The sequence below is a fragment of the Symphalangus syndactylus genome, chromosome 14 (assembly GCF_028878055.3).
Source record: "Symphalangus syndactylus isolate Jambi chromosome 14, NHGRI_mSymSyn1-v2.1_pri, whole genome shotgun sequence".
Classification (NCBI taxonomy): domain Eukaryota; kingdom Metazoa; phylum Chordata; class Mammalia; order Primates; family Hylobatidae; genus Symphalangus; species Symphalangus syndactylus.
Genome location: NC_072436.2, coordinates 9199613 through 9704321, shown reverse-complemented (window position 1 = coordinate 9704321; position 504709 = coordinate 9199613). Strand labels below are relative to the sequence as shown.

At 49.8% G+C, this 504709-nt stretch overlaps 7 protein-coding genes and 2 non-coding genes across 40 annotated transcripts; 5 read left to right on the top strand and 4 right to left on the bottom strand.

Moving 5' to 3' along the window:
- Window positions 1-36098: 36098 nt before the first annotated feature.
- On the bottom strand, window positions 36099-79905 carry ST6GALNAC1 (ST6 N-acetylgalactosaminide alpha-2,6-sialyltransferase 1). Of its 2 annotated transcripts, XM_055242142.2 has the most exons (10): window positions 79870-79905; window positions 53601-54023; window positions 40981-41680; window positions 39203-39371; window positions 38855-39026; window positions 37986-38124; window positions 37624-37727; window positions 37341-37430; window positions 37154-37253; window positions 36099-36862 (listed from the first exon to the last, which is right to left on the bottom strand). In XM_055242142.2, the coding sequence occupies exons 2-10, from the start codon at window positions 53729-53731 to the stop codon at window positions 36665-36667; spliced, it is 1803 nt and encodes a 600-aa protein (XP_055098117.1). In that variant the 5' UTR covers window positions 53732-54023; window positions 79870-79905; the 3' UTR covers window positions 36099-36664. The 2 variants fall into 2 exon arrangements, with proteins under 2 accessions (XP_055098117.1, XP_055098118.1); XM_055242143.2 differs by lacking the exon at window positions 79870-79905 and having other exon boundaries at window positions 36665-36862; window positions 40981-41596; window positions 53601-53845.
- On the top strand, window positions 68623-68725 carry LOC129463408 (U6 spliceosomal RNA). The gene has a single exon (XR_008651176.1). It is a non-coding gene; the product is annotated as a U6 spliceosomal RNA (small nuclear RNA).
- A 4739-nt stretch (window positions 79906-84644) lies between the features above and the next one.
- On the bottom strand, window positions 84645-124714 carry MXRA7 (matrix remodeling associated 7). Of its 5 annotated transcripts, none has more exons than XR_008650816.2 (5): window positions 124293-124714; window positions 100128-100191; window positions 97094-97187; window positions 88422-89756; window positions 84645-87226 (listed from the first exon to the last, which is right to left on the bottom strand). XR_008650816.2 is itself a non-coding variant. In XM_055242205.1 (5 exons), the coding sequence occupies exons 1-4, from the start codon at window positions 124632-124634 to the stop codon at window positions 95920-95922; spliced, it is 534 nt and encodes a 177-aa protein (XP_055098180.1). In that variant the 5' UTR covers window positions 124635-124713; the 3' UTR covers window positions 91594-92897; window positions 95873-95919. The 5 variants fall into 5 exon arrangements, 4 of the variants coding, with proteins under 4 accessions (XP_055098179.1, XP_063473264.1, XP_055098180.1 ...); XM_055242205.1 differs by lacking the exons at window positions 84645-87226; window positions 88422-89756 and adding exons at window positions 91594-92897; window positions 95873-95953 and having other exon boundaries at window positions 124293-124713; XM_055242204.2 differs by lacking the exon at window positions 84645-87226 and having other exon boundaries at window positions 87749-89756.
- A 1794-nt stretch (window positions 124715-126508) lies between these two features.
- JMJD6 (jumonji domain containing 6, arginine demethylase and lysine hydroxylase) lies at window positions 126509-140651 on the bottom strand. Of its 3 annotated transcripts, none has more exons than XM_055242175.2 (7): window positions 140321-140651; window positions 139441-139829; window positions 137764-138050; window positions 135780-135915; window positions 134343-134481; window positions 132702-132829; window positions 126509-130679 (listed from the first exon to the last, which is right to left on the bottom strand). In XM_055242175.2, exons 1-7 carry the CDS (start codon window positions 140447-140449, stop codon window positions 130643-130645), a joined length of 1245 nt encoding a protein of 414 aa, XP_055098150.1. In that variant the 5' UTR covers window positions 140450-140651; the 3' UTR covers window positions 126509-130642. The 3 variants fall into 3 exon arrangements, 2 of the variants coding, with proteins under 2 accessions (XP_055098150.1, XP_063473227.1); XR_008650812.2 differs by lacking the exon at window positions 126509-130679 and adding an exon at window positions 135245-135338 and having other exon boundaries at window positions 132703-132829; XM_063617157.1 differs by lacking the exons at window positions 126509-130679; window positions 132702-132829 and adding an exon at window positions 135245-135333 and having other exon boundaries at window positions 134344-134481.
- A 66-nt stretch (window positions 140652-140717) lies between these two features.
- Window positions 140718-147869, top strand: METTL23 (methyltransferase 23, arginine). Of its 7 annotated transcripts, XM_055242188.2 has the most exons (6): window positions 140733-140748; window positions 140944-141152; window positions 143980-144084; window positions 146976-147213; window positions 147291-147375; window positions 147511-147869. In XM_055242188.2, the coding sequence occupies exons 1-6, from the start codon at window positions 140733-140735 to the stop codon at window positions 147674-147676; spliced, it is 819 nt and encodes a 272-aa protein (XP_055098163.1). In that variant the 3' UTR covers window positions 147677-147869. The 7 variants fall into 7 exon arrangements, with proteins under 7 accessions (XP_055098161.1, XP_055098162.1, XP_055098163.1 ...); XM_055242186.2 differs by having other exon boundaries at window positions 140718-141152; XM_055242189.2 differs by lacking the exon at window positions 140733-140748 and having other exon boundaries at window positions 140812-141152; window positions 143980-144067.
- A 236-nt stretch (window positions 147870-148105) lies between these two features.
- On the bottom strand, window positions 148106-152887 carry SRSF2 (serine and arginine rich splicing factor 2). Of its 4 annotated transcripts, XR_008650815.2 has the most exons (5): window positions 150801-152887; window positions 150152-150462; window positions 149770-149873; window positions 149052-149153; window positions 148106-148553 (listed from the first exon to the last, which is right to left on the bottom strand). XR_008650815.2 is itself a non-coding variant. In XM_055242195.2 (3 exons), exons 1-2 carry the CDS (start codon window positions 151358-151360, stop codon window positions 150159-150161), a joined length of 864 nt encoding a protein of 287 aa, XP_055098170.1. In that variant the 5' UTR covers window positions 151361-152887; the 3' UTR covers window positions 148106-149153; window positions 150152-150158. The 4 variants fall into 4 exon arrangements, 1 of the variants encoding a protein (XP_055098170.1); XR_008650814.2 differs by having other exon boundaries at window positions 148106-149153; XR_008650813.2 differs by lacking the exon at window positions 149770-149873.
- Window positions 151471-286134, top strand: MFSD11 (major facilitator superfamily domain containing 11). 11 transcript variants are annotated; one of them, XR_008650809.2, is made up of 17 exons: window positions 151923-152448; window positions 152927-152982; window positions 155258-155365; window positions 156269-156348; window positions 156477-156573; window positions 157697-157755; window positions 159246-159390; window positions 169374-169414; window positions 182642-182707; window positions 185324-185449; window positions 188093-188267; window positions 189560-189695; window positions 206519-206634; window positions 229137-229323; window positions 233572-233664; window positions 281533-281616; window positions 286079-286129. XR_008650809.2 is itself a non-coding variant. In XM_055242164.2 (14 exons), exons 2-14 carry the CDS (start codon window positions 152353-152355, stop codon window positions 191538-191540), a joined length of 1350 nt encoding a protein of 449 aa, XP_055098139.1. In that variant the 5' UTR covers window positions 151471-151624; window positions 152282-152352; the 3' UTR covers window positions 191541-191910. The 11 variants fall into 11 exon arrangements, 4 of the variants coding, with proteins under 4 accessions (XP_055098139.1, XP_055098140.1, XP_055098141.1 ...); XR_008650811.2 differs by lacking the exon at window positions 281533-281616 and having other exon boundaries at window positions 286079-286134; XR_008650808.2 differs by lacking the exon at window positions 229137-229323 and having other exon boundaries at window positions 286079-286126.
- On the top strand, window positions 168258-168363 carry LOC129463265 (U6 spliceosomal RNA). Its single transcript, XR_008651071.1, has one exon. It is a non-coding gene; the product is annotated as a U6 spliceosomal RNA (small nuclear RNA).
- A 3839-nt stretch (window positions 286135-289973) lies between the features above and the next one.
- Window positions 289974-372917, top strand: MGAT5B (alpha-1,6-mannosylglycoprotein 6-beta-N-acetylglucosaminyltransferase B). Of its 6 annotated transcripts, none has more exons than XM_055242115.2 (17): window positions 289974-290682; window positions 294514-294626; window positions 303799-303946; window positions 324295-324410; window positions 325041-325114; window positions 325997-326167; window positions 326875-327078; window positions 327750-327919; window positions 346966-347097; window positions 348988-349121; window positions 355422-355552; window positions 360597-360752; window positions 362985-363131; window positions 363304-363420; window positions 368917-368991; window positions 370354-370610; window positions 371165-372917. In XM_055242115.2, exons 1-17 carry the CDS (start codon window positions 290615-290617, stop codon window positions 371361-371363), a joined length of 2412 nt encoding a protein of 803 aa, XP_055098090.1. In that variant the 5' UTR covers window positions 289974-290614; the 3' UTR covers window positions 371364-372917. The 6 variants fall into 6 exon arrangements, with proteins under 6 accessions (XP_055098090.1, XP_055098095.1, XP_055098092.1 ...); XM_055242117.2 differs by having other exon boundaries at window positions 289975-290682; window positions 326914-327078; XM_055242118.2 differs by having other exon boundaries at window positions 289975-290682; window positions 326914-327078; window positions 355422-355558.
- The last annotated feature ends 131792 nt before the right edge of the window (window positions 372918-504709 follow it).

Genomic DNA, 504709 nt, shown 5'->3' with positions numbered 1-504709 from the left:
TTTTTGAGACAGTCTCACTCTGTTGCCCAGGCTGGAGTGCAGTGGCACAATCTCAGCTCACTGCAACCTCCACCTCTGGGGCTCAAACAATTCTCCTGCTTCAGCCTCCAGAGTAGCTGGGATTACAGGCACCCGCCACCACACCTGGCTAATTTTTGTATTTTTAGTAGAGATGGGGTTTCACCGTGTTGGCCAGGCTGGTCTCGAACTCCTGACTTCAAGTGATCCACTTGCCTCAGCCTCCCAAAGTGTTGGGATTACAGGCGTGAGCCACCACACCCGGCTGCAATGGTTTTTAATTTAATGTTGACTTCCTCATTGATTTGTCATCTTAAAATTCTATTTTTTGAATCAGGAAAATTGAGCTGAATGTTTGATAAATCTAAGGAATTGTTAACTTTTAAAATGTGTGGCTAGGTGCAGTGGCTCACACTGTAATCCAGCACTTTGGGAGGCTGAGGCAAGATGATATCTTGAGCCCAGGAGTTTGAGACCAGCCAGGGCAACCTAGTGAGACTCAATCTCTATTTTATTTTATTTTATTTTCATTATTTATTTATTTATTTATTTTTTTTTTTTGAGACGGAGTCTCGCTCTGTCGCCCAGGCTGGAGTGCAGTGGTGCAATCTCGGCTCACTGCAAGCTCCGCCTCCCGGGTTCACGCCATTCTCCTGCCTCAGCCTCTCCGAGTAGCTGGGACTACAGGCGCCCGCCACCACGCCCGGCTAATTTTTTGTATTTTTAGTAGAGACGGGGTTTCACCGTGGTCTCGATCTCCTGACCTCGTGATCCGCCCGCCTCGGCCTCCCAAAGTGCTGGGATGACAAGCGTGAACCACCGCACCTGGCCTCTATTTTAAAAAAGAAAGAGGCTGGGTGCAGTGGTTCATACCTGTCATCCCAGCACTTTGGGAGGCCGAGGCGGGCAGATCACCTGAAGTTAGGAGTTTGAGACCAGCCTGGCCAATATGGCAAAACCCTGTCTCTACTAAAAATACAACATTTAGCCCAGGGTGGTGGCGGGCACCTGTAATCCCAGCTACTCAGGAGGCTGAGACGGGAGAATCGCTTGAACCCAGGAGGCGGAAATTGCAGTGAGCCGAGATCATGCCACTGCACTCCAGCCTGTGAGACAGAGTGAGACTCCATCTCAAAAGAAAGAAAGAAAATATGTGATAGTAGCTTTGTGGTTATTTTTTTAAAATGTTCTTATTGTTAGTAATACATACCGAATATTTACAAACGAATATGATATATGGGATTCTTTACAAATAACCAAGTCTGGGCTGGAAGTGGAGAGTGGATGGGGACACAGATGAAACAAATTGGCTACAAGTGGATCACTGCTGGGGCTGTACAATGGGGATATGAGGGTTCATTACAATATTCTCTCTACTTTTGTATATATTTGAAATTTTCCCTAATAAAAACCTGAAATTTTCTTTTTAGCTGAAATATGCTTCATTAGATATTTTAAAACTATAAGGTTATCCTTAACCTCAGTCAAAGTCTTTAAAAGTATATATACATGCTTTTCACATAAGATGAACTATGGATTACGGATTTGCAAAACCAAGAGATCAAAACTTCAAGTACTCTATGTTCTAAAACAACCATGTGTAAGCATTTTGTAAAAACATATTTTTACTAAAATCAATTTATTTCTCAGTATCTGAAACTGGCATGAATGTCAAGCAAGTTCCTAATCAAAATGTATTAGATGTTCTAATTATGTATCAGAGGCTGCTTTGGCATTTCAATCAAAACCATTTTTAGATGATTAATTATTTTATGAAAAAAAGCAATGATGAAAATCGTTTCAGTTGTATTTCAAGAGTTTATAAAAAGACAAATTTATGCATTGAATTGAAGCTGAGTAGAAACCGAGTTTGGAAAAAGAAAATACAGTTGATGGCTTAAATTTGAATATGAGCCGGATATTCTAGATCAGTCAGAAAATGGATTATTAGCACTTGTGATTCACACAATTAGAGCCTACTGCTTTTCAGGGTTTAAGAAGTTTCTTTTTTATTTTTTTCTATAGACTCATTAATGGGAAGACTTTTTTTTTTAACTTCTTGAAAATGTCAACATTTTGAAAAAAATGTTATTTTATCATAAATGAGAAACTAGTTTTTTTTTGAGACCGAGTTTGCCTTTTGTTGCCCAGGCTGGAATGCAGTGGCGTGATCTTGGCTGACTGCAACCTCCGCCTCCTGGGTTCAAGAGATTCTACTGCCCCAGCCTCCCAAGTAGCTGAGATTACAGGTGCACGCCAGCACCCTCAGCTATTTTTGTATTTTTAGTAGAGATGGGGTTTCACCATGTTGGCCAGGCTGGTCTCAAACTCCCGACCTCAGGTGATCCACCTGCCTCGGCCTCCCAAAGTGCTGGGATTACAGGTGTGAGCCACTGTGCCCGGCCAAACCATTTTTGTTTAATCTCATTTCTACATGGTGGTCAATTGTTTCTATCCAATGAAGCCTTCATGGAAGGCCCAAGAAGACAGAGTTTGGGGAGCTTCTGGATAGCGGAGCACGTGGAGGTTCCAGGAGGGTGGGGTGCCCAGGAAGGGCGTGGAAGCTCCGTGTCCCTTCCCCATACCTTGCCCTGTGCATTTCTTCATCTGTGTCCATTGTGATATCCTTTACAATTAAACTGGTAAACGTAAGTGTTTCCTGCCTCTGTGAGCTGCTCTAGCAATTTAATTGAACTTGAGGAGTGAGTCATGGGAACCCAAATTTATAGCCGGTTAGTCAGTAGCACAGGTAATACAACCCCTGGGGGTTGCAATGGGAATTGGAAGTGGGAGGGAGCAGTCTTGTGGGACTGAGCCCTCAACCCGTGATCTGATGCTGTCTCCAGGCAGATGGTCTCAGAAGTGAACTGAATTAGAGGACGCCCAGCTGGTGTCCGCTGCAGAGCTGATTGCTTGTTTGTTGGTGGGGAGAGATCTGCACACATCTGGTCACAGAAGTCTTCTGTGTTGATTGTTGTTGAGTGAGAGCAGAGGAAAAACACGTGTAGGAAATGCACACGAAGGAAATGTGCACGTGTGGGAGGTTGGGGCAGGGCCGGGAGCCGGATCCTCATCTTCCCAGGGAGACATCAGTAGATAATCTAAAACATAATTGTCAACGCACACATGTAATTTCAAAGTATGGAGGTAAATGCCAAAGGCTCAGCTGGAAGGTTTGAAAGTGGCTGACGCTGCGTAGATGAATAGCAGGAGAATAGCTGGGGACTACCGATTTTGAAAAACAAAATTCTCTCAGGGAATTCACGAGTTGAATTTTGTCCTCAGGCCCAGCATCTAGAAAATAAGCCCAAGCTCTGATGCCTCTCATTCAGGGCTCCCAATGAGCTGGACCTCACCTACTGCTCCAGTAAGATTCCTGACTTATATTTTCTGCAACAGCATCACCTACTGTCTTGCAGGCCCCACACGTGCATGTTGCTGTCTCGCCCCATTCTTGCTTCTGCATTCCTCTTTGCCTGGCTTTCTGTTTCTTCCCTCCCCCCTCCATCTGCCCCACCATCACCTTTTTCTCCTGCCTTCCTGTGAGTTATTTTACTTTTAGCATTCTGTTTTTGTTTGTTGTTTGTTTTTTGAGACAGAGTCTCACTCTGTCACCCAGGCTAGTGTGCAGTGGCATGATCTCAGCTCACTGCAACCTCTGCCTCCTGGGTTCAAGTGATTCTCCCACCTTAACCTTCCGAGTAGCTGGGATTACAGGTGCGCACTACCACACCCGGATACTTTTTGTACTTTTAGTAGAGATAGGGTTTCACCACGTTGGCCAGGCTGGTCTCGAACTCTTGGCCCCAAGTGATCCACCCGCCTTGGCCTCCTAAAGTTCTGGGATTACAGGCATGAGCCACTGCGCCCGGCTCCATTGTTTTCTTTATTCCCCATGTTCCATGTTTTCTTCTTTTATCATTTCCTTCCTGTTCTAAGAGCTTCCTTTAGTTATTCTTTCAGGGTAGTTCTTCTGGGGACAATTCTCTTAGTTTTCTTCATCTTGTCTGGACGCTACTGCTTTCCTTGGGTCAGTCTATCTTCGTGGCAATACCGCGTTGCCTTGATTACTTTAGCTATGTAGACATCTAGATATCTGTGATGTAAGCCCTCTAGCTTTGTGGGACCTTCTTCAGTATTGCCTTGGTTATTCTTGGCCTTTTGCATTTCCAAATGTTTTAGAATCAGCTTGTTATTTCTACAAAAATCCTGTTGGGATTTGGTTGGGATCACATTACAGATTAATGTGGGTAAATGGGATATCTAGAAACATTATATATAGTTCCATGTATTTGGATTAATTTCTCAATAATATTTCATAGTTTTCAGTATGCAATTGTGCTCATTTTTCCGTAAATGTATACCTAGGTGTTTGTTCCTTTTTTTTTTTTTTCAACTTAAACGTACTTTATTTACTTGATTAAGAACTTACTGTACAGAAAATGTCTTATGTGGTTGATCTTAGCTTCGTTCACACTGACTTCAGGGGGTCTGGTTTTCTATGCTCAAGTTTGTTTGATTGGCTGGGCGTGGTGACTCACGCCTGTAATCCCAGCACTTTGGGAGGCCGAGGTGGGCGGATCACGAGGTCAGGAGATCGCGACCATCCTGGCTAACAAGGTGAAACCCCGTCCCTACTAAAAAATACAAAAAGTTAGCCGGGCGTGTTGGCGGGTGCCTGTAGTCCCAGCCACTTGGGAGGCTGAGGCAGGAGAATGGCGTGAACCCCGGAGGCGGAGCTTGCAGTGAGCGGAGATCGAGCCACTGCACTCCAGCCTGGGGGACAGAGAAAGACTCCGTCTCAAAAAAAAAAAAAAAAATTGTTCGATTGCCGCTGTTGCCGTTGGTTTGTTTTCTTTCAGGCTCAAGGTGGGTACTTTCATAGATCTTATTTTTCATTCCTTCTCTGGCAATTCTTTCCTGGATTCTTTGCTTTGCATAATTATACCTCCAATGAAACCAGCATCCCAAAGTCACCAGGATAAACCCCCTACTCCAACATCACATGATCTTCTAATTCTACCTTCTCCTTCGCGCGGCTCGCCGGGCTCCAATGGGGGGCCATGGGAATGATTCCGCACCTGCACCCGCCCTCTGTTTGGTGCTCTTTGATGTTATTGTAAACAACCTTGTTTTTAAAATTTCATTTCTTTATTTTTTCATCGCTGCCATATAGAAATGCAATGGTTTGTTTAATTATCTGTGTACTGAGATCTTGGTAAATTCACTTTTAAATTTATGTATTTTTGGCTGGGAGCAGTGGCTCACGCCTGTAATCCCAGCACTTTGGGAGGCCGAGGTGGGTGGATCACGAAGTCAGGAGTTCGAGACCAGCCTGAGCAACATGGTGAAACCCCATCTCTACTAAAAATACAAAAATTAGCCAGGTGTGTTGGCACGTGCCTGTAATCCCAGCTACTCAAGGGGTTGAGGCAGGAGAATCGCTTGAACCAGGGAGGCGGAGGTTGCAGTGAGCCAAGATTGCGCCACTGCACTCCAGTCTGAGTAACAGAGCGAGACTCTGTCTCAAAAAAAAAAAAAATTATGTAATTTATTTATTTATTTATTTTTTAGTGGTGGAGTCTTGCTCTGTTGTTCTCTAGGCTGGAGTGCAGGGGTACGACCACAGCTCACTGCAGCCTCAACCTCCCAGGCTCAAGTGATCCGCCCACCTCAGCCTCCCAAGGAGTAGCTGGGACCACAGGCGCACACCACCATGCCTGGCTAATTTTTATGGATTTTTAGTAGAGACGGGGTTTCACCATGTTGGCCAGGCTGGTCTCGAACTCCTGGGCTCAAGTGATCCACCTGCCTTGGCTTCCCAAAGTTCTGGGATTACAGGCATTAGCTACAGTGCCTGGCCTAGTGTTTAATGAGTACGAAGTTTCTGTTATGCATGATGAAAGAGTTCTGGAGATGGACAGTGGTGATGGTTGCACAACATTATAATGTTTGCAATTGTTGAATACATAGAGGGAAGGGTCCCCCTCCTGCCAGGGAAGCTGAAGGACTGATGGCCCTCTCCCTGCTCATGACAGCCAGAACACAAGCACAGGGCAGAGTCAGTTACCTGGGTACTCCTGGGACTTTGAATATTGAGAGATTGATACAGAGATTCAGAGATAAACAGAGTTTCTTTTTTGTTGTTGTTGTTGAGATGGAGTCTCGCTCTGTTCCCCAGGCTGGAGTGCACTGGCGCGATCTCGGCTCACTGCAGGCTCCGCCTCCCGGATTCACGCCATTCTCCTGCCTCGGCCTCCCAAGTAGCTGGGACTACAGGCGCCCCCCACCACGCCTGGCTAATTTTTTGTATTTTTAGTAGAGACGGGGTTTCACCGTGTTAGCCAGGATGGTCTCGATCTCCTGACCTCGTGATCTGCCTGCCTCGGCCTCCCAAAGTGCTGGGATTACAGGCGTGAGCCACTGCACCTGGCCAAGATAGAGTTTCTTACAACTGTGCATGGATAGATCAAGAGTCCACTGGGCTGCTGGCAGATCCCTGGTGGCAGCAATACAATGGTGTTGTCCCAAATGGACAGTTCCAGCAGCAAGATCTTGGATGGAGTCTCACTGCCTGGTCACATGATCACTTATTTGAAGTCAACTTTATACCCTATGAAAGCACTGAGAACTGGATTAAGAAACAGAGGACATAAATGAGATTTTATGTGTGTGTAGGCATGGGTGTGTGGTGAGGGCAGTGCCACCCAGTGACCTCCAGCTGGTACTCAAACTGTGCATGCCTCCCCAGCCTCCAATCTACTCTGACTGAGTCCTCTTGGGAAACTCCCAGAGGCTGCACTTTCCCCCAGAATGCAAGACCAGGCAAGCTCTCCTTTTTGCTGCTGGTCCCTAGTGAGTCTCCCACCTCAGCACCAAAACAAAGCAAGTCCTCACCTGCTCCTTTCCCCAGGGAGACCTGGATCTCAGATGTACTTGCCAAGTCCTGTGTGATTGCCTCCCTGGCTGCTGTCTTACTTCAGAGAGGCAGTTGTGGGGACAGACAAGAGTCAGGGACATCTGCTCCAGCCACTGTTCCCCAAGAATCCCATATCTGGGTTCCTTTGGAATAAAAAAAGGAAGTGGGGAGGAATGCCAAGGAAGAGGACACTTCGAACATCTCTGAGCTTCAAACACTCCAAACAGCAGTACAGCACTTAAGAGAGGAGACTCCAAAGCCCAACAATCTCAGCTCTATTTGTTGACCATGTGAACCCAGGGGAAATTACTTAGACTCTCTGTGCGTCAGTTTCCTCATCTATAGCACAGAAATGATGATAGTATCAACTTCATGAGGATTGCTGTGCTCATTAAATGTGCTTGCAATAGTTCTGGAAACAGGAAGCGCTGTACAAACGTTGGCTGATACAGTCCTAAGCAGACTGAAAAGTGATGTGTTGGGGACAGACTGAGGCCTTGAGAAAGACTGGGCTCTTTGTGGAGGAAGAACTACACTGCCAGGCATCAGACAGGGGAAGAGCTGGACTCTGCATGCAAATCTGTTGTCACCAGATCTGTTGGATTGCTGACAAATATGGCATTGAATGCACAGCCCTTTGCAATGTGACTTTGTCACTCCTCCTAACAAGAGGCTGAGTCTGTTTACCCACCTGCTGAATATCGGCAGCTGCGTGGGTAACCCCAAGCCAGAGCAGAAAGAAGCTGATCCCAGCACAAATTGCTGATCTATAAAATCATAAGCAAACACATGGTCATTTTTTTAAACCTTCAGATTTTGGAAGACTTGGAGGGCAGCTTCACAAGTAGTGAAGTTGTTCTTGGGCCCTGTCTTTAGGGTAGAGCTGCTGCTTACACCTGGGGAGCCCCAGGAATGGTGACATTTTCTTCCTGGGCTCCAACAGGCACCTCGTGACGTGCTGTTTGTTCATCCCTTACCCACAAAGATGGAAGCTGTTATTTCTTATATCACTTCTCTGTTTTTTCTTTTTTTCTTTTTTTTTTTTTTTTTTTGAGACAGAGTCTCGCTCTGTCACCCAGGCTGGAGTGCAGTGGCGCAATCTCGGCTCACTGCAAGCTCCGCCTCCCGGGTTCACGCCATTCTCCTGCCTCAGCCTCTCCGAGTAGCTGGGACTACAGGCGCCCGCCACCACGCCCGGCTAATTTTTTGTATTTTTAGTAGAGACAGGGTTTCACCGTGGTCTCGATCTCCTGACCTCGTGATCCGCCCGCCTCGGCCTCCCAAAGTGCTGGGATTACAAGCGTGAGCCACCGCGCCCGGCTTTTTTTTTTTCTTAAGCAAGCTCTTACTCTGTCGCCCAGGCTGGAGTGCAGTGGTGCCATCACAGCTCACTGTAACCTTGACCTCCCAGGCTCAATCATCCACCTGCCTCAGCCTCCTGAGTAGCTGGGACTAAGGTATGCACCACTACACTCAGCTAGTTTTTTGTATTTTTTTGTACAGATAGGGTTTCGCCATGTTGCCCAGGCTGGTCTCAAACTCCTGGGTTCAAGCGATCTGTCTGCCTCAGACACCCAAAGAGATTACAGGCATGAGCCACCGTGCCTAGCCATCACATCACTTCTTGAAAAACTGTAGATGCTGGACCTGGTTGCTGGGCAAATACAAAGCTGTAAGCAGGTTAAAAGAGAATGGCTAATTTGGGAGGACTGCACAACCAGAGAAGGGAGACCAAAGGAAAGGAGACACCCAGAACTGTCCCCTACTGAAGGAGAATGAGGAAAGGACCAGATGGGAACTTTAATTAAACAATTATGTGTCCTTGCCGGGCTCAATGGCTCACGCCTGTAATCCCAGCACTCTGGGAGGCCAGGGCAGGCCAATCACCTAAGGTCAGGAGTTTGAGACCAGCCTGGCCAACATGGTGAAACCTCGTCTGTACTAAAAATACAAAAATTAGTTGGGCGTGGTGGTGCGCACCGTAATCCTAGCTACTCGGGAGTGTGAGGCAGGAGAATAACTTGAACCCAGGAGGCGGAGGTTGCAGTGAGCCGAGATCACACCATTGCGCTCCAGCCCGGGTGACAGAGCAAGATTCTATCTCAATAATAATAAGAAGAATAATAATAAGCGTCCTTGGGCCAGGCGCGATGGCTCACGCCTGTAATCCCAGCACTTTGGGAGGCCGAGGTGGGCAGATCACCTGAGGTCAGGAGTTCAAGACCAGCCTGACCAACATGGCGAAACCCCTTCTCTAGTAAAAATACAAAAATTAGCTGGGCATGGTGGCGGGCACCTGTAATCCCAGCCACTTGGGAGACTGAGGCAGGAGAATCGCTTGAACCCAGGAGGTGGAGGTTGCAGTGAGCTGAGATGGCGCCACTGCACTCTAGCCTGGGCGACAAGAGGGAAATTTCATCTCAAAAAAAAAAAAAAAAAAAAAAGAGGAAGTGTTGCAGGCTTCCAAAGGCAAAAGCATTTCCGTAGAAGGGAAAGAGAATTAACCTAACATTGGCCTCTTTCTTGTTTCTAACATGAGAGGCTGGAGAACAATTTGGCAAGAGGGTGAGTTTCTTGTGAGATGCGTCGGTATATTTATACATTCACAAATGCCCCCAGCCAGAAGTGATGTGTGTCTCCACGCCCAGCTAAGCACTGTGATGAATGATTCTGCTCTGGTTGTCTAAATGGTGTCTGCCTAAGTAAGAAACCTACCCATTCCCTTGGCCCAAACCCCTTTCTTGCCAAGCCTCTCTTCTGTACCCAAATTGTATCGCCTGACATGGTCCTGATTTCACTAGCCCCTGACTCTGAGACAATGATACTCACTGCTGTTTTCTAACACCCCTGAAGCAACGAGCAAGGTTAGACGAGTCTGATGAATCTGTAAGAGAGGAATTCTCCACCCGTGCCTGGGGTTGGCTATGTCAAGAGTTTGTCTTTCGTCTCCTCCTATGCTCAGCAGTGCTGTGCCTATGTGAAATGGCGGGGTGTGCAGACCCTGTTTCTTCCTGCCCTTGCGCTCAGCTAAGGGTAGACACGATATCATGCATCCCCCTGGGTGTGCTGTTTGCCTTGAGTTTTTTTTGGGGGGGTGGCTGGGGGGACAGGGTCTTACTCTGTCACCCAGGCTGGAGTACAGTGGTGCCGTGATCATGGCTCACTGCAGTCTTGAACTCCTGGGCCCAAGCTATCCTCCCACCTCAGCCTCCTGAGTAGCTAGGACTATAGACGCGCACCACCTCGCCTGGCTAAATTTTGTGTTTTTAGTAGAGATGGGGTTTTGCCATGTTGCCCAGACTGGTCTTGAACTCCTGAGCTCGAGGAATCCGTTTGCCTTGGCCTCCCAAAGTGCTAGGATTACAGGTGTGAGCCACCACACCCGACCTGCCTTGAGATTCTGAGGAAGCTGGTGTGTGCATGAGTGTGTGTGTGTGTGTGTTTGTGTATGTGAAGGGGGTCAGGGTCAGGGCTCTGGTTCCCAGTTCCCCAGTGCCAGCACAGAACTATTCTTTGTGCCCACTCAGTATGTGATAATCCAGAGAATGCCACATTTTTGTATAAACCGATTTACAAACAAATTTGTAGATAAGTATAAATCCTCAAGCTTGGTAAAGTGTACTTTTCTCCTTCTGTGAACACGTTTGACTTTAAGCTTTCCTTTAAATACCAGTCAAGGAGGGGAATAGTGACTTATGCCTGTAATCCCAGTACTTTGGGAGGCTGAGGTGGGCCGATTGCTTGAGCCCAAGAGTTCGAGACCAGCCTAGGCGACATCGTGAGACCCTGTCTCTACCAAAAAGAGAGAAACAAAATTAACTGGGTGTGGTGGCACATATGCAGGAAGCTAAGGTGGGAGGATCGTTTGAGCCTGGGAGTTCGAGGCTGCAGAGAGCCGTGATAGCGCCACTGCACTCCAGCCTGGGTGACGGGGTGAGACCCTCTCTCAAAAATAAATGCATACAGTCAACAGGACATGTGAGGAATGCCATGGAGACCAGCATGAATGCAACACTATCCTCTGAGTACACTTTAGACTTTCCATTACTGTCACCAGAAAGAGGTCCCGATCCAGACCCCAAGAGAGGGTTCTGGGATCTCATGCAATAAAGAATTTAGGGTGAGTCCAGAGTAAAGTGAAAGCAAGTTTGTTAGAGAAGTAAAGAAACGAAAGAATAGCTATTCCATAGGCAGAGCAGCCCCAAGAGCTGCTAGGTGGCTATTTTTTTTTTTTTTTTTTTTTTTTTGTATTTTTAGTACAGACGGGGTTTCACCGTGTTAACCTGGATGGTCTCAATCTCCTGACCTCGTGATCCACCCACCTCCGCCTCCCAATGGGTGGCTATTTTTATGGTTATCTCTTGATCATATGCTAAATGAGGAGTGGATTATTATGTTTTCCAGGAAACGGGTGGGGATTTTTTGGAAATGAGGTTTCCTCCCCCTTTTAGACCATATAAGGTAACTTCTGAACGTTGTCATGGCATTTCTAAGCTTTCATGGTGCTGGTGGGAGTGCCTTTAGCAAGCTAATGTATTGTAATTAGCATATAATGAGCAGTGAGGACTACTAGAGGTTACATTTGTTGCAATCTTGGTTTTGGCTGGCTTCTTTTTTTTTTTTTTTTTTTTTTTTGAGACGGAGTCTCGCTCTGTCGCCCAGGCTGGAGTGCAGTGGCGCAATCTCGGCTCACTGCAAGCTCCGCCTCCCGGGTTCACGCCATTCTCCTGCCTCAGCCTCTCCGAGTAGCTGGGACTACAGGCGCCCGCCACCACGCCCGGCTAATTTTTTGTATTTTTAGTAGAGACGGGGTTTCACCGTGGTCTCGATCTCCTGACCTCGTGATCCGCCCGCCTCGGCCTCCCAAAGTGCTGGGATTACAAGCGTGAGCCACCGCGCCCGGCCTTGGCTGGCTTCTTTACTGCATCCTGTTTTATCAGCAGGGTCTTTGTGACCTGGATCTTGTGAGCTCCTATCTCATCCTGTGACTAAGAATGTCTAACCCCCTAGGAATGCAGTGCAGCAGGTCTCAACCTCATTTTACCCGGTCTCTATTCAAGATGGAGTCACTCTGGTTGACGTGCCTCTAACATTACTAACACGAACATCTGTCCTGCTTCTGAATCTCTCTTGGTCTCTCCAATGCACCCTTGACACAGGAGCAACTTTTGGACCCTTTGCCTACTCCTCACTGCAAAAGAGAAGATCAAAAACTGCCGATCCTAGACTGGGTGTGGTGGCTCCCGCCTGTAATCCCAGCACTTTGGGAGGCCAAGGCAGGCGGATCACCTGAGGTCAAGAGTTTGAGACCAGCCTGGCCAACATGGCAAAATCCCGTCTCTACTAAAAATACAAAAATTGCCGGGCGTGGTGGCTCACGCTTGTAATCCCAGCACTTTGGGAGGCCGAGGCGGGCGGATCACGAGGTCAGGAGATCGAGACCACAGTGAAACGCTGTCTCTACTAAAAATACAAAAAATTAGCCGGGTGTGGTGGCGGGCGCCTGTAGTCCCAGCTATTTGGAGAGGCTGAGGCAGAAGAATGGCGTGAACCCGGGAGGCAGAGCTTGCAGTGAGCCGAGATTGCGCCACTGCACTCCAGCCTGGGCGACAGAGCAAGACTCCGTCTCAAAAAAAAAAATAAAAATAAATAAAAAATAAAAAATAGATAAAATAAAAATACAAAAATTAGCCAGGTGTGGTGGCGGGCACCAGTAATCCCAGCTACTTGGGAGGCTGAGGCAGGAGAATCGCTTGTATCTGGGAGGCAGAGGTTGCAGTGAGCCCAGATTGTGCCATTGCATTCCAGCCTTGGCGACAGCGCAAGACTTTGTCTCAAAAAAAAAAACCAAAAAAACTGCTGACCCAGAAGCAGAGAATTGCGAGACGTGTTAGATCTGTACTTTAACCTTTTAAATCCTCTGAAACAGCTGAATTAGTTATCTAAGTCCCAGGTATGTGAGAAAAGGGGAAAAATGTTGATTAATGTTAAATCTGTTAGTAACTGTGTGAGCACTTGCACCAGTGACACTGAAAGGAGGAAGAAAAAGAGAGAGACTGAGGTTAATGAAAGATAAATTATGCTGCAACCTTTAATGGATAAGCCATGGTTTACCCACTGGTAAAACACTCAATTCCTGGCCCAGGCTTTGAATCATTACAAGGGCACTCCCTGGGAAGAGGACATAGTTGGAGGCTGTTAGTCTGTTTTTACATTGCTATAAAGAAATACCTGACAGTGGATAATTTATAAAGAAAAGAGGTTTAATTGGCTCATTGTTTTGCAGGCTGTACAGGAAGCATGGTGCCCACATCTGCTTGGCTTCTGGTGAGACCTCAGGGAGCTCTTATTTATGGTGGAAGGTGAAGTGGGAGCAGGCATGTCACTTGGAGAGAGAGCAATAGAGAGAAGGAAGAGGTCCCAGACTCTTAAACAACCAGATCTTGCATGAACTAACTGAGCAAAACACACTTATCACCAAGGGGATGTTGCTAAGCCATTCATGAAGGATCTACCCCATGATCTAATCACTTCCCATTAGGCCCCACGTCCAACATTAGGAATCATGTTTCAACATGAGGTTTGGAGGGGACACACATCCAAACCATGTCAGAGGCCGTAGAGTTTGGAAGCCTGAACTTGCACTTGGGGTTTCTGGTCTAAGCTGGAAGGAGTCAAGGAAAAGGATGAGGCTAGGCACGGTGACTCACGCCTGTAATCCCAGCACTTTGAGAGGCCAAGGCGGGCAGATCACTTGAGGTCAGGAGTTCAAGACCAGCCTGGCTAAGATGGTGGAACTCTGTCTCTACTAAAAATACAAAAATTAGCTGGGCGTGGTGGTGCACACCTGTGATCCCAGCTACTCAGGAGAATGAGGCAGGAGAATTGCTTGAACACAGGAGGCAGAGGTTGCAGTGAGCCAAGATCACACCATTGCACTCCAGCCTGGGTGGCAAGATCGAGACTCCATCTCAAAAAAAAAAAAAAAAAGAGAGAGAGAGAGAGAGATGGGAACTATGATTTTTTAAATAATTTTTTTTTTTACTTTTTTTTTTTGAGACAGAGTCTCTGCTCACTACAACCTTTGCTTCCTGGGCCCAAGAGATTCTCCTGCCTCAGCCTCCTGAGTAGCTGGGATTACAGGCCCCCCCGCCACCACGCCTGGCTAATTTTTGTATTTTTAGTAGAGACGGGGTTTCACCATGTTGGCCAGGCTGGTCTCAAACTCCTGACCTCAAATGATCCTCCCGCCTTGGCATCCAAAAGTGCTGGGATTGCACGTGTGAGCCACTGTGCTGAGCCTAATTTTTTTTTTTTTTAAATAATAGAGAAGGGGTTTTGCCATATGGCCCAGGCTGGTCTCAAGCGATCCTCCCACCTCAGCCTCCCAAAATGTTGGGATTACAGGTGTGAGCCTCCATACCTGGCCAGAGTGGGAGCTATTTTTTTTTTTTTGAAATGGAGTCTCGCTCTATCACCCAGGCTGGAGTGTAGTGGCACTATCTCGGTTCACTGCAACTTCTGCCTCCCAGGTTCAAGCGATTCTCTTGCCTCAGCCTCCCAAGTAGCTGGGATTACAGGCGCCCGCCACCACGCTCGGCTAATTCTTTGTATTTTTAGAAGAGACAGGTTTCATTATGTTGGCGATCTGGTCTTTCATTATGTTGGCCAGGCTGGTCTCAAACTCCTGACCTCAGGTGATCTGCCCCCTTCTGTCTCCCAAAGTGTTGGGATTCCAGGCGTGAGCCACCGCATCTGGCCAGAGTGGGAGCTATACTTTATGGCAGCTTCTTTTATTGAACAGATTATATGTTCCTGTCCACATTTTCTTTCAAATTTGTAAGAGAACTAGGCTTCTAAGAAAGCCAGTTCTAAAAGTATTTCTGGTAGAATTTTCATAGCAAGAAAGAGAGACTAGATGGCCAGGGGTGGTGGATCACACCTGTAGTCCCAGCACTTTGGGAAGCCGAGGCGGGCAGATCATGAGGTCTGGAGATCAAGACCACCCTGGCTAACACGGTGAAACCCCGTCTCTACTAAAAATACAAAAAATTAGCTGGGCATGGTGGCGGGTGCCTGTAGTCCCAGCAACCCGGGAGGCTGAGGCAGGAGAATGGCGTGAACCCGGGAGGTGGAGCTTGCAGTGAGCCGAGATCGTGCCACTGCACTCCAGCCTGGGGGACAGAGGAAGACTCTGTCCCAAAAAAAAAAAAAAAAAAAAAAAAGAGAGAGACTATATAATACCACGTGACCATATATAAGAAAGGGATGACTGTTTCGGGGTTGGGCTTACTCCCCAACTGTGTTGTTATTAGAGGCAACTATGTGAGTTACTAGAAAGGCCTCCATATTAGGTGGCCTCTCCCAGAAGTAGAGCCTGAGCCAGGAATTTGGGGCATGTGGTTTACTGAGGGAGGGCTGGTCAGGAGAGAAGAAAAGGATAATGGAGTGAAGGCTCAGGTAAAGGCTTGGCTTGACCTGCTAAGATCTCAAGCATAGATCCCAACACAGACTTGTCCTGTCACCTTTTGTACCCCTTAAGTGAGACATCATCTCCCCAGGAGTGGGGATGGGGTGGAATGTCCCAAGCATGTCAGGGTGACAGGCTCCAGAGAAGGTCACAGGTGTCAGCCATTAGCCAGGGTAGTGTTTTGCTGGCTGATAAAGGGCATTTGTGTGGGTCCCTGGCAATAGTCTGTTATTTGTGTAAGCCAGAGTTCTGCTTTTGAGAGTGTATCAGAAAATTATGGAACTATGGTATTAGAAACGCTAACTAAAGAGGTATCATCTTTTTTTGAGGCTGAAGACAATCATCCATCTTAGAAGCAGTTGCCTTATTCCCCCTTCCCCCAATCTTTTGTGTTTCTTTGGACAGTGTCCCAGATGGTAGCATTAATTGCACCTCTGTTATGCCACCAGCCCTTTCTTGGTAAGCTTCTGAAGCACAAGTTAATAAAATGAGTGTAGCTGATGATGTTAAATGATAATGTGTTGTTTTTTTTTCTTCCTGCTTGACATGTAAGATAATCTGTTAGATGTGTGTAGTGATGCGTGATGGGGTGGGAAGATTCCATTTTTTGCATCTTTATTACAGTGGGTCTTAGGTACTGAAGCATTTTAAAAGATTCTCCTTATTTCCCAAGAAGATAGATAAGATGTTGGTTCCGTTTTTAGGTTGTGTAATTCAGGTGGTTGTTTGGTATATTCACATTGTGAAACTGTAACCTCTATCTTCTTGCTATTTATTCTCACAGCTCCCTGCCCCTCCCTAATTGCATCACACTGCACGCTTAGCTTAATTGTCTGTCTTCCTTTAGACTGTGAGTGAGTCTATGAGGACGGGAACTGTCTGCCTTCCTAATCAATTTTCAGCACCTTGCCCAGCCCGGCACACAACAGGCACTGAACAGAAATTTGTTTAATAAAGGCCCTGAGCAGTGGCTCATGCCAGTAATCCCAGAACTTTGGTAGGCTGAGGTAGGAGGATTGCTTGAACCACAGAGTTTGAGACCAGCCTGGGAAATACAGTCACAGCCTCCTTATGCTTTATTTTAAAACATTATCCAGGCATGATGTGCATCTGTGATCCCAGCTACTCAGGAGGCTGAGGTGGGAGGGTGGCTTGAGCCCAGGAGATCGAGGCTGCAGTGAGCTGTGATCACACCACTTCACTCTGTTACGGGTGGGTCTTTGTTCTTAGAGCTCCCAAGATGGGGTGGGGCTGCTCCCAAGATGGCAGCAAGCCTTTTATTCTCTGACCTGGGGTCGTTGACTTCATGGATTCCAAGGACTGGAACCTTGGGCCATGCAGTGAGTGTTATAGCTCTATTAGAAGCCATGGGTCATGGAAGAGAACTGTGGAACCCAGTGACTAGTGTTCAGCTCAATTAGGATGAACCGGGGACTTAGCTGTGCAGGAACAATGGTGAGCCTTTAGCCCAATTGGGAGCAGCAACGGGTGCCTCGCTGGATCAGAAACATAGCTGACACCCTGCCGGAAGTCAATGGCGGGTCTGGGATGGTGGCAAATGGCAGTGATGGCAAACAGCAGTGATGGCGAACAGCAATGGTGGATGGCAAGCAAAAGCTCAGCTCGTGCAGTAACAAACATGGGCCAGAAGAGTGTGCAGTTGCAAGATTTAACCAAGTGAAAACACAGCTCCCATACAACGGGAGGGGTCCCAAAGGGGGTTGCCACTCCCTGCTCGAATGCCTGGGTTTATATCCCCATGATTGTCCCTCCCCCTATGCTCTCAGGCGATATATGATTTGACTATTTCTTTACCTCCTGCTTTAGCCTAATTTGTATTTTAGTGAGACCTCTTTGCTATCTGATTGGTTGGGTGTGAGCCGAGTTACAAGCCCCGTGTTTAAAGGTAGGTGTAGTCACCTCTCCCAGCTAGGCTTAGGAATTCTTAGTCAGCCTAGGAAATCCAGCTAGTCCTGTCTCTCAGTCCTCCCTCTCAAAAGGAAAACCCAAGTGCTTTTGGGGAGGTTGGCCGATGACCACTCTAACTGCTTCCTGCTGAATTGGGGTGTAGTAGGGGTCGTGTGGTTGACATTTCCTCGGGAGGGGTGCCTTCGATGTCATCAACATCAGAGCATGGGCTTGCAGGCCAGTCCAGGGGTCCACGGTAGATCTTAGTCATGGACTGCATCCGGGGATCCATTTGAACAATGATTTGTAGTTTTACAGCTTTGATTCTGGAAGAGACAAACTTAACAAGGAGACTAAAGATACAAGGATTGAAATATATGGCCTGAGGTGGAGGGGATTATTTCTTTGGCATACTTCACAGGCCCTGACTATCTGCTTGATAGTTTTGAAAAGGCCTGGTCCAGTAAATAATGATGTGGCCATCTGATGGGTGCTATCAATGCCTAAGTGAAAGGTTTGGTGAAGGGTTTTAAGTAATTTCCATTGGTTAGTTGCAGGCAAAAGTATTTTTCCTTCTTCGGTGGCTAGCCATCCTGAGGGGAAGAAACTATGTCCTCGTGAGGTTCCCCATTCTATTTCTTCTGCTGAGAACTGGGGCTTGGTTTCCTGGGGGGGATTACCCCATACTAGGGGTCCTTCTATAAGCATTTCTAATGGAGGGTCCCGCCTTGCGGCTCTTTTGGCTTCAATATCTGCTTGGTGGTTCCCTTCTATTTCCCTTTCCTTTCTGATAACTCTGGCAGTGTAAGACTGCCACCTCTTTAGGCTTCTGTACAGCCAATAATAATCTCCTAATGGCTTCCTGATGTTTGATAGGTGTTCCCTCGGAAGTAAGGAATTCCCTTTCTCTCCACATTGCTGCGTGGGCATGGAGGACTAGGTAAGCATACTTAAGAGTCTGTATATGGCCGGGCGCGGTGGCTCACGCCTGTAATCCTAGCACTTTGGGAGGCCGAGGCGGGTGGATCACGAGGTCAGGAGATCGAGACCACGGTGAAACCCCGTCTCTACTACATATACAAAAAAATTAGCCAGGCGTGGTGGCGGGCGCCTGTAGTCCCAGCTACTCGGAGAGGCTGAGGCAGGAGAATGGTGTGAACCCGGGAGGCGGAGCTTGCAGTGAGCTGAGATTGCGCCACTGCGCTCCAGCCTGGGCGACAGAGCGAGACTCCATCTCAAAAAAAAAAAAAAGAGTCTGTATATATATTTACTCTTTTTCCTTCTCCTAATTCTAGTGTATAATGGCCCCTGCTTTTGCTAGGATGTCTCTCCCTAACAAAGGAGTGGGGCTTTCAGGCATAATTAGAAAGGCATGTGAAAAGAGTAAAGTTTCCCAGTCACAACTTAGTGGCTGGGAGAAGTATCTAGTGACTACTTGTCCTAGGACCCCTCAGATAGTGACAGATCTGGAGGACAGTTGCCCGGGACAGAAGAATAAGACTGAGAAGGCCGCGCCAGTGTCCAGGAGGCAGTTAACCGACTGGCCATCAATGGTCAAGCATACCTGGGGCTCTCTGAGGGTGATGGCATGGGCTGGCGCTGGCCCTGGGCACCCTCAGTCCTGCTGCGGGATCATCTGGTTAGTGGCTTCTGACTCAGAGGACCTTCATCCCCTCGGGCAGTGGGCCTTCCAGTGATTCCCTTGAAATAAGGGACATGAACGAGGGGGCGGCTTATTTCTATTCGGACAATCTTTTTTAAAGTGTCCTTGTAGACTGCACTGGAAGCAAGCCCTATTAGGCGTTCAATTTGCCCAGCCTTTCCCTGTTCCAGAGCCTCCAAAGTCCGCTTGCCTGAGGGCCATGACTAAAGCGGTGGCCTTTTTTTTTTTTTTAACCCTGTTTGTCCCGTTCCGCCTGCTCCTCCTGATCTCTATTATAAAAAACCGAGGTTGCCAGGCCGGGCGCGGTGGCTCACGCTTGTAATCCCAGCACTTTGGGAGGCCGAGGCGGGCGGATCACGAGGTCAGGAGATCGAGACCATGGTGAAACCCCGTCTCTACTAAAAATACAAAAAATTAGCCGGGCGTGGTGGCGGGCGCCTGTAGTCCCAGCTACTCGGAGAGGCTGAGTCAGGAGAATGGCGTGAACCCGGGAGGCGGAGCTTGCAGTGAGCCGAGATTGCGCCACTGCACTCCAGCCTGGGTGACAGAGCAAGACTCCGTCTCAAAAAAAAAAACCGAGGTTGCCAAGTTCAATAGGGTTTCTAAGTTTTGCTCCGGGCCTAAGGCAGACTTTTGAAGTTTTTTTTTCTAATGTCTGCAGCTGACGGAGTGATAAACTTATCCTTTAAGATTAGTTGGCCTTCAATAGAGTCAGGTGACAGAGAAGTATGTTTCCTCAATGCCTCCCTTAGTCTCTCCAGAAAGGCAGTAGGATTTTCTTCCTTTTCCTGTGTCATAGTGGACATCTTTGAATAATTTATAGGCCTCTTCCTAGTTTTTCCTTAGTCCTTCTAGGAGGCAAGTTAGTAAATGTCTGCGGCACCAATTTCCATGTTCTGATTCTGTGTCCCAGTGAGGGTCTGCACTGGGAACTGCCTGCTGGCCTGTAGGGAATTGTTCTCTTTCCTCTGTTGTCATCCTATCATTGACCTGACTGAGATACCAGAGATGGCCAAACTCTTCGGCTGCAGTTACGGCGGCACTTCTCTCATTTGGGGTTAGTGTCTGATTTAGCAGTAACGTTATATCTCTCCATGTCAGATCAAAGGATTGTCCTAACCCTCGTAAAACATCAATGTAGTCATAGGTTATCTGAGAATTTACCTAGGTCTATTTTAATTTGCTTCAAGTCTGACAGGGAAAAAGGTACATACACTCTGGGCCGAATTCTCCAGAATACATCTTAGGGGCATTTCTGCCTTGGGGGGAACGTTTCCCATCTGAAAAAAGAACACAGGGACGCCAGCACCCCCAGTCATTTTCCGATGAGCATTAGTCCTAGAGCATCCTCTATGGTCCTAATGCTTATTCCCTTCCAGGGTGTGTAACCACCCATGGGTCTCTGCTTATCGGGTTAGTTACGCTCACTGATGTAGCAGTCCTGCATCTGTTTTCCTGCCTTTCTTGACCACAAAGAAAGGGGTCGGGGCTGCTGGATTCTAGTGGTCCTTTACCAGCATGCCCAACATTGCCTTTGTGCTCAGGGTGAGTCCCAGAGCTGGGCTGGGCTCCTGAGTATTTCATAACAGCTCAGCTGCCCCATCAAGATGCATTCCCATAAACAACAGTTCTTATGCAAATTCGTTTCCGAGAGGGTGCAGGTAACCTTTTGAGTCAGGATTGAGAGAGTTTTTTAGATTGTGTGAGCATTTTTTTTTTTTTTTTGAGACGGAGTCTCGCTGTCACTCAGGCTGGAGTGCAGTGGCGCGATCTCGGCTCACTGCAAGCTCCGTCTCCCGGGTTCACGCCATTCTCCTGCCTCAGCCTCCCGAGTAGCTGGGACTACAGGCGCCCGCCACCACGCCCGGCTAATTTTTTGTATTTTTAGTAGAGACGGGGTTTCACCGTGTTAGCCAGGATGGTCTTGATCTCCTGACCTCGTGATCCGCCCGCCTCGGCCTCCCAAAGTGCTGGGGTTACAGGTGTGAGCCACCACGCCCGGCCCTGTGTAGGCATTTTAAGGCTTGGCTGAGTGCAAACAGCTCGCATGTTTGAGCAGACCAATTATTAGGCAATTTTTCTAACTCTGCTTCTACAAAGAGTTTCCCTAACAATTACTGAATACCCATTGTGTTTTTTTCTCCTCAATCACCTGGGAGGAGCCATCTATCTGTCCTGTCCTGAAGGGAGTTCCTTTTAGGTCTGGTCGGATCTTTGTATGGCAATTAAAATTTAAATCCCCTGTTAGGAAACCTGCTGGGTTAAGGGAATTTTCAATGGTTAATGTTTGTTTTTTTTTTTTTTTTTTTTTTTTTTTTTTTTGAGACGGAGTCTCGCTCTGTCGCCCAGGCTGGAGTGCAGTGGCGCGATCTCGGCTCACTGCAAGCTCCGCCTCCCGGGTTCACGCCATTCTCCTGCCTCAGCCTCTCCGAGTAGCTGGGACTACAGGCGCCCGCCACCACGCCCGGCTAATTTTTTGTATTTTTAGTAGAGACGGGGTTTCACCGTGGTCTCGATCTCCTGACCTCGTGATCCGCCCGCCTCGGCCTCCCAAAGTGCTGGGATTACAAGCGTGAGCCACCGCGCCCGGCAATGGTTAATGTTAAACCACCTTTTTCTAACAGAGTAGCCCCATACTTTAAGATTTTTTAGTTAGTAAGCTACCTTTTTGCTTTTTGACTTAGGATAGTTCTGAACTGGTGAGGTGTGCTCACAATGTTTCCTCTAAATGTTATTCTTCTACGTTTAGCAAAGCAGTTGCCGCTACTGACTGAATGCATTTGGTCCATCCACGGGTTCCTGGGTTAAGGATTTTTGATAGGAAGGCTAGTGGTTGTCAGTGGCCTCGGTGCTCTTGGGCTATGCCCTTGTTTACACTGACAACAAGGTAGTACTGGAGTGTTATAGGGTCAAGGAGAAGACCTTCAATGATCAATTATAGGTTTTAAATTTACCCTGGCTTTTAAAGGAATAGGGTACACTGTTTTTTTCTTTACTACATCCATCTTTCTCTTTCTATCTGTCTCTGCCTTTTTCTCTTTATAGATGGATTTTAGGAACACAGCAGAAGGACGTTCGCTCGTTGCCCCCATTTGCCTCCCTTTAATTTACTCAATTTGTTTTCATCCTGATCTATTATATTGTTATAGACCCAGTTCCAGTGGTTAAAATACTGGGTTATCAGTTCTAGGGCCCTGGCAAGGGTGGTGGTGAATGGGTCCCACGTAACTGCCCGTGTCGAGAGCTGTACACCTAAGTTAGGAGGGGCATCAGAGGCAAGACTCCCCGGGTTCATAGCCTAGATGCCTAAGGACACAGTGTAGAGCTTCCTTAGATCCCTTTGGAGACACAACTTGCTCTAATACTTGGGAGAGGAAGTGAAAGTCTGAAGCATTAGTATCTAGGAGGCAGGGATCGGAGGAAGTAGATTCAGAGGTAAGAAGAATTTTGGGGCTACAGTTTCAAGAAGGTCATGGTCGGGATCCAGGAGGTATGGGTAGAAGGAGAGGTAGGGGGGCACGCGTGGGCGACTGTTGAGTAGAGACTTCTGGCTGCTCCATGACCTCAACTGGCTAACGCTGGGAGTTCAGGATGACAGCTTTCTGCCTGCAGTCGACCCTTGGCTTCCCCAGGAAAATTGTGAAAGCGGAAGCCAGGCAGACTAACGCTCCCAACCCAGAAGAGTTGGGGGTTGTTAGAAAGCCTTTTCCCAGGAAGCCTCACACCTGAGTCTTAAGTCCGGCAGCCATGCTAATCATTTTTAACTGGCCGACAGGTGCCCGGTATTTTCTTCCAATTCTAAGGAAGGACAGGACAGACTAGCAAGTGAAAGTGATCCAATATTACTCACTGCTTTGGAGAATCCCCACACAAGCCACCAGATGTTATAGGTGAGTCTTTGTTCTTAGAGCTCCCAAGATGCAGTGGGCCGCTCCCAAGATGGCAGCAAGCCTTTTGTTCTCTGACCTGGGGGTCCCTGGCCTCACGGATTCCAAGGAATGGAAACTTGGGCCATAAGGTGAGTGTTATAGCTCTATTAGAAGCAGTGGGTCACGGAAGAGAACTGTGGAACCCAGCGACTAGTGTTCAGCTCAATTAGGACAAACCCGGGACAGAGCCTTTAGCCTAATTGGGAGTGGCAACAGGCGCCTCGCTGGATCAGAGACACAGCAGACACCCTGCCAGATCCAGAGGGGTGGAAGTCAATGGCAGGTCTGGGACGGTGGTGAACAGCAGTGGTGGCAAACAGCAGTGGTGGACTGCGACAGAAAGCTCAGCTTGAGCAGTAACAAACACGGATTGGAAGAGTGTGCAGTTGCAAGATTTAACAGTGAAAACAGAGCTCCCAGACAATGGGAGGGAACCCAAAGGGGGTTGCCACTCCCTGCTCGAATGCCTGGGTTTGTATCCTGATCATTGTCCCTCCCCGTGTGCGCTCAGGTGATATATGATTTGACTATTTCTTTACCTCCTGCTTTAGCCTAATTTGTATTTTAGTGAGGCCTCTTTACTACCTGATTGGTTGGGAGCGAGCTGAGTTACAAGCCCCGTGTTTAAAGGTAGGTGCAGTCACCTTTTCCAGCTAGGCTTAGGAATTCTTAGTCAGCCTAGGAAATCCAGCTAGTCCTGTTGCTCAACTCCAGCCTGGGCAACAGAGCGAGAGCCTGTTTCAAAACAAAACAAAAAAGAAGAAAAAAATTTGCTGGGTGAATAAGTAACTGAAAAGAATGGAAAGCAGATCTTCCAGGCTGGGCTGGCTTGAATAGCATCCCCACAAATTCATGTCTGCTCAGAACCTGTGAATATGACCTTACAGGGTCTTTACAGATATAATCAAGTTGAAATGAGGGCACAGTGGATTCATTTGGGCCCTAATCCAATGACCGGAGGCCTTACAGAAAGAGGGAAATTGGGGCACGAACATACACCGGGGAGCAGGGGGAGGCAGAGATTGGAGTGACAGCCTGGGCACCAGGAGCTAGGAGAAGGGCATGGCCCTGAGTCTCCAGAAGGGCCTCCAAGGGCCAGGGGCCAAGGAAAGGCAGGTGCACCAAACAACTCAGTGACTCTGCGGCTTGCAAGTCACTCCCTTTGCGGGGCCTTGCAGACCCCGGCAGGGAGCAGCGGTGCTGGCTGCACTTGCCAGGGATAACTAAGGCTTGCTTCTCATTGGACGAGACTCCGTCAATCACAGAAAGGCTCGGGATGGGCCTCTCACTGTGACTTCTGGGCCTTTTTTCTTTGACTGGTCAAGTAAAGGGGCGGATCCTGATTGGCTACAGATTTGAGTGACAGTTGTCTCCCCCTCTAGACTGGAAGGAGACTGGCAGTTGCTGAAGCTCTTGAGCTGATGACTTCTGATGCCCCAGAGTGGTACTGAGGGGCATTTGGAGGTTTTCAGAATTTCCCATCAAAGGTGGAGGCAGGTTTTACACCCAAACCTAGAACAAATCACCCGTCTCTTTACTAATTTCCCTGAGTAACTGAGATTATAACCTCCAGGGCGGCTTTACTAAGACTTCTGGACCTGACAAGATTCTTCTAGAATTCCTCAGCTGCCAGGTGCTCTCACCTTCCCTCAATCTCAATGAGAAGCAGAATAACCAGATGTACAAAGAATCTGAATTCCATTTGTACAAGTCCAGAGAGACAGCTGCCAAAAACCTGTGTAGGAACATGGACTTTGAGCATCTCAGAGGGTGGCCCTCTGGCACGTGGCTTTCCCACCTGGGAGGCTGGTTGCAGCTGCCACATCAGGTTTCAGTGAGCAGAGATGAAGTCTTTGCAAAAAAAATAAAAATAAAATTGTCTCCCTTTTTTGTATTTCCCCACCCAGAAAAACAGCCTTGACATATGCTGTCGTGTCCAAAATTGGTGGATTCTTGATCTCACTGACTTCAAGAATGAAGCAACGGACCCTCGCAGTGAGTGTTACAGTTCTTAAAGATGGTGCGTCCACAGTGTGTGCCTTCTGTATTTGGACATGTTCAGAGTTTATTCCTTCTGGTGGGTTCGTGGTCTCACTGGCTTCAGGAGTGAAGCCACAGACCTTCCACGTGAGTGTAACAGCTCTTAAGGTTGCAGGTCTGGAGTTGTTCATTCCTCCTGGTAGGTTTATGGTCCCGCTGGCTTCAGGAGTGAAGCTGCAGATCTTTGTTGTGAGTGTTACACCTCATAAAAACAGTGCAGACCCAAAGAGTGAGCAGCAGCAAGATTTATTGCAAAGCGCAAAAGAACAAAGTTCCCACAATACACAAGGGAACCCCAGAGGATTACTGCTGCTGACTTGGGCAGCCTGCTTTTATTCCCTTATCTGACCCCACTCACGTCCTGCTGATTGGCCCATTTTACAGAGAGCTGATTGGTCCGTTTTGACAGGCTGTTGATTGGTACGTTTACAATCCCTGAGCTAGACACAGAGTGCTGATTGGTGTATTTACAATCCTCTAGCTAGACATAAAAGTTCTCCAAGTCCCCACTAGGTTAGCTAGACACAGAGCACTGACTGGTGCGTTTACAAAACTTGAGCTAGACACAGAGTGCTGATTGGTGCGTTTACGAACCCGGAGCTAGACACAGAGTGCTGATTGGTGCATATACAATCCTCCAGCTAGACATAAAAGTTCTCCAAGTCCCCACCCGACTCAGGAGCCCAGCTGGCTTCCCCTAGTGGATCCTGGGCCAGGACCACGACCACAGGCGGAGCTGGCTGCCAGTCCCACACTGTGCATCTGCACTCCTCAGCCCTTGGGTGGTGATCTGAACCGCGGAGCAGGGGGTGGCGCCTGTCAGGGAGCCTCGGGCCCTGTGGGAGCCCACCACTGGTGGGGGGTGGGAGGGCTTGGGCATGGCGGGCTGCAGGTCCCGAGCCCTGCCCCGCGGGTAGGCAGCAGAGGCTTGGCGAGAACTCCAGCGAGGCGCGGGCGGGCAGGCTGGCAGTGCTGGGGGATCCGGCGTCCCATCTGCAGGTGCTGGCCTGGTTGCTAAGACCCTCACTGCCTGGGGCTGGCACCAGCCAGCAGCTCCAAGTGTGGGGCCTCCTGAGTCCATGCCCACCCGGAACTCCTGCTGGCCCACAAGTGCCACATGCAGCCCCGGTTCCTTCCCGCACCTCTCTCTCCGCACCTCGCCGCAAGCAGAGGGAGCCGGCTCTGGCCTTGGCCAGCCCAGAGAGGGGCTCCCACAGTGCAGTGGCAGGCTGAAGGGCTCCTCAAGCATGGCCAGAGTGGGCGCTGAGGCCAAGGAGGCACCGAGAGGCAGCGAGGGCTGCCAGCATGCTGTCACCTCTCACTGTGGAGACAAGATCGGTGAACAGGTGGTAAAGGAATATGAATGGAAAACCCTGGAAGCGTTTGGGCTTCAGCTCTAGGGCCAGGAGCTGCCTGGCTGTGGTTTTAATACTTGACTTCCAAATGTGACGTTTTCCTGGAGGAACACAGGCTCTGTTTACTATAATGGAATTCAGCATAGCTGTTGTAGGGGAAGAAAAAGCGTTTTTTTGTTCACCTCTCATAAGTTGTTAGCTCATCCGGCCTCGTGGAATAAAAAGATTAACAAGAGACAGACAAGGCTGGGCGTGGTGGCTCACACCTGTAATTCCAGCATTTTGGGAGGCTGAGGCAGGCAGATCACTTGAGGTCAGGAGTTCGACACTGGCCTGGCCAAGATCGTGAAACCCCATCTCTACTAAAAATACAAAAATTTGCTGGATGTGGTGACACGCACCTGTAATTCCAGCTACTCGGGAGGCTGAGGCAGGTGGATCGCTCAAACCCAGAAGGTGGAGGTTGCAGTGAGCCAAGATTATACCATTGCACTCTGGCCTGGGCAACAGAGCAAGACTGTCTCAAAAAAATACAAACAAAAAAACAAGAAAAAGAGGGAGACCCTGTCTCAAACAACAACGACAACAACATCCCAAAAAAACAAGAGAAAGAGGTTCATCAACATGCGCATTTCCTGTGCGCAGGGGAGACGCCCAGGGAATTCCTGGTTCTCAAAGAAGTGGCTTTGAATCGCAGCTCATGTTGCATCGTCCACAAAGAACAGTACATCTTTTTTTTTTTTTTTTTTTGAGACTGAGTCTCACTCTGTTGGCCAGGCTGGAGTGCAATGGCACGATCTCGGCTCACTGCAACCTCCACCTCCCTGGTTCAAGAGATTCTCCTGTCTCAGCCTCCTGAGTAGCTGGGATTACAAGCGCCCGCCACGATGCCTGGCTAATTTTTGTATTTTTAGTAGGGACGGAGTTGTACAATGTTGGTCAGGCTGCTCTCGAACTCCTGACCTTGTGATCCACCCGCCTCAGCCTCCCAAAGTGCTGGGATTACAGGTAAGCCACTGCGCCCGGCTAGAGAGCAGTACATCTTTAGAGAAGTCACCTGGGGAGAGGACTTTGGGTGTCGAGAGGCAGCCCCTTGGGGAAGGCATGCAGCTGGCAGGTGCTGGCTGGTTGGGGAAGCCTGTTCTTGTGGATGCCTCTGGAGCCAGCTTCAGGCCCACAAGGGCGCAAAGATGTCTTCAGTGGTCCAGCTTTGCTCTCTGTGGTAGAAAGGGGAGTAGGATGGTAGAAAGGGGAGTAGGATGGTAGAAAGGTGAGTAGGATGGTAGAAAGGGGAGTAGGATAGCTTCTGTCTCTGTAAATTGATGTCCTGCTTTTCTTATTATTATTGAGACAGAGTCTTGCTTTGTCACCCAGGCTGGAGTGCAGTGGCACGATCTTGGCTCACTGCAATCTCTGCCTCCCAGGTTCAAGCAATTCTGCTTCAGCCTCTTGAGTAGCTGGGATTACAGGCACCCACCACCATGCCCGGCTAATTTTTGTATTTTTAGTAGAGACGGGGTTTCGCCATGTTGGCCAGGCTGGTCTTGGACTCCTGACCTCAGGTGATCCGACCACCTTGGCCTCCCTAAGTGCTGGGATTACAGGTGTGAGCCACTGCACTGGGCCTTGTCCTGCTTTTAGGCAAACAGGGTGGGCAGAGCTTTCTGGACCTGCTGCTTCAGAACTGCCCTCAGCTCAACAACTCTGTGTATTTTTTTTTTTTTTGAGACGGAGTCTCGCTCTGTCGCCCAGGTTGGAGTGCAGTGGCACGATCTCGGCTCACTGCAAGCTCCGCTTCCCGGGTTCATGCCATTCTCCTGCCTCAGCCTCTCTGAGTAGCTGGGACTACACGCGCCCGCCACCACGCCTGGCTAATTTTTTTTGTATTTTTAGTAGAGACGGGGTTTCACCGTGGTCTCGATCTCCTGACCTCGTGATCCGCCTGCCGCGGCCTCCCAAAGTGCTGGGATTACAAGCGTGAGCTACCGCGCCCGGCCAACCCTGTGTATTTTGGAGTGGCATCCTCTGGCCTCCCACACTGTATTTCTTGGGGAACTTCAGCCTCTAGGTGCCTTTGCCACAGTCATAGGCCACGCTCTGCACAGTGTTTGGGAGGAGAATGGGAGAGACCTGGAGTCTTGGCTTGTGGCAGTTCTCTCCAGTGATGTGGTCAAACCCATCTGATAAAGACCATGGGGGACGTGTCCATGTGTCCACAAATTAGGTTTATTAGCTTATTCTAGCAGGGGAGTTACTGGCTCACACTCGAGGCACCATGGGCCACCTCCCCTATGCAAAAGAAGGGACATCTGGTTATAGGATTTGGGGAAGGATGGAATGGGGGTAAAATGTAAATGGAGCAGTTCTTTGATAGGTTTAAACGAAATATAGTGAGAGCCTGTCTCTACAAAAAGTTTTTAAAAATTATCAGATGTGGTGACATGCACCTGTGATCACAGCTGCTCAGGAGGCTGAGGTGAGAGGGTTGAGCCTAGGAGGTCAAGGCTGCAGTGAGCTGTGATCACACCACTGCACTCCAGCCTGGGCAACAGAGCAAGACCCTGTATCAAAAAAAAAAAAGAAGAAAAAAAATTTGCTGGATGAATAACTTCAGACTGGAGTTGAAGGCCTGGCCCTCAAAATTGACCCAAGGTCCTGTTTGTTTGACGTAGTTAAGAAAGATGTAGAATGTTGTGCTCATTCTGGTTATCTGAATCTCTGCACCTGGGTTGGGACTGGGGCTGTTTCTCTGGGTCAAGCGACCCGCATACTGCTGAGGCAAGACTGGGATGTTCCATCCTCCAGGCAAGAGTGGCTTGTTCCATTCTCACTAATGTGACTTCAAACAGCAAAGCTTGTCATGGTCTTTGATTTTAGCAGCCAAGATTTCCCGGTTCTATGTCCTTAATGTTAATGAACAGAGCCACATTTTTGTGTGTTCACAGGTGAAAAGCAGGCCAGACAATAAGCAGCTGGTTTCATCAGGCTATCAGTATGGGGTATCAGGCTATTATTATTCCCTCTAGACTTCTATTTCTTCTTATGTTTGTAGGGAAGAAGCAGATACAGCTAGAAGGGTTGAGGAGAATGCGGGTTTGGGGGCAGGCTGGCATGACATGAATTTGCCAACTTGTCTGTCATGTTTCAGAGAGATTCTTTAATCTTCCCCTTTCTTGTACAAACCCTCTGGAGGACAGAAAAAACAATTTATCAATAGGAAAGATAATTTGTGGAAAATGTGTATGTAATTTTAGGTTGATCTTGAACTGCATTTAAAGCTACAGATGTTTTGGCTAGGCATAATGGCTCATGTCTGTAATCCTAGCACTTTGGGAGGCTGAGATGGGTGGATCGCTTGAGCCCAGGAGTTCAAGACCAGCCTGGGCAACATAGTGAAACTCCATCTCTACTAAAAAACACAAAAAAATTAGCCGGGCGTGGTGGCGGGTGCCTGTAGTCCCAGCTACTCAGGAGGCCGAGGCAGGAGAATCGCTTGAGCCCAGGAGGCAGAGGTTGCAGTGAGCCGAGTTCGCGCCACTGCACACTAGCCTGGGCGACAGAGCGAGACTCCATCTCACAAAAAAATATTAGCCGGGCCTGGTGGTGTGCACCTGTAGTCCCAGCTACTCAGGAGGCTGAGATGGGAGGATAACTTGAACCTAGGAGGTGGAGGTTGCAGTGCGCTGAGATCACATCACTGCACTCCAGACTGGATGACAGAGTGAGACCCTGCCTCGAAAGAAAAAGATATTCTTTCTTATGTATGTGTATATGTCTTTATTTATATCAGTGTGGACTCCTAGATTGCCATTTGTTGAATGTGTTGAAATTCATTACCATCATTATCAATCTTCATTCTCAAATCATTTTGTATTGAGCCAGTGGGAGCGTCTTCAGGCTGGCTTCTGTGTTCTTTGGATGTGTCCCATTCTTTAAGCACGTCCTTACTTTCTAGAACAATAAAATGTTCCAGGTTCATTTTGTACCTTCCCTACCCCAGCCCTGGTATCAGCCATTTCTCTCTAAGAAGTCCTGGTTGCTTACAGTGAAGAATGCTGTCTAGGAACCCAAGATGACATGTACTCACTGTTAGTGGAGTTTCATTGATTCTGGACTCTATTCGTTGACGGATCCAGGGAATATATGTATACGTGTGTGCATGTTTATAAGCAGATCCCCACCCATGGAATTCTTTCTTTTTTTTTTTTTTTTTTTGAGACGGAGTCTCGCTCTGTCGCCCAGGCTGGAGTGCAGTGGCGCAATCTCGGCTCACTGCAAGCTCCACCTCCCGGGTTCACGTCATTCTCCTGCCTCAGCCTCTCCGAGTAGCTGGGACTACAGGCGCCCGCCACCACGCCCAGCTAATTTTTTTTTTTTTTTTTTTTTTTTTGTATTTTTAGTAGAGACGGGGTTTCACCGTGATCTTGATCTTCTGACCTCGTGATCCGCCCGCCTCGGCCTCCCAAAGTGCTGGGATTACAAGCGTGAGCCACCGCGCCCGGCCGACGGAATTCTTTCTTTAGATCTAAAACCACAAGTTCATATTGATACCTTCAATTCTAGTCCAACACCAGAGGGTTCATTGTTCATTATAGTGTTGCCTCTTTCCATAATTGTAACTTTTTTTGACAATGAGAAACAGGAGTCCCATTTTCCTTAACATATTTTCTTATTTGTTGAATCCTATAATTCATTGAAAGTGGCTTCAGAGTGATAAAGCAGTGTGAAAAACAAACCTACCCACCAGCTAGAGTTCAGTGTTTGTTATCCTTTTTGTCTTTATTCTGAGGATATATAATTGAAATACTGTTTTGCCCATTCTGTGGGGTTATGAATTAGATTTTAGTATTGTTAGTTTTTTTTTTCAGGCAGAGTCTCACTTTGTCGCCAGGCTGGAGTACGATGGCGCAATCTTGCTCATGGCAACCTCTGCCTCTCAAGTTCAAGCGATTCTCCTGCCTCAGCTTCCCAAGTAGCTGGGATTACAGGCATGCACCGCCACACCCGGGTAATTTTTGTATTTTTAGTAGAGACAGGGTTTCACCATGTTGGCCAGGCTGGTCTTGAACTCCTGATCTCAGGTGATCCGCCCGCCTCGGCCTCCCAAAGTGCTGGGATTATAGGCGTGAGCCACCGTGCCCGGCCTTTTAAAAAATTTTTTATACAGAGTCTTTCTCTGTCATCCAGGCTGGAGTGCAATGGTGCAGTCTTGGCTCACTGCAACCTCTGCCCCTCGGGTTCAAGCGATTCTTCTGCCTCAGCCTCCTGAGTAGCTGGGATTACATGCATGTGCCACCATGCCTGGCTAATTTTGTATTTTTAGTGGAGACGGGGTTTCTTCATGTTGGTCAGGCTGGTCTTGAACTCTCGACCTCAGGTGATCTGCCTGCCTCAGTCTCCCAAAGTGCTGGGATTACAGATGTGAGCCACCACGCCCAGCCTTATTGTTAGGTTTATTTGTTTCTCTTTGTATTCAATTTTAGTATTTTTCCCCATCCTGTTGATTTCATTATTTTTTGAGTATGTAAAGTGTGAAAGCAAAACTGCAAAAAGGTGTACTCGGAGTAGTGCCACTGCCTCTACTGACCCTTACTCACTCTCTTATCCCTTCCACCCTATTCCTATTTAGCCCCCTTAGGTAACCAATCTCATTAGGTTTTGGTAAATCTTTTCTTTGTGTTTCTTTTTTTTTTTTGAGGTGAAGTCTCGCTCTGTCACCCAGGCCGGAATGCAGTGGCACGATCTTGGCTCACTGCAACCTCCGTCTCCCAGGTTCAAGTGATTCTCCTCCCTCAGCCTCCTGAGTAGCTGGGACTACAGGCATGTGCCACCATGCCCAGCTAATTTTTTATTTTTATTTTGTATTTTTTGTAGAGATCCTCATCTTCTTTGCCATGTTGGCCACCCACCTCGGCCTCCCAAAGTGCTGGGATTACAGGCGTGAGCCACCACACCTGGTTGCATATTTCTTATTCTATCTTGTACAAGGCATAAGTACTGTTCAATTAAATTTGTCCTAAGGCTGCCTCTGTAGGTAGAGAACTGTGGTTTGTAAACAAACTACAACCTAAAGCTGAGAGAATATTCTTGTAACAAATAGCCAAGTCCTGGTCAATCATAGCAGCTGGGCTTTCAACCAGTCACAGACTGCAAACTGTTCAGATTTGTCCAAATAAGGCAAAAGTGGAGCCGTAACCAATCCAGCTGTTTCTTCTCTTTTCTTTCTTTTTTTTTTTTTTTTGAGATGGAGTCTCACTCTGTCACCAGGCTGGAGTGCAGTGGCACGATCTGGGCTCACTGCAACCTCCGCCATTTGGGTTCAAGCAATTCTCCTGCCTCAGTCTCCCTAGTAGCTGGGACTACAGGTGCGCACCACCACGCCCAGCTAATTTTTGTACTTTTGGTAGGGATGGGGTTTCACCATGTTGGCCAGAATGGTCTCGATCTCTTGACCTCGTGATCTGCCCACCTTGGCCTCCCAAAGTGTTGGGATTACAGGCGTAAGCCACCGCACCCAGCCTTCTTTTTATTTTTGAGATGGAGTTTCACTCTGTCACCAGGCTAGAGTGCAGTGGCGTGATCTCGGCTCAGTGCAACCTGTGCCTCCCAGGTTCAAGCAATTCTCCTGCCTCAGCCTCCCAAGTAGCTGGAATTACAGGCACCCACCACCACACCCGGCTAATTTTTGTATTTTTAGTAGAGACGGGGTTTCGCCATTTGGCCAGGCTAGTCTTGAACTCCTGACCTCAGGTGATCCACCCGCCTCGGCTTCCCAAAGTGTTGGCATTACAGGCGTGAGCCACCACACCCGGCCCAATCCAGCTGTTTCTGTACATCACTTCCCTTTTCTGTCTATAAGTACTGCCTATCCAGGTTGCTGGGTAGAGCTCTCTGAACCTTTACTGGTTCAGGGTGCTGCCCGATTCATTGTTTATTTGCTCAAAAAACCTTCTAAATTTAATTTGTTTAAAGTCTTTCTTTTCTTTTCTTTTTTTTTCCTTGTTTTTGTTTTTGTTTAATAGAGACCGGGGTCTTGTTATGTTGCCCAGGCTGGTCTTGAAATCCTGGCCTCTAGCGATCCTCCTGCCTCAGCCTCCCAAAGTTCTGGGATTACAGGCGTGAACCACCGCGCCTGGCCTGCATTTCTTACTATGAGTCAAACTGAACATTTTTTTCACATGTCTAAGAATCATTTTTACATCTTTTTTGGGGAGTTGCTGTTCATATTTTTTTTTGCCTATTTTTCTATTAGGTTTTTGGTCTATTCTCCTCAAAGTCCTTTACTATATATATATATAGACACCATTTATCCATGATATATGTGGCAAATATTTTCTCCCACTTTTTAATTTGTCTTTTGACCTCATGGTGATTTTTTTCACCATGCAGCATTTTATTAATTATTATTATTTTTTTTTGAGACAGAGTCTCGCCCTGTTACCAGGCTGGAATGCAGTGGCGTGATCTTGGCTCACTGCAACCTCGGCTTCCCGGGTTCAAGTAATTCTTCTGCCTCAGCTTCCTGAGTAGCTGGGACTACAGGCACACGCCACCACGCCCAGCTAATTTTTGTATTTTTAGTAGAGATGGGGTTTCACCATGTTGGCCAGAATGGTCTCAATCTCTTGACCTCATGATCCGCCCACCTTGGCCTCCCAAAGTGCTGGGATTATGGGCATGAGCCACCGCGCCCTGCCCATTTTATTAATTTTATGTAGTAAAATTTACCAGTCTCGTATTGCCTTTGGATTATGAGTCCTAGTTAGAAATCTTTTTCTTACATTCTGGTCAAAGAGCTACTCACCCATGAATTCTTAGAACTCTTGTCATTTCATTCTTTCTTTTTTTTTTTTTTGAGACAGTCTTGCTCTATCGCCCAGGCTTGAGTGCAATGTCGTGATCTCTGCTCACTGCAACCTCCGCCTCCTGGGTTCAAGTGATTCTTCTGCCTCAGCCTCCTGAGTAGCTGGGATTACAGGCATGCGCCACCAGGCCTGGCTAATTTTTTGTATTTTTATTAGAGATAGCATTTTACCATATTGGCCAGGCTGGTCTCGAACTCCTGACCTTGTGATCCGCCTGCCTCAGCCTCTGTCATTTCATTTCTTTACATTTAGATCTCTGAACCATCTGGAATTTAATTGTTGATGGCAGTTACAGACCTAGTTTGGTTTCTTTCTAAATGACCACGTGGCTGTCTGAGCACTATTAATCACAATGCTTGGGTCTATTTCTGGACCTTCTGTTCCATTCCACTGGTCTGTCTATTCCTGCTTCAGTACCACACTGTTTTAATTATAGAGACTTTATAGTATGTCTGAAGATTTGGTAGAGGTAGACCTCTCTCATAGCTTTTCTTTTGCAGGTATTCCTAGCTCTTCTTACATTTTTATCCTTCCATATGAATGTGTGTGTTAGTTTAGGCTCTAGAAAAAATATTTTGGCATTTTACTAGAATCGCATTAAATTTATTAATTAACTTGAGGAGAACTGACATATATTGATGATATTGAGTCATCTTTTCCAAGAACAAAAGATGACTTGGCTTATTCAGGTCTACTTCTGTGTCTTTCAGGAGTGTTAATGTTTTCCTCATACAGACATTGTTGCTCTTTACATTTAAATGGATTTCTCTACATTATACCCTCTACTTGATGATTATTTATGTTTATGACAGTTACTGATTTCCGTCTGCTAATCTTATATCCAGCTAACTTACTACAACATGTAGCCTATTTATCAGTTTTCCTCTTCTTTTCTAATTCTTATGCCTCTAATTGACCTATCCTTTCTAATTCTATTGGCTTATACTAGCAGAGTAAGCTAACCCATCAGTATATTCCACTTTGGACTCAGAGTAACACTCATTGAGGCTCAGTCGTTAAGTTTAGGTAGCCTGAGTTTAAATTTGAGGAGGCCAATATGGGGGTAAGGGGGCTCTCTGCCCGTGGCTACTCATTTTCTCTCCTGCTCTGACCTGATGTGGTGTCCACCCTGTCAAAGTCATTGTGACTAGAACTTTGTGGGGGAAAAGCATTTATTGCTTTTTATTGCAGAACTAAGGAGCCTGGGGTGCCGCGGAGGACAGGGCGCCACGAACAGGGCGCCGAGCTGCCGCCACCTGCCGTCCAGAGCTGGCACTGCACCCTTTTAGTGCAAAGCAAATCCCTGTCCCATTGGTCTCCACCTTCCCTGACCATGAAGTCTAAAGGGAAGCTCCCCTCTCTCCCTTCCACTCTCCTACCAAGCGTCCTTTATTCTATTTACTTATTTATTTGTTATTTTTATTTTTGTTATTTTTTGAGACAGAGTCTTGGTCTGTCGCCCAGGCTGGAGTGCAGTGGTGTAATCTCGGCTCACTGCAACTCCACCTCCCAGGTTCAAGGGATTCTGCTGTCTCAGCCTCCCAAGTAGCTGGGATTAGAGGCGCCCGCCATCACGCCTGGCTTACTTTTGTATTTTTAGTAGAGACGGGGTTTCACCATGTTGGCCAGGCTGGTCTCGATCTCCTGGCCTCAAGTGATCTGCCTGCCTTGGCCTCCCAAAGTGCTGGGATTACAGGCCACTGTGCCCGGCCACTTTATTCTATTTAGAATTGTTAGGGTTGTCCCAGGCTCCAGTGTCCAAATCCTGCAGATAGAGCTCAAAGGGTAAGGTGAACTGAAACGTCTTTGGCTTAGCTCAATTCTCATCGTGGGGGTTTGAGAAAGAAAGCAGGTTAATGGGGAGAATAGAAGAATGAAAGGGACCACGTGCAAAACCGGTCCCTATCCACGGAGTAACAACTAGTTGCATCTTCGCTGTACGAAATGTATTTGCCTTTCCATGGACAACAATCATTTGTATTATTATCAGTTTGCTACAACACGTAGAGCTGTCAAATAGCTTAAAGACAAGGACAAGTATAGACCCTTCTGGAATCAGATAACCCCTAGAAAGGTCTTCTAGACAATCTGTAGTGAAGTTAAGTAATACCTTCAAGATTTCACAACTGTAAACTCGATCTGGAATTCAAACCAGATCTATATGTTTCTGTAAATCCAGGCTCTTTTTTCTGTATCAAGAAGTTTTTGGACTGGAAGAGTGTTTTTCAGCAGGAATTGTGGTATTGACCACTCATCACCCCATTTAGTTAAAAATCCCTGGCCTCAGGCCCTACAGCAATGTACTGAAGAACTTCAGAACCTCAGTTAGCCATTTGCCATCCTGACAGAGTCTTGCCCGCAGTTCAGGTGTTCCCTCGGAACTCCTGAAGGGCTTGGAGCTTGGTCGGAGCCCTGGGGAATGGCCAAAGAGTCTCAAGATTCCACTGTACCCTGTGCCTTGGAGCAGGCAAGGAGACCACGGCAGCCCAGGCCCGGGTCAGTTCTTGGCTTTGGCAGTTCCGGGACCGGGACGCTGGTACAGCTGGATTATCCCTTCATCGTGTAGCCGCTTCCAGACTTCTCTCTCCAGCTTGAAGTCATGATTTATGTAAAAGATCAGCCGCTTCCATGACGTGTCATAGTAGTGATCAGAAAAGCGCTCGTGGCCCTCAGTGATGAAGCCATAAGCACTCACCTACATCATGGTTGGAGGAGAAACACGGCCTTTAGTTGCTGTTGCCCAGGTTTCTTCTCATGGCTAATTCTGTGTTGAGGGGTGGGGGTTCTTTTCCCTGGCTCCATCCCTAGCGGTCTGGGTGCAGGTCCCTGGATACGCATGCATAGCTGCATGCACCCATACTCATGCCCACCCTCCTTCCCACCAGAGGTGTGCACCCAGCCCATGCATTGTCCTATGCTGAACAGGCCCAGGAATAGCCTCAGAGCTGTTTCTCCAGGTATTTCTGCAGCTGCAGTGGAGCCTTACCTGGTCACAGAGGTGAAGGGCAGTGAGCAGCAGGAGGGCCCCAGTGGTGGGGCGGTATATCCTCCAGTGGGCACCATCCAGGGTCTTAGACCTCAGAAACCTGTGAAATGCCCCAAACCCCCAACTGTCAGGAGGCTGCAAGGATAACAGGGACCTGGGCTACGTGTCACGTGCTTTCTGCTCTAACCTGTTCTTCATGTATCGGAGAAAGTCTGGGTGCAGCAACAGGTACCTGTCCATGTGCAGGGCTTCCCGAAAAGCTTCCTGGGGTCTGTGCCTGTGGTTAGGAAGGGGTCATTCAGACTCAGCTTCCTTACCTGGCCTGGGGTGGGCCAAGTCAGGGTCATGAGCATGACTGGTATCCCATCTCCAGGTGATAGCTAAGGCTGTCCCCACCTGTCCAACCCTTTAGAGCCACTCATGACATGGCTCAGCCTGGGATAAGGGGATGGCAGGAGGACAGTGGGTACCTGAACCAGAAAAGGTTTTTTGACGTCACCGTCTGATTCATAAGCAGTGCTTCCAGCCACTCATAGTCCCGGGTACCTTCCAGGAAGTGCAAGTAGCGGACGTCCTGAGGACCAAGGACAAGGAGTGGTCCAAAGGTACTGCCTTCAGGAGCACCAGCTGGGGGGGCCCAGCCCTGACTCCAGCTGCTCACTTGCCCTCCTCTGGACTGGTCTGACTGTCCTCCCCACTCCTGCCCTTATAGGAGGGGAGCCTGTACCAACCACAGACTCCATCCGGATGAAAGCCTCTTCTCTCCCTTCTCACCTGTTGTGCTCCCTCATCCAGAGTCTGGGTGTGACCAGGCTCCTTCCTCTTTGCTCACCTTCCCGAGAGGCACGTTCTTGAAACCCCGATTGCCCAATATAAGGAGTGACTGGGTCAGGGAGAAGGCGGTAAAGCCGTAGAAGGATGTCCGAGTCCCCACATCCTGTTCGTAGCCTTTAATGAGAGCTCCGCTCAACCTGTGCAGAAAGACACAATCAGACGGAACAGGCGAGCAGAGGACGGAGATTTGTGTAGGTGGATGGGGAAAGGAAGGAGAAATGGGGGAGGCAGCAGTTCTGTGCTGAATCTCTGGAGAGCCTAGGAATTCCACCTTCCAGACGCAGGCATGGAACACCCTATGGGTCTCTCAGAAGAGTCCATGTCTGCAGAAGAGGGGCAGGAGAGGGGCAGGAGAGGGGCTGGAGAGGGGCTGGAGAGCGGCTGGAGAGGGGCAGGAGAGGAGCTGGAGAGGGGCTGGAGAGCGGCTGGAGAGCGGCTGGAGAGGGGCTGGAGGGGGCAGGAGAGGGGCTGGAGAGCGGCTGGAGAGGGGCAGGTGAGGGGCTGGAGGGGGCAGGAGAGGGGCAGGAGAGGGGCAGGAGAGGGGCTGGAGAGTCTGGAGAGTGGCTGGAGAGGGGCAGGAGAGGGGCAGAAGAGGGGCTGGAGAGAGTCTGGAGAGTGGCTGGAGAGGGGCAGGAGAGGGGCTGGAGGAGGCAGGAGAGGGGCAGGAGAGGGGCTGGAGAGGGGCAGGAGAGGGGCTGGAGAGGGGCAGGAGAGGGGCTGGAGAGGGGCTGGAGGGGGCAGGAGAGGGGCAGGAGAGGGGCTGGAGAGGGGCAGGAGAGGGGCTGGAGAGGGGCTGGAGGGGGCTGGAGAGGGGCTGGAGGGGGCAGGAGAGGGCAGGAGAGGGGAGCTTGGGTGGGGACAGCTTACCGGAACACGTAGTCATGACTGTCTATCTCCTGGCCCATGTGGGAGTTGTTCAGGATGCCCCCATTGCCCACCACGGCACAGGTGATGCACCGGAGGCTCCCAGCGGGGAGGCTGGCCAGGAGCAGCTGCTGCTGGGGCACTGGAGGGAAGCGTGTCACAACCTTCTGCACCACTGGAACAAGAGTGGGGGTGCTCCATTCAGAGCCCTGGGAGGGACAGGAGTCCGACCCATCATTCCTCTCAGGTCTGGCAAACCCTAGGGAAGAGGCAGACCAGAAAGCCAGCTGCCCTCTGCCCTCTGCCCCGGCCTACTGTGCACCCACACCTTCCCCTGGGGTAAGGACTCACAGGAGTAGTTGAGCTCCATGAAGCCAAAGGGTGGTGCAAAGTGTTCCAGGCGGTCCCACTCACTCTGGTTGAAGTGTCTGGAGTCCAGGAAGAGAGTGAGGTTGGCCAGAAAGAGTTTCTGGAGCCACAGCGACTTGGAGGCTTTGATCTTCACAGAGTCAGGGCAAGTCTATATGCAGGAGGACGAAGTCAGGAAGGGAGAGACCCAGAAAGGCCATCGGCGGGGGGCTGCACCACTGCAGCGAGGGCTGGGGCTCGCAGTTTGGAAGGCACGGCCTCTGCTACCTCTTCCATCCTGTTCTCAGGGTCTGCTCACCCTCCTCTCCCCATTGTCTGGGCTCACTGTGGTCCTGAGGGTTCCGGAAAACGGGTGTTCTCGGCTGTCAAGGCAAATGCATCTAGGCCGGGAGCAGTGGCTCACGCCTGTAATCCCAGCACTTTGGGAGGCCGAGGTGGGCGGATCACAAGGTCAGGAGATCGAGACCATCCTGGCTAACATGGTGAAACCCCGTCTCTACTAAAAATACAAAAAATTAGCTGGGCGTGGTGGCGGGTGCCTGTAGTCCCAGCTACTCAGGAGGCTGAGACAGGAGAATGGTGTGAACCCAGGAGGCGGAGCTTACAGTGAGCCGAGATGGCGCCACTGCCCTCCAGCCTGGGCGACAGAGCGAGACTCCGTCTCAAAAAAAAAACCAAAAAAACAAAAAACGCAAATGCACCTTTGTAAGTGTGAGAGGGGCCACATCCTGGGAATGTGGCATGTGTCCAGTGTGCTCTCAGGGCCATGCTTGTAGTCATATGTGTGTAAATGTGTGCATTTTGTGGGCCTTCTCCCTCCCTCCCTCCCTCCCTCCCTCCCTCCCTGCTTCCCTCCTTCCCTCCTTCCCTTCCTTCCCTTCCTTCCCTTCCTTCCCTTCCTTCCCTTCCTTCCCTTCCCTTCCCTTCCCTTCCCTTTCCTCTCCTTCCTTCCTTCCTTCCTTCCTTCCTTCCTTCCTTCCTTCCTTCCTTCTTCCTTCCTTCCTTCCTTCCTTCCTTCCTTCCTTCCTTCCCTCCTTCCCTCCCTCCCTCCCTCCCTCCGACAGGGTCTCACTCTGTTGCCCAGGCTGAAGTGCAGTGGTGCCATCATAGTTCACTTTATCCTCAAGTGATCCTCCCGCCTCAGCCCCCTGAGTAGCTGGGACTACAGGCATGTGCCACTATACGCAGCAACATGCACATTTTGGATACTGCCCCTCTGTGCAAGGACAGGTGAGAAGGACCATGCGGGTGGGTGTGGTTCAGTCAGGCTGTTTCCTTAGGGTTGGGAGAGAGTGAAGGTTGTGGGATTGACTTTGCCGGGAAGACGAGGCATTCCTGGAGACAGAGCTGGGCGTGAGGTTGGGGTGTCCTTGTCTGTGAGTCCCTCCCCTGCAGCCTCTGCAAGAGGGTGGGGATTGAGGGGCCAAGCCCCAGAGTAGATCACACTCTGTCACCCCAGATGGATGACCTCCAGGCCTCAGGAGCTCCAGGGCAGGCCCCATCTCACTCACCCCTCTTATGCTGTTCACGCCAGGGGTCCGGGGCCTGCCTGCTCCTCCTCCGCCACTGTGGCCATCATTGGAAGGACAGGTGGGGCAGAGTCTTGTAGGGCTGAGCTCTGCCTCATAGTGAGCTTGGGGCAGGATAAGACAAAGTCTAGAAGCAGAGCCCAGGAGGTGAGGAGAGGGTGGGCTGGGCTGCCTCTCAGGAGGGGCTTCAGAGCTGGGAGCCAGAGGGAAGGGATGGTGGCAAAAACTCACCGTCTGAAGGCCCCCCGTTTCGAAGCTGTATTTTTCCTCAAAATCCCACCGAGGCTCAGACTTGAAGTTGGCGGCCTTCAGTCTTCGGTTTCTCTGCGTCGTGGGGCTCTGGAAAGGGGCAGGCGGTGGGGTGGCCTGAGCTTTCTTCTCCGTGGGTGGGATGACTGCCGTGGTCACTCCTTTCTGTCTCGTCCTTGTTGACACTGCTCCTGTGGGAGCCAGCATTCTGTGCCAACTTTTGGGAATGAGCGTCTTGGCTGTGGTCGCTGCTTTGCCCTGGTGCTTCACCGACACCGTCCTGGAGGCCGTCAGCTTCCTGGTCTGGCCCCCATTTCCTTGGGTCGTCTTTGTGTCCTGGCTCTTCCGTGATTGCGCCTCTGCCCTGCCAGAGGCCATCCCTGTGTCTTGCCCTCTGGGTGATAGTGTGTTCACCATGGTTTTCTCTTTCTCTGGGCTCTTCCATGCCGCCCTCTGTGCTGTGTCGGGCGCCTTGTCCTGCTCCTCCGGTGGTGCCTGGTTGGCCTCCTTTCCTCTGTCTGTGGCGGTGTGGGCCTTGGGCTGCGTTTGTGTGTTGAGGGCATTGTTCTCTGGCGCTGGCTCTGCGTAGATGGTTGTCCTCCTTGCTCTTGCGGGTGCCTGGGACTTAGGCTTTGCCAGGGACTGTGGAGACCTTTCTTTAATGTTCTCTGTGTGTTGATGCCTAGGGACAGAGATAACCTTTGATGAAGGCTGAAGATTGTGGAAACAGGTCAGAAGCATAAGTCGTTGTTTTATTTTTTTTGTTGGTTTTTTTTTTTTGAGACAGAGTCTTGCTCTGTCACCCAAGCTGGAGTGCAGTGGTACGATCTCAGCTCACTGCAACCTCCATCTCCTGGGTTCAAGTCATTCTCCTGCCCCAGACCCCTGAGTAGCTGAGATTACAGGTGCCCGCCACCATGCCTGGCTAATTTTTGTATTTTTGGTAGAGATGGGGGTTTCACCATGCTGGCCAGGCTGGTCTTGAACTCCTGACCTGCCCAGTGATCCACCTGCCTCGGCCTCCCAAAGTGTTGGGATGACAGGCGTGAGCCACCGTGCCTGGCCAGAAAATAGATTCAAACAAAAGCGGAATAGAATTTGAGATATGTACATAGGACATACCGGAGAGCTTCTCATCCAACAAACGTTTACTAAATGGCTATTCTATTATTATTATTATACTTTAAGTTTTAGGGTACATGTGCACAATGTGCAGGTTTGTTACGTGTGTATCCATGTGCCATGTTGGTGTGCTGCAGCCATTAACTTGTCATTTAGCATTAGGTCTATCTCCTAACGCTGTCCCTCCCCCCTCCCCTGTCCAGTGTGCTGTGCGGGCACCGGGAATACAAATTTGAAGACACAGACCTTGGACCTATGGAATACACGATTATTGTTATTCAAGGCAGGAAACAAAGGTCTTTGCTCACTGGAGAAAGGCAGGGCCGGCCAAGGCAATGTGGGAAGCAGGCTGATTACCCATTCGAGCCCTTCCTCCATTAGGGCCTCCCAGCCTGAGCTGCGCTGACCCTGAGTGGTATTTCCAGCCTTTCTCAGCCTCAAAGCAACACATTTATTCAGGGTTTCCAGTGGGGGCACTCTGTATTCTGACCTCGAAACTGAAGCCTAAATTTCCCAAGGGTGTTAGGAAAGGGCTGACAGTTCTTCCTCCTTACCTCTCAGGGATCCTTCCTGCTTGAAACACCTTTTTTTTTTTTTTTTAGACGGAGTCTGGCTCTGTCACCCAAGCTGAAGTGCAGTGGCGTGATCTCGGCTCACTGCACCCTCAACCTCCCTGGTTCAAGCAATTCCCCTGCCTCAGCCTTCTGAGTAGCTGGGATTTCAGTGCATGCCACCACGCCCGGCTATTTTTTTTTTTTTTTTTTTGTATTTTTAGTAGAGATGGGGTTTCACCATGTTGGCCAGAATGGCCTTGATCTCTTGATCTCGTGATCTGCCCACCTTGGCCTCCCAAAGTGCTGGGATTTTACGGGCGTGAGCCACCGTGCCCAACCTTTTTTTTTTTTTTTTCTTTAAGAGACAGAGTCTTGCTCTGTCGCCCAGGTTGGAGTGCAGTGGCACAATCATAGCTCACTACAGCCTCAAACTCCTGGGCTCAAGCGATCCTCTGGCCTCAGCCTCTCGAGTAGGTGGGACTACAGGCATGCAGCACCATGCCCAGCTAATCTGTGTGTGTGTGTGTGTGTGTGTGTGTGTGTTTAGAGACTGGGTCTCACTCTGTTACCCAGGCTGGTCTCAAATTCCTCACCTCAAGTGATCCTCCGGCCTTGGCCTCCCAGAGTGTTGGTATTACAGGCTTGAGCCACTGCGTCTGGCCTAAACACACACATTTTTAACTGGACTTGCATAGAAAATGCCTCTGCCTTTGTTATATGACTCAAAGAAGTAGCTTGGATGAGAGATATTTCTGACTAGAAAGGAGAGATGGGCCTCAGGGCAGGGTCGGACTGAGATATGGAGCATCCTGAAAAGGCTAATGGGCTTCAAACCCTAATTCTTTCTGTATTTTTCATTTTCAACTAAGCAAAAGAAAAGGAAAAATGTATTATAAGAATAGAAAGCATTTCAAGGAACGCAAGAGCAGGAAGTAGTTGAGCCTCTGGGAGGGCTTGGAACCCGGAATCTCTCTCTAAGGCTTTGTCTCCATCTCACCTCTCCCTCTGAATCAGCTTTCTTCTGCTCTTTCTTTCTGCCTCTGCAGACAGGCCTCCTCTGCTCTCCAGCCCACAGGCTGGTGGAAGACTGCCACTCATAACACCTGTGCTGGGCACTGTGGACTCTCTTTGCTCCCAATTTTTCACTCTAGCAGGAGAAGACTGTGGCCCCCTTGGGTCCTATCTCCATCCCTTTCCAGGGGTCTCGGTCACATACTACGTGACATTCTGGGGCCCACTCTGTGCATGGGAGGAGGACACTTTCAAGAGGAAGAGGGGGTTATTGGTTCATGAACTGGGAAGACACCCCCAAAGTATCCATTCTGAAAGAATGCCACTCAACACAGAGTGAAAAACCTGAGTGAGTGAAGAACACACTCTTGATCAACTCATTCCGCATTTGCCTAGTAGAAGGTCTGAGTGCTGTGCGGGTGCGTGTGAGGCTCACCACTCCCCTTGGTCTGACTACTCAGTGTGAGCTCCAAGCTCGCGTGGGCCATTCAGCAAAAACCAAGCTGTTCACCTGGTTTAACAAACAGCTCTTGTTACCCAGCAAAACCTCTTGGTGGATTCACCCTGACCTCCACTTCCCAACCCCCAGCCTCAAGAAGTCTGTGAAAACTTCCCTTCCAAACTCCGGCAGCAGTCTGCAGAGAGGAATTCTGCTGAACGACATTTTCTGTATCTCAAACATTTTCACGGATGTAGCTGCCTGGCTGGCAGGCACCTTAACTTGGCCGCGGCGGGGAGAGATGATGAGGCAGGGGTGGTTTTTGACATCACACATCTCAGGCCACATAGCATGGACAGCTGGCCGTCTGCTTAGTGGCCACGCTGACCCTGAAGAGGTAAGGCACTCCTCTCTGGAACCCTGTCTAGCAGCAGGAATGGCGCAGTGACTCCTGGAAGGCCCATTCAACCGCAAATCTACAATTGATTGATGACTCGTTTAGGTTTTACAGGAAGTCACAGCAATAACCCAGGTAGTGATAAAATTATGTAATTAAGTTTCATTGAATTCCCTATAATTAAATACACCTATGATTGCTAGGGCTGTGGGTGTTGAGATAGGCATTTCCTTATTCTCATGCATGGTATTTACTGAATGCTCAAATTGTATCCATATGCTGAGTGCCCTATATTCAATGCGTTCGGCCCTGTGTGGTCCTGACCATGTGAGCTGGGCTGGGGTGTGGGAAAGCTTTCTTCTATTAATGACTTCTAGCCCAGAGGCACAGGCAAATTAATCATGGATCATACCAAAACAACAAGCAACTTAACTGCATAATTCTGATCTACTAGGGAAGTAAAAATATAAAATGTTGCCCTTTAATAAATGAATTTATTGGCTGGATGAGGTGGCTTATGCCTGTAGAGCCAGCATTTTGGGAGGCCGAGGCGGGCAGATCACCTGAGGTCAGGAGTTCAAGACCAGCCAGGCCAACATGGCAAAACCCCGTCTCTATTAAAAATACAAAAAAAATTAGTCGGGCATGGTAGCACACAGCTGTAATCCCAGCTACTCAGGAGGCTGAGGCACAAGAATTGCTTGAACCTGGGCAGCAGAGGTTGCAGTGAGCTGAGATAGCACTACTGCACTCCAGCCTGGGTGACAGAGCAAGACTCCGTCTCAATTAAAAAATAATAATAATGGCCAGGCGTGGTGGCTCACGCCTGTAATCCCAGCACTTTGGGAGGCCGAGGTGGGTGGATCACCTGAGGTCGGGAGTTCGAGACCAGCCTGACCAGCATGGAGAAACCCCATCTCTACTAAAAATACAAAATTAGCTGGGCATGGTGGTGCATGCCTGTAATCCCAGCTATTGGGAGGCTGAGGCAGGAGAATCGCTTGAACTTGGGAGGCAGAGGTTGCAGTGAGCTGAGATTGCACCACTGCACTCCAGCCTAAGTGATATAGCAAGACTCTGTCTCAAAAAAACAAAAACAAAAAACAAAAAACAAAGTTTATTTTCCTTGGAAGATCCTGAAAGTTTTCTAAAAGTGAATGAATGTTTGATTTTTATGACTTTACTTTGATTTTGGATGTGTCTATATGCTGCTTCCATGACTAAAAGCTGTATGATTGCCTTAATTCTCTTTGTATGCTGGAAAAAAATGGCAGAAATCCATATTCTCTTGTTATTCTGAGTATTCTTTTTTCAAATCAAAGCCTGTGTGGTGGTTTTCAGCCACCTCAATATTAGTGGGGAGATCCTAGTGGGGATGTTATGTTCTGGGACTCGAGAGAAAACAGAGGGAAGATGAGTCAGTTGCTCCTCATCATACTTCAGTGCTGGATCCTGAACAGACAGGTCCCCAGCATTCTCAGAGATGCCCTTCGCCTAGCTGAATTCACTGTGGGCCAGAATGCCAGTCAGCTGGTTTGAAAGTTAGATGTCCTCTCCCCGTAAAATACACAAACAGGCCAGGAGTGGTGGCTCATGCCTGTAATCCCAGCACTTTGGGAGGCTGAAGCAGGCACATCACTTGAGGTCAGGAATTCAAGACCAGCCTGGCCAACATGGCGAAACCCTGTCTCTACTAGGAATACAAATATTAGCCGGGTGTGTTGGTGCACGCCTGTAATCCCCGCTCCTCGGGAGGCTAAGCCAGGAGAATTGCTGGAGCCTGGGAGGTGGAGGTTGCAGTGAGCAGAGATCGCACCACTGCACTCCAGTCTGGGCAGCAAAGAGAGACTCTGTCTCAACAACAACAACAACAACAAACCAACTCAATGAGACATCTTATGGAAAGTTCTACGAGAATTTGAAAACACAATGCAATGTTTATTCTGCAATATTCATTGAGTGGCCATGACATGACAGGCATTCAGAGGTATCTGCTAGAGATTAAAGATAAAAAAAGCAATGGTCACTGGTTTTAAGAGGCTCACAGTCTATCAGAGAAACAGACATGAGTATAAGCAGCTGCCTTAAAGTGTCATCGGTATGATGATATTAGTTATACGTATGCGAGGCAGTGTGACAGCTTGGGGAGGCAGTTCTGCTTGGGGGGATACTTTGTTATGTAGGGGTTACCTAAGCTGAGTCTTTTTCTCCTGAGTCTTCAGAGGTGAACTTTTATGAATTTTTATTTTTATAAAAGCAATGTGTGCTTATTGCGGAAAAAGCAGAAACTGCCTTCAAACATGAAAGGATAGCAACCTCCTATTATCTCAGTCCCTTCAAAGAGTCTACTGTTAGTACCTCAGGGCATGAACAGCCGGATCCCTTTTCTACGCCTGTCATAGTTTTGAATATATATAATATTTTGAAATGTTACTTGTTTCCTTCTCCACCCTACCCCCATGCCCCCAGCAGTTAAGATTTGGTTTCATGTTCAAGAGGTAGTAAAATAGATCAATCTTGGAGAAGTTATGAGGAGGAAAGACTTTACTACTTCTTACTACCATTGTCCTTCCCCTGGAAAGATTTACTCTGGTGGGTGGCGGAAATGAGAGAAGGAGGGATCTGTGAGTTCCAAGGCCGGAGGACTCTGCTTCCTGGCAGTGTTCCAAGGGTCTAACAAGACCCCTGAAAAAAAAAAAGACTCCCGAGCCTAGGAAGAGAGGACCACAGTGTCAGAAAAGTCTCACACCAAGCCGAGATCACGCCACCGCACTCCAGCCTGGACGGCAGAGGGAGACTCCGTTTCAAAAAAAGAAAAAAAAAAGTCTCTCACACATAAGCCAGGTGGACATGCAAGAGCCAAGGGGCAGGAACAATGGCTGTTTCAGCAGCTACTCTGTAGCTAAGAGTCAGCGTCCCACTCCCGTGCCTTGGCACTGCATCAGATGTCCTGGAGCCCTTGATACCATCTTGCAGAGGAGCAAGAAGAGCTAAGATTAAGTTTTCCTGAAGCTTGGTGGATGGGAGTTCAGAATCAGAAATCAGGAGGTGATAGAAAATAAAGTTCTGTTCTTTTCTTCTTGGACACAGAGGCTCACTCTGTCGTCCAGGCTAGAGTGCAGTGGCATGATCTCGGCTCACTGGAAGCCAGTGCCCAGGTTCAAGCGATTCTTGTGCCTCGACCCCCTGAGTAGCTGGGATTACACGCACGTGCCACCGTGCCCGGCTAATTTTCATATTTTTAGTAGAGATGGAATTTTGCCATTCTGGCCAGGCTGGAGAAAATAAAGTGACAACAAGAAAATGACAAACACAACCCATAGGTCTGTTTTTACAGCTCACTCTTTTTTTTTTTTTTTTTAATAGAATGCTTCTCGAATTTGTGTGTCATCCTTGTGCAGGGGCCATGCTACACAGCTCACTCTGAATTACCATCTCTAAAGCTAAAACACGCATAGATCTTCCAAAACATATTTATACCAGACTATGGAAGCCAAGCAGGGACATAGTCTTAGATGACATCTGCACATCAGTGAACAAATGATGCACGTGGCTGTGTCTTAAGATGATATGAGAGATGGCCCAATGGGTTTGAAATCATAGAATTGTCTTTTTTATTTTTTTTGAGACAGAGTCTTGCTGTGTCACCCAGGCTGGAGTGCAGTGGAGCAATCTTAGCTCACTGCAACCTCTGCCTCCCGAGTTCAAGCAGGTCTCCTGTGATAAAAGCGATAATACTCAGCCTCCCGAGTAGCTGGGATTACAGGCAACTGCCACCACGCCTGGCTAACTTTTGTATTTTTATTTATTGATTATTAGTATTTTTTTGAGATGGAGTTTCACTCTTGCTGCCCAGGCTGGAGTATGGTGGCGTGCTCTCGGCTCACAGCAAGCTCCGCCTCCCAGATTCAGGCAATTCTCCCTGCCTCAGCCTCCCAAGTAGCTGGAATTACAGGCACCGGACCATGTCTAGCTAATTTTTGTAATTTTTAGGAGAGACGGGGTTTCACGATGTTGGTCAGGCTGGTCTCGAACTCCTGACCTCAGGTGATCCGCCCACCTTGGTCTCCCAAAGTGCTGGGATTACAGGCATGAGCCACCGTGCCTGGCCTCATAGAATTGTCTTGAAATTCTTCCACTACACTCCTCCCACCATCCTATTTGTTGCCAAGTCCAGCTGATCTGACTTCTTCTCAGTCCTTTCTTCCTATTCACACTGTCCTTGCTCACGGTCTCATTAATGCTATCCTAAATCATTGCAATGACCTCTAAACTATCCCCTCTAAAACCATGTTCCCCCGATCATCCATCCTGTAATCTATCGACAGAGTGCTCTGCATAAAGCATGAATTTACTCCAGCTAACTCCCTTACTCTAAAGTTTTTGAGAGCCATAAAGTTTAAACGTTTTGGCATGTTTTTTAAGGTGACAAATCCATTCTTTCATTAACAAGCATTTATAAAGCACCTCCACTGGGTCCAGGCCCTGTTCATAGCACTGAGGAAACACAGACAAATAAGACAATGCTGGCTGGGTGCGGTGGCTCACGCCTGTAATCCCAGCACTTTGGGAGGCTGAGGCAGGTAGATCACTTGAGGCCAGGAGTTCAAGACCAGCCTGGCCAACATGGCGAAACCCTGTCTCCACTAAAAATACAATCATTAGCTGGGCGTGGTGGCGTGTGTCTGTAGTCCCAGCTACTCTGGAGGCTGAGGCAGGCTAATTGCTTGAACCTGGGAGTTGAGGTTGTAATGAGCCAAGATCGCGCCACTGCACTCCAGCCTGGGCGACAGAGCCAGACTCCATCTCGAAAAATAAATAAATAAAAGAAATTACATAACTCATGTAATCTCACAAATTCATATAATTACGTGATAAACACACACACACACACACACACACACACACACACACACACACACACACACTAGGTGCTCTACCTGGCTCTAAGCTCTTTTATTCCACCAAGCCAGCCAGGCCAGAGCTCAGACCTTGGCTGCTGGAGGTGGGAGACGTGGGGGATGAGATGAGGAGGAGATTGGGGAAGCTGGGGAGAGGGGGGCAGTAAAAATCATAGGCACCGAGAAAACTCCCCCTCTTTTTTCAAGTCGTCACTCCTCCGGTACGGTTACTTAAGTGAGCGTCTGTCTTGGAGGGTGGGGCTGGGGCGTCCCTGCCTGCCCTGAGGTTCATTCGGCTTCTGTCTGATGTTGGGGGCCCCTGTTGACTTGTTGATCTCTGCACATTAGTAAATGTGGTTTCTCTGGGGAGGGGTTCTCCTTTACACCGAGAATCCCCGCAGGAGGGTCCTTTCTAGGATCACGTCTCCCACTGCCCCCTGCGGCATTTGGTGTCCCCAAACACTGTTCTGGAGTGAGTGACCCATTATTGCCCCGGCAGGTAACTGGGCAGTTGAGGGTTCTGGTCTCTGCCCCCCCACCAGGAAGCGCTGAACTTCCCTTCCACTGCCCTCTGGGCTGTGAAGACCTGGGAGGGAGGGGCAAGGTGGTTCTGTCTCTTCCCAGGTACATTACATCGTGGACAGTTCCAACAACTTCCTGCCTTCAGAAATCTCTAGACCAGAACCAGACACTGCTCTACTTAACATTTGCCCCTTAACTCCAGGGCATGTGGCATCTGCTGGGAAGGCCAGGCCCAGTCACTATGAGTGACTCTCAGGCAGCCCATTCCCACCCCAAAACATCGCCCCAGGAGGACTCTAACCCTCTGAGCTCCTCTCCTCCCCTGTCTTCTTATCTAAGCTAGCTTATCTTGGGTTTTTGTCAGTTGCAATCAAGTGTTCCAACAAATACAAACCTATATTCACATCATACACAAAGTAAATTTCTGATGGGTTCTTATTAAGCTTAAAGAACAACAGTACAGAAATATTAGTAGAAAGTGTAAAAGAAAATGTATATAATGTTAGGGGTGGGAATGACCTTCCTAAAAATTGCACAAAGTCCAGTGACCACAAAGGAAAAGATGGACAAATTTTATTGATGTAACAATTACTTCTGTATGACATAAGATATCACAAACAATGAAATAAAACCAAACAAATATCAGGCTGAAGAAGATATTTTGAAACAGGAATTAAAAGCAATTAAAGAACGTGTAAGCAAAAACTCAGATGTATGTAAAAAAACCCAGTTCCCCCTAAGAAAGAAAAAGAGGTGGAATCCTTTAAAAATTAACTGCCTGTTTTTCTGTCTGTGGCCAGTGAGCCTTACCTCTCCCTTTCCCAGGCATTGTGAAGACCTTGTTTCTCCAGCTGTGCAGCTGCAAGGTCACTAGGCAGATAAACTCAAGTCGTAAAACACATTTTTCCTTGAAAAGTAAGAAATGATGTAATGCATGTCTCAATTGAGTAACTGTCTTTGTTTCTTGCTTCTGTAATATGCTTCCCCCTGCACAGATCTCCCCCTGCCCCATGAAATGCTTAAAAGGTAACCTGATGCTTTGTTCGGGCTCAGTTTTTTTGGATGTTAATCTGACTGGGCCGGTGCACTTTAATAATGATAATAAATCCTCCTCAACCCCTCGGTCTCTCTGATCCCTAAATTATCCTGCTGCATTTAGAAGTATTGTAACATATATGATAAAAAGGTTAATATCCCTAATACACAAAAAGCTCCTACAAATATGAAAAAGATAAATAACTTAATAAAAAGGAAGAAAAGATATGAACAGGTCATTCACAGAAAAGTACAAATGACTAATAAAGTTAAGATTCTCAAATACATCAGTGATCTGAGAAATGCAAATTAAAAAGAGAAACACTGGCTGGGCGCGGTGGCTCATGCTTGTAATCCCAGCACTTTGGGAGACCGAGGCGGGTGGATCACGAGGTCAGGAGATCGAGACGATGGTGAAACCCCGTCTCTACTAAAAATACAAAAAATTAGCCGGGCGTGGTGGCGGGCGCCTGTAGTCCCAGCTACTCGGAGAGGCTGAGGCAGGAGAATGGTGTGAACCCAGGAGGCGGAGCTTGTAGCGAGCCGAGATCGCGCCACTGCACTCCAGCCTGGGTGAGAGAGCGAGACTCTCCGTCTCAAAAAAAAAAAAAAAAAAAAAGAGAAACACTTTCACCTATCAGATGATTAAGACTTCAAAACCTTAATGAAAGCCAGTGTGGTCCTGGGAGGTAAAGTGAACTCACACCTGTCAGTGTAGCATTCTGAGAGAACAATTCAATGGTGTCCATTGACATTTCATGTAAACATATCCATGGTCTTGGCAATTCCACTTCCAGAAATCTACCCGGAAATCACTTACGCAAGTGCTCAAAGGTATGTGAGAAACCTGATAGGGGTTGGTTAAGTAAACAGTACCTACCCTGTGGAATGCTAAGCAACTGTTGAAAGAAGGGAGTAGACCTGTATGTCCCGACATGGAAAGATGTCCATGATATAGTGTGACTTACAAGGTCAACCTGTGGAATGATATGTAGCATGAGATACATATATATGTATATACATATATACGTATATATACATATATATGAGATATATATAGCTCTCATGCATATATATGTAAATCTATGATATATGTGTGTATATGTCTATATCTCTCTATATATACAATATATCTATATATACATATATCTCTCATGCTACATATTGACATATAGTATATCAATATATAGCGTATATATTGTATATCTATCTCCATACTATATATAGATATCTGTATCTCCATCTATCTATCCATCTATCTGTCCATCTAGCTGCCTGTCTATCTCTCTCTGTCTCTCTCTCTATCTGCCTATCTATCTATTTATCTATCTATCTATCTATCTATCTATCTATCTATCTATCTATCATCTATCAGGCTTGTATAGCGTAAAGGTAATGAGCACAGGGTATGGCACCAAAATGCCTGGGTTTGAATCTTGGCCCTGCCATATACTAGCAGGGTGATCTTGGGAGAATCACTTCAGTTCTGTGTATCTCAGTGTCCTCCTAATAATGAGAATTAGTGAGTTAACGTACATTAAGCATTTAGAATAGGGGCTAGCTCGTAGTAAATACTATAGCAGTGTTAGCTACATAATAATAGAATTCTGTGTACCCTCAAGTGTCAAGAGTGGTCACCTTGAAGAGTGGATAGAGGTGGAGGTATAATAGGGAGACCTTCACTTCCTGCTTCACCTTTCTGTATTTTTTTTTAACTCCATGAGAACCTGCATGACTTTCAACGTTTAAGAACAGTGAAATGAAATTATTGCTGGGCGCAGTGGCTCATGCCTGTCATCCCAGAGCTTTGGGAGGCCGAGGTGGGTAGATCACTTGAGGTCGGGAGTTCAAGACCAGCCTGGCCAACATGGTGAAAACCTATCTCTACTAAAAATACAAAAACTTAGCCAGGCCTGGTTGTATGCAGCTGTAGTCCTACCTACTCAGGAAGCTGAGGCTTGAACCTGGGAGGTGGAGGTTGCAGTGAGCCGAGATCACGCCACTGCACTCCAGCACTCCGGCAACAGTGTGAGACTCCATCTCAAAAAAAAAAAAAAAGGGCCTCTCACTGCTGGAGATGTGTGTATTTTCTAAGAAAAATGGTCTAGAAGGTATTTTTGAAGGATTAACTTGGCGTCCACAATTGAAACTGCCTCCCTAAGAGGGAGGCTCTCCATTTTACCAACAAACTTAGGGTGAGTCCGCGTCTGAAACGAGTGGAACACACAGGATGGCTCTTTTGCTTCAGGACGTAGAGAATGGTATGTAAGAACTAACCCAACGCTGCTGCCGTTACTCACAGTCCCAGAGGGGAAAGCAGTCACGTCTTCTGTCTGCACTCTGCAGACCTAACCCATCAGTTCTCAAACTCCTGTACATGTCCCACGGTATCTGGACATGTCCATCCCATGGTGTCTTGGTTCCCCACCGCCACCCTTTCTGTTCCCTGCAAGTCTTCCCATTAGTCTTTCTTCCCAGTGGTTCTTGAGAACATTCCTGACCCCTGACACTCCCATGTGGACACACAGGTGGCTCAGACTTCCCCAGTCCTCCCTGGGCTATCATTTTTCTGTTTCCTCAAATGAATGAAATAAGAGGAGTGGAAAGGACGAGAATCTTACCTGGAAGGGTTTGTTTGAGGCTCCTTAATAAAGGAGGGCAAGGCGAAGAGAAAGAAGACCAGGACAGCCAGGAGCAAGGACCACTGGACGCCGTGGCTCAGGTGCCTGCATCTCCACAGGCGGGACCTCATGGTGGTGGGTCGGGTTCTAGAGGATGGTTCTGCATGTCCTGGGGCCTTGATGTAGGCAGCTGGGAGTCTCACCGCCCAGGTTTCCTGACCGGGAAGTGCACACCCTTTGTCTTAACAATGAGCCACTCCGGCAAGTGCTGAGTTTATCAGTCTCTGCCAAGAAAGGGAGGAACCGCCTTCACTGCTGTATGAAGGCTTATAGGCTGGTGTGGCTTGAATGAAGGGAAACTCCTTGTGTTCAAACATGTTCACCTTCCTTTTTTGTCTCTGAAGCCAATATCTGAAAGTCAAGCTTTATGAGAAATATAACCACATTATATGCATTCTCATCTTGGTCAGGTTACTTAACCCATCTGCTGCCATATAAATGGAAAAAGGCAGTTATCTTCCTTGTGGGATTATCATGAAGATACCTTGAGGCCACCATGCACAGGGCTTTGTTTGTGGTAGGCACCCAACACACATGTTCAACACTTTAGCTCAACCTTCCCTGTTTCTCATCTGAAATCATGACCCTTACAACAATGAGCAGCACGTATGAGGGCTCACTCTGAGCTGGGCACTGGGGAGTCTTCACAGGCACTCATGGAACCCTCACTGCCACTCTAGGGGCTGGGTACTGTCATCACTTTCATTTTACAGAGGAGGAAACGGCCTCCAAGAACAAGCCCAAGATCATACGGTGAGCCACTGGCTTGGGGTCCAGATCCAACTGACCTAGAGATTGCATTCTTTTTTTAAGAAATAGAGATGGGTCTCAGTATGTTGCCCAGGCTGGTCTCAAACTCCTGGACTTAAGTGATCCTCCCACCTCAGCCTCCCAAAGTGCTGAGATTACAGGCATTGGCCACCATGCCCGGCCGTGATTGCATTTTTCTTTCTTTCTTTCTTTTTTTTGAGACAGTCTCGCTCTGTTGCCAGGCTGGAGTGCAGTGGTGCAATCTTGGCTCACTGCAACCTCCGCCTCCCGGGCTCAAGTGATTCTCCTGCCTCAGCCTCCTGAGTAGCTGTGACTACAGGCGCCCACCACCACACCTGGCTAATTTTTATATTTTTAGTAGAGACGGGGTTTCACCATGCTGGCCAGGATGGTCTCGATCTCCTGACCTCATGATCCACCCGCCTCGGCCTCCCAAAGTGCTAGGATTACAGGTGTGAGCCACGGTGCCTGGCCGATTGCATTCGTATCCACTGCTTAGTAGCACCTACGAGAAATCATTAACTCTACCTTGATCAAAGCAATGCAACACAAAACCCACATAATTCTTGGGAAAAAAAAGTACACCTCAGAGGAAAAACATCAAGACCATTTGTAGAAAACTTTAAAAATTCAGAGAAGCAGCCCTCCATAAAGCACTGTGGGTTAGTAATTCTATAAAAATATTGTCCAGGGTGTTGAACTGTGGGAGAGGTTTTGGGGCCTGGGCTCGCTGTTCATACCTGGCAGTGGGCATTTCTGCTAATGTACAGTTTTCAGTTCTGTACACAAGGCTCTTGGCCTTCACCCATGGCATGCACCGATAAATGATTAAACCACCTTCCTCAGGGAGGACGAAAAAGGCAAGAACATATGTCTGAGCAGCTGAGAGTAATACAGACGACTGATGTTTCCTTTATCCCCTACTATACACTGCAACTCACAGCACTGTTCCAAGGCATGGGCTGGTAGCAAGGAGAAACATCTCTATTAGTACTGATTCAGCCTCTCTCTCTCTCACCGTGCCTAACCTACAGATGCTCATATGTTAACTCTATAAACATTTTCTGAATTGATCTGTATCAAGTCATAACTCTTTGTCCTAACTGGCCCCTTATCCTGAGTTCCTTTATGCACTTGACATGTACAATTATATTGCTGTATCCTGGTGCCTGCTTGCAACGCTATGCAAATAAGTGCACAGTGAAAAGGCATTTTCTTACCCACAGCACTGGTGTGACTAAACAGAGTATCTCTTTCATCACGCCCTATGTTCTGAAGAAGGCACTGGCTGTCAGTGCTCGCTGCTTTCCGCAGGGCATGGAGATCCAGTTGAGCTCCTGGGTGCAAGCTAAGCTACTGTGGACAATCTGTCCCTCTCACCACATTAGAGGCAGGTTGAACTTGAAGACCTTGAGGCCAGCTGGTGTGGCAGGATAATCCAGAGTCCTAGTTTCCTGGTTCTCAGGTTCCAGCCCACTGCTGTTGTAGCATGTGCCTGGGCAGAATGCGGGATCCAGAGGTGTGTGTTTTAGGAGAAATTGACTTTCCAATTATTTTGTTTTTGCTTTTTGAGACCAGGCCTCTTTCTGTCACCCAGGCTGGAGGGCAGTGGTGCAATCATAGTTCACTGAAGCCTTGAATTCCTGAGCTCACAAGATCCTCCCGTGGCAGCCTCCCTCCAAAGTAGCTGGGATTACAGGTGGGTGCCACCACACCTGGAAAATTATTTTTTGTAGAGATGGGGGGGGTCTTGCTATGTCGTGCAGGCTGTTCTTGATCTCCTGGTCTCAAGTGACCCCACTTTGGCCTCCCAAAGTGCTGGAACACTTCGTGTGAGCCGCCGCGCCCAGCTGCCAGTTATTTTTTAAACATCATCACAATTTTGTGTTTGGTAAGATCTACCTTTCTATCCTTTTTATTATTTTATTTTATTTTATTCTCTTAAGCTCAATGGCAAAAACTTTTTCTCCTTTTTAAACTAAAGCTTTGAACTCTAGTCTTTGAACTTTAGTATACATCAGCTGATGGGACATGTAAGAACTTACATGCAGATAAGAGTTGTTAAAAGATAATTTTCAGTAAAAGGTAAAATCATTACTCAAATAGATATAAGATAAAAGATAATTTTCAGTAAAAGGTAAAATCATTACTCAAATAGACATAAGACATAAAAATGTGGTAAAGATTTGATTCTACTCATGAGAGGACCAGGCAGATATAATAACCAATTCAAAAGAGAAGTGCATGAGCACAAAGTAATTTAGATTGTTTTTCTTTTGCTTCTTTCAAGATTTTTCTCTATCTTTGGCTTTCAGTATTTTGACTATGATGTGTCTGTATGGGTCTTCTTTCATTTATTCACTTGGAGTTTCTTGGATCTATGTATTAGTGTTTTTCAACAAATTTCAGAAGTTTTCGGGTATTATTTGTTTGAATATTTTTTCTCTCTATCTCTGCCTCTTGAGCATTCTTTCCTAGGATGAGTATGTTGGTGTGCTTAACAGTATTCTACATTTCTCTGAGGCTCTATTCATTTTTCCTTATTATTTTTCTTAGTGTCCTTCATCTCTATTAATTGATCTTCATGTTGGCTGATTCTTCCTTCTGCCAACTCAAATCTACTATTGAGCCCCTCTAGTGAATTTTTCATTTTGATTATTTTTTAACTTCAGAATTTCCATTTACTTCATAATTTTTTTCTATCTTTTTAGTTAACATTCTCTATTTCATAAGTCATTATTATCATGCCTTTAATTCTTTAAACATGGTTTACATTAAAAACTTTTTTTTTTTTTTTTTTGGAGACAAGGTCTTGCTTTGTCACTCGGGCTGAAGTACAGTGATGCAATGATAGGTCACTGTAACCTTGAACTCCTGGCCTCATGTGATCCTTTCTCCCCAACCTCCCTAGTAGTGAGGACTACAGACTAATTTATTTATATATATATATATATATATATATAATTTTGTAGAAACAGGTTTTCACTGTGTTGCCCAGGCTGGTCTTGAACTCCTGGCCTTAAGCAATCCTCCTGCCTAGAATTCCTGAAGCACTGAGATTACAGGCGTAAACCACTATGCCTGGTCTACTTCGATTTATCATAGCTGCTTTGAAGTCTTTTTTCCAATGTGTCCAGCATTTAGGTCCCTTCAAAAGCACTTTTTATTGCCTGACTTCTCTTCCTGTGTATTTGTCACAGTTTTTTTGCATGTCATAATTTTTTGTTGAAAAGCAGACATTTTAGATAATATATTGTAGCAACTCTAGATGCTGAATTCCCCACTACATTGAGGCTTGTTGGTGCAACTGTTGTTTGTTTGGGCATTTGTTTATTTAATTCTGAACTAATTCTATGAAGCCTATTTCCTGGTTTGTGTGCAGAGTGTACAATTTCTGATGTTTCTGCTGAGTTTCTTTCTTTTCTCCTCTTTTTTTTTTTTTTTTTTTTTTTTTTTTTTGAGACAGAGTCTCGCTCTTTCACCAGGCTGCAGTGCAGTGGCGCGATCTTGGCTCACTGCAACCTCTGCCTCCCAGGTTCAAGCGACTCTCCTGCCTCAGCCTCCCAAGTAGCTGGAACTACAGGTGCGTGCCACCACGCCCAGCTAATTTTTGTATTTTCAGTAGAGACAGGGTTTCACCATGTTGGCCAAGATGATCTCAATCTCCCGACCTCGTGATCCACCCACCTCGGCCTCTCAAAGTGCTGGGATTACAGGTGTGAGCCACCGCACCCAGCCTTCTGCTGAGTTTCTTAACCACTGTGTCTGGTACAGAGTTTCCACCCTACAAGTGGGGTCTGGGTTGGGGAAAGGAGCCCCAGCCCTCTTGGCCACACCTGCATGGAACACAGTTTTTGCAACACAGAGCTGGAAGGGATGAGAGACACCAGTGACACACCCTTCTTAGAGTGAAACTGTAGCCTGGAGTGGAGGCAGAGGGAGCCCCCCATCTTCTTGGGAAGCCACACCTGCTTGGGAAGAAGATAGGAGTGGGATGTGACTCAGGTGCCACAGACTCTTTATTCTTACTGGGATTCAGGAGATTTTCTTGAATAAATATTTCTTCATTTGCTGTATGTCCTTAGGACAACATAATTTTATTTTAATTATTTAAATAATTTTCACCAATTAGGTCAGGTGCAGCAGCTTACACCTGTAATCCCAGCACTTTGGGAGGCTGAGGTGGGAGGATCACTTGAGCCCAGAAGTTCGCGACCAGCCTGGGCAGCATGGTGAAACCCTGTCTCTACAAGAAGTACAAAAATTAGCCAGGCGTGGTGGTGCATACCTGTAGTCCCAGCTACTTGGGGGGCTGAGGTGGAAGGATTGCTTGAGCCTGGGAGATCAAATCTGCAGTGAGCTGAGATGGCACCACTGCACTCCAGCCCGGGTGACAGAGCCAGACCCTGTCTCAAACAAACAGACAAATAATTTTCACCAATTAAATGGCTGTTTTGTAGGGAAAGGCCTGCTGAGTTCCTCACATAGCCATCTCAGATAGTCTACCCATAACTCTTGTGGTGAACTGACATGAGCATAAAAGAAGGCCACGTGGCCTATTGTTCCGTGAAGGGGCCGTATCTACAAAGCAACCTCCAAATGCTGAAGGAGCCAATCAACCAGAGGAGGAGACAGACAAATCCAGTTTGTCAGCATAGGATGATTTACTGGGTAAATTTACAGATAGAAAAGCATGGTCTTGGGGGCTGCAGACATGTAGATCTCTGCAATGCAACCCCTCAAATCTAGGGCTTCTATCTTGGGGAAAAGTATATGTGCTCTGGAAGGAATGTGTAGGTGGCTATGAGTATCACTCCACCTATGATGTCTGCAGCAGCATCTCGGATTGTCTTGGAGGAAAAGTGAAAGTTAAAATGAATAGGTGTTCCTACCTAAAGAGAAATACATCAACTGCACATTTGGAAGGTATTCTCGGACTCAGGGTTGGTCAGGCAGATTAGCGTTTAAAATAAAGCTGCTCTTGTCTCCACACATAGGTTTTAGCATATAAAAGTTATATAGTGAATTTTAAGTCAAAGTTACTTAAATAAAACTGAAATTTTACATTTGATTTTGAAAATGTAATTAAATATTTTAAAAGCATACCTTGGCGATATTGTGGGTTTGATTCTAGACCACTGCAATTGCAGCAAAGTGAGTAACAGAAATTTTTTTATATAAGATATGTTTACACCATAATGTTTTCTTCCTTCCTTCCTTCCTTCCCTCCCTCCCTCTTTTTCTTTCCTTCCTTCCTTCCTTCCTTCCTTCCTTCCTTCCTTCCTTCCTTCCCTCCCTCTTTCTTTCTCTCTCTCTTTCCTTCCTTCCCTTCCTTCCCTTCTTTCCCTCTCCTTCCTTCCTTCCTCCCTCCCTCCCTCCCTACCTCTCTCTCTCTCTCTCTTTCTTTCTCTCTTTCTTTCTTTTTCTTTCTTCCCTCCCTCCCTCCCTCCCTCCCTTCCTTCCTTCCTTCATTCCTTCCTTCCTTCCTTCGACTGAGTTTAACTTCTGTTGCCCAGGCTACAGTGCAGTGGCACAATCTCGGCTCACTACAACCTCTGCCTCCTGGGTTCAAGCGATTCTCCTGCCAAAGCCTCCCAAGTAGCTGGGATTACAGGTGTCCGTCACCACGCCCGGCTAATTTTTGTATTTTTAATAGAGACAGGGTTTCGCCATGTTGGCCAGGCTTGTCTCGAACTCCTGACCTCAGGTGATCCACCCGCCTCGGCCTCCCAAAGTGCTGGGATTACAGGCGTGAGCCACCGCACCGGGCCTACAAAGTGTTTTTAAATTAACATATGTACATTGGTATTTTAGACATAATGCTATTGCACACAAAAGAAGCATATACGTGTGAAACAATGTCCAACAGTAAACTGGAATTTTATTTAGCTGAGTTGTTCTAAAAAAAAAAAAAAGAAATGAAAACAAAGAATAAATAATATTACATAAACTTAGTTCATAAAGCGGCAGCAGGGTTTGAGAGGATTTACTTCAATTTTGAAAGAATTTCTACTATGGATGGGCAAAATGGCATAAAACATCACGTTACAGAGAAAACTTCCTTTTTTTTTTTTTTTTTTTGAGACGGAGTCTCGCTCTTTCGCCCAGCCCGGAGGGCAGTGGTGCGATCTCGGCTCACTGCAAGCTCTGCCTCCCGGGTTCACGCCATTCTCCTGCCTCAGCCTCTCCGAGTAGCTGGGACTACAGGCGCCCGCCACTGCGCCCGGCTAATTTTTTTTTTGTATTTTTAGTAGAGACGGGGTTTCACTGTGTTAACCAGGATGGTCTCGATCTCCTGACCTCGTGATCCGCCCGCCTCAGCCTCCCAAAGTGCTGGGATTACAGGCGTGAGCCACTGCGCCCAACCTGAGAAAACTTTCAATCTATGCAGCAAGCTTTACTGTTGTCTTATTTTATTTTATTTTACTTTATTTTATTTTATTTTTTTGAGATGGAGTCTCATTCTGTCATCCAGGCTAGAGTGCAGTGGCGCGATCTCAGCTCACTGCAAGCTCCGCCTCCCGGGTTCACGCCATTCTCCTGCCTCAGCCTCCCGAGTAGCTGGGACTACAGCGCCCGCCACCACGCCCGGCTAATTTTTTTTGTATTTTTAGTAGAGACGGGGTTTCACCGTGGTCTCGATCTCCTGACCTCGTGATCCGCCCGCCTCGGCCTCCCAAAGTGCTGGGATTACAAGCGTGAGCCACCGCGTCCGGCCTTTTTTTAAAATTTTACTTTAAGTTCTGGGATACATATGCAGAACGTGCAGGTTTGTTACATAGGTATACATGTGCCATGGTGGTTTGCTGCCCCTGTCAACCTGTCATCTAGGTTTTAAGCCCCGCGTGCATTAGGTATTTGTCCTAATGCTCTCCCTCCCCTTCCCCGACCCCCCACCCCCGCCCCGAGAGGCCCCGGTGTGTGATGTTCCCCTCCTTGTGTCCATGTGTTCTCATTGTTCAACTCCCGCTTATGAGTGAGAACATGCAGTGTTTGATTTTCTATTCCTGTGTTAATTTGCTGAGAATGATGACTTCAAGCTTCATCCATGTCCCTGCAAAGGACATGAACTCATTCTTTTTTATGGCTGCATTTAAAGTACTTTGAAGAAAAAAGGCAGGCCTGGGAAGTTTTGGTTCTTTTTTCCTCCCCTGTTGCAAATTCTCATGGTTTGATTTGGGTGGTGGAGAGCACGTGTCATCTGCGGGCGGTCTCTGTACTTGAAGGTGACTACGTTTGGATTCTGAGACAGGAAGTGGAGAGTGACTAGGTCACAGTCATTTTTTTTTTTTTTTAGTTTAATTTTTCCCTTTTTGCTGTCTAGTTGTCCTCATCAATCTTCTGCTTCTTGGTATTGACATCATATCCTCATCATCTTCAGCTGCTCACTTGCCCGTAGTAAACTCAGCTTCCTTGTCTTTATCTCCATCCTCTTCCTCACCATCACCTTCTTCCTCTTCATCTACCTCATTGTCAGCCTCCTGCTCCCAGTTTTCCTCATTAGCGTTCCCATTAGCAGAGGCATCTCTTCCATTTCCGCCTTCTCCACAACTTCCTTCTTCTCCTTTAAGTCCTTGGTGGTGATCTTGGAGCTGGTGTCTATGGCTACATCTGACATGATGGGGCATGCCGGTGATCTGATGCAGGGGATTAAAAACGAATCGAGAATTCGAGGACTCTGGTAATAAAGCTGCTGGAGTCCATGGAGGAGGAGCCAAGGAGCTAGATGAGGAATAACTCAAAGATGGCTTTTCAGAGCAGCCAGCGGGGGCTGTTTTCATTTCAACAGTGTTCACAGGAGTATAGAAACCCTCTTGGTGCATGCATAAGAGAAACTTCTAATCGGTAGAAGTTTGATCATGAAATTGCAGCAACTCAGCCACATCTTCAGGCTCCACCTCTAATTCTGCTTCTCTTGCTGTTTATACCACATCTGCGGTGACTTCTTCTACTGAAGTCTTAAGTCCCTCAAAGTCGTCCACCAAGGTTGGAACCAACTTCTTCCAAACTCCTGTTAATGTTGATATTTTGACCTCTGGCCACGAATCATGAATGTTCTTCAGGGACTCTAAAATGATGAATCCTTTCCAGAAGGTTTTCAACTTACTTTGCCTAGATCCATTAGAGAAATCACTATCTATGGCAGCTATATCCTTATGAAATATATTGCTTGAATAATAAGACTTGAAAGTTAATATTACTCCTTATTCCATGGGCTGCAGAATAAACGTTGTGTTAACAGGCATGAAAACATTCATCTCCTTGTATATCTCCATCAGAGCTTTGGGTGACCAGGTGCATTGTCAATGAGCAGTAATATTTTCAAAAGAGTCTTTTCTTCTTAGCAGTAGGTCTCAACAGTGGGCTTAAAATATTCAGTAAATCCAGCTGTGCGTGGTGACTCATGCCTGTAATCCCAGCACTTTGGGAGGCTGAGGTGGGCGGATCATGAGGTCAGGTGATCAAGACAATCCTGGCTAACACTGTGAAACCCATCTCTACTAAAAATACAAAAAGTTAGCTGGGCATGGTGACATACACCTGTAATCCCAGCTACCCAGGAGACTGAGGAAGGAGAGTCAATTGAATCTGGGAGGCGGAGGTTGCAGTGAGGCAAGATTACACCACTGCACTCCAGCCTGGGCGACAGAGTGAGACTCTGTCTCAAAAAAAAAAAAAAAAAAAAAAAATATATATATATATATATATATATATATATTCAGTAAATCATTCTCTAAATGAGATGCACTGTCGTGCAGGCTTTGTCATTCCACTTCTAGAGCACAGGCAGAGTAGCTTTAGCATGATTCTTATGAGCCATAGGATTTTTGGAATGGTAAATGAGCACTGACTTCAACTTAAAAGTCACCAGCTGCATTAGCCCCTAACAAGTCAGCCTGTCCTTTGAAGCTTTGAAGCCAGACATTAACTCCTCTCTACCCAGAAAAGTCCTGGATGGCATCTTCCAATGTAAGGCTGTTTCTTCTAAATTGAAAATCTGTTATTTACTGTAGCCACCTTCATCAGTGATCTTAGCTAGATCTGGATAACATGCTACAGGTTCTACAGCCAAACTTGCTGTTTTACCTTGCACTTTCATGTTATGGAAATGGCTTTCCGTAATCTCTATGAACCAACCTCTGCTAGCTTCTAACTTCTTTCTGCAGCTTCCTTACCTCTCTTAGCCTTCATGGAATTGAAGAGAGTTCCAGCCTTGCTCCGGATCAGGCTATGGCTTCAGGGAATATTGTAGCTGGCTGGATCTTCTATCCAGACCACTAAACTTTCTTTGTAACAGCGATAAGGCAGTTTCACTTTCTTTTTTTTTTGAGACAGATTCTCGCTCTATTGCCCAGGCTGGAGTGCAGTGGCACGATCTTGGCTCGCTGAAACCTCCACTTCTCCAGTTCAGGCGAATCTTGTGCCTCAGCCTCCGGAGCAGCTGGGATTACAGGTGTGCACCATCACGCCCAGCTAAATTTTTTTGTATTTTTAGTAGAGATGGGGTTTTGCCATGTTGTCCAGGCTGGTCTCGAACTCCTGACCTCAAGTGACCTGCCCACCCACCTTGGCCTTCCAAAGTACTGGGATTATAGGTGTGAGCCACTGTGCCCAGCCAAGCTGCCACACCCAGCCATGTTTCACTTTCTTATCATTTATGTGTTCCATGGAGTGGTGCTTTTAATTTCCTTCAAAAATTTTTCCTTTGAATTCACAGCTTGGCTAATTGGTGCAACAGGCCTAGCTATTAGCCTGTTTCAGGTTTCTATATGCCTTCTTCATTTCTAGCTTAATCATTTCTAGCTTTTGACTGAAAGCAAGAGACGCATGACTCTTCCTTTCACTTGAGCAGTCAGGCTACAATATTTATTAAGTTTTGCCGTCTTATTGGGCATGGTTCCTGGTGCCCCCCAAAATTACAATAGGAACATCGAAGATTACTGATCATAGATTACCATAACAAATAGAATAATAATGAAAAAGTTTGGGCTGGGCACTGTGGCTCATGCCTGTAATCCCAACACTTTAGGAGGCCGAGGCAGGTGGATCACGAGGTCAGGAGTTCAAAAGCCACCTGGCCAAGATGGTGAAACCCCATCTATACTAAAAATACAAAAAATTAGCCAGGCGTGGGGACAGGCGCCTGTAATCCCAGCTACTTGGGAGGCTGAGGCAGGAGCATCGCTTGAACCCAGGAGGCGGAGGTTGCAGTGAGCCAAGATGGCAACATTGCACTGCAGCCTGGGCAAATAGAGTGAGACTCCATCTCAAAAAAAAAAAAAAAAAAAAGCAAAAAAAAGGAAAAGAAAAAGAAAAATGTTTGGTGGCCAGGCGCAGTGGCTCATACCTGTAATCCTAACACTTTGGGAGATGGAGGCGGGCAGATCACTTGAGGTCAGGAGTTCGAGACCAGCCTGGCCAACAGGGTGAAACCCCGTCTTTACTAAAAATACAAAAATTAGTCAGGCATGGTGGCATGCACCTGTAGTTCCATTTACTGGGGAGGCTGAGGCCGAAGAATCCCCTGAACCCAGGAGGTGGAGGTTGCAGTTAGCTGAGATCACGTCACTGCACTTCAGCCTGGGCAACAGAGCGAGACTCTGTCAGAAAAAAAAAAAAAGCAGCAGCAGAAAAGAAAAGAAAGAAAAAAAGAAAAAAGAAAGAAAAAGTGTGAAATATCGCAAGAATTACCAAAATACGACACAGACATGAAGTGAGCACTTGCTGTTGGAAACATGAGGCTGATAGACTTACTTGATGGAGGGTTGCTATAAACCTTCAGTTTGTAAAATTGCACTATCTGCAAAATACAATAAAGTGAAATGCAATAAAACAAGGTATACCTGTAAAAGTATTTTTATAAAAAAAGAAACTGTCCACAATTTTAGTGTTCAATGTCCATCTAGTTGCCAACATAAAGAAATGGCATCACATTTCACACGTTATGTCTAGATCCAATTTATCCAAACCTAGGAGCAATATGAGGTTTTTACTGTTGCAAAATTTAGTTTAATTTAATTTTTTAAATTTTTGTAGTGACAGAGTCTCAGTATGTGTTCCCGGGCTCGTCTGGAGCTCCTGGGCTCAAGCAGTCCTCGTGCCTTGGCGTCCCAAAGTGCTGGGATTACAGGTGTGAGCTACCACGTATAGCTGCAAAATATTCTTTAGAACTGTGACAAATAGTGCACTGATTTGGGAGTACCTCCAGAATCAGGAATTGGACAATCAATACAAGTGGGAAAATGTGGCCGATTGCGGTGTCTTGCGCCTATAATTCCAGCAGTTTGGGAGGCCAAGGTGGGCAGATCACCTGAGGTCAGGAGTTCGAGACCAGCGTGGCCAACATGGTGAAACCCGTCTCTACTAAAAATACAAAATTAGCCAGGCGTGGGGGCACAGGCCTGTAATCCCAGCTACCTGGGAGGCTGAGGCAGGAGCATCGCTTGAACCCAGGAGGCGGAGGTTGCGGTGAGCTGAGATCACGCCATTGCACCCCAGACTGGGCAACAAGAGCCAAACTCCCTCTCAAAAAAAAAAAAAAAAAAAAAAAAAAGTAGCCGGGCATGGTGGCAGGCACCTGTAATCCCAGCAACTTGTGAGGCTGAGGCAGGAGAATTGCTTGAACCCAGGTGGCAGAGGTTGCAGTGAGCCGAGATCGTGCCATTGCACTCCAGCCTGGGCAACAGAGCAAGACTCTGTCTCAAAAAGAAAGAGTAGGGAAATGTATGTTGTTATGCAAAAATCAATTGTATTTTCTGCTCTCTGAAAGTAGGAATTGACAAGCTAATTAATTAGTCCTTTTTATTACCAAGCACCTGTGCTGCTCAAATTCTTCCCATATCTTGAGTCAGCGCTTGCCTCTGAAGAACCCACAAATCTACATAGCATCCAGAGACTGTCATCTTTGATTTTGAAGACACAGGGCAAGTGATGTGGAGAAGCCTTTCTCGGGGGCTTGAACAGTGTGAGTCATAAATGCCAGTGTTGAAGGCTCTAGATTGCACTGCACTATCACTGTTCACCAGATCCAAGCAACATAAATGCCTGTCGTTCTTTTTTTATTTTTTATTTTTTTGAGACGGAGTCTTGCTCTTTCATCCAGGCTGGCGTGCAGTGGCGCTATCTCGGCTCACTGTAAGCTCCACCTCTAGGGTTCATGCCATTCTCCTGCCTCTGCCTCCCGAGTAGCTGGGACTACAGGCACCCGCCACCACGCCCGGCTAATTTTTTTGTATTTTTAGTAGAGACGGGGTTTCACCGTGTTAGCCAGGATGGTCTGGATCTCCTGACCTCATGATCCGCCCGCCTTGGCCTCCCAAAGTGTTGGGATTACAGGCGTGAGCCACCGTGCCCAGGCAGGTGCCTGTTGTTCTTTAGTAATTTTGCATTTGTACATTTGTGATTTGGGGCTTTCTAAAGAACGAAGTCCAGGAATGGCACTCTTCTTGTCCAAGTATAAAGGTGAGATAGTTTTACACTCCTCTTCGGCCAGTGTTTTCTTTTTTCTTGTTTCCAACAATTCTAACAATGCCCCTGGCTCCTAAAACTGCAATATTTGTCCTTGTAACAGGCTCAACAGGCATATCTATTTCTTAGAACATTTGCACAGTAACACAAAGGCAAAAATAATGCCATTTGGTAAAAAGAGAAAAAAGGTTAATTTATAACTCTGTTGTTTAATAAAGGAGTAGAGGATTAAGGTGCCCTAGGCAAGGATTCAATATTAAGTGAGCTTTCTGGTATTTCCTCCTTATCGACTGTTCTACCTCCTGGATGGTCGTGATTGGCAAGTGTAGCTGACTTGGAAGACTGAGCCTGGGCTGGACGGCTGATTGAAGCCCCTTTGGGCTGCAGCAGCTGTTCTTTCTTTCTTTTCTTCCTTCCTTCCCTCCCTCCCCTCTCTCCCTCCCTCCCTCTTTCTTTTCTTTTCTTTTCTTTTCTTTCTTTCTTTTTTTTTTTTGACAGAGTCTTGCTCTGTCGCCCCGGCTGGAGTGCAGTGGCACAATCTCAGCTCACTGCAAACTCTGCCTCCCAGGTTCAAGCCATTCTCCTGCCCCAGCCTCCCCAGTAACTGGGACTACAGGCGCCTGCCACAATGCCTGGCTAATTTTTTTGCATTTTTAGTAGATACGGGGTTTCACCGTGTTAGCCAGGATGGTCTCAATCTCCTGACCTCGTGATCCGCCCGCCTCGGCCTCCCAAAGTGCTGGGATTACAGGCGTGAGCCACTGTGCCCGGCCCAGCAGCTGTTCTTTCAGGTAGCTGAAAAAGTCAGACAGGCCCCAATAGACTTGTTTGACAACATTTCTTTGGTCTCTGAATACAACTGCCATATATCTTGTTCTCCCAAGGCTCTAATAATGACCAAAGAACCCTAGTTCATTTTCTCTTTTTTTGAGACGGAGTCTCGCCGTGTCACCCAGGCTGGAGTGCAGTGGCATGATCTCAGCTCACTGAAACCTCCACCTCCCGGGTTCAACCTCCCAAATAGCTGGGATTACAGGTGTGCACCACCATGTCCAGTCGATTTTTGTATTTTTAATAGAGAAGAGGTTTCACCGTGTCGGCCAGGGTGGTCTCGAACTCCTGACCTCAGGTGATTCGCCCAGCTTGGCCTCCCAAAGCGCTGGGATTACAGGCATGAGCCACCATGCCCGGGCCCTAGTTCATTCTCTAAGATTATAGCCAACCATTTTCTGAGACATGGGAAGCCTTCCACCTTCCCATGTACTCTCCTTTTGGAAGAATGAGTTCGATAGCAAGGGAGGCCTACACCACAGCCCAGTATTGTGGTAACGGGTGCAATCTAAAAGAAATGTGACACGAACTCAAAAGGTTATGCTTGTGAATTGATTCAGTTCACATTTCCTAAGAGTTTACTATATACTGACTCCTGGGCTAAGTACTGTAAACTGTTGTGTCAATGAGTGACAGAAAACACACGGGGCCAGTAGAGACACAGAGGAGGGGCACTTGGCCAGCTCAAGTACTGGAAGGTTCCCTATCCAGTGTTCCCTACCTGACCAGTGAGGCTCACGAAGTAACACAGGGCATCAGCACACGAAAGGCAGAGGGTGAGATTCTAGCAGGAAAACTCTACCCTGGCCACCAGTCCCCAGAGAGGAAGGGTTGAAAATTAATGGCCACATTGCCCTTAGCCAGCCTGCAATATTAATAACCTGTGCTGTGCCTGCTTCAGCAGCAGATATACTAAAATTGGAACGATACAGAGAAAATTAGCATGACCCTTGTGCAAGGATGACACGCAAATTTGTGAAGCGTTCCATATTAAAAGGTAGTAACAACAATACTAGCTGTTGTGCTGAAGGCGCCTTTGTGGAGAAGTTTTCTGGAGTAGCAGGAGACTTATTTTTGATGATTATTTCTCCAACACCAGGCACTATTGGTGCCGTGGACACGGTGATGAACAAAAGATAGCAGTCCTGCCTTCACTGAGGTAAGCTCCTAGAACAGAGACAGTGGAGAATCAGTTAAACAGATAATAATCCATGCTATGAAGAAAAAGGGCGCCAAGGCTCACGCCTGTAATCCCAGCACTTTGGGAGGCCGAGGCAGGAAGATTGCTTGAGTCCAGGAGTTTGAGACTAGCCTGGCCAACATAGTAAGACCCTATCTGTACATCAAATTTTAAAAATTGGTTGGGTGTGGTGGCTCGTGCCTGGGGTCCCAGTTGCTGGGGAGGCTGAGGCAGGAGGATTGCTTGAGCTGAGGAGTTGGAGGCTGCAGTGAGCTGTGATCGAACCATTGCACTCCAGCCTGGGCGAGAGAGTGGGACTCTGTCTCAATAAATAAATAAACAAATAAGAAAAAGGAAGCATAGAGTAAGAGCTGTGGTCAGGGAAGTCCTCTCTGAGGAAGTGACCAGGTAAAAGGAGGAAGTAAGCCATGAGAAATTTATAAAGGCTGGGTAATGTATAAAGAAAAGAGGTTTAATTTGCTCACGGTTCTGCAGACCGTACAGGAAGCTTGGTGCCAGTATCTGCTTCTGATGAGCCCCTCAGGTGGCTTACAGTCATGGCGTAAGGCGAAGGGGAACAGGCACATCACGAGTGAGAGAAGGCGGAGGTCCCAGACTCTTAAATAACCAGATTTCTTTTGTTTTTTTTTTTTTTTGAAATGGAGTCTCACTCTATCGCCCAGGCTGGAGTGCAGTGGCACGATCTCGGCTCACAGCAACCTCCACCTCCTGGGTTCAAGTGATTCTCCTGCCTCAGCCTCCCAAGCAGCTGTGACTATAGGCGCCTGCCACCATGCCTGGCTAATTTTTGTATTTTTAGTAGAGACAGGGTTTCACCATGTTGCCCAGGCTGGCCTCGAACTCCTGACCTCAGGTGATCTGCCCACCTCGGCCTCCCAGAGTGCTGGGATTACAGGCGTGAGCCACTGTGCCTGGCCAAAAACATGTCTTTTGAGACCCCTAGTTTGCTCTTGTCCTGGACATACTAGCCTTCTTACTGATTTTAAAAAGGGTGTAAATGATTTGGTGTGTCTTGATAGGTCTCATTTTATCTTGCTTCAAAGGCCACAAGCTATAATTATCATTGATTTTTGTTCTGTTGAAAAGGTCTTTGTTAATATCCCTGGAGGTATACAGCTTGTGAAAATCATCCAAGATGAAAAGAATGTCTGCCCCCTTGATATTTACTTAGGGAGTGAGGACAGTGATCTCTTTGCAACTGATATTCTGCTTCAGAATATCATTTCTACCCAAATCAGACCAAAAAATCATTTGTTTTTTTATTCAGGCTTTCCATCTGGGCCCTTTGTACCCACCTCTTTTTCTATGTGACGATTTGCCAGTAGAACACTCCATTTCAACAAACAGGTCTATGGAAATAAGCAAACTAATTACATGCAGCTTCTTTTATGCCGGTGGCCCAGATTTAGGAGTTCCAGACCAGCCTGGGAAACAGATTTAGAAATGGAATCAAGTATTGACAGTGCTGTGATTGGTGAAGGCAGTCTACCTATCCACCAGCGCCGCCCATATGCTGGCAGGGTTCGAAAACCTTGTCTGAGTTGAGGAACAAGAAGGGGGCACCCCCCTGCCATCTCTCATGACCTTCGGAATGTGCAGAAAAGCCTCGATGTCTCCATAGGAAGAAGCACAAAGTTGAGAGGAAGGGCAGGGCTCACACGCTGTCCAGGTGGCCTCTGAAGCAAATAATAGGGCCCTCCCTCTGGAGATTGGAAAGTGGATTTCCTGGTGGGGCCAGGGAAGGCTAGGCTGGGTTTTCTGAGCAGGGCTTCATTAAAGAGGGGACACCATCTGTGCAGAGTCCACCCTCTATCCTCAGAGGCCAGCAGCAATAGATGGAACCAAGTCCAGCTGGATCTGGGGCCGCTTCACCTTGGACCTATTGCCAGCTACATTAAGGCACCTCTGCCGTCTTCTTCCGTGTCCTGACCACTTCCATTTCCTGCTCTCCACACCAGGGCAGCTACGAAGCGAGGCTTGTAAAGAGAGAAGGCAGCAGGTATCACAGAACTAGACCAGGCCCACTCCCCAATCTCCTCATTCTCCCAGCAAGCAGTGTGAGTGCCCAGCTTGTGCTGGGAAGAGCAGGTGAAGCACTGTGAACCAGATATGTCAGTGGGGCTTGAAACAGGGCTGGCCTGAGCTTTACCAGGCTAAAGTGATGAATCTGCCCAAGATATTGCTAAGGGACCAAAGGGAGTTGGCATAGAGTGATTGGAAGCAGTGATTAGAAAATAGAAAATGGGCTGGGCACCATGGCTCATGCCTGGAATCCCAGCACTTTGAGAGGCCAAGGAAGGCAGATCGCTTGAGCACAGGAGTTCGAGACAAGCCTGGGAAACATGGCAAAACTCCATCTCTTGGTTTTTTTTTTTTTCTTTTTTGAGACAGCATCTCACTCCAGCACCTAGGCTGGAGTGCAGTGGCGTGATCTTGGCTCACTGCAACCTCTGCCTCTTGGGTTCCAGCGATTCTCCTACCTCAGCCTCCTGAGTAGCTGAGATTACAGGTGCCCACCATCATGCCCAGCTAATTTTTATGTGTTTAGTAGAGATGGGATTTCACCACATTGGACAGGCTGGCCTTGAACTCCTGACCTGAAGTGATCTGCCCACCTCAGCCTCCCAAAGTGCTGGGATTACAGGGGTGAGCCCCCATGCCCGGCCAAAACCCCATCTCTACAAATACAAAAATTAGCCAGGCATGGTGGTGTGTGCCTTACTATAGGTACTTGGGAGGCTGAGGTGGGAGGATGGTTTAAGCCCAGGAGGTGGAGGTTGCAGTGAGCCAAGATCACCCCACTGCACTCCAGCCTGGGCAACACAGCCAGATCCCATCTCAAAAAAAAAAAAAAAAAGAAAAAGAAAATGGTTTCATGTTGCTACCTCAATGAGGTGAGGCTTCTCAAGAAAACAACTGCACTTACAGTCCTGTATGGATTTATTTCCCCCTCTCCTTTGATGTCCCCAGTCTGCCTCTTCTCTGACACTGGCAGTTCTGTCCTGAGGCCCTCTTCTCAGACAGCCCTGCAGCACTTTCTGCTACCCTTCTGTTTGGAACACTCAGAAGCCAAAGGTGTGACAACCTGTTGTTGACCTTTTCCTGCAGACTCCCCATTTCCTTGGGAGCTGTGGTCCAGGAATCCCGTAGTGGTAGGAATCTAGCCCCAAGACTGAAGATCACTTAAGGGTTTCTTCTGTGAGAACATTCACAAAAATCAGAGACAGGATTTTGCCAGTGAGTGCAGCCATTCCCTATGAGTCAGTAACCCTCTGCCCTGCATCCATCCCCGCAGGAGGGACCTGCCAAAAACAAATCGCCTCCATGGATGAGCAGCCACCCGCACCGCCCGGGACAGGGCAAGTCCTCTGCGGCACGGTGCATTCACCATGGAATTAGAGTCTGAGTTGTTTTGCTGAGTCACCCTATGTTTATCACATATTTTGACACTTCCTTGACAGCATGCGGATGCCCCAATTTTGTGTTTGCCCTGCTGGCGGTTTCAGTAAATCAATAATAGTAGATAAGAAAAAACAAGTAAACCTCTCAAGCCCTAAAATGCAATAAAATCTGTCATTAAAAAAAACGGGTAGGAGGAAATTCAAGGGTTATCCTGCATGAGCCACACCCAGTGCCATGTAGGGAATGAGGTCTGCAGGTCCCCTCTCTACCTTGGTGTCACCCAGGCATTTGAGAAACTCATCCACAGAGACCAGCCTGAAGCTGCCATTCCCCAGAATGAGGAGTCTCCAGGGTTGGAGGAGAGGCAGTCCCAGGATGCTCAGCTGGTTGTGACCCCTGTCCCCATTTGCATCTCACCCCAATCAATAGCACTATCATCAGGATTCAGGTACTTTTTTTTTTTTTTTTTGAGACAGAGTCTTGCTATGTCGCCCAGGCTGGAGTGCAGTGGTACAATCTTGGCCCGCTGCAACCTCCATCTCCCAGGTTCAAGCGATTCTCCTGACTCAGCCTCCTGAGTGGCTGGGATTACAGGTGCCTGCCACAACGCCCGGCTAGTTTTTGTATTTTTAGTAGAGACAGGGTTTCATCATGTTGGCCAAGCTGGTCTCAAACTCCTGACTTCAGGTGATCTGCCCACCTCGGCCTCCCGAAGTGCTGGGATTACAGGTGTGAATCACCTTGCCTGGCCTCAGGTCCCATTTCTTTCCCATGCAAGAAATGGTCATTGAGAATCAGGACCAGGAAATGTACATGGGTGTGGGCATCCTGTTATGTCAGAAAGCAACGAAATCGTCAAAGACAAATTTGTTCCAAGTTCACAGATTCTATTAAATAACTGGCCTGTACTCTTAGGAAATGTCAAGGTCACAAAAGACAAAGAGACTGAGGAGCTGTTCCAGATTAAGTGACACTAAAGAGACAGAGATAAATGCAGTATTTAATCATGGATTAGATCCTGGAACAGACTTTTTTTTTTTTTTTTTTTTTTTTTTTTTACATTAAAGACATTGCTGGTCAACTGGCAAAGTATGAATACACTCATAGATTACATAATAGAATTGTATGAATGTAAGTTTCCTAATATTGATCATTGCTCACGATTATTTAACAGTATGTTCTGTTCTTTACTGCAATATTTACAGGAAAAGGACACTGTGATTCATTCTCAAGTGGCTAAAACGATGTATATATGTATGCCTATATATGAGAGAGAAAAATAATTAAACAAATGTGGTAAAATGCTAACTACTGGGGAATCTGGGTGAAGGGAAGATGGGCGTCTGTTGTACTAGCCTTGCAACTTTTCTGTAAGTCTTATTTCAAACTAAAAAAAATTACCAAAGGAGGCTGAGTGTGGTGGCTTACGCCTGTAATCCCAGCACTTGGGAGGCTGAGGCAGGCGGATCACCTGAGGCCAGGAGTTCGAGACCAGCCTGGCCAACATGGTGAAACCCCATCTCTACTAAAAATACAAAAATTAGCTGGGTGTGGTGGTACATGCCTGTAATCCCAGGTACTCAGGAGGCCAAGGCAGGAGAATTGCTTGAACCTGGGAGGTGAACTTTGCAGTAAGCTGAGATCATGCCATTGCACTCCAGCCTCGGTGACAGAGCGAGACTCCATCTCAAAAAAAAAAAAAAATTCCAAAGGAAAAAGAAGTTCCCAGGAGCCAACAAAAAAGCTCCCCTTTCCATACAAACTATATTTTAGTGAAACCACATAACCAATGAGGGAAAATTCTTTATAGAATTTATACAGTTCATTGCAAGAGGAATAATAGAATCAGAAAACCATCATTTTACCAACTCCTATGACAATGATCATAAATGAACACTAAGACCTTACGGCAGAAGCTCAGGTTGATGGAGGGAACAGGCTGACTTCATTGGCCAATCCCAGTGTCATCAAACTTGGGGTGACAAATATAGCCCTGTGAAGAATTGTGGTCACAAATTTGAATGCATTTGAATACAGTCCAGCCTTTAGAGCTAAGTGCAGGAAGTGTGTCGCATAGGGGAATAGGAGACACTATACCCTGACCACCCCCTCAGCCAAATCCAGGTGAATATTCTGTAAGACCTGGCTTCTCTAGCAAATCAATGTCAGTTTTTTTAAAAAATGAGAAGACTTGGCTGGGCGCAGTGGCTCATGTCTATAATCCCAGCACTTTGGGAGGCTGAGGTGGGCAGATCACCTCTGGTCAGGAGTTCGAGACCAGCCTGACCAACATGAAGAAATTCCATCTCTACTAAAAATACAAAATTAGCCGGGCATGGTGGCATGTGCGCCTGTAATCCCAGCTACTCGGGAAGGCTGGGGCAGGAGAATTGCTTGAACCTGGGAGGTGGAGGTTGTGGTGAGCCGAGATCGCACCATTGCACTCCGGCCTGGGCAACAGTAGCAAAACTCCGTCTCAAAAAAAAAAAAAAAAAAAGATGAGAAGACTATTGTGGAATAAAAGAGACTTGGAGGCACAACTAATTGCAGTGGGTGGCTCTTGTTTGGATTCTGATTTGAACAAACCAACCAATTTCTTATTTTTTAAATTAAAAAAAATTTTTTTTCAGACAGAGTCTCACTCTGTCACCCAGGCTGGAGTGCAGTGGTGCAGTCTCGGCTCACTGCAACCTCTGCCTCCCAAGTTCAGGCTATACTTATGCCCCAGACTCCCAAGTAGCTGGGACTACAGGCACACACCACCATACCTGGCTAATTTTTGTATTTTTAGTAGAGGCAGGGTTTCCCCATGCTGCCCAAGCTGGTCTCCAACTCCTGAGCTCAAGTGCTGGGATTACAGGTGTAAACCACTGCGCCCTAAACCAACCAATTTCAATAATTAGATATTAAATAACATTAAGGAATTATTACATGCATTAAAGGTGACAATGATATGGTGATTATGTTTTTTTAAAATGCTCTTATTTTAGAAACAGGGTCTCACTCTGTCACCCAGGTTGGAGTGCAATGGCGTGATCTCAGCTCACTGCAACCTCCACCTCCCGGGTTCAAGTGATTCTCCTGCCTCAGCTTCCCGAGTAGCTGAGATTACAGGCCTGCGCCACCACGCCTGGCTAATTTTTGTAGTTTTTAGTAGAGATGGGGTTGCAACATGTTGGCCAGATCTTGAACTCTTGACCTCAAGTGATTTGCGTGCCTTGGCCCCCCAAAGTGCTGGGATTACAGGCATGAGCCACCGCGCCCAGTCTAAATTCTCTTATTTCCAAATACGAATTCGGTCCTTTTTTTCCCACCAGTCAAGGCTTTAGAAAATACGGCTGCCATGTCCTTCTCTGTCCTTGCCTGGTGGTCTGGTGTCTGCTTTGACCCCTCCTGCCCTGCCAAACCCCATCATCTGCCCTTCAACAAAAAGTAACTCAATACGTGGCCAAGACCTCCAGCTTATATAGCATGGTCAAAAAAGACCAATAAAGTTGTAGATAAGTGATAGGACAGAAGTAAGTGGCTGTAGGCTTTTAAGGGTGGGAAACTGTGGGAGAACACGAAAGGAGGAAGGAAGGTTTATAGATTCCTCTGGTGCCCTCTCTGGGCTGGTAAGTCTCGAGTGGTCTCCAGTAAAACAGAATTTCTATGCCTGCCTTTAGGCAAAAAAGGGAAGGGTAGAGAAAGCTTTTCCTGTGTTTGCTGCTTTTGTTTTTGTTTGGAGATGCAGTCTCACTCTGTCGCCCAGGCTGGAGTGCAGTGGCGCCACCTCGGCTCACCGCAACCTCCGCCTTCTGGGTTCAAGTGATTCTCCTGCCTCAGCCTCCCAAGTACCTGGGATTACAGGTGCCCACCACCACGCCCAGCTAAATTTTTTGTATTTTTAGTAGGGATGGGGTTTCACCATGTTGATCAGGCTGGTCTCGAACTCCTGACCTCAGGTGATCCACCTGCCTCAGCCTCCCAAAATGCTGGGATTACAGGTGTGAGCCACCACACCCAGTCTGTTTGCTGTTTTTTAATTGCCTTTAGCTCAAAATAATTTTTATGCCACAGTGGCATATGTCGGGGTATAATATTCTGGTTTCTCACACTTGCAAGTGTCGTTCCCAAGTGCACGCCCCACTAAACTGCTTGTGCACAAATCTCCATAAGGCCTGTTTCCAGGTGACTCAAGCTCAGGCACTCAGTCCCAGGAGTGGACCTAACAAACAGACTCTAACCTGGGATTAGAAGCTGGATCACCCTCTGACAGTGAGGACCCCATCACTAATCTATGTAGGGTACTGATAGCCCGAAGTTGTCAAAACTTTCCCTGAAGGTAGCCTGGATGGAATCATGGTGGAACAGAACCGACTATCTCCAAGGCCTCCAACAGGAGAGTCATTTTATACCTCCTTATGCGCCAGTGTGGAGTGGAAGAGTCAGGACACATTCCAGGGTAGGGGGAGAGGACACAGTACCCTTGAAATTTGTTTATTTTGATGACTGAAGGAAGACAGGATTTATATCCTCAGGGTAAAAAGTTCAAACATTAGAGATAAAGCTAAAGCCTTTTCCTTCGCTCCCTCCCTCCTTCCTTTCTTTTCTTTTCTTTCTTCTTCTTTCTTTTTCTTCTTTTTGAGACAGGGTCTTACTCTGTTTCCCAAGCTGGGGTGCAGTAGTGCAAACAGGGCTCACTGCAGCCTCAACCTCCTGGGCTCAAGGGATTCTCGCACCTCAGCCCCCTGAGTAGCTGAGACTGTAGGCGTGCACCACCACAGCTGGCTAATTTTTAAATTTTTCTTTAATTTTTACTTTATTTAATTATTCGTATAGAGGTAAGGTCTTGCTGTGTTACCCAGGCTGTTTTTGAGCTCCTGAGCTTAAGTGATACTCCCATCTTGGCCTCCCAAAGTGCTGGGATTACAGGCATGAGCTACTGAACCTGGTCTTTTGATTTTTCTGTAGAGACGAAGTCTCACCATGTTGCTGAGGCTGGTCTCAAACTCCTGGATTCCATCAATCCTCCCACTTTTGTTGTGGTAAACTGAGGAACAGAGAGACCAATATGGCCTCCCAAAGTTTAAAGCCTTTCTTTACTATCACACTTGTCTTTAAGGGTCGGGGGGGGAGAGCCTTTCTTGGCAACCATTTCAACCCCACTGTTAGTAGTATGTTATATACCCCTCTCTATAGAACTCTCTAGGTAATATTTATGAGCGTGTAACATAAATGAGATCATATTACACCACTGCTGTGCAATTGCTTGTTTTACTTAACCGTGTGTCTTTTTCCTTTTTCTTTTCTTTTCTTTTTTCTTTTTTTTTTTTTTTGAGGCAGTGTCTTGCTCTGTCGCCCAGGCTGGGGTGCAGTGGCACGATCTCAGCTCACTGCAACCTCCATCTCCTGGGTTCAAGAGATTCTCCTGCCTCAGCCTCCTGAGTAGCTGGACTTACAGGCACCCGCCACCACACCCAGCTAATTTTTGTATTTTTAGTAGAGATGGGGTTTCACCATGTTAGCTAGGCTGGTCTCAAACTCCTGACCTTTGGATCTGCCCACCTCGGCCTCCCAAAGTGTTGGGATTACAAGCGTGAGCCATTGCACCCGGCCAACCATGTGTCTTAAGGATCTTTCCTTGTAGGTAGGTAGCATGGCTTCATCCCTTTTAACTGCTGCTAACTGCTGCATAATAGCCTGTATGTTAGGCTGTTCCTAATTTTTCTTATCACACAGATGTTGTGAACATCCTTGGACATATTTCCATGGACTCCCAAATATTTCTCTAGCGCAGATATAGGTAGGATTATTGCATCATAGCATATCTTGTTTAAATTTTAATAAATTATATAAAATTGCTTGACCATTTATTAAAGTTATTTGATACAATGTTAATAATTATATCATATTACTATTAGCGGAGAATAATATGACTTTCCCTATACCCTTGACAAAATATGACATTATCAACCTTTCAATATTTTGCTGCTCTGATAGTTTAAAAATTTTAAAAAACATTATTGCTTTCAGTTGCATTTGTCTGATTACTGAGGTTGAGCATCTTTTTTCATATTTATTGGTCATTTGCTTCAATGAATTTTCATACCCTTTGCTGTGTTCTTTTCTTTCTTTGCAATTTAAAATAGAACATAAAACACCCAGGTAAACAAAACCTAGAAATTTTTGTGTGTGTATAATTTTTTTTTCTGTTTTGATAAACTGCAACCGCAGTTTCTCAAATGCCTTCAACCTGAAATAATCAATTTACTAAATCTGCGTTTTTCTTTTTTGAGACAGGGTCTCACTCTGTCACTCAAGCTGGAGTGCAACTGATCACGGCTCACTGCAGCTGTGTCCTCCTGGGCTCAAGCAATCCTTCCACTTCAGCCTTCCCAGGTAGCTGAGACTACAAGCATGCGCCACCACGCTCAGCTAATTAAAAAAAAAAATTTTTTTTGTAGATGTGGGGTCCCTCTATTGCTCAGGCTGGTTTTGAACTCCTGGGCTCAAGTAATCCTACCGCTTCAGCCTCCCAAAGTCTTGGGATTACAGGCATGAGCCACTGCACCTGACCCCGATCTGCATATTTTCAGGTTGATCACCCTTAACTCCTTCAGTGGATAACATACATTCACACTGTTGCGCAACCATCAGCACCATCCATCTCCAGAACTTTTTCATCTTCCCCAATTGAAACCCTGTAGCCATTAGACAATAACTCTCCAGGCCAGGTGCGGTGGCTCACGCCTGTAATCCCAGCACTTTGGGAGGCCGAGGTGGATGGATCACTTGAAGTCAGGAATTTGAGACCAGCCTGGCCAACATGTTGAAACCCCATCTCTACTAAAAATAAAAAAATTAGCCAGGTGTGGTGGCACGTGCCTGGAATCCCAGCTACTCTGGAGCTTGAGGCACGAGAATGGCTTGAACCCGGGAGGCGGGGATTGCAGCGAACCGAGATCACACCACTACACTCCAGCCTGGGCAACAGAGCAAGACTGTGTCTCAAAAAAAAAAGATAATAACTCTCCAGTTTCCCCTCCTCTCAACCCCTGACAATCACCCTTTAACTTTCCGTCTGTATGAATTTGTCCAATCTAGATACCTTGTATGAGTGGAATCATAGAATATCTGTCCTCTTGTGTCCGGCTTATCTCGCTGAGCGTAAGATGAGGGCTGCTTGCTTTTTGGCAGATCCAAAGCCTTGCAGGTTGTGGAGGACCCACTGGCCTGATACCTCTAGGAAGTGGGCAGTTGTCCCAACGGGGCCATGCTCCAGGGACCCCTCACTCCCAGCTGTGCAGCCCCCCTGGAGGGGGACCCCTCACTCCCAGCTGTGCAGCCCTCCTGGTGGGGGCAGTTCTCTTCAGTATGCCTGGACAGGCGTTCCCTTCTTCATGCCTCTCAAGGACTCCTCAGGGCAGAAGCAGTACAGCCTCAAAGCTAAGAGCCCCCAGTTCTGCACCAGGCAGAGTGGATTTGAATGCCTCCTGCTTCTTATTCACTAAGTTGGGCTAGTTACTTAGCTTCTCTATGCTTGGATTTTCTTACCTGTAAAATGCAGAGGTCAGGTGTGGTGGTTCATAACTGTAATCGCAGCACTTTGGGAGGCCGAGGTGGGAGAATCACCTGAGCCAAGGAGATTGAGGCTGCAGTGAGCTGTGATGATGCCACTGCACTGCAGCCTGGGCGGTGGAGCAAGGTCCTGCCTACAAAAAAAAAAAAAAAAAAAAAAAAAAGGCAGATGCTAACGCTAATAATCATAGTGGATACTTTGCTGTGCCACCCATATCTCTCATTAGGAATGAAGGATCTGTAAGGATCTTTCCCCCCATTCTTGCAGTGCTGTTGTCAAAAAGGCTCCACTGTCAGCATCTATGGGGGGGTGGGGGTGCTACTTCACTGGGGAGAGTAGCTTCACAACTACTCCTCACAGTGTGTGCTCAGCCTCTCCTGAGACTGCATCACAGCTCTCCCTCCTCCCTGCGCTGAGTCCTTCCCTTTCCTCCTCCTCCTGCAGGTCTTGACCTGGGAGCACCCCTAACAAACCTCTTACATGCCAACCTCCACCTCCGCTGGTTTCCTGGAGACTTAATCTGCCACATATCATGTTTCTCACAAGGACTAAATTACATAGAACACAAAGTTCTAAGATGGGCGCTGTGGCTCACGCCTGTAATCCCAACACTTTGGGAGGCAGAGGCGGACAGATCACTTGAGGTCAGGAGTTCGAGACCAGCCTGGCCAACATGGTGAAACCCTGTTTCTACTAAAAATACAAAAATTAGCCAGGCATGCCTGTAATCCCAGCTCCTCAGGAGGAGGATGCACGAAAATTGTTTGAATCCTGGGAGGCAGAGTTTGCAGTGAGCCAAGATTGCACCACTGCACTCCAGCCTGGGCGACAGAGAGAGACTTCAACTCAAATAAAAAAGAACATAAAGTTTTTACCCCAGAGCCAGACACAGCGAACAATAAACATTAGTTGGTCTCATTGTACCTTCTTTTCTCTTGTGGTTACAGATGAAAAAATAAATAAAATTCCTCTCAAGAGGCCAAAGGGGGTTGGGTGTGATGACTCATGCCTGTAATCCTAGCACTTTGGGAGGTGAAGGCGGAAGGATCACTTGAGGTCAGGAGTTTGAGACCAGCCTGGCCAACATGGTGAAACCCTGTCTCTACAAAAAATACAAAAATTAGCCAGGTGTGGTGGCACACGCCTGTAATCCCAGCTACCTAGGAGGCTGAGGCAAGAGAATCGCTTGAACCCGGAAGGCGGAGGTGGCAGTGAGAGGAGATCGCACCACTGCACTCCAGCCTGGGTGACAGAGCGAGACTCTGTTTCAAAACAAAAAAATCCCAAGGAGAGACCACAATATGTGCTCATGATGCCATTCTGACTGGGATCTTTTATCTTCAATGCTATATACATGTATATACATAGGTATATATATACTTTATTGAGATATAATTAACATACCATACAATTCATCTATTTAAAGCATACAATTCAATGGCTTTTTGTATATTCAGAGTTGTGCAACCATCACGCTAATCATTTTAGAACATTTTCATTACCTGTCCTCCCCCACCAAAAACCCCTGTACCCATCAGCAGTCACTTCTCTTCCCTCCACCCCACCCCCAGCCTCTGGCAACCATAAATCTACTTTCTGTCTCTATAGATTTGGCTATCCTGGACATTTCATGTAAATGGAATCATACACTATGTGGTCTTTGTGTCTGACTTCCAAAACTTAGCGTGATGTTTTCAGAGTTCATCCATGTTGCAGAATGTATCAGTACTTTATTCCTTGTTACTGTTGAATATTCCATGATGTGGATAGATCACATTTTGTTTATCCACGCATCCAGTTGATGGATGTTCTTTCCACTTTTTAGCTTTTTTTTTTTTGAGACAGAGCCTCCATCTGTCACCCAGGCTGGAGTGCAGTGGTGCAATTTTGGCTCACTGCAACCTCTGCCTCCTGGGTTCAAGTGGTTCTCCTGCTTCAGTCTCTGCAGTAGCTGGGATTACAGGCACACCATCACGCCCAGCTAGTTTTATTTTTATTTTTGTACTTTTGTATTTTTTTAGTAGAGAAGGAGTTTCATCACGTTGGCCAAGCTGGTCTTGAACTCCTTACCTCAGGTGATCTGCCCACCTTGGCCTCCCAAAGTGCTGGGATGACAGGCGTGAACCACTGCACCTGACCACCTTTTAGCTATTATTTCCGCTTTTTGGCTACCATGAATAATGCTGCTCCAAGCATCCATGTACAAGTTTGTACGTGGACATATGTTTTCACAGGCATATGCCTAAGAGTACATACATATTCTTTTGGGTATACACCTAAGAATGGAGTCGCTGCGTCATTTGGTATCACTTTAATATTGGGAGAAACTGCCAGTTTTCTAAAGCAGCTGCGCCATTTTGCATTTCCAGGAAGAGTGTGTGAGGGTTCCGATTCCTCCACTTCCCCACCACTTGTTATTATCTGTCTTTTTTATTATAGCCATCCTTGTGATGTAAAGCGGTATCTCGTTGTTGCAGCTTTTGATTTGCATTTGATTGACATGTTGAGCATCTTTTCATGTGCTTATAGGCTGTGTATCTTTTCTGGGAAAATGTCTATTTAGATCTTTTGCTCATTTATTGAGTCTTATTCAATGTTTTGAGTTTTGTTTTCTTCATCTGTAAAAGAATGTTACAGCCTTCATAGAGTAGTGATTAATGAGCACATTTATTTGCAAGGCACACAGCACAGTGCTCTGCAGGGCACTTGGCATACACTCCAAAAAGTTATCAAAACTTCCTGTCACTTTGCCTCGCAAGTAGAAACCAAGTGGAGTTTGTTCTGCGTTACGTCACCTACCATAGTGTTTTGCATGAAGACAGGCTCAATAAATGTCTGAGAGTAAATGGGCCAATTCACAACATTCAATATTCAAATCTGAATCCTCTGTGCTTTGCCCCCTTTCTCCCATTTCTCTCATTGAACCTTTTCTTCCTGGAACAATTTTCTTAATTTTATTCCCCTTGCCAGCTGCCTCCTCTTCTGAAATTTAACTTGCAGTATCATTGAAGCTGAGTACAAAGAGAACCAAAGACACCACCTATGGCAGTCCCAAGGTGAATGTGATAAACCATTGAAGGAGTTGAGCGTCTGACAGCCTGTGAGCATAGCCTGTCCCATCTTAGCGAGCTCCACAAAAAGTAATTAAAGTACTGAAAAGAATGAGAAAAGGGAGATTTTCAAAAACGCTGATTGCAGACTGAGTTATTTAACACGGTTCAGCAACCCTGGTCTGAGGAATTTTCACTTGTAGAGGACCCAGGCCGCCATCAGGCCCAAAGAGTCCAGGTTGGTGGGGCCACCCCCCGCGGTGTGGAGCCTGCAGGGGGCCACGACTGGGTGGAGAAAAGGAATGTGGTCATTCAGCCGAGTGGTAAGTCCAACCCATTTCACAGGCACTCAGCCTGCACTCTACGTGCTCTGGTAAAGCCCAGCTGAGGTGCCTGGGGCAGGACTTGAAAGGACAAGCACAGGTGAGGGAAGGTGTGACTGTCAGCCCAGTACCAGACACCACGGTGAGATGTGAAGCTGGGTGTGTATGGAACTGCTGGCTTTTACCTTAGGCCTGGGACAATAGGGAATGTAAAAAGCAAGGGGTGTGTGTGTGTGTGTGTTGGCGCCAGCTGTAGTACCGCCGTCTGAAACCCTGGGCCACCCTCTGAATAATCTGCTCGAGGGCAAGCCTGGGAGCGTCAGGGGGAGGAAGGTGGAGACACAGGTGTCCCAGAGGGCAGGGACTGGTTTCAGCTCATCTTGGTATTCCGGGGCTCAGCTTGGTGCCTGAGGACCGTTTGTGGAGCTCACGAAATGCTCCCCCAGGCCAGGCATGGTGGCTCACTCCTGTAATCCCAGCACGGGCTGGGCCGCATTCTCATTGGACGATGGCCCTTGTCAATCACTGAGGGAACTGGACCTTGGGTGCGGCCGGACATCCGGGACTTTCCACCCTCGGCGTGGGGCGGGCTTGAGGTGGGGAAGATGGAAGGATGCGATACCCAATGGGGATCAAGGCCTTTGGCTTCGCGGCAGATTGGCAGGTGCTTGAACCACTGAAATGCCGCAGAGGGATACCGGCGCTATGGCAGTGATTGGTTCACTTCGCGGGTGGGTGGTTTTCTCCGTGCGTTGGTCCCCACAGTAGATAAAATGGGCACAGTAGCTAAAATTAACGAGTAAGTAAAGCCGCTGCCGGTGAGTTTTAGGCTTATTTTCGCTTTTTTGAAAGTTAGTATTTTGGCTCTCGCAAAGCCTTTTGATTTTAGTAGGCTTTCCCTGGAATGACTCAGATTCCCTTTCGTTACCTTAGTTAAGGCACCCCCTCCCCGTGCAGGGTCAGGGTTGGAGAACTACCGCGCTGAGCCCAAATTACCGCCAAGATCGTCGGTAATGTGCGCAACTCAGTGAGCTAAAGCGGAGATTTAATGGATGGTATTCAGAGAAAATGGGACAAGACATGAATGGACAGTTTACAGGAAAAAAAAAAAAATGCAAGGGGCCCCTAAACATTTAAGTGGGTGCTCAGCCTTTTTCATAATCAGAAGAATGCAAACGAAAACCTCACTGAGCTAAGGCTTCTGATCCATCAGATTGTCAAAAATCCAAAAGTTTAACGAGTGAGGTACGCTGTTAAGGACAATACAGGAACCTGATCTGTCCTGCATTGCTGGGAGGGAGTGCAAATTTACCTTTGACCCGCAATCCACCTCTAGAATCTACTCCGAAAGTAAACTTGCACAAATACGAAACAGCATACGTGCAAGGTTTTATTTGTAGTGGCACTGTATGAATTTGCAAGACTGGAAACCATGCAGATGTCCATGAGAGGGGGAGTGGCTGAGTAAACTGGTACATCCGGGCTGGTACTACAGCCCAGCTGACTCTGTGGCGTTAAGAAAAATGAGGAAAACGACAATATTTTCTATGGCGTGATCTGTGTCCAGAGATGATGTATATTGGCTGTTACCGTTAGCAAAAAGAAGCACTGAAACGATTAAACCAAAACTGATAAAATTGATAGCATAAATGGTGGAGAATCTGGTGGAAGCCCTAGAGGGGTTCCACCAAAAGAAAAATAAGGTGACAATAATAATAGTAAAAAGAATCTGTGGCAATAGGAATGTGCCAGGCTTCCTGTTCTGGAACCCAGCACTAGACCCGGAAAGGCATGTTTGGCTGGGTGGGCCTCAAGTTACTTATAACTGGAGGCCATGCTATAGCCTGAGTGAAGGATTTCTGGTACCCTGCCCCTCTCCAAAAAGACGTCTCCTTGGGAACTCTAGAACTGGAATGGTCCATCAGCACTGTGCTTTTGGCAGACAGGGCAGGACTTTGTACCCCACTAGTGACTTGGTTTGGAGGTGGGCTGCCCCCAGAACAGGATGTAATCTTGGGCAAGGCAGCTGCCGTCAGGCTGGGCACAACCTCCCCCTCAAGGCTGTGAGGAGGGAAGAAAGGAAACAACTTCTACCTGCTTTAAAGTAGGAAACCTCCTCATCTGCCACCTCTCCTGCAGTGAGAAGTAGAGACTAGGCGTGGATACTCCCACTTAGGTGTGATTCACAGGCAGCCTCTCGCTGCTGTTCTTCAGCAGCCTGATTCCATGTGGACCATGCTGTTGCCTTCAGAAATCATGGTCTGCCTGGACCTAGCCATGCTTACTGTTGAAGTCTTGTCTTGTGCTCTTCCTTCCAGGCCCAGAGAGCTGCCCAGTAGATCAACTTGGGCTTTGTATCAGGCTCTAAGTACAGGCAGGTCCTTAGGACAAATTAGAATAAAACAATCTCAGAGTGATCTGGTCTTAGTATACTTATTTACATTTTCAAATAAAAAAAAAGGAAAACCAGTAACAAATCAGCCACAGCAGAGAGGGGTACTGGGAGTTGATAGAAAATTTGTCCTCAGTTTTAGGTTACTTGTAAAGCAGCTTAGATTGCATGTTTTCTTCAGGGTCATTGGAAAAGGTGGTTACTGTCAGTCCAGGAAGTGGGGAGCCAGCTAATTGTGTCCAGATGGAGGTACAATGGACACTTTGAGGGAAGGAGGCCCCAAAAAGTCTCTAGCAAGCAGGCTTTGGTAAGCAGAACTGCAGATACTGACGAGTGGCAGTCCACTGCTATTTGTGTCATGTAGGCAGGCCAGCCTGGGGCAGGGTTCTCAGCAGAGTGATGGAGGGAGGGCACGGGAGAGATGCAAAGGCTTTGAGACTGGTTCCCATCGCTGGAAAAGGCTCTGTGCAGCTGAATGTTTTAGGTTCTCTCAAGCCCCACACCCAGCGAGAGTTCCATTGGGATTGGCTTCTGTAGGCCTCTGTGGCTCTAGGTTCTTGGTGGCAGTGACATACATACTGGTGATTCTCTGACATGGCTGCCAGGTAGACAACTTTCTCTCGGTGTTTGCGCTCTTTCTCCCACACTGCTGTTTCTTTCTGCCCTCTTTTGTGCTTTTTAGCTTAGATTTGGTTCATTCACTGAAATGAATCTCTGTGAGCTGATGAGAGCAATCTCAGATGAGGTGGCAGAAATGGTGTCAACAGAGGCCAGCACTTACGGGGAATAGACAGGAGCCACCCAACACCATAGCAAACCAGCAGTGTTTCCATGAAGTGTCCAAGGCCAGGGGTGGGGCCTGGGCAGTGGACACCCACCACCCGAGGAAGAGGAGGAGGCTGAGCACTTCAGACACTGGCTTCCGAGTGCCCACCAAGCCCTGTCCTGGACCTCACAGGAAACTCAAGTGGAACAGGTGTCTCCCTAACACCCATGCTCCCTTTTATCACAGATCCCCAGTGAAATTCAGTTACCTTCTCCTCCAGATGGCCATGTGTTCAGGGGATGCTGGGCCCAGCCCCAGGCTCCAGGGGCCTAGGCCAATCATGCTGGTCCCATCTCCTTGCCCATGATTGGTTGAAACATGGGCACATGCCATATTCTGGCCAATTGGGATCTGAAGGGATGTGGGGCGGGGACATCTGGACCAGTTCCCTTATGCCTAGAGACGCAAGCAAGACATGCCCTTTTATTGCTTCTGGATGAGATACCTGAACTCCTGCAGCCATCTTGCCACCATGAGGAGAACTAGTCTCCAATAAAAGCCCACAGTACGAGGAAGACTGAGCTAAGAGAACTGCAGCTTGAGCCCTGACCATTTTGGGCCTGGAGTTGTTCTAAATTTTGGCTTCTCATGTGAGACAGCCCTGTTCTTGTTTAAGCCAGTTGAGTTGGAGTTTTCTGTCGTTGCAGTCAGAACATCTTAGCTGGTACAAGTATACAAAAATTCCTTCAGTTTACTTTTCCCAATGCCATGAGGATTTTGACTCAAGTACACGAGTCATTCCTGTTTGGTATAATCAGAAAAGAAAGAAGAGGGAGGAGAAAGTGGGCAGTGAAGCCACAGGAGCTTTGCAGTGCAGCCTTGGGAGGGATAAGGGCACCTACAAGTTTGCCCTGCCCACTGATGTGCATTTAGGGGACAGAGAGATTAGCTGACTTAAGGGGTCCCTAAGACCTGAGACAGAACAAATAATTCTTTTTTTTTTTTTTTTTGAGACAAAGAGTCTCACTCTGTCACCCAGGCTAGAGTGCAGTGGCGCGATGGCTCACTGGAACCTCCGCCTTCTGGGTTCAAGCGATTCTCCTGCCTCAGTCTCCTGAGTAGCTGGGATTACAGGTGTGCGCTACCACGCCTGGCTAATTTTTGTATTTTTAGTAGAGACAGGGTTTTGCCATATTGGCCAGGCTGGTCTTGAACTCCTGACCTCAAGTGAACAGAGAATTCTTAAATCATAACATGGTTAAATGCTTTTGACAAAACACATTTAAACAATTTCAAGAAGGAAAAAAGCATTGACCACAAAAAGAAAGAAAAACACTCATATTTGGATCCAACAACAGACACAGAGAGTGAATGGTCGGCAAAGAAACAAAAGGAATCAGAGTGAAACGGAGAGGGGCTCCCGAAAAACCCCTGGCAGGCAAGAGGCGACGGCGGGAAGTGAACCTCATGATGGTGAGCATGAGGCATGGAAATGCCGCTGCTCCACTTTTTTTAAGGTAGTGTGTTGATTCAGCTTTATTTCAGCAAACAAAAAATATTTCTAAGAACTTGCATAGGTTCCGTCTTTAGCATACCCTCCCTAACTCAGTTTGCTCAAGAACTGTGAATTGTCCTGCCAGTGGGGTGATCAGAAATGGGACCTGCATGGTATGAAGGCCCAGTCATCCCCATCGTTGTATGTTCACTCACAAAGACGGAACAATCCCCTCTAGTGTTACGGGCACTGTTCTGTAAGACCACTTTGGCATTTTATTGAATACTCTGGTAAGGTTCTCTTTCCCTGCACACAGGCTTTTCTTCCCTAAAGGCCTTTAACCTGCTGAAAGGTAGGGACTAAGTTGAGTATTTTATTTCTTCTGTCTACAGCGTCCAGCATAGTTCTAATTAAATACAATTAGGGAAGTACTCAAATAAATCTTGCCTAATTATATTTAAGTATCCTGCTTAAGTGAGAGAAATTCTTGGCAGATCTTACCTCTAGTACTATTGTTTAGTGCCAGGATGGAAGGTGAGTCTCTGAATTAGACTTTTTGCTGAAAGAACACTCCCGGCTGGGCATGGTGGCTCATGCCTGTAATCCTAGCACTTTAGGAGGCCGAGGCAGGTGGATCACCTGAAGTCAGGAGTTCGAGACCAGCCTGGCCAACATCATGAAACTCCATCTCTACTAAAAATACAAAAAGTAGCTGGGTATGATGGTGCGTGCCTATAATCCCAGCTGCTACGGAGGCTGAGGCAGGAGAATCACTTGAACCCAGAAGGTGAAGGGCACAGTGACCAGGCGCCAGAGTGAAACTCTGTCTCAAAAAGGAAAAAAAAAAAAAAGAAAAAAACGCTCTCCTCTAGCTGGATGTAGTGGTACACACCTGTAGTCCCAGTTACTCAGGCTGAGGCAGGAGGATTTTGTGGGCCTGGGAGGTCAAGGCTGCAGAGTCATGATGGCACCACTGCACTCCAGCCTGGGTGACAGAGTGAGACCTTGTCTCAAAACAAAAACAAAAACAAAACAAGACAAAACAAAAAAACCAAGAATGCTCCCCTACAGCTTGCTTCCCTACAGTTACAGAAGCTTCCAGAAATCCTCGTAAGGCAAAATAAGAGTGTAGTATGGGCTGGGCACAGTGGCTCACGCCTGTAATCCTAGCACTTTGGGAGGCCAAGGTGGGCGGATCACCTGAGGTCAGGAGTTCGAGACCAGCCTGGCCAACATGGCAAAACCCTGTCTCTACTAAAAATACAAAATTAGCCAGGTGTGATGGTGCATGCCTGCAATCCCACCTACTCGGGAGGCTGAGGCAGGAGAGTCGCTTGAATCTGGGAGGTGGAGGTTGCAGTGCGCCAAGATCACGCTACTGCACTCCAGCCTGGGAGACAGAGTGAGACTCCATCTCAAACAAACAAACAAACAAACAAAAATTTGGATCAGGAGAGGGCCTCAGAGCCCGATAACAGCTGGAACCTCACCAGCAAGCAGAAACCAGAGGGGTCAGGGACTCTGTCCTCCGAATAAAACAATTTTGATTCTTGCAAAGTAATATACACATTGCAAGAACTCGGCAAGTACGTATAGACTGTACGCCTGCATCTATGTTTATAAGGGAAAATTAGGCCTACAGAAGTCTGGAAAGAACAAGGGCATGGGGCAAGGGTGGGGACAGCGTCAGGCATGGCCGCTGTGCATCCCGTGGGTGCAGTCTACATGTCGTAGAGCCGGAGCTGCTCCTGCACGTCGCCGTCGGACATCTCGCCAAACGTCTCCTTGTTGTCTTTCATGAGCTTGAAGATGGCAGCCAGCTGTTCCTTCTGAACTCTGTCGAGAAGAAAGGACAAAGAGGAAGAAAGTGCTCCTAGCCCACTGGGGAGAGACAGAGCCTGTGTGCAGCCGGCGGAGTTGGGACTCTCCTCTCTCCTGTGTGACTGCGGTTGCTTTTCAGAACAAGAAGAAAACAAAAATAAACAAAACCCACTTAGAACATAGGAGCTTGTTGGGTCTGACACACGCAACTTTTGAGGGCTCTGAAAACTGGGATGTGAAATCTCAGGTTTGCCAGGGAGGTTTGGGGACCCCAGCTATCACTTAGGTGCTCTGTGCCTCAGTTTCCCTTTGGGCCTCATTTGATTGTTGACTGCACATCCCACAGTGATGCAATGAGGAAGAAGACAGGCTCCATGAAGTGTCTGGAGGTAGTACTATGAAGAAGTAGGTTAGAAACCGCCTTCGTTGAGAGGAATGAGCCGGAAGTGGAGAAAGAAAAAACATTATCAGCTGGGAAATCGGGGAGCATACAAATGTGTGCAAGACAGTACTTGGCAAAGGAGCGAGGAGGGCAGCCTGTGGGATTTCACTGGCCAGAGAAAGGGGGGTGCCCCTTTTACCAAGGGATGGGTGTGGAGGAAGACTGGCTGAAATGTTTGCTCCGCACGGGTTCTGTGCTGGGAGCAACGTCTTGTTATCTTTATGGGGCTCAGCTACACCATCTGACCAGCACAGGACAACTCCCGCAGCACAAACACCTCAGGTGGGGCGAGGCGGCTGCCGAACCCAGGGAGCCATATGTTTGTTGTTTGCTCCGCTCTGGTGCCCTGTGCTCCTCAGCCCAGCCGGGCACTGCATCCTGCCTGCATCTCACTCTTCTGGTTTCTGCAGTTCCTGCCCCCCACACCACACCACAGGCTCAGTGCCTTCAGAGAACGTAAACCACATTGCAGCGTCAGACCTCTCAGCCCCGCTCTGCAGCTGGGTCGGCTGTAAGCACATTACAGGCTCTGCAACCGTAGGACCTCGGCATAGCCCTGGGCCACTGGCATCCCCCACATTGCCTGGAGGGGTGGCCTCCACATTCGCTCCCATTCTTTTTCTGCCATATTCCTTCTGCTTCACCCTTCCCTCCTCTCCCCAGCCCCGCATCTTCCATCCCGCAAAGTTTTCTGTCTAGAGCAGCATCTAGTAGTTGAAATACTGAAGTCCCACTTCCCAGCCTCCCTTGTCCCCTGGGAAAGCTGTGTCTACAGTCAGTTCCCTTGTCTGGAGAAGCAGCAGCCTATGATGTGTGCTTTGTGCTCTCCTGTAAGAAGAAAGAGGGTCAGGTGCAGTGGCTCACACCTGTAATCCTAGCACTTTAGGAGGCCAAGATGGGAATATCACTTCAGCCCAGGAGTTCGAGACCAGCCTGGGCAACATAGTCAGACCCTGTCTCTATAAAACAATTAGCCAGGCGTGGTGGTGAGCACCTGTAGTCCCAGCTACCTGGGAGGCTGAGATGGGAGGATCACTTAAGCCCACGAGGTCAAGGCCACAGTGAGCTGTGACTGCACCACTGCACTCCAGCTTGGGCAACAGAGGAAGGCCCTGTCTCAAGAAAAGGGAAAAAAAAAAAAGAAAAAGAAGAAAGAGGAATTCCCGTGGACAGAAAGGGTGTGCTGAGCTCTGTGGATGGAAGCACAATCCACACATCCCTGAGTGAACACAGATCATGTCGTGGTTTTGACAGCCATGGCAACTGCAGATTTTTAACAGGGTGGATGTATGGCTTTGTACTCTGCTGCAGAGTAAGAGGCATCAAAATGAAAGAGAGGTCAAACTTCAATGGGTTCAAAAGGGATTTTTTTTTTTTTTAAACAAAGCAAACTGAAAAAACACACAGTAATTGAGATCATCTACTCAAAGTTTATTGGACTGAACAAAGGCTGAATACAGAGATCCAAGCCATCAGGAGTACATGAGGTGTGGTGCCTATAAGCCATGGTCGGAAACTTTCCAGACAAACCTAGATAGCTGTACTAGGAGGGAGTCAACAACCTATTGTATCAATTAGATCCCAGCCTGGACAAGGGCATGACTATTGCTGTTTGGGGACACGTGGCTCTGTGTTGAAGGCAATGACTGTGTGGCTGTTGCCATGTGGCCTGTTCTCCCCTAAGCCCTGAACCAAAGGTTCCAGGCCCAGACGAGAAGGCCACTGGGAATGCATGCCATAGGGGTTGATGCTGGACATTCCCCAGCCTTCCATTAAATGAAAACATTTTCTATAAACTTACTGCTTTAAAAAATGTTTTAACCAACAAACCTAAGAACTGCAAATGAGTTTTAGTATAAATATTGTCAAATATAAAATTCCAAGAAACGAATTTGAGACTGATCTGATGATCTGAAGTTCTAACTAATCTATCAAACTTTCTAAGAAAAGGCATAGTCAAGAAATCTTTTTAAAGCAAACATTATTGCTTCTGCTACAGCAGAGTGCAGATTTGGCCGAGCTGGTAAGAACCTCAGTGAAAAGGTGTCTTAGCAATAAAAGGGCTGAATCCAAGATTCCTCTAGATGAAAAATAAGGGGAATGGTCAAGTAAATTCCTGGTACTGGTTCTTTGCTGCCCTGTAATCAATATGGCATCTCACCCCCGACAACCAAGCCAGCCAGAGAGAGAAGTGGGGTTCCCAGGGAAAGGGGTCGGCTGACCACCCTGACGGAGCTGGTGAGCACAGGTGGGTTCTACCTCATTTGTCTCTCATTCCTCAAAGTCTTTTGTGGTTTGGCTTCAGTGAGGGCAAAAGAGGGGGGACTGAAGTGAAAGTGAACTCTGCTTTTAAAATGTTCATTTTATCTAAGGTGTGCAGGGTGTGTGGATAGCAAGTTTGAGTGGTAAGAAAAATCCCAGTCCAGGGTCTGAGCTCTAACTCTTAAAACTCTTCAGCTTAACAAAGTGACCCACAGAAACAGACATGAACATCTCTACACAGGGCAGGGCCAAAGGTGTTCTCAGGATCCTGCTAGCCAAGGGACAAGTCCTGATTGAGGGTCTAGAGCTCAGCAGATCTGTGGAGGCAGCATGCACCCTGGGAGCCTGCCCAGACTCCTCTCTGGGGTTCCATTTTATCTCTCAAGCTTTTAAGATGCCAAAAGGAAAAGCCTTTAGGAGGACGCTAAGGATAACTTCATTATTCTTCAGTTCTGTAAAGAGAAATGGGGAGAAAAAGATAATTTATTTTACTCATTCCATCCTGCACCATGGGCAAGGAAAGGGGGAAATGGGGACGAGGAAGGAGAATGTTTGGAATTGCAGAAGCTGCGCTAGACTCTGGTTTCTCAAACCACTGCTGATTTGCTTCTCATTGCTTGCGGCAAGACAGTCTGTGCCGCAAAGCTGGCCAGAGCTTGCAGAGCTCCCCTTGATCCCGCACAGAACCTGGCAGCCCACAGACCCTGTTCAGCCTCTGCAGGGTACTTAAGGAAGGAACTCGGGCAGTTGAGTTGCCAAGGGCCTTTCTTATCTTGGGTTGTGTGGTTGTGCTGACAATATTCCTATCCCCCTATGTAATTTCCCATTCCCGCTGGCTGAGTTTTGTCCCCTCGGGGGATACCGGCACCCTAGGATGCATGCTTTCAGATGGAGCCAACGGTGTGCCCACCTTTTATGAACAAAGACACATTGCCAGCCCTGGGACCACTGAGAACCCAGCAGGTCTGATCTTGTCCCTCTGGCGCCCTCTCCTGGTGGTCACAGTCAGCACACATTTCCAGCCTGAGCTGGAAATTCACACTGGCAAGTCTACTGCTTCTCTAGTTTCTTGCACACATCAGGTAGAAGAACCAGAACTACTCCCCACAGCTGTGGTTCCTTGGCTGCCTCCTCCCCTTCCCTGTTTTACCACACTAGCACCTTCCTCTAGAGTCATGTCCATTTCCAGAGGAGTCAAGACAGCCCTGCAGACCTCAAATGGAGGGGTGGGTCCTGATCTATCAGAGCCAGCCTAGTCTATAGCCTGGGTTCATTTTCCCTCTGAGACCACAAGGTGGGAAGAAGTGATGGAGGGGAGCTGACAGCTGCGCCTTTTATTTCTCCTGCCAAGCTGTGAAGCCAGCCAAGCCCTGCCAGCTTCCCTAGCTCTGGGGGAGGAGGAGGAAGCCTCTTGCTCAGGGGAGCTGTCACCAGCCTGCAAGCCCACTGTCCTAAGCCACACTGTGAAACTGGAGGTGGCACTTCCCACAGCAGCTTCAGCGGAACCCAGGGACGCCACCAGAGGCATGAAGTGTGTGAACCTCCGGCCCGAGGGGAGAGCTGAGGAGGTGGGCAGACAGTGGCAAGCAGGATCTTAAGCAGCAGCTGCCTCTGGATTTACAGACCTGACCGCTTTGTGGCCCCAGGTGGAAGGAATTTGATCTGTGAGTAGTTCAAGGATGAGACTGACCACTTCAGCATGTTGGGGAACTAATTTGGGGCCTCCTGCTTCCAGTCCCACTTCCTAATTGTCATGAGAGCCTGTGAACTGAAGCTCCTGGGGAGTGCTGGAACCGGCAACCACTAAAGCTTCAGGTTCTAGATGCGGATCTGTTGGCTGAGCTGGTGAATTTAAAGTTAGGGGACATGCAGCTTTTAGCTGCAACTCGACTGTGGACCCTAAGAGCCGGGAAAGCCATCAGAGGTATGGAGCCTGGGAGGGCAGAACCTGACGGGCGGAGAGAGAGCACCCTGCTAGCTGGCCTATGGTTTTAGTGGTTTGATAATAACAGGCATGTTATTTTTCATACTGATGATTCTTGGGTGGTTCCCTGGACTTGGCTGGGACCAGAACTGTCTCACAGCTGCCAGCGCTCCCCACCCCCACGAGAACCATCGTGCTGAAGATGAAAAGCCAAAGCCAAACTGACCAGCCTCTGCAACCCCAAGCATCACCGTGTGAGGACAGCGTGATGTGGAGCCGCGGGGACCCCACGCAGTGCTGCGAGGGGCGACCACATGCAGGGGGCAGAGGTGTGGGGGAGCAAGCAGATGCCACCGGCATGCCTGGGAGCCACAGGGAGCATGCGGGCTGGGCAGTGATGGGAATGAACATGAACTCCAGTCCTGCCCCAAGAAGTCCTCCGGCCCCTCCTTCTCAATTCAGGGCACAAAGTGGTAACTGCAGCGTGCAGAGGAGTTGAGGAGTCTTCCCTCGTCCCAGGAGCAGCACCTCGGGCACAGTCTCGGTCCCACGGAACAGCCAAGTGTGGGTTGGTGGTCTAGAGACCTCCGAAGATCCAGTGGGGGAAGGATGGGCAGCAGAGGGTCTACTCTCTGAAAATAAGGGGAAGGGATTTTCCCTCCCCACTGCCAAGGTCCCAGCTCTGGACGTGGGTGGCAGTGGCAGTTTCAACCCCAGCCTGAGGCCTGGTCTTTCTTGTTCTAAGAGGCCCTCCAGATCCAGCTACCTGAGCAGCCTCTGTCCCCAGGGACCTTCAAGGGCTGGCAGTTGTGTCCAGCCCCCTCTAGCCTCTGTCCAGAGACTGCAACCTTTTTCTGCAAAGAGCCAGATACCACTTAGATTTGGGGGCCTGTGTGGTCTCTGCTGCAGTGACTCACCTTGGCCACTGTGGCACAAAGGGGTGCACAGACCACAGGAAAATGGGTGAGTGTTGCTGTTCCTGCCACGCTGGGTTGACACAGGCAGGTGGCGGATCAGATGTGGCCCGGCCGTCGTCTGCTAACCCTTGCCCTGATCATAAGAACCTGCCTGTCTCACAGCTTGGGAGCACGGACCGTTCTCAGGGTATCTGCTGTGCACTGTGCAGAAGCTGCCTCACCTTCTCAGGGTGAGACCCAAGGCTGCAGGGTGACGACATCCACATTTCCGAAGCCTGAGGTCCTGGGGTGACAGTTCCCCCAGCCTTGTGAGGGGGCACTAGCACCCCAACCTGCTGGCCCGTTAGGCCCCCTCCAGGAACTCAGGGACTTAACTCCCCTCCAGGAACCTCTGCCCCCAGACGGGGCCTTTTCTGCCAGAGATTCCTCGTGCTTGAGAAGAATGAGAAGGGCTCAGGTGGGAAATGTATTAATCGGTTATGAAGGTGATGGAGGAGGGGAGGTTGAGGCCGCGTCAGTTGTTCGGGGGCACGTTAGCACACAGTAGAAGGGGAGCACCACTAGTCTAAGAAATCAGTGTCCTTACCAAAAGGATTTGCAAGAATATTTGTGGCTCAGGACCTAAGGAACTTGCTACAGGGAAGTGAGGTCAGAGGTCAGCTCAATCCTGAAATATAAATGCAGCAAACCTGGTCATGCCATGAGGCAGCATCCTCAGCACCTGAGGACTCGGGGCTCCTGCCAGGGCTCTTCCCCCTGGCTGTGCTTACACTGCCCGCCCCCCACCCACCCAGGATGAAGAGCTTTCCTGCTGAGGGTCGAGAGCGCTGATGCCAGCGGAGGGGAGACAGGACCTGTCACCGGCAGAGCAGCTCTGAGGTTAGAGGGCTGCCTGGCGGGTGGCCTGGCATGCAGTCATGAGAGGGCAGTTGAGTTCTGATTCCAAAATCATAAACCACCCCTTCTGCTCAGACCCTAGACCGCTGGTTTCTGCTGACAAGTAGGGGGTGATTCCCACGAGCTGCTCTGGGTCGCCAGGCTTGGAAAATGGCACAGCTACCACCTAGACTTCTGCTTTAACCAAAGGACTCCAGGCCACGCTGCAGAAGGGCAGCAGTGTGGGTGAGCACCAGGAGCCTGCTGGGCCTGATGCAAACGACTGTCCCTCTGCTGAGACCTCCCTAGCTGTCTCACTGTGCCCAGCACACCCCTTCCCCGCCCTGCAGGATGGAGTGGAGGGAAAATGTGGCGGGGTGCCCAGTGGTTGTGCAGGGGGTGTCCAGATGGAAAGGGGGAGCCAATTCCAACAACAAGAAGCCATAGCTGCACTGCCCGGAGCTACAAGGCGCGGCTGCAGGCGCCGGCCTGGGAGGCCGCTGAATGATGGGCACCAAGAATCCGCTGTGTCCCGAAGGAGAAATGGAGAAATCAGCTCTGTTGGGGACTCCGTGTGTGAGTGACAGCCAGGTCCGCTCCAGGCTCTTTCCTGGCATCTCATTTCTTTAGATGGGGGCAGTGGGGTGTGCAGCGGGTGGGGGGTGCAGTAAATGGGCTCTGTATCCCCCATCACCAGTGGCCTCCTCCTGGTCAGTGCCAGGGAGGGGGTGCCAGGGGTGCGCGAGCCTGGCTGACCAGGGCGGGAAAGAACTCCTAAACTGGGGAGGTGGGGCGGTGGTTGGGCAGAGCGCATAGAAGCCCCACCTCCTTTCTGGGCCCTTCTGCCAAGGGACAGGAACATGAAGGGGCTCAGAGGGGCACCCCCCTCCCCCAAGAGCCCGCCAGGCGCCAGCGAAGGGGCTGAACCTACCTCTGCTCCTCCTGCAGCTCGTCTTTGGTCATCATCTTTTTGTACTGGTTTCCCCTCAGCTTCCCGGGGCTGTATTTGAAGGAGAAGCCTTCTCCTGTGGAGAGGGGACCCAGTAAGTGCCAGGAGTGCTGTAGAGGCTGGTCCCCACAAACCCCGGCCCCCTTTCCCTAGGTTTAAAAAGAAACACCTCAGGCAGAAGCCACATCTGGCTGTCCGAGACATCTCACCCCAGCGCCTGTACCCCCTCTCGTTCCATAGATTTCCCTTAAATCCTACAACGAGACACCCAGAGAGAAAGCAGTCCCACTCCTAGTCCACGGCTGCCTCCAGATGCCACATCCCTCCCGACATCTGCAGTGCTCTGCCTTGCCCTGGCCCTGCCCAGCGGGTCCTCTTGGCTACTGAGCTCAGAAGCGACAGCTCCAGCAAGCAGAGCACAGCTCATCTCGGGACACACACCGCACCTGCCTGGGCTTGGGGAGGCTTGTGTCATCCCCCCGCCCCCTGCGGCTATTGGAAATCTGAAAACACGCATCCAGGCAGCCCACAGTGGCCAGGCCAGGGATGCGGGATTTGCCACGGCGGGTTTGACGTGTGTACTGCTGAAGAGGCAGAGCCCGATTTGCCAGTCCCCGAGGGCAGACCCCCATCGCTGCCTGCAAAAAACGGACAGATCTCGAGGCCTGAAGAGGGCACATGGACAGGTAGGTGGTGGGCACAGAGGAAGCCAGGACCTGTGGCCTGGAGTGGACACAGGCTCCGGATATATGAGCCACGGTGAGGAGAGAAAAGCTGAGCTTCCAGAGGGAAAAGCCCCATGGGGGAGCAACCTCTTGGTTCCTGAATCCAGCAGGTATTGGGCAGAGCTGGCTGAATCTTATCGACCTCCACTAACTAAAGGAGCCAGTGAGGGAGGCGTAGAGAGATCCTCAGCTGCTATTTTGGAAGTGCTGCCCTCTCTGTCCCTCCATATCCTGTCCAGCAGCCCGAAAAGCCAGGCCCCTCCCCTCTAGCTTGCAGCCCTCATGCTACCAGATAGGCTGATGCGGACCTATGGGGAGGCGGGGGGCTCTCAGGGTGAAAGGAAGAAGGTTCTAGATGCGAATTCAGAACTTAAACATCTGGTTGGGTGTGGTGGGTCATGCCTGTAATCCCAGCACCTTGGGAGGCCAAGGCAGGTGGATCACTTGAGGCCAGGGGTTTGAGACCAGCCTGGGCAACATGGTGAAACCCCGTCTCTACTAAAAATACAAAAATTAGCCAGGCGTGGTGGCGTATGCCTGTAATCCCAGCTACTCAGGAGGCTGAGGCAGGAGAATCGCTTGAACCCGGGAGGCGGAGGTTGCAGTGAGCCGAGATCGTGCCACTGCACTCCAGCCTGGGCAGTAGAGTGAGACTCCAGTATCCTCCCACCCCCCAAAAAAAGAAAACATACAAAATCCTGCCTGCTTGGTCCCAGTCTTAGGTTTCAATTTATGGGGCAAGTCTGATTAGTTTTGTTTTCTGAGCCAGATAGAACAAACGACTTGAAAAGGATTTCGCTCAATCACATGCAGTGCACCAGGCAGCGCATCCAATTTTGCTAGGCCAGGAATCAATGTGACAGCCTCTGAGGGACGGGGGAGGTTTCTTCCTCCAGTCTCCTGTGAATTCACCGAGTCGCTCAGGGAAGTCATTTTAGCGACACTGATCAATTAGCCTCTGAGGCTGCTTCGTACTGCAGAGGGGCTGGGGGTGCTCACACATTCTTCCAACAGCCGGAGCCATACACCTTTCCCTGCCTTGCTAGAGATGGCAGGAGGCTAAGACGGCAGGAGGTGCTGGGGGTGGGGCATGCTCAGGATCAGCGGCGCAGATAAGGGGGGAGGCTGGTGACAGCGCTGGGGGGCTGTGCCCTCTGGCAGCTATGCCAAGGAGAGGCGTCTTCGAGCCTCTCTCCTTGTCCTTGCCAAGGGGCCTCCCTCCCGTGTCCCCAAGTCACTAACAGGATCCCTGCATCCCTTCAGCTGTCTCAGGCCACATGGCAGGGACAGATGCCAGGGCCATGGCTGCAGTGAGTCCCCAGTCCCCAGTCCCCAAAAGCAGGGAGCAAGGGTGCTTCCTGGTAAGGGATTAATGTCCCCACCTGCAGCCCACCGCCTGCACCCAAGCTTCAGTCTCCCCTCCTGCTCCAGGCTGTGCTGATGGAAAGCAAGGCACTGCCTCAGGGGAAGCTCTGCCTCCCAGCCCGGCCTGCCCACAGGAGCTGGTTCCTACATTCCTGAAACCTTCTCTTTCCACTGCTCCTGCCAGCGGCCGACTTAAGATCACAAAAACAGTCTTGCTTTTTTAGAATTATGAAATATTTCAAACATACGAAACTGCAGAAAGCATTAATCCTCCCTGTGCTTGCCATTCAGAGCCAACAAACGCTGACATCTTGTATGTCTGTCTTCGCTTTCTTTTTTAGAGAAATAAGCGGACGGACCCAGCAGAAGCCACTCCACATTTTGTTCTGCCTCTGTCTGTCCTGGCCGGTCAGATCTGGCAGATCTGTTCTCGGCCACTCCCTTTCTCCTCTCAGTCTCATGGCTGGGGCCTGTGGCCAGTCAGCCAGAGCCGCTTAGAAAGCAGGCGTGTCCCCTCTCGGGGCCTTCGTTGTAAAGGAGGCACGGGGGAGGCCGTGTGAGTGGTTTTCATCTCAGTAAAATAGGTCAGAGATGTTTGGAGAGAATCGTGAAATGTACAGCGTGGTCACAAGAGGGGAGTTAGGAGGCAGCACGGGACAGAGCCGGGCAGGGCGTGTAGTGTGTTCCTAAGAGGGGCCCCGGGATGGGAAAGCCAAGCCCCAAAGTGCAAGGGGGGTGAGGGAGGGCTACAGGCAGGCCAGGGCAGGACATCCATGGCGCCAGACTCCACCTCTCAGTGCCCCACTCAGGCCACTGTCCCACCCTATCCCTCCCCTCAGCACTCGAACCCCAGCTCCTGGGATCCCCAGCCGGACACAGGCCACCCCCGACACAGGCCCCCTCATGAGTGCAGAGGTCTCACTCACCGTCCTCCTCCTCAGGCCCTTCCGACGATGGCCCCTTCTCACCATCCAAGCCCTGCTCCTCTTCCTGCAAGACAAGGACAGCGTCAGTGCCCTTGGCGCAGACTGGGTGATGGGAAGTGGTGGCGGGCAGAAGGTAGGGGAGACAGAGGAGGGCCTCGAAGGTCCAGCCTGTCCATGCCCTGCGGCAGCGCCTGCCCTGTGGTCATGGTCAACCAGCAGGTGGGGGTTGCGTACAAACGATGGGCCAAAGTGACTCGGCTCACAAATGCTGAGCTGAGGCGTGTGCTTGACTGTGCACCCCAAGCCCTCGGCCTTGGCCTTTCCCAGGTGGGTGCCTGTTGAGGCATCTGTGTGCCGTTTGGAGAAGTGGGCCCAGGACTCCCACTGCGTCGCTGCAGCGAGTAGACAAAGGGTGCAAGAGGAAAGCTGGCTGGGGTGTCTGTCTGGGACCAGGGCCAGGCAGCATGGCCATCGCAGCCTCTGGCTTTGCTTCCTTCTGTGTTGTTTTCCATCTCCAACTCTCAGTGTCCATGTTCCCAAAACTGGAGCCCCACCTCTTCAGCCAGTTCTCTCCCACACAGAGACACAATAAACAGATGATCAGAGGAATGGCCCGGGATGGCCTTGGTGGAAGGAAGAAGTGACTTCAGCTTGCAGGAATGTCAGAGGATGAGAGCGACGTGCCGTGCCCATGGGCTCTGTGGGATTGAAGGTCGTGGGGAGGGGACATGGGGCCCCAGGAACTTCAACTTGGAAGCCCAGTGGATAGATGTGGAAATTAATGAATGAGCAGCCCCAGCTGATCCCACGGAGCCCAGCCAGCATCGGCCGCCCACAGGGAGGCTCCTTAACAAAACATTGAGCTGTGCTGGGAGGCGAAGTTTTTACAAGCCCCATGGCGGGTCGGAAGTGGCAAACCCAGAGGGGCCTTGAGCTCCTCTGAGTGACTTTTTGTTTGTTTGGTTTTTGTTTTTTCTGAGTTTTTTTTTTGAGACAGAGTTTTGGCTCTTGTTGCCCAGGCTGGAGTTCAGTGGCGCGATCTCGGCTCACTGCAACCTCTGCCTCCTGGGTTTAAGCGATTCTCCTGCCTCAGCCTCCCAAGTAGCTGGGATTATGGGCACCCGCCACCCAAGCCCAGCTAATTTTTTTGTATTTTTAGTAGAGATGGCATGTCACCATGTTGGCCAGGCTGGTCTCGAACCCCTGACCTCAGGTGATCCGCCTGCCTCGGCCTCCCAAAGTGTTGGGATTACAGGAGTGAGCCACTGTGCCCGGCCTGAGAGACTTTCTTGACTACACAAAATGCCGCCTGGGGGCAGCTGCGCAGGCAACACAACCTCTTCCCTGTTGAGCAGTTTGTACACAGAGACTCGGTGCTATCTATGGTGAAGTGGTGCTTGGATGTCCTGATATTTCCCAAATTTTGCACAGCAAAGTATCTTTGTGGCTGAGGTTGGGGTAGGCAGGCCTCTTCAGGGGGCAGGAAGAGGAGCCACTCCATTTGACACAGCAAACCCCCTTCTAGGCATCTGCTCCAGACTGGAGAAATGTTCATCAGGATTTTTTTTTTTTTTTTTTTTTTTTTTTTGAGACGGAGTCTCGCTGTGTCACCCAGGCACCCAGGCTGGAGTGCAGTGGCGCGATCTCAGCTCACTGCAAGCTCTGCCTCCCGGAGTCACGCCATTCTCCTGCCTCAGCCTCTCCGAGTAGCTGGGACTACAGGCGCCCGCCACCACGCCCGGCTAATTTTTTTGTATTTTTAGTAGAGACGGGGTTTCACCGTGGTCTCGATCTCCTGACCTCGTGATCCGCCCGCCTGGGCCTCCCAAAGTGCTGGGATTACAAGCGTGAGCCACGGCGCCCGGCCAGGATTTTTATATAATGACTCTGACTGCATGCAGTTGAAAAGACAGAACTGGGGACTGGGCGCAGTGGCTCACGCCTGTAATCCCAGAATTTTGGGAGGCCGAGGTGGGTGGATCACCTGAGGTTGGGAGTTCGAGACCAGCCTGGCCAACATGGCAAAACCCCGTCTCTACTACAAATACAAAAAAAAATTAGCCGAGTGTTGTGGCAGGTGCCTTTAATCCCAGCTACTCAGGAGGTTGAGGCAGGAGAATCGCTTGAACCCGGGACGCGGAGGTTGCAGTGAGCCGAGATTGCGCCACTGCACTCCAGCCTAGTGACACAGCAAGATTCCATCTTAAAAAAAGAAAAAAGAAAAAAAAAAAGGGAGGCGTTTATAGCTGCTGATGTGAAAAGTGCATCAAGATAAATCGAGGGAAAAATGCAAGCAGCAGCCCCACGTGAGCAGCGCGGTCATCTTGCTGTAAGTGGCAAAGTGGAAGTGCATGCTTGTGCTCGAAAATGCAGAGAAAAGGTTTGTTTTTTGGAAGGGCCCACGAGAAACTGTCAGTGGTGGCTACCTCTCGGGAGAGGAGACGGGGGGGCAGCTTTTCCTTTCCATCTTATACACTTCAGTATAATTTGGACTTTCCATTAATATGCATGAATGACTGAATATATTTTTTAAATGCTAATGGTGTCTTTGGACAGTCAGATCCAAAGACCCCATTTTTTCTTTATTTTCTTATATATTCTAAAAAAGAGGAAAAAAAGAAAAAGTAAGAGGCCAGGTGTGGTGGCTCATGCCTGCAATCTCAGCACTTTGGGAGGCTGAGGTGGGAGGGGTGCTTGAGCCCAGAAGTTCAAGACCAGCCTGGCAACATAGTGCACACCTCGCCTCTACTGAAAATTTAAAAATTGGCCGTGCATGGTGGCACGCACCTGTGATCCCACCTACTTAGAAGGCTGAGGCAGAGGGATCACTACTTGGAAAAAAAAAAGTAGAAAGAATGTAACATCCTAAAAATATATATATTTGGTTTCTGCTCCCAGTTCTTGACACAGTTTTTATTTTGTTTGTTTGTTTTTTGAGACAGGGTCTTGCTCTGTTGCCCAGACTGGAGTGCAGTGGTGCAATCACAGCTCACTGCAGTCTTGACCTCCAGGGCTCAAGCAGTCCTCCTGCCTCAGCCTCTGGAGTAGCTGGGATCACAGGTGCATGCTACCATGCCCAGCCCTGACACTGAGCTCCTAAATCCCTTGAATTTGCTAAGTTACAGGGGTGCTAACAGCATGTTTTGTTCTAACATTTGGTTTTGATCCCAGTCGCTGGCACAGAGCTCCTAAACCTGTTGGAATTTCCCCGGTGATAGGAGTGTCTTTTGTTCTAAGGAGGTGACTCCTGGGTGGGCTGATCACCGGAGAGATCAAGCTGCAATGAGAAGCTTGGAACTTTCAGCCCCACCACCCCCCAGCTTCCTCCAGAGACTGGAGGGAGCTGGAGATTGAGTTAAGAATCGATGACGCCTATGTGATGAGGCCTCTATCAACATCCCTATAGGGTTTGGAGAGCTTCCAGGCTGCTGAATGCACTCCCGTGTGTGGGGGGTAGCGTACCCCAGCTCCATGGGGACAGAAGCTCCTGCATTCAGGACCATACTGGACCTCACTCTACTTAGGTACCTCCATCTGGCTGTTCATCTGTAGCCTTTATCACTTCCTTTCTAATAAACCAGTTAACATAAGTGCTTCCCTGAGCTCTGTAAGACGCCATAGCAAATTACTCAACTTGAGGAGGGGTTCACGGAACCCCTGATTTGTAGCCAAGTAGGACCAAAGTGTGGGGAACGAGGGGACCTGATACTTGTGATTGGCCCCTGAAGTGCGGGGCAGTCTTTGGGACTCGGCCCTAACCTGTGGGGTCTGCACTGATTCCAGGCAGTTAGTGTCAGAGTTGAACGGGAGGACACCCACTTGGTGTCTGGGTGGCTGGAGAATGCGCTGGTTGTAGGGGTGGGGCTGGCTGCATGTTTGGTATCAGAAGTGAAGGGTTCTGTGGAGTGTTGTGTGCAGGGACAGAAAAACAGTTGGTTTTTCTCATGGTTGATGTCTCTCTTTAATGACAGGCAAACAGCCACTGACCTATTCAGGGCAGGGCCCCGGAACTAAGCCCAGTATCACGAACAGACAGGAGGCCAGTTCTCCTCTTATGTGCAAAGGACACAAAGATTAAATGAAAACAACAGCAACAATAAGCACAGTCCCTGCCTTATGGAGCTCGTGGTCCAGTAGGAAAGACAAACAAATAATTGCAATCCAGGGCGAGGAGTCCATGAGCCGGGGCAGATCCATATCCCCAAAGGACCCGTATCAGCTGACGTGTCCAAGCCCTCCTGAGCAGAGAGAGGCTGGCACACATTTAGATTTTGGGCCAGGCACAGTGGCTCACACCTGTAATCACAGTACTTTGGGAGGCCGAGGCAGGAGGGTCGCTTGAGTCCAAGAGGTTGAGGCTGCAGTAAGCCATGGGGGTGCCACTGCACTCCAGCCTGGGCAAGAGTGAGACCCCGTCACACACACACACACACAAAATTGTACTTGACTTTGGAAGTCTGATTTTTGTTTCTTTTCTTTTTTTTTTTTGAGACAGAATTTTGCTCTTGTTGCCCAGGTTGGAGTGCAATGGTGCGATCTTGGCTCACTGCAGCCTCCACCTCCCGAGTTCAAGCGACTCTCCTGCCTCAGCCTCCTGAGTAGCTGGGACTACAGGCATGTGCCCCCATACCTGGCTAATTTTGTATTTTTAGTAGAGATGGGGTTTCTCCATGTTGGTCAGGCTGGTCTCGAACTCCCAACCTCAGGTGATCCGCCCGTCTCGGCCTCCCAAACTGCTGGGATTACAGGTGTAGGCCACTGCGCCTGGCCTGGAAGTCTGATTTTTAAAAAGCTGTGGTCGTGACCCATTGATGGGTCAGGAAAGCAAATGAGAAGGCCTTACTAGTATTGTTAAAAAAAAAAAAAAAAATGGGTGACCAAAGTCTTGGTGAAGTTTGAAGCTTTAATAACTTCGGAAGTATAGATACTACAAATGTACCAAAAAATGACATTTGAAAGGTTATTTACATTTAAAATACCTTGATGTCTCTTACTTAGATTCTTACAATACCCCCCCTAGTGCTATACATGGCTCTAGTTGTTTTCAAACTTCAAAAAGCCTTTTATCGACTGTTGGTCAGCAACGGGAAAAGACTGCACTGTGATTCCAGCTTCACCGTGTTCCAAAGAACTGGATTTTGTGCACATGTGACCTTAAGGGAGGTCAATCAGGCCACTGACCTCAAGGGAGGTCAATTCAGCCCAGGAAAGGGCTCCTTTGCCTGCCTGTCCATCCAGACACGGCACATGCAGAGAATTAAAATGAAAAATCTAGCACTTGACTGTCAGGAAACTAAGTGGAAAAGAAATTTAAATAAGTAAATATTCAACTGATGTTTTGTAGGTTTGTACATTTAAACATCTGAAGTTATTAAAACTGCACTAAGACTCTGGGGACACCCCTGTATCCCAGAATGAAATAAAAGGCAAGGCTGGGCGAGATGGCTCATGCCTGTAATCCCAGCACTTCAGGAGGCCGGGGCAGGTGGATCACGAGGTCAGGAGTTCAAGACCAGCCTGGCCAACATGGGGAAATCCCGTCTCTACTAAAAATACAAAAATTAGTTGGGCGTGGTGGTGCACGACTGCTTCAGCTACTTGGGAGGCTGAGGCAGGAGAATCATTGGAACCTGGGAGGCGGAAGTTGCAGTGAGCTGAGATCATGCCACTGCACTCCAGCCTGGGCAACAGACCAAGACTCTGTCTCAACAAAAACAAAAACAAAAACAAAAAGAAATTAAAGACAAACAGTGTTTTGTGTGTGGTAGAGTTAGATACTGGTTTATAAAACTGGGGCCAGGCGAGGTGGCTCACGCCTGTAATCCCAGCACTTTGGGAGGCTGAGGCAAGTGGATTGCTTGAGCCCAGGAGTTTGAGACTGCCCTGGGCAACATGTCAAACCTCAATTCTACAAAAAAATTACAAAAATTAGCTGGGCATGGTGGGATGTGCCTGTAGTCCCAGCTGAGGCTGAGGTGGGAGGATCACTTGAGCCCAGGAGGTCAAGGCTGCAGTGAGCCCAGATCACACCACTGCCCTCCAGCCTAGGTGAAAGAATGAAAGCCTGTCGCAAACAAACAAAGGAAAACAAAACAACAACACAACAAAAAACTTCTGGTGTACTTGTGTGACTTTATATACAGGATGTAATTTAAAATTTCTTTCTTATTGTGACACCTAACAAAAAAAAGTTTGAAAACACTGCTGAATTGGCCATTTATTTTGTTTTTTGTCTGTGCAGAAATCCCCTGTTCTTTCGGAAGTTGTCCCTTGAATCCCGTGGCCCCAGTTGGGGCAGTCAAACCCTCCCCCTTCCATCTACTTATCTGGATGGGCGGGGGCATAGGCACAGGAGCCCAATTTCTGCCTGGGGGACAAGGACCCTCTGGGACCAGAGCAGTGAGCTGCCTAGAGTGGGCCCGGGGGGAGAGGCTCGTTGGAGAGCCCCCTCCCCTACTGTGTGCTTGTCCTGAGGCCATTCCACCCTGCCTTTCCCTGCCTGAGAGCCGCTCCATTCCAACTCCCACAGTCTCTGGACCACTGTGTCCTCCATCCACTGACACCTCTCCTGTCCACCACTCACCACATGCAGACTTTGCAGGCCAAGAACATCTCAAATTTGCCTGCATCAAATCTCAGCTCCGCCGAAGTCAAGGGTTGGATAGCCATGGAACGTTTTTTTGGAGTGGTTATCAAACTGCACCCCATGGAGGCATCCCAGGGCCTCACACCTGGGCTTCTACTGGAAATAACATCCTCACTTTTATCTGGGTAACTTGTTAGGCTTTTAAAGAATATGCTAATAATAATTGAATGAATTCCAATTATTATTATTGTTATTATTGAGACAGGGTCTTTACTGTCATCCAGGCTGCGGTAGAGTGATGCGATCTCGGCTCACTGCATCCTTGACCTTCTAGGCTCCATTAATCCTCCTACCACAGCTTCCCTAGTACCTGGGACTACAGACATAGGCCACGAGGCTTGGCTAATTTGTGTATTTTTGGCATAGATGAGGTTTTGCCATGTTGCCCAGGCTGGGCTTGAACTCCTGGGCCCAAGGGATCTGCCTGCCTCAGCCTCCCAGCTCCTGGCTGTGGTGTTTTTACTTTTTTAAAAAATAATGGGGGCCGGGTGCGGTGGCTCATGCCTGTAATCCCAGCACTTTGGGAGGCTGAAGTGGGTGTTTCACCTGAGGTCAGGAGTTCGAGACCAGCCTGGCCAACATAGTGAAACCCTGGGTCTACTAAAAAATACAAAAAATTAGCTGGGCGTGGTGGCAGACGCCTGTAATACCAGCTACTTGGGAGGCTGAGTCAGGAGAATCGCTTGAACCTGGGAGGTGGGGGTTGCAGTGAGCCAAGATCACGCTCCAGCCTGGGCAACAAGAGCAAAACTCTGTCTCAAAAACAAAACAAAACAAAAAAACCCACCAGCGTTGATTGCATTTTGCCCTGATTTTATAAAAGTGTGGACACAACAGAAAAGTGAAAGTGCTGACTCCAGTAGCAAGAAGTGCCGGTTTCAGACACAGTGCAATTGAGACAAAGACACAAACCCTTCTCTACAAGGGGTGGCTCTTTAGCTTCAGGTGTGTGTGTGTGTGCGCAACGGGATGGGAAGGGATAAAGCACAACCTTGTGTGAGATACCAGAGCTCCATCGTCTAAGGCTGTGCCCAACACAGAGCTGGCACTAAGGATTTTACCTTCGTGCTGCCCTCATAGCACGCCCATCATCTTTCCTTCCGCTTTGGCACATTCAAATTTGCAGCTATGTTTTCAGGAATGTGCACGGTGAGGGCCTGGAGGAAAAGGGAGCTCAGCTCAGCTGTGTCTGCAGGGAGCAGGGAAGGCCTTAGAGTGGATGAGAAAGCCACGTTGCGTCCGAGATGGGCTTGCCAGGCAGATGCAGAGAGACGGGCATCTGGGCAGAGTGTACAGCCCATGTAAAGGCATGGAGGCACGGAACACCTCGGCTCTTCCAGTGGCTCCACAGACTTGGGTATGATTGCAGGATGGGTGTGACATGGTCAGAAATAGTGCACAGAGGCTGGGTGTGGTGGCTCATGCCTGTAATCCCAGCACTTTGGGAGGCTAAGCCAGGTGGATCATTTGAGGCCAGGAGTTCGAGACCAGCTTGGCCAACATGGTGAGACCCCCCTCTCTACTAAAAAAAATACAAAAATTAGCTGAGTGTGGTGGCGGGTGCCTGTAATCCCAGCTACTTGGCAGGCTGAGGCAGGAGAATCTCTTGAATCTGGGAGGCGGAGGTTGCAGTAAGGCGAGATCGCACCACTGCACTCCAGCCTGTGTGACAGAGCGTGACTCTGTCTCAAAAAGAAAAAAAGAAAGAAACAGCGTGCAGAAATGCAGGGTCTGCAACCACAGAGACCGTATACCGGACACTAAAGCATTTGGTTTCATTCCTCGGGAAGTGAGAAGCCACCTGAAGCTTTCAAACAGGGACAAACAAGGCTGGGCGCGGTGGCTCACACCTGTAATGCCAGTACTTTGGGAGGCCGAGGTGGGAGGGTCGCTTGAGGCTAGGAGTTCGAGACCAACCTGGGCAATGAAGTGAGACCCCCATCTCTACAAAAAATTAACAAATTAGCCAGGGGTGGTGGCATGTGCTGGTAGCCCCAGGTACTTGGGAGGTTGAGGTGGGAGGATCGCTTGAGTCCAGGAGTTTGAGGCTGCAGTGACCTATGGTGGTGTTACTGCACTCCAACTGAGTGACAGTGGGAGATCCTGCCTCTAAAAAAATACATAAAAATAAAAAATAAACAGGTATCAATACAAATTTTTTAAACGAAAAAAAATAAACAGGGACACACAGAGTGAGAGCTGCACTTGGGAGGCTGAGGTGGGAGGATCGCAATAGGGGCAAGAGAAGAGGCAGGAGGAACTATGAGAAGAGGGTACAGAGCTCAGGGGAGAGATGGTAAAGGCCCAAACTGCGATGCTAAAGGCATCTGGCCGTCAGCTCAGCGTTGAATGAATCCGTGAAGGTGCGGCCAGCCAAAGGCAATCTCTCCAGGGTCTCATGGTCTGAGTCCTCCCTACCATCAGGCAGCTGTGCCACGCTGGGCGTGACCAGGATCATTTCCTGGAGGCAGCACGAACCCAACAGAGTACGCAGCTGATTCTTCCTGGGGTCTTAAAGGAAACGGAACAGAGCAGCTGCTAGAGCGCTGACTCAAACCTCACCCAAGGCCATCATCACTGCGGGGTTCCTGTCCATGCCCTTGGTCCCAGGAGTGTTCAGGCTACTCGGCTCTTGGGCTGAACCGTGTTCCATGCCCCAATTCATATGCTGAAGCCTTAGCCCCAACTACCTCTCATCCTGACTCTATTTGGAAACAGGGCCTTTAAAGAGGTGATTAAGTTAAAATGAGGCCATTAGGGTGGGCCCTAACCCAAAGACTGCCGTCCTTATAAGAGGAAACTCGGACACACACAGAGACATGAGGGTTGTGAGTGCACAGAGGAAAGACCATGTGAGGAGGCGGAGAAGGCGGGCAACTGCAAGCCAGGGAGACAGGGCTTAGGAGGACCCGAACCTGCGGACACCTTGAACTTGGCCCTCCAGTCTGCAGACCTCTGGGAAAAGAAATGTCTGTTGCTGAAGGTGCCCAGTCTGTGGCATTTCCTTATAGCAGCCCTGGCAAATGAATACATCATGTTTCTGATGAAAGTCAATCCATTTCACGGAAATAGAGAATTGAGACAGGCAGCTGGCGTCACCCTGGCTGGTCCCCAGGGCAGGCTGGGCTGAGCCCAAGCTCCATCACTTCACCGATCAGAGTCTCAGCATTTTATGACTGAAGAGAGATCACGTTTTAATGTCATGTTCTGGGATAATTTTCTAATTCAGCTTTTCCCTCCAATGGAGGAGGTGGAGGAGGGAGGGGGAAGGCAAAGGGGACGTGCCTCCTGACAGCCTCCCCAGTGCTGGGAGCCTAGGACCAGGGTGCCCCGGAGGCCAAGGTGAGGGGCCTGGCCAGGCTGCAGTAGCCGGGAGAGACAGTGAACCAAGCTCACGCCCTGCAGGCTGCATATGCTGCCATTTATGGCTGCCCTGGCTGATTCAAGCTAATTCAAGCGTGATGCAAAGTGCTGAAGTCGGGAGAGGGAGAGGGGGGAGGTGGGAGGGGAGAGAAGAGAGGGACAGATAAGAGGGGGGAGGGGAGAGAGAGAGAGAGAACACTAACAGAGGGACAGAGGAAGAGAGAGTGATAGATTTCTGCCTGTTTGTCTGCTGCCCAAGGCGATGGTTTTGCTGTGGGGCAGTGCAAAGGTCTGTTGTGGCCCTGTGGCCATCAGAGCTGCCGCCTGCTGTGACTGCACCAATCCCACTGGCTAATCCGGAATGACTTTAGAGGACAGCAGCTCCAGAAGGCAGGCCATTCCTAACTCCCAAGGGGACACCTGTCCCTCCCCTGCCTGCAGCAGGCAAGGATGGAAATAACAGGAAGGCAACAAGGGGCCTGCCCAGGCCCCCCAAACCCAGAATGGGCCAGGCCTAGGGCTGCCTCCACGGTGCCTGACAACGCTCTCACTCCTTCCAGAAGGACTCCATTAGCCAATCAGCTACTCATCTTTTGCAATGCGGGTGGGCGAAGCATCAGCTGCGGGGCGAGCAGCAAAGCCCAGCTGGTGCCAGCTCTGGGGGCTTGGTGGTGGGCAGGGAGGGCAGGCTGGGGCAAGGGTCACCTCTGTTCCTCCATACCCAGCAAAACAACTCAGCCATCTCCCCCTCCAAACTATAGCTCCAGGCTGGGGACACGCAGGCTCCACTCTCTAAATCCGTATTTGCAACTGGATGAGGCATGTCCCAGGAAGTTCTATCCAGAACCTAGTAACCCAAGTCTCAAACTGTCCCCCTGTCACTTGTCCAGTTTTTCTTGGCAGTCACAGCATCTCTGACACCTTAACATGGCCTGGGAATGTTGATTCCAACCTGACGACTTCCTTCCTTCCTTTTTTTTTTTTTTTTTTTTTGGGATAGAGTCTTGCTCTGTTGCCCAGGCTGGGATGCAATGGTGCAATCTCTGCTCACTGCAACCTCTGCCTCCTGGGTTCAAGAGATTCTTCTGCCTCAGCCTCCCGAGTAGCTGGAATGACAGGTGCACGCCAGCATCCCTGGCTAATTTTTGTATTTTTAGTAGTGACAGGGTTTCGCCATGTTGGCCAGGCTGGTCTTGAACTCCTGACCTCAAGTGATCCGCCTGCCTCGGCCTCCCAAAGTGCTGGGATTACAGGCGTGAGTCACTGCGCCCGGCCCTGACTTCCTTTCTATTCTGAATTCTAGAGTCTCCCCTTCACTCCAACAGGCTTCTGGCTTCACCCCTTTATTCTCTGTTCTCCTGCTACAACCATTCAATGCCTTCAGGTGGCACCTACATCTGCTCTCCTCCAATTCATCTTTTTTGGGGAGACAGACTCATTCTGTAGCCCAGGCTGGAATGCAGTGGTACAGTCATGGCTCACTGCAGTCTCAACCTCCCTGGGCTTAAGCAATCCTCCCCCCTCAGCCTCCTAAGTAGCTGGGATCACAGGCGTGTGCCACAATACCCAGCTAGTTTTCTTATTTTTTGCAGAGACTGGGTCTCACTATGTTGCTCAGGGTGGTCTCAAACTCCTGGGGTCAAGCCATTCTCCTGCCTCAACTTCCCAAAGTGCTGGGATTACAGGCAGGAGCCACCACACCCAGCCCTCATCCAGCTTTAAGAACATCTTCAAATGCCAACTTCATAATGCTTTTCCTGCTCAAAACCCATGCCACCTGCCTACATTGCCTGACCTTGTTCAATTTCAATAATCTCTGTTTCTCCAAGTTCTACTTCCAGATTCTCCTGCCATCAGACTGGGTGAGGTCTCTCTCCTCGATGGCTAAGAACCGGGGGTGCCACTGGGTAGGGGTGGTGGGCTGGGACTTGGGGTGCTCTTTGCACCATGGCCTCAGGAATGTGATCTGTCCTTCCACATTCACCTCTGCACCCCTCTCCTTCCTCTGTCTGGGCAGGGGTCCCCCAAGGTCACAGGACCTGATTTGCAGGCCCTTTAATTCTACCCTAGGTTTGCAGAGACTGCTGCAAGGAGGAGGGGACAGAGTAAAAGGGGCCTAGACTGCCGCCCACAGCAGCTCTGTTTTTGCTTTATGTCTTGGGCTTCCATAAGACACTGAAGAGGCAAGAAGGGATCCAGTGTTTTATTATCATCATTTTTTTTTTAATTTACTTTTGCGACTGAGTCTTACTCTGTCGCCCAGGCTGGAGTGCAGTGGCACAATCTTGGCTCACTGCAACCTCCACCTCCTGGGTTCAAGCGATTCTCCTGCCTCAGCCTCCCAAGTAGCTGATTAGTCCCAAGTAGGGATTACAGGCAAGCGCCACCACACCTGGCTTTTTGTATTTTTAGTATGGACTGGGTTTTGCCATGTTGGCCAGGCTGGTCTCGAACTCCTGACGTCAGGTGATCTGCTTGCCTCAGCCTCCCAAAGTGCTGGGATTACAGGCGTGAGCCACCGGACGTGGCCAGGATCCAGTGTTTTAGAAAATGTTAGAAAACCACTGATCTAGCGTGGCTTCCACCTAAGGAAAAACACTTGCTGATGGAACCTTGGACGAACTGCTGGTATCCTGTCTCTGTTTGAACGCTTCTGGGACAGGAAACTCATTACCTTACAGAGCAGTCTTCCTCTCTGGGGCATAACATAACAGCGCGAGTGCCAGAACTGCAGGCGGCTGTGCAGGGCGCTGGGCTAGAGGCCTGGGCAGGGAGAGAAACAAGATGCCTTCCTGCTGCCCCAGGTGGGAGACAAAGAGACAGGACCTGCCTCTAGGCAGGAGCCCACAGTGATTTCTGTTCTTTCTTTTTGTGGCATTGTGGCGTATTTATTCAACAGGTGCCTACTGCGTGCGGGCCTGTTGCGGGAGCTGGGAGGTAGCGGGCAAGGGCCCTGCTCTCCGGAACAGGCGTTCCACTGCAGCAGACAAGGCACACTGAAATAAAAGATGACCTCAGACCGGATGAAGTGATATGAAGAAAGCCAAACGTGACGATGCACTGGAGAGAGAGAGTGGGCGGGTGGCAGGGGGGACTTTACATCTGCTCACAGGGGCAAGGACACGGAGAGGACAGAGGTGAGGACCGGCTGTGTGGAGGCTCAGGCAGGGAGGGGTGTGCTGGGCAGGGTCCTGATGTGGGCACAGGGCTGGCAGGTCTAAGCACCAGAAAGGAGTCTGTGGCTGCGGGGGGCTGGGAGCAGATGCCGAGTAGGCAGGGTCTCCCGGGCCTGGGGCTGTGGGAAGTTTGGAATTGCACGCGGAGGGCTGTGAGCAGGGGCCGTGGGGTGTGCTCTCTGTGCTAGGAAGGTCATGCTGGTTGCTGGAAGAGCCTGGCAGGGGTGGGGAGGACGGGAAACAGGGAGACCAGTGAGGAAGTCACTGAACAGCCACCGAAGCAGGAGCCAGAAAGATGAGAGGAGGGAGGGCTGCTCTTGGGACACACTCTGGAGAGGTGACCAGAATTGCAGACAGCAGGTCTTTAGGGCGTGAAGGAGGCGGGGATGACCTGGGCTTTTGGTCTGAGCAGCTGAGCGTGGGGGGGTGGATCCGGGATGAGATGAGGAATGCCTGGTGGAGGGGCGGCAGAAATGAGGCACTCGTCAGCGTGTTGGGCTGAGGTGCACGTAGACAAGCCAGGGGCCAGGGAGCTCAGGGGAGGCGAGAGCTGGGCGTATAGATGTGGGTACCATCAGCTGTTGGTCAGGGGAATGGGGGCGGCAGGTGTGTTCTGGAAGGCAGCAGGCGGGCCTGGTCTAGGAGTCCTGCAGCTGATACTATGGGCATGAGCTCTTCCAGCAGGGCAAAGAGCAGGAGTGTGCTGGGCAAGCCGCTGACAAGGAGGGAGTATGTTGCAGGTGGGGGTGTCTGGGGAGAGACCGGATCACCCTTCCTGCGAGGAGCTGACCCCTTCCGGGCCCCAACCCCCGCCCAGGGCCGACTGTCGCGTTCCAATGTCCAAACCAAAAGCATCGTCCTGCATTCCAACCTCACATCCCAATCAAGGGCACATTCACAAGCCCTAAACAAACTCTTGCTCAGATGACTGGAGCATGCCAGATTCAATCCTATCAGATTAGCAGTTTTTGGCAAGTTCCTACAAAGAGGATTTAGAGGACACCAAAAGCTTCATTTAAAAAACAAAAAAGGAAAACAACAATAACAACGAAACACTCTTGGGCAGCAATCTGTACTCTCCGCAACCCCTATCAGGGAATATCAGGTCGAATTCTAGGTGCTACATTTTGAGACAGAGAAAATATAAGACAGAGAAGAAAACTAAGAGACGAATAAAATCCGATGGAAGAGGGTTGGAGAAAATGACTTAATTTTATGGGGGAAAACCAGGTTGAACAATTTTGACCATGACCAGCTTTAAATATAGTAACAGAAGATAAGGGCTGGGCACAGTAGTTCACATCTGTAATCACAGAGCCTCAGGAGGCAGAGGCAGGAGGCTGGATAGAGGCCAGGAGTTCGAGACCAGGCCTGGGCAACATAGCAAGATACCATATCTACAAAAAGTTTAAAAATTAGCTGGGTGTGGTGGTGTGCACCTGCAGTCCCAGCTACTCAGGAGGCCGAGGCAGGAGGATCCCTTGAGCCCAAGAGGTCAAGGCTGCAGTGAGCTATGATTGTGCCAATGCACCCCAGCCTGGTTCTCTAAATAAATAAATAAATAAAAGAAGAAGAAGAAGAAGAAGAAGAAGAGGAAGAAGAAAGAAGGAGAAGGAGAAGAAGGAGGAGGAGAGGAGGAGGAGGGAGAAGGAGAAGGAGAAGGAGAAGAAGGAGAAGGAGAAGAAGGAGAAGGAGAAGGGAGAAGGGGAAGAAAGAAGAAGAAAGAAGAAGAGGAGGAAGAGGAAGAAGAAGAAGAAGAAAAGGAGAAGGAGAAGGAGGAGGAGGAGAAGGAGAAGAAGAAGAAAGAAGAAGAGGAAGAAGAAGAAGAAGAAGAAGAAGAGGAGGAGGAGGAGGAAGAAGAGGAAGAAGAAGAAGAAAGAAGGCGGCAAGTGGTCAGTTTTTAAAATCTCTTGAGGGCCGGGCGCAGTGGCTTAACCCTGTAATCCCAGTACTTTGGGAGGCCAAGGCGAGTGCATTGCTTGAGGGCAGGAGTTTGAGACCAGCCTGGCCTGTAACATGCGAAACCTCATCTCTACTAAAAATACAAAAATTAGCTGGGCCTGGTGATATGTGCCTGTAATCCCAGCTACTTGAGAGCCTGAGGCAACAGAATTGCTGGAACCCGGGAGGGGTAGGCTGCAGTGAACCAAGATTGCGCCACTGCACTCCAGCCAGGGTGACAGAGCGAGACTCCCTCTTAAAATACATACATATATGTGTGTGTGTGTGTGTGTGTATATATATATATATCTTGAGGAAGCCTCACCATAGGAAGAACTTCATGAAAGGCTAATGGCTGACTTGACTATGGAGTAGGGTTCCCTGCGGATCTCCAGCAGAGCACCACTGGGCTGGGGGCATTTTCTTCTCTTGAGGTAGGAGGATGGCTTGAGCCCAGGAGGTGGAGGTTGCAGTGAGCTGAGATTGCACCACTGCACTGCAGCTTGGGTGACAGAACCAGACCTTGTCTCAAAACAGCGAGATTTATCTCAGACTCTGAGTCCTCAGCAAGTAAGAATCCAGCCAGGAGAAATATGATGAATACTAAGGTCATCACACAAGAAGGCCCTTGCTGAGAATCTGCCAGGGTTGTCTCACCCAGAGGTCAGGTTGGTCAGCGGGTTATAAATGTGCACAAGGAGTTCTCACTTGAAAACATTAAATACACACATACATAGGCCACAAAACTGGAGCTGAAGGGTTGGGCACAGTGGCTCGCACCTATGATCCCAGCACTTTGGGAGGCAGCAGCCGGCAGACTGCTTGAGCTCAGCAGTTTGAGACCAACCTGCAACATGGCGAAACCCCATCTCTACAAAAAATACAAAACTCATCCAGGCGTAGTGGTGCGTGCCTGTGGTCCCAGCTACTTGGGCGGCTGAGGTAGGAGGATGGCTTCAGCCTAGCAGGCAGAGGTTGCAGTGAGCTGAGATTGTGCCACTGCACTTCAGCCTGGGCGACAGAGTGAGACTCTTTTCTTTTTAAAGCCAGTTAACTTTAGCAGTAGGAGGTTGTATATCAAGTTTAGTGACACTAATGTTAACAAGTTCTGATAACCCAACACCATTGGACCAGCCGAGGTCCTAGCTCAAAAAAAAAAAAGAATACATTGAAAAAAACAAACAAAAAACTGGAGCTGCTACCTGAAAAGTGGACAATGACTTCTGTAAGTTCTATGGCAATTCAGAGGCAACATCTGAAGATAAACAACTTCCATGAGTCCTGCAATGGGTTTTCTCTGGGCCATTAAATCTCATGTAGCCATTTTTTTAGCCAATGTAACCCTGTGTCCAGAAAACAGCATCATAGCCAGGCGTGGTGGTGGCCACCTGTAATCTCAGCTACTCAGGAGGCTGAGGCAAGCAGGAGAATCACTTGAACCCGGGAGGCGGAGGTTGCAGTGAGCTAAGATTGTGCCACTGCACTCCAGCCTGGGTGACAGAGGGAGAGGGGAGAAGGAAAAAGAAAATAGCATCGCTTCTACCGCCCCGCAGCAGGGAATAGAATGACTAGAATGACTGCTGCAGCACCCTCCAGCCTCTTTTTCAGATTTTTTTTTTTTTTGAGGCGGAGTCACTCTGTCGCCCAGGCTGGAGTGCAGTGGTGCCATCTCAGCTCACTGCAAGCTCCACCTCCCGGGTTCACACCATCCTCCTGCCTCAGCCTCTCGAGTAGCTGGGACTACAGGCGCCCGCCACCACGCCCGGCTAATTTTTTGTATTTTTAGTAGAGATGGGGTTTCACCGTGTTAGCCAGGATGGTCTCGATCTCCTGACCTCGTGATCCGCCCGCCTCGGCCTCCCAAAGTGCTAGGATTATAGTCGTGAGCCACCGTGCCCGGCCAGCTTTTTTTTTTTTTTTTTTTTGAGACAGAGTCTTGCTGCCCAGACTGGAGTGCAGTGGTGCGATCAAAGCTCACTGTAGCCTCTACCTCCATAACTCAAGTGATCCGTCTGCCTTGGCCTGCCAAAGTGCTGGGGTTACAGGCATGAGCCACTGCGCTTGGCCCTTTCCAGCCTTTTGACTAAGCAGCAAGCAATAAGAATGCTGAAAACAGGGCCGGGCACGGTGGCTCATGCCTGTAATCCCATCACTTTGGGAGGCCGAGGCAGGCTGATCATTTGAGACCAGGAGTTCAAGACCAGCCTGGCCAACATGGCGAAACCCCGTCTCTACTAAAAATACAAAAATTAGCCAAGCATAGTGGTGCATGCCTATAATTCCCAGCTATTCGGGAGGCTGAGGCAGGAATACTGCTTGAACCCGGGAGGTGGAGGTTGCAGTGAGCTGAGACTGCGCCACTGCACTCCTGGGCGACAAGAGCAAAACTCTGTCTCAAAAAGAAAAAAAAAAAAGAATGCTGGAAAAAGCTCTGCATGAGGTCCCCTTAGAGAAGGGGCTTCTGACCCTGACCTCCTCATCCTGTTCCATACATCTGTCCTTAACAGTGGCAAGCCCAGTGTGGCCAAATGCAGGTTGTTCCAGAAATACTCCTAACCATCAGGGATCTGGCATTTCTCCGGAAGACTGTTTACCAGAGGTCCAAGCTGGTCTCCCTCCTCCCACACTGTGGTTTAAGCTGACTGGGAAAGAGCAGGGTTACAGAAAGGAAACTGTCTGCATGCTCACCATTTCATTTCTAGCTCTCCAAAGCTAGGTGGCTTTTTTCTCAAGACATATTCTTTAAAAACGTACTCCTTCTTGCTAAGCAGAAAATTCTAGCTGACATTAGTCTGTAACCAAGACTCTTTCTCTCTGAAAGCACAAAGTTTAGCTATTAGGAAAGCCCCTGGACTTCTTTCATATATGGAAAAAAATTAAGTTATGCGCTCAAACAACTTTACAAAAAAACACCCACTGGAACTACTGAGCATGGGACTCTACCTACAGCCCTCCAAGGCATCTTCTATTCAGTTGCTCTGTATCGTTATAGTTACTGTGAATACAATATTTTATGTTCTACCTTTTTACTTATTTCATACTAATTTGCTAATGAATCCAATGTGCTAATTAATGAACATTTGGATTATTTCTAGTTTTTTCCCCAGTAAGTCACTAGGCCTGTTCTGGACTAAATATCTGTGTCCCCTGCAAATCCATCTGTTGAAGCCTTAACCCCCCGTGTGATGGTATTTGGAGGTGGGGGTCTTTGGGAGGTGAGATTTAGATGAGGTCACGATGGTGGAGCCCCTAGGATGCTATGAGGGCCCTGATAAGAAGAGGAAGAGACATCCCTCTCTCTCTGGCATGTGAAAGTACAGCAAGAAGGTGGCTGTCTGCAAGCCAAAAAGAGAGCCCTCACCAAAACCAGAACCTGCCAACACCTCCATCTTGGACTTCCCAGCCTCCAAGAGTGTAGGAAATAATGCCTGTTGTTTGAGCAACCCAGTCTGTGGTATTTTGATATATCAGCCTAAGCTGCTTAAAGACAAGGACCTAAAGTGATATAAACAACTGGCAAATATCTACTTGGCCCTCCACTACTTGGCTTCTGAGATTTTGCTAAGAGAACAGAAAGTAGGCCCACTCTGCCATCACAAAGGCCCACTCTGCCATCACAAAGGACCACACTGCCATCACAAAGGACCACAGTGCCATCACAAAGGCCCACACTGCCGTCACAAAGGCCCACTCTGCCGTCACAAAGGACCACACTGCCGTCACAAAGGCCCACTCTGCCGTCACAAAGGCCCACACTGCCGTCACAAAGGCCCACTCTGCCGTCACAAAGGCCCACACTGCCGTCACAAAGGCCCACTCTGCCGTCACAAAGGCCCACACTGCCGTCACAAAGGCCCACTCTGCCGTCACAAAGGACCACACTGCCGTCACAAAGGACCCCATTGCCGTCACAAAGGACCACACTGCCGTCACAAAGGCCCACACTGCCGTCACAAAGGCCCACTCTGCCGTCACAAAGGACCACACTGCCGTCACAAAGGCCCACTCTGCCGTCACAAAGGCCCACACTGCCGTCACAAAGGCCCACTCTGCCGTCACAAAGGACCACTCTGCCGTCACAAAGGCCCCCTCTGCCATCACAAAGGACCACACTGCCGTCACAAAGGACCCCATTGCCGTCACAAAGGACCACACTGCCGTCACAAAGGACCACACTGCCGTCACAAAGGACCCCATTGCCGTCACAAAGGACCACACTGCCATCACAAAGGCCCACACTGCCGTCACAAAGGACCCCATTGCCATCACAAAGGACCACACTGCCGTCACAAAGGCCCACACTGCCGTCACAAAGGACCCCATTGCCGTCACAAAGGAACACTCTGCCATCACAAAGGACCACACTGCCGTCACAAAGGACCACACTGCCGTCACAAAGGCCCACTCTGCCGTCACAAAGGACCCCATTGCCGTCACAAAGGCCCCCTCTGCCATCACAAAGGACCACACTGCCGTCACAAAGGACCCCATTGCCATCACAAAGGACCACACTGCCGTCACAAAGGCCCACACTGCCGTCACAAAGGCCCACTCTGCCATCACAAAGGCCCACACTGCCATCACAAAGGCCCACACTGCCATCACAAAGGCCCACACTGCTGTCACAAAGGCCCACTCTGCCATCACAAAGGCCCACACTGCCATCACAAAGGCAGGACAGATGATGGGGAAGTTCACCTGCTCCTGGGTCATTCTGGGAAGGCTAGGGTCTCTGCAGCTTCCAGAGCCCACATCTATGGTGAACAGGTTGGTGAGGGCAGAAGACACAGGTGGACCTGACAGCAGGGTGACTTCAGGGGAACCAGGGCCAAGTCACATGGTGAAGACAGACAGATGGAGGCTGTGCTACCCACTCAGACCACCACTGCCAGAGTGTCTGAAAAACCAACCCGTTTCCCAAGAAATTTCCCAAAGGAGAATGTTGGCTTCTTTGTTCTAACATTCTCTTTTGAAAAATTCCAAACCTACAGAAAAGTTGAAATAATAATACAATGACTACCATACACCCTTCACCTAGATTCACCAATGAACATTTTGCCATCTTCGCATTCTCTCTATCCACACCCACACTGTGTGAGTGTGCACTAACTATTTGAATCATGCCATGTCATCCCAAAATGTTTCAGCCTGCATCTTCCTAAGGATAAGGACATTGTTTACACAGCCATCTGCCGGTATCATACACAAAAAATTCAGCGTTGATTCAATAAGCTTACCTAACACAGCCATTCATTTAAAAAATGTCTCAATTATCTCCAGTATATTCTTTATAGCTCCCTTCTCTGATCGAGAATCCAATCAAGGATCAAGATTGTATTTATTTGTCATATTGCTTTAATCTCCTAAATCCCAATTAAATCTAGAAGAGTCTCTCAGTGTGCTTCATGACACCGGCCCACTGCCTTGCAAGAAGTCCCTACTCTGTCTTTTTTTTTTTTTTTTTTTTTTTGAGAGGGAGTCTCGCTCTGTCGCCCAGGCTGGAGTGCAGTGGCGGGATCTCGGCTCACTGCAAGCTCCGCCTCCCGGGTTCACGCCATTCTCCTGCCTCAGCCTCCCGAGTAGCTGGGACTACAGGCGCCCGCCACCACGCCCGGCTAAGTTTTTGTATTTTTTAGTAGAGATAGCGTTTCACCATGTTAGCCAGGATGGTCTCGATCTCCTGACCTTGTGATCCACCCACCTCGGCCTCCCAAAGTACTCTTTTATTTTTATTTTTTTATTTTTTATTTTTTGGAGACAGAGTCTCGCTCTGTCATCCAGGCTGGAGTGCAGTGGTACGATCTTGGCTCAACTGCAACCTCAGCCTCCTGGGTTCAAGTGATTCTCCTGCCTCAGCTTCTTCCAGGCACGCGCCACCACGCCCGGCTAATTTCTGTATTTTTAGTACAGACGGGGTTTCGCCATGTTGGCCAGGCTGGTCTCGAACTCCTGACCGCAGGTGATCCTCCTGCCTCGGCCTCCCAAAGTGCTGGGATTACAGGCGTGAGCCATCGTGCCCGGGCTCTAGTCTGTCTTTGAGCAGCTAGGCCCCAAGTACCAAGATACTTGAGTCCTGGCACAGACAAGAGATTTAACTCTAGTGCTATTCAAATGACCCTTGACGCTTTGCCAATTACCACTGTTTGGGAATCCGACCATCCAGCCTTGCTCCAATCCACACGTCCATTAGGTAAGAGGCCTGGCAATCCTAAAACCCCAACCTACACAGGAGCACCAAGAAAGCCCTGAGTCCTGGCCTGAAAAGAGGCCTGGCTCTTGTTCTTGACTTCGTTGGCTCATGATTCTTTGTGTGAACAGGACTTGCCTGTAATGCTTCCTCACAGCCCACCCTGCGCTAATTCTTAGGAGAGAAAAGAGGTTCTAGCAGTATCATTCTGCTTCTCCTCGGCCTCCCTGCCCTGGCCTGTGCTGCCCTGGGGAGGCAAGAGCTGCACTGATCTCATCCCCATTTCTTTGGTCCATTTTCAGGGTCTCAGCCTATAGTGGCCCCTCCACACTACATTGTCCTTGGCCAAAGGGGGCACCGCACCGTGCACCTAGGGGACGCTCCTGAGCGATCCCCAACAGCAGCTGAAGGCTGCTTCCCGGGGCCAGATCCTTCTCAATAATCAGCTTTGTAGTAGGAGGCAGCAGCTGCCCCACCCGCCCAGGCCTCCTTGGGAAGGGAGAGGACTGGATTAGAATGGAAGCAGTTAATGGAAAATGAAGAGGGAGGGGAGAGGTGAGTTACACGCTGCTCCCCAGGGCAGTGACTTCCGAGCTAACAGCAGGTGGAGTTACCCTCCTCCCTCACTGTTGGTGGGGTTCGCTTAGGGAGGGAGGGAGGGAGGGAGAAGGAGGCTGGCGGAGGGCATCGCCCCACTTCCCAACCCCGATTTGAGTTATCTTCCCCAGGGGGCGTTTTTCCCTATCTGTCCTCCAAGCCCCAGCAGTGTGATCACCAGAAGAAAGCACTGGAAGCTCTTGGAAACGTTGGAGCCCACTTCAGGACAATTTCTTTTCCTGTCCTTTCTTTTTTTCTTGTCACTGACTCGAAGCTCACCAAGACAATTTCTAAGCAGCTTCTTAGGTTAATGCTACCACTGGGAGTGGGTGGGATGACACAATATCTGTGTCCCCACAGCACCTGGCTTAATGTTTGCAGGCAGGAGTTTTGGAGGAGCTTTGGCCAGCTCAGGAAGGCCTGGGGACTTGAGCCCAAAGGGGAAGGGCACTGACTTCAATTGAATTCTCCTGTGGGGTGGGTTCTCTCAGGAGGGTGCCTTACCGGGAGGACAGACACAAGCCTCAAGTCATCCTCACTGGCACCTATGTCATGGGGGCTGCCTGGCACGCGAACCCCCATACTACCTTGTCCTTCAGAGCACCCATTCAGCTTCAGAGGACCTGCATTCACCCAGACAGAGGCAAATTATGCGAGGGGCCCTATTTAAACACCACTGAACCTATTCCTGTAGGTATCACGTGCTGAGAGCCGAAAGCCTTGTAGAAAGTTCTTTAAGCGCTGTGCCCCACAGGATTGAGATAAGACAGGGCGCCGCTAAACGACATTTTGCACTTCAGTTCAGAGCCTGGTGTGGGTGATAAAGGGCCAGCCCTGTAAGGCCAGGGCTGACTGAGGGTGCATGGCGGCTCCAGAACTGTCTAAAGGCCTCTCCTGCTCCCGCGAGACCTCGATGGAGGCAGGAATCCCAAATATGGGAGCAAACACAACAGATCAGCACATGTCCAAACCGCACCCCCTCCACCATCACCCCGTGAGGTCTGGAAGCCCACCCCAAGCAAGAACGGCAGGGCCTGCCCCCCCTCCACCTCATTAAATGTGGCTGGTTAGAATCCTCTCTAATGACACAATTAGTCACCCACTTGTCAAGCAAAGCGCCTGCTCAGAGGGGGTCTGGCGCACTTACTCAGCAAAGAGAAATGCCTCTGAGCACAGCCTGGCTGCCTCCTCCTCCCCCGAAGGGCTTCTCTCCAGGATAAACCATTGTGTCCAGCACAGGACAGAGTGGGCACGTAGACACGCAGACACGCTGACAACGCGCATCCCGGCTCTCCTCCCTTAAGAAAACGAGCTCAGGGCTAAGAACAAGGGATTACAATCCGACTAGAGACCCTGGCGGTGGCCTGGACCAGCCAAGCGTGGGGAACTCCTGGGAACATGGGCACACAGTATAGGGGCTGGGATGACTGGATGAGGGAAATCCGACTCCTCTCAGATATCCACAGGCAAGACAAGGTGGCCAAGGCCGAGCTGATGGACAGCACGGCGGGAGGCCTGGGGCAGAGGCAGGGAGGGCCGCTTTGGGGTGCTCACTGGTGCTCCAGGAGGGCTTTATCCTGCATCTTCACTCCATCCAGGCCCAGCTTACCTACAACCCGGGGGAGTCGGTGTAGGAGGGTGTTAGGAGATGTGTAGCTTGAAAACGACAATAAAAAGGACCTGCTGGGATGGGGTGCCTTTTCTTTCAGTCCCAGCCTACGGGCTTCACAAAACACCGCAGCACTGACTCTGAAATCTGGACTTCAAATTGGCTGAAAAAGAAAAGCCAGCTTTCCTCCCTCGCCCCCCGAAAGTACTACTTTATAAGCATCAAGATAACTCTCATGGCAGGCCTTGAAATAAGCCACAGGCACGTGGATTTGGGAACCGGTGGGCGGGAGGGGTCAGAGGTGGGTGTGGAGCAAAATTCCAAGCCCTGGTCGCGAGGCCTGGGAGCCAGCAGCTGCGGAGCACGCCCTGGGCTGGGAGAGGCCGAGGGGAGGGGAGAGCAAAACACCTCCAAACAAACTCCTTCGGGCTCGCCCCTCGCCACACTTTCTGGGGGAATGCGGCGAGTTTGCGGGGCTGCGGCTTAGCATGGCGAGACCTGCATTTCCTGCGGGCCGCGGGTTCTGCGCTTCCCGGGGGCAGCCTGGGCTGGAGGCCGCGGCCCCGCTCCCTGGCTCGGCGGGGAACGGCAGCGGCGGCCGCAGCCCCGGGGGTGGGGAGGGGGCCGCGGGGGCCCCGATGCGTACCTGCCTCGCCTCCGCCGCCTGCTCCTCCGCCTCCGCTGGCGCCGCCGCGGGATCCCCTGGCCCTTCGGGCTCCCCCGGTCCCGCAGGCTCCCCGGGCTCCCCCAGCCCCGCGGGCTCTCCAGGTTCCTCCGGCCCCGCGGGCGCGGCCGCCGGCTCGGGGGCGCAGGGGCGGGACGGAGCCGGGGCCCCAGTGGCCTCGGCCGGGGGCGCAGGTTCCGGGGGCGCGCGGGCAGGCTCCGGGCTCGCGGCCGCCCCACGCCGCACCAGCAGCCAGGCGAGCAGAAGGGCTAGCGCGGTGGCCAGCGCAGGCAGCGCGGCCAGTAGCTCGGCCGGCGCCTCCATCGCGCCGCGGCCGCCGAGTGCCGGCCAGCTGGGACCCCGAGGGAGCCCGCCGCGCCCCGTCGCCGCGCCCCGCCCCAGGGCGGAGCCCCCGTCGCCACGCCACGCCCCCGGCCCCCGGTGGGTGACGCACAGGCTGCGGGCGGGGGTGTTGAGGGGGCAGAGCCCTGACCACCTGGGAGGCACAGGAGGGCCAACCCCTGCCCGGCCTGGGCAGCCTTGACGCTTTGGGGCACAATTTAGCTCAGGTTCAATTTGAAATAATGTATGAGGTGCCCTTAGGTTGTCATCTTTGGCCTTGGTACGGCAGTTCATCTAAGAGCATTTTGGAAATGTAAGTGCTAGTTGGGGAATGCAGAGACAAGCAAACCCAGGAAGCTTCATGGAAACGGCAGCCTGGATTGGCTTGTAAAGCAATCATAAAGCCGGATTACGTTCAGCCACTGCCGTTTTTATAGGCATGTCAGGAGTTGCTTTTAATCCTTACGGTTGCCTTAATGCACTTTCACAGAGGACATCTCCAGATCCCGGCCAGTGAATGCTCCCTTCGGAGCTGAGGCCAGCAGCCTTCAACACAGGCCTCCCTGTAACAGTAACATGGCTCTCCCGCCCCTAGACCTGAAATTCGGCTGCAGGTCCTTGGTCAACGCTATTCCTTTTACCAGACTTTCTTCTTTGCACAATTCCAGAATTGGAGGGTGGGAGGGTGCAATGAAGGAAATGAAGGCTATTGTTTTTGTTTCTCCAGATCCTCCCAGGCCTCTGTTGCTGAACAGTGGATTTTGAGATAAATACGTTGTAACCAAAACCATATTTTCCTACCACTCCCCACCCACTCTTTAGTTATTTTAAATAAACACAGGACGGGCATGTAAGGTATCATGCCAAACATAAGGCCTAATGTTAAAAAAAAAACACGGTTCCACTTTTGCTGAGGATGCATTTAATACTTTTTTGGGAAAATTACAGTGCCTGAGCTGATCTGTGATATAAACCAAGATATTAGATGGAGTGCTTCTTTTTAAATGAAGATATACAAACAAGACCCCCCAGCAACAGGGAGAGCTGAATTCTGCTGCACTGCATGATATTAAGAGGGCCATGCATTTCCTTTTAGCAGTGGTTGATGAAAAGAGCCCCCAAACTATAAAATGTGAAATAGGCTTTATCTACGGGTGATTAGCTTTTAACCACTGTGGAAGTTTCAGCCAGTGTATGGTCCTATTTTTTTCTTTTTTTTTGAGATGGAATCTTATTTCTGTTGCCTAGGCTGGAGTGCAGTGGCACGATCTCGGCTCACTGCAACCTCCGCCTCCTGGGTTCAAGCGATACTCCTGCCTCAGCCTCCTGAGTAGCTGGGATTACAGGTGCCCACCACCACGCCCGGCTAATTTTTTTCTGTTTTTAGTAGACAGGGTTTCACCATGTTGGCCAGACTGGTCTTGAACTCCTGACCTCAGGCAATCTGCCCGCCTCAGCCTCCTCCCAAAGTGCTGGGATTACAGGCGTGAGCCTCCGCGCCCAGCCAACTTTTTTTTTTTTTTTAAAGAGACAGTGTCTTTCTTTTTTTTTTTTTTAAAGAGATGGGGTCTCACTATGTTGCCCAGGCTGGAGTGCAGTGGCTATTCACAGGCATGATCATAGCTTTCTGCAGCCTCGAAATCCTGGGCTCAAGTGATCCTCCTGCCTCAGCCTCTTGGGCAGCTGGAATTACAGGTGTGCATCAATGCTCCTGGCCCAGGGCCTTAATTTTGTGCTCCATCCCATTGTTTTAAAGTGTAAATACATTTTTTAAAAGTCCGGTTCTGCTGACAAAGTACATTCTGTTGACTTTCAAATGAGTAAGAAAGAAAATAAGGACAAAACAATGCCAAAAACACAACTCCAAATCATGTTGCTTTATTTAAAATGATGAACAAGTTTCACCTAAGTGAAAGTTAAAAATACCAACCCAATGGCAGATCCATAGGCTTTCATGGCAGACCCCATGGCTAGATGGACGCAGAACTAGGAGACTGCTCAGTGTTCTGACAACTCCAGGAGGCACGGGTGTGCAGAAGACAGTCCCAGTTCTTCTGTAGCATCCAGTCACTTTGGAGACAGCTGGCCAGGGCTAGCTCTCCTCCCAGGAGGTTCACTGGGGCTTAGATGACATTTGTGTTTTTTTTAAAGACAGACTCTTGGTCTGTTGCCCAGGCTGGAGTGGCTTGATCTCAGCTCACTGCAACCTCTGCCTCCTGGGTTCAAGTGATTCTCCTGCCTCAGTCGACCGAGTAGCTGGGACTACAGGCACGTGCCACCACACCCGGCTAATTTTTGTATTTTTAGTAAAGACGGGGTTTCACCATGTTGGCCAGGCTGGTCTTGGACTCCTGACCGCCATGGCCTCCCAAAGTGCTGGGGTTACAGGGGTGAGCTATGGCGCCTGGCCGAAATTTCTGAACAATGAGACAAAGTTGAGAGCCACCGCCTGGGGGTGCAAGTTCATCTAGTTTTGCTGTACAGGATGTCACATCTTGACACAAGCTAGTGGGGGGGGGAGTGTGGAAGAAGCCGCCAGACTCCACTTCAAATCTACCAGCAATACCAGTACACACATCAAAAACAACTCACTCACGGAAATACTACAGACAATCTAAAGAACCTGCAGCTGGGGCATCCTTATACGCCTACCTCCTACACAGCATTTTTTACATTTACTGCAAAAATTTTGTTCCATCCTATACTCTTGTCTAAAGTCCTAAATCCAAGGCTGAGTCTCTAGTAAGCTTATAAAGCACCTGCACCAGCAACCTTCCCACAGATCCTTAGTTTTGCTACTTTACGAAGAAGCCGTTAACTACCTTCAGTATACGTTGGTGTTAATTACGCTTTCATGTAGATCCGGTACACCTGCATTTAAGAAGGTCTGCACTTCCTTCTACCTGCCCTCACCAGCGGCCTTGTGAACAGCTGCACATTCACTGTCCATTAAGCTTGTGGAGCTTGTCAGGGACCTGGGCTTGTCACCATATCTCCAGCACCTCAAGAGCAGTGCCTGGCCCTCAAACATCTATTGAACGCTTGAATTATTAAGACATGGACATGCAAGAATACAGCAAAATGTGAATGTCCCTCTTTTCAGTGGCTCTCCCCTCAAGGATGTCACCCTAAACATCCCAGTGCCACTAACGGCAGAGGCGCGTGTGTGCAGCATGGATTGTTCCAGCTGATGGTGAAGCCTCATCCCCAAAGACCCAGGATCTTCCTGATGTTCTAGGTCCCCAACTCTTGTCTCTCCCACTCTGGTCCTTCCATCAGAAGTTAATAGTCCAAGATCCCTTCTTCCAGGACCCAGCTCTTTGGTTTTAAGATCTACTGTCGGCCGGGCGCGGTGGCTCAAGCCTGTAATCCCAGCACTTTGGGAGGCCGAGGCGGGCGGATCACGAGGTCAGGAGATCGAGACCATCCTGGCTAACACGGTGAAACCCCGTCTCTACTAAAAATACAAAAAAATTAGCCGGGCGTGTTGGCGGGCGCCTGTGGTCCCAGCTACTCGGGAGGCTGAGGCAGGAGAATGGCGTGAACCCAGGAGGTGGAGGTTGCGGTGAGCCGAGATCGCGCCACCGCACTCCAGCCTGGGGGACAGAGAAAGACTCCGTCTCAAAAAAAAAAAAAAAAAAAAAAAAAAAAAGATCTACTGTCATCTTGGAGAATCATCCCTGAAAATAATCTAACATTATCTCCTTCACTTTACTGTTGTTGGCACCATTCAGTGGAGCAGCTCATGCCAGATGGGAAGAAGAGTTAACTTCTGAACAGTGGTCTCTGGCTACCCACTCTTCCTAGCCACCCGCCACCACTCCATTCCTTTCTCACACACGGTTTCCCCACCTTGCCCCTGCTGTGCTTACATAACGGAGAGCCTGGCTAGCCCACAGAGACAGTAAGGGGGGTTGGGGAATAGCGCTGCTGAATCCCTGGCCTGGCAGGAATAAACAAAGCCTGTCCCAGGAGCACATAATCTGCACTATCCAGACACTGTACTATCCAGACCTGACTTGGGCCTATCACATACGTTATTCCCCTCATTTCTGGAATACTGTTAACAAACAGGAATCACCTTTAGCATCTGGAGAAGGAAAACTGGGTGGCTAATCTTTATTTTCTAGATTATTATTTTTTTTGAGAGATGGGATCTCACTATGTTGCCCAGACTGGTCTTGAACTCCTGGACTCAAGAAATCCTCCTGCCTCAGCTTCCCAAAGTGCTGGGATTACAGGTGTGAGCGACTGCACCTGGCCTTGGTGGCTAATTTTTAAAATTCAAAATTTCTGCTCCCCTACCCAGACCACTGGCAACATGTCCTACCACGCCCCCTGGTGGCAAAGAGCCTTTTTGGGCTGCTTTTTATTTTAAACTGAAGTTTAGAGGAGTCGTTGATAGAAAATTGAAAGGAAGGTAAGGAAAAAGGGCAAGTGTGGCAGCACAGGAGCAATGCTGGGAAAAAGAAAAAAGCTTTTTGTAGATGGCACGAAAAGTCTTTTTAAAAAGCAGGAGAAGCAACAGCACTCAGATATTACTACCAAGAGATTATACGTTCAGAGTTTGACCTTACCCAAACACATCCTGTGCCCACCGCGGAACCAAGGGAGCTGTGGGCGTGGGGTAAGGAGGGAGAGCCGCCCCCATGGCAGGCAGGCAGGCAGCACAGTTCCACCTACCCAGCCACATACTGGTGTTGGCATTTTAGGATGCAGAAAATTGAACTAAGACAAAAATAGAGAACCAGCCTCCTAGAGTAAAGCCACATGACCCAAGGTCAGGAAATGACAGTCTGTTAATAACAGTGAGCGGAGACCTGTATTTTCCTGGTTACACCTGTTTCTAGTGGATATTTTGAGAGGCAACAGCACACAATTCTAATGCATCCACACACAGCCTCCCTGCCTGTGAACACTGCAGCGAGAGCTCCTTCCCACCTGCCTGCCAATGCCTCCAACGCTCCAGCCCAGGCAGTGCTTCCAAGTGGGCACCATGGCCTTGACAACCCCTCTTATTTAAGTTTAGTTGAATTTAGGGACAAATTAAGGCAAGCAGGTTAATCAAGAGGGCAAGAGATGGCATCTGCTGGTCAATCCCCAAAAAGTCATCCAATTAGTTATTTAGAAGTATCAACAGATTGCAAAGACTAGAGGTGCCATCTCTGAATTTACTCCCCGTGTGTAACACAAGTCACTCACTTAACGTCTGTAGGTCAAACAAATGGGGAATGCTAATCTCAGAGTACCTCGCAAAGTGAGTGCTTCTTATGGACCCCGTGGTGGGGAAGAATGGAGCCTATTTATACTTTAAGTTCTGTGGTAAGAGCACATTGCACACCGTTCCCACTCTTTGCAAACAAAAAACCCCAATGTATCACCCCCCCAAAAAAAATACACTGTACAAAAACACCCCTGAAATTTCACAGTCTCTATGATGATGGAGAAAAAGATAAGGAATCCTAAGACAGACTGAGCAGTGGGTGATGGTGCTGGGTCACTGCCACTGAATGCATTTGTGGGCTGACGGTGACATACTGGAAGGAGGGCGGACTCCAAGTCCTTCAGACACATAATTGGCTCACAAAGTCCACTCACCACTCTGTCTCTGTGGTACACAGCTGGCTCTGTGGAAGCTCCTTACCGACATCCGTGAGGTAAAAGACACAAGACATTACAAGGATCACACCCCGCCAGCCTTGTGGTTGACCGGCTCGGTTTTCAATGAGACGGCACAGAACCTTCTTACCCAACATCCCATTAGCTTCAGTGTTTCACTGAGCTGGCCGAGCTGTTAAACTTCTTGATAATCTATCCTTAGGAAGCAGTAAAAACAGCATTTGACTGAAGATAGGAGCTTGGACCAGGGAAGGAATATCCAAATTCAAAGAAGACAGAGGAGAAGGTAGGAGCAGAAGACACGAGAACTGAGTTGGGTGGCTGCCAAAAGCTTACGCTGAAAGCACCTCAGGGAGAGTCTCTTTATCTGCTCAGGGGTGAGCCCGGCCTCCACAAGTGTCCCTAATCCTGCCAAGGAAAGTACAACTGCCTGTAATCAGCACGTAGACAGCATGCTGGGTACAAAGCTGGAAGGCAACGTTAAAAGCAGGACCCCCGGGACCCCATGTGGAAGTCATGGCAGGGCTTTCTCCAGAGTTTTCTTACAAATTACAAAGTCACAGATCAAGTGCAGATATAAATCTATAAATCTATAATAATAGAAACAATTTAAAAAGGCAAGAAGAGTCTAAATATGGCTGTGAAAGGACATCTAGGGTTGAGAAATGCACATTCCAGTTTGATAAATTCACTTGAATAAGTCACTTGAATTTCCCCATAGAATTTCAGCTAAACCACAGAGAATGGAGACTACACGATAGGAGGGATTGTGGGTCCTGCACTTCCCCAATGCATTTAAGAAAGACTGAGCTGCTGGGAGACAGAACGTAACAGGAATGTCACCTTTAGCAGTCAAGGGCTTCAGACATTCAAAATCCTATGAACGTCAGTATTAAAACATATATATATATATTTTAAAGACAGGGTATCACTATATTCTCCAAGCTGGTCTTGAACTCCTGAGCTCAAGCGATCCTCCCGCCTTGGCCTCCCAAAGTGCTGGGATTACAGGCTTGAGCTACGATGCCCAGCTTCAACTTCAGTATTACTATCTTCCAACAACCTCTCTTAACACTTCAACCAGCACATCAAACAAAGACCTGTGGCATTTAAAGACCCTAGACAAATGCAGAGTGAACAAATTCCATTATGAGCCTGTTACATGCCCAGGTACTTGCAAATACATGTTTAAATTTTAACTTATTTAGGTCCAATCTTGCACTTGGAGACGTGATTAAGTTTTTATAAAAGCTGGGTGAGGTGGCTCATGCTTGTTGTAATAATCCTACTGCTTTGGGAGGCTGAGGTGGGGGGATCACTTGAGGCAAGGAGTTCAAGACCAGCCTGGGCAACACAGAGAGACTTCGTCAATACTAAAAATAATAATAAATAAAAATTAGCTGGCCAGGCATGGTGGCTCACGTCTGTAATCCCAGCACTTTGGGAGGCTGAGGTGTGCGGATCACAAGGTCAGAAGTTTGAGACCAGCCTAGCCAACGTGGTGAAACCCTGTCTCTACTAAAAATAAAAAAAATTAGCTGGGCGTGGTGGCGCATGCCTGTAATCCCAGCTACTCGGGAGGCTGAGGCAGGAGAATTGCTTGAACCTGGGAGGTAGAGGTTGCAATAAGCCGAGATCGCATCACTGCACTCCAGCCTGGACAACAGAGCGAGACTCTGTCTCAAAAAAAATAATAATAAAAAAATTAGCTGGGCATGGTGGGGTGAATCTGTAGTCCCAGCTACTTGGGAGGCTGAGGCAGGAGGATCACCTGAGTTTGGAAGGTTGAGGCTGCAGTGAGCCATGATCACGCCACTGCACTCCAGCATGGGCAAGAGCAAGACCCTGTCTCAAAAAAAAAACCAAAAAAACAAAGATTTGATAAATCAGAATTCTCTGCTGCTGTCTGATTTGGCTGAGCACTCAAGCAGCAATGGCAAACTGGGAGAAAAAGCAAGAGGCCATGCCTCAGGTTCTGCAGAAGATGCTGGGTGACTTTTCCAATGGCTCTCCCTACGCTGCTGGGACGATGACTCTGCGGTCAAGGATGCACAGCAGGAGTCACTGCTTTCCCCCAAGACCACCATGAGGAGAAGAGCAATAAGGGAATGTTCTGGTATTCTCAAAGGAAAACATTTCCAAGATAGAAAATGGATTCAATTTTTATTAAATAATGTAAAGGCTTTTCTTGGCACCATTCACATTCTCTTGCCTTTCTGAGTAAAACAAGCCGCGTTTATCTGCATCGGTAGCAGAGGGAAAGCTACTGAAGCAAACGCTAAGTGAATGGGCTCCCGTGCCGAGGGCGTCCTCATTCTTGGGCTCTGTCAGGCCTCCCCTTGTCTGCAGGACTGGACAGGCCACCCTCCCCAGGCCCTGCCCTCGCTGCGAGCATGTCCTTCCATACAGACAACAGCCTTGCTGGGTCACCTGGAGGAGCTGCGCTCTTTGCTGACACAGTCGTCCTGGGAGGTGGTGTCCCCGTTTCCCACCATGCTGCATGTCCTCCTCTTCTTCCTGCGGTGCACTGTCCCATCGCCCTCGGATCCAGACTCGCACTGGACACAGGAGGAGAGAAAACAAGGAGTCAACCTGGATGCAACCCACTTCTTCATTAAACAAACCTCTGACCTCAGGAGACACCACAGATATCGGTCACTTTCTCCCAGATGCAAAGCAGTCATTACGGCAGCTCCACAATGCAGCCTTCATAGCCACCTCCTTGGATGCTCCCGGCTCCCTAAGAATTTCAAACTTCCCTCAGAGGCCAAGTATCCTCCACTGTTCTCTTAACGGTGCGGTTATTTGTCTGAATACGATACCCACTGTAAAATTCTTTTAGTCAGAATTCTGAAAGTACATTATGAGATTTCACTCTACCAATAGAGCTTGATGCATGAAAGAAGTAGGTACAGCACTGAACATTCCCAGAGCCCGTTCCCCACCTGAAGAGAAAAGACTCAATCAGTAGACTGTGTGAACAGACAGAATTTTTTTTTTTTGAGACAAAGTCTTACTCTGTTGCCCAGGCTGGAGTGCAGTGGTATGATCTTGGCTCACTGTAGTCTTCGCCTCCTGGGTTCAAGCGATTCTCCCGCCTCAGCCTCCTGAGTAGCTGGGATTACAGGTGTGCACCACCACGCCCAACTAATTTTTGTATTTTTAGTAGACACTGGATTTCATCATGTTGGCCAAGCTGGTCTTGAACTCCTGACCTCAAGTAATCTACCCACTTTGGCCTCCCAAAGTGTTGGGGGTAACAGGTGTGAGCCACCGCACCAGGCTGAGATAGAAGTTTCATCTGTTAAAGGTGCAGGGCCCTCTCACCCAGTATTACTGTCAGCTTCAAGTTTAAGGTTACTGGATTTGCTGAATTTCTAGGCTTACAATTCACCATCCATGGGGGAAATTCTTCATATGAGCTTTGAGGTCAGAAGGATGAGTCTGAAATCTGACACCTGCTGCTTCATCTTGAACCATTTACTTCACTAAACCCCCAAATACCCCTGATACCTCGAGGCTATTTTAACAATTCTTAGCCGGGCGCGGTGGCTCATGCCTGTAATCCCAGCACTTTCGGAGGCTGGGGCGGGTGGATCACCTGAGGTCAGGAGTTCGAGACCAGCCTGGCCAACATAGTGAAGCCCTACTAAAGTATATAGAGTTTATAGTATCTACTAAAAATACAAAAAATTAGCTGGGTGTGGTGGCATGAGCCTGTAATCCCAGCTACCAGGGAGGCTGAGGCAGGAGAATCGCTTGAACTTGGGAGGCAGAGCTTACAGTAAGCTGAGATCGCGCCATTGCACTCCAACCTGGGCAACAAGAGCAAACTCAGTCTCCAAACAAACAAACAAACAAACAAAAAAACCAATTCATGCACATGAGCGAAGCTGTAAAATGGGCAAGATACACCACTCAGCAGGAATGGTGACAACTGTGTAACCCTTAGAACAAGGTGGAAAAACTTTCATATCCTTCTCCTGGATAGGAGGAAGAGTCACACCTGGTTATGACTGAGTTGCGTGAGCCTTGGAGGCTCCAGGAGCCAGCCAGAGGGCAAGGCCTCACCTCGGAGTCGGAGTCTGACGAACTGGAGCTGGAGGAGCTGGAGGAGTCACTGGAGCTGTCGGAAGCTATCCCTGTGGACTCCTGAAGGTCAACCGAGTCTGCCAGCACTGCCAACTCGGGGTGCTCTTGCTTCAAGATCCTGCGAGGCAAGAAGTGGTGTTCTCAGTGCACTGACAGCCATGCCCACTCACAAGGACTCACTCAGAGTTGAGGCCTGTGTCTCTCAGAAACACCTGGGAATGCCAGGTGTGTCCGTTCAGAATGGGTACTGTATAATGGTGAGGACAACACCCCAGGCTGGGAACAAGAGAAACCCAATACGGTGCCCATGTTTTTCTGCAAGGAAAACTATACTAACTACACACAATTTACTACCACCTGCACAAATGAGCCAGCCATGCCACCAATACACGAGGCAAAATTTTCCTTAAGTTAGTCTTAGTTTTATTCCCTTAGGAGAAAAAGTTCCTCTTCCTAGTTTTATTTCCTGAACCTTTCCCAGCTGATTTTTAAAAAATCTTTCCTTTCCACAGCACAGCACATAATGATCAGAGTTGCACTGGTTAGATTCTATTTCTAAGAGTAGAAACAATTAGATTTGTAAGAAATACGAGGTGTCAAATAACAGAGATGGTCCCCCCTCACTGGGAGCGTAAAACTGAACTGAAGAGCAGCAGCCCTCCCCTTCAGAAACCTCATCTGGCATCCACTGTAACCAGTGATAAAAGACTTGTTGTATAATAAGGCCTGCAGTGTGACCAAATCGCAGCACGCAGTGGCCTACGGGGCGGGGTAAGTGGGCCTCAGATGCCCAAGAGTCCAGGGAGAACAGAAGCCACCACCCTTACTGGCCCTCTCAGCAGGGAGGCTGAACATGGAACAAGCCAGAATCCCTCTCTTACCCCGAGAGCTGGTCCCTCCAGGTCAGGGTTGGGACACAGTGGCACGGGGTGGCTGTGGGTGGCTTGCACTGCCGCTGCCCGTGCTGTATCTGTTCTGTGGATAAACAGAGGAGCTAAGTCTCCAGGGCAGTCACCTCACTCACAAGAACTGAAGGTATTAAGTTCAAATGGGAATAATGCTTCTAGGTAAGAAAAAGAAACAACCCAAATAAAACCCAAATAAAATGATTTTAGCTAGCGCTAGCTTTGGAAAACCAAACACAAAACAAAACGAGAAACAATCCCAATTATGACGTCTTGACTGAGTGGCTTGGATTCAACATGCAGAGTCTCACCCTGCCACCTCGAGGCTGGCAAACACCCTGAGGACTCGCCCTGACCTTGGCCCCTCTCTCCTCTACCCAGAGGGTTGGCAACCCCAGCTTTGCCCAGGCCGGTCTACGATCAGCACACAGCATCGCAGCAGTGGACTAGCCATTTTATCTCTGGGGTCGAAATTGAAACCAAGCAGAAATAAGAAAAAAATGACTCTCACCTATACCATTTCCTTGATAACTTTGGTCTCCCTCTTACCGTCTTGTGCCATACCACAGGGAAGTTGGTGCTGCTGGCAAAATTTTGGGTGATGGCGATAGTGGTGTCGAGATTGAGGACAACATGCCACCAGCCTCCTGAAATCCAACAAGTAAACAGTTAAACAAGGTTTGATCCTATACCTAATTACTGTATAACACACACAGCAGAAATTGGGAACTCCTATCCATAAGGGAGAGCCTACAGAGACATGATACAGGGTAGTAAACGTTCCTTCTGATCCAGGGATTGCAAACAACTTGTTTGTGTAAATCAAGTTTTATCGGAGCACAGCCATGTCCACCTGGTGACGGATTGTCTAGGGCTGCTTTCCAGCTACAAGGACAGAGTTGAGCAGTTGTGACAGTCTGGCTTACCTAAAATATTTACTCCCCGCCCCTTTATAGAAAAAGTTTGTTTCCTCCTGTTAATCCAAAACTGTGACCAAAAGTGCAAACGCATAAAGTTCTTCAGCCTCTAGGAAGAGGACACCTACTTTAAATACGCTTACTTTCCTTCACTTATCAAAGTGCAGTTGTCTGGTGTGGGATTTCCTGACTCAACCCGGACAGTGCTATACTGCATCAAAAACTCAATTTAGGCTGGGCTTGGTGGTTCACACCTATAATCCCCGCACTTTGGGAGGCTGAGGCAGGAGGCTTGTTTGAACCAAGGAGGCCAGCCTGGGTAACAGTGAGACCTCCAACTCAATTTACAGAATTAAACCCTGGCCAGTGGTGGTGGCTCACGCCTGTAATCCTAGCACTTTGGGAGGCCGAGACGGGTGGGTTGCCTGAGCTGAAGAGTTCAAGACCAGCCTGGGCAACACGATGAAACGCCATCTCCACTAAAATACAAAAAATTAGCTGGGTGTGGCGGCATGCGCCTGTATTCCCAGCTACTTGGGAGGCTGAGACAAGAGAATCGCTTGAACCTGGGAGGCGGAGGTGGTAGTGGGCCGAGATTGCGCCATTGTGCTCCAGCCTGGGTGACAAAGCGAGACTCGGTCTCAAAAAAAAAAAAAAAAGAATTAAACCCCAATTTACAGAAACACAAACAAGCCGCTACACATATACAAAGACAATAGGTAACAACTGCAGACAAAGAAAAGTTGTATCTTTACATACAATTTTTTTCTTTTTTTTGAAATGGAGTTTTGCTCTGTCACCCAGGTTGGAGTGCAGTGACACAATCTCAGCTCACTGCAGCCTCCTTTTCTGGGTTCAAGTGGTTCTCCTGCCTCAGCCTCCTGAGTAGCTGGGATTACAAGCGCCCACCACCACGCCTGATTAATTTTTGTATTATTAGTAGAGACAGGGTTTCACCATGTTGGCCAGGCTGATCTTGAACTCCTGACCTCAAGTGATCCACCAACTTCGGCCTCCCAAAGTGCTGATATTACAGGTGTGAGCTACCGCACTTGGCCTACACACAGTTTATCAGGTTTTATAGCAGTATAAAATGTGAAAAAGAGCTCTCAAAGTATGTGACGCTATAGCTACGTTACTGTCAGAGGTAAGTACCAGTTCATTTACCAGGCAGCATCCAAAGGATTTTTTGGACTCACTCTCTAACAGTTCTGCTCCAAAATGACAAAATATTGAAATCAAAGAATGTACTTTCTTTTTTTTTTGAGCTGGAGTCTCGCTCTGTTGCCCGGGCTGGAGTGCAGTGGCGCGATCTCGGCTCACTGCAACCTCCGCCTCCTGGGTTCCCGTCATTCTCCTGCCTCAGCCTCCCGAGTAGCTGGGACTATAGGCGCCCACCACCACGCCCGGCTAATTTTTTTGTATTTTTAGTAGAAATGGGGTTTCATCGTGTTAGCCAGGATGGTCTCGATCTCCTGACCTCGTGATCCGCCCGCCTCGGCCTCCCAAAGTGCTGGGATTACAGGCGTGAACCACCGCGCCTGGCAAAGAATGTACTTTCTTCCAGTTCATCTATACCTGGTACAAAGACAGTCTCTCCTGGTTTTTGTAAGATTTCCAGGGGTTTGAATTCAGGTGGCCAGGTTGGAAGCTGTGTCCGGGGATAAATAACATTAAACCAGGTAATAGCTTCGTCTTGCTGGTTCCCTCCTTCTTCTCGGGTCACCTTGATGAGTTCCCTGGGAGTGCTAGTAGGAAACAGGCACCAGCGCTTGTGGCCCTGAACTAAGGCATTCCAGGCACTGGTTCCCAGAGGGTCGATGTGAATCCCAGTTCCAGAGCGTGGTGGCCCCATCACAAACCACCTACAGAATGGAGATATCCAAGATGTGAAGTGTAATTTAGTTACACACATACCACACAAAACAATAAGTTTTTAGTTTTTCTTTTTTTTTGAGAATCTTGCTCTATCACCCAGGCTGGAATGCGGTGGCGTGATCTTGGCTGACAGCAACCTGTGCTTCCCCAGGTTCATGTGATTCTCCTGCCTTAGCCTCCTGAATAGCTGGGATTACAGACACACGCCACCACGCCTGGCTAATTTTTGTACTTTTAGTAGAGACGGGGTTTCACTATGTTGCCTAGGCTGGTCTTGAACTCCTGGCCTCAAGTGATCACCTGCCTCGGCCCCCCAAAGTGCTGGAATAACAGGCTTGAGCCACCGCACCTGGCCAGGTTTTAATTTTATGTGATATATCATCTTTATTTCAGAGATTATATAAATTCTGGTACACAGAAACACTGAGTGCATTGTTCATGGACTGATTCCTAACAAAATAAGAAAAATCAGCTAGGGCGGTAGCTCACGCCTGTAATCCCAGCACTTTGGGAGACCGAGGTGGGTGCATCACCTGAGGTCAGGAGTTCGAGACCAGCCTAATATGGTGATACCCCATCTCTATTAAAAATACAAAAATTAGCCGGGTGTGATGGTGGGCACCTGTAATCCCAGCTACTCAGGAGGCTGAGACAGGAGGATTGCTTGAACCCGGGAGGCGGGGGCTGCAGTGAGCCGGGATTGCGCCACTGCACTTCAGCCTGGGTGACAGAGGGAGACTCCATCTCAATAAAGAAAAAAAAAATCACGAATGTGGTTTATTGCTGGACTTTATTAAAACTTCCCTTAGAGATCAGTGGTTCAACTTTAGCTGCACATTCAAGTCACCTGAAGAGCTTTCAGAAATTCTGATGCCCAGGCATCACCCGAATTAAATCAGTCTCCCCAGTAGGGCCCAGGCAGGCCTCAGGAGCCCCCTAAGTGAGTTCAATGTACAGCCGAGGGAGTACTCACTGTTTCGAAAAAAGATTACCAACTGAACTCAGCGAGCAAATGCTGTTGTAGATAAGATTTTAACCGCAGGCTGGGCGCGGTGGCTCACACCTGCAATCGCAGCACTTTGGGAGGCCGAGGCAGGCAGATCACCTGAAGTCGGGAGCTCGAGACCAGCCTGACCAACATGGTGAAACCCCGTTTCTACTACAAATACAAAATTAGCTGGGCATGGTGGCGCATGCCTGTAATCCCAGTTAGGAGGCTGAGGCAGGAGAATCGCTTGAACTCGGAGATGGAGGTTGCCGTTAGCCGAGATCGCACCACTGCACTGCAGCCTGGGCAACAGGAGTGAAGCTCCGTCTCAAAAAAAAAAAAAGAAAGAAAGAAAAAGATTGTAACCACTTAGCTGCAGAATACTTTACCTGTAAGGGGGCCTGCGCTTCTCCCCAGCATACTGGAAAAGGTCATCAGTGAAAAACTTGGGCACCTTGTAGTCTTCCAAAAGTTTCCTTCTTTTAGGGTGTTCACCATAGCTGCTGTCAAAGATGTAAAGGGGACTGTCATCTCGAGTGCTCTCCATGTACTCGATGTAGTATTTCATCTTCATCTTTACTGAGTAGCCATCGTTATCCTCACCACACTTGAACTTCTGGTTCCGATATTTCCTTTTTAGGCGCTCCAGAGTCCATTTCTCCTGCGCAGACCAGCCCTCTTGGGCATTCAACAAAACCACGGGCTTGTAAGGTCTTTCATACCGCTCCACAAATTCTTCCACAGACAGCTGTAAAGCATCTGCCCTTTCCACGTTATCCTGAGGGAATTAAAAAAGACCTGTCCAGTTAAAAAAAAAAAAAAAAGTCCAGTGGCAGATAAGGGTGTCCCCAAGGCCAACTGGTAATAGCAAACCGAAGGAAGTTGACTCTCGTCTGGCTCCTCGGGGTGGGGGGAGGGCGCGTGCGTGAGGCCACGTAGTTCCTAGAGCCACCCCCCATGAGCCTTGACAGCCAGGTCCCCTAGGGGACCCGCCGCCCAAAGGAGTCAGGTACGACCGGCCTTCTAGTTGAGAGCGCCACAGGCGTGGGACTCCCGTCGTCCGCCGGAGCAGACGGGCGACCACAGCATGGGAGGAAGCAGGCCCGCCCCGGAATCCGCGCCTCGGGGACCCCAAACTCCGCGGGGTGCGGGTGAGCCTCTACGAGGTCCCGGGCGCTCGGGGCGAGGGCAGCCCCGGGCCCAGAGAAAAGTGCGCAGCGGCTGGAGGTGCCGATGCCTGGCCTGGCCATCCCCGCCCGACCCGCTCACCGCCACGGCCGCTGGGCTCAGCGAGAAGCTCTCGTAGTAGTTGTGCCGGGTCCAATCCAGCGAGTCCTTGAGCTCCGGCCGCGCACTCCGCTTGGCCTCGCGGATGCGCTTCTTGCTCTTGTGGTTCATTCTGCGGGGTCGCCAGCTGGTTCCACTACGATCTCGGCGCAGCCCGCTTCCTGACACTAACGTAACCCTCCCCAGCCTGGGCGGCGGCGACGGCGGCACCCAAACGCCCTTCGCTCCGTCCCGGCGCCTTTAAAGTCGCCTTCCAGAAAATTCACTCCCCAGCCACCTCCCGAGCCTCGGGTTGGGCAAGCGGTCGCCGTCTTTCCCGCCCCCACGCCTCTCGCGGTCTTCCATTGGCTTCGGCTCTCCTGGGGTCCGCCTTCACACACGGCCGGCCTCCGCCATGTTGGGAAGGTCACGTCGGCTGCGTCACCGCCCCGCCCCGCCCCGCCCCGCCCCTCCCGCGCTGCCGCTGCGCCCATCACTTCCGGTCGCGCCAGCCGCCAGTTGCCAGTCCTGCGCGTCTAAGTCTCTTTCGCCTTGCTGCGGGCTTTCTTCGCTCGCAGCGCGGCAGGGTTCTCACCAGAGCCGGGCTTTCCCCTTCTTGCCGTCAGGTGCTACAGCCACGTGGCCTGGGGCTTTCCGCTCGCGCAGTCTGGCAGCCCGGAGCCTTACGCGGGCCCCCGCCCGCCCGGGGCCCCACGACGCCCCACTGGGCGAGCACGATTTCCGCGGACACGGGGTCCGGGCCCAGCGCTTTCGATTCTCGGAGGAGCCGGGCCCGGGGGCCGACGGCGCCGTCCTGGAGGTCCACGTCCCGCAGGTGCGTGCAGCAGCACCCGCCGGGAGGCGCCTGAGGTCAGGAGCGGTTCTCGGCTGACTCGGCTGGGGTCTTGAGGGACCGGGGGTGCGGACGCTCAGCTGCGCAGCTTTCTGCTTTAGGTTGGCCCCCGGAGTAAAAACGTCGGATAGAAGCCGTTCGGTGCATTAAATGTCTCTCAGTAAGAATTCTGGAGACCCTGCCAAGAAGTGACCCTGGTCACTATGTTGGTCAGGCTGGTCTCGAACTATAAGCTTAAGTGATCCTGCTGCCTCGGCCTCCCAAAGTGCTAGGATTACAGGCATGAGCCACTGCGCCGGGCCGGCTTTCTCCACATCGAATTTTTCCTGCCGGGAAAGTGACATTCTTTTTTTTTTTTTTTTTTGAGATGGAGTCTCGCTCTGTCGCCCAGGCTGGAGTGCAGTGGCGCAATCTCGGCTCACTGCAAGCTCCGCCTCCCGGGTCCACGCCATTCTCCTGCCTCAGCCTCTCCGAGTAGCTGGGACTACAGACGCCGGCCACCACGCCCGGCCAATTTCTTGTATTTTTAGTAGAGACGGGGTTTCACCGTGGTCTCGATCTCCCGACCTCGTGATCCGCCCGCCTCGGCCTCCCAAAGTACTGGGATTACAAGCGTGAGCCACCACGCCCGGCCAAGTGACATTCTTGACTGACCTCTAATGCTTCTTTTGATCTTGTCGAAGGGTTTCTTGATTCATCCTTACCTCTCACTTTTGTGTGAATTTTGGGACCAGGGTTTCCAGTTTCATTTGGTGCGCAAAGTGTTTCTTGGGTTGGACCTCGCTTCTTCCTCTAAGCTCACAGCTACCACAAAACTCTCAATAATAATTCTTTTTCTTTTTTTTTTTTTGAGACACTGTCTCGCTCTGGCACCCAGGCTGGAGCGCAGTGGCTCGATCACAGCTCACTGCAACCTCCAACTTCCGGATTCAAGTGATCCTCCCGCCTGCCTAGGTGCTGGGATTACAGGAGTGACCACCATGCCCTGCCTGTCTTCGGTTTTTCAAAGCACTTTCACATTGTCCCATGCTAAAGAAACAGCTTAAGAGAAGTTAAATGGGAGGCGGAGGCGGGAGGATCGCTTGGGACTAGGAGTTCGAGACCATAGTGGGCAATATAGTGATACTACGTCTCTACAAAAAGTGGAAAAATTAGTCGGGCATCGTGGCTTGTGCCTGTAGCCCCAGCTACTCCGGAGGCTGAGGTGGGAGGATTGATTGAGCCCAAGAAGTCGAGGCTGCTGTGAGCTATGATTAGGCCACTGCACGCAGGCATGAGCAACAGAGCAAGACCTTGTCAAAAAAAAAAGACTGGAGTGGAAGCTATTTCTGATTGTTTCCAAACAGCTTCACTTTTTTTTTTTTTTATTTTGACCCGGACGCTCGCTCTATTGTCCAGGCTGGAGTGCAGTGGTGGACTCACTGCAACCTCAACTTCCGGGCTCAAGTTATCCTCCCACCTCAGCCTTTCAAGTAACTTGAGATTACAGGCATTGGCCACCACGCCCAATCTGGCTTCACGGACTTTTTTTTTTTTTTTGGAGATGGAGTCTCCCTCTGTCGCCCAGGCTGGAGTGCAGTGGCACGATCTCAGCTCATTGCAACCTCCGCCTCCTGGGTTCAAGTGATTCTCCTGCCTCAGCCTCCCAAGTAGCTGGGATTACAGGCGCCCACCACCATGCATGGCTAATTTTTGTATTTTTAGTAGAGACGGGGTTTTGCCATGTTGGCCAAGCTGGTCTTGAACTCCTGCCCTCAGGTGATGCACCCGCCTCGGCCTCCCGAAGTGCTGGGATTACAGGCGTGAGCCACCGCGCCCGGCTGGCTTCATGTTTAAATACACTTGAATTGCTTCCTAAATGTAGGGGGTGATGATATTGCCTGTGAAAATAGAAGCCTCTTTCCTTTTTTTTGAGATGGAGTCTCGCTCTGTCGCCCAGGCTGGAGTGCAGTGGCGCAATCTCTGCTCACTGCAAGCTCCGCCTCCCGGGTTCACGCCATTTTCCTGCCTCAGCCTCACGAGTAGCTGGGACTACAGGCGCCCGCCGCCACGCCCGGCTAATTTTTTTGTATTTTTAGTAGAGACGGGGTTTCACCGCGTTAGCCAGGTTGGTCTCGATCTCCTGAGCTCATGATCCACCCACCTCGGCCTCCCAAAGTGCTGGGATTACAGGCGTGACCCACCGCGCCCAGCCTTTTTTTTTTTTTTTTTTGAAACGTAGTCTCACTCTGTTGCCCAGGCTGGAGTGCAGTGGCACAATCTCGGCTCACTGCAACCTCCGCCTCCCATGTTCAAGCGATTTTCCCGCCTCAGCCTCCTGGAGTCGCTGGGATTACAGGCACATGACACTCCCCTGGCTAATTTTTTGTATTTTTAGTAGAGACAGGGGTCTCACCATGTTAGCCAGGCTGGTCTCAAACTCCTGACCTCAGGTCATCTGCCCACTTCAGCCTCCCAAAGTGCTGGGATTACAGGCGTGAGCCACCGTGCCCGGCCCCTGACTAGAAATATCTTATTTGCTTGCTCGTTGCCTCTCTCTCTACAGTAGGATACGTGCTCAGGGAGAGCTACATCCCCAGTCTAAGAATGATCCCTGATACTGTGACGCTGGAAGCACTTGTTGAATAAAGAGTGCTATCAAGAGTTTCTATCACATTGCATTGCAGTTTTATATCCCCAAAGGTCGAGGATTGGTGAACAGGGCTGCCATTTTTGTAATGGATGCCAATGCCTGACAGAAATTGCAGTATAAATGATTCCAACTTCCAGCAGCTAAATTATTTATGGCACACAAAAACATTCTTTTCAGGTCCTGCATCTCCAGTATGGAATGTATGTTTGGCCCTGTGCTGTGGTCCTGGCCCAGTACCTTTGGTTTCACAGAAGATCTCTGCCAGGCAAGGCCGTCTTAGAGGTACACATGCCCCTGAAGTTTCCAGAGTTCTGGGTTATGTTCAGATGTGTTAAGTTTACATGTGTATATTGCTTGTTTTTAGCTTTTGTTAAATATTTTTAAATCGGGGTAATTTAGCTAGTTTGTAAGGTCTGTGAGCTAAGAATGTGGTTTTTTTTTGTCTTAAGGTACAGAGATTATCCTGGAACTTTTTTTCATTTAAAAAGTGGTTTTTTGGCTGGGCGCGGTGGCTCATGCCTGTAATCCCAGCATTTTGGGAGGCCGAGGCGGGTGCATCATTTGAGGTCAGGAGTTCGAGACCACCCTGGCCAACATGGTGAAACCCCGTCTCTACTAAAAATACAAAAATTAGCCAGGCGTGGTGGTGCACGCCTGTAATCCCAGCTACTCGGGAGGCTGAAGCAGGAGAATTGCTTGAACCCTGGAGGCGGAGGTTGCAGTGAGCAAAGATCACACCATTGCCCTCTGGCCTGGGCAACAGAGTGAGACTCCGTCTCAAAAAAAAAAGGTATTGTTTTTTTAAAGAAGATACTGGGCGTGATGGCTCACACTTGTAATCCCAGTACTTTGGAAGGTCGAGGTGGGAAGATGACTTGAGCCCAGGAGTTTGATACCAGCCTGGTCAACATAGTGAGACCCTGTCTCTAAGAAAAAAGAAAAAAGTGTGACAGAGATGATAGGTGGACCACAGAGCCTAAAATATTGACTCTCTAGCCCTTTAGTTTGCTGACCGCTATTCTAGATGAAGCCCCTGAACTGCCTTCCATGGCCGTAGCAGTCTTTAAGGCCCTTGTTTTAGGTGTCCCAGCAGTGTCATGCAGGCGTTTTATATTCAGGTTGCCATAACAAAATACCATAAACTGGGTGGCTTATAAATAACAGAAATTTATGTCTCTGGCCGGGCACTGTGGCTCATGCCTGTAATCCCAGCACTTTGGGAGGCCAAGGCGGGCAGATCGCCTGAGGTCAGGAGTTCAAGACCAGCCTGGCCAACATGGTGAAACCCCGTCTCTACTATAAATAGAAAAAATTAGCCAGGCCTGGTGGCACATGCCTGTAGTCCCAGCTACTCGGAGGCTGAGGTAGGAGAATCGCTTGAACCCAGGAGGTGGAGGTTGCAGTGAGCTGAGATCGTGCCAGTGCACTCCAGCCTGGGCAACAGAGCGAGACAGCATCTCAAAAAAATAAAAAAAGAAATTTGTCTCTCAGTTCTGGAGGCAGTGAAGTCCCAGGATGAAAGTCCTTACAGGTTCAGTGTCTGGTGAGGGCCAGAATTCTGGTTCAGACAGTGCCCTCTGTATTCTTAAGTGCCTTATAAGTGCCTTAAGAAGCAAAAGCAACTCTCCAGGGCCTTTTATAAGGGCACTTATCATGAGAACTCTGCCTTTATGTAATTGCCTTCCAAGGCCCACATCAGATGGGTAATTAGGATTTGAACATACGAATTTTGGGCGAACACAAACATTCAGACCGTAGTGTAGCCCTTTCTGTTTTTGGAAATGTTGAGATTAGTGTAAAAATGTATCCCATTCTCTTTCTAACCTCACTACCTGGCCTCAGACTGGTGAAGGCTTAGAAAAACCAATTTTATCACATTTGCAGAAATAGACTTTCACACCATACTTAAGACCAAAGGCTAAACAGACAAACCAGAAGCTTAATATTAACATCCCACTCTTAACTTTTACTACACCAAGTAAATGAAATTGGCACACACCTCTGGCCCTAGTTGTAATTGCTAGGCACTCAATAATTCAATCTCTGTGTCCTTTCTTGAACTGGAAAATGGGAAGCTTGTGTTTATGCTAATACTTATGAAGGCATTCCCTGGTATATTATTTCTTAGTGTCTGCAAAATGTCTTGCCACTTTGAAGGCCCAACTGGAAAATCTTTACTAGAAAGCCATGTTGCAGACCTGTTAGGTTTTAGCTACAGAAAAGCAATCAACTATAGAACATGCTAACAGAAGTGAAAATTAGGCTGAGTGCTGTGGCTCATGCCTGTAATCCCAGCACTTTGGGAGACTGAGACTGGCAAATCACTTGAGGTCAGGAGTTCAAGACCGGCCTGGCCAACATGGTGAAACCCAGTCCCTACTAAAAAATACAAAATAATAGCCGAGTGGCTGGGCACGGTGGCTCACGCCTGTAATCCTAGCACTTTGGGAGGCCGAGAGAGGTGGATCACCTGAGGTCGGGAGTTTGAGACCAGCCTGACCAACATGGAGAAACTCCGTCTCTACTAAAGAAATACAAAATTAGCTGGGCTTGGTGGTGCATGCCCGTAATCCCAGCTACTTGGGAGGCTGAGGCAGAATTGCTTGAACCCGGGAGGCGGGGGTTGCAGCGAGCCAAGATTGTACCATTGTACTCCAGCCTGGGCAACAAGAGCCAAACACTGTCTCAAAGAAACAAACAAAAAAACCCTGGGCTTGGTGGCCAGCTACTCAGGAAGCTGAGGCAGGAGAATCACTGGAACCTGGGAAGCAGAGGTTGCAGTGAGCTGAGATTGTACCACTGCACTCTAGCCTGGGGAACAGAGCAAGACTCCGTCTCAAAAAAATCAAAACAAGAAAAACTGAAAATCATGGCAGAGGAATCAAATGCCCCAAAACTACTTCTGTGTGCATAGCAATTAACTGCCAGTTATAATACATGGCCCTTTAATACCGAAATTGAAGGTTAAGCTTTTACCCTTTAGCACAGTAGATTTATAAGGAATGTACTTTTGTCATGTTTATAGTGTTGTTATGGTACATTTTACACAAAGAAACCCAGACTGACTCTATGCTTATTTAGAAATGCAAGAATATAATGAAAAAGTACTAAGATTCCCAATTATTTGCAGTTCCAAGTATAATTGTGAAATGCCATCTTTCATAACTTATTAGATTGGAGCTGGAGTGAGCCTTCCAGGAATTTTGGCTGCCAAATGTGGTGCAGAAGTAATACTGTCAGACAGCTCAGAACTGCCTCACTGTCTGGAAGTCTGTCGGCAAAGCTGCCAAATGAATAACCTGCCACATCTGCAGGTGGTAGGACTAACATGGGGTCATGTATCTTGGGATCTTCTGGCTCTACCACCACAAGATATTATCCTTGCATCTGATGTGTTCTTTGAACCAGAAGGTAAGCTTTTTTAGCTCAATAGTACATTTGGCCAGTGATGCTGTATGAAAGTCTATTCATAAGTCCTTTCTCCTCAGATTTTGAAGACATTTTAGCTACAATGTATTTTTTGATGCACAAGAACCCCAAGGTCCAATTGTGGTCTACTTATCAAGTTAGAAGGCAAGTATGGATAACCCTTACTTTTGTATGTAACTTAAGCCTTACTCTACCCTACCCATGCAATACATAATTTATCTGAAGCAAAACAGAAAAGGCATGACTTTAAAAGAACAATTTATTTTATTTTTTTTTAAGTGCTGACTGGTCACTTGAAGCTTTACTCTACAAATGGGATATGAAATGTGTCCATATTCCTCTTGAGTCTTTTGATGCAGACAAAGAAGATATAGCAGAATCTACCCTTCCAGGAAGACATACAGTTGAAATGCTGGTCATTTCCTTTGCAAAGGACAGTCTCTGAATTATACCTACAACCTGTTCTGGGACAATGTCAATACTAATGAGCGACCCGGCACACAAACTATGAGCAGACCACTTCAGCTTGAGAATGCAGTGGGTCTGGAGATGGTCAAGTCTGTTTGCCTTAGATTTTGGTGTCAGCTAGACAACACTTAACTCATATGAAACAAAAATTAAAATACGTATTACAAGTACTTGGATTGTTCCTTAGTCATTAAATAGGATATAAATTAGGTTGAGAAGGGGGTACCACAACCTCAAGAAAAGTGCCACCTTAAAGCACTGCTTTTAGGGGTTTCAACTGGCATTTCCACTTTAACTTAGGAAATGATAGGCACTAAATATTCTACTTCCATACTATGCAGTCAGCCACAATCAGAAAATTGCATAGGTCCTTCAAATAAATGGGGGAAAAAAAGACCAAGACATATTCTGAGAAAAGCTAACACCAAGAAAATGTTTTAATTAAACTACAGAAACAATGGTTATAATACAGAATATTCATAAGCAAAAAGATACACCATGTTATAAGTACTTACAAAGTTACAACCATTTGCTTCCTTAACATTTTCCATGTTAAGTTCTTACATGTAGATATGATCAGATTTACCATTTTTAGGGGGAAGAGGGAAAAAAAGGTGTATTTATCATCAGCTAGATGTGCTCACTGTATGCTCCGTTATTTATATGCAAGGCCCGGGTGACTGGAAGTGCAGTTGTCAGGCATTTTAATAAACTGGACAGCCATTTGTTTCTGCACGACAAGGCATCTTTACACAGGAGCAATCGGGAGAAAACAGGAAACAGCCAAGCACTCTGCACTGCAACACGCCACCTTAACAGCTAACCAGCATTACTCAACTGCTACACAACTGCGCCTAGTGCACAAAAATACATAAGAGAAGAGATTAGAATTGTGTTTGATAAACAATCCTTTCAAAAAATCAAGTCTTTTCACCTGAAAAGTCTTTATACAAATTTGGGTTCAGATTACCATTTAGATCTGAAGGTAAATAACATATACAAATTTACACCAACTTTTGTAGGTTTTTAATTTTAAGGAATGAAGGCAATGCTGAGTCAATCTCTTGACAGCTTTAGGCTGTGTGTAATGGCTGCACACGTTTTCCTTAAAAGTCAGGAGGCCACAAATTAGGTTACCCATCTGTTTAATTTCAAACAAAAAAAGTCAGCACTATATAACAAAATGAAATTTTACCTCAAATATCCAAATCCAATAATGAAATCTGAAGTCGTTCACCTCACTAAATTACAAGAAATTTGAATAACAGCAACAAAATGGCACATAAAATGAAGTTTGCCAACTGAGGCAAAGCTTAAACAAGTAAAAAGTTAGACAAATGTTACAAAATAACCTTTTCAATAGCCAGTTGCTTGTTCCAAGGACTCTTCTTCGATGGACTGAGTATGTGGTCCTTTTTCCCCAAGTCCTCCGTTTACACTGCTTGCCGATACATCTAGGTTTGAAAAGAAATAAGTTCAGCTTACCTTCCATTAAAGTGCACATGGTTTCAGTTTCAGGCATGTACTTATTAAGGCTCTGGTCAAACCAGTAGGGTACAGAAATGTTCCACCCAGCCATGTTTTTAAAAGGCCCAATTAGGAAAATTTCACAAAGGCTACCATCAGCATGTACAAGTTTGAATTTACGTATTCCTGGCCAAATAACCAAGGTGAAGAAAGGTAAGGGGAAGAAAAAAAAAAGAAAAAAAAAAAAGGGCTGTATCCAAACAAAAACAACTCGAAATCAGAGAATTGGTCTATATTTCATTAAGATAAATTGTTTCAAACGAAACATTTGGTAATTGAGAATACTACTTTAATATCTGAGCTACTTAGGGCCCTTTCCTTTTTAAAAAATAGGACCAAACAATTTAAGAGTTAAAGACACACTATCCTTTCCCCACCCAGTGCAATACCTGTAACTTTCTTTTGGGGTTCCAAATGTTCACTGCTGCTTATTGCAATTCTTTTGCCACATCCATTAGAATATGAAGTCCCAGTCAGTACAACAATAGTTGAACTGATCGTTTCTCTAAGAGGATAGTGCATCTTTAACATTTAAAGACAAACCTGCTCCAATACACGCCCACAGAAACTGGTCCCTGGAGGATCAGCCAAATCAGTTAAAATCTGCAATACTGGCCAATATTCTTTTATCAAACAGGAGACCGCAGCTTTAAAGGGGGAAAATGCAGACGTTGGATAAAAACAGCAAGAAATAGTCATTTTCATTAATAGGTCTCAAACAGTTCATGAAACAGCCATTATTATCTAAGCTTCATACACATCCTTTCTGCAGACCCCTCTCTTCAGTATTACTCCCAAAGGTGAGTAACCTCCGAGCAGCACTCCTAACCACAGGAGTCATTCTTACATTAACACGACTCAAAAAGACCTACCCCAAATCCCATTTATGAATTAGGGTTATGTGCCTCGGATCCCCAGACATTACCATTTTCTTAAGAGGACACCGCTCCTTCCTCTTCAGGAGACTTGGGGGGACTCTTCGATCGCGACCTGGATTTGGATTCCCTCTTGGACACCGGAGGAGGACTCCTGGACCGAGATCGGGACCTGGACCGCGAGCGAGATCTGGACACCGACGAGGACTTGGACTTGGACCTTCGCGCGGATCTGGACTTGGAGGTCGACCGAGATCGGGAGCGAGTGCGGGACCGAGACTTCGAGCGGCTGTAGCGAGATCGGCTGCGAGACCTGGAACGGCTCCGACTCCGGGATCGGCTGCGGCGACGCCGCCTAGGGCTGCAGGCGGGACAAGCAAAGCACAGCGGGGTTAATTCCAGGCAGCGGGGCCCGCCCCGCCCGCGCGCTCCCGCCCCGGCCGCCATTATCTCGCCGCCAGACGCCATTTCCCCAGTCGCGAGGCGGGGTCCTCCGCCCCGCACCGCCCACACCCCGGCCACTCCCGGGTCGCAGACGGCGGAAGCTCGCGGGGCGGCCGGAGGGTCGCGAGGCGCCGCGTGCACCCCCCGCCCCGTCCAGGCCCGCGCCACGTGCTCCGCCGCGGACCTTTGTGAGGTCGCCCGCGCCCTCCCGCGCGCCCCGCCCCGCCTCCCGCGGTCCCCTCAGCCCCCGTTTACCTGCGGCTCCGGCGTCCGTAGCCACCGCCCCCGTACCTGCGGGGTGGCGGTCCCCGGCGGCTGTGGTGTGAGTCCGGGGGGCGGCCGTAGCGCGCCATTTGCACCCGCAGCTCGCGGCCGTCCAGCACGGCCCCGTCCATGGCATCCATAGCGTCCTCGGCGTCGCGCTTGTCGTGGAAGCGAACGAAGGCGAAGCCGCGGGACTCCTTGGTGTAGCGGTCCCGCGGGATGTACACATCGCCGACGCGCCCGTACTTCTCGAAGACGCGCCTCAGCGTGTCGGGCGAGGTGCGGTAGGTCAGGTTGTCCACCTTGAGGGAGGTCATACCCTCCACATCGGGAGGGGGGCGGCCGTAGCTCATGGCTCTGAGTGGCGGCCCGGAGCCCCGCGAACTGGCGCCGGCTTCCTCAGCTCCGGGCGGTGCGACGCCGCGCCTCTTAGGCAGTTGCCTTCCGCGTGGGTACACTGGGGAAGGCCTTGGCGGAGTACAGCACAGACGAACTCCGCAGGCGAGCGCACCTGAGTAACAACTGGGCGGGCAGCCAGCCTCTGCGCCCATTTATATCGCTCCTCACAAAATGGCGCCCGCGCCACCCGGAAATGAAATCTTCTGATTGGCCCACCGCGCCTCGCTTTGTAACGTCCCTGCCGCGCGCCCTGCCCCTACCCGAAGCGCCTGCGCACAGCCCGGCGGGCGGGACAAAAAGCGCGGAGTCACGGCTGGAGGGAGGGGGAGCGGAATTAGCGGGCAGTTGGAAAGCCCGCGAAACGCTTTTTCCGCCTGGGAAGCCGGACGATCGCGATTGAGTAGGAGGAAGAGAAGGTGCTCCCCATCTGGGCTCCACTTTTTTTTCATGCCAGTACTCCAAGTTCACGCCCCTTTTTTGCTCAGCCCTCAGCCCCGTCTCTGTCTGAAGAGTGCTTCTGCCCTCATATTCCTCTCCCTGTGACCCCGGCCCCCTCAGACCCCGCTGCGTCGTCTCTCGGCCCCGTCCAGCAGTTCCTGACTGCTCTTCGCCGGAGTCCGCTTCCCAACCCCCTTTCGTCAGAGCCCGAGAACTCAGTCGGCTCTGCGTCCTGGCGGTGGGGACTCCGCGGAGCGCTTGCGCGTGCCAGGCCACCCGGAACTATCTTTCCCAGCGGGCTGAGCGGCCGGCGCCGCGGCTGCGGTCAGGTGACCCGGTCGCCTGACCGCAGTGAGTCAGGCCGGGAGGGCGGGGCCGCGCCGGTTGCTGCGGCTCGCCCTTGGCCCTTTTAATCCCCTTCGTGGGCCCCTCAACCTGGAGCGGATACGTTCTTGGGGCTTCTCCGGGGGTTGTGCTCTTCCGCACTCGGATCGCTTCTTAGGAATATCCTAACTGCCGGTGGGAGGAACTTCGCCCTAAACCTGGGATTCCGATCCAGGAACTGGAAGTTGACAGCTTGGCTGCCTGGCTCCTGCATCTGCCTTCTCCACTCACCATCTCATTTCTTTCTCCAGGATTGTCAGTGGCTTCGCTCCGAGGAGAGCTGACTGCCCTGGGCTGCTGCCTCCGGCAGAGCTGAGCCAAAATGTCCCCGGAATCTAAAAAGCTTTTCAACATCATTATTTTAGGAGTTGCCTTTATGTTTATGTTCACTGCCTTTCAAACTTGTGGAAATGTGGCGGTGAGTTGGCATCTGTCTTCCCTCCTTTGAAGTGCCCATCATAATGCATTCCAGAAATGAAAATAAACGTTAATTATATCTAATAGCGCGCTTTAATTGCATCTTTTATTTTTCCTACCCAGGCTTCCTCATTTCTTATGATTAGGTTTGATTTCTTGAATCAGACATTTCTCATGGGGATGTTAAGCCTTATGGTTTAATCTGACTTGATTAGGGGTTTGGATGTTAACCTAGTTATTTTATTTCTTGTCTGTATTAAGCGCTTCCTTAGTACTTGGATGGTTACAGCTGGGTAACCATCCATTGGTTTGCCTTCTGAAGTTCTGTTGTCCTTTTTCTTTTCTCATAATGGACTTCAGTATTAAGTATATTGTGAACTTTTACTTTATTCTCTTGCTGAGTACTTGGAGTCACACTTCCCAAGGGTGGGAGGGAGGCTGCAAAACGTTTTCGTTGATTAGTTTTATCTTCCACACAGCAAACTGTCATCAGGAGCTTAAATAGCACAGATTTTCACGGCAGTGGATATACCAGGTATTGTACCGTATGATTGATTTTGCTTTATATTTGACAGTAGTTGCTTAAATCTCATCAGAATCACCAGCAATAGAATATTGTGATGGAATAAGTGGTGAATGCATTTTCTCTTCTCGGTACCTAGACTGAGAGGACGTAATAGAATAAAGCTGATGAGTTTAGGTTTCCTGTGGAATTAGACACCAGGTTTGAAATCCTGACTTTACAAGGTATTTATTGCATTGTTGTCTTAGGCAAGCGTTTCCATGAGCCCAGTTTCCTAGCTCAGACAATGCATGTAAAGCACTTGGCACAGTGCATGGCATTGAATAAGCACTCTAGTATTGTCATGATTAGAATTCCCAGTCCTAAACAAAAGATGTTGTGATTCTTGAAACATTTGGTCCTTCTGTTTTTGTAATTTTCTGACGATTAATATACGTATGTCAGGAGCTTTTAGATTTTTGTTAAGGTGTTTAGTCCCAATTTTACAGATGGGTAAAATGAAAAGACCTTCACAAGTCACTAGAACCTTGTGATTGGAGCTGAGAATGTAATATGTACAGGTATATATATACACAAACAGGTTTTTCTTTTTTAAAATCAGATTTGTTAATTGACAAATGAAAATTGCCTGTTATTTATTGTGTACAACGTGTTTTGAAATATGTGCCATGGAATGACTACACTGAGCTATAGAAACAGTTTCTTAATTTTTCTAGAGTTAGAGATTGGATCATAGCACCCCCCGGCCCCCCCCACAAACCCGTAACTCATACTTGGTTCTTTTTCCCTATCCTAAGCCTTGTATGTAATATTTGAGAATGAAGGGATGTTACTGTTCACTTTTCTAAGTGACTAGTAGCACAGCTTTTTCTACTTTTTTGTCTTCATGTGTATTCTAAAGAACAAAGGCGGCCGGGCGCGGTGGCTCACGCCTGTAATCCCAGCACTTTGGGAGGCGGAAGTGGGCGGATCACGAGGTCAGGAGATCTAGACCATCCTGGCTAACACGGTGAAACCCTGTCTGTACTAAAAATACAGAAAAAAAAAAAAAAATTAGCCAGGCGTGGTGGTGGGCGCCTGTAATCCCAGCTACTCAGGAGACTGAGGCAGGAGAATGGCGTGAACCCGGGACGGGGAGCTTGCAGTGAGCAGAGATTGTGCCACTGGACTCCAGCCTGGGCAACAGAGCGAGGCTCCGTCTCAAAAAAAAAAAAAAAAACAAATGCAAAAATGCATTTGATATTTGAGAGATTCATAAAAGCCAAAGAATAATTTACTTTGGATTTATGAATAGTGTCTAGTAAATGAATTCAGGGCCTTTGAAATGGTTTTAATCACACTTCGTACAAGACATATGTACTAGGGCTGGGCCAATAGTAACTGACTAATAATGTTCAAGTGAGACCATTAGGTTGAGTTAAATAAATTCTGGCTTAAGCAAGTTGTAGCTCTGTGCTTGTTATTAATAGCAGAGAAATGTCCTGAAGCTGCCAGGGTTGTAGGCTAAGTTTGTAAGGCAGATTGGTGGACTAGGGCCTCTGGAGTCATGCAATCCTGGCTCAACATTCACCAGCCACCCAGCTGGACTTTTGGCAAATTACTTAACCCCACTGTATTTCCTTTTTCTTTTCTTTAACATGAGGATAATAACAATATCTTCCTCCTAGTGCTGTTAGGATTAGAAGAGAAAATATGTATAAGGTACTTGGCACAGTTCCTGTTACTATGACTTACCAGTATGTAAAAAATGTATTGTTGTAGGCAGACTGATCCCAAGGCACAGTTGGTGGGCTTCAATATTTTGTACAAATGAAAACTTTTATATGGTATTGAATTTAATGATATAACTGTCATAGCCGGGCGCGGTGGCTCACGCTTGTAATCCCAGCACTTTGGGAGGCTGAGACGGGCGGATCACGAGGTCAGGAGATCGAGACCATCCTGGCTAACACGGTGAAACCCCGTCTCTACTAAAAATACAAAAAATTAGCCGGGCGTGGTGGCGGGCGCCTGTAGTCCCAGCTACTCGGGAGGCTGAGGCAGGAGAATGGCATGAACGTGGGAGGCGGAGCTTGCAGTGAGCCGAGATTGCGCCACTGCAGTCCAGCCTGGGCAACAGAGCGAGACTCCGCCTCAAAAAAAAAAAAAAAAAAACTATCATAAATTCTGACTAAAGAATATGAGTGTTTATTGTAAAATCTATAAACAAATGGATTTTAAACAGTGGCACAGCATACAAGGGCTTTGTTCTTTTTTTTTTTTTTCCGTTTGTGTATTATGTGTGCAGCATGGCTATTATCTATGGAGTGTTCTCTGCTTCAAATTTGATTACACCATCAGTGGTTGCCATTGTAGGACCTCAACTCTCTATGTTTGCCAGTGGTTTATTTTACAGGTAAGTAGTGTAATCTTGCACTTATTTAATTAGAACACTTTTCAGGATCTTTCAAGTAGATAGTAAACTTTTCACAATAATTTATAGACTTGGACTGAATAGAATATAGGTGGTATTTTAGGAATTTTGGCTCAGTACTTGTTGCTCAGGGATATCATATTCTAATGTGATAGGATGTATCTATATCTGCTTTTGGTTTACTGTTAATAAAAATAGTATCCCAAAGTCTCTATGAGAGTTGGAAAGAACATTCTATGAAATAATCTTATTTTCTGCCAGTTGACTGAAAATAAGTGGGGATTCCAATGTAATAACTAAATCTTTCTCTGAACTCTAGAGCTATAGTTCCATGATGTGCTAAGCTTTTGGCAAAGAACACCGCAAACCTGTAAAATGTCTGATTTTACAAATCTGAAATAATAAATTATGCGCCAGGCACAGTGGCTCACACCTGTAAATCCCAACACTTTGGGAGGCCGAGGTATTGCTTGAGCCAAGGATCACTTGGGTCCAGGAGTTCGAGACCAGCCTGGGCAATGTGGTGGAACCCTTGTCTCTACCAAAAATAAAAAAAAAATTAGCCGGGTGTGGTGGCACATGCCTGTAGTCCCAGCTACTTTCAAGGCTGAGGTGGGAGGATGGCTTGAGCCCAGGAGGTGGAGGTTGCAGTGAGCTGTGATGGTGCCACTGCACTCCAGCCTAGGCAATGGACTGAGACCCTGTCTCAAAAATATTAATTAAGAAATGAGAAAGTTGATTGTGTCCCTTTTTTCAAAACTGGAGCGATGCTTTATAGGTTGAGTTTTAAAAGAAGAGAATGTCAGAACTGATTCCTAGAAGGCATAATTGGCATTCTGTTTCAGGTATCGTCTGACTATAATACCTTGACCTGTTATATTTTAGCACGTACATTGCCGTTTTTATCCAGCCTTTCCCATGGTCCTTCTACACAGCCTCTGTTTTCATTGGAATTGCTGCTGCTGGTAAGCATTTTGATTTTTAACTTCTCTGCTTTCTTTTCTGGGGCCTATCTAAGGGTATTATTTATGTGTTTATTATGTAACTCTAAATGAATTTCTTTCCCTTGATAAACTTTTGGGTTGAATTTTAGTGCTTTGGACAGCACAAGGAAACTGCCTGACAATAAATTCGGATGAGCACACCATTGGGAGAAACAGTGGAATTTTCTGGGCACTTCTGCAGTCTAGGTAATTATCCTTTTGAAGTTCAGTCTTTTTCTTTCTTTTTTTTTTTGTCATACCATTTTTTAGGTCTTTGGTTGACAATTTGGATCTTCCATGTTATGTGACTTAAGTTCTAGCTAAATGTGAGATGATTCCAATTTTATAGAATTACTTGTAGTGATGGCTGGGTATGGTGGCTCACTAGCTACTCAGGACTATTTATACCAATACTGAATATTAGCATACTAACTTTTTTTTTTTTTTTTATGAGACAGTGTCTCACACTGTCACCTGGGCTGGAGTGCAATGGCACGATCTCGGCTCACTGCAACCTCTGCCTCCCGGATTCAAGCAGTTCTCCTGCCTTAGCCTCTTGAGTAGCTGGGATTACAGGCGCCCACCACCACACCCGGCTAATTTTTTTTGTATTGTTAGTAGAGGCGGAGTTTCACTGTGTTGGCCAGGCTGGTCTCGAACTCCTGACCTCGTGATCTGCCCGCCTTGGGCTCCCTGTGTTGGGATTACAGGCGTGAACCACCTTGCCTGGCCTTAACATTTTTCTTAAGAAGAAAGCAAAACAGCTATTCTGCTCTTGACTGTTGGATTTCTGGAATCTCTCCTGAGGAATCACCCTTATGAATTGCGCCTAAAATTTTGGCCTTGACAAGGCTTAACAAATGCAAATGTTACATTTTAAAGGGTTGTATATTAAGAAACTAGTGTGTAAGTGAATGATTCTTTCTTCAGGAAAGTATGCTAAAGACACTATTTGATTAGATGCAGATAACTAAATCATGGATTTTTAGAAACAGATTCTTTAAAATTTAGCTTAAGCTTATTTCCAGGGAGTCATTTCCAGAGTTGCAATAAATCACATGTTTCAAAGTGAGTCAATTCTTCTTTGAAGGGTGCCTCTGAATCAGGTTACTGTCACATGGAAGGAGACTGAATTCCATCTGGGGCAGTTAAGTTTATCAGAGTCCAGATGAAGCTGATACTTTTAAATGACCGAGGACAGGTAGATACTTTAAAAGTGATGTCCTTCTGTCTCCCTCTCTTACAACAAATAATGGGAATAATTATTTTTAAAAAACTATAAATATTAAAATAATTTCCCAACATCCTATCCTCCTTTTTCTTCCCCCAGCTTGTTCTTTGGAAATCTCTACATATATTTTGCCTGGCAAGGGAAAACTCAGATATCAGGTTTGTTTTATTTGCGTTGCTTTATTCAGATATGTTCAAAGCATTATAGGAGTTATATAGAAATACCCATTATTGTTTTATTCAAGCATTGTTCTCATGAACCCCGACACCTGAAGTTCTCACAGATTTTAGCTTTTAGTAAGCCTTGTCCTTGGTTTATATTATTATTATTATTTTGAGATGGAGTTTCACTCTTGTTACCCAGGCTGGAATACTATGGTGCCATCTTGGCTCACCACAACCTCCAGCTCCCGGGTTCAAGCAGTTCTCCTGCTTCAGCCTCCCAAGTAGCTGGGATTACAGGCCTGCGCAAGCACGCCCAGCTAATTTTGTATTTTTAGTAGAGACGGGTTTCTCCACGTTGTTCAGGCTGGTCTCAGACTCCTGACCTCAGGTGATCCGCCCTCCTCAGCCTCCCAAATTGCTGGTATTACAGGCCTGAGCCACCCCTCCCAGCCTGGTTTCTTTTTTTTTTTTTTTTTTTGAGACAGAGTCTCGCTCTGTCGCCCGGGCTGGAGTGCAGTGGCGCAATCTTGGCTCACTGCAAGCTCCGCCTCCTGGGTTCACGCCATTCTCCTGCCTCAGCCTCCGAGTAGCTGAGACTACAGGCGTCCGCCACCGCGCCCGGCTAATTTTTTGTATTTTTTAGTAGAGACGGGGTTTCACCGTGGTCTCGATCTCCTGACCTCGTGATCCGCCCGCCTCGGCCTCCCAAAGTGCTGGGATTACAAGCGTGAGCCACCGCGCCCAGCCCCAGCCTGGTTTCTATTTTTTTCTTTTTTGAGACAGAGTCTCACTCTGTCGACCAGGCTGGAGTGCAGTGGCGCAATCTTGGCTCACTGCAAGCTCCGCCTCCCGGGTTCATGCCATTCTCCTGCCTCAGCCTCCCGAGTAGCTGGGACTACAGGCGCCCACCACCACGCCCGGCTAATTTTTTTGTATTTTTAGTAGAGATGGAGTTTCACTGTGTTAGCCAGGATGGTCTCGATCTCCTGACCTCATGATCTGCCCACCTTGGCCTCTCAAAGTGCTGGGATTACAGGTGTGAGCCACCGCACTCGGCCTGCCTGGTTTCTATTATTAAACTAGGATTATAGTTTATGACTATGCTTTAAGTGGCTTCTCAGGGTCTAAGGGAAGGTTATGCTGTGCATGAGCTTATGAGAATACTGTGCACGAGAATACTGTGCACGAGTATGTGGTTCTCAGAAGACTTCTGAATTCTCAGTTGTTTTCTCTGGACCCTTCTTTGATTAAAAGAAGGCGATTAAGCTCTTGTGCTGTTTTTCTTTGGCTTACTCATATTTCTCTAACTGAAAGACAAAGGTGAAAGTATCCTATTTGTCTCCTTTTCCGAAGTTTTTACTGATGCATTAAAGTAAAAATGTAACGAGGAAGTGTGTTGACAGTTATAAGCAGCCCTTGTACCATGATACTAATTCTGAAATTGTTTGGTCGATACTATCTTGTTTCTTCTTTTTTCTCCTCAGAGAGTGACCGAAGAACAGTGTTTATTGCCCTAACGGTGATTAGCCTTGTGGGGACAGTTCTGTTCTTTCTCATTCGGAAACCAGATTCTGAAAATGTCCTAGGAGAAGATGAGTCTTCTGATGACCAGGACATGGAAGTCAACGAGTAAGATGTTGGAAACATTCTATTTTATTTTAAAATAGATTTCGAGTAGATCTAGTCTAGAGATTACCAACCTGTTTAGCCCTAACTGATACCCAGTACTCTCTGTAGGTTACCACAGGCAAGAGAAGGAAGAAAATAAAGGAGGAGCTGCGAGGGAGGAAGAAAAAAAAGGTCACCAGAGGAAGGGAGGTGGTGAAAAGGTGCACAGGGCATTTGAGTCTATTCCTGGCCTTGCCACTGATGTGTGTGTGACCCTGGACAGTGGCAGCAATTCCTGTCGTGTCTCCAGGCCTCAGCTTTCTCACTCAATCCATATGTTTTCATGGGCAAGGAAATAGAAGGCAGCGTTGACCTTGGTTACTGTTTCTGTGATCCAGCTCTAAAGTTTTCCTGTTCTTGTGGTGTCAGTGAGTGGCAGGGCCAGTGATGGTTGTCACAGATGAACCCTCTTGCACTAACTTACGTAGGCGGTTTTCCCCAAGAGTAGTCCAAATAGGGGAATGAGTATACAACCCTGTGTTTTGTAAAAATTGTAAATTACCTAAGCACATTTCTGTTGCAGGTGACACTATTTAAGCATGACAGGCTAGTGATCTGCAGTATCATTTAGATTTGAGGAAGGAGAGATGAGAAATTAATCTCTGCCACCCTTGTTTTGCTTTGTTTGTGATACATTGTGAAGATTGCCTTACAGCATTTTATATATTGTTAAAACTTTCACATTGAGCATCCCATGCTGACTTTGTAATCCAGAAAGGGCCTAAAATTGTCCAGTCAGAGGAGCATTAGATGCTCCAGATTTGCAGTAAGTTTGTGTCAAGCAGAAGCAAGGCAGCGCTTTGGTCTGGATATACTGCCATGCCCTGCTTTCTTGCTCTTTATTGTGCTTCACAGACACTGGGTTTTTTACAAATTGAAGGCTTGTGGCAACCCTGCATCGAGCAAGTCTTTCTCTCCTGCCACTTTTCCAACAGCACGTGGTCACTTCGTGTCTCTCTGTCACATTTTGGTAATTCTCACAATACTTCAAACATTTCATTCTTATGACATCTGTTATAATCTTATAACATCTTTTATAAGATGTGATCAGTAATCTTTGATGTTACTATTGCAATTGTTTTGGGGGCACCACAAACCAGATCCATGTAAGGCGGTGAACTTAATTGATAAATGTTGTATGTGTTCCGACTGTTCCACTGCAGGCCATCCCCCATCTCCCTCCCTCTTCTCCTGAGACACAGCAATATTGAAATTAGGCCAGTTAATGACCCTACAATAGCCTCTATGTGTTAAAGTGAAAGGAAGACATGCATGTTATTACATGTTATAACATGCATATTATTTACTTATTTATTTATCTTGAGATGGAGTCTCACTCTGTCACCCAGGCTGGAGTGCAGTGGCATGATCTCGGCTCACTGCAACCTCTTCCTCAGCCTCCCAAGTAGCTGGGATTATACAGGCATGCACCACCACACCCAGCTAATGACTAATCAAGAAATGACTAAGCTTAGCAAGGAAGCCATGTAGAAAGCTGAGATAGGCTGAAAGCTGTGCCTCTTGTGCCAAACAGCCAAGTTGTGAATGCGAAGGAAAAGTTTTTGAAGGGACTCAAAAGAGCTACTCCAGGGAACACCGAATGATAAGAAAGTGAAACAGCCTTATTGCTGATACGGAGAAAGTTTTAGTGGTCTGGATAGAAGATCAAACCAGCTACAACATTCTCTGAAGCCTAATCCAGAGCAAGGCCTTCTCTTCAATTCTGTGAAGGCTCAGAGACGTGAGGAATCTTTAGAAGAAAAATTTGAAGCTAGCAGAGGTTGGTTCGTGAGGGTCAAGGAAAGAAACCATCTCCATGACATAAAAGTGCAAGGTGAAACAGCAAGTGCTGCTGTAGAAGCTGCAGCAAGTTATCCAGAAGATCTGGCTATTATAATTGACAAAGTAGCTGCACTAAACAACAGGTTTTCAATGTAGACCAAACAGTCTTACATTAAAAGATGCCATCTAGGAATTTTATACCTAGAGAGAAGTTAATGCCTGGCTTTAAACCTTCAAAGAACAGGGCTGACTCTTGTTAGGGGCTAACGCAGCTAATGACTTGAAGTTGAAGCCATTGCTCATTTACCATTCCAGAAACCCTATGACCCTTAAGAATCGTGCTAAATCTACTCTGTCTGGGCTCTAGAAATGCAGTGACAAAACCTGGATGGTAGCACATTTGTTTACGGCATGGCTTATTGACTATTTTAAGCCCACTGTTGAGACCTCCTGCTCAGAAGAAAAGGTTCCTCTCAAAATATTACTGCTTATTGACAATGTACCTGATCAGCCAAGTGCTTTGTTGGAGGTGTACAAGGAGATGAATGTTGTTTTCATGCCTTCTAACAACATTTGTTCTGCAGCCCCTGGATCAAGGAGTAATTTCCTTTTTTTTTTTTTTTTTTTTTTTTTTTGAGACAGTCTTGCTCTGTCACCCAGGCTGGAGTGCAGTGGTGGGATCTCGGCTCACTGCAACCTCTGCCTCCCGGGTTCAAGAGATTCTCCTGCCTCAGCTTCCTCAGTAACTGGCATTACAGGTTTGCGCCACCATGCCTGGCTAATTTCAACTTTCAAGTCTTATTATTTAAGAAATACATTTCACGAGGATATAGCTGCCGTAGATAATGATTCTTCAGAGCTAAGCAAAGTAAATTGTAAACCTTTTGAGAAGGAGTCATCATTCTAGGTAGGTCACATTAAGAACATCTGTGCCTGGGGCTGGGTACAGTGGCTCACACCTGTAATCCCCGCACTTTGGGAGGCTGACGCAGGTGGATTGTTTGGGCGTAGGAGTTTGAGACCAGACGGAGCAACATGGTGAAACTTTTTTTTTTTTTTTTTTGAGATGGAGTGTCACTTTGTCACCCAGGCTGGAGTGCAATGGCATAGTCTTGGCTCACTGCAACCTCTGCCTCCCAGGTTCAAGTGATTCTTCCGCCTCAGCCTCCTGAGTACCTGGGACTACAGGCGCCTGCCACCACACCTGGCTAATTTTTGGATTTTTAGCAGAGACAGGGCTTCACTATGTTGGGCAGGCTGGTCTCGAACTCCTGACCTCGTGATCCGCCCGCCTTGGCCTCCCAAAGTGCTGGGATTACAGGCGTGAGCCACCACATCTGGCAAAACACTTTGTTTTAAAGCACAAACCAGTAGTTACTGGAGAAGGAGTCTGTGAAGGTAAATACCACAAATTCAATGAAAACTGACCCCCTATTCAGTCAGCACATGTTTGTTGTTGGGCCTAGAGGACAAATGCCGCCCATCCCTGTTTTCAAGGAACTGCCAAGTTGGGGAGGTGGATAAGGGGTTGTGTAAGTGTGAGCAGGCGTTCTAGAAATACTGCTCAGCTTTTGTAGCATTCTCTCTTCCTGAATCGTCTCCTAAATTTGGAGCTTCTGTATCTTTGTTCTACAAATAGCACAGACTTGTGGCAGCCCTCTTCTATGCCTGAGGGATATAGGCATGCACAAGACAGATAAGTCCTTGTTCTTACAGGATTTAATTTTAGAGGGGGTGGTAGACAATGCACGTGTAAGAAAATAGCAAAGTGAGTGTTAGGAAGACTGTGAAAGAGGGGGAGAGTTGGGGGTAGAGTGGGGGGGAAGGGGGAGAGGTGGGGAGAGGGGAGAGTGGTGGGGAGGCAGGGGGAGAGTGGTGGGGAGAGGGGGCTGGAGAGTGGGGTGGCTCCCTGAGACCTGCCTGGTGAGACATGAAGGTCAGCGGGTGGCCTTTGCCAAAGCCGGGCAGTGGGAAGGGTGTGGTGGGCTCTGGACTCTAAGAAGGAAGAAGTGGAAGCAGTAGACAGGGTCAGATTATGTAAGCCAAGATAAGGAGGTTTGCGTTTTCTTCTTAGTGTGATTAGAAGCTGTTGAGGGTATAAGTAGAATTCTGTTTTAAAGGTTCCCACCTAAAGGCCTCACAGAAAAAGATTTGAAGACTTGAAAGATTTGAAGAGCTCCAGAGAGATAGCTCTGTCTGTCTTCTGGCTGGGCACAGTGGCTCCTGCCTGTAATCCCAGCACCTTGGGAGGCTGAGGCAAGAAGATCGCTTGAGCCCTGGAGTTTGAAATCAGCCTGGGCAACATAGCAAGACCTAGTCTCTACTTTAAAAAAAAAAAAATGAGCCAGGTGTGGTGGTGCACGCCTGTAGTCCCAGCTACTTGAGAGGCCGAGGTGGGGGAAAGAAGCTTCAGCAAAGGGATTCAAGGTTGCAGTGAGCTGTGGTCACGCCGCTGCACTCCAGCATGGGCAACAGAGCAAGACCCTGTCTTAAAAAAAAAAAAAAATCTGTCCTCTATCTCAAGTGCGTAATTTGCGTCTCTGAGGACTTATTAGCTGGGTGATCTCTAGGTGTTTCTTCATTGGCAGTTACCTCTATCCTCCTTCTCCCCTCCTCCCTGTATTCTTTCCTTCCTCTCTTCTCTTCTTTCCTCCCTCCATCCTTTCATTTCTTACCTTCCTGCATTCATCCTTTCTTTCCCTTCCCTCTCTCCCACCCTCTCTTCCTCTCTCCCTTCTTTTCTTCCTTCCCCTATATTTGAGGTTCTCTGATATTCCAAACATTGTGCTAAATAAAACAGCAGTTTGTGCATTCATGGAGCTTACTTTCTAGTTGGTGACAGAGAGAAAAGAAACAAGCAGGTTTTAAAAATAGCTTTATTGAGATATAACTCATATACCGTATAATTCACCCATCTAAAGTATACACTTCAGTGCTTTTTAGTATATTCACAGAGTTGTGCGTCCATCATTGAAACCAATTTAGAATATTTTATGAATACTTTTATTACCCCAAAAAGGAGCCACAGGATGGATGTGATGGCCCATGCTTGGCCTGTGGTTCCTTTTCCAGGTAATAAAAATCATAGCACTTTGGGAGGTCGAGACAGGCGGATTGCGTGAGCCCAGAAATTTGAGATTAGCCTGAGCAACATGGCGAAACACCATCTGTACCAAAAAAAAAAATACAAAAATTAATCAGGCATGGTGGCGCATGTCTGTGCTCCCAGCTACTTGAGAGACTGAGGTGAGAGAATCGCTTACGCCCAGGAGGCGGAGGTTACAGTGAGCCGAGATAATCACACCACCACACTCCAGCCTGGGTGACAGGGAGAGACCCTGTCTCAAAAAAAAAAGAAGGAACAATGTATGCTGCAGCCGACCTCGATATGGTTCTTTAAATAAAAAAATAAAGCAGGCTGGGCACGGTAGCTTACACCTGTAATTCCAGCACTTTGGGAGGCCGAAGTGGGCGGATCTCGAGGTCAGGGGATTGAGACCATCCTGGCCAACATGGTGAAACTCCGTCTCTACTAAAAATACAAAAATTAGCCTGGTGTGGTGGCGCATGCCTGTGATCCCAGCTACTCAGGAGGCTGAGGTAGGAGAATTGCTTGAACCAGGGAGTCGGAGGTTGCAGTGAGCCAAAATTGCGCCACAGCACTCTAGCTTGGGTGATAGAGTGAGACTCCGTCTCAAAAAAAAAAAAAAAAAAAGCAGAGAAGCAATAGAGAAATATGAGGGTGGGGGGTGGAAGGGGAGCTGTTGCAGTTATAGAGTTGGGCAGGCTGAGAAAGTAACATTTAAGTCAGGGCCTGAAAGAGGTGAGCCAGGTGTGGCTTTTACCTGGAGTGGGATGGTAAGCCATTGGAGGGTTCGAGAGAGGACTGACAGTGATCTAACTTAAATGGTAAACAACTCACTGAATTAAATTGGAAGTGATTTGCAGCTGAATTATTGTATTTTAGTGGTCTGTAGAGTATAAATCAGTTAACTGGGGCCTGAAGGGTAAAATATTGGAATCCTACATGGGATCCTATCCAAGTATAAAATGAGGGTACTACCAATTAATGGCGTCTAAATAGTATTTGCTTCCAGGGAAGGCATGAGTTTTATGATGAGGAAAAAAGTTTTCTTGCTGGTTAGAGCACACTATTTTTTTGTGTGTTAGTAATTTTTTTTTTTTTTGAGACAGAATCTCACTCTGTCGCCTAGGCTGGAGGGCAGTGGCGTGAACTCGGCTCACTGCAAGCTCCGGCTCACTGCAAGCTCCGCCTCCCAGGTTCACGCCATTCTCCTGTCTCAGCCTCCTGAGTAGCTGGGACTACAGGCGCCCGCCACACGCCCGGCTAATTTTTTGTATTTTTAGTAGAGACTGAGTTTCACCTTGTTAGCCAGGATGGTCTCGATCTCCTGACCTCGTGATCCGTCCGCCTCGGCCTCCCAAAGTGCTGAGGATTACAGGCGCGAGCCACCGCGCCTGGCTGTGTTTTAGTAATTTTTTAACTTAATTGGCTCACCATTAGATTCCTTTTATTTCTTAAGTTAACAAAATCTTCTTTACATCACTTTTTTTGGTAAAAATGCCATTTAGAGATACAGGAGTAGACTTAGCTGTTAGGATAGGAAATGTAATCTTTTTTTTTTCTTTTGATACGGAGTCTCGCTCTCTCCCCAGGCTGGAGTGCAGTGACATGATCTAGGTTCACTGCAACCTCCGCCTCCCATGTTCAAGTGATTCTCCTGCCTCGGCCTCCCAGGTAGCTGGGATTACAGGCACCTGCCACGCCCGGCTAATTTTTGTATTTTTAGTAGAGATGGGGTTTCACCATGTTGGCCAGGCTGGTCTCAAACTCCTTACCTCAAGTGGTCCACCCGCCTTGGCCTCCCAGAGTGCTGGGATTACAGGCGAGAAATGTAATCTTTCAAAAATCTTTTGGCTGGGCGCGGTGTCTCACACCTGTAATCCCAGCACTTTGGGAGGCCGAGGCGGGCAGATCACGAGGTCAGGAGATCGAGACTATCCTGGCTAACATGGTGGAAACCCCGTCTCTCCTACAAATACAAAAAAATTAGCTGGGCGTAGTTGCGGGCACCTGTAGTCCCAGCAACTTGGGAGGCTGAGGCAGGAGAATGGCGTGAACCCGGGAGGCGGAGATTGCAGTGAGCCACGATCGTGCCACTGCACTCCAGCCTGGGTGACAGAGCAAGACATCGTCTCAAGAAAAAAAAAAAAAAATCTTTCTAGGATGGGTGTGGAGGTTCACACCTGTAATCCCAACACTTTGGGAGGCTGAAGTCAGAGGATCACTGAGCCCAGAGACCAGCCTGGCAACCTCGTGGAACCCTATCTCTGCAAAAATTTAAAAATTAGCCAGGCATGGTGGTGCATGCCTGTAGTCCCAGTTACTCGGGAGGCTGAGGCAGGAGGATCACTTGAGCCCAGGAAGTCAAGGCTACACTGAGCCATGATTGTGCCAGTGCATTCCAGCCTGATGACAGAGCAAGACTTGGTGTCAAAAAAAAAAAAGGAAAAATCTTTAAAAATTAAGGAAAAAATATTTTTTAAAAACTTTCTTATAATCTTATTAACAATTATGCTTAACTTGCATTATCTTATTTAATTCCCACGGGTAAGTCGTAGCCATCCCTATTTGATGAATGAGGAAATAATACTTGGAGAAATGAAGTCACTCGTCTAAAATCACACAACTAATTAGTGGCAAAGCCAGGCCTCTGACTCCAAATCCCTTGTTTCAACCAGTAGATCATTGTGCGTCCCAGCCATGTCACAAGGAGGGCATTCATGGTTCTGAAGAGTGTTATTGAATATGATTCTAGTATAATTAAAAACTTATTTCTCCAGCTGGGCACGGTGGCTCATGCCTGTAATCCCACCACTTTGGGAGGCCGAGGCGGGTGGATCACGAGGTCAGGAGATCGAGACCATCCTGGCTAACACGGTGAAACCCCGTCTCTACTAAAAATACAAAAAATTGGCCGGGCATGGTGGCAGGCGCCTGTAGTCCCAGCTACTTGGGAGGCTGAGGCAGGAGAATGGCGTGAACCCGGGAGGTGGAGCTTGCAGTGAGCCGAGATCGTGCCACTGCACTCCAGCCTGGGTGACAGAGCGAGACTCCGTCTAAAAAAAAAAAAAAAAAACTTATTTCTCCAAAGGAATCATAGAAGGAAATGTCTGCTTTATGAAAATTGCAGATGAATGAAGGCACATGGTATCAATAAGAACTCTGCCATCCTCAGTATTATAGCTTCGGCGTGTTGTTGCTCAGTCCTCAGACAGCTGCAGTTGCTCTGTATATCACCTTATATAACCCACTTCCGTTTCCCATTGAAGAGAAAATGAGACATAGGATGTACAATGATCTAATGTTAGGCACTTCCTTGACTTCATCAATCTTGGTGGATGAATAAGAAAAATACGTTTTAAGCTTTGGAGCATGATTTCAAGCACTCAGTAGTGTTTCGTCAGTAGCCTTGGTAAACTGGAAAAGTCAGGGATTTTTTTTTTTTTTTTTTTGAGATGGAATCTTGCTCTGTTGCCCAGGCTGGAGTGCAGTGGCGTGATCTCGGTTCACTGCAACCTCCGCCTCCTGGGTTCAAGCGATTCTCATGTCAGCCTCCTGAGTAGCTGGGATTACAGGGGTGCACCACCACACCCTGCTACATTTTTTTGTATTTTTAGTAGAGACAGGGTTTCGCCATGTTGGCCAGGCTGATCTGAAACTCCTGACCTCAAGTAATCCGCCCTCAAGTGATCAGCCCGTCTTGGCCTCCCGAAGTGCTGGGATTCCAGGCGTAAGCCACCGCACCCTGCCCAAGTCTGTGATTTGACCTGCCTTGTATGGATAAATGAAATTGCAGGTTACGATGAAGACCAACCTCTCTCAGCAGGGCAGGAGATAGGCATGAATCCTTGCCTTGGTAATGTTCCGAAGGTAAATATTAGTATAGATTTTAAAATACCCTTCCCTTTTATAATCTGAGATTTGATGCCATTGTTGGTATAGAAACATATATAAAAATCTTGTGCTCACTTTGGCAGCACAAATACTAAAATTGGAACAATACAGAGATTAGCATGGCCACTGCGCACAAGGATGACATGCAAATTCGTGAAGCATTCCATATTTAAAAAAAAAAAAAATCTTGTCACATGTTGGTTACAGGACATCCAGTTCCCAAAAACACTTCATCAGAAAGCACATAGCAGTTGTCACCTGTCAGTGCTTGAATTTTGATGTGAAGCCAATCGAGGGTACAGTACCTGTCAGCGTCTCTTGGTTCTCGATACCCAAACAGTCATAGCAGCAAGGAGATGAATGAAAGCTAACTTCAAGAAAGCCTTCATGATACCACATCCAAAGCAACCACCTCTCAGGATGCAGAAAATAACAAAAGTCTCTGACGGGTTTTAATGCCAAAGAACTTATTTTTCATAGTAAGGGTGGTAGAATATTGAGTACTCACAGATTATTCTCACAGTTTGAAGGTAACAGGATAGGCCAGGTATTGTGGCTCATGCCTGTAATCCCACTTTAGGATGCTGAGGCAGGTGGATCACTTGAGCTCAGAAGTTCAAGACCAGCCTGGGCAATGTGGTGAGACCCTGTCTCTACCAAAATTACAAAAAATTAGCTGGGTGTGGTGGGACCCACCTGTAATCCCAGCTACTCAGGAGGCTGAGGTGGGAGGATGGCTGGTAGGAGGATCGCCTCAGCCTGCGAGGTGGGGGTTGCAGTGAGCCGAGATTGCATCACAGCACTCCAGCCTGGGAGATGCAGTGCCACCCTGTCTCAAAAAAGAAAGAAAGAAAGAAAATGAAAGTAACAGGATAGAAGGTATTTCTGTACTGCCTGAAGTATCATTTCTGAGAAAGACGTGCATAAACATGTACAATAAGTGTAATCTGAAAGAATCGTCTTCCATAGTTAATAGAGAAGTGCCCAGGTGGGACTTTAAACACCTGGAGCTAGGGCATGGCCATGAGGGACACCCTGAGGCAAGGAGCATTCGAGTCACTGGAAATGCATCTGAGACCTGGTATAGGACAGGGTTTTTACGAACGTAAATGAAAATGTGATCGTATTTTTGTTCTTTTATTTTCAAAAAGAAAAACTTCTTTTTCAAATTTTATTTTCTCAGGTCTGCCCAGAACAATCTGACAAAGGCAGTAGATGCTTTTAGTAAGTATTTTCTGTATCTGAAATGCAAGAACTGTTCAGGAACAACTGCGGCATTTGCCTTTCCCCTTTTCCCTGGTAACTTTGGATTGATGACACCCCAGGGTTTGCATTTTTCCAGGTATGCTGCTCTGAAATATATTGATCTTCCTTATCAACATCTCTCTAACATGGGGGTTGTGAGGGATGGATGATGGTATGACTGCCCACCTGCCCAGGTGTGTGAGGGAAGTGGAAAGAGGCTGCACAGCACTCAGGTTCTCGCTGAGGTGGAGAGTCTCCTGGGATTTTTGCAGGGTAATTAAGAGCAGATTGTGGCTGGGCACAGTGACTCAAGCCTGTAATCTCAGCACTTTGGGAGTCCAAGGCAGGCAGATCACCTGAGGTCAGGAGTTCGAGACCAGCCAGGCCAACATGGCAAAACCTCTTCTCTACTAAAAATATAAAAAATTTGCCAGGAGTGGTGGCGTGCATCTATAGTCCCAGTTACTCAGGAGGCTGAGGCAGGAGAATTGCTTGAACCTGGGAGGTGGAGGTTGTAGTGAGCCAAGATTGCCCCACTGCATTTCAGCCTGGGTGACAGAGGGAGACTCTATCTCAAAAAAAAAAAAAAAAAGAGCAGGTTGCTTGCTACTTCTTGGAGCAAAGCAGTAGTTCCAGTGACCCAGAAGGTAGTAAGAATAATCATGTTCATGCATTGAGAAGTCTTCCTGGCCAAAGACTCTGCTGAATTCTTTGTTTTTTACTCTATGTAATTCTCACAATTCTACGAGTATTATATAATACACACCTATCATTGTCTCGGTTTAACAGAACAGAAAACTGAGGCTTAGAGAAATTAAATAATTTAAGGGCCAGGCATGGTGGCTCACACCTGTAATGCCAGCACTTTGGGAGGTCATGGTGAGTGGATCACTTGAGGTCAGGAGTTTGAGACCAGCCTGGCCAACATGGCGAAACCCCGTCTCTACTAAAAATACAAAATTAGTCAGATGTGGTGGCGTGCGCCTGTGGTCCCAACTATTTGGGAGACTGAGGCAAGAGAATCGCTTGAACCCAGGAGGTGGAGGTTGCACTGAGCTGATATCGCGCCACTGCACTCTAGCCTGGGCAGCCGTGAGACTGTCTCAAAAAAAAAAAATTAAATAATTTACCCAAGGTCAACCAGTTAGTAGGTGGCTGAGTTGGGATTTGAACCAGATTCTCATAATTTCCTTCAGAAACTTCCAGTGAGTCCCTTTTGCTTCTGCCTATGGCTCTCTCAGCTTCTTTGTCTTCCCAGGAAAGGGCTGACTGGGGCAGTGATTCTCAAGAAGGGAGCAGCCTTTTGGGGCCATGTGTATTCATTAAGCCTATTGTAGGTCACAGGGCGTTAATGACGTATGGCCCTTGTGGCCCTTGAGTACCTATGATTAGTTTCTAGGTTGCCTTGGGCTGGAGTGCAAATTCTTGATCTAATCAGCCATGGCCTGGCTCATATGACCCAAAGCATGTTAACTCTTGGCCAGGAATGCCTGTAGCTTCTTCTTTTAGAAAGGGTCTATGGGCATGGGAGTCTGAGCCTTCTATACGTAGTATATTGTTTCAGGAATATATTCATAGTTTTTTACATGTATGTGTGTGTATATATATGTGTATATGTATATATGTATGAGTGTGTGTGTGTGTATGTGTGTATGTATATATATATATATATATATATATTTTTTTTTTTTTTTTTTTTTTTTTTTTTTTTTGAGATGGAGTTTTGCTCTTGTTGCCCAGGCTGGAGTACAATGGCGCGATCTCAGCTCACCACAACCTCCACCTCCTGGGTTCAAGCGATTCTCCTGCCTCAGCCTCCCAAGTAGCTGGGATTACAGGCATGTGCCACCACACCTGGCTAATTTTTGTATTTTTAGTAGAGACGGGGTTTCTCCATGTTGGTTAGGCTGGTCTCGAACTCCCGACCTCGGGTGATCCACCTGCCCTGGCCTCCCAAATTGCTGGGATCACAGGCATGAGCCACTGCACCCGGCCTTTTTTTTTTTTTTTTTTTTTTTTGAGACAGAGTCATGCTCTGTTGCCCAGGCTGGAGTGCACTGGCACCATCTTGGCTCACTGCAACTTCTGCCTCACGAGTTCGAGTGATTCTCCTGCCTCAGCCTCCCGAGTAACTGGGACTACAGGCACATGCCACCACGCCCAGCTAATTTTTGCATTTTTTAGTAGAGACAGGGTTTCTCCATTTTGGCTAGGCTGGTCTCAAACTCCTGACCTCAAGTGATCCACCCGCCTCGGCCTCCCAGAGTGTGGGGATTATAGGCATGAGCCACCACACCTGGCTCAGGAATACATTTATAATTATAAATTGAGCCACACATGGTAATTAAAAGGACTATACTCTGACTCCTTTAGCAAGGTAGGAGGTCAATCACTGTCAAAAGTTTGGGTTTCATCTTTGCAGGCCTAGAAACTTGTCCGTCAGGATACCCATTATTAGGCCAGGTGCAGTGGCTCATGCATATAATGCCATCACTTTGGGAGGCTGAAGTGGGAGGATCACTTGAGGTGCAGCATTCGAGACCAGCCTGGCCAACATGGTGAAACCCCGTCTCTACTGAAAATACAAAAATTAGCCAGGCGTGGTGGCGGGTGCCAGTAGTCCCAGCTACTCAGGAGGCTGAGGCTGGAGAATCGCTTGAGCCTGGGAGGTGGAGGTTGCAGTGAGCCGAGATTGCACTCCAGCTTGGGCGACAGAGTGAGACTCCATCTCAGAAAAAAAAAAAAAAAAGAATACCCATTATTGATCACAGAGGCCAGAGGGGAAAAGGACTCAAGCTAAACTCATAGAAATGGCAATTTAACCATTTTTGATGGCACTTGACATTTCTTAGTGAGCCCTTTCATGGATATTTCCTTCTTGTTGTCAGCAGGCTAGAAAGCCACATTGGCTTGCTTGGTGAGCTTGGAGTTTAAAGGGAGGTAGATGACCTGGCTTATGGGATGGTGTCCCCAGCCATGGTGAGGCTGCTCCATCATAGATCCCCCTCTGGCTGTCTGTTAATGTTAACCTGATTCAGGACATCTCAACTAGACAGTTGGACAGACTTTGCCTCAACTGTGTCTGTAAAAGGAGGCACTGACACATTTTGGGCCACATGCTTTGCATTACAGAGCTGGTCAGTTACTTGATAGGATTAACTTGTCATAGGATATTGGGCTGTCAGGTTTGAAGAGGGAGAAGCAAGGCAGCAGCCAAATGAGGTGTGGCACATAGGGTGCTGCAGGGAGAGTAGACTCAGGGGCCAGTTCCTGGGCAATTGGGGCACAACAGGAAGTCATGAGGTAGCAAGGGGGCCAGAGGCACAGGGAGAGAGAGTGAATGGCAAGGCTTCATGTGGCCTGTGTGTGGCCAGTGATTCCTTTATTAATTAATCATGACATTCCTGTGGTTGGGGCTATAATGGATGTTGTACAGAGAAGGTTCCTACATACTATCTAAAAGCACTTAATTGCCGAACTGAATTTATACGTTTAGTGTGCTTCTAAAATATGTTCGAAGGCCGGGCGTGGTGGCTCACGCTTGTAATCCCAGCATTTTGGGAGGCCGAGGCGGGTGGATCACGAGGTCAAGAGATTGAGACCACGGTGAAACCCTGTCTCTACTAAAAATATAAAAAATTAGCCGGGCGTGGTAGTGGGCGCCTGTAGTCCCAGCTACTGGGAGAGGCTGAGGCAGGAGAATGGCGTGAACCCGGGAGGCGGAGCTTGCAGTGAGCTGAGATTGCGCCACTGCACTCCAGCCTGGGTGACAGAGCGAGACTCCGTCTCAAAAAAAAAAAAAAAAAATATGTTCGCAAAGTTTTTAAACATTTATTTTTTGATCTTGAGGAAACAGTGCTAAAGTTCATCTGCTAGGATGAATGTCTGAAAACAGCCAAGAAAATGTTCTCAGGCCGGGCACGGTGGCTCATGCCTGTAATCCCAGCACTTTGGGAGGTCAAGGCGGGTGGATCACGAGGTCAGGGGTTCAAGACCAACCTGGCCATGATGGTGAAACCCCGTCTCTACTAAAAATACAAAAAAAATTAGCCAGGCATGGTGGTGGGTGCCTGTAATCTCAGCTACTTGGGAGGCTGAGGCAGAGATTTGCTTGAACCCAGGAGGCAGAGGTTGCAGTGAGCCAAGATCACACCATTGCACTCCAGCCTGGGTGACAGAGCGAGACTGTGTCTCAAAAAAAAAAAAATGTTCTCAAAGGAAGCAAGAGACTTATCCTAGTAAACACTAAAACCTATTAAGGATTCATTTGCAAACATCAGAATAGCAAGACCAATAAAACAAAGTCTAGAATCAGGCCCATGCTCGTAGAGGAATATAGGATACAATAAAAGTGGGTCTTAAGCAAGGTTAGATAGCTGACTGCATAGAAAAATATATAGATCCATACTTCACTTTATATTAAAACTTACAGTAGATTAAAGGTTAAATGTAAAAATGAAACTATAAAAGTAATTGAGGCTGGGCACAGTGGCTCATGCCTGTAATCCCAGCACTTTGGGAAGCCAAGGTGATGGGGGGATTACTTGAGCCCAGGAGTTTGAGACTAGTCTGGGCAACATGGTGCACCTCTCTACAAAAAGTACAAAAATTAGCTGGGTTTTGGGGCATGCACTTGCAGCCCCAGCTACTTGGGAGGCTGAGGTGGAAGGATTGCTTGAGCCCTGGAGGTCAAGGCTACAGTAAACAGTGATGGCGGCCGGGCGCGGTGGCTCACGCCTGTAATCCCAGCACTTTGGGAGGCCGAGGCGGGTGGATCACGAGGTCAGGAGATCGAGACCATCCTGGCTAACACAGTGAAACCCCGTCTCTACTAAAAATACAAAAAATTAGCCGGGCGAGGTGGTGGGCGCCTGTAGTCCCAGTTACTCGGGAGGCTGAGGCAGGAGAATGGCGTGAACCCCGGGGGGCGGAGCCTGCAGTGAGCCGAGATCGCGCCACTGCACTCCAGCCTGGGTGAAAGAGCGAGACTCCGTCTCAAAAAAAAAAAAAAAAAAAAAAAAACAAACAGTGATGGCGTCACTGCACTCCAGCGTGGGCACAGAGCAAGACCAAATCTCAAAAAAAAAAAAAAAAAAAAAAAGTGATTGAAGAAAATAAATGTAAAACTTCAGTCAACACAACCTAACAAACTTGAAACGGCAAGGAAAATCTGGGGAAAATATTTGCAATATGTGATAAAGAGCTGTTATGAACCAATAAGAACAGCATAAACCCTCCAGTAGAAAATAGGCATTTTACAAATATGGAAAAAAATTGTTATAACTTAAGTATAATTGACCCTCGAACAGTGTGGGGCATGGACACTCCATTCCATACACCCCTACCCCCGCCACACACAGTTGAAAATCCACATATAACTTTTGACTCCCCCAAAACTTAACTAAAGTCACCGTTCACTGGAAGCCTTACTGATAACATAAACAGTTGATTAACACATATTTTGAGTCAGGCACAGTGGCTCACACCTGTAATACCAGCACTTTGGGAGGCCAAAGTTGGGAGGATCACTTGAGCTCAGGAGTTGGAGACCAGCCTGAGCAACACAGTGAGACCTTATCTCTACTAAAAATTAAAAAAAAATAAAAATTAGCTGGGAATGGTGGCACGTCCCGGCTATTAATACTTGGAGTGCTGAGGCAGGAGAATCAATTGAGCCTGGGAGATTGAGGCTGCAGAGAATTATGATCATACCACTACATTCCAGCCTGGGTGACAGAGCAAGAACTTGTCTCAAAAAAATAAAATATATTTCTTTTTCTTTTTTTTTTTTTTTTTTTGAGATGGACTGGCACTCTGTCACCCAGGCTGGAGTGCAGTGGTTCTATCTCAGCTCACTACAATCTCCACCTCCTGGGTTCAAGTGATTCTCCTGCCTCAGTCCCCCGAGTAGCTGGGATTACAGGCGCCCAACACCATGCCTAGCTAAATGTTTTGTATTTTTCTTTTTTTTGAGACGTAGTCTGGCTCTGTCACCCAGGCTGGAATACAGTGGTGCGATCTCAGCTCACTGCAACCTCCGCCCCCAAGGTTTAAGCGATTCTCTTGCCTCAGCCTCTTGAGTAGCAGGGACTACAGGTATGTGCCACCGTGCCTGGCTAATTTTTTTTGTATTTTTGCTAGAGATGGGGTTTCACTGTGTTAACCAGGATGGTCTCGATCTCCTGATCTCGTGATCTGCCTGCCTTGGCCTCCCAAAGTGCTGGGATTACAGGTGTGAGCCACCGCGACTGGCCTTTTTTGTTGTTGTTGTATTTTTAGTGGAGATGGGGTTTCACCATGTTGGCCAGACTGGTCTTGAACTCCTGACCTCAAGTGATCCACCCACCCGGCCTCCCAAAGTGCTGGGATTACAGGCATGAGCTACACATGTTTTCTATACGTATTATGTACTGTAGACATAATAAAGTAAGCTAGAGAAAAGAAAATATTAAAATCGTAAGGAGGCTGGGCATGGTGGCTCACGCCTGTAATTTCAGCACTTTGGGAGGCTGAGGCTGGCAGATCACCTAAGGTCAAGAGTTCGAGACCAGCCTAGCCAACATGGCGAAACTCCGTCTCTACTAAAAATACAAAAATTAGCCGGGCGTGATGGCTGGCGCCTATAATCCCAGCTACTCGGGAGGCTGAGGCAGGAGAATTGCTTAAACCCCAAGGTGGGGGTGGTGGTAGGGCAGAGGTTGCAGTGAGCCATGCCACTTCACTCCAGCCTGGGCAAAAGAGCTAAACTCTGTCTCAAAATAAAAGAAAAGAAAATTGTAAGGAAGAGAAACGATATTTACTGTTTGTTGAGTGGGAGTGGATCATCTGGATCTTCATCCTCATCATCACAATGAGGAGGAAGAGGGGAGGGGGTTGGTCTTGCTGTCCCGGTTGGCAGAGGTAGAAGAAAGTCTGCACAGAAGTGGACCCCTGAAGCTCAAACCCATGTTGTTCAAGGGTCAACTGTGTAAGTAAAGTGCAAATTAGAAACAGTTTTCTTTTTTTTTTTTAAACGGAGTCTCGGGAGTTTCGCTCTTGTCACCCAGGCTGGAGTGCAGTGGTGTGATCTCGGCTCACTGCAACCTCTGCCTCTTGGGTTCAAGGGATTCTCCTGCCTCAGGCTCCTGAGTAGCTGGGATTACAGGTGAACACCACCACACCTGGCTAATTTTTGTATTTTTAGTAGAAATGGGGTTTTGTCATGTTGGCCAGGCTAGTCTTGAACTCCTGACCTCAGGTGATCTGATTGCCTTTGCCTCCCAAAGTGCTGGGATTATAGGCGTGAGCCACTGTTCCTGGCCAGAAACAGTTTCTATCGGATTTCAAAGATAAAACATAATTCTCAATATCATGGGCGGGGGGGACAGGTAATTACATGCATAAGACTACATTGCTGGCCGGGCACAGTGGCTCACGCCGGTAATCCCAGCACTTTGAGAGGCCGAGGTGGGCAGATCAGGTCAGGAGTTCGAGACCAGCCTGGCCAACATGGCAAAACCCCATCTCTAGTAAAAATACAAAAATTAGCTGGGCATGGTGGTGAGTGCCTGTAATCCCAGCTGCTCAGGAGGCTGAGGCAGGAGAATTGCTTGAACCTGGGAGGCAGAGGCTGCAGTGAGCCGAGATCGTGCCATTGCACTCCAGCCTGGGTGACAAGAGCAAGGCTCTGTCTCAGGGAGGACTACATTGCTGATATATACTTGTATTAGTTTATAAAAAGTGATTTGTCATTAGGTATCAAAAGCGATAAAAATGTTTATAACCTTTGCCCCAGTGGAATAACCAATTTCACTAATAAGATTATCCTCAGGAAATAATTAAATATTGTGGCAAGATCTAGCTACTAAGATGTTTATAGTAGTGAGATACTGGAAATAATTTAAGTATTCAACTGTTAGACATTAGTACATCTATATAATAGATTACCCTAGCCATAAAAATTATCTCTGTGAATGTTCAAAAAATTCTGCTGTATATTATGTGAAAACAAATGATAAAATAGAGTATATATAGTAGAATTTGTTTTTGTAAAAAATGCATAGAAGAAGTCTGGAAGGAGATTCATTAAGGTGTTAGATTCTGCTTTTTTAAATTGAGATATAATTCATATACCATATGATTCACCCATTTAATCAATTTAAAGAATCCCTTGCAAATTCAGTACAATTTACTATATTCAGAGTAGCGTAACTGAACTATCACTTTACTCAATTTTAGAGCATTTTCCCTATGCACGTTAGAGTCACTTCTCATTCCAGCCTCCTAATCCGACCTCCCTAAGGCACTTCCGCTTTCTCCCCTTTCACTACTATTGCAACCATTCCTGTACTTTCTGTCTATAGATTTGCCTATTCTGGACATTTTATGTAAATAGAATTGTACGACATGTGGTCTTTTGTGCCTGGTTTCTTTTAACATAATGATTTCAAGGCTCATTCATATCACAATATATTATAAAATTTGAGTCATTTCTATATTTTATGTATTATGAGTTTCAGGGGTCTGTCCTGCAGACCCTGACCCAACAACGGATGAATAAAGTACACTGACATACAGATATTCTGCTTTGCCAGTTTGGCTGAGCATGTGGGCAGCTTACAGACTCCACACAGAGTGCTGTAAACAGTTGGAGATCGAGACCATCCTGGCTAACATGGTGAAACCCCGTCTCTACTAAAAATACAAAAAAATTAGCTGGGCGTAGTGGCGGGTGCCTGTAGTCCCAGGCTGAGGCAGGAGAATGGCATAAACTGAGGAGGCAGAGCTTGCAGTGAGCCAAGATTGCACCACTGCACTCCAGCCTGGGCAACTGAGCGAGACTCCGTCTCCAAAAAGAGAAAAAAAACGTTGCTACTGCGGCCTTGACCAGCTAGTGAGACTCACATTTATTCAGTAAAGATTAATTGACAAAGGCTTGAATCAACACCACTGGAGGGTAATTGACATTGTGGACTTCCCAAGTAGAAAGCAATTAAACACCCACAGTAAATCAAAGGTTAGTCTTAGGACCACATGAGTAAACAAGCTAGTTAAACTCCCCACATTCCCTTTTTTTTTTTTTTTTTAACTCCCCACGTTCCTTTGTTTCTACTCTAATTTATTTAACTAAGGGCACAAGGCTGCCTTCAGCTAAGTTTATTACTGGAGTTTATGCAAATGCTCCAGGCCTTTCAAGAAGGTTTGCATCTTATAATTTTCCCCACCATCCTGACTGAACTCCCACAGTGAGTAATACGTGAAGTTCGTGTACAAGTTTTTGCGTGGATGTGGTTTCAGATCTCTTCACACACCTAGGAATGGAGGATTGCTGGGCCATGTGGTATCTCACTGCTTAGCCTGTGGGGGAACTGCCAGATTGTTACACCACTTTACATTTCTACTAGCAGAGGATGAGTTTGCCAGTGTTGCCACATGCTTGCAGTTATTTTCTGGTGGTTTTTTTTGGGGATGGAGTATTGCTCTGCCAACCAGGCTGGAGTGCAGTGACACAATCTCGACTCACTGCAACCCCCACCTCCCAGGTTCAAGTGATTCTCCTGCCTCAGCCTCCCGAGTAGCTGGGATTACAGGGGTATACCACCACGCCCAGCTAATTTTTTTGTATTTTTAATAGAGGTGGGGTTTCACCATGTTGGCCTGGCTAGTCTTGAACTCTGGGCCTCAAGCAATTCACCTGCCTCCCGAAGTGCTGGGATTACAGGCGTGAGCCCTAGCACCCGGCCACATGTTTTGATATATGTATACATTGTGAAATGATGGCCACACTCAAGCTAGTTAACATATCCATCACCTCACATAGTTATCTTTTTTTTGTGCGTGTAATGAGAACATTTAGGATCTACTTTCCAACCAAATTTCAAGTATACAATAGAGTGTTATTAACTGTCAACACCAAGTTGTACATTGGATCCTCAGCACTCACTCATCCTGCCTAACAGACACTTTGTACTTTTTAACCAACATCTCCCTATTTCCCCCACCCTCCAGCCCCGGCAACCACTATGCTACTCTCTGCTTCTATGAGTTCGACTTTTTAATATTCCACATTTAAGTAAGATCATGCAGTATTTGTCTTTCTGTGTCTGGCTTATTTCACTTAGTGTAATGCTCTCCAGGTTCATCCGTGTTGCCCTAAATGGCAGGATTTCCTTTTATAAGGCTGAATAATATACCATTGTATATACCACATTTTCTTTATTCATCCGTTTAAGGACACTTAGTTGTTTCCATGTCTTTGCTATATAATTAATACACACACACACATACACACACACATATACACACACACACACATACATATAATAGTACTGTAATGAACATGGGAGTGCAGCTGTCACTTTGAGATACTGCTTTCATTTCCTTTGGATATATGCCCAGAGGTAGACTTGCTGGATCATAACATGTTTTTAGTTTTTTGAGGACCTTCCATATTGTTTTCCATATTCGCTGTACCAATTTACATTCTCACCAATAGCGTGCAAGGGTTCTCTTTCCTCCACATCCTTACCAACACTTGTTATCTTTTGTCTTTTTGATAATAGCCATCCCAACAGGTGTGAGGGGATATCTTACTGTGGCTTTGATAAAGTTTTTAATTTCGATGTAGTCAATTTGTTTAGTTTTTCTTCTGTTGTGTGTGCTTTTGATGTCCTAAGATTTTGCTTCACCCCATGTCCTGAAAATTTACTCCTATATTTTCTTCTAAAAATTTTTTTAGTTTTAGCTCTTACATTTAGGTCTGTGATTCATTTTCAGTTAATTTTTACATATGGTTTGAGATAGGAATCCAGCTTTATTCTTTTGCATGTCAATATCCTATTGTTGCGCCATTTGCTGAAAAGTCTGTTTTTTTGTCACTCTTGTCAAAAATCAATTGACTGTAAATATAAAGGTTTATCTCTAGATAGATAGATATATCCTTATGCCAGTACCATGCTGTGTTGATTCCTGTATGTTTTGAAATCGGAAAGTGTGAATCCTCCAACTTTGTTACTTTTCAATATTATTTTGGCTATTGTGGGTCCCTTGAATTTCCATTTTTTTTTTTTTTTTTTTTTGAGACGGGGTCTTGCTCTGCCACCTGGGGTGGAGTACAGTGGCATGATCAGAGTTCACTGCAGCCTCAACTTCCCAGGCTCAAGTGATCCTCCCATCTTAGCCTTCCAAGTAGCTGGGACTATAGGTGTGCACCACCATGCCTGGCTAATTTTTGTAGTTTTTTGTAGAGACAGGATTTTGCCATGTTGCCCAAACTGGTCTTGGCTCAAGCGATTCTCCCAAGTCAGCCTCCCAAATTGTTGGGATTATAGGCATGAGCCACCAGGTCTGGCCATGAATTTTAGGATTTTTTTTTTTTTTTTTTTTGAGACGGAGTTTTGCTCTTGTTGCCCAGGCTGGAGTGCAATGGCGCGATCTTGGCTCACCACAACCACCGCCGCCCAGGTTCAAGCAATTCTCTCACCTCAGCCTCCTGAGTAGCTGGGATTACAGGCATGTGCCATCACGCCTGGCTAATTTTTTTTGTATTTTTAGTAGTGACGGGGTTTCTCCATGTTGGTCAGGCTGGTCTCGAACTCCTGACCTCAGGTGATCCGCCCACCTCGGCCTCCCAAAGTGCTGGGATTACAGGCGTGAGCCACCACGCCCGGCCTAGATCATTTTTATGTTCATAGCAAAACTGAGCAGAAAGTATAGAGTTCCCATGTGGCCCCTATACCATACATATGGAACTTCCCTCTGTTATTAATGTTCCCCACCAGAGCACATTTGTTATAATGAGCCTACGCTGACATGTCGTTATCACCTAAAGACCATGGTTTACGTTAGGATTCACTCTTGGTGTGGTACCTTTTATGGGTTTGTACAAATATATAATGATATGCATACGTCATAATAGGATCATACTGGATGACCTTTTAGAATTTCTTTTTGTTAGCTAAGTCTTCTGATTATTCTAAAATGTACATTCGGCCAAGCGTGGTGGCTCATGCCTGTGATCCTAGCACTTTGGGAGGCTGAGATGGGTGGATCACCTGAGGTCAGGAGTTTGAGACCAGCCTGGCCAACATGGCAGAACCACGTCTCTACTAAAAGTACAAAAAAATTAGCCGGGCATGGTGGTGTGTGCCTATAATCTCAGCTACTCAGGAGGCTGACGCAGGAGAATCACTTGAACCCTAGAGGCGGAGGCTGCAGTGAGCCAAGATCGTGCCACTGTACTCCAGCCTGGGTGACAAAGTGAGACTCTGTCTCAAAAAAAAGAAACAGACCTAAATAAATAAATAAAATAAAATGAACATGCTTTGCTAGTGCAGTTTTTTAAGTTAAAAGTATTGTCTTAAACTTTGCACTGGTTGTGTATTTTTTTCCTGGAAATACTTGAAAATGATTGGTAAAAAATGTCTTCTTATATTTATTCTTAGTATAGTTCAGTGAAATTAGAGAAAAAAGTATCCTTTCTTACATATGGAGAGATTTAGGACAGTGTTGTGACTTAGGTAAGTTTCGGGGCCAGCAGATAAATCACAATTAAAATCTGGATCCCCTGTTAGTTTTGTGTACTAGAGTAGTGGTCCTTAAATTATGAAATGTGATTAGGTTCCAAAAAAGTCAGTTAAATGCAGAGTTTTTAGAAATGCATTATCCATTGCAGATTTCAACTAAATAAACAGTGTAAAAACAAACATTAAAGTGACTAGAAACAAATATGCACAATGCAAGTTTCAGTCCTCAGAGCTACAGAGTCAGAATCTTGGGAAGTGGTGCCCAGCTTCTGTATGGCCAAAAAGCTGCCCTGTGATTCTGATCTTGAGTCCAGTCTTAAAGCTGCTCCATGATAATTCTTTAGGGAAGTCAGTGCTTTGCTGATTGTTGACTCTCTCAAGAGCCTAACGGTTAATCGTGCCTTTTGAAGTACATCGTTGTTTTGTTTGATTCTATTTTTTTCCTCCTTTTCATGTTTTTGTTATAAGGGCTGGAAAATGTGCTGAGGAAATGCATCTGTAGAATGTATTTAAGCACTTGAAATAAACGTTTTATTTATAGGGCAAATTGAGTTCATGCCTTAAGCATTTTAATCTGAAAGTTCTATCCCAAAGTGTTTGTTTACTGGCATTATTGACAAGAGGTGTTTTGAAGGAATGTTTTAGAATGTTTGTTTTATTAACTAAAATCTAATTAAGTACTCTTAAATTTTTTTGTTTACAGAAAAGTCTTTTAAGTTATGTGTCACCAAGGAGATGCTCCTTCTTAGTATTACAACTGCTTATACAGGTAATGGAATTACTGTTCTTATTTTCTCTTGCTGCATAATGACAATAAGGGGTTGAAAACAAGAGCCACGTTATTATTTCTCACAATTCTGTGCAGTGACTGGGCTCAGGGAATGGTTCTTCTCATGGTGTCACTTGGGTCTCTTGTGGCTGGTTTCCTTCACGTGTCGCCTTCACTGTGGTCAGATGAAAGGCTGAGTATCTCTTTTTGTGTAGTCTCAGAGCTGCTCTCCATCACCACGACCCCCTCCATAAGATCACCTTGTGATCCGGCAGGATAGCCAGACACCTTAGTTAATGGACTGATGGCTCCAAAAAAGGCAAGTGGAAAGAACACCAGACCTTCTTAAAGCTTAGGCTTCAGTCTAGCCCAGCATCTCTTCTACTGGATTCTGTTGGTGATGGCAAATCACAGGGTTGGCCCAAATTCAGTGTGGAAGGATTCCACACAAGGTTCAGAAAAACCAGGACACATGGCTCTTTGGGACCAGTGGTTTTAGGCAACGCAGAGCACTACAGAAAATAACCATGAAGAAATCTGTAACTTTATATGGATTAAAGTCATTTCTGGACAGGTGCAGTGGCTCACGCCTGTAATCCCAGCACTTTGGGAGGCGGAGGTGGGTGGATTGCTTGAGCCCAGGAGTTCAAGACCAGCCTGGGCAACATGGCGAAACCCCATCTCTACTAAAAATACAAAAAATTAGCCGAGTATGGTGGTGCATGCCTGTAGCCCCAGCCCCTCAGGAGGCCGAGGTGGGAGGATCACCTGAGCTCAGTAAGTCAAGGTTGCATGATCCGAGATAGCACCACTATACTCCAGCCTGGGCCATGGGAGTAAGACCTCTGTCTCAAAAAAAAACCAAACACGAAAAAAAACCATTTCTAATGAAATAGAAGCATGTCATAATGTGGTATGATAACAGGCGGGCTACCTTTAAGTCAAGAATGATATGGAAATTTGTTTTCTTTTAAAAAATGCTGTAATTTGCTAGTTAATCTTTTCCCTTTATGTGCCTCATAGATACAATATATTTTTAGGTGAAATAGAATAAACATTAAACATCTTTAAAATTCACAGTTAAGGTTTTGTAGCATTAGGGAATCAAGGTCCCCTACTGATACACTCTAATTTTTTGATCTTAGGAATTTTCTTTTCCTAGAAAAAGGGGTTTAATTAAAACATTATGGTGCTTTTAAGACACATTGTATAGTATATATTGGCTTTCCATTATAATAAGAATATAATCGAATAGGGGCCGGGCACAGTGGCTCATGTCTGTAATCCCAGCACTTTGGGAGGCCAAGGTGGGCGGATCACCTGGGGTCAGGAGTTCAAGACCAGCCTGGCCAGCACAGTGAAACCCCGTCTCTACTAAAAATACAAAAATTACCCAGGTGTGGTGGTGCATGCCTGTAATCCCAGCTACTTGGGAGGCTGAGGCAGGGAGACTTGCTTGAACGTGGGAGGCAGAGGTTGCAGTGAGTTGAAATAGCGCTACTGCACTAACAGCCTGGGCAACAGAGTGAGACTCTCTCTCAAAAAAAAAAAAAAAAATAGGAATGTTCCTGTTTCTTTGGAAAGCTACTAACAAGGTTAATAAGCATGTTAGTCTTCACTGTTACAAAGTTATGTTAATTATCACCTCTGCCCATCTCCGCCTGCATGGAGAGTGATAGGTTTTATTTATGTATTTTTATTTGTTTTGAGATGGAGTCTCACTCTGTTGCCCAGGCTGGAGTGCAGTGGCGTGATCTCGGCTCACTGCAAGCTCTGCCTCCCGGGTTCACACCATTCTCCTGCCTCAGCCTCTTGAGTAGCCGAGACTACAGGTGCCTGCCACCACGCCTGGCCAATTTTTTTGTATTTTTAGTAGAGATGGGGTTTCACTGTGTTAGCCAGGATGGTCTCGATCTCCTGACCTCGTGATCCGCCCGCCTCGGCCTCCCAAAGTGCTGGGATCACAGGCGTGAGCCACCGCGCCCAGCCTGATAGGTTTTAACATAAGGATATTTGTTCATTTGAGTTGTGTACTTTTATCTGAAATATATGGCGGATGCCGTCTTGTGGTATCTTAATTTTAGCTGCTATAACAAATTTCCATAGACTGTGTGGCTTAAACAACAGACGTTTATTTCTCACAGTTCTGGAGGCTGGGAAGTCTGAGAGCAGGATGCCACCACACGCAGCTTGTGGTGCGGGCTGTTCCTGGTTGTGGACAGCTGCCTTCTTGCTGTGTCCTCCCATGGCAAAGAGCAGACAGGAAGCAAGCTTTTTGTTGTCTCTATAAGGGCACTAATCACGTCGCAAGGGCTCCACCCTCATGGCCTAATTGCCTCCAAAAGGCCCCATCTCCAAATACCATCATGTTTTGGGGAATTTGAGTTTCAATATGTGAATTTGGGGAGGACACAAACATTTAGTCCATAGTATGAAGCTAATTCCATTTCATCAGTTACATCACATTATGCTCTGCTTGGGGATTAATATTTCAGTCTCTGTGAGTTTTATGTGTTTTACTACGCAAGTATTCTTTCGTCAGATACTACTAGATGGGAAGATAAACAAAAATGTGAATGTATAAATTACATCTGATTTTTTTTTTTTAAACTAAAGGTCTGGAATTAACTTTCTTCTCTGGTGTATATGGAACCTGTATTGGTGCTATAAATAAATTTGGAGCAGAAGAGAAAAGCCTTATTGGACTTTCTGGCATTTTCATCGGCATTGGAGAAATTTTAGGTTGGTTTTAAAAAAAAAGCATTTGCATTAAAAATATCAGTTTATTATAGGTAAAATAGAAATTTTAAGTGTACTTCACCTTTGTCCTTGAATTTCTGTTTTTTCTACTTATTTTTACCCAAACGTGTGTTTTTATTTTTCTATTATTGCTATTCTTTTTCTTTCTTTTTTTTTTTTTTCCGAGACGGAGTCTCGCTCTGTCGCCCAGGCTAGAGTTGGAGTGGTGTGATCTCGGCTCACTGCAAGCTCCGCCTCCCGGGTTCACGCCATTCTCCTGCCTCAGCCTCCCGAGTAGCTGGGACTACAGGCGCCCACCACCACTCCCGGCTATTTTTGTTTTTGTATTTTAAGTAGAGACGGGGTTTCACCGTGTTAGCCAGGATGGTCTCGATCTCCTGACCTCATGATCCGCCCGCCTCAGCCTCCCAAAGTGCTGGAATTACAGGCATGAGCCACTGCACCTGGCCCTCCTGTGCAGGAACAAAGCTCAGTATTTTTGAGCTTTGTTCTTAGATGTAGTTCATTTAATTGAAAACAGCACACCTTTTAAGATTTGTTGGGCAGGACTGGAGCATTACTCAGTCTAGGGCTAATTATTTCCTGCTTCTTAGGGAAGACCCTTCTGTGTGCTCCACCCAGTTCCTGTGAATCATAAGCTTTTAAGTGGCTGGTGGGACCAGACACTATACCCAGCCGAGGGTGGGGCCCTAATACCACTAATCCTCTTGGCTGGTTCTTTCCCAGACTTCTGCTAATTTGCTCACTTTATGTGCTGATCAGTCCTCAGCTGAAGACCCAGGGAGACTGTCTGCAGCTCTCTGGAATTGTTTTTCTGTGTAGCTCTCCTTTCTGATACCGTTGTCTGTGAACTCTGGTCACCCTGATATCCCTAGAGTCACATCCCTGTCTCTTCAATCCATGGGGGCTGCTGGCCTCCGCCTGGGTTCTTTCTCCCCCTGCTGCCTACTCTTGAGAGGAACTGCCAGATATTTTCCAGAGTGGCTGTACCAGCAATGTGTGAGTGATTCCATTTTTCTGAATCCTTGCCAGCATTTGGTGTTATCACTATTTTTGATGTTAGTGATTGTGATAGATGTGTAGACATGTTTCATTGTGGTTTTACTTTCTGTCTTTAATGGGTAATTATGTTGAGCATCTTTTCATGTGTTTATTTACCCTCTTTATATCTTCTTTGGTGACATGTATGTGCATATCTTTTGCCCATTTTCTAGGCAGGGTTTTTTTTGTTTTGTTTTGTTTTTACTGTTAACCTTCACTTTATAATTTTTTTTTTTTTTTTTCAGATGGAGTCTCGCTCAGTCTCCAGGCTGGAGTGCAGTGGCACAATCTTGGCTCACTGCAACCTCTGCCTCCCAGGTTCAAGCGATTCTCCTGCCTCAGCCTCCTGAGTAGCTGGGACTACAGGCGCACGCCACCACGCCCAGCTAATTTTTGTATTTTTAATAGAGACAGGGTTTCACCATGTTGGTCAGGATGGTCTTGATCTCTTGACCTCGTGATCCGTCCACGTTGACCTCCCAAAGTGCTGGGATTACAGGCGTGAGCCACTGCACCCAGCAACTTTTTAAATTTTTTAAAATTATTTTTTTGAGACAGAGTCTCGCTCTGTCGCCCATGCTGGAGTGCAGTGGCGCGATCTCGGTTCACTGCAATCTCTGCCCCCCAGGTTCAAGTGATTCTCCTGCCTCCACCTCTTAAGTAGCTGGGACTACAGGCATGTGCCACCACACCTGGCTAATTTTTGTATTTTTACTAGAGACAGGGTTTCACCATGTTGGCCAGAGTGGTCTTGAATTCCTGACCTCAGGTGATCTACCCGCCTTGGCCTCCCAAAGGGCTGGGATTACAGGTGTAAGCCACCGTACCTGGCCCACTTTTTAAAAAATATATATACAATTTTTTCTTTCTTTTTTTAAAAAAGACAGTCTTGCTATGTTGCTGAGGCTGGTTTGGAACTCCTGGCCTCAAGCAATTCTCCCACCTTGGCCTCCCAAAGTGCTGGGATTACAGGCATGAGACCCTGCACCCAGCCATCCTTCACTTTTGATATATAGGTTTGCTGGTATGGATTTCTGGGGTAGAAATCACTTAAAAATTATAAAGATCTTCTTCCTTTCGGTTACAAAGTTCTTCCTTTCTTGCTGTTGAGGATTCTTCTCTCAGCTCTTGAGACATCCTGAGCTGTTTTGGCTCTCTGCTTCCTCTTCGGAGCTCACACATAATTCTCAGAATCCATAATGACTGCCTTTCAGTGTGATACCTTGGCTTGTTTGGCTATGATTACAACAAAAACGTGGTCATAATGACAAGTTGTGTCCTTATTTTATTTCCGTTATAAGCTACAGGTCAAAGGGGATAGCTTGCAGGGTACGATAATTCACAGAGAAGAAATACAAGAATGTTCCTGGATAGAAATGCAAGTCATTTTGATACCTTACTTTTTTGTTCTAACAGTTGATGCTTGGTCATCATTATCATTATCTGCAAGTGCTGAGGTGTTGGGTTTTTTGAAGAAATTTAACAAGTGAGAATGTTTATTCCTTGGCTCCTTGGTGATAGCTCAGGCCTGGGTATGTAATGTTTCGGCAACATTAGTGACGTTTCTGCCATCTTGACTTATAGGTGGAAGCCTCTTTGGCCTGCTGAGCAAGAACAATCGTTTTGGTAGAAATCCAGTTGTGCTGTTGGGCATCCTGGTGCACTTCATAGCTTTTTATCTAATATTTCTCAACATGCCTGGAGATGCTCCGATTGCTCCTGTTAAAGGAACTGACAGCAGTGCTTACATCAAATCCAGGTATAGTGGCTGTCACTTCTCTAGTCACTTGAGGACGGGTGGGAGGTAACAGTTGGCTAGAGATTGAAAGTGGAGGAGTTAATCCTCTTTAGAGAGCCTGGTGTCTCTCTAAGGTCATCTGTCAAGTGTTCATGGAGTCAGACTGAGTTTAAATAGGAATCCTTAGAGAATCCTAAGTTATTTTTGTAATATTTGGTTTTAACCTTTTCCACCACTAAATCTTTTTCTTGATCCTTGAAGGAGCACATAAGTATCTGATTTGAATTTTTTATCTCTGCTTCTTGAGCAGTGAAATATCCAGACATTAGGGCTGGAGGAAGAACAGAGAGGAGCGAGGGAGAACCTGGCAACTGGGGAGGCCATTCAGTCCTTCCAGAGCAGTTTGTATAACGTTTGAGGATATTGGTTTAGTGCACTCAACTCTCAAGTTCGTTATAAATGCAGACATTTATGTCCAGCTCCACAAATCCAAGGGGAGCCAGCCCAAAAAACTATACAAACTGAGTATATTGCATCTGAAAATCTCAAATCCAGAATGCTCCAAAATCTGAAACTTTTCGAGGGCCAACATGATGCTCAAAGGGAAATGTTATTAGAACATTTCAGGTTACAGATTTTCAGATTAAAAATACCTAACTGGTCAGTGTAATGCATATGTTCCAAAATCTGAAAAGAAAATTTGAAACACTTCTGGTCTTGATAAGGGATACTCAACCTGCATTTTCTTCACAAATGGTTGAGACCAGAGTTTGTTAGAATGTAAAGGTGTGTGCATTTGAGCACAAATTCTTACTTTGTAAATTCTAATCTTTATGTTTTATATTTATTTATTTATTTATTTATTTATTTATTTATTTATTTATTTATTTATTTATTTTGAGACAGAGTCTCACTCTTGTCTGCCAGCCTAGAATGCAAGTGGCGCGATCTCCGCTCACTGCAACCTCCACCTCCGTGGTTCAAGTGATTCTCGTGTCTCAGCCTCCCGAGTAGCTGGGATTACAGGAGTGCGCCACTATGCCCAGCTAATTTTTGTATTTTTGGTAGAGATGGGGTTTTGCCATGTTGGCCAGGCTGGTCTCAACTCCTGTCTTCAAGTGATCCACCCACCTCAGCCTCCCAAAGTGCTGGGACTCCAGGCGTGAGCCACCGCACCGTGCAGCTTTGTCTTTATTTTTGTTTCATAGTGTTTAAAACTTGCAGGTAGGATACTTTTGTGGGTGGATTGCTTGTATATTTTAAATGGCTCTAGCAGATATTGCTCATACTAAATTGATTTTTATTTTCTTCAGCAAAGAAGTTGCCATTCTCTGCAGTTTTCTGTTGGGCCTTGGAGACAGCTGCTTTAATACCCAGCTGCTTAGTATCTTGGGCTTTCTGTATTCTGAAGACAGCGCCCCAGCATTTGCCATCTTCAAGTTTGTTCAGGTAACCTCTTCAGATTGTGATTGTGTTTGATGTAGGGCTCTTTCCTTTGTGTATTGCCTTGTTTTCCTTGGTTACTTGTATTGTGGTTTTAATTTTTATTTATTTATTTTTATTTTTTTGATAGAGTGTCTCTCTGTCACTCAGGCTGGAGTGCAGTAGTGCAGTCTTGGTTCCCTGCAACCTCCGCCTCCCGGGTTCAAGCAATTCTCCTGCCTTAGCCTCCTGAGTAGCTGAGATTACAGGCGCACGCCACCACGCCTGGCTAATTTTTGTATTTTTTTTTCTTTTTAGCAGAGGCAGGGTTTCACAACGTTGGTTAGGCTGGTCTCAAACTTCTGACCTCAGGTGATCCACCTGCCTTGGCCTCCCAAAGTGCTGGGGATTATATGCATGAGCCACCGCACCCGGTGTATTTTTTTTTTTTTTTAAAGACAAAGTTGGCCAGGCGCCGCGGCTCACGCTTGTAATCCCAGAACTTTGGGAGGCCAAGGCAGGCGGATCACGAGGTCACAAGATCGAGACCATCCTGGCTAACACAGTGAAACCCTGTCTCTACTAAAAATACAAAAAAATTAGCTGGGCGTGGTGGCACGTGCCTGTAGTCCCAGCTACTCAGGTGGCTGAGGCAGAAGAATGGTATGAACCCGGGAGGCGGAGCTTGCAGTGAGCCCAGATCAACCCGGGAGGCGGAGCTTGCAGTGAGCCCAGATCGCGCCATTGCACTTTAGCCTGGGCGGTAGAGCGAGACTCCATCTCAAAAAAAAAAAAAAAAAAAAAACACAGTCTCACTCTGTAGCCCAGACTGGAGTCCAGTGGCACAATCTTGGCTCAGTGCAATCTCTGCCTCCCGAGTAGCTGGGATTACAGGAGGGCGCTACCACGTTCAGCTAAGTTTTTATATTTTTAGCAGAGATGAGGTTTCGCCATTTTGGCCAGGCTGGTCACAAACTACTGGCCTCAAGTGATCCCGCCACTTGGGCCCTGTGAAGTGCTGGGATTATAAACATGAGCCACCGCCCCGGCTATATTGTGTTTCTTATTTTATTTTATTTTTTTGTTTCTTCTTTTTTTTTTTCCTTTTTTTGCTTTTGTCTTGTATTGTGTTTTTTAAATGAAAGTTGGGGACATCCTTTAAGAGGATTTATGACTAGAATTAGGAAGCAATGAGCAGTAAGATTTTTTGTATAACAGATTTTACGTTCTGGTCTCTATGGCTCTGATTAGAGATTTCCTTCCTTAGATACCAGAATTCTATTCATTCGTAATACAGACAAGTGTATTTCTTACTCTGTACATTCTTGTTACTCCAGTTTTCCACAAAATGCTATTTTTGTTTCATTTTATTTTATTTTTTAGAGGTGGGGTCTTGCTATGTTGTGCAGGCTGGTCTTGAACTCCTGGGCTCAAGCATTTCTTCCACCTTGGCCTCCCAAAGTGTTGGGTGGCATGAACCCCCACACCTGGCCAAAATGCTATTTTAAATACCAGGGCTTGTGGCAGGAGTTTATGGTGCATGTTTGTGAGTCAGTAACTGACGAAGTCATACCTTGATGCAGAAATAATAGAAAGCACTGCCAGTTCCAGGTGTCCTTGGGGCAGGATAGGAGTGGGGCTAGGGGCTAATTTTGGCTCAATGTGGCCCCCGGTGTGCCCATTGTGATTTGTTTTGTTTGTTCTTAGTCTATTTGCGCAGCCGTGGCATTTTTCTACAGCAACTACCTTCTCCTTCACTGGCAACTCCTGGTCATGGTGATATTTGGGTTTTTTGGAACAATTTCTTTCTTCACTGTGGAATGGGAAGCTGCCGCCTTTGTGGCCCGCGGCTCTGACTACCGAAGTATCTGATCTGGTGTCCGTGAGGGGACACGTATGACCTCAGAAACACAGCTGGACACAGAGTTTGGTGGAAGAAGTCGCCTTTGATCTTCACTATATATTGGGTGTTCAGTATGGAAAATCAAGGGATTAAGACTGTTAAATCAGCCAGAGTTGGTGTTCAAGTTTACAGATATGAGTTATTTAAAGCAAGTGGAATAAGGGAAAGCTGTTCTGTCAACTGTAATTGTTCAAAGATGTTGTTTTTCATTTCATCTATCTCAATTCTTATAATCATGTTATAGAATGTAAATGTTTTCTTCTCCCTCCTGCTCTTGTTGGAAGATCCTGCCTTGATTTAGAATACTGGGCCGTATGTCATATAAATATTTTTTCTGGATATGGAGTATGTTTTGCTATGTAATAATGGGAAGCATATGCCATTCCCCATATGTGTTGGAGAATGACATTTAAATAAATAGCAAAGCTGGGTGTGGTGGTACACCCCTATACTCCCAGCTGCTGGGGAGGCTGAGACAGAAGGATCACTTCAGCCCAGGAGTTTGAGGCTGCAGTGAGCTATGATCACACCACTGCACTCCAGGCTGGGCCACAGAGTGAGACCCTGTCTTGAAAATAATAATAGGCCGGTCGCAGTGGCTCATGCCTGTAATCCCAACACTTTGGGAGGCTGAGGTGGGTGGATCACCTGAGGTCAGGAGTTTGAGACCAGCCTGGCCAACATGGTGAAACTTCATCTCTACTAAAAACACAAAAATGTGTTGGGTTTGGTGGTGCATGCCTGTAATCCTAGCTACTAGGGAGGCTGAGGTAAGAGAATTCGCTTGAACCTGGGAGGCGGAGGTTGCAGTGAGCCGAGATCATGCCATTGCACTCCAGCCTGGGTGACAAGAGCAAAACTCCATCTCAAAAAAAATAAAAAAAATAAAAAAAATAAAGAAAACAAAAGAAAATAATAATAATGATAATTTTTTAAAATAATGAAAAATAGCAAGATGCTGAAATGAAATCTTGATTTTGAAAAGATGTTTTCCTCTGTAAATGTTTCATTTGATAAGTTTTCTTACCTTGTAGCTCATAGCAAGGCGTGGCTAATTAAGTATTATGAAATAAGGTAAAAATTGTCGTAAGTCTTTTTAAAAATTACTTATTTATTTAGAGATGGAGTCTCACTCTGTCACCCAGGCTAGAGTGCAGTGGTGCGATCTCAGCTCACTGCAACCTCTGCCTCCTGGGTTCAAGCAATTTTCATTCTTTAGCCTCCCAACTAGCTAGGATTACAGGCATGTGCCACCACACCTGGCTAATTTTTGTATTTTTCGTAGAGATGGGGTTTCACCATGTTGGCCAGGCTGGTCTGGAACTCCTGACCTCAGGTGATCTACCCACCTCGGCCTCCCAAAGTGCTGGGATTACAGGGGTGAGCCACCATGCCAGGTCCTTTAAGTCTTAAGAACAGGAATCTAACATCTGTAACAACAAAAACGTTGAAAAAGACAAACATATTTACTGAGGGAGGACTATTGCTAGCAATTTTCCTGGAAGATGCAATGCAGAAAACCCCAAACAAACCTGGAGTGAGATCTGAGCTGCGTCATCAGGCCAGCGTCACACCGTCATTTATGTGTCCTCCTCGAGCAGTGCCAGTCTATCATCCTGTGTGCGGGAATGGAACATAACTATTTGGGGAGATATTGAAATGGAAGTGTTAACTTCCCTCCATAAGAGCTCACTTAAATTTTTTTTTTTTTATTGAAATCAAATCCAGAAACCATAAAAATGTCCCATTTTAAAGTGTACATTCACAAGGTTGCATAACCACAACAATGATCTAATTCCAGGACATTTTATCACCCCAAAAAGCAGTCGCTGCCTGTCAGCAGTCATTCTCATCTGGCATGGCAACCATGAATCTACTTTCTGTCTCTATAGATTTGCTTATTTTGAACATTTCATGTAAATGAGAGAGCTCAGTTTTTTTTTTTTTTTCTTTTCAAATTTTTGTAGAGACAGAGTCTCCCTATGTTGCTCAGGCTGGTCTTGAACTCGTGGGCTTAAGCGATCTTCTCGCCATGGCCTCGCAAAGTGCTGGGGGATTACAAGCAAGAGCCACTGTGCCTAGCAAGAGCTCACTTTTTTTGTTGTTGTTTTTTGGTGGTTGTGTGTGTTTTTTGTTGTTTTTTTTTTTTTGAGACAGCGTCTCACTCATCCAGGCTAGAGTGCAGTGGCGCAATCTTGGCTCACTGCAACCTCCACCTCCCAGGTTCAAGTGATTCTCCTGCCTCAGCCTCCTGAGTAGCTGGGATTACAAGCATGTGCCACCACGCCTGGCTGATTTTTGTATTTTTACTAGAGACGGGGTTTCACCATGTTGGTCAGACTCGTCTCGAACTCCTGACCTCATGATCCGCCTGCCTCAGCCTCCCAAAGTGCTGGGATTACAGACAGGCGTTAGCCACTGCGCCCAGCGGTTCCAGATTTTGAAGTTCTGGTTTTCCTTTTTGAAGCTGATACAACCTCCATTGGCTTAGTTGATCTTATATAAATAATTTACAAATGGCCTTTTAGACTTAACAGTAGTGATTTGTTATCTCTTTAAGCACATTATTTATCAAGGTGTATTAGTTTTCTAATGTGCCATAACAAATTACCCCAAAACGTAGCCACTTAAAATAACACACATCTATTTCATCACAGTTTCTGTGGGTCAGGAATCTGGGCATGGCTGAGCTGAGTCCTGGGCTCAGTGTCTCTCCAGGCTGCAGTGAAGGTGTGTTCCAGGCTTCACTGGGGGAGGGCCTGCTTCTCTGCTCACTCATGTAGTTGTTGCAGGAGTCAGTTCCTCACAGGCTGTCAGGCTAAGGATCTTGGTTTCTTATGGCTATTGGCTAAAGATCGCCCTCTACCCTTCGTCATGCTACGGAGTAGTCCTCAGGGCAGCCTACAACATGGCAGCTGTCTCCATCAAAGGACACAAGCAAGGACAGCCGGAGAGAGCGAGAGCAAGACAGAAGCTGCAGTCTCTCATAACGTCATCACTGTTGCACTCTGTCTGTTAGGTGCCAGTCAGTAGTTCCAGCCTATCCTCGGGGAGAGAATTAGTGGGGAGCATCTTACAAGGCTGCCCACCTTGTCACCTGTCACACTGAGACTTACATGGAAGGCGACAACTGGGTCCTGTATTCCCAAGCCTCGCATTCTCCAGGCCCTTGCTCTGTTTGCTTATAATGGATGTGTACAACCGTGCTGGCAGAAAGAGGTGAAGCCACGTCTGTTAATGACACTGAGAATTTTAATCTGAGGAAGCCATGGCATCTTGTCACCCCTAGGATTCCTGGTGATTATTGTCAAAAGGGAAAGGAAATGAAGGGCTGTGTGCAGTATGGCAGGAACCCAACTTTTCCTAGGCTGCCTCCTACTTGCTTTGTGCCATAGTATTCATTTTCAGTTTTGTACTCGCTTTCTTGTTAGAGACAGGGTCTCGCTTTGCTGCCCAGGCAGGATCACAGTGGCACAATCATGGCTCACTGCAGCTTCGATGTCTTGGGCTCAAGCAATATTCCTGCCTCAGTCTCCCAAGTAGCTAGGACCACAGGCATGTACCACCATGCCTGGATAATTTTTTTTTTTTTTGTAAAGACAGTGTCTTATTATCTTGCCCAGGCTGGCCTCGAACTCCTGGACTCCAGTGATCTTCCTGCCTCGGCCTTCCAAAATGCTGGGATTACAGAAATGAGCTACTATGCTTTTGTTTCTCCCCCCCCCCCCCGCCCCCGTGGGGAGTTTGTTTTGCTTTATTCGGTTCTTTTTTATTTTTAGTTTTAGTTTTAGTTTTTGAGATGGAATTTCACTCGTCACCCAGGCTGGAGTGCAATGGCGCGATCTCGGCTCACTGCAACCTCTGCCTCCTGGGTTCAAGCGATTCTTTTGCCTTAGCTTCCCAAGTAGCTGGGACTACAGGCATGTGCCACCACACCCAGCTAATTTTGTATTTATAGTAGAGATGGGGTTTCTCCAAGTTGGTCAGGCTGGTCTTGAACTTCCAACCTCAAGTGATCCGCCTCCCAAAGTGCTGGGATTATAGGCGTGAGCCACCGTGCCCAGCCTTTTTTTTTTTTTTTTTTTTTTGAGACAGAGTCTCGCTCTCTCACCCAGGCTGTAGTGCAGTGGTGCAATCTCGGCTCACTGCAACCTCCACATCCCGGGTTCAAGCAATTCTCCTGCCTCAGCCTCCCGAGTAGCTGGGACTACAGGTGCACACCACCATGCCCGGCTAATTTTTGTATTTTTTAGTAGAGACGGGGCTTCACCATGTTGGCCAGGCTGGTCTCGAACTCTTGACCTCATGATCCGCCCACCTCAGCTTCCCAAAGTGCCGGGATTACAGGCATGAGCCCACCATGCCGAGCTGCTTTTAATTCAGTTCTTGTGTGTATAGTTTTGATCTTGGTTGACTCTTTAGATGACCGGATAACATTGTCATCTTTTAAATTCTTTGCATTACTTGAGTTAAAGATGAAATGTGGGGCCAGACACAGTGGCTCACGCCTATAATCATAACACTTTGGGAGGCCGAGGCAGGCAGATCACAAGGTCAAGAGTTTGAGACCAGCCTGGCCAATATGGTGAAACCCCATCTCTACTAAGAATACAAAAATTAGCGAAGTGTGGTGGCAGGAGCCTGTAATCCCAGCTACTCGGGAAGCTGAGGCAGGAGAATTGCTTGAACCCGGGAGGCGGAGGTTGCAGTGAGCCAAGATCACGCCACTGCACTCCAGCTCAAAAAAAAAAAAAAGAAATGTGACAATGAAATAAAGAGTTTAATTTTTATGCTTGTCTTATATATGCTGTTCAAAACTTTTGTCTTCATACTTGTAGCTAAGTAAATGCTGTAGCTGGGTCTCCCATGGGTGTGTGCTTGTTTGTGTGTGTGGATGTCCCGCTCTTTTATTGCAAGTTTCGTATTGTCTATATTTAGATTTGGTTTAGACCTTGAGCAACATTTATTGAACCACAGGTGTTTTCTCTGTGAGTATGAAAACATTCTCCCCTCCCCTCCTGAGTTTTCCCATACCCCAACTTGAAGGCCTTTAAACCAGGGCTTTGGCTGCCCACACAGAGGATTTCTTTCCTCTAGGAGTTTTTGTTGGTTGGTTGGTTTGTTGTTTGTTGACTTATAGTAAGTCTCTTGGGGGTCTTTTGTTTTTTGAGACGGAGTTTCGCTCTTGTTGCCCAGGCTGGAGTGCAATGGCACAGTCTTGGTTCACTGCAACTTCTGCCTCCCGGGTACAAGCGATTCTCCTGCCTCAGCCTCCCGAGTAGCTGGGATTACAGATGCCTGCCACCACGCCCAGCCTATTTATTTTTTGTATTTTTAGTGGAGATGGGATTTCACCATGTTGGCCAGGCTGGTCTCGAACTCCTGAGCTCAGGTGATCTGCCTGCCTTGGCCTCCCAAAGTGCTGGTATTACAGGCGTGAGCCTGTACCGACCACCCCCTTGAGAGTTTTTAAGTTCTTAAAATACAAATAAGTCCCCATTAATAGTCAATTTTTTTGGATCCTCACACCCGTTGGGATGGCTGCTATCCAAAAAAAAAAGAAAAAAGAAAGGTATTGGCAAAGGGTGTGGAGAAATTGAAACCTTCATGCACTGTGTGTGGAAATGTACAATGGTGAAGCCACTGGGAAAACAGTATGGCAGTTCCTCAAAAAACTAGAAATACCATGTGATCCAATAATTTCACTTCTGGGTATATACATAAAAGAGTTAAAAGCAGACTTGAAGCAACATTTGTACACCCATTTTCATAGCTGCATTATTCACAGTAGCCAAAAAGTCGAAACAACTCAAGTTATTCATCCATAGAAGAATGGATAAACAGGCCAGGCACGGTGGCTCACGCCTGTAATCCCAGCACTTTGGGAGGCTGAGGCAGGCAGATCATGAGGTCAAGAGATCGAGACCATCCTGGCCAACATGGTGAAACCCCATCTCTACTAAAAATACAAAAATTAGCTGGGCATGGTGGCACTGCCTGTAGTCCCAGCTACTTGGGAGGCTGAGGCAGGAGAATCGCTTGAACCTGGGAGGCAGAGGTTGCAGTGAGCTGAGATCGTGCTACTGCACTCCAGTCTGGCGACAGAGTGAGACTCCATCTCAAAAAAAAAAAAAAAAAGAATGGATTAAAAAAATGTGGTTTCTCCATGTGATGGAATAGTATTCAGCCTTAAAAGACAGTTATCCTCAGGCTGGGTATGGTGGCTCACACCTGTAATTCCAGCACTTTGGGAGGCTGAGGTGGGTGGATCACTTGAGGTCAGGAGTTTTAGACCAGCCTGGCTGGCCAACATGGTGTAACCCTGTCTCTACTAAAAATACAAAAATTAGTTGGGTGTGGTGGCATGTGCCTGTAATCCTAGCTAATCAGGAGGCCGAGGCAGGAGAATCGCTGAAACCCAGGAGACAGAGGTTACATCAAGCAGAGATCATACCACTGCACTCCAGCCTGAGAAATAGAGTGAGACTCCGTCTCAAAAAAGAAAAAAAAAGTTACTCTCAACAAACTAAAAATAGAATTACATATGATCCAACAGTTTCACTCTGGGCATATACACAAAATAGTTGAAAGGGTCTCAGAGATACTTGTTCACCCACATTCACTGCAGCATTATTCACAATTACCTAACAGTGGGAAAAAACTAAATCTTCATCAGTGGATGTAACAAAACGTATGTCCATACAATGAAGTATGATTCAGCCTTAAAAGGAAGGAAATTTGGGCACATGCTACAACATAGATGGACCTTGAGGATATTATCATGCTGAGTGAGATTAGCCAGTCACACAAAGACAAATACTGCTTGATTTCATTTATATAAGGTACCTAGAGTAGACAAATTCATGGAGTCAGATGTAGAATGGTGGGCTGGTGGGGGCGGAAGAGTGGGAAGGTAGTGTTTATTGTCTTCAATTTTTTATTTTTGAGGCAGGGTCTTGCTCTGTCACCCAGGCTGGAGTGCAGTGGCACAAACATAGCTCATTGCAACCTCCAACTCCTGGCCTCAAGCAGTCCTCCCACCTCAGCCTCCCAAGTAGCTTGGGACCACAGGCGCATCCCACCACACTCAGGTAATTTTTTTGTATTTTTTGTAAAGACAGGGTTTCACCATGTTGCCAGGCTGGTCCTGAACTCTTAGAATCAAGTGATCCACCCACTTCGGCCTCCCAAAGTGCTGGGATTACAGACATGAGCCACTGTGCCTGGCCTAGTGTTTAATGAGTACAAAGTTTCTGTTGTGCAAGATGAGTTCTGGAGATGGGCAGTGGTGATGGTTGCACAGCATTATAATGTATTTAATACCACTGAACTGTACACTTCAAAATGGTTAAGATGGTAAATTTTATGAGTATTTTATAACAATTAACGGCTAGGCATGGTGGCTCCTGTCTATAATCCCAGCACTTTGGGAGGCCAACGCGGGTGGATCACCTGAGGTCAGGAGTTTGAGAACAGCCTGGCCAACGTGGTGAAATCCCGTCTCTTAAAAATACAAAAATTAGCTGGGCGTGGTGGTGAGCACCTGTAATCCTACTCGAGAGGCCGAGGCATGAAGGCGGAGGTTGCAGTGATCCGAGATCAAGCCACTGCACTCCAGCGTAGGCAGCAGAGCAAGACTCCGTCTCAAAAAAAAAAAAAAAAAAAAAAAGAGGTGTTCCTTCAGTACCTGAGACACAAGCACTCTTGGAGCTCTTCCAAATTTTTTTTTTTTTTTTTGAGATGTAGTATTGCTCTGTCACCCTGGCTGGAGTGCAGTGGCAGGATCTCAGCTCACTGCAACCTCCGCCTCCTCGGTTCAAGCAATTCTCCTGTCTCAGCCTCCCAAGTAGCTGGGATTAAAGGTGTGCACCAAGGTGCCCGGCTAATTTTTGTATTTTTGGTAGAGACAGGGTTTCGCCATGTTGGCCAGGCTGGTCTCGAACTGACCTCAAGTGATCTGCCCGCCTCAGCCTCCCAAAGTGCTGGGATTACAGGCATAAGCTACCGCGCCTGGCTGAATCTTAACAGATATCAAAGGGTAACAGGATGTGAGTGATTTCTTTTTTTTTGAGATGGAGTTTCACTCTTGTCGCCCAGGCTGGAGTGCAGTGGTGCAGTCTCGACTCACTGCAACCTCCGCCTCCCGGGTTCAAGCGATTTTCCTGCCTCAGCCTCCCAAGTAGCTGGGATTACAGGTGCCCACCACCACACCCAGCTAATTTTTTGTATTTTTAGTAGAGACGGGGTTTCACCGTGTTGGCCAGGCTGGTCTCGAACTCCTGACCTCAGGTGATCCTCCCACCTCAGCCTCCCAAACTGCTGAGATTACAGGCGTGAGCCACTGCGCCTGACCAGATGTGAGTGATTTCAATAGAACACGGACATCCTTCCTTAATTTCTCAAACTGAGAGATTCATTATGTAATTGAAAGAAAATATTCTTTGCAATATGGCCTAAATGTCTAGTTCTGTTACTTTTGGTCGTCCAAGAAAATGAAAGGCTTGATCAAGCTGGATCAAATTCCAGCCATATGGTTGGGTAAATATAATACTATGAGCTTTTGTTATATAATCAGCAGTGAAATGACTGAAAACCAAAAATAAAACCCTATCCCCCCAACCCCAAACTGACTGAACAGACCCCTTAATGGGCCAAGAGGATGCTAGAGAAACCTCAAAACAATTCCCAGCCATGACCAGGAAAGAAGGTCGGCTGCCTTATTATACCCACCTTTTTCGGAGTTTAGGCACAACTGACCAGCATTAACATTAAAATAGCAATCATAATGAGAGGTGGCAGCGTGCTGGCAGTCCTCACAGCCCTCGCTTGCTCTCGGTGCCTCCTCTGCCTGGCGGCACTTGAGGAGCTTCCACTTTGGCAGCACTTGAAGAGCCTTCAGCCCACCGCTGCACTGTGGGAGCCCCTTTCTGGGCTAGCCAAGGCGGGAGCCGGCTCCCTCAGCTTGCAGGGAGATGTGGAGGGAGAGGTGTGAGCGGGAACCAGGGCTGCATGCAGCACTTGCGGGCCGGCTGGAGTTCCAGGTGGGCATGGGCTTGGCGGGACCCCTACTCAGAGCAGCCGGCTGGCCCTGCCGGCCCTGGGCAGTGAGGGGCTTAGCACCCAGGCCAGCGGCTGCGTAGGGTGTACTGGGTCCCCCAGCAGTGCCGACACACCGGCACTGTGCTCGATTTCTCACTGGACCTTAGCTGCCTTCCCGTGGGGCAGGGCTCGGGACCTGCAGCCCGCCATGCCTGAGCCTCCCACCCCTTCCATGGGCTCCTATGCGGCCTGAGCCTCCCCGACGAACACCAACCCCTGCTCCACGGTGCCCAGTCCCATTGACCACCCAAGGGCTGAGGAGTGTGAGCGCACGGCGCGGGACTGGCAGGCAGCTCCACCTGCAACCCCAGTGCAGGATCCACTGGGTGAAGCCAGCTGGGCTCCTGAGTCTGGTGGAGATGTGGAGAACCTTTATGTCTAGCTCAAGGATTGTAAATACACCAATCGGCACTCTGTATCTAGCTCAAAGTTTGCAGACACACCAATCAGCACCCTGTGTCTAGCTCAGGGTTTGTGAATGCACCAATTGACACTCTGTATCTAGCTGCTCTGGTGGGGCCTTGGAGAACCTTTATGTCTAGCTCAAGGTTTGTAAATGCACCAATCGGCACTCTGTATCTAGCTCAACGTTTGTGAACACACCAATCAGCACCCTGTGTCTAGCTCAGGGTTTGTGAATGCTCCAATCAACACTCTGTATCTAGCTGCTCTGGTGGGGCCTTGGAGAACCTTTATGTCAATACTCTGTATCTAACTGATCCTATGGGGACGCGGAGAACCTTTATGTCTAGCTCAGCGATGGTAAACGCACCAATCAGCGCCCTGTCAAAACTGACTACTCGGCTCTACCAATCAGCAGGACGTGGGTGGGGCCAGATAAGAGAATAAAAGCAGGCTGCCCGAGCCAGCAGTGGCAACCCGCTCAGGTCCCCTTCCACACTGTGGAAGCTTTGTTCTTTCGCTCTTTGCCAAGAATCTTGCTACTGCTCACTGTTTGGGTCCACACTGCTTTTATGAGCTGTAACACTCACCGTGAAGTTCTGCAGCTTCAGTCCTGAGCCAGCGAGACCACGAATCCACCAGAAGGAAGAAACTCTGAACACATCTGAACAACAGAAGGAACAAACTCCAGACACGCCACCTTAAGAGCTGTAACACTCACCGTGAGGGTCCGCGGCTTCATTCTTGAAGTGAGTGAGACCAAGAACCCACCAATTCTGGACACAATAAGACTGACAGAACAGACTCTGTAGCAATAAGATAGCAAATTCCAACCTGACTCTGGCATAGCATCACACGACAGATAGGAGACCTGAGGGAAATACAAATATTTTACCCCCAAATACATTTTTTTTTTTTTTTTTTTTTGAGACAGGAGTCTCGCTGTGTTACCCTGGGTGGAGTGAAGTGGCCTGTCACCAGGCTGCAATGCAGTGGCATGATCTCGGCTCACTGCAAGCTCCGCCTCCCAGGTTCAAGAGATTCTCATGCCTCAGTCTCCTGTGTAGCTGGATTTACAGTCACGCGCCACCACACCTGGCTAATTTTTTGTGTTTTTAGTAGAGACAAGGTGTTGCCATGTTGCCCAGGCTGGTTTCAAACTCCTGAGCTCAGGCAGTCCAACCACCTCAGCCTCCCAAAATGCTAGGATTACAGGTGTAAGACACCATGCCCAGCCCAAAATATATATGTATATATTTTGTTGTTTTGAGACAGAGTCTTGCTGTGTCACCCAGGCTGGAGTGCAATGGCATGATCTTGGCTCCATGCAACTGCCGCCTACCAAGTTCAAGCAATTCTTCTGCCTCAACCTCCCAAGCAGCTGGGATTACAGGTGCCTGCCACCACGCCCGGCTAATTTTTGTATTTTTAGTAGAGACGGGGTTTCGCCATGTTGTCCAGGCTGGTCTTGAACTCCTGACCTCAGGTGATCCAACTGCCTCAGCCTCCCAAGGTGCTGGGATTACAGGCGTGAGCCACTGCACCCGGCCAAAGTTTTTAATAAACTCTTAACTCCTGGCCAGGTGTGGTGACTCATGTCTGTAATCTCAGCACTTTGGGAGGCCGAGGCAGATGGATCACGAGGTCAGGAGTTCGAGACCAGCCTGGCCAACATGGCAAAACCCCATCTCTACTAAAAACAAGAAAAAAATTAGCCAGGCTTGGTGGCACGCACCTGTAGTCCCAGCTACTTGGGAGGCTGAGGCAGGAGAATCACTTGTACCTGGGAGGAGGATTGCACCACTGCTCTCCAGCCTGGGTGACGGGGCGAGACTCCATCTCAATCAATAAATCAATAAATGAGTAATATCGGACGTGGTGGCTCACGCCTGTAAGCCCAGCACTTTGGGAGGCTGAGGTGGGCGCATCACCTGAGGTCAGAAGTTCGAGACCAGCCTGGCCAACATGGTGAAACCCCATCTGTACTAAAAATATAAAAATTAGCTGGGCGTAGTAATGCACACCTGTAATCCCAGCTACTGGGGAGGCTGAGGCAGGAGAATCGCTTGAACCCAGGGGGCGGAGGTTCCAGTGAGCTGAGATCACACCATTGCACTCCAGCCTGGGTGACAGAGTGAGACTTCATCTCAAAAAAATAAAAAAAAAGTTTTAGAGCAGGAATGAAAGGAAGCAAAGTACATTTGGAAGAGGGTCAAGTGGGCAACATAAGAGATCCAAGTGCCCTGTTCAGCCTTGGGCTTGGGGTTTTATACATTGGCATGGTTCCGGGATTTGTGTTTTTCTTCCTTTAATTTTCCCCTTGAGGCAGGCTGTCCCCATGCACAGTGACCTGCCTGCTGAAGTTGTGTGTATGCTCGTTTGAGGCATTTTTCTCTTACCAGTCGAGCATTCCCAGAGGAAGGTCATATGCCAGTTAAACTCCTGTTTTGCCTCCTAGTGCACATGTTTGAACCGACTCGCCTAGCTCCTGAGATCTTATCAGGAAGCTGCTGATCACTAGCTCCAGGTATGTTCTGTTGGGAGACTGCCGGTCCCTGGAACCAGCTGCAACCAATTATCATTTTAGAGACACAGTTTAACAACTGCCTGACCATCACCTGATGGTTGCCTGACGACCTGGTAGGGGCCCTCTCCTGCCCTGCTCAGTTCTGCCTAGCTAATTACCCTAACATATTGATTTATGTCTTGGCCTGCAACTTCTGTCTCCCTAAATGTGTAAAACCAAGCTGTAACTGACCACACTTTCTCAGAACCTCTTGAGATTGTTCTCCCAGCCATGGTCACTCATATTGGCTCAGAATAAACCTCTTTAAATATCCTGCAGAGTTTGGTTTTGTTCATCAACATGGTTGTGAATATGGATTATGTTTATTGGTTAAGAGATAATTAACTTTGAAAAGTTAATGTCTCATTAAAATAAAACATAATTACTTTGCCTTGTTTGTTTGGGTTATTTTGGTTGGGTTTCCAGCATGTAAAATAATTAGACAACTCTTTTCTCTACAACTCACATTTATTTTTTTTCTTTTTCTTTTTTCTTTTCTTTTTTTTTTGAGACAGAGTCTCACTCTGTTGCCCAGGCTAGAGTGCAGTGGCGTGATCTTGGCTCACTGCAACCTCTTCCTCCTGGGTTCAAGGGATCCTCCTGGCTCAGCCTCTTGATGCGTGAGCCACCACACCTGGCTAATTTTTGTATTTTTTAGTAGAGACAAGGTTTCACCATGTTGGCCAGTCTGGTCTCAAATTCCTGACCTCAGGCATGAGCCACCATGCTCAGCCTCATATTTCTTTCTTTCTTTTTTTTTTTTTTTTTTTTTGAGACAGAGTCTCACTCTGTTGCCCAGGCTGGAGGGCATGGAGGGCAATGGCGTGATCACAACTTACTGCAACCTCTGCCTCCTGGGTTCAAGCGATTCTTGTGCCTCAGCCTCCCGAGTAGCTGGAATTACAGGTGCGTGCCACCATACCCACCACAGGTTTTGCCGTGTTGGCCAGGCTGGTCTTGAACTCCTGGGCTCAAGCAATCCACCTGCTTCAGCTTCCCAAAGTGCTGGGATTACAGGCGTGAGCCACCGTGCCTAGCCTAAAACTCATATGTCTTGGTAAATATCGGAAACATATTCCCTAGAAATACTCTAACTCGGCCGGGCGCGATGGCTCACGCCTGTAATCCTAGCACTTTGGGATCACGAGGTCAAGAGATCGAAACCATCCTGGCCAAAATGGTGAAACCCCATCTCTACTAAAAATACAAAAATTAGCCAGGCGTGGTGGCACACGCCTGTAGTCCCAGCTCCTCGGGAGGCTGAGGCAGTAGAATTCCTTGAACCCAGGAGGTGGAGGTTGCAGTGAGCCAAGATCGCACCACTGCACCCCAGCCTGGGCGACAGAGCCAAACTCCATCTCAAAAAAAAAAAAAAAAAGAAATATTCTAACTTGACATTTTGTGTGTTTTGTGTGTTTTTTGGTCCTTGATCAACAATATACTAAATCTTAATACTAGGATGTATATTTGTGTGACGGTAGAAGGTCAAACTTGACCTTCTTTTTAACTTTGTGTGCAAATAGCGTGAGTGTGCCCTGGACACCTCCCTGCAGCATTGGGCTATGATTTACTGGTTTTCTGAGCTTCTATTAAATCTGGAAGTTTTGATGTTCTTACTAAGAGTAGTTCTGCCCTATTTCTGTGTGATAATTTAGAGAACAAGCAGATTGCAGCTTTAGAGAAGTCTAGTCCAGAGGAGGCTCCTTTGAGCATTTATTTTTGACTTCGTTTCAATTCACAGGTCCTCTTTCTTTTTCTTCCTGAAAATGTTGTCAGATCTTTCCAATTCTTCAGTCTTTTTTGTTTACATTCTAAGCCTGTTTAACGTTTTTTTTTAATTGGTTTAGTTCTCTCAGTTTTATATCTTAGAAAGGGATCTTTTGGGATAATTGTCACTGAACCGAAAGCAGTTTGATGACTCATATTGTAGACACTGTGAGAACATGTTGAGGAAAAAACAGATGTTTTCTTCTCTACTTCTTTGTTTGTGGTTGGCGCGCTGGTGAGGTAGCCTGCTGAATCCATGTGCTGTGGGGGAGCCACACGGGGTGTCTGGGCTGGCTGTCCTCCCACAGGTGGCTGCCCCCCAAGTTGTATCCTATTCTGCAGGAAATGATTTTTTTGGCAGCCAGAGCTTGCTCTCCACTAAAGAACATTGCCTTGGCTCTGGCAAACCCTTTGACTTAGGAACCATTTTGGCCTGTCTCATTATTTTGCAGAATGAAGTGCTTTGGGTTTGCTATACAGCTGGTTTTGTTTGTTTGCTTGTTTTTTTTTCTTTTTTCTTTTTTTCCCCTGAGAGATCAGCTCTTTCATTTTATCCCTTTCTGGATCAGAAACCATTGAAACCAGTGAAGAAGAATAGCCCAGTGCAGGGCATTCACATCTATTCAACACTGAGTCGTTAATATGCTAGATGAGCCCAGCACATGTCATACAGTGCCGTGGTGCCCTCCATGGCCTGACCTTCCAAAGCGAACTTTCTCTGCTAGAGACGTCACTAATATATATTGAGTGCTTACCTATATACCAGGCACCCTTTTTTTTTTTTTTTGAGATGGAGTCTCACTATATTGCCCAGGCTGGAGTGCAGTGGCACTATCTTGGCTCACTGCAACCTCCGCCTCTAGGGTTCAAGCGATTCTCCTTCCTCAGCCTCTTGAGTAGCTGGGATTACAGGCTTGCATCACCTTGCCCAGCTAATTTTTGTATTTTTAGTAGAGAGGGGGTTTCACCATGTCGTCCAGGCTGGTCTCGAGCTCCTGACTTCAAGTGATCCACCCATCTCAGCCTCCCAAAGTGTTAGGATTACAGGCATGAGCCACTGCACCCGGTCTAGGCATTCTTTTATTTTTCTTTTCTTTCTTTTTTTTTCCCCAGGCTCTCTTTAAAGCATGTTACAAGTAATTATCAACTAGAAACCATTATACCCATTTTATAGATGAGAAAACCAAGGCACAGAGAGATCAAGTAACATATCCAAGATGGCAGAGCTGGTAAGTACAGATAAGCACCCGCCTAAATTTGTCCATGTCCTGATTGCTGGAACCTGTGAATATGTTAGTTCCATGGTAAGGGGGAATTGAGGTTGCAGGTGCAATTAAGGCTGCTAATCAGCTCACCTTGAGATGGGGAGATTCTCTGGAATTAGCTGAATGGGCCCAATATAATGTCAGGTCCTTACAAATGGAAGATTATCGGGGAACCTGCCCCCAATAGTCATGTAGGTTCTTTTCTATTTTCCTTAAGCGTCCGCTGGGTTGAGAAATAAAGGGACAGAGTACAAAAGAGAGAAATTTTAAAGCTGGGTATCTGGGGGAGACATCACATGTCGGCAGGTTCCATGATGCCCCACAAGCCGCAAAACCATCAAGTTTTTATTAGTGATTTTCAAAGGGAAGGGAGTGTACGAATAGGGTGTGGGTCAAAGAGATCACGTGCTTCACAAGGTAATAGAATATCACAAGGCAAATGGAGGCAGGGCGAGATCACAGGACCACAGGACGGGGCAAAATTAAAATTGCTAATGTAGTTTCGGCACACATTGTCATTGATAACATCTTATCAGGAGACAGGGTTTGAGAGCAGACAACCGGTCTGACCAAAAATTTATTAGGCGGGAATTTCCTCATCCTAATAAGCCTGGGAGCGCTATGGGAGACTGGGGTTTATTTCATCCCTATAGTTTCAACCATAGAAGATGGCCACACCCAAGGGGGCCATTTTAGAGGCCTACCTTCAGGGGCGCATTCTCTTTCTCAGGGATGTTCCTTGCTAAGAAAAATAATTCAGCGCTATTTCTCCCATTTGCTTTTGAAAAGAGAGAAATATGGCTCTGTTCTGCCCGGCTCACTGGTGGTGAGAGTTTAAGGTTATCTCTCTTGTTCCCTGAACATTGCTGTTATCCTGTTCTTTTTTCAAGGTGCCCAGATTTCATATTGTTCAAACACACATGCTCCACAATTTGTGCAGTTAATGCAATCATTACAGGGTCCTGAGGCAACATACATCCTCCTCAGCTTACGAGATGACAGGATTAAGAGATTAAAGACAGGCATAGGAAATCACAAGGGTATTGATTGGGGAAGTGATAAGTGTCCATGAAATCTTCACAATTTATGTTCAGACATTGCAGTAAAGACAGGCATAAGAAATTATAATAGTATTAATTTGGGGATCTAATAAATGTCCGTGAAATCTTCACAATCCACGTTCTTCTGCCATGGCTTCGGCCGGTCCCTCCATTTGGGGTCCCTGACTTCCCACAACAGAAGATGGAGGCAGGAGGGTCAGGGTCAGAGTCAAAGTGATGCATTGGGACAAAGATTCAGTCTGCTGTTGCTGGCTTTCAAGACAGAGGAAGGGGCCACAAGCCATAGAATCTAGGTGGCCACTAGGAGGTGGAAGAGGCAAAGGAACAGCTTCTCCTCTAGCGCCTCCAGGAGCAATGCAGCAGCCTTGCTGACACCTTACTTTTAGCCCCAGGAGACCCGTCTTGCACTTCTGACCTCCAGAAGTGTAAGATAATAAAATTGTGTTGCCTTTAAGCCACTCAATGTGATAATTTGCTACAGCAGCAGTAGCAAGCTAATACAAGGAGAGATGGATTTTTAAAAATCTCATCTGGGCTGGGTGCGGTGGCTCATACCTGTAATCCGAGCACTTTGGGAGGCTGAGGTGGGCGGATTACCTGAGGTCAGGAGTTCGAGACCAGCCTGGCCAACATGGTGAAACCCCATCTCTACTAAAAAAATTAGCCGGGCGTGGTGGCATGCTCGCCTGTAATCCCAGGCACTCAGAAGACTGAGGCAGAAGAATCGCTTGAACCCAGGAGGTGGAGGTTGCAGTGAGCCTAGATCACACCACTGCACTCCAGCCTGGGTGAAAGAGCAAGACTCCGTCTCAAAGAAAAAAAAAATTAGCCAGGCATGGTGGCATGCTCCTGTAATCCCAGCTATTTAGGAGGCTGAGGCAGGAGAATCACCTGAACCTGGTAAGCAGAGGTTGCAGTGAGCCGAGATCACGCCATTGCACTTCAGCCTTGGTGACAGAGCAAGACTCTGTCTCAAAAAAAAAAAAAAAAAAAAATCATCTGAAGAAAATGTACTCATTTTCTTTTTGAGAAGGAGTCTCGCCCTGTTGCCCAGAATGGAGTCCAGTGACGCAGTCTCGGCTCACTGCAAGCTCCGCCTCCCGGGTTCACGCCATTCTCCTGCCTCAGCCTCCCGAGTAGCTGGGACTACAGGCGCCGGCCACTGTGCCCAGCTAATTTTTTGTATTTTTAGTAGAGACGGGGTTTCACTATGTTAGCCAGGATGGTCTCGATCTCCTGACCTCGTGATCCGCCCACCTTGGCCTCCCAAAGTGCTGGGATTACAGGCATAAGCCCCCGTGCCTGGTCTTTTTTTTTTTTTTTTGAGACGGAGTCTCACTCTGTCGCTCAGGCTGGAGTGCAGTGATGTGATCTTGGCTCACTGCAACCTCCACCTCCTGGGTTCAAGCGATTCTCCTGCCTCAGCCTCTCAAGTAGCTGGGATTACAGGTGCCTGTCACCATGCCCAGCTAATTTTTTTTGTATTTTTAGTAGAGAGGGTGTTTCACCATCCTGGCCAGGCTGGTCTTGAACTCCTGACCTCGTGATCCACCTGCCTCGGCCTCCAAAAGTGATGGGATTACAGGCATGAGCCACCGCGCCCAGCCAAAAATGTACTCTTAACCACAGTCAGTCCTCCATAACCATTTTGTATCGTGGATTCAAACAACCATGGATCGAAAATATGGGGAAAAAATTGTATCTGTACTGAACATGTGCAGACTTTTTTTCTTATGAGTCCCTAAACAATAGTGTATAACAACTATTTACATAGCATTTACGTTGTATTAGGTATTGTAAGTAATCTAAGGTTGTAGTAATTACAGGCTCATGGCTGTAATCCCAGGACTTCGGGAGGCTGAGGCGGGCGGATCACCCTAGGTCAGGAGTTTGAGACCAGCCTGGCCAACATGGCGAAAACCCGTCTCTACCAAAAAAAAAAAAAAAAAAAAAAAAAAAAATTAGGCAGGCGTGATGGCGCGAGCGAGCCTGTAATCCCAACTACTTGGGAGGCTGAGGCAGGAGAATTGCTTGAACCTGGGAGATGGAGGTTGCAGTGAGCTGAGATTGCACCACTGCACTCCAGCCTGGGTGACAGAACGAGACTCCGTCTCCCCAAAAAAAAAATAAAGTATGCAGGAAGATGTGTGTAGGTTATATGCAAATACTATGCTATTTTATATCAAGGACTTGAGCATCTGTGGGTTTTGGTATCTGAGGGATGACTGGGATGACTACACATCTTTCATGATGTTGACAGTTGGTGGAAGATGAGGGATGTTGTAATTTTGATTATATTTCTCCATTCAGAAAATGGTGATGCTTTCTAATTTCCTACCAGATCAGCTCACTGCAAGCTCCGCCTCCCAGGTTCACGCCATTCTCCTGCCTCAGCCTCCTGAGTAGCTGGGACTACAGGCGCCTGCCACCACACCTGGCTAATTTTTTTTTTTTTTTTTGTATTTTTTTAGTAGAGACAGGGTTTCACCATGTTGGCCAGGATGGTCTCGATCTCCTGACCTCGTGATCCACCTGTCTTGTACTCCCAAAGTGCTGGGATTACAGGTGTGAGCCACCGCACCCAGCCGATCAGGCCCATACTTCTTTGCCTGACACTGAACAATTCCTAACACCTCATCCTGCAAAACCATACCTGCTCCACGCAAAACCAAAACTTCAAGACTCCAATACCATGCCAGTCTCCCAAACATACCGTTTTCTGTAGACACATTTATTTTATTCTCGTTTCATGAATACATTTTACTTCAACATCTCTGCCTTTGCTCATATTGTATTTCTTTGTGGAATGACCTCTCTTTCTCCTTCCTTCTATCCAAATCCTATTTATCTTCAGGACCTGGCATAAGTCCCACCTCCCTGTGAAGCCTTTTTGGACCACAGCAGCCTTTTCCTGACTTTAGTGAAGTTCCCACAGGCTGAATCATGCTTCGTCTTGCATTGCTTCCTTTTCCCCCCATGTGTTTTTCTTGTTCTCACAACTACATTGCCTCTTATGGGGAAGGACTGTCATGTATAGTCTACATCATCCAGTCTACAGTCTAATATCCTCCACATTGACTAGTCTGATGACTTCCAACCCCAAATCTCTGGGGGTTTTTCTTCCACACCAACCACCTCTGCAGCACCAGCTGGGTGTTCAACAATTCAGTTCAATCCTGACGCTACCAGGAGTTAGCACAGACCCCCACAGGTTAAGTAAGGGCTCAGTCCCACAAGACTACCATTACCAGAAAGGGATCCTGATGCAGACTCCAAGAGAGGGTTCTTGGATTTCACACAAGAAGGAATTCCGAGGCTGGGCACGGTGGCTCATGCCTGTAATCCCAGCACTTTGGGAGGCCCAAGTGAATCTGAGGTCAAGAGTTTGAGACCAGCCTGGCCAACATGGTGAAACCCCATCTCTACTAAAAATACAAAAAAAAAAAAAAAAAAAAATTAGCTGGATATGGTAGCACGAGCCTGTAGCCCCAGCTACTTGGAAAGCTGAGGCTCGGTTGAGCATGGTGGCTCATGCCTGTAATTGCAGCACTTTGGGAGGCCGAGGCAGGCAGATCACGAGGTCAGGAGTTCGAGACCAGCCTGACCAACATGGTGGAAACCCATCTCTACTAAAAATACAAAAAATTAGCCGACCGTGGTGGCAGGCGCCTGTAGTCCCAACTGCTTGGGAGGCTGAGGCAGGAGAATTGCTGGAACCCAGGAGGTGGAGGTTGCAGTGAGCTGAGATTGCACCACTGTATGGGCGACAGAACGAGACACTGCCTCAATTAAAAAAAAAAAAAAGAAAAAAGAAAAAAAAGTAAAGAAACAAAAGAATGGCTACTCCATAGACAGAGCAGCCCTGAGGACTGTTGGGTTTATTTTAAGGTTATTTTTTGATCAGTTGCTAAGCAAGGGATGGATTATTTAAGAGTTTTCCAGAAAAGGAGCAAGCAACTCCCAGAATTGAGGGTTCCTCCCTTTTTAAGCAATATAGGGATATAGGGTAACTTCTGGGCATTGCCATGGCATTTGTAAACTGTCATGGCGCTGGTGGGAGTGTTTTTTAGTATGCTAATATGTTATAATTAGCATATAATGAGGTTGAGGATAACTAAAGGTCCCTTTAGTCACCGTGTTGGTTTTGGCGGGTTTGGGCTGGCCTTTTTTCTTTCACAGCATCCTGTTGTATTTATTATCAGAGTCTTTATGACCTGTATCTTGTGATACCAGTCCTGAGGACCTCCTGTCATCCTGTGACTAAGAATGCCTGACATCCTGGGAATGCGGGGCAGCAGGTCTCAGCCCCATTTTACCCAGCCCCTATTTAAGTTGGAGTTGCCCCAGTTCAAATGCCTCTGACACTACCCCCACTACCTCAGATACCAGTCCTAAATCCAGGCCGTCCATACTTCTTACTGACCAGCTGTAAAGGGAGGGGAGTTCCTACAATCCCCAGCTCATATTTGATAATTTGCTAGAATGGCTTGCAGAACTCAGGAAAACGATTTTTTTTTTGAAACAAGGTCTCACTCCGTTGCCCAGGCTGGAGTGCAGTGGTGCTATCATAGTTCACTGCAGCCTCAAACTCCTGGGCTCACGTAATCCTCCCACCTCAGCCTCCCCAGTAGTTGGAACCACAAGTGCGCACCACCACACCTGGTTAATGTTTTAAATAAATTTATGTAGAGACAGGGACGGGGTCTCACTATGTTGCTCAAGCTGGTCTTGAACTCCCAGGCTTAAGCAATCCTCCCACCTCAGCCTCCCAAAGTGCTGGGATTACACATCGGAGCCACCATGCCTGGCCCAGGAGAACAATTTACTTAAAATTGCCAGTTTATTGTAGAGGATACAACTCAAGAAGAGCCAAATGGAAGAGATGTGTAAGGTGAGCTTGGGGTGGGGGTGCAGAGCCTCTAAGCCCCGTCCAGGGACGCCACCCTCCCAGCACCCCATGTGTTCACCAACCTCGAAGCTCATCACATCTCCAGATTCGAGAGATTTTATGCAGCTTAATGGCAGCCTCCTCCCTGCCCTTTCAGGAGATCAGTGGGTGGGATGAAACGCCCAACCTTCTAATCACTTGGTCTTTCTGGTGACCAGTCCATTTGTGAGGCTATATAGGGACCCCACCCTTTGTCACCTCAGTACATATGTGATCAAAGGGGCTCAGAACAACCAAAGACACTCCTGTCTTTCAGGAAATTCCAAGGCTTGTAGGAGTTCTGTGCCGCTGAGGACAAAGACCAAATATATTTCTTATCATATCACACCTAGTAAAGGTCTGAGCCTCAAGGTGACTCTCAGGAAGTGGTTAGCAACCAATGAGCCGTTGCTCTATTATGATTTGGAAAATATGGAAATGAGGCCGGGCACAGTGGCTCACACCTGTAATCCCAACACTTTGGGAGGCTGAGGCAGGAGGATCACCTGAGGTCAGGAGTTCGAGACCAGCCTCACCAACATGGCAAAACCCCATCTCTATGAAAAATACAAAATTAGCCAGGCATGGTGGCGCATGCCTGTAATCCCAGCTACTCGGGAGGCTGAGGCAGGAGAATTGCTTGAACCCAGGAGGTGGAGGTTGCAGTGAGCCAGGATTGCGCCGGTGCACTCCAGCCTGGGCAACAAGAGTGAAACTCTATCTCAAAAAAAAAAAAAAAGAAAGAAAGAAAGAAAGAAAATATGGAAATGCAATAGATTCAGAATCATAAGATATAGGCACAGAAGGAACCTTGGAGAACATTTAAAACTTAGGGAACTCTTGAGACAAAGTTTCACTCTGTCACCCAGGCTGGAGTGCAGTGTCATGATCTTGGCTCACTGTAACCCCTGCCTCCCGGTTCAACCATAACACCTGGCTAATTTTTTGTATTTTTAGTAGAGACAGGGTTTCCTGACCTCAAGTGATCCACCCACCTTGGCCTCCCAAGGTGCTGCGATTACAGGTGTGAGCCACCACGCTGAGCTCATGGTTCCTAATTATATCGCAGAACCACACCTCTGTGTCCTAAACATTATTGCAAAGCATTTCTCTTCCCCCACCTTGTTCCCACCCCCAACCTTGCCCAAAGCTTAAAGCTTAAAAGTCACCTAAATCTTCTATTGGGGGAAAAAACTCCAGCATGTTTTATTATCTGATCAGATGCATCATCTCATACCCCCTTTCCCCATGATTTTTCCTGCATTTCTTCTTGCTGTTCCAGCCACTCCTATAGCCTTTTCTTTTCTCTTTTCTTTTTTTCTTTTCTTTTTTTTTTTTTTTTTTTTTTTTTGAGACTGAGTCTCCCTCCGTTGCCCAGGCTTGTACTGTGGTGCGACCTCGGCTCACTACAACCTCCGCCTCCTGGGTTCAAGTGATTCTCCTGCCTCAGCCTTCGAAGTAGCTGGGATTACAGGCACCAGCCACCACTCCCGGCTAATTTTTGTATTTTTAGTAGAGACGGGTTTCACCATGTTGGCCAGGCTGGTCTCGAACTCCTGGTGTCAAGTGATCCACCTGCCTCAGCCTCCCAAAGTGATGGGATTACAAATGTGAGCCACTGTGCCCGGCTTAGCCTTCGGTTTTGCTATTTTCTCTTTTTAGTAAGTATCTGGCTAAAAGGGTTTTCTTGGAGCTACTACTGAAGTGGGATCCTTAAGGGAGGTAAAAAGTCCAAAAGCTGGCTTGCGTGTCCAGTAATAAATCACTTAAACTGGCACAGAGGGAAGCACTGCCTTTGTAATGGTCACCTATGAAATCCTTTCCAATTAAACAGCCTTCTCCTTTGTGCTGTGGTCTCTTTGTGTCCGTGGGGCCATTTGTCTGTGGGTAATAGCCAACTCGCAGTGGATTGTTGCTGCTATTAATCTTTTTTTCAAGAAAGAAAATGACACACATAATAACCTGTTTGAAAAAGCCCTTTAATGGTACATTATTATTTGTTTTCTGGCTACAGAACAGTGAGGTTGAGGGCAGTGCATAGCTGTCTATACACTTTTCTTGCTGCTGCAGAACTGACTGACTGCAGTAAAATAACCTTAAGATGTGTTTCTATGTTTCAGTGTAGAGGGTATACTTAGAATTTCCTGTATTTATCCCTCTATTAGTACCATACTCAGACCGGGTGCAGTGGCTCACACCTGTATTCCTAGCACTTTGGGAGGCCAAGGCGGGCAGATCACCTGAGGTCAGGAGTTCAAGACCAGCCTGGGCAACATGGTGAAACCCTATCTCTACCAAAAATATAAAAATCAGCTGGGCGCAGCAACGTGTGCCTGTGATCCCAGCTACTTGGGAGGCTGAGGCAGGAGAATCGCTTGAACCTGAGAGGCAGAGGTTGCAGTGAGCCGAGATGGCACACTGCACTTCAGCCTGGGCAACAGAGGGAGACTCTGTCTCAAAAAAAAAAAAAAAAAAAAAGAAATAAAAGAATGGCTACTCCAGCCGGGTGTGGTGCCTCACGTCTGTAATCCCAGCACTTCAGGCGGCCGAGGAGAGTGGATCACTTGAGGCCCGGAGTTCGTGACCAGCCTGGCCAACGTGGCAAAACCCCGTCTCTACAAAAAACTTAAAAAATGAGCCAAGCTTGGTAGCATGCACCTGTAGCTCCAGCTTTGAGCCCAGGAGGCAGAGGTTGCAGTGAGACAAGATCATGGCCTGCACTCCTAGCCAGGGGCACAGAGCAAGACTCTGTCTCAAAAAAAAAGAAAAGAAAAGAAAAGAAAAAGGAAGAAAAAGAAATAATAGCTACTGCATAGGCAGAGCAGCATTTTTTTTTTTTTTTTTTTGAGACCGAGTCTCACTCTTTCGCCCAGGCTGATGTGCAATGGCATGATCTCAGCTCACTGCAACTTCCGCCTCCCAGGTTCAAGCGATTCTCCTGCCTCAGCCTCCCGAGTAGCTGGGATTACAGGCGCCCACCACAATGCCTAGCTAATTGTTTTTGTATTTTTAGAAGAGACGGGGTTTCACCATGTTAGTCAGGCTGGTCTCGAACTCCTGACCTCAGGTGATCCGCCGTCCTCAGCCTCGCAAAGTGCTGGGATTACAGGTGTGAGCCACCGTGCCTGGCTCAGAGCAGCATTTTTATGGTTACTTCCTGATCGCGTGCTAAACAAGGGGTGGATTATTTATGGTTTTCAGGAAAAGAGTAAGCAATTCCTGGAAGTGGGGATTCCTCCCCTTTTTAGACTTCTGGATGTTGCCGTGGCATTTGTAAACTGTCATGGCGCTGGTGAAAGTGTCTTTTAACATGCTAATATATTATAATTAGCATATAATGAGCAGTGAGAATGGCCAGCGGGCAATTTTTTTTTTTTTTTTGAGATGGAGTCTCCCTCTGTCACCTAGGCTGGAGCGTAGTGGCGTGATCTTAGCTCACTGCAACTTCTGCCTCCCAGGTTCAAGCAATTCTCCTACCTCAGGCTCCCGAGTAGCTGGGATTACAGGCATGCACCACCACACCTGGCCAATTTTGCATTTTTCGTAGAGACAGGGTTTCACCATGTTGACCAGGCTGGTCTCAAACTCCTGACCTCAGGTGATCCACCCGCCTCGGCCTCCCAAAGTGCTGGGATTACAGGTATGAACCACCATGCCTGGCCCAGAGGTCACTTTAGTTGCCATTTTGGTTTTGGTGGGTTTGGCTGGCTTCTTTACTGCATCCTGTTTTATCAGCAGGGTCTTTATGACCTATATCTTGTGATACCAGTCCTGCCGACCTCCTGTCTCATCCTGTGACTAAGAATGCCTGACCTCCTGGGAATGCAGCCCAGTAGGTCTTGGCCTCATTTTACCCACCCCCTATTCAAGATAGAGTCGCTCTGGTTTCAAATGCCTCTGAGGCAATTACTGGGCTGGGCACGGTGGCTCACGCTCAGCACTTTGGGAGGCGAAGGCGAGCGGATCACTTTAGGTCAGGAGTTCGAGACCAGCCTGGCCAACATGGTGAAAGCCCATCTCTACTAAAATACAAAAAAAATTAGCCAGGTGTGGTGGTAGGCACCTGTAATCCCAGCTTCTCGGAAGGCTGAAGCAGGAGAATCGCTTGAACCCAGGGGGCAGAAGTTGCAGTGAGTTCCGATTGTGCCACTGCACTCCAGCCTGGGTGACAGAGCAAAACTCTGTCTCAAAAACAACAACAACAAAAAAACAATTACTGTAATAAAAAAGACAGATAATAACAAGTATTGATAAAGATTTGGAGAAACTGGAACCCTCACATATGGCTAACAAGAATGTAAAATGGTGCATCCACTTTGGAAAAACAATTTGGCAGCTTCTCAAAATACTACACATAAACCGACCATGTGACTCAGCAACTCTAACTCCTAGAAATGTACTTTCACAAAGTCATGCACTTGAGTGTTCAGAGCATCGTTATTTATAATAGCCAAAAACTAGAAACAGTTGACATGCCATCCATGTGTAAATGGATAAAATGTGGTTTATCCGTACAGTGGAGGGCCAGGCACGTGGCTCACGCCTGTAATCCCAGCACTTTGAGAGGCCGAGGCAGGCAAATCACTTAAGGTCAGGAGTTCGGGACCAGCCTGGCCAACATAGTGAAACCCTCTGTCTACTAAAAATACAAAAATTAGCTGGGCATGGTGGCATGAACCTGTAATCCCAGCTACTGCATGAGTACACTCAGACAATTGCAAAGGAGTTCCACTCCTCTCACCTTGGGGTCAACACCTACCCCCATTACACCCATGATCAGCAGGAAGAAATTAGAGCAGTCTTCACCCTTTTTCCATATTCATTAGTCAACACCTTAAGATTAAGGTGTTATAAAAACCAAAGTGAGGCCAGGAGATCGAGACCATCCTGGCTAACATGGTGAAACCCCATCTCTACTAAAAATACAAAAAATTAGCCGGGCGTGGTGGCAGGCACCTGTCGTCCCAGCTACTCGAGAGGCTGAGGAAGGAGAATGGTGTGAACCCGGGAGGTGGAGATTGCAGTGAGCCGAGATTGCGCCACTGCACTCCAGCCTGGGTGACAAAGTGAGGCTCCATCTCAAACAAACAAACAAACAAAAAACCGGAAGCGAGAGATTGAAGCTGCCATGGCAAAATTATAACTGAGACAGTGAAAGAGATCTGACCTAACCAACTCCATCTTGCTTTGAATCTCCAAGCTGTTCTTATTCATTCCTGGGCATAGACTGAACTAACTTTGGAAGGAACTTGGTTTATAGTTTAAAACAATGATGGTAACAGCCCTTTCCCAAAGCAAAGCTCCTTCTTGCCTGGAGACTAGACTGCCTTTGTAGGACTAACAAATTAGCCACAAGATTAGAATTTATGGTTTAGGAGTCATGCAGCTGGAAGATTCTGACCCTCCTTAAACTGCTCCTAAGATCAGTGCTTGAGATATTTTGCAGACCCTGCACTTGATGGATCATCTGGCACCACCCAGATAGATAAACTGGCCCATTTGATCTTGTGGCTCCTGATCTGGGAATTGACTCCAGCACAAAAGGACAGCTTCAGTTCTGCATGATTTCATCTCTGACCCAACAGTCAGCACTCTTGACTCAATGGCCTTCTCTCCCACCCCCACCAAATTATCCTGAATTAAAAACTGTGATCCCAGAATGCTCAGGGAGACTGATTTGAGTAATAATAAAACTTTGGTCTCCCACACAGCCGGCTGTGCCTGAATTACACTGTCTATATTGCAATTCCCTTGTCTTGATAAATTGGCTCTGTCTAGGCCGTGGGTAAGGTGAGCCCATTAGGCAGTTACAACCATGCCCAGCTAATTTTTTGTATTTTTTGTAGAGATGGGGTTTTGCTGTGTAGCCCAGGCTGGTCTTGAACTCTTGGGCTTAAGGGATACCCGCTATCTCATCCTCCCAAAGTCCTGGGATTACAGATGTGAGCCACCACACCCCGCCTAATTGAGTAGCTTTACTTATTTATTAAAAAAAAATTAGTTTTATTTTTTTATACCATAAGGCTTACTTGCAAAATGAGTAGCTTTCAATAGATGATCTCTCTCTCTCTTTTTTTTTTTTTTGAGATGCAGTCTTGCTCTGTCACCCAGGCTAGAGTGCAGTGGTGCAATCTTGGCTCACTGCAACCTCCGCCTCCTGGGTTCAAGTGATTCTCCTGCCTCAGCCTCCCGAGCAGCTGGTATTACAGGTGCCCGCCACCACGCCCAGCTAATTTTTGTATTTTTAGTAGAATCAGAGTTTCACCATCTCGGCCAGGCTGGTCTTGAACTCCTGACCTCGTGATCCACCTGCCTCGGCCTCCCAAAGTGCTGGGATGACAGGTGTGAGCCACTGCGCCCGGCCAACGATCTCTTCTTACTGCACTCTGTGACTTGCCTTGAATTCCTTCCTGCGCAAGATCCAGGAACCCTCCCTTGGGGTCTGGGTAGGGACCCCTTTTTCTGGCAACAGAGACTTTAAATATGACTGCCTCTGATAGATTGTTCTACACATCTGTCCTTTTTGTTAACACAATTACAGGAAATGTAATTTAGGGCACCAAGAGAAGATCTATTCACGGAACACAGTGGGGAGTGAATACACACTGCCTCTGTATTGATGGAACTCATGCTGGGCCATTAAGTATTTATCTATGTATGCAAACGAGCGTTGTTTTCAAGATATTGAGCCTCTCCTGCCTTTCCTTCTAACTGATCCAAATCAGAATAACCTGATTGGTGAGCTGAGCTTCACCTCTAACTTGACTTGTTGTTGTGCTGCTATTGGTAATGAGGTGATACTAAGGTACTGCTTATGTTGACAGTGTGAGCGTCTCACATGCATGGGATAGGGTGTGTGGGCCCTGGGTTTTGACTAGGTGAGATGCGAGGAAATACTTTTTTTTTTTTTTTTTTTTTGAGACAGAGTTTGGTTCTTGTTGCCCAGGCTGGAGTGCAATGGTGCGATCTTGGCTCACTGCAGCCTCCGCCTCCTGGGTTTAAGCGATTCTCCTGCCTCAGCGTCCTGAGTAGCTGGGATTACAGGCATCTGCCATCACTCCCGGCTAATTTTTTGTATTTTTAGTAGAGACAGGGTTTCACCACTTTGGACAGGCTGGTCTCAAACTCCTGGCCTCTGGTGATCTGCCTGCCTCGGCCTCGCAAAGTGCTGGGATTACAGGCATGAGCCACTGTACCTGGCTTTTTTTTTTTTTTTTTTTTTTTTGAGACGGAGTCTTGCTCTGTCGCCCAGGCTGGAGTGCAGTGGTTTTTTTTTTTTTTTTTTTTTTTTACCATTTTTTGAGACAGGGTTTCACTCTGGCCCAGGTTGGAGTGCAGTGGGACTACAGGCATATGCCATCATGCCTGGCTAAATTTTGTATTTTTAGTAGAGACGGGGTTTCACCATGTTGGCCAGGCTGATCTCGAACTCCTGACCTCATGCGATTCACCAGCCTCGGCCTCTCAAAGTGCTGGGATCACAGGCATGAGCCACCGCGCCCGGCCAGATGTGAGGAAGTACTACCCACTTTGGCAGTGCTTTATCCTTTTGCTAAAACACCTTACTCCAAATGCAAGAAACAAATCTCATTCCTGTTCGTTTTTTGAGATGGAGTTTCGCTCTTGTTGCCCAGACTGGAGTGCAACCGTGCGATCTCAGCTCACCGCAACCTCTGCCTCCTGGTTTCAAACGATTCTCCCACCTCAGCCTCCCGAGTAGCTGGGATCACAGGCATGCGCCAGCATGACCGGCTAATTTTGTATTTTTAGTAGAGACGGGGTTTCTCCATGTTGGTCAGGCTGGTCTCCAATTCCCGACCTCAGGTGATCCGCCCGCCTTGGCCTCCCAAAGTGTTAAGATTACAGGCGTCAGCCACCGCGCCCAGCCCTTATTCCTGTTATTATGTGAAGATAGTGAAAGGTGACAGCGTGCTGGCAGCCCTCACAGCCCTTGCTCCCTCTTGGCGCCTCCTCTGCCTTGGTGCCCACTCTGGCCGCGCTTGAGGAGCCCTTCAGCCTGCCGCTGCACTGTGGGAGCCCCTTTCTGTGCTGGCCAAGGCCGGAGCCAGCTCCCTCAGCTTGCGGGGAGGTGTGGAGGGAGAGGCGCAGGCAGGAACCGGGGCTGCGCGCGGCACTTGCGGGCCAGCGCAAGTTCCGGGTGGGCGTGGGCTCGGTGGGCCCCACACTCGGAGCGGCCAGCGGCGCTGCTGGCCCCATGCAGTGAGGGGCTTAGCATCTGGGCCAGCAGCTGCTGTGCTCGATTTCTCGCCGGGCTTTAGCTGCCTCCCTCCAGGGCAGGGCTCTGGACCTGCAGCCTGCCATGCCTGAGCCTCCTCCCTATCCCCCGCCCGCCATGGGCTCCTGCCTGGCCAGAGCCTCCCCAACCAGCACCGCCCCCTGCTCCACGGCGCCCAGTCCCATCGACTGCCCAATGACTGAGAAGTGCAGGCACACAGCGCAGGACTGGCATGCAGCTCTACTGGTGGCCTCAGTGTGGGATCCACTGGGTGAAGCCAGCTGGACTGCTGAGTCTGGTAGAGACTTGGAGAATCTTTATGTCTTGCTAAGGGATTGTAAATACACCAATCAGCACCCTGTATCTAGCTCAAGGTTTGTAAACACACCAATCAGCACCCTGTGTCTAGCTCAGGGTTTGTGAATGCACCAATCAGCACTCTGTATCTAGTTAATCTGGTGGGGACTTGGAGAATCTTTATGTCTAGCTAAGGGTTTGTGAATGCACCAGTCAGCACTCTGTATCTAGCTCAAGGTTTGTAAATGCACCAATCAGTACTCTGTCTTCCTCAGGGTTTGTAAATACACCAATCAACACTCTGTATCTAGCTAATCTAGTGGGGACATGGAGAACTTTTGTGTCAAGCTCAGGGATTGTAAACACACCAATCAGCACGCTGTCAAAATGGACCAATCAGCTCTCTGTAAAACAGACCAATCGGCTCTCTGTAAAATGGACCAATCAGCAGGATGTGGGTGGGGCCAGATAAGCGAATAAAAGCAGGCTGATTGAGCTAGCAGTGGTAACCTGTTCTGGTTCTTTCCTTATTGTGGTGACCTTGTTATTTTGGTCTTTGCAGTAAGTCTTGCTGCTGCTCACCCTTATGGGTCCATGCTGCTTTCATGAGCTGTAATACTCACCAGGAAGGTTTGCAGCTTCACTCCTAAAGTCAGCAAGACCCCAAACCCAGTAGGGGGGGAACCAACAACTCCGGACGCGCTGCCTTAAGTGCTGTAATACTTCACCGTGTAAGGCCGGCGGCTTTACTTCTGAGCCAGCGAGACCACAAACCCACCAGAAGGAACAAACTTTGGACACGCTGCCTTTAAGAACTCTAACTCTTACCGCGAGGGTCCGTGGCTTCATTCTTGCAGCGAAGGAGACCAAAAACCCACGAATTCCGGACACAGTATGATGCGGAGAAGGTCAAATTATGTGGCCAAATCAAGGGTGGGTTTGCCAAACTGCAGTGAGGACTTCAGTCAGCTTGGTCAAGTTCAGGTTTGGACTTCATTCTCTCCCTGGAATTTTGTGTCCCCCAGGCAGTTTCTGTTGCCTGTGCTTTTTTGAGTGAGAGTAAGTCTAGTTCCACGGCCTTGCCCTGTAGAGTAAGATGGCATTTGTAGAATCTGACTTTTCAGAGCCCTTTCAAGTTTATCCTTGCACCTCCCAGTTAGGAGATGGATTCGTATCCTCATGTGATGGCTCAGGAACACTGCTCAGAGAGATAGGGATCTGCCTGAGAGGACAGGTGGGCGGCACAGCCAGCTCCAGAATGGACTTCCTTGTCCTGCACTTGTGTTCAGTTGCCTCTCCACAGAGCCTTTACCTAGGTGCTTACTAAATACAGTGGGATGAACTAGAATTTGAGAAGTTGAAATAAGCATATGACACTGTAAACTAAAAACCCTAAGCCCCCACCAAATGAGCAGACCCCCCACTTGACCAAGAGGACACCAGAGAAACCTTTAAAATTGAGTTCCTGGCCACGCGTGATGGCTCACAACTGTAATCCCAGCACTTTGGGAGGCCGAGGCGGGCGGATCACTTGAGGTCAGCAGTTTGAGACCAGCCTGGCCAACACGACTAAACACCATCTCTACTAAAAATACAAAAATCAGCTGGGCATGGTGGCAGGTGCTTGTAATCCCAGCCACTCAGGAGGCTGAGGCAGGAGAATTGCTTGAACCTGGGAGGTGGAGGCTGCAGTGAGCCGAGCTCCCACCCTTGAACTCCAGCCTGGGCGACAGACCGAGACTCTATCTCAAATAAATAAAATGGAGTTCCTGGCTCTGACGGGAAGGGAGGTCGGACATGCCTTGTTTTATCTTCTCTCTTTTGGAGCCACAACTTAACCAATGTTAACAATAAAATAGAGATCAGGAGGCTGACAAAACAGCCTCTTTGTGGCAGTATGACACCAAATTATAAACAAGATGTAAAGCCATGGTAGGCAAGGGTTAAGTCATGCCTGCGGGACATCCAGCACGTGGTAACATGATCATATTGTGCAGGTGGTATTGTGGCTGACTGCTTAAACATTCCTTTCTGCTAACTCCAAGTTTTATTTATCTATTTTATTGAGATGAAGTCTTGCCCTGTCGCCCAGGCTGGAGTGCAGTGGTGTGATTTTAGCTCACTGCAACCTCCACCTCCCAGGTTCAAGTGATCCTCTCGCCTCAGCCTCCTAAGTAGCTGGGACTACAGGTGTTCGCTGCTACGCCCCAGCTAATTTTTGTATTTTGAGTAGAGACAGGCTTTCACCATTTTGACCAGGCTGGTCTCAAACTCCTGACCTCAAGTGATCCACTCTCCTCGGCCTCTCTTAAAGTGCTGGGATTGCAGGTGTGAGCCACCATGCCTGGCCTTTTGCTAACTCCAAGTTTTTAGACAAAGTTATGTTCCCTTAACCAATTGCAGATTAAAGAATCTCTGAGTAGGCCAGGTGTGGTGGCTCATGCCTGTAATCCCAGTACTTTGGGAGGCAGAGGTAGGCAGATCACTTGCGGTCAGGAGTTTGAGACCAGCCTGGCCAACAGGGTGAAACCCCATCTCTACTAAAAATACAAAAATTAGCCAGGCGTGGTGGTGTACGCCTATGGTCCCAGTTACTAGGGAGTCTGAGGCAGGAGAATCGCTTGAACCTGGGAGGTGGAGGTTGCAGTGAGCTGAGATCATGTCACTGCACTCCAGCCTGGGCAACAGAGTGAGACTCCGTCTTTAAAAAAAAAAAAAAAAAAAAAAAAAAAATCTCTGAGGCTGGACAAGGTAGCTCACACCTATAATCCCGGTACTTTGGGAGGCTGAGGTAGGAAAATTGCTTGAGCTGAAGAGTTGGAGACCAGCCAGGATAACATGGCAAGACCCCATTACTGCAAAAAATTTAAAAATCACGCTGGGTGTGGTGACGTGCTCCTATAGTCTCAGCTACTTGGAAGGCTGAGACAGGAGGATTGCTTGAGCATGGGAAATCAAGGTTGCAGTGAGCTATGATTGTGACACTGCATTCCAGGCTGGGTGACAGACTCTGCCTCAAAAAAAAAAAAAAAAACCTCTGAATCTCCTTATGATTTGTAAGCCCCTACTTCAAGGTATCCCACCTTTTTGGACTAAACCAATGTATACCTTCCATGTATAAAATCAAACTGTAGGCCGGGCGCAGTGGCTCACGCCTGTAATCCCAGAATTTTGGGAGGCCGAGGCGGGTGGATCACTTGAGGTCAGTAGTTCTAGACCAGCCTGGCTAACGTGGTGAAACCCCATCTTTTCCAAAAATACAAAATAACAGCTGGGTGTGGTAGCACGTGCCTATAATCCCAGCTACTCAGGAGGCTGAGGCAGGAGAATCACTTGAACCCGGGAGGCAAAAGTTTCAGTGAGCCGAGATCGTGTCACTGCACTCTAGCCTGGGTGACAGAACGAGACTGTCTCAGGAAAAAAAAAAAAATCCAACTGTAGCCTAACTACTTCTGGTTCACTTTAAGACTTCTTGAGACTGTTAACCCAGGCCACAGTCACTCCTACTGGCTCAGAATAAACCTCTTTAAAACGTTTTACAGAGTTTGGTTTTTCTGTTAACTATCTTTTTTCCCCCTCTTTGGGTACAGGGTCCTGATCTGTTGTCCAGGCTGGAGTACAGTGGCATGATCTCACTGCAGCCTTGATCTCCGGGCGCTCAAGTGATCCTTCTACCTCAGCCTCCTGAGTAGCTGGGATCACAGGTGTGGACCACCATGCCTGGTTAATTTTGTTCATCTTTTGTACAGACAAGGTCTCACTATGTTGCCCAGGCTGGTCTTGAACTCATGGGTTCAATCCATTCTCCTGCCTCGGCCTCCCAAAGTGCTGGGATTACAGGCGTGAGCACCCTGCCATCCTGTGCAGATTTTTTTTTTACCACTTGTATGTCTGTGTTATTGGAAACTGCAAGGTATCCACAGTAAAGCCAATTTGTTTTTTTTTTTTTGAGACAGATTCTTGCTCTGTTGTCCAGGCTGGAGTGCAGTGGCACGATCTCAGCTCACTGCAACCTCTGCCTCCCAGGTTCAAGGGATTCTCCTGCCTCAGCCTCCTGAGTAGCTGAGATTACAGGCATCCACCACCACACCTGGCTAATTTTTGTATTTTTAGTAGAGATGGGGTTTCACCATGTTGGCCAGGTTGATCTCAAACTCCTGACCTTGTGATCCGCCCGCCTCAGCCTCCCAAAGTGTTGGGATTACAGGCATGAGCCACAGTGCCTGGCCGGTAAAGCCAATTTAAACTCAGTCGAGCCTGCAAGCATTAATTAACGCTTCTGCTTGAAAATGGGAAAAGTGACAGCCTGCCAAAGAAAGGAACTCAGAGCTCTCTTTACCAGTGTTGCCAGGAGTGAAGAGATTAAAAAATGACCTTGGGGGAGCTGCAGAATGAATTTCATTTCATGCAAAGAAAAATGAGATTAAGACTATTTCAAGGCAGTAAAGTATCTTAAAGTGCCAGCACTGGGTGAATAAACCAGCAGTCCCAGGTGGTGGGGGAGAAGTGATTAATGGAGCAGGGTGTGTGCCAAGCAAGGGACTTCAGTGTCAGTGCCGCTCTGTGCTGCCTAAGAAGGGAGAGGTGGGAGTTAACACAGTCAGTGTGTCTTCGGGGTCAGAGAGATGCCTCTCGGAGTCGCTGTCCCTGTCACTGTGGTTTTTAGGCTGCTAGTTGATCTGAAGGCACATGTTTTCAATTCTGCAGCAGCTGTGGGCCTTCCTAGTTCCTGAACCTTGCTCTTTTTCTTTCTTTTCTTTTTTTTTTTTTTTTTTTGACATGGAATGTAGCTTTGTCGCCAGGCTGGAGTGCAGTGGTGCGATCTCAGCTCATTGCAACCTCCGCCTCCCGGGTTCAAGCCATTCTCGTGCCTCAGCCTCCCGCGTAGCTGGGACTCTAGATGCACACTACCACGCCTGGCTCGTTTTTGTCTTTTTAGTAGAGATGGGGTTTCACCATGTTGGTTAGGCTGGTCTCAAACTCCTGACCTCAGGTGATCCACCTGCCTTGGCCTCCCAAAGTGGTAGGATTCTTTTATTATTATTATTTTTTGAGACGGAGTATCACTCTTGTTGTCCAGGCTGGAGTGCAATGACGCCATCTCGGCTCACCACAACCTCCGACTCCCAGGTTCAAGCGATTCTCCTGCCTCAGCCTCCCAAGTAGCTGGGGGTACAGGCATTTGCCACCATGCCCGGCTAATTTTGTATTTTTAGTACAGATGGAGTTTTTCCATGTTGGTCAGGCTGGTCTTGAACTCCCGACCTCAGGTGATCCGTCTGCTGCAGACTCCCAAAGTGCTAGGATTACAGGAGTGAGCCACTATGTCCAGCCGAGATTCTTTTTAAGAGATGGGGTCTTGCATTGCTGCCCAGGCTGGAGTGCAGTGGTGCAATTATAACTCACTGCAGCCACCAACTCCTAGGCTCAAACGATCTTCCTGCCTCAGCCTCCCAAGTAGCTGGGACTAATAGTATGTGCCACCATGTCTGGCTATTTTTTTTTTTTTTCTTTTTTGTAGAGATGGGGTCTTGCTTTGTTGCCCAGGCTAGTCTTGAACTCCTCAAGTCATCCTCATGCCTCGGTCTCCCACAATGCTGGGATTGCAGGTGTGAGCTATAGTGCTCCCTGGACATTCCTCTCTATATTCTCAGAAGGGTTTCTCAGCCCAGCCGCTTTGACATTCAGAGTTCATCATTTTTTGTGGTTGCGTATGGCGTCGTGGGGGGCTGTCCTGTGTATAGCACGATGTTGAGCAGTGCTCCCAGCCTCTGTCCAGTAGATGTCAGGAGCTCTCCCTCCTGAAGTTATGACAACCAGAACCACCCCAGGTGTTGTGAAATGTCTCCTGGGAGCAAAACTGTCTCCCTCGCTCCCTGAGAAGCACTGTTGGGAGTGGCAAGAGTTAGCTGAGTCTAAAGACTTCTGAGGCACTCAGAATTGAAAAGGGACTGCTGGGGTTTGGAATGGATCAAATTTATCTCTTTTAGTAAAATTGTTTCCATGGGCTGGGTGTGGTATCTCACGCCTGTAATTCCAGCACTTTGGGAGGCCAGGACAGGTGGATCGCTTGAGCTCAGGAATTCGAGACCAGCCTGGACAACATGGTGAAACCCCATCTCTACAAAAAAAAATTAGCCTGCAATCCTAGCTACTCGGAGGGCTGAGGCACAAGAATTGCTTGAACCCAGGAGGCAGAGGTTGCAGTGAGCCGAGATTGTGCCACTGCACTCCAGCCTGGGCAACAGAGTGACCCTATCTCCAAAAAAATTAAAAAAAAAAAAAGTTTTCACATAATTTAGCACTTAATTGTTTGGTGGGTGTGGTGGAAAGAATCATGAGTGCCCAAAGATGCCCATGTCCTAATACACAGAGCCTGTTACCTCATATGGCTGTGATTAAGTTAATGATTTTGAGAAGGGGATTGTCCTCGATTATTTGGGTGGACCCAGTGTCATCATGGGGCTCTTGTAAGAGGGAAGCAGGAGGGTCAGAGTCAGAGAAGGAGACGTGATGATGTCATGTCAGAAGCAGAAACAAGAAACCAGGCACGGTGGCTCACACCTGTAATCTCACACTTTGGGAGGCTGAGGTGGGCAGATCATTTGAGCCCAGGAGTTCCAGACCAGCCTGGGCAACATAGTGGGACCCCATCTCTACAAAACAATACAAAAATTAGCCAGACATGGTGGTGTGTGCCTGTTGTGCCAGCTACTTGGGAGGCTGAGGTGGAAGGTTTGCTTGAGCCCGGGAGGTCAAGACTGCAGTGAGCTGAGTTTATGCCACTGTACTCCAGCCTGGGCAACAGAGAAAGAACCTGTCTCAAAAAAAAAAATTTTTTTTTTAAGAGACATTATTTTTTAGAGCATGTTTAGGTTCACAGCAAAATTGAGCAGAAAGCATAGAGTGGCCACATATCCCCTATTCCTCCTCCCCCACCCATAACCCCCGACTATCAACATCCTCCACAGAGGAGTGGGTTTGTTACAACTGATGAACCCACATGAACACATCAGCATCTCCCCAAATCCCTAGTTCACGTGAGGATTCACTCTTGATTCTATGGATTTTGACAAATCTATATGGCATGTGTCCACCATTATAGTGTCACATAGAATAGTTTCACTGAAATTTTACATTTTTTTTTTTTTTTTTTTTGAGAAAGGGTCTCACTCTGGTGCCCCAGGCTGGTGCACAGTGGTGTGACTCTTGGCTCACTGCAACTTCACTACAGCCTGAGACCTCCCAGGCTCACGTGATCCTCCCACCTCAGCCTGTGGCTACAGGCACACACCATCACACCCAGCTAATTTTTGAATTTTTTGTAGAAACAGGGTTTTGCCAGGCCTGGCGCGGTGGCTCATGCCTGTAATCCCAGCACTTTGGGAGGCTGAGGCAGGTAGATCAGGAGGTCAGGAGTTTGAGACCAGCCTGGCCAACATGGTGAAACCTCGTTTCTACTAAAAATACAAAGAATTAGCTGGGGGTGGTGGTGCACGCCTGTAACCCCAGCTACTTCAGAGGCTGAGACAGGAGCATCGCTTAAACCCGGGAGGCGGAAGTTGCAGTGGGCTGAGATGGCACCATTGCACTCCAGCCTGAGGGACAGAGCAAGACTCCATCTCGGGGAAAAAAAAAAAAAAAAAGAGTTTTGCCATGTTGCCCAGGTTGGTAACCCCTGAGCTCAAGCAATTTGCCCATGTGGTCCTCCTGAAGTCCTGAAATTACAGGCGTGAGCCACTGTGCTGGGCAAAATTTTATTTTTTATTTTTTTGTGAGACAAAGTCTTGCTTTGTTGCCCAAGCTGGAGTGCAGTGGTGTGATCTTGGCTCACTGCAACCTCTGCCTCCCAGGCTCAAGCGATCCTCCCACTTCAGCCTCCCAAGAAGCTAGGACTGCAGGTGTGCACCATCATGCCAGTTAATTTTTGTATTTTTTTTTGTAGAGACAAGGTTTCATCATGTTGCCCAGGCTGGTCTCGAACTCCTGGCCTCAAGGAATCCACCTGCCTCAGTCCCCTGAAGTGCTGGGATTACAAGCGTGAGCCACTGCACCCCAGCAAAATTTTACTTTTAATGAAGACTGTGGACCACAAGAAATGCTAACATTGTTGGGATCAGCTCACTCAGCAGGTACCCAGTGTCATTCCCAGACAGCTTCACCCAGCACCTAGAACTTTGGCTAGGTGTCTACTAAATTATTTGTTATAAGGAGGAGCAGGCAAGAAAGATCAGTGTAAAAATCGCCCCAACTGTATGAAAAATGTTTAAAGCATGCCTCCTTATTGGGATAAATTCTGCAAATCCCCAGCCCCTACTGTAGGTTAGAGGAAAGGAATACACCAGAGAGCAAAAGCCACGGAGCTGCACCCTCCCAGAACCTCCAGTCCAACACAGCATTACACAGCTTCAGCAACATTGGCTATGCATGGTCTGCACACCCGGAACAAGCCAGGATTTGCCCAGATAAAACAACACAACTTATGAGACACTCAAGCTGGGCTTTCAGCTCCTAGCAAAGTCGTATGTCAAACAAGGCCAGGCCAAGCTCCAGGATGCCTGACCCCTGGGCAGGTTTTCTCTCCCAAGGTTTCCTCTTTCCTCCAGTTTGTTGCTTTCCCTGTCGGGGTCTGAGGAAGGATGACAACAGAGAAACCTGGATTCTGGTCCCACGTGGGCATCTGTAGGCAAGTCATAGACACTCTGGACCAAATATCCTCATCTGAAAATAAAGATTTGGACATGATGCTTCCAGGGTGTCTGTTAGTCAAGAAATATTCTGGGCCTAAGGCCGGGCGCGGTGGCTCACGCTTGTAATCCCAGCACTTTGGGAGGCCGAGGTGGGCGGATCACGAGGTCAGGAGATCGAGACCACAGTGAAACCCCGTCTCTACTAAAAATACAAAAAATTAGCCGGGCATGGTAGCGGGCGCCTGTAGTCCCAGCTACTCGGAGAGGCTGAGGCAGGAGAATGGCGTGAACCCGGGAGGCGGAGCTTGCAGTGAGCCGAGATTGTGCCACTGCACTCCAGCCTGGGCGACAGAGCGAGACTCCGTCTCGAAAAAAAAAAAAAAAAAAAAAAAAAAAAAAAAAAAAGAAATATTCTGGGCCTGGTGTGGTGGCTCCTATCTGTAATCCCAGAACTTTGGGAGGCAAAAGCAGGAGGACTGCTTGAGGCCAGGAGTTCAAGACCAGCCTGAGCAACATAGCAAGACCCCCATCTCTACAAAAATTAAAATAAAAATTAGCTGAGCATGGTGGCGTACACCTGTAGTCCCAGCTACCCAGGAGGTTGAGATGGGAGGATTGCTTGAGCCTAGGAGTTCAAGGTTACAGTTAGTTATGATTGTGCCACGGCACTCCAGCCTGGGCAGCAGAGCAAGATCCATCCCAGCACTTTGGGAGGCCGAGGTGGGTGGATCATGAGGTCAGGAGTTCAAGACCAGCCTGGCCAACATTATGAAACCCTGTCTCTACTAAAAAAACAAAAATTAGTTGGGCATGGTGGCGGGTGCCTGTAATCCCAGCTACTTGGGAGGCTGAGGCCGGAGAATAGCTTGAACCCGGGAGGTGGAGGTTGCAGTGAGCTGAGATTGTGCCAGTGCACTCTGACCTGGGTGACGAGAGCAAAACTCTATCTCAAAAAAAGGAAGGAAAGAAAGAAGGAAAGGAGGGAAAGAAGGGAGGAAGGGAAGGGAAGGAAGGAGAGAAGGAAGAAGAAGAAGAGAGGAAGGAAGGAAAGAAGGAGGGAAAGAAGGGAGGAACGGGGGGAGGGAAGGAGAGAAGGAAGAAGAAAGAAAAGGAAGGAAGGAAAATGCTCTCATTCGGCTGGGTGCAGTGGCTCATGCCTGTAATCCCAGCACTTTGGGAGGCCGAGGCGGGTGGATCACCTGAGGTCAGGAGTTTGAGACCAGCCTGACCAACATGGAGAAACTCAGTCTGTACTAAAAATACAAAATTAGCCGGGCGTGGTGGCGCATGCCTATAATCCCAGCTACTAGGGAGGCTGAGGCAGGAAAATCACTTGAACCCGGGAGGCGGAGGTTGCGGTGAGCCGAGATCGCACCATTGCATTCCAGCCCGGGCAACAAGAGCAAAATTCCGTCTGAAAAAAAAAAAAAAAATGCTCTGATTGTCACCCAGGTGGAGCCCCTGCAGGACCCATGCTCACCACTGTTTGCGTCTATGTCCCTAGTCAACCAAACACCACCAACTCTTAGTAGCTTCAGATGAATTCTAAATGCCTAGGCATAAGTTTTAGCCGTGGCCCTCTGGCCTTCTAATCCTTCACGGCTTGCAAAGTTAACAAGTTCCAGGCAGCAACGGTCTCTTGAAGTGCGTAGGAATTACTGTGCTGTTTTGGGAGTCTTGCATGAAAGAAGCCTCGGGGCTTGGAGACCAGGCTCACGTCCTTTCATGCCCTGCAGAGGGCGACCCGCTCTTGCAATTGGATTCTGTGTATTGGGAGGGAGTTGCTGTGAAGTGTGCCTCCTTTTTGTGTGGCTAACCCCCAGGGCTGAGACGGAAGAGGAATTGAACTGGCATAGTAAATTAAGATGCAGTTTAAACTTCAGTGCAGCCTTTCAAATGAGGCTCTGCTACACTCTCCTGACACCCCTCCTCAATTCTTCCCCGGGGTGGCATGGAGGTATCCGAGGTTCCTATTTAAATCCCTAATTCATACTCTGTCCTTATCTGTCATTTCCTCTTTGAAAGGCACTGAGAACTCAATTCATGGAAAATTGAAAACCTTTCCAGATATTACTCTTTTGAAAGTGGTTTTGCCAAAAAACATGACAGCAAATAAGCTCTAGTAAGAGTGAGATTCATTTAGCTCTTGTTGCCTTTGACCTCAGAAGAAAACATCTAACAGGAAGCCTAGAAAGTCACAGTTAAAACAAATATATAAGGCCGGGCGCGGTGGCTCACGCTTGTAATCCCAGCACTTTGGGAGGCCGAGGCGGGCGGATCACGAGGTCAGGAGATCGAGACCATGGTGAAACCCCGTCTCTACTAAAAATACAAAAAATTAGCCGGGCGTGTTGGCGGGCGCCTGTAGTCCCAGCTACTCGGAGAGGCTGAGGCAGGAGAATGGCGTGAACCCGGGAGGCGGAGTTTGCAGTGAGCCGAGACTGCGCCACTGCACTCCAGTCTGGGTGACGGAGCGAGACTCTGCCTCAAAAAAAAAAAAAAAAAAACAAATATATAAATCCATTTTGAACTAAGAGTTTTTTTTCTCCAGCACTAGAATTCCTGCAATAGAACAGGTATATATATATGTATATACATTTTTTTACATCAAAACCACTTAGGCCAGGTGCAGTGGCTCATGCCTATAATCCCAGCACGTTGGGAGGCCAAGGCAGATGGATTACCGGAGGTCAGGAGTTTGAGACCTGCCTGGCCAACATGGTGAAACCCCGTCTCTACTAAAAATACAAAAATTAGCCGGGTGTGGTGGCGCATGCCTGTAATCCCAGCTACTGGAGAGGCTGAGGCAGGAGAATCGCTTGAACCTGGGAGGTGGAGGTTGCAGTGAGCTGAGAATATGCCACTACACTCCAGCCTGGATGACAGAGCAAGACTCCGTCTCAACAACAACAACAACAACAACACTTAATGCTGCCTCAGGTCGCTAAGAGGAGCCTGGAGAGTGAAAAGTTGTGTGCGCAGGAGAGACTTTAGTCCACTGTCGTTGGTGCCTTTACTGTTGTCGTCTTTTCAGTGGCCCTTATTGTTGGGGAGTTTTGCTTCTTGTAGTCATTCAGTGACATTTGCCTCTAGCCCTCAGTGACTGCTGCAATCCCCTTTTCTTTTCTTTTTTTTTTTTTTTTTTGAGATAGGGTCTTGCTCTGTTGTCCAGGCTGGAGTGCACTGGCGCAGTCACAGCTCGCTGTAGCCTCGACCTCTGTACTAGTCCATTCTCACACTGCTATAAAGAAATACCTGAAACTGTGTAATTTATAAAGAAAACAGGTTTAATTGGCTCACGGTTCTGCAGGCTGTACAGGAGCCATGGCTGAGAGGGCCTGAGGAAACTTACAATCCTGGTGGAAGGTGAAGTTCTCTATCTAGAGCAGGAGGAAGGGCGGGAGGAGGGGCCGCACGCTTTTAAACAACCAGATCTCATGAAAACTCACTGGCACAAGAACAGCAAGGAGGAAGTCCACCCCCATGACCCAATCATCTCCCACCAGGCCCCTCCCTCAACACTGCGGATTATAATTCTACAGCAGATTTGGGTGGGGACAGAAATCCAAACCATATCAACCTCCCAGGCTCAAGCAATTATCCCACCTCAGTCTCCCAAGTTGCTGAGACTGTGGGTGTGCACCACCATGCACAGCTAATTACGATTTTTTTTTTTTTTTTTTTTTTAAGAAATGAGTTCTCACTATGTTGCCCAGGCTGATCTCGAACTCCTGAGCTCAAGTCATCCTTCTGCCTCGGCCTCTCAAATTGCAAGAATCACAGGTAAGAGCCATCGAGCCAAGCCCCTTTGCTTTTCTATGTGAACTTAGTATGGGAATTTTCAGGCTGATTCTGGAGGTCATTTGTCCCTCACCTGCATTCAAGGAATAGATTCTCCCATCCTCAATGTTTGCCATCAGAAAGACATAGCTGCCATCCAACTTAAGCTGCCCTTGCTGGAATTTAGATGAATTTTCCTGTTCTCTTATTAGGGTGAGTCGGTTACCCTTCTGTAGTGGGTGAAGTCATGTCCCCCAGAAAGATATGTCCAAGTCCTAACCATCGGTACTCGTGAACTTAACCTTATTTGGAAATAGGGTCTTTGCAGATGTCATTAAGTCGAGGATCCCCAGAGGAGATCATCCTAGATTCAGAGTACCTGCTACATCTAATGACTGGTATCCTTAGAAAGGAGAGGGAGATTTGAGACACAGAGACACACAGGGAAAGGTGACATGAAGATGAAGGCAGAGGCCAGACATGGTGGCTCACACCTATAATCCCAGCACTTTGGGAGGCCGAGGTGGGTGGATTCCTTGAAGCCAGGAGTTCAAAACCAGCCTGGCAAAACCCCATCTCTACTAAAAATACAAAAATTAGCTGGGTGTGGTGGTGTGCACCTGTAATCCCAGCTACTTGGGAGGCTCAGGCAGGAGAATCACTTCAACCTGGGAGGCGGAGGTTGTGGTGAGCTGAGATCATGCCACTTCACTCCAGCCTGGGAGAGACAGTAAGACTCTCTCAAAAAAAAAAAAAAAAAAAAGATGAAGGCAGAGATGGGAGCGATGCGTCGACAAGCTAAGGAACTCTAGGTATTGCTGGGAGCCACTGGAAGCTGGGAGAGGGCATGGAATGGATTCTTCCTTGGAGGCTCCAGGAGGAACCGGCCCTGCCAACACTTTGATTTCAGATTTCTGGCCTCCAAACTGTGAAAAAATACATGTCTGCTGTTTTAAGCCACCCAGCTTGTGATAGTTTGTTATGGTGACCCGAGGAAAGTAATACGCCTTCTCTCCAAGGCATTAACATTTGGGCAAGGGTGTGTAATGATTCTCTCATTTTTAACTTCCAGTTAAATAATCCTGTTTCTGAATAATTTATGTTCTAAGACTTCCATTTTTAGATGCATCCCTTCTGTGTCCCTTTCCCTTGGGCCACTGCAGACTTCCCTTGGCACTTCTCCTCCCAGAGGTCACCTCCCAGCAGGCTCTGCTCCGGGGATGCCTGGTGGGTGGAGGGCTGCCTCTTTCCCCACTTCACCAGGGCGGGCTGCTTACATCTTGAGGCTCAATCACATGCGTCAGATGCTGCAAACTCCCAGAAGACAGATATTGTTTTCTCCTACCTTGTCCTCAGTTTGCTGTTGATTTCCTAAAAATAGACTTTACCTTTTAATAACTTCCTAGCTTGCCATAATTGCCAGGTCCCATGCTGTTGGATAGATGGGACAGGCAAGAGCTCGGCAGCCGCTGTGAGTCCCTCCTGTAGGGGAGGGCAAATAGTGAGGGTTGTCCCAGAGGGCCCTGGAGTGCTTGGCCCAGGTGAGCCAAGTCTCTGAAAGGAGAGACTTGGATCCCCTTTGCCCTAACCTGCGGCCAAGCTCTGAAAGGACAGTTTCCTTCTGCTCTGAGCTGTCTCCTCTGGGCTTGCAGGAGAGGGGATAGCAAAGGCTCCACCCAACCTCAACTCTGGGGGAGTCCAGAGGCCTCTGGAGTGCTCTGCAGGTGGGCAGCCTGGGGCTCTCCACAGTGTCTCAAGGGACAGCTTCCCCTGGGGCACCGCAGTGGGAAGGATGCCAGGCAGAGAAGTTCCCTGTTTCCTCCTGGCTGTTTTGAGAGGTGGTTACTGGAAGCACTTACTCTGTTAACAAAAATCAATTGTCTGTCCTTAGGTTATGAAAGGTGGGGGATGGAGGGCGCAGTGTGGGGAGGGAAAGTTGGAGTCGGGGGCGCATAAAGGGAATTGACTTGGCAGTCCCAACTCTTTTTTTCTAGAATCCAAGATTCAGTCTCCCCTTGGATGACAGGGTCTCTCTCTATGTCTAGCTTTGTAGGATGGGGATCTGATTTTATTAAGGTAGAGAGGGCAGGTCCTTGCCATGCAGGAGGCAATCAGGAGAAAATCACTCCAGAGCAGTCGGCATGCTCTCAGGTCCATCTGGCACCTGCCCCAGGGCTGCCTGGCTAGCAGAAACCATTCTGCCCTTAACCTCCGGTACCCTGCCAAGGAGGTCGCCATTCCTGGGGCATCTGCTGCTATTGGGAGCAGGGTTCCTGGCCAGGGGCCAGCTGTGAGGGCCCCTTTTCTAGGAGCAGAGTAGGAAGCCATGCGGTGTGGGCAGTCTGCCAACATGATGATCCTCTCCCTATGCCGTCGAGAGGGGCCTTGGGGACAGGGAAGCTTGGGTTCACATTACATACCCCCACTTCTTAGATGTCACCCTGAACAAAAGGCATAACTTTTCCAGGCCTCAATTTCACCGCAGCACTCAAGAAATGGCTACTTCATGGGGTTAAGGTGAGCATCGTTTAGGGGGTGCTCAAATGGTCCTTTGATGAGGTATAAATAAGGAGTGAGACCACTTTGCACAGAGGAGACCCTCAATAAATTAAGTGAATCAGAAACATCACAATTATCCCCTCCTCCCGAGAGAAGGAGCACGTGGACCAATGCCAGCCAAGATCAAAATGCTGGTGGTCCTTTTTTTTTTTTTTCTTGAGACAGACCCTTGCTTTGTCGCCCAGGCTGGAGTGCAGTGGTATGATCCCCACTCATTGCAACCTCCACCTCTTGGGTTCAAGCAATTCTCTTGCCTCAGCCTCCCCAGGAGCTAGGACTATAGGTGCATGCCACCACACCCAGCTAATTTTTGTATTTTTAGTAGAGATGGGGTTTCGCCATATTGACCAGGCTGATCTTGAACTCCTGACCTCAAGTGATCCATCTGCCTGGGCCTCCCAAACTGCTGGGATTACAGGCGTGAGCCACCGTGCCTGGCCATTATTTATTTATTTATTTATTTATTTATTTATTTTGAGGTGGAGTCTCACTCTGTCGCCCAGGCTAAAGTGCAGTGGTGTGATCTCAGCTCACTGCAACCTTCACCTCCCAAGTTCAAGCAATTCTCGGCCTCAGCCTCCCAAGTAGCTGGGATTACAGGCGCCTGCCACCATGCCCAGCTAATTTTTGTATTTTTAGTAGAGACGGGGTTTCACCATCTTAGCCAGGCTGGTCTTGAACTCCTGAGCTCTTGAACTCCTAAGCTCAAGTGATCCACCCACCTCGGCCTCCCAAAGTGCTGGGATTACAAGCGTGAGCCACCGCGTCTGGCCCATCTTTTCTTTTTTTTTCTTTTTCTTTTCTCTTTTTTTTTTTTTTTTTTTTTTGAGACAGAGTCTTGCTCTGTTTCCCAGGCTGGAGTGCAATGGTGCAATCTTGGCTCACTGCAACCTTCACCTCCTGGGTTCAAGCGGTTCTCCTGCCTCAGCCTCCTGAGTAGCTGGGATTACAGACGCCTGCCACCTCGTCCAGATAATTTTTGTACTTTTTAGTAGAGATGGGGTTTCACCATGTTGGCCAGGCTGGTCTCGAACTCCTGACCTCAGGTGATCCACCTGCCTCAGCCTCCCATAGTGTTGGGATTACAGGCATGAGCCACCATGCCTGGCCCACCTTTTCCTTTTAAACAGTGGATTTTGCCACTTGATCCGGAGCTGGGGTCCTGGAGGCCTGGGTCAGGATGGGAAAGGGGGTGGGGTCAGCCCTGGCTGTGGCAGAGAGGCTCCAAAGCTCTGGACCTGGCAGAGTGGAGTGCGGGAGGCTCTGTTCCTCTTGTGGCACGGGGCCAGTGGATGCTGGCCTCCACTCAGCATCACTTCATGGTGACATCAAGCCCGTGATCTTCAAGGCACTTTGTCAGTGTACAGCCAGCAGCATTATGTTGGAGCTCTCCTTCATCTTTGCAATCATCTAGTTTAAGCTCCTCTCTTCTGCAGCTAAAAACGTGGGTGCTCATGCTGAGATCGCCCACAAGCACTGCCCAGCTGTCTCTTGGGCCTCTGAAGGAGGCCAGTGAGGAGGCGGAATGTGTGGGGCCACTGGGCCTAGCACCCTCTGGGTATGAGCTTTAGAATGAGGTGGAAGATGGAGGAGGTGGGTATTGGGAAGCGGCAGGAGGGCTTTTGGGAAACTTGGAATTCCCACTCTCGGCGACGTGTCTTAGGGGCCCCCTGGAACATTTCTATTTCAACTGAGTTGATCTGAGGAACTCTGACCACCATTTTCACCCAGTAGCATTCAAGGCAAGGAAAAGTGAATATTTTTTCTTGTTGTTGTTTGAGACAGGGTCTCATTCTGTCACCCAGGCTGGAGTCCAGTGGCATGATCACAGCTCACTGCAGCCTCAACCAACCAGGCTCAAGCAATCCTCTTACCTCAGCCTCCCGAGTAGCTGGGACTGACAGGAATGTACCATCATGCTCAGCTACTTTTTGTATTTTCTTTTTTATAGAAGTGGGGTTTTGCCATGTTGCCCAGGCTGGTCTCAAACTCCTGGACTCAAGTGATCTTTCTACCTCAGCTTCTCAAAGTGTTGGGATTACAGGCGTGAGCCACCGTGCCCGGCCATAGTTATTTTAAATAGAGTTGAAGTCTCACTGTGTTGCCCAGGCTGGTCTCAAACTCCTGAGCTCAAGTGATCCTCCGGCTTTGGCTTCCCAAAGTACTAGGATTATGGGCGTGAGCCAGTGTGCTTTGCCTAATTTTTAATTTTTTTGTGGAGACAGGGTCTTGCTATGTTACTCAGGTGGATCTTGAACTTCTAGCTTCAAGTAATCCTCCTGCTGCAGCCTCCCAAAGCGCTGGGTTTACAGGTGTAAGTCACTGCTTTTGGCTTCCTCTAACCTTGATTCTGTATTCCCCTCTCCTGGGTGCCTGTGTACACATACACACACACATTCACCCGCTTATACACTTGCACACGCTCCTGTACACTTGCACACTCTACCTCATAAACTCTTTTTTTTTTTTTTTGAGACAGTCTCACTCTTGTCACCCAGTCTGGAGTGCAATGGCATGATCTTGGCTCACTGCAACCTCCGCCTCCTGGGTTCAAGCGATTCTCCTGCCTCAGCCTCCCATGTAGCTGGGATTACAGGCATGTGCCACCACGCCTGGCTAATTTTTGTATTTTTAGTAGAGACAGGGTTTCACCATGTTGGTCAGGCTGGTCTCAAACTCCTGACCTCAAGTGATCCACGCACCTCAGCCTCCCAAAGTGCTGGGATTACAGGCATGAGCCACAGCGCCGGGCCCCTCATAAAGTCTTGCACACACTCAAATGCTCACCCACCACACCTACACACACCACACACACTCCCTGTCCTGCACACCTCTGCACACATGCACCTGCCCAGAGCACCTTGCTGGTTCCGCCTGCTCCTGCTCTTGGATGGTTGAGCTTTGCCGAGACACGTCTGGAAGTGGAGTTGATCTGCTCACCCTCCGTTTTTCTCTCCCGACCCCAGCTGCCCTTCCTGGGCTGTGTCTCCTCTTGACTGTCCTCAGCTGCCCGCAGCCTTGCCTTCAACCTCCTTCCGCCCACCTTGAGTGTTCCACCATAAACCTACCCCCTGCTCTGGGGTTCGCCTCATGCTTTCCTGAGCTCAATGCCATCCTGCGTTTCCCTCTTCAGCTCCTCTCCTCAGGGTCAGTTGGGCTGAGTAGGGTCCCTCCCTCCCTGCCATTTGATGGCCCATCGGTTGACTGATTCCCATCCTCTCATGCGGCTGAGCATAGCCGGAGTGTTAGTTTCTTGTGGCTGCTGTGATGAATGACCACAAACCGGATGTCTGGACAGCAGGTATTTTTTCTCTTTTCATTTCTGAGACCCCAGGCTGGAGTGCAGTGGCACGATCTCAGCTCACTGCAAGCTCCGCCTCCCGAGTTCACACCATTCTCCTGCCTCAGCCTTCAGAGTAGCTGGGACTACAGGCGCCCGCCCCCACGCCCGGCTAATTTTTTGTATTTTCAGTAGAGACAGGGTTTCACTGTGTTAGCCAGGATGGTCTAGATCTCCTGACCTCGTGATCCACCCGCCTCGGCCTCCCGAAGTACTGGGATTACAGGCGTGAGCCACCGTGCCCGGCTGACAGCAGGTATTTATTTCAGTTCTAGAAGGCAGACATCCAAAATCAAGGTGTGGGAGAGCCGTGTTCCTTCCGAAGGCTCGAGGGGAGGGTCCGTTTCTTGCCTCCTCCAGCATCTGGGGGCTCCAGGCACTCCTTGGCTTGTGGCTGCATCGCTCCAGTCTCTGCCTCGGTCTTCACGTGGCCGCCTCCTCCTTTCTCCTGAATTTTCCAGGAGGAGCTTAACTCCAATGACAAGTGTCCTTATAAGAGAAAATGGGCCGGGCGCGGTGGCTCACGCCTGTAATCCCAGCACTTTGGGAGGCTGAGGTGGGTGGATCACCTGAGGTCAGGAGTTCTAGACCAGCCGGACCAACATGGAGAAACCCCATCTCTGCTAAAAATAAAAAAAAAATTAGCCGGGTGTGATGGCGCACGCCTGTAGTCCCAGCTACTCGGGAGGCTGAGGCAGGAGAATAACTTGAACCCGGGAGGCAGAGGTTATGGTGAGCTGAGATCGTGCCATTGGGCAACAAGAGTGAAACTCCGTTTAAAAAAAAAAAGAGAGAAAATGTTCATTTTCCAATGAAAATCCAGGCGGATTTTCTTAAATCTCTAGGCCCCTAATTTAATTACTTCAGCAAATAACCTTTTTCCAAGTAAGGCCTCATTCACAGATTCTGGAATGTGGATGTAGCTTTTTGGGGGTCACTATTCAACCCACTGCAGAGGAGGTGCATGTGCATTGGGTGCAGCGGCAGCTGTGTTTCTGAGCTGTCCTTCCCTCCAGGGGCTCTCTACAAGTGGGGCTGCAACGTCCTGGGGCAGCCTTTCTCTCCTGTCTCCCTCTGTCCAGCACCTTTGCTTCACTTTATAAACTCTTTCCCTCTTGAACACATTAACAAACTAAAGACCATTTTTATTTTTTTAAAATTTTTTTAAAATCCTGGGTTCAAGTGATTCTCCTGCCTCAGCCTCCCAAGTAGCTGGGATTACAGGTGTCCACCACCACGCCCAGCTAATTTTTGTATTTTTAGTAGAGACGGGGTTTTGCCATGTTGGCCAGGCTGGTCTCGAACTCCTGAACTCAAGTGATCCGCCCACCTCAGCTTCTCAAAGTGCTGGGATTATAGGCATGAGCCACAGCACCCAGCCAAAAGACCATTTTTCTTAAAACCATGACCCCTTGAACTCCATTCATCCAATTTTCCTTAGCTCCCAGACTGCCTAGAAAAGCCATTCACATTCCTTGTCTCACCACCATGGGCCCTGCCCTCTTTACTCTGTGCCATCTGCCAGGTAGCCTGCTTTCCCAGGGGCACCCACAGCCCCCTGGTAGGTACACGGAGTCTCTCTTCCTGGAGTCGGCATCCTCTGTCTCTTTCCTGTGTTTTGTGTACTCGGAGTTGGCGGAGGGATTCCCTCCCTCAGCCTCATGACCCTCCCCAGTTTAGCATCCACGGACCCACTGGGGGTCGCGTACCAGCAGTGAACAGACCTGGGGTCTCAGTTTGACCTCTTCGTAGCTATGTGACGATGTTGAGGGAGGCACCTCTTCATTGGGTCCTGGTGTGCTCAGCTGTACCACATAGGCCCTCAAGGCACCGTGGAGGGCAGGACTGGACAGAGCAGTGGCAGGTGCCGGTGAGCGGAAGGGGAGCATGGGAGTGGAGGTAGCCAATTCTGTTTCTCCCTGCACTGGTTCCTGTTAGTGAGTGAGTGAGTGTGTGTGTGTGTGTGTGTGCGCGCACACGCGTAACTTCCACATGCAAGGGCGGCTGCTGTCCAACATGAGGCAAGCAGGACTTTTCTCCCCTACTCTACGCTGAGGGTGGGCTGGGGAGGAAACGAGGCCTGAACGCGTCCAAGCCCCGGGATGTCTCGCTCTGCACTGGCCTCATCATTTCGGTGCAGTTTGAGGTTTCTTCTTGTGAAGCCTCTGTTAACAACCAAGTGAGAGCCGGGCCATCAAATGCCGAGTATAAGATGCCTGTACCTGCTGCTTCCTGGCTGGAGTGATGGTGCATTTCTGCTGCTGAAATTCTATGTGGATTAATTAAAACGGGAGTAAGTATTTCTCCTGAATTATTCACCAGCTTCCAGGAGACGGAACCATCACTGTGGCGTCTTGTTACAGGCGTGCTGCGGCCTCTCTGGTGGAGCACCGGAGGTGGAAGGCACGCTCCTGGGGCTGGGGCGTGGATGTAGGGTGCGGTGAAGCTGATCAATTCTGTGGCTTTGAATCCTTGCATATCCGGAAGCCACAGGGAACTGGAAATGCCCTGCATGGGAGAGGCCAGCAGAATAACCCTCTAGAAAGTTCTCCTGCAGAGAAGTAGGAGCCTCCTCTTCCTTTGTTTTTTCCATCGACGAGGGCCTGCAGTCCGCAGGGAGGTCTCAGGAGACTCGGTTTCCATCCTGCCCCTGCTCTGGGCAGTGGCCTGTCCATGCCCGATGGCAGGTTTGGGCTGAGCATGGGGCCCCTGGGTGTCCCAGCAGTGCTTGTGGGCTGTTCTTGTATCTGACTGTGGAGTGTCAGAGTGTGTGTTCCATGCCTTCCTGGCCCTTGTGTGGGTATTTGTGGGTGCCTCTCTGTGCTGTGTATGAGGGTGCCACTGGGATGGGGCTGACCAAGCTCCTGGCCAATGATCCCATCCACCTTCGGTCCCTTGTGCTAGTGGGAAGGGCTGAGGGTGCTGGTCCGAGCCTTCTGGATGACCCCTCAGTCCTGACGCTGGTTCTTCAGATGAGGTTGGCTGTCCCTTCCTCACGTGTTGGCTCTTTTTATTTTATTTTATTTTATTTTGAGACAGGATCTCACTCTGTCGCCCAGGCTGGAGTATAGTGGCATGATCATGGCTCACTGCAACCTTGACCTCCCCGGGCTCAGGTGATCCTCCCACCTCAGCCTCCCCAGTAGCTGAGACCACAGGTGTGTGCCACCATGCCCAGCTAATTTTTTTTTTTTTTTTTTTTTGAGACAGAGTCTCGCTCTGTCACCCAGGCTGGAGTGCAGTGGCGCAATCTCGGCTCACTGGAAGCTCCGCCTCCCGATGCCCAGCTAATTTTAACAACTTTTAGCACAGATGAGGTTTAACCATGTTGCCCAGGCTGGTCTTGAACTCCTGAGCTCAAGCAACCTGCCCACCTCAGCCTCCCAACGTGGGTGGTTCTTGATCAGTCCCCACAGATAATTTTTATCTTGGGCCACCTTGACTGGAGACACCTCATCTGCACGGGCCCTTTGCCGTGCTGTGCTCATCCCGTTTCTCTTTCCAGGCCACAGGTCCACCCTGCTCCGGCCCCAGTGTCTTCTTACTCACTCTCCCTTCCCCTTGGGCCAGTTTCCAAGCTGCCTCTGCGATTGGAGTTTGGCCAAGGCGAGCTCAGTTACGCACAGCTGAGCATGCAGCCCAGCAGGCCTTTCCTGGGGTGCTAGAGCTCTCTTTTTTTTTTTTTTTTTTTTTTTTTGAGACGGAGTCTTGCTCTGTCACCCAGGCTGGAGTGCAGCGGTGCGATCTCAGCTCATTGCAAGCTCCGCCTCCTGGGTTCAAGCGATTCTCCTGCCTCAACTTCCCGAGTAGCTGGGATTACAGGCGCCTGCCACTGCACCTGGCTAATTTTTGTATTTTTAGTAGAGACGGGGGTTTCACCATCTTGGTCAGGCTGGTCTCGAACTCCTGACCTTGTGATCCACCCACCTTGGCCTCTCAAAATGCTGGGATTACAGGTGTGAGCCACTGCACCCAGCCTAGAGCTCCTTCTAAGATAGACTCTCTTTTAATAAATGACTTTCAGGAAGTTGGATGCTTATGTGTACCCTGCAGCAAGAGGATGAGTCAGTAGGACATGCCAGGGGTGTGGAGGGAATCTTTGAAGCCAGCAGGGCCTGGCACAGGGTATTCGCTTTGGATCTGGGCAGAGCCAAGGAGTCCAGTCTGCCTCTCTCCATGGGGACACCTGTACCCTCCTGGTCAAGGGAAGGCAGGCAGCCAGCAGGGTACTTCGCCTGGGATCTGAGTGTAATGAAATATTGAGCAGTCTATTTTATAGATGGATTCTTCTCATACATTCAAGATATTAAAATAAAAATTATTCTTAAAAGCTTGAATTAGGAATAGAAGTAATGTCCCACAGTAAGCAAGGTAGATACCCCTTTGGCTGGCATTAAATTTTCTCCGAGATAGTCCGTTTTTTATGTAGAAGAGGGAGAGAGAGTCATCGTAGGTAAGTAAGACAAACTGAGCTTCTTAGCTTCAGAAACCTGAAAACAGGCCGGGCATGGTTGCTCACGGCTGTATTCCCAGCACTTTGGGAGCCTGAGAAGGGAGGATCGCTTGAGGCCATGAGTTCAAGACTAGCCTGAGCAACATAGTGAGACCCTGTCTCTCCAAAAAAAAAAAAAGCCAGGCATGGTGGCACATGCCTATAGTCCCAGCTACTTGGGAGGCTGAGGTGGGAGGATCATTTGAGCTCAGGAGGTTGAGGCTGCAGTGAGCTGTGATTGTGCCACTGCACTCCAGCCTGAGTGACAGAGCAAGAACTTGCCTCAAAAAAAAAAAAGAGAAATCTGAAAACAAAAGCTATCTGCCTCTCCTGCCCCACTTCCTCCTGCCTCAGGGTTAGTGGATTGCTTTGACTTTAGAAGAATTTGGAAAGTTTAAATATGAAAATGACAATAATAGCTGGGGTGTGGTGGTGTGTACCTGTGGCCCCAGCTACACGGGAGGCTGAGGCAGGAGGATCACTTGAGCCCAGGACGTCATGGCTGTGGTGAGCTGTGTTTGCCCTGCTGCACTCCAGCCTGGGAAACAGAGCAAGACCCTGTCTGAAAACAAAAAAGGCCAGGTGTGGTGGCTCATGCCTGTAATCTCAGCACTTTGGGAGGCCGAGGTGGGTGGATCACGTGAGGTCAGGAGTTCCAGACCAGCCTGGCCAACATGGTGAAACCCCATCTCTACTAAAATACAAAAATTAGCCAGGCATGATGGTGGGTGCCTGCAATGCCAGCTACTCCAGAGGCTGAGGCAGGAGAATTGATTGAACCCAGGAGGTGGAGGTTGCAGTGAGCTGAGATCGTGCCACTGCACTCCAGCCTGGGCAACAGAGCAAGACTCTGTCTCAAAAACAAAACAAAACAAAACAGAAAAAACCCCAACCAACCAACCAACCAGAAAAACCACAATAATACAACACCCAACCTTGAAGGTTTGATGTAGAAATCTGTGCTCATGTTTTTCTGGCTGTTCCTCTTATTTGTGACTATGTGTGTAAGAACTGATGTGAGACTTGGTAATTGTCCGTATAGCATGTGTGTATGCCTGTGTATCAGGGAGCTATTGCTGTGTAACTCAGCGCCTCAACACGCAGAGGCCTATAACAGCAAACATGTATTATCTCATTTATTATTATGGGTCAGGAATTTGGACACAGCTTAGCTGGGTGCCTCTGCCTCAAGGTCTCTCAGGAAGACCGTGGTCAGGAAGTTGGCTGGGGTTGTATTGTCATTAGATGGCGCCACTGGGGAATGATCTAATTCTAAGCTTGCTCCCTGGTTGCTGGCAGAACTCAGTTCTTTGCTGGCTGTTGATCAAGGACTGCCCTCAGTTTCCTGCTGCAGAAGCCTCTTTGTAAAGCAGCTATGGCAGGAAGAGTCACCCTCAGAGCAGGCGAGAGTGAGAGAGGGGCGAGTGGACAGAGCCACCATTTATTTCTCTTTTCCTTTTTTTTTTTTTTTTTTTTGAGACAGGGTCTGACTCCATTGCCCAGGCTGGAGTGCAGTGGTGTGATCACAGCTCATTGCAACCTCCACCTCCTAGGCTCAAGTGATCCTCCTGACTCAGCCTCCCGAGTAGCTGGGACTATGGGCATGTGCCACCACGCCTGGCTAATTCTTGTATTTTTGGTAGAGTTGGGGTTTTGCCATGTTGCCCAGGCTGGTCACTAACTCCTGGGCTCAAGTGATCCTCCCCCATCAGCTTCCCAAAGTGCTGGGATTACAGGTGTGAGCCACCACGCTGGCCCATGGTTTCTTTTTGTAACCTGGAAGTGGCATCTTATCATTTTTGTGTTATATTTGTTGGAAGCAGGTCCAGCCCACACCCAAGGGAAGGAGATTCCACAAGAGCATGGATACCAGGAGGTGAGGACCGCTGGGGCCATGCAGGAGGCTGCTGCCTCGTCCCTACTGGTTAGGGGAGTGTACATGTGCTGGCAGGAGAGACATGCGATTTTGGTTTTGCAGGTGCTTTTTTTTTTTTTTTTTTTTGTGATGGAGTCTCGCCTTGTTGTCTAGGCTGTGTGCAGTGGCTTGATCTCAGTTCACTGCAACCTCTGCTTCCCGGGTTCAAGCAATTCTTCTGCCTCTGCCTCCTAAGTAGCTGGGATTACAGGTGCCCGCCACCATGCCTGGCTAATCTTTGTATTTTTAGTAGAGATGGGGTTTCACCATGTTGGCCAGGCTGGTCTCGAACTCCTGACCTCTGGTGATCCACCCGCCTTGGCCTCCCAAAGTGCTGGGAATACAGGTGTGAGCCACCGTGCCTGGCCTGCAGGTGCTATTAATATCTGCAGATTTATAGATCAGGAGCATTCTCTAGGCTATCAAGGAGAGCCTTGTTTAATGGTCCGTTAATTTATTTGACTTGTATATTTTGCAAACAACTTGCTCCTGCCTATGATAGAACATCCGGTTGAAATCCACAAATTACAGATACATGTGACAGCAGGCAGCTGCACATACATGAAAACATCAGTTATAAAATGTCAGCATGAAAAGATGTTTTGCCAAAGATCATAGGCTTCTAGATGGGGGCTGTGCCTGAAAGGTGGGCGAGAGTTTATCCTTCAGGGCAGCTGGGTAGATCTGCATTAATGAATCCACAGGCTGGTGCTTGTCCTGAACATCAAGGTCCTCAGGCGGTGAGTTCCCTCCCATTCTGCTGCTGGTGAGAATGACTTGGCAAGCCTCATCTGACCCCACTGAGCAGGCCGGGCCAGCTCCTTAGCAACTGGGCCGAGTACTTGGGGAGGGCAAGCAGTGCCAGGCCACTCTTCTTGCTTTCCCGAAAAAAAACATATTTTATTTTATTTTTTATTTTTATTTATTTATTTATTTTTTGAGTGAGAGTCTCGCTCTGTCACCCAGGCTGGAGTGCAGTGGTGCAAACTCGGCTCACTGCAAGCTCCGCCTTCCAGGTTCACGCCATTCTCCTGCCTCAGCCTCCCTAGTAGCTGGGACTACAGGTGGCTGCCACCACCGCCTGGCTAATTTTTTTGTATTTTTTTTAGTAGAGACGGGGTTTCACCGTGTTAGTCAGGATGGTCTCGAACTCCCGACCTCAGGTGATCCACCAGCCTCGGCCTCCCAAAGTGCTGGGATTACAAGCATGAACCACCGTGTCCAGACAAAAGCATATTTTAAAGCAACTCGGAGTCCTGGGAATGTTCAGGGTAGGCCTTGGGCGTGTTGTCTCATTCCATTTAACTAAAGGGGATGTATTTGGTCAGAGATCTCTAGAGGGACAGAACTAATAGGATAGATGTATATGTGAAGGGGAGTTTACTAGGAGAATTGATTCACACAGTCACAAGGTGAAGTCCCACAATAGGCCTTCTGTAAACTGAGGAGCAATGAAGCCAGCCTGAGTCCCAAAACCTCAAAAGTAGGGAAGCCGACAGTGTAGCCTTTACTCTGTGTCCGAATGCCTGAGAGCCCCTGGCAAACCACTGGTGTAGGTCCAAGAGTCCAAAAGCTGAAGAATCTGGAGTCTGATGTTTGAGGGCAGGAAGCATCCAGCACGGGAGAAAGAAGAAGGCTGGAAGATCCAGAGAGTGTCCTTATTCTACATTCCTCTGCCTGCTCTATTCTAGCCACGTTGGCAGCTGATTAGCTGGTGCCCACCCAGATTGCAGGTGGGTCTGCCTCTCCCAGTCCACTGATTCAAATGTTAATCTCCTTTGGCAACACCTTCATAGACACACTCAGGAACAATACTTTGTATCCTTCAATCAAGTTGACACTCAGTATTAACCATCACAGGGGACACCCCAAGAGTGACCACCTTGGGTCAGTACCGTCGGCCAGACGTGACTTCTGCTTCTGTACCCCATCCCTTCCCCCGTCATCTTCTGCACTTTGGGAGAGGCTCTGCTCAACCTGGGGGGAGCTTCCAGTTATTCTGAAAGTGTGATGTGGTGGAAAGTGAATGACTTGGCCGGATGCAGTGGCTCACGCCTGTAATCCCAGCACTTTGGGAGGCCAAGGCGGGCGGATCACCTGAGGTCAGGATCTTGAGACCAGCCTGACCAACATGGTAAAACCCTATCTCTACTAAAAATACAAAAATTAGCTGGGCATAGTGGCAGGCACCTATAATCCCAGCTACTTGGGAGGCTGAGGCAGGAGAATCGCTTGAACTTGGGAGGCAGAGGTTGCAGTGAGCCGAGATCTCACCATTGCACTCCAGCCTGGGTGACAGAGCAAGACTCCATCTCGACAAAAAAAAAAAAAAAAAAAAAAAAGAAAGTGAGTAACTTTGGGATTGGACAGACCCTTGAGGATCCTGGCCTCCTGACTCCCCAGCTGTGAGAACTTAGATTTTCCCTCTGTAAAATTGGGATAATGCCACCTACTTCGTGAGACGTGTGAGGATGAGATGATGCATATATCCAAAGCCCCCACCAGAACCACAGACATATTAGGGTCACATGACTCTTCAATTCTCTCCTCTCTCCTCCTTCCTCCCCCAAAGAAAGCCTCTCTTCTAATATTGAATGCTGACTTTTCACGTGGACCTTGTTGTAGAAGCACATTCCTTTTTGTGTGGGAGGTGAGGAAGGTGGAAACAGTGTATGCATTTGCAGGGGCTGGGAGGGCAGCTGAATGGAGACAGGGAGCACAGAGCGTTGTGTCTCCCTGCAAATGACCACGCTGTCCTGGGCGGGGCCTCCTGTTGCAGGACAGATGGTGGCATTCATCCAGCCCCTCCCCAGGACAGCCCAGTCAATTCCTCTGCAGTGAGTTCTATGGCTGAGTCTTTGTGAGGAGTTGGGGGGATGGTAGATTGTCCCTTGTGAGGGGTTCAGGGTATAATGGAGGGTCCCTTGTGAGGGGTTCAGGATATAATGGAGGGTCCCTTGTGAGGGGTTGGGGGGATGGTGGAGGGTCCCTTGTGAGGGGTTGGGGGGATGGTGGAGGGTCCATTATGAGGGGTTGGGGGGATGGTGGAGTAGCCATATAGAACTCTCTAGACTGAATATTGCATGTCTCTGACAATCTCTATGTTGAAACCATAGCTGTCAGTATGGTGGTATTAGGAGATGGGCCTCAGGAAGTGATTAGGTTAGATAGGGCATGAGAGTGGGGCCCCCTCCATGGGATTAGTGCTCTTACAAGAAGAGACCCAGAGAGCTTGTGCTTGAATTCTCTCTGCCATGTGAGGACACAGCAAGGAGGTGGTCATCTGCAAGCCAGGAAAAGAGGCTTCCTGAGAACAAAATCTGCCAACAGCTTGATCTTGGACTTCCCAGCCTCCAGCACCATGAGACACACATGCCTGTAATGAGGCCTCCCAGTCTGTGGTTTGCAATGGTAGCCGGAGCCAACTAGGACAGAGAGGCTTCCCAGCAGCCCCTCCTGAGCCTTGCTGCTGGCAGCTCCCATACGGCGTGGTTATGGGATGTCTCTTTCTGCTGGAGGCTGGGACCCAGAAGCATAGGAGGGGAGTGAAGCCACTCTTCTTGGGAGAAGTTTGCTTATTGTTCAGCAGAGGAAGAAATGGCAGGGGGGACAGTAAGGCATGGCTGGGAACCCCTGATATTGAGTGGCCTCTCATAATTGAGAGAAAGGTATATGGGTAGTAAGCTGGGGCAAAGTTAAGTAGGTATCTTAGAGCAGTGATTATGTTCGTCCAGTGGCCGGCTGCAAATTCCATTACTACAGAGTCTGTGAGAGGCTCTTTGGGGTCCTCTCCAGCCTGATACCTGCAGCTTTGGCAAGGACGTCCACAGAGTGGTCTCTCTGATTCCAGCTGGTGCCTTCAGGTCCCCTTGTGCACCCTACATCAGGGCAGATGCTCCCCCACCCAAGCCTCTGTCATCCAGGGACTTCGTGGACTCAGGGGCCAGGCAGACCCCAGCAGGCTGTGCTCTGGGGGAAGTTGCTCCACACCCTGACAGGGCTGCATCAGCCCTAAAGCTTCCCTAAAAGATGTTCCTTTTGTTGTTAAACTTATTTTCGTCTTGTCTGCACAGAATCGTGCTTATTTGTCTCCATCATTTGTCTATGAACAGGGACAAAGAAGAGGGACAAAAAGGGAAAATGATTTGCTGTCATTGTATCCACAAAGTGCACATTTTCTTTGTACGGTTGAAATGTCTGTGCGTCTGAGAGCTTTGCAAGCTTGCCTGAAATGGTCTAATTGCCTGATCTCAATCCTGGCTTGGTGCCTTGCATCTGGCTTTTCATGGATTTGAATTGGGAGGGGCCGTTAGGGGGAGACTTTCCTAACTCAGGGATATTTTTAGCAAATCAAAGTTTGCTTTTCTGGGTCGATTCTATCCTCTGTCATCCCCACCTCCCAAGCTGCCTCCGCGGCTCTTGTCACTTGCCATTGTCCCTGGGCTGTGGTGGGAGGCCAGTCCTGTGCTGCTGAATTGGAATCAGGACCAGAACAGTCCTGACTGTCCCTACAGGACCCAGGCCGGGGGCACCCCACCCAGCCCTGTGCCAGGGGCTTTGTGTGAGTCAGCAGTTCTCAAAGTGGGGCCCTCTGAGACCCAAGGAATTTTTATTTTATTTTATTTTATTTTATTTATTTTTTGAGACAGAGTCTCACTCTGTCTCCCAGGCTGGAGTGCAATGGCATGATCCCAGCTCACTGTAACCTCCGCCTCCCGGGTTCAAGCAATTCTTCTGCCTCAGCCTTCCAAGTGGCTGGGATTACAGGCGTCCACCAATACGCCCGGCTAATTTTTTGTATTTTTAGTAGAGACGGCATTTTGCCATGTTGGCCAGGCTATTCTTGAACTCCTGACCTCAGGTGATCCACCTGCCTCGGGCTCCCAAAGTGCTGGGATTCCAGGCGTGAGCCACCACGCCTGGCCTCAAGGAGGTTTTTGTTCTTCTCAATCAAAACAACATATTACAATGGCCAGAATGTAGAAGCAGACAGAAGAGTCCACCTGCTTCTTTCCATTAAGCCAGACATTAAAGAGATCTGCACTACTTTATTTATTTATTTATTGAGACAGAATCTCACTCTCTTGCCCAGGCTGGAGTGCAGCGGTGTGATCTCGGCTCACTGAAACCCCCTCCTCCTGGGTTCAAGCGATTTTCCTGCTTCAGCCTCCCCAGTAGCTGGGATTACAGGTGCGCGCTATGGCGCCTGGCTAATTTTTGTATTTTTATTAGAGACGAGGTTTTGCCATGTTGGCCAGGCCGGTCTTGAACTCCTGACTTCCAGTGATCTGCCTGCCTTGGCCTCTCAAAGTGTTGGGATTACAGGCGTGAGCCACTGTGCCCGGACTTGCACTACTTTAAAACAGCACCTTCTGACTAACACTGTGTTGTTTTAAAAGACAGAGGGTTTTTTTTTTAATAAAAAGATGTGATTTATGTTAACATGTAGTGGTTTATTGTTGCTATTTTACGGGAGTTAAAGAAAATTTTAAATTTCTGTTTTAATTTCTAATACAATAAATATTGATGAGTAACATGCGTAGAAACAAAAGCACTTTGAGGCTTCAATAATTTTTAGGAGAGTAAAGGGATTCTATAGCCAGTAAGTTAGAAAATCACGGATATAAGTTCTATCATTTAATCCTTCACCTTCCTTTATGGGAGGCAGCATAAGCCTGATTTCAGAGATGGAGAAGGGAAGCCTTTCAGAAGGAATTTGTCCTTGATTTTACATTAAGCAGCTGAGTTAGGATTTAAAAAGCATGTCTTGGCCGGGTGCAGTGGTTCACGCCTGTAATCCCAGCACTAAGGGAGGCTGAGGTGGGCGGATTATTTGAGGCCAGACCAGCCTGGCCAACAAGGTGAAGCCCCCGTCTCTACTAAAAATACAAAAATTAGCCAGGCGTGGTGGCGTATGCCTGTAATCCCAGCTACTTGGGAGGCTGAGGCAGGAGAATCGCTTGAGCCCTAGAGGTGGAGGTTGCAGGGAGCCAAGATGATGCCACTGCACTCCAACCTAGGGGACAGAGTGAGAATCTGTCTCAAAAATAATAATAATAATAATAATTTGTCCATGGTTTTACATTAAGCAGCTGAATTGGGATTTTTAAAAACATTTCTTTATTAAAAACAACAGTTAGGACCGGGCACAATGGGTCACGCCTGTAATCCCAGCACTTTGGGAGGCCGAGGCAGGTGGATCACGAGGTCAGGAGATTGAGACCATCCTGGCTAACACGGTGAAACCCCGTCTCTACTAAAAATACAAAAAATTAGCTGGGCGTGGTGGCGGGCGCCTGTAGTCCCAGCTACTCGGAGAGGCTGAGGCAGGAGAATGGCGTGAACCCGGGAGGCGGAGCTTGCAGTGAGCTGAGATCGTGCCACTGCACTCCAGCCTGGGTGACAGAGTGAGACTCCGTCCCAAAAAAAAAAAAACAAAAAAACGGTTAATACATACTGTATAAAAAAATTGAAAATGAAAAAATTTACCCATATAAGCCTGCCATTTAATATTTTAGAATATTTGCTTTGTCTTCATATTTAATTTCCACAACCTGAGTCGTATTGTCTGTGCAGTTTTATATTCTAGAGCGGGATTTGAACCCAGAGCTCAGACAGAGCCAGGCCAAGTGGGGAAGGGGCTTGTGCCTTTTTATCTCTTCACATTCTGACAGTGTCCTGGAATAGGACCTGAGGTTGTGTGTAAGGGGCTGATTTGCCTCTCTCAAAAAAAATTCATGATGAAAGCTGGGCATGGTAGCATGCACCTGTAGTCCCAGCTACTCAGGAGGCTGAGTGGGAGGATTGCTTGAGCCCAAGAGTTTCAGGCCAGCCTGGCCAACATAGTAAAATCTCATCTCTAAAAAAAAAAAAAAATTAAATTAACTCGTAGTGAATCCCTAACCCCTGTACTTCAGAATGTGAGTGTATTTAGAGATGTGGCCTTTAAAGAGGTGATTAAGTTAAAATGAGGCTCAGCGGGCAATAATCCAGTCTCACTGGTGTCCTTATAAAAAGAGGAAATTCAGGCCGGGGGCGGTGGCTCACGCCTATAATCCCAGCACTTTGGGAGGCCGAGGTGGGTGGATCACCTGAGGTCAGGAGTTCCAGACCAGCCTGGCCAACATGGTGAAACCCCGTCTCTACTAAAAATACAAAAATTAGCCGGGTGTGGTGGCACGCACCTGTAATCCCAGACACTCGAGAGGCTGAGACAGGAGAATCGCTTGAACCCGGGAGGCGGAGGTTCCAGTGAGCCAAGATCACGCCACTACACTCCAGCCTGGGCAACAGAGTGAGATTCTGTCTCAAAAAAAAAAAAAAAGGAAATAAAGAAAAGAAGAGGAAATTCAGACACACAAAGAGACAGCAGGGAAGGGCACAGAGGAAAGACGTAGGAGGCCACCTAAAGTATGCCCGGGACCTGTTTGGAGCTGTCCACCTTCGCCCTGAGCACACGGTGCAAGGAAGTGGCTCAGAGCCTTGTCACAGGGCCCTGGAGTGGGAGCCCTTTGCTTCTGGGGTCTGCTCTGGGCTGAGAAGGCTTGACCTTGTTGAAATGGCTCTGCTGGCCTGGACCCCCTGAGACAGGTTCCATTTCAACTGGTGAGCTAAGGGCCTGGCCTGGGACATGGCCAGCGTCAGTGAAACTGGATCTAGAATAAGCAGAAAGACAGCTCAGTGCCATCTTTAACTCACAGTGCAGGGAGTGAGCCCGGGCTTCAGGGCAGAGTGCCCCCTCCGCTTGCTGACTCTCAGCCTGGGCTCTGTCCTCTGGGCTCCAGCTGTTGTAGGACATCCTGAGAAAGGGGTCAGCCAGGCCGTGAACAGTCAATGGCATAGAGGCCTGAAGACTCCAGTCCTTCCTCCTGTGATGATGACACCCCCAGGTGACCACCCTTGAGCTGATGCTTTTTTTTTTTTTTTTTCCTTCAAGACACAGTCTTGCTCTGTTGCCCAGACTGGAGTGCAGTGGCGCCATCTCGGCTTACTGCAACCTCCGCCTCCCGGGTTCAAGTGATTTTCCTGCGCTGAGGAGCTGGGGCTACAGGCACGCACCACTGTGCCTGGATAATGTTTGTATTTTTAGTAGAGACGGGGTTTCGCCATGTTGGCCAGGCTGGTCTTGAACTCCTGACCTCTTGATCTGCCTGCCTCAGCCTCCCAAAGTGCTGGGATTACAGGCATGAGCCACCGCCCCCGGCCTGATGCTTATTTCTTTCCTCTCATGGTCTACACTTCCCCCCCTCCGCTCACTTCGGTCCACTCCACTCTTCACTGAGCTGGCCTTTGACAAGGTCTCTGATGAGTGACCTCACCTCTCAGCTCCAGGCCCCCCAGACAGCACATTTTCCAGGTGTCGTTTCTGAGCACTCAATGCTGGCCTGTGCCTGGCTCAGCTCGTGGCTCTCTTTTCTGTCTTAGCGTGGTCCAACAGAGGTGCTTTTTTTTTTGTTTTTGAGACAGGGTCTTGCTCTGTCATCCAGGCTGGAGTGTAGTGGCACAATTACGGCTCACTGATGTCTCGACCTCCTGAGCAGCTGGGACTGCAAGCATGCACCACTGCATTGGGCTAGGTTTTTAATTTTTTGTAGAGATGGGGGTCTCAGTATGTTGCCCAGGCTGGTCTCAAACTCCTGGGCTCAAGTGATCTGCCCGCCTCCGCCTCCCAGTGTGCTGGGATTACAGGCGTGAGCCACCATGCCCGGCCCCAACAGATTTTTCTGCCATGTTGGAGATGTTCTCTCTCCGTGCTATGCAACACAGTAACCATGAGCCATGTGCAAGGTGGCCAGTGTGACTGGGAAACCGGTTTCCTTTTTTTTTTTTTTTTTTTTTTTTTTTGAGACAGAGTGTCTCCCTCTGTCACCAGGCTGGAGTGTAGTGGTACGATCTTGGCTCACTGCAACCTCTGCCTCCTGGGTTCAAGCGATTCTCCTCTGCCGGAGCCTCTCGAGTAGCTGGGATTACAGGTGCACGCTGAAGGGCGACAGGCTAGTCAGAGACGACACTGGTGGCAGCCAAGAGCTCTTTATTGGAGAGGTAGAGGTCAGGTCGCGTGGGGGAGAGAGAGAAGAGAGAGGAGAAGAGAAGAGAGACAGAAGAGAGAGACAGCTGCTGGTGTGCTGGGTTTTATATCCCTTGGGACTACATGGGGTGGGCCCAAGGGAAGGTGGGAGATGCTTCTTTCTGATTGGCCCTCCTTTGGTGGGTTCAGACAGTGCCCGGTCAAGGAGGGGAGAAGAACCCGGAACCGGCGCCATTAAGGTACCCCTGTTACCTAACATTCCTCCCTTTTTTGTTTCTTAAGAAGTGGGGAAATGGGCGTTGTAGTTCATCTGGCTACTTCCTGCTGAGCGGGGGCGTCGTGGGGAGGCGTATGGGAGGACTGTGGGGGTTGTGTACGGGGCACAGCAGGAGTATAAGCCAAGCAGTAGGGCGCTGTATGCGAACATCTCCTCAGTTGTGAAGTCCGTGAATGTTCCTTGTAGCCAGCCAAGGGGCAGGGAGGGGTCTGTGATGAGCCGGCAGTCTTTGCGGAGATTGTCTAGGAACTGGTGGAACCGAGACGTGGCGCTCAGAGTCTGTCTCTGGAGTCAGCCGCTTCTTCGCTGGTTGCTAGGAGTTGGTAATGTCTAAGGAAAAGCTGGTTAAAGGTTTGGTTAGAGATGGATGAGACTTGCTGTCTCATGACTTTGAGAAGGCACGGAAGGAGAGCACAAGAGGACCCATGAGAGGGCCTAGAAATGGGAGGATCCAGGCTAGGAGGGGGTCTTTAGGGTGTCCCACAATGATGGGGACGAGTTGGCCCCTATTAGTTTCTTCCTAATGTTATGTAAGTTTTAATGTTTGTAAGAAGATGCAAGTACCGCCTTTTTCAGCGGTGAGTAAATCTGGAGCTCGGCGGTTTGAAGTGTTACCCCTGCTAGGGATGTGATTTGACGCTGTAAAGTGGAATCTTGAGATCGGAAAACTGAGACACGCTGTAACCTAGGGAGGCAGCCCCTAGTCCTGAGCCTAGTAGGGAGGTGGTGAGGGATAGCCCGAGAATGAATGGTAGGAAAACTGCTCTCTTGTGTCGGTGTGCTGATGAGCCTTTAGAGAAGGGTAATAGGGTGAGTTGGGGAAAGAGAGTGACGGGAACACAGGGGCCACCAGTGGAAGAGTTGATAGACTTGTGTAGGGAGCCATTGCACCAGCCTTCGGGGGCTGGGAAGTTTGGAGGAGTGGTGGTGTAGGTGCAGTTGGTGGGGGGCGGGCAGGCGCCGCTGGGAGGGGCGTCTGGTTGATCTGGGCCTGCGGCCGGAAGGCGGGGCGGAGGGTGGTGGTATGGGGGGGGCTCGTCGGCTGGGTCGAAGTCGGGGGCAGAGGGAGGGGTTGGCAGTTTAAGAGCGGCAAGGAGCTGTTGGGGTTCGCAAGGGAGGCAGAGGTTAGGTGTGTCCCGTAGGAGGAAGAAGCCGTGAATATATGGGATCTCTACCCATTTTCCTGTTCGCACCCAGTAGTTGTAGAGATCCCGAAGAAGATCAGGATGGAGAGAGCCATAAGGAGGCCATTTGTTTTGGTTGTCTAGGGCATAGGTGGGCCAGTTTTGAGTGCAACATTTAATTAGGTGTTTTGGTTTGATGTCTGAGGCGAGGCCAAGGGCCGACAAATTATTTAAAAGACATTGTAGGGGGGAGTCGGCCGGCAGGGATGCAGAGCCTCCCATAATGAGAGGAAGGAATAGACGGTGACGAGCTAGGCAGGGCGTCCCCTGCTGGCTGCTTGCCGCGGAGTGAGTCAGAGCCTCCGGATGGATCCTCACCGAAATGGAAGGACTGAGGAGCCTCTGAGAGGCGGGAGGCCGTGGGTCACCTGGTACCAGGATTTTAACAAGTGAAGGAGAGGGGCCCAGGCCGGAGACGCGAGGAGGAGAGGGAGAAAACTCCGTTCCCTGCAGGCCGAGGGGGAAGTGAATGATAGGGGCCCACCACTGCCGTAAGGGCGTCGGGCAAAATGTGTCCGTCACGGGAGTGGCTAGGGTCTGGCGATTTGCCCGAGAGGTAGGCCCGGGAGGGGAAAACTTACCGAGATGAGGCCAGTGGTGGGCAAAGAGCTCCGCGAACAGGAAAATGGGTGAAGGCTGGCCGGAGGTCTAGACTGAGCCTGGGAAGGGATCGGGGTCCCACCTAAAGGTGGGGAATCCCGATCCGAGTCATGGTACCAAAATGAAGGGCGACAGGCTAGTCAGAGATGACACCGGTGGCAGCCAAGAGACCTTTATTGGAGAGGTAGAGGTCAGGTCACGCGGGGGAGAGAGATAAGAGGAGAGAAAGGAGAAGAGGAGAGAGAGAGAGCTGCTGGTGTGCTGGGTTTTATATCCCTTGGGCCTACGTGGGGCGGGCCCAAGGGAAGGCGGGAGATGCTTCTTTCTGATTGGCCCTCCTTTGGTGGGTTCAGACAGTGCCCGGTCAAGGAGGAGAGAAGAACCCGGAACCGGCGCCATTAAGGTACCCCTGTTACCTAACACACGCAACCATGCCCGGCTAAATTTTGTATTTTTAGTAGAGACAGTTTCACCATATTGGCCAGGCTGGTCTCTAACTCCTGACCTCAGGTGATCCACCCGCCGGGCCTCTCAAAGTGCTGGGATTACAGGCGTGAGCCACTGCATCCGGCGGGAAGTTTCCTTTTAGTTTCATTTTAATGAATTTAAATTTAAATAGCCACAGTGGCTGCTGGCTGCGGTGCTGGACAACGCCTCCTAGGAGGCTGTTAATACCTGTGCCGTGCCTTTGTAGAGCATCTGCCGCTGTCTTCTGCATTTCTGTTCCCTGCGCTGACACCTCCCCTGAGCCCCCATGAGATCCATCTCTTCTTGACACCTCTCCTGGGTGCCTCATAGGCACATGGATTGAGCACGTGGAAATTCTCTGATCCCACCTTCCCCATCGCAGAGAACGGCACCTGCCACTGCTCAGCCTCCAGATTCAGGAGTTGCATTTGTTTCCTTCTGTCTCCTGCCCTGAGCCGGTCACCTGGGCTCGTCCCTCCAGACATATCCCAACCTACACTTCCCTCCACCCCCACTGCCTCAGCCCACTCTGGATCAGGCTGGCCCTCCCAGCTGTCTGCCTCCCCACTCCTCTCCCGTGTCCCCCAGCCCAGCAGCCAGAGTGACCCGGCTATAGCACAAATCCCAGCACCTCGCTCCCTGCACCCCCAACTGCAACCAGAATCCATCCCAGCTGCTCTGTGGTCTGGCCTGCTCAGCTCTCCCACCCCATCTCCTTCTTCCCTTTCTAGTTTCCTGGGGTCCAGGTGAGAGGTGACAGCATGCTGGCAGTCCTCACAGCCCTCGCTCGCTCTTGGCTCCTCCTCTGCCTGGGCTCCCACTTTGGTGGCACTTGAGGAGCCCTTCAGCCCACCGCTGCACTGTGGGAGCCCCTTTCTGGGCTGGCCAAGGCGGGAGCCGGCTCCCTCGGCTTGCAGGGAGGTATGGAGGGAGAGGCGCCAGCGGGAACCGGGGCTGCGCGCGGCGCTTGTGGGCCAGCTGGAGTTCCGGGTGGGCGTGGACTTGGCAGGCCCTGCACTCGGAGCAGCTCCCTGCCGGCCCCGGGCAATGAGGGGCTTGGCACCTGGGCCAGCGGCTGCGGAGGGTGTACTGGGTCCCCCAGCAGTGCCAGCCCACCGGCGCTGCGCTCGATTTCTCACCGGACCTTAGCTGCCTACCTGCAGGGCAGGGCTCAGGACCTGCAGCCCCCCATGCCTGAGCCTCCCACCCCTTCCATGGGCTCCTGTGCGGCCCGAGCCTCCCCGACGAGTGCCACCCTCTGCTCCAGGTGCCCAGTCCCATCGACCACCCAAGGGCTCAGGAGTGCGAGCGCACGGCACGGGACGGCAGGTAGCTCCACCTGCAGCCCCGGTGCGGGATCCACTGGGTGAAGCCAGCTGGGCTCCTGAGTCTGGTGGGGATGTGGAGAACCTTTATGTCTAGCTCAGGGATTGTAAATACACCAATCGGCACTCTGTATCTAGCTCAAAGTTTGCAGACACACCAATCAGCACCCTGTGTCTAGCTCAGGGTTTGTGAGTGCACCAATCCACACTCTGCATCTAGCTGCTCTGGTGGGGCCTTGGAGAACCGTTATGTCGATACTCTGTATCTAACTGATCTGGTGGGGACGTGGAGAACCTTTATGTCTAGCTCAGGGATGGTAAATGCACCAATCATCGCCCTGTCAAAACAGACCACTTGGCTCTACCAATCAGCAGGACGTGGGTGGGGCCAGATAAGAGAATAAAAGCAGGCTGCCCGAGCCAGCAGTGGCAACCCGCTTGGGTCCCCTTCCACACTGTGGAAGCTTTGTTCTTTTACTCTTTGGGTCCACGCTGCTTTCATGAGCTGTAACACTCACCGCGAAGGTCTGCAGCTTCAGTTCTAAAGCCAGGGAGACCACAAGCCCACTGAGAGGGACGAAGAACTCCATACGTGCCACCTTAAGAGCTGTAACACTGCTAATGTCTGCAGCTTCACTCCTGAGCCAGCGAGACCACGAACCCACTAGAAGGAAGAAACTCAAACATCAGAAGAATGAACAACTCCAGATGTGCCACCTTAAGAGCTGTAACACTCACTGCGAGGGTCCGAGGCTTCATTCTTGAAGTCAGTGAGACCAAGAACCCACCAATACAGGCACCCTGGCCTTCTGCCCCTCCAGTGCCCAGTGCTGACCCTCACCTAGAGCTCCTGCATTTGCTGCTTGGAACTACCCCCCTGCACCTTTGTGTCTCCTTCTCACTCTAGTGTGAATTCAGTGTTATCTCCTCAGAGAGGTCTTGTCCCAACACTCACTAGCACAGCACGTTGTCTTCCATGTAGCGAGCACTCAGCCCCTCTGATGAAGTGATTTCCACAGGGAGCATCAGCCCCTCCAGGCCACAGCTCTGTTCTCATCACTGTGTTCCTGGTAAAACAGTCTTGTTGGCCTCCCTGAACCAAGCTCTCTGTCCCTTCCTCCCTCTCCTTTTCTACCTCCCTCTCTCCCCACCTGTGTCTTCCTCTCTCTCCTTTTCTCCCTCCTCCTCTCCCTGACTCCCTCTGTTCCCTCAGTCAGTCTCTTTCTCTCCTCTCCCCGCCCTCTCGTTTCCTCTCTGTCTCTATTTCTGTCTCTTTTCTCCTTCTCTCTCCCTCTGTTTCTCCGACTCTCTCTGCCTTTCTCTCTCTCTCTGCCTCTTTCTCTCTCTCTCTGCCTCTTTCTCTCTCTCTGCCTCTTTCTCTCTCTCTGCCTCTTTCTCTCTCTCTGCCTCTTTCTCTCTCTCTCTGCCTCTTTCTCTCTCTCTCTGCCTCTTTCTCTCTCTCTGCCTCTTTCTCTCTCTCTCTGCCTCTTTCTCTCTCTCTGCCTCTTTCTCTCTCTCTCTGCCTCTTTCTCTCTCTCTGCCTCTTTCTCTCTCTCTCTGCCTCTTTCTCTCTCTCTCTGCCTCTTTCTCTCTCTCTGCCTCTTTCTCTCTCTCTCTGCCTCTTTCTCTCTCTCTCTGCCTTTCTCTCTCTCTGCCTCTTTCTCTCTCTCTCTGCCTCTTTCTCTCTCTCTCTGCCTCTTTCTCTCTCTCTCTGCCTCTTTCTCTCTCTCTGCCTCTTTCTCTCTCTCTCTGCCTCTTTCTCTCTCTCTCTGCCTCTTTCTCTCTCTCTGCCTCTTTCTCTCTCTCTCTGCCTCTTTCTCTCTCTCTCTGCCTTTCTCTCTCTCTGCCTCTTTCTCTCTCTCTCTGCCTCTTTCTCTCTCTCTGCCTCTTTCTCTCTCTCTCTGCCTCTTTCTCTCTCTCTCTGCCTTTCTCTCTCTCTCTGCCTTTCTCTCTCTCTGCCTCTTTCTCTCTCTCTGCCTTTCTCTCTCTCTCTGCCTTTCTCTCTCTCTGCCTCTTTCTCTCTCTCTCTGCCTTTCTCTCTCTCTCTGCCTTTCTCTCTCTCTGCCTTTCTCTCTCTCTGCCTCTTTCTCTCTCTCTCTGCCTTTCTCTCTCTCTCTGCCTCTTTCTCTCTCTCTCTGCCTCTTTCTCTCTCTCTGCCTCTTTCTCTCTCTCTCTGCCTCTTTCTCTCTCTCTCTGCCTCTTTCTCTCTCTCTCTGCCTCTTTCTCTCTCTCTGCCTCTTTCTCTCTCTCTGCTTCTCTGTCCCTCCCCCTCTCTCTCTGTCCCTCTCCCTTTCTCTGTCTCTCTCTCTGCCTCTCTGTCTTTCCTCTCTTTCTCTCCCTGTCTCTCTGCCTGTCTGTCCCTCTTTCTCCCTCTCTGTCTCTCTCCCTCTCTCTCTGCCTCTCTGTCTCTCCCTCCCCCCCGCCTCTCTGTTTCTCCCTTTCTGTTTGCCTCTTCCTCCCTCTCCCTCTGCCTGTCTCTCCCTCTCTCTGTGTCTCTCTCCCTCTCTCTCTGCCTCTCTCTCTCTCTTTCTCCCTCTCTGTGTCTCTCTCCCTCTCCCTCTGCCTGTCTCTCCCTCTCTCTGTCTCTCTCTGTCTCTCTCTCCCTCTTTCTCTGCCTCTGTCTCTGCCTCTGTCTCTCCCTTCCCCCTCTCCCTGTCTCTCCCTCTCTCTCTGCCTCTCCCTCCCTCTCTCTCTCCCTCTGCCTCTCAGTCTCTCCCCCTCTCTCTCTCCTTTTGTTTCCCCCCACCCACCGACCCATGTCTGTGGAGGGTTGTGTCTCCCTTTGCCCCAGGACACTCCCTTTTTTCCTCCCCCGGTTCCGGTCTTTTGAGTGAAGGGTAGAAGGAAGACAAAAGCTGGAATTTGTGAGCAAGGGAGGTCATCACTACCCCCACGATGAAGTTGTGACTGCTCGTGCTGTGGCCCCTGGGTGGCCTCTGATGCAGCCACGCAAGGGGGTTCCACTCTGCTCCTTATTGGACCCGACCCCACCCCCTCCAGCAGCGTCCTCCGGAAGGGACTAGTTTCCCGTTATACCCAGTGGGTCCAGGGCACCTCGATCAGTCCTTCAGTACCTTCATGTTTCAAACAAACACCTCTTGTAGCTCAGGCAGCAAATTGCGCTGTTTGTGGGGAGAGGGGCTGAGTGCCCTGACCAGTCGGAGCTGGACCGGCCAGTGCTTCTCTGGTAGAGGGTGGGGGGATCACTTGGGGTGGGCTTTGGCTGGGGGAACCTGGAGGCTTGCAGGCTGCGCTCCCAGAGACCTTAGGATGGTCTCATGTATACGCAGGTCTATTCTCAGCCAAGCACCAAGCACCTTGGCTGGAGTCGGCCCACTTCCTCCCCTTATTACAGATCCCAGCAGCAGCAAACCCAAACTTCCCCGGAGCACCAGCACACTCCCCATTAATGATAAGGCAGGAGCCCTTAATTTCTCTAATTATAGCTGAGGCTTGGAGCAGTCCCTCCCCCTTAATCTACTTAATGCAGACACACACTCCCCCCGGCTCTCCACCCCACCCGGCTTCTGCCTTTAACCCTTTTGCTGCTGGGTGGCAGTTTTATGAGTGGGCACCTTTTAAGAGCTGGATTGTGTTCCCCTCACCAAATTCGTATGTTAGAACCCCAAACCCCGTAGCTCAGAATGTGACCATTGGAGACAGGGTCAGAGGTAATTAGGGCCAGGCACTGTGGCTCACGCCTGTAATCTCAGCACTTTGGGAGGCTGAGGTGGGGGTATCAGGAGTTCAAGACCAGCCTGGTGAAACTCCGTCTCTATGAAACTCTTTCTCTATTAAAAATACAAAAATTAGCCGGGCATGGTGGCATGTGCCTGTAATCCCAGCTACTCGGGAGGCTGAGGCAGGAGAATCGTGTGAACCCAGGAGGCGGAGGTTGCAATGAGCTGAGATCACATGTCACTGCACTCCAGCCTGGGCAACAAAGCGCGACTCTATCTCAAAAAAAAAAAAGAAAAAAGAGGTAATTAGGCTAGGTGCGGTGGCTCATGCCTCTAATCCCAGCACTTTGGGAGGCCAAGGCGGGTGGATCACGAGGTCAGGAGTTTGAGACCAGCCTGGCCAACAGTTGAAACTCCGTCTCTAGTAAAAATACAAAATTAGCCGGGCATGGTGGCGGCGCCTGTAATCCCAGCTACTTGGGAGGCTGAGGCAACAGAAACGCTTGAACTTGGGAGGCGGAGGTTGCAGTGAGCCGAGATTGCGCCACTGCACTCCAGCCTGGGCGACAAGAGTGAAACTCCGTCTCAAAATAAAATAAAACAGGTAATTAAGTGAAAATTGGCGCTATCCAACACGATGGGTGTCCTTATAAGAAGAGGGACACAGACACAGAGGGAAGACCAGGTGAAGGTCATGCAAGCCAACGGAAGAGGCGTGAACAAAAACCCAACCCTGCTAACACCTTGAACTTGGACTTTTAGGTTTCAGAATTATGGAAAAATTGCTGGGCTGAGTGGTTCCTGCCTGTAATCCCAGCACTTTGGGAGGCCAAGGCAGAAGGATCATTTGAGGCCAGGAGTTTGAGACCAACCTAGGCAACATAGTGAGACCCCATCTTTCTTTCTTTTTTTTTTTCGAGACGGAGTCTCACTGTCACTCAGGCAGAGTGCAGTGGCGCGATCTTGGCTCACTGCAACCTCCACTTCCTGGGTTCAAATGATTCTCCTGCCTCAGATTCCCAAGTAGCTGGGACTACAGGTGTGTGCCACCACACCTGGCTAATTTGTGTATTTTTAGTAGAGACAGGGTTTCAGCCTGTTGGCCAGGCAGTTCTCAAACTCCTGACCTCAGATGATCCACCAGCCTGGGCCTCCCAAAGTGTGGGATTACAGGCATGAGCCACCACGCCCAGCTGAGACCCCATCTTTTTAAAAAAAAATAAATTAGCTGGGCATGGTGGCATGCACCTGTGGTCCCAGCTACTCTGGATGCTGAGGTGGGAGGATAGCTTGAGATCAGGAGGTTGAGGCTGCAGTGAGCCATGATTGCACCACTGCACTCCAGCCTGAGCAAAAGAGCGAGACTCTTGTTTCTAAAAGAAGAAAAGAAAAATTGTGAAATAACAGATTTCTGCTGGTTGAGGCACATGGTCTGTGGCTCTTTAGCATCCTCGGCTGGGAGGGAGCCATGTGGCTGCTGTTTGGGAGGCAGGAAGCACTTCTGCCTCTGAGGAAGCCCCTCCAGGAACCCAGCTCCAGGACCGGCAGTCGGGGTGGTCAAGTGAAGGTGGGCCCCTTTGCTGGCCTGACCCTGGAGGTGGGGACATCTGGTGGCCTCCTGGGGAAGGGGACTCAGTTGCATCACAGCCAGTCGACCCATGCAGGTGCCAGGTGTGCACATGGGAACGTGTCTGTGTGCTTGTGTGTGTTCAAACAGGAGAGACTGGTCAGGATTAGCAATTAAGCTTACACCCCTTCCCCAGCCCACAGAGCACACAGTGCACCATTTCTACAAGGATCTCAGAAAATCAATAGGTGTCCCATCAGGGCAGGAGCAGCTGAGTTCAGCTTGTGTTTCCTGGAGTGTGCCTGTCCCCAGATCATCTGTTCTGTGATGCCAGAGGCAGGAGTGGAGCTTGTGCAGAGCTTCCGATGACTCCCGGCCCCTCTGGAACTCTGAGTCATACTCTTGCCATAACCTCCATGGTCACAGTCGTGCCTGCTGGGCACTCTTATTGTAGAGACCTTCTGAAGGTCACTGCAAAGTCGTCATGCCCTAAATGCATTGTGGACCAAGACAAGAGGCAGGTGGGGCTCCTCTTTGACAGGCCTCAGGCCCGGGAGATTTGCCCTTAGGAGGAATCACTAATGACTGAATGTATTCTGGGGAAGAGAGAAGGGGGACGGATATGGAGACAAGTCGCCAGAAGACCCCCTGCAGGACAGATTGGAATCACAGCCCTGGAAAAGGGCCATGACATGAGCAGGGATGGCCTGGAGTGGGGGATGTGGTCAGGCTGCTGTGGGGTGCTCCTGTGTTAACAGTGAAGAATGGCTGGTGGTCCCCAAACAGCAGACAGTACAGCCGTGCCGGACCTGTGACCTGGGATGCTGGGCAGTTCTGTGAGGGCTTAACTCTCTGCAATGCCTCTCCTAGGTCCTGTTCTGCATTCTCTCATCACGAACCTCACCCAGGCCAGTCTTTCATGACTGCTCTGCTAAGCCCACGGGGGTTCTAAATTTTTTGACTATTCGTAACCAAGGCAACCCATAAATATAGCACAAACTGATCCTTGATTCCCGAGACAGTTTTTGTTAGATTGCTACTCAGTTTCCATCTTTCCTTTTGGTCCTGGTTGTGGCGGTCCCTGGGACGGCCACACACTTGGTGGTTTGCGAGAAGGGCTCATGGGATCCAGTGGAGTCTACAGAATTCTGTTACAGCTATCAGGGGCTTCCTCCTTCCCTCGAGGGTGCTCACAGAGCATGCCCCTTCCCCAGCCAAGAAAAACACATGTGCAATATGTCCGCCCAGGGATACCCCTTAGAGACTCAGCACCCAAGGGCTGGTCACATGGGCAATCCCTACTGAGCAACTTAAAAAAAAAAACCCTCCCATAAGAAAAGCAGGTGTTGGGCCAGGTTCAACGGCTCACGCCTGTAATCCCAGCACTTTGGGAGGTCGAGGCAGGAGGCTTGCTTAAGCTCAGGAGTTCTAGACCAGCCTGGGTAACATAACAAGATCCAATCTGTACAAAAATAAAATAAAATAAATTAGCCCAGCATGGTGGCATGCACCTGTGGTCCCAGCGACTCAGGAGGTGGAAGATCACTTGAGCCTGGGAGGCGGAGGTTGCAGTGAGCCAAGATGACACCACTGCACTTCAGCCGGGGCAGCAGAGCAAGACCCTGTCTCAAAAATAAATAAATAAATGAAGAAAAAAAAAAAGCAGTTATTTATCCTAACCCATATTGTTTGCATACACAGGCTAGGCACAGTGTCACCCTTATCAGCCAGGAATGGAGGAGTGGTTCAAGTGCCAAGCTCCCAGAAGCCAGCTGAGAGCTGACCTCACGGGTGGACTGTTTTAAAGATAGCAGCGCTGGGCCTCAAGTCCATGAGGTCTTTTCTCAGTCAGGACCTGGCCCGGCTCCCCTAAGTAAATGATCAACTGTGGGGTTGCTTTCCTCTTAGCTCACTTTTCTTCCAGTCGTGACCCTTGACTTCCTCCCTGCCATGGGGACCTCCCATTGTACTTAAGGCACAGCTGTTGAATGGGGCTCTCCGTGCCTGTTTTGAAGAGGCTCTCCCTCTGCTAATTAGTCTTCCCATCTTCACAACTGACTTATTTTATTTTATTTTTATTTTTCTGAGACGGAGTTTTGCTCTCTGTTGCCCAGGCTGGAGTGCAGTGGCACGATCTCAGCTCACTGCAACCTCTGCCTCCCGGGTTCAAGTGATTCTCCTGTCTCAGCCTCCCAAGTAGCTGGGATTACAGGCACCCACCACCACGCCTGGCTAATTTTTGTATTTTTAGTAGAGACAGGGTTTCACCATGTTGGCCAGGCTGGTCTTGAACTCCTGACCTCATATGATCCACCTGCCTCGGCCTCCCAAAGTGCTGCGATTACAGGCGTGAGCCACTGCGCCTGGCCACAGCTGACTCTTAATTTATTGCTGTGTTCATACCATTTCTACCACTCTGGATAAATTTTCCTAACACCTCCATAATGGGTCTTAACTTGAGGCTTGGATTCTTTCTTCAGTGGGGGGCGGTTCTAGCCAGGGAGAGAATGAACTCTTTCTAACTGAACAGCTCTTCCAGATGCTTTCCACAAACATTCAACCCACAAAGCAGGAAGTGCCTGTGTTAGTGTTTGTTGCCTCACATTACAAACACTGCTAAGGATACAGGAAGGTACAAGAAACTGGAGGGGAACTGGATGGCTGTGGGGGGCAGGTGTGGAAAAGAGACAATTCACCATATGCTCTGTGAGGGCCCTTTAAATTTTGTACTGTGTACAAGTATTACTTTTTCAAACAAAATTATTTTATTTTACTATTATTATTTTTTAAGACAGGGTCTCACTCTGTCACTCAGGCTGGAGTGTGATGGTGTGATCAAAGCTCACTGCAGCCTTAACCTGCCAGACTCAAGTGATCCTCCCACTTCAGCCTCCTGAGTAGCTGTGACTACAGTCACATGCCACTATGCCTGGCTACGTTTTTGAGTTTTTGTAGAGATGGGAGTCTCACTACGTTGCCCAGGCTGGTCTTGAACTCCTGGGCTCGAGCAATCCTCCCAACTCTGCCTCCTGAAGTGCTGGGATTACAAACATGAGCTATTTAACCCAGCCAAAATTTTTAACTGAAAGAAGGAGGAGGAAGAGGAAGAAGATGAGGAGGAGGAGGAAGGAGATGAGGACGAGGGAGAGAAATAAGAATAATCATAAGAAGGAGGAGAAAAATGAAGAGGAGGAGGAGGAGGACAAGGGGAGGAGGGGGAGGAGAAGGAGTAGGTGGTGGTGGAGAGCCAGGGCATCATTCACAGTAGTGAAAAGGTGGAAACAACCCAAATGTCCATCATCTGATGAATGGATAAACAAAATGTGGTGTAGCCATACCGTGAAATATTATTTAGTCATAAAAAGGAATGAAGCTCTAATATCTGTTACTATGTAGATGAACCTTGAAAACATTACACAAAAGGCCGGGCATGGGCGGCTCATGTCTGTAATCCCATCATATTGGAAGGCCAACGAAGAAGGATTGCTTGAGCTCAAGAGTTTGAGACCAGCCTGGGCAACATAGGAAAACCTTGTCTTTCAAAAAAAAAAAAATTAGCCAGGCTGGGTGGTGGATGCCTGTGGTCCCAATTACTTGGGAGGCTGGGGTAGGAGGATCATTTGAACCCAGGAGGTGGAGGCTGCAGTGAGCCGTGATCATGCCATTGTACTCCAGCATGGGTGACAGAGCAAGACCCTGTCTCAAAGAAAAAAAGAAGAAAACTGCATAAAAGAGCACATATTTTATAATCCCATGTATGTGAGATATCCCAAATTGGTAAATCATAGAGACAGAAAGCAGGTTAGTGGTCCCCAGGGGCTGGGGGGGAGGGGAGAATGAGGGGTGGCTGCTTAGTGGGAATGGAGTCTTCCTCTGGGATGATGACATGTTTTGGAGATAGAGGTGGTGGTTGCACAAAAAAAGTGAATGTACTAAATGCTACTGAATTGTATATTTTATTTTATTTATTTTTTTCAAGACGGACTTTTGCTCTGTCTCCAGGCTGGAGTGAAGTAGGCGCAATCTCGATTCACTGTAACCTCCACCCCGGGGTTCAAGTGATTCTCCCGCCTCAGCCCCCTGAATAGCTGGGATTACAGGTGCATGTCACCACGCCTGGCTAATTTTTGTATTTTTAGTAGAGACAGGGTTTACCATGTTGGCCAGGCTGGTCTCGAACTCCTGACCTGAGGTGATCCACCCGCCTCGGTCTCCCAAAGTGCTGGGATTACAGGTGTGAGCCACTGCCCCTGGCTGAATTGTATATTTTTAAATGGTTAATTTTATGTTATGTGAATTTCTCCTTGATTTTTTTTTTTTTTAAACAAGAAACAGAGTGTGCTCTGGTAAGGTTCAGCTTAGGGGGAAGTGCTCTGTCCATAATTACCGTGAACTCTAGAGGGACTGGAGCTCTGGGTGCACTGGCCAAGCGCACACTGGGGCCCCGTGTCTCCACTCATTGACCTGGTTGGTCCCTGGCTTTCCCAGGTTCCAGACATCAAAGGGCGTAAGTCAACAGTGCACACCATCATGCCAATTAAATGCAGTCATGCACCATATATACACCTGACCAGCAATCAACCAAAATAGCACTTAGGAGCAAACTCCCAGCAGTGTCTTACAAATAACTGTAGTTGCAAAATGTACAAGGAAATGACAGAGTCTGCCATTAACCTCAGGCCTGCAGCATCTCCAGACTGCACTGCTCACAGATGGATTGCACTGAGGGAAGCGTCAGTGTCACCCGGGGAGCCAACTGCAAGCCCATCTACTTCAGGTCCCTCCAGGCAGTGTCTGCTTTCTCTAAGAAACAGGAATGAAGAATATTCTCATCTCTACCCATTAGGCCTGAGGACGACTCTGGACTTGGTTGATAAAACCACCAAATTAGAAGGAGAAGCGGGGCCTCAGCACCCGGAGGACAGATCTTGGTGGCTGTCAAGGCTTTGGTTTTAGCTGTGGAGGAAGACAGAAGGCACCAGAACCCTGGGCTCCCCTATGAGGTATTAATCCTGAAAGCTACATTTGCAGGCCCCGCTCAGTGCCCCATAATCCTCACCACGGCCCGAGCAGGGAGGTACTTTTTTTTTTTTTTTTTTTTTGAGATGGAGTTTCCCTCTGTCGCCCAAACTGGAGTGCAATGGCGCGATCTCGGCTCACTGCAACCTCCGCCTCCCAGGTTCAAGAAATTCTCCTGCCTCAGCCAGGATTACAGGCATCCGCCACCATGCCCAGCTAATTTTTGTATTTTTAGTAGAGATTGAGTTTCTCCGTGTTGGTCAGCCTGGTCTTGAACTCCTGACCTCAGGTGATCTGCCCACTTTGGCCTCTTAAAGTGCTAGGATTATAGGTGTGAGCCACTGCGCCCAGCTGGAGGGATGTGATCTAATGACATCATTCATTTACTTATTTAGAGACAGTCTTGCTCCATCACCTGGGCTGGAGTGCAATGGCACAATCATGGCTCACCGCAGTCTCGAACTCCTGGGCTCAAGTGATCCTCCCACCTCAGCCTCCCTAGGAACTGGGACCACAGGTGCGCACCACCACACCTGGCTAATTTTTGTATTTTTTATTTTGCCATGTTGCCCAGGGTGGTCTCGAATGCCTGGATTCCAGCGATCTTCCCACCTTGGCCTTCCAAAGTGCTGAGACGCCAGGTGTGAGCAGCTGAGCCCAGCCTTATGATGTACGTCATTTATACGGTTGAGGAGGCCAAGCCCAGCCAGGCGGGAGAGGTGCTCCAGCCCATGCACCTGTAAGCGGCAGTGCTGAGATGTGCACCCAGGGCTGTCTGATCCAAAGTCTGTGCTTTTACATAAGATACTTCGCTGGGGAGTCTTTTTTTTTTTTTTTTTTTTTTTGAGACAGAATCTTGCTCTGTTGCCCAGGCTGGAGTGCAGTGGCGTGATCTCAGCTCACTGCAACCTCCCCGCTATGCTGGGGAGTCTTAGGGTTAGCTCAGGGCTATGGCTGAAATGTTTGCCTTCTGCCCCCGCCAAGTTCATATGTTGAAACCTCAACTGGTGTGACAGTATTTGAATATGGGGCCTTGGGGAGGTAATTAGGTCAAAAGGGTGGAGCCTATGTACATGGATGAAAGCCCCTATAAAAAGACAAGAGAGAGCTTGCTTCCGCTCCACTCTGCACCAGTAAGGATACAACAGGGAGACGCCACCTGCAAGCCAGGAAGACAATCCTTCAGTAGCCTTCAGATCTGCCAACACCTTGATCCTGGGTTTCCGGCTGCCAGACCTGTGAGAAAGTGATGCCCGTCATTTAAGCCCCTGGTCTTTGATCTGTTACCGCAGCGTGAGCTGACCACGCACTCAGTGTGAGGCGATGACCTTTTTCTCAACCATGTGCAAGTGGTATTTCTGCGTGCTTCAAATATCACAGGCCGGATTGTCAGGAAGCCAAGGAGGGGCCTTTTGGAAGAGAATGATGCTGAGCCATCCAGGTCCCTGGACAGCCAGTAGCCCTGAGGCAGACAGAAGTTTGGACAACTCAGGACAGGGAGCTTGGAGGGCAGCCCCTACATGTCTGAGTGGTCCCTACCTTGTTGACTCAACTCTTCCTTCAAGGCAAGAGCCGCTAAGGACAGTCAGGACATCCTACCGCCCAAGGCTGTTGAGCTCGGCCAAGGGTAAGTCTAGGGCTGGATGAGCTATGCCTGGGGCTCAGGTGCCCCTGGTGGGGCTGAGCACAGCGCAGGAGCTAGGCCTGGCTTCTCTGAGACTTGCAAGTCACACAAAATGCCTTCTATTCCACGGAGTGAGAGAGTGGAACTAAGTAAGAGGGGGGCAGTTTTAGAAGCTGGGTGAGGAGGTGGGAGAGGGACCTGATAAGGGCTTGGGCCTGGCAGTTAGAGGAACAGGCAGAGGGGTTGGGGCCAGGTGCGGAGGCGGGGGATGGGCCACAAGGTGGGGTAGGTGGGGGGAAGGTGTGGAGAGGAGGGGCGGGGTGGGCATTATGGGGTTCTGTAAGAGAGTTCGGGGGCAGGGGCCAGGTGCAGTGGCTCATACCTGTAATCCCAGCACTCTGGGAGGCTGAGGCGGGCGGATCACCTGAGGTTGGGAGTTCAAGACCAGACTGGCCAACATGGTGAAATCCCATCTCTATTAAAAATACAAAAATTAGGCTGGGCACGGTGGCTCATGCCTGTAATCCCACCACTTTGGGAGGCTGAGGTGGGTGGGTCACCTGAGGTCAGGAGTTTGAGACCAGCCTAATATGGTGAAACCCCATCTCTACTAAAGATACAAAATTAGCTAGGTGTAGTGGCAGGCGCCTGTAGTCCCAGCTACTCGGGAGGCTGAGACAGGAGAATTACTTGAACCCGGGAGGCAGAGGTTGCAGTGAGCCAAGATCACGCCACTGCACTCCAGCCTGGGTGACAGCGCGAGACTCCGTCTCAAAAACAACAACAAAAAACAAACAAACAAACAACAACAAAAAATTAGTTGGGCGTGGTGGCGGGCGCCTGTAATCCCAGCTACTCAGGAGGCTGAGGCAGGAGAATCAATTGAACCCAGGAGGTGGAGGTTGCAGTGAGCTGAGATCGCGCCATTGCACTTCAGCCTGGGTGACAGAGCGAAACGCTGTCTCAAGAAAAAAATTAAAAAAGAGAGAAAGAGAGTTCGGGAGAATGGGAGCAGAGGTCCCTGGAGATGTTCCCTTTTCCTGGGTCTCCAGCAGCCCCCACTGACATCTCACTGAGTCCCTGTGTTCTCTGATATTCCTGAACAAGACCCAATTCATTATCATCCTAAAAATTGATTTAGGGAAAAAAAAAAGTAGAGCCTTCAGCTCAAAGAACTGCTGAGATCTGGGATGATGGATGGCTTTATTAACATGCTTCAATTATATATTTATCAAATTAAACCAGCAGCCAAGGGACACTTAATTAAGATTCTTTGTCATCAGAGGAGAGAAGATGGGAGAGAGAAAGGGCTTATGACCCATATTCTAGGAGGAAAGGTTTAAGTGCCCAAAATAATATGTCAGAGGCCCTTGGGAGGGTTTGGTGGCCGGCAGTAATGAGGGCTGTCTTCACCGTGGGAATCCGAGTATGGGTTTGAGTCTTTCTTCCCTAAGTGTTTTCTCTTTATTAAGCTCTCATCAGAGATGTGACATTTATTCAGCACTGGTCCTCCATGTTAACAAACACACCATGTCTGTTAAGATGTCAGAGCACAGGGCAGCCAGGGAGTCTGGGTTCAAATCCCGACTCTTCTTACTAATTGTGTAATCATGGGCAAGTTACTTCATTAAAAAAAAAAAAAAAAACTGAGATATAATTCACATAAAATTCACCCCTTTAGAGTGTACAATTCAGTAGTTTTTAGTATATTTATAAATTCTTAGTATATTCACCATTGTGCAAACTTCACTTTCCAGTTAAAACATTTCCATCACCCCTGTATTAGTCCGTTTTCACCCTGCTGATAAAGACATACCTGAGACTGGGCAATTTACAAATGAAAGAGGTTTATTGGACTTACAGTTCCACGTGGCTGGGGAGGCCTCACAGCCATGGCGGAAGACTAGGAGGAGCAAGTCACATCTTACATGGATGGCAGCAGGCAGAGAGAGAGAGCTTGTGCAAGGAAACTCCTCTTTTTAAAACCATCACATCGGCTCGGCGCGGTGGCTCATGCCTATAATCCCAGCACTTCGGGAGGCCAAGGCGAGTGGATCACCTGAGGTCAGGAGTTTGAGACCAGTCTGGGCAACATGGTGAAACTCAGTCTTTACTAAAAACACAAAAAAATTAGCCCAGTGTCATCATGGGCGCCTGTAATCCCAGCTACTCGGGAGGCTGAAGCAGGAGAATCACTTCAACCCGGGAGGCAGAGGTAACAGTGAGCTGAGATCATGCCATTGCATTCCAGCCTGGGCAAAAAGAGCAAAATTCCATCTCAAAATAATAAAAAATAAAAATAAAAAATAAAACCATCGGATCTTGTGAGACTCATTCACGATCATGAGAACAGCACAGGAAAGACCCGCCCCCATGATTCAATCACCTCCCACAGGATTCGTCCCACGACACGTGGGAATTGTGGGAGTTACAATTCAAGATGAAATTTGGGTGGGACACAGCCAAACCATGTGAATCCCCAAGAGAAACTCCATACCCCTTAGTGGTTATCCTCCATTCCTCCTGTCCCTAGGCCCTGGAACCATGAATCTGCTTTCAGGTTCTATGGCTTTGCCTATTCTGGACATTTCATGTAGATGGAATCTGCAATATTTGTCCTTTAGTGTTTGGCTTCTTTGACCCAGCATAATGTTTTCAAGAGTATTTCATTCCTTTAAAAATTTAAATGTGGCAAAATGCACATAACATAAAATTACCATCTTAATCTTGTTTTTTTTTTTTTTTTTAGATGTGGTCTTGCTCTGTCACCCAGGCTGGAGTGCAGTGGTGCCATTGAGAGGTGACAGCGTGCTGGCAGTCCTCGCAGCCCTCGCTCGTTCTTGGCGCCTCCTCTGCCTGGGCTCCCACTTTGGTGGCACTTGAGGAGCCCTTCAGCCCATGGCTGCACTGTGGGAGCCCCTTCCTGGGCTGGCCGAGGCCGGAGCCGGCTCCCTCAGCTCGTGGGGAGGTGTGGAGGGAGAGGGGCGGGCGGGAACCCAGGCTGTGCCCGGTGCTTGCGAGCCAGCATGAGTTCCGGGTGGGTGTGGGCTCGGCGGGCCCTGCACTCGGAGCGGCCGGTGGGCCCTGCCCACCCCGGGCAATGAGGGGCTTAGCACCTGGGCCAGCGGCTGCGGAGGGTGTGCTGGGTCCCCCAGCAGTGCCAGCCCACCGGCGCTGCACTCCATTTCTCACCAGGCCTTAGCTGCGTTCCCGCAGGGCAGGGCTCGGGACCTGCAGCCCGCCATGCCTGAGCCTCCCCCCTCCGCCTCCGTGGGCTCCTGTGCAGCCCGAGCCTCCCCGACAAGCACTGCCCTCTGCTCTGAGTGCCCAGTCCCATCGACCACCCGAGGGCTGAGGAGTGCGAGCACACGGCGCGGGACTGGCAGGCAGCTCCACCTGCAGCCCCGGTGCGGGATCCACTGGGTGAAGCTATCTGGGCTGCTGAGTCTGGTGGGGCCTTGCAGAACCTTTATGTCTAGCTCAGGGATTGTAAATACACCAATCAGCACCCTGTGTCTAGCTCAGGGTTTGTGAGTGCACCAACACTCTGTATCTAGCTACTCTGGTGGGGCCTTGGAGAACCTTTATGTTGATACTCTGTATCTAACTGATCTGATGGGGACGTGGAGAACCTTTATGTCTAGCTCAGGGATTGTAAATGCACCAATCAGCGCCCTGTCAAAACAGACCACCCGGCTCTACTAATCAGCAGGATGTGGGTGGGGCCGGATAAGAGAATAAAAGCAGGCTGCCCGAGCCAGCAGTGGCAATCCGCTCGGGTCCCCTTCCACACTGTGGAAGCTTTGTTCTTTCGCTCTTTGGGTCCACACTGCCTTTATGGCTATAACACTCATACGGAAGGTCTGCAGCTTTGCTCCTGAAGCCAGCGAGACCACGAACCCACTGGGAGGAACAACAACTCCCGATGCGCCGCCTTAAGAGCTGTAACACTCACCATGAAGGTCCGCAGTCTCACTTCTGAGCCAGCGAGACCACAAGCCCACCAGAAGGAAGAAATCTGAACACATCTTAACGTCAGAAGGAAAACTCCAGACACGCCACCTTAAGAGCTGTAACACTCACTGCGAGGGTCCGTGGCTTCATTCTTGAAGTTAGTGAGACCAAAAACCCACCAATTCCGGACATATCATCATGGCCCACTGCAGCCTCAACCTCAGGCTCAAGCCATCCTCCTGAGAGGTGACAGCGTGCTGGCAGTCCTCGCAGCCCTCGCTCGCTCTCGGCGCCTTCTCTGCCTGGGCTCCCACTTTGGTGGCACTTGAGGAGCCCTTCAGCCCACCGCTGCACTGTGGGAGCCCCTTTCTGGGCTGGCGAAGGTGGGAGCCCGCTCCCTCCGCTTGCAGGGAGGTGTGGAGGGAGAGGTGTGAGCGGGAACCAGGACTGCATGCAGTGCTTGTGGACCAGCTGGAGTTCTGGGTGGGCGTGGGCTTGGCGGGCCCCGCACTTGGAGCAGCCAGCCAGCCCTACCAGCCCTGGGCAATGAGGGGCTTGGCACCTGGGCCAGCGGCTGTGGAGGGTGTACTGGGTCCCCCAGCAGTGCCAGCCCACCGGCGCTGCGCTCAATTTCTCACTGGGCCTTAGCTGCCTTCCCACAGGGCAGGGCTCGGGACCTGCAGCGCTCCATGCCTGAGCCTCCCAACACCTCCATGGTTCCTGTGCGGCCCGAGCCTCCCCCACGAGTGCCACCACCTGCTCCATGGCGCCCAGTCCCATCTACCACCCAAGGGCTGAGGAGTGCGAGTGCAGCAGGCAGCTCCACCTGCAGCCCTGGTGCAGGATCCACTGGGTGAAGCCAGCTGGGCTCCCGAGTCTGGTGGAGATGTGGAGAACCTTTATGTCTAGGTCAGGGATTGTAAATACACCAATCAGCACCCTGTGTCTAGCTCAGGGTCTGTGAATGCACCAATGGACACTCTGCATCTAGCTGCTCTGGTGGGGCCTTGGAGAACCTTTATGTCGATACTCTGTATCTAACTGATCTGATGGGGATGTGGAGAACCTTTATGTCTAGCTCAGGGATTGTAAACGCACCAATCAGCGCCCTGTCAAAACAGACCACTCGGCTCTACCAATCAGCAGGACATGGGTGGGGCCAGATAACAGAATAAAAGCAGGCTGCCTGAGTCAGCAGCGGCAACCCGCTTGGGTCCCCTTCCACACTGTGGAAGCTTTGTTCTTTCGCTCTTTGCAATAAATCTTGCTACTGCTCACTCTTTGGGTCCACACTGCTTTTATGAGCTGCAACACTCACCGTGAAGGTCTGCAGCTTCACTCCTGAAGCCAGTGAGACCACGAGCCCACCGGGAGGAACAAACAACTCCAGACTTTTCACCTTAAGAGCTGTAACACTCACTGCTAAGGTCTGCAGCTTCCCTCCTGAGCCAGCAAGACCACGAACCCACCAGAAGGAAGAAACTCCGAACACATCCGAACATCAGAAGGAACAAACTCTGGACATGCCGCCTTTAGAACTGTAACACTCACCGCGAGGGTCCGTGGATTCATTCTTGAAGTCAGTGAGACCAAGAACCCACCAATTCCGGACACGCTCCCATCTCTGCCTCCCGAGTAGCTAGAACAACAGCCACCATGCCTGGCTAATTTAAAAATTTTTTGTAGAGATGGGATCTCCCTCTGTTGTCCAGGCTGATCGCCGGCCTGGGCCTCCCAAAGTGCTGGGATTACAGGCATGAGCCACTGTGTCCACCCATCTTAATTTTTTTTTTTTTTTTTTTTTTTTAGTTGGAGTTTTGCTCTTGTAACCCAGGCTGGGGTGCAATGAAGTGATCTTGGCTCACTACAACCCCCACCTCCCCGGTGCAAGCGATTCTCCTGCCTCAGCCTCCTGAGTAGCTGGGATTACAGGCATGTGCCACCATGTCTGGCTAATTTTTGCATTTTTAGTAGAGATCGGGTTTTACCATGTTGGTCAGGCTGTTCTCAAACTTCTGACCTTAGGTGATCCACCCACCTCAGCCTCCCAAAGTGCTGGGATTACAGGTGTGAGCCACTGTGCCTGGCCTCATCTTAATCATTTTTATGTGTACAGTTTAGTAGTGTTAAGTACTAAATATTACTATGCGATCATCACCACCATCCATCTCTATAACTCTTTCATCTCGTAAAACTGGGCGGGGCACTGTGGCTCATGCGTGTCATCCCAGCATTTTGGGAGCTGAAGTGGGAGCATCACTTGAGTCCAGGAGTTGGAGAGCAGCCTGGGCAATATAAAGAGACCCCTCTAAAAAAATTAGCTGAGTACGATGGTGCATGCCTATAGCCCCAGCACTTGAGAGGCTAAGGAAGGAGGATAGCTTGAGCCCAGAAGGTAAAGGCTACAGTGAGCTGTGATCATGCCATTGCACTCCAACCTGGGCAACAGAGAGAGAGACCCTGTCTCAAAACAAAACAAAATGAAAAAACCCCACAAAACTCTATACCCGACAAACCACTCTGCATCCTCTCCTCCCTGTCGCCCTTGGGAACTCTCCATTCTTTCTGTCTCCCTGAGTTTGACTATTTTGGAACCTCATGTAAGTGGAATCCCATAGTATTTGTCTTTTTGTGTGTGACTTATTTCACTCCATGATGTCTTCAAGGTTTGTCTGTGTTGCAGCGTGTGTCAGAAATTCCTTTTTTTTTTTTTTTTTTGTGGCAGAGACAGAGTTTTGCTCTGTTGCCCAGGCTTGAGTGCAGTGGTGCAATCTGGACTCAACTGCAACCTCTGCCTCCCTGGTTCAAGCAATTCTCCTGTCTCAGCCTCCTGAGTAGCTGGGACTACAGGTGCACTCCAGCACGCCTGGCTAATTTTTGTATTTTTAGTAGAGACAGGGTTTCACTATATTGGTCAGGCTGGTTTCGAACTACTGACCTCAGGTGATCTGCCTGCCTTGGCCTCCTAAAGTGCTGGGATTACAGGCATGAGCCACAGCACCCAGACATAAATTCCTTCCTTTTTTTTTTTTTTTTGAGATGGAGTCTCGCTCTGTTGCCCAGACTGGAATGCAGCGGCGTGATCTTGGCTTATTGCAACCTCTTACCTTCTGAGTTCAAGCAATTCTCCTGCCTCACCACATGCTTCACGGCTTAAAACAACACGGATTTATCATCTTACAGTTCTGGAGGTTGGAGGTCAAAAATGGTCTCTTGAAGGTGTAAATCAAAAATAAAATTCTGGCCGGGTGCGGTGGCTCACGCCTGTAATCTCAGCACTTTGGGAGGCCGGGGCGGGCGGATCACGAGGTCAGGAGATCTAGACCATCGTGGCTAACACGGTGAAACCCCGTCTCTACTAAAAATAGAAAAAAATTAGCCGGGTGTGGTAGCGGCGCTGCTTGGGAGCTGAGGCAGGAGAATGGTGTGAACCCGGGAGGCGGAGCTTGCAGTGAGCCGAGATCGCGCCACTGCACTCCAGCCTGGGCAACAGAGCGAGACTCCGTCTTAAAAAAACAAAAACAAAAATTAATAAATAAAATTCTAAGGTCCCCCCAGCCATCTGAATGGACTCCATCCTCTTTGCCATTATGCCCTCTTCCCTTTTGGAATTCGGGAAAAGCTGACTAACATTGAACATCAACATAGACTTCATCTGATAAGAAACATTCATGATCTACTCTCTCTGAAGCCTGCTACCTGGAGGTATCATCTGCATGATAAAACCCTGGTCTCTACAACTTCTTGCCATAACCCAGACACTCCTTTCTACTGATAATAACTCTTTCAACCAATTGCCAATCAGAAACATTTTATTTCTTAATTTATTATTTTACTATTATTATTTTTTTCTGAGAGGGAGTCTCGCTCTGTTGTCTAGGCTGGAGTGCAATGGTGTGATCTCGGCTCACTGCACCCTCCACCTCCTGGGTTCAAGAGATTCTCCTGCCTTGGCCTCCTGAGTAACTGGGATTACAGGCATGCGCCACCACACCTGGCTAATTTTTTGTATTTTTAGTAGGGATGGCGTTTCACCATATTGGCCAGGCTGGTCTCGAACTCCCGACCTCAGGTGATCCTCCCGCCTTGGCCTCCCAAAGTGCTGGGATTACAGGCATGAGCCACCACGCTGGGCCTAGAAACAATATAAATCTACCTATATCCTGGAAGCCCTCCCCTCCCACTGCTTCAAGTCGTCCCGCCTTTCTGAACTGATCCAGTGTATATTTTAAGTGTATCTGATTGATGTCTCATGTCTCCCTAAAATGTATAAAACCACACTGTGCCCTGACCTCCTTGGGCACATGTCGTCAGGACTTCCTGAGGCTGCATGATGAGCACATCCTTAACCTTGGCAAAATGAACTTTCTAAATGGATTGAGACCTGTCTTGGATCCTTCTGGGCCCACAGAGGCTAAAGTCAAGGTGTTGGCCGGGCTGCGTTCCTTCCGGAGGCTCTGGGGGAGAACCTACCTCCTTTCCTTTTCCAGCTTTTGGAGGCTGCCTGGATCCCCCGGCTTGTGGCCTCTTCCTCTGCCTTCAAGGCCAGCGAAATGGCTGGTGGAGTCTTTCTGGTGCTGTCTCACTCTGACATTCTTGTTTTGCCTCCCTCTTCTATATATAAGGATCCTTGTGTAGGAGTGACAGAACCTTCTGTCTCTCTCCTGGAGGTTCAATATTCGAGCCTGAAAAATGCACTCAGCAGGAGACAGATGAGCAGGAGGAAAGACACACATTTATGAGGTGCATGTTCACAGGGGTCACACAGGGTAGGCGCCTCCAAGAAGGACCAGATGGTTGAAGCTTAAATAACATTTAGAGCTACAGAAAGAATTAGGGGCTTGCAGGCTCCTGGAGGGTGGTGGCGACCAGCAATGGAGGGTGAGGGCAGGAGTTCCACTGGGAACAAAGGCATTAGTCTCTCCTCTGGTTAGTGTAGGTTCTGGGCACAAGACAATTGCATTCCTTCTGGAGGAACTTCCCATAGATAAGGGAAGCTTCAGGAAAGCCCCTCCCTGTGCTTTGGGAAAGAAAGGATGGAGACACATGATGGAGACTGGAGAAGGGCAGAGAGACCTCGGTTCTGAGGCTGCTTCTTTAGTTCAAAATACAGCCCTTTGCATCGGTGCATTCCACATCTGCAGATTCAACCAATTGCTAATGGAAAACATTAAAAAACAATCATAACAATACAACATTTACAAATAATACTGGCTAGGCATGGCAGCTCATGCCTGTAATCCCAGCACTTTGGGAGGCTGAGGTGAGTGGATTACTCGAGGTCAGGAGTTTGAGATCAGCCTGGCCAACATGGTGAAACCTCGTCTCTACTAAAAATACAAAAATCAGCCAGGCCTCGTGGTGCCTGGCTGTAATCCCAGCTACTTGGGAAGCTGAGGCAGGAGAATCACTTGAACTCGGGAGGCAGAGATTGCAGTGAGCTGGGCGACAGAGCGATACTCGGTCTCCAAAAATAAATACAAATTTAAAAATGTAGAACTATTTACATAGCATTTATGTTGTGTTAGGTATTATAAGTAATCTAGAGATGCTGTAAGGTGTATGGGAGGGTGTGTACAGATAACATGCAAATATGACATAAGGAAATTGAGCATCCTTAGATTTTGGTACCTGCAGGGGTGTTGCAACCAATCCTGCTTGGATACTGAGGGATGACTGTACTTAGCATGTCAAAGCGCCATATTTTGGGGTGTCATTTTCTGACTTCCAGCACTTGGGGTTACATTAGGCCTGTAACAGTGAAGACGCAAAGAACCAACATCACTCCTTGCATTTGTGTTTAAGAGGCCTTTTCTCATTCCTGCACGTCTGCTAGGATAATTTTAGAGCACTGAGACAAAATGCAAAACAGCAATCATGTCGTTTTTGAAACTAACTCTGGGATTAAAGGCAAAGTCTGTAAACAACTAGCTATGTTTTGTTGATGGTTTACAGGCACACTGTGACCGGACCAAGGACAAATAAGTTCTCAACCTCTTCTGACCCTCACTGATGTCCAGATGCCTGTGGTCCTTCGTCACCTCTAGATCCCAACGCCCACCTCTTCCCCATATCCCCTTCCCACAAAAACCCTCTGGCTAGCCTAAAAAATTCGAGTTGTTACTTTTGAACACTAGTTCACCATCTTCCTGGTTTTGCTGGCTTCCTGAATAAACCTGCTTTTCCTCCCGCCAACCTTACTGCTCATGTCTGGCTTTTAGGTGGCAAGCAGCTGAACCTGGGTTCAGTTGAAGGCCCACCCAGATAATCTAGGATAATCTCTGGTTTTTTTTTTTTTTTTTTTTTTTTTGAGACAGAGTTTTGCTCTTGCCCAGGCTGGAGTGCAATGGCATGATCTCAGCTCACTGCAACCTCCACCTCCCGGGTTCAAGCGATTCTCCTGCCTCAGTCTCCTGAGTAGCTGGGATTACAGGTATGCGCCACCATGCCTGGCTAATTTTTGTATTTTTAGTAGAGACGGGGTTTCTCCATGTTGGTCAGGCTGGTCTCGAACTCCTGACCTCAAGTGATCCACCCACCTAAGCCTCTCAAAGTGTTGGGATGACAGGCGTGAGCCACCACTCCTGACCTAATCTCTGCATTTTAAACTCAGTTGATTAGCAACCTAATTCTCACAGGTTCTGGGGATTAAGAGGGGGACATCTTTTGGGGCTGATTCTGCTGATCCCATATTTCTGCAGTGATCTGTGGTCTAACCAGAGAAACTGTTCAGAAAGAAAGGGGGTCTGTATTAGTCCGTTCTCACATTGCTATAAAGAAGCACTGGAGACTGAGTAATTTATAAAGAAAAGAGGTTTAATTGGCTCACTATTCCACAGACTGTACAGGAAGGATGGCTGGGGAGGCCTCAGGAAACTTAAAATCAAGGCGGAAGGCAAAGAGGAAGCAGTCGCAGCTTCACGGTAGGAGCAAGAGGAAGGTGGCGGGAGGTGCTACACACTTTTAAACAACTGGACCTTGTGAGAACTCACTCACTATCACGGGAACAGCAAGGGGGAAATCTGCCCCCTGATCCAGTCACCTCCCACCAGGCTCCTTCTCCAACAGTGGGGATTACAATTTGACATGAGATTTGAGTGGGGACACAAATCCAAACCCTATCAGTGTCATTAAAAAAAAAGTTGCCCTGCTAACTTTTTTAATCCCCTGTAAATCTAAATAAAATAATGATGTGAACATGATAACACATTTAGAGTCCCTGGTTCATTTCCTGGCTGTATTATTCTGTTTTCACACTGGTATAAAGATACTACCTGAGACTGGGTAATTCATGAAGGAAAGAAGTTTAATTGATTCACAGTTCCATGTGGCTGGGGAGGTCTCAGGAAACTTACAATTAGGGCGGAAGGGGAAGCAGCCATCTTCTTCACAAGGTGGCGGGAGAGAGAAGAATGAGGAATGAAGGGGAAGAGCCCATTATACAACCATCACATCTCATGAGAACGCACTCGCTGTCTCGAAAACAGCATGGGGAAAATCACCTCCAGGATCCAATCACCTCCCACGGGGTTCCTCCCTCAACACCTGAGGATCATGGGGATTACAATTCCAGATGAGATTTGGGTAGGGACACAGAGCATATATCACTGGCATATAGTACATGCTCAGTAAATGGAACCTCCTGATCATGATAAAGCTTTCACCTGTGTTTCCAGCACTGGGATGGGGCCTATGTGGAGGAGGAGGGCTGCCTGTCTGGTTGGTGCCTGCTTGGCTGGCCACACACACCCCAGACACAGTGGTTACCTTTCCCGCAGAACAGGGCAAGTACAATAGCTCTGCTCGCAGCTCCCACAAACCGTGCGGTAGAATGGCCTCCTGTCATAAATAAAAATGAATCCTAGATGCTGCCTTTCAATCAGAGGATTAGCCTAAATGTTGTGAAACAGAAAGCATAAAATATGCACTGGAGAAGCAGCTCTCCCCACCTGGTGGCCTCTGCACTCGAGGTGGCTGGCGTGTGAGGGCCAGTTGTCCCCGCGCAGTGCCGCTGTTGCTGATTTGTACGCGGTGTCAGTAAATGCTGTTATGACATTATTAATGCTGCACACTCCGGCAAAGGACAATGGCCTATTGCCTCGTAATGTGCTGTGTGCTGCTGCAGTCGGAGCACATTAAATGGGGATTTCAAACATGGTAAACGGCTTGTTTCTCTTCTCCCTCTACTCACCCCAGGCCCCGTCTGTGAGCTCTAAAAACAACCTTGAAGGCTTCGGAAGGTAGGGGTGGCAGTCGAGGCTCTGATGCCCAGTGAGGCTCCAGCGGGACCAGTGAGGGGGTCCAGGGGTCCCTAGGAAGCAGCCCAGCCTTCCCACCCCCAGAATGCACCTAGGAGTGTTGACTTTCCTCGCTGGGGCAGGGAGGTGTCTGGACAGCTTGGCCTGAGGCTTGAGGGTGGTGGGGTAGTTCAGGGAAGCTGGACTTGCCAGGTGGGTGGGCTGGTGGGCTCACTGCTCTGCCCTCCAGTGACACCCGTGGGGGGCCCAGATGGTAGGCCTTCCAGTGGATTTTATTGGTCTTGCACAATGTTCTAAAAATACTGAGCCTACATTTTAAAATTATGCGACTTCACAGGAGAAGCCCAGATTTCTGGCTTTTCTTGAAATAACTGGGCCCACAGTCACAAAACACAATGGTGGCGTGTCCCCTTCGGGGGCTGCAGCCCTTGACGGTCTTTAGCCACGCTGGTCATTTGAACTAGGTCCCCGTAATGGGTTAAACAGTGTCTTCCCCAATCCATGTCTTCCCAGAACCTCAGACTCTGACCTTATTGGAAATAGAGTCTTTGCAGATTTAACTAGTTAAGATGAGGTCCTGTAGGATTAGGGTGGGTCCTAAATCAGTGAGTAGTGTCCTTACCAGAGGAGGGATTTTCAGGCACACAGAGATACGCCCAGAGAAGGCCAGATGGAGATAAGGCAGAGATTGGAGTAATGTAGCTACAAGCCAAGGGCTGCCTGGGGCTACTAGGAGCTGGGAGAAAAGCCTGGGGTGGTTTATCTCTCAGAGCCTGGAAGAAACAGACCCTATCAACACCTTGATTTCAGACTTCTGGTCTTCAGGAAGCTGAGGCAGGAGGATCGCTTGAGCCCAGGAGATCGAGGCTACAGTGAGCTACGAGCGCACCACCTCACTCCAGCCTGTGTGACAGTGCAATGCCCTCTTTCTTATAAAATAACAAATAGATAAACAAGGACTGGCATCAGGTGTCCCTGTTTCCAAACCCCTTCCCTTTTCACTGTTTCTTGAGGCTATCAACAGACCCACAGCCAGCCACATGCAGAGCACGACGCACATTCGCCCAGGTGCCCTAAATATAGCACTTCCAGCCCCTCCCCTTGAGCACGGTGAATGTGAAGAAATAAATTCCAGTTGCCTTAAACCACGCAGGTTGTGGTGGTTTGTTGCGATTGCCTGGGAAACACCCCACTCCCCTTCCCTTGTTTCCTGGCCCACCCTCTCAGTATTTTGAGTTTGGACCTCTGGATGGCAGGACTTACCTCACTGCACCCCAATCCCTTCCCCAGAGTCCTCTGCCTGTTTGGACACAGGCCTCTACTGCCTGGCCAGGGAATTCTGCCGACTGGGCTTCTTCTGACCCCTCCAGCCAGGCCAGCAGGACCCAAGGGCAGGGAGAGGGGCTGGAAATGCTTTTTTGTTTGTTTGTTGGTTGGTTGGTTTGTTTTGAGACGGAGTCTTGCACCGTTGCCTGGGCTGGAGTGCAGTGGCACAATCTCGGCTCACTGCAACCTCCGCCTCCCAGGTTCAAGCGATTCTCCTGCCTCAGCCTCCTGAGTAGCTGAGATTACTGTATTAGTAGAGATGGGGTTTCACCACGTTGGTCAGGCTAGTCTCGAACTCCTGACCTCATGATCTGCCCACCTCGGCCTCCTAAAGTGCTGAGATTATAGGTGTGAGCCACCGCACCTGGCTTTTTTTTTTTTTTGAGACGGAGTCTTGCACTGTGGCCCAGGCTAGAGTGCAGTGGTGTGATCTCAGCTCACTGCAACCTCCACCTCCCAGGTTCAAGCGATTCTCCTGCCTCAGTCTCCTGAGTAGCTGGGATTACAGTCACCCGCGACCAGGCCCAACTAATTTTTTGCATTTTTAGTAGAGACAGGGTTTCACTATGTTAGCCAGGCTGGTCTCGAATGCCTGACCTTGTGATCCACTCGCCTTGGCCTCCCAAAGTGCTGAGATTACAGGCATGAGCCACCGTGCCCGCCCAGGAAGTGCTATATTTAGGGCACCTGGGTGAATGTGCATCCTAGCCCTGCATTGGCTGGTTGTGGGTCTGTTGATAGCTTCAGGAGAGAAATAGTGAAGAGGGATGGGGTTTGGAAATGGGTACACCTGATGTCAGTCCTTATTTATTTATTATTTTATAAGAGACAGGGCGTCACACTGTCACACAGGCTGGAGTGCAGTGGTGAGCTCATAGCTCACTGCAGCCTCGATCTCCTGGGCTCAAGTGATCCTCCTGCCTCAGCTTCCTGAGTAGCTGGGACTGCAGGTGCATGACACCACACCTGGATAAATTTTAAAGTTTTTGGTAGAGATGGGGTCTCACTATGTTGCTCAGGCTGGTTGTCTCAAGCTCTTGGCTTAGGCATTCCTCCTGCCTTAGCCTCCCAAAGTGCTGGGATTACAGGTGTGAGTCACGGCACCTGGCCCACTGTCAGTCCTTGGCCGGGCCCTGCAGCAGGTGCCGCCGTTCCTACTCCCCTGTTCTCCTCTGGCTTGCTTCCAGAGACTCTCCTTCCTCCTCAGGAGGCCACAAGTATTTGTCCAGAACAGTGCTTCCCCACCTTGCCTGTGTCGGCATAACCTGTGGCATTAAAGCACCAACATGCCCAGGTCGCACCTCAGGTACTGGATCAGAATAAGGACAATTTTGCTAAATTCTGCGGGTGATTCTGCTGGAATCTGGGATGAGAACCACCAGTTGATGAGGCAGGATCTTGGGATCTTGGTGTGGGTCCCCCAGAAACAGATGCTGAGAACAGGATTCTGCAAGTGGTTTATTTGGACAGTGACCCCCAGGAACATTGACCAGGGAGTGGAAGGAGACAGGAAGGAAGAGAGTGAACACAGGGGCATCACAGGGCTGGCTACACCATGGGTGACTGGAGCTCAAACTTGCTGGGAACCTGGGGGAGCCATGGGGTAACACGCCGTGGAATATCCCCCTTAGGGAGAGGGAGTGGGGGTGTCTATCCACTGCTTGAGGGCTGCTTCCAGGGTGTTGATCCTTTGTCCAGGGTCCTTTTTTCTTGCCCTTTTATGTTCTAGCATATTCCCATAGCCATTAAGAAAAGTCGTCAGGCAGAGAGTTGAAGGTGTTCTCAGTAATCTGCCTCTTAGCTTGCAGAGGTGACTGCAGTGGGAACCAAGGCGGGGCACAAACAGCATCTGTTCCTGATGGACAGTAACAACAACAATGAGAACCACCATGCTGGAAAGGCTCAGGAGGTCCTGGCAATGGGCTACTTACCTGCATTAAGCGGCTCAATCCTCAGAACAGCTCTACGAAGCAGGTTATAAGGAGCCTTTATAGTTGAGGAAACTGAGGCATGAAGAGGTTATATCCAAGACTGCATGATGTGGGATTCACAGTTTTTCTCCTAATGCCTACAGCACAGTGGAGAGCAAGCAGGACTGTTTACACTGAACTTTACTGCAGACAAGAGGCCAAAAAAAGGGGACAGACTTCAAAAGGAACAGGCAGCTGGACAATCTGGCTTGCAAAATGCCACTGGCTGGCCTAGCACGGTGGCTTGTGCCTGTAATCCCAGCACTTTGGGAGGCCGAGGCAGGCGGGTCACTTGAGGTCAGGAGTTTGAGAGCAGCCTGGCCAACATGGTGAAACCTGTCTCTACTAAAAATACAAAAATTTTGCATTTTTACAGGCATTTATTACAGGTATCGTGGCACGTGCCTGTAATCCCAGCTACACAGGAGGCTGAGGCAGAAGAATCCCTTGAACCCAGGAGGCCGAGTTTGCAGTGAACCGAGATTGCGCCACGGCACTCTAGCCTGGGAAACAGAGTGAGATTCCATCTCAAAAAAAAAAAAAAAGTCACTGGCTGTCCTCTGCTTCCTTCCCTCCCTGGCCCAAGCCAGCTGTCAAATGGCAGACAGGCTCTCCTGCTCCAACCTCAAAGTCCAGATCTAAGGGAGTGTGGCCCAGAGGAAGAGGGGAGTACCCTCCCCTACCTTCTAAATTCTGGCTTCTGTGGAGGGTAGGCCACCTCCCCAGATGACCCACACCAGAGGTGGCCATGCCTTCTAGGGAACCCCATCTCCACCACTGAGGAAGAGGCTTCCCCTTTGGTGTAAAATGGCAACCAGATATAAATGCCACCCCCTTGAGAGGTGACAGCGTGCTGGCAGTCCTCACAGTCCTCGCTTGCTCTCGGCGCCTCGCCTGGGCTCCCACTTTGGTGGCACTTGAGGAGCCCTTCAGCCCATGGCTGCACTGTGGGAGCCCCTTTCTGGGCTGGCCAAGGCGGGAGCCGGCTCCCTCAGCTTGCAGGGAGGTGTGGAGGGAGAGGCGCCAGCGGGAACCAGGGCTGCCCGGTGCTTGCGGGCCGGCTGGAGTTCCGGGTGGGCGTGGGCTTGGCGGGCCCTGCACTCGGAGCAGCATGCCGGCCCTGCCGGACCCAGGCAATGAGGGACTTAGCACCCGGGCCAGCGGCTGCGGAGGGTGTACTGGGTCCCCCAGCAGTGCCAGCCCACCGGTGCTGCACTTGACTTCTCACCGGACCTTAGCTGCCTTCCCACAGGGCAGGGCTCGGGACCTGCAGCCCACCATGCCTGAGCCTCCCACCCCTTCCATGGGCTCCTCTGCGGCCCGAGCCTCCCCCATGAGCGCCACCCCCTGCTCCACAGCGCCCAGTCCCATCGACCACCCAAGGGCTCAGGAGTGTGAGCGCACGGCGCGGGACCGGCAGGCAGCTCTACCTGCAGCCCCGGTGCGGGATCCACTGGGTGAAGCCAGCTGGGCTCCTGAGTCTGGTGGGGATGTGGAGAACCTTTATGTCTAGCTCAGGGATTGTAAATACACCAATCAGCACCCTGTGTCTAGCTCAGGGTTTGTGAGTGCACCAATCGACACTCTGTATCTAGCTGCTCTGGTGGGGCCTTGGAGAACCTTTATGTCTAGCTCAAGGATTGTAAATACACCAATCGGCACTCTGTGTCTAGCTCAAGGTTTGTGAACACACCAATCAGCACCCTGTGTCTAGCTCAGGGTTTGTGAATGCTCCGATCGACACTCTGCATCTAGCTGCTCTGGTGGGGCCTTGGAGAGTCTTTGTGTTGATACTCTGTATCTAACTGATCTGATGGGGACGTGGAGAACCTTTATGTCTAGCCCAGGGATGGTAAACGCACCAATCAGTGCCCTGTCAGAACAGACCACTTGGCTCTACCAATCAGCAGGACGTGGGTGGGGCCAGATAAGAGAATAAAAGCAGGTTGCCCGAGCCAGCAGTAGCAACCCACTCAGGTCTCTTTCCACACTGTGGAAGCTTTGTTCTTTCACATTTTGCAATAAATCTTGCTACTGCTCACTGTTTGGGTCCACACTGCTTTTATGAGCTGTAACACTCACCGTGAAGGTCTGCAGCTTCATTCCTGAGCCAGCGAGACCACGAGCCCACCGGGAGGAAGGAAGAACTCCAGACGTGCTGCCATAAGAACTGTAACACTCACTGGGAAGGTCTGCAGCTTCACTCCTGAGCCAGTGAGACCACAAACCCACCAGAAGGAAAAAACTCAAACACATCCGAACATCAGAAAGAACAAACTCCAGATGTGCCACCTTAAGAGCTGTAACACTCACCACGAGGATCTGCGGCTTCATTCTTTAAGTCAGTGAGGCCAAGAACCCACCAATTCTGGGCACACTCTGAGCCTACCTAATGAGAAGAACCCCCAATTAAAAGAGAGACACCCAATCAGAAGGACCATTTCATTCCTTAGTGTAGATATGGCTTATTGCCAGGGTTTGCGGCAGATGTAGGCACCCAGGCATGAGGTGTGATTTAGAGGCCTGGCAGAGACCTCTGCCCTCCAACATGTCCTTAGCCAGCCTGCCACGATGCCCAAATTTCCCACCACCATTCATCACTCTTCTGCACAAAGGCACGGTCAGCATGTCCTTGTTCAATGCAAATTTGTTACCTAGCCCGTGTAACACATTATATCTGCTAACACCAATTTATCACCCATTTTCACATTAGCAGAGAGCAAGGCAGTGAGGTAATGGAACTCAGGATCGGTAAATTTTGATGGAGCAGGAAAAGCAGAGAATGTGAGTCACGGCCAGTGAGTAATGGCCCAGGAAGGGGGCCGGGAGGTGGGCAGGGCAGGCAGCAAGGGGCCTGCATATGGGGGATTAGAGGGGACCAGGCCCAGCTGGAGGAAAATAAAGTCTTCTCGCATAAGCCAGGCTGCAGCATCGTAGCCTGAGCTGGGAAGACCCTCAGAGTCATTTGACACATGACTTAGGCTTTGGGCACTTCCCAGGATGGGGTGGTCAGATATGACCTCGGGAAGTTCTTTTGAAGCTGGAGAGCTTTCTTCAGGCTGGCTCTGCGAGCTCCCAGGAGTCTCAACCACAAACACATCTCCAAAGCCAGGAAGTGCGAGGAGGGGGAGGGGAGGACGCCCAGATGCTAAGAGACGACATGAGATCCTACATGCTTTAGGGTTGCAAGGGGCCTTGGTGAGCTTCTGGTCACTATCATTTCATAGTGGAGACTCTGAGACGTGCACACTTGATCGCCCACTGGCTAGTGGAGGATTTGGGGCTAGAACTCAGTACGCCCCTGCGCCTGGCTCTGTGAGCGGGCCCCAGCACCACAGGCCGAGTTTATACTCAGATCAGTAAGCAAAGAGGAGCCACGGGAGTTTCTGACCAGGGAGGGGCAGAAGATGGGCGTGTGTTGCCAAGTGAAATCGTAGGAAGCGGCTGGTGAGGAAGTCCATAGAGGCACCTGACAGAAGAGAAGGGCCTTCGCTGGGTGCGCATCTCTTCTGTGCTCTGCGGGAGCCAAAGCAGCTGTCGGCCTTCGGGGCTGGTGGCGCGCTGGGAAGCTGCTTGGCTCAGGGGAAGGAGCAGGGGCCCCCGCCCGCCCGTCCCCGAAGCTGGTCCTCGGCGTCCCAGCCCCGCACGGCCCCGGGCAGGGCGCACAGCGGGGCTGCGGCCACGAGGTGGCGCCGGCGCGCCTTGGAAGGGCAGCTGCCGCTCCCGGGCCGCCCCAGCGCCGCTCGGCCGCCTCCTCCGAGAAACAATGCGGCGCCTCCGGGCGTAGCGCCGCGCGGGGCCGGACGCCGGACACCAGAGCGCGGGCGGCGGAGCGAGCTGGCGGGAGAGCGCGCGGCGGGCGCGGGTTGCCCTCGTCGAGAGCTATGGGCGCGGCGCGGCTCGGGGCCGAGGATCGGCGCGGCCCGGAGGCGCTGGGGACAGGGGCGCGGGCCCGGGGCCGCCTTTAGCCGGCACCGAGGGCGCGGGGCCGGGGATGAGGGCGCCCGCCGCGGGGAGCCCGTCTGCGCGCCGCGGCACCGTCCCGCCCAGCGAGCGAGCCCGAGCAGGCAGACGCGCGGCCGGCGGTCTGGGGGCGCGCCGCCTCCCGGTCCCCAAGATGTGAAGCGGGGAGGGCGGAGACGCAGAGACGGCCCGGCCGGGCGCCCTCACCGCCCTCCGGCAGCCGCGCCGCTCCCTCCGCTGCCCTCCCAGGCCTGAGCAGCGAGGCCACCGGGCCGCGCGCCCCCAGCTTCGCTTGGACGCGGCTTCGGCCCGCAGAGGATTCGTGGCCCGGACGCGGGGAGAGCTGGGCCCAGGACGGTGCGTCCGGCCTCGCCCGCGGCAGCTCGCACCAACAAGTTTGAACAATGATCACCGTCAATCCCGATGGGAAGATAATGGTCAGAAGATGCCTGGTCACCCTGAGACCCTTTCGGTAAAGTTCCCTCCTGGTTGGTTTTTTCCCCAGGGGGGCGCCGGGTGGAGGTGGGCGAGGTCGGTTCCTGCGAGCGTTCAAGTCCAGGTGGCAGAGGGGGCGGTTCGAGCTTCAACCCCTGGTGATGACCAGTGGGGCTGGGCTGGGGAAACGGATGGCGTTGGGGTTTGGGGTGCGGATGGGGAGGGGTGTGTTATTCGGGGACCTGTCCCGAGTTGGGCAGGGTTGGAGAGGACTCGGGGTGCAGAGGTAAGAATGGGGGGCAGAAAACCCCCAGGTGGTGGTCCTGGGCCCAGAAAGTCGCCCCAGCCTGCGCGCCCCTTCCTAGCCCCTCAGGGTCCTTCCTCACCCCGCGGACGGTCCCATCCGGGTGGCAAAGTTAGTGTGCGGCGCCTGGGAGCTCCCCCTCCGGTCCTTCCCGTCCCCCCCGTCTGCCCCTAGGTCGGCTACCCCCCAACCCCTCCGCCTGTGCCACCCTCTCCCCCGCCTTTGGTGGCACTGCTCTCCTCTCCGCGGGGCTCGGGCCTGGCTCCGACGAGAGGGTCCCGAGATTAGAGCGAGGACCCGCTCATCCCGGGATTCGCCCCCGATCGCAGGCGTCGGAGAGGCGGGGGCAGGGGCGGTGCTGCGGGGCTACGGGGCGGCTGGAGCCGAGGCTGCGGCGGAGCGTGGCGGGCGGGCGGTGGCGAAGGCGACGTGCTTCGGGCGGCCAACACCTGGGGGCCCAGGCCAGGCAGGGCTGGGGCCGTGCGGGACTCACTGGACCCAGCCAGGGGCCCCCAGGGCCCAGCGGTGCCGGGGCAGCCCCCTCTCCTCCCAGGCATCCGCGGAGCCGGCCTGCAGCGGGGCGGGGAGGGGGCGCTGCCCGGTGGACGCCCGGCGGGGCCCGAGTGTCACCCCCTGGGTAGCTGGGCAGCGAGGAAGCTGGGGGAGTGACCGCCCCGGCGCAGGGGCCGGACTCGGGACGTTGCCACAGGTGGGCTCCGGGCGCGGGACGGAGCCTGAGAAGGCGGAGCTTGCAGGGACCCTGAACCCTTGTTCTCCAGGTCTCTGCGGGAGCCCCGGTCCCTCCCAGCCCCACTGTGGTCCCTCCCAGCCCCACTGTGGTCCCTCTGTTGGCTCCAGACGCGGATGGGGGCGGGGAGACGGTGGCTCACCTGGAGCCCGCCTCCCAGCACACCAGTCCTGTCTGCTGGGCCGGGGAGGCAGCCCCAGGGGACGGCAGGGGTCAAGCTGGACCGCTGCGGTCTGGGGGTCCAGGAGGCCCGGAGAGCTGGTGCAGGCGGTGGGCGGTGATGAGGGGGCATCGGGAGCCCATGAGAAGCAGGGCGGGAAGCGGGCATCTCTGGAAAGGGCCTTGATCCTCCAGGGAAGCCCTTGAATCCCTGGCCTGACTGGGAACGCTGGAGGGTCCTCGCCCCTTCTCTTCCGACCCCATCCCGGTGCCGCCCTCCGGGCCGCTGGGTGTTTCCTGGCGCGATTGGAAGCAGCCGCGAGACCCCAGCACCACGGACAGTGCTCGCGCCCCAGGGCTGCTTCCCTGTCTGGTCCTGTCCTGGTTTTCTTTCAGGCCCTTATCTGAAGGCAGGATTGGGGGTAGAGGTGCATGGGTCACCAAAGTTGTGTAGCTTCACCCCAGGGTCTTCCTGGGCTGCCCGGAGACCCGCAGCCATCAGTGAGTCCCTTCAGTTAAGGTGGGGGGCAGGCTCCAATCACAGCACCCCAGGTTATTCATCCTCAAAGGCAGGCTTGGGGTCCTGTTCTCTCTGGTTTTCCCAGGGCTGCTGGCAGGGTCTTTATTCCATAGTGCCCCTGGAATGTTGCTTGAGTGGATACATGGATGGCTGAAACCATTTTAACTTGAATCCACTCCAAACGGCCCCCAGCTGCCTTGGGGGACATTGAACCCCAGGATGGGGGTCTGGCAGAGGGAGATGCAGATGAGGTGTGTTAGGGGGCTTCAGGTTCTGGGCTGAAGGGGGTAGACACCTTTCTCATAGCAGCGTTGTTGGATCCCGGCAGGCAGCCCAGGTCCCCAGCTCTAAATACAACTCCTTCACTCCCCTGGCCTCTTCCCCAGGGACTAGAGACGTGAGTGGGGGAGTCCGTCCTTGTCCTCAGACTGGGAGGACAAATAGCTGATTTCCCCTGGGATCTCCTTGAGCATGGGACAGCACCTCTCCTGTGCCATGGCCGTGGCTGTTGTCTCCAGAGCCACCTGACTTCCTCCGAGGGACCCCAAGATCTGAGCCCCACCCCCAGGCTTAGTGGAATTCTGTGAGGCATCCCTCTGCGCTGAGGGAAGTGTCCCTTGCATGGTGTCGCCTACTGAATCATGTCTCCTGTCCTTCCTGTTGGGGGTGTGGTCTTTGAGTCTCTCCTTGGGGAAGCTCCCAAGCCCCTCTCTGCTTTGGGGTTCTCCTCCTCCCTGCCCAAATCTCTAACAGCTTCCTTTAAATATGGGCTGGGAATTTTGTTGTGCTTATTTTCTTCTGCAATTATGTGTTTTCTTTAATGGACCAAATTTTAATTAAATACTGCTCTGCCAGTTTCAAATAATGAAGATTAAAATGCATAAAGCAAGTCTTGCATAAAGACACAAACAAGCATGGAACTTGAGGGCGGGGAGTGGAGGGGCAAGGCCCTGAGGTCTCTGGCGTGACTTGTGGGACTCTCTCCAGGGAGCCTGACTCCGCACAAGATGGGGTTCCTCACCCTGATCTGGGGTTGGTGGGAGGGCGCCCCTCAGCTCTACCAGTTCATCAAGTCCTCTGATAGGTTCAAGGTCCCAGAAGAGTCCTAAGGCTGTGCTGGTGAGCTCAGCTCTCCTGTCTGGGGCCTAGGATTGATGAGGGAAGCAGCAGGACCCTGGGTCTGGACTTGAGGGAGGAAGGGTTCTGTGCCTTCTTCCCTGCTGTCCCCCTGGGGTTACCCCAGAGCCTGGCTCTTGGTGGATAATCAATAACTACGTGTTGAAGGCAGGAACAGGGGTCCTGTTCTGGCCAGCCCTCCCTCCCATCCAGTGTGACAGCACACACACCTATATGACACCCCTTGCACAGGTATGAGGACACCCTGGCCAGTCCGTGGTGCGGGCTGATGACCCTGGGCATGCCTGCCTAGGGGAGATGTGTGTTGGGGGGAGCCTGGGCATGGGCCGTGTGGCCCTGTCCTGGACATCTTACCATCTAGTGGTGGATGTGGATGGGGGTGTTCAAACAAGCTCATGACTGCTGCAGCAAGGCCTCTGCACACCGCACCAAGGGTGGCCTGAGTGATTGATGGGGTCCAGGTGGGCTTTGTCTGGACCAATTCCTTGCCCTCTGGCTGGCCTCGGGCCCTGCTGTGTCCATCACTGGTTCTCAAACTTCAGCATGCAGTGGAATCTTCAGGAGACTGCTGAAACAGCTTGCTTGCTCCACCGCAGAGTATCTGATTCAGTAATTTGGGGTCTGGGCCTGGCATTGGCATTTCTAAGGAGTCTCAGGTGATGCTGTCTGCTGGTCTGGGGACCGCACTTTGAGAACAGCAGCTGTTAATGAACCAGCTCTGCCTGGAGGCTAGAGCCCGCCTGCCTCATGCCTAAGTGTGCGTCATTCTGCCTTGTGGTTTTTCGTGTGGCTGGGGGCCAGCGTCTCGTAGTTGAGCTCTCTTTATTCTATAGTGGGGGAGCCCTCCTGGGCCTGGAGCTCAGCCCCCATCCTTTCATTCTCCCTTGCTTCCTTCAGTCATGCACTCATTCTTAAAGCATTTGTGCAGCCGGTGCTTGGTGGAGCGCCAGGGCACGATGGCCCTTCCTGCCCTCCTGACCCGCCTCCTTCCTCTCCGCAGGCTTTTTGTCCTGGGCATCGGCTTCTTCACTCTCTGCTTCCTGATGACGTCTCTGGGTGGCCAGTTCTCGGCCCGGCGCCTGGGGGACTCGCCATTCACCATCCGCACAGAAGGTACCTTGGTGGGGCAAGGGGAGTGTGAGATGAGTGAGGGTGTTTGTGGGTCAAAGAGGAAGTGCCTCTGAGCCTAGGCCTGTACCTGGCTTTCTGGCCGCCCTGTAGGTGGATGTGAGTGGAGGGGGCCTGGGCTTGGGCTGTATGACCCTCCATGCACTTTGGCTCTGGTCTGGCTGCGGTCATCAGGTTTCCTCTGGCCTGGATTCTCAGGCCAGACTAGGGCCTTTAAGCCAGAGTTTTCCAGGCCTCAGAAGAGGCTCCCAGTGTTGCTTCTTTAGTTGGGTGTCAGCGGTGAGAAGGCTCTGGATATGACACCTGTCTCCTTGAGGCACACATTTCCTTGCCTTTGGCCCAGGCTGTGGCCACGTGGGAACAGGCCTGGCCATGGCCTTAAATGTCTTATCTCTGAGCTCCTGGGACACAGCTCCCTCCCAGGCCCCATCACTCCTTGCCCGCCCGATATTTGCAAGGCAGTGGAATGGAGATCAGAGCATGGGCTTTGAGGGTCTGGTGGGTCTGGGCTTGCGTCCTGGTCATCACCTACCAGCTGTGTGCCTTTGGCCGAGTCACCTGGCTTCCCTACAGAGAAGGACAGCAGTGACCTTCTGCAGAGGTTGGATTGAAGGGGCTCACACGTGGACATTACCCAGCATGGTTGGTGCCACGTGGCACAAGAGTGACCAACTGGGAGCCCTCCTCCTGAAGCTGGGCCCAGCCCCACCTCATCTCACCTAAGGAGGGGTGGGGGTCAGAACTGAGTCCTGCCCACTGTATCATGGGGGTTCTTTTGGTCACTGGTCAAAAGGAGGGACATGGGTTAGTGGGGAAACTGAGGCAAGTAGGTTTCTGGAACTGTTCGAGGGCTGTCTCTGTGAGATTCCCCTACCCCTCTGGGGAAGTCTCTCCTTGAAGTCCACCTTCTTGAACTTGCAGGGCTTGGCTATCTGGCTCCCCTGTTCTCAGCGATGAATATTGTAGACATCCCAAGTTAAATAGGTTGTCATCTGGGTGGGAGCTGAGGGGCTCTTATTATGCCATCTGTCATCTCATCATTAGATTCCTTCCTCTGGTTTCACATGCACTTCTTTAAACTCGCAAAAGCTCTCAGAAGGAATCTCACACTTATTAGTCATTCAAGCCTGAGTGTAAGTTAATTTATCCCGTCTCTGACTCGCAGAGATTCCTCAATCTCTGAGCCTCCAAATTTTCCTCTGGTAAATGGGGATGGTAATACCCACTTCCCAGGCTCGTCGCGAGGCTGTGCTAAGATAAAGCACGGGAAGGGGCCTCAGCAGCATCTGTCAAACGGCGAGCACTCCATCAATACTTAATGGATGTGTCGAGTCTGAAATGGGGGCACTGCAGCAAAGCGTGTTTATGAAAGAGGACCAAGGAGGTGCTGGAATGTCTATGTGGGAGAGGCTGAGGATTGAGGTGGGTGGGGTGGGAGGGGGCAGTCATGAAGGTGCACCGGAAGGGTGGCTTCGGGGAGGGCTGGTGAGAAAAGTGGTGCATGGGAAGATAGGGTGTAGACAGAGATTCATAAACTACTTGGCTGCCACCCCTGGAAAGGAGGTGTGCCTATCTGGGTGGGCTGCTACAGAGGCCTTGAGGAAGCTGAACCTCCAGAAAGGTCAGGGGTGTAAGAGGTGGGAATTAAGGATGGGGGAGAGGAGGGGTTTTTGGCCGGGCTCTGGTTTTTATGCCTGTCTCCCTAAGGGGGTTGGAGAGTCAAAGTAACTCACCTCCCCCATGGCTCTAGCCTCATCTGGGCAGGATCAGGCTCAGTGCCCCAGAGTGCAAGGGGTATAGGAGCCCTGCTGTGCTCCGTGCTGTGCAGTTTTGCCTGGGTGTGGGGGTGGGGGTCCAACCCCAGCTGCAGGTCTGGGTCTAAAGATGGATGGAACCACACAGGGGAGAGCACTTGCCCAAGGTCATACAATCGGACTAGAGGTGTGTGTGCATGTGTGTGTGCGTGTGCATGTGCATGTGTGTGTGTGCATGTGCATGTGTGTGCATTTGTGTATACATGTGCATGTGTGTGTGCGTGTGCATGTGCATGTGTGTGCATTTGTGTGTACGTGTGCATGTGTGTGTGCGTGTGCATGGGCTTAAACTTTTAGTGGGGTATAATATACACAAATGAACAATCCATGCAACTAACAACCCAGAGCAAGGAACAGAACGTGATCAGTCCCCAAGTGTCCCCATGCCACTTCATAGTCATTACTCACCCAAGGATAGTCATGACCTGACCTCTGATCACATAGAAGCGTTCTGCCTGTTTTTTGGACTTTATGAACATGGAATCATTTCGGGAGTTGATATGGTTTGGCTGTATCCCCATCCAAATCTCATCTTGAATTGTAGTTCCCATAATCTCCACCTCTTGTGGGGTGGACTCCGTGGGAGGTAATTGAATCATGGGGGTGGTTTACCTTCGTGCTGTTCTTGTGATAGTCAGTGAGTTCCCACAAGATCTGATGGTTTTATAAGGGTCTTTTTCCCTTTTGCTCGGTACTTCCCCTTCCTGCTGCCACGTGAAGAAGGACATGTTTGCTTCCCCTTCCACCATGATTGTAAGTTTCCTGAGGTCTCCCCAGCCATACTGGACTCTGAGTCAATTAATCCTTTTTCCTCTATAAATTACCCAGTCTCGGGTATGTCTTTAGTAGCAACGCTGAGAATGAATTAATACAGGAGTAGTCTTTTGTGTGTGTCTTTTCTGTCAATAGTACATGTGTGAGACTCACTATCTTGTATGTGGTTGTAGTCACTTGCATTTTTTTTTTTTTTTTTGCTGTGTAGCCTTCCATTGTGTGAGTACACCACCATTTTTTTTTTTTTTTTTTGAGACGGAGTCTCGCTCTGTCGCCCAGGCTGGAGTGCACTGGCGCAATCTCGGCTCACTGCAAGCTCCGCCTCCCGGGTTCACGCCATTCTCCTGCCTCAGCCTCTCAGAGTAGCTGGGACTACAGGTGCCCGCCACCACACCCGGCTAATTTTTTTGTATATTTAGTGGAGACGGGGTTTCACCGTGGTCTCGATCTCCTAACCTCGGGATCCGCCCGCCTCGGCCTCCCAAAGGGCCGGGATTACAAGCATGAGCCACCGCGCCTGACCTACACCACCATATTTTTATCCATCCGACCATTGGTGGGCATTTGGTTGTTTCTGGTTTTGGGCTTTTGCGAACAGTGCTGCTATGAATATTTTAGTGCACATCTTTTGGTAAACATATGTAGGCATTTCTGTTGGGTATACCTAGGAGTGGAGATTCTACGTGTTGTAACATTAGTTCTCAGACCAAGTTTATCCAAGCCAGTCTTTTCACATTTCCCAGGCCTCAGAAGCTGAGTGCCTGGAATACAGAACTGAAGTCCGGGAGAAGGAGGAGACAGACAAGAAAAGGGCCGCTGAGAACCCAGGAGAGCTGACCCTGGTTCACTTTAGATCCTGATTCGCATCATCCTCCATGATTTCTTTCATACCCTTGGATCAAGCTAATTTGCTTGGGCAGACCCAAGGCAGGGACTCAGGCCGGGAAAGCAGCGTGCAGTGTGGGTTTAACATCCTGATCCTGCAAGAGAAGCCCCTCAAACTACATCCCCACACAGTGCCTGGGGCAGCCCTGCAGAAGACCTAGGAGGTGCCAGCATTTCCACCTAGGAGATGCCTGAGGGAAGGATTAGGGCTTCACGGGAGGTGCTTGGCAAATTGCTTGGCTGAATCAGGACTGGGGAGGAATCTTGGAAGTCCTGGGCCAGGGTTGGGTTGTTGGATAATGCACATTTTGTTACCCAAAAGAAATCTGCGGAGTCTGGACAACCCCAGAGCAGAATCAGGAGAAGGAAACCCTCTAAGGCCCTGCTATTTAGAAAAAAAAAAAAAAAATTGCATTGTCAACAAAACAATCTGCATACAAATGGGAAAAACAATCTCTCCCACCCTATAAAACCGGTGACAGAAGCGGGGTCCCACATGGACTGTGGCTGCGAAGGGAGAGGGAGGAGACGTTCTCGAAAAGAAGAGGAGGGCGTCATTCAGCCTCTTGTGGACTGTGGTCTATGTGTGAGGCCTCCAAATTCTCTTCTGTGCCTGTTTATACTTCCTGATAAACCGCATACTTTGGGGATGAAATGTGACTGACATCTCATTCTGTATTCTGCACACTCATCTTAAAGATTCAAGAGAGGAGGCTGCATGGGGAATCATGATCCGGAGGAGATCTGACTTCATTCCCTCTTACTGCATTTGGGCTGGGCCTGGGCTCTGGGGAGGGCTTTCCGGCATTGCCCCCTCCCAGGCAGCTCTGCCCCACTTCCTACCCCAGGCCCTCCTCCTGTCTCCTGCCCTTCCAACCCTTCTCTCCTAGGCCTCCTTCCCCATGTGGCTGCAGATAGGGCTGTGAGGCTGTTTCCTGCCCTCTGACTTGTCTTGAAGAAGTAATGGTAGGAGGCTGGGTGTGGTGGCTCATGCCTGTAATCCCAACACTTTGGGAGGCCGAGGCAGGTGGATCACCTGAGGTCAGGAGTGGGAAGTCCTGGGCCAGGTTTGTGTTGTTGGATAACGCACATTTTGTTCATTATCCAGGCTGGAGTTCGAGACCAGCCTGGCCAACATGGTGAAACCCCGTCTCTACTAAAAATACAAAAATTAGCAGGATGTGGTGGCACATGCTGTAATCCCAGCTCCTCAGGAGGCTGAGGCGGGAGAATTGCTTGAACCCGGGAGGAGGAGGTTGCAGTGAACTGAGATTGCACCACTACTGCACTCCAGCCTGGGTAACAGAGCAAGACTCCATCTCAGGTTTAAAAAAAAAAAAAAAAAAAAAAAAAAAGTAGTGATAGAAGGCTGTCTTTTGGGAGGGGTCTGTCGGCTGAAGGTCCATGGCACAGCTGCATGTGTCTACTGGGCCCTGCCAGACCTCCCAGGCCTCCACCAGGAATTGAACCTGAGGAAGGCTCCCTGGCTCCGTGGATGGCCCTGGCTCTGGCCCTTGGTACTAAGGCGCCCTGGGGCTCTTCTCTCAGGCTTGATGGATGGGGGACTGGGGCCCAGAGGTCTGAGGAAGAGTCTAGTGTGGCCTCCCACGGCCTGTCCTTGTCTTCTCTGCTGCCCGGAGCCCAGAGCTCCCATGGCCTCAGCTGGTTTCTGCGGTGAGCAAGTACAGAGAGACAAATGTGTGCATTTCTCCAGCTGCACAAACACCCAGCCACAGCTCCCTTCTCAGTGCCAGGGAGGTCTCTGCTTTCTGGGGAGATGGGGGCTCGTTCAATTTCCAATGGTAAAGGGTGGGGATGGGGACAAGAAAAGGGGCACGAAGGAGGATGAGAGAGACAGAGACAAAGAGCGTCTGGGGAGGGGACAGGGCCTCCGTGGGTAATAAACACACCCCGTCTGTGAATGAGAGGATCTATTTGTATCTCCCAGCGTCCCAGCTTTCCTTATTTATATGGAAATATGGAGGGAACATGTGCCTGTTCTGAGATGTATCACTGGGGCCTCACATTAAATATATTTCAATTTAGCTGACGCCAAGAGTGGTGAAGTGACCCTGGGGAAGTGATGTCAGCTTGTTCTGCCGACAGTCCTGGGGCCAGTGGTGGCTTTTAGGGGAGTAGGTCACTGGGGGAGGGTCGGCGTGACCTGCTTACTTCCTGGGTACCCACCCCCTGCCTTGTCTTTGGGCATTTCCAGAGCAGAAAATGTGCCTGGTACCCCCAGGGCTCATTGGGAAGGGGTGTAGGGGCTGTCTCCCCAGGTCTCAGGGGTTTCTGGAGTTCCATGCCATCTGCAGGAGATGGGAGCAGCTCCCGAGCCCCTGGCACTGGCGGGTGGGACTCTTACTGCCTTGGTCCAGTCTGATGGGGTGGGGCTTGAAGAACTACAGAAGGGAGATCTGGCTCCGCTGGCATGGTCATCGTGAAACCCAGGCTACAATGACCCATGCCTCTGTATGTCCTCAGGGTTTTTGTTTGTTTGAGAGAGGGTCTCGCTCTGTTGCCCAGGCTGGAGTGCATTGGTGCAATCATGGCTCACTGCAGCCTCAATCTCATGGGCTCCAGGGATCCTCCCACCTCAGCCCTGAAAGTAGCTGGGATTACAGGCACCTCATAGTTTTTGGCTCATCATCTGTTTTTCAGCCTGCGCAATGGGACTGGGAGCGTGGGGTGTGGGTGGGGAGCTGTGACCGTGAGGTTTCTGGGAGGTGCTCAGGTGATGGGCAGGGGCAGAGGAAGCTTGGGGCGGGCTTGGAGAGTGGGACCGGTAGTGCAGCAGGCAGGGTGCCAGGCCTGAGGCGCTCCAGGGAACACAGCGTCACCCCAAAAGCCACGCTGTGGGCTCAGCACCACTGGGGTGCTGCGTCTGCAGGAACGAGCTGCTGACCAGGCTCTGTGGTCAGTCAGGCCTGAGTGCTCTGGCCACGGCACCGCTACGGTGTCCTAGCTGTGGGCTGTTAATTCCTTTTCTCATCTCAGTCCTTTGGGGAAGGGACTACTCCAGCCCGAGCTATGAGTGACAGCCCACCAGGGCTGCCCAGTGAGGCCAGGCAGGCTGTGCACTGCACGACTCTGTGACACCCTTTAGGCGGCCACGATACCAGTGGTGTCCTGTGGAGTTGCAGAAAGCAGTGGCCAGGCAGGTCATCTGATGCCTCCAGTTTTTTTAGCTGAAATGATGGGAATCTCTTCATTTACTCTGTGCTACAAGCACTGGTTGCAAGCTCGGTATTGAATTTGGATAATGGGCTTGGGCAGGCATCTCTGAAATGAGAGTGATCTGAAAAGGTAAACCGTTGCCCCCGACTCTGGGAAGCTGAAAGAGAGAGGGAGCCATCTATATCCTGTTTTCATCCCACTCCTTTGGAGAAGGACTGCTCCAGCCCAAGCTATGAGCGATGGCTCACCAGGGCTGCCCAGATTAACCGATTGAGTGTGTGAGTGCGTGGGGAGGGCCTGAGAGGCTGGAGAGACCTGAGTTAGGGTCATTTAACGCTAGTATGAAATTTCCCGGTCCCAGCTGAGTTTTTGAAAATCCACTCTGTTTTCTGTAGAGGGACTTGTGGGGAGGTCCTTTGCTCCTTCAGCTCTTGGGGTGGGGGGAAATATGTCCATTTTCTCCAATACCCGACCCCATCTGTGAGCCTTCCTGGGCATCTCTGCCTCTCTCTCCTCCTTTTCTTCTGCCCCCCACATCCCCCCTGCTCCCATTCGTGCCTGTTCTTCAGAGCCAGGGGCCCTGGGTCTTTAAGGAAATCGCAGCTTCTCCTGTTTTGCAGCCCTAGCCTGGCTGGCATTTCCAAGGTGTGTGAGTGGTCCCTCCCCAGCTCCTGTGGCCTCCCTTCTGACCTCAGGCAGGTTCACCTGGCAGGGGAGCCCAGCCAGGGGGTGACTTATATCAGGGTGGGAGCGCAGCAGCAGTGGCTGGGCCGGCCGGAGCCACGAAAGAAAGGGCAGAAGCAAAACAGAGGTGTGAGAACAGCCCCGGTGATGCAGAGGCCGCCGGCTGCCCCTGCTCCGCCCAGCGCCTCTGGCTCCCTCTCTCCTCTCCCTGTTCTGCCTCTTCTCAGTGGCCTCTCTCTTGTCACCTTCCTGGTCCTGTGGTCTGCAGATGGAGCCTGTTATTCTTGCCTTGAGACGGGGATGCTGAAGCTCAGAGCTATTCAATGACTGGCCCGGTCACGTGGGGGTCAGCGGGCAGAGGCCCCAGTCCCCTTACTCCTCCCCAGGTGGGGAGACTGCAGTGTGTTCTACACGGTCTCGGGGCTCCCCAGCAGGGCTGAGCTTGGGCGCCCGGATGGTAACATTCTCAGCAGTGCAGCTTTCCACAGCTTCCCCAGCTTCCCCGTCTCTCTTCTTCACTCTCCTGCTGGGGTTTCCATTAGCTCCGGGTTAAACTACTCACCCTCAAACCCTTGCCCCAGGCTCTGCTTCTGGGGAGCCCAACCCACAGCATCCTCCACTGGGCCCCTGGACTGGCTGCCTGGGAGCGTCAAAGGTTCGTGTCCCCAGGTGACTTGGCTCATTTTGGGGGAGTGATTTCAAGCCTGACCCATAGGGGTTTGGGAGGAGCTGAGTTGGGGATTTTAGTGCCTGGAGCCCAGCACCCTATGGACTGTGTGGAGGGACAATGTGAAGCCTTCAGATTTAATTAAAAAGGAAGGCGAGAACTCGCTCCTGCACACCTGGCACGTGCAGCGCTAATGATTGGCAATGATTAGAAAGGCAGCCGTGGAGGATTGCAGGCTGGCTAACGGGATCTTGGTCGAAGTGCCTCGTTTTCATTTAATTTTCTTCTTCACAAGGTCTCCCCTGCCCAGGCTGGGAGCAGAGGGAAGAGCAGCCGCCTCAGCCCCAGGGAACCTGCCCTTGTCAGTTGATCTTTGGGAACCCAAAGACCAGCTTGAGGTTCAGAACACATGCATTATGGTTTCCAACAGGAGGGTCCAGGGAAGAGGGATGGGGAAGAGATGGAGTTAGGGCCCAGAGGCTGGGCGGGAGAAGGAGGACTGGGGAAGCGACAGGGCCCTGGGCCCCTGAACACAGGCTCCCAACTTCCCTGCATGTCTGGATCCATGGGGAGCAAGAAAAGTACAGATTCCTGGGCCTCGGGCCCTAGAGAGTTGTATGGGCAAATCTAGACCAAGGCCCAGAAATCTGAATTTTAACAGCCTGGCCAGAAGATTCAGATGCTGCTGGGTGATTGGCCACACTTGTAGGAACCCTGATCTAGAAGTCCTGCCTGGAGCTTACCGTTTGGGGGCTCTGGGACTTCTGTCCCAGTGCTGGGCCTTTCCTGCCATCTCACGGACATGAGGGTTGTTGGGCCCCAGAGCACCTCAAAGGTTACATCTAAAGCTCCATTTTACAGTTGACACAATGGAGGCCCAGAGGGCTTAGGAACTGATCCCAACGTCACACGGCTGGTGGAGAGCAGGGCTGCCCAGGGCTCTGCACTCCACCACGATGCTGTTCTCTGCACCACAAAGCAATGCAGCAAAGGGGTCAGGAGTGCTTGGGAAGATGGGGCTGAGGCTGGGGTCTGGTGTTGGTGCTGGGGGACTTCGGGGCCAGCTTTGAGCTGCCCCAGCCCAGACACCAGGTGGCTTCAGGTGGCCTCCAGGCTGCTCGGGCCTCCCCTAACCATACCCACGCTCTGCCCGCAGTGATGGGGGGCCCCGAGTCCCGCGGCGTCCTGCGCAAGATGAGCGACCTGCTGGAGCTGATGGTGAAGCGTATGGACGCGCTGGCCAGGCTGGAGAACGGCAGTGAGCTGCACCGGGCCGGTGGCGACCTGCACTTTCCCGCAGACAGGTGAGGGGACGCGGGGAGGAGGCACATGGAGCAGGGGAGCGGTGGCACCTGCCACTCCGTCCGGGGTGCTGTCATCTCCTTTTGTGAATCTGGAGAAGATTTGGACCACGCAGTAATACAGCCCAGAGTGCATTTCTACCACCCAAATGTAACAACTGTTAACATTTTGTTGCATTTGTGGCCTGTTTTCCTCTTTAAATAAAACGTCACAGATGAAAATTGAAGGGCCCTTTAGTGATTTCTCCCTAGAGACAAGTGCCTCCCTGAATTTGCTGTTTTTCCAGTCCATTCCAAGCACATTTGCACATATTTAACACACACACATTATAAATGCATAGTGTGTGATTTTAACAAATTCCACGTAAGTGGCATCTCACAGTACATATTCCACTGCCTTCATCTCATGGTACATATTCCACTGCCTTCATCTCACAGTACATATTCCACTGCCTTCATCTCACAGTACATATTCCACTGCCTTTTTTTTTTTTTTTGAGACGGAGTCTCACTCTGTCACCCAGGCTGGAGTGCAATGGCACGGTCTCAGCTCACTGCAACCTCTGTCTCCCAGGTTCAAGCGATTCTCCTGCCCCAGCCTCCTGAGTAGCTGGGACTACAGGCACATGCCACCATACCTTGGTAATTTTTGTGTTTTTAGAAGAGACAGGGTTTTACTATGTTGTCCAGGCTCGTCTCAAACTCCTAACCTTGTGATCTGCCCGCTTTGGCCTCCCAAAGTGCTGGGATTACATTTACTGCCTTAAAATTTTTTTTTTTTTAATTTTTTTTGAGACAGTCTTACTCTCGGCTGGAGTGAAGTGGCATGATCTTGGCTCACTGCATCCTCCATCTCTTGGGTTCAAGCGATTCTCCCGCCTTAGCCTCCAGAATAGCTGGGACTAAAGGTGCATGCCATCAAACCTGGCTAATTTTTGTGTTTTTAGTAGAGACAGAGTTTTACTTGCTGGCCAGGCTGGTCTCCAACTGCTGACCTCGTGATCCGCCCGCTTCAGCCTCCCAAAGTGCTGGGATTACATCTATTGCCTTTTAAATTAAAAAAAAAAAAAATTTTTTTTTGAGACAGTCCTACTCTGGGCTAGAGTGAAGTGGCATGATCTTGGCTCTCTGCAACCTCTGCCTCCCAAGTTCAAGTGATTGTCGTGCCTCAGCCTCCTGAGTAGCTGGGATTACAGGAGTGCACCACCATGCCAGTTAATTTTTCTGTTCTTTTTAGTAGAGATGGGGTTTCACCATGTTGGCCAAGCTGGTCTTGAACTCCTGACCTCAGGTGATCCAACTGTCTCAGCCACCCAAAGTGCTGGGATTATAGGCATGAGCCACCCGGCCTTTTTTCAAACATTTTTTCATGATGATTTTGAACTCTGTGTTGAGGGGCATGTGTGGATACTATGTACCCCTGGCCATTTTTGCCAAGTAGAACTTTCTGGCTTATTTCTTCTAAATATTCCCCTGCTTCCGCCAGGATGTCTGAGAGCCCAGAGTCTGTGCTGCTATCCTACAAGCCCCAGGGACACATGAGGTGTGACATCCAAATCATGTGTCCTAGGTATATAAGGCATCTCCTGGACCTCAGAGAACAGGAGTGCGGGAGGTCAGGCTGTCCCGACTGGCCCCTAGAGGTGGATGTGGAAGGAGGGGCTTTGGCCCCACCCTATTCCAGGGAGACGAGCTCCACTTTCCCTCTTTTATATGTTGGGGTTCTTTATGAAATTGATTTGCTAAATGTATTCTAGCTGCTAAAAATTAAGCTTGAAACGCGCTTTTAGACAATTTGCAGAAAAGCTATTTCCCAGCCAGCGTGTGTGATGGAAAAGCCAAAGCTCTAGGCATTTCTAAAGTACGGAGTTGGGTGAAACAGAAGAAAATGATGACCCACAGGAGGTCACTGTGCCCGTGGGAGGGTTGGAGGGACACCTGCCTGAGTCAGGCCTGAAACACAGTGTGCCCGTGTAGACTGGTGTGGGATCCTTTGCCATGTAGCCTGCTGGTGCTGGGCTGCTGGCCATGGGGCCAACCTCTAACTGGCCTTGACAATTAAGTGAACGTCCTGGATGCCTGGTCGGCCAGCCTGGTGTGAGCATCGTTACCCTCATATTAGCTGACACTTACTCAAAGCACACTAAGCACCTGGCATGGTTCTTCCTGCATAAGCTTAAGATAGGTAAGATAAGATAGATCTTACCTATCTCACAACCATCTTATGGTTTAATCTTTAAAGATTTAATTAAATCTTTACTCTCTCAGAGGAGGAAACTTTAATCTCCCAGAGGAAGAAACTGAGGCACAGAGAAACTCACCCAAAGTTGCACAGCTGTAAGAGGCTGGACTTGGCTTTGGGTTCAGGCTGACTGGCTCCACAGCCCACATTTCTAAGCACTGTGCTCTTGATGATTCATTAAATATGTGGTTATATGTGGTTTGGTTTTTGTCCCTTTCTAAGAGGTTTTATTTATTTATTTATTTATTTTGAGATGGAGTCTTGCTCTGTTGCCCAGGCTGGAGACCAGCAGTGGCGCGGTCTCGGCTCACTGCAACCTCTGCCTCCCGGGTTCAAGCAATTCTTCTGCCTCAGCCTCCTGAGTAGCTGGGATTACAGGTGCGTGTGCCTCCATGCCCAGCTAATTTTTGTTTTTTGTTGTTTTTTTTTTTTGAGACGAAGTCTCGCACTGTTGCCCAGGCTGGAGTGCAGTGGCATGATCTCGGCTTACTGCAACCTCTGCCTCCCGGGTTCAAGCAATTCTTCTGCCTCAGTCTCCCGAGTAGCTGGGATTACAGGCACATGCCACCATGCCCAGCTAATTCTTGTATCTTTAGTAGAGACTGGGTTTCACCATGTTGGCCAGGATGGTCTTGATCTCCTGACCTCGTGATCCACCTGCCTTGGCTTCCCAAAGTGCTGGGATTACAGGCGTGAGCCACTGTGCCTGGCCTACTGGATTTATTTTTTAAAAAGATCATTCTGATTGCTGTGTGAAAACTGGATGAACAGGGTGGCAGGAGGGGAAGCAGTAAGGCCGTGGTAGAGATGGGAAGTGCTGGCAAAGGGATCTGAGCTTCCTTGGAAATCCTCCTGAGGCATGAGGCCATCTTCCTCTCTGTGTGCACGGATCCTTCTTCTCTGACACTGTCTGTGTGCCCTCGGATCTAGCCCCTGCACCCCAGCTCCATCTTTCTCCCTCAGATCCAGTCCTTTGCCCCTCTTTCATTCTTTCTGCTTTCCTGTCTGCCCCCAGCTGTGCCTCTCATGCAGCCTCTGTCCAAAGGCCTGTTCCCCAGGTCAGGAGCAGGCCTTGTTGGTCTCTGTTGAGGATATTGCTGTAGGCAGCAGAGCCGAGGGTCCAGTGGATCCCTGGACTCCAGGTCTGACTTCTTGGGCTGGGGGTGGCACTGCTGGCACATCCAGTGTTTCTCTGATTTTCTTCCGGTCCTGGCCTGTGCCTCCCTCCCCTGCCCTGCCCTTTGTCTCCTCCTGGGGAAGGAGTGAACTTGTAGGTGGAGGGGGAACATGCGCCACCTCCCAGCTCCCTCCTGGGAAATAGCAACCATCCATCATGACCAGCAGAGCCCATCACACCCACAGGCAGAGCCATCAATTTCAGGGACACTGTGGTTGCTGGTTTCAGGGAGAGAAATGGTGGGTGTGTCCTGGGCCTGTGAAAGCCGCCTGCTCACAGGCTCCCGTGCACAAACACTCCTGCCCCCTCCCCACCCTGAACCTGACTCCAGGTTAACCAACCTGCAGCTAGACCGGCAAGAATCCAGCAGGAGTGCCTGCTGCTGCATTTCCAGAAAACTCTCAGGTGCCTGCACTTGGATTCCCCACTTAGAAATTTCCTGTGGCTTAAAAAAACACGTCCCCTGTTCTTCCTCAGCCCTTTTGGAAGCTTCTGGGCTGCTGCCTTCCACTCATGGCTGGTGTATCCTCAGGGAAAGTAAATTTGCAATTTTAGCCTAGGAAAACATAATTAGAGAGGCAGATTTGCTGCAAATGGCATCGTATTATGTATTCTAAAGCCAAATAGTAATGATCTTTGAATTTTCCATAAGGCCATAAAACCACCGAAATTTGAGGCTGTCTGGATTGAAGAGGTCAGTCCGTATTTGTTGAATGCCTAGTGTGTGCAGAGTCTGGGCTGGAGGTTTGAGAGCAGGTGGAGGGGACACAAAAAAGATGGAATTCCACTGCATGTCCGGTGCCCAGCCTGGCCGGTGGCCCCTGGGAGTGGGGCAGACCTGGGCGGCCTTGGGCTCTGCGAGCCTCAGGTTCTTCACGTGCGTGTTAGAGATGATGCTGATGGGAGGCCTGGGCCCTGTGCTTGGCGCTCAGAAGAATAGTTTGTCTCCTTTCCTTTCCTTGTACCGTGAGGGTCCAGAGAAGGGGGTGACCCAGCCACTCTGTGGGAGGCTTAGAATCACCAAGTCCCCATGGCACAGGAGAGTTTGGGATAGCCTTGAAGGAGGGACATTTTGACTGGGGAGACAGCCAGCACTCTGGACAGTGGGAAGGAGCAGATGGCCCTGCAGACCCAGAGGTGGCTGAGCCCGAGGGAGGTGGACCAGGGAGGAGGGGCCACCTGAGAGCACTGTGGCTGGAGGACCTGGGGAGTGAGGGGCAGTGGTGGGCTTGAACCCTGAACTTTGATGGCTCTAAAAACCGCCTCCAGGCCGGGTGTGGTGGCTCATGCCTGTAATCCCAGCACTTTGGGTGGCCAAGGTGGTTGGATCACTTGAGGTCAGGAGTTCGAGACCAGCCTGGCCAACATGATGAAACCCCGTCTCTACTAAAAATACAAAAATCAGCCAGGCGTGGTGGCACATGCCTGTAGTCTCAGCTACTTGGGAGGCTAAGGCAGGAGAATCGCTTGAAGCTGAGAGGCGGAAGCTGCAGTGAGCCAAGATCGCACCATTGCACTCCAGCCTGGGTGACAGAGTGAGAGTCTGTCTCACAAAACAAAAAGCAAAAAACAAAAAAACACCGTTGTCCTCTAGACTCCCCAGTTTATGTCTTAAGCTGGGGCTGTAGCCCTGGATGCCGCTGCTCTCAGAGTAGGCACCTGCCAACCCACCTGGGTGTCCTGGGAACGCTCAGACGTGGGGTCTCCTGGTTGCACCCAGGGCCCCCTTCTCTCCCAGCCCCCATCTCAGGCTGTATCAGTGCCATTATTGTCACGGCTCGGACCCCAACCTTGCAGTCACCCCTGACTCTTCTCTGTCATACACTTGCCCTGTCCCTCAGCAAATTCTCCCACCTTCAGAATATGCCTTAGAAGCCCACCTCTTCTCACCCCACCGACTGATCCCAACCAGTGTTCCAACTCAGCAGCCACTGGGGTCTTTCTTTCCCTCCCTCCCTCCCTTCCTTCCTTCCTTCCTTTCTTTCTTTCTTTCTTTTTTTTTTTTTTTTTTTTTTAACAGAATCTTGCTCTGTCGCCCAGGCTGGAGTGCAGTGGCATGACCTAGACTCACTGCCCCCTCTGCCTCCAGGGTTCAAGCAATTCTCCTGCCTCAGCCTCCCAAGTAGCTGGGATTACAGGCGTGCACCACCATGCCCGGCTAATTTTTTTTGTATTTTTAGTAGAGACGGGGTTTTTCCATGTTGCCCAGGCTGGTCTCGAACTCCTGACCTCATGTGGTCTGCCCTCTTTGGCCTCCCAAAGTGCTGGGATTGCAGGTATTAGCCACCGTGTCTGGCCCAGGTGGGTCTTTCTAAGTCATCAATAAGTCCAGCTCCCTCCTGTACTCCCCACTCCCTCATGGCCCCCCAGCTCACTCAAGTAAGAGCCTAGGTCCTTCCACTGGCCCCACCATGCCTGGCCCCATGTCCCTCTGGCTCCTCCTGCTGGTTCTGCCACTGTCCCTGGATCACAGTGATCTCAGACTTTGCTTCCCCGAGCAGGTGGTAATGACACCACACACAGCCCAACCCCAGCTCTGCTCCTTTTAACAGGGGGAGTGCATGTGTGCATGGGTGTATTTATGTATTTATTTTTTTGTTTGGGAGAGAGGAGTCCTCTCTGCTCTCACTTGGGGAGGGGGCCTCCCCAGCATCTGGTGGGGCTCTGGATGGGGCCGAGGAGGAGCTGAAGCAGAAGAGAGCAGTGCGAATGCAAGCCAGGCTGGATGCTGGGGTGGGGGCTCCATGTCCCGTGTGGCGTGTGTGAAAGAGACAGGCGGACACAGAGACACAGCGACAGAGAGGATCCGTCTCCCCGGCTCCGGCGTCGTGTTTCCAGCCGTGTGCACTCAGGTCTCCCGGTATGCGTGTCTGTAGGCACCTGTGTATGTGAGTCTCTGTGTTTTAAAAGGAAAGTGATCAGTTTCATAATAAAATAACAACCCCAGCAAGCACCCTAGCCAGCGGCGGGGAGATCAATATCCCCGTTAATTGAATGCAACTCTCGTAAATCAAGAGAGGAAGTCAGAATTAAACCTCTTTCCTGAGGTGGCCTGGAGAGCTCGTTCTCAGGGTAAGCAGACTGGCCCAGAATCAGTGATTACCTCGTGGGACTGGGAGGAAGGGACTGAGCCTCAGGGGCCTCTTTGAGGGACCAGCCTGAAGGGAGTTGAGGATTGGGGCCTGCGAGGAAGTAGTGACCTGCCACGGGCCACCTGCGGAGCCAGAGTTCCCCGCTGGCCCTGGGCCGTCGCCCTAGGCCTCAGGTGGTGGAGGGAACAGAGCATCTGGGTCCAGCATGTGGCCTGCAGTGTTGGCTGCGTCTTTGTTCCCCTGGGACAGTGCCCGGAGGCTGGCTGCACGAGGGTCGGCCTTGGGAAGAGGCGTGGGCGGTGATCAGAGGCCTAGCTTGGCATTCTTTTACTTTCTGAGTAAGAAACCATGGTTTTGGTGGAATGCCTGGGGCTTAGTGGGTGTGCAGAAAATATACTCAGGCCCAGATCTCCCATGCCAGATGCATTGAGCTGTTTTGCAGATGCAGTGAGAAGATGCAAGGCTGGCGAAGGGGGCGGTGTCAGTCCTGGGAGCTCACAGTGTGACCTTGGAAAAGCCACTATATCTGTCAGACGTCCTGGGACCTTGGGACCCAGGCAGGCTCTTGAGATCACAGTGCCCATGGGAGGTGACTGAGCCCATGGGAGGTCACTGTGATGGGTTTGGGCCCACCAAGGGTGGCTCCAGCAGGCAGGGAGGGAAGAGCTCTCAGGGAGCGCACCTGATAGCCTGGGAAGTCACCGTCCCCTCTCCCCATCCCCGCCTAGAGCTGTCTGCAAAGCCCTCTGGTCTCAGAAGCTGTCACGGGCCACCATGGGTACCTTCACTGGGAGAGAGGCATCTGGTTGGCAGGTCAGGGGCCTCTTTCAGCCAGTGCCACCCAAGGGCAGCCCTCAGTCCACAGGGGCATGTTCTGGATTCCAACGGGCTTTGCTGCAGAGCTGGCTGAAGTAATAATTATTAATCATCATAATAATTGATGATAATAATGAGAATAGTAAATAATAATATCAGCCACTCTCTATCGGGCACTTAGAAACTTTGAACGTCACTAGAGCTTGGTGAGGAGGATCCCATCCAGGTCTGAGCCAGGCCTGCACTGTTGTCACAGCCTCGCGGTGCCGAGAGCCGAAGCAACCACGTGACAGCACATTTACTGGGGATGGGGTGTGAAAAAGTCCCAAGTTCCCAATGCGGTCCCTGCCGGGCTGGGAGGGAGGTGGGACCCTTCAGGCTGCAAGTATGTCCTGTTGGCCCCGAGGGCTTCCTGATCATGACGAATGTCCGCAGCTTTTCTGCTGAAGGCAGGGCGGGACCAGAGACCTTCACTCCCCTCTTATTGGCCATGCCGTGGGTGGTCTCCTGGCCTGGCTTGGGAATAACCTGTCACTACAAGATTATGTGCCAAGGCCTGGGCCAGACTCACTGCTACCAGGAACCCAGGCCCCACAGAGTCCTGGGTCTGAAGGGGGACAGTGAGTAGTGGATCTCAGGGTCACCCCCTCAGCAGGGGCTGCAGTCCTGTCCTCGGTCCCTCTGAGCCATTGAAACCTCGGGTGGAGCAATTTCAGGGTCGGGAGACTCACTGCTTTCTGATGTGGTCCATTCTGTTGTTGGGCAGATCTAACTGGGACTTCATCCAGAAAGGGGTGAGACCTAGCTTTGACTGAATGTCCATTACGAGTAGTGACAATAATAATCGTAATAACACCACCAATAATCATTAAAACTAGGTATGAGCACTGGGTACACCTAAGTATAGGTATACCTGTAACTACGTGTAGGTGTCTTAGGAGTTCAGGCTACAGTAGCAAAGTTCCATAGCCTGGTGGGCTCATAGACAACAGACATTTCTTTCTTGCTTTCTTTTTTTGAGACAGGGTCTCCCTCTGTTGCCCAGACTGGAGTGCAGTGGCACAATCGCAGCTCCGTGCAGCCTCTGCCTCTCAGGCTCAGTCAATCCTCCTGCCCTAGCCTCCTAAGTAGCTGAGACTGCAGGTGCATGCCACCATCCCTGGCTAATTTTTATATTTTTGTAGAGATAGTGTTTCACCATGTTGCCCAGTCTGGTCTTGAACTCCTGAGCTCAAGCAATTGGGCCACCTCGGCCTCCCAAAGTACTTGGATTACAGGCGTGAGTCACTGTGCCCGGCCTCAAGCATTCATTTCTCACAGTTTTGGAGGCTGGAGGTCTGAGACCAGGGTGCCAGCATGGTCAGCTTTTGGGGAGGGTCCTCTTTTTATAACTCTTTTGGGTTATAGATGGTCAATTTCTTGCTGTGTCTTCACACGGTGGGAAGAGGCTGAGAGAGCTCTCTGGGGGCTTTTTTTTTTTTTTTGGAGACTGAGTCTCCCACTGTCACCCAGGCTGGAGTGCAGTGGCACGATCTCGGCTCACTGCAACCTCTGCCTCTCAGGTTCAAGCAATTCTCCTGCCTCAGCCTCCTGAGTAGCTGGGACTACAGGCGCCCCCCACCACACCCAGCTAATTTTTTGTATTTTAGTAGAGTCGGGGTTTCACCATGTTGCCCAGGCTGGTCTCAAACTCGTGAGCTCAGGTGATCTGCCCGCCTCGGCCTCCCAAAGTGCTGGGATTACAGGTGTGAGCCACCGCACCCAGCTCAGGGATTAGGATTCCAACATACGAATTTTGTGGGGACACAGACATGGTTCATAGCAGCAGGCAAGACAAGTGCCTTCTATTGCTTACTCCTTCACGCAGCCCTCCGAGGGTTGCCTCCTTTGACAGACAAGGGAGCTGAGGCTCAGAGAGGCTCGTGGGTCTAGGACATGCAGCACAGGGCCAGCCTGGTGGCCTGGCTGGCTCCAAAGTTCTCGGTACTTCGAACACAGGGTTGTTCCTCTTCTAAGCCCTCCGTGGCCCTAACAGGCCTTGAGGAGGGCAGGGGGCTTCCTGGAGTGTGTCCCCTGACCCCACTGAATAAGAAAAAGCCAGCACAGCGAGGCAGGTGTGGTATCAGGGCCAGGAGGTAGGAAGTCTCTTTTTGAGACGGGGTCTTGCTCTGTTGCCCAGCCTGGAGTGCAGTGGCTCGATCACGGCTCACTGAAGTCTCAACCTTCTGGGCTCAAGCAATCCTCCCACCTCAGCCTCCAGAGTAGCTGGGACCACAGGCATGTGCCACCACACCTGGCTAATTTCTGTATTTTTAGGGGTGATGGGGTTTCACCATGTTGGCCAGGCTGGTCTCGAACACCTGACCTCAGGTGATCCGCCCGCCCTGGCCTCCCAAAGTGCTGGGATTACAGGCGTGAGCCACCACGCTCGGCCAGGTAGGAATTCTTTAGAAGGAAGCTCCAGGACTGTGCTGGGCCAGTGGCCTCTGCCCCCCAATGAAGCCCCGAGTGCCAGGCAAGAAGGAAACTGGCAGACCCTGTGTGGAGAGGAGAAGGTGACCTCAGGCTGGTCCTGGGGCTCCAGATGCAGGGCACTGGCACAGAACATCTGGGATCCCCAAGGCCACTCTGAGGTCCAGTGATTTACTAGGAGGACTCAGAACTCAGCACAGCCATGATCCTCACGGTGACAGCTTATTCCTGTGAAAGGATATGGATGAAAATCAGCCAAGGGGAGCGGCGCCCGGGTGGGGCAGGGCCCTGGAGACCCGCGTGGAGCACCGGTGTTCCTCTCCTGGTGGAGCTGTGACAGCGCTTGCTCTCCCAGCAACGACTTGGGACAACACGCATGGGTGTTGCCAGCCTTGGTGCCCAGTGATGTTATGGGGGTTCACTCTCAGAGACATGACTGACCACTCAGGGGGCTGACCTCAGTCTCTGGCCCTTCCAGAGGTCAAGCTGAGACAGCGTGGCCCAAGGCCCCCACCGTCAATCACAGGGAAGCACAGACTCTCGGGGGTGGCCCAAGGCCCCAGGTAGACAAGGACACTCTTATCAGGGGGACACTCCAAGGGCTGAGGGGTGAGCTCCCGGGAGCAGGTCCAGGGCGGGCCTTTCTTTCTGATGTGTGGGTGTGGACACCCCGCAGCTGCCCAGCTCATCCATTACTGCACGCACAGCACGGGCCCTTGGGTACCTGCGTGTTCTTCCCTCTTGCCCTTGAGTGGCTCAATGATACCCCGTGATGCACCCCAGGGTCATCCCACACAGACGCACCCCAGATTGCTCTCCCCTGGGCCCCCTCTCCCTGATAACCCTCCTCAGGGTGTCCTTGAGGCTGGGCCTGCGTTTGTTTGGTTCCTCTGTGCCCAGCAGCGAGCAGGCACGTGGTAAACACGTGTGTATGCACGTGGATGATGGGACCTCCTCCGGGGACACCCCTCTTGAGCTCCGCAGCCTCCCCTCTCCCTGACTCTCACGGGCCAGGTCTTCACTGTTCATGTTCACCGTGCTCTGCTGGAAGCCGCCAGTTCAAGCTCACCTGGGTTCACAGCCTTCCTCTCTTAAAATGCATGTTAACAAACACATCAAAGAAAGGAGAATGTACTACAAGCAGGACCAAAGGGCTCAGGGGCATCTGCACCAGCTGGAGAAAGACTGGGTGCACTTGGTGGTGGGAGTGAGGCCCAGGGGATTGTCCCCTGTCCCCCGTGCCAGGGTAGATTGAATTCGAGGTTTGTACCCTGGTGATGGATTCTTCAGGGTTAGGGTAGTTGTTGCCTGGGAAACAACTCCTGCCAGAGCAGCTTCAGCCTCGCCTCCTGCGGGGAGTGTTGGCTGTTATCCCGGTGGAACAGCCCTGAAAGTCCCATCCCCCAGGATGTCACTTTCTAGACTGGGGCGGGGGGTGCTGGCCTTTCGCTCGGTCTTGGCCCTGGTCCTGATGTCCTGCCTCCACCCTGTGCATGGACACCTTCCAGGTGAAATGGTGCGTTCCTGCCTGTCTCCGAGCCCACCTGTTGGCACTACCTTCCCAGGGTGTAGGAGGTGGAAAATGGATTTTCTTCTGGCTACCCAGCGTGTCTCAGGGCATCCTTTTCTGATTGATGGAAGCCAGTGTTCCACTCGTGGCTCCAGGCTGCTTCCTTTGCTGAAGACCAAGGCCTGGAGGCCCCTCATAAGCTTGTAGGCACTGCACTTGTGTCCAGGCATTCATTAGGGCCACCCGGCTCCCTGTTCCCTCCCAGGAACATCCTCTCCAGCTGTTCCTCTCCATCCATGTTGCCTGTTCAGCAGCCTTCTGGGCTGGGCGGGGTGAGCTTTGGGGCTAGGCTACCTGGATGGACTGATTTTCTCATTTAATAACTGTGTGATCCTGAGCAAGTCACTCAGTCTTGCTGTGCTTTGGTTTCCTTCCTGATCTGTCCAATGGGAGCATTAAGAGGGACCAGAATGTTGCCATGGGCATTAAATGAGATCAGAGTATAGAAAGAGCTTGGCAAGCGAGTGCTCAATACCTGTTGGCTGTAACTGTCATTATCGTTGGTGGAATGGTTTTCTCGTGTCCTCCTAAAAGTCTAGGAAAAGTCCTGCCTCCCTGGGCGGCCGTATGATGTCGGGTACCTTCCTCCATAGAAAAGATTTTAGGCCAGGCGCAGTAGCTCATGCCTGTAATCCCAGCACTTTGGGAGGCCGAGGCAGGTGGATCACAAGGTCAGGAGTTCAAGACCAGCCTGGCCAACATGGTGAAATCCCGTCTCTACTAAAAATACAAAAATTAGCTGGGTGTGGTGGTGCCCCTGTAAATCCCAGCTACTCAGGAGGCTGAATCAAAGAATTCCTTGAACCCAGGAGGTGGAGATTACAGTGAACTGAGATTACACCAGTGCACTCCAGCCTGGGCAACGGAGTGAGACTGTCTCAAAAAAAAAAAAAAAAAAGGGCAAAAAAAGGAAAAGATTTTAAATGGCATTGGTTTCCTAGGGCAGCACAAACTGATCGTGTTAAACCAGCTGTCCCCAACCTCCTGGCACGGACTGGTACTGCTCCATGGCCTGTTAGGAACCTGGCTGCACAGCAGGAAGTGGGCGGCAGGCGAGCAAGTGAGGCTTCATCCGTATTTACGGCCGCTCCTCATCACTCGCATTACCACTTGAGCTCCGCCTCCTGTCAGATCAGCAGCGGCATTAGATTCTCATAGGCATGAAAACCCTATTGTGAACTGCACATGTGAGGGATCTAGGTTGCCTGCTTCTGATGAAAATCTAATGCCTGATGATCTGTCACTGTCTCCCATCACCCCCAAATGGGGCCATCTGGTTGCAGGAAAATGAGTTGCAGGACTCCCACTGATTCTGCATGGTGGTGAGTTGTATAATTATTTCATAATAATAGAAATAAAATGCACAGTCAGTGTAATGTACTTGAATCATCCTGAAACCATCCCCACCGCCCCTCTCCCTGGGTCCATGAAAAAATTGTTTTCCACAAAACTAGTCCTGGGTGTTAAAAATGTTGGGGATCACTGGATTAAACAACAGAAATTGATTGTCTCACAGTTCTGGAGGCCGGAAGTCTGAGGTCAAGGCGTCAGCAGGCAGTGCTAGGGAAAGGTCTGTTCCAGACCCTGTTCCTGGCTTCTGGGAGTTCCTTGACTGATGGGAGCACAATTTGAGTCTTCACATGGTGTCCTCTCTGTATGTGAGTTTCAGACCAAATTTCCCCTTTTGATAAAAACACCAGTCATATTGGATGAGAGACCCACTTCACTCCAGTATGACCTCATATAATTACTCATTATATCTGCAGTGACCCTGTTTTCAAGTAAAGTCACATTCTTAGCTATTGGGGGATAGGGCTGCAACATATGAATTTGAAGGGGGGGCATCATTTAACCCATGGCAAAAATTATATTTTATAATATATGAAAATCACATATTAAAACATTTTCTTTGATCTACAAGGGTTTTTTTTTGTCCCCCGATTTTTAAAGAAATTCAAACATTTTCGAGGGCCCCTAAAAGCAATGTGGGCCCTGGCCTGCACCTCCTGGCCCTGGTGGAGAAGTCAGCGCTGGTGCTGCCTACCCCACGGTGACAACACCAAGGCCCTGGGTTCCCCAGACCACATTGGCTGAAGGCCATTGGCCATCGTCCCCCCAGTCCAGCCCCTCTTTTTCTTTTCCAACCAGGCATTTCCCAGGCCATAGATCTGTTGTGGTTTGAGGCTTTACGACATCTACTTTTGTTGTCACTTTTAGAAAAACCTGTCAGGGAAAGAAGCCTAATCGTATATATGATTTGAAAATAGAAAGGGCTGCGCAAATGCTAAGTCCAGTATAATAATAGTGATGCCAAGTAATTCTGTTTTGAACAAGTTGAACTTGTTAAATCAGACAGATGCCATCTGCACTATTTAAAGCCTGTGCTGGCGAGAGGTTTTACGCAGACATGCTTGTTGTAGGAAAATTGCTGAATCCCCCAAAGAGTAAAGTGCTTTTGTAGTGGTTTTGTAGTCGGGTGTATGATGCTTCCTCTCAGAAATGGCATGACTGCTGTCCCTGGGGAGCAAAAGCATATCAAGCATGTATTGAGCACTTCCTGTATGCTGAGTACTTTACATTTGTCCTCACAGCTAATCCTCACAATAACTCCGTTACTCAGATTTCACAGGAGTTAAAGCCTGAGTTCAGAGAGGTTAGGTGACTTGCCTAAGGTCACACAAATGTGAAGTGCAGCCAGGATTTGAACCCAGGACCTCTGACTTCCAGGGTTTCGCTCTTTCCAATACATCTCTGGATAATGTGGAGAGTCACTGACCCAGGGCTTGAAACTCAAGGGCATCCCTTGATTTCTTTCTTTCCTGTGAGAGCGGCAGGAGAATTAAAGCTTGGCCTTCAGCAAGAGGAACATGGTTGGTGAAAAGAACTTCTTGACAGCAAGAGCATCCAGGAGAACCTAGACTCTCTCTCTCTCTCTCTTTTTTTTTTTTAAGCAAAGTCTTGTTTTCTCACCCAGGCTGGAGTGCAGCGGTGTGATCACGGCTCACTGCGGCCTTGACCTCACGGGCTCAAATGATCCTCCTGCCTCAATCTGAGTAGCTGGGACCACAGGCGCAAACTGCCATGCCCAGCTAATTTTTAAACTTATTTATAGAGATAGGATATCACTCTGTTGCTCAGGCTGGTCTCGAACTCCTGGGTTCAAGTGATCCTCCTGCCTTGCCCTCCCAAAGTACTGGGACTACAGGTGTGAGTCTCTGGGCCTGGTCCTGGACTCTCTTTTATGATGGATTAAAAACCATTTCCCCTCAATTCTGCAGGTGGTGATTATCTTAGTTTCGTAGAGTTGCTGTAAAAAATGACCACAAACCGGATGCCTTAAACCAACAGAAATTTACTCTTTCCCAGTTCTGGAGACAGAAGTCTGAAATTAGGGTGTCAGCAGGGCCGTGTTCCTTCCAAAGCTGGAGGGGAGACTCCTTCCTGCCCCTTCCTGGCTGCTCCTGGTGGATGCTGGCAGTGCCTGGCCTTCTTCGTCCTGCAGACGCATCACTCCACTCTCTGCCTGCTTCGTCACATGGCCTTCTCCCCTAGGTGTCTGCACGTGGCCTTCTTAGAAGGACCCCAGTCATTGGACTTAGGGCCAGCCTGATCCAATATGACCTCACCTGAACTAATTACATCTGCAAAGACCCTATTCCCAAGTAAGGCCACTTTCTTTCTCTCTTTCTTTCTTTCTTTCTTTCTTTCTTTCTTTCTTTCTTTCTTTCTTTCTTTCTTTCTTTCTTTCCTTCCTTCCTTCCTTCCTTCCTTCTTTCTTTCTCTCTCTCTCTCTCTCTTTCTTTCTTTCCTTTCTTTTTTTTTTTTTTTTTTGGTTTATTAAAAAATAAGTTTATTGGCCGGGCATGGTGGCTTATGCCTGTTATCCCTGCACTTTGGGAGGCTGAGGTGGGCAGATCACGTGAGGTCAGGAGTTTGAGACCAGCCTGTCCAACATGTTGAAACCCTGTCTCCACTAAAAATACAAAAATTAGCCAGGCGTGGTGGCACATGCCTGTAATCCCAGCTACTTGGGAGGCTGAGGTAGGAGAATCGCTTGAGCCCAGGAGGCGGAGGCTGCAGTGAACCGGGATTGTGCCGTTGCACTCCAGCCTGGGCAACGAGAATGAAACTGTGTCTCAAAAAAAAAAAAGTTTATTGAGGTATATTTTTCATAAGTACACTAATATTAAAGGTAGAACTTGATGGAGTTTTACATATGGACAGATTCACCTACCGAGATTAGGTTACATAGAATATTTCTAGCACACAAGATTTCCTGTGTTCCTTCAGCGGAAGTCATTCTTAGCCCCTAAAACTAACTTCTACCCTGACTTCTATCAGCATTACTTTTGCCTGTCCTTGAACATCATATAAATGGAGTCACAGAGTACATAATCTTTTTTTTTTTTTTTTTGAGACAGAATCTTGCTCTGTCACCAGGCTGGAGTGCAGTGACACGATCTCGGCTCACTGCAACCTCTGCCTCCTGGGTTCAAGCGATTCTCCTGCCTCAGCCTCCTGAGTAGCTGGGATTACAGGCGCGCGCCACCACACCCGGCTCATTTTTTTTTTTTTTTTTTGTATTTTTAGTAGAGATGGGGTTTCACCATGTTGGCCAGGCTGGTCTCGAACTCCTGACCTCAGGTGATCCACCCTCCTCGGCCTCCCAAAGTGCTGGGATTACAGGCGTGAGCCACTGTGTCTGGCCCATCATCTTTGTTATTTGGCTTATCATGCTCAACATTGTGACTCTGAGATTTGTCTATTGCATCACACATAGCATAGCTTAATATTTTTTTTTTATGTCCATAGGTTATTGGGGAGCAGGTGGTGTTTGGTTACATGAGTAAGTTCTTTAGTGGTGATTTGTGAGATTTTGGTGCATGCATCACCTGAGCAGTATATACTGCACCTTATGTGTAGTCTTTTATCCCTCACATAAGGCCACATTCTGAAGTTCCAGCTGGACGTGAATTTTGGGGACACTCTTCAGCCTACAGTGATGGAGCCCCGAGCCTGGGGCCCACGCTGGGCAGCGCCCGGCTCCACACAGGAAAGCTGAGTCCCTGTCCTTGAGGACTCAGGACTCCATTTGGGGTTTCAGGCTGACCACTCACGGCCACGTCCACGGTGGGGCAGGGGATTCAGAAAGTGACCTGGCTCTTGCAGGATGGATGGAGAGGAGCCTTGCTCCAAGGAGAGGTGCCTCCAGGAAGGGCTGAAACGGGTTGAGGTTCGTTCCAAAGTCTCTAGTTGACCTGGCAGGACCCCCGGCTTGTCTTGACATAGGTTGTTTGTGCCCCGGGGTCTCTGGTTAGAAGGTAGGACAGATGCCCAGTTTTTCTCCATCTTGCGTGCCTCTTGTCATGATGGGAGCCCTAGAGCCTGCCCTTAGCTGCCCTTGCTGGTCTCCAACCCTGACCCTGCAGCAGTGGAGGTTTCCCAGCCTCTGCACTCTGTCCTTGAAATATTCATTCCAGGCTGGGTGTGGTGGCTCACACCTGTAATCCCAGCACTTTCGGAGACTGAGGTAGGAAGGATCACTTAAGCCCAGGAGTTGGAGACCAGCCTGGGCAACATATTTTCTACAGAAAATTAAAAAAAAAATTAGCCGGATGTGGTGGCTCATGCCTATCGTCCCAGCTACTTGGGAAACTGAGGTGGGATAAGGACTTGAGCCCGGGAGGTTGAGGCTGCAGTGAGCTGTGATCCTGCCACTGCACTCCAGCCTCTGTCCAGGGTGGCAGAGTGAGAGCCCTTCTCTCTCTCCCTCTCTCTGTATGTAAAAAATATTCATTCCTGTCAAAGGAGCGTCCATCCTGCCCCTGTAGGTCAGCATGGAAAGCAGCTCCACAGTCTTCATCTGGACTGATTTCGGAGCCTGGCAGACATCAAATCGGCATGTTTCTTCTTGGGGTGAATCCAGGCATTCTCAGTGGGAGCACATCACTGCCAAAAGGGAGAACACTGGTTCTTGAAACAATCTTAGCTGTAAGAATGTCTAAGAAACCTCCTAGACAGGCAATAATGAGAAAAGGTTGATGTGCTCTGGTCTAACCCAAGTCCCTGTGGCTGCTGCTTCAACCACATCAATATCAGTGCTGATCACGAATGCAAACAGTGCTGATGTCACACAGGTGCCGCTGGCCACGCACTTTACAGCTCTCTCTTCATTCAGCCCTCACGATGGTAGCTGCCCTTATGTCTTAAAAGATGAGACTGGTGAGCACGGAGAGGCTCGGTGACCTGCCCAGGGTCACACAGCTCATAGGGGGCTGAGCTTCCTCTCATCTCCTTGTATCGTATTGGTAATGAACCTTGATGAGTTTTGGACAGATGAAAAATACTCCTACTTCCTTCTGCCTGAGGACTTTTTGAGCAAACGAAGCAGGTGGCTTTTACGTCTCTTCTCTTTCTTTGCAATCTCAGAGAAGGCTGTCGTGCATTCAACTTTGTGCTCCAAAAAACCATGTCCAAGTCCTAGCCCCCAGGACCTGTGACTGTGACCTTATTTGGATATAAGCTCTTTGCAGATGTAATAAAATTAAGAGGAGGTGCTACTGGATTTGAATGGGCCCTGGTTCCATGGCTGGTGTTCTTATAAAGAGAGGAAAGTGGACACAGACACACACAGGGGAGAAGGCCGTGTGAAGGTGGAGGCGGAGGTCGGGGTGGAGAAGCCACGGGCTGAGGAACACGGAGGGCTGCTGCTGCCTCCGGAAGCTGGGAGGGAGGCCTGGGGGAGGCTCCCCTAGAGTCTGAAGGCACCGGCCCTGCTGCCACCTTGCTGTCTGATTTCCAGCCTCCAGAGCTGCCAGAGGAGAGATCGATGTGGTTTTAAGCCACCCGGTTTGTGGAAATTATTTCAGTCGCCCAAGGAAACTAACACAAAAGTGGTGGCATTTTTTATTTTAAGAGTTTTATGTTTGTTTGTTTTTGTCAGTTTGCCTTGGGCACTGAACTAGAGTGAGAGGACAGACTGGATTGGGTGTGCATGTGTGTGCGTGTGTGTGCGTGCGTGTCTGCGTGTGCGTGCATGTGTGTGCGCGCGTGCGTACATGTGTGCATGCGTGTTTGTGTGTGCGTGTGTGCGCGCGCGTGCGTACATGTGTGCATGCGTGTTTGTGTGTGCGTGTGTGCGCACGCGTGTGTGCATGTGTGCATGCGTGTTTGCTTGTGTGCGTGAGTGTGTGTGCCTGTGTGCATGCATGTGTGCACGCGCGTGCGTACATGTGTGCATGCGTGTTTGTGTGTGCGTGTGTGCGCACGCGTGTGTACATGTGTGCATGCGTGTTTGCTTGTGTGCGTGAGTGTGTGTGCCTGTGTGCATGCATGTGCGTGCGTGCGTGTGTACATGTGTGCATGCGTGTTTGCTTGTTGCATGTGTGTGTGCGTGTGTGCGTGTGTGTGTGCGTGTGTGTACATGGGCTTGTTCCCCATTCCTGTCATCTGTCTTTTGTCCCCTCCACTTCTGTGTCTGCTTTGCCCCCCAGCTGTCACCCTGACTTGTCCCCCGATGTGTATGGAGCCACTGCCCTTTCTTTCCTTAGGAAAGGCGGAGGTGGGAGATGATAGCTGTAGAGGGCGGGTGGCCATTGAGGATTCCTGCTATGCCTTCTCTAGTGGGCGACTCACTAGGCTCAGAAGAGGAGGAGAGGTGGGGTTTGCAGACCCGAACGGAACCCAGGTTGGAAAAATCCTTCACTGAATTCCCATTATGTGCAACCATAAAGACCAGTACCTTGTATAGGGGTAAACGGAGCTTAAACTGGGCCTGCAAAGCCACGGGGTGAGGTGAGAATCAAAGGAAACCGAATATGTTAAAAAAAAAAAAAAAAAAAAGGCAAGCAGCTTCCTGGAGAAAGACCCCCAGGGCTATCTTTGTGCGAGAAGATCTGCCAGCCGAGGGGAATCCATCTCAATAGAAGTTTGCAATGGGATAAATACTGTATATGACGGCTAATAAATGTCCCTGAGAGCTGAGTAGTAATCAACACAGGAAATAAATCCTCCAAAAATAAAAGCAACACTGGTATCAATGGTGAGGTGGAGGGCTGTGGTGGTGGCAGTCACCTCCTTTAAGATCCTGGGAAGGATTTGTTCTCAGGAAGCCAGTGATAATTTACCGGAGTTTTAATACCTGGCAAGTTCCCAGGCTTCTGTGGGTGGAATTTATTTTGGCACAATACGGCCTCTTGGGAGGAAATAGAGAGACAGACTCGGAGAGGCCCGGCTGTGCCCAGGAAAAGGCCTCTGTCACCGGTGTGGTCCCTGGACAGAACCTAGCCAGGCTCTTGAATGGAATTCCTCTGCCTGTTTCAGCCCCATGCACTGTCCTTCAGCACACATGCAGTAATGCACAGACATGCCTGACACGTGCAGATAGGGTCACATGTGCAGATATGGGCACACATGCGGTTGTGGGCACACGTGCGGTTGTGGGCCCACGTGCAGATGTGAGCACATGTACAGTTGTGGCCACACATGCAAATATGATTACATGTGCAGTTATGGGTATGTGTGCAGTTGTGGGCGCACATGCAGTTGTGGGCACATGTGCAGATGTGGGCACCTGTACAGTTGTGGGCACATGTGCAGTTGTGGCTACATGAAGATATGTTCCCTGACTGCTCAGGGAAGGTGGAGGTGAGGCCTGGGGCCGAGAGGCAGGGATGTCCACTAAAGGGCCTCTCTGCAGATATGATCACGCATGCAGTTGTGGGCACATGTGCAGTTGTGACCAACATGTGCAGATATGGGCTTTCCCGTATGTCTGTAACGTGCGTACTGGATGGGGTGGGCTGCCAGCTCCATCTTCTCACCCGATCCACTCCCCACCATTTGGTCTGCTTGGGGTCAGAGTTTGGGAGCCTGGGGCATTGCAGAGCCTGCCACCTTTGCCCCTGGGCCTTACTGGCAGGGCCCTCATGGGAATGTCACCCTGGCTGGTTCTGTGGCTCACCTCTGGCGTCTCCCACTTAGGATGCCCCCTGGGGCCGGCCTCATGGAGCGGATCCAGGCTATTGCCCAGAACGTCTCCGACATTGCTGTGAAGGTGGACCAGATCCTGCACCACAGCCTGCTCCTGCACAGCAAGGGTGGGTGCCAGGGGGCGGGGGCACCCTCTACCCCTAGGGGGCCAATGAACTGGGTGCTGCGTGGGCCCTGGGAGGGTGAGACACCTGGGGTGCGGCCGACTTCTCCTGACAGCAGCTCTCCTGGCTCTTTGGGGCCCCAGTTTAGGCTTTCAGCAGGAGGACTGGGGGTTCACTCCCCCGACCTGGCAGGAGGGCACTGAGGGCAGAGGAGTTCCCTGGAGTCTCAGCCTCTGGGGTCCACAGTTCCAGGAGTGAGGCCACCTGGGGAAGGGTCCCTCAGCGGCCTCTCCAGTTCCTGTGATGTGGGGAGCAGTGAGCTGGGGGCTGCAAACCTCATTTCTCCTCCTCAGAAAACGCTGGGGATGCTTTTGGGTGGGTGCATGAGGTCTGCCCATCCAGGCAGCTGCTGAGTGGCTGTTCACACCAGCTCCTCACTGCATCTCAACCCCCTGAGGAGGCCGGGGCAACCCAGGCCCGGGATGACCTTGTGGGTGGGTTGTGTGGCTGGCGAGCTTTAAGGTGGGAAAGTCTGGCAGCAGATTGTGTGGAAAGCTGCCTCCTGCACCCAGGCCTCCCTCCCTGGGCTCCTCCTTGGACCAGGGACTTCAGCAAGGTGACCTCTCCCTACAGTGTCAGAAGGCCGGCGGGACCAGTGTGAGGCACCCAGTGACCCCAAGTTCCCTGACTGCTCAGGGAAGGTGGAGGTGAGGCCTGGGCCTGAGGGGCGGGGATGTCCACTAGCTAGGGCCTCTCTGTCCGGCCCTGGCCCCGGCCCCTAACCCAGGCACAAGCTGGCAGAGGCCAACCTCAGGGAAACAGCTTCTCTGCTCAGTGCATCCACCCCAGCCATCAATCCAAATCCCCCAGGAGGAGTCGCCCTCAGGTGTCGGTGCTTTCTCACAGCAAATGATTAAATCTCTGAGTGTCACCGCCAGCAGCCTGATTCCCCCAGAGACTCAGAGGAGTGGCCCTGGCTGCCCTGTCCCCGCTTCTCCTGGCCCAGCCAACAGCTGGACGGAGAGTCTTCCTGCCCCATTTCTGGGGCCACTGCTGGCTGCATGAAGTCTGCCCCTGTAGGAACTGTCCACAGCCGTGAAGTCAGCTCCCCACTGGTTCTGAACGCCCTAAGGGGTGGGCGGTGGTGCCGCAGACCCCTTCCTTGGTGATCATCTGGGATCACTGCAGGTGGATCCCGCCCTGGCTCCAGCCCTGGCTGCCTTGGAGGCTGCTCCCTGACCTTGGCCTCTAGCCCAATCCTGCTCTGGTAGCGGGGAGACGGGGACCAAAGGGAGAGGGAGACAGCCAGGCCTCCTGGCTCTTTGCCCCAGACCTTTGAGCCAGTGTTCTCTCCCAGTCTCTCCTCTTTCCAGACATGACGGCTGGTGGTCCTGCCCCTGCCATCTCTGGGGTCCTTCAGGCAGGGCCTGGTTCAATCTCTTTTCTGCCCTGTCCCCTGTTGCATCAGTAGGGTGGGCCGCATGGGCCCCATCCTTGACCTCAGGACCCCTGGGGATGCACGTGCAGGGGAGTCCCCGAGGGTCAGTGGGGCTGGCGCAGCCCCCTGCCCAGCCTGGCCCTCTCTGCAGTGGATGCGTGCCCGCTGGACCTCCGACCCCTGCTACGCCTTCTTCGGGGTGGACGGCACCGAGTGCTCCTTCCTCATCTACCTCAGTGAGGTCGAGTGGTTCTGCCCCCCGCTGCCCTGGAGGAACCAGACGGCTGCCCAGAGGGCACCCAAGCCCCTCCCCAAAGTCCAGGTGGGCTTGGGAGGTGGGTGGGCCGGTGAGGGGCTGGCGTGGCTGGACATCCTCAGGGACAGTGGGCAGAAACCTCTGTCCTGCGGGAACGAGACTGAGCGGCTTGCCAGGTGTACGGGCAGGTCCCAGCCCACCCTGCTGGGCAGATGGGAGGCCAGCCTGCCAGGGCCTGTCTGCCTTCTTTGAGATGCCACCAAGCTGGGCCTATTTGCGGGCAGGTGGGAGGCCTGGAGATGCCCCCTTAATGGACTAGAATAGTAGTAATAGCAGCTGTCACTTATCGAGGATTTTCTGTGTCCAGATGCTTTATTTGCACTTAAAGTTCCCAGCCATCCTCGTATGATGATATTTGACAGACGATGCATCTGAGGTTTACAATTGAATTAATGGGTTCGAGGCGCACAGTTGCTGTGGTGGCCACATCTATCCCCTGCCATCGGAGTCCTGGCTATGACCACCACCCTCACTGCCTCCCTGTCGTGGCTGGGAACATGGAAACTGCTGTGGTTGGCCACCTCTGTGGAAGGGCTAGGGGCCCGTGGTTAGAGCTGGGCTGGGGAGGGTGTGTTGATGGGGAGGGCAGGGCTCCCTGGTTTTGGGGGCTAATGAGCCCATTAGAAAGTGCAGGAGAAGCTGGAGAGGCCCCAGCCTCAGGGGAGGGTGCCAGCTCCTGTCCCCAGGCCAGTGGGGAATGATGGTGGTCGCAGGTCGAGGGGCAGAGAGAGCTGAGGTCTGGACCCCTCCAGGCAGTTTTCCGAAGCAACCTGTCTCACCTCCTGGACCTGATGGGCAGCGGGAAGGAGTCCCTGATCTTCATGAAGAAGCGGACCAAGAGGCTCACAGCCCAGTGGGCGCTGGCTGCCCAGCGCCTGGCGCAGAAGCTGGGGGCCACCCAGAGGGACCAGAAGCAGGTGCGTGGCCCCTGCCCCGTCATGTGCAGGAGCTGAGAAAGCTCAGGGCCCCCGCTTCCGAGTGGGCATGGAAAAGGTTTTCAAACAAGCTGTAGTGGGCTTCTGAATTTGATCAGAGGGAGAGAGGGGTGGGGATGGCAGAGTTGGGATAGATGTCTGTGGTGATTGCCCCGGCCCTTTTCAAGGTTGGGACCAAATGACAAGCCCCCAAGAGGTCCTGCATTCTGTGTACATCTGGTTCATGTCAGGCAGAAAAGTCATGGTATTGGCCTGGAAAGTTGGGAATGTTCTGGGGAGCTTCATTAGCTCATGCCTCCATTCTTCCTTCCCCCTCCTTCCTTCCCTCCCTCCCCCCCCAACCCAGTAGATATTTACATGACTCTCACATTGCCCTTTTATTTCTTTCAGAGCCCTAATTTCATGAAATTATCTCTTGTCTGTGTTCACTGTTGTCTACCTCTTCCATAAGCTCCATGAGGGCAAGCACGTGACTCTCTTGTTTGCCCATGTCCCCAGTGCCCGATCTGGTCACTCTGGTGCCAGAAAGCACCTGCTGGGGCCCAGCCTGGAGACAGGGTCTGCTGCCGGCTGGTCTCCTGGCCAGTGCCCCGGGGGGCGGGGATCAGAGCTGCTGCTCCTCCCTGCTGACCCTCTGTGTTCTGCCGACCCAGATCCTGGTCCACATCGGCTTCCTGACGGAGGAGTCCGGGGACGTGTTCAGCCCTCGGGTCCTGAAGGGCGGGCCCCTAGGGGAGATGGTGCAGTGGGCGGACATTCTGGCTGCACTCTATGTCCTGGGCCATGGTCTGCGGGTCACAGTCTCCCTGAAGGAGCTGCAGAGGTGAGTGCTGGGGAAAGCCACTGGCATCGAGTAGGGCAGGGAGGGGATGAAGGGGAACCCCTCCCCTCCCTCCCAGGGGGCTGTGGGAACACCTGCTCTGCCTGCAGGTCCCATGGTCCTGAGACCCCGGGAGGCCTCCTGGTGTTCTGCAGGATATCACCACTCCTGATCCCCCTCCTCCTGCCCGGTCTTGGGGGATGTAGCAGGGAAGTGTATTTGCATAGCGCTGTCTGGCCAGGGCCTGGCTCCTCCTCTGGTGCTTCTGCTCAGGGGCTGACACGTATTGGCTTGTGGAATTGAGCTACGTCTGCACGTGGGGTCCCCTCTGCCTGCCGTCCTGGAAGGCTTGGTTTCTCTTCTGAACCTGGGCTCCTTCTTGGGTCTATTTTAGGGTCTGGAGACCAGTAAGACGTGGAGGATGAAGGGGCGTGGGGGGGGGGGTGGTGCCTATCCCTTACCCAGTGCTGGGATTTTCACGGTCCCTTGGATGCTGTGGGAGGTGGAAGGTGCTGAGTGTTTGAGGGTAGGATGGGGGTGAGGCTGAGAGTGTGGGGATGTCAAGGGGGTAAGAGTGTGTGACTGGGTTTATTTTTAACCACTGTTTCTGTGGGATGTAGGAATACAGGAGATTTTTCTCTTTATTAATATTTATTATAAGATATTCGATGCATACAGGGTGTATGTAAAGTATGTTGTGAAACACAACAGTCAAATCACCTCCCACGTGTGACCATCCACTTAAGATCATGCTGTCACCAAGGACTCCGTGTTTGCCTGAGTGTCCGCCGATCTCTCTGCCTCCTCCCCAGACGAAACCTTAACTTGAACTTTGTGTGTATTATTCCTTTGCTTTTTTTTTTAATGGAGTGTCTCTCTTGTCGCCCAGCCTGGAGTGCAGTGGCATGATCTCGGCTCACTGCAACCTCCGCCTCCCGGGTTCAAGCGATTCTCCTGCCTCAGCTCCTGAGTAGCTGGGATTACAGGCGCACGCCGCCACGCCAGGCTAATTTTTGTGTTTTCAGTAGAGATGGGGTTTCACCATGTTGCCCAGGCTGGTCTTGAGCTCCCAACCTCTGGTGATCCACCCGCCTTGGCCTCCCAAAGTGTTGGGATTACAGGCGTGAGCCACCGCACCCGGCCTGCTTTTTGAAAAAAAGTTTTTTGTTTTTCTTAATAGTGTATCCGTAAACAGTTTATGGTTTGCTTTTGTTTTGTTCTGGTTTCAAGCTTTGAGAAAATGGCATCTACTCTGTGTGGTCTCCAAACTTGCTTTCTTCAAACTCACTCTGTTGCAAAGACTCATCCATCCATGTTCTTGCATGTAGCTTTATTTCATTCATTTTCACTGCTATATAATATTCCATTGTGTGAATGTGCCATAATTATGTATCAGTTTTTCCTGTCTGTGGATATTTTTTCCTGTTTTTGAAATGGTTTTGAATGTTGCCCTGATGGACATTCTTGGACATGTCACCTGATGTACCCGTGTGAGTTTTTCTGGGTATAGACTTAGATGCAGAATTGTTAGGTCTGCATGGTGAAAACTCAGCTTTACAAGATAATGCCGAATTGTCTTCCAAAGTGATTGCTCCAATTCAGAGACTCACCAGTGCATGAGTTTCCACTGGTTCACATTCTCACCTACACTTAGAGTTGTCAGACGTTCTGACTGAGGGTGAAGCCGGCATGATGATGTCTTGTTATGGCTGCAACTTGCATTTCCTGAAAGATAATGGGCTGAGCATCCTGTCCTGTGGTTCTTTCATCTTGATGAGATGCCCATTGATACGGGCATCGTATGATAAGGGTTATCATTTTCATATTGAGTTGTAAGAGCTCTTTATATATTAAGGATATAAATTCTGTGGAAGTTACATGTGTTAAAAAAATCTTCTAATTTGTGGCTTGCCTTTTTAATTTCTTTATGGTTTTTTTGGGGGGTAACAGAAATTCTTAATTTTAATGTAATAAAAGTTATCCATCTTTTTCTTTATAGTTAGTGATTTTGTGTTTGGTGGAGTTCTCTCTTCTCTCTTTCTTTCTTTCCTTTCTTTCTCTTTCTTTCTTTTTTTTTTCAGATAGGGCCTCACTCTGTTGCCCAGGCTGGAGTGTGGTGGCACAATCATGGCTCACAGCAGCCTTCCCCTCAAGCAACCCTCCCACCTCAGCCTCCTGAGTAGCTGGGATTACAGGTGTGCACTACCACGCCTGGCTAATTTCTGTATTTTTAGTGGAGACAGGGTTTCACTATGTTGCCTAGGCTGGTCTTGAACTCCTAGGCTCAAGAGATTCGCCTGCCTCAGCCTCCCAAAGTGCTGGGATTACAGGCGTGAGCCACCGTGCCTGGCTTTATTCCTCCTTTTCATTGACTTAAAAATGTTTCTATTGATGCGTAATATGTGTACGTATTTATGGGGATGGGTGATATTTTGCTACATGCATCCAATGTGTAATGATCAAGTCAGGGTATTGAGGTGTCTATCACCTTAAGTATTTATTATTTTTATGTGTTGGGAACATTTTAAGTCCACTCTTCAAGCTATTTTGAAATCTACAATACATTGTTGTTAACTATAGTCACCCTACTCTGCTATCTTTTTTTTTCTTTTCTTTTTTTTGAGATGGAGTCTCACTCTGCCACCCAGGCTGGTGTGCAGTGGTGCGATCTCGGCTCACTGCAATCTCCCCCTCCTGGGTTCAAGAGATTCTCCTGCCTCAGCCTCCCGAGTAGCTGGGATTACAGGCACGTGCCCCTGCGCCCAGCTAATTTTTGTTATTTTTAGTAGAGACAGGGTTTCACCATATTGGTCACGCTGGTCTCGAACTCCTGACCTCAGGTGATCCACCTGCTTTGGCCTCCCAAAGTGCTGGAATTATAGTCATGAGCCACTGCGCCCAGCCTCTGCTATACGTATTTTTTAAATCTTGTTTATTTTAAAATAGAGATGGGTTTTCGCCATGTTGCCCAGGCTGGTCTCAAACTCCTGGGCTTAAGTGATCTGCCTGCCTCAGCCTCTCAAAGTGCTGGGATTACAGGCATGAGCCATGTGCCCGGCCTGCTCTGCTATCTAACGTAGAACTTATTCCTTCTATCTATCTATATGTTTGTACCCATTAACCAAACCAACCTCTCTTTATCCCCGCTCCCCACCACATTTGATGAGATTATTCCTCAGGGACTTCCTTCAGGACCCCAGAATTGTTTGCATGTGAGTCAGCTTTTCTTCATTAGCCCATTAACTTCTTCTACTCAGGTGGTTTTCAAGTGGTTTCCTTGTGAGTCCCCTCCAGAGCCTGCCTATTCTCTTGCTGGTCTAATTGGCCTTCTCTCCACTCATGCTGATGCTCTGTAGCACAGGAGTGTTGGAGAGCAGAGGATGCTGATGAGGACAGAGCCATGACAATCTTAGGTTACTAGGGCCCAGCAAGCGCCAGTCTTGGGCAGCTACTCAGTTTCTGCACTTCTTCCTTGCAACTCTGAGTCTGCCAGTAACTCAGGTAGAACGTCTGTGACTCCGATCAGAGGGAGGAGTCTGGGCCAGTTGTATTGAGTAGTGGGAGAAGGAGGCTGGGTCTGGATTGTGTTGATTAGGAGGCCGCTAAATGACCCAGGGCTTTGAAGGTTTTCATCCCCACGGCCTGAAATTCACAGCGCTGGAGTCTTCCTTTTAAGCGAATGCATTCGATGAATAGGCTCAGTAAAGATGAAAAAGTGTCTCCAGAGAGGAACAGCACGTGTAAGTGAGGCTATGGGGCAGAGGCAGGTTGGTGCCAGAGACTAAAGAGGCAGCTACACGCTTGTGGCTGTGTTGAGAAGCACTGTCCAAGTCGGGGGCGGGCTCCAGGGGAGGAAATTCTCACCTTGAAATAGCAGGTCCAGGAGCTGCAGGGAACCCGGCTGGGAGCTGTCCCTGAGTGCTAGTGCTGAACCCACAGATCCTCCCAGTGCTGGGAGAGGGAAACAGCACGTCCCTCACTCTGGCTTTCACCCTGGTGACATCTTGTTGTCAGATCCAGCGGTTCGCACTGTGCAGGCCACTTCAGAGCCAAGGTGTGGGGCTCACTCGCCCGCCTGCACCCACTGCTGCACACTAAACTATGTCTACTCCCAGCTCCCTCTGAACAGAGAGCCTGGAAGATGCATCGATGCTGTCTGTGGAGCAGAACGCTGCAGAGGCAGTTAACATTTACAGATTATGAAAGGAGGTGTATACACTCATGCAGCCTCTGCATGCACCCATGCATACACGTGCATATCCACCACATGTGTGCACATACATGCATACTCACCCACTCACATGCACACTCATGGACACATACTCATAGCCTCTGCACCCACACGTGCACACCCACTCGCACACTTGAATATGCACGCACTCCATATACACATGTGCAAATGCATGCTGCTGCATGTGCAGACATGATGCATCTATACAGACACACATGCACACTCTCTTGCACATATATGCATGTCCACACCCCACAGAGAATCAGTGTTTTCTACCAAGCAAGGCTCCACTTCCTCTCAGGCTCTTGCAGATCTGAAGGTGCCCCAGGGAGAGGTTGCCCCATCTCTGGTTTGCAGTTTGTTAAATGGGCAGGCCCAGGGCTGTGCTCAGATGCCCTGGCCCTTGGTCCCCTGTGGGGTGTATGTGTAAATGAACGATCTCGCTCAGACAGGGCAGAATGGTGTAAACAGCTCAGCTACCTCAGAGGATCTTCTTAGGAAGGTGATTTCTAAATCTGCTACCAAATACAATTTAAAAACAACTAAAAGAATAAAATAAAAACAAAACCACCCTCCCCAGGAGAATTCCCCAGTTATGCCTACAAAAGTAACGGCATCAGCTATGGTTGGAATACATTCAGGGTGGGGGTTCTTAACCCTGGCTGCAGCAAAACCACCTGAAGCACTTTAGAAACTTACCAGTGTTTGGGCCCCTGTTTAGGCATTTCTGACTTCATCCATCTGGGGTGGGGGTCTAGGTAACAAGTTTAAGCTCCCAGTGATTCTAGTGGGCACCAAAGGTTGGGAATTGGAAAAGCTTGAGGCTGTGGCTTTTCTAAGCCGAGGGGCTGTCCTGTACTCAGCCCGGTACACAGTCTGGGTGGCGGTGGGGCTGGGACATTGCAGAATGCATGGCTTCTTCAAAAGGCCTCGTCTGTGTCCCCAGTGCAGTCCTGGGGGATGAGATTGAGGCCCCAGGCTCAGGGTCCTAGAAGAGATGTGGAAAGAATGGGAGGATTCATCCTGAGAGCACCCAGGATACCCTTGGTTGCTGGAGTGTGGCCTAGTGGGGGTGTCGGGCCACAGAGGCATCCTGTGGAGGTGGCCCAGATGGTGGGGCCTCTGGCATCCTGCTCAGGGCATCAGGTGGGAACCTGCTGGCCTAGAATGCACTTTGTGCCACACCCTTTCTTGGATGTACTTTCTTCCTTCTTCCTTTGTAAAGTGGGGGCATTGCATTGGTCCCCACAGTTGGCGGGGTCAGTGACAGATGCGAGGCCAGGGTGGAGGCAGAACTGTGAGCTCCCAGGCACATTCCCTGCCGGGGGCCTCTCTGATACATAAGTGCAGTCCTTTCCTCACAGCAGAGATGTCAATACAGCTTGAGAAGTGGATGAGCCTCCTAGAGCTGCCATAACAATGGAGTGCGCACTGCAGGGCTTACACAGCAGGAATGAACGAACAGCAGGAATGCATGAGCTGAATGCTGGCGCTGGAGCGTGCTGCAAGTCCAAGAGCAAGGTTTTGGCAGGGAGGGTTGGGGCCTCCTGAGGCTGCGAGGGAGTCTGTGCCCCAGGCGTCTCTCTGGGCTCCTGGTGGTTGCCTGGCAAGGAACTTGGTGACCCTTGTCCTGCAGCTACATCTCTACAATCATCTCTGCCTTTGCCTGGTGGCCTCCCTGTGAGCGTGTCTGTGTCCAGATTCTCCCTCCCTATAAGGACCTATTGGGTTAGGGCCCACCCTAATGCCCTCATGTTAACTCCATTACCTCTATAAGGACCCCAACTCCAAATAAGGTCATAGCCTGAAGAATTGGGGGTTAGGGCTTCAATATATCAATGTGGGGGGTGAAGGACACAACGTAAACCCATAATAAGATGGCAGCCATTGGGGGACCCTGGGCAGAGTTCCCGCCAAGCAACCGCGAGCCCTTCAGGGAGAGACAGAAGCACCCAGGGCCTCACCTCTCAGCCCTGGGAGCCGTTCTGTGGGAGCAGCACCAGGCTAATTTGAAAACAGATCAACGGGATGTGAAGGTAATCTGAATTCCGAGTGTCTCGGCTTGGTTTCTGCGACAGAAACGTCTCCCTTGGCTGGCGAAATGACCTGCGTGGGAGGCGGTGGGACAAAGACGTGGCTTGTACATTTGTTGTAGTTTATTCGCAGATGTTCACGGCAGATGTCCTGGCCACTGACGGAGCAACAAGGCTGGACGGATGAGCCGGTCCCACTCTGCTCCTCGGGTTTCGGTGTTTCAATTAACCGGCTCACTGGAGTGACGTTTGGGGCAATGTGCAGGATCTACACATCTGGCTTTGCTGCTGCAAGATGCTTCTGGGGTGAGGGAGGTGGCACGAGGGAGCCATGCGCTCTGTGATGAGATTGCAGCGAGGTGATGTCAGCCAGTCCCCGCCCGCACCCCGCCGTGCGCGGAGGGAAGGAGAAGTCAAACCCGGGCACCTGCCCGGCTGCTGCATCCTGAGACGGCCTCGTGCATGCGCAGGTCCAGGGTGGGCGTTTTAAAGTTAAGCCTTTCCCTTCCTGCCTTCCCAGAATCAGCTGTGCTCATTAATTTTATTTGCATAATTTCAAGCATCATTAATAGTACATGGCATCAGGAAAAATTACTGAGCTCTTCCTCCATCCATGAGTGAAATTGGGTTTAGTAGAAAATTAGTTGACTTAACTGGCAAATGATGAAATCTTGAGAGGAGAATGTTTAAATAAGGAGGACTAGGAGGGGCAACTCCTGGCTGTCAAGCATGCAGCCAGGCTGGAAATCTGCCTCCTGCCTGGGGCCAGGTGCCCAAAGGAAAGGCTGGGGAGGATCCCCAGGGAATGACGAAGGTGGGGACTCCATCTGCTTCCTCCCGCACAGTCCACTGTGACCAGCTGAGGCAGGTCTTAGGTTTGGAACCCAGAGATCAGTTCTGGATATGACTGGCACAGACTGATCTGAACCAATGCAAACTGGGCCCAGCTGCTGGAAACCAGCTTGAGCTGACCAGAATCAGGCTGACCTGGGCAGCTCAAACCAGCTCCAGGGCGGAGGATGCTTCTCTTCTCTGAGGGAAGAGGAGAAAAGCACTGGGTTTGGGGCACACATGTTGAAACAGAGGTGCCCCATGGAGGCCACTGGGTGATGGGCCCAGGGGAGGTGTGGCATGGAGACGGGGTCTTGGCCGTTGAGAGTGGTTGAACACAGCGTGGTTGAAGTTGTCAAAGGATGGGAAAACAGGCTTGAGGGGCACAGACTTGGGAAATATCAGCACAGAAAGGCCTCTTACAGGCAAAAGAGACTGAGGAGTAGCCAAGAGCAAGCCAGATGTGGAGTCATGGGTGCCCATGAGAAGATGCTTCTAGAAGGAGATGTGGCCAGCAACACATTGCTCATTGAAAAGCCAAGTAAGAAGGAGACTGAAAAATGTCCAAAGAATTTGGTCACATGGGGCTGGGTGGGGCGGCTCACTCCTGTAATCCCAGCACTTTGGGAGGTCACGGTGGGAGGATTGCTTGATTCCAGGAGTTCGAGACCAGCCTGGGCAAGATAGTGAGACCTGGTCTTTACCAAAACCAAAAAAATTAGCCAAGTGCACCTGTGGTCCCAGCTACTCAGGCGACTGAGGAAGGAGGATCACTTGAGCCTGGGAGGTCGAGGCTACAGTCAGCCATGATCATGCTACTGTACTCCAGCTTGGGTGACAAAGCAAGACTCTGTCCCCCCCCCCCCAAAAAAAAAAGAAGAAGGAAGGAAGGAGAGAGAAAGAGAATTTGGCCGCATAGATGTCATTGCTGACCTTGGAAAGAGCATTGTGGTGCAGTCGTGGGGACAAAGGTCCTAAACCCAGTGGGCTGTGGGAGTGTGGAAGGCGGGATGGGGAGGACACAGTGGTCGTGAGTGTCTGCACTCCTCCAAGGAGTTTGGCCAGGAGCCGAGAGGAGAAAGAACGCAGGAGCAGGGGTTACAGAATTGCAGGCAGGTGTGTCTGCCTCCTGGGGGTGACCAGTCAAAGGACCATATGCTGGGGGGTGTAAACCACACAAATGTGTCCTCTCACGGTCCTGAAGGCTGGAAGTCTGAAATCAAGACTCCCTCTGAAGGCGCTAGGGAAGCGTCAGTCCCAGCATCTCCCCTGCCTTCTGGTAGCCGCAGGCGTTCTTAGAGGGGTAGACGGTGTTTCCTCCCTACGTCCGCATCTCTTCCTCCCTCCATGCATGAGTCTGTGTCCACATTTCTTCTTCCTCCTTTTTTCTTTTTTTTCAAGACTGAGTCTTGCCCAGTCCCCCAGCTGGAGTGCAGTGGTGCAGTCTCGGCTCACTGCATCCTCCACCTCCAGATTCAAGTGATTCTTCTGCCTCAGCCTCCCGAGTAGCTGGGACTACAGGAGTGTGCCATCACGCCCAGCTAATTTTTGTATTTTTAGTAGAGACAGGGTTTCTCCATGTTGGCCAGGCTGGTCTCAAACTCCTGACCTCAGGTGATCCATCCACCTCGGCCTCCCAAAGTGCTGGGATTACAGGCATGAGCCACTGCACCCAGCCACGTTTCTTCTTTTTATAAAGACACCAGTCAAATTGGATTAGGGTCCACCCTAATGCCTTCATCTTAACTTGATTACCTCTGCAAAGACCTTTTTTCCAAACAAAGTCACATTCATAGGTACGGAGGTTAGGACTTCACCCTCCTTTAGGGGCCACAGTTCAGCCCATGATCAAAGGTGTGCTTGTTTATTTTTCAAGATAAGAGAGTGCACTCATGTTTAAATGTGGATGCAAAGGAGCCAGAACAGTAGGGAGGTTGTGGACATAGGAGGGACAGAGTATCGCTGGCAGTGGCTTCAGGGGAGGGTCCCAGGAGGAGGGACAGGGACAGCTCTTCTGCCCTGAGAGGAGAGAAGGAGAAGAGACCAGGGTACACTGTAGATGCAGTGGGGTGGGAGGCCTGGGCTGGGGGCCGGGGATCGGGCACTCCTCTCTGACAGTTTCTATTTTATCTTTGATGCGGGAGGGGAGAGCATTTCCCACAAGCCAGGTGGAGGCAGCGGGAGACGAGAGGAAGTGGACAAGACTGAAACACAACCCTCGGGCTCTGCCAGGGTTTGTAATATGCCATCCCTCGAAACAAAAAGGGTTTAAACCAAAGATGGCAAAATGTTAAGGCTTGACAAGGCTGAGAAGCGGGAGCATTGGAGCATTATATGATTTTCTGTAATTTTCTGGATGCTTGGAATATTTTATAACTTATAAGCACACAGATTAGGAAAAGGTGGGGAAGAAGCGCATCTTGGCACCTAGACTTGTGAACGGCGGCTCTCCTGCATCACCCTCCCTGTTCCAAGAGGAGGCACGAGAGGCCGATGGTTACATTACACTAAAAATCCCCGGCCCCTCTCCTGTCTCCTTTTTCCTTCCCCTGCCTTCAGTTTCAAGGAGGCGTTTTAACCTCCTGGCTGAGCGGGGAGCGAGCACAGGAGCCACACGTTCCAGCGGAGAGGCCTGGCAGCCAGACGCCTGGCCCAAGTAGGTTGGCAGTCAGAACCTTTCCCCGGGAAGTTCAGACTTGGGTAGGCAGAAGACCTAGACGGCGGGCAAGGGGACGGAGAGGGAGCAGGCGCCGGCATGCCGAGTGTGGCGGGGTCACGTTCGGTGCGGCCAAATGTCGTGGAAGGTCATGGGCTTCTGCTGCTGGGGCCTGGGGCTGCCCTGGCCCCTGCCCTTCATGCTTCCTCGGGATCCAGGAGAGACCCTTCCTTGCAAGGGCCTCGCCCCCCCTCATGCTCCACGCGCTGCACTGGCGTCACAGGGAGTCTGTTTCTTGCAAGTCATTGGCCCCGGCCAAGTCTGAACGTTGACCAATAAGCAAGACCGATGGAGTCCGTGCCGTGTTGCCTTTCCCAGCTCTGGCCTGGCCTGTGTTGGGGAGGGCTGCAAGGGAAGACTCATGGAAATGACGTCACTGGCCCTCATGAGAGATCCATGCACCCCAGGTGGAGTGGGGAGAACTTGGGGAGATCAGATAAGAAATGAGGACAGACCAGGCCCTCGGCTCATACCCGTAACCCCAGCACTTTGGGGGGCTGGGATTACAGGCGGATCCCTTGAGTCTAGGAGCTCAAGACCAACCTGAGCAAGTGAAACCTCATCTCTACAAGAAAAAACTCAAAAGAGAAAGAAATGAGGAGAAGGGCTGGCTTCTGGATGCTCCTAAAGGAGGCAGGATTCGTCCCTGGGGAGGAGGCATCAGGGCCTCTGTGAATCTCACGGGTCGTGGGTTCTCGAGAAGGGATGAGGGGACCAGTGTTCTTCCTCTGCCACGGACAGACCAAGACAGCGTCTTGTCAGATGGTGGGCTGAAGAGGAGGAAGGTGGCAGTGGACGAGCTTCCGGAACCATCTGTCAGGGAGACTGGAAGGAGCCACCCACGGGAAGGGTCAAACTCTGGAGTTCCTGCCTCTTGGAAACTGGGGCCAGGGCTGGTCTGGGGCTTTTTATTCTGGGTGAAGCTGGCGGAAGCACAGGATGGTACGAATAACCCCCTAGCACTCCTTCCGACTACGCTGTCAGGTTTGAGTCAGCCTAGTTGTGCTAAGTCCAACGCCAGGTGGGAGGTTTCACTATGTCTCAGTGGCCAATTAAATGCTTTCAAGTCCAGGTTTGGTGTGAGGATTTTGCACACCAACCATCACCGCAAATATATTCAGCACACACAGGCCAGTGGCTCGGGATACGAGTGCGCTGACCGATGAGCCAGGCAGGTCCGAATGTCCCTCGAAGTCAGTTTCTTTGCTGTGTCTCCGGCCTCCGCAGGGCCGTCCATGGTCATTTCTCAGCTGCCTCTGGCTTCACTTTCTTGTTGGGTCTCAGGGGTGCCTTCCCACAGCAGGTGTCATCTCGTCACCCCAGTCCAGCATACATTTGTCACTTTGAAGGATCAGCAGTTTCACCGTGGGCTGAGTCACTTGTCATAAGTGACTCCATTTTGAAATTATTTAGGATCACAAAACACTATCCTATATCACCACCTGCCCCTCAAGTCAGAGGAGCTTTGGTAAAAGGAATGCATTTTCCTGGGAGCCAGACTGCTTTTTCCTCGGCATCTCTAGCGTGGAGCCAGGGGCCCTCAATATCCGAATCCAGGATGCAGGGGCTGCATCTTAGCTTTTGGCCCTCATCTCCCACCGAGACTGCTTGAGTGGGACTGACAGCAGAGTCTTACCCCAAGGCCCCTGCACAGATTGGTTCTCAGCAAAGGTTGGTGGAACCGGATAGAATAGCAAGAGCCCCTGGCACACAGGAATCACCCGAGGAACTAAAAATAATCCCTGACGCCCAGGCCCTAGCCCGGAGCAAATAGAGGGACCCTCGGGGTGGCCTGAGCACCAGGAGCTAAAGCCTGGGTGAGAAAACCTGGGTTCAGGCTCAGCGTTTATGGGCATTTATTCTAGAAATCGAGGCTTGTCTGTAAGGAAGAGGACAGGGAACGGCCGGAGGGCCGAGTTCCCATTTCTCTTCCTGCAGCCGTGCTGGCAGCCAGAGGGGTGAGTGTGCGGTTTCCTCCAGCTCTCCGGGGAGCACGGCCCTATTCTTAGCCCTGAGTTTGCTTATTAGGAAAGAACGCTGGGGAAGAAAGTGCCAGCTTTGGATGCCAGCCCCACTTTGGGTCTGCAGTGTTTAGGATACGCTGCTCCCTCAGTTTCCCTTTTGGAGGCTCCCCCCCCCCAACAACTGCACGCCTTGCACCGCACCCCCCACCCCCACACCCATGCTTTGTGGTGGCTTCGGCTAAGGAGTACCTGGACTGTGCCCTCATCTGCCTTTGGACTCCCTTTTCCTCTAAGCCACGGACCCTGAGGGGGCCTGGCAGTTCTCAGCTGTGGCCCTGAACCCTCAAGGGCACGGGGTACGTGCTGGGGATGCTCAAGGGTATCTGCCTTTTCCGGAGATGGGAGCTGAGGGCAGGGCCATCCCAGTGGCTCCATAAAGCAACTCTGGGCTGCTTCTGTTGGATACAGGGAGGTCAGTCCATCCTGGGCAGGAAGAAAATGCTGCAGGATGGTGTAATTCTTTCCTCGTTAGTGATCCTAACCCCTGCTTCCTAAAGCAGCTCATTAGATGCCCAGTTCAACCTCTGAGCTTCTTCTTTCTGCCCCTATCTGGTCTGTCAGGGACCAGACAGTGGCCTGTTCTGGTAATGGGCCATGGTGGGTTCGGGGGCTGCCCATGATGCTTGGGAAATGGGCACTAGTCAGGTTTGGAGGATTTCAGGGCCCTGGGGAGACAGAACATCCCAGGCTGCCCCAGCTGTGTGTTCCCCTTGAGAGGCACCCAGTGAAGTTGTGGATCCCGCCTGCACTTCAGCCCCTGGAGCCAAAGATCTCTGTGCACTCTGCAAGGATTCTTTTTAATTAGGTCCCTCCCACACAAGAGAAAGAGAGAATAGTGTGTTCCACAATTTGAGCACTACCTGGAGTGATTATTTCTAGCCACAGACCAAAGGCACAGAGAGAAATAAAACCAGGGAATTTTTAGCTTAGAAGAGACTGTGGAGATTTGCCTGAGCACGTGTCCCACATGTGGAGGCGGACACCAGAGCGATGTGGTGGCTTGTGGAAGGCTACCCAGCAAATGCCTGCTGGAGCTCCTGCCCAGGAATATTTTTCATTGCCAGAATTCAGCATTTGAATTCCTAGCCGAGGGTTTCTTCTATTAAGTGGAGGTTTATTTTTCTCCTCCCTCATCCCATCTCCCCATCCTCCTCTTTGATCTTTTAGCAAAGAGTGCCTGAGCCAGTCCTTCCCTGGATATTTACTAAGCCCCTATATTGTTTGTGGCCAGCTGGGAGTCCCAGGCAGGTGGGGAACATGACAGCTGGAGAAGATGGGGCCTCAGCCCCTCTGGGAGGCAGAGTGCTTGGCATGGGAGCCAGGAATGTGAATGGGTTGACTTAAAAATTATTTTTAAATTATTCATATTTTTAAGACTGGGTCTCACTCTGTTGCCCAGGCTAGAGTGCAATGGTGTGGTCACAGCTCATTGCAGCCTTAACATCCTGGGTTCAAACGATTCTCCCACCCCAGCCTCCTGAGTAGCTGGAATGACAGGTGCATGCCACCATGCCTGGCTAATTTTTTGTATTTTTGGTAGAGATGGAGTTTCACCATGTCATCCAGGCTGGTCTCAAACTGCTGGACTCGAGCGATCCTCCCACCTAGGCCACCAGAAGTGCTGGGATTATAGGCGTGAGCCACTGTGCCAGGCTGGCTTTTTAAAAAATTGTAGTAAGATGCACATAACGTAAAATGTGCTGCTGTAACCACTTTGAAGTGCACAGTTCAGTGGCAAAGCACACTCACATTGTGGTGCAACCATCGCCACCATCCATCTCCAGATTTCTTCTTGCAAAACTGAAACTCCATACCCATTAAACAATAATTTCCTATTCCTTCCTCCCCCGAGAGGGTAGCTTTTCCTGGTGGATGGATTAATTTGGGCACAGTGCAGGGGCCAACTCTAACCATGTGACCTGCAGAAATGCTCCATTCCCCTGGACCACCCTACCCCTACCCCTTTCATCTTGGGATTTAGACTCCTATTCATCTGGCCCAGGGACACCCAGAAATATATTCTAACCAGCTAGTTTGACAATTCCACGCAAACTTCCCCGTCCTTCCCAAGCACTGGCTATTGGCAGTGGGCAGACGGAGGGGTATGCAGCAGGTGCATTTCAAGTTCCTTCTGCCCCTGAGGTCTTCCTCCCACCACCCTCCTATCTGTGGGGGCTGCTGAACCGTCCTCTTGACCCAGCCCTGGACTGAGAGTCCAAGAGAAATGAGGACCTGGCCTTGGAGGTGCGGAAAGGTCTGGACAGGAGTGTTTTGCGGATTCAGCAGGATTGGTGGAAATGCACAGCTGAGCCTCCTGGGCACCTTTGGCTGAAGGCTGTCGGGGGACGGCATTTTCAATTCATGTCACTGCTCCAGCCAATCACTTAGCGTAAAATTGCCCATAAAAGTAAACTTAAATTACAAGTGATAAAACTACAGCCTCCTCTCCTGGCAGCTGACCTCTCTGCTCTCCAGGGGGTGAGGCTCAGATTTCTTCTGACAAGAGCAATGAGGCCACTGCAGGCACCTCCAGGGACGTCCTGCCCTTCCATTGAAAATCCTTGTTTTCCGGGGCTGGGGACATGTGGGCTTCTCCTTAACTCCTCCTGGGAAGGGGATGCTGCTGTCTCCAGGCCGATTTGTCTCCCTCCTCTCCTGTGATGTCCTTTGAGCATGTGGAGGGTCACTCGGCTCAGATCCAGACCCAAAGGCCAGTGAATGACCAAGGCACCTTCACCCCTGGGCCCGTCACTCACCCACACTCTCTCTCCAGAGAGGGTTTTCTTGGCCAACTGATAAACATTGAAACCAGTTCATCTCATCTACCACTTTGTGTATTGCTTCATAAATACAGCAGATACTTAGTGGGTCAGGTCCTGTCCCTGGTCTTGAATTTTAAAGATGACCTGACCCTGCCCTCAAAGGGGCCTCCAGGTGGGAAGAGGTGACTTGGGACATTGACCAGGTGTGTCCCAGGTATGGAGGGAGCATAGTGGGAGGGGTGTCTCAGGTAAGGCTTCCTGGAGGAGGAGGCGATATTTGAGTTAAGCACGTGGAGGTGAGAAGAGTCTTCTAGACCCAGGGAACAGTTTCTGTGAAAACAGGGCATCGTCACAGGAGACCTTTGGTAGGATCAGAGGGGAGGGTTTGGCCGGGACCACCTTGAAATTTCTGTGGCACCTGGCCTCACGTGTGACAGGTACAGGAAGTGTCCTGTCTCACTTATCTTAGTTGCACGCTGGTGACAGCTGCTGTCTTATTGTGGATTCCTTCTCCCCCATCCATTAATATTCCTCCTTTTTTTCTGGTTTAGTCAAGACTTTGACTTCACACTGAGCGGGTTGTGCATGGGGGAAGCGATTGCTCAGCAGGGTGCCCCTGCTCCTGCCCGGCTCTGGATCTGGGTGCCAAGGTTTAGGGCTGATGCTTCTCGGGGTGAGGCCTGACTGCCTAAGTGGGTCCTGCATAAGGTGGGGCTCAGCGGGGGTCCACCTTCCACCCACTTCCCTGCTCCCTCCATGCACACGCAGTGGTCCTGTGCTGGAGAGGCTGCTGCAGACCCTGGGGGGCACAGCGTGTTGCTTCCACAGGGGTTAGGTAGGGAAGCATCCTCGAAGTCCTGGCTCAGAGGCAGTGGGAAGCCTTGGAAAGGGTCAGGACCCTGGGGAGCTGTGACCAAGTTTCCATTGTAGAAAGACACTGATCTCAGCTTTGCTCCTTCCTGGCTGCGTAACCTTGGGTAAGTTACTTAGCCTCTCTGTTTCCTAATCTGTATAGATGGGAACAGGATGAGAATAGGTCTGATCTGGTAGGGTAGTTGCTAAGATGAAAGGAGTTGATGAATCAGTAAGTTGAATGCACATGGAATGATGCCTGTGTCCAAAATGTTAGCCTTGAAGATGGTGAGCATGATGGACTCACCTTAGAACCGCAGCGTGACGGTCTCCCAGGAGAGGGCTGCGACGTGCTGCAACCCATCTGTCCTCTCAGTGGCCCTGGTGTCTGGGACTAGGGTCAGGGGTGTGCTCAGTGATGGGGCAGCAAAAGGAAGCTCCCAGGACAGAGAGATAACATGTTGCCTGGAAACCAACCAGAGATGTGTAGGGAAGCCAGTCATGTTCCTGATGCAGGTAGCAGCTCCTAGACCCACCTACGGTTTGTATTTTCAGGATCGTCTTAATTTTACTAGACCCAGATTCCATGTGGGAGGAGCAGCCACCCGCTTCGTGGTTTCTGCAAGGAAAGGAATAGAGGGAGCGTCTTTGTGTCGTTTTGTGTGTGGTTCTCAATTGGGTTGGGGAGGTGAGGAAGAGGGGACTTCTGGAGCCCCAGGGCAAAAAAAATGAAGCTTCTTTCTGGGGCATCAGTTTTACTGGTGGAGTTTTGGGAGTGAGAAAGTCCATGCTTCACAGGAAACAACAGGGATGTCTTGCAGAGTGAATGCAGAATTTGCTCAACACTTAAACCTACCACCAAATATTTCATCAAGTCTGCAGGTTGTGGGAGCTGTTCCCTGTGATGGCTCCAGATCCCGGGGTCTGCGCTCCTTCTCCTTTGCTTTCTGGGTATTTCAACCAAAAAGCTGAAGAGGTAGGCACTGCCTTAGAAGCCCTGGATCAGAGAATCTCGTGTGGCGGGTGGTCTGTGTTGGAAAGAGGGGAAGACAGGAAGGTTGGAGGCATGGAGGAGCCCTTGGCCATTTTTAAGTTTATAGACAAGAAATGAGGAGGAAATGGTTATTAGGTTTTCACATTCCCCTCTCACACTTAGCATCAAAGGTTCTGACGTGGCGGGGAAGCCAGTGTGAGGACAGCCCAGGAGGCTGGTGGGGGTACCAGCTGGAGGTGGGGGGCAAGGCCCAGAGAAAGCGCCTCCCCTCTTGCTGCCCTTCTCTGCAGGGCAAGGCTGACCTCTGATGGCTTAGTCCCTGTGCTGGCAGCTTCTCCCCACCTCTTTCCATCGCAGCGCTGTTGGCGGGTGACCAGAAACATCACTGACACAGCGCCACTTTGGATGGTGTGCACACGGGATGGTGTGCACACGGGATGGTGTGCTAACGGGATGGTGTGCTAACGGGATGGTGTGCACACGGGATGGTGTGCTAACGGGATGGTGTGCACACGGGATGGTGTGCACACGGGATGGTGTGCTAACGGGATGGTGTGCACACGGGATGGTGTGCACACGGGATGGTGTGCTAACGGGATGGTGTGCACACGGGATGGTGTGCTAACGGGATGGTGTGCACACGGGATGGTGTGCTAACGGGATGGTGTGCACACGGGATGGTGTGCTAACGGGATGGTGTGCACACGGGATGGTGTGCTAACGGGATGGTGTGCACACGGGATGGTGTGCTAACGGGATGGTGTGCACACGGGATGGTGTGCCCAGTCCGCTCCCCGAGCTTCTGAGCATGCACAAAGCGAGCATGCACCTTTCGGTCCAGTACTTTTCCACCTGGCCTGAATGGTTTCAAGGAGCCCAGACACAGCTCAGGAAACTGATCAATCCTGGTACCTTGCCGTTAATGAGGAGGTGACCTTGTCAAAGCTCATCACCTCCCCAGCCTGACTCTGCTTGTGATGTGGGTCCCTGAAGGACCTCCCTAGTAGGAGGTGTTCTGGGCCTCTTGCAGAGCTGGCACCTGAACCCTGAATCCTGGGGAGGTGGGCATCCCCGGGAGATGGGGTCCGATGGACTGGCTGCTTCCCAATCTGGGTTGGGAGCAAAGGACGGTCACATCCAGCCCCATGAGGTGATGCTCCTACCAAGAGCTGTTGAGAGAGGAAGATGAAGACAGGGCACGTGGCCTTCTCTGCTTGGGCATCCCCCCTGCCCGTCCCTCCACCAAAGGGCCCCTCCTCAGGATTCCCCCACCGTGCCTCAGCACACGCTGATCACATCTCCACTCCAGCACCCCCAGGCATACACACCTCACACAGCTCGTGCTCCTGAGACTGGGGCCACATCCCACGGTCTCTGAGTTCGTGATGTGGACACAGGGCCTGACACCCGACGTGCACTCAAGAAACATTTGTTAAAGATAATTATCCTGAGGACCCAGTGGGGAGGGGGTGTTTGGGGAAGCAGGTGCCTGACCAGGTTCTGCATCATTCTGAGCTCCCGGGCATCCTCCTCTGGTGGAGTGGGGAAGGGCACGTGGAAGGGCCGTCTCTGCGGAGGACAGTACATCCCACCTGACTCAGGGGCTCAGCATAGACTTAACTGAATGAACAAGTGACCGGATGCCTTATCATCCCCTGCAGGGGAGAAACCGAGGCTGTGGAGTTGGAATAAGCAGGGGCTTCTGGGGGAGGAGCTGGTTTGTACGGATGCTGGCAGGGGGGGTTGTGGGCAGAGGCGTTTAAATTGGCAGCTGTGGCTGCTGGGACAGGGGGCTTTGAACCCTTCTCCAGGGAGGCGGACTGAGCAGATGTGGGGATTCTAGAGGAAGCCATGGCGTGTGGTCATGTCCTTCCATGTCCTCCTGTCCATGCCCCTGGAGCTGGGGGCCTGGGGGGTCCAGCAGGAGGAGACGACCCAGCAGCTCCAGCCGGATGGGTTGCCAGATGGCAGAGGGGCACCACCCCTCCTCTGGCCAAGCTGCGTCTTCCAGGTCACCAGAGGCAACCTTGTCTCAGATGAAAACCTGTGTGTAAATAACCCGGCAGGTGAAGGCAGGCAGGTCCCGTGCGGTGCCCGGGGTGGGAAACAGGTGACTAGCGGCCTGCAGCAGCTCGCGGCCTCAGCCAGCCCTGGGCGCCAGGAGCTAAGTCAGCACTGCGAGACTGCACTCTTCTGAGGCAGGAGGTTTGGGGCCCGCATCCAGACAAACACATAGCTGCGCTGAGGTCTGCAGCCAGCATCCATGGGATTTGTGAAAGTTAGAGAAAGGCTCCCTCTCCAGGTAGCCACAGCCCTGCGGGAGCACATTTGTGGCAATGACAAAAGGTGCCCCTTCTTCCTGGCAGGTAGCCCAGGCTGGGTGCACGGGAGTCCACGCTGACCTCAGTCCCACTTGCCCCTTGCTGGATTGCCTTGTGCAGTGAAAAACCTACATTACCGTGCAGGGCCATCCTGCTCACTTCCTTTCTGAGAGTGTGCTAAGCTCTCTGCACTTTTACAGTTCACCCTGGGCTCTAAGGAACTGGGGCGGCTGGTTGGGCAGGTGGGTTTCTTGGGGCCCAGACTCTGAAGGGCTCTTCTCTCAGTAACTTAGGGGTGCCGCCAGGCCGGGGGAGCTGCCCGCTCACCATGCCTCTGCCCTTTGACCTCATCTACACCGACTACCACGGCCTGCAGCAGATGAAGCAGCACATGGGACTCTCCTTCAAGAAGTACCGGTGAGAGGGCGGCCAGAGGGTAGGCACGTGGCCCGCATGCCAGGGGGAAAAAGCTCCTCCTTCATGCCCTGCCCCCACGTCCCCACTCAGCCAGCTGGGCCCAGGTGGGAAAACATACTGTCCGGTATCCTGCCCTCCACTCTCCCCTCCCCCCTCCCCTCCCCTCTCCCCCTTCCCCCCCTTTCCCCTCCCCTCTTCCTCCCCTCCCCTCCCCCTCCCTGTTTCCCCTCCCTCCCCCACTTCCCCCATTCCCTTCCTCCTCCTCCCCCTTCCCCATCCGCCCCTCCCCATTGCCCCCTCCCCTCCCCCTTCCCCCAGCCCTCCTCTCTTCCCCTACCCCTCCCCTCCTCCCCCACCCCTCCCCTCTTTCCCCACCCCTCCCCTCCCCCTCCCCACCCCTCCCCTCCCTTCCCACCTCCCCCCTCCTCTCCTTTCCCTCTCCTGTCCCCACTCCTCCCCACCCCTCCCCCTCCTCTCCCCACCCCTTCCTTCCCCTCCCCCTTCCCCTCCCCCTTCCCCTCCCCTCCCTCCCCTCCCCTCCCCTGCCACTTCCATATCTGCCTCCCAGCTAACTCAGTGATAATTAATAAACCACCCAGGGAGTTGCTGCATCGCCCCTCTGCTGCTTTGAGGCTGGGGGCAGGGGGCCGGGGTCATCTACATGGAGGGGGGCTGAGGAATTGGAGAGAGGGGTATAAGGGAACGGGACAGTAATCAGGGCTGTGACCCTGCTGTGGGGACCTTGGGGTGGGGAGAGTTGTTCAGCACTCCCCTGTCTTCCTCCACCCCACCCTCTCTCCGTCTGGAGGAAGGCCAAGGCCATTGCTCCCTGTCTCACTGCAGCCAGCGGGATGTGGGGCTTAATTTAGCACAGAGAGCCCTGCTATTTATTACGTGTGCTCCAGTCCCATTGACGATCCCACATGATTTTATTAGGGAAAAAAGTGACAGGCAGTGTTATTGCTTTTATTATTAATGCGCGTTCTCTATGCACTCGGCGCTCTCTCCTCCCACCCCGGGCCCCTTCCCTGGGGGAAAAGTGCCGACCTCAGCACTCTGCAGACAATTTTGGGTCGCCAGGAAGGACGCTGGGGTGAGGAGCTCCTTGCAGGGCCTCTGAGTCTTGGTGCTTTTTTTCAAGTGCACCTTCCAGGGAGTCGGGTGGGCAGAGGGGGTGGCTCTGGGGCTGTGGCCCATTGAGAGTGGCCTGGGAGGTCGTCCAGCCCTGTGGTTGGCTGATCTATAGGGATAAGGCCCCTCTGGGTTTTGAACTTGGGCCTCCGCTCCTGGAGGCAGCAGAAGGAGAAGGGTCCCGTGGAGCAGAGCCTCTGCCCAGCTGCAGGGTCCACCCCCGCTGGGACCAGCCTCGCAGAGGAGGCTCAGAAGCGCTGCCCTCCCAAAGACAGCCCACGGGCAGTGCCTGGGACCCTGCCTGTTGCATCCTGGCCCTATAGACCGGGCACATCCAGGGGTGTCAGTCTCCTGAGCAGAGGGGCTATGACTTCCTACCCAGGCAGGTGCAAATTGTATAGAGGACCCGGGGGACACCAGAGAGGGACCCCCTCTCCAAGCACTGCCTCCCTTCTGTGTGGCAGTAATGGCTACAGTTCCTGAGTGCTAACCACGGACCATGGGCCAGGAGCTTCCCTACAACCCTGAGATAATTGGGCTGTTGTTTTTCCCACTTGACAGATGAGGCAGCACAGACAAGTGAAGGCACTTGCCTGTGGTCACACAGCAGGGCAGTGTCCTAGTCCAAGTGCTAACACACACTGTGCTACTCTGACCCCACCACTGGCTGGTGACAGGGCTTGTGGCTGGGGCAACTTCAGCCCAGGGACACGCAGGGAGGTTGCTGACCTTGGTTCCCGGTCCCTGGTCGGGGCGCAGGTGCCGAATCAGGGTCATCGACACCTTCGGGACGGAACCTGCGTACAACCACGAGGAGTACGCCACGCTGCACGGCTACCGGACCAACTGGGGCTACTGGAACCTCAACCCCAAGCAGTTCATGACCATGTTTCGTGAGTGCCCCATGGGGCAGGGGTGGGGTCAGGGGGTCCTCCTCATGGTTCTCAGAGGTGACACGAGAGGCGGCCAGGGTCTCGCTCCTCCCTCTCTTTCCTTCTCCAGCCAGTGGGGTTGGTGGGACCCAGCAAGCATCGCCTTCTCCTGCTCCATAAGTGTGTGAACCAGGAAGGAAGCCTCTGGTGCCATCTGGGGAGCAGGAAGCACGGAGGGGGTGTCCAGGGCGGGGTAACCTCCCCGACTCCAGCAGACGTAGCCTTCACCCTCCAGGAGGGAGGTTGGGCACACAGTTCCAGAACACAGGGGACTCTGCGGCCTTCCAGAAAGAGAGGCTTTCCAGTGCAGGCTGGAGAACTTCCCTGGGTGGAAAGGAGCAGGCAGGCAGAGGGAGCAGATGCAGTAAAGAGGGATGCAGGAAGAACTGGAAGGTTCTGGAAATGCAGGCGTGGGCTTGGCTCCCAGTGCCCCAGGCAAGGAACGTGAGTGGAGCTGGGCTTCAGCTATTTGTTTGTTTTTTGAGACAGGCTCTCGCTCTGTTGCCCAGGTTGGAGTGCAGTGGTGTGATCTCCTCGGCTCATTGCAGCCTCAACCTCCTGGGCTCAAGTGATCCTCCTGCCTCAGCCTCCTGAGTAGCTGGCTTTACAGGCATCCGCTCCCATGCCCGGCTAATTTTTATATTTTTTGTAGAGAAAGGGTTTCACCAGGTTGCCCAGGCTGGTCTTGAATTCCTGGGCTCAAGCGATCCACCCACGTAGGCCTCCCAAAGTGCTGGGATTACAGGTGCAAGCCACTGCGCCCGGGTTTCAGCTGTTTTTAATGATACTCTAAAATGTGTACACACACTGACCTCTCCTGTTAAACGCAGCTCACTGAAAACAATTTCACCTTTTGTTGACAACTCAGGGTCAGTTCTCTGCCTCCCAGGCGCATGGGCCTGCCCTTCTGGACGGCAGGGGTGTGCAGAGCTGTGTCCCCTCCTCGTGTCTCGTTCACGCTGCGCTCTTCCACCTTGTTGGGAGGCTCTCAGCTGTCACTTTTAATTGTTGTTAGTACCTCTGCCTCCAGCAGCATCTCACGTGTGGCTCTTTGAAGGCTCCGGGCCGGAAAGCTAGATAAGCAGCCTTGTTAGAATCGCTTCTGTTACATTAAGAGCAACATAGACTCTGAGCGGAGTCCTGACGGACCTGCTTGTGAGTAAAATATATGATTTGTATTTAGCCTGTCAAATTTATGGCATCTCTTGTGGGTGCTTGGACTATTCTTTTTTTTTCTGATTCTCTAGACTCTAAGCTATATTAGGGGCAGATGTGATTTTTGAATAAATAAGTAATGGCATCATTGAATCCCAGAAGGTTGGGAAAATGGGAAGGTTCCTGGGGCTCATGCAGTCCAGATGAGAAAACTGAGGCCCAGAGAGGTAGAGCATGCAGCCTGAGGTCACACAGCTCAGTCGGGACCAGACTCCTTCTGCAGGGCCTGTTTCAAGGTTGCATGAGACTTCTCACTGTCCTCCCAGCAGAAGAGTGCCTGGGGTAGAGCAAGCATAGGGAGCAGATTTCTGGAGGGAAAGGAAATGGGGAGTGGAAATAGAGGTGGGGAGGAAATGGTGGTGCTCGTGCTCCGGGCTGTGGAAGAGGGAAAACTATGGAGTTGAGAGGCTTGGGTAATTCGATCACTTAGAAGGGAAGCGGTCGGCCAGGCGCGATGGCTCACGCCTGTAATCCCAGCACTTTGGGAGGCCGAGGCGGGCGGATCACAAGGTCAGGAGATCGAGACCATCCTGGCTAACACGGTGAAACTCCGTCTCTACTAAAAATACAAAAAATTAGCTGGGCGAGGTGGCGGGCGCCTATAGTCCCAGCTACGCGGGAGGCTGAGGCAGGAGAATGGTGTGAACCCCGGGGGGAGGAGCCTGCAGTGAGCCAAGATCGCGTCACTGCACTCCAGCCTGGGTGAAAGAGCGAGACTCTTTCTCAAAAAAAAAAAAAAAAAAAAAAAAAAAAAAAAGAAGGGAAGCAGTCAGGCCAGGCACGGTGGCTCACACCTGTAATCCCAGCACTTTGGGAGGCTGAGGCGGGCAGATCATGAGGTCAGAAGTTCGAGACCAGCCTGGCCAACATGGTGAAACTCCCATCTCTACTAAAAATACAAAAATTAGCCGGGTGTGGTCATGGGTCCTGTAATCCCAGCTACTCAGGAGGCTGAGGCAGGAGAATCACTTGAACCCGGGAGGTGGAGGTTGCTGTGGGCCGAGATCGTGCCATTGCACTCCAGCCTGAGCAACAGAGCGAGATTCTGTCTCGGGGGGAAAAAAAAATAAAGAAAAAAGAAAAAAAGGAAGGGAAGCAGTCAGAGCGGAGGCTGGTAAGAAGAACATGGAGGATCAGGGCACCGAGGAATGGAGTCTTTTAGCCAAGGTTCCTGAATTCATGTCGGAGGACCACTGAAGGTTCTTCAGCTAGAGAATGTCATGAAGAAATTTATTTATTTATTTATTTATTTATTTATTTATTTATTTATTTTTGAGGCAGAGCCTTACTCTGTCGCTCAGGCTGGAGTGCAGTGGCGCGATCTTGGCTCCCTGCAACCTCCACCTCCTGGGTTCAAGCGATTCTTGTGCATTAGCCTTTGGAGTAGCTGGGACCACAGGCACACGCCACCTAGCCTGGCTAATTTTTGTATTTTTAGTAGAGAGAGGGTTTGACCTTGTTGCCTAGGCTGGTCTCGAACTCCTGAGCTCAGATGATCCATCCACCTGCGTTGGTCTCCCAAATTGCTGGGATTACAGGCGTGAGCCACCGTGCCACTTTGGCCAGCCAGGGAAACATTTTTATTGAGGCGTATTATCCTATCAGACTGCAGGTGGCCAAAGATGATGGAGCAGGGAGGAGGGGGGAGCAGAGATGGGTGAGAGGCTTCTGCAATATCCTGCACCCAGAAAATGAGGACTTGTCCCAGGGTGGAGCCCACTGGATGTGGATTTCCAGACTTGGCAACTTCCTACTCATCCTTCAAAACCTCAAGTCAAATGTCTCCTCTTTTTACCATCACTTTCACTGATCCCCTCATCTCCTACTCCTGGCAGAATGTATTGCCTCTTTACCTCTATTTTTATAATTCTTAAACTGAACTCTGTTAAAGCATATATTGAAGTATGCTAGAGTTATTTGCTTATACATTTCTTTTCTCTGATAGATCATGAGCCACTCAAAAAGGGGCCACTAATTGGTTTATCTTAATCTCTCTGGAGCCAACCTAGGTCCTCAGAGAACATTAATTGATTGGATAAATCGAAGAAAGTGGGGACAAAAGGGAAGAGGGAGGCTGGCCAGTTTTAATGGCACAGAGTCCAGGAAGGAAGTCAGAGCAGGCCCGTTCCCATCTAGCTGGCTCATTTCCCCGGGGAGCTAACTGGGGGGCTGCTGCCTGTCCTGGCCTTACCCTTGCTCTGCCCCAGGAACTCTTGGCTTAATGGTCCCTGTTATTTTAATTGGTTGCAATACTTCCCTGTCCCCCTCCGACCGGCTTAGCTAACTGTGTTCTAAATCTGTCTCTTCTGGTGGAGTTGGTGGCATGAAGGCAGTTTAGTGAAGGATTCTTCGGCTTCAGAGAGTGGTGGAAACAGGAGAGAGGGCTGGGTAGCAGCCTGGGAGGAGCCAGAGGGGAGGGGAAGATGGTGCCAGACAGATAAACAGGGTCGGGCAGGGGCTGCTTTGCCTGGCGCGGACAGAGCCTCCTAGGACGGGAGAGCTGTCCTGACCCTGACCACCCACAGAAAGAACTCCAGGCCTCCAGGGCTCCTCCTGACCCTCCTGAAACTCTAGAGGAGAGATCGTTTGGTTCTGTAGTTGGATTTTCAGGCCCAAGAATCTGTGAGGTTTGGGGGCACTTACACAGGAAACCATCATCTCTTCTAAGCCGTACCGGATGTTGATTATTACGTCTTGTGGGCCTTGAGGGGTGGGTGGAAATACTACAGTAGATCCACACATTTGATTAAAACATGCATCCCAATTGGAGAAACGTTACAATGTGGGGGATGTGCATTTGAAATGAAGAAATAGGGTATTTAGAATCCAGGCTGTTGTGGAAATCAAGGCTGGGCGGCTGCTCCCAGCCTCCTCACTCACCATGGCTGCTTCCGTGCAGGAAGGTAGATTAAATATCACTGGATTCAATAAACAATTTATTTGGGATCCTAGCGCGCAGAAGGCAGGGCTCGTGTGCCTTGCGGATTTGCAGCTCTCACGTTCCTCTTAACCCCTCCCTGATGGACAGGGCTTTAGCAGTCCCTGCACTCCACGCATGGCCATGGAATTGGAGCGTGAGATCAAACACGTTCCCTGGTCCTGGTGTGTGAGTTCCTGGGGACAAATAAGTCAAATGGCGAGGAAGTCCTGGGGCAATCCCTGCTGTAACAGAGAACTAACTGCCGCAGATGGGGCCACAAAGGGAGGCACAGTCCACCCCAGAGAAGGCTTCCAGGAGGAGGTGTCATGTGAGAGGGTCCCCGAAGGCTGAGTGGAATTTCCTCATCCGAGATAAGGGAGGAAGGCAGTGCAGGCCGAGGACAGCAGCAGGGGCAGCGCTTGGAGGTGGGAATGGGAGGCCTCTCCCCTGTCTCATCCATCTTTGTCCAGCATTCATTCAGCCAGCCCAGGCTCTGTTTCAGGTGCTGGTGGCACAGAAGTGAACAAAACAGAACCATTGTCCACAAGGGGCTTTTATTTTAACAATTATTATTATTGTTTTTGGAGATGGAGTCTTGCTCTGTTGCCCAGGCTGGAGTGTAGTGGCGTGATCTCGGTTCACTGAAACCTCCACCTCCCAGGTTCAAGTGATTCTCGTGCCTCAGTCTCCTGAGTAGCTGGGATAACAGGTGTGCGCCACCACACCCGGTTAATGTTTGTATTTTTAGTAGAGATGGGGTTTTGCCATGTTGGCCAGGCTGGTCTTGAACTCCTGACTTCAGGTGATCCACCTGCCTCGGCCTACCAAAGTGCTGGGATTACAGGCATGAGCCACCACACCTGGCCTATTCTGACGATTATACGTGAACAAATAAATATATAGTCTAATGTCTGGTCGGTAAGTGCTGTGATGAAAAATAAAGCTGTTAAGGGGACAATGGGTGACTGGGGTCAGGAGAGACTTCTCACTGGCCCACGAGCACAGTTCTGTATGGAGAGGGGTTGTGTCCAGCAGGGCTCTGGGTGGGCTGGATGGTCAAAGATGCTGTGGGAGGCAAATGGAGGCAGAGCCTGGTGATTGTCGGGCGGACTTTGGCATATGGAGTTTTGTGCGGAGGAGGAACCTGATGTGACCTAGATTCAAAAGTGTCATTTCAGAGAAAAGACTCTACCAAGAGAGCCACAGGAATGAGGAGGCAGTTGTCAGGGTGGTCCCATTGGGAGCTGAGATGGCCTAGGCTGGGGTGCAGTCACGGAGAAGGTGGAGAAAGTTCTACCTGGGATGACAGACACTGCCTATGGGGGCAGGTGGAGGGCAAAAAGATGGGTCAGAAGCTTGGGGCTCCAGGGACTGTGAGGAGGGCAGAGTCCCTGCTAGTCACCCGGGGGCCTCAGCCTCAGTTTCCTTATCTGAAAACAAACAGGGGGACTTGATGACCTCTTAGGCTGCTGCTGCTAGTGCTGCTGGTGCTTCTTCCTTCTTTCTTCTTCCTCCTCTTGCTTTTCCTCCTCCTTCTCTTTCTCCTCCTCGTTCTTTTTTCCTCCTCGTCCTCCCCCCCCCAACACCTTCTTCGTCTTTGTCTTCTCCTTCTTCTCCTTCTTTCTTCTTCTTACACAGGGTCTCGCTCTGTTGCCCGGGCTGGAGTGCAGTGGTGCAATCATAGCTCACTGCAGCCTTGAACTAGTGGGCTCAAGTGATTCTCCCACCTCAGCCTCTCGAGTGTCTGGGACTATAGGCACGTGCCACCATGCCTGGCTAATTTTTTTATTTTTAAACAGAGACAGGGTCTCACTATGTTGCCCAGGGTGGTCTCAAACTCCTGGGCTCAAGGGATCCTCCCACCTTGGCCTCCCAAAGTGTTGGGATTAGAGGCGTGAGTCACCATGCCAGGCCTAGGTTTCCTTCTGCTCTGATCATTGTAGCAGTCTCTGGGAAGGGGGTTCGCAGGCCAGGGCACTGATGACACTCTCCCCACCGTACTTCTATGCCCCGCCCTCTTCCCCCCCCTGCCAAAAGAGGACCTCTTGGGTGGGGCAGTCCAGGGAGGCCTGGGGCTGCCATTGGTTGTTTGGTGACCCCATTCCTTCCGCGTGCTCGGGCTGCAGCTCACACCCCCGACAACTCCTTCATGGGCTTCGTGTCCGAGGAGCTCAACGAGACGGAGAAGCGGCTCATCAAAGGCGGCAAGGCCAGCAACATGGCCGTGGTGTACGGCAAGGAGGCGAGCATCTGGAAGGTGAGCGCGGCCCCTGCGCGCGGGAAGCACCAGCCTGCCTGGCACAGGCCCCCGCCTGGGTCCCGCATCTCCTCCTTCCAGGATGCGGTGCCCACCTCCCGCCCCAGCCCTGCATGCTGGAAATGTCTCCCATGAACCAGTTAAGGACAAAAAGTTCCTAACTGCTATTTAAAGACACCCAGCCTGGAAGCTGACAGCTTGTCCCCCGGACTCTCCTAATAAATGATTCCTTAATTGAGGACTGTGACTAAATCTTCCACCCTCCCAAGGAACAGATCAATAGACAATATAAGCCCAGCAAGGGCGTCGCCGGTGGGTGGGGGGTGGTCAGGCTAGACTTGGGGGTTCTGTGGGATGAGAGGCAGAGAGAAGCAGGAGAGGCTTAGAGATTAGAACCCCATCTTCAGGGTTGGGGGTCCCCAGAGAGGAGCTGCCTGCATGGGGTGTTGTCTGTGAATCATCACTAACCTGCTGTCTCTCTCTCTGTTCCCTGTGCTCCCCCTGGCCACGAGGCAGCTCCAGGTATGGAAACCACTTGCCGCCTGCCCCCTCTGCCCTCTGCCCCCTTCCCCTCTCCAGCAGCCGCTCCAGGGGTCTCTCCTTGTGATGTTCCCCTGACTCAGGCTCTCTGGGGCTTGTGGCTCCTGTGGATGGACCAAGGTGGGGAGGAGGGTGATGGGGATAGCAGGGTCCTAGGAGCTGTCTTTCCTGGTTCCTCTGTGACAGGGAGGCAGGTCCCCGGAGGTCAAGGTCCTGCTTGGCATGGCCACAGGGCAGCCCCTGGGCATGAGAGAGACCGGCGTTGGACGGGTTATTACATCAGGCAGGTGGCATGAGGTCAAGGTTAATAATGAAGATACTGATCAGGGGAAGCCCCTGTACCCTCCATCAGGACTGTTACATGATCATTGGATTTAATCACTCTCCCAGCTGTATTGATTAGGATTAGATCCAGCTGTCACAGGAAAACCCCAAAATAATCGTGATTTAAACAAGATGGAAGCATATTTTCTTTCCTCCTTGCAAATTTCAGAGGTCGGGAGGGCTAGTGTGGCGTTCTCCGGGGTCTTCTTACCTTGACCCACTGTGTTTAGTTTCCACCCTGGCCTGGCCTCATGGTTCAAGATGGCTACAGGCATTCGAGCCGTTATATCTGCACCCCAGCCAACAAGGAGAAGGAAGGAGCAGAGCGGGACACCACGTTTCCCACACTGCTCATCAGCTCCATCTTGGCCACAGCTTGCCCACTTCCAGGGGACGCTGGGTGGCGTTATTTCCAGGCAGCTCAGCTCAATGTGCCCAGCCCAGTTCTGGGTTCTATGACTGAGGAAGGAGGAGAGAAGGAGGACTCCAGGGGGATCTCACCGTCTGGCTTGCGTCCACCCAAGAGGCTGCTGTTCACTCAGAGCTTGCTATGTGCCAGGCATTGTGCTAAGGGCTCACGTGCATCTGTTATTTAACCTTCACGCCATGAGGTGGGTGCTGCATGTGATCCCGCCCACTCTACCAGTGAGGACACCAGGGCACAGTGGGTTAGAAGGTGACCCACAGCTAGTAAGCGCCGAGCTGATGTTCCAGCCTACATCAATCCAAGTCCAGAGCCAGGGGTGCTTGGCCCTGACTCCACAGCCTGTTCGGCATTATGAAGCCTTGGAGAATGGCAGAGAGAAGGCTTGGAAGCAGGAATCAAGGTCCAGGACCTCTGCTGAGATGTCAGAGGTCACTGTGGGGTGTGGAGGGGGGCGCTGGGAGGTGAGGCTCCCCATGCTGATTGCCACAGCTGCAGGGAAGCCCGGGAAGCTGTGGGCACCGGGCACTGGAGAAGAGGGCAGAGTCGGAGGATCGTGGAACACACAGGATCTACTTTTATCAGAAAATGCTGTTAAGAAACTGGCCCAAGAGAATGAGAGGTTATGGCATCTGGAAAGAGAAAGGTTTTATCTCTAGCGCTGGAACTTCTGTGATAGCCCGAGGCAATCCTGTTCAGCTAAGAGACCTCAAAGAAGCTGCTTCCAAAAAAAGACATCTTTGCTCTGGTATTTGTAACCAAAGGAAGTCAGAGGTGGCTGGATGGAGAGAAAAATGAAAGCAGCATCCTGGGAGAGATGCCGTCCAGAGTTCAGGGGACCAGGTGGCCGAGAAGCAGAGGAGGAAGAAGGGGAGATGGAAGGTCAGGTCATTTACCATCCTTCCGGGGAGCAGGAGCTGGGGACCCAGAGCAAGGCATTGGGTGATTTTTGTGCTAAGCGGGTCTGTTTTATTCTGCATTCCCCAGAAAGTGGAGCCTGAGGCTAAGGCTTAGGTGCTATTTTAGTAGAGTGTAGTCCCAGGAAGTGGGGGTGAGGGACCAAGGGAATGAAGCAGGAAGAAGGCAAAGGCAGCTAGTTCAGGCCCAGGGCAAACCCACCCTCATCCCTGGGGAGAACATTCCAGGCCCGCAGAGAGTCATCTGGGTGAGCTTGGGTGGAACTTTTCAATCCGTAGGTGGCAACCCATGGATAAATTGTGAAACCAACTCAGGGAGGCTTGACTGGCCTTTTTGGTTCATGTACAGTTTTTTGTAGAAACCTATGCTTTCATTTCTCCTGGGTAAATGCCTAAGAATATAATGGCTGGTTAATACTGTAGAAGTGTGTTTAACTTTTTTTAAAAGGTGGTCATGCCATTTTATAGTCCTACCAGCACTGTAGGAGGCTTTCAATTCTTTAACAAATTCATCAATGCTTGGGATGGTCAGTCTTGTAAATTTCAGCCATTCTAGCAGGCACGGAATGGTGTCTTCTTGTGGTTTAAATTGGCATTTTCCTAATGACTAATGATGAAGATATTTTTGTGTGTTTATTTGTCTTCCATATATATATATATATATATTTTTTTTGGTGATGTGTCTTTTTAAAAACTTTTGCCCATTGAAAATATTAGGTTGTTTGTATTAGGTTGTTTATTTTCTTACTATGGAGTTGTTAGAGTTCTTTATATATCCTGGATCCAAGTCTCATATCAAATATATGCTTTATAAATATTTTCTTCCAGTCGGTGGCTTGTCTCTCTCTTTTTAAACATATATGTATAATATATATAAAAATATAGACATATATTTTTATATATATATAATATATATATGTAGATAGAGACAGAGAGACAGGGTCTCATTATGTGGCCCATTCTGGTCGCAAACTCCTGGGCTCAAGCGATCCTCCCGTCTCAGCCTCTCAAAGTGCTAGGATTACAGGCATGAGCCACTGCACCTGGCCTTGTCTTTCTCTTAACAGTGTCTTTCAGCCAGGAATGGTGGCTCAGGCCTGTAATCTCAGCACTTTGGGAGGCCATGGCAGGGTGGATCCCGAGGTCAGGAGATTGAGACCAGCCTGACTAACAAGCTGAAACCCCGTGTCTACTAAAAATACAAAAAATTAGCCACATGTGGTGGTCTGCACCTGTAATCCCAGCTATTCAGGAGGCTGAGGCAGGAGAATCACTTGAACCTGGGAGGCGGAGGTTGCAGCGAGCCAAGATCACACCACTGCACTCCAGCCTGGGTGACAGAGCAAGGCTCTGTCTCAAAAACAAACAAACAAACAAACACACAAAAAGTGTCTTTCAAAGAGAAAAGTTCTTAATTTTAATGAAGTCCAGTGTTTTCTTTTATGGATTGTGCTTTTGGTGTTGTATTTAAGAAATCTTTGTCTAACGCAAGGTTACAAAGATTTTTTTCCTATTTTTTTTTGTATAAGTTTTATAGTTTTAGGTTTTGCATTTAAGTCTGTGATCCATTTTGCATTAACTTTTACATATAATAAGTATAAAGTTCTTTCACTTTTTTGCATATAGATATCATGTTTCATGACCATTTATTGATAAAACCATCCTTCCTCCACTGAAATGTTTTGCACCTTTGTTGAAAATCAATTGACCATACTGTGTGTAGGTCTATTTCTGGAGTCTGTATTCTGTTCCATTGATCTATTTGTCTATCTTGATGCCAGTACCACACTATGTGGATTATTGTAGCTTTATAATAAGTCTTGACATCGGTAATATAAGCCTGCTAACTGTGTTCTTTTTCAAAGTTGTTTTGTCTATTCTAGGTCCTTTGCATTTCCAAATGAGTTTTAGAATCGGCTTGTCAATTTCTACAAAAAAAGCACTGGGGGTTTGATTGGGATTTCAATGGTTTTTTTTTTTTTTTTTTGAGTTCTGGAAAATGAATATGAAAAATTGTAGAGATAATTTAAGATCAAAGATGACTCTATTTTATTCCAGAGAGAATTTACTTTTACTCTTGGCTTGTAGCTGGGGGCCCTAGCAATCTCGGATCACCTTAATCAATATAGTGATTGAGACAAAAATGATTCAGCCCCTGCAGGGACTGGTCTAGCTCTGTTTCATCCTTTTTTCTAGGGTAGAATTCTCCTGAGTTCTAATTCCAAATATGGAGCTTCTGTCAGAGGTCCCCCTCCTTTGACGAAAGAAGGGATGGACAGATGAGATGGATGGATGAGAGGATGGATGGGTAGATGGATGACTGGATGGGTGGATGGGTGAGTGGAGGGATGTGTGAGAGGGATGGATGGATGAATGGATGGATGGGTGGGTGGACGCATAGAGTGATGGGTGGATGGACAAATGGATGGATGGATGGATGGATGGTGGGATGGGATGGATGAGAGAGAGAGATGGATGAATGGACTACAGAGAGCTCCACAGCTCCTCAGAGGGGCTTAGAGGTCATTAGGGGTTCAGCGGAGGCCAAATGGCACCACGTGAATCCATTTAAATGTTGGTCCCCATAGGGTTCCTTTGGAAAGAAAACAGTTTCATGGCTAAAAGTAATCCTGAAGGCTCTGCTCTAGTCCAATCTCTGCAACTCATAGATTTTGAGGGCCAGAGAGGGGAGGGGCCTTTCCCAGTGTCCCGCAGCCAGTTAATGGCCAACCTGAGACTGGGTCCACATCTTCTGACTTCCAGACCAAGGGATCTCCTCCACTGACTTTGCCTTCTGTGGTTTGCATGAGGTTCCCATCTCCTCCTCTTCTTTTTCCAGGGGAAGGAGAAGTTCCTGGGCATCCTGAACAAATACATGGAGATCCATGGCACCGTGTACTACGACAGCCAGCGGCCCCCCGAGGTGCCAGCCTTTGTGAAGAACCACGGCCTCTTACCGCAGCCTGAGTTTCAGCAGCTGCTGCGCAAGGCCAAAGTGAGCTCCCATCCCCCGCACCATTCTCACCCTTGCTGGCTGCAGACACTGAGGTCACCACCCATGCCTGCCAGGCCCGCCACCACCACTCAGGCCCCTTCCACATGTGGACCTACCCCAGCATGCTCTGCTGCCCTGAGCCCCACATCTGACCAGAGCCCAGGGGCAGAGATGTGGGTGCCCACCAGGCAGGAGAGGCCCTATAGAGAAAGGGACCTGGGCAGGGCCAGCAGAGCAGCAGAGCTGTGGCTCAGTGATGGGGAAGTAGAGTTGGGCTGCCCATCCGCCCCCTTGCGGTACCAGTCCAGCCAAATGGACTTCTGGGTCAGGCCTAGCTTTTGGAGACACTGAGCTGGGGTAGTTGGGTGGGTGGAGAGAGGGGTCCTGGCTAGAGTGCCATTGAGCCACTAGTCCTGAGTGACTGCTTCAGGGGTCCTACTCCTGGAGCAGCAGTTGTTACAGTGGGCAAAACCCTGACTGGACCCTGGAGTATCAGCTGAGGCTGGAGAGTCTCCAGCCAGCTTCTAGGCACCCCTCACCCTCTTTTTTATGAGACAGGGTCTTGCTCTGTTGCCCACGTGGAGTGCGGTGGTGCAATCAGGGCTCACTGCAACCTTATACTCCTAGGCTCACACAGTCCCCTCACCTCCGCCTCCCGAGTAGCTGGGACTATTGGCATACACCACCACACATGGCTAATTTTAAAACTTTTTGTAGAGGTGGTGTCTTCCTACGTTGCCCAGGCTGGTGTCAAACTCCTGGGCTCAAGCGACCCTACCACCTCAGCCTCTCAAAGTGTTGGGATTACAGATGTGAGCCACTGCACCTGGCCCCAGGCCCTCTCTGGATCTCATCATAGCTTCTTTCCCAAGGCATCTTGGATGTATGTGTGTGTGTGTGTTTTGGGGGCAGTGGAGATGCTCGTGTGTAGTGAATAACCTGAACAACCTCACAGAACAGCCCTGGATTCAGAATCATTTATTAAGTGCCTTCCAGGCCAGCCCTGTGCGCTCCTAGCACGAGTTACTTAAAAAATAATAATTTTGGCCAGGTGCGGTGGCTCGTGCCTATAATCCCAACATTTTGGGAGGCTGAGGTGGGTGGATCACAAGGTTAGGATATCGAGACCATCCTGGCCAACATGGTGAAACCCTGTCTCTACTAAAATACAAACAAACAAACAAAAAATTAGCCAGATGTGGTGGGCGCCTGTGGTCCCGGCTACTCAGGAGGGTGAGGCAGGGGAATTGCTTGAACCCGGGAGGCAGAGGTTGCAGTGAGATGAGATGGTGCCACTGCACTCCAGCCTGGTGACAGAGCAAGACTCCGTCTCAAAAAAAAAAAAAAAAAATTTCAACTTTTATTTTAGGTTTAAGGGGTACATATGCAGGCTTGGTACCTGGGTATATTGCATAATGCTGAGGTTTGGGATATGAAGGGTCTTGTCACCCAGGTAGTGAGGATAGTACCCAGTAGTTAATTCTTCCGTCTTTACCCCCTTCCTCCTCCCCACTCCAGGAGTCCCCAGTGTCTGTTGTTGCCATCCTTATGCCCATGAGTACCCAATGTTTAGCTCCCACTTATAAGTGAGAATTTGTGGTATTTGGTTTCTGTTCCAGCTTTAGTTCGCTTAGGGTATTGGCCTCCTGCTATACCCATATTGCTGAAAAGGACATGATTTTGTTCTTTTTTTTATGTCTGCATAGTATCTTATGGTGTCTATGTACCATATTTTCTTTATCCAAGCCACCGTTGATGGGCACCTGCGTTGGTCCCATGTCTTTGCTATTGTAAATAGCCTCACACAAGTTAGGTGCTGAATAAATGTTTTTGGGATGAGTGAGTGAGGTTCCTGGAGGTCTCTTGTAGGTGCAGGCCTGCAGCTTTCTTGGCCTGAAACCCTTGTTCTTTTCTTCCTCCCTCCAGAATCATAAATCATAGCCTGATAGAGCAAGAAGAGACCATTGATAATACCTAATTAGACCCCCTTATTTCACAAATGGGGAAACTGAGGCCCAGAAAGGGGAAGTGCTTGCCCGTGGCACAAGATGTTCTGGGCTGGCTTTTCCAGCCCTGTTATAGCTCAGATAACAGGCTGAGCAAAAATAATCGCTCCAGGCCCAGCTGCCTCCTGTGAATATCCCGAAGCCTAACCTTGTCCCCGGCATCCTGGGGCTTACTGGGCTGTGGCGGCCCAGCCCTTCCTGATCACTGCGCCCCTTAACTCTGCAGCTCTTCATCGGGTTTGGCTTCCCCTACGAGGGCCCCGCCCCACTGGAGGCCATCGCCAATGGCTGCATCTTCCTGCAGTCCCGCTTCAGCCCACCCCACAGCTCCCTCAACCACGAGTTCTTCCGAGGCAAGCCCACCTCCAGAGAGGTGAGTGGAGAGCAAAAGCATCCTGGTCCCCGATCAGGAGGGGCCGGGACAGAGACCCCTGCCGGTCCTGGAAGAGGCAGACTGAGATAGGACAAGTGGATGGGGTACCTTCCTTTGTCCCTGTCCCACTGGCAGGCACAGGGGGCAGCTGCGATCTCTGTACCCGTGCCAGGTGTTCTCCCAGCATCCCTACGCGGAGAACTTCATCGGCAAGCCCCACGTGTGGACAGTCGACTACAACAACTCAGAGGAGTTTGAAGCAGCCATCAAGGCCATCATGAGAACTCAGGTGAGAGCAGCCACATGCAGCTGAGACCACCACTAGTCCACATTGCTGGTCGTCACTCTGATTAGAAAACGGTGCCCCTCTGGGTGAGTTCAGACTTGCAGGCCTGGGTTGGCAAAGGTGTCCATCCCTCCCCTGGTCAGACACAGCCCTGAGCCAGGGCATGTGGATTGGAGAATGAAATGGGGGACCCCATTCATCTACTCACTCAGGTGTGACGTGTGGGGAATGCCTTTGTGCAGTGAGCAACCTGCACAACCTTACATGGCAGCCCTGGATCTCAAATTGCTTATGGAGCACTTTTGAGGGCCAGGTGCTAAGTGAATGTTTTCACGATGAATGTGTGGAGGTTTTTAAACTGCTGCAGGTGTGGGTTTGCAGCCTTTACACAGCACATTTCAAAATATAATGTGCACACAAACCATCTGTTAAATGTGGGGCAACGCTTTGAGTAGCAAGGGGGTAGGACACCCTGGGTCTCCAGTGAACGTGGGTGCTGGTATGTGTAGGTGCACATGTGTGGGCGGGGTGAGAGTGAGGAGGGGCTTGTGCCTGATGCTCATCTCCACAGTGGACATGTTTGTGGCTTTTGATCGTGCCTTGTGCTTGGCTGGTTCCTTCATTCTGGGGAGGCTCAGACCCAGTGAACGAGAGAGCCTCCTCTCACTATGGTTCTCCTGGATCCCCTTCTTGCTAAAGCTCAGATAACAGGCTGAGCAAAAATAATCGCTCCAGGCCGGGCATGGTGGCTCCCGCCTGTAATCTAGCACTTTGGGAGGCCGAGGCCGGCGCATCACTTGAGGCCAGGAGTTTGAGAGCAGCCTGGCCAACATGGCAGGTTTCTCAAAGTCAGAGACTGTCTGAGATTGGATTCCTCCAGGAAGTAACATGAAAACAGGGATTTTAGCAGTAGCTTATTTGGGAGGCAACCCCAGGAAGCAGGCACAGAGGTGCCAGGTGAGGCAAGGTGTGTATCAGCAGGTGGCACCTGGAGCTTATCACCACGGGGGCCTCTGCAAGATGGGGTAGGTCACATCCCAGAGCTGTCCTGCCCGAGGGGAAAGAGGCTAGGGTAGGTATCCTCCTCTTCCCATCCATCTGTGGCTGAGGGTGGCGCCTGGGATGCCAGTTCCTGACACTTTTGGCCTGCACACAGATGGGCTCAGCAGGCCAGAGACAGCCCTGAGGTGGAGTCACAGGTAACTGAGGGTGGGGCGCTGATGGCCCTGCTGCAGGGAGAGGTTGTGTGACCTTGTAATGCTGGATCCTAGCAAAGCACCAGCCTAGACAGAGTGGGAGGGATAAAAACTCCCTTGCTAGCTCTCAACCCAGTGTTGTCCCCTGTCCTGGGCTGGTGGCTTAAGTTCTGGCAAGGCCTTATTGAACAAAAGCAACTAGAGGCCAGGTGCAGGGGCTCACACCTGTAATCCCTGCACTTTGGGAGGCTAAAGTGGGCGGATCACTGGAGGCCAGGAGTTTGAGACCAGCCTGGCCAACATGGTGAAACCCCATCTGTACTAAAAATCAAAAAAAAAAAAAAGAAAATTTAGACCCGCGTGGTGGCACACGACTGTGATCCCAACTACTCAGGAGGCTGAGGCAGGAGAATCGCTTGAACCTGGGAGGTGGAGGTTACAGTGAGCCGAGATCATGCCACTGCACTCCAGCCTGGGTGACAGAGCGAGACTCCATCTCAAAAAATTTTTAAAAAGATACATAGGAACTTGGCCCCTTGGCCACGCCCTAGGAAGAGGGCCAGGTATTTGACCGGTACCAGCTTATAGGTTTAAATGGGGCTAGAAATAGCAGTGCCAGGAAGGAGGCCTTAGGTAGAGACCTCAGTGCATAGGAAAGAAGAGTGAAGGGGGTTAACTGATTAATTTCACTGCTGGAAACTGACCAACCCCAGCCCCCTGCATGGGGAAGCTGGTAACAAGGTGTACAGGTAGGGAAGGGGGCTCCTATCACCCCACAATCTCCTCCAGCTCCTTCTCCCCACTTCTCCACCCACCTCCCTCTGCTCTCCTCCCTCTCCCCTCCCCTTGCAAACCAATCCTCCAAGGCTTCTCCTGCAGAGGGGCTCAGGCAGGGCTGGGAGGGGGACTACATAGACTTTTCCAACGTGGGGAGCAGGGTTTAGCCCAACCTCCAAGACACATTGTTAAGCTGAAAGAGTGAGACACTCCACCCTGTGGATAACCTGCCCCCCGGAGGCCCAGAAAGCGGGGTCGGGGGAGGGCTGTGTGCGTGAAGGGGCTGGGATAGTCGCGGGTATTTCTGGTTGGACACACAAGAAATTGATAACTGGGGGAAGGACTGAGTGTCTGGGGTGAGAGGAAACTTCCCTTTCATTGCTTTCCTGTTTGATTTTTTTTTTTTTACATGAACATCTGTTTAATTTTGTTAATTAGTTAATTAAAAAATAACAATTACAAAAGGATTAAGGAAGCAAGGTATTGCAAATCTGACCAGCTGAGATTTGTGCTGGGCCCCAAACCAGCTGAGGCCCCTCTGCCTTCAGACCCCTCCCTTCTGTGGGCCCCACCCCTCCGCATAACAGTTCACCCCCTCTTAGCTCACAGCAGCTCAGAAATGTTTATGTGCCCGAGAGTCACCCGGGGCAAGGGCCTTAAATGCAGATTCTCGAGCCCATCCCACACCTTCCCATTTAATAGGACCCAGCTTCGCGTGGGAATCTGCATTTTAAACAAGAACTCTGGGTAATTCTAATAATCCCATTTTATTATTTTTTTAAAATTTTCTTTTTATATTATTTGAATAGAGATTGGGGGGGGGGTCTCACTTTGTTGCCCAGGCCAGTCTCAAACTCCTGGGCACAAGCGATCCTCCCACCTCGGCCTCCCAAAGTGCTGGGATTACAGGCATGAGCCACCATGCCCGGCCTAATAATTCTATTTTAGAAAACAGATTTAGGGACAGCTGGTGGAGGCTGAGAGCAAATGAGGGCTGCCATCATGGGGAGTGGCTTGTTCTGCAAGTCATGTGGCCTTTTACAGGGAGAGGGAGGGAGGAGCGGCCAGGATGGGGAGAAAGAGGTGAGAAGAAGAGGTGAGAAGAGGGAGGTCTAAGACACAGCGAGCCGGCCCCCGGCCTGACAGCCATGGAAAACCAGGGCCCGGCATCTCTTCTTTGTCTCTGCACCTCCCCGGGTTTGCCTGTGGGCATCTCTGTGTCCAAAGCAAGGCCATTCAAGGTGACACCAACACTGGCCTCCGCTGTACCCCTCCCTGCTGTCATTCCCACAGGCCAGCAGTTCCCAGGCAGGATCAGCACCTGTCACGCTGTCAAGACTGATTAGGGCGCATACCTGTAATTAGACCTAATGGGGGTAATTTCCAGGCCAGGCAGGCGGAACGTCGTCCTTGGCCGTGAGTGTTCTCTTCACGCAGGGACCTTTGAATTACCTTGTGACAAGGGCTTCAGATACAGAGCGAGAGTAACTGAGAGTTGCTGTCACGGAGCCGGGGAGCGGCATTTCGAGAGGAAAGCTCTTCTCTGGGGAGTTTTATTTATAACCTGGGAGTGAAGCCTTGTCCCCGCAAGACCCCCAGAAGTGTGTGGGGCTCAGAGGCTCCCAGGACTTCGTCATGAGTGTTTAGGGAACCAGCTGGGGCAGCAACTGGCTGCCAGGGTCTTCTTGGGCCATCAGCTCGTGAATGAGAGCAGGTTGGGACAGGGTTGTGCGGAGCACGGGGCTGTGCAGGCTGGGCTGAGGATGGGACCGGCAGATTCTCGGGGACTTCAGAGTTGCTCCAGCGTCGAGAATAACCACACACAGTGCCGGGGGACGTCAGTGCTGGGGCAATGTCCGGCTTCAAGGACATCAGTGACTGCCGCTTCCCTGGGACCCTTGAGTGTCAGGGATGTCCCCTTGGCCAGAGGCCCCAGGACGGGTCTCCTAAGAAGTGGGGTACACAGAAAGCAGGACCGAACTTGGGGCAGCTGGACTTTCTACCACCACCCAACGCTGATGAGGAAGAAAGGAGGTGGTTGCAGGCTTGAGTCAAACAGTTAGATTTCACCCACTGGCTAAAGACAGGAAAGCGGCTCATTGGGAGATGGGCTGGGCCAGGTCAGGTGCCACCAGGCATGTTGGAGTGGGGAGGTTGAAGGCTAAAACAGACCTTTCTCTGAGTCTGGGATGGCTCCTTCCTGGGTCCTGACCGCTGCCCCTGCCCTTCCAGGTCAGTGATTTTCTCCACGGTGGCTCTGTGCTGGGCCTGAGAAGGTTAATGGAACAGGAAGGGGTTGGTTGGTTAAGAAGTTGGGAGGAGGCAGGAGTACCCCCTTACTCCTCTGTCACCTCTTCTCTCCATTCCCCTGGCTTCTTGGACCCCAGCTTCTGCATGCATCTGCCCACAGGACAGGTTGCTGTGTGACTATTAGATATTTATTTATTTATTTATTTTTGAGACAGAGTCTCGCTCTGTTGCCCAGGCTGGAGTGCAATGGTGCAGTCTCGGCTCACTGTAACCTCCACCTCCCAGGTTCAAGCGATTCTCCTGCCTCAGCCTCCCGAGTAGCTGGGATTACAGGCACCCGCCACCATGCCCAGCTAATTTTCTTGTATTTTTAGTGGAGCCGGGTTTCACCATGTTGGCCAGGCTGGTCTTGAACTCCTGACCTCAGGCGATCCGCCCACCTCGGCCTTCCAAAGTGCTGGGATTACAGGCGTGAGCCACCGTGCCCAGCCAACTATTAGATATTTAGACAGACAGCCTGTGGCCTCTGCTTGGGGGTTTGTGCCTGTGGGGGCAGGGTGCTTTACAAATGTCATCTCATTCCCGCCAACTGGGAGATGCCCCTGTGTTCCTCTGCATGAATGTCCCATGTCTTGGGCAGGATACAGGCAGAGCTGGGGATGCCTTTTCATTCCATGGCTATTTCCTGAGCACCCACTGTATGCCAGGCACTGTGCCAGGCACCAGGGATTCAGTGTGAACAAGCCATAGTCCTCACCCTCAAGGGGTCCGTAAGTTCACGAGAGACATGAGGAACACACAGGAGACAATGACACAGGGGCTCATTCTGTGCTGGGGAAGTCTGGGGTGCTGGAAGTCACCAAGGAAAGTGTTCCTGTCACAGGAGTGGGGGTGGGGCTCAGGGAACGCTCCCTGGAGCAGGTGATGCCTAAGAGGGTGGGTGGGCTGTGGGAAGAGGAGGTGTTAAAGCCCAGGAGGGGACAGAGCACTGAGCTTTATCCTCTGTGCAGTTGGGACCGGGACCTGGGAGGGGGTAGGGAGGGATGAGGCTGGGCCCCGTGGGTCCTGAGCCTGAGTCCCAGAGGGCCACTGGAGGGTGTGCGGGGAACAGGGACTCTGAGCTGGTGGAAGGGCCGGGTGGATGGGGCGGTCAGCTCCCTGGGCGTGGCACAGGATGTGAGAGCCCACCAGACCTCCACCCCCAATGCCAAGCATGGCAGGGCCCCCGACGGCTGGGCCTTCTCCTGCCCCATGTGTCTGCCCATCCCTCCCACAGGTAGACCCCTACCTACCCTACGAGTACACCTGCGAGGGGATGCTGGAGCGGATCCACGCCTACATCCAGCACCAGGTCGGTGAGCCCTCTGGTCTCTGCCCCAGATCCTGTCAGACCAGAGGAGGGGGCTGAGCCAGCTTCATTGTCTGCCCAGGGCCCTGCACCCGTGAAACCGTCCAGCTCCCTGCTCCCTCCTCCAGCCTGTCCAGTCTCTTTCCCAGAGTTCCCTCAGGGCTGGAGACAGGCAGGCCTGACTGCAGGCCCGGAAAGCAGCACGCCCCAGGCACTCCTGCTGTCTGGGCCCAGCCGTAGAGCCCAACTCCACAGCACTAACAGAAACACAAAGACTTTCATTCTTAGAAAACAGTGGTTCGAAAGTCTGCTAACTGATTGGGATTTGGTAACTGAATGGGAAGTGAAGATCCCCGGACTTCCTGCCCACCCACTAAGGATGGCGGTGAGACTGGAATGGGAGATTAGGATCTCTGCCTTGAGAAACCAGGGGACAGCCCCATGGTTTCAAAAGCTCGGCCACCCCAGCCCCCGAGGGAGCACCCAGGCAGGCAGCTGTCCCAGGAGTACACTCCTTTCTCCTCCCACGGGTGCTCAGAGGGCCTGGAAGTCGTGGGTGAGGAGGAGGGCGTGCCCTGTCCCTGGGGAGTCCTGGCCCCCCGCTGCATCCTGGCAGATCTGAGCCACCATGAGGGCTGCAGGTGGCCCAGATGGAGCGTGGCTCTTCAGGCTCCGGGTCTCCAGGGTGATGCCCCGGGTGGGCCTTGGGCGCAGGGCCCTAGGGCAGGTGGCTGTATGGCTGTGAGAAATTTCCACGGATAGTGCGTGACCTCCCTTTCCATCTTGTTGGCCCCACCGATATTAGGGCCGAGAGAGTCTGTTCTCCCCTGTCCCTTTACAGATGGGAATACTGAGGCCCCCAGAAGGGAGAGCGTATTCAGGTGAGGGGGTGAGAGTCAGGGCTGTGGCCAGAACCCAGGACTGAACCCAGACTGGAAGCTCACAGAAAAGCATTCATGGGGCCCTCCAGCCCCTGGAGAGCCTCACGGCCAGCCTGGGGCCCTGTCCCCATGGAGGGCAGGGCTCGTGGGCCCCAGGGTAGGAACCCCAGCCTGACCTGAGCATCAAGGCAGCTCCAGGGCACACAGGATGCAGAGGGCTCTGAATCCAAGTCCTGTTCTGCCATCCAACCCCAAGGCCCTGGGCGGGTGCCGTGACCTCTGAGCCTCCGTAATTCCTGTAAGCGATCTGGAGGCACGAGTGTCCGTGAGAAGTAAATGAAATAATGCTGGTAAAGCTACCTGGTATTCAGTAAGCGCCCAGTAGTGGCGGCTCATACTGGCACGGCAGGGTCACACCTTCAGGTGTCTCCCAGGCACACCTGGGTTGCATTTCCCCACCCTAACACTGCTCTCCTCCTTGCAGGACTTCTGCATAGCTCCAGGCCCTGCCCTACCAGAGGCCCACGCCCCGAAGAGCCCCTTTGTCCTGGCCCCCAATGCCACCCACCTTGAGTGGGCTCGGAACGCCAGCTCGGCTCCTGGGGCCTGGCCCCCCGCGCACTCCCTGCGGGCCTGGCTGGCCGTGCCTGGGAGGGCCTGCACCGACACCTGCTTGGACCACGGGCTAATCTGTGAGCCCTCCTTCTTCCCCTTCCTCAACAGCCAGGACGCCTTCCTCAAGTGAGTGTTCCCCCACCCTCCCCACCCAGCCGCTATCCTCACTGGCCCAGCCGCGCTCACTGAGAGCTCTCACGCCCAGAGCTGGCCCTCAGCCCTGCCGGTGTGGGGGAATGTAATGCTTTCCACTGAGTCAGGAAGGATCCAGAAGAGATCCTCCAGGCCATTATCCAGGTCATTGCTGCCCTACTCTTGGCCAAGCCCTAAACTACCAGGGAAAGCTCCTTCCAGTGCCTGCCCTCTTCCACCCACTCAGCCCCCTGCCCAGCCTGTTTGGGCATCGTCCTGTCCCAGACCATGAAAGCTGTCCCGGGTGCTCCTCCTACTGGGTCTGCCTGGGTCCCCAGCCCCTCCAGGTCAGGCCCCTCTCTTCTCCAGGGGTCCCTGGACAGCAGGTGGGATAAAGGAGCCGTAACACATCTCCTTACCCAGGCTGGGATGGGATGGGCCAGAGAAGGGGAGCAGGCAGGACTAGGCTGGGGGCAGCCCCTACCCCGCCCCAGCTGTTCTGCCCAAGTGACCAACGCTGAGTGATGGTGCTGTGTGGTGCCTGCCAGGCTGCAGGTGCCCTGTGACAGCACCGAGTCGGAGATGAACCACCTGTACCCGGCCTTCGCCCAGCCTGGCCAGGAGTGCTACCTGCAGAAGGAGCCTCTGCTCTTCAGCTGCGCTGGCTCCAACACCAAGTACCGCCGGCTCTGCCCCTGCCGCGACTTCCGCAAGGGCCAGGTGGCCTTGTGCCAGGGCTGTCTGTGAGTCCACCTCTGCCGCCCTGCCTGGCACCCACGCTGGCTCTCTCCTGCCACAGGAGAAAGCACCAGCAGGTTCTGAGCTCTGGCTGCTTGTCCTCCTCGCAACCCCTCTAGGCCGGAGCTTCCTTCCTTAGCCGGGAAGGTGGCAGAGGAGAGCCGTGCACAGGAATAGGAGGAGGCAGCACGCCGAGCCCCTGGGACCTCCCAGGCAGGCCCCTGGTTCTCTCCTGGGGACTCACGGCAGCATCATAGCCAAGCAGATGTCGGACTGCTCAGAGTCCGCGTGGCCCAGGAGCAGGTGGTCGGAGGCCCCTGGCTTTCTGCAAGGCCAGATCTGGGCCAGGTGGCGAAAGGGGCCCAGTCATTCTTGGGCCCAGGATGGGGCCTCTAGACTTGCAAGGGAGAGGAGCAGGGACCAGGCTGCCCCACGGTCCCTGAAGGGTCTAAGGAGGGGCCCTCCCCATGGCCCTGGAGAGCGGGCCTGGGTGGTACCTGCTGCAGGCAGGGAAACTGGGGGCTCGCCCTTCTCCTGTGAGGGGAGCCAGGCACACAGGGCCCACTGGTGTTTGGGATGTGGACAGAGGGGCAGGGGGCTGGGAGAAGGCTAAGCCGAGGGGTCCTGTTTGTGCCTGCCCTTAGTCCCTTCCCTCCCGATTTCCCGATTCCCCCACCCTCCCTCTACACTTGGGGACCACAGTTGGGGGTGTAGGGACCACCCAGACCCTGGTTGAATTGTTTCTCTCTCCTGCTTGTTCCAACCCTTTTCACTCGGAGCTTCTCCCAAAACCTATCCTGGCATGACCTGTGACTCCAGATGGTGGATTTGTTCCAAAGCCTGAATCCCTACCCCCTCCAAGGGGCAGGTTTCCACTCCAGCCTCAGAGATCAGGCTCTGGGACCCCCGCCTGGGGGTGGCCTTCATGCACCAGGCACTTCCGCGGGTGCTGACTCCCCCACTCCGCAGACATCCCAAGCCCCCCTTTGCAGACAAGGGCTTGGGATGGAGCCTCAGCCCCATGGTACACCCTGCCCAGTTTCCAGTTGCCCTGTCCGCTTACCCCAGGTAGCCCCCAACCTCATCAGTGCCGAGTCCTCTTCCCTACCTCCAGCTTCCTCCAGCCTCAAACTGCCTCCAGATCTAGCCGTCCTTCTCCGAGTGGCATGCCTGCCCCAGGATGCCCCCTTCCCCTCCCCCCATGCCCACAGCCCCGTCTGCCTCAGCAGGTGGGGCCTTCAGAACACTGCCACCCACCCAGTTTTATAATCCCGCTCCCTCTCCAGGCAACCCCACCCACCAACCTAGGCCTGCTCCTCCGCCCTTCCCAGGAGGCAGCCCCGGGATGCTGAGAGTTGGTGGAGGGGCCAGGCTGGACACTTCCCATGGGAGTCCCCTCCAGACCTGGCTGGCCCCTGCAGCCACAGAAACCACATGGCAAAAAATCTCATTGGTTCCCAAGGACTAACCTGTGGGGGAAAGCAATAGAGACACTCTTTTTCTCTCTTTTTTTAAAGATTTATTTCTTGAAATAAATATTTTATTGGGATGTGAGATGCGGAAGAGGAACTGTGCTGATTCTCGTCTTTTCCTGCGGCATCCAGAGCTCGCCCAGGGTGGATGGCAGATAGCTGAGGTCCCCAGGTTCTGCTCCATGTCACTCGGAGCACATGGGGTGCTCAGGTCTGCAGAGCTGGGTGCTGTCTGCTTCAAACCGCCCAAAGGAAGTCCCTGCTGGTGGCAGTGACCCAGGGTCATCTCCTGGCTGCCCCAGAGCTGTGACTGCAGGCACCCTGACAAGCAGTGGTGAACTCAGTCATGTTCACCTCAGGCTGGCCTCTGCCTACCTCCAGCTGGCTGTGACAGTGGCCGCACGAGGTCAGAGAACACAAATCCATTTTGATAAGAGCCTGAGCCACATAATGAGAGAATGAGCCAGTGTTTACCGCCTCAGGCACTGGGCTGAGAGTTTGTCCCATGCTTGAGTTGTCGTTTCATGCACTCAGCTACCCTAGCAGGTAAGTACCATTATGTTAATATTTCCGTTTTACAGCGAGAGGCACAGAGAGTTCAAGTAACTTGCCCAAGGTCACACAGCTTGTAAGCAGGGAGGCGGGATTTGCTATAAAATGGGGATCGTTTTTAAGTCTCTGTGAGGAGGAAATGGCTGGATAGAGTGACAGCCTGGCATGGTGACCCTGCATGCACCTGGTCTTCGCTCCAGGCTTTTTTTTTTTTTTTTTTTTGGCACAATCTCGGCTCACTGCAACCTCTACCTCCTGGGTTCAAGTGATTCTCCTGCCTCAGCCTCCCGAGTAGCTGGGACTACAAGCGCACGCCACCACACCCGGCTAATTTTTGTATTTTTAGTAGGGACAGGGTTTTGCCATGTTAGCCAGGCTGGTCTCAAACTCCGGACATCAGGTGATCCACTCGCCTCGGCCTCCAAAAGTGCTGGGATTACAGGCATGAGCCACCGTGCCCGGCCTTCGCTCCAGGTTTTATGTGATCCTGTGTTCGAGTCACTGCACAATCAGGGCCTTCCTTCCCACCAAGGGTTCTCCACTGAGGCAGTTTTGTTCCCCGGAGGACAGCTGGCATTGTTTTGGATTGTTGTGACTTGAGACAGGGGTGGCATGCTATGGGCCTCCAGTGGGGTTAGAGTCCAGGGATGCTGGCAGCATCCTCCAGTGCACAGGACAGCCATACCACATAGGATGGTCTGGCCTGGAGCGTCAGCAGCGCCAAGCTTCACACACGCTGTTCCAGGCCGGTGGTTGTAAAATTTTGGCATCAGAACCACCGGATTCCTGAGCTTACTGAAACACATGTTGCTGGCCCCCACCAGCAGAGTTTCTGATTCAGCAGATCTGGGGTTGGGCCCTGGGAGTTGAGTCTTTAATAAGCTCCAGGTGAGCGGGAGGATTGCTTGAGCCCAGGAGTTTGAGACCAGCCTGGGCAACATAATGAGACGACCTTGTTTCTACAAAAAAAAAAAAAAAAAAAAAGCCAAGGTTGGTGGCATGCGCCTGTGTTCCCAGCTACTCGGGTGGCTGAGGTGGGAGGATGGTTTGATCCTAGGAGTTTGAGGCTGCAGTGAGCCATGATTGTGCCACTGCACTCTAGCCCGGATAACAGAGCAAGACCTTGTCTCAAAAAAAAAAAAAAAAGGAAGAAAGAAAAAGGCCAGGCATGGTGGCTCACACCGGTAACCCCAGCACTTGGGAGGCCGGTGCCTGAGTTAGAGACCAGCCCGGGTAACACAGACCTCATCTCTCTAAACAAAAACAAAAACAGAAAAAACCTCTGGGTGCTGCTGCTGCTACAGGGGGCCAGGGCCCACACTTTGAGAACAGCTGCTCTAGACCAAGCAGGTACTAGTAGGGATTTCAAACATGAGAGTACCAATAACTTGGAAGCAGTTTTTAATTAACAGTGACTGTGGCCATTTTCTTCTGTTCCAGCAGTAATGCAAGGTGAGAGACCTCATACAACCAAACCTGCTCACAGAGATCAAAGCCACAGGCCATCAGAATTCCTCCTGTCCCCTCATTTTACAGATGGAGGCCCGAAGAGAACAGGGGCCTGGTCCATATCGTACAGCTGGAGGCAGAGCCCAGCTCTCAGTCCCTCTCTGCTGTGCTGCTTAAAAGAGGCTGAGAAAAGAATAGCTGAGCCAGGCATTTTCCATGGTCTTGTCCAGCAGGAGGGGAGTAGGGCTCAGAAACCTGGCCAAGGCCTTCTTTTAGGAACTGGGCCTAGTTAGGGGAACAACAACAACAAAAAAGGCCAGGTGCGGTGGCTCACGCCTGTTGTCTGAGCGTTTTTGGAGGCCAAGGTGGAAGAATCTGAGGTAGAAGGATCACTTAAGCCCAGGAGTTCAAGCAACATGGCAAGAACCCATCTCTACAAAAATTGTTATTTTTATTTGTTTGAAATGGAGTCTCACTCTGTCACCCAGGCTGGAGTACAGTGGCGTGATCTCGGCTCACTGCAACCCCCGCCTCCCAGGTTCAAGCAATTCTCCTGCCTCAGCCTCCCGAGTAGCTGGGATTACTGGGATTACAGGCACCTGCTACCACACCCAGCTAATTTTTGTATTTTTAGTAGAGACAGGGTTTCGCCATGTTAACCAGACTGGTTTTGAACTCCTGACCTTAGGCGATCCACCCGCCTCGGCCTCCCAGTGCTGGATTACATGCATGACCCACTACGCCCGGCCTACAAAAATTACTTAAAAATCAGCTAGTGTGGTGGCAAGTGCCGGTGGTCCCAGCTACTCGGGAGGCTGAGGTGGGAGGATCGCTTGATCACTGGAGCCTGGGAGGTCTGGGCCACAGTGAGCTGTGATCATGCTGCACCACCGCGCTCTAGCCTGAGTGACAGAGTGAGGCCCTGTCTCCAAAAAACAAACAAACAAAAAAAAACACTTTATTTTTTTGAGCAGTTTTATGTTCACAGCAAAGTTGGGTGGAAAGTACAGAGATTTCCCATATGCCACCTCCCCCACATACACAGGCCACCCCCACCATCCACATCCCCTACCAGAGTGGTCCGTGTGTTCCAATCTATGAGCCTACACTGACATATCATCAGCCAAACACAGTTCACATTAGGGCTCACTCCTGGTGCTGTGTATTCTACGTGTTTTGACAAATCTTTAATGAGATGTATCCACTATTGTGGCACCACACAGAGTGGTTCCATTGCCCTAAAAATCCTCTCTGCCTCCTCCTAACCCTGGAAAACCACTGATCTTCCGACCATCTCCATAGTTTTGCCTTTTCCAGATCATCAGGTAGTTGGAGCCCTACAGTCTGTAGCCTTCTCAGATTGGCTCCTTTCTTCTAGTAACATGCATCTAAGATTCCTCTGCATCTTCTCATGGCTCGGTGCCTCATTTCCATTTAGCACTGCACAATATTCCATTGTCTGGATGGATCACAGTTTGTTTACAAATTCACCTACTGAAGGACATCTTGGTTGCCTCCAAGTTTTGGCAGTTCTGAATAAAGCTGCTATAAATGTTCACGTCCAAGTTTTTGAGTGGAATCCATTTTCTTTTCTGCTTATAACAGTCACAGTCATTTATTTTGCTCACGGATCTGCAATTTGGGCAGGGCTTGGTGGAGGTAATTTGTCTCTGCTTCACATGGCATCAGCTCAGGTGGCTCGCTCCGAGGCTGGAGAATCACTTCCAGGACAGCTCATGTGGTTGGCAAGTTGGTGCTGTCAGCTGGGGAGCTCAGCAGGGGATTTGGGCTGGGGGCCGTGGTTCCCATCCACATAGGCCTTTCCAAGGACTCTTGTGCTTCCTTGCAGCATGGTGGCTGGGTTCCAAGAGTGAACATCCCAGGAGAACAAGGTGGAAGTGAAAGGCATTTTTTTGAACTAGCCTTGGAAGCCACATGCTGTCAATGCTGGCATACTCTATTGGTCAAGAGAGTCACCAAGCTCCTCCTGCTGCAGCTCATGAGGAGGGGACATAGATGCCACCTCTCAACGGGAGGGGTGTCAAAGTCACAGCAGAAGAAGTACTCGTGGAATGGGATATAGTGTTGCCTCTATCTTTGGAAATTATAATCTGCCAAAGATGCATCTTGGTCTTCCAGCATTTCTGGACTGTTGTCCTCATCCGGTCCAAGATGGCTCCCTTCTAAGGCCTCCTTCCATCCAATGAAAGAGAAAAAGGAGAGGGGGAGTCAGCTCATGCCACTTCTGATTGTGCTCCATTGGCCAGAGCTTAGTCACATTGCTATACCTAGGTTTACTGGTTCATTGTAAAGGATTTTGCAAAGGATACAGATGAAGAGATGCATAGGGCGAGGTATGAGGGGGGCGGAGGACACGGAACTTCCATGCTGTCCCTGGACGGCCACCTCCCAGGAATCTCCACACGTTCAGCTGTCCAGAAGCTCCTGGACAAAATTTCCAACTAATTCGGGTAAATGCCAAGGAACACGATTGCTGGATCGTGGTAAAAGTATGTTTAGCTTTGTAAGAAACCGCCAAGCTGTCTTCCGAAGTGGCTGCAGCATTTTGTATTATTAGCCCTGAATGAGAATTCCTGTTGCTCCACAGCCTCACCAGCATTTGGGGTTGTCAGTGTTTTGGATTTGGGCCATTCTGATAGATGTGCGGTGGTATCTCATTGCTGTTTTAATTTGCATTTCCCTGATGACATATGACGTGACATATATATTTGCCATCTGTGTATCGTCTTTGGCGAGGTATCTGTTCAGGTCTTTTGCCCATTTTTTAATTCGGTTGTTTTCTTAGTGTTGAGTTTTAATAGGTCTTTATATATCAGCCTACTTTTGAATCCTGTCTGAACTTTTAAATGAAGCTGGAGGGGCTGGCTGGCAGTAGGGGGGGAGAAGTTGAGAATTAGAAAGAATTTGCAGCCCAGATGTCAGTGCCAGGCAGAGCTGCGGCTCCCACGCCTTCCTCTGAAGCTGGCCACGCCTCCTTCAGCCCTGGCCCAACTCTAAACAGTGGAGGGAAGGGCAGGCACGGGCCAGCCTCACCAGCACCCTCCCAGGTGACCGCCCTTCCCCACTCACAGGTGAGGAAACAGGTGTGATGAAGCCCCTCAGCCCATGGACTCACCTGGGGAGCCAATTAAACCAAAACCCAAAATATCCAGGCGGGGCCAGGCGGGGCGGCTCACACCTGTAATCCCAGCACTTTGGGAGGCTGAGGCGGGCAGATCACCTGAGGTCAGGAGTTCGAGACCAGCCTTGCCAACATGGTGAAACCCCATCTCTACTAAAAATACAAAAATTAGCTGGGCGTGGTGGTGCCCACCTGTAATCCCAGCTACTTGGGAGACTGAGGCAGGAGAATCGCTTGAGCCCAGGAAGTGGAGGTTGAGACACCGTCTCAAAAATAAAAAAATTTATTTTTAGAGTCAGGGTCTCTGTCACCCAGGCTGGAGCCCTCAAACTTCTGGGCTCAAGCTATCTTCCCACCTCAGCCTCCTGAGTAGCTGGGACCACAGGCGTGCATCACCAAACCGGGCTAATTTTTTCATAGAGTTGGGGGTGGGGGGGTCTCACTATGTTGCCCAGACTTGTCTCAAACTCCTAGGCTCAAGTGATCCTCCCACCTCGACCTCCCCAAGTGCTGGGATTACAGGCATGAGCCACTGCACCCAGCTGGGCCTCAGCGTTTCATAAAGCACTCCTCTATGTGTCTAGTGTGGTTCCACTGTGAACCACTGCACTTACCCATCATACCTGGCTAGCTCCTCTCTGCAGCCCTCGTGGCTTTGCCCTCCAAGGAGGGAGAGGAGGTTGAGTACCAACTTGGGGAGGCCTCATTTGAAGCCTTGGCCTCCAGCCCCAGCCCCTGGGCTGAAGCAACTTCTCTTGCAGCCCAGGGTCCACTAGGCTGAACCCAGTGGAGGAGGGCAGCAGAGAGGACGGGGTCCCAGGTCCCAGCAGGCCTGTAGGAGGCCAGCTGCCTGTGGAGGTCCAGGAGGCAGTTCCCACCCTGGGTTCTTCTCTTGGCAGCCAAGGCACCCTCTTAGCTGGGCTTGGCGGGGCTGGAGGCCGAGCAGCTAGACCTGGTGGACTTGCCTTCCCCGTGCTCTGGCCCTGCAGCTGCCCCAACTCCCTTGGCTGACTTAGAAGGCTCCCAAAGACCCCGCATGTTCCCTAACCCCACACCTTCCCACACCCTCCCCTGGGGAGGATCTGACTTCTGGGAGGCAAGAGCCCAGGCAGTTTGGGGTGTCAAAAAAGAGGTCCGTAGGGTTTAGGTTTATCCACCCCTTTCTGCCTGGCCACACTGGCTTCTCCATATACTGGCCTAGCACTCTCTAAAAGGGAATCAACGTATTCCCTTAAAGGGGGCGGGGTCCTCTTTTCAGGACTGTGCTAGGGTGAGGCTGCTCTGCTCCTCCTTGCCTGTGCAGGTGCAGACCCCACCTCCCCATCCCGACAAACCAGGCTTGGAAGGGAAGATGGGGTGAAAGCCCTGTCACGGTCCTCGCAAGAGCACCGAACTCCTTGCCAGGCTGGCACCCAGCACCCCACCTGCTGCTGCGGAACTTCCTCTTAGTTTGCACTTCAGCTTCCTCCTCTGTAGAATAAGGGACGTAATCCTGGGACACAGGTGTTGTGAGGACTAAAGGAGGTAAGGCAGGTAAGATTCCAGGTGCTGCCTCTGAGGTGGCTGTTGATGACTGTAAGACACTCAGCTGCTCTCAGGAGCCACGCTGTCTGCAGGGCAAGGAGCTGCTGCCCCTCCTGGCAGGAGAGCACAGTAAGGCTCAAGCGGTCTGTGGCTCCCAGCCTGCTGCCACCCAAGATTGGAAACCCCAAACCTGGGGGAACTTCTCACCGCAGCTGCTGGGGGGTGGCTGTCCTTGGGCAGAACAACACAGAAGATGCTGTGGGTTGAATTATGTTCCCCCACAAAAGATGCATTGAGGGCACCCCTGGTGCCTGTGAATAGGATCTTACTTGGAAATAGGGTGTGTGCAGATGCTCATCAATTTGAGATGAGGCCAGACTGGATTAGCATAGGCCCTAAGTCCAATGACTGGTGTCCCCATCAGAAGAGGATCCAGGGAAACACAGGGAAGAAATCCCTGTGAAGACAGAGGCAAAGATCAGAGCCATGCAGCTGCCACAGCAAATACTAAGGACTGCTGGTGACCGCCGGAAGCTGGGAGGGCAAAGATGGCCCCTTCTCTAGCGCCTTCAGGGGGAACACGGCCCTGCTGGCACCTGATGCTGGACTTCCGGCCTCCAGAACTGTGAGGAAATACGCTCCTGTGGTTTCAAGCCACAGCTTGTGGTAAGTTACTGTAACAGCCATGGGAAGCTCATACAGAAGGGGTCAGACTTCTGCTGCCTTTCAAGATAATAAGAGGCCAAGCCGCGCATCCTGAGTCAGGAGTTAAACGCTCCCCTAGCCGGGCCGCTGGCTCCAGTGTGCAGCCTGCTTTATCTTTTCGCAGAAAAGCAAAGTGTTTGCTGAAAAAAGCCTTGAAGGAAAAAGAACGCAGCCCCCCAGGGATGCATACCAGTCCCCCCGCCCCAAATAAGCACCCACAACACAGACCTTCAGGGTACCTGGGGTGAAGAATCCAGGCGCTTACTGCAGGAGAAGGGGGTGGTCCCCAAGCCTGACTTTTCAGGTTGATTCTGCGCTCCTCTGGGACTGGTCCCCTCTCTCCCCAGTCAGCCTGAGATCATCTCCCTCTGAGTCTCAGCTAAAAATAGTCCAGGCTCCGACGTCTGCGTATATTTGAATATTGGGCTCAAGAGACCGTGGTTCTGGGGAAACGGTGCAGCTGGTTCCCCCTGATGTTGGAGCGTGGAGCCAACAGAGCACATTCTCCCCATTAAACTCTCAGCTCCCACAGCTGCCCAGGCCTGACCACCAGCCGCCTCTTCCTTAGAGACCCTTTGCGGGGGGGTCTTTTCCAGTCTGGGGCCCCATGGAGCAGCCCAGAGCTGGGTGGGATTTGGCTTTTGGAGTGTGGGAGAGTTTTAGGCTGGGGTCTGAGCCCTGGGAGGGCTCCTTGAGCCCACAGCAGATACCCCTGGCCCCCGTGGCTCCCCCAGGCCCATGCTGGTGCCCACCCCATCCTTGGGCCTCAGAAGGTGGAGGGTGGGTGGAGACTATGAATCCCCCGGGCTTGTCTCAAGCTGGATTTAGACACCCTCAGTTTCCCTTCTTTTCCCTCTCCCCATCGCCATCCGTTCAGCAAACATTCTCCCAGGAGCAGTGCTTGGTAAGGCACTAGGCCCGGAGGGTACAGTCTCCTGTCTAGTGGCTGTGTCCTGAGCCCCTGTGTCCAGGGCTGGGGCCTGCTGAGGACTCAAGTGGGCTTCCTGAATCTGCTGGTGCCTGGTTTTAATCAGTTCTGGAGACTGCTCTGCCAATATCTCCGATCTTCCTTCTCCCACAGTGGCAGGCCCCTCTCCCCATCTCCCCGTGCTGGGGATGGGTGTTTTTGCTCTGTCCTTCCACAGAGGCCGCAGTCCTGAAGGGGCCTAGCTTTATGCAGGGGTCTTGATTCTGCATGTCCATCCCCAAGGCCACACCTCTCATCTCCATGGATTAGTCAGAGTCCAAGCCCTGGACCCCAGGACCAGGAAGCCTCGGCCTGCACTGGCCACACTCACATGGCCACTGTCTGGTTTTCAGCTCCTGGTTCACTCCAGACCTTGGGCTTCCCCTCCTTCCTGCAAGCTCATCTCTGCCTTAAGCTGGATGTGGATGCGTGTGGTGGTTCCTTTCCATTTTCCTTTCCTTTCCTTCCTTTCTCTTCTTTCCGTTCCTTTCTCTTCTTCTCCCCCCTCCTCCCCTCTGCTTTTCTTCTCTTCTCTTGACTGAGTCTCATGCTCTGTCACCCAGGCTGGAGTGCAGTGGCGCGATCCTGGATCACTGCAACCTCCACCTCCTGGGTTCAAGCAATTCTCCTACCTCAGCCTGTCACTTAGCTGGGGTTACAGGCACCTGCCACCACTCCTGGCTATTTTTTTTTTTTTTGTATTTTTAGTAGAGACAGGGTTTCGCCATGTTGGCCAGGCTGATCTCACACGCCTGACCTCAAGTGATCTGCCCGCCTTGGCATCCCAAAGTGCTAGGGTGACAGAGCCACCGCGACTGGCCGGTTTCTTTTATTTTCTGGTGTTTCATAAAGAAAGGCTACGCAGTTCCCGTGCCTGACATAGGACGAAGTTGTTAACCTTCACAGAGGTGCTTTCATGTAAAGAGTGGCTTCTCTTCTGGGATACACCAAAGAACGTGGGCCATGGAGTCAGACAGCCCTGGGGTCAAACCCTGTTTTGGGCCCCATCACTAGCTGTGACCCACAGAGTTTACATCTCTGAAATTTTGTTCCATCACCTGGTTAAATGGGTACAATACCACCGTCTTGGAAACAAATGGCCACAAACTTAGTGGCATAAAATAACATAATATATCTTACAGTCCTGAACATCAGAAGTCCAGAACGGCCCTCACTGGGCTAAAATCAACGTGTCAGCAGGGCTGCCTGCGTCCCTCCTGGAGGCTGTATGGGAGAAACCATTTTCTTCTTCTGTTTTCTAGAGGCTGCCTGCACTCCCTGGTTCTCGACCCCTTCCTGCATCTTTAGAGCCAGCAATGACCAGTCGACTCCTTCCTGTATCTCATTCCTCTGATGCTCACTCTCCTGCCTCCCTCTTTCACTTCTTTTTTTTTTTTTTTTTTTTTTTTTTGAGACAGGGTCTCACTCCGTTGCCCAGGCTGGAGTGCACTGGTGTGAGCATGGCTCACTGCAGCCTCAACTTCCTAGGCTCAAGTGATCCTCCCACCTCAGCCCCCCAGGTAGCTGGGACTACAGGTATGCGCCTCCATGCCCAGCTAATTGTTGTATTTTTAGTAGAGACAGGGTTTTGTCGTGTTGCCCAGGCTGGTCTCGAACTCCTGAGCTCAAGCGATCTGGCCGCCTTGGCCTCCCAAAGTACTGGGATTACAGGCATGAGCCACTGCACCAAGCCTTCAAATGTTAATCTCATCCAGAAACACTCTCAGAGAAACACCCAGAATGTTTGACCAGTACCTTAGCACCCCACGGCCCAGTCAAGTTGACAGATAAAATTACTCACCATGACCTCCTTTCAGAGAAGGAGTAAATCTCATTACACACACTAAGGTGCTGGGGTCAGCTCCCGTGAGCTCCCAGAGATGGTTGTTAGATTTTCAGGAATTTTGCAAAAGCCAGTTGTTAAATTGTTAGTATCTCCAAACTGGCCAGGGTGGGAGTATTACACCATGGAAATTGGCAAGTACTAGAATTCAGGACTTTTTCTTATTTGCATTTTGCTTTGTTCTACACCGTGTATATAAAGATCAGTGTGATCCCCTATAAATATCTATCCTTGGGATGTGTGTGTGTGTGTATATATATATATATATATATTTTTTTTTTTTTTTTTTTTGAGACTGAGTCTCACTCTGTTGCCCAGGCTGTAGTGCAGTGCTGTGATCTTGGCTCACTGCAGCCTCCACCTTCTGGGTTCAAGCGATTCCCTTGCCTCAGCCTCCCTAGTAGCTGGGATTACAGACACCCGCCACCACACCCAGTAATTTTTGTATTTTTAGTAGAGATGGGGTTTTACCATGTTGGCCAGGCTGGTCTCCAACTCCTGACCTCGAGTGATCCGCCCATCTCAGCTTCCCAAAGTGCTGGCCTTGGGGTATAATTTATCACCATTTTTCCTGAGGTTAGTTAAGTAATGTGCATCAAAGCCTTAAAAACACACGTCCTTTGATCAGTTAATTTCACCTTTAGAAATGTCACCTGGGTAAGTGAATGACGGTATGGGTAGATATCTATGCAAAAGCCTGTTCATCAAATTTGTTTAGAATAATGAAAAGTGGGAAATGGCCCAGTGGTAAGGAACTGATAAGTTGAGGGACCCGTATGCCCCTACAGTGGAATATTATAGAATTATAAATAATGAAATGGTAGGCCAGGTGCAGTGGCTCACATCTGTAATCCCAGCACTTTGGGAGACCGAGGTGGGAGGATCACTTGAGCTCAGGAGTTCGAGACCAGCTTGGGCAACATGGCGAAACCCCATTTCTACAAAAAATACAAAAATTAGGCAGGTATGGTGGTGTGCGCCTGTAGTCCCAGGTACTTAAGAGGCTGAGGTGGGAAGATCACTTGAGCCTGCAAGGTTGAGGCCGCAGTGAGGCAAGATTGTGCCACTGCACTCCAGCCTGAGTGACAGAGTGAGATCCTGTATCCAAAAAAAAAAAAAAAGGAAGAAAGAAATGTTAGATGATTGTTTTGTTTCTGGAGAGTGAGTTTACCAGTTCACCACTGACCACACGTGTCAGGTGCCCTGGCTCGTGGTAATGGTAATTCTCTTTTCTTCCCCACTTTGCTGAAGACAAAAGTCTTCATTATCCAGGGAAGGAGGTTCCCGAAGGTGAAGTGCCACCCTGGTGGAAGGTTTTTTTGTCTGGTGTGGCCCGTGGCTCCTCCAGGCCCTCCTTTGCCCCAGCCCTGCCCCACACTCTGGAAACCCCGCCTCAGTCCAGAGTGCTCCTGGCACCCCAGCCCAGGCCCAGGCGAGCCAGACTGGAGCGGGCACAGGCAGCTCCTCAGAGCCTGCTCATCAAGGATTTGATAGTCAACGTGCGACTTGCGGTCTGAGCAGGGCCCTGCCCCCCCTTGCCACTACTTAAGAAAATAATAATCATTAATGAATCAACTGGGATTATTGAGAGCCATTTACCACAAAACGCCTCAGGGTACGCTGCACTCAAGCATAATTAAAAGTGGCATCTTTTAAACTTCGATTTGAAATGAAAACTGGCTCAGTTGCCCATCGCAGTCTGGGCCTCTCTCTGATCCCAACTTTGCAGATGGAGCCTGAGATGATGGGAGGAGGTGGGGAGGTTCGTCCTGAGGGTGAGGGTACAGCCGGAAAGCATGGGGAGGACCTGGAGGAGTGTGGTCCCAAAGATCAGAGTGGGCCTTCAGTCTGAGAGGGCTGGTGCAGCCGTGGCCACCAGCAGAGAGGGAACAGGATGGCCTGGAAGCAGGTGACCATTTGCTACCGAGGGAGAGGATGAAATCCCTGGTGCCAAATTCAGGCCATTGGCCCCTGCGTGCCAGCAGAGTCTAAAGGGAACAGGTTTCCCCTATTAGGCCCAATGCCCTGTGCTCCTTCCCTGGCCAGGGATGGTGATTCATTCATTCATTCATTCATTCATTCATCCATCGAGAGTTTATTGAGAACCCGCTGCCCGCAAGCAGCACTCTGGAGATACAGCTGTGCACAGAAGAAGATGCTTGCTCTCGGGGAGCTTATAATGCAGTTGGCAGAAGACAGACAATAAACAAATATTTAATACATGCCATAGAGAAAATTATAGCAAGAGGGCGAGGGAGTGTGGAAGGTGGGAAGGTAGTCCTGGGTTTCCAGGGCGATCTCATGGAGATGACATTTGGGCAGGAAATGATGGAGTGAGCCAAAGGGACGAGCATCCAGGCAGCAACAGCCTGTGCAAAGGCCCTGAGGCAGGTGCAAGATGGAGGAAAGAGACTAGCATGGGTGGAGCAGAGCAGGGAGTGGGGAGGGAGGATCAGACCCGTTCTCTCTAAGAGTTGCTGAACTCCAGCCCTGTAGGTGGCCCTCGAGATACAGTGGGAAACATAGCCATCCTCATCCTCAAAGAGCTCAGTGTCTATGGGGAGGGCCCCACCATGGAGAGGCGCTTAGATGGCTGGTGGTGAGGTATGTGGCTCCCGGGGGCTTCTGATTGGCCAGGTGGGAGCACTGCCCTGAAAAGCCTGGCCAGGCGTGGTGGTTCACACCCATAATCCTAGCACTTTTGGAGGCCGAGGCAGGTGGATCACCTGAGGTCAGGAGGTCGAGACCAGCCTGACCAACATGGAGAAACCCTGTCGCTACTGAAAATACAAAATTAGCCGGTTTGGTGGTGCACGCCTGTAATCCCAGCTACTCAAGAGGCTGAGGCAGGAGAATCACTTGACCCGGGAGGTGGAGGTTGCGTTGAGCCGAAATCATGCCATTGCACTCCAGCCTGGGCAACAAGATCGAAACTCCATTCAAAAAAACAAACAAACAAAAAAAACCCTGGGCATCCCGACTTACACAAGGGCAGATGGAGCCTGGAGAGCCCTCTCTCCGCATCTCCCACCTCTCAGGAGCCCCCAAGGTGGGCCTAGGACGCAGCTTCACCTTAGAGGCTATATCCCACTCATTTCCCATCTCTCTCCCACCGGCTTCTCTCCCTGCTTTCCTGGCTGTGTCAGCCTTACCCTCTTCCTGTGGAGACCCCTTTAGAAACCACTGCTGCCCCCAGCCCACAACATGAGGCTGGGACTCGTCATTGACTCTGGATAATGATTGGGTCCTTCCCTCCTCCTGGGGGAAAGGTGTGCGGGCCCCTCCCGGAGGCGGGCTGCCATCAGCCACGAGCACGTGGACCATCTGCAGGTGCCCTGCTCCACGTCCCTTGATGGGAAATCCTGTTCACTGCCTCTTGATCTTTCTCTAAAATCAGGGGACACTTATCCCTTCGTATCCCAAACAAGGCTAACGAAAGCTCCATGAGGGTGACATGGTGGAACCCCAATTCCTGCCAGGAGCAAGAGAGGTAGTAATCGGGATCAGAAGGGTGTCTACACCTGCAAGAGCAATCTCCTGGCTGTCCCCGAGGGTCCAGGCTGTGGGCTGCAGACCAAACCTTTCTGCTTCCTCTCATCAGTCAGCCTGTTCCAGAGCCTGGAACAGATGCCATGTTTGAGGAATCCCACCTTTCGGGCAAGGCTGGACGCAGGGCAGGGAACACCTGGATGTGAGGTGGACTGGCACTGGGTAGGAATATGGGAAAAGCAAAGAAAAGGCACGGTGGCTCATGCCTGTAATCCCAACACTTGGGAGGCCAAGGTGGGCGGAGCACCTGAGGTCAGGAGTTCGAAACCAGCCTGGCCAACATGGTGAAATCCCATCTCTGCTAAAAAAAAACAACCAAACAAACATTAGTCAGGTGTGGTGGTGGGTGCCTGTAATCCCAGCTACTTGGGAGGCTGAGGCAGGAGAATCACTTGAACCCAGGAGGCAGAGGTTGCAGTGAGCCAAGATTGTACCACTGCACTCCAGCCTGGATGACAGAGCAAGACTCTGTCTCAAAGAGAAAGGAATACAGGAAAAGCAAAGCCTCTTTGACCAGGTTCCTGCCTCTTGGTATCCTGCAATTTCAATTTCATTTCGATGAAAGAAACAAAGCCCAGGAAGCAGAGGTGTCAGCCCTAATTTCAGAAGCTTCCAAACAGCTCTCTTGGCTGTTGGGATTGTAGGGGTGGAGCTTCGCTGAAAATCAGTTGACCAAAGGCAGATTAATGGTGTTCACAATTTACTGTAATGTGCATAGCACGGGGGAATTGTAGAATGATCACCCAGTAACTTGGTGGCTTACAGATACTTATATACCTTTTTCTTTTAAATTTTGAGAGTTTCACTCTTATCCCCCAGGCTGCAGTGCAATGGCGTGATCTCAGCTCACTGCAACCTCCGCCTCCTGGGTTCAAGCGATTCTCCTGCCTCAGCCTCCCAGGTAGCTGGGATTACAGGCACCTGCCACCATGCCTGGCTAATTTTTTATATTTTTAGTAGAGACAGGGTTTCGCCATGTTGGCCAGGCTGGTCTCAAACTCCTGACCTCAGGTGATCCACCGGCCTCGGCCTCCCAAAGTGCTGGGATTACACGCGTAAGCTACCGCGTCCAGCACAGTTACTTATATACCTTTCGTCATAGGGGAAGGGAAGGTGGGAAAATGGGGATGATTTCAAGAGGGATGTTTTAAGAGGGTAAATGATTTTTAGGGGGATTCTGTGGGCTTGGAGAACATATAGTGGCCTGGGACAGAGTCTGTTGGCCCCACAGAGCAGTGTGACAAGTCTGCCTAGGTGTGTTGACACACCTGCAATATGAGTTAGTAATGAAAACTCAGGGAAGTGGCTGGGTGTGGTGGCTCACCCCTATAATCCCAGCACTTTGGGAGGCCAAGGCGGGCAGATCATTTGAGGTCAGGTGTTTGAAACCAGCCTGACCAACGTGGTGAAACCCCATCTCTACTAAAAATACAAAAATTAGCCGGGGGTGGTGGCGTGTGCCTGTCATCCCAGCCACTTGGGAGGCTGAGGCAGGAGAATCACTTGAACCCGGGAGGCGGAGGTTGCAGTGAGCTGAGATCACGTCACTGCACTTCAGTCTGGGCAACCGAGTGAGACTCTGTCTCAAAAAAAAAACAAAAAGAAAAAAAAAAAGAAAAGAAAAGCCTCAGGGAAGGCAATTGCATCCTTCTTTGGCAGGTCTGGTTTCCGGGTAGATAAGGAGACGTCAGAGAACGGCTTCATCCTGTGCTCTGAGAGAGACAGAGGACTGTCGGGGGCGGGGGGTGGTCAGAGAGACCTTGAGGCCACCTCATGTCAAAGTGCCATGTTTTGGGGTATCAGTTGCTGGGTCCTGGAAAGGTCTTTGTTTCCACCCACCCATGTATCCATCCATCCATCCATTAAAAATTACTGCCTGCCTATCCTGAGCCAAATACTGTGTTTAAGCCCCCAGGACATAGCTCTTTGTCCCCTCTGCCCCTCGAGAGGGATGGCTCACTTGAACGTTTAATGCTACAGTGGAATTATAATTATGAAAAACCACACACTGCAATTCAGGTTTAGGATGAAAGTATTAATTTCCTGGTTTTAATTATTCAATAGAAATTAATGAAAATTCAAGAGGAATCTCCAAGGAGCTTCCGTAACTAGCAGAGGTGGGGTGGATCGAGGAGACGGGAGTGGAGTGGAGTAGAGTGGAAGAGAGTGGGGTAAGCCAGAGGCTGAGGGCCCTGCACCTCTGCCCAGCCCTACTCATCTGGGAGCTTTCCCAGGGCCAAGGCACGAGCCTGCTGCATGAACCAAGCCTCGAACCAAGACTCAGCGTTTGCTCATTCATTGGGGACTGCGGCTGGGCTGTGTGTTGAGCTCCATCCCTGCTAGGATGATGCCAGACAGTGGAGAGATGAAGACCCAGCCCTGCCCTCAGGGAGCTCCTGGGTCATTGCAGGGAGACAGACCACACCTGTAGGGCCTGAGCTGAGCCCTGGAGTTCTGGCAACGCAGAGCCGGGCTGCTGAGATGAGGTGGGAGGTGAAGACAGGAAAGGCTTCCCTGAGAAGGTGACTGGCAGAGTTCTGAGGGTCTCTCCCTCCTGGGTGAACTGAGAAGCCCCCCTCTGAACAGAGGCAAGGCAACATTTTAAAGTAGTGGTGACCATTTGGGGCAGGATAATTTCCCAGCATGGTAATGTGTCATTTGTCCTCACTTTATTTTATTTTATTTTTTTTTTGAGACGGAGTCTCGCTCTGTCACCCAGGCTGGAGTGCAGTGGCGCAATCTCGGCTCACTGCAAGCTCCGCCTCCCGGGTTCACGCCATTCTCCTGCCTCAGCCTCTCCGAGTAGCTGGGACTACAGGCGCCCGCCACCACGCCCGGCTAATTTTTTGCATTTTTAGTAGAGACGGGGTTTCACCGTGGTCTTGATCTCCTGACCTCGTGATCCGCCCGCCTCGGCCTCCCAAAGTGCTGGGATTACAAGCGTGAGCCACCGCGCCCGGCCTGTCCTCACTTTAAAAGAATCCGAATTCAGGGCACTTTCTCTTTCTTTCTCTCTTTCCCTCTCTCTCTTTCTCTCTCTCTCTCATCCACCCCTAAGGGCTAGGAGGGTGGGGGAACCTGTGTCCCAGTCCTAGGAGGCTCCCTACAAGGTGACAGGTCCTGAAAAGGAATGGCTGGAGAGGCCCTGATGACCCCAGGAGCTCTGGCCTCAGAAGCCGTGGCAAGGGGTCCCCACACCCAAGCTCAGTGCCAAGGAGGAAGCTTTGGATGGAATGCAATTGATTCCTGCCTTGTGGCCAGTTTTGCATCTATTTGTAAATTCATTTCCGCATTCCTGACTCCTACTTAGGTGTGCTCTTTGAATTCTCCTTTGAACTTGGTTGTAGCACCTTGCAGGATTCCTCGTGAATTAATGAGTTAAATAAAATCATGGACACGTGTTTGTTCTATTTGATGGAGCCATGATATTCCTTTACGAAAAGTATTCTCTAGCAATGCCTTATAATCCTAGTAGTGAGAACTGAAAGAGTGACGCTCAGACTTAAGACCACGGCACACCGGTTCAGCCAAGAGATCTTTATTGGGGGCAGCAGGCTAGGCAGGGCAGGAGAGAGAGAGAGAGAGAGAGCGCGGTGGGGGGTTTGCTTCTTTTATGCTCAGGAGGGCTACGTGGATGTTTGTGATTGGTTGGGGTGGGGCTTAGAGCGAGGTGGGAAAAACACCTCTCTCTGATTGGTTTTTCCTTTGGCGGGTTTGCACTGAGGAACAAGAACCCGGAACCAGCGCCATTAGGGTGCTCTAGTTACCTAACATTCTTCCCTTTTTTGTTTTTTAAGTGGGGAGGTGGGCGTCGCTGTTCGTCTGGCTACTTCCTGCTGAACGGGGGTGTCATGGGAAGGGATATTGGAGGACTGTAGGGGCAGAGCAATAGCAGGAGGCCAAGGAAGACGGCACTAAAGGTGAATACTTCCTGGGGTGTGAAGTCTAAAATGTCCCTTGTAAGTAGAGGTCATCTATGGACGCGAGCCATCCGTATGGCAGGGAAGGATCTGCTATGAGTCATGTATCTTCTTGGAGCACCTGGAGGAAATCTAAGAAATTACAGGTCCTGGAGGTGGAGGCCATGGGTAGGTGAGTCCTGGTCGTCTTCTTTGGTTGCTAGGAGTTGGTAGTGCCTGATGAGAAGCTGGTTAAAAGTCTGGTTAGATAAGGAGGAGATTCGTTGTTGCATGACCTTTATTAGGCAGGGGAGGAGGGTACAAAAGGCTGCTATTCCTAGGAGGGGTCTGAGAAAGGGTAGGACCCAAGCTAAAAGAGGCATTTTTAGAGTGTCCCAAAGTGAGTAGCCTGTGTTTGTTTCGAGGAGTTTTTGTCTTATGTCATTAAGATGTTTTATGTTAGTCTCGACAACCTGGGACTCATTAATAAAGTAACAACAGCTTTCTTGGAGGAAAATGCATGTGCCTCCTTTTTCAGCTGTCAGGAGGTCTAGGTCTCTGTGGTTTTGGAGGACTACTCCGGCTAAAGAGGTGATTTGTCATTGCAGGGCGGCTAATGACTGCGCAGTTTGTTCGATAGTGGATTCTAGGTGTATCTTTAATTCATTAACCTGTGAGACTCCGTATCCGAGGGAGGTGGCCCCTAGAGCGGAGCCTAGAAGGGAGGTTGCAAGGGAGAGGCCAAGGATGGCAGGTATAAAGACAGCCCGTCTTCTTCTTGCGGCCTGATTCATGGGACGGTGGTTAAGGTTGAAGGCGGTGGTCCCTTCGGAAAGGGAGAGGAGGGTAAGTTGTGGCAGGAGTGTGACGGGGAAGCAGGTGGTATTGATGGAGGAATTGATTGTTTTGTAAAGAGTGTGGTTACACCAGAAGAAGTATCCACTGGGGGCGGAAGAGTTAGGGTAGGAGGTGGAGTATTGCAGAAGGAAAAGGATTCAGGGGAGTCTGTGTAGCAGGTAACGGCCTGGGACATATTGAAGAGGGGAATACTGGATATTAAGGGGGTGTTGAATGATCAGAAGTGTTGGTAGTGTTTGGGAGGGCAACAGGAACAGCAATAAGAGGCGGTTTATTAAGGCTGGCACATAGGAAGCAGTTGGAGGGAGAGATATTAGAGGCGTTTAGGAGTTGGATTCCTTCCTGCAGAAGTAGGAGCCAAGACTGCTGTATTGAGACAGAAACAGAGGAGGAGTCTAGTTGCTGAAGGAGGTCTTCGGCGGCTTGAGAGATGTCGCTGGAGACGCCGGGAAGTGTGAGGAAAGGAAGGGGTGCACTGGGGCATGATCAGGAACTTATGAGAGCATGTTAGGGGCGGGGTGGTCTTTGGCTGCATGGGGTGGCCCCCTACTTTGACTATAGGAGGGCCAGAGGTGGAGACAGCACCTTAATACTCCTGCAGAACCGAGGAAGTAGGAGGGGAATGACGAGACGCCTACTCACCGCAAGAGGCACCCTGGGCTCCTGCGTGGTGATGGTGTGTGTTGGGAAGAGGTCCTAGGGCCCCATCAGTCGTAGGCTGCCAACTTAATGAGATCGGCTTTAGGATGGGGTCTGGCCCATCTCCCCCGAGGGAGCTGGGGCAGTCAGTCGCCCAGTGGCCGCATTGTTGGCACTTGGGGCACGGTCTTTTGGGTGGCCTGGGATTAGGACACTCACGAGCCCAATGACCTTTGTTCCCACACTTAAAGCAGGGTCCAGGGGGTTGGCGGTGAGTGGACATAGAGGCAGGGCGTCTGACAGGTTGGGTTGGGGCCTTGAAGGCACTTTTGCCTCCTTGCCTGCTTGTCATGGTTGTGGTAGACTTTGAATGCGGTGGCGAGGATCTCGGTCTGCGGGGTAAAGGGACCTCTGTCTAGCCTTTTTAGTTTGGCCCGAATGTCTGGGAAGCTTTGTGCGAAGAAATGGAACATGAGAAGTTGTCTGCTGTCGGGGGCTTTAGGGTCCATGTTGGTGTGTTGTTGGAGTGCCTGTGTAAGGCGGGCGAGGAAGGCGGACGGGTTTTCATGTTTTTCTTGGATGATTTTGTGGAGTTTATCAAAATTGACTGCCTTTTGAGCTGCCTTCCGGAGACCTGTTATTAAACAGGTGGCAAAGTGGTCTCGGGCTGTGACACCGTCTTGGGAGTATAATTGCAGCCAGGATTGTGGTCGGGGACTGCCTGCGCTCCGATGGGTAGGGCTGGGGTTGTTGGCGGCGGCGCGGTGGCGGAGGGGCGAGATTGGGGATGGTGATATGGCGGCGGTTCGTCAGCAGGGTTAAAATCGGAAGTAGGAAGGGGAGAGGGTTGGGAAAGGCTTTTGGAGTGGAGGCCACCCATGACACTTGTTGTGGTTAGGGTTAACAGGGACAGAAAGAAGTGAGGCTTATCATCTAATAAGAGAAGTTAGGAACATGGGGGATCTCTGCCCAATCTCCCGTGTGCACAATCATTGTAAGGGCCCTGGGGAATTTCAGGGTCTAGGGTCCCGTAAGGGGGCCATTTACTTTGGTTGTCTAAGGGGTAGGTTGGCCAATCTCGCGTGCAGAATTTGATTAGGCGCTTGGGTTTAAGGTCAGCAGCAAGGCCTAGGGTAGCCAGATTGTCTAAAAGGCATTTTAGGGGAGAGTCGGCCGGCAGGGATGCGGAGCCTCCCATGGACGGAGAGGCAGTGAGGGCTAAGAGGGCATCCCCTAGTTAGCTGAATACTGTAATCAGGTTCAGGGCCTTTGGTTGGTCGTCACCAAGGCGAAGGGACTGAAGGGCCAACAGCATGGCCGAGGGACCAGCGCCATTAGGGTGCTCTAGTTACCTAACAAGAACTACTACACGCCCTCATGCTCAGAGGAGGAACAGAGGCATAGAGACTTTAAGTAATTTGCCCAAGGTCACACAGCTAGGTGGGGTGGGGCCAGGAGTTGGATGCAGCAATCTGGTTCAAAGTCCTTAAAGAGCACTTGAGCTCTGTTATCTGTCAGTCCCCCAGGTAACCCCACAAAATAGGTACTTTATTTTTAGAGACAGGATCTCACTGTGTTGCCCTGGCTAGAGCACAGTGGCCCAATCACAGCTCACACTGCAGCTTCAACCAGGAGGTTGAGGAGCTCAAGTGGCCCTCCCACTTCAGCCTCCTCAGTAGCTGGGACTACAGGGGCACACTACTAGGCCCAACTAATTTCTTTACTTTTTGTAGAGTTGGGATCTTGCTATGTTGCCCAGGCTGGCCTCGAACTCCTGACCTCAAGCGATCCTCCTGCCTCGGCCTCCCAAAGTGCTGGGACTACAGGCATCAGCCACCCCGCCAGGCAAAATAGGTACATTATTTATGCTCAAGAATTAAGTGATTCATCCTCCTTCTCACGGTAAGTGGCTGTTTCTATAGTAGGACCACTGTACACTCTGTGGTGGGTTTGATATCTGCACTGAGGGAAAGTGCTGATAGAATGTTAGCAAAAATTGTGGCTAGCATCTATTGAGCACGTTCTCTTTTTTTTGAGACGGAGTTTCGCTTGTCGCCCAGGCCAGAGTGCAATGGCGCCATCTCGGCTCACTGCCACCTCCGTTTCCCAGGTTCAGGCGATTCTCCTGCCTCAGCCTCCTGAGTAGCTGGGATTACAGGCGTGCGCCACCACACCCGGCTAATTTTTTGTATTTTCAGTAGAGACAAGAGTTCGCCATGTTGGCCAGGGTGGTCTCGAACTCCTGACCTCAGGTGATCCGCCCGCCTTGGCCTCCCAGTGTTGGGATTACAGGAGTGAGCCACCGCGCCTGGCCCCTACTGAGCACTTCCTAAGTTCCAGATACTGCGGGAAAGGCTATACCCAGATCATCTCATTTACTCCTAACTCCCTGCAAGGTAGGTAATTTCATTAGCCTATGTTACAGATAGAATGACTTTGAGGCACCCAGAGGGTGAGCGGCTTGAGGTTTTCTTCATCTCTGGGTTTATCTGAAGCTGAGCTCTGCCACCGGACGTGGCCCGTAGCCGTCTGCCTTAAGAACTGGCCTGGACTCCCCCAAACACCACCCTTCCTCTCCCGAGGCCCCCCAGCCCCACTTACACCCTAAAGGCGGATCCCTTGACTCCCGAGAGGCTGGCGGTCGAGTGCGCGGCAGGACCGCAGGGCTCATCTCTCCCGCTGGGCTGGGCTTTGGGGACAAAGGCCTTGAACATCTCCTAATTACCGCTGGGGGCGGAGCCGCGTCTCCAGGGTCTCAGGGAGGGCGTCGGGGGTCGGGGATTGCAGGTGCCCGCAGCCGGCCTCGGCCGTTTACCAGGCACCCGTCAAGCTAATTGAAATGTGCCAAAGAGCTGCCCGGCCGAGCAGCGGGCTCCGGGTCACCTGCGGTGTTGATGAGGTATTAAAGAGGAAAAGGCGCCCCGGAGCCGCAGCCTCATTTGCAAGGGAATGACTTGACGAGGCCCTTCATTTGCAGTCTTTCGGCCCAGAGGTTCTGATCAGCTGCGGAGGAAAAGCTCTCCTGTTTTATGCATGAGGAGCTCTGCCTGCAGACCCTCGGCTGCTCACCCGCCCCAGCCCTGCCTTCTCCTCCTCCCAAGTCGGGAAGGAGGAGAGGGGTCCCCAGAGGGCAGGATCCAAGGCCGAAGCCCAAGACCAACCCTTGGTGGTGAAAATAGAAATTTCTTGAGGCAAGGCTGCCATAAAGTGGAGTGAGACTCATCGGTGAGGGGGGGGACGGTGCGATCTCCATTCGGGGTCTTCAGGGCAATTGCATGAGCTCAGCCTGCTAAGAGCCTGGCAGTCAGCGGGAGCTCCCCTGGGGTTCCGGCCGCCCCGCCCAGTGGCTCTGTGCGTCGCTTCCTGCCCGGAGAACCTAGTGCCCCGTTCCAGCCCTTCCTGGTGCCCCCTCTGCACCAAGACCCCCTCCCTACCTCCTTGGTCTCTGGCACCGACTTCCTCTGGGAAAGGGGAGGCAGTGGGCTAGATGCTTTTGCAAATGTTTTCTCTACAATCTCCAATCTTTGTGACAATTACCCTTAAAAGTTAGACCTTACATCCTGTTCCTTTCCCGTCATTCCCACCCACACCCCCTCCCCCTTCCCTGGACTCCGCGAGTTTTTTTTTGTTTTTTTTTCACCACCACCCCTCGACCCACATTCTCCGCAGCTGCATCTGCCAGGCTGCCAGCTCTGTGAGCCAGCTGTAAATGTGATTAATGCTGAAGGAAGTGCTGCTGGCTGCAAGGACACATCTCTGGCTGGGGCACAGCACTGGGTCAAGTGGTCAGCAGGGGCCAGGCAGGTGAAGGATTAATCTGGAATCGTGGCCAACAATCAGGTGGCTGTTTTTCCCAGACAATGGGTCTGAAGGGGGCAGTGCCCAAGGTCCACCCTTGAAAACTCCCAAGAGTTGCAACCCAGTGGCGTTGGGAACGCCTTGGCTAGGGGCCGCTTGAGCCTGATCCCAGGCTTTCGGGCCTGGCTGCCGCTTAGGGCTATTAGATATGAGTTCTAAATTTATTTTCAAAGAATTAATATGTCAGTATGTTCAATTCTTTGCCTTCTACTTTTAAACTTTCTCGTAAAGCAACCTTTTTTGATTACGTACTCCACCCTGATTCATTCTGATCACCTGCTCCACCCTAACTCATTTGATCACTTGCTCCACCCTAACTCATTCAGATTACCTGTTACCTGCTCTGCCCTGACTCCTGCCAAAGCACTCACCCCATCATTCTCTTTAAATTAGCCAGTCAGAATTAGTTTAGCCTGTGCGGTCTAACCCTAGCCAATAGGGGAACGACACAGGAGCAGGGGCCACGTGCGTCAGGGATAAGAGCCCCCTTCCCCTCCTTTGTCCAAGTGTGCGCTCACCATTGCTCCATCTGTAAGGGCGCACCCTTCTATAGAAGTAATTTGCCTTGCTGATAATTAAAAAAGAAAATTTTATATTTGAGTGCTACTCCTTCTGCAGCACCGAAACTTAAACAGGGCCATGCCAGGCTGTGGCGGAGGTGGAAGTCCTGTCGCTGTCTATAGGGCACGCTGGCATGAGCACATTTCAGACCCAGTTGAAGTCTGGCTCTGCCGCTGACCAGCTGGGCGGTTTGGGCAAGTTCCTTCACCGCTGAGCCTCAGTTTTCTTATCAGGAGAATGGGGATGCAAGTCCCACTCTTTAAGAGTTGTGGAGAATTGGAGCTGATGTATTTGACCATGGTAGTCCTTCAGTACGCAGTGGCTGTCACTTCAAATACTCTTCATGATACTGATGGGCCTGGGGAGGTCCCCGAATGCCGTTGGGACCTCAACCCCAGCTCTTGACACCATTTTGAGAAGGAATTCAAGGATGAGTCAGAAAACGTGAAAGTATGGAGATTTATTGCAAAGCGAAAAGTACACACTCAAGAAGGGGGAGTGAGGCGTTCGCAAGACAGGATCGCGCAGCGGGGTTTGGGGTTTCATCTTTTTGGGTTTCTTTAGCCAAGGGATGGGATATTCATGAAAATTCCTGGAAAAAGGTGGACATTTCTCGGAATTGTGGTGCCACTCATTTTTACACCAAATACGGGTGGTCTTGGAACTGTCCTGGTGCTGGCAGGTGCGTAATTTAGGCTGTTGATGAGCATATAATGAGGTCCTAGGAGGAACCCGGGTCAAATCCAGCACCATGTTGGGTCCAGTTGGTCTCAGCCAGCTTGGTCCACACACCCTGGTTTTCAGGGTTTTACCGGCCCATAACCTCTAGTTGTGTGAAACTGTTATAGGAAAGGGGTCCCAATCCAGACCCCAAGAAAGGGTTCTTGGATCTTGTGCAAGAAAGAATTCAGGGCGAGTCTGTAGAATAAGGTGAAAGCAAGTTTATTACAAAAGTAAAGCAATAATAGAATGGCTACAGACGGGGCTGCTGGTTGCCCATTTTTATGGTTATTTCTTGATGATATGTTAAACAAGGGGTGGATTATTCATGCCTCCCCTTTTTAGACCATATAGGGTAACTTCCTGATGTTGCTATGGTGTTTGTAAACTGTCATGGTGCTGGTGGGAGGGTAGCAGTGAGGACAACCAGAGGTCACTCTCGTCACCATCTTAGTTTTGGTTTTGGCGGGCTTCTTTACTGCAACCTGTTTTATCAGCAAGGTCTTTATGACCTGTATCTTGTGCCCACCTCCCATCTCATCCTGTGACTAGCTCAGTAGGCCTCAGCCTGTTTTCACCCAGCCCCTATTCAAGATGGAGTCGCTGTGGTTCCAATGCTTCTAACAAAACTGCTGCCTGGAATTTTTTAATTATCCTGTGACCCACCCTGTGTTTATGCCTGTCTCATTCGGGTGGTGTTACCTGCAGCCCAGGGGAGGGAATGCCGTGGAACAGCTCTGCCTTAGGCTCAGCTTAAAGGAAGCCTCAGCTCCCTCCTCCTCCCTACAGCTGTCAGAGCAGGAGGTGGCCCCAGGGGAGGCTCTAGCTGAGGCCCATTAATGGCATGGAAGAGAGGAAGGGGCAGGACGCTGCCCCATACCTGCCCCAGGCTGGGTCAGATGGCTCCCAAGGCTGCCTCTCTTGGGGGAAGCTCCTGGAGGAAGCCTGGTGTGTGCAATTTTCCTGTAACACAAATGTGGGTGGGGATTTTGGAAGCAGCTCACAGGAACATCTCCCCAGCTGCTTGGCAGGTACTTGGCTAATTTCACTTTGAGTGGGTGGGGGTTAGAATTCTGCCTCCACTTTTTCTCTGCCATGTGACTTGGCGCAAGTTACTTAATTTTTATACATCTCAGTTTTAAATTGTAAAATGAGGATAAAAACAATGAGAACTAAAAAAGACAGCATGTGAAATACAGAGCCTCACGTGTCACAAGCCTCCATAAATGTCCAATTTTATTTGTGTTATGGGAACCTCTATTTCATGGCAAGCCCCAGTTCAATCTTGAGGCAAAGCTTCCGTTTTGAAGGCTGTGCCTGTGAGTATCTTCCAAGCTCCCCTCCGCCCCCTGGCCCTGAAATGCAAATGTAATAGACTAAAAGGAATAAACCCACAATACCAAGACAGGGGTGGGGGGTCACCAATCCCTGGGAGACAGTGGATGGGAGGTGTTGCTTGCTACACAGGTAGAGAGTGCTGTAGCTCAGGATGGAACTGCAGAGAGAGGGGGCAGTGACCAGACAGAGCCCCCGATACTCAGGGCTCAAGGGCAAGAGATTCTGTAGAGCAAAATGTGGTTGCTGAGGACAGGGGAATCACTGACAGTCTGTTTATGAAATAACTGCATAAGTAGCGGTTCACCCTCTCCCACCCTCTGTGCATTTCACTCAACGACACCCTGGAAGGCTTCTTGCTAAAGAAGACAACTGCTGGGGAAAGCTAAGGCCTCTGAACTGCAAGGCCGCCAGATACGAGTGTGCACCTGTGAAGATGCTGATGCTCCAGAGAAAATCCCTGCCCATCCCACATATAAGCCCCCACCCCAGCCTACACAGGAGGGGATTGGGAGGCCAATTTACTCCATAGCAGAGGAAACACCAACCTGCCACCCTGTCCTTCCCTCTTACACGTGAATGAGCCATGGAGGATCCTTAGGCATTTGAAGACCATCCATGCGAAGGAGAAAAAACAGAAAAGCAACAAAAACACTGGCCTGGAGGAAGCAGAAATAATTCATGGAACAGAAGATAGCATTTAAGCCCTCTAATGAATATACTCAGGGAGACTGCAGAATATATTCCATCTATAAGAGAGCTCAGTTTTCTTGGAATAAGAAAACCCCAGAGAACCATCAAAGAGCTCCAGAGATGGACAAATACGCTTGCTAAAATGAAAAGTTCAGTAGAAGGACTGGAAAACACACAATCTCAAAATGCAAAAGCTAAAGGAAACAGAGCTGGGGAACCCAGGAAAAAGAGGAGCAGGCTCCATACAGAAAGGAGGGCAGACTAGGACCACATTGCCTACCAGTAACACTGGGTGCTAGAAGGGAATGGGTGCAGGATGGCTGAATGTTAGAAGGGAAAGTTATTTTCAACCTGGAATTATATATCCTGCTACATTATCTATTAAAAACCTCATGGCAGAATAAAGACATTTCAAACATGTAAGGACACAGATTATCTTCAACACACCCACTTAAACATTTTTCCCCAGCTTTATCGAAGTACCATTGACAAATAGAAATTGTATATGTTTAAGGTGTACAATGTGATGATTTGATATACATATACAAACGCAGCCTTTATTTATTTATTTATTTATTTATTGAGAGAGAGTGTCTCACTCTGTCGCCCAGGCTGGAGTGCAGTGGCGCCATCTCGGCTGACTGCAAGCTCCACCTTCCGGGTTCATGCCATTCTCCTGCCTCAGCCTTCTGAGTAGCTGGGACTACAGGCGCCTGCCACCACGCCTGGCTAATTTTTTGTATTTTTAGTAGAGATGGGGTTTCACCGTGTTAGCCAGGATGGTCTCGATCTCCTGACCTCGTGATCCGCCCGTCTTGGCCTCCCAAAGTGCTGGGATTAAAGGCGTGAGCCACTGCTCCCGCCACCTTTCTTTAAAAGTTGTTTGATAATGTTCTCCAGAGAAATCAGGGAGTCAACAAAGAAAGAGGAAGATCCAGGAAACTGAATCCAACCTAGAAGAGAGTCAAGGGAAGTTCTGAGGTTTGATCTCAGGCCTAGACAGGGTGACCAACTCATCCCAGTTGGCTGGGACTTTTAGTTTCAGTACTGAAAGTCTTGTCTCCTGGGGAACCTCGCAGTCCTGGGCAAACCAAGGTGATGGGTGACCCTAGTTATGGCAGCAGCTGCTCCAGATGGCCTGGTGCTACCATCATGCTGGGAGGCAGGGCTAGGGCTGCACACTCTACAGAGCAGGCATGAGTCCTGCCCTCCTGGTGGGGCGGCAGCCACCCAAGTTGTAGCTGCAGATCTGAGCTTCTTTGTGCTCTTGGGGGGCCAGGAGCAGGCAGGAGCCCTGCCCTCCCAGGTGCCACTGCAGCCACCCAAACTGTGGCAGCAGACTCAGGCATCTCTGCACTGCTGGGGTCCCAGGAAGGCACCCCTGCCCTTGCAGGCTTAGAAGTGCCTGCCCCCACTGTCTGGCTTCTTTCTGCTGTCGATGCCTGCTCTGATCTTGGAACAAAGTCAGGCTGAGCCCAGGTGCCATGAACAGCAGCAGGAGACAGATTCCCGGCGGAAGTGGGCAGGTCCCTGGTGAGGCATCACCTTCAGGCCAGGGAGGTCCTGAAGGCTAGGGGCCAGGCTGCCAGTCCCACTGACTAAAGTGGGAACTGGTGCCTTTTCCGAGCCCACCCATGGCTGCCCATGCACTGCCTCCTCTCTGAGGCCCATAAAAGCCCCAGGATCAGCCAGAGCTGAGCAGATAGATGACAGGACGACCAGCTGCAGAGAGGAGCTACCCTCTCTGTTGAGAACTTCAGAGACCTGCAGAGACATCCAAATGACCTACCTGCAGAGGGGAGTCACCCTTTCCAAGGCCTCCCCTCTGCTGATTGCTGAACACTTGATGGGACAACCTGCCTACAGAGAGGACCTACACATTGCGGGTCTTACTGAGCTGTTGTAACACTCAATAAAGCTCCTCTTCGTCTTGCTCACCCTTCACTTGTCTGTGTACCTCACTCTTCCTGGACACAGGACAAGAACTCAGGCAAAGGTGCCACTGGCCACAGAGGTTTCTGGGAGAAAACTGACACACCAAGGATCCTGTAACCCTAGGCCCAGAGACCAACCAGTGAAAATTGTAGCAAGAAGAGTAGACTCTAAAAGGGAGGTTGCCTAGGGAAAAAGGAATGCCATAGAATTTATAGTATGATGGAGATATGATTAAAGTACATAATACAAAAAAGACAATTAGAAATTCTAGGAAAAATAATTATATGAGAAAATGATGACCCAACTCAAAAAATATTAAATGTGACATGATTGTAAGCTATTGATTCAGTGTGAGAAAAGAGAATCTATTGGTCCTTGATATTAGAAATAATCTATGAGTGATCCAAGGTTGGGCATTGGACCCAAAGTGAATATGTTAGTATACTGCTTTATTCAACAGCAAAAAATATTTGCGTGGACATAAAATACGAACATCTTATTCTTTTCAACTTTTAGAATCAAGCTGTGGATAACACAGAAAAGACCTGGTTGAAGTTCAGGGACAGATGATAAGTGTGAAGAACTTTGACGATGTAAAAATCAAAATGGTCGTCAGGAGTGGAAAGAATTGCTGGGAAAAGAGATGCATTACAAAGAGATACTGTCAAAAGTTGATGCCACATAAAATAGAGATTCATCTACTAGAGTTAGAAGGTACACAATGCAACCCAAATAACAACAACCACCATCAAACTGGGATAGGCGGAGGGGGAAGAGAAGGAAGTGAGCTGAATCTTCATGTTTCACAGTGGGAATCCAATGGCTTTTGGTTAAAGTTGAAAAATCAAGAAATAGTAATATTTGTACACTATCTAGACTTTCAGAGATAACCACCAGAAACAGGGCAATTAGAAGTGGTTAGACTGCAGTCTAACCCTCCAGGATACCTCCAGGGGCTGAACCAGAGAAGGAAGGAAGGATAAGACAGGAGGCTGTTGTTTTTTATTATAAGCTCTCTGTACCTTTTGATTTTTACAACAGGCATATGTTATCTTCATAAAGGCTGAAATAAAAGCAAACAAAATCAAAACAGACACAGATCTTGGGAATTTACCACCCTCTGGCTGGCTCCCTGTAGAAAATTGGGTTAATGAAGGCTGCACTTAGGCAAGCTTTGAGGGACAAGAAGCAGCAAGATGGTGCCCTGGAAGGCCCTGGTTCAGCCTTCCCATCCCACGGCATGGAGGTCACAGGGGAAGAAATAGAGGCTTGAAGAGTGTATCATTTTCCTCCAGGTTCTCTATGCTGAGTAGTAAGTGTGTTTCATCAATGTCGTCGTATTAGTCTGCTTGGGCTGTCATAACCAAATAATATCGATGGGGTGGCTTACATAAAAGAAATGCATTTTCTCATGCTATTCTAGAGGCTAGAAGTTAGGGGTCAGGGTGCCAGCATGTTTGGGTTCTGGTGAGAGCTCTCTCCCTGGCTCACAGAAGGTCACCTTCTTGCTGTGTCCTCCCATGGCAGAAGGAGAGAGAGAAAAAAAGAGACAGACAGACAGAGAATCTCCTCTTCTTATAAAGCCCCAGTTCTGTGAGGGCCCCACCCTTACGACCTCATTTAACCTTACCTGCCTCTTAAAGACCCTATCTCCAGATATAGTCACACAGAAGGGGAGGGGGAGTTGGGGCTTCAGCATATGAATTTTAGGGGAACACAGTTGAGGCCACAACAGCCCTGAATGCTGACTGAGAGGTTGAGGGGAGGGGCTGAAGATTTTCTCTCCAGTCTCTATTTTCATTCCATTGGGTTTAACAACCGTATTAGTCTGTTTTCGTTGCTGTAAAAGAATACCTGACACTGAGTGATTTATAAAGGAAAGAGGTTTAGCTGGCTCACAGTTATTCAAGCTATACAGGAAGCATGGTGCCAGCATCTGCTTCTGGTGAGGCCTCTGGAAGCTTCCAGTCATGGTAGAAGGCAAAGGGGTAGCAGATGCATCACATGGAGAGAGCAGAAGTGACGGGGGCAGAGGAGCCAGGCTCCTTTAAACACCCAGCTCTTGGTGAACTCATTACCACTCATTACTGCAGGGAGGGCACTAAGCCATTCATGAGGGATCGCCCCCATGACCCAGACACCTCCCACTAGGCCCCACCTCCAATATTGGAGGTCAATATTTTGACATGAGGTTTGGAGGGAACAAAACACCCAAACCATATCAACAGCAAAACCTATGGCCACTTCAAGTTATAGCCACTCCTTCCAGTGAAGAGAATAATCAAATCTTAAGAAAGCCCTGCACTTACTTCCATATGACTGTTTCCCCAGTAATTGTCCTCACACCTGCATGTCTTGTTAGGACCAGTGCAGGTGTTAGGACACACCTGCAGTCCTTGTTAGAACCCTTCAAAGCCCTCTTGAACTAGGTGTGGTGGCTCATGCCTGTAGTCCCAGCTATTTGGGAGGCTGAAGCGGGAGGATAGTTTGAGCCCAGGAGTTTGAGTCCAGCCTGGGCAAGATAGTGAGAGTCTCATTTTAAACAAACAAAAACAAATGAAAAGGCTTCTTGAAGCTCCTGCAATCCAATGACAGACAAAGCATCGAGTAACTCCTGTACTCAAGGTTATTTCCATCTCAAATCATGTTGAGCTGCATTGGAAACTGACGTGGTTTGGCTCTGTGTCCCCACCCAAATCTCATTTTGTAGCTCCCACAATTCCCATGTGTTGTGGGAGGGACCCAGTGGGAGATAACTGACTCATGGGGGCGGGTCTTTCCCATGCTGTTCTCATGACAGTAAATGAGTCTCATGAGATCTGATGGTTTTAAAAACAGGAGTTTCCCTGCACAAATCCTCTCTGCCTGCTGCAGATGTGCCTTTGCTCCTCCTTTGCCTTCCGCTATGATCGTGAGTCTTCCTCAGCCACGTGGAGCTGTAAGTCCATGAAACCTCTTTCTTTTGTAAATTGCCCAGTCTTGGGTATGTCTTTATCAGCAGCATGAGAACAGACTAATACAGACACCTAGGTCATGAAGGAGAGGTTTACCCTGCACAGCATGAGATCAGAAAGCCCAGATACCCAGTGTCCAAAGTGTGGATACAAACACTTTTCCCTGACCGTTTCCGCCAAGAATTAGAATGCCAAACAAAATCGTCCTCTCCTTATGGAAGTTAAATTCCCAAAGCAACAAGTTCCAAACACCTGTGTTCCTTCTTTAGCCATTAGAGCCCAAGCTGCCTTTCACTAGAACCAGATTTGGTTTCCATGATAAACCAATTTCAAATGTCTCCAGTGTAACACTTCCCCGAAGTTCTAACGAGTCCCTGAGACAGCCCCAAGGATTTGTGCTCCTGCTTCATTTGGGACCTCTGAGGACTTCCTTCACTTTCTTCTGAGTTCAGCTTTGTATGCCAAAAGAGTGTCTCAAATGTTTTACCTGCAGTTTTAGGTGTGGTTGAGAGGGAGGGTTTTCAGGATAACTCATCATCCTGAAACAGCTGTTACCCCTCCCCAAAGTTTATCCTAAGAAAAGCAGCGTCCCCACATAGGCCTTGCCACCCATATCACCTGTAGGAAGGGGACAGAAAGTAAGCATAGAAGAGAGAAAACATTCGTGGTTTCAGCTTTGCTAGGATGCAAATATGTCCTGCCAGTTGTCTGGAGTGCATAGATTGTGTGACCTTGAACACAAGTAGGAGAATCCTCTTGGGAAGAGGCTGAGGCTTCTCCTGGGCTTCTCCCTCAAACTCTGCAGAACCTGGAACTTTGTTAGTCCTTTGCTACTGTCATTGGCTCTGCTCAGATTGGACCACCTGATTGATGCAGGGTACAGAGGCCTGGCCTTCTCACCCTAACCCAAGCAGTTCAGAAGGGTTGTCTGATTTTTCAGAACGTCCGTAGGGTAGGCTGAGACCTCTGTTGACACAGCAGTGCCAGCTCAACTTCTCTTTTTGCTCAATTCTGCTTCTTTCCTTTCCCTTCCACAGCTATTGGTCCAGGAGCGCTCCCTATAAGCCTCTTACATGCTAATCTCCATCTCAGACTCCTGCACTCAAAGGAAGATGGGCAATGTGAAAAGAAACCTATAGAACAAGCTTGTCCAACCTGTGGCCCAGGTTGGCTTTGAATGCAGCCCAACACGAATCTATAAACTTTCTTAAAACATGAGATTTTTTTTTAAAACGTGCTTTTTAATAAATGAAATTTAAAAATAGAAACAGGGTGTCACTATGGTGCCCAGGCTGGTCTCAAACTCCAGGGATCAAGTGATCTTCCCTCCTCAGCCTCTCAAAGTGCTAGGATTACAGGCATGAGCCACCACACCTGACACATTGTGAGATTATTTTGCAATTTTTTTTTTTTTTGAGATGGAGTCTCACTCTGTCACCCAGGCTGGAGTGCAGTGGCGCGATCTTGGCTCACCACAACCTCTGCCTCCTGGGTTCAAGCGATCCTCCTGCCTCAGCCTCCTGAGTAGCTGGGATTATAGGTGCCCACCACCATGCCCGCTAATTTTTTGTATTTTTAGTAGAGACAGGGTTTCACCACGTTGGCCAAGCTGGTCTCAAACTCCTGACCTCAGGTGATCCACCCATCTTGGCCCCCCAAAGTGCTGGGATAACAGGCATGAGCCACCGTGCCTGGCCTCAATTTTTTTTTTTTTTTTTTAGCTAATTAGCTATCATTAGTGTTAGTATATTTTATGTGTGACCCAAGACAATTCTTCTTCCAATGTGGCTCAGGGAAGCCAAAAGATTGGACACCTCCGTTGTAGAAAAAAGGAAGAGCTGGCTGTTGGAGGCAGAAAGAGTGAGGGTCGTGATCAACTCAGTATACCACTGGAGGCTATATGAGTAAACAGCGAACTGTTTCTCATAAATGTAGAATGTTGGCAAAACTGACAAACTGCGTCTGCCACTCAGAAGGAATGCTGTGGGCAGTCATTCCCCAAGCGCAGTGTTTCTTGTGATTAGATATATCTGAAGCCTGTTAGTAATAATATGAGCCTGTGATCAATTAAGCAGCTGACCAGTGGTTACCTCCTCCTCTCTGCTCTTTCTACCCAATAAGTACAAAGGGTTGTGGAAGCTCGGGGCTGCCTTTGCTCACTAGAAGCAGGGAGCTCTCCTCTTCTTCCCCTGGACTCTTCCTTTAAAACAGTTTCTTTTGTTTTTGGTTATCATTTCTACGTTTGTCCCTCCGTTCAGCCTCATAATGACGGCCTCAAGCGGTAACAGTAGTAACTGCTCTAATGGCGGTCTCAATAGTAACCGTGGCAGTTGGCCACAGCTGGTCAAGGTGGCCTGGATGGCCTCCAACCTGCTCCCTGGGGGCTTGCAGAGCAGCAGGCACGGTCAGTGTAGCTTCCCCAGGCTGGGCCTTCCCCATGCCATGGTTCATTCCCTCCTTTACTCCATCACCTCCTCCAAGGCAGGAGCCTGACCCGCACCCAGTCTGGGAAAATGTGTCAATAAGTAGGTGTCGAATGAATTAATAATCGAATGATTTTCTTGACGACAGGAAAGACCCCATGAGTCATGTGGGGAGAAAAAGAAATAAAAAGTTAATATAGAAATAAAAATAAATATAACATAAAAATAAAAAATCAAAAGTGATTGTATCAGTTGGGCACAATGGCTCATGCCTGTAGTTCCAGCTATTGAGGAGGCTGGGGTGGGAGGATTGCTTGAGCCTGAGAGGTCAAGGATGGAGTGAGCTATGACTGCACCATTGTACTCCAGCCTGGGCAACAGAGCAAGACCCTGTCTCAAAAAAAAAAAAAAAAAAGTCATTATATCAACAAATGGTTGGACAATTAATTGCGCATTAATATGCCGAAGGATGAGCCCAGGGCCGTATCTTCTGCCATATACAACAATAACTGAAGCTGGATCATAGACCTACATGGAAAACCTAAAACTATGAAACTTCTGGAAGAAAACAGAAAATTTTAGTGGCCTTAGGTTAGGCAAAGATTTCTTAGATAAGGTATAATCAGCATAAACCATAAGAGAAAAAATTGGACTTCAACTTTTTTTCTGTTTTTGTTGTTGTTGTTTTGAGAGAGTCTCGCTCTGTTGCCAGGCTGGAGGGCAGTGGCACGATCTTGGCTCACTGCAACCTCCACCTCCTGGGTTTAAGGAATTCTCCTGCCTCAATCTCCTGAGTAGCTGGGATTACAGGTGCCCACCACCACACCTGGCTAATTTTTGTATCTTTAGTACAGATGAGGTTTCACTATGTTGGCCAGGATGGTCTCAATCTCCTGACCTCGTGATCCACCCGCCTTGGCCTCCCAAAGTGCTGGGATTACAAGCATAAGCCATCGTGGCCGGCTGAGTTTCTTATGAAGTTAAGCCTACATTTACCATTCAACTCAGCAGTCCCACCTGATATGGTTTGGATCTGTGTCCCCACCCAAATCTCCTGTCGAATTATAATCCCCAGTGTTGGAGGTGGTTGGATCATGGGGGTGGATTCTTATGAGTGGGTTAGCACCATCCCCTGGGCGCTGTTCTTGTGATAGTGAGTGAGTTCTCATGAGGTCTGGTTGTTTACAAGGGTGTGGCACCTCTCTATTCTCTCTCGGTCCTGCCCCTGCCATGTAAGGCACCTGCTCCCCCCTGCCCTCCGCCATGAGTAAAAGCTCCCTGAGGCCTCCCCAGAAGCAGATGTCACCATGCTTCCTGTATAGCCTGTGAAACTGTGAGTCAGTTAAACATCTTTTCTTTAGAAATTACCCAGTCTCAAGTATTTCCTTATAGTAGCACGAGAACTGACTAATACCCCTCCCTTTGTTATTTATCCATGAACAATGAAAACCTGTGTTCACACGGAGACCTGTATGAGAATGTTTATAGCAGCTTTTGTTAATAATCACCCCAAAGCTGGAAACAACTCAAATGCCCATCAACTGAGTAGGAGATTTACACCACAAGGTTGATTAGGGAGCATTTTGGGGGGTCCTGCCTGTGGGAGGGGTGGAAAAGAGCACATGGGGCCAAAGGAGAAGCTGAGCTGCGATGCAGCCTCCACAGAAGCCTTGGTGGACCATGCAGGGAGTTCTGAAGACAAGGGCCTTCAGGGTCGTCCCGAGCTGGGAGGAGAGGGCCGGGACTCCATATCGCTGCTTCAGGCAGCCCTTGGCGAGGAGCCATCCTGGGAAGCGGACATTGTCCAGGAAGGCAGCTGTCTCAGCCGAAGCAGTCTCCAACGGGGCTGACACCTGACGGTGAGCGTCAATGACACTTTCAGCAGCTGGGGCTCTAAGCCCTTCAGTCCTGAACAGGAATTCGGGTGGCTATGACACCCAGCACACAGATGCTCAATAAATGTTTGTCAAAGTACTGAGCGGATCACAGTAGGGGTACCAAAGAAGGATTAAGGATGGGACAGGGCATCCAGAGAAGTAACGGTTGTTGACCCCTGATGGTCAGTTTGCACCGATTTTCCCATTGGATCCCCTGAGACACAGTAAGTTGTCTCACCTGCCCCGTTTTACAGATGAGGATACTGGGGCTCAGAGAGGTTAAGTAACTTGCCCAGGATTGCCCAGCTAGGACTGGGGGGCTGCAGCCAGACTCCGAACCTGGGCACCCTGAACCATCCAGTTTCCTCCTCTTTCAGGTAGACAGAACGGGACAGAACTTCTGGGTAAGGGGGCAGCAGGCCGGAGGGGCAGTGGCTGCCTAGGACAGGTGTGTCTCATTGGGATAAAAAAAAAAAACAACCCTGCAGGAGGCTTACTATGCAGGCATCGAATGCCTCTGCACACACCCCAGACGCTCATATCTCATTGGCTGAAGCAAGTCAGCCAAGACCGACATCTCTAGGGTTGGGGAGTTCATGCTGCTCATGGGAAGCCATGGCCAGGGTGGGGAGGGAAGCAGAATTGTGAGCAGATCATCCATCCACAAGGGTCACGTGCCTACATGGTAACAGCCCACGGGAGCTGGGTAGTGGCTGCCCCCTAGAAAAGGGTCACATGCTCTCCAGTTTGCCACAGGCTCCACCACGCCCTATGGTTCTCCCCACCCACTCCTGTCACCTACATGGCCCTGCAGCTGGGTGTGTGCAGCCAGGGTTTAGTGGTTTCTCCAGGCCTTTCCAGCACTCACCTTTTCTTTCCTTTTTTTTTTTTTTTTTGAGATGGAGTTTTTGCTCTATTTCCCAGGTTGGAGTGCAGTAGCGCCATCTTGGTGCACTGCAACCTCCGCCTCCTGGGTTCAAGCAATTCTCCTGCCTCAGCCTCCCGAGTAGCTGGGATTACAGGCACGCACCACCAGGCCTGGCTAATTTTTGTATTTTTAGTAGAGACGGGGTTTCACCATGTTGGCCAGGCTGGTCTCGAACTCCTGAACTCAGGTGATCTACCCACCTCGGCCTCCCAAAGTGCTGGGATTACAGGCGTGAGCCACTGTACCTGGCCAAGTACTCACCTTTTCTGTGGCTAATCACAGCACTTGAGAGGGATGGGAAGACAGCCCTATTAGGCTCATCGTATTCACATTTGTAGATCTGGCCAGCTGAGCCCCTGGTCTAGACTTCCAGCTGTGTAGAGGGCTCTGCTGGGGCCTGTCCAGGAGCCTGGAACCCCAGCCCTAAGAGTCACTCTTTGGAGCCATCTGGGGACATGTGACCCTTGAATGGATTAAAGCCGTGTCTCCTGGGAAAGGCAGGATGCCATTTAGGGAACACTGGCAGGGAGTGAGGTGCCTTGACTAGCCCCACATACCTTTTCTCCAGCTGAGAGCCAGCCCCTAAAAGAATGGATCCCCGGCCAGGTGCAGTGGCCAAGCCTGTAATCCTAGCACTTTGGGAGGCTTGGGTGGGGGGAGTGGGGAGGGTCGTTTGAAAGAGCATAAAGCGTCTCCTTGAACTTTAGCTGCGGGGATGCGATTGGGATAAGAGAGTATTCTGGAGCTGGAGAGGGGCTTTTTTTGCCTGCTGGCAGACTGAGGAGAGAATTCAGAAAGAGAAACGGGGAAACTGCCTACAACCAAAGGCTGCTTTCCCACCAGCCCTGAGCTCCCCCAGCCCTGAGTGGCGCCAGCCCACCGCTTGCCCACATGTCGCCCACCCCGGCCCCTGCCATGGCAAGGCTCTTCTCGGTGCCAGGCAGTCTCACATCCACGAGCCCTGCTCCGCCCAGGCCATGCTTGGTACCTTATAGCAGCTTTCTCAGTGACTCCTAAAACAGCCTTTTAATCCCCATTTTAGGGATGTGGAAACTGAGGCTTAGAGAAGTAAAGAAGGTGATGAATTTGGGATAAAAATCCATCAATGTCTGGATGTTTTCCATCTCATGACGCAGTCTCATGACAACGCTACCCCACCCACACCCCAGTTCAGACAAGACCCTCGCCAGGAGCAGGGAGGCAGCCGCCTCCTAACCAGCTCCTGTAGCATCAAATCCCTGATCCCTGATCCCGTTGCCATAGAAACAGCTTTAGACCTCACAGTCTCTCCTGGGCTCAGTAAGGAGGTACTGGAGGGAATAATCCACATTTGCTAGCAACTTGGGGGAATTGTGGCTCGTGCTTGACAGAAAGGCAGCTGAAGGGTGGGAGGGAGGATGGAGAAGTGTCATTTGAGCATCTGTCCCCTGTCCTGGGAGATCCCGCATCTGTAGGGAGAGGCCCAAGGCTGACTCCCTGGGATCACCAGGCCGAGGACTGGCAGCTGCTTCTCTGCCAGGTGCTATTCTGGAGATGCAGAAGTGGACATATCTGAGAAGGATCCTGCCTTCAAGGAGCTTACATTCTGGCAGGGGAAGCAGAGAGTGGACAGTAGACATAGTGCATGCACGATAAATAGTGTAAAAGATGCTATGGAAAGAAGAAACCAGCAGCCCCGGAAACTGGTGATCAGAGAAACACGGGTTTGCAATTTTAAGCAATGCAGCACCGTCTTCAAAGGCAGGTCACAGGCACCCAGAAACAGAGCCCCTTCCGCCCATTTCTAGGCTGACATGGGACCCAGAAGCATGCTTGTTTTGTGCAGAGGCAAGACTCAGGAAAGTCACAGACTCTGAGAGGAGGCGGCAGTGCCCCTATCCACCCAGCCAGACTCTCACAGCCAGAATCCCACCACGAGTGCCCAGGCTTGGCTTTGGGGGTTTCCTTTGTTTAAACCCTGCCTGTTCTCATCCAAGCATCCTGGGAGTTTCTGCTCAGGGAACACTTGTGGGTAGATAAGCAGCTCCCTGGGGACAGACGTAAAACCTTGGGGAGTCAGACAAACCCATTGCTATGAAAAGAGCTGTCCAGCTTACCAGGGAAGGGGCATCGCCTTCTTCACGTGACCCCACCCAGGGGGTGGAGGCCTTTGCCAGTGGCTGCTTTTGCATGTCTGAGGTGGAACAGGGACAGCACTTTGTTTTTCCAACAACAAAGCTGCTCACCTAACTGCCCCTCCTTGTACCCTCAGTCCTAGCTGCCAGTCCACCCAGCCCTGCATCAGCCTGTGGCCGCCTCCTCGTGTCACCTTGGCCTGCACAGCCTCTGGAGTGCACCTCCCTGGAGGCAGCACGTGCCTGCCCCACACTCTGGGGCATCCTCAGCACTGCTTGGCCACAGCAAGGCTCCCAAACCCCACCCAGCTCCCCTCCCACTTAGCAGATGACCTGAGGACCCTGCTTCCTGGGGAAGAGCAGAGGCTTCCAGGCTTGCTTCCCTCGGCTTCCTGCGCGTCGCCCCAGCCCTGCACCCACTGCCCTCCTCCCTTCTCCTCCAGCCTGGAAGAGGCTGCTGAGGCGTAGCTCCCCACGTGGACCCTTGACCCATGCACCCCTCCCGCCCCTGCCTGTGGGGTTCGTAGAGGCCCTGGGCCAAGTCTTCCCCTTAGGTGGTCAAGGTGCTCACATCACCTCTCCACAGACAGGCAGAGACAGCAGCTTCCTTTCCAATCTTCAATCCCCTTAGAGCCCTGCTCGCACCTCCTCGCGACCTGGGAGAGATTTCACCTTGAACTTAACAATCAGTGACATTTCAGTCTCAGCTGGTTTGTGTCATCTCTTACCAATTCTGACCCGTGTCTGACTAGAGGCAACGTGGGACCCTGGATTAGATCCTGCAACAGAAAAACAGACTTTAGAGGAGAAACTGGTGGGATTCTAATAAAGTGTGTAGTTTAGTTAACAGTCTGGTACCAGTGCCCATTTCTTAGTTTTGACAGATGTATGCACCCTGGTTAGGTAGGATGTTAAAATCAGGGGAAGCTGAGTGAAATGGAGATGGGAATGGTAATTACTTTGCATTTTCAGCAAATCTAAAATTATTCAAAAATAAAAATTTGTTTTTTAAAAAATGATGAGTCTGGGTAAATGATACACAGGAGTTTTTTGGTAGTGTTCTTCCAACTTTTTAAAATACATTTGAAAATATTTCCAAATTAAAGTTCCTGGATGGGTGCAGTAGCTCATGTCTGTAATCTCAGCACTTTGGGAGGCTGAGGCGGGCAGATCACTTAAGGTCAGGAGTTGGAGACCAGCCTAGCGAACATGGCGAAACCCCGTCTCTATTTAAAAAAAAAAACAAAAAATTACCCAGGTGTGGTGGTGCACGCCTATAATCCCAGCTACTTGGGAGGCTGAGGCAGGAGAATTGCTTGAACCTGGGAGGCAGAGGTTGCAGTAAGCTGATATCATGCCACTGCACTCCAGCCTGGAAGACAGAGCGAGACTCCATCATTGTTTGCAATAGCTAAAAAGTGGAAGCAACCCAAGTGTCCATCTATGGATGAACGGATAAACAAAATGTAGCTTATCCATATAATGAAACATTATTCACCCTTACAAAAGAAGGAATTTTTTTTTTTTTTGAGGCAGAGTCTCACTCTGTTGCCCAGGCTGGAGTTCAGTGGCGTGATCTCAGCTCACTGCAGCCTCCCTCTGCCTCCCAGGTTCAAGCAGTTCTCCTGCCTCAGTCTCCTAGGCAGCTGGGATTACAGGCGCGTGCCACCACGCCCAGCTAATTTTTGTATTTTTAGTGGAGGTGGGGTTTCACCACGTTGGCCAGGCTGGTCTTGAACTCCTAACCTCAGGTGATCCGCCTGCCTCAGCCTCCCAAAGTGCTGAGATTACAGACGTGAGCCACTGTGCCTGGCCTGGGACTTTGTTTTTTTTTTTTAATTTGAGATGGTTTTGCTCTGTCACCTAGGCTGGAGTGCAGTGGCGCCATCATGGCTTACTGTAGCCTCAACCTCCTAGGCTCAAGTGATCCTCCCACCTCAGCCTCCTGACTAGCAAGGACTACAAGTGCAAGCCACTAAACGCTGCTAATTTTTTATTTTTTGTAGTGATGGGGGGTCTCATCATTTTGCCCAGGCTGGTCTTGAACTCCTGGCTTCAAGCAATCCTCCTGCCTCAGCCTCCCCAAGTGCTGGGATTACAGGCATGAGCCACTGAGCCTGGCCAAGGAAGGAATTTTTTTTTCTTTTTTCTCTTTTTTGTTTTTGAGACAGTTTCCCTCTTTCACCCAGGCTGGAGTGCAATGGCACAATCTTGGCTCACTGCAACCTGTGCCTCCCAAGCTCAAGTGATCCTCGTGCCTCAGCCTCCTGAGTAGCTGGGATTACAGGCATGCGCCACCACACCCAGCTAATTTTTGTATTTTTAGTAGAGACGGGGTTTCACCATGTTGGCCAGGCTGGTCTCAAACTGATCCATCCACCTTCCTCAAAGTGATCCATCCACCTGCCTCGGCCTCCCAAAGTGCTGGGATTACAGGCGTGAGCCACCATGCCTGGCACCAAAGAAAGAATTTTTGATACATGCTATAACACCGGCGAACCTTGGAGACATTATGTTAAATTAAGCCAGTCACAAAAGGACAAATACTGTATGATTCCGCTTATATGAGACTCTTAGAATAGTTAAAATTAGAGACAGACAGTAGAATGGTGGTTGCCAGGGGCTGGAGGGAGTGGGAATGGGGAATGATTTAATGGGGACAGAGTTTCAGTTTTGCAAGTTAAAAGGTCCTGGAGATGGGTTGCATCATAATGTGAATGTACTTAACTCTACTAAAGGGTGCACTTAAAAATGGTTAAGATGGTGGTTTTATGTTATGTGTGTTTTGCCACAATTGAAAAAAAAAAAAAAACCTGGCAGGCTGCGGTGATTCATCCCTGTAATTCCAGCACTTCGGAAGGCTGAGGTGGGTAGATCACCTGAGGTCCGGAGTTCGAGACAAGCCTGGCCAATATGGTGAGACCTCGTCTCTACTAAAAATACAAAAATTAGCCGGGCATGGTGGTGGGTGCCTGTGGTCTCAGCTGCTTGAGAGGTTGAAGCAGGAGAATTGCTTGAACCCAGGAGGCAGAGGTTGCAGTGAGCTGAGATCGAGCCACTGTACTCCAGCCTGGGTGACAGAGTGAGACTGTCTCAAAAAAAAAAAAAAAAAAAAAAATCAATGAAGTTCCTAGAAAATAATTCCCTCTGAGTATTCAAAAGGCTGTAGGGCCTTTATGGCCCCAGACCCTCGCCCTCGAGGTGAGGCCTAGTCAGATAGGGCCCTCTCCAGTGTGGGGCCCAAGCAGGGCCTGGGTGCAAAGACGCTCCTGGTCATGGTGTCTCCCCTGGTCACTGGACTAGACCTTCCATCCTGCTCAGCTCCCATCAGGCAGAGCCCTTTACTGCCCCCTCCCCTGGCCCAAGGCCCTAGAAGTGGGGAGAAGGCCATGTGGAAGCTGAAACAACTCTGAGAATCCAGCTCAGGGCCTGCTGCAAGTCCCAGGGATGCTTCCAGGCCCCGCTACTGAGCCATTCCTCCATCTGCGGTGTATCACGACGTCCCCCGCCCCTCCGCTGCCTGCTGCCAGCTGAGAGGTTACTAGAGCCTGGGCTCCCTCTGATACTTCCCCAGCCTGTTGTAGGTTGGCGGCCAGAGAGCTTCCTGGGAGGCCAGTGGTTGACGGCTCTCCTGCCCCAAAGCCTTCCAGGACCGTGGGCAGGGGACAAAGAGGGGTGGGGGCTTCCCTGGGGAAGTGACACAAGTCAGTCTGCTCCTGAGCCTGCCCCAAGGAGCTGGTGACAGTTCCTTTCCTGGATTCCCTGAAAGACAGCCATTATTATTGTTGCTGTTGACATTGAGCGTCCCCAAATAAACGAGAGCCTTGTTAGGACAGAATTCTGAAGCAAGGAAGGGCTGCCTATCTGGTCTCTGCCTCTGGGCATCAGAAGCTGGGCTTTGAGATTCTGTCTGGGGCCCCAGGTTCGGACGCATCCCCATCCCTTACCTTGAGGCTTGATGAGGGCCAAAGAGTTTGTTGAGACAGCTTCATCCAAACCCTGGGAGGGAATTCACAGGCAGCGTTTATTCTGCCCTTTTCTATCTAGGACTCTAGTACCTCTCATTCCTTCGCACAGAAGCCCCCGTGATAACCCTTCCCCAGCAGTCTAAGGAGAGTGTCTGGTCTGCCAGCTTCTCTTCCCAGGGACGGCAGTTCCAGGGGACGTGGCCATCTCCACCCCATGAGTCCTCTTAATGCACCCTCCTGGCTGGGAGGGCAGACTCCACCCCTGCTACTGCCAGAATGACAGAGCCCCTGCGGCCGGGCTAGAGTCACTCATGGGAATCAGGACTTCAGGCCACTACAAACTGCCTGAGATGACGGGTCAGCCCGCAGGAGTCCACGTGGGGCCACTCTCTGATGAAGGAAGATGGAGGGAGCCAGGGCTGGGGAAAAGGGCTTCGCCTGCATCCTTGGCAAAGAATCTCTGTGGTGGGCACCCAGGGGCTGCTGAGAGCACTCACCAGGTGGGACTCCCTCGAAACAGTCTGCCCGTTGTCCCCCGATCACTTGGCAGAGTGCGCACACTGATGTGTTTCTGTTCCTCCACGTAGCCCCAGCAGGGGAAGTGTGTGTGGGCCTGGGGCACTCGTGCACACAGGCCGGGCAGGTGAGTGAGCACACACGCACGTGGGTGCCGACAGGCTGCAAGTGCTGCCCGGAGTGGCTGCCACTCCTCAGTTACTGGTCCCCCACATCAGATCACACTCGCACTCAGCCCTGTGTCTCAAAAACCTCAGAGAAAAGCTCCCACCCACATCCGATCAAAGACCCCCGCCCAAATTAGGAGTGACAGCTCCGCCCTGGGCTCAGTAGTGTCTGCACCACACGCTCAGATAGATGGCCTGGGAGTCCCCGCCCCTCTCCAGAGAGGATTCTGAACTTGTGCGTGTGCTGATTTTTCACACGTGCTCAGCTTTGACACACACTCACAGCTCAATTGCCAGAAAAGGCTTTTTTCTTGAATAGTTCTGTTGTTGTTGTTGTTGTTCTGTTTTGTTTTGTTTTGTTTTAGACAGGGTCTCACTCCGTCACCCAGGCTGGAGGGCAGTGCGGTGATCAGGGTTCACTGCAGCCTCGAACTTGAACTCCTGGGCTCAAGCATCTGCCCCCACCTCTCGTTAGAGAAGCCGCAGGCAAGCTTTTGCAAACAGCCAAGACTTTCTTTCCTACTGAGGTAGAGAAAGAGGCCACAGCCCACCTTGCCACGGTCGGTGAGGGAGGTAGTGATGGGGAGAGAGGGCCTCTGCAGTGACCAGGTGGCTGGAGGACAGTGTCCAAGTACCTGAGGGGCAATAGCAACTGGGATCCCCGGATGTAGAGGAGCAATTTAATTCCTGCTGAAGCAGCTGTACAGAGAAGTCAAGTTCATCTTGGGGAAGGCAGGGGAAAAGAAAACTAAGGGAAAAACTCTATATTTTCTGAGCCAAAAATGATGGCCCTGGATTCCCTCCTTCAACTTGAGAATGCATTTAGGTAAAAAAGATGAAGAGAGGCTGGGCACGGTGGCTCATGTCTGTAATCCTAGCATTTTGGGAGGCCGAGGCGGGGGGGATCACCTGAGGTCTGGAGTTCGAGACCAGCCTGGCCAACATGGCAAACCCCCGCCTCTACTAAAAATACAAAACTTAGCCAGACTTGGTGGCGTGTGCCTGTAATCCCAGCTACTTGAGAGGCTGAGGCAGGAGAATCGCTTGAACCCGGGAGGCAGAGGTAGCAGTGAGCCGGGATCACGCCATTGCACTCCAGCCTGGGCAAAAAGAGCGAGACTCCATCTCAAAAAAAAGAAAAAGAAAAAGATGACAAGAGCCAGGTCTGCACCATGTGGCCTGCCTCATTGCAGCTCATCCCAGCCTGGGGCTTCAGTTATTCCTGGTTCCTCGGCAGGCACAAGATTCCTCGTAATAACTCCCCCTCCCGCTGCTGTGACAGGCAACCACAGTGCATCCCGGGAGCGTCACCGAAACAGCCGTAAACATTAAGTCACTTTCTGTTATGCATTGAACAACTCTCCTTTATTAAAAAGAACAAAATAGCATGAGCACAAATAGAATCTCCTGCAAAAATATTTATCTCTTAATATAATAGCTGAAATTGTAGGAAACTGGGGAGAATGACGTCTGTTTTGCTGTGGGCGCTGCCTCAGAGCCGCTGTCTGATGGGTAACATGCAAATGCCTTCTTCCTCCACCCTCCAAAATATGACCTTCAGAGGCCAGGTTGGCTTTACCCAGTGCAGTAGAGGGGTCCCTAAAGTTGGAGCGTGAACCCTGATTTTGTAAGCTGAATTCCATTTCCACTGCCCCAGGGGTGCTCGCTATTTAAAAGGGAAATTTTAGCAGTGGCAAAAAAAAAAAAAAAAAAAGAAATCATTATAATGCAAATCAGCTTTCTCTTTTCTCCCTTCTCGGTAAATTTGATTTTCAATTTTTCTCTGTGCTTGGGGCTGGGAAGAGCGGAATCCAAGCATGAGAAAAATCATTGTGAAGTTCCAGTAAGCTATGGCCCAGCCGAATGCTCCAGGGTTCCAGACGGTACCACAGGGGACTTTGGAGCACTCGGCCCTATTTGCACTTCTGCAGGGCTTTGCCATCCCTTAAGCCCTCAGGTCAAGGGAACCACTGGCTACAGCCAGTGGCCTCTGTAGAAGCTTGTGGGGTGACCCCAGGTTACCTGTGTGAGGTTTAGCGGTTTAGCACAGCCTAGGGGCTCCCTCTTCCTGTCCTCACTGTCCTTGAGACCCTTACGTGCCACCTGGACCAGCTTGCTCCCCACCTGGACAAGCTTGCTCCTACCAATTCCTCCCCTGCACTGTCCCAGAGCCTGTTATCCTAAAATACAGCTGTCCCTTAAAGCTGGGGACCACCCTTCCACCTAAGCAAGTGGGACCCCTGCCCTGAGCCCCAGGCTGCAGAAGGCCATGCTCTGGCCACCCCTGGGACACCCCTCCTCCAGGGCAGGGAGTCACCATGATTTGGGCCACACGTCACAGATGAAGGACAGGAGACTGTGCTCCCTTCAGCTGCAAGGTCAGGGTCCCCAGTCGCCTCACTTCTGATCAGCTGGCTGTACATTCAGGGCTTTCTGTTACCCCCTAAGTTTCAACCCACTAGAATGGCTCACAGAACTCAGGAAGCTATTCAATTTAGAATTTCAGTTTTATTTTAACAAAGGATACAAATCAACCAGCCACAGGGTGAGGTGTGTGGGGCGGCATCTCAGAGGGTCCCACCTGCAAAGCTTCCATTGTGCTCAGGAGGTCATCTGTGACCTCCCACCGCACGGATGTGTGACAAAACGCGGGACATCGCCATCATTTCTCCTCCGCCTTCCCCTTTGAGCCTCCACGTGCTGAGGTTGGGCCACCTGGATAGTCCAGGACACTGTCCACATCTCAGCATCACAACTTAGCCCCATCTGCAAAGTCCCTTTTGCCATGCAAGTAATATGGTCACAGGTTCCAGGGCCTAGGACATGAGCACCTTTGGGGGCCATGATTCTGCAGCCACACCCTGTGACTGGCGCCTAGGCCTTTCCTGACTCTGGAGGGAATCTGATTCCAGTTTTTTGGAGTCTGTGGAGGGCGTGGCCATGCATACAGCACGCTGGAGGGCTGAGCCCCTCAAGTCCCAGGACTTGGCCTGGCTGGGGCTACATACTACGAAGTGGGAGGTTGAGAGCTGAAATGGTTTGGATCTGTGTCCCCACCCAAATCTCATGTTCAATTGTAATCCCCAATGTTGGAGATGGAGCCTGGTGGGAGGTGACTGGATCATGAGGGCAGCTTCTCATGAATGGTCTAGCACCATTGCCTGGATGCTGTCCTCAGGACAGTAAGAGTGAGTTCTCCTGAGATCTGCTTGTTTAAAAGTGTGTAGCAGGCTGGTTGCAGTGGCTCACGTCTGTAATCCCAGTACTTTGGGAGGCTGAGGCAGGTAGATCACCTGAGGTCAGGAGTTCGAGACCAGCCTGGCCAACATGGCGAAATCCTGTCTCTACTAAAAATATAAAAAATTAGCCAGGCGTGGTGGTGCATGCCTGTAATCCCAGCTACTTGGGGGGCTGAGGCAGGAAAATCGCTTGAACTCAGGAGGCAGAGGTTGCAGTGAGCCCAGATTGAGCCATTGCACTCCAGCCTGGGCTACAGAGCAAGACTCTATCTCAAAATAAATAAATAATAATAATAAAAGTGTGTAGCACCTTCCCGGCCCAGCTCCTGCTTTCCCTGTGTGAGGCGTCGACTCCTCCTTCGCCTTCCACCGTGATTGCTTCCTGAGGCCTCTCCCAGAAGCCGAGCAGAGGCCAGCGCCATGCTTCCTGTACAGCCTGCAGAACCATGAGCCAATTAAACCTCCTTTCTTTATGAATTACCCAGTTGCAAGTCATTTTTTAATAGCAATGTGAGAACAGAGAAATACAAGGGCTTTTTGCATTCTGTAACCACAGCCCTGCGTCAGTGGAGGTGGGCAGGGAGAAGGCAGGCAGGGCTGGCTATACACAGCTGGTTGGTCTAACTGTCCGGCTCGGCTCTGGCGTGGCCAGGAAGGGACCCATCATGGGGCAGCTCCCTGCCTTCTCCCAAGTCTGTTCTTGCCTTTACCCAGGAGCAGGTCCTATGTGTATTGGAAATGTGGAGACAGCGTGGCACTGGAACCCTAGTTCAAGCTCTGGCCATCAAAGCTGCTTCTGCTCAAGGCATTGCTTCTTGTTTTCGCCCCCATTCGTTGCACCTTTGCTGCACAAGACATTTTGCACATATGACCAAGCAAGGGTTCAGGCCCTCATCTTTGATTTTGAAGCTTGTTTTTCATTGCCTCCAAGACCCTCTGCAGTTCCCAAGGCCGCCCTGTACAGTTGTGCAGGTTTTCACTGCACAAGAGCAAAAGGCCAAATGCTGAGCGGGGCTGAAATCCAGCCTGGGCTCCATGCACCCAACTGGGAGCCCACACACAGGCTGCAATCACCCAGAGGGGAGCCTTTCTGAGATTTGTCCAAAGGTACCATATGATAGCCACCCTGACAGCTTCCATTTTAGAAATGAAGAAGCGCAGAGAGGTTAAGTAACATATCTAAGATCACACAGCTGGTCGGTGATCCCTAGGATGCAAGCCCGGTCTTTGCATTCTATAGCATTGCCTAAAGCAAGGTTCTGCTGAGCAAAAGACCTCAACAGATGCCATGTTTAAAGTGAAATGTCCAGAGACCAGGGACTCTGCTGGGTGGAGCATCAGCAACATAACACAGTGGGAACCACAAGCTTAGAAATCAAAGATGAGGTCGAAGGCTTGCTCAGTCACCTCTTGGCTGTATAACTTGGACAGATAATTCACTTCTCTGAGCCTCGGTTTCCCCACCGGTGAAATGGAAAGACTTAGCTTGAATCCCAGTGACCACTGACCGGCTGTGTGATCTTATGTATGTTACTTAACCTCTCTGAATTTCTTCCTGTTTAAAGTGGAGGCTGCCGGGGTGGCTGTTGGCTTTATGTGGTACCTTCGGTAAATCTGAAAAAGGCCCCCCTCTGGGCAGTGGCAGTCCTAGCCCATAGAACTGTTGTGAAGATTAAGAAAACGCTGTGGTGCCTGTTTATATTTTTCTGGCTGAAGAGCATTTTCTCCAGCTTTGAGGGTTAATTGAGTGCGTGGCTCTGGTCTGCCTGGGAAAGTGCCAGAAAAGAAAGAAAGGCCAAGCTGGAACTGGGACCAGGGAGGTGGCCCTGTTGCTGCCCCTCCCATCTCTTGTCCAAGGCACACCATGCTCCCTGGTCTCTGCTGGCCTCAGCTCTGCAGGTGGAGGGGAGGCTGTAGGCTTTGTATTGAACCAAGCATGGGGCTCCTATGGAAGGTTTTACAGATGAGAGGAGCAATCGCTGGCTCCCCTGGTTCTTCTCTGGTATAGCATCTTAGGGGAAGGGGTTCCCAGTCTTCCTGGGCTTCTCTTTCTAGCTCTTCGGAGTCTCGCTCTGTAGCCCAGGCTAGAGTGCAGTGGTGCAATCTTGGCTCACTGCAACCCCCACCTCCCAGGTCCCGGTTCAAGCAATTCTCCTGCCTCAGCCTCCCAGTGCTGGGATTACAGGTGTGAGCCACCGTGCCCAGCCTCTCCTTCCAGCTCTTAGCACAACTTCAGGCAAGGTTCTCCTGAGCTCTAACCCTACACCCCCCTGACTTTCCTTCATCTTTAGATAAAATGAAAGTCAACATTAAGTTTTGCAAGACTGGGGACTAGGTGAGGTGGTTCATGCCTGTAATCCTAGCACTTTGGGAGGCTGAGGCAGGAGGATCACTTGAGCCCAGGAGTTTGAGACCAGCCTGGGCAACATAGCAAGACACCATCTCTATAAATATATATATTTTTTAAACGCAGGCTTGGTGGTGCACACTTGTAGTTCCAGCTACTTGGGAAGCTGAGGTGGGAGGGTCACCTGAGCCTAGAAGATCAAGGCTGAGGTGAGCCACGATTGCGCCGCTGCACTCTAGCCTGAGCGACAGAGCGAGGCCTTGTCTCAAAAACAAACAAAAAAAAGTTTTGCGAGACTGTGAAGGCGGGCAGGTGGATACTGAGAAATGCCTCAGAGGCCTCCCACCCCACCCCTCCCCCAAGGCCTTGCCCTGGGAAGCTGTTTTCTTTACCAGGCATCTCTGGATTTGTCCTTTGGGGTTGATGGAGATTTATTTATTTAAACACACAGCTGACACTTGTGCCCCTTGTTTTCGGAGAGTCAGGGACAGGATATAAACATATTTGGAAAGAAGCCAGAACAGGGGACATTGATGAACCAGGGGCCTCGGAGGTTCTGGATAATTCTCTTATTCTGGTCCAGTGCTGACCACACAGGTTTATTTCTCCCTTGCTCAGAGATGATGGGAGGAGAATCGGAGAAACAATGGTCATGCCGACCTCAGGTTTCCTGTGAGGGTCAGGACATCCATCATTGTTCCTCTACAAATTAATAGACTGGCCCATCCCTGGTTGCTATGGCAACTGCCCCCAGTGCTTTTGTGATCGTAAAATGGAATTCATTGAAAGTCCTTTTCAAGTGAACTCTTCTCCAGACAAACGCATTGAGGAAGGAAATTACCAGAAGGCCCAGCACCTCTCAACAGGTCTTCGTTTCCAGGAGATGGGCCTGATGAGAGGCCGAGAAGCCACTACCAGAAAGGACAGTATTAATTACAGAGTATTCCAGAAGTTGCCCTGGCCACAGGGGAGGAGCAGGCTCTGTGGTTCCCACACACAGTTCCCGGCACTGCAATTAACCCAGAGCCTTCCAGAAATGTCTAAGACAATGAGGTTTTATTTTTCTCCTTTTCTCCCACTATCGTGGGCTCCTTACTTCAAATTGCCTTTGCCCTGTTCTGATCTCTGTGAAGGATGCCACATGCAGGGGGAAAAAATTCCAGCTCAAAAGCAAAAAATCCCAGAGTGCCCACACCAGAGGCCACCTTGTGGGGTTCTGGGGAAAGCCTCCCTGAGCAGGCCGGACAGTCGACTGGCTTTGCCTGTTTCATACCAAGACTCCAGAATTCAGCTGCAAAGGAAAACTCCCTATTCTGAGTGCCTTCCTTTTTATACAAAAAACAAAAACAGAGGCCAGGCATGGTGGCTCATGCCTGTAATCCCAGCAGTTTGGGAGGACAAGATGGGTGGATCACTTGAGGCCAGGAGTTTGAGGCCAGCCTGGCCAACATGGCAAAACCCCATCTCTACCAAAAATACAAAAATTAGCTGGGCATGGTCCACATGCCTGTAATCCCAGCCACTCAGGAGGCTGAAGTAGAATTGTTTGAACCTGGGAGGTGGAGGCTGCAGTGAGCTGAGATCGTGCCACTGCACTCCAGCCTGAGTGACAGAGCAAGACTCCATCTCAAAAAAGAACTAAAAAATAAAAATAATAAAACAAAAACAAAAACACCCAGCATTTCCTCCCAATTACATAAGTCATTCACATCCACAGTAGAAAAATGAGAAAATAGAGAAAACCACACAGAATAAGGTAAAGCCAATTATAATACCGTCCGCACCCCAAATACCCACCGCTAGCATTTGGCTGTAAACCTTTCCAGTCCTGTCTCTCTGGGTAACTGCCTTGTTGGCTTCTGACGTCATTGCTTTGTCTCCCCTGCCCTTTCATGTGTCGATGGGAGGAGGTCCATTGTCCCTCACCCCTGGATGCAAACATTAGCAAATGCATGCCCCCCCACCCCCCTCCTTCTCTTAGGTAATAGCCGTGCTGGGTTGCAAACACAGTCTTAATGTGGTCTTCAGAATATTCAGGTTGTGGGAGATCAGAAACGTGCCACTCCAAAATGTGCACCTTTTGGCATCAGGCTGTTGAGCTGCGGGCAGTTAAGAAGAAGCAGGTGCAGGAAGCTCTGCACTCCCTCTGTTTGCCTAAAAGCAGGACATAGATTTGTAGAGACAGAAGCTGCCCCACTCCCCTTTCTACCACGGAGCAAAGCTGAGCCACTGAAGACGCCTTTGCACCCTTGTGGGCCTAAGGCCAGCTCCAGAGGCATCCACAGGAACAGGCTTCCCCAGCCAGCCTGCACCTGCCAGCTCTGTGCCTCCACAAGGGGCTGCCCCTCGACACCCAAAGTCCTTTCCCTTTGTCTTGTGACTTCTCTAAATATGTACTGTTCTCTGTGGAAGATGCAACATGATCTGGGATTCAAAGCCATCTCTTTGAGAACCAGGCACTCCCTGGGTGCTTCCTGTGCACATAGGCAATGTGTGTTCCGGCTGGGCGTAATCCCAGCACTTTGGGAGGCTGAGGTGGGTGGATCACTTGAGATCAGGAGTTCGAGACCAGCCTGGCCAACATGGCAAAACCCCGTCCCTACTAAAAATATAAAAATTAGCTGGGTGTGGTGGCACACGTCTGTAATCCCAGCTACTCAGGAGGCTGAGGTAGGAGAATCACTTGAACCTGGGAGGCAGAGGTTGCAGTGAGCTGAGATCATGCCATGCACTCCAGCCTGGGCAACAGAGCGAGACTCCACATCAAAAAAAAAAAAAAAGGAAGACAAAGGCAGCATGCATGCTGACGCACGTCTGCCTGTCTTTCTCTTGTTAATCTGTCTTTTTGTTCCGGGAGGCTGTTCCAGCTGAGAACTTATGAGTATTGTAGGAACAAATGAGTTTTCCACCCCTACAAGCCCATGATATTTAATCATATCTCTCAAGGGAACTAGGGGTTGAATCTTCTCCCTTCCCCAGCTCAGCCTGCTTCAGTCCAGAGGCTGCAACGGGAAGGGGATGGAGCGGATGATCTGCCCCAGCCCTGGCAGAGAGAGGGGGTTGAGGGGAAGGAGGTGGGAACCTGCAAGGGTGGTCCTCACTCACCTGGACAGCTTCCCCTCTTGGCTTCCATGGGCTCCTGGAAGGTTCCCTGCTGGGCTCTGGGTCCCCATGACCCTGGGGGATGCTCCTCAAATCCTGGGTAGTCCCGTGTGACGTCCAGCAGAAGCCCCCCCTGAGCATCCTTCTGGGCACTGCCCCATCCCCTTCCAGACGGCCCCACTGGTAGGGTCTTTGGGCAGCCCCTTGTGATTCTCTCTCTAGTCTGCAAAGAACACTCCCACCTCCTTGCTCTGACACACAAACCTGGGCCTGTAGGGCTCCTGCTCCACCACCCAAATGGCCACAGCCATTTCCCCACCATGGAGATGTTTCTGGGGGAGGCAGACCCCTGCCCCCCTCACTCAAGTGTTTCCAGGCTGGGCCAGGTGTCCGTGCTTTGCATTTCTCTGCCGCAGGAGACACATTTCAAGGCTCTCTGGGGGGGTCCCATGAGTTCTCCTGATGCAGAGACAGAGCAGGGACCCGCCTAGGGGCCTGCCCGCACCCACCCCCCAACCACAGCATGGAAATAAAGGAAAAATCTTGAGTTTCTTCAGGAGAAATTCTAGGTACTAGCTAGAGAATAAATGAGCAGCCGGATAAGCAGGAAGATAGCAACAAACAAGATGAGAGCAACAGTAGCCTCCTAAGCAAGCCAGAGGAACAAGGTGTTCCGGTTTCTACAGAAACTGAAGATAACATCTTCATCTTCACATATGTTCTCGGGTTGTTTTTCAGAAACCCCCACTGCCAGCCTCTATCCCATAGACCTCAGATGCTGGGAACTGAGGGCGGCACTCTGACTGCGGATCTTTGTTCAGAGTCTCATCCTGAGAGGCCTGGAGAGTCACGCCCATGGCCACAATGAGGTACAGCCTCCATGTATGGGTTTACAACTTTACCTGCAACGCACCCCTCGCTTTCCTGAAATGCATCCCTGCATTTAAAAACCCTTGCTTGTGCTCACGCCTGCAATCCTAGCACTTTGGGAGGCTGAGGTGGGCAGATCACTTGAGATCAGGGGTTCAAGACCAGCCCGGCCAACATGGTGAAACCCAGTCTCTACTAAAAAATACAAAATTAGCCAGGCGTGGTGGCGGGTGCCTGTAACCCCAGCTACCGGGGAGGCTGAGGCAGAAGAGTCGCTCGAACCTGGGAGGCGGAGGTTGCAGTGAGCCGAGATCGCTCCATTGCACTCCAGCCTGGGTGACAAGAGCAAAACTCTGTCTCAAAACAAACAAACAAACAAACAAAACCCCTGCTTGTGAGCTGTCGGGAGATTGGGTCTTCAGCCTTAGCTGCCCGTTCCCCTCGCTTGGCGCCCTGCTATAAGTGCCCTTTTCGAGGCAGCCGGGGAAAGCAGGACGGGGACGGGGGAAGGGTCCCTGTTTTCCTTACACACCATGCTGACTGCCGCCCTACTCAGCCTTGCAGCCCTGTAACCACAAATGCTTCCTTTCACAAAAACAGGCCAAGTAAATCTAAAACACACGGAGTGCTTAAACCACAAGCGTCATGGCTGTTAACAGTAGGGACTCTCCAGAATCCCCAAATGCACATCCCCAGCAAGGTGCTAGCCCACCCTAACTGCACCTTTGCTTCATTTTAATGGTAAACATCGTACCCCGGATGGAGAGTTGAGATGCTAATGAGACGTGCGTCGCGTGAAGAAGGGTGACGGAGACTGTGCAGTCATGATGGACAGACCACCCCGAACATGCAATGACGTCATCTGGAGGAGGCCGGAAGGAAAATAAATCCACAGTCCGACCTGCTTTGGGGATCCAGCTGCAGGTCTCTTCCTGTACTGTCCCCCTTGCTGCTCCAGCTGAAAGCCCTGATAAACTGCCTTGCTCAAGCCCATCTTAGACTCTCGGTCAACTTCTATTTTCTGAGGGTCCACTGGCCGGGAACACTGTGCTCTTGGAAATTCTCCCTTCTAGGGTTCTGGGAGAGGGTGAGAGGCTCAAGAAACCGGGGTGGTTCTCCTTCATCCTGCTGTAAATCCTGCACCTGCAGGGCAGGGGCCCTGGTATTTCTAGCATCGTCTCTCCAGCCAAAACTCAGGCCCTGTTCTAACAGCTGAGACAGCGTCCTTTCTAAATACGGTGCTGTGATATGAGGGCAACTCACAGGTATCAAGCATTCACCGTGACAAACGCTTTGCAGGGGTTAGCTTGCAGAACCCTCACAGCCCTAGGAGCTAGACATTGCGTGCAGCAGAGGGGTAACTGACCCAAAGAATGCCTGGCCTCTGACCTGGTTACCGGGGAGGGGGTGATCTCTAGGCCCCACCATGTCCCTCCTGACAGGAGTGTCTTTGTTGCCCAAGGGCTTTGGCCCCTGGAGGGTCCAGCAGTTTGGTTTATGATGGGGGGCCTCAGGACATCCCGTTATCAGTGCCAGCCTCCGGAGGGACTCAAGAAGATAGGTGAGTCACATGGTTAGCGTGTGATGGAGCCCCAGTAAAAGCTCTGGACCCCAAAGCCTCAGGTGAGCTTCCCTGGCGGGCAGCACTCTTGAATGTTGTCAGGCATTAGGGCCAGGAGGTGGGATGGTCGTCCAGGGCTCCCCAGAGAGAAGACGGCCAGAGGCTCCGCGTTTAGATCCCATCAGACTTTGGCCTGTGCATCTTGTCCTGCGGCTGGTCCTAATTTGTTATTATTTATTTATTTATTTATTTATTTATTCTGAGACAGATTCTTGCTCTGTCGCCGAAGCTGGAGTTCAGTAGCTCGATCTCGGCTCATTGCAACCTCCACCCCCTGGGTTCTAGCAATTCTCCTGCCTCAGCCTCCTGAATAGCTGGGATTATAGGCGTGCGCCACCAGGCCTGGCTAATTTTTGTATTTTTGGTAGACGTGAGGTTTCACCATGTTGGCCAGGCTGGTCTCGAACTCGTGACCTTGTGATCTGGCTGCCTCAGCCTCCTAAAGTGCTTGGATTATAGGTGTGAACTATTGCGCCAGGCCAGTAATTTGTAACCTTTTGCTGTAACTATAATTGTTAAGCATAACACTCTCCTGAGTTCTGTAGGTCATTCTAGAAAATTATCAAATGAGATGGTGGTTGTGCAGGCCCCCAAATTGATAGTGAGCTGGTCTAAAGTGAGGGTGGTCCTGGGACTCTCATCGTTGTGGCTGGGGTCTGAAGTGGGGGCTGCCTTGTGGGACCTGTACCCTCTGACCGTAGAGTTTTCCGAATTCATCGCAGATGCCGTAATGATCTCTGCTTCACAGATGGGGGGGTAGATGGACACTGAGATGGTTTTGTGACCTGCCCAAGGCCAGACGGGCAGATTCTGCACAAACTGTTATATAATCTGCAAATTTAAAAATACTTAATCTAGGCCAGGCGCCGTGGCTCACGCCTATAATCCTAGCACTTTGGGAGGCCGAGGTGGGAGGATCACTTGAGGTCAGGAGTTCGAAACCAGACTGGCCAACATGGTGAAACCCCGTCTCTACTAAAAATACAAAAAAATTAGCTGGGTATGGTGGAGGGCACCTGTAATCCCAGCTACTTGGGAGGCTGAGGCAGGAGAATTGCTTGAACCCGGGAGGCAGAGGTTGCAGTAAGCCAAGATCGCGCCACTGCACTCCCAACCTGGGTGACAGGGTGAGATTCTGTCTCAAAATAATAATAAGAAGAAGTAAATAAATAATAAAGTTAAAAAGCACTTAATCCAGCTGGGCATGGTGGCTCACACCTGTAATCCCAGCACTTTGGGAGGCCGAGGTGGGCAGATCACAAGTTCGGGAGATCGAGACCATCCTGGCTGACATGGTGAAACCCCGTCTGTACTAAAAATACAAAAAATTAGCTGGGCGCGATGGCGGGCGTGGTGGCAGGCACCTGTAGTCGCAGCTACTCGGGAGGCTGAGGCAGGAGAATGGCGTGAACCCGGGAGGCGGAGCTTGCAGTGAGCTGAGATCGCACCACTGCACTCCAGCCTGGGTGACAGAGTGAGACTCCGTCTCAAAAAAAAAGCACTGAATCCTAAATGAATTAATGCAGGAACAGAAAACCATGTTCTCACTTATAAGTGGGAGCTAAACATTGAGTACACCTGGACACAAAGAAGAGACCAACAGACACCAGGGTCTATTTGAGGGTGGCAGGTGGGAGGGGGGCGAGGATTGAAAAACGACCTATCGGCCGGGCGTGATGGCTTATGCCTGTAATCCCAGCACTTGGGAGGCCGATGCAGGCAGATCACGAGGTCAGGAGTTCCAGACCAGCCTGGCCAACATAGCAGAACCCCGTGTCTACTAAAAATACAAAAATTAGCCGGGCGTGGTGGCAAGCGCCTGTATTCCCAGCTACTCCGGAGGCTGAGGCAGGAGAATCACTTGAACCCAGGAGACGGAGATTGTAGTGAGCTGAGATCATGCCACTGCACTCCAGCCTGGGGAATAGAGTGAGATTCCATCTGAAAGGAAGGAAGGAAGGAAGGAAGGAAGGAAGAAAAGAGAGAGAGAGAGAAAGAAAGAAAGAGAAAGAAAGAAAGAAAAAAAAAGAAAGAAAGGAAGGAAGGAAGGAAAGAAAGATGACTTATCCGTACCCGCAGAGACATGCAATGTACTCATGGAAGAAAACTGCACATGTACCTCCTGACCCTAAAATAAATGTTGGAAAGGAAAAAATATACCCAACAAAACAAAACAAAATAAAACAAGGGCAGGCATGGTGGCTCATGCCTGTAATCCCAGCGCTTTGGGAGGCAGAGATGGGAGGATCCCTTGAGTCCAGGAGTTTGAGACCAGCCTGGGCAACATAGAAAAACCCTGAGACCCCCATCTCTACAAAAAATATAAGATTTGGCCAGGCGTGGTGGCATGCACCTGTGGTCCCGGCTACTTGGGAGGCTGAAGTGGGAGGATCTTTTGAGCCTGGGAGGAGAGGCTGCAGTGAACCATGGTCCTGCCACTGCATTCCAGGCTGGCCAATGCAGTGAGATCCTGTCTCAAACAAAACAAAGCAAAACAAAAAAACACGAGAACCCTCCCCACCAAGAAACCTAACCCTCTATCCATGGGCCACAGAGATCCCAAGGAACGTGTCCTACAAGTGTAGACCTAAACCGGGGAGAGCGCGAGGGGAACAGGGCTCTGGACCTGTGGGGCAGGGTTTCCTCCATATGCCTCCCTCACGATGCAGTGATGAGGATCTTTATAGGTCCTTTGGGGGTGACCGCCATCCACATCCCACACCCTCCAAAACCCAGTGTCAGTTCTCAGAGATGGGCTAGATTGGTGATGGCAGAAGGGGTGTGAAGTATTGCTCAGACGGGTCCCTGCCTGCAAGGTGACATTATTAGATGGAGCAGTGCCCCCCACCCTCATCGGCACACTGGGTTTGGCCTCAGGCCGTTCCCCGAGGCTGGCACAGAACCCTGGGGCAGCTCTGGCCTCAGAGCTTCCTGGGGAGCAAATCCCATTACTAAGGAAACCACCCACACTGTATGTCCTTTTCTTCCAGAATTGCACCCAGGCTGACTCTCCACCTGCAGCGGCATTCTCGCCACCCCCAGGGTCCACAGTTCAGTTACACAAGGAGCTTAGGCTTTATGCTGTCCCAAACTGTGCCCTGGCCTGGTTGGCTGCGAAAGAACAAAGACGGGAGCGTAATGAGTCACCATGCCATCGCTCTCCCGGAGACCTCCCAGGTGGGAGACGCCTGACATGGTTCCTTCATTCATTTGGCAAATATTTATCAAATGCTTACGATATATCTCGCCCTGTTAGTGGCCCTGGAGACAGAGCAGTGACCAAAGAGATTAATAATCTCTTTTGAGGAGCCGACATCCTAGTGGGAGAAAACAGACAGTAAACCTACTGAGTGAATCATACAATACAACGGTCCTCAGCCCTGAGCCCAGCACCCCACCGACGGCAGGCCCTTTCCAGGCAAACTGCCAGGTGCTGGCCCCTGTAACGTGTTCAGCTGAGGATTCATCCCAGGCCAGGACCATGGGTGCAAGAGCGTGGGGTGTAGGGTCAGGAGATGCACGGAGGAGGAGTGGCTGGTTTCCAGAAATGCCTCCAGTAATACTTCCATGTCTGCATGCTCTTCCTTTAGGAGCTGGTGTCTATTTCCCCTCCCCTTGAACCTGGTTGGGCTTGAGACTGTCTGACGAACAGAATGAGGTTGAAATGATGCTGTGGGACTTCCAGGCTACTTTATAAAAGGCGATAAGCCTTTCACTTGGTTCTCTCTCTCTCTCTCTCTCTCTGTGTGTGTGTGTGCGTGTGTGTGTGTGTGTGTCTAATATGTAGCCACTAGCCGCATGTGACCACCGAGCACTTAAAATGTGGCTAGTGCAACTGAGCAAATGAATTTTTAGTTTTACTTAGTTTTAACCCTCCCCACTCTCCCCTCCCCTCTCCTCTTTCTTTCTTTTTTTTTTTTTGAGACAGGGTCTCACTCTGTCACCCAGGCCGGAGTGCAGAGGTGCAATCTCGGCTTACTGCAACCTCTGCTTCCTGGATTCAAGCAATTCCCATGCCTCAACCTCCCAAGTAGCTGGGACTACAGGTGCGTGCCACCACGCCCAGCTAATTTTTATATTTTTAGTAGAGACAGAGTTTCGCCATGTTGGCCAAGCTGGTCTCAAACACCTGGCCTCAAGTGATCCGCCTGCCTCAGCCTCCCAAAGTGCTGAGTTTACAGGTGTGAGCCACTGAGCCCAGCCAAGATTAATACATTTTCACTGAAATTGCAATAGCAACATACGGCATCAGCTCACTCTCTCTTGCCACCCATGTATGGAGTCAACAAGTAAGAGGTGAAGCCCCGTCTCTACTAAAAATGCAAAAATTAGCTGGGCATGGTGGGGGGCACCTGTAATCCCAGCTACTAGGGAGGCTGAGGTGGAAGAATTGCTTGAACCTGGGAGACAGAGGCTGCAGTGAGTTGAGATTGCACCACTGTACTCCAGCCTGGGCGACAGAGCGAGGAAAAAAAAATCTAAGCTGTTGGAACTTTAAAATATTTTGAGCCCTAAGGGATTGTGATTATAGGACCTGAGTCACATAAACAGGCAGCTCTAACCTTTGTTTCTCTGGTTATAGATGAGCATTTTTCCTGACCTACATTGTTCTGAAAATGTTGTGACTAAAGTGTGGCAGGGAAGACCCCTTCCCTCCTCACTGTTGGTCTTCATCATAGATTAACTTCCCCCTTTCCTCTCTCATACAAAGACTTCATGACTATAACATTGTCTAAGAACATTAAATAGACTCTTAAATTGGAAAGGAAATAAAAACAAGTTGTACAGAAAATAAATTGTGACTGATTAAATTGTTGTAACTAAACCGGGCGTGGTGGCTCACGCCTGTAATCCCAGCACTTTGGGAGGCCGCGGCGGGCGGATCACGAGGTCAGGAGATCAAGACCATCCTGGCTAACACGGTGAAACCCTGTCTCTACTAAAAATACAAAGAATTAGCCGGGTGTGGTGGTGGGCGCCTGTAGTTCCAGCTACTCAGGAGGCTGAGGCAGGAGAATCGCTTGAACCCGGGAGGTGGAGGTTGCAGTGAGTCGAGATCGTACCATTGCACTCCAGCTTGGGCAACAAGAGCGAAACTCCGTTTCAAAAAATAAATAAATAAATAAATAATAAAATGAATCATAACTCATAAACTAGACTTGTGTACAAAGTGCTATATTCCTACTAAATTTCTTTGTTTTCTGACTATACAAGCAAGACTTCAACTTTTTTTTTTTTTTTTTTTTTTTGAGACAGAGCCTTGCTCTGTTGCCCAGGCTGGAGTGCAGTAGCACAATCACAGCTCACTGCAGCCTTGACTGCCCGGCCTTAAGTGATCTCTCACCTCAGCCTCCCTACTAGCTGGGACCACAGATGTGCACCACCACACCTGGCTAATTTTTTAACTTTTTTTTAGAGATAGGGGTCCCATCATCTTGCCCAGGCTGGTCTCAAACTCCTAGGCTCAAAGGATCCATCTGCCAGGGCCTCCCAAAGTGCTGGGATTACAGTTGTGAGCCACTGTGCCCAGCTAAGACCTTAACTTTTAACTTCAGAGCACTGACCCTATTCCTGTGGAGTCTGTGTACCTGAATGGCTATTCTCAGCTTTTCGCTTAAATCAACTCTTTTAAACTGGATTTTGATCCTTTTGGTTATTTCAGTTTGACAGGCTGCCTTAAAGTACCATAAGGCCAACTGTGGTGGCTCACGCCTGTAATCCCAGCACTTTGGGAGGTCGAGGCGGGCAGATCACCTGAGGTCAGGAGTTCGAGACCAGCCTGGCCAACATGGTGAAACCCCGTCTCTACTAATAATACAAAAATTAGCCTGGCGTGGTGGTGCATGCCTGTAATCTCAGCTACTTGGTAGTCTGAGGCAGGAGAATTGCTTGAACCCGGGAGGCGGAGGTTGCAGTAAGCCATGATTGTACCACTGCACTCCAGCCTGGGCGACAGAGCATGACCCTGTCTGAAATAAAAAAAGAGAAAGTTTGCTTTATAATATTTCAAAATGATTTATTTCCCCCACCAGCAGCCTCCTTTTATTTTTTTTTTCAACTGCAAATTACAATTTTAAGAACTAGAATATGAGCTGTAGGTTTGGGCTCCCTAGGACAACGTAGAGACCGTTTGACTTTCTATGACTTTCAGAAGCAGCCTGGACACCCCCTCCGCTCACCTGACCCCAACAGAAACCCCTTAGCTCTGAACTGCAATCTGCTGCTGGCTCTGTGTCATCTTAGCCTGGTGTCTGGTTGGAGACCAGAAATGCAGTGCTAGGGAAGGCTGCAAATCTGAATTTACATATAGAGTTCCCAAGGCAGGTAGGTTCCTAGCTTTTCCCTGATGAAGGTGAGGTTGTTCTTGATTTTCTGATTATCCAGAGGCTGGGTTGATTGTGCAGGTTTTTGCAAAGTAGCTTTCTGGGTTCGGGGATGGTGTAAGGTGGGAATTTAACAATGGACGTTGCTGAATTTGTGGAGGGGTCTCAGATGCACTTACTGGAGATTCCTCTCAGAAGTCCGTGCTGCAGAGTCAAAATACTCCCTCTGAGGAGCGGGGAAGAAAGCAAACTTGCAATTCCTTCCCTGCAGTGTTTTGGAACCACACCGATTTGTACGATCAGCATTCTCTGCCCCTTCGCCTTTATTTATTTGTTTGTTTATTTATATATTTTTTTATTTTTATTTTTATTTTGAGATGGAGTCTTGCTCTGTTGTCCAAGCTGGAGTACATTGGTGCGTATGAGCTCACTGCAACCTCCGCTTCCCAGATTCAAGCAATTCTCCTGCCTCAGCCTCCCCAGTAGCTGGGATTACAGGCACACGCTGCCACGCCAGGCTAATTTTTGTACCTTTAGTAGAGACAGAGTTTCACCATGTTGGCCAGGCTGGTCTCGAATTCCTGACCTCAAGTGATCCGCCCGCCTCAGCCTCCCAAAGTGCTGGGATTACAGGCGTGAGCCACTGCGCCTGGCCCTTCCCTTTTAATTTCCTAACTTATTCCCTCCTCTGGCTAATTTTGCATTCCCCTTCAGAGGCTGAACCTCCCAGCTTAATGAGGCTCCCTGACTTGCCGTCAGATAGATGGTGCACCATTAGCTGCCTGCTTAACAACCATATTTCTTCTTCTCGATGAGGGCTCAATATCTCGCACATGAAATATTGCTTGGAGAGCCCCCAATCCAGGACTTGAAGTACTGAGCAATTACTCAGCAGTGATTCCGGAGCGGTGGCAGCTTGGTGACAGCCGCCTCTTCTGTCTCCTCTGGTTGATTGGCGACCGGAAGCAGGCAGGCTTCCATTTTACCAGAGATTGATGGCTTCTTCCAACTGCCAGTGGCTCTCTGCGAAGCTCCCCCTCCAGCATCCTCTTTCCGTCCTGACATCTAGAGCTGTGGGGTTCAGTGCACTCCCCCTGGGGGCCCACATGGCCTGCAGGCTGGACCCCTGCAGGGGGCAGGTGACTCCCAGGGCCAGACCATGGTGCTGACCTGTGGCAACCACAGTTGTGATTCCCATGAGGTCATGTGACAGCTGAAAAGCGCCGTGCGTGGTGGCTCATGCCCATAATCCCAACACTTTGGGAGGCCAAGGCGGGCAGATCACTTGAGGTCAGGAGTTCGAGACCAGCCTGGCCAACACGATGAAACCCCGTCTCTACTAAAAATACAAAAATTAGCCGGGCACGGTGGCGTGCACCTGTAATCCCAGCTACCCAGGAGACTGAGGCAGGAGAATCCCTTGAACCCAGGAGGTGGAGGTTGCAGTAAGCGGAGATTATGCCACTGCACTCCAGCCTGGGTGACAGAGTGAGACTCCATCTCAAAAAAAAAAAAAAAAAAAAGAGAGAGAGAGAGGTAACTAGAGATAGGCACAGAATGTCTGCTCTTCAAAGCTGCCTCTCAGATCATACACTCTCCCATCCCCTGGGCTGTTAATGTAAGTAAGCCCTTCTCTGACCCCAAAGCTGGTCTCCCCAAATTCATCCCTGTAGAAACCGCCCCTGAGGCTCCACAGCCCCATCCTTTCATCATTGTTCAGCCTCCCTCTCTCTTTGTGGCCTTGTGCTTCCCTCTGGTCTCCTCTCTATAAGGGCTCTTTGAATGATGTTTGTGTCTTTGTTCTACCAAGTAAGACCAGGCACGGTGGCTCATGCTGTAATCCCAGCACTTATGTGAGGCCGAGGTGGGAAGATAGCTTGAGGCCAGGAGTTCAAGACCAGGCTGGGCAACGTAGTAAGACTTTGTCTCTACAAAAAATAAAATGAAATTAAGCCAGGTGCGGTGGCACATGCCTGTGGTCCCAGCTACTCAGGGGGCTGAGGCAAGAGGATCGCTTGAACCCAGGAGATTGAAACTGCAGTGAGCTGAGATGGCGCCACTGCACTCTAGCCTGGGCAACAGAGAGAGACCCTGTCTCAAAAATCACAAACAAACAGGCCAGGCATGGTGGCTCACACCTGTAATCCCAACACTTTGGGAGGCTGAGGTGGGCAGATCACTTGAGGTGAGGAGTTCCAGACCAGCCTGGCCAATATGGTGAAACCCCGTCTTTACTAAAAATACAAAAATTAGCTGGGCGTGCTGGCAGGCACCTGTAATCCCCAATACTCAGAGGGCTGAGACAGGAGAATTGCTTGAACCTGGGAGGCGGAAGTTGCAGTGAGCTGAGATTGTGCCACTGCATTCCAGCCTGAGAGTGAGTCTCCATCTCAAAACAAAAACAAAACAAAACAAAAAAACCACACAAACAAACAGAACCAGGTGAACCCAGGTGACTGGAGGGGAAGAAGGGCTTCCAATGACCAGGCAGGCCAAGTGGACCTGGGCTTTTCTTCTTCAAACACAAAGAGGAAAGAACAACAACAAAAAACAACTACTCAAAACAAATACTCAGAAGAAGGAGAGATAAATCTTCAGGATGGGAAGTAGAGTTCCGGGCCATAGCAGGACAGCAGAGACTGGCAATCCTCAAGGTTTCGGATGGGACTGAGGTTCCAAGGTGGGAACAGGAGGTGACATTTGGAGCTTACTTGAGGTAATGTGGCAGGAATGGAGCCCCAGTTCAAAGCCTGGAGCTGTGGATTGCTGCCCTTAAGATGGTGAAAAGGGGACTAGAAAAACTTCACCTTTTGGACCGGGGACTTAGGGCCTTGGATAGCAAAAAAAGAAGCCAGTTGTCAGATATCAAAACCCCAATTCTGTGCCAAAAATTGGGGCAGAGTGTGATTTTATACTATGTGAGAGCTCAGGAGGTCTGAGTCAAGAGAATAATATCAAAACTGGTCCAGAACCATTGACATACATGAGCCTTGGCAGAAGCAAAGATGAAAGTGCCCTTCAGGGACGATTTCACAAACTAGAGAACACTGAACTCCCACAGGAGCGGGGGCAAATGCTTTCAATATAAGCCCCCTCCAAAAATATGACAAAACATATAATAAACAAACCACCTTGAAAGAGAGACATTAGAACTAACAAAAGGAGGCTGAGCCTGATGGCTCACACCTGTAATCCCTGCACTTTGGGAAGCCAAGGCAGGAGGATTGTCTGAGACCAGGAGTTCGAGACCAGCTTGGGCAACATGGCAAGACCTTGTCCCTACAAAAAAGAAAAAAAAAAAAATTAGTCTGACATGGTGGTTTGTGTCTGTAGTCCCAGCTATTCAGGAGGCTGAGGTAGGAGGATCACTTGAGCCCAGGAGTTTGGGGCTGCAGTGAGCTATGATTATACCACGACACTCCAGCCTTGGTGACAGAGTGAGACCCTGACTCAATAAATAAATAAATACGTAAATAAATAAACAAACATAACAAAAGGGGAATTGGCCCACCAATAACTGAATTTTTTTTCTTTCCACATGTGACAAGGCAGACATGCATTTGAAATGTGTTTAAAATGACATGAGAAGAAAAAGAAAGAATTAAAATCATAAAGAAAAATCATTTTGAAAATAGAGTAAGCAGACCTGGAAACTAATCAAATAGATCTAGATGTAAAAAATATTTTCATTGAAATTATAAATTAAATTTCTGAGATAAATAGCAGAGAAGAGCACATCGAAGAGAGAATTACAGAAATAGAGGATAAATAAAAGGAAATCATCTAAAATGTAGCACAGAGATATAAAGAGATGAAAAGTATGAAAATATGAAAGCACAATAAGGAAATGTGGAAGACAGAATGAGTAGGTTGAGCACATATTTTATAGATTTAGAAGAGAATAAAGACAATGTGAGGTGGGGAGAGGCAAACTCAAAATGCAAAATGACGGGATTTTTCCATAACTGAAGGAACAAGTCATCAAAGTATCACATTATCCAAACAGGGTAAATAAAAAATCAATACACATCTAGATACACTGTGGAGAAACTAGAGAACATCAAAGACATAGAGATCTTAGGAAAAACCGGCCGGGTGTGGTGGTTCATGCCTGTAATCGCAGCACTATGGGAGGCTGAGGCTGGCGGATCACCTGAGGTCAGGAGTTCAAGACCAGCCTGGCCAACATAGCGAAACACTGTCTCTACTAAAAATACAAAAATTAGCCGGGTGTAGTGGCGTGTGCCTGTAATCCCAGCTACTCAGGTGCTGAAGCAGGAGAATTGCTTGAACCCGGGAGGCGGAGGTTGCAGTGAGCTGAGATCACACCACTGCACTCTAGCCTGGGCAAGAAGGCAAGACTCCATCTCAAAAACAAACAAATGAAAAAACAAAACAAAACAAACAAAAAAAGAAACCAAAGAGATAAAACTACCTGCCTAAAAAGAAATAACACTTTGATTAATGGAATTCTCAGCATTATCAGTGGATGCCAGAAGACAAGGCTTTAATATCTTCAAAGAACTGAAGGAGTGTATCTGTTAACCTAGAATTATATGCCCAGCTAAACTATCACCCAAAAGGGAGGGCTAAAATGGAGACATTTTCAGATGAAGGCAGAGAGTTTATCATTGATGGATCCTCACTGAATGAACTGTTAAGAAGTTTGCTTCCCTTGGAGTGGAAATTAAATCCAGGAGAACTTAAATGATAGTTAACCTAACAAGCATTGCTATAAATAATACTAATATTAATAATGATCATGACAATGAACCCAGAAGATTAAAAACAAAGTGAAATTGGCCGGGTTTGGTGGCTCATGCCTATAATCCAAGCACTTTGGGAGGCTGAGGCAGGAGGATCACTTGAACTCAGGAGTTTGAAACCAGCCTAGGCAACATAGTGAGGGGTCATCTCTATGAAAAGGTAAAAGAATAAAAGAAAAAGAAAAAAGACTATAGACCCTCAAAGTCTAAAATATTTACTATCTGGCCCTTTACAGCAAGTTTGCAGACTACTAGTTCAGAATAAAGTTCCTGGGCAGTCCATACCACATGGGGGCAGTATAGCCTCATTACAAGATCAAGATTCAGGGGACAAATAAAATGTGATAATTGACTACAAAACTGGAAGAAAAAAAGTAAAAATAAAATATTAGCCAATAATGGGCGAATCACTTGAGTCTAGGAGTTCAAGACCAGCCTGGGCAACATGGTGAGGTCTTGTCTCTATTAAAATTAGCCAGGCGTGGTGGCGCATGCCTGTAATCCCAGCTACTTGGGGGACTGAGGTGGGAAGATCGCTGGAGCCTGGGAAGTTGAGGGTGCAGTGAGCCGAGATCGCGCCACTGGACTCCAGCTTGGGTGACAAAGTGAGACTCTGTCTCAGAAAAAAAAAAGAAAAGAAAAGAAGCTAGCTAATACTAACGTGCAAGATGGGAGGACAAAATTAGAGAAAAGACTGATAGGTAAGTTAATAGATGTAAGTCCAAATATAATATGAGTAATTACAATAATAGTAAATGTATTAAACTTGCCTAGTAATTGACTGAGACTCATAGAATGAAAAAAAAAATCCATCTATCCAAAAGTTGTTTTTTTTTTTGTTTTTTTTTTGAGACAGAGTCTCTTTCTGTCACCCAGGCTCGAGTGCAGTGGCGCGATCTCAGCTCACTGCGACCTCTGCCTCCTGGGTTCAAGCAGTTCTCCTGACTCAGCTTCCTGAGGAGCTGGGACTACAGGAGCGTGCTACAATGCCCGGCTAATTTTTGTATTTTTAGTAGAGACAGGGTTTCACCATGTTGGCCAGGCTTGTCTTGAACTCCTGACCTCGTGATCCACCTGCCTTGGCCTCCCAAAGTGCTGGGATTATGTGTGTGAGCCACCACACCCGGCCATCAAAAGTTTAAAGATACAACTAACCGCAAACAACCCAGAAAGATTAAAAATAAAAGTTGAAAGAAATATGTATACAAAAGAAAGCTGGTATAGCAATATTAATACCAGACAAATGAGTCATTAAGATAAAAAGCAAGTTGCTACTCAATTATAAAATAAATAATTCTTCAAGAAATGTACTAATCCTGAGCCTCTGCATCTAACCATTTGGTCTTATCTATAGAAACAAAACTGAAGGATAAACCACCTTGCAATTACAGTGGAAAATTTTAACATATCTTTGTTACAAAACTGTAGCTTAAATTAGTAGGACTATAGAGGATTTAAACCACACAACTAACAAGCTTGATCTAGACATACATAGAAACTAAATATTCTTTTTTTTTTTTTTTTTTTTTTTTATGCAGGGCCTTGCTCTGTCACCCAGGCTGGAATGCAGTGGCGCAATCGTGGCTTACTGCAGCCTCGACCTCCTGGACTCAAGCAATTCTCCCCACTCAGCCTCCTGAGTAGCTGGAACCATAGGCGTGTGCCACCACACCTGGCTATTTTTCATTTTATTTTATTTTATTTTATAGAGACAAAGTTTTGCTATGTTGCCCAGGCTGGTCTCAAATTCCTGGGCTCAAGCAGTCCTCCAGCTTCGGCCTCCCAGTGTTGAGATTATAGGCATGAACCGCTGCACCCTTCGGAACTAAATATTCTTTTCAAACACGCCTAACACTGAAAACAATTAGATATTAGGCCACAAAAGAAATTTCAATAAACACCAGAGAACTGATATACAGACTACCTCCTCTGCTGCTAAACAATAAAATGAGAAATCTCAAATGCTTGGAAGCTAAAAAGCACACTTTTAAATAATTCAAAAGATAAATCATAATAAAAGTATCACATATTTAGAAGTAAATGGCAGTGAAAGAATGGCGTACCCTCGCATGGGATACAGCTAAAGGCGATAAGAATAATGAGGCTGGACACAGTTGCTTTGGAAGGCCGAGGCAGGAGGATCACTTGAGGCCAGGAGTTTCAGACAAGCCTGGGCAACACAGCGAGACCCTGTCTCTATTTTTTAGAAATTGTGAAAAAGAATAAAACACTCATTACAGGCCAGGCACGGTGGCTCGCTCCTGTAATCCCAGCACTTTGGAAGGCCGAAGCGGGCAAATCACCTGAGGTCGGGAGTTTGAGACGAGTCTGGCCAACATGATGAAACCCCATCTCTACTAAAAATACAAAAATTAGCTGGGTGTGATGGCGTGCGCCTGTAATCCCAGCTACTCAGGAGGCTGAGACAGGAGAATCACTTGAACCCAGGAGGTAAAGGCTGCAGTGAGCTGAGATCATGCCACTGCACTCCAGCCTGCGCGACAGAACAAGACTCTCTCAAAAAACAAACAAACAAACAAAAAACATTCAGTAGCAAGTAATAGTGAAAATTAATAAGGCAAGCATTCAACACAAAAAAATGAGAAAAAATACCCCCAAAATACAAAAAGAATGGAAGGAAAGAAAAATAATAGAGATAAGGACAAAAATGTATGAAACAGAAAATGTGCAAAAGAAAGAATTAACAAATGTAAAGTTAATTCTTCAAGAAGACAAAGTAGATGAACTTTTGGAAATAAAGATTATGAAAAAAGGGAAATCACATATAAACATCATGAATACAAAGGAAGGAATATACAGCAGAATTCTTTAGGAAAACAAAAAGAGGGCTATTAAAAGCTTTGTGGCAAAAAATTTTAAAACAGATGAAATAGAAAAATGCATAGAAAAGTAGAAATTATCAACACTATCTTAAAAAAGTAGTAGAAAATCTGTAAGCATTCGAATATTAAATCAGTAGTCACAAACCCATTGGCAACAAAAGTACCAAGTCAGGCAGCATTACAGATGAGTCTCACCCAGTCTTTAAGGAGCAAATAACTCCTATCACATACAAATTGTTCCATAGAAGTTTCCTGGGATGGGGGCAGGAGGGGGATCCCTAACTCCTTTTAAAAGGGTGGCATAATTAATGCCAGAAGCAGGCAAGAATGATGCCTGCAAGAAAAATATGAACACAGACACACAAATCTCAAATCAAAATTAGCAAAGCAAATCAGGCAATCTGTACATAAACACTTTATTATGAACATGAAGACTTTAACTCAGGAATTTAAAGACAGTCGAACACTAAAATATCTGCTAAAGAAATCCACCACATTGAAACATTAAACGAAAAACTCCATATGCTCATCCTATTAGATGCAAAAAGGGTGTTTAATAAAATGTAATACCCAATTGTGATTTTTAAAAATTCTCAGCAAACAAGAATAGATAGAAATGTTCTTAAACCAATATGAAACATCTACCCAAACCCTACCAAAAAAAGCATCATAATGTACTCCCCACATGTGTACCACTATTATATATTTTAAAAGTTAGCTTCAATGTAGAATTTGAAACAAATTAATAAACTTTTTGTATTCTGTCGCATTCTTTAAAAGCATCACACTTAATGGTAAGACAGAATTATTTTCTTTAGGCTGGGCGCGGTGGCTCACGCCTGTAATCCCAGCACTTTGGGAGACCAAGGCGGGTGGATCACTTGGGGTCAGGAGTTCAAGACCAGCCTGGCCAACATGGTGAAACCCCCCTCTACTAAAAATACAAAAAATTAGCCGGGGCGTGGTGGTGCATGCCTGTAATCTCAGCTACTCAGGAGGCTGAGACAAGTGAATTGCTTGAATCCTGGTGTGCCATTGCACTCCAGCCTGGGTGACAGAGCAAGACTTCATCTCAAAATAAATAAATAAATAAATAAATAAATAAAGATTAGAGTTGAGGCCAGGTGGTGGCTCACGCCTGTAATCCCAGCACTTTGAGAGGCCAAGGTGGGTAGATCACTTGAGACCAAGAGTTTGAGACCGGCCTGGGTAACATAGTGAGACCCCATCTCTTAAAAAAAGAAAAAGACAATAACAAAATAAGTATGTCTGCTTCATCATTTTAATTTAATATTTTACAGAAATTTTCAGCCGACATAATAAACAATAATAACAGCAAAAATTACTTTGGATAAATATTTGGCTTCATTTAAGGGCCAGGTGTGGTGGCTCACACCTGTAATCCCAGCACTTTGGGAGGCCAAGGTGGGCAGATCCCTTGAGGTCAGGAGTTCAAGACCAGCTTGGCCAACATGGTGAAACCCTGTCTCTACTAAAAATACAAAAATTAGCTGGGCGTGGGGGCACAAACTTGTAATCCCAGCTACTTGGGAGGCTGAGGCAGGAGAATCATTTGAATTCCGGAGGCAGAGGTTGCAGTGAGCCAAGATCACACCACTATACTCCAGCCTGGGTGACACAGAGAGACTCTGTCTCAAAAAAAAAAAAATTTTTTTAATTTGTCTTCATTTAATTGATACCACTGAGAATTGATAGTGACTTAAACAAAATGAGGGAGGGAGAGGATTTTGCTTCCCAGGAGACATTTAACACTGCATCCTCCATCTCCCGGGTTCAAGCGATTCTCATGCCTCAGCCTCCTGAGTAGCTGGGACTATAGGTGCATGCCACCACACCTGGCTAATTTTTTTTTAAAGAATATTTTTAGTAGACATGGGGTTTTGCCATATTGGCCAAGCTGGTCTTGAACTCCTGACCTCAAGTGATCCAAATAAAGTTTTTAATAAATCTATTTTTAAAAAAACAAACTGAAATGGATATTTCTTTTTCACATGAGTATCTGGAGGTGGCCCGGGGCTGGCACTTGATCTCCATGAGATCATGCAGAGACCTAGACTGCATCTGTCATAAAACAATACGAGAGATCTATCGTGGAGACCTGCCCTCATCCTATGGTCCACCATCCATCACGGTCCGTCTAGGTCTCCATGTATCATGGAGTGCTGCCCTCATCCTATAGTCCACCATGGCCTGCCACTGTGCCCCATTCCTGGCAATGGGGTGGAGAAAGTGAGGAAGAACCTGCCCCTTTTGTTACTGGAAATGGGTCCTAATCCAGACCCCAAGAGAGGGTTCTCGGATCTCCTGCAAGAAAGAATTCAGGATGAGTCCACAAAGTGAAAGCACGTTTATTAAGAATAGAAAAATTAGGAATAGAAAAATGGCCACTCCATGGGCTACTCCAGGCTTCAAGGCTGCTGGTTGGCTGTTTTTTGTTTTGGATTTTTTTTTTTTTTTCTTGAGACGGAGTCTCTCTCTGTCGCCCAGGCTGGAGTGCAGTGGCACAATGGCTCACTGCAACCTCCGTCTCCCGGGTTCAAGCAATTCCCCTGCCTCAGCCTCCTGAGTTGCTGGGATTACAGGCGCTGTGCCACCACACACGGCTAATTTTTGTATTTTTAGTAGAGACGGGGTTTCACCATGTTGGCCAGGCTGGTCTCGAACTCCTAGCCTAGAGTGATCCGCCTGCCTCAGCCTCCCAGAATGCTGGGATTACAGGCGTGAGCCACCGCGCCCAGCTGGTTGGCTGTTTTTATGGTATTTGTTGATCATATGCTAAACAAGGGGTAGATTATTCATGAGTTTTCCAGGAAAGGTGTGGGGAATTCTCAGAATGGAGGTTTCTTTTCCTTTTAGACTTTTAGGGTAATTTCTGGATGTTGCCATGGCATCTATAAACTGTCAAGGCGCTGGTAGGAGTGTCTTTTAGCATGCTAATCTATTACAATTAGGGTATAATGAGCAGTGAGGACAACCAGAGGTCACTTTGGTTGCCATCTTGAATTTGGCAGGTTTGGGCTAGCTCTCTTACTGAATCCTGTTTTATCAGCTGGGTCTTTGAGAACTGCATCTGTAACTTCCTGTCTCATCTCATCCTGTGACTAAGAATGCCTGACCTCCAGGGAATGCAGCCCAGCAGGCCTCAACCTCATTTTCCCAGCCCCTATCCAAGATGGAGTCACTCTGGTTCAAAAGTCTCTTGACACTTCCTTTAAGGACACATTCTGAAAGCTGCGCACAACAGTCCCCCACATTCTATTGACAGTACGTGACTTCTGTGGTCATTTTAGCCACAGGGAAGTGGGAAAGTGTAGTCTTTAAACTAGGCAGTCATATGTCCAGCTAAAAATGGGAATTTATATTTGTGGCATAATAGAAAATATATAATTGGTCTTTGTGCCCAGTTCCAGGCACAGAGCTCCTAAAACCCTTAGAATTTCCTGAGCGATAGGAGTATCTTTTTTTATTCAAATGACTCCCATTGACCACACCTGAGTTTATGCTAATGAGGTAATTCCTGATGGGTCCCCAAATGACTTCAGGATGGGGGCTGGTCACCAGAGAGACCACATAGATGGTTAGGGGGATGGACTTTTCAGCCCCAAACTCTGCCTCTGTGGCAGGAAGAGGGGACTGAAGACTGAGTATGTTCACCAGTGACCAATGATTTAATCAATTATGCCTACAAAAATGGAACTTTGATAAAAACTCCTTTTTTCTTTTTTCTTTAGAGACAGTCTCATTTTATCACTCAGGCTGGAGTGTAGTGGCAACATCATAGCTCACTGCAGTCTTCACCTCCTGGGCTCAAGTCCTCCTCTGCCTCAGTCTCCCAAGTAGCTGGCACTGCAGGTGTGCACCATCGTGCTGGCTAATTTTTTTTTTTGTAGAGATGGGTCTTATCATCTTGCCCAGGATGTTCTCAAACTCCTAGGCTCAAGGGATCCTCCCACCTAGGCCCCCAAAACTGCTGGGATTATAGGCATGAGCCACCATAGGCATGAGCCACCTAGGCCCCCAAAACTGCTGGGATTATAGGCATGAGCCTGATAAAAATTCTTGAATAGCAGGGCTCATGGAGCTTTGAGGCTGATGAATACATCAAGGTGCTGGAGGGTGACAAACCCAGGAAGGTCATGGAAGCTCTGCTCCCCTCTCCCTCCCAAACCTTGCCCTATGCATGACTTCCATTTGTCTGTTCTTGAAATGTACCTTTATAGTAAAGCTGTTATCATAAAGAGAGCACTTTCTTCTGAGTCCTGAGTCATTCTAGAGAATTATTCAACCAGGGGTAGGAGTCTCAGGAACCGAATTTGTAACCAGCAAGCAGAAGTACAGGTAGTCTGGGGCCATTTGCAGCTGGTGTCTGGTGGGGGAAATCTCGTGGGATAGGCCATTAACTTGTAGGATCTGTTCTATCTCCAAGTAGTAGTTAGTGTCAGAATTGAATTGAATTGCTGGACACTGCAATGAACTGAATGTTTGTGTCCCCCCAAAATCACATGTTGAAATTCTAAGCCCCAAAGTGATGCTATTGGGAGGGCCTTTTGGGAGGTGATTAGGTCAAGGGCAGAACCCTCACGAATGGGGTTAGTGTGCTTACAAAAGAGGCCTAAATGACCCCTCATCCTTTCTACCGTGTGAGGACACAGCAGGAATATGAACTAGAAAGCGGGCCCTCGCCAGACACTGAATCTGCCAGAGCCTTGATTTTGGACGTCCCTGCCTCCAGAACTGTGAGAAATAAGTTCCTGTTGTTTATGAGCCACAAAGTCTATGGCATCTTGTTACAGCAGCCCAACTGTCCCAAGACAGACACTCAGTTGGGGCTGGAGAAGGAGATAATTGGTTGGTGTTGAAACAACACATTTGTTGTTGGAAAAGACACCACACATTTGGTGTCAGAGGAAAAAAGAACATATTTAGTGGCAGAAAACACCAGACTATTACTGAAGAGGAAGGGAGAATGGATAATAGGGGACAACTAGGAATCTCTGCCATTGACTGTAGAGGACTAAAAAAGGAGAATAAAAGTCACTATTCAAAGCCAAAAATAATTTACAAACTATTAAACCATATAAGAGATCAGCAAGATTGTTGGATACAAGAATACTATACAAAAATCAGGAATGTTTCTCTATATAAACACTCACCAATTAGAAAGTAAAATTAAAGAGAAAAGGAAATTACACTCATAATGGCTACAATATTATAAGGTACCTGGGAATAAATCCAGTAAAAACACTGCAACACTGCAAATTGTATTTAAAGTTTTTTCTAAATAAATGGAGGAATATACCATATTTATACTCAAGAAGACTGAGTATTCTAAAGATGTCAATTCTCCTCAGATTAATCCATGAATTCGGAATAGTTTTATTCAATTTTTTTTTTTTTTTGAGACAGGGTTTTGCTCTTGTTGCCCAGGCTAGAGTGCAGTGACACAATCTCAGCTCACTGCAACCTCCACCTTTTGTGTTCAAGCGATTCTCCTGCCTCAGCCTCCCAGGTAGCTGGGATTACAGGTGCTCACCACCACTCTTGGCTAATTTTTTTTTTTTTTTTGTATTTTTGGTAGAGACGGGGTTTTACCATGGTGGCCAGGCTGGTCTCGAACTCCTGACCTCAGGTGATCCGCCCACCTTGGCCTCCCAAAATAGTGGGATTACAGGCATGAGCCACCATGCCCAGCCATGGACAAGAATTTTTGAGGGTACTATTCAACCTAGTACAGGGAGAAAGGTGGCCTTCCTGGTTCATAGATGTCCTCACTTTGTCCTCACACAGTAGAAGGAATGAGGGAGCTCTCTGGGCCATTTTTTTTTCTTTTTTGAGACATGGTTGCAGAGGCTGGAGTGCAGTAGTGCAAACACAGCTCACTGCAGCCTCAACCTCCCAAGCTCAAGCAATCCTCCTGCCTCAGCCTCCTGAGTAGCCAGGTCTACAGGTGTGCACCACCATGCCTGGCTAATTTTTTATTTTTTGTAGAGATGGGTTTTCACCATGTTGCCCAGGATGGTCTTGAACTCATGGGCTGAAGTGATCTTCCCACCTTGGCCTCCCAAAGTTGTGGGATTACAAGCTTGAATCACCATGCCCAGCCTCTGGGGCCTCTTTATAAGGGCACTCATCCCATTCATGAGGGCTGTGCCTAATGACCTAATCACCTCCTAAAGACCCCACCTCCTAATAACATCACGTTGGGGATTAGGTTTCAGCATAGGAATTTGGGGGGTATGAAAACATTCAGTCCCTGACGTTAACCTGACGGCTGCTGGCTCCCGCAATGCAGTGGGGGTGCTGAATACCAAAGGGCAGCGGATCTCGCACTGCCAGGTGTTTCCATCATCAATGCCCAACAGGCTGCTCCAGAAGCATGTTCTGCAGTTGGCTTTCCTAGCTGCCTTGTGAAATCAGCAGCCTAAGGACAGCTTCGTGGGTCACTCCAGGCCCCCTGCAGCCACTGTTCCTTCTTGTGGCTCCCATCTGCCCCAGGCAGCCCAGAGCGGGCATTGGAAATCTTGGGGCCTGCAGGTGGGCTGAGCACCTGGCCCCCTCAGGCTGCCCCTTGAGGGGAACATGTCAGTTGCACCCAGGAGGCCTAGGCGTCTAACAAAGTGGGATGCCTCATGGCTCAGACCCTGGCTCTGCCCGGGTCTGTTATTTTTGCTATGAGGCCCGGGCCAGTTATTCAACCTCCACAAAGCCCCAGCTCCTCAAATGTAAAAAGGTAGGAGTGATGCTTTTTGCAGGGTGGTGCAGATTGCATGTGTGTGAATGTCCCTTGCTGAAGCTCCCGTCCAGGAGCCTGGCCTCCTTGTTCGTGGCTGTGTTATTGAAGACAGGGCCTGGATTTCAGCAAGCACTCAATGCCAAGGGAATAAATGGACAATAATAATTGCATGAAGAATAACTGAAAAAGTAATGAGTGAAAGAGTGGGGTAATATTAATAAATAATTAATGAATCAATAATAAATGAATATAATCTAACAAACTTTTAGGTAGCACTCCCCTGGGTCAGGCTCTATTCTAAGAAATTCATAATTATTAGTTCCACAAATGCTCATAATCATCTTGTGAAGCTGGTGCCATTATTATATCCATTTTACAGGTGGGGAAACTGAGGCATGGGGGCTAAATATAGTTTGGATATTTGTCCCCAACCAAATCTCGTGTTGAAATGTAATCCTCAGTGTTAGAGGTGGGGCCTGGGGGGAGGTGATTGGATCATGGCGGAGGATTTCTCATAAATGGTTTAGCACCATCCCATTGGACAGCACCATTGATGCTGTCCTTGTGTTGGTGAGTGAGCTCTTATGAGATCTGGTCTTTAAAGGAATGTGGCACCTCCTCCACCACTCTCTGTCTTGTTCCTCCTCTACTGTGGGAGATGCCTGCTCCCCCTTTGCCTTCTGCTGTAAGTAAAAGCTCCCTGAAGCCTCCCCAGAAGCTGAGCAGATCCCAGTACCATTTCCTATACAGCCTGCAGAACCATGAGCCAATTAAACCTCTTTCTTTATAAATTACCCAGTCTCAGCTATTTCTTTAGAGCAATGCAAAAATGGCCTAATACAAAAAAATTGCTACGAGAAGTGTGGTATTGCTATAAAAATACTTGAAAATGTGGAAGCAACTTTGAAACTGGGAAATGGGCAGAGGTTAGAAGAGTTCAGAGGGCTCAGAAGAAGACAGGAAGATGACAGAAAGTTTGCAATTCTCTAGAGACTGGTTAAATGGTTGTGAACAAAATGCTGATAGTGATATGGACAGTGAAGTCCAGGCTGCTGAGGTCTCAAATGAAAATGAGGAACTTATTGGGAACTGGAGCAAAGATCACCCATGTTATGCCTTAGCAAAAGCTTGGCTGCACTGTGTCCATGTCTAGGGATCTGTGGAAATTGAAACTTCAGAGTGATGATTTAGGGTATCTAGCAGAAGAAATTTCTAAGCAAAAAAGCATTCAAGATGTGGCCTGGCTGCTTCTAACAGCCTATTCTTAGCAGGAGCAAACAAGTGACTTAAAGTTGGAATTTATATTTAAATAGAAAGTATAGCCTAAAAGTTTAGAAAATTTGCAGCCTGGCCATGTGGCAGAGAGAAAAAAAAGCTTTTTCAGAAGAGAAATTCAAGCAGACTGTGTAGCAACTGCTCGCTAGAGAGATTTGCATAACTGAAAAGAGCTTGGTTGGGTGCAGTGGCTGACGCCTGTAATCCCAGAACTTTGGGAGGCCAAGGCAGGCAAATCACGAGGTCAGAAGTTCAAGACCAGCCTGGCCAACATGATGAAATCCCATCTTTACTAAAAATACAAAAAAATTAGCTGGGTGTAGTGGCGGGCAACTGTAATCCCAGCTACTCAGGAGGCTGAGGCAGGAGAATCACTTGAACCCAGGAGGTGGAGGTTGCAGTGAGCCGAGATCGCACCACTGCACGCTCCGGCATAGGAGACAGACATGGGAGACAGAGCGAGATTCCATCTGAAGAAAAAAAAAAAAAAAGAGCTAAGTATTGATAGCCAAGACAATGTGGAAAAGGCCTTAAAGGCATTTCAGAGACCTTCACAGCAGTCCCTACATCACAGGCCTGGGAGTCCTAGGAAGAAAAAATAGTCTTATGGGCCAGGTCCTATGTAGCCTCAGGACACTGCTCCCCATGTCTTGGCTGTCTCATCTCCAGCCATGGCTCAAAGGGGCCCAGGTACAGCTAGGGCTGCTGCTCTGGAGGGCACAAGCTGTAAACCTTGATGGCTACCACATGGTGTTAAGCCTGCAGGTGCATAGAGTGCAAGAGTGAAGGAGGCTTGGGAGCTTCTGCCTAAATTTCAGAGGCTATATGAGAAACCTCGGGTGCCCAGGCAAAATCCTGCTGCAGGGGCAGAGCCTCACAGAGAACCTCTAGTAGGGCAGTGCCAAAGGGAAATATGGAGTAGGAGGCCCCACACAGGGTGCCCATCAGGGCACTGCTTAGTGGATACTGTGGAAAGGCGGCCACCATCCTCCAGACCACAGAATGGCAAATCCACTGGCAGCTTGTACCCTGTGCCTGAAAAAGCCACAGGCACTCTAGAACCTGTGAGAGCAGCCATGGGGACTACACCCTGCAAAGCCACAAGGGCAGAGCTGCCTAAGGTCTTAAGAGCTTGTCTCCTGCACCAGTGTGCCCTGGATGTGTGACATGGAATCAAAAGAGATTATTTTGGAGCTTTAAAATTTAATGACTGCCTCTGCTGGGTTTCAAACTTGCATGGGGTTTGAAAGCTTTTGTTTTGCTGATTTCTCCCTTTCAAAATGTTTATCTAATGCCTATATCCCCACTGGATCTTAGAAGTAACTAACTTGTGGCCGGGCATGGGTAGCTCACGCCTGTAATCCCAGCACTTTGGGAGGCTGAGGTGGGTGGATCACCTGAGGTCAGGAGTTTGAGACCAGCCTGACCAACATGGTGAAACCCTGTCTCTACTAAAAATACAAAAAATTAGCCAGATGTGGTGGCACGTGCCTGTAGTCCCAGCTACTCTTGAACCCGGGAGGTGGAAGTTACAGTGAGTCGAGATGGTGCTACTGCACTCCAGCCTGGGTGACAGAGTGAGACTCCGTCTCAAAAAAAAAAAAGAAGTAACTAACTTGTTTTTGATTTTGCAGCCTCAGCCTCATAGGTGGAAGGGACTTGCCTTGTCTCAGATGAGACCTTAGTCTTTGGACTTTTGAGTTAATGCTAACACGAGCTAAGACTTTAGGAGACCATTGGGAGGGCATGATCGTATTTAGAAAGGTGAGAAGGACATGAGATTGGGGTGGGGGATGGGGTGGAATAATATAATTTGAATATTTGTCCTCTCCAAGTCTCATTTCAAAATGCAATCCCCAATGTTGGGGGTAGGACCTGGTGGGAGGTATTTAAAACATAGGGACGGAGCTCTCATAAATGGCTTGGGCCATCCCCTTGGTGAAAAGTGAGCTCTCATTCTAAGTTCACATGAGATCTTAGTTGTATGAAAGTGTATGGCACCTGCCTCCCTTGCTCCTGCTCTGGCCATGTGAAGTATCCCCTCCCACTTCACCTTCTGCCATGAGTAAAAGCTCCTCGAGGCCTCCCCAGAAGCAAAGCAGGTGCCATGCTTCTATGGCCTGCAGAACCATGAGCCAATTAAACCTCTTTTTTTTTTATGAATTATCCAGTCTCAGGTATTTCTTTATAGCAATGCAAGCATGGCCTAATACAAGGGCTAAGAGACTTGTTCAAGATCCCACAGCTAAAATGGGGGGAGAAGCCAGGACTACAGCCAGCTACTGACTCCATGTTCTTTTTGTTTTTTTTTTTTTTTGAGACGGAGTCTCGCTCTTTCACCCAGGCTGGAGCTGACTCCATGTTCTTAACCACCACATTCCATGGTCTAATGAGCACTAAAATTGCCCATGCTTCCTACAGGGGTAGGAAATGTGGATGGTGGCAGTGGGCGAGGGGGAAGGGAAGAAGGGGACCTTTGCCCCAAGGATTGGAGCCAGTTTCAGGCCATCAGCACCAGAGGCAAGGTTCAAACTGTGAACACTTTTGTATCCCTGGTACCTGGAGCTATTGGTGGCTCATAGAAGTCTGTGAAAGGATGAAGACAAATATTGGAGCCTACTAGCAATTTGCCTGGAGAGCCCAGTGCTTTCCACAAAGTCCTACACCTGGAGAGAGGTTGGTGTCGTCTGTGTGCTTCCCAGGTAATCTCTGAAGAGAGAACAGGAAGAGTAGGTGGTCCCCGTAAGTGGCTGGCAGCTTTCATCTTCCAAAAGCCACCCCAGTTTAGTCTAACTGGGTAGAGCTCTATCTTACAAAGGCAAGAGGCTGAATTATAGACTGTTGGATGATTTTTAAGAGAACTTTAAAAATACCCACAGCCATATAGCTAACAAAATAGAATTTGCTTAGTCAAATTTCTTGCTGCCTTCTGGAATGCATGCAAAGAGACAATTTGCAATCAGCATTTTCATCATGTATGAATGAAATGCTTGAGGGTGATGGAAAAGTTAGTGCTTATTCCCCCAGAACCCGACACACCAGACCAAACCCGACCACATGCCTGTCTCTCCCTGGAAATGGCCTTCCTGTTTCCACCAGGCAGCTCGTAGCCACGCTCCTTGACCCATTGCTGCTTTCACATCTTCCCCAGCCCTCCATCAGATGTGCTTCCCCTCTCCTCTGAACTCCCACAGAACTCAATTTATAGCCCCTTCTGCCAGAGATTTCATGTTGCCTTGTAAAATTAAGAATAACAACTCCCCTTTACTGAGCACTTACTATGCACCAAGCACTTTGCCCACATTGTCTCTTTTAATCTTCACATCAACTTAGTGTGGATAGTTATTACCCTGATCTAACAGACGGAGATGCTAAGAATTAGAGAGATTAGTCACTTATTGTGGATGGGGTATTAGTCCATTCTCATGCTGCTATGAAGAACTACCTGACACTGGGTAATTTATGAAGGAAAAAGGTTTAATTGACTCACAGTTCTGCACTGCTGGGGAGGCCTCAGGAAATTTACAATCATGGCAGAAGGCAAAGGAGAAGCAGGCACCTTCTTCACAGGGTGGCAGGACAAAGTGAGCACAAGCAGGGGAAATGCCAGACACTTATAAAACCATCAGATCTCGTGAGATTCACTCACTATCAGGAGAACAGCATGGGGGAACCACCCCCATGATCCAATGACCTCCACCTGGCCCTGCCCTTCACATGTGGGGATAATGGGGATTACAATTCGAGGTGAGATCTGGGTGGGGACACAGAGCCAAACTATGTCAGATGGTTTCAAAGAAACTATCCAACTAGCCTTCTCTGATTTTTCTCAAATTCTACATGCATAATATATGAATTAAAGAGGGTACATTGATTTGGGGAAAGGGAAGAGCAAGCTGCCTTTTACAGGCTGTTTTGACATCAACAGGTACTGTGTTATTTACTGCTCCAACAATTCCATATTCTTATAACATTTGCCCTGTAACTGTCAGACGATGTGCCAGGAGTTGGAATTTCAAAAAATGAGTAAACGGGGGCACAGAAGGAGCTCTCAGCCTCCTGAGGGAAATGGTGTGGTTGTGAAATAACCATGACAATGTGCCCATGGAGAAGGCAGTCATGGGAGCGGTGAGTGACCACAGGGGCATCATCAGCCCTGTGAGAGTGATGTTTCCAAGGATGAGTACAAGTCTGGTAGGCAAAGGGGAAAAGGTCATTGCTGGGAAAGAAAATGGTGGGCAAATGGGTGTAACAAGTTTGGAGAATGGAGTGAGGAAATCAAGGGGTGAGGGATGGAAAGTGAGAGGGAGAGGGGGTGGTGGCGGGTGGGTGGACTCCTGGACCCACAGTGAGGGATTGTAGGAATTAACCATTTACAATCAGCGCCCATGAAGCAGGCAACCTTCCGTGAGTATGAAGCCTCACCTTCCTTTACTGGGCAGTGGTTTCCTAAATCCATCACTTCATTCCCTCTGTCACCTTTGCCTTGTCAAAGGTCACCAGCAGCTCTTAATGGTCAAATCTCCTGATTTTCATTGGTTTCAGTATCTCCCCAAACTCCTCCTCCACCCAGGAAGTTTTCAGTCTTTTCGTACCCTAGACCTCTTTGCAGCCTAGTGACACCTTTGGTCCCTTCTTAGAGTAGTTTTTAAATGCATAGAACAAATTCATAGAATCACAAGAAAGCCAACCTATGGAAATACAGTTATTAAGATATTTAAAAGCCAAGTTTGTGATGTAGAAAGATGTACTTCTTTACTAAAGCATAAATTGTACAACCCAGTGGATGGCCTTATAACCACAGTCATTTTGTAATAGTGATCAGTGTAAATGATATTGCAAGATTTCTGCAACAGCTGTGATGGAATGAAAAAATCTGTAATTGTTTTTTGGTGAGAAAGTCAAGAGTGCGTCTAATACTATTGTGTTTTGTCAACTATATTTATAATTAGAGGAAATGTTAAATATGAGGCAGAGGTTTGTGAAAACAGAGAATTACATTTTTCATCTATCCAAATGCATGCCCTCCCTAAATTCTATCCAAAAATCCCTTGGGGATCTCTCGTGCCAGGTTCAAAACCCCAGGTTTACACTATTAATTCTCCCCCACCCTTTCCTGTGACTCTCTCCCAGCCATCTTCAGAGGAGGGGGTTGGGAGAGGGAGTGGCCTCCATCTGTCTGTCAAGGACTTCTGCTTCCTTTAATAGGAAACAAAATAAGAGGATGTGTTGAGATGAAGGAAGATGTGCCAACCACTCCCAATTCCAGATAAGTGAGGCAATGGTCACCTATCTTACCCCATCATGGGGCCTGATACCCCAACCCACCACCCCCAAGCCATGGTCATCACCTCTGCACATAACCAAACCCCAGACACTTGGCCAAAGAGATCCAGGACCCAAAACAAGAAAAAGGAGCAAATGTATGTCCACAAATACTTCTACACTCCTCACTTCAAGGAAGTTTAATTCCTTCCTTTTGAGAATGAGCTGAACTTAGGGACTTCTAACAAATAGAATATGGCAGAAATTATCATCTGTCACTCCTGAGACTAGGTCACAAAAGGCACTGCAACTTCCTCTTAGATCACTCTCTTTGGGGAAGTCAGCCACCATGTTCTGAGGACACTCAATTAGCCTTTGAGAGAGATCCACATGGCAAGGAACTAAGACCTCCTGCCAGCAACCAGAGAGGAAATGAGGCCTCCAGTCCACAGCTATGTGAAGGAGCCATCTTGGAAATGGATTCTCCAGCCCCGGTCAAACCTTCAGATGACTGTAGCCTTGGCTGACAATTTGACTACAGCCTGACAATTTGACTACAGCCTGACAATTTGATTACAGAGAGGGAACTTGAGCCAGAACCTACCCCAGCTGAGCCACTCCCACATTCCTGACCTTCAGAAACTGAGATAACAAATGTTGATTTAAGCTATTAAGTTTTCGAGGACTTTGTTAAGCAGCAATAGATTACCAATACAAGAAGTATGAAGAGGAGAAATCCTGCTCCTCTCTAGGGGCCTGGAGGGGAAGGTGCTGAGGAATAGGAGGACAGGGTAAGTTGCTAGGGGCAGCCCTTTGAGAGAGAGGCCTCACAGGGTGTGTTGGGCACAACCTTGGTGCCTACATCCAACAGTCCTGCTGATGACTTCCGTACCTGCTGTGCACCCCCGTTTCACAGCATGTTACACAACATCTCAGGTATCAGTTTCCTCAACTGTAAAGGGTGTAATAAATCAGCCTGGAGTTGCTGCAAGGGTTCAAGGAGTTAATAATAATATATGCAGTGCCAACAAGAATGCCAGGTGCACAGGAAATGCTCACTAAGTGATGACTCTTTGCATGAAACTCACAGGGCCCTCCTGGCTCCACCCGGCTCAGATGCCCAGACTTGGTTGTTCCTGAGGGAGGCCACTCTCCTCTGACACCCAAAGGCCCTGGAGCTCAAAGGATGGGGATGAGGCACTTCAGTGCAGCCCCAGTGCATCCCTGAGCTTCATCCTGTCTCCAGCTCATCCTGCCCCTGGTTTGGAAGGGGCCCTGAAGAGCACTTGACACATGAAAAGAAACTCAACCTCACTCATAGTCAGGGAAATGCAAATTGAAACCACACTGAAATGGAAACAGTCTTAGGGTTTATCAGCAGATGACCAGATAAATACCACGTGGTGTGTCATACGGTGGAATATTACCCAGCCATGAAAGGGAAGGAGCACACACCATAAACAGGTGAAGCTCCAAAACAGGGTGCTCAGTGAAGGAAGCCATTTACAAAGAGCTGCGTATTGCGTGATTTCCATGAAATGTCCAGAATAGGCAAGTCCATAGAGACAGAAAGCAGATGGGTGGTTGCCAGAGGCTGACGGAGGGCGAAATGCAGTGATGCTTCACAGGTGTGGACTTTTTTTTGTTTGCTTGTTTTTTTTTTGTTTTGTTTTTGAGGCAAGATCTCACTCTGTCACCCAGGCTGAACCACGGTGGCACAATCATGGCTCACCGAGGCCTCGACCTCCCGGGCTCAAGCAATCCTTCTGCCTCAGCCTTCCAAGTAGCTTGGTCTACAGGTATGCACCACTCTGCCTGGCTAATTCTTTTCATTTTTTATAGAGACGGGGTCTCCCTATGTTGCCAGGCTGGTCTCAAACTCCTGGGCTCAAGCAATCCTCCTGCCTCTGCCTCCCAAAGTGCTGGGATTATAGGCAGAGTGGAGGACTTTATTTTGGGATGATGAAAGTGTTTTAGAACTAGAGGTTATTGCACAACATTGTGAATGTACTTAATGCCGCTGAATTGTTCACCTTAAGATGGTTAAATTTATGTTATGCAAATTTTACCTCAATACTTTTTTTAAAGCTACACTGAGATGTTGTCGTCGTCGTCGTTGTTTTAGACAGCAGCGCGACCTGTCACCCAGGCTTGAGTGCAGTGGCGCAATCATGGCTCACTGCAGCCTCTACCTCCCGGGCTCAAACAATCATCCCGCCTCAGCCTCCCGAGTAGCTGGGACTACAGGCTCATGCCACCACACTCAGCTAATTTTTGTATTTTTTGTAGAGACAGGGTTTCACCATGTTGCCCAAGCTGGCCTCGAACTCCTGAGTTCAAGCGATTCTCCTGCCTCAGCCTCCCAAAGTGCTGGGATTACAGGTGTGAGCCACATATCCCACCAAGATACCACTTCAGCAGATCAGCGAGAGTGAAACGATGACCACATGCTGTCAGTGAGGCTGCAGGGACAGGCTGTCTGCCATGTTCACAAGAGGGTAAATCGGAAAAACCTTCAAGAGACCAACTTCACCATCTGACAGCATCTATTAAAGACTTATAGCCTTTGACCCAGCAATTTCACAGCAGGTGCCTACCCTGCAAATATACTAGCACACACGAGGAATGATACAAGTACATGAATATTGTTGCATCATTATGTGCAATGGCAAAATATTGGAAAGAACATAAACATCGCCGGGCGCCATGGCTCACGCCGGTAATCCCAGCACTTTGGGAGGCAGAGGGCAGGTGGACCACCTGAGGTCAGGAGTTCGAGACCAGCTTGGCCAACATGGTGAAACCTTGTCTCTACTAAAAATACAAAAATTAGCCGGGCATGGTGGTGAGTGCCTGTAATCCCAGCTACTTGGGAGGCTGAGGCAGGAGAATCACTTGAACCTGGGAGGCAGAGGTTGCGGTGAGCCGAGATTGGGCCATTGCACCCCAGCCTGGGCAACAAGAGCAAAACTCCAGCTCAAAAAAAAAAAAAAACCCATAAATATTCAGGGGATCAGTTAATTAAATGGCAGCAATTCATACAGTGGAATCCGAAAAAGAATGAGGCCGCTCCTTATGGGCTTACTAAGTGAAGAAAGCAAGGCTCAGGGCACCATGTTTATAAACCTCACTTGTATGCATGTGCACTTCTTGTACATATGTGGCTGAGCATACATAGAACAGCCCTAGAAATATATGCAAGAACTAGTAAGAATTTCTCTTGGCGGGTGCAGTGGCTCACGTCTGTAATCCCAGCACTTTGGGAGGCCAAGGCGGGCGAATCACCTGAGGTTAGGAGTTTGAGACCAGCCTGGCCAACATGGCAAAACCCCATCTCTACTAAAAATACAAAAATTAGCCAGGCATCATGGTGCATGCCTGTAATCCCAGCTACTCGGGAGGCTGAGGCAGGAGAATCGCTTGAACCCAGGAAGCTGAGTTTGTGGTGAGCTGAGATCACACCACTGCACTCCAGCCTGGGTGACAGAGTGAGACTCCATTAAAAAAAAAAAAAAATTATCCTGGGCATGAAGGGAGAGGCCTCCAAGAAGACCCCATTGAGCCCACCTCCTGGCATCCATATCCTGATGTAGTTGTTCTGTTATTGTAGCAGGATTGGTCTATCTGACCCAAAAAATATGGCAGAAGTATGTCACTTCTGAGGCTGTTATGAGCTAAATAATGGCCCCTGACAAATTCATATATTGAAGTCCTAACCCTCAGTACTTCAGAATGTGACTGTATTTGGAGATAGGACCTTTAAAGTGATAATTATGGTAATATAATGTCATATGGGTGGGCTCTAATCCATCTAACTGATGTCCTCATAAGAAGACGAAATTAGGACACAAGCATAGACAGAGGGAAGACCATGTGAGGATACAGGGAGAAGACAGCCATCTCTAAGGGAGACTCAGAAAGCCTTCTGAAGCCAGGCATGGTGGCTCACCCCTGTAATCTCAGCACTTTGGGAGGCCAAGGCAGATGGATCACCTGAGGTCAGGAGTTCGAGACCAGCCTGGCCAACACGGTGAAACTCCATCTCTACTAAAATTACAAAACTTAGCCAGGCGTGGTGGCGCACACCTGTAGTCCCAGCTTCTCAGGAAGCTGAGGCAGGAGAATTGCTTGAATCCTGGAGGTGGAGGTTTCAGTGAGCCGAGATCACGCCACTGCACTCCAGCCTAAGTGACAGAGTGAGACTTTTCCTCAAAGAAAAAAGAAAAAGAAAGAAGGAAAGAGAAAGAAAGAAAGAAAGAAAGAAAGAAAGAAAGAAAGAAAGAAAGAGAAAGAAAGAAAGAAAGAAAGAAAGAAAGAAAGAAAGAAAGAAAGAAAGAAAGAAAGAAAGAGACAGAGAGAGAGAGAGAAAGAAGGAAGGAAGGAAGGAAGGAAGGAAGGAAGGCAGGCAGGCAGGCAGGCAGGCAGGCAGGCAGGCAGGCAGGCAGGCAGGCAAGCCTTCTAAAAGAGGCCTCAGATGAAACCAATCTTGCTAACACCTTGATCTCGATGTCTCGCCTCCAGGATTGTGAAAAAACACATTTCTGTTGTGTAAGCCACCCAGCCTGTGGTACTTTGGCAGCCCTAACAAATGAATGCAGGCAAGGTCATAAAAAGGTACTGTGGCTTCTTTCCAGATTTCCTTCTCAGAATGCTCAGTCTGGGGGAAGCCAGCCAGTGGCCACGTTGTGAGGACATTCAAGTGGCCTCATGGAGAAGCCCATGTGGTGAGGACTTGAAGCCTCCTGCAACAGCTGTGTGAGGAGCCGTCTTGGAGTGGATTCTCCAGCCCAGTCAAACCTTCTGGTGATGTCAGCCTTGGCTGACAGCTTGATTGCAACCTCTTGAGACACAACCACACAGCTAAGCTACTCTGAAATAACTGACCCATGAAAACTGCATGAGATTTAAAAAGTTTGTTGTTTTGGGTGCTACATGTTAGGGTAATTTGTTACACAGCAATAGCTAACTATTACAGAAAGTGTCCACTTTTGTACCCATGAAAGCCTGAATTATGGCCCCCAAAGATATCCAGCTCCTAATCCCTGGAACCTGTGAACATATAACCTTCTATGGCAAGAGGGCCTGGGCAGAAGTGATTAAGGCTTGAGGTGGAGAGAGGATCCTGGCTTTCCCAGATGGGCCCCAAATGTAATCACAAGTGTCCTTAGGAGAGGGAGTCAGAGGGAGATTTGGCTACAAGGGAAAAAGAAGGTGATGTGAGGACTTCAGCAGAAAGATTTGAAGATGCTACACTGCTGGCTTTCAAGATGAAGGAAGAGGCCACAAGCCAAGGACCGCAAGGAATGCAGCAGCTCTAGAAGCTGGAAAAGCAAGGAAACAGGGTCTCTCCCCTAAAGCTTCTGCAGGAAGTGCTGCCTACCAGTACCTGGATTCCAGCACCGTGAAAGTGATTTTTAATTTTTTATTATTTATTTATTTTTATTTATTTATTTTTTTGAGATGGAGTCTCACTCTGTCGCCCAGGCTGGAGTGCAGTGGCGCAATCTCGGCTCATTGCAAGCTCCGCCTCCCGGGTTCACGCCATTCTCCTGCCTCAGCCTCTCCGAGTAGCTGGGACTACAGGCGTCCGCCACCACGCCCGGCTAATTTTTTGTATTTTTTAGTAGAGACGGGGTTTCACCGTGGTCTCAATCTCCTGACCTCGTGATCTGCCCACCTCGGCCTCCCAAAGTGCTGGGATTACAAGCATGAGCCACCGCGCCCGGCCTGATTTTTTATTTTTATTTTGGGAAAGGGTCTCAAAAGTAACATGTCAGCTCACTGCAGCCTCCACCTCCTGGGCTCAAGTGATCCTCCTGCCTCAGCCTCCTGAGTAGCTGGGACTGCAGGCATACACCAACAAACCCAGCTAATTTTTTGTGTGTGTGTTTTGTAGAGATGGAGTTTCGCTGTATTGCCTAGGCAGATCTCAAACTCCTAGGCTCCAGTGACCCTCGCACCTCAGCCTCTCAAGTAGCTGGGACTACAGGTGCACACTACCACACCCAGCTAATTTTTTTTTTCAGTAGAGACAAGGTTTCGCCGTGTTGCTCAGGCTGATCTCTAGCTCCTGGCCTCAAGTGATCCACCCACCTCGACCTCCTAAAGAGCTGGGATTACAGGCGTGAGCCACTGCACGCAGTCAGTGAAAGTGATTTTGGATTTCTGATCTCCAGAACTGTAAGAGAACAATTGTTGTCTAAGTCACCATGTTTGTGTAAGTAGTGACGGCAGCCGTCGGAAACCATTTCCGCACATTTTGTGTGTTGTTCTGAGGATGCAGTGTGTGCATTTGCTGGCTCACAGTGGGCCTGTTTGCCCCGGTCCCTCCTCACCTGCTGCAGCTGTGGTCAGGTCTGACCGCTGCAGGCTATTTCCAGGCCCAGACTGGCTCCAGTCCACGGGAGGCACTGGTGGGAGACTGGAGGGTGGGCATTCTGAGGAGTTCATCCTCTCCCTCTCTGTCTTGGGCTGCATCTCTGCATGGCTGTGACCCCACCCGTGGCTCTCTACAAGTGACCCCAGTCCTGAGGTCCTGGTAGCTCCACATCTTCCCTTTGTCCCTCCAGCCCTCAGCGTGGTAGCAGCTTCCCATCCCTGCCCCCTTATCATCCATGCCATCATTAAGTGTTAAGCAAGTGATACCTGTTACCACCTTCAGTGGAGGAGCCCTACTGAGTGGCGGGTCCTGCCACCAGGAGCAGCAGTCCTGGGACGTCAGCCCCCTGCATGGCTTGTGGGTGAGGACGGTGCCAAGAAAGACACGACTCACACAGGCACGGGATGGAACCATGCTAGACTCACCTAGACAGCAGGTGGAGCATGATCAGCTGCAATAGTGAGTGTCTGCCCCCCCGCCCCACGTGGCCCAGTCCTCCAGGGAGAGGGTCTGCGTGCACCCCTCTCACCCCAACCCCCCACCGGGAACAGATAGAGCAGTGGGTGGCAGGTGCCACAGGATGCACACACCTAGGCAGAACAGAAGGCCCATCAAGGAGAGCACAGGGAAAGGTATCCCCAAAGACAGATGCCCAGCGCGGGCTGGAAGAGCTCTTTCTTTATTTGTAAGGAAATGATCCAGGCTCACGGCCCATTCTCATGTGACTATTCGGGTCAAGAGACTGCATGCCCGAGGCTGGCTTTCCCAACACTCTCTCCATTAAATTCTCTCTGGGTTCAGTACCTGAAGTGCTTTCTATTTTCCTGCCTGGGCCTTCGTGGAGCCTCAAACAATATGATAAACAAAAGAAATCGGTTATAGGAGTTACAAATTTAAAGGCATGTTTTGTTCAGCACGAGCTCTGTCCTTGAATTGCCTCTACAGCATTCTCAGCCAAGAGTCATCTTTAGTTTTAATTGGCTTTTTTTTTTTTTTTTTTTTAAGAGATGGGGGTCTCGATCTGTCACGCAGTCTGGAGTGCAGTGGTGCAATCATGGCTCACTGCAGCCTCGACCTTCTGGGCTAGAGATCCTCCCACCTTAGCCTCCCAAGGGATGCACCATCGCACCCGGCCCGGGCGTCTTTTTACACTGTTGCACCTGTACGTGTGGGCTTATCTCCTCCACTCAGCCACCCACTGCCTCCTCCTCCACCCTCCATTCTCTTTAGTGCCAAATGGCCTCACTCCTCTCTGGAGCCTGCCCAGCTGTGACCTGGATTTCTCCATCATGAGGACCAGGTGGGCTGGGGGGTGGGGTGCCGCTTAGAGATGGCTTTGCTGTGAGCTGCCAAACAGACCAACCCCTGTCTGGCCATCGTGAGAGCCAGAGAGATGTGAAAAATTATAAAAAGGCAGAGCATCAATGCAACTGTGTGCGCACTGTGGATCCACTGAGGCCCCAGAGGCAGGTGGGCCGCTTTTCATCTGCCCCCAACCCCTGCAAAGGCCCCAGCGCCTCCCCCAGCTGGCCCCTCTTCCGGGCAGCCCCAGCCCCAGCAGCTGTGGCCGGAAGGAAGGCTTCAGTGATTCCCGAAGCGGAGCAGACAGTCGAGTTCAGAGCGTGAGTGATGTTCGCTTGCCTGCCCAGTTTCTTGTTTTTAGAGTCTGACACGGGAACATTGCGAGGTGACCACATTTTTCAAAGCTCAAATTGAGACAGATGGTCTGCCCAAAGATGTTTTCCCAATTTAGCCATTTACTTATATAAAAAGCCTTACAAAAAAGTGCACACACCAATTCACATTTGATTGTCCATTTAATGAATCGTGGCTGAGGAGCAGAATCACGCCTTGACCATTGGGGGCACCAAGCGGCCTGGATGGGGAGTGTGGGGCAGGGAAGAGGGTGAGGAGGCCCCCAGAGGGAGCCCAGGGTAGAGATCTTCGGAGTGGGGGTAACCCCTGGGGAGCCAGCCCCCTCCAGGCCCAGCCCTGGGATCAGGAGGCTCTGGGCCTCCTTTTGCAAACCCTTCCTCAAAACTGGCTGTAAAAAATGGTTCGCTCTGGGCTGTGGCGGTGATCAACAGTCCCCAAAGACTCAGGAAAATGTCTGCAGCTCACCAGCTAGTTCTTCACTCCGAGCCATTACCCTGCAGGGCAGGTCTCGGAGACTGGAGGTAAGCCCTGTGCCCACTGCCGAACTCAAAGGGGCTCCTGCGTGTGAGGCCCCACGTGGGGGCCTGGCCCAGGGCCTCCTGCCCCGCTGTGCTGTGCAGAGATGAGGCAGCAGAGGCTGAGAGGGGGTCAGCCAGCACCCCACCGGGGTCCTTACACCACAGCCATGGCATCATTTTATCAGCAGTACCAGCTCACATGTCTCGAACATTTACCTGGTGCTGACACCTGATCTTGGTACTGCAGACTTGAGCTTATTCTGAACTCATGTGCCCAGGTGAGAAAGATGCCATTATTAACCTCTCATTTTACAAACAGGCACAGAGAAGGCAGTGACTTGACCAAGGCCACACAGCTTGTAAGCAGTGGAGCTGGGATTTGAACCCAGGTCCATGTGACTTGGTGCCTCTGCGAGCAGTCACCCCCTGTCCTGTACCAAGGCTTTCTGCAGACATCTACTTCCTCTCTGTGCGAATTTTCGCAGAGTTGGACCACCCCTTCCCTGGCTTCCCCCACTCCCACTGCTGCCCCTCGCCCAGCTGCTGCCACTTGGGATTGCCTTGTCACCTCCCAGCCAGGCTTTGCTTTGGGGATGGGAGTGGAAGGGTAAGCAGGAATGGCTTCACTCTTTTGCCCAGTGACCCTCTTAGACAGGGCTTCTCACGCCCCACACCAGCCACTGTAGGTGTCACAGAGAAGGGCTTGGGTCCTGAATTTCCTCTTCTCAGGATCTGGCTGTGGGAGGGCAAGCTCGGTGGGAGGGGGCTCTCGAGGTGTGCGCCTTTCTCCCTTAGCCGGAAGCAAGGACATGGATGGGGATCGTTCATCTGGGGGTGACCCCAGGAAGCAGAAATGAAGGACAAGCCAGTAAAGGTTGTGTTACGAGCCTGAGGCTCAGACTGCTGGGGACTTGCTAGGAGCTGCCTGGGATGTGCCTCAGCATCCCCCCGCCCAACCCCAACACACACAGGCCTGGACACGGCGACTCCAGGCCTCCGTGTTCCAGGGTTGTCCCGGGGGACGTTGGCCCCTCTGCATTTTGGGACTGCCCTGAGTGTGGGCTGAAGGTGGAGACGGGTCAGGGCAGTACTTAGAGGTGAACAAGGACCATCCCTGAGGTCCCCCTTGCCTCAGCTGAAATCAGAGGCCAGCAAGCACCTGCTGCCTCTCCCCAAGACACACCGTCCAACCCTCCGGCCTTCCCCTGCCCTCTCTGGACGTGCCAGGCCTCTGTGCCATCCCCCAGGCTCACCCTTCTGCACCTCTCCTCACTACAACAGTCAACTCCGGCATCACCTCACCTTCCAGGGAGCCAGTTTCTCTGTCCTCTGCAACCTGTAGCCATCTGCACAGGCCTCTGCCACCAGGATAAGAACCATTTGGGGGACACTCACTATGTGCCAAGCACAGCTCAGCAGTCTATGATGGGATCCATCTAACACCATCGCGCTCTGCAATGGGCCCATGAGCGTCATCTCTTTACAGACAAGGAGAGATGCTCAAGGTCACATGGCTGGAAAGCGCAGGAGGCAAGATAAACGGACTCCTGGTCTGACCTCAGCTGACACATAGCCCTTAACAGGCAGCGCTGGAATCACGGGTGCGCTGTCCGTCTATCCCCTGGACAACAAGCCTCTGGGGCAGGTGGCGAGTGCACAACAGCTGCCCGTCTGCATTCCTAGCACCCAGTGCTGTGTGGATGCGTGGTGTGCACTCAGATGGGAAGGTGTGCACGCAGGCCGACAGATGGAGTCCAAGCTCTCATGCCTTTCAAACTCTCACTCCCACAGGCGGCCGCCGGCAAAAATAGCCAGCTCATTTGAATAGAAGGGCAGGGGGAAGAGACAAGAACCGAACTTCAGACAAATGGAAATTTTCAAAAGAGGAAGGCAGCGGCCAAGCTCGGCGGAACACGGCTCCAGCCTAGCAATTTAGCACGATTAACTGAAGCCGCAGCCCCAGTCAATATAATAGTGGGCACATTATCGGTTTTGCCACAAACCATTATTCATTATCTCTGGGTTGTGTTGGCTCACCCACAGCCGGCTGGAGCGTCGCGGCTTCTCCCGCAGCCAGCTATGTTGTAATCAGTCACATTACAGAGAAACATTCCTGGAGGGAATCGTGCCATCGCCCGGCATGTCGGCTGCTCGCAGATCGGAATAGGAACGTTCCAAGGTGCAGTAATGTGGTGTGACATTGTGCGAGTTAATTTATAGAAAAATTAAACATCATTTGGAGCTGAGCGAGGGAGATGAGCAGGGGACTGGCTTCGTTTCAGACAATATTTAAATGGCCTCGGGGTATTGATTCTGGAGGAAATCTTTGCAAGGACTCACGGTGGTTAATGAATGTTTGTCCAAAATCCCCCAACTCAGTCTAGACGTGCACAATGAAGACTCAGAAAGCAAAATATAGCTCCAAATTGCAAGCATTTCTTTGGCGTAATGAGTCCTAGAGAGATGTGGGGAACTTGAAGGAGGGACACTGGGAGCAGCTGGGGGTGGGGGTGGGGGTGAGAGAGCAGAAGTCACCAGCTAAGAAGACAGCTCCCGAGTCCCCTCCATGGGCCAAGCAAGGTGCTGGGGCTGCTAAGATGGGGCCACACAATCCCTGACCTTGAGGGAAAGAGGAGACAGGGCAAAAATGCACCTATCCAAGGCCAAGGCCTGACCGGAGCAGCTAGGGACATACCCTGATCCCTTCCTCTTCGCCCCGTGGGGATCCTCCACACTACACAGTAGAAGGTGGCCAGACACATGGCACCCAATACTGGACTGATGAGACAGCAGCTTATTAATAGCAGATACTTCTAGAGGAGGAAGACACTGTGGGCCATGCAGGACCACATGAGGGTACACCCCAGCACAGAGTGAACCACAGGGGCTGTGAGAGGCAGCCTTTGTAGTAACAAAAGGGTGAAGTGCTCTCTGACTGGCTTGTTTGAATAATGCTACTGGCTGGCAGGGAGGAGAGACTGTTAGATTGAAGACGTGGGGCGTAACCAATCTAGCTGATGGAGGAACCAGGTAGGGAGGCTTTCCTGCTGGGTAGGGCGGGGCGTGCCTGGTGAGAACAGGGGGCCTCATAGCTACTAGGCCCATTTGGGGCTTTGTGAGGCTCAAAGATATCAAAGCAGCACTTGTTTATTTTATTTTATTTAGAGACAGAGCTCACCTTGAAGCCTAGGCTGGAGTGCAGTGGTGCAGTCGTAGCTCACTGCTGCCTTGAACTCCTGAGCTCAAGGGATCCTCTTGCCTCAGCCTCCCAAGTAGCTGGGACTACAGGCATATGCCACCATGCTCAGCTAATTTTTCATTTTTTTGTGGAGACAGGGTTTCTCCGTCTTGCCCAGGTTAGTCTCCAACTCCTGGGTTCAAGCCATCTTCCTGCCTTGGCCTCCCAAAGTGTGGGCATTACAGGCATGAGCCACCATACCTGGCCAAAGCAACACTAAATATAGCATCTTTTTCTTTTTTTTTTTTTTTTTTGAGATGGGGTCTCGTTCCGTTGCCCAGGCTGGAGTGCAGTGGAGCAGTCTCGGCTCACTGCAGCCTCTGCCTCCTGGGTTCAAGTGATTCTCCTGCCTCAGCCTCCTGGGTAGCTGGGATTACAGGCACCTGTCACCACACCTGGCAAATTTTTTGTATTTTTAGTAGAGATGGGGTTTCACCATGTTGGCCAGGCTGGTCTCAAACTCCTGACCTCAAGTGATGCGCCCACCTCGGCCTCCCAAAGTGCTGGGGTTACAGGTGTGAGCCACTGTGACCAGCCTTAATATTGCATCTTGATTTGGAGCCTGGCAGGGCAGGAGGTGCAGGCGAGGTGAGCATGGTGAGAAGGGAGCCCTCCCTGCCGCGTGGATGGGTGGAGGTGCTGAAGGCATTGCAGAGTCAGCAGCATTGCAGGCTGGCCTTGAAGGGTGAGTAACATATCAGGACAAAAATGAAAGCAAGGGCTTCAGAGCTGAGAAAATCTCATGAGTAAAGGCACAAGGACAGGAGACAGTGCAGGGCTTGAGAGACGGGCGGGCGGAGAGTCTGCTGTGAAGAAGAACATAAGGTGTGGGAAGGGGAGGCAGCGAGGGGCCGGGAAGGTGGGAGGCAACAGATTGCAGAGGGTCAGGGGTGTTTTACCGGAGACAGAAATTCTTCAACGTGGAGCAGAAAAGATTCAGACAGAAAAACAACCCCTAGCTGTGGTGGCTGTAATGATCACCAGTCTATAAAGGACTCTTATGGAGAAGTTGGTCCCCACATGCTGCAGAAACCACCTGGATCGAAACACCCCTCAAATGGTGACTCCCAGCCATGGTTCTCCCTGAATTACAGACTCAGATGCCCAGAGAGATCTCAAACCACCCCTCATTTCATGAATGCCTGTGAGTCACCAGGCAGAGTGTGAGACCTTGTGGTTCCATCAATGGATAAACTGAAGAGGGTCCTGCCTTGAGGCGCTCCTCTTCCAAACCTTGCCTCCCTAGAAGGATGTCAGCAATGCCTGGGCAAGTCCACACTGAAATGCATGTTCCTGCTGTTTCTCTGCAGACCCACATCTCCTAGCAAAGTCTCCAGAGGGGTTTGGAGCCTGCAGTTCCAAAGCTGGAAGCCCCGGTGTCCTGCCCTGGCTGCTCATGTGGCCTGATCTGCCAAATCCGGCATTGGCCATGTCCTGCCATTACTGCCAAAACGTTTCTCAAATCTGTGCCTTCTGCCTTCTCCTTTCTTGTGATCACAGGCTGGTTCAAACCTGTTCAAATAGAGGGACACAGCCAGGGGCGGTTGCTCACACCTGTAATCCCAGCACGCTGGGAGGCCGAGGTGGGTGGATCACAAGGTCAGGAGATTGAGACCATCCTGGCTAACACGGTGAAACCCCGTCTCTACTAAAAATACAAAAAATTAGCCGGGTGTGGTGCCGGGCACCTGTAGTCCCAGCTATTCAGGAGGCTGAGGCAGGAGAATGGCTTGAACCCATGAGGCGGAGCTTGCAGTGAGCCGAGATCGCACCACTGCACTCCAGCCTGGGCGACAGAATGAGATTCTGTCTCAAAAAAAAAAAAAAAAAAAAAACAGAGGGACACACACACACACACGAGAACTTTTGTGTCTCCCCCCCTGATCACAACCCGTCTTGTCACCTTCAATCCCTCCTACACAGTCATAGGGTAACTTTTCTTTTCTTTTTTTCTTTTTTTGAGACGGAGTCTCGCTCTGTCGCCAGGCTGGAGTGCAGTGGCACCACTCAGCTCACTGCAACCTCTGCCTCCTGGGTTTAAGCGATTCTGCCTCAGCCTCCCGAGTAGCTGGGACTACAGGCGTGCGCCACCAGGCCCAGCTAATTTTTGTATTTTTAGTAGAGACAGGGTTTCACCATGTTGGCCAGGATGGTCTCAATCTCTTGACCTTGTGATCCACCCACCTTGGCCTCCCAAAGTGCTGGGATTACAGGTGTGAGCCATCGCACCGGCCTAGGATAACTTTTCAAAACACAAACCTCTTCGTGCCACACCGCAGCTCAAAAGCCCTCCCAGGCTCCCTATCACCTGTCAGGAAAGCCCAAGCTCCTTAGCACATGCTCAGCGCAGTACCCACAGTCCTCAATTGTGGCACTTTGCCTGTCTCATCAATGCCTTCTTCTCACCCTGTGTCTTGCACACAATACTCCAGGAAATGGCTTAATTGCTTGCAGATGCCCCCCAGATACTGCGGTAGATGAAAGTATTGTCCCTAACTCATCACCTCCCTGCGTTCGCACCTTTTATGATATGAATATTCAGTTCTTCCAACCAGAGGCAAGATGTACTTCCTTGCCCCTTGACTTCAGGCTTAGTCGTGGGACTTGCTTTGGACAAGGGGATGTGAGCAGGCCTGACACAGCAGAGGCCTGAGGTGCACAATGCATTTGAGCTTGCCTCTTGCACCTCTCCAGTCGCCAGGAGGAGGGCTTCCTGGAAGTAGCAGCTGTGCCTGGATCCCCAAATGATACACAAGGAAGGCCAAGGATGGTGGCTCACGCCTGTAATCCCAGCACTTTGGGAGGCCGAGGCAGGAGGGTCACTTGAGGTCAGGAGTTCGACGCCAGCCTGGCCAACATGATGAAACCCCGTTTCTACTAAAAATACAAAAATTAGCCAGGCGTGGTGGTGCGCACCTGTAATCCCAGTTACTCGGGAGGCTGAGGTGGAAGAATCGCTCGAACCTGGTAGGTGGAGGTTGCAGTGAGCCGAGATCGCACCACTGCATTCCAGGCTGGGCAACAGAGCAAGACTCTGTCTCAAAAAAAAAAAAAAAAAAGATGTCAAGTGCAGTGGGTCATGCCTGTAATCCCAGCACTTTGGGAGGCAGACGCAGGCAGATCATGAGGTCAAGAGATCGAGACCATCCTGGCTAACATAGTGAAACCCTGCTCCTAAAAATATAAAAATTAGCTGGGTGTGGTGGCGGGCGCCTGTAGTCCCAGACACTCAAGAGGCTGAGGCAGGATGATCTTTTTTTTTTTTTTTTTTGAGACAGAGTCTCACTCTGTCGCCCAGGCTGGAGTGCAGTGGCGAGATCTCGGCCCACTGCAAGCTCCGCCCCCTGGGTTCACGCCATTCTCCTGCCTCAGCCTCTGGAGTAGCTGAGACTACAGGCGCCCGCCACCACGCCTGGCTAATTTTTTGTATTTTTAGTAGAGACAGGGTTTCACCTTGTTGGCCAGGGTGGTCTCGATCTCCTGACCTCGTGATCTGCCTGCCTCAGCCTCCCAAAGTGCTGGGATTACAGGCGTGAGCCACCGCGCCCGGCCTATAGGAGGGTCACTTGGACCCAGGAGGCAGAGGTTGCAGTGAGCTGAGATCGCACCACTGCACTCCAGCCTGGTGACAGAGTGAGACTCCATCTCAAAAAAATGATACACCAGGAGCACAGTCACCCTAGCCCACCCGCAGACCTGAGCATGAGTAAAATGATTGTGGTATGAAGTCACTAAATTAAGAGGTTTGGTACACAGCGTTATTGTGGCAATATTTGACAGATATAAATACCATCTTGCTGTTTTCGGATTTTTTAGTTATTGCTTCCTTTTGCTCTCCCTTCAGCCTAGAATACTCTTATACACTTCTCTTGGCCTAAATATATTTCTAGACTAGTTCATTGTTCCGTTCTTCAGGGGGCCTCCTCCACCATTTCTAGAAACACTGCCATCTCGTCTCTGACCCTGCATTTGGAGAAAAAGCGTCAGGGCAGGTGGAAGGCAGAGAAGGGGCTCACGGCTCCTCTGCGCACCAGCCTGAGGCCATGTCTCCTCACTTTCTTCCAGGAAGGAGAGGGGGCAGCATCTCCCACTCTTTGATGTTCAGCCATGGGAACCAGCCAGCTGCTCTCTGGGCCCACCTGCTATTTGCACCAACCTAGGAATCTGTGGGATTCATTTGCCTTCCCAGTTACAGTGTGTCAGTTCCCAGCCAGAGCCCTGTGTAGTTGCTACACAAGTAAGATAGAATTACATGCAATTCTCTGCTCTTGAATTTAAACAGCTGCTAACACCTCCCAGATCACATTGTATTTAGTAACTAGGCAGCCTGTGCTTTAATTCCAGTCTCTTAGCGCTTCCCAGCCTTTATTACACGCCAGAGATTTCTGTGCAAACACAACTGCATCTTCGATGCCTCTTTGACAGACTCGGCAATCCCTTTGCCCTCCTATGCCTGGTAGTGATGGAGGCCTGACTTATCCCTCCCTCCCATGGGAGTCTATTAATAGAGGGGGAGATGCACACAGATGCACACACATGGAAAGAGCTTTTGAGGCTGAAAAATTGCTCAGCTTAAAAGAGCTGCAGGCACATCTCTCCAGATTGCAGGGGTTCCCTTGTTCCCTGTAATGGTAGCCAGCAGCTGCAGGTTCTGACATCAGTTGCCTACTTTCTGCCACCCATTTCTGGGACCCATTGAGGGCAGGACAGCCTGCCTATGCCAGTGCTGCCTAAGATGTGTACACTGTTGTTTATTCTTCTCCTATTGAGGCTTCTCTTGGGGCGATTCAAGCTGGAATACAGACTGCCGGCGCGGGCCCGGTAGCTCACAGCTGTAATCCCAGCACTTTAGGAGGCTGAGGTGGGTGGATCACGAGGTCAGGAAATCGAGACAATCCTGGCCAACATGGTGAAACCCCATTTCTACTAAAAATAAAGAAATTAGCCGGGCATGGGGGTGCATGCCTCTAATCCCAGCTACTCGGGAGGCTGAGGCAGGAGAATCACTTGAAACCAGGAGGCGGAAATTGCAGTGAGCCAATATCAAACCACTGCACTCCAGCCTGGCGACAGAGCTAGATTCGTCTCAAATTTTTAAAACAAAAAACAAAACAAACAAACAAAAAAACACAGACTGCCTTTCAGATGTGGGGTTGTGTTATTAGTCCGTTCTTGCGCTGCTATGAAGAAATACCTGAGGCTGGGTCATTTATAAAGACAAAGAGGTTGAATTGGCTCACGGTTCTGCAGGCTCTACAGGAAGCATGGCAGCATCTGTTTCTGGGGAGGCCTCGGGGAGCTTTGACTCATGGCAGAGGGCAAGAGCAGATGTCTTGTAAGAGCAGACATCTTACGCGGCAGGAGCAAGGAGGGGGATGCCACACACTTTAAAACAACAAGATCTCACGAGAACAGCACCAAGAGGATGGCGCCAAACCATTCATGAGAAACCGCCCCCATGAGCCAATCGCCTCCCATCAGGACCCACCTCCAACACTGGAGATTACAATTTGACATGAGATTTGGTGCGGACACAGATCCAAACCGTATCCTGGTGTAATAGATTAAATTACTATTCAGCAAATACTCTGTGTGCACTGTGGGCAGAGGGTACTTCCCTGCTCCACTGATATTTTATTATTATTATTATTGTTATTATAATTATTTTGAGATGGAGTCTCGCTCTGTCACCCAGGCTGGAGTGCAGTGGAGCAATCTTGGCTCACTGCAACCTCTGCCTCCTGAGTTCAAGCGATTCTCCTGCCTCAGCCTCCAGAGTAGCTGAGATTACAGATGCTTGCCACCACGCCCAGCTACAAAATTTTGTATTTAGTAAAAATTCAAAATAACTTTTGTATTTAGTAAAAATACAAAATAACCGCCAGGCGAGGTGGCTCACCCCTGTGATCCCAGCACTTTGGGAGGCCGAGGTGGGTGGATCACCTGAGGTCAGGAGTTCGAGACCAGCCTGAACAACATGGTGAAACCCCATCTCTACTAAAAATAAAAAATTAGCTGTGCGTGGTGGTGTGCGTCTGTAGGCCCAGCTATTCGGGAAGCTGAGGCAGGAGAATCTCTTGAACCTGGGAAACAGAGGTTGCAGTGAGCTGATATCCCACCACTGCACTCCAGTCTGGGAGGTCGCAGCGAGCTGAGATCATGCCACTGCACTCCAGCCTGGGTGACAGAGTGAGACTCAAAAAATAAAAAAATACAAAATAACTTTTGTATTTTTAGTAGAGACAGGGTTTCACCATGTCGGCCAGGGTGGCCTGGAACTCCTGACCTCAAGTGATCCACCCACCTCGGCCTCCCAAAGTGCTGGGATTACAGGCATGAGCCACTGCGCCCAGCCTGCTCCACCAATATTGAGTTTGAGCTTGGGACTTGATTTGTCCAATGAAATGTTAGCAGACATGATCAGTGCAGTAGCTTAAAGTGCTGATGTGGATGGCTTGCCCTCTTGCCCATCTGCCTTCTGCTATGAATAGGATGTGCCTTGACTAACCACAAGTCCAACTGAGGTAAAAGACTGGTAGGATTTGTTTTCTAGCCATAACCCTGCTGACCAAAACAGGACCTGGTCCAGACAGGATAAAGTAAAGAAACCAGTGAAAACCAGCAGATGATGACCAGGGTGATTCCTGGCTGCCCTCATTGCTCAATAGCATAAGGCACTCCCACCAGCTCCATCACAATTTACAAATGCCATAGCAACGACCTGGAAGTTATCACTTTTCCATGGCAATGACCTGGAAGGTACTGCCCCTTTCCTGGAGAGTTATAAATAATCCGCCCCCTCAATCTGCATTAACCAACCCCTTAACTGGCATGTGATTGAAAGTGGGTATAAGTGAGTATAAATACAGTTGCCAAGAGCTCATACGTTGCCGACTCTGGGCACACTGCCTATGAGTCACCCCTGCTCTGCAAAGAGCAGTACCATTCCAGAAAAGCTTGCTGTTTAGCACCACCGGCCTGCCCTTGAATTATTTCCTGGGCAAAGCCAAGAACCCTCCTGGGCTAAGCCTCAACGTTGGGGTTCACCTGTCCTGCATCACAGTGAGGATGGAATCCGACAGAGTAGGCCTGGACCCACTTGCAGCACGAAGCCTACTCCAGCTGGGCCCAGAAAAGATCAGCCAAACCCTCATTGACCCACAGGCAAATGAGTGAGAAATAAATGCTCACTTTTGCATGCCATTGAGTTTTGGAATTATTTGTTAAGCAATAATAGTTGACTAATTCAAGGGAGCAGGCTTCCCTTTCTTCCCACATTCTCCCTAGCTGTCCTTTTGAATATTAAATTGGCAGCAATTAGCACTACTGATCCTCCCACAAGAAGAAAATAAACTTGGAGTAGATTTGCCAGGAATGGGGGTCCCTTACGTGGAGCCATATTCATTATCTTGCCCAGGCTCCCCAGCAAACAGCCTTACCTTATTATATGGTTATACATAGAGCAAAGCTAGTTCAGCTGTTCGAGCCAATTGGCCAAATCCAGGCCCAATGCTGGAGCCTTGGCCTCCTTAACGTGTAACCAGGCTCGGCATGGTGGCTCACACCTGTAATCCCAGCACTTCAGGAGGCCGAGGCAGGAGGATCACTTGAGCCCAGGAGCTTGAGACCAGCCTGGGCAACATGGTTAGACTCTATTTCTAAAAAAAAAAAAAAAAAAAAAATTTTAAATAGCTGGGAGTGGTGGTACTTGCATGGCCACAGCTACTCAGGAAGCTAAGGTGGGAGGATTGCTGGAGCCCAGGAGTTCGAGATCAGCCTGGACAACATAGTGAGACTCCATCTCTACAAAAAAAAAAAAAAAATTAGAGTGGTATGGTGGTGCACACCTGTGCTCCCAGCTACTTGAGAGGCTAGGGTGGTAGGATAGCTTGAGCCCAGGATGTCAAGGCTGCAGTGAGCCGTGGTAGCACCACTGCACTCCAGCCTGGGTGACAGAGTGAGAACTTATCTCAAAAAAAATACAATAAAATAAAATAAAGTTCGAACTAGCTGGTAACAGAGCTCATCCTGGCACACTCAGAATGCTGGGCAGTCACCCACCCTTAGGACTCCGTCCATCCCAAGGTGCTGTCCAGCTGTAGAGGTGCTAGATCAAAAGTAGATGCTTCTAAAAGGTCTCGGAGAATGGAGGGCAAGGGCTGAGTTCTCAGAAACATTCTTGCCTCGTCTGACATCAGGCAGCTTCTCCTCACCCCCTCCCTGGCCACACTCCTTCCTCACCTGTCTCCTCGTCCCATCCCAGCCCTTCTCTGCAATGCCTCTTCCCTCAGCTTACCCCCTGTCACGGTCCTAATCAATTCCCCAGCAAAAAAAATGTGTTCTTCCAGAGTTGAATCCTCAAATCACCCAGATAATCAATATTCGACTACTGTGCTACAGAGCACGAGATCGATTTGCTGCCAGCCATTGCCAGGCAACCGGAAACCTTCATGCCATCCCCCTCCGACGAAGGCACCGTGGATAGTGGGGCAGCACTGCGGGGCTGGGTTTTAGGGATCAGTGGTGTGCAAATGCAGCGGACCATAGGGAGAAGAGAGGGTCTTGCTGCTTTCTTTTTTTAAAAAAAAACAACAGGATCTCACTCTGTCACCCAGCCTGGAGCACAGTGGCATGATCATAACTCCCTGCAGCCTCGATTTCCTGGGCGCAAGTGATTCTCCCACCTCAGCCTCCCAAGTAGCTGGGACTTGACAGGCATGGGCCACTGTGACTGGTTAGTTTTTTTTTTTGTAGAAACTGGGTCTCACTATGTTGCCCGGGCTGGTCTCGAACTCCTGGGCTCAAGTGATCATCCACCTTGGCCTCTCAAAAGGCTGGGATTATAGGCGTGAGCCACCATGCCCGGCCTTCCTGATGCTTTCACGACTTTAGTGATGTTCCATCCAGCATTCTGGCTTGAGGAAAACCACTTGCTTAAAAATCCTTTTTACTATAGAAAATTTCAAATATTTGCTCAGAGGGATACGATAATGAAAGTCCATGTACTCAGTACCCAGCTTTAACAATTCTCAACCGTGGGTGAATTCGGTTTTGTTCTACCAGTCCCTCTCTGCCATCGGGTTATAGTTAAGCAAATCTTCAACATCATTCATAGATATTTCAGTATGTATCTCTGAAAGAGAAGAAATCTCTTTTTTCATAAATATTTCAGCATTTATTTGCAAACCTACAATGCCATTCAGTACCTGGTTTAATATAAAAATTTTAGTTGTGTTTTTTAATTTTATTTTTTTTTGAGACAGGGTCTCACTCTGTCACCCAGGCTGAAGTGCAGTGGCACCATTATAGCTCATTGCAGCCTTGACCTCCTGGGCCCCAAATCATCCTCCTGCCACAGCCTCCCCAGTAGCTTGGACTACAGGTGTGCATCACCAGGCCTGGCTAATTTTTAAAAAATTTTTTGTAGAGATGAGGTCTCACTATGTTGCCTAGGCTGTAAAAAGGCTAGTTTTTTTTTTAGTCTTATTCTCTTATTTTGATTCTCTTATTTTAATTGCAAAAGTAATACACACTCATATTAAATAAAACAATACAGAAATATATAAGAAGGAATCTCAAAAAACAAAAACAAAAAAACACATCATTATCACACTTTCAAGAAATTAATCTTGATTTCTCCATAGCATCAAATATCCAGTCAGTGTTCAAACTTCCCTAAATACCTTAATTTTTAAAAGTTTTCTTTTAATCGGGAATCAAACAAATTTCAAACATTCGGCTGGGCATGGTGGCTCACACCTGTAATTCCAAAACTTTGGGAAGCCAAGGTGGGCAGAACACTTGAGGTCAGGAGTTTGAGACCAGCCTGGCCAACATGGTGAAACCCTGTCTCTACTAAAAAGACAAAAAATTAGCCAGATGTGATCTTGGCTACTCAGGAGGCTGAGGCAGGAAGATCGCTTAAACCCGGGAGGCAGAGGTTGCAGTGAGCCAAGATCACGCCGCTGCACACCAGCCTGGGCAACAGAGTGAGAGTCTGTCAATAAACAAACGAATTTAAAAAGCTGTAATTGGTTGGGATGTTTCTTAGGTGTCTTTTAATCTGCCAGTTTCCCTTGCAGTTTATCTCTTGAAAAGGAGGATCATTGGTTCTGTGGAGAATCCCGCAGCCCAAATCTTACACCCCGTGGTGGGGTTTAGCCTCCATCTCCTGCGTTGCCAGAAAGTTTCCATGGATTGGAAATTGGACCAAGCAGCTTGGTCAGATTCAGGTTTGAGGTAGTGGTAAGACTACTTTCTTAGCCATTTTCATCAGGTGTCTAGAATGCCTGGCCTCACATGTTTATTGAAGGAGGAGAAGAACGGCTACTTTGGAGAAACCCGTAGATCCATTTTCCAAGCCTGACTAACCAAGATTCTTCAGAGGTGCTGAGGGATTTATCTGATGACAAAAAAAAAAAAAATCAAGGCCGGGCGCGGTGGCTCACACTTGTAATCCCAGCACTTTGGGAGGCCGAGGCGGGCGGATCACGAGGTCAGGAGATCGAGACCACGGTGAAACCCCGTCTCTACTAAAAATACAAAAAAATTAGCCGGGCGTGGTGGCAGGCGCCTGTAGTCCCAGCTACTCGGAGAGGCTGAGGCAGGAGAATGGCGTGAACCTGGGAGGCGGAGCTTGCAGTGAGCCGAGATCGCGCCACTGCACTCCAGCCTGGGTGATAGAGCGAGACTCCGTCTAAAAAAAAAAAAAATCAATGTCGATAATTAATCTCGAAGTCTCCTTTTTGCAGCCAGTGATAAGAGAAAGCTGCACAGCGCCTGAGTCTAGCAGATCTGCAGAGACCACTCTGGGACAACATACATAAACACTAGTAAATTACTTCAAAGCTTTTCTCTTTTTTAATTAACTGGAGTAATTTTGTAATAATCCCCATGGCTTGTGTCTTAAAATGCAAGTCAGTGAAGGATCGAATCCATCCTCCCACGGCACTTTTCTAGTTCTGGGGCTCAGAACACGAGGGCTCAACCCCACGGGATGGCGGTGACTCAAAGGCTTTCATAAAATACACAGAACTTTCTGGCTTCACTCCAGCCTCGGCAGATGGTAACAAGTGTCAGAAGCATTTAATTAGCCCCTGCATTTGTTCATGATTTAACAAGCCCTGTCTAGAGGCGTACCTGTGATATGTGGAGCTGCAGAGACGTAAGCTTCTGAAGGACTCTATAAAAAGCTTTTTGAGAATGATGAGTTTGAGTATTTCAAGTTCCCAGACTGCCGTAAAAGGCAAAGGCCAGGTTCCCCCACTCCTCTTGACTGTGTGCTCACACAGGAAAATGAGCTTCCAAAGGCAATTAATTCCACAATCCTCAATTCCACAGGGGATCATGGGCTGTGCACACAGCTTCATAGCACCACTGAGCCAGGGGGACCTTGCCCTATATATAAACCCTTGTGTTTATATGCCTTGGAAATGCTTTTCAAAGCCAATTCGCTCACATTATCACGTTGGAGCCTCACGAACTCCTGTTAAGCAGAACAGTTATTATCCCATTTGACATGTCAAAAAAAAAAAAAAAAAAAAAAGGCCGGGCGCGGTGGCTCACGCTTGTAATCCCAGCACTTTGGGAGGCCGAGGCGGGCGGATCACGAGGTCAGGAGATCGAGACCACGGTGAAACCCTGTCTCTACTAAAAATACAAAAAATTAGCCGGGCGTGGTGGCGGGCGCCTGTAGTCCCAGCTACTCGGAGAGGCTGAGGCAGGAGAATGGCGTGAACCCGGGAGGCGGAGGTTGCAGTGAGCCGAGATTGCGCCACTGCACTCCAGCCTGGGCGACAGAGCTAGACTCCGTCTCAAAAAAAAAACCATCCAAAGTCTGAGGTCAACAGGGAGGGAGTGATGACGTCCATTCAGAACCCATCCGCCTCCATTCTGAGCCTTTGGTGCTGGCTCCGGCCAGCATGGCCCCAGCGGGAGGTCCCAAAGGCAGTACTGTAAACTTCATCCAGGAATTACGGGGGCTCCACAGTGCCTGGCATTTAACCATTCATTCAGGGAGAGCAAATTCAACAGTTCACGAGGACCATCCTGGGATATTGTCATCTGGATGGTCAGGAAGTGAAATACAGGCCCTGTGGCTTTGCTGCAAGCCTCAGTCCTCCCTGGACCTGGAGGCCACTTGATGTGCGTGCTCTTCGTGGGAGAGCTCCGTCCACCTGGAGACAGTAACCACGCTACGCCTGGCCACCCAGCAGGACCTCTCCAGGAAGACAAACCTGCATTCCTCACTGTCTCTCCGGGGAGAAGGTGTCTACCCTGAACAACCGTCCCCCATCACGGTATACATGCATAGGAGGTGAGGCATTCTGGGCTCGATCTTTGTGTGTCCCCCAATTCCAGGCTGACCTCTCGACTGTGGTGGACAAAGGAACGACCCCAGATTTCTTTTGCAGGTCCCCACTCAGGAAATGCACCCTCCAGCCCCGGCCCTCCCACTTTGCCAATGGAGAGTTTTCCGCTGAGCTGGAAGGCTGCACCCTGTCACGCACCAGGTGTGCGAGGTCCAGTGCGTTGGCAGAGAGGATGACGGAGGAAATGGTTTGGAAAGAAACTCAGCAGCAGCTGTGGAGGCAGAACCAGGAGCCGATTGGCCAAGAGGCAACATTAGCTCCCCCTTGGCTCCTCCAGCTGAAGCAAGTTTTACATCCAAAAGCTCCATGGATCACAAAGTGTCCACTCTCGGCTGGGGACTGTAGAGCGAAGGTCCTCTGCCTACCTGCATGTGAACCACCTGGTTGCTTTTGCCCCGAAACAAGTAAATCCAGCTCTCTGGGGTGAGTTTCTAACATCAGTGTTTTATAATATTCCCCCGCGAGGAGAATGTGAATGCCAGCCAGAGTTGAAAATCATCCCCTTGGCCGGGTGCGGTGGCTCATGCCTGTAATCCTAGCACTTTAGGAGCCTTAGGTGGGTGAATCACGAGATCAGGAGTTCAAGGTCAGCCTGACCAACATGGGGAAACCCTGTCTATACTAAAAATACAAAAATTAGCCAGGTGTGGTGGCTCACACCCATAATCCCAGCTACTCAGGAAGCTGAGGCAGGAGAATCGCTTGAACCCAGGAGGCGGAGGTTGCAGTGAGCCGAGATCATGCCATTGCACTCCAGCCTGGGTGACAGAGCAAGACTCCATCTCAAAAAAAAAAAAAAAGAAAAGAAAGAAAATTATCCGGTTAGGGAGTCCCCAGTGCAGGGGTTTCTCAGCCCTCACTGCACCCTGGGATTCTCTGGGAGCTTCAACAATACCAGCTCCAGGACCCCTCTTCACAGATCCTGATCTCACAGCTGGGGTGCATGGGGTGCAGCCGGGGGCCAGGATTTTTGAAAGGCTCCAGGTGGGTCTGACATTGAGACAACAGGGCCACTGCACTGATGCTTTTTTTTTTTTAATTGTAAAAAACAAGCCCCTGCAAACTCTGGCTTTGATCTGGCTTTGAGAAAGCCTCTCTATTCTTTCTTTTCTTCTTCTTCTTTTTTTTTTTTAGAGAGAGCCTCTAGGTTGGACTTCTGGGCTTAAGCATTCCTCCCTAGTAGCTGGGACCTCACCTGGCTGAGTCCTTTCTATGCAGCATCTGCACACAGGTAAAACTGACCTTGAAAATCTCAGCAAATTGGCAAATTAACGGACAGGTAACCCCCCAGGAATGACTTCATTTTCCTTGTGAGTACTAATACTCCCAAACGCGGCGTGGCCTTTAAACACCATATAAACCCCTTAGTAGAAGCTCTTGTTTGAGCGTCACCAGTGCCACAGGGAAGCAGTTATTCATCTCAGACTTCTATTTCCTCAGCTGTAAAATGGAGCCAAGTGGCTTGCTTGTGTTTGCTGGGTTTGGGGGAAGCCAGGGCTCCAACCCAGGCCTCTGACTCTGGGCTCAGGACCTCTCCCCCTTAACTTGCTTACGAGACACACTAGAGCCACGTCCAGGAGGAGAGGTAGGCTGCCTGGGGGCAGAAGGTGGTGGTTTCTACAGATAAAGAACATCAGGGGCCGAGCGCAATGACTCATGCCTGTAATCCCAGCACTTTGGGAGGCCGAGGAAGGTGGATGACCTGAGGCCAGGAGTTCAAAACCTGTCTGAACAATATGGCGAAACCCCATCTCTACTCAAAATACAAAATTAGCCGGGCATGGTCATGCATGCCTGTAATCCCAGCTACTCAGGAGGCTGAGACAGGAGAATCACTTGAACCTGGGAGGTGGAGGTTGCAGTGAGCCAAGATTGCGCCATTGCACTCCAGTGTCTCATGAAAAAAGAAAAAAAAAAAAGAACGTCAGGGATTGGGGAAAATCCATGGCCACCATGATGGTGAGGCTCTCCTAAGGCTAATTCTCCCATCCCGCAAGGGCAAGAGCCCCTTCCAGATGCCCCTGCAGAGATGACAAACCATGAGAAGGGTGCTTAGCACCAGAGCAGGCTGGTTGGGAAGGCAGAGGCTACTTGCAAGGCAAGGCCAGCTGGGGTGAGCCCTGGCAGGTGCAGGGGCAGGGTTCCTGGGGCTGATGACTGGAAGCCTGCCCTCCCCTTGGGATGTCTGGAACTCCCTGACATCAGGGTTCCTGCCTGGCCGTGGCTGGCATTTGGTTCTGGATGACTTTGTCTCTTGAATCATAGAGGGGGCCAGGATGGGGACTGGGTAGAGTAGGGCCCTCTATGTGGAAGGATTTCACCTCCCACTCGCTCCTTCCATGGGGTTGTCAGAGGACCGCAGACCCATCCTAAAGGCAGCACAGGCACAGAGCTTTAATTCTAGTCCTTATATCACAGTCCCCACCCCCGGCATAGATTGTGCTTTTTTCCAGAGTCGGAATGGGGATGCTCAGGGCTTTATTGAACGTTTATTGTAAGTATCAGTTTTTTCTTCCCATTAGAGAAGGAACGTGCTGTCTCCACGCCGCCGAGGTGGAGGGGCGTGGGGAGGAAGCTGTCCCTCTGTTGGCTGTCCCTCCCCTGCTCTGGTGGGTCCTCAGGGGGCTCACAGCACAGGTCCAAGTCCTCCATAGGCCAGGTGAGTCCTCCCCACTGGCAGCTCCTGTCCCCTGCCGCCAGCCTGTCTCACATCAGCCACACCATGCCCTTCAGTGTCAGAAGCTCCTCGGCTCAGGGACCCCCGTGGCTTCTGTCTTGTAGATCCCATGCCTAGCACAGTCCCTAGCCCACTGCACCCTGTGGGTGTCGCTGAGTGAATGCCTTCACGGTACCTCCTCCCTCCTCTTCCCTCCACCTAAAATACTTGTTTTCCAGTCCGCCATCTGGAAATGTGACCATGTTTTCTCATCCATACACAGTGATGCATTAGGGCCAGGCTCAGTGGCCAGGGGAGTGATACAGGGGGACACCTGGCACAGTCGGGCACAAGGTAGTCACCGCACAGCCACCGCCACTACCGTCATGCTCAGTATCATATAGCAGGGCAGAGATTGGGCTTTGGAGCCCAGAGAGGCCTGTGTTCGAATCGACTCTGCTCTGACTCGTGGTGTGGACTTGGCCGCGGGACTGAGCACGGGGCCTCCTCAGGGGCCAGCGTCACAGGGAGGACAGTCCGAGCAAGCATGGCATCAGGGCGCTGAGGCTTCCTCCTGCGAGCCAAAGGGAAACTCGGCCATGGGGACTCAGGGATGCCTGTGGGGCAGGTCCAGGCCTCCCTCTCAGTGGCCAGTGGGCCTCTCCCTAGGTACCTGGGGCACCTTCTCACCCAGAAGCTGGCTGCCTGGAGTTGGCAGCCCCAGGGGCTGGGTGGTCCTATCCATGTGGGTTGGACTCTGTCCACCATTCTGCCCTTTCTGCTCACTCAGGTTCCTGCGAATGGTGTCGGGCCACTGTCTATCTTCTTCTCCTGCCTCAGGACACAGGGAACCTAGGGAACAATGGTCTAGGACTGGGGGAGCCCCCGGGGTTCCTGAGGCTCCTCAGGAGGCCAGTGGAGCAAGGATTTGTGTCCCCAGGCTGAAGTCAGGCTTGCATTTGATGCCCTGGTTACCTTTGCAGCATCTGGGACAGAGTGGTGTGGCGATAGGGAGAGGGTTTTGCCCTGGGCCTCCCCAGGTGTTACTTCACTTCCCCAGCACTCATCTGTCATGCCCCTCGAATCCACATCCGACTAGGAGGCCCTCCTCTCTGGCCACCTTTCCTTTCTACCAACAACCCCCTCGTTCTTTTTCTCTCTCTCTGCCTTCGCTTCCTCCACTCTCTCCCTGCTCTAGGATCCCAGTTCCATCCTGGAGTCAGACCCTGCAGGGGCTTTGCTCCTGCAGAGCATGCTGGGGCTTCGTTCCTGCAGAGCATGCTGGGGCTTCGTTCCTACAGGATGTGCAGGGGAAATTGTGATCTGTCAAATCCACATTCATCCTCTCCCGTTGGACTAGGAGAGGAATGGTGCAATTCCTTCCAGAAGGCCTTCCCCATGTGGGATAGGGAGAAAGAGAGAAGAAAGGGCAAATTTTGTGAGGGAAAAAAGTACAAACCACTGGGATAGATGACAGCCATGTTCAGAGGTTGGGGAGACGGAGAGAGGAGAAGGAGGACTCTGGGGTAGGTGGTGTGTGTGGGCACACAGAGCCCGGGAGAGGGGCAGTGCTAGGGACTCTCAGGGGCTGGAGAGCAGAGGGGACGTGGCTGGGAAACTCCCAGGGAAGCAGGTCAGCGGGAGCTCTGGATGGACGCAGAGGAGACTGTCCTCCAAGCCGGGCCACCCACAGCACCCAGGGTGGAAACAGAAAACTCGCAGCTCTCTTTCCAAGGTCGAGAGGTCACAGAGCAGAGCCAGGCCAGGGCCATAGCTCTGCAGGCCAGCAGGAGGAGCGGGGCAGCCTCCCTCTCCACCACCTCCCCCGTGGCCACCTGGATTGCCCTCGGCTGTGCCAGAATCTCCAGCACACTCAGCCCGGCCCAGCCCAGGCCTCTCAGGGACTGGCCTCCCTGCCTTTGCCGAGCCGCCTGAAAAGCACAGCTGGCCCCACTCAGGAGCAGTTAGCCTGAGGGCGCTTCGGGTCAGCCGGTAAATCACTGGCTGGCTGCCTCAGTCACCACTTGGTGGAGGTGACTACAGGTAAGCAGGCACCTGGGGGTTTGGCTCGTGCCACCATCCGCAATTTTTTGTTAATCCTGGAGTATCTTGTCACATTATCTCTAACCAGTAGAGAGGCATGTGTGCGCACGTGCGCATGCATCTGTATGTTCACATCTATGTGTGAGTGTGTGCGTCTACATGCACCTGTGTGCATGTGTGTGTACCTGTGTGTGCATCTGTGTGCTTGCGTGTGTGGGCATGTGTGTACATGTGTGTCTATGCATGTCTGTCTGCGTGTGTGTTTATGTGTATGTGTGCACACATGCATCCATGTGTGTCTATGCACGTGTGTCTGTGTGCTTCTGTCTGCCAGTGCATAGGTATATGTCTGTGCATCTCTGTGTGTGCACGTGTCTGTGTGTGCAAGTGTACACACGGCTCTCTGCGTGTGTCTGTCTCCCTGTGTGTCTGTGTGTGTGCGTGCATGTGTGTTCACAAGCTCTGGCGTGGGCCCTAGTGTCTGATAGCAGGGATGAGATTGTTTCGCCTCAGAAAGCCCAGGGCAGAAAGATTTCCCCCGTACGATCAAGGCCTTCCTTGGCCGCTCAGAACACACAGCGTTCCCGGCCGCACACGCAGTCACACGGGCTCGTGCACACTCACACCCGGGCCCGAGCCCTCCCGACACACACTCCGGTCTCCCACACGCTGAGGCAGGAAGCCCCCCGAGCCCCAGCCCACAGGCCTCCGCTCCCAGCAGGCACCCCGGGCCCCACGCTTTCCTGTGAACCCTCCAAGCGCAGCCTGCCCGCCCCTCGCTGGCTGCCCTCAGGAAGCCCCCAGGCAGCCGGGCCGGGGAGCTGGCAGGGACGCCCCAGGTCTCTGCGTCCTGCCTTCCCGCGCCTGCGGCAGCCCGAGCCTGGGCTCCAGCAGGGAGAGCAAATGTCGTCTGCAGAAGGCGCCAGGCCTCCCCAGCTCCCCCAGGGCCTATCGCGAGCCCAGGCACAGGGAAATTGTTCCAAGCGCGCTCCTCATCCTTGTCTTCAGCCCTGTTGGCACTACCCGGTGTCAGGGATGCCTCCCTGCCCTCGCTACGAGAACATCATTTTCCTTCTTTTTCAGGCCCACGAAGAAGCAGCTCCTCGCGGTGCCGGGAGCGCCCCCTCGTGGCGAAGCCGAGCAGGTACAGTGTCTGGGACACCTGGGGTCCAGGTGGCCTTCCCAATACCTGAAAGGCGGGATGGGAGGCGGGGGCAGACATTCATCCCCTTCTGTCCCTACTGATCTTCCTCCCCCCAGAGTCCCGGGTGTTGAGGGAAGAAACCTGCACTTGGATGCTTTTCACCGAGCTGAGCCCTTGGATACCTGGAAACACAATACCTCCCTGGGACTAATGCCATCCTCAGGGCTCACCCTGGATCCGGCTTTACCTGTCGCAGCAGCAATTCTCTGGGAACACTTCAGAGCCCTCTTTACGGATTGTTTAGATTGGGTGGGGATAAGCTGGGCATGGTAGCTCACGCCTGTAATCCCAGCACTTTGGGAGCCTGAAGCAGGAGGATTACTTAAACCCAGGAGTTTGAGACCAGCCTGGGCAAAACAATAAGACCCCATCTCTACCAAAAAAAAAAAAAAAAATAGCTGGACTTGGTGGCATGTACGTGTAGTCCCAGCTATTCAGGAGGCAGAGGCGGGAGGTCGAGGCTGCAGGGAGCCAGGGTTGTGCCACTGCACTCCAGCTTGGGTGATAGCACAAGACCCTGTCTCAAAAATAAAAATAAAAGCTGGGGGCTGGGCGCGGTGGCTCACGCCTGTATCCCAGTACTTTGGGAGGCCAAGGCGGGCGGATCACGAGATGAGGAGATTGAGACCATCCTGGCTAACACAGTGAAACCCCATCTCTACTAAAAATACAAAAAATTAACCGGGCATGGTAGCGGGCGCCTGTAGTTCCAGCTACTCAGGAGGCTGAGGCAGGAGAATGGCGTGAACCTGGGAGGCGGAGCTTGCAGTGAACCGAGATCGTGCCACTGCACTCCAGCCTGGGCAACAGAGCCAGACTCCGTCTCAAAAAAAAAAAAAAAAAAAAATTGGGCGCGGTGGCTCATGCCTGTAATCCTTTGGGAGGCCGAGACGGGCGGATCACCTGAGGTCAGGAGTTTGAGACCAGCCTGGCCAACCTGGCAAAACCCTGTCTCTACTAAAAACACAAAAATTAGCTGGGTGTGGTGGCCCGTGTCTGTAATCCCAGCTACTTGGAAGGCTGAGGCAGGAGAATCGTTTGAACCCCGGAGGCAGAGGTTGCAGTGAGCCAAGATCATGCCACTGGACTCCAGCCTGGGTGACAGAGCAAGACTCCATGTTTAAAATAAATAAATTTTAAAAAATAAAAATTAAAAGGTTGGGTGAGGATCTCGTGTGGCGGGGATGGGGGGCAGTTCTCACCCCATCCAGAGCAGGTGCCAGGGACAGGAAGTGTGACCATACAATTTGTGGAACCAGCTCCTGTCGAACTCTGTCCTCTCAGAGGCAGAGGAAGGACAGAAAGAAAGAAGATCTTTTGTCTTTAAAATGTTTCGGATGATAAACAGAAGTCATTATAATGAGAGCCAATGTCTGTCTAGCATGTCCCATGCGGCAAGCCCTGTTCTAAGACTTTCAGACACATTAACTCATTGAATCCTCCCAACATTTTCCATGTGGAAAACTGGTAAAATACAAAATTACAAGGAAGGAAAATAAAACCCACAGTTCTATCATGCATTCCCTCCCAGTTCTTCATCTATGCATATGGATTTTTGAACAAAATAGTGATGGCGCCGCACAGCACACTTCTGCGTTCTGCCTTTTCTCATGGCCCAAGGTCATTGGTCTTGGGAAACACTCTTAATGGCTGCTTTGTATTCTGTCTTCGGAATGTACTGTCATTTATTTGACCATTCTGGGGGAAACTTCTGCTTTTACTACAGAAAGCCTGTGTGTTGGGAGCTGGAAGGGCTTGTTTCACTCCAGCCTCTGAGCCTGCTGTGTATTGACAAGGGTGTAGGAACGGTGACGGTTTCCTAAACCCCCATCTGTGGGAATCTCAGGTGTGTGTGTTACCTACGTGTGCAAGTGCCTGTGTGAATGTGTGTGTGTTTCCCATGCTTAGACTTGCCATATAAGTACTCATACTTCCTAGGAATCTGTCCAAAAGAATTGAAAACAATAGGCCAGGCATGGTGGCTCACACCTGCAATCTCAGCACTTTGGGAGGCCAAGGCAGTAGGATTGTTGAGGCCAGAAGTTCGAGACCAGCCTGGCCAACATGACTAAATGCCATCTCTACTAAAAATACAAAAATTAGCCAGGCATGGTGGCATGTGCCTGTAGTTTTAGCTATTTGGGAGGCTGAGGCAGGAGAATTGCTTGAACTCCGGAGATGGAGGTTGCAGTGAGCCAAGATCGCACCACTGCACTCCAGCCTGGGTGACACAGTGAGATTCTGTCTCAAAAGAAAAGAAAAGGAATTAAAAACAATAGAAACAGCTGGGCACAGTGGCTCACACCTGTAATCCCAGGACTTTGGGAAGCCAAGGCGGGTGGATCACATTAGGCCAAGAGTTCAAGACCAGCCTGGGCAACATGGTGAAACCCTGTCTCTAGTAAATTACAAAAATTAGCTGGGCATGGTGGTGTGTGCCTGTGGTCCCAGCTAGTCAGGAGGCCGAGGCAGGAGAATCACTTGAACCAGAGAAGCAGAGGTTCCAGTGAGTCGAGATTGAGCCACTGCACTCAGGCCTGGGCAACAGAGTGAGACTACGTCTCAAAAAAAAAAAAAAAAGAAACAAATACATGTAATATATATGTAATAACCAAAAGGCAGAAACAACCCAAATGTCCATCAATGAATAAAAAGATAAGGTGCAGTATAGACACAAAACGGAAGCTTATTCAGCTATACAAAGGACAGGCTGGGCGCAGTGGCTCACACCTGTAATCCCAGCACTTTGAGAGGCTGAGGTGGGTAGATCACGAGGTCAGGAGATCAAGACCAGCCTGGCCAACATGGTGAAACCCTGTCTCTACTAAAATACAAAAATTAGCCGGGTGTGGTGGCACATGCCTGTAATCCCAGCTACTCAGGAGGCTGAGGCAGGAGAATGGCTTGAACCAGGGAGTTGGAGGTTGTAGTGAGCCAAGATCATACCACTGCACTCCAGCCTGGCAATAGGGCAAGACTCCGTCCCCCCCACCCCCCCCAAAAAGAAAAAAAGATGGTTAATGTTTTTTATACAGAGACAAAGTCTTACTCTGTCACTCAGGCTGGAGTGCAGAGGTGCAAACTCAGCTCACTGCAGCCTCGACCTCCTGGGCTCAATCATCAATCCTCCCACCTTAGCCTCCCGAAGTGCTGGGATTACAGGTATGAGCCACCATGCCTGGCCCAAGAGGGCTAATTTTATGTTATGTAAGTTTTGCCTGAATTAAAAAAAAAAAAGTCATACTAATGGCATCTATCAAGCCAGGCTTTCACACAAAATAGCCCTTTATAGTCAAATTATTATTTTTTTTTAGAGACAGGGTCTCACTCTGTCACCCAGGCTGGAGTGCAGTGTCGTGATCATGGATCACTGGAATCTTGACCTCCTGGGCTCAATTGATCCTCCCGCCTCAGCCTCCTGAGTAGCTAGGACCACAGGTGTGCACCACCGCACCTGGCTAATTTTAAAATATTTTCTAGAGACAGGGTCTCACTATGTTGCCCAGACTGGTCTCAAACTCTTGACTTCAAACGATTCTCCCGCTCATTGGTGTCCCAAAATGTTGGGATAATGGGCGGGAGCCACTGGCCACTGATGGTCCAATTCTTTCTTCCTCTTTTGCTGCTCGTGTCTCAAAGCCTGCGCCTTAGCCTCCAACTGTGAAGTTTAGACCCGAATTGGTCACACGGCACCTGTCCTCATCATCCCATTCTCGCCCCTTCCTTTGCTTGGTCCAGAATCTGTATTTATCAGAGAAAGGACTTCAGTTGCCGTGGGGATCTGAATGGCCTTTGCTTAGGATTTTGGACCTTATTTTTATTTTTCAGATCATATCTAAAAGAAACAAATGGCTCCAAGGCAGGGTTTGGGTGGCAGCCAAGCTACTGTGAGGTTCAGCTGTCCTGCTCACGCAGGACAAAGGGATGTACACACAGGTGGAGAAACGTGGGGGCACTTTTTGCAATGGATGTGGGAAAGGGAACATCCAAGACTGTTACTGGCTGGGCGCGGTGGCTCACGCCTGTAATCCCAGCACTTTGGGAGGCCGAGGCGGGCGGATCACTTGAGGTCAGGAGTTCGAGACTAGCCTGGCCAACATGGTGAAACCCTGTCTCTACTAAAGATACAAAAATTAGCCGGGTTTGGTGGCATGCACCTGTAATCCCAGCTACTGGGGAGACTGAGGCAGGAGAATCACTTGAACCCGGGAGGTGGAGGTTGCAGTGAGCCAAGATTGCACCACTGCACTCCAGCCTGGGCGACCGAGCAAGACTCCATCTCAAAAAAAAGAAAAAAAGACTTCCATTTGGTGGCCTGTTTGCCTTCCCCGTGACACTTTCACTGTGAGCTCATCAAGGGCTGGGGCAGTGTTCTTCACTCCATTTCTCCAATGCCTGGGTCGTATCAGGGACTTGGCACATGGGAGGAACCTCATCAGTGTTTCATGAATGAGTGAAGCCCACTCAGCGTTTGATGATGGATGAATGTGTGGATTCATTAATGAATACGAATTACATCTCAAGCTGAGCTCCACATTACAATCACCTGGGGAGCTTGTCAACCGCCCTGTGCCGGCTGCACCTAAAAGCAATTAATTCTGAATCTAGGGGTAGGCGTGGGACCCAGGCATTAGGATTTTTTTTCTTTTTTGTTTTTTTTTGAGACGGAGTTTCACTCTTGTTGACCAGGCTGGAGTCCAGTGGCATAGTCTCTGCTCACTGCAATCTCCACCTCCCAGCTTCAAGCAATTCTCCTGCCTCAGCCTCCTGAGTAGCTGGGATTACAGGCGCTCATCACCACACCCGGCTAATCTTTGTATTTTTAGTAGTGATGGGGTTTCTCCATGTTGGCCAGGCTGGTCTGGAACTCCTGACCTCAAGTGATCTGCCCGCCTCGGCCTCCCAAAGTGCTGGGATTCCAGGCGTGAGCCACCGTGCCTGGCCCAGGCTTCAGGAGTTTTAAGAGCGTCCCAGGTGATCTCAATGTGTAGCCGAGGTTGAGAACCACTCACAGACAGAATGGGACATCTGGGAGCTTAAAATTTCACACTAACATTTGGACACCGAAGTCCATGCAGAGGACATGGAAACCAAATAGAAACCAACAAGAAAGACACGAAAAGCGACGGAAGCTGTGAATCAGGGCATAAAGATACAAGGTATTGAGATCATACATAAAGAACCAGCAGGCATGGAACCGAGGGAAGGGCTAGCGCCTGTCCCATGGGCCAGCACTTGCTAAAAACCTGTTCTGTTCGTGACACTCCCAGGAGCTGTGCCGTCTCAGTGAAGAGCAGTACTTAGGAAAATCCCATTCTTCCCCCTTGACATCTCAATGGCCTGGCTCCTGCCCAAACCTCCCCGACTCAGGGCGGCTCTGGCCTTTGTTTTTCTCAGATTTGGACTTAACAGTGAGGTTCTGGTGCCAGCTCAGACAGGCTCCCAAGGCTGTTCAAGTTTCAGGACGTTGGCAAATCAGTTGTTCCACGGGACCATTATTTAAAAATAAATTATGTAAACTTAGTTACATCCATTACATAAAAAGATAGTAGATGCTCAAAATGTCACTACTAATTATTTTACTACATTATACTGCTATGTATGGTCTTTTAAAAATTTTAAGTGGGGACCTTTTTATTTTTTTACTCTATTTATTTATTTATTTATTTATTTATTGAGATGGAGTTTTGCCCTTGTTGCCCAGGCTGGAGTGCAGTGGCGTGATCTCGGCTCACCGCAACCTCCGCCTCTTGGGTTCAAGTGATTCTCCTGCCTCAGCCTCCTGAGTAGCTGGGATTACAGATCTGCCCCACCACGCCCGGCTAATTTTGGATTTTTAGTAGAGACGAGGTTTCTCCATGTTGGTCAGGCTGGTCTCAGACTCCCGACCTCAGGTGATCTGCCCGCCTCAGCCTCCCAAAGTGCTGGGATTACAGGCGTGAGCCACCATGTCAGGCCTGTTTATTTAGTTTTTGAGACAAGATCTTGCTCTGTTGCCCAGGCTGGAGTGCAGTGGCAGGATCATAGCTCACTGCAGGCTGGGTGTGATGGCTCACGCCCGTAATCCCAGCACTTTGGGAGGCTGAGGCGGGTGGATCATTTGAGGTCAGGAGTTCAAGACCAGCCTGGCCAACATGGTGAAACCCGTCTCTACTAAAAATACAAAAAATTAGCCGGGTAGGGTGGTGAACACCTGTAATCCCAGCTACTGGGGAAGTTGAGGCAGGAGAATCGCTTGAACCTGGAAGGTGGAGGTTGCAGTGAGCTGAGATCACATGACTGCACTCCAGCCTGGATGACAGAGTGAGACTCCACCTCAAAATCAATCAATAAATAAACATATATACATACATACATACATACATACATAGTTCCTTGTGGCTTCGAGCTTCCAGACTCCAGTGAGTCTCCTGCCTGAGCCTCTGGAGTGGCTGGGATTACAGGCTCGAAAGGTCCTTGGCTCCAGGCCTCTTGCTTCGGTCAGATCTGCATCAAGTCCCAGCCTTTCTCATCCTTTCTCAGTTGGTGATACATTGATGAACTTCCTGTACAATCAGGATCCACCAGGGATGGAGCACAGCCTCAATAGAGCAGTATCTGTCAATTGCCATTGAACCCCAAGGCCAACCCTGCCTGTTGAAGTGTGTGTCACTTGGATGCTGGGGAGAAATTTTGCTTTATCTGTAAAGCTGGTGCACCTTTCCTCTAAACAGCAAGTGATTGTTCACGATACCCAATTATTTCTTTCTAAATAATTATTTTTATTTTTTTCTAATTTACTTTTGAAGCAGAATGTACATACATTGGCATGTACATATCTTTGTTGTTGTTGTTGTTGTTGTTGTTGAGACGAAGTCTCGCTCTGTCCCCCAGACTGGAGTGCAGTGGCGCGATCTCGGCTCACTGCAAGCTCCGCCTCCCGGGTTCACGCCATTCTCCTGCCTCAGCCTCCCAAGTAGCTGGGACTATAGGCGCCCACCACCACGCCCGGCTGATTTTTTGTATTTTTTTTTTTTAGTAGAGACAGGGTTTCACTGTGTTAGCCAGGATGGTCTCAATTTCCTGACCTCGTGGTCTGCTCGCTTCAGCCTCCCAAAGTGCTGAGATTACAGGCTTGAGCCACCGCACCCAACCAACATGTACATATCTTAAGTACACAATTGGATGAGTTTTGACAAATGTACATCCCCGTGTATCCCACACCCCTGTCAGAATCCAGAACATTTCTCTCATTCTAGTTTAATAATATCCCCCCAGCCCCTTCTCCCTCAATCCTCCACCTGCTCCCCAGAGGCAACCCATATTCCAATTTCTGACATCAGAGACTAGTTTTGCCTATTCTAGAACTTCACAGAAATGGAATCACACAGCATGTACACTTTTGGGTCTGGCTTCTTTAACTCAGCATAAAGCCAAATAATTATTTTTAAGCAACTTTAATTTTCCATGCAGTCTGTGTGCTGGAGAAGTCTTCTAGATTTTTTTTTCTTCTTCTTCAAGAAACAGGGTCTTAGGCTGGGTGCGGTGGCTCACACATGTAATCCCAGTGCTTTGGGAGGCCAGGGCGGGCAGATCACTTGCAATCAGGAGTTCAAGACCAGCCTGGCCAACATGGTGAAACCTCCATCTCTACTAAAAATATAAAAAATAAATAAAAATTAGCTAGGCATGCTGGGCACGGTGGCTCACACCTGTAATCCCAGCACTTTGGGAGGCTGAGGCGAGCAGATCACCCAAGGTCAGGAGTTGGAGACCAGCTTGGCCAACATGGGGAAATCCTGTCTCTACTAAAAATACAAAAAGTAGCAAGCCATGGTGGCATGAGCCTGTAATCCCAGCTACTCGGGAGGCTGAGGCACAAGAATCGCCTGAACCCAGGAGGTAGAGGTTGCAGTGAGCTGAGATCATGCCACTGCATTCCAGCCTAAGGGACAGAATGAAACTCTTGTCTCGAAAAAAAAAAAAAAGCCAGGTGCAGTGGCTCACACCTGTAATCCCAGCACTCTGGGAGGCTGAGGTGGGCAGATCACTTAAGGTCAGGAGTTCAAGACCAGTCTGACCAACATGGTGAAACCTCGTCTCTTCTAAAAGTACAGAAAATACAAAAATTCGCCAGGTGTGGTGGCACAAGACTGTAATCCCAGCTACTCAGGAGGCTAAGGCACCAGAATCGCCTGAACCCTGGAGGTGGAGGCTGCAGTGAGCCAAGATCGTGCCACTGCACTCCAGCCTGGGCAACAGAGCGAGACTCCGTCTCAAAAAAAAAAAAAAAAAAAAAAAAGAAACAGGGTCTCGCCCTATCACCCAGGCTGGAGTGCAGTGATTCAAACATGGCTCATTGCAGCGTCGATCTGGGCTCAAGCAGTATTCCTGTCTCAGCCTCCTGAGTAGCTGGGACTACAGCCGCCGACACCACAACCAGCTAATTTTTTTATTTGTATTTTTAGTAGAGATGGGGTCTTGCTGTGTTGTCCAGGCTGATCTTGTACTTCTGGTCTCAAGATATTCTCCTGCCTTGGCCTTCCAAAGTGCCGGGATTACAGGTGTGAGCCACCATGCCTGGCTGGCTTCTAGATTTTGAATCTTTATGTTGGAATTCAAAATAAACTTTGTTTGGCCAAGCAAATATTCTCTGCCTCTCTTCCTCTGGCTCCAGGTTTCCAAGACCTCTGAGAACAGTGAACTTCAAAAGGACCTCTGAATTTTGACCCTCAGGCCTCACCCTTGGCACTAAGGCAGAGAGTGACAGGCCCTGAGGGGAGGGCCAGTGATCACACAGCCTTGTCTAGGACACCGGAACGGAGAAAAGTCATGATAGGTGAGTATAGTAATTTCCTGTTGCTACTGTAACAGATTGGCCACAACTTTAGCAGCTTAAAACAACACAGATGTATTTATTAGTTCACAGGTTGGAAGTCCAGGTTGGCTCCGCTAGTTTCTCTGATCCAGGTTTTATAAGGTCAAAGTCAAAGTGTCAGCCAGGCTGGGTTCTTATCAGGAGGTTCTAAGAAGAATCCATTTCCAACACCATCAGTTCCTTGAAGTTGCAGGATGGGGATCCCCTCTGTGCTGGCTGTGAGCCGGGGGTCACTCTGTCCTAGACACAGCCAAGCAAGCCCAGCTGCAAAGAACCCCGCTGCACTTTACTTAAGCTACAGCTTCCCAACCCATTTTAGCCATGGAGCTCTTTTTTCACATAACCTCTCTCTCTCTCTTTCATTTTTTTATTTATTTTTTTGAGACAAGGTCTTGCTCTGTCCCCCAGGCTGGAGTGCAGGGGTGTGATCACAGTTCACTGTGGCCTCCCAGACTCAAGCAATCTTCCTGCTTCAGCCTCCCATGTAGCTGGGCCCACAGGCACGCACCACCACACCCAGCTAATTTTTGTATTTTTTGTAGAGACAGGGTCTTGCCATGTTGCACAGGTTGGTCACAAACTCCTGGGCTCAAGCAATCCGCCCTCCTCAGCCTCCCAAAGTGCTGAGATTATAGGCGTGAGCCACCATGCCCAGCCCATAATCTTTTTTTTTTTTTTTCTAAGATGGAGTCTCGCTCTTGTCACCCAGGCTGGAGTGCAATGGCATAATCTCAGCTCACTGCAACCTCTGCCTCTGGGGTTCAAGCGATTCTTCTGCCTCAGCCTCCAGAATAGCTGAGATTACAGGTGCCTACCACCACGCCTGGCTAATGTTTGTATTTTTAGTAGAGACGTGGTTTTGCCATGTTGGCCAGGCTGTTATCGAACTCCCAACCTCAAGTGATCCACCTGCCTCAGTGTCCCAAAGTGCCGGGATTACAGGTGTGAGCCACCGCGCCCGGCCCATAATCTTTCCTAAGGTTCCAAAAGATATTAATATTTGGGGAAAAGTGAAATGAGAGCTTGTGCAATTTTTGTATCCCTAAAGTTTCAGTCCTTCCTCTAAACTTTCTCATGACAATTTTAGCTCCCCTTGTCTTGTCCTAAGGTTTGGCTTTTGCACAGCTGGAGGGCATTTCTTGTATAGGGTGGGCTAACCAGGCCCGGGGCCTGCTTCAGCCCTGACTCCGAGGCTCTGATTTGTGACGTCATGCAAGTTTCTGAGCCTTTCTGAACTTGGTTTCCTCTTCATTTTGTTTGTTATCTCAAGGGTGGTTGTGAGAACTAAATTAGGCGATGCACACAAAATGCTTGGCCCATCATTTGCAATTGATAAATGTCACTCATCGTTATGGTTTTTTTTCAAGAACTAAAAAGTCTTCACTAACCTTCCCCTTTGCCTTTTCATCACTGTCAACATCAGGTACCAAGAGCCTGTGAAGCGTCTTACAGGGTGGCTGCAATTTTGGCTCAGGGAAACTAGATGTGGCCTGACTTGCAGGCAAATGACAATGGATGCTTCTCCCAAAGTTTCTAAAAATCTGGATGAACTAACCCAGAAGGATCCTGTCTGAATAAAGAACGCTGCTCCAAGTGACCAGGAGGCCTCGATCTTTTTCCGCACTTATGGAGAGGGAAGGCTGTGCAGAAAGCTGCCTGTGGAAGGGACACACAGGTCCCTGATCTGACCCATAAGCAGCCTACCCACCCCAGGGACCCACTGCCACCTGCTGCTGTGGCTCCCCACCCACCTCCCTGGGCTTCCTTGACCTGACAGGTAAGCACTGCCTGACCCAGCAGCCTCTGGCCAGGTAGCCCCTGTGGGGAAGAGCTGCAGTTCTGGACAGCTGCCTGCTTCAAAATGGAGAGCCCAGGTGACCTCCCCAAGGGCACCTTCTTCCTCTTTCTCAGTCAGAGCCAGCTAAGATGCATTTTTCTTGTACACGGTGGGCAAACCAGACCCAGGGCCAGCTTTGGGCTCTGACTCCAAGACACTGATTTGTGACATCAGGTAAGCCTCTCAACCTTTCTGAACTTGGTTTCTTCTTCACGTGAAAGCTCCTGGGCTTTCAAACCTCCATCCTCCCTGAATAATGACCTTTTGCATTTGTCCGGTCCCTCACAGACACAGCTGGCTGTGGCATCCTCCCTTTCCCCTCCCAAGGGGGCCACCCTGCCTCTGCCCACCATGGGGCTTCCAGGTCTTTCTCTCACTCTGGCTGTGCCCGGCTGTGGCCATTGCCGCTGGTTTAGACTTGGTCCAGCCTCAGTCTTGACTGCCATCTAGTGGCTGCCAGACTCCCGCTGGGATTCAAGTTCTCTGGTGAGAACTAAACTGATTTTTGTATCTTGCCCAAATTCCTAAGGGGTCTGGGAGTCATGACCTACAAATCAAAAATTCTCATCAGATGGGTTTTATTTAACCCTATATATTGTGATTTACTTTCCAACCTGACTCTGGCATAACATTAGGAGACAAGGAAGAAAATCAAAATATTTTACCCCAAAACATGTTTCTTTGTCATATCTTGAAATGGCCCTGCAAAGCCGTCCTTTGTGGGAGAAAATTTGCATCTGTAAAGAATCTCTATTAACATAGCTAGCTCTTTTTCTTCCAGGCCCTCCCAATCCTAAAGAGATTAACTAAAGCACCTTTTAGGCTGGGCGGGCATGGTGGCTCATGCCTGTAATCCCAGCACTTTGGGAGACCGAGGCAGGCAGATCCCTTGAGGTCGGTCAGGAGTTCAAGACCGGGCTGGCCAACATGGCGAAACCCCGTCTCTACTGAAAATACAAAAATTAGCTGGATATAGCGGTGCACGCCTGTAATCCCAGCTACTCGGGAGGCTGAGGCAGGAGAATTGCTTGAACCCAGGAGGCAGATTGCAGTAAGCCGAGATCGTGCCAGTGCACTCCCTACAGAGCAATACTCCATCTCAAAAAAAAAAAGTCTAGTACCTTTTAAAGATCTGAATAGGAAATATTTATCATCTATTGTCTCTAAGGGCTGCCACTATAAGACTTCAAAAGAATCTTGGTCTCCACAGTCTTTTATCTTAAGCTGAACATTTTCTTTCTATGATCTGAGGTCTTCAGATAAATTCAACCAATTGTCAACAGAAAATGTTTAAATTGACCTGGAAGCCCCCGCTTTGAGTTGTCCCGCCTTTATGAACAAAACCAATGTATTTCTTAAATGTATTTGATTGACGTCTCATGCCTCCCTAAAATATATAAAACCGAGCTGTGCCCCGACCACGTTGGGCACATGTTCTCAGGACCTCCTGAGGGCTGTGTCATGGGGCCAACTCTGGGAGTCTCACCTGGTCTATAAAAGGTGCTCACTTGCTTCTCATCTGGAAGGGGATGGTCCCTATGAAGGTCAGAGGTATTTTTTGGAGGAGACTCAGGCAGCTCTGTCGAGAGGCCTGGGAGGGGGTCTGCAGGAGTTCCCGCAGGGCAGGAACTGCAGCTCCGGCACCTGGCACGAGCATTAACTACTTTGTGGGGGTTTACAGCTCGCCCACTCTGTAGCTGCCCAGGCTGCAGGACCCCCTGGGCAGGGCGTGACTGGAAGGATGCTCCTGCCCCTCAGGACCTGGGTCTTATTTGTTTCCATTTCTTGTCCACAGTGCAGTAGTCTTGTGTTTTGAAATTGGAACTCATGCTAGGAAAGGCTGTGGTCTTAGTCCCATGCCCATGGAAAAGAAATGTGTTTGGGAGCTGGAAAGTTTATCAAACTACTCCTGATTCATTCATTCATTCAACATGTATTATGCAAACACTCTTGGGCAAGCATTCCTCAAAGGGATGACCTTGAGTTCTGTTTGTCCTTTATCCACAGAATTTTCATGTGGGCAAATTTTCATTTTAGGCTGGATACCGGGGCCATGAAGATAAATAAACACAGGCCCTGCCCTTCGGCAGATTGTCAACTTGGTGGGGAAGACAGATGTGTCCACAAGCGATTGATACAAGAGAAGGTCCCTGGTGGTGAGTGTGGCTGCTCAAAGGTGGCCTGCAGAAACAAATAGGCCCTCAGGGTCTAATGGCTCAAAAGTTATGTGTTAATTCCTCACTGAGACAGCCCAAGCCATCATTCCTGGGTGGAGAGTGGCCTGCCTCCACAAAGTGATTCAGGGGCCCAGGCTCCATCTGCCCTGTGCATTGCCATTCCTGCTGGCAAAGCCATCCCATGCAAGCAGCAGGCAGAGGATGTGGAAGAGGCTCACCTGGGGGGTCATTTCTGTGAAGTTCCATTGCTGGGGACTCTACGTGGTGTTGCCAGATGTAAGGGAAACTGTACATAATTGTTCTACCTGCTAATATCGCCAAATAATGCATTATGAACATTTTTTATGTCAATGAATATAAAACTAAATTTCCTAGCATCATTTTAAAGGCTGCATAGGATTAATTTCTTTCTTTCCTTTCTTCCTTCCTTCCTTCCTTCTTCTTCTTTCTCTCTCTCTCTCTTTCTTTCTTTCTTTCTTTCTTTCTTTCGAGACAGAGTTTCCATCTGTTGCTCAGGCTACAGTGCAGTGGCATGATCTCAGCTTACTGCAACCTCTGCCTCCTGGGTTCAAGCCATTCTCCTGCCTTAGGCTCCCAAGTAGCTAAGATTACAGGCACCCACCACCATGCCCAGCTAATTTTTGTATTTTTAGTACAGATGGGGGTTTCACCATGTTGACCAGACTGGTCTTGAACTCCTGACCTCAGGTGATCTGCCCACCTCAGCCTCCCAAAGTGCTGGGATTCCAGGCATGAGCCACCGCACCCAGCCGGCTGCATCAAATTTCATTGCATGGATAGACCTGGGTGAACTTGTACTTAAGTTCACCCAGGTCTATCCATGGTTACCTAAGTAACCAACTTGCTTAAAGCACCTCACCTTCGATCCTCTCCACTCCCATAGTCAAATCTTAGTCCAGCCTCAGACCCTCCACTGGGCACACCCAGGGGTCAGCCCTCTGGAAAGCAATGGGACTGAGTGTGATCCTGGGGTGCCCGGTACAGGATGATAGGTGGCTATGGCGTGACATCCTGCCAAGGACGTGGGCCCTCCAGCACTTGCCATCCTGACTGTGGAGGGTTTCCAGCCTCACATAGTTGGCAGGTCATTCTCACTGATATCCTGGTTCCTCCCTCTGCCCACCAGATGCTGTGGTGGGCAGTGTGCAATCAGAGTGAAGGAGGGATGCAGAGGGGAGAGGGTTGGCCTTGCCCAGGGGGAGGAAAGTGTCACAGAGGAGGCAGCATATGAGGGTGGGAGGGAAGAAGGGCAGAGGTATCTGCAGGTGAGCCATGGCCCAAGCCCTGGGCTGACCCTCTGAGGAGTCAGGTGTCCAGCGCTCAGACCCTGACCCTGCCACACACTTGGACCACCTGTTTCCTCATCTGGAAAACAGTGCCCCCATCCCCCTTCCAGGCTGCCTCCAGGATCATCAGGGTCTAGCAGAGACGGATTCGAAGGCCTGGCACATAGTACGGGGTTATATTCATCTCCTGGGGTTGCCATAACAAATGACACCAGCAGGGGCTTTAAGCAACAGATGTTTATCATCTCACAGTTCTGGAGGAAGTCCAGTTCTGATCAGAAGTCCAAGATCACGGTGTCAGCAGGGCTGGTTCCCTTTGGAGGCTCAGAGGAAGAGTCTGTCCGCGCCTCTCCTAGTTTCTGCTGGTGGTAGCAGTCTTCTGTGTGACTTCTGTTGTAGGTGCACTCCTCCCATCTCTGCCTGTCTTCAGGTGGTACGGTCTATGTGTGTCCGTGTGTGTGTGTGTGTGTGTGTGTGTGTGTGTGTCTTCTCTTCTATTCTTTTTTTTTTTTTGAGATGGAGTCTCGCTCTGTCACCCAGGCTGCAGTGCAATGGCGTGATCTCGGCTCACTGCAACCTCTGCCTCCTGGGTTCAAGCAATGATCCTGCCTCAGCCTCCAGTCTTCTCTTCTTATATGAACACTTGTTGTTAGGCTGGGCACAGTGGCTCACGCCTGTAATGCCAGCACCTTGGGAGGCCAAGGTGGGCAGATCACTTGAGACCAGGAGTTCAAGACCAGCCTGGCCAACATGGCAAAAGCCCATCTCTACTAAAAACACACAAATTAGCCGGGCGTGGTGGTGGGCACCTGTACTCCCAACTACCTGGGAGGCTGAGGCACAAGAATCACTTGAACCTGGGAGGCAGAGGTTGCAGTGAGCCAAGATCACGCCACTGCACTCCAGCCTGGGGGACAGAGAGACTCTGTCTCTCAAAAAAACCACTATAGCCAGGGCTGTGGTTCATGCCTGTAATCCCAGCACTTAGGGAGGCCGAGGCAGGTGGATCACTTGAGGTCAGGAATTCGAGACAAGCCTGGCCAACATGGTGAAACCCCGTCTGTTCTAAAAATACAAAAAAGACGGGCGTGATGGCACGTGCCTGTAAACCCAGCTACTTGGGAGGCTGAGGCAGGAGAATCGCTTGAACCTGGGAGGTGGAGGTTGCAGTGGGCCAAGATTGCATCACTGCACTCCAGCCTGGGCAACAGAGACTCCGTCTCAAAAAAACAAAACAAAAAAAACCAAACACTATTTGTTAGATTTAGGGCCCACCTTTAGCATGACCTCGTTGTGAACCCAAAAGTACCTGAGAGACATCTCAATCAATTTAGAAAGTTTATTTTGCCAAGGTTAAGGAGGCACCCGTGACACAGCCTCAGGAGGCCCTGACAGCATGTGCCCAAGGTGGTTGGGGCACAGCTTGGTTTTACACATTTTAGGAAGACTTGAGACATCAATCCATATATGTAAGATGTACGTTGATTCGATCTGGAAAGGTGGGACAACTTGAAGCAAGGGGTTCCTGATTATAGGTAGATGAGAGAAACAACTGCATTCTTTTAGCCTCTGATTAGCCATCTGATTACTGCATATACCATTTACATGTGAGAGGAGTGTAACAGAATGGTCACTTATACCAGTGTCCAGTCTGGCTCAGTGAAACAGTGGAGCCAAGGAAGCAGATATGCATTTGTCTCAGGTGAGCAGAGGGTGACTTTGAGTTCTGTTTGTCCTTTGTCTACAGAATTTTCATGTGGGCAAATTGTGAGGGAGGTGTGTAGCTATTTTTTTTTTTTTTTTTTTAATCTTTGCAGTTCCCAGGCTTTGGCTTAGTGATTCCAGGGTCCCAAGATGTATTTGCCTTTTACATCATCTTTTTCTTTCTTTTCTTTCTTTCTTTCTTTTTTTTCGAAACAAAGTCTCACTCTGTTGCCCAGGCTGGAGTGTAGTGGTATGATCTCAGCTCACTGCAACCTCTGCTTCTCAGGTTCAAGCGATTCTCCTGCTTCAGCCTCCTGAGTAGCTGGGATTACAGGCTCGCGCCACCACATCCAGCTAATTTTTTATATTTTTGGTAGAGATGGGGTTTCATCATGTGGCCAGGCTGGTCTGGAACTCCTGACCTCAAGTGATCCGCCCACCTTGGCCTCCCAAAGTGCTGGGATTACAGGCGTGAGCCACTGTGCCCGGCCTACATCTTCTTGATTACATCTGCAAAGACCCTTTTACCAAGTAAGTCACATTCACAGGTACCAGCGGTTAGGACTTGAACATATCTTTTGGAGGATACCATTCAGCCCAAAACAGCCCTAAAAGACAGACCACTCAAGCCCCTCAGCTGAGTGGCACCTCCTCTTGGGCAGCAGATACGGGAGAAGATGCTCTCACACTGGCCTCTCAGGGACCAGGGTCCAGACAATTATTCTGTGTGTGAAAGAATGTTCTAGAAAGCCAGGCTGTCTTGGGTAAAGTGGTTAGCCTTAAATATGTAAAGGAAATATTTACCAGATTAGTTCAAGAGCCCCCGGGAAGACAACAGCCAGGCAGTCAGGGATGTGCTGGCCAGAGGAAGACGTTGGATTCATCCAGGGCCTTGGGGATAGCCAGAGCGGGGCCCCACAGTCTGGAGGATCTGGTGCTGAATGAGCAGTACCAGAGCGAAGGCTGCTGTCCCCTCCCCGGTCTGCCGGCCTGCTGCATCCCAGCAGGTATGCGTCAGGTGGGTGGGGAGGATGCTAGGAGAAGCATGAGAAATGTTGGCTGAGTAAAACTCACCCCATTTCAACCTCATCTCTCTTAAACCAAGGTCATGCTCAGCCACACTGGGGAAACTGAGGCAGTCTTCTGCACTCTGCAGACCACAGGGGCTTTTTCAATAACTGTTTGGTTTCCTGTGGCTGCCATAACAAAGTAACAATAACTGGCCGGGCACGGTGGCTCACGCTTGTAATCCCAGCACTTTGGGAGGCCGAGGTGGGCGGATCACGAGGTCAGGAGATCGAGACCACAGTGAAACCCCGTCTCTACTAAAAATACAAAAAATTTAGCCGGGCGTGGTGGCGGGCGCCTGTAGTCCCAGCTACTTGGAGAGGCTGAGGCAGGAGAATGGCGTGAACCTGGGAGGCGGAGCTTGCAGTGAGCCGAGATCGCGCCACTGCACTCCAGCCTGGGCGACAGAGCGAGACTCCATCTCAAAAAAAAAAAAAAACAAAGTAACAATAACTGAGTAGCTTACACAACAGAAATTTCTTCTCTCACCACTCTGGAGGCCAGAAGTCCAAGAGCAAGGTGTCAGCAGGGTTGGCTCCTTCCAGGGTTTCTGAGGGAAGCTGCTCCCCGCCTCTCTCTTTGGCTTACAGATGCCATCTTCTGCCTGTGTCTCTGCGCATCAGCTTCCTTTTACGTGTGTAACTGGGTCAAAATTTTACCCCTTTTTTTTTTTTTTTTTTTTTGAGACACAGTCTCCCTCTGTCCCCCAGGCTGGAGTGCAGTGGCGTGATCTTGGCTCACTGCAACCTCCACCTCCCAGGTTCAAGCGAGTCTCTCGCCTCAGCCTCCCAAGTAGATGGAATTACAGAAGCTCACCACCACACCCGGCTAATTTTTGTATTTTTAGTAGAGACAGGGTTTCACCATGTTGGCCAGGCTGGTCTCGAACCCCTGACCTCAAGTGATCTGCCTGCCTCCGCCTCCCAAAGTGCTGGGATTACAAGCGTGAGCCACTGTGCCTGGTACAGATTTTACTTTTTATAAGGACACCGGTCTTTGGATTAGAGCTCATCCTGATGACCTCATCTTAACTTGATTACCTCTGCAAAGACCCTATTTCCAAATAAGGGCAAGTTCTGAGGTCCTGAGGGTTAGGACTTCAACATATGAAAGACGGCAAGTGATACCGTTTCTCTGATGAGAACTGACCAGGAAGGTACAGGTGCTGCCCTCCAGCCAAGCACCACGCCGCCGTCAGACAGGCCTTCGACGAGGCTCTCATGAAATGCTGATCTGTGAGAATGTTCCAGGCAAATTAAATATCCAGCAGCGAAGAAGCCAGGTGGCTTGGAAAAATGCACGTAAGGCTTCAGAAAAGACGGAGCCGCTGGACAGACAGGTGAGATGGCGCTAATTAGCAGCCACGTTTTGTTTTCTCCCCATAGCTGCCTCGTGAAATTGTCAAATAACCATACATGTTGAAGCCGTGAAATTAAAGACGTTAAAAAAACGGGCTAATGTTCTCAGAGACCATGCTTTAAAGACAGCTTTTGTTCCATATTCTGGGTTTTCTCAATCAACAGAAAACACTGTCTCCAACTGACAGGGGCACAAAGAGATAAGAGGGAGACGCCGTCGTGAACATTTCTAGAGCAATTTTCTCTTCTATCTTATCACTGCCTTCAAGACACATTATTTTCATCTGAAGTGTGGTTCCAATTTGGGGAGTAAAAAAGCCTTTTCATCTCTCCCATTCCTCTTTTTTTTTTTTTTCCCCTCAGTCTCCTGAGGGAAGCTTTGGGGAAGAATGTTCCTCCACTCTCCATGGTTTTGGAATCCCATAAAATATGCCAATGACTGGAGTGTTTTGGATTGATAAATGCCTTTCCAACCCACCATGTGGCTCCAGCACAAGCTGTCATGGCTATTATGCAAACCTGATGCAGGGATGACCAACGTGGCTCACAGAAAGCAGGTGAGAGATGCAGACACGAAGAGGAGCCTGTCTGCCACTCTCTGTGCCCGCTCCTCCCACCTCCCGAAAGCTGAGGGTGCTGAGGGCTGGGCAGGTAGCTGTGGGTCCCAAGTACACCATTTTTTTTTTTTTTTTTTTTTTTTTTTTTGAGATGGAGTCTTGCTCTGTCACCCGGGCTAGAGTGCAATGGCACGACCTCAGCTCACTGCAATGCGAGCTTCCGAGGTTCAAGCGATTCTCCTGCCTCAGCCTCCTGAGTAGCTGGGATTACAGGCATGCACCACCGTGCCCGGCTAATTTTTGTATTTTTAGTAGAGACGGGGCTTCACCATGTTGGCCAGGCTGTTCTGGAACGCCTGACCTTGTGATCCGCCCACCTCGGCCTCCCAAAGTGCTGGGATTACAGGCGTGAGCCCCCGCGCCCGGCCTCCATGTGCGCTTTATCCACCATTCCCTTCTCAGGCAACCCTCGCTTTCTCAAAGCCAAGGCCTGCATTTGTGTTTTCATCCGCCCATCACCAGTGACATCTGTGAAGCCAGCTTTATCATTCTGGCTTCGGAGGCGCCTTGTTCTTTGAATACTTTAAACACAGAAGTGGAGGGCCTGGAGGCCAAACCTTCCCTGTCCTTTTTCATATCTGCCCCCGCAAAACGGGATAAAGGAGATTTCAAGAGCAATTTGGTGGGTGATAGCAATGGCCAGCCTCAGGGATGGTCTGAGCTCCTGGGACCTGGAGGCCACCCAAACTACTTGGGCAGATGAAGACAAGATCAAGATAACTGACTGCAACCTGGAGAAAGCACTTTTCACAGAATAGAAAAAAAAAGATTCTGAGTCCTCTTCTTGTTAGGCTTTCTTCAAATGGCTCTTGAGATCCACCTTGATGGAGTGGTTCTATCTTCCCTTCCTCTTCTCTCCCCTTTCTTTCCCTTCCCTTTCTTTCTTTTTTCTTTTCTCCTTCCTTCCTTCTTTCCTTCCTTCCTTCCTTCCTTTCTTTTTCTTTTTTTGTCTCTCTCTCCTTCCTTCCTTCTTTCCTTCCTTCCTTCCTTCCTCCCTTCCTTCCTTGCTGTTCTGCAAATGGAGCAGGTTCTATCTTTCTGACTTTGCCTGAAAGGACTGAAGCAAGTGAACACTAGGGATAACATTTTTTCCTTGAGTAAAATCACCCTAGAAGGAAGATAACTGTGGTTACATCTAACTCAAGGGAGTTCCAGAAATAAATAGTGCATGCTGGACTTAAGTGTGTCCTTGCAAATAGCCATGACACTGAGCTTTTCTTTCTTTCTCTCTCTCCCTTCTTTCCTTTTCCTTCCTTCCTTAAGCAAAAGCGTGAAACCAGCTTGCGACATTTTCCCCCTGGCAGGGGAGCTA

Bases quoted from the DNA above. Each gene is read 5' to 3' on its own strand.
- ST6GALNAC1 (XM_055242142.2), bottom strand. From the start codon at position 53,731: ATGAGGTCCCGCCTGTGGAGATGCAGGCACCTGAGCCACGGCGTCCAG. The intron at 39,027-39,202 runs GTGAGTCCTTAC...CTCTTGTTCCAG, and splicing joins CATGGAGCTCAACTACTCCT to TGGTGCAGAAGGTTGTGACA. The intron at 38,125-38,854 runs GTAAGCTGTCCC...CTTTCTGCACAG, and splicing joins AGTCATGACTACGTGTTCCG to GTTGAGCGGAGCTCTCATTA.
- MXRA7 (XM_055242204.2), bottom strand. From the start codon at position 124,634: ATGGAGGCGCCGGCCGAGCTACTGGCCGCGCTGCCTGCGCTGGCCACC. The intron at 100,192-124,292 runs GTACGCATCGGG...CTTGTCTTGCAG, and splicing joins AGGCGGCGGAGGCGAGGCAG to GAAGAGGAGCAGGGCTTGGA. The intron at 97,188-100,127 runs GTGAGTGAGACC...CCCTCTCCACAG, and splicing joins AGGGCCTGAGGAGGAGGACG to GAGAAGGCTTCTCCTTCAAA.
- JMJD6 (XM_055242175.2), bottom strand. From the start codon at position 140,449: ATGAACCACAAGAGCAAGAAGCGCATCCGCGAGGCCAAGCGGAGTGCG. The intron at 139,830-140,320 runs GTGAGCGGGTCG...TAATTCCCTCAG, and splicing joins TGAGCCCAGCGGCCGTGGCG to GATAACGTGGAAAGGGCAGA. The intron at 138,051-139,440 runs GTAAAGTATTCT...TCCATTCTGTAG, and splicing joins AAGCGCAGGCCCCCTTACAG to GTGGTTTGTGATGGGGCCAC.
- METTL23 (XM_055242186.2), top strand. From the start codon at position 140,733: ATGTTGGGAAGGTCACGTCGGCTGCGTCACCGCCCCGCCCCGCCCCGC. The intron at 147,214-147,290 runs GTAAGCTTTTTT...CTTTCTCCTCAG, and splicing joins TGTGTTCTTTGAACCAGAAG to ATTTTGAAGACATTTTAGCT. The intron at 147,376-147,510 runs GCAAGTATGGAT...TTTTTTTTTAAG, and splicing joins TCTACTTATCAAGTTAGAAG to TGCTGACTGGTCACTTGAAG.
- SRSF2 (XM_055242195.2), bottom strand. From the start codon at position 151,360: ATGGGCGCAGAGGCTGGCTGCCCGCCCAGTTGTTACTCAGGTGCGCTC. The intron at 150,463-150,800 runs GTAAACGGGGGC...TCCCGCCTGCAG, and splicing joins TACGGACGCCGGAGCCGCAG to CCCTAGGCGGCGTCGCCGCA.
- MFSD11 (XM_055242164.2), top strand. From the start codon at position 152,353: ATGTCCCCGGAATCTAAAAAGCTTTTCAACATCATTATTTTAGGAGTT. The intron at 156,574-157,696 runs GTAATTATCCTT...TTCTTCCCCCAG, and splicing joins TGGGCACTTCTGCAGTCTAG to CTTGTTCTTTGGAAATCTCT. The intron at 159,391-169,373 runs GTAAGATGTTGG...TTATTTTCTCAG, and splicing joins CAGGACATGGAAGTCAACGA to GTCTGCCCAGAACAATCTGA.
- MGAT5B (XM_055242115.2), top strand. From the start codon at position 290,615: ATGATCACCGTCAATCCCGATGGGAAGATAATGGTCAGAAGATGCCTG. The intron at 327,920-346,965 runs GTGAGTGCTGGG...CTCTTCTCTCAG, and splicing joins TCCCTGAAGGAGCTGCAGAG to TAACTTAGGGGTGCCGCCAG. The intron at 363,421-368,916 runs GTGAGAGCAGCC...TCCCTCCCACAG, and splicing joins AGGCCATCATGAGAACTCAG to GTAGACCCCTACCTACCCTA.